At 43.4% G+C, this 576,716-nt stretch overlaps 10 protein-coding genes, 2 long non-coding RNA genes and 1 pseudogene across 22 annotated transcripts; 5 read left to right on the forward strand and 8 right to left on the reverse strand.

Annotated features, from left to right (window-relative positions):
* Positions 1-21,485: 21,485 nt before the first annotated feature.
* LOC107544528 (solute carrier family 23 member 1-like) lies at positions 21,486-47,797 on the forward strand. Of its 2 annotated transcripts, none has more exons than XM_087821382.1 (12): positions 21,486-21,588; positions 24,866-25,012; positions 27,582-27,739; positions 35,246-35,405; positions 40,693-40,874; positions 41,742-41,859; positions 42,860-43,016; positions 44,012-44,265; positions 45,009-45,173; positions 45,573-45,681; positions 45,958-46,053; positions 47,541-47,797. In XM_087821382.1, the coding sequence occupies exons 1-12, from the start codon at positions 21,547-21,549 to the stop codon at positions 47,795-47,797; spliced, it is 1,845 nt and encodes a 614-aa protein (XP_087677508.1). In that variant the 5' UTR covers positions 21,486-21,546. The 2 variants fall into 2 exon arrangements, with proteins under 2 accessions (XP_087677508.1, XP_016077920.2); XM_016222434.2 differs by having other exon boundaries at positions 24,869-25,012.
* An 857-nt stretch (positions 47,798-48,654) lies between these two features.
* STRA8 (stimulated by retinoic acid 8) lies at positions 48,655-60,759 on the reverse strand. 3 transcript variants are annotated; one of them, XM_087821384.1, is made up of 9 exons: positions 60,568-60,759; positions 59,272-59,347; positions 58,609-58,693; positions 57,093-57,320; positions 56,004-56,289; positions 53,606-53,679; positions 51,669-51,780; positions 49,300-49,309; positions 48,655-48,824 (listed from the first exon to the last, which is right to left on the reverse strand). In XM_087821384.1, the coding sequence occupies exons 1-9, from the start codon at positions 60,757-60,759 to the stop codon at positions 48,757-48,759; spliced, it is 1,131 nt and encodes a 376-aa protein (XP_087677510.1). In that variant the 3' UTR covers positions 48,655-48,756. The 3 variants fall into 3 exon arrangements, with proteins under 3 accessions (XP_087677510.1, XP_087677509.1, XP_016077823.2); XM_087821383.1 differs by lacking the exon at positions 49,300-49,309 and having other exon boundaries at positions 48,655-48,831; XM_016222337.2 differs by lacking the exons at positions 49,300-49,309; positions 57,093-57,320 and having other exon boundaries at positions 48,655-48,831; positions 56,004-56,355.
* Positions 60,760-70,632: 9,873 nt separating this feature from the next.
* On the forward strand, positions 70,633-96,073 carry WDR91 (WD repeat domain 91). The gene is made up of 15 exons (XM_087821005.1): positions 70,633-70,755; positions 72,025-72,204; positions 72,780-72,987; positions 74,586-74,668; positions 75,663-75,793; positions 76,789-76,954; positions 84,720-84,875; positions 85,918-86,117; positions 87,006-87,156; positions 88,489-88,583; positions 88,701-88,869; positions 90,976-91,084; positions 91,832-91,944; positions 93,135-93,332; positions 95,536-96,073. The coding sequence occupies exons 1-15, from the start codon at positions 70,633-70,635 to the stop codon at positions 95,698-95,700; spliced, it is 2,247 nt and encodes a 748-aa protein (XP_087677131.1). The 3' UTR covers positions 95,701-96,073.
* Positions 96,074-100,024: 3,951 nt separating this feature from the next.
* Positions 100,025-118,905, forward strand: CYREN (cell cycle regulator of NHEJ). 2 transcript variants are annotated; one of them, XM_087821006.1, is made up of 5 exons: positions 100,025-100,176; positions 101,407-101,652; positions 102,602-102,677; positions 103,858-104,087; positions 118,803-118,905. In XM_087821006.1, the coding sequence occupies exons 2-5, from the start codon at positions 101,519-101,521 to the stop codon at positions 118,888-118,890; spliced, it is 528 nt and encodes a 175-aa protein (XP_087677132.1). In that variant the 5' UTR covers positions 100,025-100,176; positions 101,407-101,518; the 3' UTR covers positions 118,891-118,905. The 2 variants fall into 2 exon arrangements, with proteins under 2 accessions (XP_087677132.1, XP_087677133.1); XM_087821007.1 differs by lacking the exon at positions 118,803-118,905 and having other exon boundaries at positions 100,028-100,176; positions 103,858-104,343.
* Positions 105,418-106,102, reverse strand: TMEM140 (transmembrane protein 140). Its single transcript, XM_016222117.2, has one exon. It carries the CDS (start codon positions 106,100-106,102, stop codon positions 105,545-105,547), a length of 558 nt encoding a protein of 185 aa, XP_016077603.1. The 3' UTR covers positions 105,418-105,544.
* A 10,218-nt stretch (positions 118,906-129,123) lies between the features above and the next one.
* AGBL3 (AGBL carboxypeptidase 3) lies at positions 129,124-186,922 on the reverse strand. Its single transcript, XM_087821326.1, is given in 17 exon segments — positions 129,124-130,584; positions 134,208-134,439; positions 137,523-137,819; positions 147,976-148,047; positions 148,437-148,494; positions 150,656-150,742; positions 158,032-158,095; positions 158,820-158,926; positions 159,142-159,242; positions 160,239-160,365; positions 161,773-161,935; positions 164,939-165,718; positions 167,594-167,732; positions 170,822-170,929; positions 181,230-181,415; positions 183,834-183,888; positions 185,092-186,922. Coding segments are annotated over 17 exon segments (3,066 nt in total). The 5' UTR covers positions 185,155-186,922; the 3' UTR covers positions 129,124-130,157.
* A 428-nt stretch (positions 186,923-187,350) lies between these two features.
* On the forward strand, positions 187,351-202,962 carry LOC148092188 (uncharacterized). Its single transcript, XR_015715168.1, has 3 exons — positions 187,351-187,680; positions 198,635-198,709; positions 202,572-202,962. It is a non-coding gene; the product is annotated as an uncharacterized LOC148092188 (long non-coding RNA).
* CALD1 (caldesmon 1) lies at positions 193,436-386,343 on the reverse strand. 7 transcript variants are annotated; one of them, XM_087821009.1, is made up of 15 exons: positions 385,834-386,343; positions 315,343-315,436; positions 294,360-294,471; positions 226,856-227,002; positions 222,484-223,489; positions 221,163-221,240; positions 216,035-216,180; positions 211,988-212,246; positions 208,499-208,639; positions 205,353-205,396; positions 205,171-205,249; positions 203,209-203,346; positions 202,689-202,784; positions 196,936-197,016; positions 193,436-195,769 (listed from the first exon to the last, which is right to left on the reverse strand). In XM_087821009.1, the coding sequence occupies exons 3-15, from the start codon at positions 294,428-294,430 to the stop codon at positions 195,764-195,766; spliced, it is 2,292 nt and encodes a 763-aa protein (XP_087677135.1). In that variant the 5' UTR covers positions 294,431-294,471; positions 315,343-315,436; positions 385,834-386,343; the 3' UTR covers positions 193,436-195,763. The 7 variants fall into 7 exon arrangements, with proteins under 7 accessions (XP_087677135.1, XP_016077663.2, XP_016077647.2 ...); XM_016222177.2 differs by lacking the exon at positions 221,163-221,240 and having other exon boundaries at positions 223,093-223,489; positions 315,367-315,436; XM_016222161.2 differs by lacking the exon at positions 221,163-221,240 and having other exon boundaries at positions 223,093-223,489; positions 385,834-386,340.
* On the reverse strand, positions 251,983-253,403 carry LOC107544393 (small ribosomal subunit protein eS1 pseudogene; annotated as a pseudogene).
* Positions 314,098-323,745, forward strand: LOC148092189 (uncharacterized). Its single transcript, XM_087821327.1, has 5 exons — positions 314,098-314,148; positions 314,908-314,959; positions 321,784-321,929; positions 322,273-322,456; positions 322,577-323,745. Exons 1-5 carry the CDS (start codon positions 314,098-314,100, stop codon positions 323,743-323,745), a joined length of 1,602 nt encoding a protein of 533 aa, XP_087677453.1.
* A 96,240-nt stretch (positions 386,344-482,583) lies between the features above and the next one.
* On the reverse strand, positions 482,584-506,126 carry BPGM (bisphosphoglycerate mutase). Its single transcript, XM_016222213.2, has 3 exons — positions 506,032-506,126; positions 496,293-496,954; positions 482,584-483,527 (listed from the first exon to the last, which is right to left on the reverse strand). Exons 2-3 carry the CDS (start codon positions 496,891-496,893, stop codon positions 483,349-483,351), a joined length of 780 nt encoding a protein of 259 aa, XP_016077699.1. The 5' UTR covers positions 496,894-496,954; positions 506,032-506,126; the 3' UTR covers positions 482,584-483,348.
* Positions 506,127-506,149: 23 nt separating this feature from the next.
* LOC148092190 (uncharacterized) lies at positions 506,150-507,401 on the reverse strand. Its single transcript, XR_015715169.1, has 3 exons — positions 507,216-507,401; positions 506,473-506,609; positions 506,150-506,171 (listed from the first exon to the last, which is right to left on the reverse strand). It is a non-coding gene; the product is annotated as an uncharacterized LOC148092190 (long non-coding RNA).
* Positions 507,402-549,112: 41,711 nt separating this feature from the next.
* Positions 549,113-560,573, reverse strand: LOC107544458 (aldo-keto reductase family 1 member B15). Its single transcript, XM_087821386.1, has 11 exons — positions 560,508-560,573; positions 560,297-560,306; positions 558,227-558,384; positions 557,043-557,168; positions 555,953-556,051; positions 552,545-552,667; positions 552,177-552,283; positions 551,710-551,791; positions 551,082-551,165; positions 550,325-550,407; positions 549,113-549,155 (listed from the first exon to the last, which is right to left on the reverse strand). Exons 1-11 carry the CDS (start codon positions 560,571-560,573, stop codon positions 549,113-549,115), a joined length of 981 nt encoding a protein of 326 aa, XP_087677512.1.
* Between the last annotated feature and the right edge of the window lie 16,143 nt (positions 560,574-576,716).

Here is a 576,716-nt window from a genome sequence, read left to right on the forward strand (position 1 = left end):
AAGCTAACGGCATAGTTTGTCGGGTCATAGGCAGAGGGAGCTCTTGGTCTTGGCCCATGAGCGCTGGTTGACGTGTATATTTCTGGATTTGGATGGCACCTGCCCATATGTTTACCTTGAAGTGGTATCTCTCTTTTTAACATTCTACCCCCCCTTGTTATTTAGTGATTTGAGAGAGAGAGAAACACCTATTTGTTGTTCCACTTATTCATGCATCATTGGTTGCTTCTTGTATGTGCCCTGGCTGGGGATCAAACCCGCACCCTTGGCGTGTTGTGACGACGCTCTAAACAACTGAGCTGCCCAGCCAGGGCTTAACAGCCTCTTTTCCAATGAATCTCTTTTGATTTACAATCAGTAGTTGGTTTTCCAAAGGCTCATCATTGCATTGGTTAAAATTTTAGTCTGGATATTAAAGGCAAGTTTTACTTTTATTGCAATTTGGTGGGAGGGCTGTTGGTCATTTTCTAGGCTACATGGCATTAGAACTATTCTAGAAATTGCAGAGAATGAAAAACAGTCCATCCTTAACTGTATGTGAATTGTGCTTTGTGAATTAGGTAATAAATGTCGACAGTGTATTTCCACAAGGTTGATACGATGATAGCCAGTGTAGAGCTGGATGCGCTTAGTTCTGTCTAACACAGTTTGCCTGGACTTGAAGACGTGGCATACACTCCACATTATTTCGGTTTTCTATCAAATTCTTTACCAGTGTGATTTGGTTGAAGGTCCTTGTTATATTTAAGGTATGTAAACTTTTAAAAGTCGGCCAGCTTATACACCTTAAACATAATCATGAGACATACCCTTTGTCAGATGTAGCTATTTGTGCCCACGTGGTCTATCCAAGCGAAAGATGATTGAGGTCATTAGCATGAACTCTCTTAAAAAGCCAAGTTCTTACGTTGTCACAAAAATCAGCATCCTTGGTGCTTATTTACCCAGTGTTGATTTAGTCCAGACATAACTTTCGGACACTCAGGCAGTTTCCTACCAGGGAGACCTGCCTTTGAAAATACATTTCTAAAATTTTTCCTGAACAAACTGATTTAAAGAAATGAGTATATGGCTAAAAAAAAAAAAAAATCCCTTTAAAGGGTAAAATCATTATTTCCACTAGAACCCAAATACTTTGGGAAAGAGCATAAACATTGGCCCAAATGTTCAGGGAGCATCTGATAAGAATTGGCCATTCTGAAGACTGAATTCTGCATTTGATTAATTTCTGAGGGAAACTGAGTGTGTGTGTGTCACTGCACCTCCTTCCACAGTTGAAGGAAGTAGGTGTATAAGGACCAGTAGAAATTAATAGGCCAAATAGAATTTTTTGTGTGTGGGCTGGATGATTCGAAAACTCTAAGGCTCATAAATAATTGAATTAAGAGCATTTAAAGAGAAATAAATGATCTGTCGGTTTCTTATTTTCAGCTTTAGTATTTGTGAAACTAAAGAAATGTTTATAAACGGCCTGATATATTACATACAGTCCAGGAGACTTCCTTTTTAATGTTTGATTGTTGTTTCCGTAGCATGAATTCCTTGGCTTTTATCAGTCTCCATAATATGCAAAAGTAGACAAACAGGCCCAGAGAAGTTAGGTTTTTGTCCTGGGTCACAGATTTTACACCGCCCTCAACTACATGGGTCAGTGACTTTGGTCACACTCCCTCTCTGCTTCAGAGCCCCACGTGCTTTGTCAGCTCCCTTGTTTATATTTATAAAATGACTACGATGAGGGTGCTGCTATCTCCTCCCCCCTGGTGTCAGCTAAGTGGTGGAAGAAAGGATATGAAGAGATACATATTGATCACAGGTCACAGAGTGAGTCCAAGGATGGCTGGGCAAGAGGATCCTTCAGGACTTCTCGACTGTTTTGTGCTTATACTGAGTTTTGTTTGCATTGCATCAGACACCGAGTCAGCCAGTATCTCTGGATTTTGCACAGCTCAGAGAGAAAGACAAGGTAATTGCCTTCAGATATTTAAGGACAGTAATGTAGGAGAGGAAACAGGATGAAGGATGCAACTGGTACTAAGATGTGAAAGAGGTTGGGGTTTAATCTAGTCTCCCATTTTGCAAACACCTACGTAGGGCTGGGCATTGTGGCAGATGATCCCTGCTCTCAGACTCTGAGAAAGTTTCGATAGCTGACTCCAAAGCAAGACAATGTGAGGGTCAGGAACACAAAATATCAAAGTAGTGGAAGCTTTGGATGAGCTGAGACTTGGGTTGGGGACAACCCGAGCAAAGCAGGACTTGGTTGGCGCTTGCACAGAGCCTGGTTAGGAACCGCACCTCGGTGTGGAAGGAACACGGGGCCTGTGTGGTTGGCTTGTGACAAAGAAGGCCTGCGGGTGGACTGGGCACTGCTTCAGCTGGACATGAGCCACTGGCCATTGGTAAGCAGGGAGGAGACGTGACAGAGTTGTGCTGTATGAACAAACAGCCCTAGGCAGAAACAGCCCTGGGCGGTGAGGGTGGCAGTGACCCTGGGGGGAGTTCTTTGGGTTAATGAAAGAACCCGGGGATCTAAGGTCTGACCTCAGAAGGGCCATCAGTGACCCCCTAAAATTGTCTGTAAAATAGCTTATGCGCATATATGTTTTATCAGAACATAAATAATGTCTGTGATATAATAAAAGTGTAGCTACTGAACTGGAGAACTAGTCCAGGTGAAGATTATTGGCTGATAAGAGGACTGAGAAAGAGGAAGGGGAAGAAATTTGAGAGAGATCTGAGAGTCTTGATTTTTTGCAAGTTATCAGGTATGGTTAAAGGTTAAGGAAACAAGTTCAGAGCTTTCTCAGGGTTTTCCTAGGTCCCCCACTAGACTGGACGCTCTCTGGGAGCAGGGAACACGCCTGCCTATTAGCTGGTGTGCTCCCAGCACTTAGCAAAGGGCCTGGCACGTAGGAGCCTCTCAGTACTGAACCTGAATGGGAATGAAATATATGCTATGTGGTTTGAGCCAGGTAGCTGGAATAAATAATTGTGTGGTGCTTCAGAGAGATGTGGGCTCATGCAAAGGACCTGGTTTGAAAGGAAGGTGATTCTTATTTTCGGATTTGTTGAGTTTTAGGTTTCAGCAGATCATCCAGGTGGTGGTATCTGGGAAATAGTTGGACATTTGGGTGTGGAACTTAGGAGAAAGGCCGGAGGTAGAAATAAAGTTTTGGAGTCATCTTTATAAGGCGCAGAGGTGAGATGGAAACCTTGGGAAACATAGAGATGAGTGTCTGAAATGAAGGAGAACTGAATGTTATGGCGTAGGACCATTTCTGGGCAAGAATTATTCAAGGTGGTATTCGGTGTTAGTCAGGGTTTCATCGGGAAACATGGGGTTTTACAGCCACTGGAAGGCTGGGAGAGGCAAGGCCAGGCATCTGGAAGACAAGCTAGCTTGTCTGTTGACAATTCATCATGAGCCCCACTCCCTGCTCCCCTCTCCTCTGCATCACAGTGCTCAGATTCCTTCCAGGGATCCCAGGTTTGATCCCGCTGCTAAGAGGCATGTGGGTGAAATATGAAAGCTGAGCAAGAGGCCGTGGCAGCTCTGGGCAGGTGGCTGCTCCCAGAGTTCTCCGAATCACCAGGCTGGTGCTGCAGGCAGCTGTGAACAAGAAAGCCAAATGCACTGGAATCAAGAGCATATGTGGAGGTTTAGGAGGTTTTCCCCTCTCAGATAGGAGCAAATGAAAGAGGGTTTTGAGGCGAAGACCAGAAATGTTAAGGGAACCCATAAGCTCAGTATACGGAGGAGCCAGAGAGAGAATCACAGTCTGGAGCTTGAGAACATAAAAGCTGTCGCCAGCACTTTGGGGAATGGAGCAGGATGGTAGAGGGATGGATAGATGGAGAGGTGAAAGGAGCAGGAAGGAAGTAGCAGGGGCCTGGTGGAGGTCAGCAGGTATCTGAAATGGGCCCGATCAGAATAATGCGACATTGCCCAGAAATGCTCATCAGTCTTAGAGCAAAAGAAAGGAAGAGAGATGGGGCTGACCTGGAGCTTTTCTAGACCTGGCAGGAAATCCTGGGCTGGAGGCTTTGGATGGGGCAAGGTATCAGATGGCTCACCTTGAGGTTTGGGCCCACAGGAGGCCAACAGTAGGGGGCGCTCTTAAACCGTGCGTCCGTCTCCTGGGAAAGGTCTTGGTGCCCATGAACTTGTGCACACGAACTACACAGCCTGTTGCCAGGGACAGAGCCATTCAGAGGAATGCCACGCCAGCTAAGCAGTTGGACCCCTCAATGATCCCTGAAGTTTCTTCCAAAAGTCAAGATTTTATGGTTATTTTGGGATTACTGCAGTTGTCAGTAGCTAGAAACGTTATGTATACAATTTAACAGAATATACAAAGAATTCTTTTATAAAATTCACAATAGCTAAATCCTATATATTGATTTTTCTCCCAGGGATATGTGTATATTCTTGTTAATATTATCCACATGATTGTTTTTTGTGTGTTTTTTTGTCGTTTTGGTTTTTGTGGGGGTTTTTTTTACCCTAAACAGTATTGAGTAAAGAGGTAGTAGGCTGTGATTAGCTTTAGGGATACAGTTGGGGATAAAACAGACATGGCTCCTTCCCTAGCCTCATTTTGAGGTATGAGATGACCATCAAGTAGTGAATATACAGTCACATCAGGAAAGCCGAAGGACGTGTGTATAACCTTGGGATAAGGAACGCATTTGTTAGCACAACACAAAATACAAGACCCAGGAGGAAAAATCCTGATCGAGGTACTAAACCTAAATTTAAGACTTTTATAAAACAAAACCCCACGGACAAAATTAGATCACCACAGACTGGGAGAAAATACTTGCAACCTAGGTGTTAATAACCTTAAATAACCCCAAGCTTCGCAGGCTCTCGCTGGGAGGCCCCCGACAGGCACCGGAGAAGTGTCCTGCCCACTCAGGGGCCCTGGGAAGACGGCGGCTGTACCACGGTTGGCCTCGGTCGCCTCATCTCCACATCAGGATCCTCCAACTCACGTGGCGTGAGGCTCCAGTGAAACATTATAAGTGCGAGTGCTCTGAAAACTAAAGCACGGTGCAAACGAGAGAATGATTGCGTAATAATTTGCTGCAAAATAGTTTCTCCTCCCAAAATACTGCTGCTGAGCTTTAGGCTGGTGGCTGGGGCTGCAGGAAGAAGCTTTGGGCCACATGGGTTTTCAGGGTCAAAGAGCCCTTAGGCGGCCCCACAGGCCACCTTGCCCTCTGGACGTCACTCCTCCTGGGAGTGGCATCCACAGGTTCCCTTCAGGAAGACCTTCAGTTCAAGCGGCTTCCAGGTTTGAATCTGCCACCAACCCTCCTGGGGGAAGGCCGTGCTTTGGGTTTCACTGCCTCGGGCTATCAAGATGACATCTTTGAGTAATTACTCGTGTTATATTTGACACTTAAAATTGCTGCTGATCATAACCAGATGCTGGGATAACAGCTTTTCATTTGGGAGATGTCCTACACGGTTTGCGGCAGAGCATCTAAAGTATGTTTTGGAATCCTGTATGTAGGAAGCCTTGCAGGGAACACCTGATGTGTCTTTCTAGGTCCGAGAAGGCTGAATGTTAACCCTTGCAGGTAGATGCATATTTTATCTATTCCTTGAACGTGCATTTATTGGGTACCCACCGGCCAGAATGCCAAGAATGAAAAGATGAGCTCCTGACCACCTAGGAAACCACAGGCTCACAGGGGAGGCTGACGCCAATACAGGGGCGGGCAAAAGTAGTCAGTTCATAGAGAAACAAAGGAGAATAGCAGTTACCAGGGATGGGGCAGGGTGGGGAGGGCAGAACTCGGAGCTTCTGTTCAATGGGTACAGGTTTCCATTTGGGGCGATAGGAATGGTCCAGAGATGGAGACAGCACAACAGCGTGAATGCTCTGAGTGCCACTGAATTGTACACTCAAAAAGAGAGAATATGGTAAATGTGATGTATATATTTTACCACAATAATAATTTAAAAAACTATTACAGTCATCCTGCTAAGAAAGTGTGCATGAGTCTGAACTGAAATGAGAATTAAGAGACAAATAGCAATTAACTCCCCCCTCCTGCCAAGAAGAGTAATTTACATTTAAGAGACGTTTCTGAGAGATGATGGCAGGAATTATGTCTGAATGAACAGCTCCAGGGAAGGGGACAGAGATGACGGAGGTCTTTGATTTGGATGACTGTGTACGTGTTGGTTCAGGAGGAAGAGAGCGATGGGTCTGATTTTGTGGGATCTAATCTACGGTGAAAAAATACACACGCACAAAACCGAAAGCCACTAGAGCTCAGGAAAGAGGGCAGAGGTAGAGATGACCATTTAGAAGCCATCAGCATGTAGTATGGGGCTGAGTCGTTCTGGGGGAGTGGGGTGGAGGGGAGAGCCCAGGCCTGCCCTCCGCTGTGTTTGAGCACAGGCCCCAGGGAGTGAGAGGAATCTAAATGCAAGCCAGTGGCTGCCAGGTGCGTGAGTAGGTGCACCATCAGGGCAGGGTGGCTTGATTTGTAACTTTTCAATAAGCAGACACATGGGTGCAGGCCTCTGCTGGCACTTGTGCCCTGGACCCTGCAAATAGGGTGGGTGGTTCTCAGGGCCCCACTGTCCCCAGTTGCTCTTCAATGGCAGGCAGCCTGTCTTCTTTCTAAAGATGTATAGGGAGAGAGTCATCTAACTCCTCATTAGCCCTTGCTGTGAACCCCGCTTTCTCGTGACATTCCCTTCCTGGGTTCATGTCCCTTAAGAAACAGGATGAGCTAGGAGGTCACGTGTGCTTGGTGACCGTGTGAGCCGTGGCCTTGAGGTTCCTGAAGCAGCAGCTGTCAGCTCTCAGGTCCTTCCATGGCCCTTCCATCCAGCTTGTCTTCCCTGCCACCCTCGGATGTCAGTACCATGGACAGAACTCGAAGCCGGGTCCTGGGCAGACGGGTCTGTTCGGGATTCTCAGGGGAAGCAGAGGGTGGGCCGCGGCTGCCTGGAGGGAGAAGAGACCTGGTGTAATGTCTCCACTGGGTGTCACTATCACACAAGGCTCCGCAGGCTGCAAGGTGCTCGAGCAAAGGAGGCCCCTCCTTCTCCCCCTCCCCCAGCCGGGGAACAAGGAAGGAGCTAACCTGGGTCAGTCGCGGGAACGGGGGCTGGGAGCCCAAGCGTGGGCATTAGTCTCCCTGTGCTCCTTACCACGCAGCGACCTTGCTCGGCCTGAGTGGTGAGATCGGGTGGCGGGAAGCTCCCTGATGGGACTCCCTGCTTGCAGCCGTTTCCTGCAGCCAGGCCTCCCCCAGCTCCCCACCCTCTGCAAATTCTGAGCTGGGAGGTGGGCAGGAGCTCCTCGGAGGAGTGCCAGGGGCTCGGTTCTCTGCCTCCCCTGGGCCCATCCGCCCACAGGGCTGGTACGTGCTCAGCCTGCCCAACCTTCCGGGCTCTCAGCCTCACAGGCCCCGGGCTACTTACACAGAATGGTTCCTTGGCTCCCTCTCCACAAGGAAGCTCACAGTGGAAAAGGCGGAGGCGCCAGGATGGTGGCACTGCTGATGGGGGAGGCCTGCACCGCTCGTGGGAGCTGCTCTCAGAGGACTCAGGGCTTTCTGGGACCCAGACTACATGAGAAAGCCCAGGAGCAACCCCCTCCCCCCCAGTGGCTTCCTTGCATTGAGGGGGCTCACACTGTGGACTCCAGACCGCAGTGCTGACCCCAGGGACAGTTTAGTGCTGTCCATGAGCTGAGATCTCACTCAGCACCAAGCACAGCCCCGGAGCCCAGAGAGGGGCCTGAGGTGGTCTTGATGTTGCAGGAGCTGGGAGGGCAGGGGAGTGGCCTAGGCACTGGGTTCTTTACAGTGGCTCAGAGGGGCCGCGGGAGTAAGACAGCGAATGCCAAAAAGAGCAACCCTCCAGGACCGCAGGAAACGTGCTTCTGGGCAGAAAGCCCCAGAAGGGATCAATTCTATTCCAGACCACCCCCAGTGGTAATGAGTCCTTCTGGGCAGACCCCACCATCCCCAAGCTGGAAGACAGATCTGTTTCGTCTTCCACTGGCCAGGCCTGAGTCTCGGGAGGCAAGTCCCCTGTGTCTATGCCAGGAAATAATTATGGAAGAAAACGTGTCACCAAGTGTAATATCAACAAAAGTGCCACCCACTGGGACGGTGGCCTGGTTTCACCCACAGGACCATCCTTTGAATGGCAATGTGAGCTGCTTCGGTTCAGGCTTTCACCCTCCCGGAGATGTCAGCACCCCCCCCTCCCCGCCCCCACTGCTCCTTCCAGCCTGCCTCCTTCACAAAGCCCTCTCTGGCTGCCCGGGATCCAGCATAAATGCGACCCTCCCCACAGGACATTCTTCTCTGTCCCTTCCAAAAATCATTTTTGTCAGATGTGGGTCGTCTTATTTATTCTCTAATGAGCTAAGTGCCCGATCTGGGTTCCCAGGGTGGTCGTTGGTCTGGGAACCTGTTTTAAGCTAATTATCCGAGGCTTCGTGACATGAGTGTCAGGATAGTCGTCTTTTAATGCTCCACTGCATTGAAACAGCTGACTTTGGTTCAGGAGGTGATGGGATCAGGACTTCACGGGGCAGGGATGCCTTGTGGACGGTGGAGGCCACTTCTGAGACGGGAGGGAAGCAGAGACCTGAGCTGCAGCTCAATCCGGAGGCTCTTGCTGCAGAGGATTGTCCTGGCTGGGTCCTGGCTTTGTCCCATGCCTCTGCTTGTGACTCGGTCATTGTATGCCAGGACAGTTACTGCCAATTCCCAAGGCTTCTGTGCCCCCATGTCCACGTGCAGAGTGTGTGATCTGAGCCTGAGATTGGACATGACTGCCCCAAACACCCACAGCTGAGCCTATTATTATGATGCTTTTTCATTTCTATCTGTCCTTGGATTCCTAAACACTCTACCACTTCAAGTTCATCATTCTCCCCCACCCCACTCTCCAAACACACTCCCTCAGCACCCACCAAAGAGCCTCTGGTCAATGAGGGTGTCCTGGCCGGTGTGGTCACTTTACTGGACGGTCTTTGAAGAAGTGTGTTGACCTGGTGGCCCGGGGCTCTCAGACCCCATCCTAGGAGTTCTGAGCCCACTGCAAACATTCTTTAGCGTGTTGGACCAGTTGAGAGGAAGTTGCTCAGAAAACTCTCATTCACACCCCCTGCAGCAACTGGGGAGGCTTTGTGATGTCTCCGGGCCACCAGACGCAGGGCAGATAGAGGGCCAGACCCTGGCACTTTCATGACCCTGGGAAACAAAACCAAAATCAAAGCCCAAATAAGAAAGTACCGGGCATAGGGTGTGTGCACTGGTGCTGGTGTGTGCAAGGTTCCTGCAAAGAAACTTCTGCCAGATGCTCAGCTGACTGGACCTCTGAGGTGGGTGTGGGAAGGTTCTGGGCGCCTCGCTGCTCAGTTGCCCGGCGCTGAGCTTCTCCCTCCCTCTGCGCCCTCTCCCTTTCATGGGTTCAGAGCAGTCATGTCCAATCTCAGGCTCAGCTGTGATCCCTTGACATCTTCCTCGCCACACACCCCGGACTAAGCCTGACTGTGCTGCTGCTGCCTTATGTTAGCAGCTGTATCCCCCCCCGTCCTGTAGAGAATTCAGTAAGGACTGGCCTTTGCGACTGTCTAGTTGGATCCAGAGACTCAAAGCCAAGTGACCGAGAAGCAGGTGACTCAAGCCAAAGGGACCCTCCTAAGCGGAGCTCAGCTACCGCATCCGCTTTCCTGGGAGAGCCTCTGGCGGCCTCTCTCCCCCCTGTCTCAGCTCCCGTGGGGGTTGGTTTGCTCTGCCGAGCTGCCAAGCCTGCTTGGAAAGAATGACAAGGAGAAGTTTTATTTAACACTCTCATTTTGCTCTCTCAGAAGCCTTCCTGTGCCCCTTCCCGTGGACCCTTTTTATGGAAGCAGGGGGGCTACTGAGGTGGTTACGAAGGCGGTGGTGGCAAAGGTGGGACGCTGGGTGGCTGCTCTGGGGAGCAATGTGCTCATGAGAGACTCAAAACCTCTCCACCTAGCATTGTAGCAACTACAGTGTCTTGTTTTCTGTATCTTTTTTTCATTTCCTCTATTTTTGTTATCTTTATTTCAATTACAGTTTATTTTTATTTGTATTTATTTATTTATTTTACTTTTTAAATTTATCTTTATTGTTGAGAGTATTACAGGCATACCATTTTCCCCGCAACTGACCCCCTCCACTTCGCTCCCACCCCCTCCCCAGGCCTTCACCCCGTTATTGACTGTGTCCATGGGTTATGCATATATGCATATAACTTCTTTGGTTAATCTCTTCCCACCCTCCACCCCCCTTCCCTCTTAAATATGATCGTCTGTTACATGTGTCAGTGTCTCTGGATCTATTCAGTTCATCAGATTCTTTTGTTCATTAGCTTCTTCTTAAAGAAGACTCTTCAACTTTTCCTGTAGTGCTGGTCTGGTGGTGATGAACTCCTTTAGCTTTTTCTTATCTGTGAAGCTCTTTATCTGACCTTCAGTTCTAAATGATAGCTTTGCTGGGTAGAACAATCTTGGTTGTAGTTCCGTTTTTCATCACTTTGAATATTTCTTGCCACTCCCTTCTGGCCTGCAAGGTTTCTGTTGAGAAATCAGCTGACAGTCGTATGGGGGCTCCCTTGTAGGTAACAAACTGCTTTTCTCTTGCTGCTTTTAAGGTTCTCTCTCTGTTTTAACCTTTGGCATTTTAATGATGATGTCTCTTGCTGTGGGCCTCTTTGGGTTCCTCTTGTTTGGGACCCTCTGTGCTTCCTGGACTTGAAAGTCGATTTCTTTCCCCAGGTAGGGGAAGTTTTCTGTAATTATTTTTTCAAATAGGTTTTCAATTCCTTGATCTCTTTCTCCCCCTTCTGGCACCCCAATAATATGAATGTTGGGCCTCTTGAAGTTGTCCCAGAGGCTCCTTATACTATCTTCATATTTCTGGATTCTTTTTTCTTTTTGCTCTTCTGGTTGGGTGTTTTTTGTTTCCTCATGTTCCAAATTGCTGATTTGATTCTCAGCATCCTCTACTCTACTGTTGATTCCCTGTAAATTATTCTTCATTTCAGTTCCTGTAGCCTTCATTTCAAATTGGTACTTTATTATGTTATTGATTTTCTCAGTTATTTCCCTAACCATTTGCTTAAACATCCTTATAACCAAAATTCTGAACTCTCTGTTAGCTTGCTTGGATCTATTTCATTTAGTTCCTCTTCTAGAGATTTCTTCTGTTCTTTCCTTTGTGACATGCTTCTTTGCCTCCACATTTTGGCTGCTTCCAGGTGTTTGTTTCTATGTATTAGGTAGAGCTGCTATGTCTCCTGGAATTGGTAGAGTGGCTTTGTGTAGTAGGTGTCCTGTAGGGTCCAGTGGCTCAGCCTCCCCAGTCACCTGAGCTGGGCCTTCTAGGTGCTCCCCTGTGTGGGCTGTGTGCACTGTCCTGTTGTAGTTGAGCCTTGGTTGCTGTTGGCGTCCCTGGAAGGAACTGACCCCCAGGCCAATCGGCTGTGAGGACCAGCTGCAACTACAGCCAGAGAGCTGCTGTGCTGGAGACACCCCTATGGAGCAGGATTTACTTCAGTGGGGCTTTGGTGTTCACCAAGTGCTCCCCTTGAGTGTGTCACTCGTGGATGTGGCAGGGTTGTAATCCAGTGTGGTCGAGTCTGACCACCAGGTGCACTGTCTCTGGGGCCTCCCGGGAGGTGCAAAGTCAGCCTGTGCCAGTGCCTTGCCCAGGGCCACCCAGCATGAGCTACACAGCAAACCGTAGTTGGCTGCTCCTTGTGCTGGGCTTGGAGGTGCCCAGGAGAGGCCCAGCTATGAGCCAGTGCAGCTGCCGCTAGTGCCAGGCCTGGGGCCGCTTATCAAGCCGTATGGGGCAGCTGCGGCTTGTTTGAGAGATTTTAGGAAAGTCCTAAGCATGAGGCTTGAGAGGCCACTTGCACAGAAAAGCCCCTGGAAATGGCCCAGATGAGCTGCAGGTGGGGGGGCAGGGCCTCCGGGAATCAAGGGGCGGGGCCAACGGTGCCAGTCAGGTGCTGGCGATTCGAACATGGCGCCTGCCTGCCGGCTGTGCGGGGCGGACTCGCCACAGGAGCCATGGCCTCCGCCAGCCCTTCTGCCCGGGAGGAAGCCACCCCCCACCTCTCGCCCCGACTTCAGGCAGGTTAGTTCCCCCCGAGTGTCCCGGGTCCTTTCCGGCTGCTCCTGGCGCTGGGCTCAGAGGGAGCGTCCGGGTGAGTCCGCGCCGGGCCCTTTAGAGGAGCTGCTGGGGCTCCCGCAGCCTCCGCGACCCTCAGGGACAGTCCCCGCTGGTTTCACAGCCCGAAGCTGTGGGGATTTCTCTTCCCAGCCCTGGAGCCCTGGGCTGGGGGCCTGCTGTGGGCTGGGACCCCTCCCTCCTCCGGGAAACTCCCACCGCCGAGATTCCCTCCCGGGTTTCAACCTCGGCACCGGGTGTGGGCCGGGGGCCGCGTCTCTGCGATTCAGCCCCGATCCGCCCCGTCTCCGCCCCTCCTACCGTCTGGGTGCTTCCTCAGCTCCCTGGCTGTGGGGCTTCTGTTCAGCCAGATCTCAGGAGGCTCTGAGCGATGGTGGTTCTGTATTTTAGTTGTAATTTTGATGCGGTTGCGGGAGGCGGCGGGTGCAGCTGTTACCTACTCCGCCATCTTGTTTCTCTAGCTCAATTAGTTTATATTCAATGTTATTTTGTTCTAGTTTCACATGTACAGCATAGTGGGCGGACGATCATATACTCGACACGGTGTTCCCCTGACACCTCCAGCACCCAACTGGCACCATCAGTAGGCGCGTGGATGAAAAGCTGTGGTGCATACGTTGTAGGTGGCACCAGGTGTTAGACCAGCAGGGTCAGGCGGGACCTGGGTTCAGCAACCTCGGTGCTTGAGTCCCGGCTAGGAGAGAATTCAGAGCCAAGACTCAAACTGTAAGAAAACATTTATTTGGAAAATCACAGAGGTAGCAGAAGTAATTCCTAGAAGAAATGGGCTTAGGAAACAAGGTACAGAGGTAAAGGAAGGGCCCTTGGAGCTTGGGAGTGAGGAAGGTAAAGGTGAAGCGCCTGGGGGAAGGGGCAGGGGGAAGGGAAAGCCAAGAATGCTCCCAGGGGGGAGAGAGCACCGGGTCCTCCTTCCTAAGGGTTTTGAGGATGGAGACTTTAGGGGAGGTCCCAGGGGAAGATCTCAATAGAACATTCAGCAGCTTTCCACGTGTGTCCTTTCAGGGTTGTGGTCTCCATTGATTGAGTGGTTGGCACAAGGGCACGGGGTCATTTTCTAATGCAGCCAGTCCTGAGGTCAGCCAGGGGGTCACTGGTCTGGTTTTGCTGCTCTTCTGGGCCTGGAGCTGAAATACAAATGAGGCCTAGATGTTATCTCTAGAGAGGAAAGGTCAGGAGACCAAACAGCATGACCTTTGAAATGCTAGGGGGGGCAATCCTAAAATTGTCCTTTGCTAGGCACCTGGGGATTTCTACCCTGGTGACCTTCCATACCTAGCCCATCATCCTTGCCCTGCTCATGTCTAACTGCCTACCACACATATATACAACGAATATTACTCCACCATGAAAAAGAATGAAATCTTAACCATTTGCAACAGCATGGATGGACCTGGGAGGTATTATACTAAGTGAAATAAGTCAGACAGAGAAAGGCAAATACCACATGATTTTACTCATGTGTGGAATTTAAAGAACAAAATAAATGGACAAACAACAGAAACAGACTCATAGATACAGAGAACAGACTGATGGTTGCCAGAGGGGAGGGGGACTGGGTGGAAAAGGTGGAGGGATTGAGTCGTACAGATTGGTAGTTATTTTCTGTATTCTTGATGCTCTGGCATTTGGGGCTCCCTAACCAGGGAAAGACAGGCGGCAAAGGACTCCCCTGTGTGTGTGGCTTTCATATGCAAACCAACCAATCCACAGCCCTACTCTCAACCACCTTCTTAATCTGGCCAAGCCACTAACCCCTTGCCCTAATCATCCCAGGGCCAGATGGCAGACAAACAAGGACAGCCCTTATGGCCCAGAGCCCAGAATTATTCAACCAGCCAACTCTAGACCTGTTCAGCTATACCTTACCCCATTCATTCCTCCCTGCAAAAATCACAATGAAAACTCGGTCCAGATTTTCCCCTCACTCCTTACTCCTGGCTAGCCCTGGTGCTTCCTTGTGTGGCCCTGCATGTCCTGCTCTGCCTCCTCCTGGAAACTGTCACAAAGTATCTTTTTTTATTATTTCAAATGAACATTTATTGATCCCAGATTAAATGGAACACAGTTAAGAAATGTGCCTCATCCCTCTGTGGACAATTGTCTCCACTGTGTTTATCCTCAGCTGGGTACATCCTGTGGCTCACTCATCTTTTACAGTTATTCAGACTCCTATAAAGGAACAGCAGGCTCATGCAGAAGCTTGGAATCTTCTTAGAAAGTTGTGGTTAGTAGGGCAATGATCACAGCCAATGGAGAATCGGCTTCATTTTATTTAATGTTATTATTATTTTTAATCCTCACTTGAGGATATTTTTTTTCCATTGCTTTTTAGAGAGAGTGGAAGGGAGAGAGAGGTGAGAAACATTGAAACATCGATGTGAGAGAGACACACCCATTGGTTGCCTCCTGCATGAGCCCCGACCAGGGTAGGGAACGAGCCTACAACCGAGGTACATGCCCTTGACCCTTAAGTCTGCAGGCCAACTCTGTAACCACTGAGCGAAACAGGCTAAGCCATGCTTCATTTTAAGCAAGTATTGAGATAAACTTGTCGCTTTTGTGGAGGTGCTTGGCTCGTCTGGTGCTCTAGTTACAGGGTCTTCCAAATAATCACCACTGACACTTGCTGTGGCCTCCTCAGTGGCTTCTTCCACAAAGCTGGGGGTGTTTGATTCCATATCAGTTGACAGTTTCAAAGGCTGTGTATCTCAAATAAATGCCAGTGGTCAACTCCATACCGCCAGTGAAGTCTAGGTCAGTGGTTCACTCTGAGTCAGTGGTTGGCTACAGCTCAGCCTGGAATATGTGTCATTGAAAATATCTGTGTCTGAGTCAACACTGATGTCTGGGAGTAATGAGGGGAAAGTCCCGGCCAGGCGGAACAGGCTGGAGAGGAGGAGGGCCTTCCTGGTCGAGGTGCGGGTGGGGAGCAGGAGAGCTCAGGAGGCTGGAGAAGGGGAGGAGGCAAGTGGCAGGTCCTCAGTGTGCTCAACTATCTTTTCAATGGCCGTCATCTGATCTGTCGGCCTCACCATACCCGAATGAAAGCAAAATCCCGGGTACATTTTAAAACCAGCATGGAGGCCAAAGACCTCCTTTCTAAGGGACTGGTTGTGTCACCCTCTGAAATGGAGATGACATGTCTAAAGTTTTAGAGAAAAGCCAGCACTGTACCTCCCCCTGCGGCGATGACAGCAGTGTCCCCTGCCTCGGGGGTCTGCCCAGCCAGTGATTGTCAGTCCTGGGCTCCAGCAGAGGAAATTGGAACCTGGCCCTTGTTTTCAGACATCTGTTTTATAGCCAGAATCGTGGACAGTGGAAGGTGGGTTTTGAAGTCCACCTCTTTCTGGATAAAGACCTGGCCCAAGAGTTCAGAGTCACAAGTTTATAACTGAGACGTGCTGAATAAACCTGCATAATCTGATTAAATCCAACTGCTATCCCTGGAATGCCTCCTGAGTGTGCCAGACACAGTGATGGGGAGTGGTGAGCACAGCAGCTCAGAGGAGCCAATGATGAAGGTCATTGTAGGCCTTGCTAAGGACTGGTTGTACTGTCTCCTCAGGCCACACGCGAGTCAGACAAATTTTAAAAAGGGGGAATGATGTGACAAGATTTATGTTTTAAGAGTTTATCCAGCCGTGGCCAGTGTGGCTCAGTGATTGGAGCATCAGCCTGGGCACTAAAGGGTCATGGGTTCAGTACCTGGTCAAGGGCACGTACCTAGGTTGCATCAGTATGTTTCTCTCTCTCTCTCTCTTCCTCCCTCTCTTCCACTCTCTAAAAAAACAAAAAATCATTGAAAAAAATATCCTCAGGTGAGGGTATTTCAAAAAGAATTTCAATGCAAAAGAGACCTGTGTATTATAAAGTCTATAAGGAGATTTCATTGTATTGAGAACTGAAAAATTTACAATTATGAAATAAATGTTTTTTTAAAAAAGAGTTTATCCAGACTGCTGTGCATAAATTCATAAGGAAGTTGATGGAGAATTGAAAACAGAGCAAAGCAGGTGGCTTGGATGGTGGATACACTTGCCACCATGAGAGAGAATTGGACACACGTGGGATGTACTTTGTAGGTGACGCTGGCAGAACTCAGGACGAACTGCATGTGGTGGACCAGGCTCTGTCTTGGGGGTTCGGGGGATGTTGGTGTCATCCACTGGAATGAGGAGTGTGGACCAAGCAGGTGCCCTTCTTCTCTGGACATTAATTTCTTCTATAGTTCCTTCCAGCTCTCAAAATCTAGAATTCAACTTCCCAGGAAGAACATTTCTCTGCACGAAGGTGGAGGCAGGGAAGGAGGAAGGGATGTTTACATGAATGGGCCCTGAAGTTAGCCATGAACATCTCGCCAGGCTGGCATTCAGCGCAGGACTGGGGACACGTGGGCCATGGGCAGAGCTGGGCAGCAACCACCCATGAAGGCCACCTGTGTGCTCCTCGGGAGAAGCACCTTCAATGTGTCGCCAAAAGCATTTAGGTGAAACTCCCATTGAGAGGAACTGAACAAAGGGAAGGCCAGAGGCCAAACCACAATTCTCTTCTTATAAAGCCAATCACAAGGGAATTCCACACATACCAGATTTCTCAATCCGTTTGGGCTATTAAATTAAAAATACCACAGACTGGGTAGCTTGAACAACAAACGCTTATTTCTCTCAGTTCTGGAGGCTGAGAAATCCAAGATCAAGGCCCTGGTAGATGCAGTGTCTGGTGAGGACCTGCTTCCTGGGTCATAGATGGCCATCTTCTAGCCCAGTCCTCACCTAGCAGAGGGGTGAGGGGGCTCTCCGGGGTCTATTTGATAAGGGCATTAATTCATTCATGAGGGCTCCACTCTTATTACTTCCAAAGGCCCCGCCTCCAAATACCATCACATTGGGCTTTAGGATTTGCCATCTGAATTTTGGGGGGACACAAACATTCCGTCTGTAGCACAGACCTTAGAAGGCCTCTGGCCCTGGGCTCCCACACCTCTCAGCTGATTCACAAAGAGGAGCCAGTGCCCACACTGGGGTGGGACAGGCAGGAGCCAGGAGGGGCCAGCCTGCTGAAGCGCCACCCTCCACTCAATCCTCAGTGACCAGGCACGGACAGCCAGCTTGCTCGCTCTAAGGAAGAGCCAGGGTCAGGGAGACACCAAGCTGGCTGCAGGACCTGCTCCTGCTGGGAAGGGGCAGCTGTGAAATTATGGCAACCTGTTTTCCGTGGTTAAAATCTGCCTGAGTGTATCAGAGAAGTGGGTTTCAGCCCTAGTCTCCATATGCTGGTTCCAGATCTTGGTTCCACACTCCTCCGCAGCCCTCTGGTCACTTTTATCCCATCCAGGTGTCTAGCCCTGGATCCTGGGACCCCACCTGCATCTTCTTCCTTGGTCCGGGCTTGCCCAACAGAAGGACTTGGACACGGAGACACAGAGACAAGCTGAAGGGTTAGCAGAAGCAGTAAATTACACAAGAGAAGAGAAACGAGATGATCAGTGGCGAGTTGCCTGTCATTCCCGCTACGTGGAGTCATGCCGGCACACCCTGAGAGGGAACCCAGACAAAAGCTTGTACTACCCTGAGCTCTGGAGCAGAAAAGCAAAGACTGGTGGCAACTAAAGAAGAGAAAATTGGGTTAAAAAAAAAGACTTAGTTATACTTTATTTATTTAAAATCCTACCTATATTGTGCAGTGAAAAATGAAAAATGATATGCTGAAGACTTTTTAAGTTGAGTGTTGTTTTTTTAAACGTGAGTTTTTAGACTGGCGTTCAAGAACAGGAGTCAGCAAACTTTTTCTCCAAAGGGCCAGGTAATAAATTATTTTAGGCTTTGTGATCCTGTCACAGCTTCTCAACTGTGTGACACAAAAAGCAGCTCTGGAGATCATGTGGACGAGTGCTCGGGGATATGTTCTCGTAAAACTCTATTCGCACAAACTGGCAGTGGGCCAGACTGGGCCTGTGAGCTGGCCAACCTTTGTTTTATAACTGAAATTCAATTAAGCATGAGTATGGGGATTATTTAGACCGTGAAGTCATAAATCAAGAGCCACAATCCACTTGAGGCAGTTTTCCCAAGCTGCACATATCAAAATTGGCAGTAAATAATTATGCAAATTCAAACCTACAATCCTACTACAACTCCAGTTTCTGGTGAAATAGGTCAGGGCTCAACAAAGATGTAGAAAACCTCGCCCTCTGTGGCTACGGTTGGTTTCCTGGACCAACAGATCATGAATATATGAAATCAGGTATTCATTTGAGTGAAGCCTCTTAGAGACAAGTGGCTTTTAAATCGATCCCCTGGGCCTCTCTTAGATTGTTTTTGCCACATTTTAGACAAATATAATTCTGTCGTGGAAAATATGTTGAGATTGTTAGCATTAGACTTGATGTTTAAGTTATTTTTAATGCTCTTGGAATTTAACAATCATTGTTAGTATAGGGTAAAAAATTAGCAAATATTATGTCAAGTCATTCTAGAAAAAGAGCCAGTCTGGGACTGGAGATAAAAGTGTAAGCTTGTGGATTGGTATTTTGGTTGCAAATGATAGAAAACCCAAATCAAATCAGATCCTAGCAGGGGTCTCATTGCATCTCGTGGCTCTACGGGGCTCCATACCCATCACTAACCCAAGGCCATGGGTAGGGGGTTGCAGTGCTCCAACTGTGCCCACACCCCATGCAGGGCAGCCACAGGACAGAGTAAATGCCACCTGGAGCACATGCCTGGTTGCTGTGGATCAGGATGGCTTTCAAGAAGAAAACAAGAGAAGGCTGAATGGATTCTGAAAGGCAAAACCAAGAGCAGCGCCTACAGTTCAGCTGGACCTTCTCTTGAGAAACGGTTGGCCTCGTTCACACTTGTCAGGTGTGATTTGCCCCATGGCTCTCTCTTGGCATGTTCCCTCCCGTGACAGCCATCTACCAATTTATCTGACCTCAGTGCTGAAGGTCCAGGTCAAGCCTTTCTGCTTAGCCCACTTCATGCGCAAAGATGGTACATCCAGTGGGCCATCGGCCGTTGAGAGACCCGGTTGCCTTTCTCTCAGAGCACCTGGGGTCCAAGCAGCTGCCTCAAGTTTGGGATTAGGAGCTTTCTGAGAAAGTGTAATGGAAGAGTTTTCACTCCCTCGTGTGTCTGAGGAAAGATCATGGGTTCCCAGGGAGACCTCATATTCTTAGACAAAGTCCTCTCGGTGCTTGAGCTAATTGCTACAACTAGATTTCCTTAACTTGAAACACAGGTTCATAAACAGTCGCCTGTGAGTGTGTCAGGTGTGTGCTGCGGGCCCCAGGCTGGTGTGTGCATGGGGTGGCAGGATGGTTCCAGCTGGGGAGGGGGGCCGAGGCCACCCGCTGGGCAGCTGAGGCTGTGAGAGAGCTGTGGGTACCACAGCGGCTTTCGGGTGAGAGATGGTGGCGAAGCTGGGCCAGGCCAATGGGTGGAGGGACCAAAGTCTGCAGCGGTGACTTCTGAGGGGTGGAAGGCTTGGCTTTTCAAGTGAGCAGCTGAGGGAGGTGGGGACGGGGTGGACAGTGGCAGTGGCCACAAGCCAAAGGGTGAGGGCAGAAAGGATTTGTACAAAGAGCCACCTGAGACAGTGTGTCAGGCCCTGAAGAGAGGATTCGAGGTGCAGCGAGGGCAGAGTCTTCGAGAAGTCCCCTACTTCTTTGTCAACCCAACGTTGACAGGGAGGAGAGACGTCCAGCGTGAACCCAACTCTTCCCAGGCCTGCAGGTCTGTGAGGGTGGGGCTGTGGGGGGAAAAGAGGGTGGCTCCCGCTCCCACCCACCCCAGCCAGCCGTCCTGTGGTGACAGGGCTTGGGCCACTCCTGCTCTGTCCTCACCTCGTAACTTGTCCAGCTCAGGGAACAAACTGCACGTTCCCCCTGCAGTGTTTGGGGGAACCCAGCAGACGCAGGAGGCCATGTCCTCCTGGGGCTATCTCACCTTCACTGGGGTGAACCTGGGGCCCCTGGGCGCCACTTGTGCAGGGTCGCTGTTCGTTCAGGGACAGCGTGAGGGAGGCCCCTCCGCGGCCACGCTCGCTGGCCGTCCCCCAGGAGCCCCATGCTGCCCGTCAGCAGAAGCCCCACGCGGCCTGCAGGACTCCGTTGGGCCTGGCTTGACCCCTGCGGGCTGCGGAACCAGTCTGGCTGGACTTGCACTTCAGCTCCTGCGTTTGCTATAACCTTGGGCAAATCGCTTAACCCTCAGCCCCCAAATTTCTCAATCTGTAAAATAAGGATGTGAATGCTACTTTGTCGCAAACATTAAATACGATCACATAAAAAAGGTGGAGCCCAGTGCACATGGTTAAGTGTTCCCTTGAAGGTCAGCTACTTAGTGACCTTCGGTCTTCTGACCTTTGCCTTTCGGTCACAGTCCAAATCAGGCCTATCTCCTCCCCTGTGACACATCTCATCTTAATGTTTTTCAGGGCTTGCTCTTGGACCAGCTCCCACTGACATCTATGTGTGTCCTGCCATGTGTTTCCAGAATCTTGAGGCTCAGCGGCACCCATTCCGGAACATTCCACCATCAAGAGTAACAGAAACTTGGCTTGCTTTGAATTTCATGGAGTGGGATTTATCAAGAGCTTGTTAACAAGAGCCTTTCAGGTGACACCTTTCCTGGATTTCTCTTCCTAGAAGGTGGGTTATTAGACATTTCTGGGTGTTACAGAGACAATCACCCAGGGGCTAAATGCATTTTTCTCTCAGGCTCTCACTTGAGCCTTTGCCGCACCCATGAGCTTTGGCTGCTGCTCCCAGGTCAACAGTAATCCTATTTTCCTCATAAATTACCTCATTAAGGCAGCTCAGGGGCCAGGCCCATAGGGTGGTTTTGGCAAAGCTTTCAATCCGGCTCATCCAGTCCTCGGGAATCAGCTTTAGACAACTGCAAAGTCTCTAGCTTCAGCCCAGAGCCTCACCCTCACCCCCCTCACCTCCTGTCCCCTGGTGGAACCTGGCTTCCGCCACACCCCAAGACCATGTTTCCTTGTGCCATGGGGGATCATTAACTTCTTTGCAATGGCTCGAACTTGTCACATTATTAAATATTTGCTGCAACAGAATGCACCTTGGTCCCCTGCAGTGACCAGAGAGGAAGCCGACTGGGTGGGTGGGGGGGTCCATTGTCCAATAGCAGGCGGGGCTTGAAGGCCCCACCCTCCCCAGAGCCAGCCAGGATCCTTGACTTTCTCTTTTCCTTATTATTTCAGAGGCATCAAGAAGTTAATCTTTCTCCACTAGAGAAACTTCTTTTTTTTTTATCCTGAGAGGACGCCCAAAGGAGAAGACTCGGATTTGCCATGAGCTCTGCCGTCGCGGGCCCTGAGCATCCTGACCCCTTGGTGAGTTCTGGAAAGAGAGGGAGGGGTAAGACGTGAGTGGGCAGCTCGGAAGGAAGAAGCCTGGAGGGGGCCTGGCACGGAGCCCTAGTGCCCGATTCGTCATTAGTGCTAAGGACAATGGCTTATGACCTAAAGATCTGAGATTTTTACACGAGGCTGCCCCCTGTGCTCAGACCTCACCATCACCAGGGGTGAAGAGTCCTCCCTGAAGGGCTGACCCCTGTGAATGAATCACAAAGGCAGGAGGGAGAGGAGAAATTCTCTGCTTTGCCTTTACCTTTACTTGGCCTGTCTTCTCACAGGTCAGGCTCTGCTGAACCTAAATGTTTGTTTTCCAGGTTTCTCGGGGTGACGGTTCCTTTTATCAGTAGCCCTTTCTGAAGCAAGGTGAAAGGAAAGAGAGAGGGGAGCCGATACTTACTGAGCAACCCAAATGCCCCAGGCACCTTATGTACTTTATTTCCTTCCTTCGAAGCCCACAGAGCAGGCTCTCCTGTTACCATTTTACAGATGGGGAACCTGAGGCCCAGAGAAGTAAAGCCAGGGTAACCCAGCTGGGGGCCTCTCTAGCTAGTCCTTAAGGCCTGGCCCTACCACCTCTCCAACCTATTTTGGCCACCTGTAAAGACCAGGGGGAACTGAGAGTCTTGCCACCCCCACCACAGGCAGGAAGAGCCCCTCTCTCCACACCAGGCCCGGGCTGCAGCCCCAATGAGGCCCAGCCAAGGTGTGTGTGGGACAGGTGCCAAGGTGTGAGCCTGGGCTGAGCTCTCAGAGCTGTCCCCTGGGGTCAGTCTGCCAGAGCCTGCTCACTGCTGGTCAACCTTTAGTATAGGGGCCCTGGTCCCCTCTTCTGGAAAATCATGGGGGGCACCTGAGAGAACTCTCCTCTCTTTTCCTCAGGATAATCTCTGCCACTACTTCATGGAAGCCAAAAAAACAAAACCAAAACCAAAACAAATCTTGGGAATTAAGTCGAAGACTCCCTTTTCTGAGGGCTGTGATGTTTCCTACATTTGGGGCTTACCTGAGGCCAGTTGGCAAGCGGAAGGGCCTGGGCACGTATCCATCTCCTTTCAGTGGTCTGTTTTCTCTTCATTTTCAGCACCCGGATGAAAGAAGTCACTGTTCTGGGAGGCTTTTGGTTTTCACGTTGCTTTACTAGAAACTTCTAGGGATATAAACATGGGTAAGATAGCTTCCCAACCCTGAAAGCTTATGGCCTTGCCAGGGGAAAGCGGGCTACACAGAATATTTCTAATATAAGGGAGAAAGTGATTAATTACATAACAAGGAGAGAAAATGTGCACGGAGTGTGAGGCAGGAAACTCATACAGGGGCCGGGCATCGTGAGAGGTGATGGGTAGGAGACACTGAGCCCTCGGGTGCAGGGGCACAAGTGGGGAGCACAGGGTGAGCAAAGGCACTGAGGCAGGATACTGGAGGCCACATGGAGAGGCCTGGCCAATCTCATTGGCTAGAGCCAGGTGACCGGGAATGTTAGGAAATGAACCTAGAGGGTGAAGAGTGGGATGGAAGGTTGTGTGTGCTGATGGAGTACTTCAGAGAGAAAGGGGTCCATCTGCCCCCCAGGTCACCCCCTTCCCTCTGCTGCTGTCCCTGTACCAGTCTCCTCCTGCTGTGCTTGTCTGCTCCAGGAAGCTGGAGGGCTGTCCCTGTATGCACAAGGGACAAACCTGCAGGCCACGGCCCTTGATGTCAAAAGAGGAGGGTGCCATTCTCCCATTTGCAATGGCACCTTCGACAAGCCTCACTGAGCCTCAGTCTCCTCCTCTGTAAATCAGGGGTGGGTGATAAGGTGATGGTGAGAATCAAATGAGAGGATGCACTGGAAGTTCTTTGTAAACTGTAAAGCACCACAGAATGGCAAGGCTCACCAGAATGCTTCTTTTGGTGAAATTACAGCCCAACTCAGTTCCAAACCAGAAGAGGTGTGGCCCCTTGTCTCATACCAATGCTCACCAGCAGGGGGTGCTTCATTAAGAATTCGCTCTTCCTCGGAAAAGGGGCTCCGGAGCTTTCTCCTGGGGCTGTGTGAGTCACAGGCACAGCCTTCTCCCTGCAGGGGGCTCTCCAGGGATAAAGGTGCTCCCTATATTGGGATAGACTCTCACATGGGGCATCTTCCACCTCCATCTGAGAAGCCCTGCTCTCAAATGTCTCTGGGATGTCACTTGTTTCTGTGTAGGTCTTTAGTGTGCTAAGGAGCCCTCTCTGACACACAGGAACCTTCAGACATGCTATGTGTCTGCCTTCGTTGTTGTTTGTTTGCCCCATCTCTTTGCATACGCGATGTGAGGTAGTTTACAACAACAGTCATCTTTTGATCAGGCTCTGTGCTTTCCGGTCATGGCTGACAGGCTTCAGAGAGTCACACACTCTTGAAGAACCAGCCGTTCTCAAGGACAATATATTTTTCCCCCAGCTCCATGTTCCAAAATTTTTTCTTATTTGGAAACTTTTGCAAGGTCAGTTCCCCAGACGTTGTTTTAACGCAGATGAGGAAGTGGTTTCCATAACCCTCAGATGGTCCAAGTTGATATCGAGGCTGCATATTCAGAGGTCATCATGCTGAGAACAGCCTTTGAGTCATTGGCTGTTAATAGGAAAAAAGACAGGAAGGTCCCAAACCAACAGTTCCCCACATGTTTCCTTCTCCATTACCATCTTGAGAATCCCCAGAGGTCCTGGGAGAGGGTGTGAGGTGAGCTCGCTGGTGGACACACATGGCTATACCCACTGCAGCCCTGTGAGCTCATTCACAGGCACCCACGGGAGGCCACAGGCACACTCAGTGCATTCTAGGAACTCACAGCCCAGCAGAAGAGAGCGATGAGGAAACCATTCATTATAATGAACATGCTGTGATGAGGGCTTTGACAGATGTCCACACAGGGCCTGGGGGCAGCTACACCATTCTGGGGCCAGCATCCGTTTTCCTGACTGGCTGGGAGGAGAGCCTGCCCATTTTCTGACCTTAGAGTTGACCCCCATCCCCTCCTGCACAAAGCTGCTTCTCTGCCAGGGCTTTGGCATGGCATCCACTCCTCTTGCATGGCCCCAGGCTTCACATGGAGGTCCTGCTGCAGAGACATAATACAGAAAACCATTGGTCTTTTGAGTTCGCACCTAGAAATCCCAAGCTGGCCAACAGCTACCCCTGTCTCATTGCCTTTTGCCTCTGGAAGGCCATCCATCTGTACGGTTGAAACCAGGATTCCTCTTGAAATGAGATGTGTCGTTCTCTTGTTCCGAGCAGAGAGGAGATGGTGTGCTCACCTTCCACGATGATGGCCGAGGCAGGAAGAAGGCTGGCCACCCCGGGAGTCCCAGCAGCAGCCCTCTGGCCTATCACATCCTGGACATTCCACCATGGTATCTCTGCATCATCATGGGGGTCCAGGTAATGTCACCCAGCAAGCACTGGGTTCAAAGAGCATCTGCCTCAAAAGCCTCATCAATACACACCCAGGACAAATTAGTCAAGACCCACACTTCAGTTGTGCATATTCTTGTCTTCCATATAGTTGACTTCCAGGGGAACTCAAGGCTTCTTTGGTCTCTCTCCAGGAATTTGGGGTTGGAGGAAGGAACTAGGGAGGATTCTCTCTCATGTTGGGCTGATAGGTTACACTAAAGACATCGACTGGGACATTGTTTTTTTTTGTAAACATACTGATTTTAATTTATTTGATTGGCAACAACTAAAAAGTTTGATAACCAATGCCTGGGAAATTTTGGGAAACAGGCACTTGCAAACACTTTTGTTTGAATGTTATTTGGTACAACCTTTCTAGATGACAATTTGGTGATTTCTATCAACATGTAATACACATTTACCCTTTAACCCAGTCCCCGCTGCTTAAGAATTTCTCTGAGGTTATGCTGATTAGACTTGTTGAGATAAGTACAGAGATGTTCCTATAGCATTATTGATAATAATAGTAAAATCAAAATCACACAACAAACACATAAACAAAACTCTAGGGAACCTGTTAAATAATTTGTGACACAACCTAGCAAGTGATGTTTTCATGCAGCTGATAAAAAGAGAAATATATATGTACCTTGAAGTTAGAAAATGTTCTCCAAGATACATTAAGTGGAAAAAGCAAAGTAAATAACAGTTTATGTGTGATTTTTTTGTGTTAAAAACAAACAACAAGAGGATGGTAGAAATAAGTGTATGTAGTAATTTTGTATGTTTTGAAGGATTCACAAGAAACTAATAAACGTATTTAACCTTGGTAAGAGGAACTAGGGAAAGGAGGGTAGCTTTCAACTTTCACTTCTTATTTTGTAACTTTTTATAGCATGGATTTTCTAATCTCATAGATACGTTTCTTTTAATTTTACAAACTTCTCCATGTGGAATATTGGGGATGGGATACACATTTTTGTTTGCTTCTTTGTGCTTTTCTATGAAATAAGAAGAGCAAATGTTATACCTTTTTAAAAATATTATGAGCCGATAAAATGGTTAATTTAAATATTTTATCATGAAAGGATGTTGAATTTTGTAAAATGCTTTTACTGCATCTATTGAGATGGTCATATGATTTTTAGCCTTTATTTTATTAATGTAGTATATCATATGTATTGATTTGTATATGTTGAACCATTCTTGCATCCCAGGGATAAAGTCCACTTGGTCATGATGTAGGATCCTTTTAATGTACTGTTCAATTCCATTTGCTAGTATTTTGTTGAGAATTTTTACGTGTATATTCATCAAGGATGTTGGCCTATGGTTTTCTTTTCTTGTAGTGTCTTTATCTGGCTTTGCTATTAGATTATATGTGGGCCTCATAAAATAAGTTTGGGATTGTTCCCCCTTCTTCAATTTTTTGGAAGAGTTTGAGAAGATTTGGTGTTAATTTTTCTTTCAATGTTTGGTAGAATTCACCAGTGAAACCATCTGGCCCTGAGCTTTTATTGGTCGGAAGGTTTTTCTATATATATAAATTTATCTTTATTGTTGGAAGTATTACATATGTCCCCTTTTTTCCCCATTGACCCCTTCTACCCCACACCCACCCCTCACCCTGGGCCTTTACTACACTATTGTCTGTGTCCATGGGTTATGCATATATGCATATAAATTCTTTGGTTAATCTCTCCCCACCTATGCCCTGTTGGAAGGTTTCTGATTACTGATTCAAACTTCTCACTTGTTAGTGGTCTGTTCAGTTTCTCTGTTTCTTCATGACTGAGTCTTGGTAATTTGTATGTTTCTAGGAATTTATCTGATTTGTGTCTTACAGTACTTTGTGTCTGTTGTATCCATTGTAATGGCTCCTCTTTTGTTTCTTGATTTTATTTCTTTGTGTGGTTTTTTTTTTTTCTTAGTCTAGCTAAGGGTTTGTCTGTCCTTTTAAAAAATATAGCTCTTAGTTTCACTAATCTTTTCTATTGCTCTTCTGATCTCTTTAATCTAGTTTGCTCCAATTTTTGTTATTTCCTTCCTCTGCTAACTTTGGGCTTAGTTTGTTCTTTTTCTAGTTCCTTTGAGGTATGATCTCGATTTTCTTAAATTTGCTATGGCTGTTGTGTGACTCCATATATGATCTCTTCTGGAGAGTGTGTTCAGGTCTTCCTGGTCTGCGGTCTTGCCCTTACCTTGTGCCTTGTTTTAATAATGAGCCTCTCACCATGTTCTCATCTTAAAGCCCCCTCCTTGGTCCCTCTTATGACCTCCTCTGCTGTGCTCCTGCCTTAGTTTCTTACCCAGGGTATCAGTTTCTCACACTAGGGCTCTGCCTTCAACTCTAGAGCCTCTGGCTAGTTTCCTGCTTCTTGCTGCCAGGCCTTCTTAGTTCCCACTGCTTGCCCAGATCTCTGCCTGTCCCTCATGGCCAGGCTCCTCTGAGACCAGAGGTGGAGCTCTTGCCTCTGGCCTAGAAGTGATACTGAAGGTGGAGCGGGCATCCTTAGCATGCAGTGCCCATCTACTCTCTCTGCTCCACCCACAGCACTTCCTCACGGCCCTGGGGGGACTCGTGGCAGTGCCGCTCATCCTGGCCAAGGACCTGTGTCTGCAGCACGACCCCCTCACCCAGAGCTACCTCATCAGCACCATGTTCTTCGTCTCTGGCATCTGCACTCTCCTGCAAGTGTTTCTTGGAGTCAGGTAGGTACAACTTCTCCCCATGGATTCTGACTTTTACCTGCCAGGGTGTCAGCAAGTGTGGATTGTAGCCGGAAAGGTGGTTAGGAAGCTGGTGGAGGATGATAGAGGGAGCACAGGGCTGGAATTTAGAATTCTCTGACTCCTTAAAGTGCTACTTTGGATTCTGACAGCAAGGGAGGAAGGCAGCCCCCAGCCTGTGGCATTCTTCCCTCTCTTCCCACCTTGAGCTTTGCTCTGGATCACAAATGGTCTTGCATGTGTGAGTGCGGACACCCCAACCTGCACATCTAAGTTCCATCCACACACCCCTGCCCCCCACAACCCAGATGCCCCAAACAGCTACCTGTTGGCCACACTTCAGACCTAGAGGGTGGGCACCTGTGTTGTGCTCTGTGTGCTTCAGGACAGTCCTGGGAAAGAGGCCCAAGCAGGATCTGGAAGAGACTCAGGGCCATTTGGGCAGAGAATTCTTGGGACTCAAAGAGGAGGAGCCTGTAGATTGAGGTGAGCATACCCCCTTGGCCCTGCAGATACCTCCCCAGAGGACCCAGAGCAGGGCCCTCTGGAGCATCCGGCTAGGTGCAGGGGGCTCCCCTTGCCTAGCCTGAGGCCAGGGCTGTCTTTCTGTCCCCCCTGCCAGGGCCTGTTCTCACAGACAGGCTTCCTGCTCTTACCCCCTAAACAAGCAAGTACTGCTCTGGAGGCCTCACATTGTAAAATTCCAAGGAAGAGCTGCTCTGACTGGCACATCTTAAGCCATATGCCCAGTCCTGGACCTACCAGAGCGACACATATGGCCACTCCCATTCAGGAAGTTTTCCTGATAAAGCAGGGAAGACGAAGTATTTTCCTAGTAAATACTATAGATATTCGCTGAACCAGGTCTGTGGTCTGGCACCTGTCTGATAAGGCAAATGATGACATGCCACCAGCTCCCTTACAGTGACATTGAGATGATCCATTGGTGTAGCGACTGTAATTCCTTTTTCTACCATCTTCCCGGGAAGTGCCTCCCTGTGGGTGCCGGGCCTTTCCTAGTCAGACCTGGTGGCCGTGTCCGTCTTGCTTAGCATTGATATAGCATCTAGTCCACTGTGCCTGCACCTCAATGAGAACCACACCTTCTCTGGCAATTTTGCCCATCTGATGGTTGACAAATTTTCCACAGATTTGCTTCTGGCTTCGCACGTTTCAAGCCATTTCGCATCCCCCAATCACATGTGCCAGGTGCCAGGTGCTGTAGGACACCTTTAGGTGTCATGCAAGCTCCGGTCCTGCACCTTCATGTCACTACCCACGGCCGGCTGGCACCCTGGCTACACCAAGATACCGAGTTTAGTGGTCTCAAACCACAGGAGTATGCCCCACTACATTCAAAATACATTTATCCTGACTCAGCTTCCCCTTAGCCAGATCCTAAAAGTGCTCATGGCCTTCCAGGTGCCACCCGATGCGAGGTGTAGAGTTAGGGAGGTAGGGAGGTGGCGGCGGAAAGAGACAGAAGTGGTAGCCAGTTTGGCTGAAACCTTTTACTTTTGCTAATTTTGCAAAGATATATATAGCTAGTGAATGCATTGGACCCTCTTTGGACTTCAGAAGGAGCCGTCCATGCAAGCGAGGGGCCCTTCGCTATAAGCCTGCTTTTGGCCTGGTCTGTGCCGGGCCTGCGCTCAGCCCTGGTTCTGCTCAGAAAAATGGGAAAATCTCTACAGTGTGCTTCTGCCTGGCCTGTCTTAAGAGAAAATGACTTGGTGAGAAAAGTTAATATCCATTTATTCGTTATCAGTGATCTGGATCAAGCTATGCCGGTGTAGACTGACCTGACCGAGGTTGGCCGGTTGTTTCCAGGAGAGGCTGACTGTGCTGTTTTCAGTCTGTGGTTGGGAGCCTGTGGGAGCAGAGGGCCGACTGTGTGCATTGACCTACACCATTTATATAGGGCACCTGAGCACCCACAGATATTGGTATCTGCAGGGGTCCTGGAACCAGTCCTCCATGGATACTTGAGGAACAACGGGTGTAGTTACATTTTGGGGGAGTCAAAAGTTATATGTGGATTTTCAACTCCTGGGGGTCAGCACCCTTAACCGTCACATTGTTCAAGGGTCAACTGTACTTCACTAGTGGACAAATGCACTTTGTTCATCTTTTTACTGAGCCCTCTACCCCAAGGTGAGGTCCTGCTAAATGGTGGGACAGCCCACCACACACTTTCTCTGTAGGTAACCACCCAGCTTAACTCTGAGGAGGCAGAGGCGCCAGACCCCTCTTTGGGACATTCCAACCCTGCCTCCCTCCTCTTACGTGACTGGCTGCCAGGCCACTCCTCCACCCCAAAAGCCACCGCTGTACCTGCTCCAGCCAGAGCTCCACTGGCGCACCTGGTGACTTGGCTGTCGACAAGGCCAGAGCGAGGTGGCTGCAGAGCCCTGACGGTGGGCAGGGGCCAAGGACAGTGGCAGAGCGAAGGGAGGGCAGGGCTGGCGCTGGGAAAGCTGTCTGCAGGCAGGCACAGGACAGCCGGATGCCTGCTCTACCCCTGAGGTATGCCCAGGAAAATGGAAAGGGAGCCCCGTCACCTGAAGCCAATCCAGAGAAGGAAGTAACCGGGTAAAAATCCTGAATCATTCCAGAGATGGCGTTAAGGCCCAGAATTACATAGAGTCAATATTTGATTTCTTCCAGTTTTTCCCTTTCAAACTTAATGTCTTGTTTTGAAATGAATGGCGATGTGTGCGCCCTTACCTGAGTTTCAGTAGTGAGCCCCTAAGTGAGGAAGGACGTGGGGGGATGCAGCCAAGGTCCTAGCTCGTCCCCGGAGGCAGCCGTGCACGCTGCCGAGGATGACAGCTGCCGGCCCGCACCGGGCCCTGCGCTCGTTAGCTCCTATATCGAGGGCAGCACTGAGTACTGTCATTCCCCTTTTTAAAAAAAAAATAAAATCTTTATTGATTTCAGAGAGAGGAAGGGAGAGGGAGAGAGAGAGAGAAACATCAGTGATGAGAGAGTCACTGATCGGCTGCCTCCTGCACGCCTCCTGCTGGGGACCGAGCCCGCAACCCCGGCATGTGTCCTGACCGGGAATCGAACCGCGATCTCCTGGATCCTAAGTTGATGCTCAACCTCTGAGCCACACCAGTCGGGCTGTCATTCCCTTTGGATTATTCCGTGTGGTTCTAATCACTAAGACCTTCTGATATCTTACCGTGACATCAGCAGTATCTAGAAAAGCACATTATTAAATACTGGTTAGCCCCTAGCCAGCAATCAGAATCTACTTGGCCTTTGATTCGTAAGCTGTCCGTTAGCTTTGCAATCTACGGTGTCTTAGGCACAAACTCATTAGCGGAACCAAACTCAAGTTTATCTCCAACTCCTCATCTTAATTTAATGACATTTGTTTCCTAATTTTATTTCCCTCTTTGCACATTTAATTAGGGTGTAAGTTGTTTGAACCCCTAACTCCTAGCCAGTTGGTATTTCTCACAGCATTAACCAGTAATTATCTAGGTGGAGGGTACAGGGGATAAATGGTGATGGACAGAGACTTGACTTGGGGTGGTGAACACACACTACAATATACAAATTATGTATTATAGAATTGTACGCCGAAAACCTGTATAACCTTGGTAAGCAGTGTCACCACCACCCCCCCAATAAATTCAATAAAAATAAGTAAATAAATAACAGATGCCATCGTGAGGGCCTTTTAAACTGTTATTTGGCATTTATCCCCTGCACCCTCCACCGCCTCCCCTCACCCCATTCCCCCAGGCAATATAATATCTGTTACTTAGAGGAAACATTTTTTAAAATGTCCTAGATGTGCCCTGCCTTCTCGGGAAGTGCCCACACATTTCCAAGGGGATAAGAGTGGAAATCACTGCTATTTACTGAGCTCTGCTCCGCTCTGGACATTGGGCTAAGCATTTAATCTTCATAGCTACTGTTGGGGGAGATTACTCTTATCTTTATTTTATCAAAGAGGACGCTGAGGTTTGCCGAAGCTGGGCAACAGGCCTAGGTCACGCAGCTGATAAGACCAGCCTGCAGCCTTGGGCCCAGCGTCCCTGTCTGTAAAATGACAAGGCCAGGCAGGGTGCGTCCCAAGGGGCTCTTCCAGCTCTGAGATGCTGCGTGGTTAACGCATCGGCCCACAGTGTGCAAGAGGGACGTTAAGGGGGAAGGCGCACGTGGAACAGTAGTGAATCATACTCACGGGCCAATTTCAGAAGCAGGGGTTGCCGTCAGGGTAGCAAATGAAATTAATTACGAAATTTTAAGGGTCGCCATAGGAGGTAAGAAATACCTAGAACAGTGGCAACCCGGTAATGGTACTGAGTGTACATATCCCACACGGACCAGGGAAGGGCGTGAAAGGAAAACTAGCAGAGCCCTGGCCGGGTGGCTCCGCTGGTTGAGCGCCATCCTGTGCACCGGGGGTGGTACCCGGTCAGGGAGCGACCTTGGGTTGCGGATTCGATCCCCCATCGGGGTGCATGCAGGAGGCAACTAGTAGGTGTTTCTCTCTCACATCACTGTTTCTCTTTCTCCCCCACTCCCCCTTCCTCTCTCTCTCGAATAAATGAAAAAACATATCCTCAGGTGAGGATTTAAAAACAGAAGAAAAGCTAGCAGAATGCAAGAAATGTATGTAGCCCTATCTATCTATCTATCTATCTATCTATCTATCTATCTATCTATCTATCTATCTACCTACCTACCTACCTACCTACCTACCTATCATCTATCTATCTTCTATCTGTCTATCTATCTATTATCTATCTATCTATCTATCTATCTATCTATCTATCTATCTATCTATCTATCTATCTATCTATCTATCTTCTATCATCTATCTATCTATCTATCTATCTATCATCTATCTATCTTCTATCTATCTATCTATCATCTATCTCTATCTATCTATCTATCTATCTATCTATCTATCTATCTATCTATCTATCATCTATCATCTATCTATCATCTATCAATCTATCTTCTATCTATCATCTATCTATCTTCTATCTATCTATCATCTATCTATCTATCTATCATCTATCTATCTATCTATCTATCATCTATCTATCAATCATCTATCTATCAATCATCTATCTATCTATCTATCTATCTATCTATCTATCTATCTATCATCTATCTATCTATCATCTATCTATCTATCATCTATCATCTATCTGTCATCGGGTTCTGACAGGAAGTGATGAGAAAGAAGCGGGAATGCCTAACAAAAGGGTGGAGGTGGGGAGGAAAGGATGGCAGGTAGAATTGGAAGGTCTGAGTTTACAATAACAAAGGACCTTATTGATATGTTGTGTGAACCTAAAGGTAGGACATGACAATACACTGAAACAAATGAGTGGGAAAATTTCATCTTCAACATAAAAGGTGTTTAGCAATTACACAAAGGCAGAAAGGCCATTAATCGCATTATTCTAAATCCACGAAATCATCTTAAAAGACTAGAACATAAACAGAATTAGAAAAGTGCTCAACTCCTTGAAAATTTTGAAATACTACCTAAAATAATGTCTGAATTGGGGACAAATTTCTTCACACGATAACAGAAAACATGTTTTGAAAATGAAAAGAAACCTCACAATCACAGGAATTGTTATATCCTGACAGTGTCCAAATTCTATATGGTGAGCAGTGGACAGTTTATAGAGAAGCAAAAACAGGCGTAAAATCCCACGAATGAGTCCACAGATTTCATGGCTTAATGAAATGCAAATTAACATTTATTAGAATTTCATTACAAGCCCATGAAACTTAAAAAAAAAAAAACCCTTAAAATGATAAAACCCAAGGTTGGCGGGTCCTCTGTGGGACCAGGCTCAGCACTGGGAGGGGGGAAGTGAAAAATGCCACGGAACCCAGGAATGAGAAACGGCCAGGCGGAGGCGCCGGATGCCCTGCGGTGTTTGTAAGCGGCGTGTGAGGCGTTCCCAGCCCCCCCAGAGGAAGGCCCTGTCCCTGGTTAGCTTGTCAGTACCAGGGCTCACGGGGAAAGGGGTCACTGGAATATAACTGGGAGTGTAGCCCCACTCACCGCGGTGTCCCCAATACCATGGCACCTAATGCCCGCCGCCTCGCAGGCCCTCAGTAAGTATTTCTCGGATGAATGAAATGTGCCTCTGAAATTGCAGCGGGAAACTAAAACACAAGCGCTGCTGTTATGTCCTCTTCGGTTAAACCCACATGCAGAGATTTGTTTGTTTGAGAAGCTCAGAAAGGATTTGGCAGTGACATGAGTACCGCATGTTTCCCTGTCCCGTCAAATGCTTGGATTCATAGCTGGCATATTAAAAAGCTATTCACGCATACCCCGACCACCACCCGCAGGTGCCTGCCTGTGTGCAACGTACCCCGCTCTCCTCTGGAGCCCTGTGGGTCTAGGTTTGTGAATCCAGATCAGTCGTCCCCAGCCCTGGCGGCACGTTGGGACCACCCGGAGCTTATGCATTCCCCCCCGGGCGCACCCCTAGACAACACGCCACCTCGTCTGAACCAGGCATCGCTGATGCTAACGCTCAGCCAGGCCGCTTAGACGGCGAGACCCTTTCACAGACTTCACATTTTCACTTCATAAAATGTGTCCAGTCATATTCCAGAAGGATTCTTTGCGATGTGTTCATGAAATCCTGAGTTCCAGCCTTGTTGAGAAAGCACATCTGAGCAGGTGGTGCCACAGTGCCAGATGCAATCAAATACTTGGGCTCCTGTTCCACTCCGCACCCCCAAATTCAGCTGTCCAGGGTGGGCAGACTGGGTTCGCCTTGATAGCCTGTGACCTTCTAGTGAGAGAGCATTGTTGGAGGTGGACTTACCAGGCTGTGTGCACCTCGAAGGGAAGACAAGTCGAGGGGTGCTGCTAGAAGTTCTCTCAGAAGCCAGAGTGGCACGCCCACCAGGAGGGAGAGGGGTCTGGGTGGGGGGCACGCCCTGATTATTCACCTCAAACCCGTTCTATCCATGTGATAAAAAGGAGCCTGAAGGTAGAGGTGTGGGATCAAGGTTCGTTTTTGAAGACTCAGGGGAATCTGGGAACCCAGATTTTAGGCTGTGCATCTCTTGTTGGTGGGAGAACGTCACTGTGTGAGCTGTGCTTTGGTCCTGGGGTCTGGGGAAGATCCGCTGGAACAGGGGTGGGCAATGGCACCCACTTAAGCGTGTTTGCTGAGCACTGTGCTGTCTCCAAATTATTTCCCAGAGCCTGACTCTCTGCTCCTGGGCTTGCATCTCCGAGATGGGGGTTAGGTCTGCTTGTCTCTCCCCTCCCCACCTCTCCTACTTGTCCAGTGTTTGGCAGGGTTCGTGGGTCTGAGTGGAGGCTTGGCAGGAGCCCCCTGTATACTGAGAACAGCAGGTGTCATGTGTTGCCTCTAAACGTAGCTAGGACTTGGGATTAAAAGACCCCTAGTTGGAGGCAGTGACAGACCAGTGCTAAAGAATTGTGTGGGTAACTGCATTCTTCCCCTCCTCCAGGCTACCCATTCTCCAGGGAGGGACGTTTAGTTTTCTGGCACCCTCCCTGGCCATGCTCTCCCTTCCCGCCTGGAAGTGTCCCGAGTGGACACTCAATGCCAGCCAGGTGAACACCAGCTCCCCTGAATTCACCGAGGAGTGGCAGAAGAGGATCCGAGAGGTAATGGGACACGAGGGTGGGGTGGGCGGGTTGGTGTGTGGAGTGGAGGGGTCCTCAGTGGGAGCTCCTGTGTTGGTTCATATGTTCAATTCACCACGAGGCAAGATCCTGGGCATCAAGATCCTGCTGTAGATAAGACAGACAAGGGCCTAAAGTCCTCGTGTGTGAATGCGCAGGACAGGGTGGGAGGGGGAGACAAAAATAATTCTACAAAGTCCATAAAAGAGGGGAATTCCAGGGAGTTATAAGTGCAGTGGAGAAAAGCAAGCATGGTGATGAACGAGAGAAAGATTCGGGCTGTCAGGGTGGGAAAGATGAAGACGGGAATCAGGTTGACTTGGAAACGCTCACGTATCTCAAGCAGCAAGAGCACAAGCATTTTCCACGCCAGTCCCGGGAGGCAGAGAGCGCAGAGGGTAGTGCTCTAGTTTTATATTAAGTCCTCAAATGTCATTGTTGAGGCCAAGCGTTGTGCTAAGTGCTAGGACTGCAAAGAGGAGAGAGACGCATCACAGTGGTGATGACGATGGTGATGACGATGGTGATGATGATGGTGATGATAGTGGTGATGATAGTGGTGATGATAGTAGAAGATCATAGTTACTAAGCACTTAGAGTTTTCCAGACATTCTGCTATAAGTTTTTCACGGATGCACAAGCTCCATATTGACTGCGTCCATAGTAGGCTCAGATTAAGGGGAAAACCAACGTGCAGGACCAGGTCCGGCTCAGTACCCTTCTGCTGGTGGGTATTGTCTGCTCAGCCTGCCCACTTTGGACAGTAGTGCCCATGTGCTTCTCTGCTGTGAAACCTGGCCCTTGCTTAATTCAGTTGTATCATCGGGGAAAGGAACTGGTGGCTTTAAGGAAGCTCTGAAGTTTCCCAGACGCATAACCAACAGTGCCCGGTACCAACTGAACAAAGAGGGAAGTTTTCAAACATTAAGCCTGGCCGGGGCTTCTGCAGTCTTTACTTATGAATCGGGAGCGGTTCTCTCTCTCCATCAGTCCCAGGGAAAAAACAGAAGTTTGATCAGGTATCGAGAGCAACCAAGCTGAATTCCCTTTAAGAGTTTGGTAAATTAAAATGCGAAAGCTCCTGTCTAACATTCAGTGACACCGTGAGCCTTGTGAGAAGCTGGAAGACAACCTCACTCGCGCGCAAGAACATGGAACTCGGCCTGACAGTTTCTTGGATACAATTCCTCTGAAAACTTTTCCGTACGGATTAAATTCTAAAACTAGCCAGGTGATTAGGAGAAGAGGGTTATCTCGCCGGCGGACTTGTCTGCTGTTTCCTCCTTGCTGTGAGATGAATGGCATGACACAGCAGAGGCCAAGGGGTGTACAATCAGTTCTCAAGGTAGTAAGTCGAAAAGGTCAGGGCTCCCGCAGCCTGGCAGCAGCTCTGCAAAGGCCCTGTGGTCACGGCTGAGATAGCAAAGCCCAGCAGAGGCGAAAGCCGGGAGCGCCAAGAGGCCGGCCTTGGCAGCTTCCTACGATGTGTCCCCTCGAGCACAGTAAAACTTGTCCAAGGCCCCAGTGACTGGGACAGTAGGACCGCAGCTGGGACGTGGTCCATCGTGGAAAAAGGATTCAAATATGCAGCTGGCGGGGGCAGAACACTGACAACCCTCTCACCCGTCCAGTGGAGAGACGTGGCCTTGGGACCAGGGTGGCGGCTAGGGGACAGGTGACTGCCGTATTCCACACCGTCCCAGTGCAGGTTGGGCCCAGCGAAATGCCGAGATTTGAGCAGGTCCGACCGCTGGGGTTCAGAGGAAGAGAGCTCGGCCTCCAGATGTTCGCTGCCTTGCTCCCCTCCACCGCCGACACCCCTGGCCCCCAGGGAGCACCGTGCCTGGAAGGACACGGTGGCTCGGTCTGGGCTGTAACTTGTGAATTTCAGCCAGAACCTTCTGCTGTTCTTCCCTTTGAAAACCAGCTTTTCGCACGTGCCTGCGCCGATCACTGGGATGCGACGAGCTTCAACCGTCTCACCAAGTCCCTGTGCTTGCCTCTTATCTCAGGGTGGACCTGGGGTTCATGGGCCTTTTAATCTTTAAAGAACAGTTCCAAGTCCTTCCAGACCAAGATCTTCCTAAGATTTGCACTTGCCAGGCTGGCAGGCCCTGGGTTTTTACCCGGTTCCTTGGCCAATCTCGGAACGGCCTGTGTTGCGTTACCTTTTCCAAATCAAGATGTTCTTCGGTGAAGCCTAGTGTTACTATCTCATCAAGGGAATGAAGCACAGGACACAGGAGGGGTGTGAGGCTCCTGATTGTTTTTGTTGTTGTTTGTTTTTGCTGTTCCCAGGGACCCTATACTTGGCTTTGGTTAATGCGAATTTTCCTCCCCCTGCTCTGCTAGATGCCAAGGGCAGGATTGCCCTTTTCATTCAGAGCTACTGAGGCCAAGAATTCCTTTTGCAAAAACCTCTTGCCTCCCTATTATCCAAGAAGAAAGCTCTGGCAAATTAGTCTCTTCTCCTTCCTCATCACGTCCGCTGCTCAGATCCTTCCTGTGTTCTAATGAGGTGTCTGCCTCCATCTCGGCAGCACAAACCTTTGCCACACTCAGAGGCAGGTACCTTGTGTCTTGAGGACACTGGGCAAGAGTTAGGGGAAATAATTCCCTGGGGCTTGAACAGTATTAGTAGCGAGAGAAGATGTTTAGGGATATGGGTCATGCTGTCCCCGCACTGAGCACGGGATCCCAAGTGACAGAGACGCCCATATTTTCTTGAATACGTTTACTGTTTATTTTTGTGTTTGTGACACAAGCAGGAGTCAGCAAACTATGGCTCTTGTGCCGGATCCAGCCTGTGGTCTGGTTTTTGTTTTTTATCTGACTGCCCACAAACTAAGAATGGTTTTCACATTTTAAAAGGTTGTTTAAAAAAAGAACAGGTTTCCCTGGCCAGTGTGGCTCAATTGGTTGAGAGGCATCCCATGCACCGAGGGGTTGCCGGTTTGATTCCCAATCAGGGTGAGTGGGGAAGGCAACCGATCAATGTTTCTCTCTCTCTCTCTCTCTCAAATCAATAAAAAACATCCTCTGGTGAGGATTTAAAAAAAAAAAAGTAATAGAAATCGCATATGACCCACAAAACCTGAAGCATCGACTATCCTGCCTTTTACAGAAAAAGTTTGCCAATCCCTGCTCTAAAACACAGGGCCCGGGGTAGGGCTTCCTCTGGCCCAGTACTAAGACCAGACTCTAATTTCCCCCACATCGCCTCCTATGTGCAACACAACTAGCCCAAACCCAGAGTCCTATCTTTGGTGCTTTAGCTCCATCTGCTGGTCCAATGTCTTTCATCAGTGCTGTAAACCAGAGAATGTTCTTACACGTTTCAACCTCATTTTACTAATTGATTGATTGAATTTACTCGCTGAGCCAGCCTATTGGAATTTAACGTAGCTTCTCCGTGTTTCACTGAGTTACATTTGTCCACACACAACTCGTACCTTGAAACTGCTGGTGGCCAGCAGGTCACCTGCACGGCACAATACCAGCCACCAATAAAAGTGACGCAAATAGAGGACCAATAGGAATGTCATTACTTACTGGGATATGAGAAGTAACGGAGAGGTGAAACTGAACAGCGGGTCTATTTTTAAGGAAATGGCGGTAAGAGAAAAAGTAGAAAACTGTGGGAAGAGATGACAAGTTCAGTTTTTAAAATCAGAGCCATTTTATCTTCACTTTCCCGGGGCCTGGTAGTTTCTATTTATATACTTATGCTGCTAAGTGAAAACGAGTGACAGCAATGACAGGTGGGACAAGTTAGGAGCCTTGTGTTATGATGAAGCACTCACGCTACCCGTGAAGTGCTATAATGTTATTTGAACCTGAACTTGGATTCGCTGTAAACGTATATTGCACATTCTAGGGCAACCACTAAAAAAAAAAAAAGTTTAAAAAGAAGAGAAATTGCTAAGATAGGAGATAAAATGGAATCACATAAAATGTTCAGTTAAAAGCACAAAAGGCAGGAAAAGAGTGGAAGACGAAATAGAAACAAAGAACAAAGGCAACAATTAGGAAACAGTAATGAGGATGGCAGGCATTAACTCAACCACGTCGATGACCGCTTTGAACGTCAATGCTGGAAATGTACCAATGAAAAGACAGAGATTGTGCCCTGGCTGGTGTGCTCAGTGGTCAGAGCGTCAGCCTGCACACCCAAGGGTGGAGTGTTCGATTCCCAGTCAAGGGCACATACCTGGGTGGCAGGCTCATTCCTGGCCCTGGTTGGGGTATTTGGGGTGCGATGTGTTTCTCCCACATCGTTGCTTCTCTCTCTCTTTCTCTCTCACTCAATGCAAAAAATATCCTCAGGAGAGAATTAACAACAGCAACAAAAAAGAGATTGTCCAAGTGGATCAAAAAACAAGACCCAACTCTATGCTGTCTATAAAAAACCCACTTTAACTCTAAAGACACATAGAGACTAAATGTAAACGGGTGGAGAAAGATACACCGTGCTCACACTAATGAAAAGAAAGCCAGAGTCACTAGATTACTTGCAGAAAGAGCCTGCTTAAAGCAAGGAAAGTTATCAGGGGTAAAATAGGACGTAGAACACCCAGACTAGTCCATTGAAAAAGGAGCAATGAAGGGAACCTAATCAGTCCAATGGACCAGCGGTTGACAAACTACAGGGCACCAGCCAAATCTGGCTTGTTGCCTGTTTTTTTGTATCGCTCACAAGCTAAAAATGGCTTAATAATTTAAGAGACTGGAAAAAAAATGAAGAATGCTATTTCATGACATGTCCAAGTTATGTGAAATTCAGACTTCAGAGCCTGTGAGTGAGGTTTTACTGGAACACAGCTGGGCTCGTTCGTTCGCACGCTGCCTGGAAGAGTTTCGACAGAGCACATGCGGCCTGCAAAGACGAAAATCTTCGCTATCTGGTCCTTTATGGGAGAAAGTTGCCAAGTCCTGCAATAAAAAAATAGGAAATCAGAAAAAAATAAAGCCAAAAAGATGTTTGGCACCTTACTGAGTGATGTTAGCACTGAGTTATCATCATCATCACTGTGATCAATGAACACTTGTGAGGGCTACTTCCCGAGAGGGTTCATATTAAGTGAAAATGTCCAACAGTTAGTCGAGAACTAGAGAGAGGAGTGAGACCAGAGTTCTCCCTCCCTTGGTTCCTTTGGGGGTCCAGCTTTGCCCCTGCCCTGCCTCTGAAGGTAGCACCCAGGGGTGACTAGATTTAGAGGTGGCCTGGCCTGGGCAGAGCTTCGAGATGCCTGACCTGCCCTGTTTTCAGTTGCAGGGCGTCATCATGGTCGCCTCCTGTTTCCAGATGCTCGTGGGCTTCTCGGGACTCATAGGCTACCTCATGCGCTTCATTGGCCCCTTGACCATTGCTCCGACCATCTCCCTGGTGGCCCTGCCTCTCTTCGATTCTGCGGGCAATGACGCTGGGGTCCACTGGGGGATCTCTGCCATGTAAGTCCTCTCCGGGGAGGGAGAGCCACCTGGGTTCCCTTTGGTGGAAGATCACCCAGTAAGAATACTAAGAGTCCTGGATATTGCCCGACTCTCTGGTTTACAAATACTTTCAAGAACATTATGATGCCTTGAAAAGCAGTGAAATCGCTACTTGTAATTTATTATTGCTGCTATGAATTGTGTCACCAGTCCACGCAGACGATGGGGTAACCACAGGCAGTGCAGAAGAGTCCTTAGCGGAGGGCTCACGGTAAGTGGATTCGATTAGTCCCCAGACTACAGGTTTTCATTGAGCAAATGCTTGTAGACCTCTGGCACCTGGGAAGGGTACAAAGACATGGCCTCATATCGCAGTGTCGGAGAGAGAGGACTGTGACACCGGGAGATAGGGATGAGAGTTAGAATGTCGTGCACGTTCAGGGGAGGGGTGGTGATAGCCAGATGGGGGCATCGGGAAGGCTTCCTGGGGAAAAAAGGCCTCTAGCATTTATACAGAGCTTTGAAGCGACTTGAGGATGACACTGGGCATTATCTTTCACTCTGCTCATTGTGGTCTGACCACAAAGACCTACAGAATAACTTGGGAGAGAAGATGATCTCAGACCCTGGCCTCACTGGCTCCAACCGCTGGATCTGTTCAGCTGCCACCCTCAAGGGATGCTAGTGCCCCCCCACACACACACTGTTCCTCTTCAGCCACCAGCAGCTTCTGAAGGGGAACCTCAGGACGCCGTCTGCACCACAGAGCAGGGCTAGATGGGACCCTCCTGGGGTGGCCGCTGCCCCCGTGGTGGCTCAGCACCCTGGACGCTCGCTCAGGACGGCCCGGCTTGCCAGGATGGGTGTGGCATGTTTCTGTTTCAGGACCATCTTTCTCATCGTGCTGTTTTCTCAATACCTGAAAAACATCGCAGTGCCTGTGCCCATTTACGGACGAAAGAAGTGTCACACCTCTGAGTTCTACCTGTTTCAGGTCTTCCCCGTAAGAAGCGCTCCCTCCCCTCTGCCATTCTTAGTTCACTCACCTCGAGAGTGAGGGGCAGCGTCTTGCACTCCCGGATGGCCCCCAAATCGAAGGCTCCCCCGTCTGCAGTGGCCTCCCCTCCGTGACCTTCCTTGACTCACCTGTGGTCTGTGGGAACACTCCCTGGCCGTTGGGGCAATGCCACCCCAGGTCTTCCTTCAGTGCTTCTCTCCCAGGAGCAGAGACTCCTGCCCAAGGTCGCTGCTCTGGGCCCCAGCGTGGGACAGCCTTCTCATTTTCCCGGGCCATCCTCGTAGCGAGACACTGGGGAGACAGCCAGGCTCACGGCTGATCATGTAGAACTAAGGGCCAAGATTCTCAGCTCAGGTTCTTTCTCAGTGGCTCATGGGTAATTCAGGTGCCCCGTGATGACGGTGGTCCCTCCCTTTTCAGAGCCTTCTCTGCTGAATGTGTAGCTGCCGGACACACGTTTTCAGGGCTACTTGCCTGTGAGCTCCATTTCCCACTGTAGGAAGATACTTCCATATAATGATCTCATTATCTTCAGCACCACGTGGGCCAGGGCTCTGAACTTCAGTGGCCATGCGAATTACTTGGCAACATGGCCAAAAATACAGTTTTCTGGGGTTCAGCCACCAGAGATGAAAAATCAAATATCTGAGGACCCAGCTGTAAGAACTCCTGCTTCAGGCTCTACAGAGCAGTGACTGTGATTCCATTGCACAGATGAGGAAACTGAGGCTGAGAATTTGACCCAAGACCATGCGACCGGCAAACAGTAGAAAGGGAGACAGACTGTGTAATAAGTGCCCATTCTACTAGACAGCCTGCCTCTATTTGACACAAGGACTCCCCATCATTTAAATTCTATGTTCCTTTAATGTGCTAATTACCTACAACACACCAGATTCCTGTTGTCCCTGGAAGGGCCCCTCTGGGAGGGGTTGGCCCTGGTGGGCAGGGCAGGCCCAGTGCTGAAGGGTGGCTTCCCCTGCAGGTGCTGCTGGCCCTCTGCATCTCATGGTTGCTGTGCTTCGTGCTCACAGAGACCGACACGCTCCCCTCGGCCCCCACAGCCTATGGGTACCTAGCCCGCACTGACACCAAAGGGAAAGTCCTGAGCCAGGCCCCTTGGTTTCGCTTCCCTTACCCAGGTAATGAGAAGATGGGGACCATTCTGGCCTGGGACACGTTTCCCAGGACTGCCCGTGGGGCCCAGGGCACGGGATTCAGAGTTGAATACGGCTGGAGGAAGGCTTTCCTCCATCTGACAATGAGGGACAGGCACCATATCCGACCCCTAAGAGAAGGAGACCCCTGGGTTGTCCTAAGAATCCCATGGGGACAGAGAATGGTACCCCTTCCTATGGCAAGAATGTCCGGGCACTGGGTATCACCAGGGTAAGGCTGCTGATGGTCGCTCCTGGGGGCAGGTGGGTACCTAAATCTGTCACTCAATATTAGTCTCCTATTTCTTCTGTGACAAATTAACACAAATTTAATGGATTCAAACAACTCATATTTTACTGCTAGACAAGAGGCTCCCACTCTCAGACGAACCTCTGAGCTGGCCTACATCTCTCATCCCCCCTCCTTGTTGCCCAGAGCCCGTGAACCTGGGAGTGGGGAGAGGGCAGAGAGGTCCCCACCTCCTAGCCAGGCCTTTGGGTCTCCTCCTGGATTCGGTAAATCCCACACAAGGGAGGCCCGGGACTGAATGAGAACATTTCTGAGGAGACAAGTTCAAGGCCATCCCTTAGGCCACTTCTGGTGTCCTTTCCCCTCAATTCTTGGCTCAGGGTGTATAAATAACCAGGTTCCAGGGAGGGCTGCCCTGACCTGCGGACTGTGGAGCTGGGGTCTCCCTGAGTAAGAGTCTCATCTTCCAAAGGCTTCCAGGCCTTTCTGGAAGACACTCTGTTGCTGGCCCTTTTTGTGCACAGTGACCTCAAGGTCAGGACATCTGACCCACCGCAAGGGAGGAATAGTAGGGCAGGAGTCTGAGCCAAAGTTTCTGGACAGTTGTGGGGTTGAAGGCATGCTGCCTGGTCTCTAAAGCTTTCCAGAGACTCCTCTGGCAAAGACATTATTTGGGGTTCAGCAGCCTGTTATCTTCTGGATTAATATTCCTTCTGCATTGCATTTTCAGGACAGTGGGGCTTCCCCACCATCAGCCTGGCTGGGGTCTTTGGGATCATCGCCGGGGTGATCTCCTCAATGGTGGAATCAGTAGGCGATTATTATGCCTGTGCCCGGCTGGTGGGGGCCCCACCCCCTCCGAAGCATGCCATCAACCGTGGCATTGGCATTGAGGGCCTTGGCTGTCTGCTGGCAGGTGCCTGGGGGACAGGGAATGGCACCACCTCCTACAGCGAGAATGTTGGGGCACTGGGTATCACCAAGGTAAGCCTGCTGATGGTGGCTCCTGGGGGCAGGTGGGGTACCTAAATCTGCCACTGAATGTATTAGTCACCTATTTCTGCTGTAACAAATGAGCACAAACTTAGTGACTTCAAACAACCCAAATTTATTATTTTACCGATCTGGAGGTCAGAAGTCTGATATGGGTCTCATGGGGCTGAATAAAGGTATTGGCAGGGCTGTATTCCTTTCTGGAGGCTCCAGAGGAGAGTCCATTTCCTTGCCTTTTCCATCATCTGGAGGCCACTCAATTCCTTGGCTATGGTTCCCATCCTTCTTTGTCCAAGCCAGCAATGTCCCATTTCTCCGCCTCTCTCCCATAGTCACATATCCTCCAAGCACAGCCAGGAAAGGTCCTCTGCTTATAAGGATTCATGTAATTAGATCAGGCCTACCTGGATAACTTAGGAGACTCTTCAGTCTCAAAACCCTCAACTTCATCACATCTGGAAAGTTCCTTTTGCCATGCAAGGTAACATTTTCGCAGGTTTGGGGATTAGGACATGACATCTTCAAGGGGCTATCATTTCGCTTACCGTACTTGCCCTTCTTGGTTCTGGCCATTCCACAGGCAGAAAGTCTATCCTGGCAATCGTAGAAGTCACGTGGAAGCAGAGGGGGGTCACTTTGGGGTTAGGCGGGGCTGCTTCTGTGAGTCCTCCTGAGTGTTGTTTGAGGTGCCCTGGCTGGCTGAGCTCTTCGTTTCGATCCCCCGAATGCCTCAGGTGGGGAGCAGGATTGTGATTGTCACGGCAGGCTTTGTGCTGCTCCTGATGGGCATATTTGGGAAGATCGGGGCTGCGTTTGCCACCATCCCAACCCCCGTGATCGGAGGCATGTTCCTTGTGATGTTCGGGGTCATCACTGCCGTGGGGATCTCCAGTCTGCAGGTGAGCCAGGTGCCCTTGGGAAAGCAGCAGCATTTCATGTCTTGGGAGGAGCCCATGGGGTTTGAGATGAATGGAACAGGGCTGGGGAAGGGGAGGAGAAGGGATCCTTGGTCCCAGGAACCACATTGGGCCCCCAGTGGAAGAAAGAAATAGCTAGAAGCACCCAAAACCAGAAATTGTAGCAGTTTGAATTGGATTATCTAAACCACTCAGTTCACAAGGTCAAGTAGGAATCGGGGCCGGCTTGTCTGCTGAGGATGCGTTGCTCTGAGTTTAGCTTCCTCCCAAACCCCTGGCGGTGGTGGGAGGGGGGGGGGCATTTGGAGGGATGTTAGATGGGTGTGCAGCAAAGGTGCTGATGTCTCTGGGCTGCTGGGGGGGGGGGGCTCTCTCCCACAGTACGTGGACATGAACTCGTCCAGGAACCTCTTTGTCTTTGGCTTCTCCATCTACTGTGGGCTCGCCATTCCCAACTGGGTGAACAAGAACCCCGGGAGGCTCCAGACAGGTGATTCTGCATCCTCTGGACCATGACCACTCCAGGGACAGAGCCAGTGGGGCCCCTGATCCCTGGGAATTCCTTGTTAGTTTAAAAAAAAAAAATTTGATTGATTTTGAGAGAGAGAGAGAGATTTATTGTTCCATGTATTTATGCATTCATTGGTTGATTCTTCTATGTGCCCTGGCCAGGGATCGAACCCACAACCTTGGCATATTAGGATGATGCTCTAACCAACTGAGCTACCTGGCCAGGGCTTCCTTGTCACTTTTATCTCCATTCTAGGGATTCTGCAACTGGACCAGGTCATCCAGGTGCTGCTGACCACAGGCATGTTTGTCGGTGGATTTTTGGGCTTTCTACTGGATAACACCATCCCAGGTAGGGCTCACCTTCACTCTGTAAGCTGGCAGTTTTGGTAGACGGTCAGCATGTGGACCACTCACCTTGTTTCTCCAGCACTGATTGCCAGGGCAGGCTGGCCACAGTCTGCCTGGGCCTTGGGTCTGGGTGGGGCGTATGGGTCTATATTAGCTTTCTAGGGCTGTCATCACAAAATACCACAGTCTGGGGGCTTAAACAACTAAAATGTATTTTCTCACAGCCTGGAGTCCAGAAATCCGAGATCAAGGTGTTGGCAGGGTTGGTTTCTCCTGGGGCCTCTCTCCTAGGCTTGCAGACAGCTGCCTTCTGGCTGTGTCCTCACTTGCCCTTTCCTCTGTGGGTGTGCATCCCAGGTGTCTCTCTATGTGTCCTAGTCTCCTCTTCTTATAAAGACACCTGTCATATTAGATTAGGGCCCACCCTAAAGCCATCCTCTTTAATTTAGTCATCTCCTTAAAGCTCCTATCTCCAAATACAGTCACATCACAAGGTACAGGGATAAGAGCTTCAACATACGGCTTTTTGGGGGGCAGAATTCAGCCCATAACAGAGCCTTAGGTGAAAAATATACCATAAGCAAAAAGAAAAAGACACAGCCCCGGCTCTCTTAGAGGCTGAAGTCTAGTTGGTGAGGGAGAGAATACAGGTATTCATTCATTCATTCATTCATTCATTCATTCATTCACTCAATTTTCAATTAAAAACTCCTTGAGCACTTGTGTTCCAGGTGCTATGTACAGGCATACCCTGTTTTATTGCCATTCACTTTACTGTGCTTCACAGATACTGTGTGTTTTTAAGAAACTCCGCCAGCACAAAGATTACGACTCACTTTATTACGATACTCGCCTTGTTCCGGTCGTCTGGAACTGAGTGCGCAGTGTCTTTGAGGGAGGCCTGTACTGAAAATACAAAGAGCAGAAAGACATGCCCCCTGCCTTCCAGGAACCCCCAGGCTAATGAGGGAGAGAGTCGAGAAAGCAGAGCATTGCAATACAGGGTAATAAGTGCATTGATGAGCAAATGGAGCCTCTGGGGGCTGAGGGTGTGGAAGGTGGAGAACACAGAGCTGCCATCCCGGATGGCTTTCCACGCTCCCTTCTTGACCCTCCCGCAGCCTCTTACAAGGACCTCTGCGCTAGCACCTGCTTTGGGTATTTTCCACATTTGTTTTCCCCTCCAAGTGTAAAATGTGTCTGCATTCCAGAGACGTTAACATGCGGAAAGGCCGGCCCCTAACGAAAGGGTGGTGGTTCATAAAGGGTCTTACCCCAGAGCTCTGCACAGTGTCAGCCCCACAGGGGGAGCTCAGGGATTGCCTGAGGATCTGGGCTGAGCCGAGTGATTCCTGAGATGGGCTTGGCAGCTCTGTTTGCAGGTAGGAGCCCTCATGAGTGCCCGCAGGGGGATCCAGAAGCTCCCTCCAGCACTCCTTCGTCCACTCTATCTGGGCCCAGGCTTGACTGCTCACTGTCTCCTCTCAGGAAGTCTGGAGGAGAGAGGCCTCCTGGCATGGAATGAAATCCAGGAGTCAGAGGAGACTTCGAAGGTCTTGGAGATCTACGGCCTCCCCTGTGGGATTGGCACTAAGTTCTGCACTTCCTCCGGCTTCCAGTCCCTCCCCTTCTGGCCCAGACCAGAACGTGGTGGGAAAGGGGAGGTAGGAGTGAGCCAGCTCACACTCTGCTCCCAGGATTCCTCAGGAGGGCACCTGAAGGGTGCCACAGAGACCAGGATGTGAGGCCATCTCTTCAGATGCACGTCCCCAAGTCCTCTCCACCACCACCACAACCCAGAATGTGCTGATCTCCCCATGCAGGCATGGGTGGGGACCACACCCTCCTGAGCACCTCCTGTGTCCCATACACTGTGGCAGCCAAATGCGCATTAGGTGAAGACCATGACAAGCATGCTTAGTCACTTAGTCATTGAAGCCTGGCCTCAAGCTGCATCCTTCCATGGGGCTCCAACCCTCCTGTCTCTAGTGTAGACCAGCGTAGCCTGATGTCCCCACAGAAACTCCCTCAGTCCACATGTTCTTAGCAGTATGTTGATGCCTTGGGAGGAAGAGGCCTGGGCTGGGGCAGGGGACAGATGGGGCTGCTGGTTGAAAGAAAAAGTCTCTTCCCAAAGAAGCAAGTGGCCCTGCTGGCCCCTCCAGGCCCTTCCCCTCCATTCAAGGGTCTTTATTAATAGAAGAAGCAGGCGTAGTTCATTTCTAAGCCAATGTCTTGTGGCACGTGGTTGGGGTCAGCACTGTTCCTGGGCTCCCAGAGCATGCAGGATGAGTGGGTGGTCTCCAGAACTCTCCAGAACCCACCAGAACAACAGCCTGAACCCAGAGTGCACTGGAAGTACCTGGTATCTTGGCACCTGCAGAGACAGGTCCTGCCTGACCTTTTCTTAGAAGGCCTATGGGCTGAGCCTCAGCTGCAACCGGTACATCCCACCCCCAAAGAGGAGCACACGGGGAGCAGGTGCGTGCCCTGCAGGCCAGCCCCTTATCCCAAACAACCCTGAAAGACCAACACGGAGCCATGCTGCTCTTAATAATTTATAATAATCAGAAACTAAAACCATCAAAATGCTTCTGGGACAGTCCATCCAAAATATCCCAGAAGGCTGAGGCACGTGCAGCCTTCGCTGCCGGCATTCAAACTTGGAAACTGTTTCATTGCCTCCCCTCCCAGCCCTTCTGCATTACAAATCTTCATCGTCAAAGGTCTCCATGCACTGCAACATCATCATCTCATCGTCCATGGGGAGGTCTGCTTCCTGCAACACACGTGGAAGAGAATTGATATTTATTTAAGGATTCCTGGCCCGGGCAGATGGGGAGACCGCACCAGCTCAGGCGTGCCCCACTCCCTCAGTCTCTAGCCCACATCTTTTCGGCTGCATCTTCACCTCCAGCTTGTGGCCAGAGAGTAAGGACAGTTGGGGGGAACGGTCCATTTCCATTTAGCTCTATGGTCGCCAAAAAGGCCCTTCCTGGATACCTCAGAACTGACTTCTTTCCTATCCTGGGGATTTCCAGGATCCCAGAAGAGAGACAGGGTAAGTCTTAAAGCTTTATTCAAATGTCTGTCAATAGAGGACAGTGAATTACACCGTGAAACATCTACCAATGGAACACCAGGCAGCTGTTTCAGAAAAAGGAATGCAATCAGTCTCTACTAATTAAAAAGGGCAAGATATGCCCTGGCTGGTGTGGCTCAGATGGCTGGGTGTTGTCCCATGTACCAGAAGGTTGCTGGTTTGATGCCCAGTCAGGACACATGCTTGGGTTGCGGGCTCGATCCCCGGTGGGGGTAGTGTAGGAGGCAGCTGATCAATGTTTGATGTTCCACTTTCACATCGATGTTTCTCTTTCTCCCTCTCCCTTCCTCCCTCTCTAAAAAATCAATAAACATGTTTTTTTTAAAAGCACCAGATACAAAGCAATGTGCACAGTAGACTACCATTTGTGTTTGAAAGAATTCATAAATATTGGATGGCTGTTCAAGAAACTGGGGATGGTAGTTGCCTTTGGGGGAAAGAATGGGTGGTAACCAAGGGGTGCTAGTAGGAAAGAGACTGTTTTCTTTGTATATCTTTTGGTAACTTCAATTTTGAACATGGGTTAGCTATTAAGAGATCATTTTTTTCAAGAAGCAGCACTATGTTAGTTTAGCAAGGGTTTCTCATTCCCTTTATGATGACCCCAGCCAACCTCTCTGAGTCCCCATTGCTTCTCCCCCTAAAAGTATGTTTAGGGGCTTTTGCACTTCCTGTCTTTCCCCAGCCCAGCAGGAAATGACCCCTGAAGTTTGTTAGTCCTGCTGGTTTGGGGATGATCCCCTTGGGCCTTGAGAAGCATTCCAGTCAACCATTTCATGAATGTGGGACCTGGTCCCAAGGGTGACAGATTGGGGAATAAGTCTGCAGATGAAGTCTTTCCAGCTCTGGAGACTGTGCTCTACTGATGTGGGGAGGCGTACGGGGAGCCTGCGTATCCGAGGGGGATCTGGTGGTGAAAGGATGATCACCCGGGGCCCCTTGTTTGGGGTGAAGACAACTGTAAAGGTTGAGGAAGGAGGGAGTCAGAATGTAGGGGGCTCCAGGAGGCCAAGCATCCTGGAGGAATCACACACTCAAGTCTGTCACACAAAGTGCTTGAATAGTGTTAAAATGTTCTAGTTCCTTAAGTCCCTGAAAATGGAGTCTGAGGCATGTTAAGCTGCAGATTTGCAAAAGCAACAGGCTGTGAAGAGTGACTGCAGGAATTGGGGTGCTGCAGTGTGTTGAACAGTGTCCCCCCAATTCATGTCCACCTGGAACCTTATTTGGAAATAGGGTCTTTGCAGATATAATTAGTTAAAGATCTTGAGACGAACTCATCCTGGATTTGGGGTGGCCCTCAATCCAAATGACACGTTCTTATAAGAAGATGAGAGGGATAGAGAGACACAGAAGACAGCCTTGTGAAGACAGGGGCTGCAACTTAAGTGATGAGCTGCCAGCCAAGAAGTGCTGAGGGCTGCGGGGCCACCAGAAGCTAGGAAAAGGCAAGACAGGCTCTTCCCTACAGCTTCCAGAGACAGCACGGCCTGCCACCACCTTCATTTGGCCTTCTCGCCTCCAGAACTACGAGCGAGTTGTACACCATTAAGTTAGTGCTAATTTGTTACAGCCAATTAAGGGTCATTCGGTCACCTCCACAAAGCTGACGGGGAGATGGATGGGGAGAGAATGGAATTTCCCTCTTTACACCAGCAGCTATGAAAGCCCCAGGCCTCCTGCACCAGAACCTCTGGGACAACTTGTTTAAAATACAGATCCCTGTGGACCCGTATCTTGAAACACTGAGTGAGAATCTTGGGGCACCAGGAACCTGCATTTCTAAGAAGCTCTCAAGGTGATTCAAGTTCGTCCTCTGCTTTCTGTGGATACTCCAACCTCTGCTTGTTTTTTCCTTTCTGCCCTGTGTGCAGAAAGGAAGCAGGGAAAGCAAAGATTGTCCCATTACTGGGTCCCCATGAATACTCAGGAAGAAAGGGCCAGGGTTTTGCTTAGCCTATTGGAAGCTGTCCTGATTATTTTTAGATGAACATTCTCATTACTACCGCTTACCTTTTAAAATAAACAATTGTATTCTTGCCAAACTAGTAGAGAAAAGCTATGGTTATGAAGTTTCGAAATGTACCTCCTAACCAAGACCTTTGCTACTTATGTCATCATAAGCTGCACAGCCTCCCAAAGCTGACAGTAAATATTACCCCAGGGTCTCAGGAGATGGGGGAACAGCTCAGCCTCTTGGCAAGGTGTGAAGGGGTCACAGGATATTTCGGGATGCCTGTGAAGAGCCGGGCCCTGGGCCCTAGTCGCTACTTCAAGGTCTGCCCTGAGAGCATCCCTCTCTCTTCCCCAAGCTTCCCCAAATGTCTCCCATGCCACAGACTACATTAGACTGAAGTTGAGCATCCATGGAGCAGGCCAGAGAAAATGAAAGAATGTCCCCACCAGTGGCCTTGTGGTGTGATCCGGGTGAGGTCCAGCTAGGGTTCCCCTCAAGGGCCCTTTCTGGACCCTGAGCAGGGAGTACAGAGGTCTCACACTGTGCTCAGTCCTACCTGTTTCACCTGAGTGTTAACACAGCAAAGGCCTTTAAAGAAGTCAACGATCTGCGTATAGAGCTGAAACTTCTCTTCTGGGTTCTCGGGGTTGCAGCTGGCAAACATGGAACTGACGACAGAGAGGAAGAGAAATGGCAAAGGTTTAGAATTCTGCTCTTTGACCTCTGCTTGTACCCCCTAAAAAACTTGGATTATGGCTCGAACCAAGCACTTTTAAACACCCGCTGAATCCTCGGAGAGCCAGGAGCCCTTCTTGGAAAGTTAGTGTTGCCTCAGCTCCATGTCACGTCTGAAACCCACTGGGAAAGTGAGACGAAAGGGGCACTGGCTCCTGTGTCCTAATTTAGTGCCCTGAGCTATGGCCTCTGGAACAGGGCGGTCAGATGTCCTCTGTCCCTGACAGTCAACCTCACAGTGATGCCCTGTGGCTCTGGTCCACCAGTGGGCACACCTCATACTTGAGTTCAGTCTCTTCAGACGCCTCCACCCAGTAGGCTCACAGGGGACATGAATGCAGAGAAAAGACCTCTGTTTTGCAGACTCCTTTCCCACTGCCTTCCTGGGAAGACAACAACCAGGGACCACAGAGCAAAGAAGCCCAGGACAGCTGGCATTTTGACCTCAAAACATCCCCCAGCAGGCCCCGCCTTTTCTAGGGAATGTAGAAAAAAGATTTTTTTAACAGGTTGTTTTTTTGTTCCACCAGCAGGGTAAGAAATTACAAATATTGCTGCCAAGTACACTTCATACTTCGGTAACTTCTTGGCAAAGTCGTCTTCACAGCCTGAGCCCAGCTCAGAATTCGGAATGTCTACCTGCTGCCAGTTCCAGCCAAGTTCAAGTCCACACAGGGCCGAGAAGAGCTGGAGTCGTCCCATAAAAACCACGCTGGGCAGGTTTTGGACAGGGCTGTCTAGGCCAGGGTGGAGCAGGTGAGGGGAAGGACAAGTTCTGATTTGTGGCTGAGTTACCAGGGACAGCGGTTGTATGGCCTCAGGGGGGAATGGAGATATGCATTGGAATCACGAGGACATGAATGTCACCCTTACTCCCAAGGCAGAAAAATTAAATGTTCAGGTGTCTTTTAGACACGACACAGCACAGGTGTCTGAAAGGCCTGCACCTCAGGCTATAAAACCACAGCTTTTCAAAGTAGCAAAGGAATTTCAGTCCTACACTAGCTCTCTCTGAAAAAAGGCCCCGATGGATCAGGCTTAGTCAAGCTGCTGTTTGTTTTCAAATCTCCCCAGATCCATGGGGTCAGCGGTCCCACCCTCCCCTCCTCTCATATCCACTGACACCAAGTGACAAGCAGCTTCCCCCTTGTACAGCTCAGAGAGTCTCCTAAGCTCTGAGTACGGGCCTGTTTCCATGTTGGCCCAGGCTCTCCATACCCCAGACTCCCTGCCCACCTCCCAGACCAGACCGATTGCTATAACCTGCCCAAAGCCACCTCACCCCACCCTAGGAAAACAGTGCAACGTGAACAGCCTGGAGTTGATAACCTGTTGTGTCTCAACCCTGGGCCAGGATAGAAGAATGTTCTGCTTGGAAGAACCCCAGACAATACCATCCCCAGGGCAATGGCACAATCCTAGGACCAGCCACTTTGAGTCACAGGTAAAAGTGGGTCTCCAAGAATTTCCACTGAATTATGCACCTCTCTGAGGGGCTGCAGGGGAGAGGCTCCTAAATATCCCAGCACGGGTACACATACACACACATGTACACACGTACACACATATGCATGAACCCACACATGCATGTACACACGTGTGCACATGCATACATGCACGCTCACATGTGCGTGCATGTATATACACATCTACACCTACACATGTGCGTGTACACATATGCACACACATGTACATGCACACATGTACACACACCTACACCTACACACACACACACAGCATCTCACACCCCGTCCTCACCTGGGGCTGGATATACTTGGAGCCTCACTTTTGTCCAGGAAACATGCCACATCGAAGGCATCTTCAAAAAGGAGCTGAAAGAAAGCACAGAGCTTTGTGTGTCAGACATAACTGCAGTTTGCCTTTTGCCCTGGGCCGTGGTGAGAGATGAGCAGGAAGGCTGTCTCTCTTTACCCCTCACCCCTGAGGGGCGGGCTTGTTAAAGCTGGGACCAATCCCAAGGTCTCTGCTTGGTGACCTCCCCAGGGGGTGAATATTAAGCTCTTGCCTGCCCAGAACCAACTGCCAACCCCAGGGGGAAGTGCTGGGGACTGTGGTTTCCTCTTTCTAAAGAAGACAGAGCTTAGGAGTGAGATGCAACAGCCAGAGCTGAGCCTCAGTTTGTCTGAAGAAGGGCCCCTCTACCCCTCCCCAGGTGGAGAGCCTGTTTGAGCCCAGGGTTGACAGTCAGTCAGTTTCATGCCAGGGCAGCTGAACATAGAGGTCAAGGGGGCTCTGGAGTTAGGCTGCAGGAGAACCTATCCCAGCCCTGCCACTCAGTCAGCTGTGTGACCTTGGACAAGTGACTTAATCTCTCAAGTCCTCCTCTATAAATGGGAATCACAACAGTGCCTACTCATAGGATTGTTGCAAGGATTAAATAAGATGAGGTGTGTGAGGCACCAGCACATAATAATGGCTGAAACACGTGAGCTGTTATTGAATATTATCTGCTTTATAAAAGAAATACTTGTTTATCATGGAAACTTTGGAAAATAGAAACAGATAGAAAAAATAAAAATCACTGAGAATCCCCCCTGGAGAGGTCCATTGTTGACATACTAATTGATTTCCCTCCATCCTTTCCCTGGGTGTATTACATCACATATCCCGTTTTGGCATCATGCTATTTAGACAGTTTTTGGTCCTGCTTTGCCTTAATTTGCTGAAGAATATTAAATATTCCACAGGGACCTGATATACACATAAGATGGCCAGATTTAGCAAAGAATATACGGGATGCTTCGTTAAATCTGAAGTTTAGATGAACTATTGCATGGAACCTTCCCACATTAAAAGTTTCACTGGCTGGCTGTGTTTTATCGGCACTGCTCACACAGGCAGCTCCCAGGACAGAAGGCTAAGTTCTCTGGCTCTGAACTGTGTCTGTCCTTCCTGTTCCCTGACAATGTGCTTCCCTTGAACTTGAACCCCTTGGGACTCTGGCCATGTGGATGGCCCCCTCCTGGTTTTCTAGACATTTTCTGGTGTCCTTTTTTTAAATGTCCCTTTGGTCATCCCAAACAGGATCTGGAAAGGGGCCACCAAGCTCCAGTGTCCATCAGCCTAGAAGCCCATGGTCTGGGTGTTCCTCCCCCAGAGGCCTGGGGTAAGAACACCTAAATTCCTGCCCTCCACCAATCTGCCCACTGAAGTTGCAGGCCACACACTGTCCTCACCAGGCAAACCCCTCACAAGCCAGTGTGGGAGGGGCACAGCCAGGCTCCACGGCCCTTTGAGTACAGGGCCTAGCCCTGAACACAAATGTTCCACAGCAGAACCTCTCAAGATGGACCAGAAGCTACAGAGGTTTCATTGCCACTAATTTAGAAGCCACAGTAACTGTGGTTCTGTCCCTACCTTGGACATAACTTCTCTTTGTCCTGCTCACCTTGTCACCCAGCCCTGAGTTGGGCAAAGCCAACTTCACTCAGTAGCAGCAATGCTCTTTGGGGTAGGAACTGACGTCCTCTCAAGGACTGGGCCTGACTGGTCCAAATGTAGTCCTATCTTGATTATGCAGGTCATTGGCCCAGTGATCTGCCAATCTAGCCAAGTCTTACCAATGAGAGAGGAGGAGAGGTTTGGTGGGAATTTCTGGAAAAGTTCTTCCTTGATCCTTGAGAAAGAGCCACAGGACATCTTTCTCTCTTTAATTTTCTATAGAGGCGGAGGCGTGACAGCTCGACTGCTACCAGCTGCCACCCACAGTCCCATGGGTCAGGGAAAGTGAGGACAGAAAAGGTGAGAAACCAGCCTTAGATGAAGCAGAGCAGAGAAGAGAAGAACATCGCTGAGACACCAACCAGACCCTTCCCTGCCTTGGAACCTCTCCGGGTGTGAGTAGTCCACTCCTGCAGGGTTTAATGAGCCAGTAACTTGCAGATAAAAGAATCCCAGCTGATGCAACCTTCTAAGGCTTCTCCTCTATAATCCCCATGGAAAGGCCAGGAAACTACCCGGAGAATTAGAAATGCTGTTCTGTGGTTGTGGAGATGATGTCAGGAAAATCAGAAACTGACCACGTGCGCCAGAATCCAAACAGCACCTCACAGTTGCTAAGTGACCCCGAGCAGATCCCTGGCATCTCCCTGCCTAGGGTGACACCCCTCTACCCCACCCCACAGGGGTCGCTCACCTCCTCCGGGGGGGTGGACTCAAGCGAGAAGCTGGCCCCTTGGCTGTCGACTCCACTGTCCTTCATGCTGTCCTCGACACAGGCTGGCTGCTGGGTGGCCCCCTCGAGGCCCGAGAGGCCGCTGTGCTTCTGCGCCAAGGCCTGCAGGAGACTGGCCTTCTCCTCGGAGAGGGTCTGCCACAGGTGGGAGATGGCCGCGGAGACGACGGGGAGCGTCGCCTCCTGTGAGGAGACAATCTTGTTCCTGGTCAGAAGGTCCATTGTCTGCTTGTAGAAGTTGAGGTATCTGGAACAGAAAACAACACCATCTGGCAGACCTGACGCTCGAGACCAAGGGCCCTGTCCCGGCCGTCTCCTCGGGATTCAGTGTGTGGTCGCCTCTCTGTGCTGTACCAGGGGCTTAGCATTACGAGTCCCTGCATGCCCCTGACCCTTGGAGAGCAGAAGCCATCTCAGGGGCCATGAATGCCAGGTTTCTGCTTCAGGGCCCTTCCTCATGTCCTCCCGGTGCCCCCCGGGAAGGAAGATGAGAGGCGGAGGCTGGCTCAGCTCTCACCCCACAGGAAAACCGCTTAAAATTTAGAGCCCATGGATGTGCAGATGTGATGTGACACCCGCTTTAATTTGAGGCCTGAGAGTCAGGCTCAGTGGGGGACTGAGCCTCCATCTATTGAGCCAATGTCCCAGAAGCCAACGTGGCTGCCAAGGGTCTCAGTCCATGGAGGGCAACGAGTGGCAGCGGGAGGCTGAGCCAGCCATTCTCATCGTTCTGACTATCATGCTGCCCAAAACAGATGTTGTGGGTTGTGTGTGGGGGGGGGCCGCCTTTAGCCCTTATAATCCCCATCGACACCCCCCCAAAGGCAGCCCAAATAAACACCCAGTTTACGTAAGTGTGTATGCGCTATGCAACTGCAGCTTCACAACCAGTCCTTGAGCTTTTCTGCCAGGCCCATCCCCAGGCCCTACCGAGACTCGGGGTCCCACCTGAGGGTGTGGGCCCCCCCCCCGCGCCCCAGCTGGAGCCTCTGTGCTCTGCCCCCCTGGAGCTCCGGCCGGCGTGGAGCGGCCTCTCTCGGCTGTTCACACCGTTCAAATTCCATGAGGTCGGGTGACAGAGTGTCCAGGGACTGCAGGAGCTCCGAGGCCTCCCCCTCCTCCTCCTCCTCCTCCTCCTCCTCCTCCTCCTCCTCTTCTTCCTGATCTTCCTCTTCTTCCTCTTCCTCCTCTTCCTCCTCCTCGCCTTCCTCCTCAGCATCCTTCTCGAAGGGGCACGAGCTGGCAGAGTCTTTTGGGTGAACCTCATTTGGGAACCAGCTGCGGAGAAAACAGAAGCAAGAGAACCACAGACTCATTCCACCGTGGACACGGGCACCGAAACTCCTGACACAATCTTAGCGGGTTATATATATATTTTTATATATGTGTATGTGTGATATATTATAACACACATATATGTCCGTGTGCGTGTTACTATATCGTGCCCAAGCGGGCTTCATCCTATGAATGCAAGACAGCTGTTTCAAACATGGAAAATCCATCAGTGTAATTCACTGCAGCGACAGGCTAAAAATCTTACTGATGTTTGATTTTTAAATATTATGACTTTTATGCTCTCGATAGATGCAGAAAAAGCGCTTGGCAAAATTCAACATCCATTCGTGATTGAAACTCTCAGCAGCCCGGCCAGGCGTGGCTCAGCGGTTGAGCGTCATCGACCTAGGATCCTGGAGATCAGGGGTTTGATTCCCGGTCAGGGCATATGCCCGGGGTGCGGGCTCAATCCCCAGTCGGGGGCGTGCAGGAGGCGGCTGATCAATCACTCGCTCATCATTGATGTTTCTATCTCTCTCTCTGCCCCTCTCCTTTCCTCTCTCTGAAATCAATAAAGATATATTAAAAACAAAAAAAAACTTTCAGCAAACTAGGAATAGAAGGGAATTTTGTCAACTCGAAAGGCCGTCTACCGAAAAGCTATGGCTAACATCATACTTAAAGGTAAAAGACTGTTTCATCCATAATATCAAGGACGAGACGAGAATATTTACTCTTATCACTGCTACTCAAAATCACACTGGAAATTCTAGCCAGACTAGGAAGGGGGAAAAAAGAAATAAACGGTATACACATTAAAAAGAGAGAAGTGAAACTGTCTTTAGTTGCAGACAGTGATCGTATACGTAGAAGACCCCAAAGAACCTACCAACACGAGACCATGATTAAGGGTGTTTAGCAAGGTTACAGAATACAAGGCTGGTAAACACAAATCAATAGTTTCTATATACTAGCTATGAGCAATTGGGAATTGAAATTTTAAAAAGTACTACTTATAATAGCACCCAAAAACATGAAGTACTTAGGTGTAAACCAAAATTTTAAGCTATAAAATAAAAAATGAGTCAGTTGGACTTCATCAAAGTTCTGCTCTTCAAAAGACATGCTTAAAAGAATGGAGCAGGCCAGCTGACCCTCCTGGAGCAGGGCCCTGCCTCTCTTCTTCTCAGGTGTCCTCCTCCTGAGCTGTAAGCGTCTCCACGAGATTTGCAGGGGAGCCGAACAATAAGACACCAGCAGGTCCCAGGTCCCCCGGTGCTGTGGGTCTTACCTGTGGTTTCTGCAGAACATGCTGGCGTAGTTTTCCTTCACCTCCTCTAAGCTGTTTGCATTTCCATCTTCCAGTTTGAAGGATTCTGTTGGGGAGTTGAAGGCAAGGGTCACAAAAGGGAAAGTCTGGCCTTTGTCGAGTCTGTCCTGTCTTTCTGGTCCAGGGGGAGCATGAGCCCACCCAGGGTTCAGTGTTAGGGAGTCAAGAGCCTAGTTGCACCCCTCCTTCCAGATGTGAGGGGGAAGGGCTTCTTGGAAGCCCTTCTCACTTAACACATCCAAAGTATCCCTTTCAGAGTTCAGCTTCCACCAGCTCATTAAACTCACGTTCCCAGCAGCCATCTCCCCCAAACCAAGTGCCGAGGAAGGGAGCCAGGTTGTGACAAACACTGGCCCATGTCTTCTCCAGCCTCTCAAGACGACATCAAGTACCTTCAGCAGCATCCAGTAGGATCTCATCATGCTTGCACAGGCCGATGACCTCTGAGGTCAGGCTGTGAATCTCATCTTGCCCCTGGCCCAAAGCACAGTGCCTGGCACACGGCAGCCACTCGGTAAATATTCGCTCACTTCTCTTAACCCAATGTCTCTATTTTCAATAGAAAAACCAATCAGCCTTCCTTTCCCTGGGAGGGTGGTGGCGGTGGCAGGTAGGACCCATTACCTTTCACCTTCAGCAGGTTATCCAAGATTTGTTCCTGTTCCTGAATGTGACTCTTCGCCCTGTTCAAAACCTGCCACTGAGGACAGAGACAGACAATGCTGAGAGGCCGGCCTCCCACTGCACAGACTGGTTTTGTGGACACAGGAGCACCTTCCTGGATCTGAGGTGATGCCCCCTCACATGCAAGGTTTCAGTCCTTCATGTTGTCAATAAAAAGGGTGGGAAGTTTGTTCTGATGCAGAGAAGGCATGAAGTTTAATTTGTATTCTGGGAATGGTTCTCACCGAAATACCAAAGTATTTGGAAACAATTAAGCTGCATTCAGCAAACTACTAGGACTGCAAAAAAGGCAAAGGACAATGTACATTACTTAAAGGTGGAATAAATGGTGACTTACAGGCCGTCTGAATGAATATCAGCCTCAGGCTTGCACAAGGCTCCCAACTAACTTCTTCTGCTCACTTGCCACAATGTACAACTGGCTGGTTAATATTAAATATGCTATCCTAACAATATTTTAATTAACTAAATGCATACACCCCAGTTGATCTAAATACGTAAGTGCTCTGTCACCTTGAACTCTGAATTTCATGTTCTGCAAGACTAGAATCCCAAGCATTCCTCCCCTCCCCTCCCCTCCCCTCCCCTCCCCTCCCCTCCCCTCCCCTCCCCTCCCCTCCCCTCCCCTCCCCTCCCCTCCCCTCCCCTCCCCTCCCCTCCCCTCCCCTCCCCTCCCCTCCCTCCCTTCCTCCCTGTAATATTACTAAAGTAAAAATGATAACTGCAAGATTATTAAAAAACAAGAACTGCTAAATACTGCTTATTATACTAACCACTGATACCTCTCTGGAGTGACATTCATTCATCAGGCATATATGTCTAAGGGGACACAGCTCTGTGCTGGGCCTGGGGACGCAGGGCATGTAAGAAAGCCCCTGCTTTCAGGGTGCTGACATTCTAACAAGGAACACAAGCATGGAAACAACTACTTGTAGCACAAACTAGAATTCAGTAAGTTCTAAAAAAGGGGGTAGAAGCAAAGGGCTGTGGAGCCTCACAAGAAGAGGAACTGATTCCACCTGCAGGAACTGAGAGGCCTCTTGGAGGAGGGCATGGACCGCATGGAGCACATGGAGCCAGCAGCAGACATAACACAGCTGATCCCTGACCCACCCAGGCAGGCCGCAGCCCTCAGAGGTAGGAATGGGGGTAGTGGCATCTCCAGGCCAGTCTCCACCTCACTCCGCAGTCCCTCCACGGGTAGAACTTTTCCTCCCCACACTCAGGTCCTCATACCTTTGAGGCTGTGAAATCAGACTGCTGGTAAACGACTTTCCTGAGGTTACTGAAGAGTTTCGTCAGGGTGGCTCGGTGGCGGGCCTGGGACAGGCGTCTGCGGGCTACCCGGGGCGCGAGCTCCTGTACCTGCTCCAGGGGCCGGGGCATCGCTCTGCCACCGGGGTTGCTGCCTTCTCCAGAGGTCGCCATTAAAAGCTACAATGTAATATTATGCTTTTGGGGGCCCTAGATAATAAAGATACAATATTAAAGAAAAAGGAAGGCAGATTGAAACAGGAAGAAAGTAAAGGATCCCAAACCAGTGAATAGAATCAGTAATAGTACGTAATAAACAGCAATTGACATAAAATTTGTTAAGTTTAGCTCCTAAAAACACAAGCCCGCTCATATTCGACTTACAGGTGAAGGGCACTGCTGCTTTATACCTGGAAGTTTCCAGAACATTGCAGTTTTAATAAGAGACAGGGACCAGGGTCTCTTACCTGAGGCATGGACCCCTCCCCATCAGGTGCTCACCCCACCACTGCTCTGCCAGCTCTTTGAACACAGAGGCCATGTCTTCATCACCCCTGGGCTTCAGCAGGTGCTCAGTGCTGGGGTTTAGTGTGAACTAGAATGGGAGGTCTTCACTGGGCCCATTCTCCCCTGAGCTCAGTCCTGCTGCACAGGGACAATGCACGACCTCGGCCAGTTTTGATGTATGTCAGTCACTTGGGGAGACTGTTGAAAATATACATGCCCAAGCCCTGCCACGAAAACACTGGATCTGAAGCTACTGGGGTAGGCCCAGGCATCTGGTGGGCAACATGCCCCCCAGGTCATTTGGAGACTTTCATGGTTGAGCGTCCACGTGGGTGGCAACACCTCTCCCAAAGGACCACAGCTGGCAGCAGCTGGGAACAGAATCTCTTCTGTATAGGGAATATTGGGGAAGGATTTGGAAGAAGCTTTGCCACTAAGTTCCAGGAGGGAAATCGGCCAGAGGTTGGGAACCCAATCATGCAGCGTGGGACTTGAAAACACCTTTTAGGCCAGAAGGCAAATCTCCCACCAACAATGTGGTACTTTCCATCGGTTTGCTTCCCATGAACCATGGCAGGAAGATGGCAAGTGGGCCACTGTAGTTGCCTCCACCAATCCCTGTAAAGTCCTGTAACATTTATTACCAGGAGTCACACCATCAGCATAGCAAGGATCTGCAGAAGCCCATCTGGCCAGAGGCTGGGTTATACTGGAGGCCACACCTTTATAGTCTCCAATGTCCAGATGCCAGCAAGTCTTTCATAGGAAGCAAAGTGAAACAGTGGAGGTTTTGAACTGCTTAGGGCAAAATGAGAACCTTCTCAACCTAAGGACATAGCTTCTCTTTAGTTATTTAAATTTAAGAAAAATGGATGTGCCTGGACACCAGGGAATTTAAGTCAATGAATGGAGGTAAAAATACCAGGGCCCTCCCAGGATCTCAAATTCTCTAAGTCTAGAAATTCTATTATCAAAGGCCGTTGGGCTGTGGAACTTCTGGAACTCCCCCACTGCCAATGCTGATAATTTGGGTTTCCTCCCAGGCTTCTACCCAAAGACTCTCCTGAAATATCCAGATGGCTGTGTGGTCAGTTTCAGTCACGGGACAAGGGTGCAGCCCTCTGCCTCTCCCATAGGGGGCAGACGGCCCCGTTAGTTGCTACCCCTGGAGGCAGCTAGGGGGGAAGGTGGCGCTAGAGCATCCTGCCCAGCAACTGGGAGCTGTGACCTCTACCTCACCCCGCCTGCCCCGGTCTGGAGCGGGGAGATGCCGACGTGGGGGGTGGGGCGCACCACATGCAAGATGCGAGAAGATCCTTCCGCTCTGCTTTAAGCTGAAAATCAAGACAAGGAGGTGCTGAGCGTGACTGGACCTTGCGCAATTTTAAATACCCTGCTCCTAAATGCTGCCTCTTGCTCTCCGTTAGGAAGGATTTGCTATGAATTCCTCCAGGAACATTCTTTTCAAGATATCTTTATTGATAAAGATAACTGTGGGCCTGACCAGAGCTTAAGTTGAGATTTTTTAGACAGAGCTTTTTGTTGCAGGAATACAGTTGGATCTGTCCCTTCAGTGCCTGTGATATGTGTGAAGGGATGGATTTCCCAGGACAAGTGCCACAGAAGTCAGTCTAGAAGGGGGAGGGGAGGGCAGGGCCCACTTCTGCCTTATTAAAAGGCTGGCTCTTTTGCTAGGACTGGGGGAACTAACTCTAAAAATGAAATCAAGACGTCATCTTTTACTTAAAAACAGGAGAAAATACAAACAAACCATTTCCCACAAAAGTACTATACAGATGCAAAGCGTGTTAAGGACACTGCTCCCAGCAGTATAAGGAATTAGAGCAGTTAGAGATTATAGTCTGAGACTCCATCCCCAGGGCCTGGAAATCTGCACTGTAATAGCACTGAAAACTCAGAATCTCCCTTTCCCCCTTCCTCTCACTACCAACAGAAGAAACATCTGCTTTCAAGCCCACCAACCTCTATTCTGTGGCTCACTGCCTTTCCTTCCACCTAGGATGCCCCCACTCCAGTTTCTACCTATCTCAAGTCAACTTGCCCTTCAATTCCTAGTTGAAGTCCCAATTCCTCCGAGAAGTTTCCCAGCCCCAGTCCACACTGGTTTCTAACTTGATCTTGTTTTGCCAACAAATCAGTAAGGTGCTTGGTCAGGATCCATCTATCCAGCACATAAGGTGTCCCTCCCAGGGTGAGCATATATGATTAATGCCAACACTCCCTAGCCCAGATGTTTCTCCCACACTAAAACCACAACGAGTTCTGTTGCCTGGACAGCTAAGACCACATCTCCCAGCCTGGGGATGAGCAGAGGTGCTGGGTTTAAAGAGCTACAAGAAACCGAAGATCAAGAGAAAACCTTGGGGGACAGGGAATAACAGTTCCACCCTCACCCCAAAGACCTCTCTGGATCCTAAGCATTTATAGTCTCATGAAAAGTCTTTTTGAAATGATGCTGGCCACTTGCCACATAAGAGGGGTAGGGAGGGATTAGACAGGGACAAGAACCTGCATATCCTATTCTGACTCAAAAAACCAAGCAGGCTTGGGCATCTAAAAGGCGTGAGAATCAAGGGAACTCAGTACAGATGTAGTAAATACCTACTACATACCATATTTTTATTACTTTTCATCAGTTAACCAAAGCATACTTTCTTTACCAAATACTTTTCCTATTAAAACACCACTTAGTACCCGCTTAGAGCTTTTTTTTTTTTTAACTCTCTAGACAAAATTTTAAAAAACATATAAGGTTCAGAGAAATTTTTAAGCATTCGAGTGCGATCCATTCAAACCCTAGGCACACCTCTCAGATCATGTAAAAACATAAAAAAATCCAGTCATTCTCAAAAATATGTATAGGTCGTCACAATGGCATATACGAACGTTTCTATTCAAGTCTGGCCCCAGACCTAAATTTCACCTATTTAGGTAGGTGCACCGACTTGACTCAATTCGCGTGGAAACAAGCACACAAAAGGCAAAGTGCACCTTTCTGGAGGTAAGCGGGTATGATGACCTCAGCGTTTTGCCAATACTCACACTCAGAGGGATGGGCACCCGTGCACACGACGTCCCCACTCCCTGGACATGCAGGAGGCTGTGTGACGCCCTGAAAGCAGTGACAGCGATTGCAGTGACCACGGGCCTTGCGCCAGCCAGAGCGGGAACCACGGCTTCTGCCGAGACTAAAAAGCAGACCTAGCACCTCGGCCCTGGGCACTGGCCAATCACAGCGTGTCCCCGGCACCCACAGCCAATGGGGATGCGCTGTGGCGGGCCAATGAGAGTGGGGGCAGTGAAAGAAACAATGTAACTTGGGGTCCGCAGGGCGCAAGAAGGTGAGGTGAGAGGAGCAGCCCTGGGCTGACCTTCTAACCTTGCCAGGTGGTAGATCCTTTTAAAGCGATGGCCGAACGGGACAGGGAGGAGATACCTGTGCCACCCCAGGGTCTCCACATGGCCTGTATGTGCGTGCAGAGAACTGAATGGATGTCCCCAACTGGTTCCACTCACCTGCCATTGAGCCCGGTTTCAGCATCCCTCAAACGGGGCTATGCCACTACCTTGCAGGGTTATCCTGAGGCTTAGGGAAGACACCTTAAATTAAAGGGTCCAGGGCACAGGCTTGGTCTCAGGGGAAAAGATGAAAACGTGGATGTCATGGAAGCTGAAAGGCGCATAAAAGCAGGGACAGGGGAATGCTGTTTTAAATATGGGAAGAAGAAAAGAGAATGGAGAGTAAGGGGTTGCAGGGAAGAGACCTTTAAAAGCTCCTGTCATCCTTTGGCACAGTAGGAAGCAGGTATTCTTCCAGTTTAGGAAAAAAATTCATTTTCCCCCCACTATAGAAAATACTCTTGTGTGTAGGTGTCTTTAGCTTGAAGCCCTGCACCCCTAAATATGTCATGATGGTTACTATATCACTACATTGGTTTTACACTAGGAGCAGCAGTCAGGCCAGGTGCCCCCTCGATGCTCTCTGACCTGGGCCAAACTACTACTCCCCAGGGCAGTGGTTAAGTAGAGGTCACATGGTCTAGCCCAAGCAGCATGCGCTTGGGGGTGCATGCATTTGGATTCCAATCCGGGGTCCACCTCATGCCTTTGAGGACCATAAATGAGCCCAACCTACAGCATGCAGATAGGGTACCTGGCATGTGGGCAGCACTCCTGACATTCAACTTCAGATTTTGGTGGAACATTCGATTTGGTAGCACATGTATTAAGAACCTGTCACATGGGCCCGGCTGGGCGTGGCTCAGCGGTTGAGCATCGACCTAGGATCCAGGCGATTGGGGTTCGATTCCCAGTCAGGGCACATGCCCGGGTTGCAGGCTCGATCCCCAGTAGGGGACGTGCAGGAGGCAGCCGATCAATGACTCTCTCATCATTGATGTTTCTATCTCTCTCCCTCTCCTTTCCTCTCTCTGAAATCAATAAAGATATATTTAAAGAAGAAAAAAGAAAAAAAGAACCTGTCACATGGAAAGCATGCAGTGAGAGTCAGTTCTCTTCTTTTCAAGGTAAATATAAAATGATTTCACTCCAAAATTCTGCCTAGGTCAAGGCCCTGTCCATTCTGGCTCTCAGGCAGCCTTTGACCCAGGATCTCTGAGGACCCCTGAGGAACTGTTCTTTCCCCTCTCCCCACTCCCTGGTTTCTCTTGCCTGGCCCTGCTCCTCACCTCCCACCATCAGTCCCATCACAGCATTGCTGGGACCCCATGGGAACAGGGGGTGGGGAGGACTCTGGGCAGCTCTGTCTTGGAGAGCCTTACCTTTGCACTGAGAGAACACACAAGTTCAGACACAGACCTGCCCAGCCTTTCCTCTAGTTACCCTCACCCCACCTCTCAACCACCACCACCATATAGAGCAGATCTGCACCCAGAAGAAATGCAGCCTTGGGATGGGATGTTACTAAGAGGCTTCCTTACATAAAGCAGCCTGATTTCTTTATTGAAAATGCAGATTTTTTTTGTCTACTTCAGTCAACCTTCCCCACAACTCCCAGGCAGAAGGCTCTGCTCATGAACTTCTGGTGACCCTGAGACCTCCAGATGACCTCTCACCAGCTTTGGATACAATCAAGTTCTCCCTGGCAACATCCACACACTTACCATCACTTTCTGACCCTGACTTCTCCCTCTCATTAGCATAGATCCTGCCTTAATACCCCCTCATAAGAACATAGATCCTGAGCTGCAATAACCCCCTCAAAGTAACATAGATCCTACTCTGAAATACCACCTTACAGTAACAAAGGTCCTACTCTGAAATACCCCCTCACAGTAACATAGATCTTACTCTGAAATACCCCCTCACAGTAACAAAGGCCTACTCTGAAATACCCCCTCACAATAACATAGATATTACTGTGAAATACGCCCCCCCACAGTAACATAGGTCCTACTCTGAAATACCCCCTCACACCCCACAGTAACATGACCATGGGGCTGGCAAGTTCAGTTCTTGTAAATGAAATTATATGTCAACTTCTTGATTAATTTTCTTTATAAAATTTATTTTAATTTCTCAATTAATACACATGCCCATTGTAAAAATGAAAACATTTTGATCCCACCCTGGTCTTTTCACCTTTATATAATTAACGTGTTATTAGTTTGCTATGAATACTTCCAGATCCTTTGCTAAACATTTACATTCCTACAAGTATTTTCCCTTGGAATATATAGTTTTATTTAGTTTTTTTTTTTTTTTTGGAGGAAAGAAATTTACATGAGTATCACTCTGCAAATTGCTGCTTTCACTCAATAGTATGAGTTGGAGATGCATTTTATTTGTACATAGCGATCTACCTCATTTGTTTCCACCGTTGCACAATATTCCCTGTATTAGGCAACTATAAGGGAATAGTGCATTCATTTGAAAGTGAAGAAACCTTTTGCAAGGTGTATTAGTCAGGGTTCTCCAGAGTATCAGGGTGGAGAGAGAGAGAGAGAAAGAGAAGGTAGGCCAGCTATTGCAGAAGGTGGAAGCAGGATTGCACAGAGCAAGGAGTTGTATTTTAGGAAGTTTGCCAACAGAAGTAGGATTCCCCTGTGCTGCCCTCCACTTGATGCTTGTGAAGGCAATATTACTTATTAACCTAGGAGACTTCAACTGTCCCAGAAGTGAAAGTGAATGATTTTATAGACTCATAAGCCAATGGATTCCTACTGTTGGAGTCTAATTCCATTCTTGGTGGTTTTCTGCCCTGTGCAAGTGGGGACTCTGCTGACTCTAACCTGAACTACTCTTCAAGGGATATGGTCGCAGTGGTCTGAGAGAAGGTGGTTCACTTTCAGGCTTTGGGACCCATGATCTCTAAACAGACTGACCAAGGTTCCCAGCATGTGGTTTGTGGACTGTAAGAGCTGAAGGGACCTCAGGTTTCCTCTGATCCAAGGCCTGTACCTTGCAGGTGAGGAAGCTGGGAGCCAGAAAAATGATGTAACTTGATAACAAGAGTTCAGGTGTGAGGTCCTGTATTTTGTTTCCAAAACTGAGTTGTATAATCTCAGGATTGGGAATTCCTAATTTGGCAGTAGTCTTTATTTAAAAGTTTTGGGGTTAGCTGATAAAATCTTTGCGTGAGTTGGCACTCAGATATCATTGTTATGACAAATGAACATGCTATGTTTAAAGATATTCATTATATTTATAAAATAAAATGAGTATGTGTTTATAGTACAAAATTTGAAAAATATTAAAAAGTATAAAGACAAAGTCAGAAGTCACCCATAAAAGCCAACACAACTACCTAAAGGCAATGATTGCAAATATTTTGTGTGTATGTTTATATCAAAAATATTATATAAAGCAATTTTATTGCATCTACAGTTCTGTATCACACTTCTTAAAATTAAACTTTTTATTTTGAGATAATTGTAGATTCACATGCAGTTGTAAGAAATAATACAAAGAGATCCCATGCACATTTTACCAAGTTTTCCCCAATGGTAACATCTTGCAAAAGGATAGTACAATATCACAATCAAGATACTGACATTTATAATCCACCGATATTTAAGTTTCCCTGTTTTAATTGTACACGCTTGTGTGTGTGTTTAGTTCTCTACAATTTTATCACATGTTGTAGGCTCCCCTATCCCACCACAGTCAAGGTGCCGAACAGTTCTATTACCACAAGGACCCCTCATTTTGCCCTTTATAATCACACCCCCTTCCTCTCTTATGCCCCCACCTATCCTTGCCCCCCGGAAACCACTAATCTGGTCTCCATTTTATAGAAATTTTGTCTTTTCAAAATGTTATATAAATGGAATCATACCTTTTGGTATGCAATCTTTGGGATTGACTTTTTTTCAGTCAGCATGATTTCCTTGAGATTTATGTGTATGTTTCACTAATTAATTTCTCTTTATTGCTGGATAATACTTCATGATGTGGATGGCCCACAGTTTGTATGGCCAGAGGAAGTGAGCATTTAGGATGAGCATGCTCTGGGTCACAGTATTGTCTTTTGGCCCCGTTTATCTCAGTTTCTACCAAAATGACTTGAAGGACATTTGAGTGTTTTCCAGTTTTTGACTATTAGGAATTAAGCTGCTTTGAACATTTGTGTACAACTTTTTATGTGAAGATAAGATTTCATTTCGCGCCGGACTGGACGTGGCTCAGAGGTTGAGCATTGACCTAAGATCCAGGTGATCGGGTTCGATTCCCAGTCAGGGCACATGCCCAGGTTGCGGGCTACAGGCAATCAATGACTCTCATCATTGATGTTTCTATATCTCTTTCTCCATCTCCTTTCCTGTCTCTGAAATCAATAAAGATATATTTAAAAAAAAAAAAAGATTTCATTTCTCTGGGATAAATGCCCAAGAGTACAATTACTGAGTCATATAGTAATCACGTTTAATTGATAAGAAACGGAATTTTTTTTTTTTCTGGAGTATCAATCTTACATTTTTAACACACAGTGTGACTATTTGTCTAAGTAATTAAATAGTCTTTGAAAAAAACATGATTTTTAAACCACTGCATAATATTGCACGGGATGGATGTAGCATAATTTAGTCCAGCTTTTCTCTAATGTTGAATATTTTGGTTGTTTAGGATTTCTTTTTCCTTGTAGACACTTTAGGTGCCCTGAGGGAAATCTAATTCACAACATTCCTGTAGGGGAGGTTTTGGTGGTTGCTACTTGTTGGGTTCTCCCAAGTTGACTTTTGATGATCTGAGATTCCAGTCAAAGTAGAATTGGGTTTGGTGCTTCCAGTTGTCAAAGGTGGCTCTTCTTTCCTGCCCTGGGGGACAAGGGAGGTTGTCTGGGGGTTATTTAAGTCAGTGGAGAAAAGTAAAGCAGGCAGAGAGGGTGGACCAAGTCTCTACCTTGTCTTGCTTGGGCTTGCTGGGTGTCACCTTTCGGGGTTTCTCTAATGCAGATCAGCACCCCTTTGGACCTAAATTTCCATATAGTTGGATGGAAGGGTCTGGGCAGAGCAGCAGCAATGATCCTGAGTTGTGCTTTGACAAATACAGAAAGCTGTACCGTTGGAGGGAAGGGGAAGGGAACAAACATTGAGCTGAACTGATGCTAAGCGTTCAGGTCACTGTGCTAAGCGTTTTACATTATCTTGTTAAATTTTCATTACCACTGGGCATGGCAGACACTTCTTTTGTAGCTGTCCCTGTTTTATTATAGACGAGAAAAGTAAGGCTCAAAGATATTGGCTCTTTCCCTGGTTACAAACATATACACTTGGTAAAAATTTCAAACAAACAAAAGAGAGGAAGTGAAAGTCTCACCTCGCAGAGAAAAACAACAACTATAAGCGGTTAGTGTATAGTCTTTCTTAATTTAAAAAATGTACACACAAACACATACACACCCCTGCTTATTGTTATTTTGTTTTACAAGAAACTGGGTAAAACAAAATAATATATATATACCGTCTTGACATTTGCCTATTTTTTCTCCTAACGGCGTATCTTGGTTAGCTTGCCTTGTGCCTGATTAGTCTTATCAATGAAAGCAAGGCTCTGGGGGCAGCTAGAACTCTAATGACACGCTCGGTCGTGTGACCTCACACAAGTCACTTCAGCTCTCGGGGCTCCAGGTTCCCCCGTTTGCAAAGTGGGGTGGGGCTCAGAGGATCGGCGAGGTACCGCCCGCGAGCAGGGCGCCTCAGGCCCCCGCCCACCTCGTGACCACCTGGGATGTTCCCTGAGGCCCGGCCCTGCTGGCCTCGGACGGCGGCCGCCGGGTCAATGACCCAGAGGACGGAGCCGCTGCCCGCGCTGCGGGAAACTCCCCGGAGCGTCCCCTCTTCCAGTCGCTCCTCTGGGAGGGCGGTGATGCCCCGCCCACCTGGGCGGGGCCAGGGGCGGGGCCAGGGGCGGGGCTTCAGGCGGGCGTTGCGCAGTGCGTGAGGTTGGTAGGCTGTCCACGGCGCGCCGGGCGCCCGCGCCTGGCCCCGCCCCCGTGCGGCCGAGGCCCCGCCCCCTCGCCCCTAGCGCGCCCCGACCCCTCACGGCGCTCGCGCAGCGATGGCGGAAGCCGTGGAGCGCACGGACGAGCTGGTCCGCGAGTACCTGCTCTTCCGCGGTTTCACGTACACACTGCGGCAGCTGGAAGCCGAGATCAAGGCGGACAAGGAGAAGGGGTTCCGGGTGAGAGGCCGGCGGGCGCGGCGCGGGCGGAGGCGGCCCTGAGGGAGCCTGGAGCGCGCTCTTCCCCGGCGCTGCCCGCTGAGGCGGGAGCGGCGCTGTCACCGCGCTGTGGGGGGAGGGGGGACCTTCCACTTGAGCATCAGGCCCTCGCCTGACCGAGGAGGAACTGAGGCCCCGAGGGGGGACTCGACTTGCCTGAAGTTGCCCAGCGAGTCGGGAGCATCGCCGAGGCTGGAGCCCAGGCGCCCCGACTCCGGGTCAGGGCTCCGCCCTCCGCGGCAGCCTTGCCGCAGGTGCTGGCCACTCGTTGGCGGGGATGGCGACGAGGCTTTCGGAGCGAAGGCTGGGCGGGTGGTTGAATTTGGACAACACAGATACTCCCTATTGGCTTCCGATGGCGTTGGGAGCAGCGGGCTCTGCTGCCCAGAATGTTAGCTGGGTTCAAGGGTCTGCGGTGTTTGTTGAAAATGGCCCTGTCGGTGACTCGCTGGCGATTTTGCTTCGGCAGCTGAGGAAGACCTCATTGCACGTTTTAATACATTCTATTTCCCCTGCTAGGACATGGTTTTCCGTTGAGAAGCTCTTGGGATGTATGCGTGTCTGTTTGCTGGCTTCCCTTAATGTTGACAGGTGAATGGAGACAGGCTGCGAGCTAGCGGCAGGGGTGCTGGAGGGGAGCTAGGAGACCTGGGGTCTTGTCTTGCCAAGGTTCGTGGCCAAAGCAGAGCGTTTGAGCTCTCCGGGCCTCAGTGTTCTGATCTGTAAAATGGGGGTGTTGGATTGGTACTTGTAGCCGTAAACCTTTTCCAGATTGTGTCCCGTGGTGTGATTGCTCCTCACAAGGAGGTGACCTCTTTGGCTGACACGCTGAGCGGCTGCAAGAGCCTTGGGCGCTTGGATGACTTGAAGGAGTCAGTCAGCCCACGCCCCTCACCTCGAGCCTTGAAATCCCGGAATGGCGGAGCTGGGAGGAGGACCGTGGAGATTGTCCCACTTTCTCTTTTCCAACATCGGACCCAGTATCTCCTGCTTCCTGAGCCAGTGTTTGTAATACCTGCAATTTTCACACTTGCTGGAGGGTCAAACCATATAGCTGATATCGGAAAATAACTTAAGAGCTATTACGTTGCTATGTTTGTAGGGTTCTCTAGATCTCCAATTTAAATTTTTATTTAACATCCGGAAGCCGCAGCAAGAGGGAAAAGCAGTGTAAACTCTGTGGAGTGAGGGGGGAGTTCCCTTCTGTCCTTCAACGCCTTCTCTCACCAGGTGGACAAGATTGTGGATCAGCTGCAGCAGTTAATGCAGGTGTACGACCTGGCCGCCCTGCGGGATTATTGGAGCTACCTGGAGCGTCGACTCTTCAGCCGCTTGGAGGATATATATAGACCCACCATCAACAAGCTGAAAACCAGCCTGTTCCGCTTTTATCTCGTGTACACGATTCAGGTGCTTGTTGGTTCAGGGATTCCTTGGTGCAAAGAGTTATTTGATCCAGAGATAGATTTTCTTTTCATCTCTCGGGAGGACTCTGTGTTACTCTGGGAAAGGGTGAAATAGTCACAGTGCAAGTTATTTTTGACTGTTTTCTCAATATTTTCCCCCCCTTCTCATCTGTAGATCATCTGACTTGTCTTCCTCATTCCTGTCTCTCCACTTGTTTTAAGCATGTAAGCCTGGCTGGTGTTTTAAAGAATATAAGTAGCTGGGTTAAAGTTTGTGTAATAGAGATTATAGCTGACCTGGGGGAATAGTTAGTTAGATTATTTGAAAATCAACTAGGAATTAATTTTTAGGATGGCATTTATCATCATGTCTTCAGTTTAAACCAGATTCTTTGAAATTACAGGGAACTTGAGAAAAGAGTGATGATTTTTCTTTATTTTATGGAGTTTGTACATCATGTTTGGCCACTTACCTAGCAGGCTGATATCCTAAGGCTCTCTGTTGTGCAGTGATGAAGAATCTTACCTGTGGACCTCGGTCTCTTCCCTCTCCTTGTAACTTCCTCTGTGTCTTGGCAGACAAACAGAAATGACAAGGCTCAGGAGTTCTTTGCAAAGCAGGCCACGGAGCTCCAGAACCAGGCCGAGTGGAAGGATTGGTTTGTCCTGCCCTTCCTGCCATCTCCAGACACCAACCCCACCTTTGCTACCTACTTTTCTCGACAGTGGGCTGACACCTTCATTGTGTCCCTGCACAATTTCCTGAGTGTCCTGTTTCAGTGCATGCATATCCTTTTAGCTGCCTGGGCCTAGCCTGATGCACCCAGACAATGTGATCAGTGGCTGCTGCTCCTGATGCAATCATTTCTTATACAGAATGCCCAAGGATCATTGTCGTGTGTCACATGACACAAGGGGAGCTGGACAGATTGTGGTTATTTTTGTCAGTAGGCCAGGGAATCATAAGTCTTGGTGTCTGACTCTCTGCTGCTGAAGTAATGGCAGACATGTGTGGGTGGGTGGAGGATTAGCAGCAGTGAGGGGCTAGTGCTAAGCTCTGAGAGGAGCCCTCAAATAGGGCTGAGGGCCTCTCTCAGCAGATACCGGGGTTGGTAGGCAGCTGCTGCTTAGTGAAACCAGCCATCCTCCAGAGCATGATCTCTGTGCCCCCCCAGGATATCACTTGCCTTTGTTGGGATTAGGTAGCAGGTGAGAACACTTCTTGGGCTGAAACTTCCTCCCTATCATAGGTCGCTTTCTCTGACAGTGACCTCAGTGTTCCTCAACTTGCCAGAAAACAGAGTAGCTTTAAGAATATATGTGTGATTATTTGAGAAAGAGAGAATGTAAATAATTTACTGCCTACCATATTTACCATTTTGTCAGGAAATGCCTTTGATCCCAAGGCCTGGGACCATTATCCATTGCTTATGCTCTTTAGGTGGAGATTCTAGGGGAGGGGAAGACCCTGGTTTGAATGGGGCTGCCTGCTGAGTCACTGATAAATGGGGCATTGTGGAGGCCCACCCACAGCAGCCATCTTGGTCTCTGGGAGGATTATCTGCTGGTAGAGGTAGGAAGGGTGCCCTTTCCTTTTGTGTTGTGGCTGCTGTGAATTCTGCTCTTTCCAGTTTTGCCTTTCTTCTGGCCCTGCTGTGGCTCTTCATCCTGAGGGCTTTCAAGTCAAGTGAAACCCTCAGAGAGGCCCAGGACAACCAGGTGGGCCCTCTAGGGGAAATTGAAAATGTCACTTCAGGCCTTTTCAGTGCAAGACAGTGCCCATTCTAGCCACCATTCACTTCCTCAGTACTGCTTTGTACACCTCCTGACTGAAGCTATTTGAGGTGGTTGGGAAAGACTGACACCCCAACCTACACTATGGACGTTCATGTGGTGGCGTGTGGCTGTATAAACTGCAGAAAGCTTTCTCCTCAGTCTGAACCTTTGCAGGGAGAGGTTCAATCTGGGCAGGGGAAAGCCTAGTAAGCTGATCCTTCTGCCCAGCTGGTGCAGCAGCTGGCAGCGTGCCTGCAGAGCCAGTGGCCACTGGGCTCGCTCTTAGGTGAAGGTTACTGAAGCTTAGACTGGCTGTGAAGCCCACTGGATATGGCTCTTGATTGTTGGCATTGGGAGAGAACTCTCAGGTTTGGATTTATGTCCTCTCTGTGGGCTGGCCAACAGATTGTCATGTGTCTGTAAGTCTGAACAAAGTTAGACCAGGCCTGGCCTCAAGGGAGAAACTACTTCATAGAGCTGAGAAGAGCCCATAGCACTGAGTCTGCCCCTTCCCCATGTCTCATGTTCAAGGGTGATCCTGCTGTGTCAGGAGTTTGGGAAGGTCTCTTAATCGTTTCCCAGACAAGCTTATTCTTTAACTTTGTGCACCAGTTCCCGTGATCCTGAACTTTGATGCGGAGTGCCAGAAGACCAACCAGGTTCAAGAAGAAAATGAAGTTCTGCGTCAGAAGGTTGGTTCTGAGCACACTTGCTTCTTGGGAAGTACTTCTGCTTTTTGTGTTTGAAATTAGGTAGAGGCAGTGGAGGGCTGGTCAAGTATAGGAAAGCACTGATCTCAGATGAAAGTGAGTCACCAGAAAAATCAGTGTTGGAGACTTGGGGGCGGTAACAGTCTCTGAAAACCAGAGACGAGGCTCATATTTTAGTCATGTGTTTAGTGTGAACAATGTAGTAACAGTAGTGAACTTCTGAGAGGGAAAAGGCTATATATGCTTTCATGCCACCTGGCAACTGACCTGTTTCTATATGTCTCTTTCATATTCTCAGTCCTTTTCCACATACATCCACATCTGTGTTGTTTATAACCCAGGTATAATTTAATTGTTCTCAGCTCTATGTTTCTTTAGTTTGGTCAAACGATAGGATCTAGGGACCCACATTTGCCTTCACATTTTGCCCGAGGAGCATTTATCTGTCCTTGAAATTAAGATCTCTTCAGAAAAAGGAAGATTTTCAGAACAAGGAAGATTATAAACTGTTTAGGTTTTGGGGTTTAAGATTCTTAGGTTTTGGGTGTGTGTGTATAATTTTCTTCAGGCAAATGGCCAAAAATGTTGAACCTCATTTAAAAAAACTTTTCCATGAGAGTTCCAAAGTCTGATTTTGTAGATTCCCAAGAGCGAAGCAGAATTGGGTGGAGCTGTTTTTCTCAGTGAATTCAGGAGGAAGCAAGTCAGATGATAAAAGGGAAGCGAGTCAAATGATAAAAAGGGAAAAAAAGGTGGATTTTGTATATCTAACGGTTTTAGTTTCTCACCTCAGTGTAGTCAAGTAACAGCTGCACTTGCCTATTTTTCCCAATCTACAGTGAGCAGAATGGGATGGGTACCCTGAGACCGAGGGCCAGTGGCCTTTTGAGCCAGTGAGGTTGGGTGTTGGATGTGATGCTGCTGATGTTCCCCAGTGGGGTGATGTCATTGATTAACTCGGTCCATCTCTGTGTAGCTTTTCGCATTGCAAGCTGAAATCCACCGACTAAAGAAAGAAGAGCAACAGCCAGAAGAGGAAGAGACCTTGGTCCAACACAAGTTGCCTCCTTACGTCTCCAACATGGACCGCCTGGGGGACTCGGAACTGTGAGTGAAGCCCCCTCCTCCCCTCTTTCCCCTGTGCTGTTACCTAAGGAGCACCTTGCTGCGGCCTAGCCCCATTGCTCCTGGAGATGCAGAATTGCCCAAGAGCCTCCTGCACTCACTGTCAGTGCTTCCTAGCTTTCTGAGTAAGCTCCCCTGGCCTTTGAGGTCCTCTGAGCCACCCCAGTTCTTCCAGGGCCTGCACATCCAGGTGTGTACAGCCTGGATAAATAAATACAACCGGTGTCCTAAAACCTTGGAAAGTTTCTGTGCATTGGAAGCAGTACCTCATAGTTGAAAAGACTGGCAACCACAGGCTGGATGCATTCTGCAGTAGAAGCATGCTCCTGTGTGAGGGTTTGAAGAGGTAGGCAGACGGAGGGAGAGGTATTTGAGCCACATTAAAAAAACAACCAGCTAAACAGAAGACCCAGTTGATAATAATAACAGTAGTAGCAGTTGAAGAGATGTAGGCACAGTGAGTGAGTGAGAGAGTGGTGAGTCAGGATGCAAACTCAGACAGATTCCAAACCTACACTTGGCCAAGTGTTACACCGGGTGAAATTGCTCTAGGTTCTGAGATAGCGCCATCTGATGGAGAGAAAATGCAAGCCAAGAAATATAACTTAAAAATTCTAGTAGCTATGTTAAAAAAAAAAAAAAAGTAAAAGGAAACAGGTGAAGTTAATTTTAATGATATATTTTATTTAGCCCAGTGTATCCCGATTATCATTTCAAACGTGTAAAGAGTATAAACAGAGTAACTGACTTTACCAGGGCCCTCAAAGGAGAGCCATAGACTTCACATTGTGCCAGACAGGCTGCCGCTCTCTTTGGTATAAGCAGTAGTACTGAGGATGATGCCACCTTAAAGCCTAGGCATGTGAACCGGGCTAAGGCACTGCCCACTGGCGCTGTCTGGAGCCACGCAGTCTGTGCTACGTGTTCTCCCAGGTCCTCTCCAGCCCTGTGACCTTGTGTTGTATGTGCCTGTCCAGAGCCATGGTGTGCAGCCAGAGGAACACTTCCCTCTCCCAGTCTCCTCGTGTGGGCTTCCTGTCCTCGCTGCTGCCTCAGAGTAAGAAGAGCCCCTCAAGGTTGTCACCTGCCCAGGGCCCGCCTCAGGCTCAGAGCTCGGCCAAGAAGGAGTCCATCAGCAGTCAGGTAAGCACAAGTCCTGCTTTTCTAACTCTTGCCAAAAAGACTTGTCTATCTTCCCCTTAGGACTGATTTCTTGGGTGTGCCGGCGAGATCTGAAATTCCCTTTCTTCCTCTTTCCCTGCCTTTCCCCTCATAGACCAGTGACAGCCCTGCTGGATGAGAATAGAGATAAGAGTATAGTGGAGGAACCGAGGGAGTAGGAGGAAAATCCACTCAATGCACTCTCTGCCCACCCCCATCGTTCCCTCCAGCTGGAATTGTACTTGTAGGCATAATGAGACAGGAGGCAGATGTCTGCATGCTGACCAAAGGTAGTGCCAGATCTCACACCCAGTTCTAACTCACAGGGACTTCTCTCTTCCCACAGCATGCTGCCACTCTGACCACTGCCTGAGCTCCTATGCCAGCTCTCAAAAGCCCCTAACACTTGACACTCAGCAGGTGAAGGGGTGGGTGGCAGAGAGGAAGTATGCTTTGAAGGATCTGTTCCCTTTTCTCAGAGATTTCCTCTACGCTCAGGAGGGCTTATCACTGTGATTTGGTGACTCAAGCTTCTGGGATTTTGAATTTTGGGTGATATAAAGTAGTGTATAGATAAAGAATATATTAGAGTTACTTCTGAATCAGTGGAATTTCTTTTACAAATTTGGATTTACTGATTCTCCAAAGGATTTTCACATTTGTAGAAGCTTGCAGAATTTCTTTTATGCTAGTGTATGTCCCAAACAGCTGAGGGTCCCATGGAGTAGTTTTCCTCGCACAGATGGTCAGAAGTCATTGCTTTCAGAAATGCCTGCTAGAGTGAAAGTTTAACAGACTCAGTGTTATGCTTTATTGCTTGGGTAGGGACCCTTTCTCTCTTACTATACTTGTATTAGCGACAGGTAAAGTGAGCCGTCGTTGTCCTGCCAGCCTGGGCTTGACAACAGTTGCAGGTGACACAGCAGTATGGGGCTGCTCATTGCATCCAGGAGGCAGGGATCTTCCCTAGGCTGCCACTGGGGTGTGGGAACTTTTAGCACAGCACTTGGGTTTAGCATTGTTGAAGTGCAGCTGCCGAGCAGGACACTGGATAAGAGCAGGGGCTTCGGAGTCAGACAGGTGCGCTTTCAGCTCCAGCTCCTGGTTTATCATCCTTGCTCAGATTGCTTAAACTCACCCAGTCTGCTTGGGAGTGATGATAATAGTATTAATTCTCTGGTGGGGGAGATTAATTGAGCTGACCTAAGGGGCCTTGGTATATATAGTACCAGGCAGGTTGTAAGGAATCAATACATTTTAGTAGTAGTTATATCTGTGAAGGTAACTGGCCTGCATGGGTTCCCAAGTTGTTCTGAGACCTAAAGTACCAGCAGTGCACAACCACTGTAACCTTAGCATCCATGGGTTAAACATCAGTCACAGTTACTCCTATGACTATTTTTCTGAAATTCAAATGAATTAGAATTCAAGTTCTGTGGAATGTGTCCGAGTAAGGTTTACTGTTTGCTTTGCAGATCTCTTCATTGTGCAATATTTTATAAGAGTAATAGATGACATAGGGAGTGTTAGGTCCCTGGGAATGTGCATGAAATTATGCAATTCGGTGGTATTGAAAAAATGAAAGAGAACAGACAGTTTCTTTGGGATGAAGCCTGTGGCCTTGCTCTTTATGTATTCAGGAACTAAGTGTCATATGGTAAGGCTGAAATACGATGGGGAATTTTTTGTACAGTTTACGTTCAAGAGATGAGGGTAAGAATGTGTAGTTTGTAGCAAACATTCCTTATCTTGCCTCTAATATATATTCCAAGAAAGCTCGGTTTACCTCGTGGTACATCAGGGCAAAGGTAGCCCTTTTTCCATTTCCTGAATGGAGATTACAGATGTCTACATCTGAAAAACCCAGTGGTTGGGACACTTATTTTTTATTGATTTATTAATTAGATTCAGCATTGATGTTTCAGTTCTAAAAATAACTAGTAGATTTGAGGTTCAAGATAATAAAAGACTTTTAAAGTCAAAGGAAGTTCAAAGGTCATCTGGCCCACCCTCCTATTGAGTAGCGGGGCACATTCTCTGATACATTCCCTCCTGTGATGAGGAGCTCATGGCTTGTCAACATGGGAAATGTTTGCCCATTATAAAGCTGTTTACTAACTCCCTATAATTTATACTTACTGGTCTTAGCCTTGCTTTGTGGAGCTACACAGACTAAGGCTTCTCTTAGGACAACCCTTCCTATCTTTTCTATGCTAAGCACTCTGTTCATTCCTCCATCCCTCTTCCTGCAACTGTTTATATATGTGGCTTGATTTCTAGACCCCCTCACCATGCTGGTCCCCCTCTTCTGGAAGGGACATTCTAATTTTTTAATTCCTCTCTTACAATTGATAGCCAAATTTGAGTGTATAATTTGAGATGCTCTCTTACCAATATCAAATACAGTTGTATGATCAATTCCTTTGATTTTAATGATACATTTCTTTTTAACTCAGTAGAAAATGACATTGTCTTATTTGCTTTTTTTTTTAAAGATTTTAAAAAATTTTATTTTAGAGAAGAAGGGAGAGGGAAAGAGAAAGAAACATTGATCGGCTGCCTCCTACGTGCCCCGGTACCTGGGATGGAGCCCGAAACACAGGCATATGCCCGGACCGGGAATTGAACTAGCAATTTTTCTGTGAATGGGATGAAACCCAACCAGTTGAGCCACACTGGCTAGGGTGACATTGGTTTTTTTAAAGCCACATTGCTTTGTTAGCACATGTTAAGCCAATAGTCTTTTTCTCACCATTAGCATTGCCAGAACTACCTCTTTCTTTTTTAGTAGTGACCAATAGGCAAATAAAAAACCATGTGCTGTGTTATTAAATTAACAACACATAAAATGATTAGGCTTTCCTATTTTAAATATTTGTATATATCAGTATACATTTCTGTCACATCAGCATTTTGCCCACTTGTAACTGATTGATTGCTCTAACTGTTGTCATTATTACTGAAATGTTTATAGCATTGTAGATGGCAAAATAGATGGTGATACACTCTCAGTGTTCTCAGTCTGAATCTGGAGGCAAAATTTAAACTACAAATGGAAGTAGCTGTAAAACCGTGGTTCCCATGGGATCTCTAGGACAGCAGCAGCCTCAGAGGGCACCTCAGCAGCCTGCTCACCTGCCTGCAGGTTTACTCCCTCCTCCCTCTAGCCCTAATTCCACTCCTTCCACACCCACTCAGTAAGCTGTGGGACTGCAAGTGGGAATTACCTATTATAGAGATAACCTCTAATTGGCTATCCTGTAAAGAAAACAAAGCATCCACAAACTTTGGTATTCTCTAATTACCTCGTAGCTACTGAGACCTCAGTGGTGAGTACAGGTGCCCTGGGGGCTGTTTCCCTGGAGCTTCGCAGAATGGGGAAAAGGGAGCCTTCTTGCTCATCCTTTGTTCTGTAATTTCTTTGTGTCAAGGGCCTGTCCTCTGGGTGGCTTTATTTTGCTTCAGGGGAGATCCAATTACTGGAACTTGTTCCCTGCCCCATTTGGTTAACTGCCTGGCAAGCTCTTTTTGGGCCACTGAAAATTAATTTATAGCCTGAGTGAGAAGCAAAGAGGCCAAATGATAAACATCAGTTAAACATATCTCTCCTGAACTGTGGGAGACAGGTAGATTAGGATGGAATATGACTGAATATAATTTGGGCCATTGCAATGTTATATGAATTCAGTAGTTAATATTTTTATGAAGTTTGCTCTTAAAATAAAACTTTGAATTACTGCTTATTTCACAGTGAACGTCTATTTAAGTTATATGCATTTGTAACTAGACACACGTTTACCTTAAACTACTTATTAAGGTGTTTTTATGAGCAACTGCAATTCATTAGCTTTTAGTACATTTTTCGTTGTTGTTTGCCTCGTTTAGTAAATAACTTAGGTACAGTTTAAGGAAAAGGTCTCTTTTAAGCAGGATGTAATAGCTCACACTTATGTCCACTGCTCTCTTTGTGTAACAGCCCTGTCATTATAAAGGCAGTTCTTAATATATTGTAGTGCCTTTTGTTAATGCCTGTTTGAATTTTCATTTGGGAACACTATCCAGCCCTGAGCCTGATGATATTCTGCACAACTTCCTTGCCATCTTGACTTGTGAGGGAAGCTCTGCCTTGCACTTCTGTCCATGCTGGGGAAGTGTTAAAAGTGGTTTTTGTGTCAACTAGAGGAATTTGAAGCCCACCCTAAGCCTCCCTATTCCATCTGCGTGGGCCAACTGAATTGAGCACTCTTAACACCAAGCACTGAAAAAGGAAAAGACTCCATTTATCAGGTGTAGTGGGTAAATAAGGAGAGAAAATAGAGTCTATCTCCCCTCTGTAGCCTTCCCCATCTCTGGTTCCAAGGGAGGATCCCCCTCTGGTCTGTGTACTTCCCTGAGCATGGATGCAATTTTATACGAGCTCTTCCCTTTTATTCTCAAATATCCAGTTTAAAGATCTCTTGGTTGGGCTGATAAATCTGTCAAATCTGTAGGTTCCAGGCTTTTTGAGACTTCCTCACTTTCCAGGATCCCACTATTTTAGAAAACGTGTCAACCCAGGACACTGATCTTCCTTCTACTCAGCACTGTTTACATAGCTGGATTCCCATGGCCACCTTTGAATTCAGAAAACATGGCCTCTACTGCCAGTTCTTTTGTCTCTTCTATCAAAATGTTAGGCTTTTGGAGACATGTTTTGGAATTCATTTCTAATTTTATTTATTTGAAGCCTCTTTTTTTTTTCCTTGGTAAGTCTAGCTAAAGGTTTGTCTATTTTGTTCATCTTTTCCAAAAAAACAAAAACAGAAAACCGCAGCTCTTAGTTTCATTGATTCTTGCTATTGCCTTTTAAGTCTCTATTTTATTTATTTCCTCTCTTATTTTCATTATTTACTTCCTTTAATTAACTTTGAGATTTATTTGTTCTTTTTCTAGTTCCTTGAGGTGTAAAGTGTTTATTTGAGCTCTTTTTTCTTAATCTAGGTGCTTATTGCTATGAACTTCCCTCTTAGAACTACTTTTGCTGCATCCCGTGAGTTTTGGTGTGTTGTCTTTTCATTTTCATTTGTCTCAAGATTTTTTTAATTTCTCTTCTGATTTGTTCTTTGACCCATTGGCTGTTCAGTAGCATGTTATTTAATTTCCACATATTTGTGAATTTTTTAGGTTTCTTGTAATTGATTTCTAGTTTCACACCATTGTGATCCTTGATGTGATTTCAGTCTTCTTAAATGTATTAAGACTTGTTTTGTGGCCTAACATATGACCTCTCCTGGAGAATGCGCCATGTGTATTTGAGAAGAATGTGTATTCTGCTGCATTTGGATAGAATGTTCTATAAATATTGTTAAGTCCTTCTGGTCTAACGTGTAGTTTAAACCCAATGTTTCCTTATTGCTTTTCTATCTGGATCATCTATCCATTGTTGAAAGTGGGCTATTGAAGTTCCCTACTCTTATTGTATCGCTGCCTGTTTCTCTTATATCCATTAATATTTGCTTTATATAGAGATGCTTTGATGTTGAGTGTGTATATATTTACAATTGTTATATCTTCTTGATGAATTCACCCCCCTTTATCATTACGTAATGACTTCCTTTGTCTCTTACTACAGCCATTGGCTTAAAGTCTATTTTGCCTGATATAGGTGTAGCTACCCCTGTGGAATTCTTCAGTCTGAGCAATTTGCCTTCTGGATCAATAGGTATGGGAAGAAATCAATGGAGGGTTGGCACTCTTGGATCACATTCCAGGTAGTGAGCACACCTACCTGGGGACCATGTGAGGGCCACCATGGTTACCTCAGGACCTCCCTGTTATCACTTGTCTTGATTGCCTTTACTTCTGGGAAGGTAAGAGAAGTCTTCCACTTTCTGAAACTGTGGAATTTGTCCAGTGTTCCATGGACCGTGAGATATTTCTCAGCAATGGCCAGAACACTGAGAGAGGGAGGGGCCTTATCTTGGGTGTTATTTAGCTTCAGGATTATGACATTTCTTATCTTTTTTATTCAGTGTCACTTTCTTCCACATGTTCCCCTCATGGTATTGCTTCCTTCGGGTTTCTCAGAGTATGGAGGTGCTGTCAGATCTGGGTATGAATTTCAGCTCTTTCCAGTTGTACCTGTGTAGAGCAAGTAACTTAACCTCTCTAAGCTTCAGCTCCTCATGTTAAAATAATGTCCTCATCCGTTAAGGGAATGTTTGTAAAGCCTTGCATATGGTAAACCGTCAGTGAATAATATATACTGGGGCTATTATTGTTATTGTTGTTGGTTTTCTTCTTAGATTACTTCTTTTATCTTGACTAAGAACCTTCTTCTCCCCAAATAAGCCAGAATTCTGAGAATCAAGTACTTTGTCTAGAAGAAACACCTGTTACAAGTGTCAGTAGATAACACTGGAGGTTGCTGCAGTCAGAAAAACAAAACTAACAAATACCCTGCAGGTCAGCCACAGTTAGGCTCAGTCCTTTAAAATTTTCTTTCTTATCTCTTCATGTGGCTCCAGGGTCCCAAGGAATCTGTTAATCATCATAAGTTGTTTTAACATAAGAAATAGTAAGTAGCAGAACTGGAGGGGACAGTAGACTTTGGGGGAGTCTCTCCTCTTGACTTAGGTCTTGTGTATAAATGGCTTGCGAGGAGGTTGGTCTCCAATCTGAATGGCTGTTTGCATCCATATCTGTGTAAAAGGCGGGGGCCTATCTTGACCATCACAATTTGTGGGAACAAGGTTGGAAAGAGATCCTGGCCAGATAACCTGCAAAGGAGACGGTGAGGTGGCAGCTCTTTTTTAAAAAGGCTCTTGATTAAGAACCTTCTCTCCATGGGAGTGGAGTGGGGATTATTGAATTTATCTGCTCTAACCTTCGTTGACTATCACTCACGGAGCCAGAAGAGGCCAGTTTCTTTCCTGTGCATTTCATCTTGTTCAAAAGTCCTTGAGTTTCTAATAGTTCCTATTAAGAGTTTCTGGTTACCTAGTAATAATTTCCAAATACCTGAATATTTGTTAACATTAACTGGCTTAGTCATACACTTGACCCAAAAGGGTACTGTGTTCCTTTTTCCTTCTGGAGAGGTGATTGTGTACTGCATAATTTTTTTTTTTTTTAAATATATCTTTTATTGATTTCAGAGAGAGGAAGGGAGAGGGAGAGAGATGAAACATCAATGATGAGAGAGTCGTCATAGATTGACTGCCTCCTACACAACCCCCACTGGGGATCGAGCCCGCAACCCAGGCATGTGCCCTGACTGGGAATCAACCATGATCTCCTGGATCCTAAGTTGATGCTCAACTGCTGAGCCATGGCCGGGCTGCATAATTTTTTTTTTTAATATTGCCCAAACATATTATTGCTTGTAAATGCTCCTGAGGTTTGATCTGCAGTAATCTCCTTCCTCTTAACTAAAGTTAATTCTGATTTGATCAAGGAGATGTCTGGAGACCTGCCTCCAGGTGATAGAGATTAGGCAGGCTGAGGAGCGCTGGTGAGGTACCCTCCCATGATGGGAGTAGAGAACGGAAAGGAGAAAGTCCAGATTGCCTATGTTTTACTCTTGGCTTTGCCCATCAGTGAGAGGAACATTTTAACTACCTGCTCAGCATGTCCAGGGAGGAACCCTACCCAGGAGCTGTTGGGTAGAGAAGCCACTTCCTGGCTTCTGCTCTCCTCCTGGCCCAGGTGTCATGGCGTGGGCACAGACAGGAAGAGACTTTTCAGAGCCTGGTGTCTCGTCCTCCAGACTGCTAAGGCAAAGGACCCAGCATGCGGACCCAAGGACGGGAAGAGCCTCTTCAGCGGGCTGGCCACTGGGGAGTCCAGCTGGTCACAGCACCGTCAGCGGCGCCTGCAGGATCACGGCAAGGAAAGGAAGGAGCTTTTGTCTCTGACTTTGCAGGTATGGCGTGTCCTCAGCATTGCATGAATGCCCACAGGAGGGCTGTGGGAAGTGGTGGGGTGGTGCAGGGCCAACTCTTACCTCCTTTGATTTCTGCTGTTGTGTAGAGTGTGCTCTTGCTGAACTGGGCTTAATTGCTTGCACTTGGTTGTTTTGTTCATAGATGGCCTGAATCTTTAGTGGTCCCTCTTTTCTGATGAAGCATTTTTCTAAATAGGGGCCATAAAATGCCAATTGAAAACATTCCCACAAGATAACTTCTGTGATTAAATTGCCTTGGGACCCCTTGCTTACCGCATTTTCCCCTTAGGTTAATTATACATATTAATATGAGCATGTCACGGGCTCAGATTTGGCAGGACAGAAGCCAGTCTCTTTGTTTAACCCAGAATCCCCCAGACTTGCTTGATCTCAGGATCCTTTTCCCCTGCGCCCCCAGAGGCCTATCTGCTGGAGTTGCTCTCTGAGTGCACGTGCCCACATTGTTATTCTACCACCCAGGCCCTTGCCACACTGAGCTCTGGGGCTCCCCTCACTGCTGAATGTGGGTCAGGGTCTGCTCTTCCTGCAGCATAAGCTGCCTCCACTTTTTTCAAACACTCTGGATTGAAGCCCAAGGGATATGCTGCTTGAGTCTCTTTCCTGTCACCTGGTTGACCATTTATTTCCTAATTGGAGCTACTTGCCTGTTTTAAAGGCATCAGAGTACTGGTCTGTCAAGGTGGAGTGTGTCCTGAGTCCTGTCAGCTATGACAGGGAGGGCATTCCTTCGGCCGTCTACTCCTTCAGCAGGGCCCATGAGAGCAAGGTCTCTAGGAAGATGGCAGGAGAGCAGGCACCTGTCTTTCCTGGGCAAGCTGGGCCCAGCTCTTGCAGTTTAGAGCTCGCTCTTCTAGACCTCCCCCCCCCCCCCCCGACCACTGAGAGCCTCCCACAGCATGCTGCAGCCTGGCATCAGATGTCCTGCAGTGTGTCCCCGGATGTGGTGAGTGGCTGGGCCCAGCACAGGCCTGTCACAGCTGACTTATCCCCACTTTGCTAGGCACAGTGTACAGAGAAGAAGCCTGAAGCTTGTGGCCCAGAGCCAGAGCCCTGCCCAGAGCCCCACACAGAGGTGCTGGATACGGTGACGCGCGCTTCCTCAGCTGGCTCTGAGGGCGGAGGGGCCCGCCCGGAGCAGCCATTCATTGTGCTGGGGCAGGAGGAGTACGGGGAGCACCACTCCTCCATCATGCACTGCAGGTGGGTTCAGGTGGCAGCAGGGCCCGGCCAAGGGAAGTGCTGACCCGGTGGGCTGGGCTCCCCGGAAGCTGTGTGTGTGAGGGTGTGGCTGACAGATGTGGAAAGTGGGTGGTTCCTGAAGGACCATGGTCACCCTCAAAGAGTCAGAAGAGGGCTGGGCAGCTGCCTTGTGGGTGTGGGGCATTCTGCTCAGAGCTGCTATAGGCACATCAGCCTCTCTGTCCTTTCTAATTATGGGACTCTGAGTTTTAGGAACAGTTAGTTGCCTTTTATTAAAATTCCCTAAAGCTTACTCAATTTTAATTTGCTTTTCGTTGGTAATATTAAATAAATACAGGGTAGGGCAAAAGTAGATTTATAGTTGTGAGTTCATGAAACACAGTTTATTCTCTAGTTATTTATTAGTTATTGTACTATTTTCCATACGAACAACTGTAAACCTACTATTGCCTCACCCTGTATTACCATTTACAAGTTTTTATTTGCACATGGTAAGAACATGACCTTCCATGAAGAAACCCTCACAGACGTAACGTTCAGAGGGTAGATGAGTCCCTTGCTTTGACAACCTAATGGCCCAGGAGCCGAGTGCAGGAGGCTGTCAATCTCAAGATGCCGAGTGCCCGACGTCGGGGCCCCATGCATCCTGCCCACTCTTCTATGCCCAGTATTTACACCAGAGCTCAGCACATAATAGGTGCTTCCTAAGTAGTTCTTGGACAAATGAATGAATAAATATTTCTACAAATAGTCCACTCATCATTGTAGTGTATGCATTTCAGGATTTATTTTTTAAAGCAGTCAGGAAGTCAGAAAAGCAATCATCTAATTAGCTGAAGAGGATGACGGGCCATGACAAGGATGGTAACAGCTTCCCTTTTGTCTTAGAGTGGATTGCTCGGGGAGGAGGGTTGCCAGCTTAGACGTAGACGGGGTCATCAAAGTGTGGTCCTTCAACCCCATCATGCAGACCAAAGCGTCCTCCATTTCCAAGTCGCCACTGCTGTCTTTAGAGTGGGCCACCAAGCGGGACCGGCTGGTGAGTGAAATGCCTCATGCTTGCTCTGCAGTCTGTGAATTCCCCAGGGCATCCACCAGAGGTCAGGCACCACAGGCTGAGTCAGGGCAGACTCCTCCCTCTCGTTGGGAATTCAGGGACCACACATCCAGGACTGTCCCTGCAGGCTCTTGTTTGGGGGTGGCAAGGAGGTGACTGGATTAACAAGAATTGAAATGAGACTGCAATGTGATCAGGAGAACCCCCTCCAATCAGGTGGCGCAGGGTGCCTTCCTATCTGTGGTCTGGCTTGCTGCTGCTGCGGTCTAGGGCTAGACTGGCTTACTTCCTGTTCTTCCCCATCAGTCCTGTCATCCGTCCACATCCTAACAACCCACCGGGAACATTCTCAGCTGCTCCCTCCTGCTTCCAAGACCCCTCCCTGTGTCAGGCCCAAAGGAAGCAGCTGAAGCTCGTGGGGGATGGTGCACTATTTGGCGGTTCCCACGGTCTGATCGCCTCCAGGAATAGTAGTGTTCTTTTTCCTTCTGGACCTTCATGTTTGAGATAGACTTTGTAGTTAAGGAGGTAAAGTTGATTTGTAGTTTTTTCTTTTATTCCATTTTGAGGGGATCATAGCAGGCAACCCAAGGGGCAGACCTCATTTTTTAAAAATAATTTTGACAACTTGCAGGCATTATGGTTATGGTACGAGGGTCTTGTGGTATACCCAATGTTAGTTTGCCAAGTGAATGATAAGGTCATAATATAGGTAGTATTCCTGGGGGTACCCTCAGACCTGCTTCTGGTGCTTTCTTCTGGTGGTATTCATTATCTTTGAAGCTTTTCACCAAATAAATCACAAGTTCCTGAAGGCAAGGATAGCTGCTTCTATTTATTCTGGGGCCCTTTACAGGCTCAGAGCCAGAGCTGTCCCGAGACACGTAAAGGGGGCCCAGGCCCCATGACCAGCTGGGGGCAGCACGCGAGGTGGTGGTGGGTAGATCAGAAGGGAGAAGGAAGGAACGGCTGAAACAGCTGGGATTTAAAATGGAAAGAGAGAGAAAGAACAGAGGGTCTCATTGAATCAGCCAGAACCTTTCCAGGTATATCTGGGGTGGGTACCTTTCTGCCATCCACAGATTCCTTTTGTGGTTTTACTTCTGTTCGAGGTCAGCTCTGATGTCTTTATTTAATTTTTGAATGAGGTTCATTTTAGCCAGATATCACTTAAACTACCTGGATAAGTGGAGGGGGCCCCACCGCTTCAGTCTGACCAGACCTCACAGGAGAGGGCCTGGCCCCCACAGTGGTCCTCCCTGACTGGCCTGACCTCATGCTGTTCTTCACACCCCCCTCCTCTTTTCATTCCAGCTCTTGCTGGGCAGTGGTGTGGGAACAGTGCGCCTTTATGATACAGAAGCCAAGAAGAATCTCGGTGAAATCAACATCAACGATGACATGCCCAGGTCAGTTGGAGGCCACTCCCCTCACTGCTCTACAGGCCAGTCCCTTGCTGAGCTTTTGCCCCATTTCATCCTTCCTCTGTGGGTATGAGTGCTGACCCCGCCTCACATGTGTTGCAGAATCCTGTCTCTCGCCTGCAGCCCCAATGGGGCCTCTTTCGTCTGTTCGGCTGCAGCTCCGAATCTCACTTCCCAGGTGGACTTCTCGGCACTGGACATCGGCAGGAAGGGCACTAACCAGGTTCCCGGCAAGCTGCTGCTGTGGGACACGAAAACCATGAAGCAGCAGGTGCGGGCTGCCCCCTGGGTCCTCTGGGGCTGGTCAAACTCCAGGAGGGCACAGAGCATCTCCTCACTTCTGAGTTTCTCCCTCTCTTTGCTTTGGTCTCCTCAAACTTCGATTTGTGAGGAAACATCAAAGTTTGAGTACTGAAAGGAGTAATACTCCAGTGGGGTAGATTGCCAGCAGCTAAAGGCATTCAGAATTGTGCCACAGTTTAGAAGTCACACAGTCTCCTACAGGGCCCTTGTGGCTGATTTTAAATATGTTTTATATTTAAAGACTTTATTTTTGAGCAGTTTTAGGTTCATGGCAAAATCAAGAGGAAGGCACAGAGATTTCCCATAGTATCTATCCCCTGCCCTTCACTGTCTGCATCCATACCACAGTGGAGCATTTATTACAGTTGATGCGCCTACATTGACACGTCATCACTCAAAGTCCACAGTTCACTTTAGGGTTTGGTGTTAGTCAGCTACATTCTGTGGGTTTGGACATATATGTAATGACATGCATCCACCGTCATTTGGGATCTTTTCACTGCCCTAAAAATCCTCTGTTCCATCTCCTCATCCCCTCCCCACAACATGGCCTGGCAACTGAGGATCTTTATACTGTCTTCATAATTTTGGTTTTATCGGAATATCATATACTTGAGATCATATAGTCTTTTCAGATTGGTTTCTTTTATTATGTGTTCAAGCGGTTTGTGTTTTAGGAGACAACTGGTGTCTCCTTCTGACTCCCTGTTAACTTAGAATTGCATAAAAATTACAGCAGCAGCTAGAAATAGTGAGGACACATGCATATTCTTAAGAAGTGACAGCCACGTGAAAGCTGATGATTCCACGAGGAGTCAGGAACTGAGGACCTGTTCCCACCAAGAACAGTAAGAGATGCACGCAGCTATGACTGTAAGCCCTAGAGAGAGTAAGTGGTGTTTAAACTCGCCTGTTTAAAGGGCAACGATGTTTCTTATTAAAATTAGTTTTGGTGCTCAAAAGGGGTGTAGCCTTTTAACTGAACAGTTTCCAAATCTTTAAACTGTGGTGGTACACAGGGGCTCACCTCATGGCTTTTCCTCTCATTACACCACACGCCTATGAGTTCAGTGTTCTTCTGTATGTATGCAGTATTGGACACCGGCCGGGTCCCTGCCTCTCAGGTGGGCTGTGTTCCAGGTGTTCAGTTTGTGTCTCACTGCAGCTGCCTGTGAAATGGCACACATTCCTACTTGGAGGTCTCACAGGTGTCTCAAGCATGTCAGGCCACCCATGAATTCTTGACCACCACGCCCTGCCCTGTCTTTTCCTCCTGGTTTTCCTCATCTAGGCAAATGCGTCTCATTTAGAAACGGGACGCCTTTCTGGGCCCATGAGCAAACACTGCAGTGCCACCTCCAAAATGTGTTTCCAGACTGACCACTTGTCTGCGTTTCCAGGGACATACCTGAGACCCGCTCTCTAGCTCCCCTCAGCTGGACAGCTGTAGGACCTCTCTTGCTGTGACGCCCACCTGCCCGTCCTTCCCACCACTGCCCGGGATAGGCAGACACTGTAGCATGTGCTTCCTGCTCCTCCAGGTGTCCCATCCACAGCCCCTCAGGGCCCTGCATGCTCTGCCCTTCCCCACCGCTTCAGCCCCCTGGTGCTTCCTGCCTTCATCCTGCAGTGCAGGCCCTTCCTGCATGTGGCCTCTTCTCTAGGAGCTTCTTACCCCCCTCTGTCTGCAAGCCTCTGTCCTCCAGCATCTCTTAGCTGCTTTCCCTTGTACAGCCCAGTTTAATCAGGTCTTCCTCAACCTTGTCATTCTCTAAGGCACTCACTATGATTTGTAATTTCATGTTTACTTGTTATGTTAAAATTTTAAATACTGAATACATACAAGAGAATACTGAACTCATAGGTGTGGTGTAACGAGAGGAAAAGCCATGAGGTGAGCCCCTGTGTACCACCACAGTTTAAAGATGGAACTATACCGGTACTTTCTATGTTCTGTGTTCCTCTCCCTTATCTTGGTCTCCTGCCCTTTTTCAGACAGAGCTTGTCTTGAATTTTGGTTTATTATTCTCTTACATTTTAAAATTTAGTTTTGTTTTGTTTGTTTGTTTTCCAGCTTCAGTTCTCCCTGGATCCGGGGCCCATTGCTATCAACTGCACAGCCTTCAATCACAATGGGAACCTGCTGGTCACAGGGGCGGCCGATGGCGTCATCCGGCTGTTTGGTAAACAAGCATACTCATGGCAGCCCTGGGCCCTCCTTAAATGTCCCAGGGAAGGGAGTTGGATTTTTGCCAGCTGGACTAGAAGGAAAACCCCAATTCATGATGTTCATAATAGAACTTACCTTTGGTCAGAATCTGCTGTGGTCTCAGGAGGGAGAGGTAGAGCTTAGCAGCCCTTCAGTCTTGGGCTGTTCCATCTGAGTCCTCATTGCCTGAGACTCAAGAGGGCACATGAGAGTAATGCTGTCCTGTCCTCTCGGTGCGGCTAGTTCACTGTCCCTGTAAAGTGTTAGAACAGTGTGCGTCAGAACCATCCGGCATGCTGTTTAAAGATCTCCATGCCAGCATGTCCCAGGAGGTTCGGAGTCAGAGGGCCTGGCATGGGATGAGGGTCTGTGTCTTCAGCAGATCCCTAGTGGGAAGTTACAGAGGCCTCCAGGAAGGACTTGTGTGTCCTCCTAGACTTACACATGAGCTCAGGCTCCACCGAGGGATTCCTGAACCTCACTCCAGCCCCAGTGGAAGAAGCTTCTAAGATAGGTTAAATAGGAGAGTAGATACAGCGGAGAATTAGCAAACTGAAGCACCCAGTGACCCTTCTTCGGCAGGGCTCAGCTCTGTGAGGCCCTCTGCCTCCAGAACAGCTCCCACTCACTGGGCAGAAGGTGGGAGGTGCCTCCTGCCATGGGCGATGCCTCCCTGGGGCCCCAGCAGGAATCTTAGCACCGTCTCCTCTTGGTGCCTCAGATATGCAGCAGCACGAGTGCGCCATGAGTTGGAAGGCCCACTGCGGGGAGGTCTGCTCCGTGGAGTTCAGCTATGATGAGAATGCCGTGTACAGCATTGGCGAGGACGGGAAGGTAGGTGGGCGCAGGCCTTAGGTCAGGGGCTTCCCTAGCCTGGTTTAGGCACCTGAGAGTCTAGAGAACACTGGAATGGCATGATGGGCTGGGTTTAAGTTCTCACCATACCTTTTACTAGCTCTGTGACCATGGCCTCTCCCTGTGTCTGTTTTGTTATCTGTAGAATAGACATAGTAGTAATCAATTCCACAGGATCTTTGTGAGGGTTAAATGAGTTCAGTGGGATCTGCCATTTTAATGAAAGGGGAGGACCCACATCCTTTCTCCTGGCTGTAGAGAGTGACTCATCCCACTGGGCATGGAGCAGTGGGGTCTGGATTTGGGGCTGGGATATGCCCCAATGAGCTTGATCACTGGGTGGCCACAGCATGGATGTGTAGAGTTTACCTGCGGTCTGGGGACAGCTTCCCAGAGGCAGTGTGTGTAGGACTGAGCAGAGTCAAGTAATGTGAAAAGGAAGGCAGGAAAAAAGTAAAAACAAGTGCCCCTTGTGGATTCTTTCTGGAAAGATGTCAGGGTCCTTGGAAAGGGAGCTGGGAGTGGGGTAAAAAGAGGCGGGAGAAAGACATGCTTTTCATGTGCCCTCCTGTACCTTTTGGAATTTATCCTGTTGGCCTGTTTTATCCATTTGAAAATAGTAATTGCAAAATGAAATCTTCACTTGGAAACTATGGGAAGGGGACTTTTAAATTAAAGCCAGACTTCCTGTTTATTTGGGCAGGATTCTCAAGAGGTGGTCACATGCAGTAGCCCGCCCCTGGGGTAGGCTAAAGAGTTATACACCAGAGTACATAGCACTCAGTTGATAGCTGCATTGCTGCGTTCAGTTCATTGCATTGCTGAGATACTGGAAGTGCGTTTGGAATTTGTCCTCTCTACTCTGGGAATTCCTAAATCAGAGAAATCTAGTTGGGTTCTAATCCTAACAACAACAGTCACATGGAGCACTCCTCCTGGGATCAGGCCAAAGAGAAAGTCCCGACTTTCATGTGAGGTTACTGACCCTTTTTCTAGAATTTCTTTCTTGAAAAGTGCTTAAATTGTGTTGGGAAGAGATGGAACTGAAGGGTCATCCCACTGCCTCTCCTGGTGGCCTGTGGGCCCATGGCCTCTGCTCTGGGGCTGTCCCCATTCCTCTCAGGCCGATCTTCTGCTGAGAGTACTCTGGCTGTGCTTTGTGGTTGCAGTTCATCCAGTGGAACATCCACAAGAGTGGCCTGAAGGTGTCCGAGTTCGGACTCCCCGCGGACGCCACGGGTCCCTTTGTGCTGTCCGGTTACAGTGGCTACAAGCAGGTTCAAGTTCCCCGGGGCCGGCTCTTCGCTTTTGACTCTGAGGGAAATTACATGCTGACATGTTCTGCCACCGGGGGCGTCATCTACAAGGTACCTGGGGGTGTTGGGGTGAGTAGGGAGCTTCCTCCCCAGAGGAAGGGCTGAGCAGGGGCCCTTGTCCCTACTCCTGCCCCACGTGGCCATGGAGAAGCCTTTGACCCAGGATAGACAGTGCCCACAGCCCCCTTGCTGCCGGGCCGAGTCTCAGCTCAGGGAGAGCCGAGCGTGGGCATTGGCGTTGGGGCAGTGACACGCCATCGCCCTCTGCTAGTTCATTCACTGCCCTTCAGTGAGACTCTGCTCCTTTTCTGTCTCCCTTTTCTATAAAAATACCTATTTTAGAAAACAGTAAGAAATGGGCAGAAGGGTTGGGAAGCATGTTGGTTTGGAGGAACACGCCCCAAAAAGGTAAGTGCTTACGTGGTCCATTTTAGTTACTCTAACCTGGAACAGATTTATTATCGTATCCGTGGGTCAGGGGCATTGGGACCCATGGCTGAGACAGATCTGGGGTGGGATTTTTCAGTCCATGATGTAAGTTGTCCCTTTGTTTTGTCCCTCATTATGTTTGTTTTAATTCTCATGTCAGAGCTTCTCTGGTTCCTGTAGCTTTTTTGTATAATTGTATGAAATTATAAATGTCTTCTATTTTACCAGTGTTATCAAATAGTCAGGTGAGGATTTGTGTTGTAGCCTAAGCGCGTATTTCTGGTACCAGGTGAATTCGGTCCGTAGCCTCAGTGTTAACTCTGCCTGATGGTGGTGCATACTCTGTAGGAATGAAGAGTCACAAGGGGAATGTTCTCTGCTCCAGGGCTGTCCGTGCTCCCACGGCCATGGCTCACCGTGGCAGACAGCTCACCGTGGATAGCAGCGGTGTGGGGCCGTTGGCCGAGGCCTGTCCTGCACACAGGACACACAGAAGAGTCTCTCTCTGCTCCCCTCCCACTCCCATTAGAAAGACACAGGAGCACCAGGGGTGGGGCAGCAGTGTTAGGGTTCAGAGCAGGGAAGCTGGGTCCTCAGGGAAGACCCCTAGTGGGGTGGTCTGTGGATTTGAGGCCTGTGGAGGAGGAGTTGGGAGGATCGGGAGGAAGGCAGGCCTTGGTGAGGGAAAGGGGACTGCAAAGGTGAGTAAGGAGCCTTCTAGACTGTTGACCCGAAACAGCTTGGAACACAGTCTAGGTTCACTTTCAGTGAGGCTCCTCTTTTCCAGATTATGATGCTTTGGGTGGCTTTTACCCTCTTTAGCTCCATAATGTTTTGTAATTGCTACTGGGAAATACTGTAAAGCTTTCTGTTTACAAGCCTAACTTTATTATTTAAAAATTGAGTTTCAGGTAGGCCATCCTCTGCTCTGTGATTTATGTGTTGTATATATGCTGTGTGCCTGTGTATGTATTTTATTTTTAATCATGCAGCCTTTGTCATTTGTCCTGATCAGTTTATGTGACTTGCAGACAGATTTGCTCTATAACCAATTAATGGGTTAAAAGATTTTCCTCTGTATAATTTTTAAAATGCCAGTAATGGGTTCTAATTACTTAAGGAATATAATGAATTTCAGATCCCATTTTTACAATCTGTAAGCAGTATATGATTTTTAAAGATGTTTTCTCTATGAAGGTCATATACTTCTTGCTCATGGGAGACATCTGTGTTTGCATCAGTCATCATTCAGTCTGGTCCTGGTTTCCCTTTCCTTACTACCTTCTGACTTCTCACACCTGCCTGCATCCTGGCTGGTGCTGTGGGACAGAAGAGAGCCATGCTTGCATTGATCGAGGGCCTGCTGGTGCCAGCTGGTTCTGGGTGCTGCAGGCTGGCCACACTATAGGAGTTGGCTAAGATCTGCCCTCGCAGCTGCGATCCCTAGGGGGAGCAGACCTAGAACAAAGAAGTGGATACATGATAAAATGCACAGGAGCTGGGATGATGCTGGAAGAGAGCAGCTGGGGTGGCATAGAGGTCACTGGCCCACAGCAAGTTAAAGGTGGCAGGGAAAATTCTGTCTTAAGAGCATATCAGGGACTGGTTTTCCACTTAAGATGGAGGAGCAACTGTAGTCAGGACAATGAAGGTATTTCCTGGTCCAAGAAATTAAATAGGCTTTCTGGACAGGTGGGCATGTGTGCCTGGCACATCCTCACCTTGGGGTGGCAGCCCCCAGGCTTGAGGTGGTTTAGTGGATAACATGGATGTATTTGTGAACAGTGCCCGCTCACACCACCTCCTCTCTCCTGTCCTCTTACAGCTGGGCAGGGATGAGAAGGTTCTGGAAAGCTGCTTGAGCCTGGGTGGCCACCGAGCCCCTGTGGTCACTGTGGACTGGAGCACTGCGATGGACTGCGGGACCTGCCTCACTGCCTCCATGGATGGCAAAATCAAGCTGACCACCCTCCTGGCCCATAAAGTCTGATGGGACCTGCCCCAAAGTACTTCCACAGAAGCAGTGTTATCCCAGGGGGTGGGGAGAGATGAGACAGGAAGACCGGATGCTCCACTTCCGGCTCCCTGCCAGGGCAGGGGGCTTCAGGGAAAGGCTGTTGGGGGGCCCGGGAAATGTCCAGCCGTGGTGACTGGAACAGGAGCCACATGGAGTAGTGGTGCATGTGCCCAGAGCCCAGCATGCGGGGCTGTGCCCGAGCACACTCCAGACAGCGGGAGGAAAGCTCAGGAAGCAGGAGAAGCATTGTGATGGCTGCTCTGTTTGCCCAGGAGAGATTGACAGTATTTTGTATATATTTGCTTACTTTTCTTCTGTTTTTTAAAAAAGAATGCTCTCGTGGTTACCTGGAGTCTCTTCCTAGAATGTGTGTGCAGTGGGCTCTCTCCCTTCGCCCTGTGACCCCCGACGGTCAGCTGTGAGCCCAGGACCCCCACCCCAGCTCTTCCCTCACCGGCTGTGGGGCTGAGCCATATGGGATGTTTGCTCGTTGCTGCTTTGCTGTAGGAAGATGTCCTCTCTCCCGTTCCACTGGCTAACTAAGGTTTGTGCTGCCCCTATTTCTTTGGGCCAAAGTCAAGGAGGCCATAGCATTCCTCTCTTCCCTGAGAGTTGTAGCTTCTGTAAAGAAGCTTCTCTGGACAAGGGCAGGGTCTGAGGCTTCTGCTCCTGGCTGCCCCTCCCCCTGGTGCCTGTGGTTTCCCAGTACCTCTGTCCTTGGTCCTCTCAGTCAACTTCACATCCTGAGGTTGAATTGAGCCGGCAGCTAGTGCCATGTGCTGGTGAGTAGGGGGATGATTGGATTAAGTAGGCCAAGTTCATCCCCAGCGTCCACAGCCCTGCCTGTGGCCTGCCTTTTGCTCCCCGGCTGGAGTGGGACCTTGAAGAATCAGATGCTCTCACAGGGTGCGCAAGAACAAGAGAGCGGCTCTCCTTCTTCCACTTCCTTTTCTGTTTGAGAGAGGGAGGCAGAGTCAGCTGATAAGCCTCGTGCTGGGATTTCAGGCCTGTGCCTCAGGCTCCAGCACTTGACTTGTTGCCACGCTGCTAGGAATGGTCATTGTTGCCTCTTTGGGCACCGGCCCAGTCATGGGGTGCTGGTCTGGAGTGGGAGTACTCCTAGTACCTGCTTTTAGAAAATCATGAATAAATTGGTACGAAAGCTTTGGCTCCATTCTGCTAGGAGTTTGGGGGAAAGTAGGGAGGTATGTATGTGGCTCAATTATGAGAAAACACCAGAGACTTGGTAATAAGTACTTACACATTTTTACCGATTTCTTCCCTGGTAATCCTCCCTTCAGATGAAAAGAGCCAAGACTTTTCCATTTACCATGTTTCCCACCTCCTGCATTGAAACAGCAGCCTTATCTCCCCGCCCTCGTGATTCTGCAAGTCATTTAAAAAGGGTTCACGTGTTTCACTTGATTCCAGGATTCGCTGTGGAGCTGCTCCCTGCTGAGTCCCCATTCTCCCTCTCAACACGGTCTCCGCAGCTTGCTGCAACATCCGTGAGGAGCGTGGAGAAACAAAGGACACTTAGGCTGCCTCTTCTCGCATTTCCTTTCTGCTCTGGGCAGGACACCCACCTCCCTCTTGCTTTGAGCTTGGCCCCTGGCTGGATGCGATGGAGGCCCCACCAGGAGGGATGGTGGGAGGAGAGCTCCATAACACTGCCTAAAACCACAAAACCAAACCACAGCGTTGCTCGTTGCTCGACAGCAAAACCTGACCTTTTGAAATGAGTAAATACAGTATTATGTGCTGTGGGCAACCCTGCCCCCTCTGGCCTGTTTCTCCCCAACTTTCACTCCATCTGAGTGCTTGTTAGCCTGAGTGCCCTCATCCTCGTGGTCCTCCCTGTCCCATCCACTCCCCACAGGATGAGCTCATAGCCTCTAATAAAGCATGTCAGAGCTTAGACTTACCTCCCCTTCACAATACCTGCTCAGCGTCTACCCAAGACCCCAGCAAGGCTCTTCCATTGTCTTGGGCAAAGGCAGGTAGAAGAGACCATCAAGCTAGTCCAGCCTCAGGTGCCCGAGTCTGGCTCTGGCGAGAGCCTAGTGGTGCATTTCCCTTGCTGCCCTGGGACCTGTCTGGAGTTGACTCCAAATCCCATGGCTCAGGTGTCTCCCTGCCTGGGCTTCTCACCTTTCAAACAGTTTTTTGTGCAGACACACAGGTTTCCTCCTCAGACCTCATTTTCAGCTGACTGTGGGGAGGGGTTAGTCAAGGAGACAAATATGGAAGGAGTGGTTCTACTGACTGCAAAACAAGACAAGGCATCACCTCCACCAATTAGAATTGGGGTTGTCCTGGTTCACCACTTGTGAGAGCAGAAGATCCGAGAGGTCAGTGGCTCTAGCCCCTTCGTGGAAACAGGAAAGCAGTCCTTGCCTGTGTAGGTTGCTCTCCAGAGGCTGGAGGCAGAGCTTGGGTTTAAACCAATGCTTAGCAGGTTGCTCTTGTGACTTGATCTCCTTAAGCCTTGATTGATTTAAACTTTCCCAGGATTGAAATGAATATTCAGGCAGAGGGGAGAGTGCTTTGGAGAAACCAAAAGCACCACACAGGTGGAGGGGAGAGCTGGCTCCAAGCTCCCCTATCGTGAATCTCTAGTATACGAGAGTATTATTCTAATATTAGCTGATTTGCTGTAAATCACGTTTCAAAAGGCTGTCTTGGTAATTTTGCATTTGGGGGGCAGGCTGTCAGTTGATCATCCTTTGGCCCCAAAATACAGTTGGAGAAGGTTCACCTGTGACTGCCTGTGCTTGCGTTTTCAGTCTACCACCTGGGGGTTTCTTTGCCGGCCTCTTTTAGGCTGCTTTAAGCTGTGCGTGTGATTTTAATTAAAGGTAGATGCTAACTCCACGTGCAGTGTGCGCTGCTCAGCATTAGGCTGAAAGTAAACCAGCGAGGACACGTGGGCAGCTTTGTGGCGCCGCCCTGTCTGCGGAGTGAACACCTTGACCGCCAATTTGAATAGGAAATATTAGTAATACCTTCTTTATTTTAAGATAACGTAAACAGTGGCTTTCATTTCTCTTCCTGCACTCTAGGGACTTACCTTATGCCCCTCCCTCCCCCTAATTTCTGATTCAGGGGGCTTGGGAGTCCACAGTTTAACAAAGACCAATCAGCAAAACTCAAATGGAACCACATTTGGGGACCATTAAAAACATACTCTGTTAAATAAAAACTTTTCATAACACTTGTTAAGGAACCATAAGGCAGACTGTATTCAAGGGGGGCTACTACAGTGGGATTTTGTAGTGGGGGAGAGATTGGGCTCAACTCCTAATACAGCAGAGAAAACGGAATTTATAGCCAAGGAGCATATTGGGGCGGGGGAGGGGGGTCAATGGATGAAAAATGACTAAGAGGAGGTAAGGGGGGATTCTGGCTAAACTGACCTATCAGGAATCTTGCCCACAGCAACCTGGGTGATCAGACATCACCTGACGGTCGCGTAGTGGAGGATGAGGACCCCGTCAGATTCTAGGGTGACCAAGTACCGAGGGTGGACTGGCTAAACCAGCTTAGAATTCTTGCTAAAACTGGACAATGTGGAGATGAACACTAGGGTCACACGAGGATATAGCCCAGTTTCCCCTCCCAGCCAGTGGAAAGGTGTGGGCCTGGCCAGTGGCCGCGAGGAGCAGCGCAGCCCCAAGTGCTTCCCATGCACTTGACGGCTAACAAGCCTCACCAGGCTTGGTCCTCGGTCTGCACGCGGGCCTTTCCCAGCGCAATGCCCTCCCTCCCCGCCTCTGCTAGGTGCCCTCCCTCCCCGCCTCTGCTAGGTGCCGCCCCCCGCCCCCCCCCCCCCCCCGTAGGTGAGCCCCTAGCCCGCCCTGCCCGGTGCGGAAACTCCTGAGCAGCCGCCGCCTTCCCCGGAGGTAAGGAGTCAGAGCTGTGTCTCCCCTCTGTTCTCCCGCGTGGTCTTTTTCGGACCAGCAAAGAACAGCGCGGCGCTCCCAGGGTGGGAGCCTGCAGTGCAAACCCGGACGCCCAGGAGTCAGGGCGAGAGGAGTTGAGAGGAGCCTGGCTTCAGTTTGGGCGAAGAGGGACTGTCAGGACCCAGGACAGCGGGATCGACTTCACGCCGGGGGTGCGGGCATCCCGAGCGGCCTGCAGGGGGCGCGCCCGGGCCTCCGCTGGAGGCGGAAGCGCGGAGACAGGAAGTGCGGAGACCGGAAGCGCGGAGGCGCGCGGAAGCCGGGGGCGGGCGGCTGTGCGCGCGGGGCTGGGAGCCGGGGGCCGGGGGCCGGGGGCCGGGGGCCCTGGGGTCTGGGCGGACCGACTGGCCGCACAGTCGCCCCGAATCCGCTTGCTGAGCTCGCCCCGGAAGCCAAGAAGGGGACGCGAGCCCGGGAGGCCGGACCCCCGCGCTGGAGCCGCGCGCCGTCCGGGTTCGGGGCGGTTCCGGTCGCCAGCGAGGCCCAGGTGATTTCCCCGCGTCTCCGGGCCCTGAGCCCTGCGGGTTGGCGCTGGGCGGGTCGCGGGCGGGCGGGCAGGGTCGCTGGAGCGGGGCGGGCAGGGCGTGGGGGCGCGGAGCGCGGGGCGTGCTCGCGGGCTGCCGGGATTTGCCCAGCGCGGCCTCCGCGCTGCCCGCCGGGATTGGAGTCCACCCGGCTTGGCTGTGGCCCCGCTGGAGTTTCCGACTCTCCGTGGCTTGTGGAAGTTCCCCGCCTGTACGGCGGGCTTAGTAAGATCGGCCTCGGGGTCAAACCAACGCCCACGGCACCGCGGCCCGGGTGGGCCCTGCGCTCCGCCCTGCGCGCCGGTGACTTTGATCCCCGCCTGGGTTTTGAACTAAGTGAGTCCGCGGCGAAGGGCTGCGCCCTGTGGGACAGGCCGGGGGATGCCCGGCTGGGTTTTGTTCTTGGACACAGGCATCGCAGGTGGCCCGTGAACTGCCCCCAGGCGGAGCCCGGAGCCGCTCGCCGCGCTGGCTGTCAGGGAAGGTGGCGACCTGCGCCCCGGGGTCGCAGGGTGGGACTCGGGAGGGCTCGAGCGGGGGCAGGGGCGGAGGGGCCGGGTTGGAGGAGAGCCCGGGAGCCCTTCTGGATTCCGCTTCGGGAGGCCAGGCGCGGTGTCCCCGGTCCTACTGCTGGTTAAAAAATGACCGCCCAGAAGAATCTTTGGATTAAGGGGGGGGGTGTTGGCCGGTGAAACCTTATGTGAATCAGGTGTCCTTAGGGTTTCTTGTAAGCACACCGAGGTAAAGGGGATGAGTAGCCTGGGGAGAGAGCACTGGGAGATTTTAGGGGTAGGGTAGACAGTGCGCCCTGGGCACAGTGAGCATCTGGGGTGGTGAGAAGGGGGGGCCTTTTTTCTTCCTTTCTCCTGGGAGGGTGTGCAGCCCTTTTCCGTGTTCCGTAGCTCAGTGCAGAGGCTACCAGAGGCATTTCTGTTGGACCAGCCTGCCTGTGGCCCGGAGGGGAGGGGGGCGGCTGCAGGTCAGAGGGCTGCTTCTCCCAGAGACCTTCAGCCTGCCCAGTGCCACACCTCCCTGGCCACCCTGGGAATGGCCCGTCTGTGCCCCTTGGCCCTGCTCACCAACCGGGTCCCCTGTGACCTGCCCCAGGCTAATGACTGGCAGTACTCTAGCTTGTTAGAATCCACTGGGCTTCGTTCTTCTGTGTAGGCATTAAAGCGTGACTCCCATTCCAGGACAAACGGACCTACAATTCCTGGTGTGGTGAGAAAGTGCGATTCGCTGTCCTGAATTTGAAAAGCAAGGCAGTAAGCGTGGGCCCTGACTCTCTTCACCGGCGACAGAAAGATGGAAGGCTTAAATTCTGCGGATAGAAAGAGGGTCCTTCCCACCTGGATGACAGCCCAGGTGCCTGAGAAGAGAGTGGTGCCAGTGAAGACCCCAAAGAGCGGAATGGCAGCGGGGCCGGCGGCTGCAGCAAGGTGGGACAGCTTCGGGCCCCGGTCCTCCTGGGGAATCAGGAGGAGGGGAGGCACTTGGGGGCATCACAGTTGCTGGCGCTGGGTCCTCCAGTGTTGGTAGAATCGGTGAGGTGGGCGGTCATTACAGTCCATGTCTTTTCAGCTCTTTTGAGGTACACAGGCTACATGCAAGAGGCTGAGTGACCTGTATCCATAGACAGACGCCCCTGCCTCTTGGTGAATCTCCACTGTCAGGCCCCCCAACTCCCAGATAGTGGCTCCCCTTCTCGGAGTTGCACACATCAGCCAAGCTGTCAAGCACCACTTGTCTAAAATGCCCCTCTCTTCATTTGCAACAATTATGACCCTCAGGTGGGCAGGATGAGTGGACCAGGTCGTCCAGTCTTCCTTTGGGCAGATCTCCTGGGACAGAGGGAGCAGCAAGCCACTGGGCTGGCATGAAATCAGGGCTGTAGGGTGGGCTAGTTGAATGACGGCAACTGGGGGGTCTTCAGGCTGCCAGGAAGGGGATGTCCCTGAACTCTGATGGGGTACCAGGTGCTCACTGCTACCCCTCTGGCTCTTCCTTTCCTAAGGTTTCTTGCCTGACCAGCCTCCCTCTGATGGTCACAGCCCTTCCACGCCGTGTTCATGAATTCAGCTCGGTGTCAGGCAGGTCTCGGCCTGGTGGTCCATTTGTCCTGCTCACATCTAGTGTGTATATGTCAGTTTGGTTCTCAGGAGTGGCCATCAGGTCCTATTTCTAGATCCCTAGGGTAGCTGGCAGAGGTGGGAAGCCCCCACTATTGCCTCCATGACCCCCCTCTGCCAGTCACTGTTCCCAAGAATGAGGAAGTCTGCTGCTCTCATCCCGGGGGGAAGGTTCAGGGGTGCAGCTCTTGCTCTCCTTCCTCCTCGTGAGACTGGAGAGCCACCTGTCCCCATCTGCAGGGTTGTGCCTTTCTTGCAGACTGCCCGCAGTGAAGACCGTGTACTGCATGAATGAAGCCGAACTCGTCGATGTTGCCCTGGGGGTCCTGATTGAGGTAAAGTCAGCCATGTCTGTTCCTACTCTGACCTCAAACTCTTTATGGGCTGAAGCTAGACTCGGCCCTTGGTTAATGTCAGTAGAACAGACGCCCTCTCAATCCATGTCTATCACCTGCCCCTTGTCTCAGGAATCTCTCAGGTCACACCCCCCTTGGCCTCCCTGCCCTGGGAGCTGTGCACCAACCAAGCATTTTGGTCTGGATATCTGGGGAGGGTTGTGTGAGTGAGGGCAGCCCTCTGTGTGGGGTGACACTGCTGGGGTGGATGCAGAGGGGACAGGAAGTCTTTAACTGTGAGTGTTCTCTGAAGGGTCTCAGTCAGGTGAGATGACTTCTGGCCTCTGCACTTCTTAGCAGAGCAGTGCTGAGGCCTCCTGGCTTCCTGAAGCAAATAATAATTATATCACCTTAGAGGTGATATAATTGACCAGGTGTTTTTTTTTAAGTTGTTCCCTGAGGATATTTTTTTCCATTGCTTTTCAGAGAGAGTAGAGGGGGAGGGGGGGGAGAGAGAGAAACGTAGATATGAGAAAGACATCGATTGGTTGTCTCCCCACATACCCTGACCGGAGCCGGGGATTGAGCCTGCAGCCGAGGTACATGCCCTTGGCTGGAATCGAGCCCTGGACCCTTCGGTCCGTAGCCCGACGCTCTAACCACTGAGCCAAACTGGCTAGGGCAACCAGGTATTTTTATATATCATTACCTCATTTGAGCCTTGCAATAACCTGGTGATAGTTATTTCAGATACTGTTATTCCCATTTTCCAGATGAAGACATTGAGGCGCAGGGACTTTCCCTTAATCGCATAGCCCGTAAGGGACAGAGCATAGGCCTGCACTCGGGGGTTTTATATCCTGTGCTTCTTCCATTGTCACCCTGTGTTCCTAAACATGTGTTTTTCTATGTATTTCTTTTTCTCTTGTACTCAGATATTCCTCAGACCCCTGCCCCCTTCTCTCCCAGTGGGTCTTGGTTTCTTCCAGAGCTGTGGGGAGGTGGTGGGTAGGACAGCAGTGGGGTGAAGGAGCTGGAGAGGCCATTGACTTGGGACCAGTGCCCGACCTAGTCACACGCTGGCTTCGCAGTTGCCTCTGGGCATGGTCTCCACACCTGATGGGCAAACCACGTTAGGAAAATAAATGACCTGTTTTGTCTGCTGTTTCTCCCACTTCAGTGCCCCAAACAGGAAAAGGACTTGGAGCAGACACCCCTGGCAGGCGCTGATAAGGAAGAGCTGTCCCCAGCCTGCTCCAACTGGGAGTGGCCGAGTTCTCCTGAGAGAAGTGAGGATGCCAGTGGGGAAGGGTCCCCCCCCGCAGGCCTCGGGCCTCCTCCAGGGACTGCAGGCTCGGACTGTGCCAGCAGCAGGAGCCCCGAGGAAGACAAGGGTGCAGATGCGTTCAGGTATGTCAGAGAGATTTTCTTCAGCTGAGGGACAGCTTCCCAGGACATTCCCAGAGCAGCTAAGGAAGCGGGCCTTGGCTCTCGGCCAGGGGCCGCTCTCAGCTCGACGCCCTTCCACCTGGAGCAGCAGCCCAGGAAGTGGGGATCAGAATGAGCTGCCATTAGACTTCCTCCCTGCACTGTGTCTGCCCCCAGCTCAGAGGTCTGCAGCCGCCCTGTCTTTGTGTTGTTACCAGGCTCCAGGGAACATGACTCCTTGGTGCCAGTAAGTCTGACCAGCAGGGCCTCAACTTAATACTTTTCAAACAGAAAGAGCATGGCTGCTAAATACACTGGAATTGTCCAGTTCGGGCAGTTACCCTCTCTGCCCGAGGAGGAAGCCTAACAAAGGGCGTTTCCTGCACAAGGCAGCCAGTCAACCCCTGAGCCTCCCTCATCGGCCCTGCAGACACATTCTGCCCAGTGCTCTGCTCTGTCTAGGAGTTTGGGGCTCCCGGGGTGCCTTTGGTACAAGCTGCCTACCCATCAGACAGGCCTCCCCCAAGCTTCCTCCTGTCTACTTCGCGGCCTTGGCCCGTGACCACTCTTCAAGTGAGAGGACAGGACCCCAAGGTGGATGCTAAGAACGAGGTCACAAGCAGAGTCCATATTGCCTCTGTATTCATTGTGGCCTTGGATACGCATAGAATGTGACAACCATTTGCTGTACAGGTTTTCCAGTTTACAGGTGCTGAAAAATACATAAAATTCCCCATGCCCAAGTTGCACTTGTATCCTTCCTAGGTCTAGTTTGAGCAGTGAAGGGATGCGGCGTTTGTGGAACCATTCAGGCCTGTTCACCTTCCTCCCTGCCCAGGGCGCGTTCTGCTCCCAACCTCCCAGGCCCCACGTTAGGCGTCAGGTGCCAGCTCACACCCCTGCGCCGACTGGCTCCAGGTCCAGCCACCTTACTCAGCTGCCTTCAGTGACTCCCTCTGAGATCGCTCCTGCGCCTTGGGGAGTGGTGTCATGGGGAAGGCAGGAAGGAGGGGAGAGCTTGCTAGTCAGGGCCCTAGACACACCCGGGTGCTGTTTCCCCATTTGTCACCATGAACCTTCCCTGGGTCTCAGTTTGCCTTTGGCTGATCATCCTGGAAATTGCCCTGTGACAGGAACCCTTCTGTCTCCACCATCCTTCGAAGTAAGAATGGCTTGCTCAGATCAGTTAATTTAAGTGGGAATTCTCATGACAATGAGCTATGTGGTGTTAGTCTCAAAGGATAGACAGGCCAACACCAGGAAGCCACAGGTGCCGCGGCCTCCTTGACACCGGGTGTCCCCTCGGGTGCCGTCTGCTAGCGCTTGAGGTCAGCATTAGCTGTGAAACGGTGGCTAAGGAAACACCAACCCGTGACTCCTCCGGTACCGCCTCAGCTTTGTTCAGGCTGAGCCCTGGCAGTCGTGAGCCTCGGTCGGGACTAGCAGCTCTCAGGCTGGCGCTTGCGCTCTTCTGCCCTCTGAGGAAACACAGCGGTGGCTATGAGCAAGAGGATTAGCAAGGCCTGGGCAGCACCCAGAGCCAGAAACCCGGGCCCCAGCAGAGAGAGCGTGATCCACTTCCAGGTGTAGCTGAGGAACAGGCCCAGGCCGCCGGCCAGCAGCATAGACGCGGCCGCCAGGAAGCTCACCGCCAGGTGCCACTCTCCCTCGCTGCTGTTGCAGTGGGCCAGGAGGAGCGGTAGGGGGACAAAGACGGTGAGGACCAGGGCGCCGTACACACACAACCTGGCCAGGGCCAGGCCGAGCCGAGGCAGCCCCAGGGCCTCCAGCTCAGGGAACTGGTGGCACTGCAGGGAGCCAGCGCTCTCATTCCACAGGCAGAAGTTGTAGAAGCCGATTCTCAGGTTAGGCACGTCCACGAGGTTGCCGGCCTTCCAGAGGAGAGCGTAGAACAGCAGGGACATGGCCACAGCCACGAGGAGCATGATTCCGAGGAACAGCAGCTGCTTGCCCCACCTTGGCCTGGGGAGGGTCATCTCTCACTCGGCGGCGCTGCCCTTCTGGGGACCTGAGGGAAGTCATACCAGTGAGTGTCCAGCTCTCCCTGTCAGTTTCTTCACAAGCTCATGCTGTCCCTTCTGGAATTGCATACAAACCTGTGGCAAACTCCCATGCTCTCCCACTCCCCGCCCCAAAGGAATCTGGGTAACCTATTGCCAGGCCCCAGGCCCCAGCCGTCTCTGGCTGAGTTCAGGACGGGCTCTCCCAGGCAGCTCTGAGTGCCTCCAACATGCAGCTTACACACCACGTGCCACTGGAGACATCTATGAGGGGTTTCTCAGATCTTATTGAGGGCGGGCTTGCCCAGGGTAAGGGACAAGGTTGTTACTGGGGTCCTGAAGGAAGAGGCAGATGCTGAGGGCCCTGGGAACCCATGAGACCACCTGGGAACTGTAAAGATCACCATCGCTCAGCCACAAGTCAGTCAAACCAGAACTGGGGTTGGGGTTGGGGCTGGGTGCTGGGGTGTTCTAGCAGCTCGTTCTAAGGTGAGCAGGGTTGAGGACCACTGCTAGGCTGCCAGAGTTTACCTGCCTCTGGGAACCCATTACTGGGCTGAGATGCTGCCTCGTGATGAAATCACATCATTACTTTCAAAACGACTATAGTATTTTCCCCCCCCGACAAGTTATATATGTTGATTATTAAAAAATCTTGAAAAATATTTTTTATAAGAAAAAAATATATAAAAACCACCTTTTCCCCACTATGTACATAGAACCACTGTTAATACCTCAGCATGAATATTGGTATATTTTCAAATATTCATGCCATGAAACATAATGGTTTTCTCACTGAATATTGTGAACATTTTTTCAAAGCTGTTAAATATTCTTCAAAACATGGTCAATGGTTGCGTAGTAGTTCATGTCAGAGATTTACCCAGTACACTCTCATTGGACAAATGGTTCCCAGTTTTCACCACTGTAATTGATAGTCGGAAAGTGCTATGTCCCAGTGCAATTACCTGGCCAAAGGGAGAGACACTTTAGTGATTTATTGCATAGTGCCAAATTTATCTACAGAAAATTTGCTAATTGTAGTATACAGTATACACCTTCCTCACTATTTTTGAAAAATCTTTTCACTACATTAAAAAAAAAACACATTTTTAGCCCAGCCGGCCGTGGCTCAGCGGTTGAGCATCGACCTAGGATCCAGGCGATCGGGGTTTGATTCCCTGTATGCCCGGGCTGTGGGCTCGATCAATGACTCTTATCATTGATGTTTCTATCTCTCTCTCCCTCTCTTTTCTTCTGAAATCGATATATTTAAAAATAAAAATAAAACTTTTATTGACTTTTAGAGAGGAAGGGAGGGGGAGAGAGAAACATTGATTGGCTGCCTCCTGCATGCCCCCCACCAGGGATTGAGGCCACGAACCAGGCATGTGCTCTGACCAGAAATTAAACTGGCAGCCCCTCGGTGCATGGGGTGATGCAAAACCAACTGAGCCACACCACCCAGGGGTCTTTTCACTACACTTTTAATCAGAAGGACTTCTCCCAATTGATATCTAAAACTATAGTCTACACACTATATAAATTTTCCAACATGAAACAAAATAATCCCTTACACCCTGAAGTGCCTAGGAAGCCAGATGGGACATGTACTAGGGCCAGAATGCAGAGGGGTGTCTTGTCAGTCCCCCCGCCAGGAGTGCCAGGTGGCATCCAGAAGTGCAATGAGCAGTGGCCAGTGGTGGCCCTGGGGAAAGGCCCGGAGACACAGCCCTGGAGGTCAACTTCTGAAGGGAGCCCTTAGGAGGAATGCTCCCTCCTCTTTCCTAGAGTGGATTGGAGGGTCCCTCTGACCACCCCTGACACCTGTTCTGCAAGGACCAAAAGGGACCAAATGGGAAAAAAACGGCAGGATGTGGGACAGTCCCTACCAGCTGCTATAATAGAACGCCATCGACTGGGCGGCTTATAAAGAACAGAAATTCATTCCTCACAGTTCTGAAGGCTGATGTCCGAGATTAAGGTGCCAGCAGATTCCGTGTCTGGTGTGGCTCTGTCTGGTTCACAGGTCATATTCTCGTGGTGTTCTCACAAGTGGGAGGGGAAGCCCTTGTTATAGAGCACAGTCCCATTCCTGAGGGCTCCACCCTCATGACCTAATCATCTTCCAAAGGCCCCACCTCCTAGCATCACACTGGGAAGAGGGAGGGGCAGGGGAGGAGAGGGAGGGGCCGGAGGGACAGGGACTCTTGGTAGAGACCTAGGGTTGTTGCCTGGGGATGAGGCAGATGCCTGTTAGGATATAACCGTAAAACGATGTGCACAGTGAAGGCATCTGCCCCTGGCATCTCCCTGGGGAGCTCGGCGGTGCAACTCTGAAATGGAGAGGGAGGGGCCAGCTGAGCGGAGCCCTGGGAGCTGCCCCTGGAACCACTTATCTTGGGACGCCTGAATTAGTGAAAACCCAAGAGGCTCAAGGCCCCATTTGAAGGTGGTGGGGAGATTCCTGGAGCTATGACACTCGCTACAGAGAGACTGATCAGGAATGAAAATGGTGTCTCTAGTCCATACTTGCTTAGACTGGTCGAATGAGAAGTTTTAACCAGTTTGGGCCCAGTAGGGGAGAAGTTCCCAACAGGGGCATATTTTGCACATTTAACAAATGCTTGTATAAGCCTCTCTCTGCATTTTTAGTGGAGTTAGCTATTTCAGGGTGGAGAATGGATTTCTAGGGCTGGAACCCAACTTACATCGCTGTGCTGAAGGAAATAAGGTTTGACTTTCCCCCTAGTCCAGAAACCAACAGTTTGGTAGCTGCATTTGTATAAATGCTCCTTCTTGTTTCTCCTATATCGAGCCAGCGACATTTGGGTTCAAAAAAATCAGTTAAAACTTTTTGACTTGCCCGGCGTGGCCCAGCGGTTGAACGTTGACCTGGGATTCAGGCGATCGTGGTTCGATTCCCGGTCAGGGCACACGCCAGGGTTGCGGGCTCCATCCCCAGACAGGGGCGTGCAGGAGGCAGCCGATCAATGACTTTCATCATCGATGTTTCTCTCTCTCTCTCTCCCTCTCCCTTCTCTCCGAAATCAATAAAGATATATTAAAAAACAAAACTTTTTGTCTTGAAAATGGCTCCATGGGAAGAGAATGACGCCTCCTCGGATATTGCATCAGCCACCTTCCACCGCGCGTCCTGCAGGCCTTTGTTTTACACTTCCTGTTTTTCTCTTAGCTGGCCTTTTGGAGGTTTCTAATAAAGGGTAACAACATAGCCCGGCGGCCGCGGCTCACCGGTTGAACATTGACCTGGGATCCAGGAGAATGCAGTTTGATTCCAGGTCAGGGCACATGCCCGGGCTGTGGGGTGATCCCCAGTAGGGGGCGTGCAGGAGGCAGCTGATCAATGACTCATCATTGATGTTTCTCTTTCTCCCTCTCCCTTCCTCTTTGAAATCATTAAAAAAAAAAAAAAAAGTGTAACAACATAGAAGTGGAGCTAAGAAGCCCCTGATCAGGCATGTGGAGAAGGTGATAGAGCCTCTGGTTTCCTTTAGTCTTTCCTCACCTCTCTGTGCATGAAAAGAGCTGAGTCCCAGCCCCCATGCCTGGTGCCAGGGGCTCTCCACCATCTGGTGTGACGTAGAACTTGAACTTGGAATTCTCTAGTGATGCCCTGCTCTCTTTGGCCTTCCACCCTTCCCTTTCTTGGACCACGTCAGCCCACTGATTTAGCTGAAAGCTAGAATGTATGCTGTGATCTCTATCATGCCTTGCTTTTCATTATCTCCCCAGAATGGCGCCTGATACACAGTAGGAACTCAAATTTTTTTTTAAAGGAGAGTGTTTACTTTTTTTTCTTTTTTTAACATATCTTTATTGATTTCAGAGAGAGGAAGGGAGAGGGAGCGATAGAAACATCAATGATGAGTCATTGATGGGCCGCCTCCTGCACACCCCCGACTGGGGATCGGGTGGCAACCTGGCCGTGCGCCCTGACCGGGAACTGAATTTTGGATCCTAGGCTGATGCTCCATGGCTAGGCTACGCTGGCCAAGTCCTAAAGGATATTTTGAATGACTTTTTTTTTTTAATCCTCACACTAGGATATTTTTTCCGTTCCTTTTCAGAGAGAGTGGAAGGGGGGAAGAGAAGAGCGATTGAGAGAGAGAGAATGGCATCGATGCGAGAGAGACACATCGATTGGTTGCCTCCAGCACAAGCGCCCTGCTGGGCGGGGGACTGAGCAGGCAACCCAGGTACGGCTGGCCTCGAGCAGAATCGAACCCGAGACCCTTCAGTCTGCAGGCTGATACTCGAACCACTGAGCCAAACCGGCTAGGGCCTATGTGTTATGTTTTATAACATTACTTTGGAACATTAATGTTATGGTGAATATGCTTGTGAGTCAGTTTATCCTTTGTGAAGGGAATAGGGGCTGTGCAATGAACCTGACAAGCTGGGGGGGGGGGCAGGGCAGCCTGACAAACTCAGTGACCCAAAGTAACCACACAGGGTGGCCTGATCGTAAATTCCTAACGCAGCAGGTAGAGCCGGCAGTCACGTCCCAGGCCTACGGCTTCCTCAGCGAGAGGTCCACCTTACCTTACGCGAACTCTCTGCACTGCTCTTACGCATCTAGGATGAGGTATCTTTGAGGTGTCAGAGTAATTTTCTTTTCCGGACCCCTCGAAAGCACAGCCGCTCACACCAGAGCACAAGACCACGGAGCCCTCGTTGTTACCGCGTTTCCCGCATACCACCTCCATGTGCTGCCATGGTCATTAGCTGTCCTGACCCACCGATGGGGAAGAGGTGTGTGCTCCCCCACGTTGCCTTTTCTGCCACCCCAGAGGTCTCCCTGCTTTGCTTCCTCCCGCCTCCTTAAGCTACCACCGGTGGATTTCACGTATCTTCCCGCCTCCTCTCCTTTGACCGTAATGTATAAAAGCAGCTGCAGAGCTGCCATTCCCCGGAGCATTTGAGATCCCGCTTTCTGGCATAAGCCGTCACTGCGGCTCAAAGAAACTCCTAAAAATTCCCTACAAATTCGAACGCTTCTTACACTGACGCCCTCCACCAGCGGTCTGAGCGAGCGCCGGTCCCATCCCAGGCTCCCCAGCGTCGGATACTCTCCAGTCCTTTGATCACGGCCAATGACACGTCACGGTCACCATTTCTCTTTAATGAGTCAAGCTCCACATTTTCCAAGTGGTTATTGGCTCCCTGTGGTTTTTCTCTTGGGATGTACTCAGTTCCTTCGTGTGTGTTTTTTCTTGTCATTTCGAGTTTTGGTTTTTGTTTTCTGGGTCCGTACGAGCCCCTTTAGAAATGAAGGCGGTCAGCCTCTTCCGTCATCCCTGTCATAATAAAGCACAGCCCTTCTGCTGCACCAGGGCCCCTGGGCCAAATTTAGACTCCAAACCAGTGTGTTCAGGCTTGACCACGGTCACTTGGGAGCCCCCGTTCCGGAGGCAGAAGGAAAAGATTCTCGGGCTCCTCATTTGAGGTCGTTTTTGTTGTTGTTTTAGTTGAAGCATCTCTAAAATTTTCACGCTGATGGGACAGTAACTGAGAGACACACAATCACATCCTGTATTAAGTTTTGGTCCTGCCACCTTCACGTGAAAGCAGCGACGTGCCCAGGAGGCTGAGGGAGGATTGCAATCCTGGCCGACTGGCACTGGGAAATCCCTCTGCCGCCCGGCCTGCGGCTGCCCAGGCCCCGGGTGCGGACACCGGCGGGCGGAGCATCTGCTTGCGGGCCGGCGGCTCTGCGCGGGACCTGCCTGCACAGGGGCGCTCGGGGAGGGCGGAGAGGGAGCGGGAGGCCCTGTCTCGCTGGTCGCACTTGCCGGTGTACTTGAGATGCCGACGTGCCACTTGCTCTCCGAGTCGCAGACTCAAAATGAACTTTACAAAGTGCCCACCGTGTCTGTGCCTTTTCGAAGGGGAGGGTTTCCAGCGCCAGTGTCCGTCTCCCAGGCGCACCTGTGCCTTTTTCCTTATATGCTAGTTACTGCATAACTCGAATCAAGCATCCATCGCGCACTTTTATCACTTCTGATTCGCCACTGCTCTAAGGCTTTGCACATTCCATTTTCATCCTGTCCCAGCATCTGAGATCCCCACAAAACTCCCTTTGCCTCTGTTTTGTCTTATACAACAGCACCCACCACCCCCAAAACAAAAAACCACCTTCCGTTTTTTTTCCAGTTCATTCTTCCTGCCTGCGTGGCTGATGATACTCAGTAACTGGACTTTAACAGAGTTTGGTTTATTTAGTCTCCCGGTGTTCAGCTGGCTCCCCGGCTGCAGGTCTTGGCGGCCGGGGCGGCCTCACAGAGCGGTGCCTGCACAGCTTCCGCCTGTGCCCCGCCGGTGCCGGTCTGAGCTCAGCGAAGGCCCACGGTGTGCCCAGCAGAAAGGAACGCGCGTGCCCGCAGAGGACGTCCCCTCCAGTTGGCGTTCCCTCTCCAGGGGTGGGGACTGGACTCTGGAACATCTGAATTCCTCCACCCGGAGGAATTTATATGCTCTGGATCTCTTGGAGCTCTTGTCACCTCTTGGAGCTCTTGGGCTCTTCTGGCTTTCCCCTCACCCCCCCCCACAGCCTCTGTTACAACGGCTTCTTCTGAATTTTCCAAAAACTTTGGGCAAGCTTGGGGTTTCGTGCTTGCCATTCCTTCTGCCTGGAATGCTCTTCCATTAAGTAAATATTCCCCTCCCTCACCTCCCTTGGGTCTCTGCCCAAAGTTCCCTTGGGTCTCTGCCCAAAGGTCCCTTTCTCCATCAGGCCATCCTGGTTGGCATTTTAAAACTGTAACAGCCCCTCTGCAGCCCCTGGCACTCCCCATGCCCCTTTTCTGCTCTTCATAGCATTTCCACCATCTAACGTTCTAAATCTTTTATTTATTGGCTTCCCCACCCCCAGTAGAATGGAAACTCCATGAGGATAAGGATTTTTGTCTGTTATTCGCTTTTATATATCTATGGCTGGCTATCGATCGATCTATTATCTATCATCTGTCAAAAATCTGTCTCTTACTGCTATATCCCCAACTCCCAGGACTACCTGGCACATAGTAGGCACTCAATAAATACCTATTGAATGACATGTCAATGACTGAATGAACGTCAGCAGTGGCACACAGAGCTTCTCTTAAACTTCTCTCTCTGTGATTATTTTTACCTACTTCTCTGTCACAGTTCTCCTACTTCTGGTCTTTCTTAATTTTTTTATTCTATCCATTTTCTAAATAAAAGTTTCCCACAAGGTTCTCCTCTCTTCCTTGGGTATGTCACCTAACACTACAGCTTCAAGAGCTGAACACTTTGAGGCCCCTTGAGAGGAAGGACGTGAGATGGGACGGCTAAGGTCAAGGACAGCAGCTCCCCCTGACCTGCCGCCTCCCGGAACAATCCCTACTGTGGCCTTGAGGGCTGCCTGCTAGAATTGGGATGTTTCATTTTTTGCTGTCAGATGTTAGACGTTTTGCAAATATCGCAGAACAGAAGACTAAATAGAGAAAATAGGTAGGTTACTGGGCTGTTACCAGTTACAAGTTCATCTCCTGGCCTTTCTTTTCCTCAATGATTTAAGAAAGCGGTACGGGCCCTGGCCGGGGGGCGCAGTTGGTTGGAGTGTCCCCCTGTACGTCAAAAGGTTGCGGGTTTGATTCCTGGTCAGGGCACATACCTAGGTTGTGGGTTTGATCTCCAGTCGGGGTGTGCATGGGAGGCAACCGGTCAGTGTTTCTCTCTCCCTCTCCCTCTCTCCCTTCCTCTCTTCAAGAATTCTCTTTGACCAGTAGAAGGGGCTTAAGAAGAAATCTAATTTAATCGAGGTCTTACAAATAAAAACAGTCCTCAAAATGTCTTGAGCATTTACTCTATGCCAGGCCCAGTGCTAAGCTCTTAGGGGGTCTTGCCTTAGTAAGTTCTCTCAACAACCCTATGGGAGCAGATTTACTATTATCTCCATTTTCCAGAGGGGAAAACTGAGGCTGAGTGAGGATCCGTTCACACAGCCGGTGGATGGAGAAGTGTGTCAGGCAGGATGGGCATGACCACGGGAGAACCCGCCTCTATCTGAGCACACGCCTGCTGAGGTCCGGCGGGCGTTCCTGCCACGGCCGTCAGTGTGGAGTAAGGGCTCTGGGCATAGCCTCTGAAGCCGTGTGTCCTGGGTTCAAATCCCAGCTGTACCCTTTACTAGCTCTGGGACCCTAGTTAACATCCCTGTGTCTAGTGTTCTCATATTAAATTAAATTATAATAAAATTAATAAAATTATTGTAAAATTTATAATAATAAAATTTATAATAATAAAATTTATTTTGTACATGTTCTAGAAATTTAATAAGGTAATTTAAGTACAGCACGGGGAACATTCCCTAGCAAGCGCTACTTAATTATCACGGAGAGAAAAGTGAAGGTCAGAGAAGTGAAGCCCAGGGTCGCACAGCCTGTCAGTGGTGAAATTCCCAGGGAGGAAGCCGGCGCTGGACCCAAAGCGGAGGAGGGACCCGAAGTCCCGGCAGCTGAGCTCACCGAGGCTCGGCGACGAGGACCCTGGGATGCAGCTGTCACATGGGGGTGTGGCGGTTAAGGGCATGGACCCGAGGGCCAGACCACCTGGGCTCCCATTGCTGCGCCACGTAACCTTGGGCACGTCCCTTAGCACCTGTTCCCACAGTCTCTCTCAGTGCTGTTGTGAGACGCAAACGGGTCCATTTTACCCACAGACTGGTGCCCACGGCTGCTCTGACGATGCCGATGAAGCCGCGATTCAGGGAGAGGAAAGGGAACTGAGGAAGGAGTGAGGTGGAGGGTTGGGGGTGTAACGGAGCCGAGAGAGAAGCGAAGCCCAGGGAGAAAACGTTAGCGGAATAAAGCCAGGAAGCCCTGGCCGGTGTGGCTCAGTGGGTTGTCTGGTTCCTGATCAGGGCACCAAAGAAAAGACTAAAGCCGGGGGCAGGGAAGCTGACAGCAGGGAGAGCCAGGCTGACGCCCCACTGGCCGAGGCGGCGCCCGCCTGACCCCAGCCTCTCCGGCTGCACACTCAGGAGCAGCGTGTTCATGGTCTGGGTGCGGCGCCAGCAGGAATAAAAGGGGAAGGGGAAAGAAACACGAGCCTGGGCTCCCTCTGCTTCAAAACGGGGCCACAGCAGGTTCCCGAAGGTGCTCAGGGGGCAGCAGCCTGGGCTTCCCAGCGTGCTCTGGGGCGGCCGGGCCTGCGGCCGGCTCTGTAGGAAATGCTGCGACGTTTGACCCACTTCATTCTCCCGGGTAAAAAGAAAAGCAGCTTTATCAGCAGATATATGACATCAAGCGACGGCGACATCCAGCGAGCCCGAAGCATGGGTCCCACCACCTCCCCATAGGACAGGCTACTGAGACGGGCTGTTTCAAAGGCCCCATTAATATTAACTTCTGTTTGGTCACCTGCTTTGTTACTCATTAGCTCTTTGCTAGAGATGACCCAGCTAGGAACAAAGGCCAAGAAAAGGAAATTTAGAGGAAGAAAAAAATCCTGAAAACGTGAGAAAACGCCTGTACCTTGGAAGCCATCCTCATTTGCTTTGATCGGTGGGACTCTATAGTCAAGTTTACGGGAGGCTGAGATTCACGGACTCAGAGCAGAGGAGAAGACGGACAGGACCAGAAGCTAGGGACCCCGGCTGTGAACCCGGTCCCGGCCCAGCCCGCTCGTGTGCATCCTCCTGGTCTCCCTTCTGCTGACCGTCCACGATTGGACACACTGTGGATGATTCCCTGAGTCACAGGCCAGGGAATCAGTAACGCCCAATGTGAGCCAGGCACCTGCCTTCATTGGGCTTGTGCTCTAGTTTGTAGGACAAACACCAAACACACGTTTTTTAAAAAAAGATAATTATAACTTTTGAAAAACTTAGGGAGGGAAATAAACAAACAGGGTGAAGCGGAGGAGAGACGCTGGCAGGAGGAAGTGGTGAGTCTAGATTAGGGGATCAGGGGTTTGAGGCCTGAGGGGTGTGAAAGGTCATTCCTGGGTCAGGTCAAGAGAAGCGCCTTCTGGGAGGAGGTGCAATGGTTATAAACATGCCGTTGGGAGAGGAACAGACTGGAGCCCGGTGACTAAGAAGAGGGGATGAGATGAAACTGGACAGGCGAGTGGGGCCCAGATCCCCAAGGGCTTGGTAGGCCAAGGTGAGAGGCTTGGATTGTGCCCTTCTAACTAAGGGCCATGCTGCCCACTAGCCCTGCTGTAAGGGCCAAGGCCCGTTCATGCACTTTGTACCTAACAGTCCTAGGATTATAGCGACCAAGGCAAAGAATAATAGACAGTCACTAAGACCTCGACCTTAAGTTTTGCAGAACATATTTTGAGAGTTGGCTGGAAGGGAGGCTAAGTTTTACATGAACTTCACCTCTATCCCCACACAAGATGGTTCTTACAAGAGCTTCTAATATATGTGAAATGGCTCCTAAACAATTGCAACATAACTCAGAGAGCAAATCACAGACAGATCCAGTAGCAGATGCTAAGGGGCCTCCCCCTCCATCCCTCACGCCAGCCTTGAGGACCCTCAGACAGCGACTTTTCCCTGGTCACCCCTGGGCTGGTTCACTGTGGCTCTACTTCCCAGTGGGCAGGGTGCCCGAGGAGGGGCAGGGACGGCCGCTCCTTCTTGTTCTCTGCTGGGCCAGGACGTCCCGGTTAGTATCCCACCTCCCTACTGCTGCCTAGTGGACAAAAGGTATCTGGGATCTGGGGGTCACCTCCCAAAGTCTACTGAGGTCTAGGTTTGGGCCAATAAAGTTAATTCATCTATCAGGACCCACAAAATGGAAGGTCCCCCCTCATCCAGTGGCCTGGCCCTGCCACAAATCTAAATCTAGGTCAGCCTACACTGATGCAAGACACCTGTCGTGGAAACCTAACACGCACCAGTCATAGCCCTCCAACTCAGCTTCAGCTCAAATACCTGACCCCAGAAAATAGGTCCCCTGGCTTTGAAAGGAAATCCCCCCACCTCCCAGGCAATCCTGCCCCATTTCCCTGAAGCCTCCTTCTAAACTCCATAAAACTCCCTCTTGCCCAACATCCCTCCGGGAGAGACTCCACCGCTTGTGAGGCGCTGCGCTCCCCCAGTTCCTGGCTTGTGTCCCCTTGACTAAAGGAGGGAGTGAACTGGTTACTAAACTGCTTTAGTTTTATCATTTGACAGCGCTGAGGAGGCCGAGGCTGTTGAGCCAGGGGGACAGGCCGAGGAAAATCTCAATTGCTAATGAGAACATACTATCTGTGGATTTGAAGACTAAGCTGCTAAATATATTTGTTATATTTATTAATCCATTTTCAGATGTATAACTTGGAGGCCTATGGTGGGCTAGAGTCACAGAAGTAATTGAAGTCTCTGGCCCCCAGGTAGATTTTTAGAAATAACTGGAGGGGAAACTGGGCCAAATAAAACAGAAGGGCAGGGGACCTGGATGGACAGGGCGGGAGAGTGGACTGTCTCTGAAAAGCCGTACACATGAAGTTCATACACGATAGAAATGGCGTTATAATTTAGTAGACAAATGGTTGTGTGTTTTTTATTACTGCGGGAGCAATTAGTTAATTGAAAACAAAACCATTTTAGGTCCTCCTCTTACTCACACCACGTACCAAAATTAATTGCACATAGATCCAGTAGTAAAATATAGTGAACAGACCAAAAAAATCTAGAAACAGGTAAATATTTGATTTATGAGCGAGAAATAACACTCTGAGCTTAAAAGCAAACTGAAACCGCAAGGACAAATTGTACAGATTTAACTACTTAAAATGTACATTTCGACACAACAAACAACATAAATGAAAAGTTCATGAGCATGAACACTATCTGCAACAAACACGAAATGATTAGTATACCTAATATATAAAATGTTCTTGCAAACATAAAAAAAGTAGACAAGGAATATGAAGAAATATTTTACAAAAGAAGGAATGCAAAATAGTAGTTAGCTGTAAAAAACTGTCTTTCCTTCTCTGTCTTCTCCACCAAATGTGTGCGCGTTTCCCTCCACCAGGCAGTTCTCTGGGTGTCCCACAATTTAACTTAATTCTGACCCCATCTACTTGGAGACAGCATCAGATCCCACAAAGTTAAGGGCTCAGTTCCAAAAGGAGCACCCTCACTTCAGATACTAATCTCAAGCCTAGATGATCACCTGCGCTTCTGACTGACCGGCTATAATTGGGATGTTCCCATGACCCCATCCTTGGGTTTGATGAATTTGCTGAGTGGCTCACAGGAAAAAAACCACAAAAAACCCCACCAGATTACTTATTAGATTCTGGTTTATTATAAAAGATTATACAGCCCAGGGCCAGCAACGGAAAAGCTGCCTAGGGCAAGGTGTGGGGGGAGAGGGGAATGGAGGTAACATGCCACCCTCCCAGCACCTCCAGGCTTCACCAACCCAGAAGCTCTTGAACCCTGTGCTTCAGGGAGTTTTATGAAGGCTTCGCTCCACAGGCAGGATTAGATCAGATCATTGGACATTGGCGACTGACTCAATCTCCAGCCACTCTCACCTCCCTGGAGGTTAGGAGTGGGGCTGAAAGCTCCAGCCCTCTAATCATGTGCTTGTTTCCCCCTGGCCACCTTAGGGGCTTTCCAGAAGTTTCCTCATTAACGTAAAGTGGTTTAAAAGGGCTTGCTAACGGATAAATTGTCACTTAGGAAATCCCAAGATTTCAGGAGCTCTGAGCCAGAAATGGGAACAAAGAACAAACATGTATTTACCAGGAATCACTATCACAGTATCTAACACAAAAAGTCTACACCTTCAGTAACGCAATCAAAGACACGCCGAGGAAAACCACCTATGAGCTTCATCAGAACAGCAGATAAAAACACTGGGTCCCAAGAGCGCAGTAAGACTGACTCACTCATACAATGACGGTTTAAAATTCTTATAAACCTCCTGGGAGTAGTCTGGCAATACGCATGAAAAATCCTAAAAATAGTCACATCTTTTGGCCAAGTAATTCCACGTACAAGTCCATCCTAAACGGCAATCAGAAATGCAATCCGTAATTCCTGTACAGGAATGTCCGTCACAGTATTACTTTGACAAAGAATGGAAAGCAACGTGAATGCCAGCATCAGAATTAAAGGAAGACTTATTGAGATGATGAAACTCTATGCAACTGTTAGAAAAACCAGGTCTAAAGCCACACTGTATCGTATGACAAGAGGGACACTCAGGAAACGGTCTACAACATTAATGTTAGCCGTGGTAGCTCTGGGAGTGGCATTATGGGCAACCGTCTCCTCTTTTTGCATTAAAGATATTTCCAGAATTATGTGTTAGAGTTATGAAAAAGTGAAGTGATCAAACCAACATAAGCCACCTTGGTAATGAGGTCAGGGAGTAAGCTGGGAAGAACGATGGGACGGGACTCCTACGTGCAAAGTGCGAGGAGAGCATCACTCGAAGTGACCCTGACACCCGGGACTTCGGGAGGGCTGGGATACAGGGAGAAAATACTCAAAAGGGTACCTAGTTGCCATGAGGGAAGGAAAGAAGGGGTCACATATATGCATGCATTTTTCTTCCTTTCTTAAAGAATCCTTTGGCCTTACAGGAGAAGAAACATAATGCAAGTTATTAAGGAAACAGCCCGTGTTAAAAAAAAAACAACCCAAAACCTTTGAAGGTGTGCACTAACGTCTAAAATCCCACCATGAATTTCCATCAAGGTGTGAGAAGCAATGGCCTCTAGTCACACAGGCACTGAAAAACCCCCTAGTCCCTATGCCAGTCTATCGAGTCAAGAGCCAGGTCTTTCTGACAACCTGTGTATTTTTAGAATGTGCCTTGGAGGAGCAGTTTGGGGCTGCAAGTCCGAGGTCTGCCTTTGTCTGCCTACCTCTGATGAACAGGCCACCTCACCAGCCGCGGGCGTTTGTGCAGACTTGGCGCAAGCCCCCGCTGCCCGCGGCTGTCCCTGTGTTTCTACCCAGTGGTGCCGGTGTTACCCCTCACACTTTGGAGGCCAGAGGGACACAGGTGATGCTGAAAGGAGGAAAGGAGAGCAGAGAGCACAGGGTAGATCATTCATGGGGGCAGAAGGTCACAGACACTAATTTTCCCATGCCCACTGCTGGAAGGCGAAAGGTCTCGGGAGAAAACAAACTCATCTAAGGACGAGTGGCAGGCGTCTGGGCAAATGGCAGTGCAGGGAGGGTTGGCACTCACCAAAAGAAGATGCAGGACCCACACAAACACTCCTAAAACCGGCCGGCCGGGAGCTCAGGTTCAGCTGATTGATGTTTCCTGCTGACTTGCGAGAATGTCAGGCTCCCGCAGCTGGACGTGGTGAGGGGAGTGGCAGACCCGTGACCTGCTTGCATCTGCAGTGGTTAACTGAGTAAACAGCTCTCTGAACTTCAGTCCACTTAGCTGTCACTGTCTGCAGATTTTACTTTCATTTCTAACTGGTAAGTGGCACGTGACTTCTCAGAAAGGTTTAAAAACAATGCTGTCGTGCTTTCTACCCAAACTGGACCCGACCAGGTACACGCCTTGATTATATCACGCAACAATTCCAGGAAAAAACTGGATGAGACACTCAAACCTCCAGGTGACTTAAACTCCAGCATAAACACAAACAGGAATCATATTTAGAAGGGACCTTCAAGGTCATCTGGTCTGAGCTCTGGACCTAGGTCACACCCGCTGGGCACCAGTTACGCCATCGGGTCCCCTACTTTTCAGAAATCAGGTTGGTAGAATGACCTGGGTTCTCTGGACACAAGCATTCTCACGGGGCTGTTGAGGTCCCTGCTGGAGCAGCTGGATTACCTTTCAAAGAGCAGAACGAGGCTTTTTTTATTTTTGAAATCATGGGGACTCCTAGCCAGAGTTTAAATGTTGTTTACTTTGCTCACATGACCATTTGGAAATTCCAAGCTGGGTTAAACTTGGTTATTACCTAGTAATATTGCTGAATCCTTTGGGGTTTCTCTTCCCCTTTCCCCAAACGAGTTCTTTGATCTGCTACATTCCCCCCTCCCCGTTGCAGTTCTTTTAAACGCAAACCCTAGAAAGAGGTGATGTGATCTAAAAGAAAGCAAGGACAGAGGCCTCGGCATCAGGGGGCTCCGCAAGGGATTAATTAGCAAATTATTTTAACCTCTCTGAGCATCAGTTTCTCATCTGTAAAATGAAAGCAAAACCTTTCACAGCTGTTGTGGAAATGCTCAGGGCAGTACTGGGCACATAGTAATGATAACTGTTCTTATTAAAAGCAAATCTTCTAAATATCTGGTTTAGCCTTCCTAATAGTGTCTTCAAGGCAGAGACGAAATTAACATTTTGGTACTAATATAAACGAGTTACTCTGCAAACAGAACCCTGGTGAGTGTAGGGGTGCAATATAGAAGCGATAGGAATATATATATTTAAAATTATTCAAAGTTATAATGTGTATTTGTTTTTAAAGAGTCAAATATTTTTCAGAGTTTATTATGAGAAACAGCCATCCCACACCCAGCCTTTCGTCTTTTCCAGAAGCAAGTACTTTCACCTGTTTTAACTCATTCTTTAGGTATTTACCTGAATTCTCTAAATAACATGCTTATATCGGTACTTGATCTTCCTGTTTCAGATATAATCTGCTCTCAACGACAGCAGATGGAGATTGAGTTTTCTTTCCCCGACTTCACATTCCATGAGGCAAGTCCTACTTCCTTCCTCCTTCCAAACTGGTTAGAGTTTTGTGTAAATCAATCCTCGTCGTCTACAATATTGTACTACGTAAATACCATATACAGTAGCTGAGCATGTAAAAAATTGTGAGTTCTTTTTTCCCTCCTGCGTAACTTCCTGTGTGCCTTGGAGATAACTGCCTTAATTTTTTGTTTGGTTTTCAATGTACTTAACACTCATCTAACCCTCAAATCTTCATCAAATCTTTTTTTGAGAAATTTGTATGTATAGTTTGTGATCTCCTCCTGAGAAAGGCTGCCCCGGTGCCTCCCAACCTGCTCCAGTCTGGGCTGGGGGCCTGCCCCGGTGCCTCCCAACCTGCTCCAGTCTGGGCTGGGGGCCTGGTCGCCTGACATTCAGCGTCGCCCTGGAATCTCACTTCACCACCACAGTCCTGGGACTCCCTTTGCTTCCATCCTATGTTGGATCTATTTCCAGCGCCAAAGGCTTTTCTGACTTATTTTTTTCCCCTATCTCTAAACGTAACTTCGCAAAATTAGACAGAGTATAGAATTTTAGGTTAAAAATAATTCGCCTTTATAATTTTGAAAGCCTGTTCCGTTTCATCTAGCTTTCATGTTATTGGTGAGAAGTTTAAAACCATTTTGCTTTCTAGCTTCCAAAACAGTCTCCTCTCTTATTTTCATTCTTGAAGCTTTGTCTTAAAAAAATGATTGTTATTTCAGTGGATTTTTGAGAAGGAGCAAAATTAAGTGTGTGTCCAGTTTGCCATTTTTAACCAGAAATTAAAAAAAAAAAAAAAAAAATTTAAACCCTAGGTGGGCTATTTGTGTCTCTTTGATTCCCTCCGGCAACACAGCTGGACTCTGGTTAAGCAGGTTGCTCTAATCAACCTATTAGCCTCTTGGTTTTTTACCGACAAAATCCCCATTGCTTTTGACAGCACCCTTCCTCTCTTCCTGGGACAAATGCTTGAGCCGCTGCTGTGCGGCTGGGGGTGGAGAAAGTGACCGTTTCTCCTGGAGAGGCACTTCTGCTTTCTGAGCTTGGGGCTGAGTGGGGCCCTAGCCTCTGGCCTCTGCAGCTTGCCTCTCCCTGCGTGGAGCCTCCGCCCGGGACGAGCTCGAGCGGACACCCGGGCTCTAGCTCTCTTGGCCTGATGTTCTGGTTGGGTGGGGGGAGGGAGGCCCTGACTTCTTGGCTGTGCTTGCCGGGAACACAGCCTCTGCCACACAGGCAGGGACCTTAGAAACGCAGCGGCCGGTCCCTCCCGGGAGGTCCCACAGCCTCCCGAAGGAAAGGGAAGGGAAGGAGCTCTTGGCCACATGCCACAGACTCTCACTGCTCTTACGGAGAGTGAATGTTGCTTCATATGTCCTCAGGACAACGTCCAGAGGCCTTTCTCCCCCCCCCCCTCCCCTCCCCCCCTCCTTTCCTTTCCTTCCATTTATTATTTATTTTTACCAGCTCTGGTATTCTCACTGGGCAGCAGTGGACATGTGCCTCAGGCTGCCTTCCTGGAGCTGGATCTCTGTCCATTTATTGTTTTTCACAGGGGAAAGTTTCAACTGCATAACGCCATGAACAAATCAAAAACGACGGAGAACAAGATGGCGGTGCAGGGAGCAGCTCTCCAGGCCGCCTCCGCAGCCACATCAGAACCACAACTAAAACACAGAACCATCGCTCAGAGCCTCCCGAGATCGGGCTGCACAGAAGCCCCCCAGCCAGGGCGCTGGGGAAGCACCGAGACCGGGAGGAAGGGCGGAGACGCGGGCGGGTGGGGCTGGATCCGGGAGACAGGGCCGCGGGCCCACACCCGGTGCCGGGGGTTAAACCCGGGAGGGGATCTCAGCGGTGGGGGTTTCCTGGAGGAGGGAGGGGTCCCAGCCCCACAGCAGGCCCCCAGCGGGGCTGTCCCTGGGGGTCGCGGAGACTGCGGGAGCCCCAGCAGCTCCTCTAAAGGGCCCCGCACGGACTCACCCGGACGCTCCCTCTGAGCCCAGCGCCGGGAGCAGCTGGAAAGGACTCGGGACACTCGGGGAGGAACTAACCTGCCTGGAATCGGGGCGAGAGGCAGAGGGCGGCTTCCTCCCGGGCAGAAGGGCTGGCGGAGGCCGTGGCTCCTTTATCGAGTCCTCACCGCACACAGCTAGCGGGGAGGCAGGCACCGTGTTTAAATCGCCAGTGACTCACACCGTTGGCCCCGCCCCATGATTCCCGGAGGCCCCTCCCCACCTGCAGCTCATCCGGGCCATTTCCAGGGGCTTTTCTGTGCAAGTGGCCTCTCAGGCCTCATGCTTAGGACTTTCCTAAAATCTCTCAAACGAGCAGCAGCTGCCCCATACGGCTTGATAAGCGGCCCCAGGCCTGGCACTAGCGGCAGCTGCATTGGCTCATAGCATGGCCTCTCCTGGGCACCTCCAAGCCCAGCACAAGCAGCAGCCAACTACGGTTTGCTGTGTAGCTCATGCTGGGTGGCCCTGGGCAAGGCACTGGCACAGGCTGACTGTGCACCTCCAGGGAGGCCCCAGAGACAGTGCACCTGGTGGTCAGGCTCGACCACGCTGGATTACAACCCTTCCACATTCATGAGTGACACACTCAAGGGGCGCACTTGGTGAACACCAAAGCCCCACTGAAGTAAATCCTGCTCCATAGGGGTGTCTCCAGCACAGCAGCTCTCTGGCTGTAGTTGCAGCTGGTCCTCACAGCCGATTGGCCTGGGGGTCAGTTCCTTCCAGGGACGCCAACAGCAACCAAGGCTCAACTACAACAGGACAGTGCACACAGCCCACACAGGGGAGCACCTGGAAGGCCCAGCTCAGGTGACTGGGGAGGCTGAACCACTGCACCCTACAGGACACCTACTACACAAAGCCACTCCACAAATTCCAGGAGACATAGCAGCTCTACCTACTACATAGAAACAAACACCTGGAAGCAGCCAAAATGTAGAGGCAAAGAAACATGTCACAAAGGAAAGAACAGAAGAAATCTCTAGAAGAGAAACTAAGTGAAATAGATCCAAGCAAGCTAACAGATACAGAGTTTAGAATTTTGTTTATAATGATGCTCAATCATATTATTAAGAGTATTATGAAAACAACTGAGACCATCAATGACCTAATAAAATACCTATCAGAAATGAAGGCTACACGAACTGAAATGAAGAATAATTTACAGGGAATCAACAGTAGAGTAGAGGACACTGAGGATCAAATCAGCAATTTTGAACATGAAGAAACAAAAAACACCCAACCAGAAGAGCAAAAAGAAAAAAGAATCCAGAAATATGAAGATAGTATAAGGAGCCTCTGGGACAACTTTAAGAAGCCCAACATTCATATTATTGGGGTGCCAGAAGGGGGAAAAAGAGACCAAGAAATTGAAAACCTATTTGAAAAAATAATTACAGAAAACTTCCCCTACCTGGGGAAAGAAATAGACTTTCAAGTCCAGGAAGCTCAGAGGGTCCCAAACAAGAGGAACCCAAAGAGGCCCACAGGGAGACACATCATAATTAAAATGCCAAAGGTTAAAGACACAGAGAGAATCTTAAAAGCAGCAAGAGAAAAGCAGTTAGTTACCTACAAGGGAGCTCCCATACGACTGTCAGCTGATTTCTCAATAGAAACCTTGCAGGCCAGAAGGGAGTGGCAAGGAATATTCATAGTGATAAAAAACATGGAACTACAACCAAGATTGCTCTACCCAGCAAAGCTATCATTTAGAACTGAAGGTCAGATAACAGAGCTTCACTGATAAGAAAAAGCTAAAGGAGTTCATCACCACCAGACCAGCACTACAGGAAAAGTTGAAGGGTCTTCTTTAAGAAGAAGCTAATGAACAAAAGAATCTGGCGAACTAAATAGATCCAGAGACGTTGACGCAGGCAACAGACAATCATATTTCAGAGGAAAGAGGGAAGGGGGGTGGAAGGTGGGGAGAGATTAACCAAAGAAGTTATATGCATATATGCATAACCCATGGACACAGGTAATAACAGGGTGAAGGCCTGGGGAGGGGGTGGGAGTGAGGTGGAGGGGGTCAATTGGGGGGGAAAAATGGGACACCTGTAATACTCTTAACAATAAAGATAAAGAAAAAACAAATAAAATGACAAACTTCAGAAAATTACAAAGTAAGAAACAAATGGTTATAAATTTCAAGTCCCTTATATTAATCTATGAATTTCAGACTTAACTGATAAAAATACTAATAGGTTCAATCAGGGATGTCTTTGTTGTTGTTTTGGTGTGTTTTGTTTTCTTAAAACCAATAAAATTTTATGGAAGTAAGTATTAAGCTACTCTTACAGATTTCTAATAATAGATATATTGAAATAGTCTTTTTTTGGTTTCAGATATCTCCACGTGGTTGTGTAAAATGTCAATGGTAGTTTCAAATAATAGTAAAAACACAATACTTACATCATCTAATTCTAGGATGCCCGATGAAATGGAAATAATGTATCACGATTAGATGAAAACCATCTATATTTAAAAACACTCTTAGAAATTAAAATGCTATCAAACATCTACAAGAGTAAACAAAGAATACAATTAAGTAGCAGCAGTTAAACTAAATAGAGGAAAAAATAAAGAAGAAACAGATGTCGTGCAGGGGGTGTGGATATTCAGGGCTGGCTGCTTTGGAATCTGAATTGAATCTGCAGGTGGCCTCAGGACGAAACTCTCCTCCTTCGGAAGGGGAGGTAGCCATCCTCTGTCTGCTCTTCTCTAGAGGGCAGGGAAATAGCGCCTGCAGCGGGGCTTTGGTCGGAGATTTTAGGGTTCCCTTCGTTACTTACAGCCCGCTTCATTCATGTGTGTTACTTTTCAGCCACCTGGTCCTTCAGTCCCCACACTCTTTCTGTGCCCCATCTTCTTGGAAAAGCAGCTTTGGGCTTTCCTGTAGATGACTGTTTTCATCCAAACCGTCCCTTATTTCCCTCTAAAGTTGTTCTTTTTTTTCCTGAGATGCCTTTGGCATTAGTCAGTTGGGATTGGGAGGAAATGATCCACCTTTGACTGATGTCTGTCCTTGACGATGAGCCATTACGCCTTCATGACAGGTGACCTTAGGGTGTCCTAGGCTGTGTAAACTTGTTAATCTTTCACCAACATAATAATATTCCTCAACCTGGGCATTCCTCCTTAAAAATATGTTGGCTTCAAAAACAAAAAAGATCATAGCAGCACAGGAGGGAAACCCAAAGGGCCCGTCTCCAGTGGTCAGCTAGTATCAGAGAGCACCGCTTGGGGACAAGCGGGACAGATATCTTTGTGGCAGTCAAAGGCCTTCCACCGCTTCAAGGGCACTGAAACTTGGCTGCTGGCCTTTAGCGCCTGGCGACCGCTGCAGCCGGCTTGGAACCCTGTGGACTGCTGTGCTTCTAGAACAAACAAGTGCCCGGCAACCAGGCCAGCTCAGCAGTGGGCAAGGCAAGTGAGCCAGGCAGGATAAAACGGTCCACTCTGCTGTTCACTGCTTGCACACTTAGAAAGTGCAATGGGGGTAACGTAACAGGCTGACTGAAGACAGCGGAGACTAGCCCACGAGCTCTGGCTACTCCAGGCCCTACCTGCTACTACACAAAGCTGGAGACTTACAGCAGCTTCGTGCTATAACCCACTCCCTGCACATGAGGCCATCAGGGTGAGTCAGGCTGCGGTGGACTCACCTGCTCACATTCCGGGGTGAGGTGGGTCTTCTGAAGTTTCCTTCCGGAGCACTGAAATCTGACCCTGCTCACAAAGGTTACAGGGAGGCCCCTTCCCTGTAGGCTCTACTGAGCCTGTGTTTGGTCAGTGCAGACGTGCTGAGTCAGAGATATGAGGGCCTCACTGATCGGGATTTCAATGATAAGAGCTCAGGAGACATCCAGAGGAACTGTCGATGTCTTAACATTTCGTGTATTTTCAGTGGATATGAAATTTCGTCAAGTGCTTTTTCTGCATCTAGTGATGTGATATTTTTCTTCCTTTATCAGTTGTGATGGATTGACATTTCAATATTGAACCAGCCTTGCATACCTGGAGTAAAGCCTACTTGACACATTGTATAACTCTTTTTACACATTATTGGATCCTATTTTCTAATACTTTGTTGAGAATTTTTGCATCTATGTTCATGAGATATTAGTCTGCAATATTCCTGTTTTTGTAACAATATATTTGTCTGGTTTTAGTATTAAGGCAATAATGGTCTCAGAACATATGTTAGGAAGTATTCCCTCTGCTCCTATCTTCTGGAAGAGATTGTAGAGAGTTGGTATAAATTTAATTTTTGGTAGAATTCATCAGTGAACCCACCTGGGCCTGGTGATCTCTCTTTTGGCAAGATATTACTGATTCAAATTTTTAAATTCAGATTGTCTACTTCTTCTTGCATGGATTTTGGCAGATTTTGTCTTTCAAGGAATTGGTCCCTCTCATCTAGGTTTGTGGGCCAAGAGCTATTCATAATATTCCCTTATCCTTTTAATGTCTGTGGGATCAGTACTGGTGGCCCCTCTTTCATTTCTGATATTAGTCCTTTGTCTTTTTTTCTTAACATTGGTAGAATATAAATTTTATTGACAATGGAATATTCACCATTAAACAATGAGCTATCAAGCCATAAAAAAAAAAAAAGGATAGAATTTACATGCATATTACTAAGTGAGAGCCACCAATCTGAAAAGGCTACACACTAATATGATTCTAACTGTATGGTATTCTGAAAAAGGCAAAACTGTGGAGACAGTAAAAAGATCGGTGGCTGCGCAGGGTTAGAAGGCAGAGCATACAGAATTTTTAGGGCAGTGAAACTACTTTGTATGATACTATAATAATGGATATATTCCATCATACATTTGTCCAAACCCATAGAATGTACACCACCAAGAGTAAACCCTAATGTAAATATGAACTTTAGATAATATCAATTTAGGCTCATCAGTTGTAACAAATGTATCATCCTGGTGGGCTACGGTGATAATGGGGAGGCTATGGATGTGTGGGGGCCAGGGAGTACAGTATATGGAAAATCTCTACCTCCTGCTCCATATTTCTATGACCCTAAAACATCTCTAAAAACTTCTCTTTGGACCATCTTTGGCTACTGAAAATGTTGAGTAGACTATGCAACCTCAGTCTTTCTAGGTCCTCTTGCTACCATGACCTAATCAGGCTTGTGGCCTAAGCACTGCTCCTGCATGATCCTCACTCCTAGCCTCGTCCTGTAACATACGCCATTGCTGACCTGCGGTTCCAGGCTGGGTTAACACTCTTCTCGTTTACCCCCTCCATCCTGCCTAATTTGCTTGACACACCTGTTCCCTTGTGGTGTCCTTCAGGAATCTCGCCAGTGCTCACTGTTGCATGAATGACAAACTGTGAGGCCCTCTACTTGCTTCCACGCAGATAAATGGCTGGAGCTATACATTCATCAGCTCTAAGGGAAACTGCACATCTCATCTTTTACATTGCTGCTAAATTTTGAGAAGTAAAACCACGATTTGAACCATAGTCTATGCATTCCAGTGTCTTTTTGTGCCATGCTTTTGCTCAAATCTTAGCACTTTACTATGCATGATTTTATTCTGTAATTATTTTTGTCACGTCTGTCTTATATGTACAATTATACAGTAATCTTCTAGTGGGGAGAAATGTCTTTTAAAAAAAATCACCAGTGGTTTCTAGAACACTATAGATATAACAGAAATCCAGGAAATGTTTGTTGACTAATTCATTCAAGTGCCTAGTCGGGACATTAAAGTCAGTGAGAGTACAGGTCATTCCTTCCTGAGCTCTTAGGGGTGTTTTTTGGTGTTGCATCAATAAATCATTTTGGAAGAAGTCAAAAGTTTAGAGATTCCCCCCCCCATCTTGATAAAAATGAAATATAAGTACCTAAGAAAATTTTAAATCTGCTAGCTTTTCTCCAGATTTTTTTGTTTGTTAATCCTTTCCCAAGGATAATTTTTTCATTGATTTTTAGAGAGAGAGAGAGACAGATGTAAGAGAGACATATGGATTGGTTGCATCCCGCATGCGGCCCAACTGGGGTTAGGGGTCTAACCTGCAACCCAGGTACGTGCCCTTTACTGGGAATCGAACCTGCGACCCTTCAGTGCATGGGCCAACACAAACCACTGCACCACACTGGCCAGGGCTCCAGATTTCTTTTTATATGTCTGAAAGATGTTCCCACTAAAGAAGATGGGATACCTAGGATTGGTAGTGTAGTATATGCATATGCATGTGTAGGGAGAGGAACAGTGACAGAGGGGTGGGGAGGGCTTTTCTCTCTCCTTTTTAATAGGTGAGCATGTCATCTTTCATCCACAGTTTTCAGAGCAGCAAAGAGCTAGATTATTTCTGCCTCTGGAACTGCAAATGGAAGGCGGGTGGTCCATCATTCTAATTTCGTTGCTCATCCTCATTTTGAGTCAGATGGGGGAGGGCTGTCTGCACGGAGCTCTGCTGGTTGGATTCCTCAGCTTGAAGACTCTTGCCTTTGATAATATTTGCATCCTTCGCAAAACTTGAGGAAGCAACTTCCCATTCGCTGCTGACAGGTTTCATGTCTTTAGTCTTCATGGCTTTGATTTGAGAGCGTGTTTTCCTTTTCTTGTGCCCTTTGAGAGGTGACAGGCTTTCACATGACCTCTGGGACACAGACTGGAGCAATTCTGGAGAGCTTGACATAAGGTGCCTTTGGCTTATAAAAGGGAGATGTCTGGGTGGTGCCCAAGATGCACTGTATCTCTTTATGTTTATATAAGTAGCTGGGTTTAGTCTAGAAAAGAAAGAAAATGCGTGAGTTTTTGCCCAGCATGTTCCCTAGGTATTTGTAATAGGGTAAGTCTATTTTTCTTCCCTCAAGACTTTTACCACTGCATCTCTGGTCATGATTTTTCAGCATTACTCCAATTCTGCATTCTACATGCCTAGAGGCTATGTTTATTTGGATACCTGCCCTGACCCCAGGCTTCCTGATATAATGGTCACTCTGGGCCTCAGCTCCTTGCTTATACATCTAGTGAAAGGAAATTCTCTCTAAGTTTTCACAAATCTGTTTATTCTATTAGAATGAACTCAGTGTACACACTATAAGTTTTTCCTATGGTCAGTAAAAAGATCACTGTAAGTCCAAGAAAGGGAAGTTTTCCTCAAGAGAGAGGGTTTGGTAAATTACAAGTTGCAGCCGCTTAAAGTCCCTCAGTCTCCTTTAGAATTCCATTTTTTACCACAAACTTTCAACTATATTTTTAATTAAAACTTTAATTTTGAGAAGCACAATAATATAACCAGGATATTGCCATTGGTATCATCAAGGTACAGAACAGTTTCCTCATGTTTACCTTTTATAGACATAACTGCTTTCCTCCCTGCCCAGCCCCTCCTTCACTCCTGGCAATCATTAACCTGTTGTCTGAATTCCATAATTTTATCACCTCAAAGAATGTTATATAAGCACAATCCTAAGTGTGTAACCTCTGGGGCCGGCTTTTTTCACCCAGCACAGCCCTCTGCAGATTGACTCAGGTTGTTCTGTGTCTGAGCCGAGCCCAGGGCCTGGATGTACTACAGTGTTAATCATTCCTCTACTGAAGGACATGTGGATTGTTCCCATTTTGAGGCTATTCCAAGGAAAACTGCTATAAACATTGGTGTACAGGCTTTTGTGTGAACGTGTTTTCATTTCTCTGGGATTAATGTGCAGGAGAGCAATTTCTGGGTTCTATGGCAGTTAGAGTTATATGGGTGGTTTTTAAAGAAACCATCAAACTGTTCCCCAGAGTGACCGCACATTGACATTCCCAGCAGCAACGTGGGAGTGCTGCAGTTTCTCCGCACCCTCGGCACATCCCGTGTTATCACTGTTTTTGTTTTGGCCATTCTGATAGTGTGTAGCTATCTCATTGTGGTTTTAATTTGCATTTCCCTAATGGCTCATGATGTGGAACATCTTTTTGCGTGGTTGTGTGACCTCTGTATGTTCTGTTTGGTGTAATGGGTCCATATGTTTTGCTCATTTTCTGAATGAAGTATTTGTTTTCTTACTGTTACATTTTGAAACTTCTTTAATCTAGATACTAGTCTCTTATTTATATGGTTTGCAAATATTTCCTATTTTATAGTTGTCTTTTTACCCTCTTAACTGGATCTTTTGAAGGGCAAACACAGTTATTTTGATGAAGTCTAACGTATCCATTTTTCTTTATGGATTATGCTTTTGGTGTAAAGTATAACTTTTTGCCCAACTCTTATGAAGAGTTTCTATTTTTTTTTTAACCCTCACGCGAGGATATTTTTTCCATTGCTTTTCAGAGAGAGTGGGAGGGAGAGAGAGAGAGAAACATCGATGTGAGAGACACACATCGATTGGTTGCCTCCTGCTCACATCCTGACACGGGTCAGGGATAGAGCCTGCAACTGAGGTCCGTGCCGTTGGCCGGAGTCAAACCCGGGACCCTTCCGTCCGAGGGCCGACGCTCTAACCACTGAGCAAAACCAGCCAAGGCAAGAGTTCCTATTTTTTCCTAAAAGTTTTATAGGTTTATGCTGTATAGTTATGTCCATGATCCATTTTAAATTATCATTATTTTTTTTGTATAAGAAACGAGTTTAGGTTAAGTTTCATATTTTTGGCCTATGGATGTCTAATTGTTCCAACAGCATTGGTTGAAAATTCTCTCTCTCCTTCATTGAATTGCTTTTGCATTGTTGTCAAAATTGGTCAAGCATATCTGTATGGGTCTATTTCTGGGCTCTCTATTTGGTTCTATTAATATATATGTTTATTCCTCTAATACTACACTCTCTTATTACAGTAACTATATAAAAGGTGTTGAAATCAGATAGACTGTTTTTTTCTACTTTATTCTTTTTCAAAATTGTTTCTTTTTTTTCTTTGGTTCTTATAAACCATGCTGAAATGAACATCACTACAGAAATCTTTTAGCCCTTACCTAGCTTTACCCCCCTTAGGATCAATTTCTAAAGGTTTAATTTCTTATAAAAATGAATGTAGATATTAAGGATTTTTCATTTGTACTGTTGGGTTGTCTTCCAGAAACTCCCTAAGTTTACATTCCAACAATTAGTGAATGAATTCTTCCACTGAGAGGCAAAAATGAGTAGCATTTCATTATTGTTTTAATTTGCCCTCTTGGGATTTAAGTGAGATTGAACATTTTAAAATGTTCATTGGCCATGTTTTTTTTTTTCTTCCTTTGTGAATTTCTGGTTCATCGCCTTTGCTCATTTTCCTATTGAAATATTCATAATTTTGTCATTGATTTGTAGGCTATTTTTGAGTATTAAGTATATGAGTCCTCTGTCTTTCATTTTTATTATAAAGAGAAATTTTGAAGTGTAGTGACGAAAGACTTTGGAGTGAGAATGCGGTTGAATCCAATTCTGCTACCTACTGACTATGTGACCTTGGACAAATTACTTAACCTCTTTGTATCTCAGTCTCCTTATGTGTAGGATGTAAAATGTGTGTGTGTGCACATGTAAACATGGACCCATGTCTAGCACATAGAAAGCAGTTTTTTTGGTTTTGTTAATTCTCATCAGAGGATATTTTTTCCATTGATTTTTAGAGAGAGTGGAAGGGAGGGAGGGGAGAGAGAGAGAAACATTGATGTGAGAGGCACATATCAAGTGGTTGCCTCCTGCTTTCATTCGGACCAGGGCTGGGGATTGAACCTGCAACCCAGGTATGTGCCCTTGACTGAGAATCTGTGCATGGGCTGATGCCCTAACCACTAAGCCACACTGGCCAGGGCACAGAAAGTAGTTTTTGAAAATTTGCTGAAAATATAAGTATATTTATTATTTTCAGCTTATCATTTTTATTTTATTTATATAGGTTTCCTTTTTGCCTTAGTTTTGGTTTTATTTTTTTTTATCTTTAATAAAAAGAAATCCAGTCTCATCCTTCCTGTTTTTCTCTGAGTATCAAAAGCTGAAGTAACTCAGGTTAATTATTTCTAATTCTGGTTGCCCCCTAAGCTTATAAAGTTTAAACACACCTGAGAAATCTCAAGTCAGACTATGGCCATACTTTATGTATACCTGATTCACAGATCCAAATTAATGAGCGGTTTCATGCACATAAACAATATCATGAGGCCAGACAACTTACTCTTGCACAAGCCAAGGCTTTCTTATGGCTTTCGGCCTTTGTCCCTGCGTGCAATGCAGTGTATGCACCATTTTAATTAATTAATTAATTTACTTATTTATCTATTTTTATTAAGAATTTTTAATGTTGACATAATTGCAAGTATCCCCCTCTCTGCCGCCCTTTGCCCACCTGTGATTCTTAGGATAATGAATTAATTAGCTGTGCTTCCTTAAAAAAGAATGTAGTGAATAGTTAAGGATGACAAAATTGTATTGACTTACTGCTGCTGGATTTGGAAGTCGGTTCTTGGATTGAACATCTGTTTTATCTGAGTGGTTTGCATATTTTTAGTGCTATCCATGATAGGAATCAAATACTGCAGTATCTCTTCAGTCTGAGCTATTCTTTTATCCCTGTAGATTCTTTTTTCATCATCTGTCCAATTTACACCAGTCTTCTTGCTTTGGAAAGATGTAGATTGTTTCATTTTGCTTTTTAGGTTGTTACGCAGATCTGGGGGGCGACCACAAAAATATGTTTAGATATGGAGACTGAAATGATTCAACAAGTACTTATTGAGCCTTATGTGCTAAGAATTCTATCTAAAAATTCTTACCCACCTGAAGCTTATTCTTTAAGTATAGGGGCAGAAAAGCAGCAAATGAACACGTAAAATATATAGTATGTTAGATAATGATGATGTTTATGGGGCAGCATACAGCTGGGCAAGGAAACAAGGGATTCTTGGGGAAAGGTTGATTTCTGTTTTTAAAAAGGGGTTTGGAGCCCGGCTGGGCGTGGCTCAGCAGTTAAGCGTCGACCTAGGATCCAGGCGATCGGGGTTCGATTCCCGGTCAGGGCACATGCCCGAGTTGCGGGCTGCAGCCAATCAATGACTCTCTCATCATTGATGTTTTTATCTCTCTCTCCCCTTCCTTTCCTCTCTCTGAAATCAATAAAGATATATTAAAAAAATAAAAATAAAAAGGGGTTTGGAGAAGGCCTCCCTGTGACGCCGTGTTATGGGAGCCAGGGAGAGAGTCAGGCAGCTTTCACGGGAAAGAACATTCTCGGCAAGGGGAACAGTAAGTGCAAAGGCACTGAGCTAGGAGCATGGTAGTGTGTTCAAGATGGCACAGCACAAGGGGAAAGAGGTGAGAGCTCAGAGAGGTCTACGGGGGCTCAGTTTACATAGGGCCACAGAGGCTACTGTAAGGACTTCGATTTTTACTGAGTATGAAATGGGGAGTAACTGCAAGGCTTTGAGCAGAGGAGGGTCACATCATAGATTTGTTTCGACAGGATCATGCTGTTGCTGAGGTAAGAACAGATTAAACAGGGTCAAGGTTGGACAAGCAGGAAGGTTACTGAAATAGTAACATTATCTCTTGGAAGGTTAGTGCAATAATCCAGGAGAGAGGATGACAGCTTGGCCCAGGGTGATGGCCATGGCCAGAAGGGTGAGAAGTGTGCGTGTGGGATCCTAGATATATTTTGGGGTTTTCTGATGAATTAGCTGTGGGTGAGAGAAGAAGACTCAGTGGTGGCTCCAAAGCTTTTGATCTGACAAAAGAATGGAGATATGAGGAAAACTGTGGGACGTGCACGTTAGAAACCCCATTTGTTAGATGATATGAAGGGAATTATTACTTATTTTGTTAATTGTTATAATAAAAGTATAACATTTTTTAAAAGTATTTATCAAACTGCTCTAAAAATAGTCTGTTTAAAAAGTACTTCCTCTACTCCACACCCATTAAGGTGGCAACTATCCAAAAACCCAGAACAGATTCAGCAATGGCAAAGACGCGGATAAAATTAGAACCTTGTGAACTGTTGGTGGGAGTGGAAAATGGTACATCCGCTGTGGACAATACTAGCATGGTGGGGCTGCAAAAATTAAAATAGAGCTACCTTATGGTCCAGCAATTCCACTTCTGGGTAAATGACCCTCATATTGGAAGCAGAGTCTCAAAAAGTTTTTGTTCATAGCAGCATTACTCACAACAGCCAAAAGGTGGAAGCAACTCAAGTGCCCACTGACGAATGAATGGATAAAAAATGTGGTACACATATAATGGAATATCTATTCAGCCCTAAAACACGAAGGAAACTGACACCTGCAACTGAACCTTGAGGACATTAAGCTAGTAACCAAAAGACAAAGACTGTTCTCATCTTCCAAGTACTGATGCCATTAGTATGAGCTCCCTAGAGTAGTCAAGTCATGGGGAAAAGTAGGGTAGCTGCCGGGGCCCAGGGGAGGGAGGGATGTGAGATGCTGTCTAATGGGTATGGAGTTTCAGTTTTGAAAGATGAAAAGACTTCCGGAGATTGTGTGCACAAGAAAGTGAATGTATGTAACACTGCTGGACTTTATACTTAAAAATAGTTAAGATGGTGCATTGTAACACAATTAAAAATTCAATATATAGAAAGGAGAGGGGGAAACAAGAACCCAGAGTGGAGCATGAAGGAAGACTAGTCAACATTTTAAAGGATATGGCAGCAGTATTTACAATTATAATGCCTAAACTGTCATGTAGACAGCATAAGAAAAGTAGAATATGCTTAGAATAAAAGAAATACATTAGAATTTGAAAAAATTATTTAGAGATATATAATTGAACTATTTATGGGCAAAAAGATATGATTTGCTGGATTTGCTTTAAATACTTTAGCAAAAAAAAGTGGTGGGACTATAGATGAAACAAGACTAGCGAGATGTTGATAATTATTAATGGTGGATGATGGACACCTGTGGGTTCATTACTCTAGGCTCTCTACTTTTATGTTTGAAATTTCTACAATAAAACTTTTTTAGAAAAGGAATTAGCCTTTACTAAAAAGAAAGGAAGCGAGTGCCTTAAGCACTCATTGCATTAGCTGGCCTTGAAAGATAATGAACGAGGGAACATATGACACAGCGTCCAGCAATGCCTGCAACGGAAATGAAGTCAACAAACATTCACTGAATGCTTATCATGTGTCTGGCATTATACTTGGTTTATTAAACAGGCATGAAAACTATAGTCCTTGTCATTAATATGCTAACAGGACTAGAGAGAGAAAAGTAAAGCATCAATCAGAGTATATATTTCTACAGAGATAAGGCAGGGAACTTAATACAGAATTGCAGAAGTGGGACTTCAACTACTACTTGGGGATGGGTAAGGAAAGCTTCCTAATTCCCAGATCTGTCTTGATGAATAAGAACGCATCATGTAAGTTACTTTTCTGTGTCTGGCTTCTTTTACTTGGCACAGTGATTCTCAGTTATCCATGCTGTGTCAGCAGCTCACTGCTTCTTCATTCTGTGGTACTGAGAGGCATCAATAACAGAGATATTGGTGCTGAACTAAGGAAACTGAAGCAGTAATAAAAAAAACAGCCACAAGGAGATACTGGGAATTAGTGAATTAAATATTTTTTTTTCAAGGCAAGCATTTTTCAGCGTTGGGAATAAAATGGCTATTAATTATCCCTGTTTACAAAAGCAGTTCCTCCAAATCCTGATTCCATAGGATTTATTAATGACGATACAGTGAAAGCCACATTTGCATTTATTAAAATCTGAAAAATAAAAATAAAAAAACCTTCTGTTGGTATCCTTTTCTTCTCAGTCCAACTGGGAGCTTGTTTGCTCAGGGCACACTTCAAGGGCGTCACTTTGAAGCAGTCTCCATACAAATCAGGGCTCTTGGGCTGAATTCTTTCCTGGATTGGTCTCTTACCGGTTTCTAAAAAATGTCTTTGTTGGTCTTCGCTAAGCCTCTCAGTCATACTTTGGGAGCTGAAAGATATTGGGCACTCTATCAACAGTGAACCATCTATCAAGAGCACTGTCATACCATCGTGTACTTGTAGGTTACAACTGCAGCACGCAAAGGATCCTTAGAGATGTTACCCTCCTGGGGCTCCCACCAGCCCTGCGACACAGGAGGACGGCCAATGCTACCTTCCGTCTTACGTCAGAGGGGATGTGAGAGGATGCCAGGGAATTCGGGAGACTAAGCTACTTGCTTTCAAGATCGAACAGCTAATACGAGGGAGGGGCAGGTCTAGGATTCACATCTAATTTCAGTACTTTTTCTATCACTCTCTCTTATCTTGATATATCATTTGATTTCTTTCCTTAGATATGATAATATATTTTTAAAATTTAAGTCTTAGTTTAAATCAATCAATTCTAGATCCAAGTACAGGTATGCCCAAGATGGTTTCTTACTTTATTTTTTAAGTTTTGGGGGCTCCTGGCTACATATTTCAACAGAAGCCATTTTTATTGAACAGAAACCAAGTTCTGTTAGACACTGTCAGTCTGTTCTCAAATACTTACCTGCTCCACAGTTCCGATGGTTGTCCAGATTATGCCTAAGAAGGGAAACTTGCCAAGGGAGCTAGTGGTATCAGATTACTGGTTTAGACACAACTACAAAGTTTATTTCTGTTACCCCTGACTTCTCTTTCTAGTATTCCTTTTTCAGTTTTTAGGTAGTAGTATCAGCCCTACGTGACCAGTGCTCCAACTGCTAGTACGGACAGTAAAACATTTGATGGTCGTTCATTCTAAAGTGCTAAGTAATTATCTTATGACAGACCTATTTCTTTTTAAAAAGAGAAACTCAGATAATGCAAGGACAAAATGCATAGAAATAAATGCCTGTAGATTTTAAGGCATTTATTGGCGATAGTTTGGGGATATTAAAATCTTAGAACTCTTCAAAACACATTACATGGGCACTCATATATATAAAACTGACCTAGTCACAGATACTAGACAGAATATAAGGAGATATCAGATTAGCAATTGTTATCAAAGTGTGACTTTTACCTGTTTTTTAAATTCAAAATCAAAATCTTATAAAACAGAGAAAAAGGAGTCAGGTAGTAGTTCTCCTACCGCAAGTATCTTTTTAGAAGCCAGGAAGGGACTGGTCTAGGCATTTTCACTAAAAAAAAAAATATACCATAAAATTTCTGAACTTAGATTTTTAAGATTAACAAAACTTAAATGTTTTACTTTCTTGACAATTATCTCATATATTTAATGGCTAACTTAATTGAGCTTACCTTCAATTAATCTGTCATTGTCTCATTCAGACATATGAAATATGTTAGTGCATATTCCACTTGGAAGCCTTTTAATTAAAGTGTTTCAACAGAATAGCAAACAGTAGAAATGCCTATCTAATGACTGTCAAAAATTGAGAACTGATTCTATGTATGTTAGGATCTATGAAGGACATCTACATGCATAATAGGGTGACTAACTTTTTATTTTTTTTAAATTTATTGTTGAAAGTATTACAGATGTCCCCTTTTCCCCCCCATTGATCCCCCCTGCACCCGCCTGCTCCCCCCACCCCCCAGGCATTCACCACAATATTGTCTGTGTCCATGGATTATGCATATATGCATATAAGTTATTAGGTTAATCTCTCCCCTTACCCTCCCCCATACCGCCGACTTCCCTCTGAGATTTGTCAGTCTGATCCATGCTTCTATGTCTCCGGATCTATTTTGTCCATCATAGTCTACATATGAGTGAGACCATGTGATACTTATCTTTCTCTGCCTGGCTTATTTCACTTAGCATAATACTCTCCAGTTCCATCCATACTATCCCAAAGAGTACGAGATTCTTCCTCTTTACAGCCACATAGTATTCCATGGTGTAAATGTCCCACAGCTTTTTTATCCACTCATCTGCTGATGGGCACTTGGGCTGTTTCCAGATCTTAGCTATTGTAAATTGCACTGCTGTGAACATAGGGGGGCATAAGTTCTGATTGGTGTTTCGGGTTCCTTAGGATCTATTCCTAGAAGTGGGATCACTGGGTCAAATGGCAGGTCAATTTTTAATCTTTTGAGAAAACTCCATACTGTTTTCCATAGTGGCTGCACAAGTCTGCATTCCCACCAGCAGTGTACCAGGGTTCCCTTTCTCCACACCCTCGCTAGCAGGTGTCATTTGTTGATTTGTTGATGGAGCCATTCTGAAAACAGGTGTAAGGTGATACCTCATTGTGGTTTTAATTTGCATCTCTGATGATTAGCGACATTGAGCATTTTTTCGTGTCTCTCGGCCATCTGTATGTCCTCTTTGGACAAGTGTCTATTTAGGTCCTTTGCTCATTTTTTAATTGGATTGTCTGTCTTCCTTTTGTTAAGTTGTATGAGTTCCTTATATAGTTTGGATATTAACCCTTTATCAGATGTGTCACTGGCAAATATGTTCTCCCATACAGTGGGCTCCCTTTTCATTCTGTTGGTTTCCTTTGCTGTGCAGAGGCTTTTTATTTTGATGTAGTGCCATTTGTTAATTTTCTCCTTTGTTTCTGTTGTCCTAGATGTATCGGATCGGCAAACATATTACTACGAGAGATGTCTGAGATTTTGCTGCCTACATTTTCTTCTAGGACTTTTATGGTTTCAAGTCCTACATTTAAGTCTTTTATCCATTGAGTTTATTTTTGTGTATGGTGTAAGTTGGTGGTCTAGTTTCATTTTTTGAATGTACCTGTTCAATTTTCACAACACCATTTATTGAAGAGACTGTCTTTACTCCATTGTAAATTCTTGCGTCCTTTGTCAAATACAAATTGAATGTAATGGGTTCACTGTTCTGCTCCACTGATCTATATGTCTGTTCTTGTGTCAGTACCAGGCTGTTTTAATTACAGTGGCTTTGTAGTATAACTTGTTATTTGGTATTGTGATGCCTCCAGCTTTCTTTTTTCTCAAGATTGCCATGGCTATTCAGGGTCTTTTTTGGTTTCATATAAATTTTTGAAGTGTTTGTTTTAGATCTGTGAAATATGCTGCTGGTATTTTAATAGGGATTGCACTGAATTTATAGATTGCTTTGGGTAGTATGGTCATTTTAATGATGTTAATTCTTCCAATCCATGAACAAGGTATATACTTCTACTTGATTATATCTACCTCTATCTCTTTTTGCAACATCCTGTAGTTTTCTGAGTATAGGTCTTTTATCTCTTTCATTAAGTTTATTCCTAAGTATCTTAATTTTTTGTTGCAGTGGTAAATGGGATTGTTCTTTTAGTTTCTCTGTGAGTTCATTATTGGTGTAAAAAACGGCATCGATATCTAGGTGTTAATTTTGTATCTTGCTACCTTGCTGAATTCATTTATTAAATCTAGTAGTTTTTTTGGTGTAGTCTTTAGGACTTTCTATGTAACAAAATCATGTCATCTGCAAATAATGAGTTTTACTTCCACCTTTCCAATTTGGATGCATTTCATGTTTTCTTCTTGTCTGACCAGTGTGGCAAGGACTTCTAGTACTATGTTGAATAAGAGTGGTGAAAGTGGACACCCTTGTCTTGTTCCTGTTCTTAGGGGAAATGCTTTTAGTTTTTGCCCATTGAGTATGATGTTGGCTGTAGGTTTGTCATACATGGCCTTTATTATGTTGAAGTATGATCTTTCTATTCCCACTTTGCTGAGGGTTTTTATCAAAAATGAGTGTTGGATTTTGTCATGCCTTTTCTGCATCTATTGATATGATCAGGTGAGTTTTGTCTTTCATTTTGTTTATGTGATGTATCACATTTATTGATTTGTGAATATTGTACCAGCCTTGCATCCCTGAATAAGTCCCACTTGGTCATGATGTATGATCTTTTTAATATATTGCTGGATCTGATTTGCTAATATTTTGTCGAGGATTTTAGCATTTATGTTCATCAGGGATACTGGCCTGTAATTTTCTTTGTAGTGTCTTTATCTGGTTTTGGAATTAGGCTAATGCTGGCCTCGTAAAAAGAGCTTGGAAGTGTTCCTTCCTCTTGGATTTTTTGGAATAGTTTGAGGAGGATAAGTGTTAGTTCTTTGAACGTTAGGTAAAACTCTCCTGTGAAGCTGTCGGGACCAGGGCTTTTGTGTGCTGGGAGTTTTTTGATTACAGCTTCAACTGCATCAGCAGTTATAGGCCTATTCAGGTTTTCGGACTCTTCCTGATTGAGTTTTGGAAGGTTGTATTTTTCTAGGAATTTGTCCATTTCGTCTTGTTGGCGTATAGTTGTTCATAGTATTTTCTTACAATCCTTTGTATTTCTATTTGGTCAGTTGTTACTTTACCTCTTTTGTTTCTGATTTTGTTTATTTGGGTTCTTACTCTTTGTTTCTTGATGAGTCTGGCTAAAGGTTCATCAATCTTGTTTATCTTTTCAAAGAACCAGCTCTTGGTTTCATTGATCTTTTGTATTGTTTTTTTAGTCCCTATGTCATTTATTTCTGCTGTGATCTTTATTATTTCCTTTCTTTTACTTACTCTGAGCTTTTCTTGTTCTCTTTCTAAATCTTTAAGTGGTAGGGTTAGATAGCTTATTAGAAGTTTTTTGTTTTTTGAGGTCAGCCTGTAGTGCTATGAACTTCCCTCTCAGGACTGCTTTCATTGTGTCCCATAGATTTGGGGTTGTTGTGTGTTCATTTTTGTTTCCAGGAAGTTTATGATTTCTTCCTTGATCTCTTTGATACCCATTCACTGTTTAATAACATGCTACTTAGCTTCCATGTGTTTGAATGTTTTTGTTTTATTATAGTTGATTTCTAATTTCATGCCATTATGATCTGAGAAGATGCTTGATATGATTTCAAGCTTCTTGAACTTGTAGAGACTTGCTTTATGTCCTAACATGTGGTCTATGTTTGAGAATGTCCCATGTGCACTTGAGAAGAATGTCTATTCTGCAGCTTTGGGGTGGAATGTTCTGTAAATGTTAATTAAATCCATCTGATCTAGTGTGTCACTTAGGGTCACTGTTTCCTTGTTGATTTTTTGTCTAGAAGACTTATCCAGTGAAGTCAGTGGGGTGATAAAGTCCCCTGCTATGACTATTGCTGTCGATCTCTCCCTTAAATTCCTCCTTGTTTTTTTTATACATTTAGGTGCTTCTATATTGGGTACATATATATGTTTGTCCGGGTTATATCCTCTTGTTGGATCAATCCCTTTAGGATTATGTAGTGACATTTATTGTCCCTTATGGTCTTCATTTTGAAGTCTATTTTGTCAGATATGAGTATTGCTACCCCAGCGTTTTTTTAATTTCCAACTGCATGGGAAACTTTTTTCTATTCCTTCACTCTCATCCTGTGTGTCTCTTTTGTTCTGAGGTGGGTCTCTTGTAGACAGCATATATTTGGGTCATGTTTTCTCATCCATTCAGCTACCCTATATCTTTTGATTGGAGCATTTAATTTGTTTACATTTAAGGTTATTATTGATAGGTACTTATCTATTGCCATTTTAATTCTTTATGCCTTTGTGTCTCTATTTCTACTTCTTATGACAGTATAGTCCCTTTAATATTTCTTGCAATGCTGGTTTGGTGGTGATAAACTCCTTTAGCCTTTTTTTGTCTGGGAAGCTCTTTATTTTACCACCTATTTTTAATGATAGCCTTGCTGGATGTAGTCTTGGTTTCAGATCTTTCCTGTTCATTACCTTGAATACTTCATGCCATTTCCTTCTGGCCTGTAGAGTTTCTGATGAGATATCAGTTGACAGCCTTATGGGAGCTCCTTTGTAGGTAACAGATTGCTTTTCTCTAGCTTCCTTTAAGATTTTCTTTGTCTTGAATTTTTGGCATTTTAATTATGTTTCTGGGCATGGGCCTCTTTGGGTTCTTCTTGCTTGGGACTCTCTGTGCCTCCTGAACTTGTGTGACTTTTTCCTTCACCAGGTTAGGGAAGTTTTTTGCCATTCTTTTTTCTTTTTTTTTAAAATCTATTGATTTCAGAGAGAAGAAGGGAGAGGGGAGAGTCAGAAACATCAATGATGAGAGAGTCATCACTGATAGACTGCCTCCTGCAGGCCCCCCACTGGTGATCGAGCCCGTAACCCGGGCATGCGCTCTGACCAGGAATGGAACCGCAATCTCCTGGATCTTAGGTCGATGCTCAACTGCTGAGCCATGCCCACCCGGGCTCTGTCATTATTTTTTCAAACAGATTCTCTATCCATTCCTTATTATCTTCCCCTTTTGGCACTCCTATGATGCAAATATTATGTTTCATGTTGTCCCACAGCTCCCTTAAACTGCCCTCTTGTTTTTGCATCTGATTTTTTTCTACCGTCTCTCATTCAGTGATCCGATCCTCAGCTTTCTCTAATCTGCTATTTATTCCTTCCAATGTATTCTTTATGCTATGTTATTCTTAATTTCCTTCATAGTTTCCCTATCTTTTCTCATCATTCTTAAAATCAGTATTCTGAACTCTGTATCTGATAGACTGCTTATCTCCAGTTCATTTAGCTCTTCTGGAAAATTCTCTTGTTCTTTCATTTGGGGCTTTTTGGCTCCCCATTTTGGCTGCCTATTTAGGTTTGCTTCTGTGTATCAGGTAGATCTGCTAGGACTCTCAGTCTTTTTGGAGAGTCTCTGATGCAGGCCAATGTCAGACACTGTTTGTGATTGGCCCTGAGTACCCTGTTTGAAGCTTTCTGCTTTTCACCTCTGCTGTGGCTGGGTATATTTGGAAGGACCAAGATGCACCCCAATGTCTGCTTTTCCAAAGCCCAGGTCCAGAAGCAGATCAGGCAAAGACTAAAAGCACCCAGAGGTCCACCTCTGCCTGCAGGCAGATTAATCTGAGTCTCTTAATGAGCCTCAGGCTGTAGGCCACCTAAATTCCACAGCTTGGAGGTGAAAGGTTTTCCAACAGGGTGGGGCAATTGCTTCCCTCCCCCAGGCAAAAGCTGCCTGGCTGGCAAAGGTCAGCTTGAGAAAGATGTCCTCTTCTCAAGGGAATGACTTAGCACAGGAATCCAGATGGCTGCCGTCTGAGCTCTATCTCCTCACACAAGCCCGGAATCTCCTCACAGCACTCCAAGCCACTCTACCCTCCTTCTGCTGGAGACCAAGGTGAGTGGCTGCACACAAAACTTTGTGCGTTGGCCCTTTAAGAGGGTGCCTGCATTTCTAGCCTTCTCTCCCTGGCAGACGAAAACCCTGCTGCTTTTCACAGGCAGATGTTATGTGGGCACCTTTCTCAGTTCTGGTGCTCTGGGCTGGGGAGCCCAGCTTGGGGTTTAGGCCCAGAGTTCTCAGTGGGACCCCCCACAGCTGAGATATCCCTCCAGAAACTCAGCTGCTGCCTTTGGGAGCCCAGCCAGTCCTCTTGCGCCTCCACACTCTCTACCAGTCTCTATGTGGTCTCCACTTTAGGCCCTGGGTTATGAGGGTGCTCTCCAGCTCATCTTCAGTTGATTATTCAGGATGGTTTTTCTATATTTTAGTTGTAATTCAAGTTTGGTCCTGAGAGAGTGCCAGTGTAGCTTCCATTCAATCTGCCGCCATCTTAGAATCTCTCAGATCTTAAATTGTTTGTCTTTTCTATCAAATGTTTTCTTCTGACTAGAATAAATATTGGTAAGAGATGACCAAAGTCAATAGGCTCTGGATGAGTTATGTCTAGTCCCAGGCACACTGCATGTCAAATAAGAATTTGCATGTAAGATCACAAAATCACCCACAACAATCTTTTAAGAATTCAAGGAAGTGATTCTCCTCTCCCTGCTAAATGCCTAACTTGTCAGTTAAGACTTATCAGAATTTAAGGATCAATTCCTTCAAGAAAACATTCCCCGAGATTTCAAGGCTGGATCAGGTCCCCCTCTGAGCACTAGAGCAATCTGTGCATATCATTATCACTCATTCTATCTCACTTTTACTGTAATTAAACTTTGATACCTACTCCTTAAATGAGCAGCTAATCTGGTTGAAGAGAGGGCAAGGTATGGTTCAGGCAGAGGAGACAGCATGAGTAAAGGCAATGAGGTGAGAAGACTCACATATTTGGAGGCTACAGGAAGATCATCTTTGCTCAAGTGTTGAGTAAAAGGCAGAAAATCACAAGAGATAAAAGAGGTAGTCAGGGCCCGTTCATTGGACATCAGGTACCTCATGTTAGAAAACTTGGTTTCTATGCTGCAGCCAATGGTAATCGAAAATTTTTGTTTTGTTTAAATAACAGATCTTTATGGAAAGAAAATTTGTGTAAGGAAGCTATTCAGGATGAATATGGGTTGGATGGGCTGGGTTCCACCAACTCTCACTGTAACTCCCAAAGTGGTGAGTTGCAAAGTGTGGTATGCAGATCCCTCACCAACCCCAGAATTATCTGAGGTTGACGACAAAGACCAACTCCAAATCAGAAGCTGATGTTTTCATAAGTTCCTCAGGTAACTGTGGTGTACATTAAAAGTTTAAAACTGAACAGTCTATAAGACAACTGGCCCATAATCTTCAAACATGCCAGTGCTGTGAATAACAAAGGTTGAGCAGCTGGTCCAAATTAAGAGAGAATAAAGGGCCTTGGCCAGTTTGGCTCAGTGGTTAGAGTGACTGCCCTCAGATTGAAGGGTCTTGGGTTCAATTTTCGGTCAAGGGCATGTATATCGGTTGCAGGCTTGATCCCTGGCCCTGGTTGGGCTCATGTGGGAGGCAACCAATCAATGTGTCTCTCTCACATTGATGTTTCTCTCTCTCTCTCTCCCTTCCACTCTCTGAAAATGGAAAAAATATCCTCGGGTGAGGATTAAAAAAAAAAAAAAAAAGATAAAAGAGTTCATGAACAGCTGAATCGAAGACGACTTAATTTAGCAGGAATAAATTTAAGAACCAGTACTTTGAACCAAAATACCAAACCAAAATTGAAGAAGTATAGGCTGGAGGAGACATAAGTTAGCTGCCACACTGTGAAAATAATACTTTATAGGTGTGAGTATATGTTAATCCAGTATGTTGATATTCAAAGAAAAGATGTAATCTTAGACAGCATCAAAGGAAATCTTGGATCTAGAAAGAAGCAAATGAGAATGATGATTTATTCTACAGGCTTGGGGAAAAGTAGGCTTATGAGAAAGTTGTTCATATGGAAAATAATACAACAATAGATAATGATACAAGAATGAACTGTTTTGCATACTCACAACTGTAAACCTACTTCTGTCCCACCCTGTATACTCATTAGATGACATCTGCAATACTGTGTTCAGCTTCATTTAAGCTTGAATAGTGATAGAAAAGAACAAAATAAGATGGTAGAGGAACCTGAATCATGCTGAATTATGGATGGTTGGAAAAAAGTAAAGGGAAAGTTTCAGGGAAATAAATAATAGCTTTTAAAAAACACTTATGATAATGTGGAAGAGGCATTACATTTATTCTCATTATTTCAGGAACGAGGGAATATGAGTCAGTCAGAAATGTTTACCTTTAAGGTTCTTTTACTCAAGGTTCTGTATTATTAACGAGGTGGATGAAATTCACAGGGACACACGTTTTTAACTGAACATGAAAAGAACGGTTTTTCAATGCTATAGCTCTCTAGCAATGGGATGATGAACTGTGTTATAATTTCGTAAACGACCTGTCACCAGATATCAAAGGCTGGATGAGTATCAAAGGCTGGATCCTGTAATTAGTAGGAGGTATGACTAGAGTCTCTCAAGGTTTCTTTCTGCTCTAAGAGTCAGTGATATGGGAATGAAAGAATTACACAGTCAGATGAATTATTTTATTTTTTTTGACTGGGTAAGATTACAAGAAAGCAAAATGAAATATAATGAATATCTACTGGCTTCCTCTATATATTTCTAGAGCTATAAAGAAAAGTAGCCTGGCTGGCACAGCTCAGTGGTTGAGCATCGACCTAGGATCCAGGAGATTGCAGTTCGATTCCCGGTCAGGGCACATGCTGGGTTGTGGGCTTGATCCCCTGCAGGGGGCGTGCAGGAGGCAGGCAATCCATGACTCCCTTATCATTGATGTTTTTATCTTTCTCTCTCCCTGTCCCTTCCTCTCTCTGAAATCAATAAAGACATACTTAAAAAAAAAAAAGTAAAAATTTGAGATTCAAAATTTCTGGGAAGGTAAATTTTTCCTTGTCTATCCAATATGAAGATATTCTTCCAGTTTCTTGTAAATAGATCTTTATCGAACACAAAGTATTAAATAGCTCACATACAAATGGTAGGTGACCACTCATTACTCTCTATATTCCCATTTTACTCACTCATACCTTGATTAGGAAACTGTCTTCTGAAATATTCAAATATACGATTATTTGATACACTTGGCCTTGTATCTAGAAAAGATGGTAAAAGATGATTAGAAGCATGAAAACAATTCATTGACTTTTACGTTTCATATTTTTATCTTTTTCCACATAAAAATGCTAGCAGATAATATATCAACAGTTTAGTTCAATTAAATTAATACAGTTATCAAATCTTATGATTTTTTGTTGCATTTTCGCTATTTATAGCAAAACTCTAAAAAATGTTCATACCCTTTGAGTCAGCAATTCCTTTCTAAGAATCTATTACAAATAAATAATTGAGAATATACACAAACAGGAATTTATAAGGTCTTAGTATCTCTAAACACCAAGCACAGTGGGAATCTCAAAGTTGTGGCACAAAAACAGTGTTTGTTGAATGAATTGTTTATGAGAGGGTAGAAGTAAAACATTACCTTTCACATCAGAACTTGATTCTTTGTGTCTCTGCACCAAATGTCCCTTATCACAAACCTAATGGAAACACAGAAGGAAAACAATACTATGTTATAAATGAAAATGAGGTATATTTCCTATATGATCTACGGAAGAGTTGTTTTCAACATTTCTCATTTTATCCTTGTAGGTTTAGAATGGATAAAATAATCTCTTAAACTGGAACTTCCTAATACCTTTTCCAACATTACTTTTCTCCTAGAACAATGAGAAGAAAATATTGATATTATATTTTGGCATTAAAGGGAGTATAAAAAATGTTCACTGCATATAGAACTTATTTATGATGAGAGACAAAAAATGTAGTTTATAATCTCACCTCCTGAAATGAAAAGAGTAAAGATATAGGAAGATAAGTGTGCAATCGGTGAAAATATATAAAATTGTATAAAAATGTATAAGCAATTACAAAACAATGCTTATATAAAAAGGTAAAAAATATTTTTTTGTAGCTTGCAAACGAGCTCAGTAAAGAAGAACATACATGACATTGCTTTCTATGTTGAAAGGAGTTGCCAATATGACCCGTGGTTGTGTTTTCCCTGATTGCGTGTGCTTGATTTTAGTCTTTAGCCCAACCTCATAGCAGCCAGTGTATAATTAATTCACTGTTTAAATTCCCCCATAATCTTCTTTTTTTTTGGTGTGATAAAATATACCAAACAAAATTTACCATCTTAACCATTTATAAAAATGTTTTTATTGATTTTTTTAGAGAGGAAGAGAGAAGTAGAGAGAGAGAAACATGGATGTGAGAGAAACATCAATCAGCTGCCTCCTGAATGTCCCCTACTGGGGATCGAGCCCACAACCCTGGCATGTGCACTGACTGGGAATCGAATCAGAGACCCTTTGGTGCACAGGACTATGCTCAGCCAACTGAACCACACTGGTCAAGACCCCATCTTAACCATTTTTAAGTGCACAGTTCAATGTTCTTAAGCACATTTACACTGCTGTGCAACCATCACCACCGTCCATCTCCAAAGCTCGCTCATCTGCCAAACTAAAGTCTGTCCTCCTTCAATACTAACTCCCCAGTCCTCCCCCTTAATCTTTTTTTTTTTTTTTTTTAATCCTTACTGAGGATATTTTTTTCCATTGCTTTTCAGAGACAGTGGAAGGGAGGGAGAGAGAAAAACATTGATGTGAGAGCAACACATCGACTGGTTGCCTCCTGCACATGCACTGACCGAGGCCAGGGATTGAGCCTGCAGCCGAGGTACATGCCCTTGACTAGAATTGAACCCAAGACCCTTCAGTCCATAGGCCAATGCTCTAACCACCAAACCAGCCAGGGCAGTCCTCCCTTAATCTTGACCAAAAGGTTCAACTTTTTCATTGATAAGTAGCTGAATCCATTAGAAAGAATATTCTTTTTGTGTGTGTGTTCTTACAATTACAATTTCTTGTAATTACAAGAAAATTACAAGAGTACTGTATATATTCAAACAACAGGGGTGTAAGCAGTGAAAAATCAAAGTGTTCCTATACCCTAGAGATGTCCAGTGGTAACTCTGGTGTGTAGTCTTCCAGTCATGGAAAAGTCTAAAAACTATAAAAGTATAAAATTTTTCAGAGCTGCGAATAAAGATGATCTCATCATTGTAACTGAAAAGTACAGCAAAACTCAGGGGAAGCACCCAGAGAACTGGAACATGACACATTCTTTAGCTTTCACTTCCTTCCTCTCAGGATCGATGACTGCCTTCCTGCCTTTTGATTTCTTTATGGAGAAAGTCTTTGAACCTCATTGTTTAAATGTTTTTTGTTGTTCTTTTAAAAATAATTTTCACCCACTTCTGCTAGTGAATGGGTCTGCAGAGCTCCCACTCTGTCATGTGGAAGCTAATCTCCCAGTACCATCTAGTCTATACCTTTGTATTCCCATTTAATTTCTCTTAGCTTTATTTCTAGATATCAATGCATCTTTGCAAGATGCCTCAAATGCTTTTCTGAGTAAGGTGAGTGTAAGTGAAATTTAAATATCGCTCCTTAATAAGACTCTCCTCTTATCTGTCAAGGTTCTTTAGTGCTTTTATAAACAGTAAATAAGATGAGCAACATTTTAATCATGAACTCTTTCTGAGGAAAAAATTAGGGTAGAGGAAATAACCCCCATTCCCTTGCAATCATTTTTTCAGAAGCTGCTAACAACCAGATCTATGAATTAACTTACCCCTTGCTCTTCTCTGGCATTTTGATGGCTGGCTAGGGCAGAATTTCTTTCCTTTTTTGTTTTCAGATGTTTTTTCTTGCTTTTTATCTACATAAAAGAATCATATTTAAAATCAACATTTAATCAAAGACAGTATATATGCAGACATAAAATATCTTGAGATTTTCACTTGTAAGAAGATGAAGTAGTGTTCCTATTCCTCCCTCTAAGTACAACTAAAAACACTGGGTATTATAACAAAATGAATATAAGAGGCTCTAAAAGGTGAAAACAGAAGGCAAACTGGTGAGGGATCTGAGGAGCAAAGGAGAAACATGACCTTGAGTAGATTCCTTGTGTGTGTGTGTGTTTGCCTCATATACCCAGACTTAGAACTGGAGGAGCCAGCCACCCAGAAATGCCAATGAGTTAAGAAATAATGGCTGAAAACGTCCCAATTTAATGAAAGACATGAATGTAAACATCCAGGAGACTTAGTGAACTCTAAGTAAGATGAAATAAAAAAACCCATACCAACTCCATAATAATTTTAGGATTATCTGTGTAAGTTCTGAGAAGAACGTCATTGGTATTTTATAATATGGATCACATTGAATCTGTAGATTAGTTTGGGTAATATGGTCATTTTAATGATTTTAATCAGACAGACAAAGACAAATATGATAAGGTTTAACTTATATGTGGGATCTAAAAAAAACCAAAACAAATGAACAAACAAAATAACAAAAACAGATTCACAGAAACAGATCAAACTGATGACTGCTAGAGGGGCGGGCATTGGAGGGACAGGTGAAAGGTGAAGGGGAATATAGTCAATAATACTGTGATGGGTTTACACGGTGACACTGTAAGGTACAGAAACGTCAAATCACTATGCTGTACTCCTGAAACTAATATAATATTTTATATCAACTATACTTAAAATAAAAAACATATTTGCAATAAAAAATCCACACCAAGACAAAGATACTTTATAATCAAACTTTCAAGGTCAAAGATAAAAAGAGAATCTTGAAAGCAGCAAGAGGGAAGTAAATTATTACATGAGAGGGACCCTCAATAAGATCATTAGCAGATTTCTCATCAGAAACTGTGGAGGCCAGAAGACAGTGTGCCAATATATTCACAGTGCTTAATAAAGAAAAAATCCTGGCAGAGTGAAAAAATTAGGGAGAAATGAAGACATTCCCAGATACACAAAAGCTGAGGGTGTTCGTGACCACTAGATCAGCCTTGCAAGGAATGCTCAAGGGACTTCTGTAAGGTGAAATGAAAGGACACTAGACAATGTACCACAGTAGAAAGTTCTTTTTTTCCTTTTTGTAATATATCTTCATTGATTTCAGAGAGAGAAAGAGAGAGGGAGAGGGAGAGAGAGATAGAAACATCAGTGATGAAAGAGAGTCATTGATCAGCTGCCTCCTGCACGCCCCCGACTGGAGGTCAAGCCCGCACCCCAGGCATGTGCCCTGACTGGGAATCAAACCGCAATCTCCTGGATCCTAGGTCGATGCTCAACCGCTGGGCCGCACCCGGCCGGGCAAGAGTTCATTTCTTTAATAGGACCTTTTCTGCTTTCTTTCCTTTTGATTCAAACTGGCGCCACCCAGCACCATGACTCACCTGCCCCCTCCTCCCTTGCACGTCCACTCCCTTAGTCATTAAGCCCTGAGGACAATGAGGTTCTGGCAGCATCAAATAAGCTAAGAGCAAGGCCTTGGGTCTGCTGACCCCAAAGACAGAGTTTTGGTCAAACTGGAGATAACATCTAGGCCACAGCTGAGTTTTAGCTCCTGGTCAATAAAATGGGCAAAGCCAAACAAAGCGACGCCATGCCTGAGAACAGGACCAGATGCACTGATCAAGTACCCCCTCCCCTATCGCTGACCAATCAGTAGAGACCGTGACCCTGACCACCACCCTAATTCCCTTAATCACCATGATTAATGATTTTCCCCTATATAATCCACCCCTTGGAAGCCATCAGGGAGCCAGGCTTGAGCATTAGCTCACCTGTCTCCCGGTGTGGGCTGCTTCCTGAAATGAACCCTTACTTTCTTTGCTGCAAACTCATGTTTGTGTCCTATTGGGCTTTGCAGGGAAATGGACCTCTTTAGTCCAGTGACAACAGTAACTTGAAGGCGTGGGGAGAAATAATGATCTCAATACAGGTAAATACATGGGCAGTTATAAAAGCTAGTATTATTACAACAATGGTTTCAAACTGCACCTTTTGTTTTCTACATGATGAGTGACTAACATTTAAAGAAAACCCTACTATTATTAGTGTAAAAGCTAGTACTACCATAACTTTGGTTTGTAAGTCCAAATCTTGTTTTCTACGTAATTTAAGAGACTAATACATTTAAAGAAAGTATTAGTGTATATTTTGGGGCACACAATGTATAAAGATGTACTTTTTTGACATCAACATTGAAAGGGGACTGCAGCTGAATAGGAGCAGAGTTTTGTATGTTATGGAAGGTAAACTGGAATAAGTTAAACTTAGCATATTATAACTTTAAGATGTTAAATGTAATCCCCACAGGGACCACAAAGAAAATACCTATCGAATAGACAAAATAGGAAATAAGAAAGGAATTTAAACATTTCACTACAGAAAAATCAACTGAACACATATGAAGACAGTAATGTAGGATATGAGTGACAAAAATACTGTAAGACACATAGGAAACAAACAGCAGAGTGAGAGAAGTTAGTCCCTTTGTATCAGTAATTATTTTCACTGTAAATGCATTAAACTTTCCAGTCAAAAGAAAGATCTTGGCAGAATAAAAACACATGATCCAACTATATGCTGTCTATAACAGACTCAAAAGATCCAAAAAGTGAAACGATGGAAAAGATATTTCATTCAAATAGTAACCAAAAGAGAGCAGGGATGGCTAAACCAGTATCAGACAAAATGGACTTTGAATTAAAAAATGTTGTAAGAGACAAAGAAGGATATTATATATTAATAAAAGATTCAATACAATAAGATACAGTAATTATAAACATTTACATATCTAATGACAGACCACTAAATATATGAAGCAAAATGGACAGAATTGAAGAAAGAAATAGATGCTAGTTCTACAATCACGGTTGGAGATCTCTATACCCCACTCACGATGATGGACAGAACAGACAGAAGATATGAAAGGAAACAAGAGGACTTAACGCAGTAACATATGAATAATACAGAACTTGATACCTAGAAGTATGATGCTGTCCTAACAAAAACCTAAACTATGTGACAACCATTGGCTTTGTGACTGGCTAACAACAGATGGCATTGAAACTGTTATAGGAAGTTAGAAAAATAGTGACACAGTTATGCAGAGGTGATACATTTAGTAAAACTGTCTCCTGTGACAGTGTGAAAGACAGAAAATGTACCTAGCAGACCTGTGTCACTGGACACAGAGATTTTGAGGCAGAATGTTTATAGAGTATGAGTGGGTTGTTGCTGGCTTCATTTAGATAAGTTGCTACAAGAAAGAAATCCGCTCAAAAATACATGGACAAGAGAACTGAATTGAGAGGGAAAACAAGGAGGCCCAATTTTAGAATTTGAAGGCTGGCTTTAACATAGCCTTAAGGCAAAGGTCTAATCAAAGTTGTGGCTTTTACATTTGTGGTAAACAATCGCCTCTAATGATCCCCATCTCCTAGCATTCATGCCCTTCTATAACCCTCTTTCTGGGAGGGTGGGCTCAATCTAGTGATTCGCTTCTAATGAGTGGACTATGGCAAAAGTGATGGGATTCAGCTTCTGAGGTTAGGCTGCAATAAGACCAGCTTCTATCTTATGTGCTCTCTCTTACTCTCTTGCATGCTCACTCTGATGGAAGCCAGGTAGGTGTTGTGAGCCATCTATAGAGAAGCCCACGTGGCAAAGAACCTCTGAGGGAGCCTTTCAACCAACAGCCAGCAAGGAACTGAGGCCCTCAGCCCAACAGTCTGTGGGGAACTGAATCTTGTCAACAACCATGTGAGAGACCTTGAAAATGGATCCTTCCTCAGTCAAGCCTTCATGTGAGACCACAGCCTGACCAACACCTTCACTGCAGCCTTTTGAGAGACCTCAGAAACACCCAGCTAAGCCACTCCTGGATTTCTGACCTACATGTGTGTGTGATAATAAATGTTGCTTGTTTTAAGTGCTAATGTTTGGGGTAGTTTTTTACTCAGCAATAGAACACCAATGCAAGATCTATCTAAGTCCTTTTGGCTGCTATAATAAAATACCACAGACTGGGTGACTAATAAATAAGAGGAATTTATTTCTCATAGTTCTGGAGGCTAGAAGGTTGAGACTGGAATGCCAGTATGGTCAGGTGAGAGCTCTCTTTTAGGTTGCAGCATACTTCTTGTTACATCCTCAAGAAGGGGCTAGGGAACTCTCTGGGGCCTGTTTTATAAGCACTATTCCCATTTGTGAGAGCTCTCCCTTTAGGACCTAATCACCTCCCAAAGGCCCCCACCTTCTAGTACCATAATACTGGGCATTATAATTTCAACATATGAATTTGGGGGAGACAGAAACATTGAGACCATAGCATTTGCCCCCCGCCCCCAAATTCATGTCCTTCTTACATGCAAAATACATTCATTTCATCTCAACAACCCCAAAAGTCTCAACTCATGCCAGCATCAACTTTAAAGTCCAAAGTCTCATCTCAGTATCATCTAAATCTGATATGGCTGAGACTCAAAGTATCGTTCATTCTGAGGTAAAGTTCCTCTCCAGCTGTGAACCTATGAAACCAAACAAGGTATGTGCTTCCAAAATACAGTTGTGGAACAGGCACAGGACAGACATTCCCATCTCGAAAGGAAGAAACAGGAAAGAAAGATGAAGTGACAGGTCCCAAGCAAGCTGAAACCTAGCAAGGCGAAATTCAGAGAGATCTCAAGGCTCAAGAATACTCTCTGGTTTCATGTTCTGGCTTCTGGACCCACTGGGGTGGCAACATCATTCCTACAGCTTGGCAGGGTGCTGCCCTGCCTGTTCTCTGTTGGGGCCCTGCCCACACCATCGCTCATGGCTCCAGGAGCCTTACCTCCATGGCTTCTGTAGGAGGCCGTCTGCCTATTAAAACCTAGGGGGTAGTGGGCCTGATAATCTCTTTGTTACCTTCGGGCCTTTTTTTTTTTTTTTTTTTTAAATCTTGTTATGAAGAACAGAGCACATTCACCCAAAATAGCTCTATGATATCCTACTGTAAAGTTCAAGGAGTCTGGCAGCCTTCCTTCATTCTTCCTGTCTCTATCCCCTTCAGTTCAAACTGGCAATTTTCCTGCTGGGTGGCTGGTTCTGTGGTTCACGCCCACACTAATCTCCTTATAAAGTGGTTGGTCCTCACACCCTACTGTTCTCTTCTGAACACCCTTTCTTTCTTTCTTTCTTTCTTTCTTTCTTTCTTTCTTTCTTTCTTTCTTTCTTTCTTTCTTTCTTTCTTTCTTTCTTTCTTTCTTTCTTTTTTCTTTCTCTCTCTCTCTCCTTCCTTCCTTCCTTCCTTCCTTCCTTCCTTCCTTCCTTCCTTCCTTCCTTTCTTCTTTCTTTTTCTTTCTTTCTCTCTCTCCCCCTCTCTCTCTCTCTCTCTCTCCTTTCCCTCCCTCCCTCCCTCCCACCCTCCCTCCCTCCCTCCCTCCCTCCCTCCCTCCCTCCCTCCCTTTCTAATATGGATGGGCTGAGAATTTTCTAAATCTTTATATTCTGGTTCCTTTTTGCTTAACAATTCCTTCTTCAATTCTTTTATTTCTTCTTGCATTTCTTTTCTTTTTTTTTTTTTTAGAGAGAGAGAGAGAAAGAGAGAAACATTGATGTGAGAGAAAAACATCGATTGGTTGCCTCCCGTATGCACCCCAACCGGGGATCAAATCTGCAACTTAGGTATATGCCCTGACTGGGAATTGAACCCATAATCTTCTGGTGCACAGGATGATGCTCCAACAAACTGAGCCACCCAGCCAGGGCTCTCTTCCTGCATTTTATTATAAGCAGTCAGGAGGAACGATGCCTCTCCTCCAACACTTTGCTTAGAAATCTCTTCAGCTAAATATCCAATTTTATTACAAGATCTACTTTCCACAAAACACTAGAACACAAATATAGTTCAGTCAAGTGCTCTGCCAGCTGAGAGCAAGGACTGCACGTTCTCCACTGTCCAATAACACGGTCCTCATTTCTGCCCGAGACCCCATCAGAACCACCCTTAACAATCACATTTCCACCAACATTCCCCACGTGATCCTGTATGTATTCTCTACAGCTGTCCTCTTTTCTTTCTGAACTCTCACCAGAATTGTCTTTAAAATCCCTTCATGGCAATATCAGCATTTTCTAATATCCACTTCGGAACTCTTCTGGCCTCTACCCATCACCCAGTTCCAAAGCCACTTCCACATTTTTGGCATCTGTTGCAGCAGCATCCCACTCTCAGTTCCAAGAGAGTGTCTTAGTCACTCTTAGTCACCTCCTAATAGCATTACACCAGGGTTAGGGTTTCAACATTTGGATCTGGTAGGAGGCACACACGTTCAGTATGTAATACCACCTAAAGTCCCTGTTCCTGCCCCAGCTGCTCTAATCTCCTCCATAAGCACTTATCATCTCACATGTCATATATTTTACTTACTTTTGTTTTTTATTTTATTTTTTTTTAATCCTCACCTGAGGATATTTTTTTCCATTGCTTTTCAGAGAGAGGAGGAGGGAGGGAGGGCGGGAGAGAAGAGGGGAGGGGGAGAGAGAGAGAGAGAGAGAAATATCAATGTGAGAGAGACACATCAATTGGTTGCCTTCCACACTCGCCCTGATCCCGGGGATCGAGCCTGCAACCGAGGTACGTGCCCTTGGCTGAAATCGAACCGGGACCCTTCAGTCCGCAGACAATGCTCTAACCATTGAACAAAACCAGCTAGGGCAATATATTTTTTATATCTACCAACTAGAATATATGCTATGAAAGGGAAGGATTTTTGTCTTATTTTGTTCACTGCTCTATCCCTAGAGCACATAACTGGAGTCAATATACATTTGTTAAAGAAGTGAATAAATGAATACTGGACTGGCAGACAGGTGATGTATGTTATGCTACCAACTCCCATTAACAAGTGGTGTGGCTTTTGAGAAATAATTTAATCTCTCTGGGTATTAACTGTTTTCATCTGTAATGGAAGAGTGCTAAGAGACCATAAGGTCAGATAATTCTATGATTTAAAGACATGGTACATAATCTGAAAATTACAATTATTGCTATACAATAATTATACAACTGTAAACTTTTTTTTGCCTGATTGTTAGTCAAATAAGAAGAGCATCTATTTAGCGCATCCATACCACAGGCAGACATTTTCAATCATACCTGAGAAGTTAACTTGACAAGATAAGTCTGAGAGTCTGATTCTGAACTGTCAGAGCCTCGGCTACTGCAGAAAATAAAAAATATATTATTTTAGTTTACAGAATGTTTTGGTGTCACTTTAAAATTTCAACTGTTACTTTTGCTTTATTAACTTGCTGGAATGGTAGAAATAGTTCTAATAATGAGAAGAATGTTTACAAATGTGGTGTAGATGTTTGGTAGTTCTGGGCATCTTAGGGTATTTGAAGAAAAATGACTGAAAGTGATTGGAACAGAACAAATATAAACAAATCCATGAGTTCAAAATGATACTCTCCACCTGCAAACAAACTTATTAGTCACCCCTGGAGGTTACAGGGGCACTAACTCAAAGTTTATTAATAAAAGGGAGGAATCAGATATTTATTCTGATAGACCTATACTAAAATTAGTACCTTTTTTCTTCCAACAACATTTCCCCTAGCACTGAAGTTTGCACTTATTATACTAACATAAGAGCATTTATGTGGTATCTTTCTAAATGTATCAGTTCTGTGGGTAATGACAGCAATGAAAACAATTTGAGTATGTCTTTCAATATAGTGCATAGTAGGTGCTCAGTTAATGCTACTTGACTAAATGAATAAAGTGTTGATGAGGCCTGGCCAAAGTAATGTGCATGGGAAAAAATTTTCCTCCACCTATAGTCAGGATTTTCAGTTGAGACTGGCAATTACATCCTAGAAATATTATAAAGAACACAGTAAAATAGCACACCAAATGACATTCCTTCCACCATCTTGACTTACCTAGACTCCAATGTAACTTCTTTCATAGAAGTATCTGAATCATCAAGGACTTTTTCCAAGTTTATATGTTTTTGCATTTCTTCTAATTCTTTTAGGCACTGATAATACTAGGGGGAAATAATAAATGAGTTAATTATAAAGTAACTTTATTTCCTAATTAAACTAATTGAATATTTATAGACACCTGGAACAAAAGCTACTGGGACATCAACTACCAAAAACCCTGAAGAGTCAGTATATTAAAAGGAATAAATTGCCGTAGGCCCATAGGCAGGTTATGTTATCTGGTAGACTGGAGTGTTACCAAATGGACTTTGCTTACCTTAGTTCGGTCTGGATCACAATAGTCCAAGAGAGAATCACAAAAATGATATCCCATCGACTCCAAGTCTTTTGTGTTGAAATGAGTGCCTCGTTTATTACCTAAAACATCAATAAGTTAATCTACCCTTGAGGATGACTTATTTTTTAACTTAGCAGGTAGGCCTACATTGTAAAACAGAGTATAAACAAAACATCTGATATGATTTTATATCCTGTCCTTTGGATTTTCTTTTCTGGGGCAGGTCATTTAACAGCTTAATTCTTTCCCCCATTCCCCTCTGCCACTTGGACCAAAGGTGACTTAACAGAGATCAGTCTATGTTGTAAGACAGAAGAAAATTCAGTAAGAAAGTTACAGAATACTTGGTTACCAGTTATAAACACCTTAACAATCACTTAAAATCACTTAAAGAAAAATTTGGGTAATGATTTTAATGTTTTCATCATCATTAATAATAATATACTAGTTTCAAGGTGCTTCAAAAACTAGCCAGAAATTGCATGTGGAGTTGTCCAGCTTTCCTTTGAGTTGATACATTTTCTAACAATGTGACAATTATCTTAATATGTAGTATTCTAAGGATATGCTAGATGTGACTAAGATTTCTTAAATGGAACTACAGAACACTTATTTTTAGTTCAAGGAACCAAGTGCTTCCATTAAAATATAAATTGACCAAAAAACAACAACAAAAAACCAGTCTATTTGCCTTACAAATAGTAAATCCATTAAAGACATTTCCATTCTGATATTTTAAGTATGAGCATTGATTTTCTTGAAATCATTAGTCAACTGTAGGAACCCCTTCTACGAAAACCATACACCAAGCAATTAAGAATTAATTCATGAAACCACCAATTAGGTATTCCATCTACATGCTAAAACTTCCAGTTCTTAACAAAGGGAAATGATGAGAGAGATACATATAGTAGGAGTTTGTTTTCTCATCCTATTAATAGAATTAATTAGGTATCCGTAGGTATCTAAGTGAGAAGAAAGTGCTCACTATTAAACTATCTATGCTATTAATCTTACATTAAGAATGTCTCTGGTTTAAAGCTCTGAGAGCCATGAATGAGAACATTTGGTCTTACCCAGAGTAGATCCACAAAAAGTGGCCTCCATGGTAAAGCTGTTCCTGATTCCCATTTTCCACATTACCACCCTTCCCGTTCCTTCTTTGCTCTTCTGAACGTTAAACTTGCAAGCTGAGAATGAAAACTGGAAAGAAGCAAATGAACGAGACCCATTGTTTTTGTAACAACAATGTCTGTCTTAGGAAGTAGGGTTGAAAATGAAAAAGTAGTTGTGCAAAAGCAGTAATTCTCTCTAAAACATCAGGAGCTGCTTTTATTTCCTAACCAATGGAAAGAACTCATTTTAAGAATGACATATTTACATTTCTGAAAACTACAGATTTAAATTCTAGCAACGAATTTTACTTTTTATCTATACATAACATATACATTCAAACCCAGTTAAATAATTCTTAATACTGTTGGGATAAGATCTTAAATGTCAAAAAAGTTATAGAAGGGGCTTAAACATGTTTAGGAATGAAGAGTAGCGTTACAGATTTTCAGAATAGAATAAAGATGCTTTATCTTCATATGAAAGATCATTTGAAAGCTGCCGGAAAAATTGTTATACACCATATCTACAAAGTTTTTGTCATTTTATTTTAAAATTAACATATAATAAATTTGACTTTTTGTTGTTCCATTCTATAAATTTTAACACATGTAAATTTGTGTAACCAGTACCATAATCAGGATAGAGAACAATTCAATCACTTCTAAAAACTCCTTTATGCTATGTCTTTGCAGTAACAAATATTTCATTGATTTTTGATCTACGGTAAATGGTATTGTTTTTAATTTTAGTTTCCAATTGTTCATTGTAAATACATATAAATTAAATTGGTTTTTGTGGGTTGACCTTGTTTCCTATGACATTGCTAAACTCACTTATTATTTCTAGGAGTTTTTTGTGGATCGCTTTGGATTTTCTATGAAGACAGTCATGTCATCTTTATTACTTCTTCCTTTCCAATCTGTATACTGTGTATTTCTTTTTCTTGCCTTACTGCACTTGTTAGAACCTCCAGGAAAAGGCTGACCTGAAGGCATAAGAGTGGATATCCCTGCCTTGTTCTTGACCTTTGGAGGAAAATGATCAGTGTTTTTTTTGTTGTTAAGTATGGTGACAGGACAACAGGCATTTTCTTCTTCACATTTCAGATTACTGGCCACTAAACATTCTACAGTTGCTTTCTTATGGTCAATTGTAAAACCAGGCAAAATAATAAAAAATCAGTTTACTGAATAAGATTATCCATTCTGCTGTATCATGTGGGCAACGCTTAGTAAAGGAAAAGTTAAAATCTTAAAAAGTGCTTACTTTGCCCGGCCAGGGTGGCTCAACGGTTGAGCATTGATCTAGGATCCAGGAGATCGTGGTTTGATTCAGGGCACATGCCAGGGTTGCGGGCTCATCCCCAGTAGGGGGCGTGCAGGAAGCAGCTGATCAATAACTACTCTCTCATTACTGATGTTTCTCTCTCTCTCTTTCCCTCTCCCTTCCTCTCTCTGAAATCAACAAATTTATATTAAAAAAAAAAGTGCTTACTTTATCTGGACAATTTTTGCTCATCATAAGTGGGAAGATTCGTTGCTGTAAGTATAATGCTTTACACTTATCACTCCCGCCACAGCCATACATGAAGATGTTCTCCTTCCTGCTATGGCCATGAAGGTCACAATATAAAATGACCTCTCGCTTTTCCATCAATCTACCAAGAAGCAAAAAAGTAAGTTACTAAATGTTACCTCTGCATTTTTCTTTTATGGGTGTAGCTATGGATTTACAAGTCTAATATCCAAATAAATAGAATTTCTTACATGCTAGCTTTCAATTTCTCTTATCTATACTGTGTATTATCAATACACAAATTTTAAAGTGTCTGCAATAATTTCCTATTAACCGTATATAAAATACAAATGCCTTCCCTAAAGGACAAATTTATCTTATTCCCAACACTTTCTCCAACAGAATCTGGTTTATTCTTCTGGCTTTTTGCTGTGCACAGAAACCAGTTCACCCCCACCCCTCTCCATTGGCTCTCACATAGGTCCTTCTGACCGCAGTACCTTCTTGCCTCATCTTTGTGAGTGCAAATGCTACCTCTCATCCATCAAGACTGGCCTCACGTCTCATCTCCTCTCTAACCAGTCAAGCCCACACACCTTTTGAACTCCTGTAGCATTTAATGTTGGTACCATTTACTTGGCACTTGCGAGGGAAAGTTTTCATATTCTTGACATCTAATCTTGTAAAGGACAGGGAATGCTTCAAGTCACCTGGAACAGTGCTACGCACACAAATGCCCAAAGTATTTGTTAACAGTTGAGGGCCTTAGCACTTGGGGTTGAAGCCAATGAATATTTTAATCCTTGATTAATGTAGTGGGTAAATATCATTCTGAGAAAAATGGTCCCAAAGTTAGAATTGACATTTTTTTCAGGTAAATTTATAATAATTTAAGGAAATTATCATATATTCTTAAGAGCATAATCCTTAGCTTATATAATTTAGGCATTCAATAAATATTAAAGTAATAAAAAATAAGCCTCCTCAAACAGATTGAAGATGGCTTTAAAAAGGTAAAATAGTGGTAGTGTTAAGGTGGTAGAATTATGGGCATTTTTGCCTTTTTTTTCATATTTCTAAACTTTATATAACATTATATTACTTAAATAATCAAAATTTCATCTATTATTTGTTGTATCTGGAAGGATAAATACCAAAATGTTAGCAATAGTTTTTATAGTAATATAAAAAGTAGTTCCCCCCTTATCTGCAGGGGATATATTCCAAGACCTCAGTGGATGCCTGAAACCTCGGATAGTACCAAACCCTATATGTACTACATTTTTTCCTATACATACATCACTTCATGGCTTCTCTGTGGCATATCTGAATTTCCAGCATCACTACTCTTGTGCTTTGTGGCCGTTATTAAGTAAAATAAGGGTGACTTGAATACATGCTCTGGGTACCACAAAAGTCAATGTGATAATGAGATGGCTACTAAGTGATTGGAGGGAAACATATACAACTTGGATACGCTGGACAAAGGGTTAATTCACGTCCCAGGTGGTACAAGGCGAGATTTCATCATGCTACTCAGAAGGCATGCAATTTAAAACTTATGAATTGTTTATTTCTGGAATTTTTCCACTTAATACTTTCAGACTGCAGCTGACTCTATGGGAAACAAACTGGAAAGTGAAACTGCGGATGGTGGGCTACAGTACTTTTACAACAAAAATATTAAAACCTAAAATCATAGCTTCTATTAGAAACTACAGTCCTTTAAACTACAGTGAAACTTCATACTGTAATCTGTTATATGAATTTATTGCCCTTTTCTCATGTGGCGCCCAAATAAATACTAATTGATAACAGATCGACATAAAGTCACTGAATGACATTTCAGGTTTTTAGAAAACGAACTAGATTATAAAACAAGGATATCATTAGCTCCTTAAATATGAAATATGCTGTATATTTTTAATTCAACATTTCCCCAATTTTAATGGTCTTTTGGTTTCTTGTGAGTCAAAAGAAACCTCTACTTCTAAGTAATTAATCCCCAAAGAGATATTATTACTTCTGAAGTAAAACAGGATCTTAGGGTCTCTCATCTTATATTAATTTAAGTCACTTTAGAAACAGCTTGGCTAGTTTTGTTACTCACAGGTAAGATATTAAAATCTACTCTAGTTCTCATATTTTTTTGAACAACTTTTTTTCTTTTTTATATTTGAGGAAGCACTGAATACATCTGAAGCTTGCAATGTTCCAGATTTTATTCTGGGAACTTGAGTGACAATAATCTCATTTAATCCTCTCAGCTCGGAGGTAAGTAGTATTATTCACATTTTATAGCTGATAAAACTGAGGTTTAGATTTTTTTTTTTAATATATCTTTATTGATTTCAGAGAGAGGAAGGGAGAGGGAGAGAGAGAGAGAAACATCAATGATGAGAGAGTCATTGATCGGCTGCAGCCCGCAACACGGGCATGTGCCCTGACCGGGAATCGAACCCTGATTGCCTGGATCCTAGGTCGACGCTCAACCGCTGAGCCATGCCTGGCGGGGCTAGATTTGTTTTTAACTTGCTCAAGGTCACACAGCAAATGATACATTGAGGATTCCAATCTACTATGTTTAACTCCAGCTCCACACACTTAATCTAGTCATTCAACAAAAATTTTAAATATTATGTGCATTTTACAATTCTTTGGAAAGTTAAAGCTGTTCAATTTTTTTTCTAGGGGCAAATAAGACTGTTATTCATGAAAGTTTTAAATAACTATGTAACCTGTTAATCAAAAGACTAACCATAGAGCAATGTATGATCAACACAGTGTTAGAAGGCTCTATAAGATGTAATTAATTTTCACACATCAGGGATGCAAGGATCCCAAGGTGAACATCAGTGCCACCATTAGCTTTAGCAAGAAATCAAATTTGGGATATGCAAACTATTAGTTTCGCAAAGCCATTAAAATGTTCTGGAGTCTATATCATTACTTAACGAGAGGCTAGTGAATCCAGGGGCATAATGCCAGAAAGGTACAGAAGCAGAGTTAGGAAGAATGGGGGGAAATTAAGTAGCTATAGTTGAACTAGCTAAGGAAATCAAGAGTACCATGAGTGGGCTGCTGCACCCAGTCCTTCCTATGAAGTTTACTAAGGAAGCAGAGAGGTAATTTGAGGCTTACTTACCTATGGATCATGTTCCGGGTGTACCAAACAGAAGGGAATGACTCCTTCAGCAGGGAGGTATAGTTACGGTTTAAATCCTGGCCAGCTAACGAGCAGCGGTAATTTCCTACAATCACACCATCTGGGTTCAGCATGGGCACCACCTTGAAGATGAAAGTGTCCCGAAGCAACTGCGCGTCGCGCGAGTCCCCTAAAATAAAATCCAGGAAGCCTTTCATGATCCAGGAGCTGTTGGTCTCTCCTGGGTGCACCCTCGCAGTCAGAATCACCGCCTTTCGTTTCTGCGCATCAGCGTTCTTCAAGGGGGTTGTGATCGTCAAAATGTAAACCATGTTCCTAGCGATCGTGTGGCACAAGACGCGTATTTTACAGAACTTGGACCGGACGGGGTCGTTATTGATGCTAGAGAGGTATTCTTGCAGGTTGGTGTAAGTGTACGGGTAGCAGTGAGCAAAGTAGCAGGTGTCCTTGCTGTGCGGAAACTGAAATGTCCATGTGAGGGAGAAGTAATGACGCCCGTCGTGCCCAGGGTTGTTCCTGTAATACTTGATGTGGTCTCCTATTCTCTGCCAGCCAATATCGCGGGTCCTGGCCTCTTTTTCAGAATAAAACAGCGGGCGCATACCCCGGTTGTACAGACTAGCAGGCTTGGTGAAATTGGTAATGGTGAATCTGTAGACGATTCCTGCTTGGGTATTAGTGACTTGGAAATAGTACCACTGGGTGTGTTTATTTGTGAAGAGGTCAGGCCGCACTGTCAACTGGTATTCGTACTCTGCCCTGGGGAAAACCACATAAAAAGGTAAAAATGACATTCAGTTTTAAATGAGGATGATTATTTTTACCTACTCACAGAAAGCTTTGGGGGTGGGGGGTGAGAGGGCAATGTTAATTTAGACAGCATCCCAAATAGCAAGTAATTGCAAAAGATGAAAGTTTTGAAACTCTTTCATTAGGTGTGAAACTGCTTCCACGCTTTATTCTAGAGCATTTTTTTTACTATTCCAGAAAGCACCTAAAAAAATGGGATTTGATAAAGATTATATTTTCACTCCAATTATGTTTTCTATAAAAGAAATGATTAAAGAGTTCTTAAAACTGAATTAAAGTCCAATGCTTCTCTTTATACTTCAGATATATTTCTGTTTTCTACTAGATTCTAATTCTAGGGATCTAAAATAGCTATCACTGAGAACACTGAAAACATATATAAATTAATACAACCACACAGTTACAAAATTTTAAACTCTTTGAGGACTGTATTTGGTCACTATTTGTATGTTCCATATTTAGTCACTGAGAATACTTATATAAAGGCAAAAATAATTTTACTCTGTGTTACTTATAATACATACATATATCAAACTTACCTGGTTAGTTGTGACTTTTTTCTTTACCAAGTAGCTTGATAATCCTCAGCACCTTGCACTTAGTGTGCCTGTGTGTGTGTGGAGTTATAAACAGTGACCTAGGAATAGGCGGAATGAATGCTGCAAAACCTTGATAGCTATTGAATCTAGGTGATGGGTATATGGTAGTTAATGTAGAACTTCATTATCCTCTGTACTTCAGTACATATTTAAACATTTTCATAATAGAATTTTTTTAAAAGAATGTCCTTGGAAAGCATGCATTTTCCTAAGCATATTTTATGGAACACTCATACCAAGAACTATTCTATTAAAAAGTTTGAGCCCTGGCCAGTGTGGCTCAGTTGGTTGAGCATCATTCACTCACCAAAAGGTTGTCCGTTTGATTTCTTTTTTTTAAAAGAAATTTTAAATTTCAGACAGAGGAAAGGAGAGGGAGAGAGAGATAGAAACATTAATAATGAGAGAGTCATTGATCGGCTGTCTCCTGCACGCCCCCGACTGGGGATCGAGCCCACAACCGGGGCATGTGCCCTGACCAGGAATCGAACTGATTGCCTGGATCCTAGGTCAACACTCAACCGCTGAGCCACACCCAGCCAGGCTGTCCGTTTGATTTCCGGTCAGTGCACATGCCCAGGTTGCAGGCTAGATCCCCAGTAGGGGTCGTGCAGAAGGCAGTTGATTGATGTTTCTCTTTCACATCAATGTTTCCCTCTTTCCTCTCCCTTTCCCTCTCTCTAAAATCAATTAAAAAACCCACATATTTAAAAAATTACATGCCTGGCCAAGCATGGCTCAGTGGTTGAGCATCAGCCTAGGATCCAGGAGATCGTGGTTCAATTCCTGGTCAGGGTACATGCCCGGGTTGCGGGCTCGATCCACAATTACTCTCTCATCACTTATGTTCCTCTCTCTCTCTTTCTCTCCTACTCCCTTCCTCTCTCTGAAATCAATAAAGACATATTTAAAAATAAATAAATAATAAATAAATAAACAAACATATTTTAAAAAGTTTGAGAAGCAGTGTGTATATGTGTGTGAGACAATTCATACTGGCACACTGAAAATGGGAAGTACAGAAACCTACTTACTTCAATTCACAGTTTTCAAAATTAGTCGACCCTTTCATACCCACCCCCAGGATAACTTCTAATTAGCATCTATACTTCAAGGAATTCCAGTTCAGTGATGGATACTAAACTTTTAATGTACCAAATGCAGAAAGTAACAAATAGCTGATGGTCTAGCTCCTCAAATGAACATAAACATAATTAAAACCTACACTTTGACTACCTTCTGTAGATTACCACTCTCAAACCTTGCTTCAAACATCAAAGTGTTGTCACGATTATCCACAGGCTGCTTCAGGGGTGTTCGGTTGCCCCCAACTCGGGAATACACAAAACAGGGCTCTTTGTAAGCTGATGAGAGAAACAGGCCATAAAGATATTAAGCCATGTCTAAAGTATAGGCGATTCTTCACAGAGTTTGGAGCTATAATGCAAGTATAAGTGAAGGGTCACTAAGAATTGTAATTTGTAAAGTAATTTGATACTAATATACAGATGTTGAAGTAAGAAAATCTAAGAGTATTTTAGATGAGAAAAGCAATGCCTAAAATAATTCATATATTACTCACATTAAGAATACTCATTCTGCTTCTGGTTATTATGAAATAATTGATTCTGAACTTGACCTTTCACTGTAAATGACTATAAAACTGGACAGAAAGTACGAGCTAACTTTTTTTCATATATTTGGACAACACATAGACCAGAACTATATCGGATTCTTGAAAAAATATAAATACATGAAGTAAGCCTGTGTTTAACCCTGGCTTTCTTCCAGTAAGTACTTTCTGACTATATCATAGCAAGGTGGAACTTAAGAATAGTGTAACAGTCTTGCTGGGCTGAGGAGGCAAGATTGTTGCTTGGGGCTGCTGAAATTTGTGATGCAGGGCACCAGAGAGAAGAAAGCTACATAGAGGGAAGGCCTCAACAGTTTACATGGTCCCCAGTCCTTTGCGGAGGGCTTGGCTGTATAAGCACAGGATAAGACTAATCAAGGTAGGAAAGAGTGCTATTGGGAGGATGAGATGATAGAGGACATACAATTCTAGAATATACTGAAATTTCAACATATCCAGAGTGGAAAGATTTCACTAAGCACCTAAGATATTTCTTTGTGACTCCAGAAAGGCTGCACATTAGGCATAAGAACCACATCTAAGAGTAAAGGCCATGACCTAGTATTAAGGACAAAATGAAAATAAATCTGCCCTAAAAAAATAAAATAAAACCAGCCTGAAAGAAGCAAAATTACCTACCAGCAATTTAGCTGCCTACCAGAACAAAACTCAACATAAGTTTTTATGATAACATAATACAGAATCCTACAACATATCTTTCACAATGTCCTGCATATGGTAAAAAATTTATGAAGCATGCAGGGAAGCAGGAAAATTTCATCCATTATGAAACACACACACATACACACTCAACAAACCCCAACATAACTCAGATGGGATTTGCAAAGGACTTTGAATATATGTTAAAAGACTTAAAGGAAAAGATACAGATAATGAATAAACAGATTAATCTCAAAAAAGAAATGGAAACTATAAAAAAGAACCAAATGGAAATTCTAGAAATAAAAAGTGCAATAACTGAAATTAATGATTTACTGGATGGGCTTAAAAGATACTGAAGATTGAAGAAGACCGTGAACTCAAAAACTCAAGGACAGAGGACAAAAAATTAACAAAGGTCCAGGGACACGTGGGACATAGCTAGAAACCCAACACATATGCAATTGGCATTCTAAAGGACAGAAGAGAAAGAAGAATATAGAAAAATATGTGAAAAAAAAAATGGCTGAAATTTTTTCAAATTGGGGGGGAGCACTCTATTAACCTATGGATCCAGTAAGATCAGCAAACTCCAAGTAGAGTAAAAATAAAGAAAACAAAATCTAGGCAGAGCATGGATTTGTGGAAAACAGCCAGAGAATAAGACACATCATATATAGGGAACAATGATATAAATTATGGCTGACTTTATATTAAAGACAACAAATGTCTTAAGACATTGGAACAAAGCTTTAAAGAAATAAATCTTTGAAAGAAAAATTATCAACCAGAATTCTATATAGCCAGTTGTTTGGGGACTTCCCTCTCCTACAACAACAGGACTAAAAACTAGCTGTCAGTTTACCCTTCAGGCTGAGGAAACATAATGGTTCTGCTCTGTTGATAGTCTTATGTTGCTTCGCCATCCCTTGTTAACTACCTTAACTCCGTCCATCCTTTTATAAGTTATACTTTCACTGAACTTAAAAAAATTATTGCAAGTATGCCAGCCAATTCCTAACAAGACCCTGACTGACTCATCTCAACTATTTCAATTTTTTATCACATCTCATTTAAGTTACGTGTGGAAGTTCTACAACTAGCCATGCAAATATTTGAAAAGTTAGCCATAAAAATATTTGAAATCCAGAAAAATCAGAGGTGCTTCTCTCACTCCAGTTGTTTTAAAAAAATGTGAGTATATGATTTCTAGAATTGCTTACTGTATAGGAAACAATCGCTGGGAATTTATCTGTTTTGCTAGCCTTTAAATAAAATATGTATGTTCCCTGGAAGGTTATCTTTAACATATACTTTGAGATATAGAATCTGATGGTGAAATTGTACAGGAGCCCCATACTTCCTTATGTTGGTTCATCGGGAATAGTGCAGTTTAGGCTATAGGCTGAGATGTCTGTTTTATTATTAGTATACTCTATCATAAAGCAGGTATGAGATTTTGAATTACTACAGCTCTCAAAGTACAAATATTGAACTTGAGTGTTAAGAACACTCTTCTAAGATATAGTCTTAAATGTTATTTGCAATGCAGGGTGTAGCGCAGTTTAGGGTATAGGCTGAGATATCTGTTTTATTATTAGTATACTCTATCATAAAGCAGGTATGAGATTTTGCATTACTACAGCTCTCAAAGTACAAATATTGATCTTGAGTGTTAAGAACACTCTTCTAAGATATAGTCTTAAATGTTATTTGCAATGCAGGGTGTTTTCCTCTTCTAAAGATAGAAATCCCAAGGACTGCATCAAAATGGCATGAAATTAAAACAAAACAAAACAACCATCTGAAAGACTGTATGAATACGACCTGTGGATAGAGAAGAAAAAATAGCTGCAGAACTCTCCACTGGATTTACTTTTGAAAACTGATGTGAAGCATAATTCCTTCTAAATATAACTCCATTCTAATGGCCAATATGATGTTTTATTTTAAAGTAACCTTGCATAAATTGAAGTATACCTTCAAGAACATAATTAGCACTAAATCAACATTGGGACCAATATGTAACCAAACATTTTTATGCAGACAGGGACTTCCTGGTAATCTGCAATTTCCACTATAAACAGTAAAACAAATATAAGAGATTAGCCCAGGTACCAAATTACATTTTTATAGCAACATGTTTCATTATGTACCCACCATCTTCAGCTAGATAAACCACTGCATCTTCCTGGGAGTTTGGATAAACGGGCTCTATCTCTAGGCCTGTTGGGATGTACACTGGCTCAGAATAAGAAGGAATAGAATCTATTTAAAAAAACAAAAACAAAGAGACAGAAAACATTACTTGAATGTGACAAAAATAAACAGGAAAATTTTATCATACATTTTCAAGTTGTTTAGCTATACCAGCTTTCCTTTTCTTTACTATTTTCAGGACCAAGTTTCTTAAAAGTTGTCTGAGACATGCTCAAATGCACCATCTATTTTTGACAGTGACCTATTTGATTGGAAACAGTGACTTCAAGCCCAACTACCCTACTTGTTCCCACTTTTTAGTGGAATGAGAATTTGGTGATGACTCCTTATCCTACTTCTCCTTGATTATTGGCTTATGTGTGTGAGACTATGCTTGGCTCTGGTAATAAATATATTCTCATAGAGGGAGTCAGCCTCCATGATCCCAAATACAGTCATCGAAACAGTAAGAAGAAAATTATTTGGTGATAATAAACAAGTATTACTGGTCAAACATTTTGAGGATTATGTACACACCTGCTTTAGCAACATAAGTTAACATAATTAATATCTGACATAATTATCTGACATAATTAATAGGTGTCAAGTCTAGCTACAGAGAAAGCATAGATTAAAATATTGATGCCAATGTGCATCATTGTACATTGTCGGGTGACTGAGTAAGACACAACCAAATAAACTGATAATAAACAATAAATTATAACTAAAACCAGATCCTCTTATTAGTTGAAAACCTTAATCGACTCAAACCAAAATTAATCATGAACTGATAACATAGCATAGTTTCTGAAAATTTGGGAAATTTCAGCTATTTGCCTTTGTGTATGTTTATCATCAAAAGATGCATGACGGCCAGACATCCCAGTTAAAGAAACAGACTTCATTAATCTGTCTATGTTCTTCTTTCATTATTTAATAATGAGTAGTCCTTCTAATAAGAAATGTGAAACTCTGACATTAGACCTGGAGAAAGAATATGTACAATGGGGTCAAGGTTTCAGCTTATCAAAGTACTCTTATGGTAACTCTATGTTTAACTTTCTCAAGAAGTGCCAAACTTTTCCAAAGAGGCTGCATGATTTTATATTCCACCATCAGAGGAAGATTCTGATTTCTCTATATTCTCATCAACACTTGCTATCTGATTTTGATTGCAGTCATCAGAGTGGGTGTTGTTGTTACTAATTTGCATTCCCCTGATAACTAAACACGCTGAATATCTTTTCATCTGTTTATTGGCCATGTTTATCTTCTTTGGAGAAATGTCCATTCAGATCATTTGCACTTTTTAAGTTATTTCTCTTTTTTAGTATGAGTTGTAGAAGTTATATATATTCTAGGTATATACCCTTTTTATTGTGAGTTGTAAGAGTTCTATATAAGTCCTTCGTCAGATAGTTTGTGAATATTTTCTCCCATTCTGTGGGTGGTATTTTCGCTTTCTTGATAGTTTTATTTGAAGCACAAGTTTTTGATGAAATCCAATTGACCCATCTTTGTTGTTGTTGTTGCCTGTGCTTTTGGTGTTATAGCTAAGAACCCATTGTCAAATTCACGGTCATTAAGATTTACTTCTATGTTTTCTTCCAAGAGCTTGACCCATTAGGTTTTGACCCATTTTTAGTTAATTTTTTATATGATGTGTTATTTATCCAGTTTTCCCACCACCATTTGTTGAAAAGCCTATTCTTTCCTTGTTGAATAGACTCGCCACCCTTGCTGAATATCAGTTGACCACAAACATATGGTTTATTTCTGGACTTTTAGCTTCATTGACCTATATTCCTATTTTCATGATAGTACAATGCTGTCTTGGTTAGTGTTACAGTTTGTAGCTTTGAAACTGGGAATAGTGAGTCTCAAATTGTTCTTTTTCAAGATTTTTTCTTTTTTTGCTATTCTAAATTCCTTGTTTCCATATGAATTTTAGGATCAGTTTGTTACTTTCTACAAAGCAGGCAGTTAGTATTCTGATGGAGACTGTATTGAGTTGGTAGATTAATTTGGGGAGGACTGCCATCATAACAATCATAAATTTTCTGATCCATGAACATGGGTGTCTTTTCATTTATTTAGATTTTTAAAATTTTCTTTCAATAATGTTTTATAATTTTCAGAGCATAAGTTTTATACTGTTCTTAAATTCAGTCCTATAATATTCTTTTGATGTTATTGTAAATGAAATTGCTTCTTTAAGTTCATTTTAGTATTTTTCATTGTAAGTGTATAGTAATATAATTGATTTAACACCTTGCCAAACTCATTTACTAGTTCTAGTAATTGTTTTTTAGTGGGTTGCATAGAGTTTTCTATATACAAGACTATGTCATTGGTGAACAGAAATAGTTTCACTTCTTCCTCTCTAACCTGGATGTTTTTATTTCTTTTTCTTGCTTAATCACTGTGACTAGAAGCTCCATTACCATGTTGTATAGAAGAGGCAAGAAGATATCCTTGTCTTGTTTTTGATCTTAAGGGAAAAGCATCCATTCTTTCACCATTAAGTATAATATTAGCTGTGAGATTTCATAGATGCTCTTTATCTTATGGAGGATTTTCCATTCTATTTTTTTTTACATGAAAGGGTGTTGAATTTTATATATATTTTTATTGTTTGATTGTAAAGATAGAAAATGTCCAGAACAGGCAAATCCACAGAGACAGGAAGCAGATTAGTAATTTTACTGTGGGAGGAGAGAATGAAGAATGAGTAATAGGTACAGGGTCTTTTGGCAGGGACACAAAAATGTTCTGGATTTAGACAGAGGTGATAGTTACACAACAACAAAAAAGTACTAAATGCTGAATTGTTCACTTTAAAATGGTTAATTTTATGCAATGTAAATTTTACCTCAATTAAAAAAAAGTTGTGAGCAGCTAATCGAACAATAACTTTCTTGAGAACCACATCACACCTAAAATTATAAGACAACTTCTGAAAAAACTTTATAAACAGTAAAATGCTCTATAAATGTCAGCCACATGTATGTCAACTGCGACATGTCACGAATAACACGTATGCCACTATGGCACGTCACTTATGACATGCATGTTACTATTGACACTTGTCACTTATGATACATATATCAATTCCGAAATGTATGTTGATTATGAAACATGTCAGTTTCACCACACATGTTCATTGTAACAAAATGTCAATTCTGACACACATGCCGAAACTGACGTCAATTTTGATCTGCCATATTGATGACTTTCACATGCACATCGATTCTGACATGTGTGCCAATTCTGACACATGTTGATTTAGACATGTTCACTGACACGTGTTCATTCTGACACACGTTGAAACCAACACACACCAATTCTGAAACACATCAGTCGTGACATGTGTCCATTCAGAAACATGTCAATCTTGACATATATGTTGATTCTGACATGCATGTCAACTCTGATTTGACACATTTATTCTGCCACATGTTGGCATGTTCCAATTTTGGCACATATAGATTCTGACATGCATGTTGATTCTGACCCATACTGACTGATACACATGTCGCTTTGACACATACATAGATTCTGACACATATTTCAATTGTTGGATGTATGTCAATGTGACAATCCAGCTTAGCTGGTAGATGTCCATGATCTCTTAGCTGCAGCAGTTTCCAGAAGTTAGCAGTGTTCTGGCCATTAATTTCATATGGGTGGCTCATCAAACCAAGAGAGTAGGGGTCCTGTCACATCAGCACTGGGTCAATATATGGTTAGCATATCTTTGGTCTTAGGATTGAGAATATTGTTTTCTTTAGTAATTAAAGACCAAGGCCAGATCATTCAGGTTCCAGAAATTATGAAAGTGTCAAGGTCAGTGGTTCTCAGCAGGGTAATTTTGCCTCTGAGGGAGGGTTGTTGGATTTTAAATGCTTTTTCTGTAGCTATTGAGAAGATATATACTTTTTGGGTTTTATTCTAAGAATATGCTGTAATACATTAGTTGATTTCATTATATCAATTACATTACTTGATTTTTGAATGCTAAATTAACTTTGAATTTCTGGATAAATTCTATGGGGTCATGATGTATAATTATTTTTATGTGTTGTTGGATTCAGTTTACTAGTATTTTGTTGAGAAAATTTGCATCTACATTCATAATAGGTATTGGTCTGTAGGTTTTTTGTGTCTTGTTCTGGCTTTGTACACAGGGTTATACTGGTCTCCTAAAGTTTTCTCTCCTCTTCCATTTTTTTGGAAGAGTTTGTGAAGAATTGGTAGGAACTTTTTGGTAGACCATTCCAAACATTAAGTGTTTGGTAGAATTCAGCAATGAAGCTGTCTGAGCTTGGGCTTTTCTTTGTGGGTAGTTTTTCTATTACTAATTCAATCTCTCTACTTATTATATATCTATTTATGTTTTCTATTTCCTCTTGAGTCAGTTTCAGCAGTCTTATCTTTCCAAGCTTTTGTCCATTACATCTAAGTTATCTAACTCATTGACATCCCTTATTAGTTTATATCTGGTTCTCATTTAATTTAATAATTACATTCTCTTAGATTTATGGCACAGGCTTCTCAGGACAATTACATACATCCTTAAATTTTAGAATATTCAAGCCTTTAAAAGTGTTCTCAATCATGGTGATTTTTGTTCAGCATTTGAGTTATCTGCCATAAAGCTTTATATACTTCTCCTTAACAAGGGCATACAAAACGTAGGTATTCCTCCAAAAAGCTTCACAGCACATCGAAAAGTGCAGTAGTGCTAAGGAGCCACATAATTTTGTCTTAAGTGGTAGATATCAAAGATGACTATTTGCTATAAGGCAGAATAGGTGACTTTGGTAAGTAATTGCCAGGATGAGCCATTTCCATATGCAGCATCAAGTACTAGTTCAAGTTAGTTCACTGTTACATGAACAAAGGAATGTATAGCAGGAGGGCCTGCAAAATTGCAGTTGTTGAATACACTGCTAGTTGCCCTCCCAATATCCATTCAGACTTTCTTCTTGTTTGTTTTTATGACCAAAAACCTGTACCAGGGCAGCATGAGCTCCACTAAAAACCTCAATTTTCCAGGCTTCCCTGTGGCTAGGAGTAGCCACATAATATAAAGCTGACCAAGATGTAAAAAAGACTACTGGTGAAATTTTTGGGAAAGCTGTTTTTCTCATAAAAAGGGACAGAATCAGCTGGCATGTACGCCTCACCCTTTTTCTCCCTCTTAAGATCTTTTATAACGCAAAAGTTTTTAATTTTGATGAAGTCCAACTTATTGATTTTAAAATTTTATTAATTATGCTTTTGGTGTCAGTCCTAAGAACTTGTTTAGCTTTAGATTGCGAAGATTTTCTCCTATTTTAAAGTTTTATATTTTATGCTTTACATTTAAGTCTGAACCCAGTTTGAATTAATTTTTCTTATAAGCACTAGACTTAGATTGAAGTTCATTTTTTTGACCTATGGATGTCTAACAGTTGATAAAAATGCCAACTTTCCTCCACTGAATTGTTTCTGCACTTTGTAAAAAATCAGTTGGGCATATTTGTGTGGTTCTATTTCTGGGTTCTCTTGTTCCACTGATCTATGTATATCCCTCCACTAATAGGACAGGGCCTTGACTACTGTAACTATATAAAAGGTTTCGAAAGCACACAGGCTGATTTCTTCCTCCCATCTTGTGCTTCTTTTCAAAATTGTTTTAGCTATTCTCAGTTCCTTCACTTTTCCATATAAATTTTAGAACAATTGCCCAGATCGTTGTGGCCAGGTTTTGGGTTCAATCCCCGGTTGGGATATGTATGGGAGGCAGCCAACCAGTGTTTTTCTCTCACATAGATGTTTCTCTTTCCCTTCCTCTCTCTCTAAAATCAATCAGAACATTAAAAAAATATTTTAGAACAATCTTGTGTATGTCTACAAAAAAATCTTGATAGAAATTGCCTGGAACCTATCCATTTGGGAAGAACTGACACCTTTACTAGACTGAGTTTTCCAATCCATTTCTTGATCTATTTAGATATTTGTTGATTTCTTTCATTAGCATTAAATAGTATTAAGCATACAAGTATTATTTAAAAATTTTAAAAGATTGTAATGGTATTGTAGTAGGGGTTTAGACTACACAGATGTATGCATTTGCTAAAATACATTGAGTGATACACTTAGACTCACACATTTCACTGAATGTAAAATTTACCTCAAAAATAAAAAGAATAATACACCAAGATTAAACTCTAGCTAATAATATGCATGCTAAAATGTTTAGACTTTAAATGTAAGGTTGTCTGCAACTTACTGTGAAATAAATAAAAATTAAGATGGTTTGACGGATAGAGAGACGGATGGATAGCTGGGTACATATGTGATCAAGAAATATGGCAAATAATAAGAACTTAGCTGGTGAGTTGTGGGTGTTCCTGTACAAAACTTTCACCGTCTCTCTATTTAAAAATCGTCATAATACTGGGAAACAAGAAGTTAAGTACAGAATGAGGTTAAATTTAAAAAACCCTAAGTGAATCAGATATACAAAAAACCCATATATTAATGAACAAGAAAACAGCACATCAGAACTACTATATTCAAACATTGACTCTTTGGAAAAACTAACAAGACAAATCCCACTGACATAATCAGGGAATAAGAAAATAAGAATGTACAAATATGTAACATAAAATATGACAACAGAGGGGAAAAGAATCCCATATAGTCAAAGGAAATTATAATAATTACAAGAGAACACTTTGACTAAATTTATGTAAATGAATGAAAAGTTCTGCATAAAAGCATTATTTTTCTAGGAAAATACAAATAATCAGAACTGTCTCTGGAATAGGAAGAAAATCTAAACAGAACTAACAAAGAAGAGAGAGAAGTTTTACAATAAAAATATGCTCTTTATATCTAAAGCAATAACAAATATGTTCAGACTGTTTTAGGTGAATTCTATCAAACTTTAAAAAAACAGTTAATTACAATATTATTCAAACTGTTTTAGAACATAAGGAAGAATTTTGAATACATTTATACTAAAACCTAAAAAAGCACAAAAGCTAGAAAATTACAAATTATATTACTTACGAATATTAAAACAAAAATCCTGTATAAAATATTAGCAAATGGACTTAAGCAACACACAAAATATACACAATGACTAACTAAAGTTCATTCCAATAATATATAGCTGGTTCAGTCCTGGTCAGGGGGCTCAGTTGGTTGGAGTATTGTCCCATGCACCAAAAGGTTGCAGGTTTGAGCCCAGGTCAGGACCCATAGGGGAAGCAGCTGAGCCATGTTTCTTTCTCACATTGATGTTTCTCTCCCCCCCCCTGCACTTCCTCTCTCTCTAAAATCAATAATATATCCTCAGGTGAGGATTTATATATATATATGACTCAATATAAAAAATCTATTACTATAATTCACCAAAGTAATACATCAAATGAGAACCTTATCATACTTTTTCTCTATAAATGCTAAAAGGCATTTAATAAAACTTAGTAATTATTTCTGGTAATGTTTCTGAATAATAAAGAATAAACGGATACTTCCTTAATAAAATCAAAAGCAAATTTATTTCAAACCATAAGCCAATATTTTGCTTAGCGAGAAAACACTAAAAGCATCCCCATTAAAATAGGGAACAAGATGAATATAAAACTATTAAATATTTTTTAAAAGTACCAGTCAATGGATTCAGTCAAGAAAAAGTAGCATCAGCTATATAAAAACTGGAAATAAGGAGATTTAATTATATCACTACTAGATGATACAATTGTATAAAACACATATATACAATAACTTAAAAACCAGATATAGGAAGTGGGTGGTTCCAAAATTAATACACACACACAACAAAAAACTTAGCTTTCCTCTACAAAACAAGTTAGAAAATATGCAATAAAGATTCTATTTAAAATAGCAACAAAATAAAATACCTAACAATAAGACTTAAAAAAATGCAGAAAAAAATTTAAAACTATACTAAGGAAGATAAAGAAGAACTAGAATGAATAGTGAGACATACCTTGTTCTTTGCTAGGAAGATGCACTACTGTAAAGATGTCTCTCTTGCTTAATCTATAAATGTAATGTGATCACAGTAAGTTACCAGTATTAATTTTGGGACAACTAGGAAAGCTTATTTTAAATTCCATACAGAAATACGCACAATAAGGCAAAATAAGCAATACAGTAAGGTAAAAAATAATAAGCCAAGAAACTAGAAAACTTTTTAAAAGAGAAAAGGAATGATGAGGAACTAAGTTTCCCGCATAACAAAGCTTATAGTTATAAAACTATAGCATTAAAGGCTTTTGAACCAGCATAGGAAAATACAGGTTAGTGGAATAAAATATAATTCAAAATTAGACATCAGAATTTAGTATATAATAATTATGGCATATCCAATTAATCAGCAGACAAAACATTATTTAGTAATTTGTTGGAACACCTGACTTGACAGTTAACATAACTGGGTTGGGAGCTCACTTCTTGCAGCGAAATGGGTTCCTGATGGGAAAAAATTTTAATTACAAAAAATACAACTTGAAATGTGCTAAGAGAAACTTGGGAATTTCAAAACCCAGAAGCTATAGAAAAAATGAAAAAGTGATTAAGTAAAAATTAAAATTTTCTACATGAGAAAGATAAAAGGCAAATGACAAACTGAGAAAAAAATTATGCAACATACATGACATATTAAGCCAATCTCATGAATATACAGAGAGCACTTACAGATCAGGAAGAAAACGAGTTCAACCAACAACAAAATGGTAAATAATTTTATCTGACTTCAGAGTTTACATAAAAAGTCAATAAATATACCTGTTGGCCATCTGTGTCTTTTTTGGGAAGATATCTATTCAGGTCCTTAGCCCATTTTTTAATCTGGTTATTTGTGTGCTACCGAGTTGTAGAAATTCCTTATATATTTTAGAGGTTAACTCCTTATCAGAAATATAGTTTGCAGATATTTTGCCTGTTCCAAAGGTTGCCTTTTCACTGTATTATTTCCTTTGCTGTGCAGAAGCTTTTTGTTGCCCCCCTTGTTTATTTTTGTTTTTGTTCTGTGCTTTTGCTATCATATCCATGATATCATTGCCAGGAACAATGTCATGAAGTTTTTCCCTAATGTTTTCTTGTAGGAGTTTTACAGTTTCAGGTCTATGCTTAAGTCCTTAATACATTTTGAGTTGATTTTTTTTGTACAGTGTAAGACAAGGGTACAATTTCATTCTTTTACATGTGGATATTAAATTTTCTCAACAGTTGTTTAAGAGGCTACCTTTTCCCCGTTGTGTATTCTTAGCACTGTTGTCAAAGATCAGTTGAACATATATAGTGGATTTATTTCTGGGCTCTCTATTCTGTTGATTGGCCTGTATGTCTGTCTTTATGCCAGTACCATACTGTTTTGACTACTATAGTTGTGTAATATATTTTGAAATCAGAAAGTGTGATGCCTCCAGCTTTGCTCTTCTTTCTCAAGACAGTTTTGGCTATTTGTAGCCTTTTGTTGTTCCATGTGAATTTTATAGTTGTTTTTCTACTTCTGTAAAAAATGCCATTGAGATTTTCATGAGGATTGCACTGTCAACATCACTGATCTTCAGGGAAATGTAAATCAACATCACAGTGAGATATCATCTCACATCTGTTAGGATGGCTATTTAAAAACAAGAACAACAACAACAAAAGAAATGTGCTGGCAAGGATGTGAACACATTGGAATTGAATTGAAATGTAAGTATAAATGCACAACAGTTTTTGAAGACTTCACATAAAAAAAAAGAATGTAAAATATTTTGGATATATTTGGGTTAAATTAAAAATATTTTTGAATCAATTTCACTTTTTTTTTAACCTTTTAAAATGTGGCTACTAGAAAATTTTAAATTATATATACAGGGTGGGCAAAAGTAGGTTTACAGTTGTGAGTATGCAAAACACAGTTTATTTTTCATTTTTAACTTTTAAATATATCTTTGATTTCAGAGAAGGGAGAGGCAGAGCGAGAGAGAGAGAAATATCAGTGATGAGTCATCATTAATTGGCTGCCTCCTGCATGCCCCCGACTGGGGATTAAGCCTGCAACCCAGGCGTGTGCCCTGACTGGGAATTGAACCATGATCTCCTAGATTCTAGGTCTATGCTCAACCACTGAGCCACATCTGGTCGGGTCAGAGTTTATTCTTGTATTATGATTTATTAATTATCATATAACTTTCCATATGAACAACTGTAAGCCTCCTTTTGCCTACTCCCATATGACACATTATTTCTGCTGGAATGATTGTTCTAACACCAGGAGTCTTCTCATTAAAATCAAGGTTGGCAAAGGAAGTTTACTAATGCGTTTGAATCCCCAAAACTGCTAAGAACATACCAATATGCTGGACTTTTTCATCAACGACCTCACAGTGGTAAGGCCACCGTGTTGCGCTCAGGGGACCAGAAGAAGACACACCATATAAATCTCGTGGTTCACGAAGACGTGGCACCCATCTCCCTAGCTGATATTCCAATAGTATCTGTGTAGTCCGGGGAAAAAATGGGTCGCCAATAGAGTCAGCTGGAAAAAGATTCAAACACAATCATAAGCGTTAAGAAGCAAAACTCCAATTCCTATAATTTTAAAAATTGGTTTTAGAGAGAAAGGGAGGGAGGGACGAAGGGAGTGGGGGGCAGAGGGAGGGAAGAGAGAGAGAAAGAGAGAGGAAACATCAATCTGTATTGATTTGCTGTTCCACTTATGCATTCACTGGTTGATTCTTATATGTGCCCTGACTGGGTCTTGAACCCACTACCTTGGCGTATCAGGATGATGCTCTAATCAACTGAGCTACCTGGCTAGGGCAAACTCCTATATATATTTTTTATATATTCCTTTTTTCCCCTCTAACACCATTAATTTGTGAATATCTATAGATACAATTATAAATGTTTTATAATTTATGGCATTTAAAAAATAAAGGTATTAATGAAATTTTGTAAAAATTGATCTTCATGACAGCTAAAAAACAGTTGTTAATATCAAATACTATTAATTTATGCTAAATTGTCACTGCTACTTCAAGAACATTTTGGATTTTGATATGGATTGTATGTTTTCTTGCAGCTTTCTAGCAAACTGTTTACTGCTGTCTTCTTAAAGTTAATCACACTGAAGCAACTATTTGTCTAATAGGTTAAATACACCCACTGACCATATCTCCTCACCACCTACCAGAACTATATTCTCAAAGGTTGTCAGTGAACTCTCAATCACAACATCTCAGTTCTCATTTTACGGCTACTGAGTGTCACAACCCCAGGAACATAATTCACATGGAATACAATGGGGTTGTCCCAAGTAGGAGATCTTTCTCTGTTTCAATGGGATAACTGGGGCATCAACTTGATGTTGATAATCACCCTTCCTTAAGATCATTTCCCTTGTCTTTTATGATGCCACACTTCCCTGTTTTCTCTCTACCTTTCACATACTTGGTTTCATTTGTCTCAGTGACTTGTCTTGCTCTTTCACCTCTGAAATGTGGCTTTTAACCTAGATTTAGTTCTGGGTTATTTTTGTATAAAAGCAGATATAGCCATTGGACTAGGAACCAGACAAACTGAGTTCTATTCTACCACTTTGTTTCTACACGATTTTGGTTGGCCAATGCAGACTCTTTGAACATAAATCTTACTACTTGTAGATAAGAAATATTACCCTCCACTGCTACTTCTCAAGACTGTTATATAGATGCATTTATTCAACAGATGGTTATTAAGTATCTAGTATTCCATTACGTGAATAGACCACACTTTGTCTAATTTACAGTATGACTAGAAAATGGCATGCAACTATTTATTAATTAGGAAATAAAATTAGATCCATACCTCATACTATTTGTAAGTGTAAATTATAGAGAAATTAAATATAAAAATTCAAACAAATACAAAAAAGTATTTAAAGAAAACTCTGATAATCATATTGATGATCTTGGAGTAGGGGCCTTTGTAGCCTACACAGATATAAAAATAAAGAGCCACAAATGGATAATGATAAACAACATCAAAATAATTCCAATGAAAGCAATGTAAACAAAGTTAAAGGATCACTGTGAAAGCACAATTCATAACTCAAGGGAATGTAAATAGACAAGCACATGAAACAATTCTCAATTTCTTTAGCCATCAAGGAAATGTTGGTTAAAACAGGGAATTACTTCTTTTTTTTGCAACAGACTGATAAAACTTTAAAAAGAAAAAAAAAGGGTGGCAGGAAGTCCACAAAATAGTCCTACAAATTTTCTATGACTATGGGTATAGATATATGTACAAATGCAAAGAAAAAATTCTAGAAGGAATGACGCCAAACTGAGAATAGTGGTTACCTCAAAAGAGATTTGTTTTAGGATGGTGGTGAAAAAGACAAAATAATAAAAAAATAAATAAAAGTCTTATCTTCAATTTCAAAATATCTGTGGCAGATATGTGAATATTTGGAAGAAATATTTTACAGTGCATTTGAAAGCACAACTCTGAATGTATAAATTAAACACACACACACAAGTATGCATCAAGATGCCCACATGCACACGTAAATTTGTGAATGAATAACTTAAAGGAAACTCTTTATACAGGCATGTAAATAAAGATGCAGTTCCAAAACCTTGTGTCTATTATAACTCCAGTCATACTGTAAATGCAACTAAAGGGTTGGTTATTTAAAGAAATGTCAAGGTAAATTCGTTTATAAAGTATTCACCATTTTCATTTAGTTTCACTGAAATCAGGTTTACCTAAAACAAACCTTAAACACTTTAACTCCAAAATATTCTTATAAAAGTGAATAAATACAAATCTCTCTCCTTATCCAATAACAGAATAATAATTCCCTATGTTATTCAATCTGACTTTTTTCTAGTTTCCTCATCTTGTTATTTTTCATCCAACTCAAGGTTGTATCATAAAGAGGAGGGAGAATATACGGATTAACTCAAACCTGTTAAAAGTGCACACTGCTGGAGATCTTCAAATTTCATGAAGGTGTCCTCATCCTAAAACAAGAGAGTTTAAAAATATTTCTCTTATAAAAACTAAAAGTTTCCAAATCTAGATTTTTTTGTTTGTTACTCCTCACCTGAGGATATTTTTGCCACTGATTTTAGAGAGCGTGGAAGGGAGGGGGGAGGGAGGCAGGGAGAGAAGGAGAGGGGGAGAGAGAGAGGGAGACAGACAGACAGACAGACAGAGAAACATTGATGTGAGACACAAGGATTGGCTGCCTCCTGAACCCACCCTGACTGGGGCAGGGATTGAATTTGCAGCCCAGGTACATGCCTTCCACTGGGAATCGAACCCAAAGAAATTTTTTACATCTAGTTTGTACTCAGAATTGAGTACATGTGTTTAATCTTTAATGAAAAAAATTAAAGGATTATTATGGGCTCCTGATCTCAAAGCACACAACACTTCAAATATCCTGAATCCTTAACATTTTCATCTTTCATTCCTCTTCTTCCACAGGGTAAGGTCATATTAACAAAAGTAGGGAAGAAATAAAGTTTAAAGATTCTTGGTAAACGTAGCAAAACAATTTAAATTAAGGAAAATTAACAAATAAACAGAAAAGAAAAAGAAACACAGAAAGCGACAGACTTAAAGAGTTATACACATCATTTTGGGGAGTTTATTTTGGGACCTTAACTTACATACATGATAATTTATACTTTATTAAAATGTGAAGAAAAGATTTTACAAATATTAGTAGAAACAAAATATTTTTAAATATTTTAATTTTGTTTCCCCCCCTTTTTCTTCCTCTATGTCCTTTCCTTTGTTATATCAGAGCCATACTAAACCTACTATGGAGCTACATAGTAGCTTTAAAATATAGGAGGTTCCAATATATGATACATATGATGATGAATGCAGTAGAATCAGTACATATAAGGAAGTGGACAGAAGTTATAAAAACCCCTAATAATGATTTAATACACACATCTTAATAAAACTCAGAAGAATCTTACCCAATTTTTTTCACAGAAAAACATCACCAATATAGGTTCTCTTCCTAGATGGGGCATACTGCACACAGTAATATCTTGGCTTTCAATCAAATTATTTCCCAACTTCAATGACAGTGATTTAAACATCCAATTGATTCTTACATTCAATTGATTTTATAATACTTTTACTGGGAATCTATATAAAACAAGTTTTATCTCAAATTAAATAAGATAAAGTTGAGGAAAACATACTGATTCATCTTCGTCACTGACTGTTCTGTCTGAATAGTCTTCCTCTTCTGAATCCTCTGACATCTCTTTAGTATTTGGCTGGAAATTTATTTAGTAGGCAGGCTGTAAAACAATTTCTAGGGAATTTATTGACAGTTTTTAAATTGCAAGTGTTTACTACATTAAATGAGTACCCCAAATATATTCAATTGTATTTAATTAAGTGACAACAGGCTTCTTTTAAAAACTAAGTTATTAAGACACAGCTAAATAAACTTCAATTTCAAAGATTTGAAGAAATTTTTCATTTCTCTGAGAAAGAGACCAAATCACAATAAAAGACAAATCAAGTAAATAATTTACATAAAAAAGAATTTATAGGGTACAGTCAAATCATTTACACCCTATATTCACAATTAAATACCAGAGAGCAATAGCAAGTTCAGAATAACCCTGAGGCATTAAAAAGATCATGAGTCAAAGAAAAATGACAGTTACTTATTCAGGCAGTGAAATGCAGCAACAGAGAAAATTTATTTTCTGCGTAATTTTCAATTAACCAACCGTTCAAATGCCTACAACAGCCTTTTTCTCTTTATACCTTGGTTACTATTCTGTAGATATTGTCTCTGTTCTAATATTCAATTATATTTGTCTTACTGAAATCTCAACAGCTACCAGAAGGTTGTATTGGCGATGATCATTCCCTGCTATGCAAGTACCCTCTCAAGTGTTCATCACTAAGACAATGAAATAACAGAAATTCCTTGTCAAGATTCTATTATTATTATTATTATTATTATTATTGAGAACAAAGGAATTTACCAATTTCCAGACTATCTGTTTAAGCTCTTCTCTACAAAAAGCGTGTTCTGGAACAAGACTACATAGAAGAAAAGTCCACGCTCCACAGCACATCACTGCAAATGCCACAGAGAAGTCTGTCTTATCAGGGCCTTCGGTGCTAAGAGACTGCAGTTGCGGCCTGGGGATCACCACAATTCCAAATCTGGGAAACTGGACTGGCACAGACCCGCTTCTGTTTCCTTCCCCGAGCAAACGAGGCCCAGCCATGTGACAGCACAAGGGTCTCACCGCCTGGGTGGTCCTGAGCAAACGCCATCCCTGCTCAGTGTTAAAAGGCAGGCACAGCATTTGCACACCCAGCTCTAACCTGATGAGCCTGACTGGAACCCAGCCAGACACACTGACCCACTTGCAAAGAAGAAATCAGCATGCAGCCCCGCTGGGGGTGGCTCAGCGGTTGAGCGTGGACCTAGGATCCCGGGGATTGGGGTTCGATTCCCGGTCAGGGCACATGCCGGGGTTGCAGGCTGTAGCCAATCAATGACTAATCATTGATGTTTCTATCTCTCCATCTCCTTTCCTCTCTCTGAAATCAGTAAAGATATATTTAAAAAAAAAAAATGAACATGTAATTAACCAAATAATGTATAGAAACAATGGCTAAACCTCCCTTCAGGGAAGACAGAGCTTCAGGTGTGAATTCCCTTTAGTGGCTCCTAAATTAAACTAGCGACCACGACGTCTTTTTCTTGCACAGGACAGCCCGCGCCGCCAAGCCCTCGAGCCAGGGCAACACCAAGCGCGCTGACCTGCTGCGGAGTAAAACCCGAGCCGGGGAGAGCCACGCGCTGTGACTAACGGGCACCCCACGGGTGCATCTTCCACGGCTGCGGCGGCAGAGGCAGAAGCAGGCGCCCCACGCCGCGTGTGCGGGCACGCACGATGGCCCCCCAGGTGGCAAGGTCATGAAGCCGCAACCCGGGTGGTCAGAGCGTGCCTCCCACGCCACGCCTGGACCCGCAGTGCGGGCAGGAGGAGCGCATCGGCCCGGGCGGGTGTGTCCGCGCGCGCTCGTTTCCCTCAGGCGGCGCCCCGCCCGTGAGCTCCTTTCCCTCAGAACCGCGCGCTTCACCGGCCCGCGTCGGCCCGCCCGCGGCAGCTCCTTCCCGCCGCGAGTCCGGTGGCCCAGCCAGTTGGCCCAACATAATGACGGTCCAGTTCCGCCGGCCCCAGCCACGTCCTTCCCCGGGAGGCGAGGCAGCTCGTTACCCGGGCAACGGGCCCACCCTCGCGAGACTTAGGACAGCCCTCGGGAATCACCTAGACGACGGAGCGCGATGGGAACGAGCCTTCGCGGGATTTGGGCCAGAGGAACGGCCCCCGGAAGATGGCGGGAACCGGGGGCGGGGCGGCGGGGGGCCGGGAGCGCGGGCGCCGGGGGACAGTAGGGCTCAGGGTGGGGTGGGGCGGGGCTTTTAGATGAGGGGGAGGGGGGACCGAGACTTGTTCCGAGGCTCTGCGCGACCCCGGAGGGTGCTGGGCAAGACTGGCGCTTTGCTGATTTTATTTGCTGGCGCTTTGCGGCCTCGCCGCCTGGTGAAGGGCGTGGCCGGGGCCGGCGGAACTGGACCGTCATTATGTCGGGCTGGTCCCGGCCCTCGAGGGACGACCGGCCCGGCCACAGGACTCGGGGCGGGAAGGAGGTGGCGTTCTGCACAGTTGTGTGAGGAGCGATCTTTATTCGATTTGCAAGTGATAAATGTATCCTGAAATACTTGCTGGAGGAGTCCTAGATGGAGGAGGGTGAGCTCTCGCGGTTCTTACCGGCTCAGATCCTTGAAATATAATAATGGTTAGGTAACCTCCTGAACGCGGGACCCGGCGCGGGGCCCTGCTGCAGCCACTGCCCGCGTGTCGCCTCATCTAATTTAAATATCGTCTTCCCGTCACAGGCTGGGACATCAGTGCTTTACGTCCCGTCTTGGTTGTCTCCCGACCTTTAGCTCTGGTGGATAATTGAATATATTCGGAACCGTTTTCAAAGTAGTATATAGCTGGAAAAAGAAAGGCTTCGGATGTTTGGTTCCCACCTGGGCCATCTTATGTGATGGGATTTGTAATATTGCAGAACGGAGATAATGAATTATATAGCAAGCTTGAAAGTGGAATAAAGGGCAGAGCGCTTTGGCTTAAGTATGGACCTGGGTCCATAGCTTTAGATTCGGTAAGTTTCTGAAAAATAAGTTTTTTTTTTTTTGAGGTCAGCAGTTGAGGAGTTTGGACCGTCCAGAAAAAGAAATAGAGCCTACATCAGATAAAGCTCTCCTGAAAAATAGTTACCCTTTATGATTGTACGTTGTTTAAGGCCATACATGTGTTAGTAAAAGCGACACGCACAGAGTATTTTTATACATGGAATCTGTTTTTCTGTTGGATGTTAGAGTCGTGGTTATGAGCCATAGGATGTCAGATGCACAAGATGAAGCTCCAAGAAATGAACTAAGCAGGTTACACAAGAAATGAATCGCTGAGCTGGGACTTAAGTCTCACGATTTTTAGTCCAAATATTTACATGATCATATTTCAAGAAATCCTATAGAGAAAAAATATTTTAGTGCATAAAAAATACTTAGGAATTTAAAAAACTTTGAAAAGTCATAATTCTTTCATTAGTTCAACAAATACTAATTGAATGCCTACTACTTGTCAGGGACTGTTCCCGGCGTGAGGCGATTGCATGAGGTTATATACTCTTGGGAGAAGACAACAAACCAATTGAAAAGAAACACACCCAGGTGGGAATGGCTATGGAGAAAAATAAGGGAAAACTAGAGCATAGGGAGTGGGCTGAGTGGGGAGGGGGCCTTGGTGTAGGGAGAGTTCTTTTGATGGGCTGTGGAGGGAAGCTTCTCTGACCAGGAGGCACCTGAGCAGAGGCCTGAAGCGAGTAAAGGGATGAGCCATGTGGATATGGAGGGGCAGACCTAGCCAGGCAGGGGAGGCAGCAAATACAAAGGCTCCAAGAGAAGACCAGTGTTATGAATTATACCAGGCAGCACTGTTCAGCCAAAGCTCGGCTGAAGTCAGTATCATTTTAAGGAAGGAGATTGCATTAGGACTTTTTTCTTCCCCCAATATATTAAACGTGGCTTTCTTAAGCACCTGTTTCTTTTTTAACTCCTTTAAAAAATTTTACTCTCCTATTACAGATAGTAGTATGTAATAAAGATGAAATTCTTTGCCTTTAGGTTAAAGTGGAGGTGAGGCCTGGAGTAAACTTCTACCAAGGACTTTCTGTCAGTCTGAATTTTTGTTCCCCTTCCCTATGATCTTATCAGAGAAGGTTACTGGACAGACTCCTTACACGGCCAGCTTCTACCTTTGGGGAGGCAGCTTTACCTCGACAGCAACTTTTCCTCTAAGTTTTAGTGAATTTATCTACTCCAACCCTGTGGTATAAAAGAAATATAATGAAAGTAGAGTAAGAAAGGAGGAAAAGAAAAACCAGAACTCCAAAGACACAATTATTAGTGTGGGAATCAGGAGGAAAGTTCACTTTGGCAACATAGCCAAATGTAAGTTGTGTTAGGACTATCATTTTGTGTAAGGATATCATTTTGAATTTTTTGAACAGAGACTTAGAATATGAAGTGACTAGGACAGAGTTATTTATGACATCACAGAAGTTAGTGATTATGTGGCTATAGAGATCTTGTCCCAGTTTGGCTGAGGAAGCCACACTAGGTCCTGGGAGCCCTGGGGTTGTCCATCTAGTATCCATCTTGGCACCTTTCTCAGACTATCTGGTTCTAGGATTCCCCAGTATGAGGCCAAACCTCTCAAAATGTTTCAGGCTCAAATCGTGAAATCTGTCCGAGCCTGTCAACTAACCAAGACTCAGCTCAAGGGCCATCCCCACAGTGAAGTCTTTCCTAATTCCCCTGTCATTGGTAGAATTAGTTTGTAGAATATGCCTAAACTTGGGGACCATCGGGAAACATCTTTCTCCTAAACACTTGGAAATGAGGAAGTAACAATGCCCACTGCCTGCTCTACAAAAAAATGGATAGGATAAACCACCTGAAAAGGGAAAGAATAGGGTCAGTGTGAAGTCTCATGACAAAAAACATGAAGTGGTCTCTGCCGTACTCCAATAACTGCCCCTGAACTGCAGTGGTGAAGTCCCCTTTCCACAGAGGCCATGTTGGCCAGATTCCATACCTTTTCAGCCACTTTCAGCTACTAAAACAGTTTCATTTCCATACTTAAGATTTCAGTTGGGATTTGGTATTAAGTACATATTTATTAAGTTTATCTTTATTGTTGAAAATATTACAGATGTCCGTCCCCTTTTTGATCCCCTCCACCCCACATCCACCCCACCCCCAGGCCTTTCCCAGATCAATGTCTGTGTCCAGGGATTATGCTTATAAACATATAAGTTCTTTGATTAATCTCTCCCCACCCACTCCTCCACCCCCACCCCCACCTTCCCTCTGAGATTCCAAGCCTCCAGAGCTGGGGACAGATCTAGGTTGGGTGAAAAGAAGGAGGGGCATTGAATTGACTTTGAAAATGGAGGTGGCTTGGGAAGTGGGAGGGAACTGGAGTTTTGCTCCCTCCTGTTTTGTAGGAACTCGCTCTTCGTTGTCTTAGGATGGGCAGGGACTGGGGAGGAAAAGGGCAACTCTCCCCTTAACTGGGCGGAGTTGGAATCTACAATGCTGGTTTCAAGGGCTGCTCTTGTGTCTGTGGGCCTCATAGGAGAGTGTTGGCTCCAACCTGCCCCCTAACAAGGGGTTCTCCTCTAGGCACATTCCTACACAATAGCAATCTCGGGGAGATTGTGGGGACTGGAGGTTAGGAGTGTGGGTTTAGGAGCCAATTGCCTGGGGTCAAATATTCTGCCACTTAGTTTTAGAATCTTGAGCAACCTTTTTAACTTCTCTGTGCTCCCACTTACTTCATATTGCCTGTGACTTGGTAAGGGCCCGTTTATTGTTAGCTGTCATTACCATTTGACTAGCTGACCTCCAGCTGGTCACAGTGACACCATATCCCTCTGATACTTGGTGATCCATCTACTTACCTTGCTGTGGTGATCCCGGCATGACTATAGTGTCACCACTGACTGAGGTTGAAAATTAGCTAAGGAACTAATCTTGTGTTCTGTATGATTGTAGCTCTTTTGCATATTTTTTTATATTAGTAGCTTCAGTAAGAGATTATTGAATGAAGGCTTTTGTTTTTTCCCCAACTAGGTAGAAATGATCAGTTGGGACTTCTAAAACCCATTTTAATTAATATTATTTGGGGCGGAAATATTTCAAGATAACAAAAGCTGACATCACTCAAAGCATGCCTTGGCAAAACTCTATTAAATCTGTATTAAAGAGGCCAACATTCCTTGTGGAGCTGAGATGCAGGGCTGAGATGATACAAGAATTATAAATCTGGGAATAAAAGTCATAAAGCAATCTCTCGGATATCTAAGAATGCTACAGAAACTGACAGCAGTACATGGAGCAGCTTATAATTTGGGTTGCTCAGGAAATCATTATCACTAACCAAGCACCACTCTTTGTAGCGCACTGGGTACACCTCTGAGGGGATTAAAGATTATAAGGCTTTTTCTTTCTCCCGTCACCCCAGGCTGATGTATTCTCTCTTTCCTCTAAACACTGAATTATGTATTATGTAATTTTTTGACAATTATGTACTAACCTTGTGATATTTTCTCTCTTAAATTCTTGAATCGTTACACAATATTTTGTGACTTTTTATGTCTCTTCTTTGTAATTTACCTCCCCACTAGAGTAATGGAACTGCTTCCCAGAGTGAAGGCAGGCAGCAATCTTTATGAAGACCAGATTCATTCAAGCTCATTCTTCCATTCAGGAAGCAGCTCTTTGAAAATCCATAATCTGAAAGTAGTTTAACAAACCCTCATCCTTGACAGTTGAAGATTCTTTTGTCCTCTAGCCCCATTGGGTTGCCAAAAGTCTAGCCCAGCCTCTCGGCTGCCACTTGTAGAACAGCATATGCTTGGAAGCAGAAGAAATCCCGCACAGAGGCAAGAGAGAGAAAGCAACAGGTGGCACATAACTACGATGCTGTTTACATGCAAAAGTATCAGTAATCACATTAAATATAAAAGGAATAAATACTCCAGTTAAAACTCAAAGATGACCAGACTGGATTAAAACACAAACTCAAACCATATGTTTTTAAAGACATGCATCTGAAACTAAAGGGTATACATTGGTTGAAGGTAAAGGGGTGGAAAAAGAAAGCCCCAAAGAAAGCCACTATAGCAATATTAAGAACAGAAAAAGTAAAACTTAAGGCAAAAATCTTTGCTATACATAGATTCATTTCATAACGGTAAAATATTTAATTCACTAGGAATATATAATGATTCTAGATTTGTATATGCACCTAAAACATGACCTTAAAACATGAAAAACAAAATTAACAAAATTATTAGGAGAAATGGGTAAATCCATAATTGTAGTGGGAGATTTTTACATTTTTTTCTCAGGAATAGAACAAAGGAGTGAAAAAAAATCAGTAAGGCTATAGACTGGACAACACGAGTAATCATCATGACACAAAACACAGCATTCAAATTAAGACCTTATTAGGTCATCTTACTTTTGTGGAAGAACACATATTTAGGATCATGAGATTTTTTTCTTATTTATTCTTCCACTTGGAGAGCACATGCAAGCAAGGATAGGACAAAGCCTTCAGTACACATGTTTCTACATCACACAAGTGACTATAATATACTGTACCCTGCATATGCAAATTGTAAATTTTCATCCATCCCTAGTCCTGTCATCTTGGGATTAGTACTATTCTTTTCATTGCTTAATTTTGTGAATTAACTTTGACGACAATGATCCTATTGTCTAAACTTACTGCCATTGCCCTTCTTGTTAGGGTATAGAAGTAAAAAGTGCTAAATATTTTTTAAGTTACAATAGCTTAGTTAATTCTGCCAATCTGATGGGCAGGATTTAGGGACTGCTCAGGAGCTCTGGACTCACCATTTAAAACCTTTATGAGAAGAACCTCAGATTTCAGATCAAGTAGTGCTCCATAAAGATGCAAAATTACTATAAAGAAACACCTTTGGATTTAAATGTAATTGCCACTGGCTGGCCAATAGTAAATATTCTGCAAACAAAGGGTATATTTAATGGGTATTTCTGCTATAAAAGAAACTACCTTTGGGAAAACAGTACTTCCATCTTAGGACCAAGTAGGGTGGTGTGTGACTGGGATTGAAAGGGAAGATGGAGGAACATTTGATAATTTTTTTGAAGAAGAATTTCAAAAATCTCTTTTTCCAACCTTTTCCATACATGTTTGGTCAGTTGTTAGAAAATTGCCTGTAATAAGAAGTTTTTACAAAATACAAAATAGCTTTTCTTCTTTAAAGAGTGAAACAGACTCAATCTGAAATATACATTTTGCTATGCTGTCATCTTTATTACAACAAATATAACTCTCATAACCAATATAGTACATAAAAATAAGCGAGGCAATGACGTTTGGAGGAATTCCATTTATTGTGGATGCATTTTCACAATATATATTTATTGCAGCAATCAATTATCAGTGAAAAACATCAAGTGTTTATAAAATTTTTAGGAATGGCAGATTCACAGAACATGCTAGTCACCTTGCAGTTTTACCTCTTAAAGATAAGAAAGAGAATTGTAATTAAACAAGTAAACATGGGATTTATTTTTTCAAAAGATTAAATCCAAACTGAACAAAATTCTACCCTAAAACTTATTCCATCCAAATATTGGAATAAAAGTCAGGATCGATATATTCTCTTCTCAACTTTAGACTTTCTAGAAAAAATATATATAATAGCGATCAGGAGAAGCTCTTGTTCAAAAGTACAACAAAGCAATGTTACATCGCCATGGGCCTTAATTCAGACTTCGATCCATTTCACTCCAGTGATGGGAGTCAATGCTAAATCAGGCACTACATGTGGATTCTAGTTTATCTTATCATAGACTCATATCTACTCTGTCATGGGTGGATGACTTGTGCAATCTTGGTGGCTTTCCTTCCTTTGGCCCAGGTGTGCTAAAAGCTAGAGAATTCAACTACTCTTTACTGATTTTTGAGGAAAATAGACTTTGCGAGGCAGTGGTCACTGCTCATACCAGCCCTGCCCTGGCTAACTCTTCCAGGGAAATACTGTAGATTAGAAAATAGTCATTTGGGAGGCTCCCTCATTGTGGTAGGAACTGAGACTAGGGCACTTCTGGTTAAGTCAAATGAGGTATAAGTTTATAGAACTACCCTACCTGTCTCTATGCTAGAACATATTGCCAAGACATGAGTACTCCTTTATCATTTACTGTGAATACTAGATGAGCCCTCATAAGCTAAACTAAGATCTGATGTCTGGATTGCGTGTCTGAAAAAGATGAGTTGATAAAGACTCTTGGGCAAAATGGTAAAACTAGTAAAAATTACACATATTTTTTGAAAGTTCAACACATTATCAACTTACGACAAATACCAATGACTAATAATAGAAGTAGAAACACTTAATTTAAAAAAAAAGGTTCAGTATAATGAAAATGGAAGGACTGTCATGACTCTTAAATATTGGACTTTGTTTACTTTTCTTCTCTGCTTCCAAACATTAGCCAAGCTAGTCTTTTATACCCATACATGGAATTTCAGTCTGTATAATCTTGTCACTAAAATGCCGGTCTTTAAATTTCAGACAAGGAAGAGACCTGAGATATTATCTAGGCCAACCTATGGTGAACTTGATTGTTAACAGAATAAAGTTCTCAGCAAGCTCTGAGTTTGACTCAGATGGTAAATTTAGTAAAATTCACAATGGACTTCAAGATTGCTTTTAATTATAAGCTAAATACTATGTTTTATAGAAAATGTCAATTCATTTTGACATTTCTAATCTCTCTTTTTTCTTACAGGTTATCTATTGGGCATTGAAAACATATTGATACCTATTCTGCCATGTCTCTGTTGGCAAATATGAATATTAATATAATATTGTGATTTTTAATTTTTGAAAAGCTGTGATAATGGCTAGTTACAAGGACATACTGCTAAATATAATAGTCTAGCACATAAAAAAGCTTTCTACCATTAGTGTGTTTGTATACGTGTATGCACATACATACATGATCAGGTCATCTAACGTGGTTTACTATTACTACCAAAGAAATCCACAAAGCAACCAACCTAAAGATATCAGTACCACTGTCTTCTAACACCATCATCCAATTTAGATACTCATCAGCATGAAAAAAGTAATACCTTAACCGTACATTTTTTAAAAAAAGACAATCATTATTGCAGTATTTCAAATCTGAAATGGGTTACTTTGAGCAAGTGTTGCAATTGCCTACTAAGATAATTTCTTCCATGCTTTATTCTAAAGTGCAGAAACAACACGACTTCTGTATTTAAAACAACAAAAAACACCAAGCCCCACTATGGTTTGTTTTTCTGGATACCGCACACATTCCTCAGGCAATTTTCACCTTGAACCTCTTTCCACTTGACTTCTGATGTGGCTGGGATCCCTGTTCAGGGTTGTGATGATCAGTAGAAAAGTCTCTATTTCACAGCATGGGTTTCTTTAGAAACAGGCTCCTGTGCAAAGGCAGTACTTTTACCATGAACTTCTCTAGACTGTGATTATTAAATATAGTGATAATATACATGGGCCTACTGGGATAATGAAAAATGAAACAAAAGGAAATTAACCCAATTTAGTAAATCAACATAAATATAAAACAGAGCACATTAGCCCTCTTCAACTGGGCAGGTCCAGCATCTTGAGTGGCTACTCTGGCTTCTTTCTTGAACTGTCTCAAACCTGCTAAGAGAAGAGAGCTTTAAATCGGCAGGTCACAGTGGATCAGCCAGGTGTTTGTGTCAGAAGAAAAAAAGAATTATAATACGACAGGAATAAATATTTATGAAAGGGCGGATTACTGTTGGCATTCTACTCAAATATGCTCCTTTTAGTCTTTCTTCTGTTGTTTTTTCACTTTTTTCCTCCCTCCCTCCCTCCTTCTCTTCCTTCCTTCCTCCTCTCCCTCTTTCCCTCTGTCCCTCCTTCCTTCCTTTCTTCCTCTTTTTAAAAAATTTATCTTTATTGTTGAAAGTGTTACAGATGTCCCCCCTTTTGCCCCCCACAGACTTCCTACACCTGCTCCTGCCCCCTCCCCAGGCCTATTGTCTGTGTCCATGGGTTATGCATATATGCATATAAATTCTTTGGTCGACCCATATGCAGACTGTTCTAATCTTACTTATTGTTGGTCTCTGACTTCTCTCCAGTTTAAGGAAAAGGCTGGGTTATTACTGGAAATGGGGAAGGGCTACAATTAAGAGTTGAATTAACTCCTTGTACAAGAATGGGTCCTATTTTTAGTCTGAGAATCATTTAGATGTTGTCCAGAGCACCCTTTGTAAAGAATGAACATACCCTATGAGCAGAAAACCCCCCAACAAAAGACAAATCCAAGCACTCTTAGCCATTAGTTTTTATAGGATAGTGAGTTTTGTCTAACTTCTGAATATTATTTTAACTTTTTGCCTCAGCAACTTTGAGTCCTTGGCTGCTGGCAACATAATCTTTTAGGATGGTTCCAGAAAGCAGCTTTGGAACCACTCAGGGAATGGACATCTTCCCCTAGGTGATTTTCAGATGGCTGTGGCTCCAAGCCTTGTGAGAAAATGTAGACCATGGTTGTAAGGCCGCCTGTTGCCAACACTCCCACCACTCTGGTGTCCCTAGAATGCCTTACTAGGAACTATTCTGCGGGTCGGGACTATTTATTTTGTGTGGCTGACGAACCTGCATGCTGAGGGCTCTGTGAACCCTGCATTCCACTGTACTAACCACAGGTCTTCAGAAATGGATGGCTACCTGGGCAAAGCTGTGAGTCAGTGAGGTTTCTCATCTGACCTAGGACATCATACTGCAGGGTGCAGCAGGGAAAAACCTCTGAAATTCAAGCTCTTCCAGTAGATTACCTTAGTGGGGGATGTGACCTTGTCCACGGATTGCTTTTCCCAGAGGTTCCGCTTGCCAGAGACGTCCCCTGGCCTCAAATCCTAATGAAGAGAAAGCCGAAAAAATTAATTAGTGGCCATTTAAATTTTCTCGTCAGGTCTAAATATATCATCACATCTGTTTGTTTGTTTGAATCAATTTCTTGTTAATACACTTTATCCCAGTGATCAGAAATGATGGCATCGCCCTGGCCAGTGTGGTGCAGTTGGTTGGGGCATAGTCCTGTGCACCGAAAGGTTGCTAGTTCGATTCCCGGTCAGGGCACGTGCCCAGGTTGCGGGTTTGATTCCCAATTGATGTTTCTCTCTCATTATTCCTCTCTCCACCCCCCTCTCTAAAAAAATCAATAAAAATATTTTAAAATGTTTAAAAAGACAAAAAAAAAAGAAATGATGCATTGGCAGGATCATTAGACATTGTTCTCATGTAGACCTTGACCTGCGGTATAATATGAGAACAGGCTGGTCCTACCCAGCATTTAGGTCCTGTTCCTCACCAAGGACCTACTGCTTACTGGCAGTGAAACTGGACTACAAGCATATTTAAAAGAACGTCACCTATTTTTAACTTCCTATGCTCTTAGAAGTGAATACAGCATAGGTTGGTTTTGAATACAGTTGGCCTTTGAACAACATAGGGGTTGGGGCGCTGACCCCTTTCCCCCAAACCCCTGTGCAGTAGAGAGTCTGCGTCAAACTTCTGACTCCCCCCAAACTGAACTACTGATAGCCTACTGTTGACTGGAAGCCTTGCCGATAACATAAACAGTAGATGAACACATATTTAGTGTGTTATATGTATCATACACTGTATTCTTACAATAAAGTAAGCTAGAGGAAAGTAAACATGATTAAGAAAATCATAAGCAATGCCCTGGCCAGTGTGGCTCAGTTGGCTGGGCATCGTCCTGTGTACGGAAAGGCTGGTCAGGGCACATGACTGGATTGTGGGCTCAATCGCTGGTAGGGGGCATGCAGGAGACAGCCGATCAATGTCTCTCTCTCTCGCTCTCTCTAAAAATCAATAAGATCTTAAAAAAAAAATCATAAGGAAAACAAAATACACTGGCAGTATTTATTGAAAAATATCTGCATATAAGTGGACCTGCGCAGTTCAAACAGTGTTGTTCAAAGGTCACCTGCAATTCCTGTGGGGCTGGACATGCATTTCAGCCCTTCCGGTTAACTTTCGGTGCCCCTACGACTCTAGTGTGTTCCAGCCTGACTTCCAACTGCCAACACTGTGTTTCTCTGCCTGAGGACTTTCTCTGGCTACAGATGCCCACTTTGCCCTCCGTGCCCCCCCAGGCAGGCCAGAAGTTCAGAGTTACACCCCCAAGAGCAGTCCTCATCTGCTCACCCATGAGATTTGGGGCGAGGACCTGTCTCAGGCTCGCTCACGCCTCAGGGAGGATGACTCTAAAGCAGGTGTTTTATGGTGACTTCCACGGTTTCCCCAGTGGGATTAAGTTTTAATAGCCCATGTGGTGACCTGCTTAATAATATTCATAACATTCCTGATTGGCTGCCTTCTTTACCTCCCAAGTAAACTGCTTATGCTAGAATCACTATGTTAAGGTCTGCTTCTGGATAGTCCAAACTAGGACACTTTTTCTAATGGCACTGTCCTTAGTCTAAAATCATTCTGTGTCTCCTGCAGAGCAAGAGGATAATTCAGAAGTGTATGGGTAGAACCAAGCCCCACCAAAGTAAATATGGACCACAAACTGTACCGGTAAGAGAAACTGACACTTAGTGACATATGTGAGAACATGTGGAAATCTTGGGAAGAAAACAGTTTATATAGCTTTGATTCTTTACTTGCTACCTCGTAATTAATTTGGTTTGGACCACGATCCACATTTCTGTTTCCATTTACTTTCCTTCCAGCATGTGCTTATATTAGTACTTGGCAAAAGGTAGTTTGTAGAAAATAAATGTGTTTTAACTGAAATAGTAATGTTTATTTTGGCACATCTTTTTCTCATTAGGAAGGCAAAGCTAACAGCAATTGCATTTACCCATGGACACCAGTCTAAATGGACATTATTTTGACAGAGTATGGTAATCTCAACACTGAAAATGCACTGGTTAGTTAAGTGGTACCATGTGAAGCATTTCAGATTTTTTAAATTTTATTTCAGATGCGCCTTAATCTTACTGGGTTCCACTGTGGCATGAATTCCTGATATTCTATTAGAGAGCTACACCTATTTAACTTGGAACCAGTAAGCAACAAATCAGATTGTTTTTGAAGGATTCCACTACGTTTGCCAGTGTAGGGAGAAGCTGCCAAATTGTCTGGAAGACTGTTTTAAAATTTTGGAAACTATAATTAGGCACATGCTGATGGAAGCTCTGGAAAGTGGCAATTATTACTTTATTTATTTGATTCATAGAAGACAAATATTTTTCTTTCCCATGAATGTTCTACAGAAGAAAATGGACTGTAGTTCCTTAAAATCCTACCTATGAATCTTTTGAGATCACTTAAAGAGTTTAGAGTCTATTTTAAGAAGATATTAACATCCAGTTGGTAAGTTGGCATTTTAAATCAAAGGGGAAATATAAATGCAATTACCTGGCCAGACTACATTTTACACAAACACCCACTCCAGAAGCAGAGGGAGAAATGAAGGCAGGAGAAGCAGGTTTCCAATCAACCAGAGATCAAAGAATGAAGAAGAGAATTCAGCTGAGAAAGACGTGGTTGAGTTTTTTTTTTTAAACAAAAAGAAAGACAAATTAGCATTTTAATTCAGCTACATATAACGTAGTTTAGACACAAAGAACAGACAAACCAGCTAAAACAGGCATACTCAGAATTGAATTCCAGCCACAACGTTACACCGAAATCCCATAAATTCTACCCACAAAAATAGCAATAGGTGTCCCAGTAAGGGATCAGATGTAGATCAGTGTTTACTTTTAAGTGAGTCAGTTTTCAGGGGCCCCCAAATAATATTGATTCGACAAACTATTTTGAGCACTTTTACTTCCTAGCATGTTTGGAAATTATTATACAACTTGGTAAATTTGTATTTTAGAACTAAAATACAGTGAATTTTAGAACTAAACAGTGTATTTTAGAACTAAAATACAGTGAATTTTAGAACTAAACACTAATCCCAAAGGAATCATTAATCTCCTTCCTATTAGAGGTTTCACTGGGTGAGGAATATTTTGGTGAAAGAATTTCCCTCTGATTTTTTCTTCATGGCCACGTGCCACGTATCTGCAAACACAAATCCAGGCTTTCCTCTCTACCCGTATACATCAAGGAATATAATCAAGGGACAGAGAAAAAAATCACCTTGGGTCGAAAATCAGAAGGCACCTTTGGGGCCTACTATTTGGGCTCAGGGTCGGCATGACCAGAGTCCCACAGGTGTCAAACTGCCATGAAGGGCCAGGATGGAGACACAAAGGCCTGAAGAGGCCTATTGTAAAAAAATACGGGAAAGAGGGAATCAACAAATTAAAGGAGTACATGCCTCCACACCTCAAAAGTGTGTTCGAATTATAATTTTTAAAAGGAAAATAAAACACAATCGTGTGGGCCGAACTACATAGATCCTAGCTGCAGGCCACCAGTGTGAGAGCCCTGACAAGACCTGGGCAAGGTCCTCGGTTGACCTGTCTTTCTAAGCTGCCATCCTGGACTTAACCTTTTGCCTGCCAAGTTGTATGCATCTGCAGGACCCTTGCAGCCCGTTCTGCAGCTCAGAAATTTCATCTTTTTTCTGTTGGAGCCACAGTATCTGTGAGTTACCCTCCTGCTTTCCTGGGCCCCAGGTCAGGTCCTTTCCCGAAGAGATTGCCATGTTGCTCTTCACACCTTGACAAGAGCTGGCTCTATCACCCCGGAACTGGGCACAAAACTTAAAGTTGCTCATTAAGTATACTTAACACTGGCTTTTCATTTACAAATACTTATTGCTTTCTTGCAACCTGGCTTTCATTCAGGAAGTCACCCTAGTCTGCAAAGTCCAATGGGTCATGGGAAAAGAGATCACCACAACCTGACATTCTTCTAGCAAATTACTCACTAACTAGTAGGTAAAGCAGGCAATGGTTTTGCAATTTCCCTGTAATACCTTCGTGTCCTGCTGTTTTTAGGAGGCTATCAGTTACCCCAGAGAATGGGGCTTTTTGCAGAAACCTTGACATAGTTATACCTATTCTAATAACTGAACTGAATTTTTTTTTTAACCCTTCCATGAAGAAGATATAGACGACAATAGGCTTGGTAAAATCTGGTACAGAAATGAAATCGGTCACAAATATAGTAAACGTGAAAAAGTGATGTTTCCTAGCAATGTGGCAAATTCGGCAAAGAGGAAAACACGCCTTCCTCTCTTCTCTTTGCTATTTTGGGAGTTCTTCAGTGGCGCTGTGAACTTCCAGAACTTGAGTGACCTGTGCCTGGGAGGGCAGAAGTTCCTCAGGTTTCATTCAGTTTTCAAAAGGTTCTATAATTCCAAAAGGTTAATAATCACTGGTCTGGAGCGACAAAATTTGCATAAATTGCCACTGAAAAATAACTTCTACGTGTCACTTTGGGTGTCAGGGAAACTCGAGGCATTAAAGAGCACATACCTTGTGGGTATGATCCCTCGCCTGGACTGCCTCTTTTTATAGCCCCCTTTCCTGGATCTACTGGCAGAGGGGTATAAGATTTTTTTCAATATATGAAGACTTTCTGATTGTAAATTGGGCTTACATTCGTTTTATGCCTCACGAGAGCCCTTATGCAAAAAATCCTGCCTGAATATTCATTAGGTAGCTATAAGGAGTTGAACCCAAGAAGGGTAAAAAATATTTCCATTTTTTTTTCTTCTTAAATTGGAAAAGTGGTAAACTTTAGTGACTTTAGAGATTAAATATGGAGTCAGTGGACACAATGACATGCTCAGTGGCACAGAGGTCTAGGATTTGAAAGGCTGTTCTTCTACCTCTGGGATGGATTAATAGTTATGACAGTTGAGTCCTTTGGGCACAGAGAAAGCTCACTATTATACAGTAGGGAGCTTTATTAATAAGGTTTTTTATTCTAGTGATAAATGCATGGTGATTATCATATACATTCAAGGCAAAGGTTAAAAGAATATTTTGATAGTAAGAAAGCCACACTTAATAAATAAGAAAAGTTTTGATTTCCAAAAATACAATTTATAACCAGTTTTTATAGTTTCCGGTTTTACTGTGTGTTTTTTTGAATGGCTTTCCTTTGGAGGTGTTGACCAAAAAAATTATGGCCATTATTTCAACAACTACCTAAAAACGGGATTTTTGTGTTAAGTTACAGAAATTAGGCAAATTAGAAACTATGGGTTCAAAACAGCCAACATGCACTTTCCTTGGGGAATAAGTTGAGGGGCGCTCTTGACAGAGGAGTGGCCAAGATAATTTCACATTTTTCACTTTCCAATTCCCAGCTGTAATTTCCAGCCCAGGAGCTACACACACAGACCAGGTAAGAGTGAACATCTGAGCGGCCTCAGCACTCTGGTTAACTACCACCCTCTGGGCAATTATGGTGCAGCTGCTTGGGACTGTTCTGTCCAAATCTGAGCCCCTCCTTGTTGGTCACTCAGCAGGGACAGCAAAGAACAGGAGCACTGTCTTTCCCCGGCACACAGACCAACAGCCCGTTTTCTCCTGCTGCTGGAAGCTGAGATCAAAGAAATTCAGAAAAACCCGAAGCTACTTACAGAAGGTTTGGGAGCAGGTGACCGGTTTCCATCTGGGGTTTTGGTTAGCCACTCATTGATGCGGCTGGAAACCCCCACCTTCAAGCCAGCAGTTTCCTGCAAGAAGTCAAGCATCCAGTAGTAAAGAAAGAAACAAACTTTACCTGGACAGAAATCTCCAAAGCAACCTCCAAACACTATTACATGTTATTTCCCATAACCATCCCATAACGCCAATTAATGATTGAGCCTTCTGATTCATATTTTGAGTAAAATAAACTTGATATTTAAAGAATGTTACTGGTTGGCTTGCCCCTGCCCCTCACCCCACCCCAAACCCAAGGTTGATGATTAATTTTCGGGAACTCTCTTTAGAGGACTGTGGCTAGAGCGCGGTACACAGTCTACGGTCTCTGACCTGCTTTTGCAGTTGTTGCAAAAGGAAGTAAGAAATGAGCTAGTGTGGTTACTAAAAATAGGGGGAAAAAACAGGAAAAAAACCCCACCCTCCCAAAGGAAAAGACAGCAGCCCCACGCTCACCTTGTTTGGTGTGCCCGATGCGCTGGGGGATGAAAACACATTCCCCTTCTCCCACATGCTCTTGATATTGCGAACGCCTTCGGCAGGAACAGGGAGGTCCGAGGCTGCTGGCTTTGCAGGTTTTGCAGTTTTTGTTCCCTGAAGTGTGTGAATTATCTTTAGGATAGGTGCCAGGTTTGTTCTTGTGAAACACTGTCCTCCTGGACAGTATCACTGTGTAAATGCCTTCCCCCCAAATGAGTCATAATTTCCGTTCTAAAACCGCACTCTTATGACATATATACCAAAAAATAAACCTTAAGATCTAGATGAGTGGGTCTTTCAAAAATGCAATATGCTTTTTATTGGGATGCCATTTATCATTAAAGTGATATTCTATCCCATTTCTTCAACAGATACCTAAGTGCCTACTGTGTGCAGGGCACTGTCCAGGCTCTGGAGATACAGTGGTAATCAAAACAAGATAGTCTGCTCTGTAAGTTGCAGTGGGCTTACATTTTAATAGGACAGGAAGGTAGTAACTGATTACACAAGTATTTATTTCACGTTGTGATGTCTTACGAAAGGTAAATGTAGTGTTATAAAACATGCCAAGGGAACACAAAATAGGGGAATAATACTCAATTTAGGGGAGCAAAGAAGGCTATTCTGAGGAAGCGATATTTAAACCCAGATTGACGGAAGACTTGGAAGTGGGTAGGTGAAAACACCATCCCATGCAGAGGGAATAGCATAGGCAAAGGACCAGAGGCAGGGACGTGCTAAAGGACTGAACAAGTAAGGGAGCACTACATGGAGAATATACTGGAAGGAGGAAAGAATGGATGTAAGGAAGCAAAGTGGCATTTGAGACACTTTCCGGCAGGAGTGATGGGCATGCCCAGAATCATGCCATTTCCCGCCTGTCCTGCTTAGTGGCCTGTGGCATGTGGTCAAGGTGGTCGGCCACGGTGAGTGGCACCATCACTGGACTATGTAAAGGGTGCAGCCACAGTCTTGGCTTCATGAGCCCTATGAGAGCTACAATTAATTTAACCACAGAAAATAACTCTGTAATTTGTCTTATATTTTAGGGGACATTTAATCTTGTGATCACCTCTTGAATGTTAGGACTTGGTTTTCGTTTCATAAATCATTCAGATCTCTTTCTTATTCCCTCTTATCACTTATTTGACTGTGAATTATTTTACACTTATCTCCACTCTGCAGTACAAAGGAGAGGAGAAATTCAAATCAAACCGATCCAATTATTTCACAGCAGGTATTCTGATAGAAGACAGCTAAAATCATTGACTAAAGTCTACACAAAGAAGAAAGGACCAGGATAACATCTGGATCAACAGCACCTTACCTTCTTAGTGCTTTGGTACCTGGAAGTACACATTATTTCTAAATGTGTACTTTTCCTTGGCCAATTGGTAGGAAAAAGGTTGGAATAGACAGAAACATAAAACTATGGTCCTTCAACTATAAAATTGCTGATTTGAAATTCATGGTGGTTAAACTCTAGCTGGCAATCATCTTTATATTAACTTACACTACTATGTTTTTAATTTAATAAGAAAAGTTTTTATAGACAAAAGAAGATTAACCAAGGTTATACTGGACCTGTTTAAATTACACATGGGAACACATTTTATAAGGAAGTAATATTAGAAGATATATTTACTAACATATAAACAATATAGTTAAATATCAATAAACCCATTTGTTAAAATAACAATACCTCCATTAAAGAACACTCAGGCTGAAAGTAGGAAATAATTTATTTAAATCCCTTCTATAATTTACCTTTATTACTGTTCTTCTCTATAACTGGTTCAAAGTATAATAAAGAAACATTATTAATGTCCTAACATGAGTGTGATTATTAGACTTGCTAATTGTCCCAAGTGTTTCTACGATCATTTATATAATCAGAGCTGATTTCTGTGTCACCACAGCCCTGAGGACATCTCTCACCTCAATGGCACTGGTGTACTGCTCCAGCCTGCTGTCAATCTTGGAGACAACCGCCGCTTGATGAGTTGACTTGACACCACTGTTAAGCAAATAAACACACACACAGATAGAAGAATGAGAGAAAAATCTTCCCACACATATCACGGCTGAGGATTCTCAAGTGAACAATCAGCCATATTTACCTTTTCTGCACAGACTTATTCAAAAATTCTGCTCGCTCTTCTATCTAGGAATTAAAAACACACACCACAGTTACTATTTTCATCTCATAAACAGTGCTGCTCACCCCATACAACTATCCTCCCTGAACCTGGTGAAGAAAAGCACCAGAGTGTGAAAGCGTATTAGGGCGCTGTGCGTAGCAGCTCTGCTAGAGAGAAAATACGAGGTTTTGATAATGGGAGTCGAGAGATGAAGGTAAGGTTGGCAGAGGAAAGAGAAAGTGTGCAGAGAAATACAAAGTCCTGGAGGCAAATTAAAGGCTACACAGAAATGGAATGAAAATGCCTTTGAAATAATTTAGATCAATGGCAAAATAATAACATTTCAAGACCATACCAATAATCTTTTTTTTTTTTTTTTTGCCTCCTGGCATACTTTAAAAAATTTTCTACTGATTTCTTTATTGAGATATAATTGACATAGAACATTATATTAGTTTCAGGTGTACAACAGAATGATTCAATATCTGAAATATTGTAAAATGACCACCACAATGAGTCTAGTTAATATCCATCACCTGGCAAAATTTTTTCTTTTTAGTGATGAGAACTTCTAAGATCTACTCTCTTAGCAACAGTTTTTGTCAAAAACACATGGGGTTACCCTTTAGGACATGTTTGTATGAATACAGATGTTCCATGCTCTTTGATTAAGAAAAATTCCCCCCCAATGTTTTGACTATATATTTGGTATGCAAGAGGGGCAATTAAGAAAGATAACCAGGAACTATGAACTATTCACTCGGGGATTAGCCTGGTTTCCTAATTTGGTAACTGTCAAGCCTATTGCTGAACTTAACTTGTTCTGAAAGTAGAAGATGGGGTGGGGGCGGAGTGAGACTGGGGCACAGCTCGGCAGTGATGGCTGAGGCCTCCCACACAGCCCCTACCAGCCCAAGTGGGACATAAGAAGATAAGCCCAGAGAAACTGCGATGGATATACACTAAATGGGCAATTCATTAGTCTTCAATAAATTCATTTTATTTTTAAAGCCAGGAACTTCTTTTTGTTAAAACTGAAGCTACTAAGTCAAATATTATATTTTACTGAAACTGCATCACTCAAATCCAGATGTCCTATATAAGTCAGCAAATATTTGTTGATTCCTTATGATACTCAACTCCAGGCTGGAAATAGTCTCTGCCAGGCATCGCCTGTCAGTATTAGCAAACGGTAAAACCCTTTTTTGCATGTAACTGAATGTGCAGAGCACAGGTGCTGAAAGGGTCCATTTTCTGCCCTTTCAGGGCAGCCAAGGAATCTCCTAGGCTATAGTTACCGTAGGCTGGTGTGGGTGAGTGTCCCCTACAGTCTTCTGAGGTGTTAGTGGGCTGACCTGGGACTCGTGGACTATTAATAAATACCCTTAAGCTTTTTGGAAAACATGCTTCACTCCTAATGCCAGTTGAATAATATTTTTGTGGATGTTAGTGGGGGGTACTTCATCTTTTCCAGTGATTTCTCACAAAGATAAAAGCAAAGTCATTAAAAATAAAACCTTATGTGATAAAGTGCTCTAGGTGTCCCTGAGATTATGGGATGTAAAGGATCTTAAATCTTAGTTTTCTGATTTTGACATAAACTTAGAAGTGCATTTCTGGAGAAAAAGTTCCCAACTGAATAAGATGAAATACACTGAAACCACACAATGCACTGGAACTTTTAATATTATCCGTCCGTCTGTCCGTCCATCCATCCATCCATCCATCCATCCATCCATCCATCCATCCATCCATCCACCCACCCACCCACCCATCCATCTATCCATCCTACTGTTAATCTTGTCAGCCTATTAGCCAACCAACCAACTAATAAATTATGTTGAGTACCTACTATATAAAGTTGAACACCCGATGATGTATTAGATTATTTATGGAGAACACATTTTAGCAGGGGAGCCTAGTAGAACATAGACATAAAATATTTAAAGTTCAATGGCTGGTGCCATATTAAAGATAAGACAATGCTGTGGCTATGGGGAGAAGTGACTACCTGGGGGAGGCAGAGAAGGTCTGTCAGATGTCTTGATACCTGAGCTGAGATTTCAACTATAAGTAGTTTTTTTGAGACATATCAGAGCTATGACAGGACCCAGAAGATCATCAAGAGTAAGTGAAGTTATTTAGGGATAAAACATACTGATTTTCATGCAAAACAGGTAATAACTGTAAAATGTAACTGGTTTTGGCCACTTTAGTGTGCCACATGATAAGGCCTCACACACCTTGAGAGATACACACACACACACACACATTGACCTGCTGGAGCCTGGCTGTGATTCTGTACTGGCTCTGCCCATTGTCAATGCTTCATAGCCTAGCCAGATGGAAAATGAAGGTGAAATAAAAGTGTCAAAAGTTCCTATCTCTGAGGAGTCATTCATTCAGATACCCATTCGACAAATACTTATCGAGCATATTAACTGTGCCAGGAGCTCAATACACGTTAACCCTCATGAGCAAAAATATATGTGAAGATAATGGCAGACTGAACATAGATAATAGTTCTTGAGCCTGTGCTCTTTCCCCATGTCAACCGTTCCGTCATTCCCCTAAGTCAGTTTTTCCCGCTCGCTCTCGTCTGTCAGTGTTTCTGTCTGATGTCGATTAGGACGATGCTCCAAGAAGGCAGCAGTAGGACCAAGCTCATCCTGGCGAAGGGCCCTTCCAAGTCGCATTTCATCTCCTCCCCTCTAACAGCCTTAAGATTTGAACAGTACCATTTCCAGCTGCCCTGCTTTTAACAATGACAAAGAAAAAACGATCGGCTAGCGTGAAAAGCAGCAGAACCTTTATAACGCATCTGCCCGCTTTATAAATGTTTCCCTTTTCAATTGCTCAAGCAGTGAGGCAGCTGGAGATCCCGGGTCAGCGAGATCCCAAGATAATCGCTGTCTGTCTTTTCGATGTGCACCAGGCATCTAATGCACGACAGATGTGAATTTCCCACTTTATTTCTCTCCTTTGCATAAGCTGAAAACAAAGAAGGAGCAAAAGATAAATGAAGCAAAGGAGTTGAATAATCAACAGCTAAATAAAGGCTACACTCAAGTTTCTAAGATATTATAGTAGAGGTATTAGAGGAAGAGTTTCTGGGGGAAAAATACCTTGAGAGATGAACCTTTAGGAGTGAAACACTTGAAAGGCTTCTTGTCATCAGCTAAGCCGTCTTCTGGCATCTTCTGCCGTTTCTCAGCAGCTTCTGCCCTTCGCCTTTCAATCTCTTCCTTTAGTCTCCTCTTCTCTTCCTTAAGACAGAAAGCAAATGACAAGGACATCAAGGCCCGGGGAATGGCTGCTGCAGGGGAGAGAGCACAAGTCCCAGAGGACAACGACCCAGGCTCTAGAGTGGAGGCTCCTGAGTCCTCAAGCAGGGCCGCCAGGGATTAAGCTTGAGCTCCTGAGTCCAGTCGCCTGATTCACACCCTGGTACTGCTACTTCCCAACTGTGTGACCTTGACCATGTTGCTTATCTGCTCTGTGCCTCAGTCTCTTCATCTGTAAAATGGGGTTAATACAGAGCCCACTGAGTAGGGCTTTAATTAGGACTAAATGGAAAAGCCCATGTAAAATGCTTCGACTAGTGCTCACTATGATGATATCACCATTTTCATTACCCTGTTGCATCATTTAACACTGACCTACTTCCGAATATGCGAAGTCAGTATAAATATCTCTTCTCCCTAGTTCCTAGAAGAGTTGTGAAGACAAATGAGATAACTAATGAGCAAAGTTACGCAAATCTATGGTACTATATATGCCAAATTGTACAAGAGATGATTTTATGGTTGCCCCCACCTCAATGGAGTAGACTATTTTAGATGGTCTGACAAACCTGAAATGAGGTTGATATTGCACCACAGTGGTGAAATCACAGATATTCACAACCTGTCTCATTAAGCCCTCGGTGCCTTCATTCCTGGCCTAAAGTACTCTCCCCTGCTCCTCTCTCAGGCAAAAACTACAGAGGTCTGATTAAGCTGCACATCCTCTGTGAATGATTTTGAGAGATTTATGGTGTCATTTGTAATTTTCAAATTGTGAGATCTTTATTACTGGATGCTCTCAAGCAGAGAATTTGTATCTGTCTGTCTGAGGACATTGCAGAAGGATCCTGTGTGTTATAGACTAAATGTGTGAGTCTCCCCAAAAGTCATGTTGAAATCCTAACCCTCTGTGGGATGTTATTAACAGGTGATTAGATCATGAGGGCGGAGCCCTCATGAGTGAGATTAGTGCCTTAAAAAAGGACTCCAGAGAGCTCCCTTGCTCCTTCCACCATGTAAGGATACAGGGAGAAAATGTGCATCTATGAACCAGAAAGCGTCCCCCTCACCAGACACAGAATCTGCAGACCTTGTTCTTGGACTTCTCAGCCTCCAGAACTGTGAGAAATAATTTCTGTTGCTTTTAAGCCATCCAGTCCACGTCATTGGTAGGAGGTTAGATCAAATAATCTCCAATTCAATCCCATTCTAAGAATTCATCCTGCCTTCATTGGTACTCTCCTCCTCTAAATAATAATAGCAGTGATAATAGTGATTATAACTACCACCTCCTGAGCGCCTATTATATACCAGGCTGTGTGAATACAATGATCTATTTAATCATCACAACAATCCTGAATGTAGATGTTTCACAGGTAAGGAAAAGAAGTCTCAGATAGTCCAGTAACTTTCCCAAGGTCCCAGCTTGCAAGTGGCTGTTAGGATACAAGCCCAGGTGTGTTTGGTTCTAAAGCTCTTTTATCCTGATTACTTTACAACCAGAGATCATTGGCTCAGTGACAGCTGGACTTGGAAGAGATTTTTGGAATCATTTATCCAAACTTTCAACACAGTTTAGGGAATGTTTATGTAAGATCCAAGTCAGAAAGTCATCTGAAGTCTTTTTGCATCTTCTGAATAATGGGAGATCACCGTTTCTTAAGTTAGTGGGCAGAGCTCCAAGCTGAGTTAGAGAAGCTAGGTCCCAATACTGATTCTACCACTTATTAGTCAAGTAACTTCACATGAGTCACTCAAACTGTTACCATGGAAATTAGCTAATTATTAATATTAATAATAAGAAAGGAGCAAAGGGAAGGCCAGGCATTATAAGCATGGTCATCTGGGCAGCTTCATCAGGAAGCTGCAACTTCATGCTCCACAGGGAACCACCAGTCCAGTCCTTGCAAATCACTGGGGGAAGGGACCAGACAAAGGGGAAGACGGATGCACGCACAGTAAAGTCGGGGTGATGTAGGGAAAGTGCTTGCTTATCAGTCTAACCTGGAAACAAAGATAATTGGCTAGAGGGCTGGAGCCACTGCAAGCGTGGGGGAGATTTTAGAAGGTTAAAACCCTGAGACAAAGGAATTCTCTCTCTCTTGTACCCCTTGTTTCGCTCCTGCTTCTTTGCACTCGCCCATGTTCCCTCCATGTGGCCCTAGACGCTGCGTGGCCCTAGAAGCCACATGGCCCACAGCCATGCGGATCCCACATGCAATGAACTGCAGCTGGGGACGCAAGTTAAGCTAGCTTGATGCTGGACTGGACTGTGCAAATATGGGGTGAAAACTCTGGACACTGGCTTTAATCCTAGCTCTGCTGAAGACAAAATGGGACTTTTTCCTCGGCGGGATGGAGGGAGATGGGACCTTGGCAACTCAGGGGTTTAATTCCACAGAAATAAAACTTTCCATGATACCTTATCCTCCCATGGGGGGCCTCCAGAAATTGTTATTCCAGCAGCACCCCAAGAAGCTCACTTCCACTGGCAACCGGTGGGGACACAGAGAGCACCCCACCGATAACAAAACTACCGGATTCCCATTTATTTGTCCACAAAATGAGAATAATAATAATGTAACCTCAGGATGAAAGAAAAGACCACACCTTGGTAAAGGTAGCAATACAAGTTGTAGGTGGCTAAGCACTTTTTCAGTTTTCCAAATTAGCCTTTTGGTAGCTTTATTTGTTGTTTTTAGCACTGCCTTAAAACACAGAATGAATTCATCTGCTCATGATTACTGGGTTCCTGCTACACGCCTGGCGCTGTTTGTGCCCTGGGTATACAGTAATGAACAAAGCAGAGACTGTCCCCTGACTGTGAAAAATCTAGACTCTTCCACTAAAAAAAAAACTCAACACGTATTTTTAAAAAAATCTTCTTCTCTATAAAAACTCTGCAAATATCAAAAAAACAACCATCGGCTGACTCTTGGCTCTTGTCGCTAGTCGGCAGCCTTCTGACCCATCTGCTCTCTGCTGCTCCTCACTGAGGGGCAGGGTAGGGTAAGGGACTGAGACAAGGGGGCCTTGGGAAAATTATCAAACCCACCAAGCAACCCTCTCCACGCCCGAGTCTCCTCATCTGTGAAATGGGGATAAGAGCACCTGTTCTTAGGAGAGTTGGATAAATTCAGATGAATAAAGGTTTTGGAGCCATGCTTAGCACACAGTAAGTTTATTATCCTTAAAAAGCATTTGCAAGAGTCTGTGCTCAAGAGAGTAGCAGCATTTCAGCCGGGGGAGCAGTGATGCCCGGGCCTGGGGCGCCCCCAGCGACGCGTGCTCAGGGGCTGGGGCGCGTTGGGGTGCCCGCGCCCCGCTTACCTCCTCTCGGGCTTTCCGCTCGGCTTCCTCCTGTTTCCGCCTCTGCTCTTCCTCCTCCAGGACCTTCCTTCGCTCCTCCCTCTTCTTCTTCAGCTCCTCCAGCTCCAGGGCCGCCTCCTGCTGCTTCTGCCGGAGCTTCTCGAACTCCTCGCTCTCGGTTTCCCCGCGCCGGCGGCGCAGCTCCTCCAGGCGCCTGCCCGCCTCCACTTGGGGCGCCCCTTCTGCCTCCTTGGCCTCCAGGGCCCTCCCTCCAGGCCGGCTGGTGGGGGAGGGATGCAAGACAGTTGGATGCCCGGCGGCCTTGCAGCCCCCCCTGGACGGAGGGGAGGTGGGTCTGCAGGCCTGCGTCCCACGCAGAAGTTGGGGCCCACCTGGAATCTCCAGGCCTGACCCCGAGTCCCTGCGCTGCCACTGACCCTGGGTGTCCCTAGCTCTACAGTGGGGCAAACAGACCCTGTCGCTGAGACTGCAAAATGGTGCAACCACTACGAAAAACAGTAGGGAGCTTCTTAAAAAAAAATGTGAAAACAGAACTACCTATGATCCAGCCATCCCACTTGTGGGCTTTTATCTGAAGAAAAGGAAAACACCGGCTCCAGAGCCTATCCGCACCCTCCTGCTCGCCGCAGCATTATTTACAGCAGCTGAGATTTGTAGAGAACCTAAGTGTTCACTGGCGGATGCATGGCTAAAGAAAGTGTGGTACATATTTACAGTGGAATATTATTTAGCCATGAAAAAGAAATCTGACTTAAATACTAATTAGCCAGCCGTGAGGGCACAGATCTGGACGCAGGCAGCCCACATCCAACACTTTTGTCTAAGCAACAGGTGAATTGCCACTGTCTGGCGCCATCGGTTCCACGTGGAGAATGGCACAGGGTTTCTCGCTATGGCACAAGGGGAATACTAAAACAAAAGTGATTCCAGATGACACACTCGGCAATATTGATCTGATGTGCACATCTCATGCTTTTAAAACACTGTGGTAGCTCTGAATATACCGCGTCCTTTAGGACAATGGTTTTCAAACTGCAGGTCAGAAGATCAATTCAGTGGACTGTAATTAGCGTTTATAAAATGAACTAGGAATCATCAGAGTGTCCTGCACAGAGCGAGGGGAATGACCATTTCTAACTAACTGACATGTTGGTGTCAGTTATGGATGTAGATGCCACTGGGTCATGATGTAAAATTTATTTCTTACTAAGAGCTGAGGTTAAAAAATTTAAAACTCTGGTTCTAGGTGCTTGATGGTGAAAGATGAGCTCTTTTATTTTGAACTCAATCAAAGTTAGACGGTCCCTTAAAACTTCATGTCGCTCTTATAGGTTTATAGGTTTATAGAATTGTGACTTCAGAGAGGAAATCTGCTCTCTCAGTTAATTTAAGGTCTTTCCATCTTCAGAGGCCTTTGCTCTCCCTGTGTTCATGATGTTAGTGTTCAGTTGGACGGGCAAAACACGGCTTGTAGAAACTTCTCTAGATTCCACTAGATGTCGCTCAGTCTTCATTTTGGACACTCAAACTGCCCCCATTAGGGACTGGTTAAATAAATCTTGATACTTCCATCCAGTGGAACACTCTAATATCATTCACTGTAGACTTATATTCATTGGTATAGGAGGCTAGCTAAGACACATTGCTATGCACCATGCAAAAATCAATTTAAAATGTAGATTTAGAATTCTATTCATACATATACCTGCTGTATGTATATATGGGTGTCTATTTTGAATGTATATACATAGAAAATATCTGCAAAAAATGTTATTAGTGTTATCTTTGGGTGGTGGGTACCTATTTTTGTACTTCTATTTTCTGAATGTTTTATAAAGAGTACAGTTTTTTCTATAGTCAGAAAAAACTTTAATTCTCACATAAAAAAATAAACAGAAAGCAAAACAAATCCTTGTTTTGTACTTTCTATAAAACCCTCGGTATAATCGATCTCTATAAACTTGCTTCTTGAACTGAGATTTTTATGTCATCCTTAGAGAAAACAGTTGATCTAGTTATAAGAGAACTGAAACATCAAAGGGGACAGTAACTGAATCAAACACAAGGGGTGATGCTCAAACAGGAACAAGAGTTTTGTCCAAATCACCTCTGCTCAGATGCGCTGGCATGCCCTCAGTATTAGGGTGCCACAAATAATAGGAAAATTTCTTCTAGAAGTCTCTCTCTTCGATCCTTGGTTTCTTTGGGTGTCAAGTCAAGATGAACATCAGAACTTTAACCATTCAGAACACAGCTTGTTTTCAGTTAGGTTAGTAGACACCATGCTAATCTAAACAGAGGCTCTTCCTCCCCAGCTCTTCACTTTATGGAGCAAAACCAGGCATCTCTGCTTCTGTCACCATGGACTTCTATCAAAACTAAAACTAACATGTGTTAGCAGCTAAAGAAAAACTTGATGTTCCTGTCATTTTTGTCTGCCCAAAGATGGAAAAATTAAAAAATCCACATTTAAGGGTTCTCAGGCTTAACCTGTTGGCATCCCTGCTGAATTTTCTCTTGGAATTAGCCAACCTCTGGGTTTCCACACAATGGATGTGTTAATTATTAATTTGAGCTTTGGCTGAAACTAGTTGGCAAGTTTGCTAATTGTTAACCAAATTTTCTACTGACGGATTTTTTAAAAAGCATTATTCCTCTTAACAACAAAAAAATGTATTCATACCCACAAAACTTCTTTTAAACTCTCAAACAACAAAACACTAATACTGTTAGGCAATATTCATTGACCGCTTCTCATGAACTCCATGCTGTTCTAGGGCTTTAAAATATTAACCTACTGACACTTCAGCAAGCTCTGGGCTCGGCTTACCTGCCAGAATCAACTTGATTTCTAGATTTCCTATGACTTCCTGATACGCTCTTAGTTTTTCACATCTACTTTCTTGCCAATTTAGGCTTTCTATTGGATAAATGTGACTGGATTTCTGCTCAAAGTTTTGTATTGGAAAATTGCTTGGGGGCAATTATGTTGACCCATTTTAGCCTCTTAGAGGAGCTGGAAACATCCATCCCCACCCAGTAGCTTTGCTCGCTTCTGTGTGTTACAAAGGTTTTGTTGTGAGGACCCTGTCTGACTTCTGCACAATACCTGCTCAGGATCTACAGGCAAGGCTGCATGGAATTCCACATTATAGGGATCCAGGCTCTTCCACAACATCTGGCACAGCAGCCAGTAACATGACAGAGGCTGAAATTTGGCACAGCGGTTGGCGGGGGTGTAGGAGTAGGAACGGGGCCCAGAGAATCATGTAGCCTGGTGTCCATGGCAGGCACCTGCAACTTGACTCCCACAAAATGTGGTGGGGAGCTCTAAGTGTTCAATGTATCTAGAAGTGAGAATTTACCAGCATATACTTGTCTCTCTGCCCTAAAATCAATTGTCCAAATTTGCAACATAATGGGGTGAGGAGGGGAAGCTGAAGCTATGCAAGAGGGTTTTCAAAGGGTATTAAATGGAGTATTAGTTGGATGACTTCTTCCTCCCTGAGAGATTTGCAATACAAATTAACACCAAGTGCTTTCAAAGTCCTTTGGCAAAGAGATTCGGCTAACTTAGTTTAACCTAATGCTTTCCAAATATTAGGCCACAGAATAATCCTAGTTTTAGGCAGTATTTATCTACAACCTCTAGAGAATACAATCTTGAGAATGGTACCGCGAGGGTCTCTTATGAAAGTTGCCTGGACCATACAGAGAAGGAATCAGTGATATCAGTAATAATGTTTTCTAATAAACTGATCTTACGTGAGCATATTAGGTCAGGGACAAGAACTCGTATTTTCAAGCATAATCTACGTTGCTAAAGTATGGGAAATGCAGATTAAACTTTGCCTGAGTAAAGACGGCTGGTCTTCTGTTAGTGATTGATAGCCTGACCTGCTGACTGCGCATCTCTGAGACAATGGCCAGTGACCTCACAACTAAAGCATGTTGCCTGTTCAGCACTTTTCTGTCTAGAGGCACAGGGTAGGGAGACTGATTTTTTTCCACATGTGAACACAGTCACTGTTAGTCACTACGTCTTACCTGAAAGAATTCTCGGTGTGCTTAAGTTTGTGGGTCATGAATTCTCCATTCTGCGACTTCACTTCTGTAAATCCCTTCTTTCCATCCAAGAAGCTCTTCACTTCTTCTCTGGGCTCTTTGTCTTTTTTAATCTTCTCATCTTTGAACTAACCAACAGTACACATCAGGAGGAAACATAACAATAAAAATCATATTAGGTTTTGGTTGGTATCACCAAATGAGACCCCCAATTGTTAGGAAGCCAGAAACCTCAGAAGTAAAATAAATCACTGTAGAACCATGTGGTAGAAATGGGGTCAGAGGAAATTCTTAGAGCATGAGCTCTGGCTCCCCAGCCTCTGAGCAAAGACCCTGACCACAATTTTAGGAAGTCAAGATTATTCCTGATTTCACTGGGGATTTTATTTTTGAAAGCATTGGAGGTGTTACCATTGGAAATTATTACGCCCTTGGAACTGCACATGAGTGGCTGTTTGCAGTTCCCAGTGGGAAGAGAGATTATGAGGGGGGCCTTGACGGGAAAATGCTCAGGTTGCTTGGACAGGTTTCTTCTTGGATGAAGGACACGAATGTGTTGAGGAGGAAAGAAGAGGAAACCTACCGGATTAGCCAGATCTGCCAAGCCAACTTTAGATGATGTCAGAGGAGGATCCTAGTATTCTAATCAAATAAGTAACCAGGGTCTCCAGGACAGAAGAAATAATAACCCTACCTTCAGGGGGATGACTCACAGGTCTGTGGGACCATGTTTGTAATCATCTAAGTCACTAAGTTAGAACAGAAGGGGAAAACCCCCAGGGTTTACCTTGACTTTCGGTGCAGGTAATAATTTAGTCTCCAAAAGTGGTTTTGTGACTCTTGTGGGTGATAGAAGAAGGTCGTACACTAAGAACAGGTATTAGGCATAAGTTCCTCATGGTAAATAAGAGATTATTTCAAGGTAGACTGAATTTATGTAGCTTTTTTGGGGGTAAAGGAGTATAAATTATTTTACCTATATCATCTCATCCATTCTTAAAAGATGAGTGTAAAAACAGGGGAGGTTCATTATTGCTCTTTTCAAGACCGAGAAAGCACTAATGTTCTAAAGAAACCTACAGAGCAAGGGTGGGACATAAGAACTTAGGACGTTAGGTCCTGTCCAGATGGCCTGCCTTCCAGTCCCTGATCACTCACCTCTTTCCAGCTATTCTTCAGATACCCTCTGAATATTTACTATTCAAATGCATGTTTTGCTAAGCAGAGTACATTTTTTTGCCCTTTACTGATGAGCCTTCAATAGTCCTTTCCCTGATTGCCTACTTTGGTTATTATTTTATTAAATTACTACAGATGGACTGTATTGAAGTAATTTAATGGGCAACAGGCATGTTGCCCTAATTAGTTAAAACTTTAATCTTTCTCCAAGGGGTATACACCTGGCATATGATATCCCTCAGACATGCTGAAGAAGCGAGCTGTTGTCTTGCTGTTCTCTTAGAGCTTTGTCTGGAGTCAGGAAACTTGAATTTTGGTTTCAGTGCTGTTGACAAAGTAGCCGTGTGACTTTGATGAAGTCACCTGACTTCTCTGGGATGTTGGTTCTATTTGCATAAAAAGAGGTGGTTAGGCTAGATGATCCCTTTCTAATCCTTCATCCTTTCATTTCCCTCTTGTCCTCTGATTTGTCATGAGGGGCTACAGAGAAGGAAACTCCTGGCTTGTCCTACAACTTGGCTGTGGCTCTTTGGTGGCTGTCCTTGCCCAATCATAAATCAGTATTCATGGGGCACGCAGGGCCAGGCAGGGTTTCTTCTTGTCTTGCCTATCATTATTGGATAGAGCCCCAGAAACCATGGACCGGATTATATATCTTGGTTAAGAAGTATCTGGGGATACAGATTTGGGGGTGAGGGGGTCCCATTTCAGAAAACCCATGAAACAAATTCTGAGTCAAATCGCATGATTTGTGGAATAGTAGCAAAGATGAAATACCCTTTAACTAATTTCTCCTATTTTGGAGTCAGAGATATTTCCATTCTCCCCAAATGCAATATTTGATTTACTGACCAAAAGTGTATGTAATATAGATTTGTAAAACAATACATGTTTCCTTCAAGCTCTGCCTTTATTGGCAAAGGCTACGGTGGATGTTATACTTATATTCTCTTTGGAAGACTTCCTTAGGGAAAATTCCCAGTGAAAGCATGATAATTTGAATTTGCAAATTATTTTATCTTTTTGGGAAATAAAGTAATTCCACAAGGCCTTTACATTTTATTTTAAGGAGCACAGTGGACTGGATTCCGTAGCAGATTTAATACAAGCTCATGGGAGTCTAAGTCACTTGGGAAAAGCATTAGATCTTCTAGGTCAGAATGTTACCATAAAGGAAATCTGTGCTGATGGATTAATGGGTAGCCAAGTATCCTGAAAAGCTAATGTGCTTCTTGGACAGATAACATTAGCATATGAAAGGCCTGCCAAATGCGATCATTTTGTTAAAACTGGATATTTGGGATATCCAATGGGAAAACACATGGGCGTGCATGGGGTGGGGATTCCGGCGACATGACCTTGTGCCAGAGAGACATTCAAAAGGTCACGGCATAAAGGACTGTGATGCCAGTCTTTGTAATTATTGCTTTGCAATCTTTGAGTCCAGAATAGTGACAAGGGCTGATGCAAGTTAACCTTTTTTTCCAGAGTAGGTTTAATGTACTTTTGTTAGACTCAGAAGCCTCAGCTACTTCTTTGGGTCCAATATATATCACATGAATGTCCCTGCTACTGAAAGTTTGGTCTCCACGGACAACACAGGCCTCACCAGAAAGCTCAGACTCCACCCCAGAGCCGCTGAGTCAGTCAGGTTTTGCGTTTCCTGAGATGCCCTGTGACTCGCATGCACACCAGCATTGGGGAGACTTGGACTAGATGCTTGAATGTCAGTTTCAACCCTCTATGAACAACTCCCCTGGAAGCTGCTTTTCTGTTAGAGGTGGGAGAGGGGCGTGGGGGAGACTTTTAGGCTAAAGAACTAAAAGGAGACATTTTATGGTTGGAGAGGAGAAATAAAAAGCTACAGTAAGTTTCAAGGTTGGTGATCATCTGCGATCCGTTGTCACAACAAATGAAACGTTTCCTACATTAAAAAGAAAAAGAGTTCAACCGCAGTGGGAGAAAGAAGGTGTTTTGTAAGGTATTGGAGCTACTCCTGGAAATGTTTTCTCTACGAAGGCGTTCGTGATGTTTGTGTTTACTTGTGGTTGACTGGTCTCACATTGCTCCTTGAAAGAAAAGGAGTTTTTAATATTTTTAACAAAAAGGAAATTAAAAAAAAAGAAGGGCTAAGTCATGTAAAATATGATTTAAAGTGGTCTACGTAAAGCAGCCACACAGCTAGCTGGAGAGGGGAAACCTGGTCATTCAGCTAGCAATTTATGTGCCCAATGTTAAAACAGGAATGGCAGATTTTTATTTTTTTTTTAAGCCTGTGCAGAGGAGCTAATCTGGCCTCGAATAAAAAAAGAGTCCAAAGTTTTGGGACACTGGAATGTGCTGCAGGGCAAAGTGGGAGAGAGGAGGCTCTGAAGTCACTCTACCAGGGCCATCGAGTGGGGGCCTTATCTGGAAAGAGGCAGAGGGAGGACTTGGGTGGCTGCCACGAGCTCTTTCCAGCTCTGGACACAGCGCATAGACGCAGAATGCTCTGGTCACTGGAAACCAATCACATCTCAGTGACGTGAGTTAAATTTGAAGTACAGGATCCAAACAGTGCTTTTTCAGCGCCCCCTCCCCAACATAAATGGGATCACTAAGCTGAGATTTCACGCCCTCTTCTCTCTGTAAAGAATTCACCACGAAACGCTAGCTCTAGAGACGAACCCACGTGGGATGTTTCTGCTTGAGTTTAGTTCCGAGGTAACTTTCATTTTTTTGTCCCTGAGCTTGTGTTCTTCTGCTACAAAGTGAGAACAGTGTTTTCCCACACGTTCAACCATTTCCTTAGCTGCCTCACTTGGGCCAGATCCGCTTGTCCAGTTATTAGCATGTAAGCTTTCTCCTGCCTCTAAGTGGGCAGAGTTCACAATTTTCACCCCCAAACCACCACGAGTTCCATTAGAAACACGAAGGGACATACATCTTAAACAAAATAAACATAACAGGAACTAGGGCTTTTCACTTTTTAGGTGAATCTTATTTAAAAAGCTTAAGAAAATAACCCTTATTTAATCTGGTTATCTACTTTCTAATTTTGGATTTTTTTTCTGTTTCTGTTTTCTGTTTCTACCTACAACGGGTAGAGCAATGCAGCAAGACCCCATCTGAGTTGGTGCGCAATAAATGCACATCCGTCCACGGGCAAAGTAATTCAACCCTTTCATTTTTCATAGTTTCATTTTACCATGTTCACGTACTTTGAACTGATTAGGCACCGTCACATTTTTTTGGATTACTTGGAGCTAACACAAGCACAGTGGTTACAACAGAGTCAGGCTTTCTGACTGGCATTTCAGGGTCATCAGTTCCAGACATTGTCTCTGCAGCGGCCTCTGGACCACCTATCGGTTACTTACCTACCGTCAAACACCCTGGCACCAGCGCCTGTGTGTGCCTCAGAAATGCAATGCAGAACACTTCGCCAAAGTGTTTTTTGAAAAACCAAATCTCATCCGTTCATCAAATTTTCTACTGAGATGTGGGGGGGCGTTTTTCCTTTGAGAAGTTAAATCATTAAACGAAGCCAGTTGGAAATAATTTCACGATGGAAATGAAAGTAGGATAGCTCAAGGAAAAAAAACTAGCACTTAGCAGAACAGGGAAGCGGGGAAGACTGATCACAGGAGTGTTTTTCAAGCTTTGACTGTGACCTACAGTAAGACAGACAATTTAGGTCCCAATGCAGCACTTACTGCCTACAGTGCCCTCTGACATTTTCTATTCTAATTCATTTTTAAAAATGCCGATGGACACATTTAACTACCTTTGAGATGCTCTATGTTGATTCTGCCGTTCGATAAGTCATGAGTCATGGCTTGAAAAACATTCGAGGTCATCATTTTGAGATGGTCAGGCCTGAAATGCCATGGAGCGCTCTGCTCTTTCTGCTGCTTTAGGATTAACTGGGTTGCTTCCCAGTGATATTTACCTCTTCTCTTTTGAAGGCAGGCTTGTCTTCTTGGGACTTTTCTCTTTTAAGTTGCACTGTAGCCCCCTTCTCTTCTCCCTTTTCATTGTCAAGAATGGTGAGGTCACTCATTTAAAAGAAGCCCCTTCTAGCTGACTGGAGTGAGAAGGTGCTCAGGTCACTCGGCATGTGGCTCAGGCCGCCTTTTCTCTTGCCGTGTCAGTGCTCACATTTCCCCCTGTGCCAGTGGTTGTACACAGCAGCCTGGGGCATTTGCTTCCCACCCCCAGTGTTTTTCCCATGTGCCTGCCCTTGTGCTCGTTGATATCTAGCGGGGATGTGGTGCTCCTCGGACGTGTTTACAAATCTCGTGTGTGGTTTGGTGCGTTTTGTTCCTGATCCTCTCAATTGTAGCTGTGTTCATGAGCCCCTTGTAACAAGCAGGGGTGCAAAGACAACTTCAGGCAATGCACACTTAGTGACAGAGAGCTCTTTCTGGAAGGTGGAGCATGCAAGCAGGTAGTGGTTAAGCACAGCGCTTTAATGTAGCCTTGCAGACAGAAAAACAATCTTTTGTAGCCCACACTCCTCTCCTCAATTTCCACCCTTCCTCAGGTTATGTCAATTTATGTGTATCATTCAGATGGTAAAAGCAACAAAATGTGTGCTTTTAATGACCAGTCAGTTATAAACTGATGCCACCCGGATAACCGGCTTTCTGCAAGTTTACATTAAGCTCAGGTCTACATGATGCCAATCATGGTTTTGACATTTTTTTTTTAATAAAAGGTCCAAACTGGCTTCTTTCTCTCCTTTATTACCAGTTTATTTTGAGGGTTTTATATTTGCCTTCTTAAGATGCTATTTCTGACCATGATTCTTTTTTGTCAGTTTCCCACCCCAACATTTATAATTTTTTATTAAATGCCAAACCCATGAGTAAGGTGAGGAGTTAAGATGCTCTTGCCTCATGTAGACCTATGGAGAGAGGTAAAGGTGCGCAAAGGAATGAGTTTAGATGCAGGTGCAGAATCACAAGTCAGCACAGCACCACCACAGTCACCATCTTCGGGTTCATTCATTTTTCTGGTGCTCATAACAAGCAAGCCCAGAGCAATACATTTCTCTCTGGTTGTCTCAGTAAATTTGGTTGATGGACTATTTCTCCATCAATCGATTGCTTCATGCTTGCCGATTGCTATGGCCTAAAAAAACACGAACGGCTTGCCAAATGACCAAGCATGTGGGCTACAGGAATGCGGCCTCGGCCCCAAATTTGATGTGCATTACATTTCTCACAAGTCGCAGGCATCACACACGTGGCGCAAAATGTTTACTGTACCTGTTTCCTTTGGACAGCTGCCTGCTGATTATCTTCATGTCCTTTCCTTTCATTGACCCACTTCCCTTCTGTCTTCTCCTCTGTCTTTTCCCCTTTGGCCTTTTGCTCTTGCCCTTCCCGGCTTTCCTCTTCTAGCTGCTTTCTTCGGGTTTGCTCTTCTGTCTTAGCTTTCATTTCCTCCGTTGCCTTTGCCCTCTGCCTCTCCTCTGCTGCTCTGCGCTCTTCCTCCATAACCCTTTCCCTCTCCTCCGCCTCCCTCCTTTCCCTCTCCTCCGCCTCCCTCCTTTCTCTCTCCTCCACCTCCCTCCTTTCTCTCTCCTGTGCGGCTGCTTTTCTTTCGGCCTCAAGCCTTGCCTCCTCCTCAGCTACCTTTAGGTCTTGCTCAGCGTTAACCCTGTCCCTTTCTTCTGCTTCCAACCTGACGCTCTCTGCCTGGGCCCCTTCCCTCTCTCCCTCCTCCACCTTCTCATCACGGGTCATCTCATCGGAACCTCGCTCCCTCTCCGCCTCTCTTTCAGGCTCCTCGGCACCCATCTGCCCATTTTTCAAAGACGTCCCCAGGGTTTCTTCTTGAGTTTCGGCTGTGCTCTCTTCTCCCATCGCCTCTACCTGATTTTCCTTGACGCTCCCTCGCTTTGGCTTCTCTGCTTCGTCTTTTTCTCGGGCCTCTTCATTTCTGTCTTCGGCATCCCTCCGGGCGTTCTTCTGGCAGGCCTTGGGCACCGTTTCAGTCTCCTCCATCGCGTATCTTTCCTGGCGACGTTCGAGCTTTTCCTCCTTCTCGGTGTTTTCGTTTTCTGCTGTGTCGTTCCCCATTCTCCCGCTGGGCAGCGACACGCCGGCATCTGTCACTGTGGGGTCCAGCTCCTTCTGCCGCTCCAGGGCTTCCTGAAGGCGCTTTTGGCGTCTCTCCTCCCGCCGAGCCAGGCGCTCCAGGAGCGCGGCCTCTTCATCGCCCTCCACCTGAGTGTTCATGGTGGTGGCCTTGCCCTCCTCGTCGGGCACACTGCACATCAGAAACAACAACACCAGAGACAGCGCACTGCTGGTTATTCAGTCAGCTGGATCCCCCGACCCCACTGGCACTGCAACAGAGGCTGGCAATACCATGCCCATGCCACATACACCCCCCTCCGCTGACAGCGTGTGCAAGGCTGTGCCCTTGGTCTCTCTCTGGCACCTGAAGTCTACTCTACATGCCAGAACTGCTTTGAATATTAACACCCCCCCCCGCCCCCCGGGAGCAGCCCTCAAACAAAAATTGATGAGCGCTGGTGTGTAAATACCTCCTCTCCCCGCACCTCTTGAGTGGAATAACTCTGAGGTGCCTGTGCCACCCTGGATCTTAGAGTTTTCCAGGGAGTTAAGCTCCAGATCCCCACAGTGGTCACTTGCTTGGTGATGAAACCTTGACTTGGTTGCCTTCCCTTCCCTGTCTCTCTTCTCCACACAACTACCGGTGTTTTCTGGGATCATTTTACAAATAAACGACTTGTGGTGAAATCTTTGTTTTAGGAACTGCATCTTGGGGACCTCAAACTAAGACCAGGACTAAACTGAAACAATAAGTGAATTCCTCTAGTATCATACAGTATTTTCACATGTCACCAAGTCATCTAGAATTCTTGAGCTGGATTTGTGGAACACAAAGTACTTTGAGAGGAAGGGAGTGTATATTATAGAAATGCTATACTCACACTGATGACCCCCACTGTCTGCCGCATTCATACTCTTCTTCCACAGTAACAGGAAGTAACTGTCAGTCAATGATTTTATTTTCTACCTTCTCCTCTTACTTGCACCTAGTAGAGCCATGTGACCAATAATTTCCAATTGAATGTGAGCAGAAGTGATGTATCCAGACCAAGACAATTAAGAAGCAAAGGTGCCTTCTCCACCCTCTCTATCTCTGTCTGCTGACGAGATCAGAGGACTCTAAAGCCCCAGGAATTTAGATAGAGTCACAAGAGGAAAGAAAGTAGGTGACAAGTTCTACCTACCGGTCAGAAGTAACCACACTAGACTGGTATGTATTATTGAATTAAACTACTAAAATTTGGGGGCTTATTGTTTTAGCAGCTGACATTACCCTAACTAGTATATATACCACCTACACTCTTTAAGATTTCCATGAATAAAGGGTCTCTTGCCCTTCTTTCTGCAGTAGACAGAGAACAGTTAAATTTAATGTTTATCTAAAAATCAAACTGTACCATGTCCATCACCTCACTCACTACTGCAGGATGCTGGACACTGCCTGAGCCAGGGGTGTTGGTCTCTGCTGGCAGGAAGCAGCCAGTCATGTGATACCAGGAACTGTGGCCAGAATTGGAAGAATATGTCTTGCAATGTTTAGAAACTCCATCAAATTTCAGACCGAACTTGGCTCCTTTGAAGTTCAAGTTCACTTAATTTTGGAAAAACACATTTCACATTTAACAACAAGAAATGGCAGAGTAAAGGCTAGATTTTAGACTTTCTTGGCCTTAGCTGTTGCCACAGGACACTGTCTCCATGAATTAGACATATAAGGATTAAATTTTCCCCCAAATACGGATAGTTTAGAATTTAAGGGAAAAAGTCTATATACATAGGCATTTGGATCAACTGAATTAAAGTAAGCTTTAAAAGGTACCCCAAATTCCAAAGTGCTAGCCAGATGAATGTACTCTTGAGTTAAGAATACAACAGAATCTACCGAACCTTTCTTTGCCTGTTTATAAATCATGACAGCGATCATCAGTAGTTAAGTACCAGTTAGGGTTGTTTATATTTTAGAGGTAAATCACATGTTCTCAGCTCTTAATATGCTTTACTGGAACAAAAGAAGTATTTTGCATTCAATCAACAGCATGAAAAAACTGTTATTAATAAAATGTAAAAAAAGAAGAGAAACTCAAGTAGAAGCAAGATTTTGAAAAGAAAGACAAACTACAGACCATGAGTAAGTTTTTTAGCCATTGTTGATCCTTCGCTCATAATCTAGATTCTGGCAAGGCCTCAAATTGCTGTTTTTAAGCTCTTTGCCCCTTCCACCCTCAGCTCGAAAGTAGGAAAGGCAGTGAATGACTATGCAGCCCTGCTCGGTAAGACTCTGATGCCACCCTTCTAATAAGTTACAATTAGGTGCTTGCTGTGTGTAAGGTGCTGTGCATTTTATTATTTCATTTAAATTCAACAATGTTCCTAAGAGAAAGGTAGAATGTTCATTTCTATTTAACTGAAGAAATACAGTTGGTGAAAGGCAAGTTCAGATTCAAAGCTGAGTAGTGAACCCCAGAGAAAATACCTACAACCCCTTTGCTATATAATGAGGAGCTGCTGACCAAGAGGCATGGTCTCTATTTCTCCACCTAAGCAGTAAGTTTCCTTATTGAATTCATCCTGCCTGCCAACATTTTCAAGACTGCCTTCAGAACCGTTCTGTGTACCCACTCAAATTTGGTTCAAAGAGGCCAGAACTCTTTTGGTTCAGAATTTTCTAGCTAGATTGAGTTAAAGAAAGTATCAACAGTGCCCTCCCAACACACACAAAATAAAACAAACTAAAACCAAAACCGCATACAAGATCTTATATGGTGGTTTCATTATATTTAATCAGCCCATAGTTATACATTAATATGAACTTTTTCGTCCAAATATCCCCATCTTTTCTATACCTTGGGGGCATATAAATGACCTACACTAACCATTAGCATAATGGACTGTGTCACCTTGTATGTGTGACCTTGTATGTGTGAACCTGTAAAAGCCCTTTTTGAAGAAATTGAATCTCTTAAGTGCTCTCAACTTTCCTCATTTCTACCAGGGCATGTATAGGAAAAACGTGTTTGAATAACTACATTAAATTAAACAGGATTCTGCGCCTTGCTGAATATTGCAGTGATCACAGGATATTCAGGCTGTATATCAGGAAAAATAAGACATTTGCAATTCATGACTCCTTTTAAAATTGAAGTATTATTTGCTACTGGTAGGCACAGAGGACTATTAAATTAATAAATCTTTAGTTCAAAACAGAGATCAACAGCCTAAAGAATGAATGTAAACAGTTCCCCTTATTTAAAGCTATAACCTACCATATTGAGTAAATACAAATTACTAGATTATAAAATAAAATAAAATAATCCAATTGGGGTACTTTGGGGGGTGAGGTGGGGGGAGAGAAAGGAGCAGTGGTGTCCTAATGTCGACATCAGTTTGACTCTTCAATGTGATTAGTTGCCTAAACTGGCCATGAAATAATTAGACAAATTAGATAGACTGGAAGCAGTTGAGTTGGGCCGAGAGGGGAATGCTTTGCCCAACACACTCCATTCATCAGACAGCCTAAGAAGCAACTGAGGAATTCTCCATCCCGAAGGGGACGCACCTGTTCTGGGCGTGAGCCTCCACCTGGTCGGTCCCCTGCCCCAGGGCCTCTTCCTCCTGCTTCTGCCGCAGCCTCTCCTGCCGGGCTCGCCGGCGCCGCTCCCTTGCGGCCTCTTCCTCATCGTCGTCGTTCCTCTGGTAGGCGATCCTGCAACGTCACAAAGCCACCTCTGAGCGCGCCCGCTGCCAGCCACCTCCACCGGACTCTTGGTAGGATCGGCCCCGAGTCGTGAGCCATGGAGTTTTAAAAGGATGGCTGTGGCCTGGCCGGTGTGGCTCAGAGGTTGAACATGGGCCAGGAGATCGGGGTTTGAGTCCCAATCAGGGCACGTGCCCAGGTTGCAGGTTTGATCCCCAGTCGGGGCCGTGCAGGAGGCAGCCGATCAATGACCTCTCATCATTGATGTTTCTCTCTCTCTCTCCCTTCCTCTCTCTAAAATCAATAGACATAGTTTAAAAAAATAAATAAAGTAGAAGGATGGTGCCGTTCCTTAAGTTTAGAGACCCAATCTCTATTTTCAAACTTTTACGTATCTGAAAAGCACTAGTCCTATATCTATAGGAGATAATTTGCAATGATCAAATAAACAGCTTAAATTTAAAAACCCACACAAACGATTGTGTTAGCACCTTTAGATTTCTTTATTAAGCAGATGACTAGCATGTAAGATTTAGAAGCAGAAATCCAAAGCACTGAACTAAAAAAGAGTCAAAACACTTATTAAAAAGATTCAGCATGCTACACTCATTATTTATGTAGATAGTCATAGGGTCAGAAAAGAATCAGTTTAAGTTCCCAAACCAGGACTTGGGCATTAAAAAGCCCAAATCGAGAGCAGGATATCTACCTCTGCTTGGATTTTATTTCTTCCTTTTAGTTCCTTTTCACAGGAGGGAGGTGATAACTGATAGGAGGCTTCAAAGTCAGTGCAGCTCCTTCTAAGGGTCCTCTTTTGTTCTAAAATGTGCTTTAGTGGCCCACACATGCCGGGCACATCGTGGTAGCCCACACGTGTATATTTAGGTAGAAACTTAAGGGCTAGGGCAGCTGGAAGAGGCACCAAGGGCTTCACTTACATGTGTCTTATTTTGCTTTCATAGTTTCAGCGGAAGCAAATGCCTAATTAGGGAAATTATACAATCAATATCACCGTGTTAGATATGTTCCCCAGTAAAGAACCGGAGCTCAAGAGGACATGGCCTGCGTGGTTAACTGGGATACCTTTTGTTGTTGTTAATCCACACCCGAGGATATTTTTCCCATTGATTTTTAGAAAGAATGGAAGAGAAGGAGAGAGAGAGGGAGAGAGGGACATCGATGTGAGAGGGACACATTGACTGGTTGCCTCCCGAACTTGCCCCGACCGGGGCCGGGGATAGAACCTGCCACCGGAATGGTGTGCAGGCCGATGCCCTAACCCTTCAGCCACACTGACTGACCAGGGCAATTTGGATACTTTTGAAGGAGTAATGTGTATGGAGATACACAGTTCCAAGAAGACATGGGTGTGCTGGCCTAGGGACAAGCTGACCTGGTGGGTCCACAGGTTGGGATGGAGCTGCCCTGTGCAGCAGGCTGCTTTTTACGTTAGGGAGTTAAAGTGATTTTATTACAATATTACTTACATATCTACAAATAGATACCCAGATATGCAAAAGTTTCATGCTTATAATTCTTATATAACAACAAAGCTAAAAGAATTTGCAAATGAAAGATAATGAAAATATAAATTGTAGGTGTGCAGAACCATACAATTCATACCAACAGTATGAACCTAATGACTGAGAGTGGTGGTGGCATGTACAAGCCAGGCATGTTTAGGCATAGGCCTGGCGCTATCTTTTGACTTCAACGATACAAACACTATGATTTTTTTTAACCTAGGTTGCTTATAAACAATGAAATGAACAATCTCTAAGGTTGGTTGATCTGTTCTATACACGTTAGAAAAATCTGACTTCATATTCACTAAAATCTGCTAGCCTGCAATACTAGAATTCCAATATAAATAACATGTCACTGATTAGATTATTTCCACAAATGTGGCAAGAAGGGCAGTGTGATGTAGTTGAAAGATGTCTAGGTTAGTATTCAGAAAACCTGGTTTCTAGACCTGACCTCTTACTAGCTGGCAGCCTTTGATTAACCTGAGTTAAGTTTCCTTGTCTGTAAGTGTGTGAGAGTCAAATGAAATCACGGATGTTATGGTAAGGCATCTACAGCATAGTGTTTTATTGCTCTCAGCAAAGTGCAGTCAAGGAGCTGCTTTATGAGGAAAGATGAGTTCAATTTCAGACTCGTTGAACTTGAGGGGACAGCATGACATGATTCGAATGTTCCCTTCTAATTCAATCACATTGTAGTTTGCAGTCAGAAGAGCTTCCCAGTGGTTTGGCTTCAATCTTCAGATTCTTGGCCTAACATTCCTTTGGCTTATTTCTCAGTAGACAGCTTTAACCACAGCAGGGTCCTTAATGACTGCTTCCCAAGCTAATCAAACACAAAGTCTTAATATGTTCTTCTACATCTCTGGATCAGCCACAAGGTCTTGGCTATTACTGGGGCCTTCCTTTTCCAAGACAAGCAAGACCCATAAAAGCTCCATATGGGACATCCTATGCTACACACATAACTATACCCCCTTCCTGAATGGAATTTCATTTTTAGCCCTTAATTTCTCACTATGCCTGAACAATTTGAGATGTTGCTGTCTTCCTCCCACCTACCAATGTGCTTTGCGGCTGGATGTTGTTGGCTTTCAGCTCTGACACAAACTTGATTTGCCACTGAGACCAAGTCATACTTGACCTTTCTTCATCTTAGATTTCTCACTGGAGGAGTGGCCCGAACAGCCAGAAAACCCCCACTCTCCTCTAACTCTTCTCACTTGGGAGAGCTTAAAGTTTATAGTCAATCACTCTCCATCGGTAGTCCCTTGCCTGGGATACAAAATTAGCAGGACTAGATTTTTAAGGGTCTTTTATTACTACTAATGAATACTCATATTAAGATTATTTTCAAAAATCAAAAACAAAAAAGAGCCCAAATGACTTCATGGTATTTTGAATCATAACCTGCCCTGTTGCTGGCTCAATAACACATCAGTTGACCTTGTAAGTGAAGTTGTGTCCATGCCAAATGGCTTGATATGTGTGGAAATTCTGCAAAGGTGAGACTTCCTACATTAGTCCTCAGCATGAAAGCCAGGTAGCTTTCTGCTTTAAGGTCTTTCCCACAGCAAGCTGCCTTTCAAATAACTATCACGGGTTTACACTTTTTCTTTCAAAATTAAAAAAATGTAATTGTTCATTTTTTTTATGATTCTAAAAGTAACACACACTTATTTTCTTAAACCAGACAATACAAAATGTATAAAAGACAAAGGAAAAATTGGCTCCCTAATGATACCACTCAGATATAAAGATGATTAGTATTTCATGCATCCTACCAGACATTTCCCCATGTATCACAGATGTTTTATTTTTAACAAAGTGGGATTATGTTTTATATATATATATATATATATATATATATATATATATATATATATATATATAATCTTATAAACAGTTTTTTAAAAATTTACCTTATTTATGACTATTTTTCTAACCTATTAGTAAAATATAAATTTCATGGCAACACGGTATTTTAAGAATAGATGTACACAGTAATTGTATGGATGTACTATAACCTATTTAACCCATTTTCTACTGATGGACAGTTAAGATTTTTCCAAATTTATGTTCTTATAAACAATGCTGCAAAGGACATCATTATAGTGATACTTTTGCCACTCGTTCAATTACTTACCTAGGAAAAATTCTCAGAAGTTAGAATTTCTGAGTTGAAAAGTGTGCTCACTGGAAAGGCTTTTGATACAGGTGGACTTCAGAAAGGTACGCAAACCAGCCATGTATGTGACTGCTAATTTCACCATAAGCAGAATTTATGTAAAAAGATGGACGAGTGCATAGCACCCTTAATACCTCCAAATGCCAGCACAACACCCTCTGCTTTATGCTCCACTTAGAGACAAAACGTTAACATTTCTAACTTCCCACACACCAGATGAAGACGTATTTGAAAGGCTGCTGACTAGTAAAAATCATACCTAACCACCCACTGGATTGTAATAAAAGCATAACAATCCATTCGTTCCTTCTGAGAAACTCCAGCAGACGCGCATTAGCCAGTCTACTGGTGCTCTCCACTACGAAGACAGCCCATGTTCCCAGATGATTCAGAGCAGTGTGGGACCCCAACGTCCTCTGAGTCATCTGGGAAAGATTAGACCATGTTTATTAGCGTTTTAGTCGCATGCATTTTATTAAAAAGAACCACAGGTAACCCCAAATGATACGTAAAGTACCTCTCTATTTAAAAAAACCAGTTCTGTTGACCAGAATCCACGATGCCCCACCCATGCTGGGTGTGAGCAGGGTCAGTACGGAGTATTACGCTCTGTTTTTGGTAGCTGCCTTGGCTTATCCTTTGGCGTGAACACTTGGAGAAGGGTGTGATGGGCCTTACTGCACGGGCCAGTGCTTCATCTTACAGACCATTGCACTTAAACATATTTGCTCTCAATGCAGAGCAAAGGGGCCCATCAAATATTTGGGGAAAGAACGAGAAATGGGGTGTGTGTGTGTAGGGGGGGGGAGTGTGTGAATAAGTGTTAAACAACCTCAAAAGTCCATAATAATGACATGATGTTATTTGACTGTGGCAGTGGTATGAACAAAGTAGAGAGAACTGGCTTTTCTTCCATCCCCGGGCCCACCACTGGAAGGCCCTGGTGTTACATTATAAGAAAAAACAGACCTGCACGAAGGGAAAACTCTTGGAATGCTGTGGCTTTTGCACCAGAGGCGTGGAAGTCTCTGCCACGAGGGTGCGACAGCCTCAGTCTAGTCAAGTAACAGGATAAGCATGTTACATGCTGTGCCTTTTACACAGAAAGTTCAAATACGTAAAAGTGCTGCAGATGCGGCAAGTGAGGGCCTCACTGAGGGTCGGCGGCGGTGTCTGGAGGGGCCAGGAGCTAAATGTCTACTAGGCGAGAGAAGGGTGACAGAAGCTCCCACAGTTAGGACATAGCCTTGTGTCCCCCTAGCTCCGTCTCCACCATCACAGATTCCTTAAGACTTGTGCAACACGGGCAACGTTTCCTCTGCAATAAAGGTGGTTTGCTTTTGTTTCTACCCCACGGTCCCCAGGGTTTGAAGAGTGCTGCCCTTATTTCCTTTCATTTTTGTCTTCTTTCCACTTCGTTATTTTCTGATTTGAGGCGATAGTACACGGCCCTTGAACTTCTCAAGTAAAAATGCTGCCAATAGTATTTTATGAACAAAACAAGATCTCTTGTCAGGAAACCACGTTTAAAAATAGAAAAAAAAAATAGAGTAAGAAAAAATAAAGCTATTTTTATGAGGGGGGCTGATTTTCTTACATGTTTAAGAGCATTAAAGACCCAGAGAGAATGGAAAAAAAAAAAAGGTCAAGTCTATACTGAGTACAAATTTACTTATTTTATGTTGATAATCACAGTATTACTCTCAGTAGTTAATTGAATCACCAAATAGTTGATCAAGTTTGAATCTGCAATCTTGCTGTTCTATTTTTAACAAACATAGTATATTTGACATAATTGTTTTACAATTTTTAAAAATTTAATAACATGCTTGATGACTTTTCAAAATCAATTGACCAAGACATCACTTCTTTCTGTCACCTTCTGTATAGGATCCCGCAGTCAATGTTGCCATTCTCCTATTGACAGGCATTTGGGTTTTTCCCAACTTCTCTCTACCGTATACAGCGCTGTAATGCCTTCTTGGGCACACACGTGTTTCTCTAGGGTAGATATTGAGAAGGGAACAGTATATGCTCATTTAAAGGTAAAAGATCCTGTCAGAATGTCCATCATAGTGGTTGTTTCAAGTTACACTCTATGCCCTATGACTTCAAATAACCAAGTTGATCAATGTATAGTGATACACAGTCATCTGCTAATAGACAGAACCAGAGAAAAAAATTAATCTTCTATATCTTGTATAGCAGTGGATGCTAACGTTTTAAGGATGAGCATCCTTTTAAAATATCAAGAAAAAAAAAGATATCATGGCAATTCCTCATGCTTTGTTATTTATTAATAAAATGTCTTATAAAGTGCCTGTAACTTCAATAATGCATAAAAAGGAATCTGTATCCTGTAAACCACTGCATTTATATTGAGACATTTGAAGACCAGTCTTTCATACCTGAAATGGTTGTTTACCAGACTACAGAAAATACTCGGTGTGGATATGAATTTGGGAGTCTCTTCCAACAACTTCACCACTAGAGACCCACTGGTGTGCAGAAAGGTTTCCAGAGCCACTGAGCAGACTTTGAACTGCTGCCGTCAAACGCTTTTGTGTCCTTTGGCATTCCCCATGTTTGGTAAGCTCACACACATGTACAGATGCACATGCAGACTCACAGGTTAAGTGAGGAAAACCTCGGAAAAAATAAAGGCTCAGTCCCTAAAATGAGGCCAATTTATGAGACTTAACGAGGTCCCATCCGGATCAAAGTTTCCACGCCTCTTTGTTTTCTTTAATTGTTTCTGCCACATTCCCAGATTTTAAAAAGAGAATGTCGCACCTAAGAATCCAACATTAAATAGTTAGCTGCAGCCTAAGATCAGCTCTCAGCTCTCTGCCTCCTCCCACTGTACCTCCCCTTTCATGGAAGGAGTCATTAGAGAGAAGGTGGCATTTGTGGAAGGAGCGACCATAGGTCGTAAGTGAGCCACTAAAACTCCAGACATGATGCTGTGCCAGCTTTCTGCAGCTGTGCACGCCCCATGCAGGCCAGACCCAGGAGGAAGAAGGCCCGGGGTTCACAGACACTCAGAACAACTTCTTAATCAATCACTTCTCTTTTATTCCCAATGTCATCATCTAAACCTGGGTCTTAACATGGGCTCCAACGTTAAGAGTTAACACCTCACGTGGGCTGAAATTGTGCTCATCAACTGTTAGGAGGCAGAATGACTCATATACTTTCTTTTCACTTACCAACCCCTCAGCAATGCTCTTTCGTAATATGAAATGCAAGCAGATTCTCCAAACATATCCAGTCAGTTCTGAGAACTGCTCACATGCTCTCAGGAAAATCCCAGGCCATGCTGTGATCAGGAGGGAAAACCGTGAGCTACTGAAGTGAGTCATATTTGCCCCACAGATTTACTGTATGTTTGAGAGTTAAAAGAGGTTTATAGAAACATTCAAGGTTCTTAAATATGATTTTGTTTATATGTGGTGTCTGCAAAATGTTGTGGTTTCATTTAATGCACATAAGGACCAATTCTGAATGTTTTCCCCTTGGATTCCTTAAAAGAGAGGCATTAAAAATTATAATGGAGAAAATAAATCCAGAAAATAAAAATATTTCTCAGGTCAGAATTTGTTTAGAAATAGATTAGTGGCCAATCATCAATTGGTCTGTAATGAATATAAAATAGAATGAAAGAAAGCCCCTTTGATTATATATATATATATATATATATATATATATATATTTAATTGGGGAAGGAAGGTCAAAATATGCTGAATTTCATTGTAGGATTCATTGCTGTATCAGTGGTGTGCCTTTTACCTGGCATGCAAGGGGATACATTACTCTGAAGAAATTTACCTAGGAAGAGATGTAGGCCTCACTTCATCTATTTCCCCCTTTTCCCCCCTCTACCTCCCCTCCCCACAAACACATCTGAGAATGACTACGTTGCAAAGCAACCATAAATTTTGGTTCTCAATAGTAAGAGATGGTGTGCTTGCACATGTTGTCACCACAAGTTACCACCAGCAGCCTACCATATGCTTTATTCAGCGGTGTCATCCCATAATCACATGAGTTTCTATAACCACAGACCATGGTGGGGAAACATGTGCTGCAGAGCAGAGCAGAAAGAAACATCAGACAGTAGAAGAAAAAAGCCTCTTCACCTCGCCTCTGCACACCATCGAAGGAGGCTTGTTCTTAGGGTCGTTATGGCTGCAACGTCCCCTCAGATAGATCAGGCCTGATTGATTGTGCAAGGTGAGGAGAGACCTGGGAGCTCTGGGAGTTCTGATTCTCACTCAAGGTCGTGTGGCTAATGAAGTTTTGTTTATTGGAACCCAGTTCCCAGAAGGGTCTTGCTCTAGGGCAGGCTGAGCCCTCAACTTAGTGCCTCACTTCTGAATCAATGCAGGTATCCACAGGGAACTTTTAAAAGGTGAGTTCTAATTGTTTGGGGTCAATATTTTAAATTAAAAAGATGTTTAGCATGAAAATATTGTACCTATAAATGAATGTATAGTACACAAGCATTTCAAAGAATAATGAAGCCAACCCCCGCGCACCAACTACCCCCCTTAGACAGAGTCAGCACCTTGGAGAGTCTCAGGTGCCCCTTTCCATCTCATCCCTATTTCTTTAAAGTGCCTCTAAATAACCCCAAGCCCGGAGTTGGGGGTATTTTAATTATTTTTTTGGTTTTTCTTTGTAGTTGTACCCCCAAGGTATGCATCCCTAAATGATTCAATTTTTAGATTTGCCTTCTTAGAACTTTACATAACCACACCGTACGTATTATGTTTCTGAGACTCCCCAGGTTTATGTGAATAGCTGTAGTTTATAACGATAGATGAGGCACAGGGTTTCCAAGCATTTCTTGTTTTCTTTGAAAGTAATTCTCTAGTCTCATTTTAATTTTTAATTGAGTTTATTGGGGCGACATTGGTTAATAAAATTATATAGGTTTCAGGTGTACACTTCTATAACACATCATCTGTATATTGTACTGTGTGTCCACCCCCTCAAGTCGGGTCTCCTTCCGTCTCCATTTACCCTCCCCGTGCCCTCCTCTACCTCTCACATTTCTTGAGATTATAGTTTGGATAAGAGAAACGTCTAACTTTTTATTCCACTGGTCCCATTTTCTTTTTAAAAGCCTATAGATAGTTTGTGATAGCCAGTAGAAATGAAATGAATAGAATTTAGATTTACTTTCTCATGGAATTGCTATATTTCTCCCAATTCTTTTTAGAAAATACCAACACATCTGTTAGGCCTATGAAATACAGATTTTGGAGGGACAATTCCATGACAGTTTCCTGAGATAAACTAGAATCTATTTGTCACTAACAGGGTCAGGTTTGTGTCACTCCCGCTACTCCACCCTATTGAAGCAATGAGTGGGGCCAGATACAAAGAGTCACCTTTTAATTTATAACTGTTTAGAAAGGGGATGTATGGAAAGAGAAAGTTGGTGGTGGAGAAGATATATTTTGCCTTCCACTTGGTTATTCACATTAAGCTTTGGTTAAAACGAATGAAAAGAAGAGAAATGTGTAAGTGGCCAGTAAGATAATGAAAATATCAAACTTCCTTCTCTTTCAACCCTTATTTTAGATTCAACTGGTAAAAAATGTGGCCAGCAGAGAGAAACTCAATTACTAGCTGAGTTTTCATAAACATTACCTTTTCTTCCTCTCCAACCTAGGATATTTTTTTTTGTCTAATAAGAATCTTAAGTAGATATTATCATCAATAAACTTAGACTTTTTAAAATGCTGTGAATCGAAAGTAAAATCTGAATTGGGGCCATTTTCCAACTGTTGTCTCTATTAATCTTGCTTTAATGCATGTTGTACATGTGGACAATAAAGCTTTGGCTTTTTAAAAAGTAAAACATGATAAAATAATTCAGACCCAGGTGCCAATGGCTTGGCAACACTGTATTTGCCATCCCCCCCTTTCTCTTTCTCTCTTGCATATAGGTCTGGACCTGGATATACAACCAGCTTAGCAACTGTCCCAGAGTGGGGTGCAGGGAAACCCCCACATTCCCAGTGGCCCATTTAGATGCAACTGCCTCTGACCACAGATACATAAACAAGCAGATTCTTTTCATAGTCCAAGACAGCCTCCTAGAAGCAGACATTTCCACCTCTCTCTTCCAATGTAAAAACATGAATGCACTTCAGATGAGCCTTATACTTAGTGTGATCTAGAAACGCAAGTGTTATCCCCCCAGTTTGAAATATTTGTGCGATGCAGTACAAAGGTCCATAGTTTCACGTGGTGGAGCTTCAAATTATGGGACTGCTATCTCATTGGTGAACGCTCAGCAAGAGAAAGTGATTGGAAAAATGAAAACAAGATGTCCTTAAGTGGAGATTACGAACCTGTGACTAATTAAAGGGACCCTGTGCAGGGAGAGCGGTGCTGCAGACAAGCCGATGGAAATGCACACGGCATGTGGAGACGCTAACTAAAGTCGCATGTCCCATGTCAGCCGAGAGGATCCTCCGCCTCTGTAGACAAGCAGTGCTTAATGCAAGGAAATTTATGTGTAATGGATTTTCATAACAGGCCTTTTATGATCCTTCCCTCCCCCAAAAGTGCCCTCTGGAGCTTTCCTGCTTCCACTCTCGTTTTTCTTAATTGGAAAAAGATTTACTATTCATTTCCTCTTTCCCAATACTCTCGCTTGGCTCCATTTCTTTCTATTCGGGTGGCATAGCCTCCCAGCTTTCCCCCTTTTTTGCCTTTTTTCTATTTTATTTTATTTTATTTTATTTTATTTTATTTTATTTTATTATTTTATTTTATTTTCTATTCTATTCTATTCTATTCTATTCTATTCTATTCTATTCTATTCTATTCTATTCTATTCTATTCTATTCTATTCTATTCTATTCTATTCTATTCTATTCTATTCTATTCTTTACAGCTCCATGGGTCAAATCTAGCAGCCTGATTTTTTAAGTTTATTTTTTTATTGTTGACAGTATTACAGATGTCCCCTATTTCCCCCCACTTCCCCCCCTCCACCCAGCCCCCACCTCACCCCAGGCCTCCTTAGAAACAGAAAGCTCAAATACATTGATAGGATGACACTGGGGTTTTGCTTCTAGCACCTCCGGTAAAAGAAGTGACTGTCATTCTGACAAGAAAGCACCTTTTGGGGTGATCACTGCCTCTCCACTTGAGAGGTATTGCGCAAAACTTACCTAACCCCCAGCTGGCCCCTGCTCCCCTGCATGTGCTGGCACCGCAGAGTTTTGTTTACAAGCGGTAGCAAACAGAAAGACAAACCTTGAGTGGAGACAGGAAATGAAACTCAAAGGGCCAAATCCTGGCTGTTTGGCTCTTTGGAAACAACATGTATTCTTGCAGGGGCCTAGGAGCCAACCACTGCTGATGGGTGCAGCCTCCCTACCGTTGGGAAGGGAATTCGAGGAGTCTGCTCTGCTCTTGGCGGCTCCCCTTCCTAAGTCAAAGGAAACCTTACCTACGACCGGGCTGCCCCATGTGAGGGGGAAAAGCAGACACCCACTGATGGTGATCCGGTAAAAAGCCAGCCTGACCAAACCACCAAATACAAGCCTTCCACGCTTAAGATTCCCTTAGAGTTCATAGAAGGCCCCCATAAAAATGGGAATGTTAGCAGATAGAGTAATATGAAATAGCTGAGCACTTACTGTTAGACAGACATGAGCAGAGCAAGGACGATGGGCCAGGTACAGAAACCCAGGTACAGAAACTCACAAGGGCAGAAAGCCCCAGATGCCTAGCAAAGGGCAAAACTGGGAAAAAGAACCTTGTCCCCAGGGTAACCTATCCTTCCCCAGCATATCGCTGGTTGTGTGGTTTAGACTCCCTGAGAGTTCCTCCCTAAAGATAACATCCAGGCCTCAGTTGTATTTCTGCTCCAGGCCAGCAAAGCAGCAAAACCAGACAAGCGGGACTGTGGCTGCCTCAGGACCGGCTACACTGACTAATGACCTCCTGTCCTGGCACCGACCAATCAGTGGAGACCATGACCCTGAAAGAGCACTCGTGGAAACTGATGAATATTCTATTGAGACACTCCTGAGACCCCCCCCTAAGATTCCCACCTGCAAGAGATAAATTAGCTCAGGACAAAGGACCCAGTGCATGCTCTCCCCAAGGGGAGCACACCAGCACCATCTCCATCCCCCTTCTTCCATCTAAGGGGCCCCATAAAACCTGCAACCAGGGCTGCAATGGGCAGTGGCAGCTTGTCCTGGGGTTACCCCCGAACCTGTCTCCAAGGTCTCCCTTTCTTCTCTGACTTCCCAGTGAGCCAAAGCAGCCCAGCCAGGCTCTCCAGTCCTCTTCTATGCACCTTCCTTGTTTCACTGTACTAAGTATAGTTTTCCTGCCGTCATGGACCCAGCACCCTTCGGCTCAGTGCTGTGTAAGCCCTTCCCTTTGGATATGCCCCAACCCCCATCCCCTTTTAATGAAATTTAACCTGCCTGGGCACCACCGACCTTAACCTTTCACTTACATTTGTGTGTGCTAATTGAATTAGAATCATCAACAGCTTAAGAATCAGACAGCCAGGGCTCTGAGAGAGACATTCTTGGACAGCACTTAACTGCCTGAGGGTACCTGTCTATACCTGCAGATTTCTATCCCAGCGTTAGATTATTAACCAACAGGCTTATGACGTCTTCTGACTAGGCATCAGTGCAATCACTAGTTCCTTAACGTTGTTACCTAGTACAGGAGGCACTGTGTCACTAGGGGAGATAACCTACTTTATTCTAAAAATGTATTATCTTCTCATTGCAAATGACAAAGTTGCAGCACTGGGATTCACTTAAGTCTTCTAATCTTGTGTACTTTCCTCTGCCCAACCAAACCACCAATCCATGTGGAACCTAGTCTTTCAAAGGAAGACAGTTAAATTCAGGTGGGACATCAGAGCGGTGAGCTCTGGGCAGCAAGGGGGCTCAGGAGGGGATGCGGTTCTGAGGATGTGGTGGTGGGCGATGCAGGTGGAGTCTAACTTGTGACAGTGGGGTGCTGGTGGGTAATGCCACTCCAACGTGCAAACTGACACCCAGGTCGCCGGAATTAGCACATCCATTCAACAGCCATTTATTGAGCATGTACTCTATTCAAGCCACTGAAGGTAAAGACCAAGATGAATTAATTTGCATATATGCACAACCCAAGGACACGGACAATGGTGGGGAGAGGAACTGGGGAGGGGGATGGGACGGGGTGGAACGGGTCATTGGGGAGAAAAAGGGACATCTGTAATATTTTAAACAAAAATAAAATTAAAACATTAAAAAAATAAAATAAAATATATACTAAAAAATAAATAAAGCTTATGATTGTTAAAAGAAAGAAAGAAAGAAAGAAAGAAAGAAAGAAAGAAAGAAAGAAAGAAAGAAAGAAATTCAAATTAGTCTGTGTCAACTGACAAAGGATTCCCCCCCCCGTCAAAATTATCACTGTGGAAAATCATGGAAAACCATAATAAAATTGATTTTAATTATTGAATAATAATAAAAAAAAGATGAATTAGACTCCTGGAAGGCATTTAGGTTCTGGTAGGGAAGTGAAGGCATGTGGTAAGTACTACAGGAGACTTAATGATAAAAAGATTTATGTTGAGAGGTGGAAGAAGGCAATTTCAGCTAAGGGATCAGAGGAGGCTTCATGGAGAAAGTGGTATTTGAGCTGGATCTTTGAGGACTGGGGACTGGGGGACGGGAGAGGACTTTTCCACACACAGAGAGCTCAAATAGCAAGGCTGCGGAGTCAGGAAACATGGACATGGAAAAGCAAACAGCTCAGTCTGGCCAGGGCGTGGGGTGCATTGAAGGGCATTAGTAAAGCTCCAGTTGTGCTTGGCACATACACACGGCAGCTTCTAAGAGATGGAAGAGTAAACCAAGCGTTTGACACAGCTGGAGAGGCTCCTTCCATGGCCGTGGCCCTAAGGAAGAACGCAGGGAGGAATTTCTAGTTTCAGTCCCCACTCCAGGTGTTTCATTTCACTCTGCAGCTTTCCCCATGAAATGAAGGGCCAGCTACTCAATATCAAGGGCTCCATAAATCCCAGCTGCAAGAGGAGACTCCAGCTCAGCAAATCCTACCATCGCTTAGAACAGAAGCACAGTAGAGGATCCTTCAAGAGCATCAAGCTACGACTTCCCATTTTTCAGAATGGCATGTGCATACTTAGAATTAAATCAGATGTTCACATTCTGCCTGTAAACCAGATCCCAGGTGAAACCTGCCACTGTGGTAGTATTCGAACTATAGAATAATCCAGCTAGAAGGAATTTAGGGGGTTATTTTCAATCCAATGTCCTCATGTCATTCATGGCAACCTGGGGCCTAAGAGGTGAAGTCACTCACATGGCCAGAACAAGACCCAGGCCTTTAGTTCCCGTACCTGTTTGCTTTCTAAACTATGACACTGTGAGCCTTCTTCGGGTGTTCTGTAGATTAACAAAGAGCTTCAGTCATCTAAGCCAGGGATCTGGCTTAAGGGCCAAACCCAGCCCACATCCTGTTTTTGTAAATAAACTTTTGTTGGGACACAGCCATGCCCAGATTATCTACGGCTGCTTCCACACTCCAACGCCAGATTCCAGGAATTATGACAGCAGGTGTATTTCCCACAAATTTGAAAATATATACTATCCAGCCCTTTGCAAAACATGTTTGCTGGTCTCTGACCTAAGCCAATGGTCTCAACATTTTATACTACTATCAGTTAAAAAAATTAAACATACTCTTCCCTCCTCTCCATTTTTACCCGGACTGATCTGTACCCACGAGGCCAGCTCAAATGCTACACTACTGTGTGATGTCCTACCAGATATAATGAAGGTGAACTGGAAGGAGCTCTTTCCTTGTGTGGAGTCTTTGCTGTCGTTCCAGATATTTGCCATATATTGCCTTAATATTGTTATTCGTGCGTCATCTTGTCTCCCATATTATGTCATGTTTGTTGAAAGCAAGATGCTTTCTACATTTTTTAGCTCTCCTTACCCACGTGCCTTGCATAAATTAGGTACTTAATATGTATTTTTAGACAGTGGGCAATGGCAATTAGGGAGACTAATGAACAATGATGGAGGCTAATTCCGTTCCTTGAATATAAGGTGAACTGCCTAAGTTCATATGGATTTATCTGAATCAGACACGGAAAGGACAAATCGACCAACACAAAGCCATTTAAAAGTTTTAGCATCAACAGGACAACAGTGCTTTCCAAACGGACAGATCAACGAAATGTGACCCGGTTTTGTGACTAGGGAAAGGCCAACAATTCTATACTGGGCTTACTCGGAAAATGATGTTTAAAGTTATTAGAGCTTTATTAGTGGGGACGGACACACACATACACACACACACATATTCAGAAGCTTTGTGGGTTGTCAAGAAGGCAGATACTCCATCCTGGCTTGTGCATATGGACCAGAAAAGCCCAGCTCTGCCCAATGCCATGTCGCATGGGCCACTTGGCTTGCTCTCTGATCATGAGTTCTGGAAGCTGAAGTCTGAGCACTCACCAAGGGAAGAAATGATCTCTCAGGTTTCAACTTCAATAGTATGAAGCGATGGAAAAGAGCCGTATTAAACCAACCTAAGAGTGACAGTGGCAGCTTCAAGGCTATGCTTGGAGACAGAAGAGTATTAGCAAAAAATGTAGGAGGCAGATCCCCAGCACTTCACGTTTCTCCCACTTTTTCCTGCCAGAAGTTGAAAGCAACTCCTAGTCAAAGCCTTTTTGCCTGTGTCTGAGTGCTTGGAGAACTGTACTCACTGGTCCAAAATGCACTTATTGTAAATGTTGTTCTCATTCTTACGCTACTTTCTCTGTAGATGGCATTATGTTGCAACTACATATAGAAAGTCTCTTTGGGTTCAGAGCTGGAAAATGTATATTTTCTTTATTAAAAAGAACCAAATGGTTATAGACAAGAAACATATCTGACTTTTGAAATTAGTCAGTAAGCAGGGGTAAAGTCAGACTGAGTCAAGTGGCGTTTTCCAGTATGATTGTGGACTCTCACCTGCGTCAGAGCTTGTATGTGAGTGTGCACACGTGTACACTTGCGGTCCTCCTGTCTCTGCTACTGTCACGTGATTGGCCTTGGCTTGGCCCACGAACAGAGTGGAAGTTAAATATTTTCCTGTTACTCTGGTACATACATGTCTTTTCCCCCCATATCTTCTAGCATCACATTCCCTTGTAAATTTCTTATATCCTTTTATATTCTTTCCCTTCTAACTATCAAGTCTAGCATCGGTTGAAGCCTTTTGCAATGACCTTGGAAAGCAAAAATAATCAGAACAGGTAGATAAACTAAGCAATTTGACTTAGCCAGTCTTTTAGAAATATTTCCATGTGCTCTAGTCAAAACGTATTCTGTAATACATTGGATAAATTAAGAGAGCCAAAAAGAGCTAATTCTATTGCATCATAGGCTATCTTATCACTTTTATATTTAATTTCAGAGTTAGGCTTACAAATTAGTTTAATTTACTTTGTAGCTATCAGTGTTTCTCGGGATGAACAACCACTTGTTCAGTTGATCAAAATACCCCAAGAATAGTTCCATTTGGTTATTAAATGGCTCAGAACACCATACTGACTATTTTTGATGCAGACATTAGTATCCATAACCCCCAAATGACATTGTACTATGGGTTGTGCTCTCTAGGACTATGCTTTGACAGGACGTGTCCAGTGGCCTTTTACAGACCCCATCTCATTTGCCCCCATGGGGGGCTTTGACATTGATGACCACACTGTATTTTTTGAAATTCTTGGCCTACCACTTGCTTTGTAGTTTCTTTTGTGTCTTCTCTCTCAGCTCTATTTTTTTACAACTCAACATACTCCCTCTGGGTAATCCCATCTATGCTTATAACCAGTTAGTCAGTTTCAAGGTGATGATTTTCTAATTTCTATTCCTGGCTCAGGCTGCTCTCCTGAATTTCTAAATGACTTTTCTTTCTAGGTAATGAAATTTCCAGTGAGGAAGTTGAGAGTAATAGCTTATTCTCGACATCTAATTAGTCCATGATTTGCAAAATTCAAAAATTCTCCCTGTTCTGGTACTGCACTCTCAGATCCATTTATTTTTGAGGATGGATGGTTAAAAAAATTTTTTTTAATTCCTCAGTCAAGACAGCGGAATAGCCCAGCTGGCGTGGCACAGTGGTTGAGCATCGACCTATGATCCAGGAGATTGAGGTTCAATTCCCGGACAGGGCACATGCCCAGATTGCAGGCTTGATCCCCAGCAGGGGGCACGCAGGAGGCAGCCAGTCAATGACTCTCTCATCATTGATGTTTCTATCTCTCTCTCCCTCTCCCTTCCTCTCTCTGAAATCAATAAAAATATATTAAAAAAAAAAAAGATGGAGGAATAGGAGAATGCTGCACTCACTTCCTCCCATGACCACAAGAAAATTATAACTAAATTATAGAACAATCAACCTGAATAATCATCTGATGACCAACTGAACAGAAGTCCTATAACTAAGGATATAAGGAAGAAATCACGTTGAGACACAAAACAGGCTGGCCCTATACCCACATGTGATGATTGAGAGTCTTAGGGGATATCTCAGCTGCAGAGGTTCCCCTTGAAGAAAGAGGGGTCTCTGCTTCATGCTGGGCTCCCCAGAATGGAACACCAGTGCTGGGAAGAGGAGCCCACATAACATCTGTCTGTGAAAATCAGCAGGGATTTTGTCCATCTGGGTGAGACAAAAGATTGCTGGAAACACAGGCATCCTCTTAAAGCAGCGATTTTCAACATTTTTCATCTAATGGCACACATAAGCTAATTACTCAAATTCTGCTGCACACCAAAAAACGTTCTATATTTTTTGCCGACCTGACAAACAATAGGTATAATTTTGATTCATTGACACTGGACAGCTATTATTGTGTTGCCTGTTGTCACTTTTTTATTTGACAGTCTAAGGGAAAAGAGGTCAGTGCCCCAGACTAAATAGGTATTGCATGTTTAAAAAATTCTTGCGGCACACTGGTTGAAAATTGCTGTCTTAAAGAGTCAGCACACAAACTCTGGCTCACAGGCACTGACCTTGGGTTCTGGCAAAGGGACAGAGGCTCAAGGGGCACCAGAGACATACAGGAAGAAACTGAGTTGTGTGGCTCAGAGATGAGAATTGGAGTGATGGCAGCCATTGTCCTCATGTTGAGCTTTTCTCCTGTGCTGCCCATGGATGCTATACTTCTAGTGTTGAGCCCTCCCTCCACACAGCAAATCTCAATCTGCTCTAGCCTGGGAAACTCCATTAACTGATAACTACCTGAGAATCTGCCCTACCAAACTCAAACATGGCCCCAGACTCCTTCAGCAGCAGCCAGCCTGGGCCTGCACTGCAGTCTTTCTTAAAAAACTCTTGAATTCTGTCAAGCTCAGGGGGTGACAGAGACATACAGGGAGAAACTGAGTTGTGTGGCTTCAGGGCAAGGGTTGGAGGGACACCCTCTCTTGCCCCTATGTTGAACCCTCCCCTCACATGGCCATGTTGAAATCTGCATTAGGCTGGTGAACTCCACTAGCTCCACCTGATCATTCCCTGAGATCTTTCCAACCACAAAAGTCTGTAGGCCCCAGGCAGATGGCAGCTGGCCTCAGTATACTCTGACGCCTGTTGAGTGGCCTCTGCCCACACTGGCACCAAATCTGAATCTGAATTAACCTGGTGAACATTACTCGTCCCACCCCAGTGACTACCCAAGACCTTGCCTCACCCAGCTCATGCACCATCTGAGGCTTTTGAGTAGCTGAGCCTTTCAGGCAGCTGGCAGGGGTTGGCAGGTCTTGTGGTGCCTTGATCCTTTTGCTGACCTACCCCAAGCCCATAATGTAAGCAACCAGCCTTGGTTCACAGCATAGCCTTTCCCACATGCATCCAGGTCTTGCACAGGCAGCTACCAACAGCAGATCACTTTGTAGCTCCAAACAGGTAGCCATGGGCTGGTCACAGGCAGTGTCTGACACTGACCTGCAGGGGAGTCCCTCTCAAGAGGCCAATATACCCACTGGCAAGCTTCAGACCACAGCAGCGTACCACCCATTAGTTCCATAGTGACACTCCCAAAGGGAGGTTTTAGCAGACACCAGTACCTAATGGGACAAATTCCACTGCATGGGGTCAGGCCCCACACAGCAGCTCGTATGTTGTAGTTGTGGCTAATCCTCACAGCCAGCCAGCCTGAGGGTCAATCATATCCACTGATGTACCAACAGCAATCAAGGTTCAACTACAACAGGAAAGCGCACACAACTCACACAAGAGACACCTCTGAAGCACCCAACTAAGGTGATCAGGGATACTGTGCCACTGGGCCCACAGGACACCTGTCATACTGCCAAGACTGGGAGATGTAGAAGATCTGCGTCTAGTTCGTTTCTAATATATAGAAACAGACACAGAGAAGCAACCAAAATGAAGAAACAAAGAAACATGTCCCAAATGAAAATACAGAAGAAATTTCCAGAAAATAAACGAAATGAAATAGAAGCAAGAAATCTACTAGAAACTCAGTTAGAACCACAGGTGATAAGGATGCTCTAGGAACTCTAGGGGAAAAATAGAAGAACTCACTGAGAACTTCAACAAAGAGATAGTAAGCATAAAAAAGGGCATATAAACCATAAAAAAGAACCAGTCAGAAATGAAGAATACAATAACAAAATGAAGAATACACTAGAAGAAATCAACAGCAGATTAGATGAAGCAGAGGACTGAAACAGCAATTTGGAAGACAAGGTAGCAGAAAACGCCCAATCAGAACAGCAAAAAGAAAAAATAATTTGAAAAAAGAGGATAGTTTACGGGACGTCTGGGACAACATCAAGCATAACAACATTCACATCATAAGAAGGAAGAAGACAGAAAGCAAGGGATTGAGAACCTATTTGAAGAAATAATGACTGAAAACTTTCCTAACCTGGTGAAGGAGAAAGACATACACATCCAGGTATCACAGTCCCAAACAAGATGAACACAAAGTAGCCCATACCAAAACAAATCATAATTAAAACGGCAAAGTCAAAGGACAAAGAGAGAATCTGAAAAGCAGCAAGAGAAAAACAGTTAGTTACCTACAAGGGCGCTCCCATAAGACTGTCAGCTAATTTTTAAACAGATACATGTCAGGGCACAGGGAGTGGAACAAAATATTCAAAATGACAAAGAGCAAGGACCTACATCCAAGATTACTCTCCCCAGCAATGCTATCATTTAGAATCAAAGGACAGATAAAGAGCTTCCCATACAAGAAAAATATAAAGAATTTCATCACTACCAAACCAGTACTGCAAGAAATGTTAAAGAGTCTTCTTTAAGAAGAAAACCAAAAAAGATTTAACGACAATTACTTTAAATGCAAAGGATTAAATGCTCCAATCAAAAGACATAGGGTAACTAAATGGATAAGAAAACAGACCCACACCCTGGCTTGTTTGGCTTAGTTGTATGGAGTATTGTCCCATGGATTGGAGAAGGGTAATGGGTTTGATTCCCGGTCAGGGTACATACCCAGGTTGCCGGTTCGCTTTCCAGGCGGGGCACTTAAGGAGGCATCCGATTGATGTTTCTGTCTCACATTGATGTCTCTCTCTCCCTCTCCCTTCCTCTCTCTAAAAAATTCAATGAAATAAAAAGAAGAGCCATATATATCTTGTCTATAAGAAACCTACTTCACATTAAAAGACACACAGACTGAAAGTAAACAAATGGAAAAGGATATTTCATACAAATGGAAACGGAAAACAAGCTGGGGTAGGAATACTGATATCAAACAAAATAGCCTTTAAAACGAAGATTATAATAAGAGACAAAGAAGGAACAGTATATAATAATAAAGGGATCAATCCAACAAGATGATATAATCCTTGTAAACATTTATGAACACAACATAGAAGCACCTAAATACACAAAGTAAATATTGATGTACCTAAAGGGAGAGATCAGAGAACGACAGCAATACAGTCACAGTAGGGGACCTTAACACCCTACTCACTTCACTGGATAGGTCTTCCAGACAAACAATCAACAAGGAAACAGTGACTCTAAATGACCGCACTAGATCAGATGGATTTAATTGACATTTACAGAATATTCCACCCTGAAGCTGCAGAATATACATTCTTCTCAAGTGCATATGGGACATTCTCATAGATAGACCACATGTTAGGACACAAAACAAGTCTCTACAAGTTCAAGAAAATTGAAATCATATCAAGCATTTCAGATCACAATGGCATGAAATTAGAAATCAACTACATTAAAAACACTCAAAAACTTTCAAACACATGGAGGTTCACATAATCTCACTCATATGTAGAATCTAATGAACAAAATAAACTGATGAACAAAATAGAGCCAGAGACATAGAAGCATGGAACAGACTGAGGGATCTCAGAGGGAAAGCAGGGGTTGGGGAGTGGGTGGGGTGAGATTAATCAAAGAACTTATATGCTTATAGCATAACCCATGGACACAGACAATAGTGTGGAGAAGACCTGAGGGGGGGGGGGGCGGGGGCGGGGGGGATCAAGGGGGAAAAACACACACATATGAAATACTTTCCACAATAAAAATAAATTAAAAAAAAAAGAATTAGGCTACACACACACACACACACACACACACACACACACAAAAGAAGTACTAATTGGTAGTTACAAAATAGTCACGGGAATGTCGAGTACAGCATGAGGAATATAGTAAAATAATACTATAATAACTATGTATGGTGCCAGTTGGGTACTAGAATTATCCGGGGGACCACTTTGTAAATTATATAATTGTCTAACCACTATGCTGTACACCTGAAACTAATATAAAATAATATTGAATGTTAACTGTAACTGAAAAATAAAATTAAAAATAAAAGAAAGAACAGCACAAAGTAAACCAGCTGGCCGCAGACACAGCCAACTCTGAGATGACCTGCAAAAGTTTTACCTGTAGAACAAAGACTGATTAAGAAGACTAATGTAACCGAGACAACCCATCAATTAATAACTTCTCCCAGGTAATAAGGTTTCTTTATTGTTCTACACACATTCTAGACAAAGGAGAACACACAAAGTGAGAATTTGTTACTATGCCTTTCCCATAGCATGGCTGTCCTGCTGTGATTCTCGTGACCAGCACTGGTTAGCTACTGTACAGTAAAACACACCCATACTGAAGCCTGGGATGCCACCAAGGCATCCTTAAAGGAATACCTTCTAAGAACATCCCAACTCCCTTCACCCCATTTCTGTGTTCATCAAAGATTTATGATAATTTTTAACTTGGTCTTTTTCTTTGACTGTACCTGTCTCCTCCCCCTCAACTCTCTCAAAAGGAAGGGCCCTATATAAATGATGAAGATGTAATTTTGCCAGTTATATTTACTGTTAATAAATTAGCATTCTAGTTTCAAAAAATTTCTTAGTCATATCATCCTATCCTTGTGACAGATAGCAATTTCAAATTTTAGGATGTAAACTTGGCTTAATATTAAAAGAAAAGCCAAAGTATTGGGGGGAACACTTTGTAAAGTATATGATTGTCTAACCACTACACTGTATACCTGAAACCAATACAAAAGAATACTGAAAGTAACCTGTAATTAAAATATTAAAAAATAAAAGAAAAGCCAAATAAAGAAGCATTTATTAACTAAAGTAAATAATGAGGGATGAATAATTTGCATAAACAGAGAAAATATTAAAAATATATCTTCATTATTTATGATTTTGAAATGGATACACTACTGTTCAATTAGTTGGCTGAGACTGTCACCCTTTATATGCATGGGAAATAAAGTTTAAATAATACCCATGTGTCTAGAAGTTGCTTTTGGTTGAAAGCACAATTCTCTACTGTTAGGCTTATAACAACTGAACTAAACCTACGAAACTGAGAGGAAACCTGTCTAACTCGTTTCATATATATATAGTCTGTTCTTTAAAGATTTCAAAACGTCAGAAAGAAAAGGAGCCTGGCCCTGCCATCTGGAAGCTGCAGGATATAATAGAAGATGCATTTAGAACAGCAGTTCTCAACCTTGGCTGCACATTAGAATCACCTGGGGGAGCTTTTAAAAACCCCTCTGCCCAGGCTGTGTCCCAGACCAATTAAATCAGACCCGCTGGGGATATGATCCAGGCGTGAAGGCTCCCTACGTGATTCCAGTCTGCAGCCAGGATGAGAAACACTGATTCATAATGAGCGAACAGTCCCAGCCAGAGGCAGTTATGCCCAAGGCACTGAAGAGTCATTCAGAACATAGAGTGCAGAGACGAGTCATGGGCAAGTATTTAGAAATCGGAGTGAAATAGAGGAAGCCATTCAACCTTATGATCCTAACTGCCAGGCTCTTTGTGCTTCTTTTATTTTTTGTAACTGGGGTATATCAATATCTACCAGCAGAAAGTAGCTGTTACTTAACATTGTTGTGCAGATAAAACTTGTAAACTTATTAAACGTTGCTTGAACACACTGTGGTAGATCCCTTGTTCTCACCATGGTCAGATTTGACCGAGCCTGACACCACCTTCGCCTGTTGGCGGCAGCCCGTTGGAACGGCAGGCCTGGTGCCTGGGATTTAACCTATAACCTCAACCCCCTTTTGTGATGAAACAGCATATAACCCCCAGTTCCTATCTTTTCCCCATCATGGATGATCTGTGTCAGGATATTATTCTCAAAGCTCAGCTAAGGATCCGTGAGAAAACAACTGTTAGAATCTGTTTCATGGAATATGAACTGCAAAAAGAGAAAAAAACGAGGTCGGGAGCCAGCCAAACCAACAAGGTACCTGCCAAACCACACCTTATCCCCCTCAATCAGCAAAAATATCATCCGCCGCCTGGCTCCTCTTGCCTCACCAATAGGAGCTCATTCATTCCCTTATTAGGACACTGGCAGTGGCCAGAGAGCCTGCTTGTGTCTGAGGCCCAGGAGTGGCTTCCACAGCATGTGCAGCTCGTCAGAAACGAGAAGAGGGTAACAGCCACCGAGGGAGGAGACTGGAAAAATTAAATCCTCGCTGCATGGAGGACAATCCATCTTGGTAGGCCGCAATTATGGTTTTGGAGTAAAAAAAATTTTTTTGAAGGCCAAACCAAAAAAAACCCACCCAGTCCTAATTTTTTTAAAATGCATTTTTTGGAGGGGTGTTTTTGCCTTAGAAATGCAGTCAAGGAATTTCAAGTTGAATGTTTCTGGGGAGTTGAATCCATAGCCTTGAAGAAGAGCTGGGCTTGGGTGGACTCTCCCCCACACACCGGAACCTAGAGGTGTCATTTGCTTTTTTTTTAAACCTGTAACAAAATAAGAGCCCTGTCCCCCTTTTGTACTTCTGCTTCTCATCTGTCTAAGGGGTCTACTCTCCATGCTCTGACCCTCATCCTAGCTTACCACCTCTTTCTTTTCTCATAAGATAGCACCATTCACACCAGGCTTTCTCTATGATATCGGAGTAGCTTCCAAATCAAAATGAGAATTCTCCCTGTTATGATCTGTGTCAGCAGGGCTGTCCTGTTAATCCCATCCTGTTTAGTGGCTAAGCTGTTTTCAGAGCCAACTCATGAACTCACATCCATTCAAGCAATAACAGATAACAATTCTAACTTTCTAGAATTTACAAAACACTTCCATCATGGGCATGCTCTAATTTGATTGCTAGGAATACAGTGAGATAGACACTATTATCAGTCCTACTTCACAGCTGAAGAAGTAGGCTCAGTGGAGCTGGGTGATTTGCAGCCAGGACATCAATAGAATTTGGAGCTTTTCTGACCGGTGCTCTTGCCCATCTCAAGGATGTCATAAAATGTGGTTCAGCTCAGACAAGGAGCTCTGAAACTACCAGAGAGAATTTAAGTCTTCAAGTTCCCCAGGCTCCTCCAAATGAAGGCTGTTTGGTTCCCTGGGAGACTGTGGGAGGCCCCAGAACTCAAGTCACTCCTCTGGGGTTCGGTTGCTGCTAACAACTAACTCTAACTCCTTGTTCAAGTTGTAGGTAACTTTTCAAAAGCTAAAAAGTCAAACACAACAGCCACTATTTAAAAATAAACAATAACACTGGTGATTAAAAATAATAATAAAAGGGGAATGTACCAGACCAGCCAACCTTGACTTTGAATGAGTGAAGCAAACAAACAAGTTGTTTAAAACGACAAGGATGCTTATTTAATGGCCATAACTCCCATTTGAGCAGTACTTCTTAGGTGCCAGGCGACAGGCAGAACACATCTCATCTAATCCTTACAGTAGCATTGAATAGACATGGTTCTTCTTTTCTCCTCCCCACAAATAGGATTTTTTAATTTGTCACCATTTAAAGTCTGAATTTTAAACAGATTCTTGGGCTGGGGCTCATTTCCATCAGCCCATTCAACTTTAGCACCTGTCTCACCCCCAGGAGCTTTCCCAGAACTGCTGCCTTCACCATGAGTTTCCCCAGTTCAAGCCTGGGCTTCTTCAGCATTTTGACTTTCTAACAAAGACATCACAGGGTGGATAAATAGAACGGCAAGCCTTTTCCATGTCTTTCCCAATGCTATCTAGAATCAATTTATTAATCACTTCTTTCCAGTCTTCTGTCTGCACCTCTCGGGTCATGATTTCCTTCACTCTCTTCCGGATTTGGTGAACCTGTTGATGCTGAGCGTAAGAGGTCATCTGAATCTGATGGTTGTGTTTTTTAGTAAACCAACATAGAACGGACGAAGCACATAACCATGGGTGGTCTTGCCATTAACATGAGCTTCAATCATGGTCTGCCATTTTTGACCATAGAACGCATTTTGTCTTCACGGGGAAGAATCATGCCATGGAAGTGACTCAGGCAGTTTTTTTGCCCTGAATATCCGCAGTGCTTAGCTTGAATTTTCTAAATGCAACCTCATCCTTCTGCAGATCAGCTAGGCTCACTTCAAAAACATGACCCTTGAGATGCGATTTTTGGTTCCTTAAATTCACGTGACTAGTGTTTTTCCAATAGTTCTTCTGTAGAACATAGCTGGTCCTTTCACATCATACCAGTATTTCTTAGAAAATGGATCAACCACTTTCTTCCTGCCTCCCTTTTTAGACATGATTATTCTTATTTTTAGTCTGGATGAGCAAACCCGGCACAAATCACTTGACCAGGATTACATACCTAGGACTTTAGCTACCACGTGGCTGACCCCAAAGTCTAGGCTGTTTGTAGCGCTACAACATAGCATATCTATTTCTTCCCATGTCTCATGTCTTTGACTTTGACAGAAGTCAAAAGTTAAGATATGCAGAAGTTCAAAATTATTCAAAGAGTTTATTTTCTTTTAATTGACATAAAGTCATGTGACATTATTCACAAGAAATGAGAGGAGTTGCTGGTTCTGTGGAAGTCCGGCTCTCCCACGGGGGAAGAAGTACACTCATTGCCTCTTCGTAGGGCCCGTAAAGCAGTATTTAGTCCCCTGCCTGGTTATTTAAGGTAATGAGTCACGAAAGTTCAAAGACCCTCTCCAGACCCTCCTCTCACCCTCCTTAGCCCTGTGCTGCCAGGAGGGGAAGCTTGCTCATCAAGCAGGATCTGATGTCATATTATAATTGCTGCCAGATTCTCCCACTCAGAGACCAGAGGTGAGAGCCGTGAAAGCACAGGGAGGGAGTAACATCCGTTAAGTGTTAAGCTGGAGGGAGTGAGGGAGCTACCAGAAGCCAGCCTGGAGCAGGCCTGGAGCCAGGAGCCAGTCAACACACACACCCAGGCAGGGAGGAGGGGGGGCCAGTCAGTCAACCTCCCCGGCCTCACTTCCCTCATCTGTAGAATGGATGTGGTGGTACTTGTAGTGTTGTTGAAGGGTGGAGTGAACTAATATTTGCAAAGCACTTAGAACACTGTTCGGCACATAGTAAGTACGACATGAGTATTAACCGTTTTTATTATTATCATTATCTTTATGATCTCCCTCCTCTCCCTCCTCCTCATCACATGGCAAATACTTCCAAGGCATGCTGCTCTTTCCAAAGGTGAAGGCAAGAATTGGGCACTACAGGTTTTTCTGCCTCAAGGATCTTAAATTCCTTTTCATTGAAAATATTAACGCCAGAGAAGCCTGAGAAATGCAGAATAAATGTAGAAAAATTCTTATCTTTCGTTGGTGTGCCCTTATTTTTCTCTCTGCTTTGTTGATGACTTTTTCTAGGTCTTTCTTTTTTGGGGAATAGTTAGGGATGGGGGGAGTTGCAGCCAAAAAGTCCCAGAATTGCAATGCTGTTTATCTCTCATTGTCTCTGTCTCTCTCTTACTCCATATCACCTCTCATTAAAATGTAGATGGAAATTTATCATCAGACAGCCTATCTTCCCATGCTGGGAAATGCACGTGTCCTGGTGGAAGAGGACTGTCCCCTTTCCTGTCCTTCGTTGGGGCTGGCTTAACACCCAGACTTAGTGGAGAATTGGTGGGTCAGAGCTCTACGCATGGAGTTGGTCTGACTCTCACTGGCGCGGCCGTAGACAGGCCTCCCCACTGTCCCAAGCTCTTTCAGCCGGCGGGCATTCTGATTGCACTAGAAAATTATTCCACTTACTGCTTATGAATTAAACCACGAAATGTGATGTTAAAGCGCTTGAAATCTTTCGGTACTCATTGTGGGTTGAATTGGACCCTCTAAAAATGATATGCTGACAACCTCACTCCAGGGACCTCAGAATGCGATCTTATTTGGAAATAAGGCCTTTCTAGAGGTAACCAAGTTATGATGAGGTCATTAGGGGAGGCCCTCTTCCGATATGACTGGTGTCCTTATAGGAAGGGGGAAATTTGGGCACAGAAAGAGACATACGTGGAGGGGAGACTACGGGAAGAGACAGGAAAACACGGCAGGCGGAGGGTTGGAGTGACGAGTCTGCAGGCAGGACCGCTGCAGACGGCCAGCAAGCCACCAGAAGCCAGGAGAGGGCCATGGACAGCCTTCGGGAAGAAACAACCCTGCCTGTTATTGTCAGATACCCGGGAGGTACGTAGGACTTTGTTACCGCTGCCCTCCGAGACTAACACAGTGGTCAATTTAAGGATCGAATGGTTCTACATCATGAATACAATATTTTCCGACAACCTCTAGCACCTTCCACTGCCTATTTAGGTGAGAGGTTCATGACACTGAACCAGCAGCCTGTGTGATTTATGACGATACCTTCTGTTGTAACACGTACATTAATTCTCTCCTACGCTCTGCTTTCACCTTCGCCGTGCTCCTTTGCTTCTTTGGCATCTGGGGATCTTGGCTGGAGATTTACCCGAAGCTCCGAGGTGGGCTCATAAAACTCCACCCTTCTCAGGCTCCCAGGGGCAGCGGTGACAGAGCCTCCATTCTCTAGGTAGAAGGAATGTCCCGCAGATCGCCCTCCCAGCCCGTAAATCTTTGGGAGAGACAGACGCGTACTGCTTCCCTAGGTCAAATTCAATGTTTAAGTGACATCAGAAATTTTAAAATGTATATAGGGGAGGGAGAGCAAGTGGAAGACAAATCTTCCCCATGATACTACCTCCTAGAGCTGGGGCGGTTCAGTCTATGAGTTCGAGGCTGTTTCCCTGGGGATGAGTAGAGATTGTACATACCTCCTGGGTGTCCTCTGCTCTGTGAGGTTAAAAGAATAGTCCCTGCCTGTGCCTGAGTCTAAGGAGCTTTTGTGACTAAGACGTGCTCACTATTTACCTAACTCATATCAGAATAACATTTCACGTTAGGCCTCCCCAGGATGCATAAGGCTTGCCCAGCATGTGGAGACCTCGGGAAACTAAAATGTAGAGGTGAGGGCCAGGTATGTTGCATTGAATTCTGTGGAGTCTCTGTGCTCATATTGTGGGTTGAATTGTGCCCTCTCCAAAAATATGTTGAGGTCGTAACCTCTAGTACCTCAGGATGTGACCTATTTGGAAATAAGATCTTTACAGATGTAACCAAGTTAAGATGAGGTCGTTAGGGTGGAGCCTAGTCCAATATGACTAGTGTCCTTATACAAGGGGAAGATTTGGACACAGAGACAGACACACGGAGGGAAGATGATATGAAGAGAAGTAGGGAGACAGTCGTGTGAAGTACTGGAAGTATTGGAGTGACACTGCCACAAACCAAGGGACATCTAGGACTGCCAGGATCTGGAAGAGGCAAGGAAGGATGCTCTCCTTGCAGGACCCAGAGGGAGCATGGCCCTGTTGACACCCTGACTTCAGACTTGTAGCATCTAGAATTGTGAGACATAAGTTTCTGTTGTTCTAAGTCCCCCAGTTTGCGGTAGTTTGTTAGAGCAGCCCTAGGAAATTAATAGACTCTCCGCAGTCCTTCATGCTTTTGTGATTACCAGAAAGCTACCTGGGATTCACCCCCCAGGCCCGCAGTTCACGCCAGTAATTACCATAGTTAATCACCATCTCCCCAACATTACCATAGTTAATCACCATCTCCCCGACACCCCTTTGAGCACTTACTAAGTGCCAGGCACTGTGCTATAACCACTTTACATACGTTTTCCTCTTTTTGCAGATAAATAAACTAACAAACCCAGTGAAAGTCAGTAATTTGCTCAAGGGCAAACGTTAATCAGATGAGGTGACTAGAATCTGAATCCAAGTTTATCTGGAGTTTGAGATCAGTATCCTGAATTTACACTCTACTCACCAGTCAAGATTGATTAAAGATCGGTGGCATCCAAATCTCTGGCAAACAAACCCTTACTTCTTTCTTACTACACCCTCCTTCACAATGTATCTGGTTTAGGCCAACTACAAAAAGTACTAATTCTGTATTTTGCCCCAAAAGTCCATTTTTTTTCAAGTTTCATTCAACTTCAGAGTTAGCTGCACGGGCTATCCTTTCTAAGCAGTAAGTAAATGGAACAACTGAAAATCTGAGAAGAGCTCCTCTGATTTTTCTAAAGTGGATGGATGTTTCAATGGATACGTGTCAATCACAAACTGAATTTAGCCACCTTTTGCCCAGCATCAGTCGCTTTGTCAGCGTAAGGCAGGAAGCCTTGTCTCTTCTGGGGTCCTTAGGAAGGGGACTGAAGAAGGAAGGAAAAGGTAGAAAATGTGACACTGATTTAACATCCACCGTGGTTTACACGTGTTCGCCCAGCTCGTTCCTTCAGTGTTCACTAAACCTGCAAGACAGGTACTATTACTTGTTTCTTCCAGATAAGGAAACTTAGGCAGAGAAATTAAATGGCCTGCTCAAGGCTACACATTTGTTCATGAGGGGTGTCTAAATGCAGGTGCTGGAGTCAGGGTATCTGGAGCTGGTTTCTCACCTGCCAGGAATGTGCTCGCTTTGTGCTCTGAAAGGTGGGTCTGGCCAATAGAAGGAGTATTGAGACCCCCTTTCCAACCAGCAGGCTACTTCGCTCCAGAAAGGCTACTGCAAGACTGAGAGACGGCAGAGGTGAGCGCTGGGTTCCTCTTTAAAGCCCTTGCTTCTGCTCCAAAGGGTCAGTGTACCTACCCCCCACCTCAATTACTGACTCATGTTGCATGAGCACAGTCTTTTTCAGTTAAGTTCTTAGGCATATCATAACTACTTATTAAATAGTTGTGGAAATTATCTACACAAAAGCTACAAATGTCATGAAATAGCATTAAAGCTAGGTTTTAAAAACTACTTGAATTTTACTCTTTTTATGTATTTTCCTCTGGAAACTATGCAGGGTAGTTATGAGCTGTGGCCTTTGGTGGGGTATTGATGACCTGCGTAAAGAATGTTTTCACTCTTTAAAGAGCGAAAGTGGCAAATTTATTTCCTTCTCTTTGGGGTTAATATAGTCTCTATTTTACTGTATTATTACCTTATATTACCTGTTACCTACAAAGGGAGTGATCTGGAGAATCACATTCTAGAAAAGGTGAGTGTAGACATTCCTTGTAAGGATCAGAAAATCATGGAAAGGTAAAGAAAAGACACGGAGAGCTAATGTAGCAGGTAGAGCTAGCCTCAGAGATAAATGTCTAGTGTGGGTTAGGCCCTAAGTAGGAGAGAAAATATCAGACAAAAATACCAAGCCCAACCTGGCTGGTATGACTCAGCTGATTGAGTGTTGTTCTGTGCACCAAAAGGTCGTCAGTTCAATTCCTGGTCAGGGCACATGCCAAGGTTGCGGGCACGATCCCAGGTTGGGGTGCATGCCGGAGGCAGCCAATTGATGTTTCTCTCTCACATTGATGTCTCTCTCTCTCTCTCTCTCTCTCCATCTCCCTTCCTCTCTCTCTTAAAAAACAACAACAAAAATACCAGGCCCTATGTAGGAAGTTTAGGACTTGAAGGAAATATTCTAATCAATGTTTGTGTGACATGAGGTTTACAATACAGTTATAAAGAAAAGTAAAAGATCAATGAGAAAAGTGGCATATTTTCTCTAGAAGTTTATGCATCTTAATAAAAGTATCTCCTTTACTGGTTACTTTTGCTTAATGTCAGTTGTTTTTAATAAAAAGTAGTCTTCAAAACAGTGGGAATTAGTGTTTATAAATCCAGTGAGCGAGAGCAGATACTATCAGGCAAAGCATACTCCTTCCAAATGGGCTCATGAGTGAAAACTCACTGACCACCTACTTGCTTCCCTGGTTTTATAACCAGAAAAAGTATTTAAGGGCAGAAGAGTGAGGATGGCCTGGCTGAGCTTCTTAAACACAAACCTAGTTACGACATCACAAACAAATGCCACTCTGAGATTTTTATTTACGAAGCTACATAATATTATAGCCCATGCAAGATCTTTTCCCAACTCAGCAAAAACTAATGTTCTAAGTTGTTCCTCTGATATTACATTTTAATTATAAAAATAAGGCTCTTTAATAACGATGTGCATTTGTCTTGCACTTAACATTTTCCCATATACTTGGATGCATGTCATTTTAGTGGATGGCCTTGCCACACTGCAAGTGACACCAAACAGGCATGAGCCTCTCTGGTTTACAGCTGTGCTGCAGGAAGATGAATGGTTTCCTGGAGATCCCGGTGCTGATTAATAAAGGAACCAGGCCAGAATCCAGACCCCCTGATTTCTACAAGAAAGGCTTGAACCTCAGGGCTGACCCCTGAGCAAGCAGCCAGGGTGCCCACCAGCCAGTGGAGCTTCCTAAGCTGCTCTGAAGGCAGGGCCAGGGCACCTAGATTACGCAGTATGCTCAGTGGTTTTCAGGCTTCAGTTCGCAGCTCCTGGAATCTCTTCAGTAGGTTATGACCACCATTTTTTAACGAAATAAAGAAAATACAGATATCAGAGGGCAGGAAACGAAATCAAAAAGATATCTATACTCCCACATTATTGTAGCATAGTTCACAATAGCCAAGGTATGGAAGCAAACTACAAGTCCGTCAACAGATGAATTTTAAAAAATGTATATATACGCATATACATACATAATATATACATATACAAATATATACATACTTTAATATATATGATGGAATATTATTCAACCTTATGAAAGAATGAAATCCTGCCATTTGCAACATGGGTGAATCTAGAGGGCATTATGCTACATGAAAAAAGCCAGATAGAGAAAAACAGATACTGTATGGTACCACTTATATGTAGAATTAAAAATAAAAATGTCAGACTAGAATGGTGTTTGCCAGGGGTTGGGGTTTGGGGGAAATAGGGAGAGGCTGGTAAAACGGTACAAACTTTCAGTTATAAGTCTGAGGATCTGATGTACAGCATGGTGGCTATAGCTGATAACACTTTATTATATCACTGGGATGTGCTGAGAGCCTAGAAGTTAAGTGTTCTCACCAAAAGAGAAAGAAAGGTAGAAAGAAAGGAAGAAAGAAAGAAAGAAAGAAAGAAAGAAAGAAAGAAAGAAAGAAAGAAAGAAAGAAAGAAAGAAAGAGAAAGAAAGATGTAAATATGGGAGGTGACGGATGTGTTAGTTAACTCGATGGTGGGAATCCTTTCACAGGGTCTAGATATATCAAACCATCACATTGTACACTTTAATGATAAAGCTAAAACAGAATATGTAGTACAACATAAAAAATATCAGGGGGCATTGTACGTAGCAAGAGTGAGCACCGTTTTGTGAAATACTTGTTTCAAATACATATGTATATGTGTATATATATATGATACTGAGTCACTAAACAAATTTGAGTTTATTAAATTTAAGGTTATTTTAACTTAAGTATAAGTTCAAAGAAACTTGCATCTCTTTCAGGGGATCAGAGGAAAAAAGAAAACAGGACAAGACTGAAGCAGCTAATGCTTGATCAGGTGGCTGTACCGGGTCTGAGAGCAGCCACAGCCCTAAGTGGAGGGAGGGACACTGGGTGGTGGGTGTTGGTGGGGGGAGGGCGGAAGAAAGATGCCTGCAATGGGTGAGAGGTTAAAAGACTAGAGAATCTTAAAGCTGGAGCCTGTGTTTTATCTTTTTTATGTTCTTAGTGCCTAGTCCAGCAGCACTAGCTGGCACAGGAGAAGCCTTCATGAATATTTGTTGAATGGATGCATAGAAATGAGTGAGGTTTACAGCATTTTTTTAAGGCTCCTCTTAAAAAATTCAGTTAGGCTTGGAAACGATACCAAGCAGTCCTGCATTTATGAAAAGTTTGTTTCCAAAACCTTAATTTGCAAATTAGTTTTTGGAACTTCAAACATCATTACATATGGCAGTTGGGATCTCGGGCCAGCCCACAAGCACCTTTTTAGACCCAAGATACATCTGAAGCTAGTACTGAGAACTGAAGCTGTACTGTTTATGGGAAAAACACATCCTCAGTGGTCCAGTGAAGAAGGCCAGGAGTAAATTAGCCTCCAGATGGCAGAGGAGCACCTCTCCATCCCCCACTCCTCTTGCTGTGGTTAGACCTGCAGCTGCAAAGCCATCCTTGACGGGCTGGGAGAGATGTGAGAATGGCATAAAGTCACGGCTCATTTCAAGGATAGGCATCGGTCAAAGGTAAGGAGAGGGAGAGAGAAACGAGCAACTCGCATAGCATCAATAAGGAGGGAAGGGCCTGGGGCCACCAACTACCTAGCCAGTGTGATTGTGGCCGGGTGGCCAGGAAGACACACGTAGAAAGTCGAGACCATTAACATAAGGATTTGGTGTCGCCACTGCAGGAGCAATTCAACAATATTATTTATAGAGTGCCCAATGTATGCAAAGCACAATGACCTATTTCTCTGCCACTCTTTCTTATTTTTCATCCATAAATAGCAAGTAGTAATTTCATCCTTCACCAGATAAGAGACCCAAAAAAGTCAATCCTTTAAAACCAATCTTTGAACCTCAAAGTGAGCAAAAATGGTCAGTTTGGTATGTAAACCAAGAGTCCCCAAATGCACTTGCCCTTTACTTTGTAGGAGAGAAGGCCCCTCACTGCCCCTCTACCTGGACTTTTACTTTGAACACAATTCTAATGAATGGGGTTTATTGATATCCTTGGCTACAGCAGAACAGAGAGTGGTGCTGGAGGCAGGTACTTTAATAGGAATTAGAAGAGATAAGAGACATAAATAAGAAGAGGGAGGACATCCCTTAATAATTGCACCCGCTTTTCGATGGGAGTCTTATCCACGGAGGTATCACTGTTTCATAGCATGATTTAAAAAGCATATTCATATTGACAATCCTCACCAATTGGAAAGTATTTCAAATGTGTTGTAATATCTTTTTTAAAGAAGGGAGAGAGTTTTTATTAAATTTGGTTTCTTTCTTTTTTTTTTTTTTGTCTCTGGGTCTATTTTGTTCATCAGTTTATTTTGTTCACTATATTCCACCTATGAGTGAGATCATGTGATACTTGTCTTTCTCTGACTGGCTTATTTCGCTTAGCATAATACTCTCCAGTTCCAGCCATGCTGTCCCAATAAATTTTGCTTTCTTGTTACAAAATTTAGCATGCTGGAAAACTGCCATGCTACATTCCTCAATAAGATTGGATAATCCAGGTATTCCTATACTTTTTACAAATCCGAACATTTTTATGTACATTTCTTTTGTCATTTCTGCTGAATCTTATATAATTGTGCCAATCATTTATTTCCCTGCCACGTTTTTCTCTTCGTTTCCTCAGAAAACAGTTGGATAAACTAAATTATTTTCTATGTTTCTTTCATTCCATGGTTTTAAAATTTACATACCCTTCCACATTTGTTTCAAAATGTGACACAAAAACAAAATGTTTTCATTCTCAGGATACATCAGAGCATACTTGTTTATGAGAAGTTTAACTGTTAGTACACTAAAGCATGAATATTTACAAGAAACCCAAAATCTTTACTCAAGAAGGCTTACTAGGGCTTTGGGGAAATGAGAAAAGTAGTGGTGAAAATATTAGACTACAAGTGACTGTAGTCTAATCTTATTAGGAACAAATTAAGCAGCTTCTTAAATTCTAAAGAACTGGAGAGCCATTCACACCTGCCTCTGAAGATAAGATGGCTCTGTGTAGGTCTTGATATTCAGGAGTTTTAATGTGCCTCGTTAAAAAAAAACCCAAAACACTGCCAATCTTGCTCTGTAGGGGATGACATTGACAATTATCTGATGGAAATGCAAAGGAATTTAGAATTCATTTTGGGGGCACCTATTTTGGCACTTAACTTACTACTTCTTCCAAAGCAAAAGGTGTAGAGGCTTTGTGTGTTCAAATGACTCAAATGAAAAGTGTGAACTTAGATGAGCTGCTTGGTTTGTCTAGTAACAAGAAACTTAAAGAAGATATTTTGAGCATCAGCACCATGCTGAAATGGAAGGTTCAAAGATTCAGAATGGTTCCTGCTTGCAAATGAACTACCATCTATTAGGGGGGAAGAAGGCATGCTGGCCACTAACTTTAGTACAAGGCTAATAGGGGAATGGACAAGGGTTATTAGCACAGAGAGAAAAGAGAAACTGAGGAAGGTAGCATTTGATCAGGGCCTTGAAGGACAGGAAGGAAGTCAGAACAGTTGAGGTAGAGCTTCTCATCCCTCCCACACTCCCCAGTCACTCCCCATTGCTCACCCCTGCCTCACTCCCCATTCCTTCTCTCCCACAGACCCTACCCACTCTACCCAAACCTCCTTGGAATCCAAGTTCTCCACTGAACAGTTCAGAAACCTAACTTGTTGAATGCCTCCATTTCCCATGAGGAAACTGAGGCACATGGGGTGTTCCCCATGTAGGAAATCGAGGGAGCCAAGGAATGGAGTTGGCTTGTACTTGATGAGTTTGGGGAACAATGAGTGGTCTGATGTGGCCAGAGGTCGGGGAGGTCAGAATGGGAAGAAACATTAAAGGCAGATTGTTGAGAACAGTGGGGGAAGGAAGGGCAGCAGGGACAGGATCTGAAAGAGGAGAGAGACTGAGGCTGGGACCAGATGACAGGCAACTGCAGTTGTCCAGGTGGGAGGCAATAACTGCTGAAATTCAGGAAATGACAGAGTGAGCGCAGAAGAGTAAGACAGACATGGAGAAAGTAAATTGCTAGAACCATGGAAATGCAGGCATGATGGAGTGGAAAAAATCAGAATGAGGAAGAGAGAGAGAAAGAGAGAGAGAGAGAGAGCACTCCTTTTCTAGCATTTCAGGCTCTGTTTTTGACCAGCGGTGTAGCACTGGGCAAGCCTTTCACCCGCCATGTGCCTCAGTTTTCTCATGGGAAATGGAGGCATTAAACGAGATCAGTGGCTTCTGAACTGTTCCATGGAGACCTAGGATTCCAAGGAAGTTTTGGTGGAGTGGGTAGGGTGCTTGGGGAGAGAAGGGATCCCCGGGGAGTGGGGTGGGGGTGAGCAACAGGGAGTGACTGGGGAGTGTAGTGGAGACAAGGAGCTCTAGATCCAAAACCACCTATTTAACAGAACATCTCTTTTATGGAACAGAATTCCTTGTAACGTTAAATTTCTAAAAGAAACCCCAAAACAAACAAAAATCCCCAACTAGTTTGATAATCATTGAATGACATAGATAACCTCTCAGATCCCTTTGTGGTCACAGATAACCTCTCAAATCCCTTTGAGCTGACCTCACTTACAGAAACTGGTTATCCAAGAGATCTGCTAATATAGTAGACTGGTGGGGCTAGTTTTCAGGACCTTGTTGTGTTCCTCTGTTTATTTGATTAACTGTTGCACAAATGCTGGAGCAACTGGAACAATAATTGTCAGGCAGAATCAGTGCCAAAACTCTGAGAAACGGGAAAGATTTACTGAAAGGCCACTTGGTGTTCTTACTCTCGCGCGGCACCTTTTCCAAGACTCAGTACCTTTTTCGAACCTCATAAGCGCCAGTGTGAGGAGGTGCCTGGCCTGTGAGTACAGAAATGGGGCTTCACCACTGACTGCTGTCAGGCTTTGGGTAAGTTGAGTTACTGCTCTGGGTTCCCTTTCCTTGTCTACAGAATGAGAGCATTGCAGCAAACAAGCCTGGAGGCCCCTTCCAGCTTCAACATTCCAGGGTTTCATGATCCTAAACCTTGGAGCCTGTTATCTCAGCAATTCCCAGATCAATAGCATGTGCTCTCAATCTCCCTCTGTCACAGTCAGATGGTCAGTATATTAAGGGCTTTGGGCTGTTGACTTTAAGGATTGGGCAATGTGTGCTTTAGCCAAGAGCTGAGTCCTGCAAATGGATCATTCTGAGCAGAGGGCTCAGGTCTAAATTAACAGCAGATCTTTAGACACACAATGCTTTGTGGGTCGGTATTTGGAGTAGAGAAACCCTGTGCCTAGCATAAACCCCTGCAAGGTCTACAAAACCCCATAAAAATGGAAAGGAGGAAAACCAATCAGGACAGCGGAGAAGTTTAGACCAGAAAGTCTCAGGTCTCACACTTACATACTCGCCGCCTCCCTTTGCCTGCTGATTTCTCCTCTCTCCTCCCACTCCCACAATTAAACACAATTTTTTCCTTTACAATAACAATTCCTTTGTAAAAAAAAAAAATCGGTGAGGGGGAGGGGGAGGAATTAAGCCAGAGAGGCAAAGTGAACACTCACTGGGAGAGGACGGCCAGGCTGCGTCTTCCTTGCGAACCGGATCCCCTGAGCATGTCTGCAGCTGGAAGGGGCGGAGGTGCTGGAGGTGCTGAGACCCTCTGGGGTGGTCAGGGTGGGGGCCGGGCCCCCTGAGGTGCCATGTTATCTGTGGCTGAAGTGCCCAGTGCAGGATGCTCCTGTGGTTTCCCTTTGTGTTAACACTTTTTGGTCTGTCCCTGTGACGAAAGTCTGGGCTTGTCCTCTGCCAAATCTACTCCTCCCCACCCTTTCCCTCAGCATAGGATCATCAGAGAGCTGATTGTTATTTTTTACTGTAATGTCTCTAATAGAGGCCCATCATGTTTAGATGGTAAAGGGCATCGACTGCTTGGAGATTTCCAGAATGTTATTACTGCGTAGTAGGGGCCAGGATCCCCAGTAGCTTTCATGATGAAGGCTTTATATGATTAATTACAAATAATTATCCCAAGGTAAGAGAACTGGTCAAGGGAAAAAACACGGATCTGTGTGGAAAATAGTTGATCATGGTGTCACTTGCATACACAATCCAATTCTGAAGAGATCAACGGAAGTCAGCCCACCGAAAAGTTCACTGGGTGCAGTTCTCAGGCCCTCCTCTGAGCTCTGTTCTCAATTAGCATTGGTGTAGGTGGCTTCCAAAGCAAACAGTTACCACTGAGAAGTCAAATCTGAGAAACTCCTCTTATCCCCTTTTCCAGGGAAAGATGCATGATATAAAAATGCAAAGCAAAGGCAAAGGGAAGAAGAGAGACTGCCCAGTTGGTGATAATTATACGGAATGTTTGGTGTTCATGCCCCTCAGTGAAATGAGAGCGGCAGCCTGCCTAGCATATGTTGCAACAGTGGCCCGGACGGTACCCATGGCACTCTGCTGGTGATCTCATTAGCCAAGCTGGACAAGGGAGCCTGGTCAGCAACAGCTTGGAAAGCAACCAAATTTTAGCCCCTGAGGATGGCGTGGTGTTGACTCTCTATCTGGAGATGACACTCATCTCGGTCTGAGTTATGAGTGCATTTCTTTATCTCTAACAAGCAATGAATGGATTGGTGCTGGGGCACTGAGCTACTTATGGGCTGGCTTTCTGTCAAATGAGAACAACTCAGATCTTCACAATGGAAGGTTAAGATGGTTTTTTGGTGAACAGGAGAAGCAATCAACTTCACACATCGAGGACCCCTTCATAGAATGAAAAGCATCTTTGAGAGCTACAGCTTCGTGTCACAAACAAGGGCACAGAGGCACAGAGCATTTAAACAATTTCCTTCATGTGATGGAGCAGAACTTCAGCAGCTGCTCTTGTGCTCGACTTAAAGACGTTTAATTTAATTAGGTTAATGCTCTCTGCACTTCAACTAATGAGAAAATTTTGGTTGTTTTCCTATTTAAATACTGTGCTGTCATCACAGTCATAATTTATAAAGTAAATATAGTTTAATGAACTTCAAAGTTAACTATTTCCATATATCATGATGCACATACCCATTTACATATCTTTTTGATTATGTATACAGTGTACTGTCATTCAACATATTGGACTAAGTAAAGTACCAGGGACACACTCACACTCACACTCACTCTCACTGACTTGGCCTGAGTTTATTGCTACAGAGCTGAGATAGAAACATGGATCTGGGCATTTGCTACTCTCTTTTCTACCAAATTTTGCCCATTTAATTTTTTTTCCCTTCAAAAAATTCAGGGCCTTGCTCTGGCAGGCAGAATAATGCTCCTCCCAAAGACATTCGTCCTAACCCCCTGAGTTTGTGAATGTGGTACCTTACAGGGCCAAAGGGACTTTAGATGTGGTAAGTCAAAGCCCTTGAGGTGGAGAGATTGTCCTGAATTATCCAGATGGGCTCAATCTAATCACACAGGCCTTCAAAGTCAGAGAACCCTCTCCGGCTGTGGTCCGAGGGAGACAGGACTATAAGAGAATGGACAGAGAGATACAACCGTTGCTGGCGCTGAAGATGGAGGGAGGCGGCCAAGAGAGCCCAGGAGTGTGGCAGAATCTAGAAGCTCGAAAGGCAAGGAAATGGCTTCTCCCCCAGAGCCTCCGGAAAGGAATGCAGCCCTGCCCACACCTTCATTATAGCCCAGGGAGACCTGCGCTGGACTTCCAACCTTTACAAGAGTAGATAACAATTTGTGCTGTTTTAAGTCACCAAGGTTGTGGTTACCTATTCCATCGGCTTATGGGACTCTCTTGAGCTTGGGAATACACTTCACTTCCTGATTTCCCTCTCCCTCCACCCCCAGTCCAATTCTGGGGTGGCTAATGTAGCTTGGGCATATTCAGAATAAGCTCATAAGATCCTGTAGTTCTTTCAGGACAGCCTCTCTCACTCTCCCCCCACCCCCGCCCCGCCACAGGAACGTCTGCTACTATGCTGGCATTTAGTACGCTAATGGCCAGCTGTATAAAGCTCTCCACCAAAGCTTTTTTCCTAGTTGTAAGGATGGAAGAGGGAAGTCACACACACCCTAGTTGGCCCCTTGTCATTGATGGAGTGAATGCATCTGGGAAGTAGCTGTCTGTCTTTTAGTTTGAGATGGTAAAACTCAAGGGTGTCAAAACTCATGCTACCGGGCAGGGTACTGACATGACAAGAGTGAAGAGAGAAGTGAGTCTCGGACCTGGTCAGACACCAGTGGGGAACAGAGAGAGCACAAGGCCAGTGAAGGGGGACTGGATGCATTAGAGAGGCAGGAAGAGAAGTGTCACGAGATAGAGCGAGGGCCGGAGTGGGTGCAGCTTCCAGGGGGCCCCCTGAGGTCCGGCCGGCTGGGGCTGGAGAGGCAAGGCGAGGGAGATTAGGAGGAACATACCACAAGGGGATTTGCGAACAGTGTTCGGTTCCTGCAGAGACCGGCAGGCATCTGTGTTTCTATTGTGTAGCACCAATGGGTGCTCAGAGTCTGCTTCCAGAACTATCTCTGAGAACTGAATTAATGATCATCTTTTGGCACCATGAACAACTGGGCCCGTCATCCTGAAGCAAGATAGTAGGTGTCACACATATGACATTTCAGGACTCTGACTAAAGGGGAAACGGGAGTCTGGGCCACTCTCCAATTACTCATAGCACCCTTCCTTCATGTCTGGAGTTTTCGTCTAACTTTTCACCAAAGAGATTGTGAACTAGGAAGGTTTGAGGGAGGTCATTGAAATAGAAAGAAATAGCTCCCACCATGGGGTGGTCCTTCATTAATAAAATATGATTAAAAAATAACTACTTCATGGAGGTAGGAGACCGGGCCACATGATCTGTTCCAGACTTTACCATCTGCAGCGGTTAAGAGCAGCTTCTACCTTGGAGCAGTTCCCTGGGGAAAAAAGAGGTATGTGGGAAGTGCCCTCATGCACTTAACACACACACACACACACACACACACACACACACACACACACACAGAGCTGCTTCCCTCCTACAGAAACTCAACTTAAACCCCCAAAAACCTACTCAACAGTTCAAGGAATTTAAAGGGAAGTTTTTTTTTAAAGGCTTTTAAAGAAAAATTTTCTTATAAAGAAATCCATAGATGCTCTGCTCTTAGGATGAGGGAAAAGATCTTGCCTAGACAGCTGCTCAGAGATGGAGGTGAAGGGGTTAACTACATAGGCAGGCAGAAGGCAGAACCTTTCTTCCTTTCCCTGGCCCCTTAATAGTCTTCCTCCCACAGCTGAAGACTTCTCCCTCCCTCCCCACTCCCTTCCCTGCATCCTGGCACTGGGCAGATTCATTTCAATTATAATGCTTCATAGCGTCCTATGATATTGCTTTCCTAATGGATCCTCCTAAGAAGTCTTGTCATGAAATACTCCTCCTATCATCCATCTCCTTTTGCAGAAGAGGGCAGACTCCTCTCTTTCGTCTTTCCTTCCTGTCCTTCCCCATCTTCTTGGCTAACGTCTTTGTGGTTCCCACTGTGTGTTCCTTTAGGAATATGTGGTGGGCTGGGTGGGGGTGGAGGAATGAATGGATGGACTCCTATGGAAAAAATCATCATTTACACCTCACCTTAATCTTCCCGGGCAACCCCTGCCCTTCCCTAGGGTCCCTAAGGCGTCTGCTGACAAACTCTCTGAACCAGTCTTTGCCTGGTCTTCCTCTAGGCCTGTAACATGTCTTGGGTTGCTACACTCTCCTATCTGCCCTACGATGGTGTCCATACCGCTTTGTCCCAGCATGTTCCCCCAGCAAGTCACCCAGTTAAGTGCTGCAGAAGATCCAAAGATAAGGTCAGACCTAAAGGAAGATATGCATCCAAAAAAATTTCACTCAAGCTAGAGAGCCAACCGTACCCTGAAAGCAGCAGAGCTAAAGTACTACGCCTCAAGATGACACCCTCTGATCAAGGTGACAGTGTTTAGTCACTTTTATGCTTGATTTATTCTGCTACAGAACCAGACTTCCCACCGTGGAACTAGAATCCATGTATCTCTACGAGGACCGCAGGTATGAAGTAATCCTTTAGTCTCATCTTTTCTAGGCTAGATGCCAATGCCGATTTTCCATTCTTTTACTCTCACCCGAAATATAACAACTCTTCAAATGAGAAACCAAAACTGGACATAATAAAGGCTTGACCAAGGTTGCATGTGCCTTCATGAAGTCCCGGTGCCGCCTGCCACGTTCCTGTTAACACATCCTAATATCCAACAGCGTCTCTGACAGAGATCATTCATTCATTTCTGTGCTAATTCGGTTTTCCCCCTTCTTTTCCAAATTTGTTGCTTAATTAGTCAATTTCTAGCATTTATCTGTAAAGCTATTTTTGTTGTTATTTGCCTTTAGTATGGAGAACATCGTACTGTTTAGAGGCCCATTTTTCCACTCTTCCAGGATACCCTGTGTTGCATTTGTCTTGTCTAACTAAGCTCTTGGTTACATAAATAGAAAACAGGAACATAAAAGCTGATTTCAAAAGGGAGAAAAAAACCTTCCAAAGAGCCCCTCCCTGAATTTCAATACCTGGGAAATCTAATTATCTATTTGAGGCGACATAGATTTCAAGATACTAGATTACACCAATACTGTGTTTATATATTTTTGTCTCCCCTTACTAGGCTCTGAGCCCCTTGAGGAGGGGTCATGTCTCACTCATCGCTGTGATCCTCTCTCACCCCTGTGAGCACAGTACCTGGTGCTGTAGGCCTTCCATTAATACGTGCTGCATAAACGAATGAATGCCCATGGCTTCATGCAAATAATGGCCTCAACCAAGTTAATTGTTTTTTCTGTGATGGAGTTGAAATGGGAGGTTAAGTGATGTGAATGGTGGCCTGGTCTCAAGTTTAGTTGTGCCCACCGTTAGAATTGAGGTCTATCTGGGCATGGGTGTCTGAGTGGTGGGTGGGCCTAGGGAGATGACTTGCAGGGGGGCTTGGGGAGTTGTTTGCCTTGGCATTGGTCCCTCAGCCCAGCCCCATTACTGCATGTCTGTGACTTGAGGAAACGTGGGCTGCAGAGAAGCTGAGGCTGTTTTCACAAGGGTTTTTCTGAGCCTAGGCCAAGCCTTGATGCCCAGGTGACCAAGAGAAACAGAGCAGGGGAGAGGGTCACTACTCCTACTTCTATACAGAGCAGAGCATGGTTTCAGGATTCTGGAGGCCTGAAAGGAATGCATGGCTGCTTTGGAATCTCAACAGGTTGTATCACAAGGGCATGAGACAGTGTCTCTGACTCAGAGGCCCAGGGTCAGGTGCGCCCCTCGGCAGTTTCAGTGACACTGGAAGGTCCCATGCACATGACTTCATGACAGAGAGGGGCCAGGGCCTCACTGCCGCAGGGGCCCAGCAGTAGGAAGCCGTGGAGACTGCACATGGTGTGGAGTGTGCCATTCGTGAGCTGGTGTGAGACAGACTCCCAGAGGCAACCAGAGGGGGCTTTTTCAAAAACATTTTTCACTGGGAATGGGGTGGTAGTCCTGCAGGAGCAGGCAGCACTAAGAATTGTATTATTTGTGTGAATTATATGTGATTCTGTTGATAGCCATGGGCAGATTCTAATTGAAGATAAATGGGTGACAGCTATATGATTTCTGTACCTTTTAAAAATGACATTTTACTTCGAAATCTTTTAAACTAACTAAAAGGAATCAGGAAACTATAACAAATGTCTGGGTGTTCACCATGCAGCTGAAGAAAAAAACTTTGCAAGTCACAGTGTCCTGTGTGCTCTTCTAGGCCAGCATTTTCCTCCTGCCCACCTGGACAGGGCTGTTCTGAACCTGCTCCCGTCCAACCCCCTTCCCTATCTGCTCTCACTCCAGTGGGGTCACCACCAATGCCACCACAGTGTGTATTTGGTTCTAGGAAGAAACAGGATGGGGGTGTGGGAGTGAGACGTCCTTTCACCCTGTCCTGATGCTTCAGTATTTTTCAAGGTGAAATGCAGGTTTACCTGATCCTGATACTGCCATTCAGTTAAAAAGAGGGCATTTTTTCCTTCCCTGGGCCAAACCGTGAGTCCCAGCATTCCTTTGCTAATTCTTCCCCTTGACCATATCCCGACCTCTAGTTCTGTCCCCACTGGCAATGGAACACAGACCTTCAATCAATGCAATACACCCCAACATTTACCCAAACGGAATGTTCCGTGTTAAGTTTATTGGCATCTGCCCCCAGTTGCCTGATACTTCCTGAAGCTTTCTGCCCTTACACAACAAAGCTATTCCTTCTCCTTTTGCCAAGATCTTTTGTTCCTTTGAATTACAGTAATTCTGTAAGAACCAGTGTCTGGCCCCACCTTTAGAAAGTCTTCCTAGGTTTGATGGTATTTCTTTGTAACTTATCATCTTAGGAGACCAGATAAGAAGGTTTGAGCCCCCTCTCGTTTGCATACGATTGATCAATAGTTGTGTTGTCAGGTATGAATCAGCCCCTCCAACTAACTTGTGGTGAGGCTCCCCATTTCTGCTTAAACTCCTTTACAACAATTATTTAGGTCTACTGTCTAAGTTCATTTTTTTTTTTCTAAAAAAGATATTTTTAGAGAGAGAGAAAGGGAGAGGGAAATGGGGAGAGAGGGAGAAACATCAATGTGAGAGTGAAACCCCTACTGGGGATCCAGCCCACAACCAGGCATGTGCCCTGGCCAGGAATCCAACAGGCAACCTTTCAGTGCACAGGATGACACCCAACCAACTGAGCCACACTGGCCAGGACTAACCTCTATTGAAAATCTGGGGCTTTTAACCAGCTGGACTATTTTCTCTTTCTGGAGAGAAAAGTTTCTATCTTACAAGGATCATGTCTCCAACTCCCCTCTGCCCTCCAGCTTGAAACACATCTTTAATACAATGAAACAGAAGTGAACTTTGAGATGCGGTCACGGTGGCGGAGTAGGTGGGTACTCCATTCACTTCCTCCCATGACAAATTGAAAATGACAACTAAGTTATAGAAAAATCAACCTGGATAACTGTCAGAAGACTAGCTGAACAGAAGACCTATAACTAAAGATATAAAGAAAAAGTCACGTTGAGACTGGTAGGAGGGGTGAAAATGGGAAACTGGCTTGCCTCGAACCCACTTGTGGCTGTTGAGAATCCCAAGGAATATCTCAGCTGTAGAGATGCCCCTTAAAGTACAAGGGGTAACAGCCCCCGCCAGATGCCCCAGCTTGGAACATGAGTGTCGAGAAGAGGAGCCTACATAACATCTGGCCATAAAAATCAGCAGGAATTCTGTCCATCTGGGTGAGACAGAAGGCTGCTGGAACTCCAGGCATCTTCCTAAAACACCAGCACACAAACTGTCTATCGCAGGCACTCACCTTAAGCTCCTGTGGAGGCGGAGGGACAGTGGCTCGAGGGGCTCCAGAGACACACGGGGAGAAATGGAGTTGTGGGACTTCGGGGCAAGGGCTGGAGGGATGGCCGCCATTGTCTCTGTGTTGAGCCTTCTTCCTGAACACCCAAATCTGATTCTGCATTAGCTTTGTGAGCTCCACTAGCTCCACCCTGAGGACTACCCAGCCCTACCCAACTTGTACATGGCCCGAGGTTCTTTCAGCAACAACAAGCCTGGGCCTGCATTACAGTCTTTCTTAAAAAACACTCTAAGAATTCCACCAAGCTCAGGGGGTGTCAGACAGGTACAGGGAAAAACTGAGTTGTGTGGCTTCAGGGTGAGGGCTGGAGGGACAGTTGCCATTGTCGCTACATTGAGCTCTTCACCCACACAACCAAATCTGAATTTGTGTTAGCCTAGTGAACTCCACTAGCTCCACCCTGATAACTCCTTGAGACACCACCCCACTACAAAGAGTCAATGTACCCTGAGACTTTTGGTGAGTGGCCTCAGGCCCATAACTGGTGCCAAATCTGAATCTGTATTAATCTGGTGAACTCCACTTGTCCTGCCCTGGTGACTTCCTGAGACCCTGCCTCACTCAACTCACATTCTGCCTGAGGCTCTTTCAGCAGCTGAGCCTTATGAGGACTGGCAGGCAGTGTCAGGTATCAAGGTGCCTTCAGCTTTTGCTGACCTACCCCAGGTGTAGTACTGTGGCAGCTGGCCTCAGTTCACATCGTGGCCTTTCCAATATGCATCCAGGCCCAGCAAAGTGAGCTACCAACTGTAAATTGCTTTGTAGCTTCTAACAGGTAGTGCCAAGCCAGCCACAGGAAGAATCTGGCATTACCTACACTGGAGTCCCTCCCAAGAGGCCCAAGAATCAATACACTCGGCTTCCGAACCTAACAGAGCACCACCCAATTGGCTCCATGAGTGGCATACCCAAAAGGAGGTTCTGGCAGGCACCAGACCCCATTGGGGTGAATCATACCTCACACAACAGCTCCTATGCTATGTTTGTGGCCAATCCTCAAGTCAGCCAGCTTGAGTGTCAATCCCACCCACTAACATGCCAACAGCAATCAATGTTCATCTACAACAGGAAGGCACACACAAAGGGCATTCTTTAACTAGATTTATTAAAAAAAAAAAAAAAAAAGCGAGAGACAGAGAGAGAGAGAGAGGACCAAAATAAATAAAATCAGACATGAAAAAGATTAACAACTGATACCACAGAAATATGAAAAAATTATAAGAAAATACTACCGACAAGTATATACCAATAAATTGGACAATTTAGAAGAAATGAATAAATTCCTTTTTAAAGTTTATCTTTATTGTTGAAAGTATTGCAGGTGTAGCCTTTTCCCTCAGTGACCCCCATTCCTAAATTCCTAGAAACATACAATCTTCTAGGATTGAATCAGAAAGAAACAGAAAATCTGAACAGATTGGTTACTGCCAACAAAATCTGATGAATAATCAAAGCTGTCAACAAACAAAAGTTCTGGACTGGGACGGCTTCACAGGTGAATTTTACCAAACATTCAAAGGATTAATCCCTATCCTTCTCAAACTATTCCAAAAAATTCAAGAGAAGGAAATGATCCCAAGCTTATTTTATGAGGCCACTATTATCCTGATTCCAAAAACATATTACAAAAAGCGAAAGTTACAGGCCAATATCTCTGATGAACATGTTGCAAAAATCCTTAACAAAACATTAGCAAACCAAATACAGAAATACATTACAAAGATCATGCACCATGATCAAGTGGGTTTTGTTCCTGGGATGCAAAGTTGGTTCCATATCAGCAATCAATTAACATGATACACCAAAAAAACAAAATGAAGGATAAAAATCATATGGTCATCAAGAGATGCAGAAAAAGCACTTGACAAAATCCAGTACCAATTAATGATAAAAATTCTCAACAAAGTGGAAATAGAGCAAACATACCCCAACATAATAAAGGCCATATATGACAAATCCACAGTTAACATCACACTCAATGGGGAGAAGCTAAAAGTGTTTTCCTTAAGATCAGGGGCAAGGGTTGCCCACTTGCACCACTTTTATTCAACATACTGTTGGAAGTTCTAGCCACAGCAATCAGACAAGAAAAAGAAATAAAAGGCATCCAAATAAGAAAGGAAGTGAAACTCATTATTTGCAGAGGGCACAATACTATATAGAGAGGACCCTAAAGATTCATCTAAAAAACTTATTAAACTGATAAATAAATTTGGTAAAGTAGCAGGGTACAAATTTAATATTCAGAGACTGGTTGCATTTTTATACACTAATAATTAAGTATCAGGAAGAGAAATTTAAAAACAATCCCATTTATAATTGCATCAAAGAATACCTAGGAATAAATTTAACCAAGGCAGTAAAAGACCTGTACTCAGAAAATTATAAGACATTGAAGAAAGAAACTGAAGAAGATACAAATAAATGTAAGCACATACCATGCTCATGGATAGGAAGAAATAGCACTGTTAGAATGTCTATACTATCCAAAGAAATCTTTAGATCCAATGCAAAATACCAATGGCACTTTTCACAGAACTAGAACAAACAATCCTAAAATTTATATGGAACCACAAAAGATCCCAAATGGCCACAGCAATCTTGAGAAGGAGAACAAAGTTGGAAGTATCATGCTATCTGATATTTAACTATACTACAAGGCTATAGTAATCAAAACAGCATCATATTGGCATAAAAACAGATTCATAGATCAATGGAACAGAACAGAGAGCCCAGGAATAAACCTACACCAATATGGTCAATTAATCTATGACAAAGGATTCAAGAACATACAATGAGGTAAAGATAGTCTAGTCCATACGAAAATTGGACAGATACATGTAAAGAAATGAAACTAGACCACCTTCTTACACCATATACAAGAATAAACTCAAAACAAGTTAAAGACTTAAATATATGACCGAGAACCATAAAACTCCTAGAAGAAAACATAGGCAGTAAACTCTCAGACATGTCTCTTAGTAATATGTTTTCTGCTATATCTTCTTGGGTAAGGGAAACAAAAGAAACAAAAGAAAAAATAAACATGATACTACATCAAACTAAAAAGTATTTTGCACAGCAAAGGAAACCATCAACAAAACAAAATGACAACCTACTGAAGATATTCTTCAATGGTGCATCTGATAAGGAGTTAATATCCAAAATTTAGAAAGAACTCATACAACTCAACACCCAAAAAAAAATCTAATTAAAAAATGAGCAGAGAACCTGAACAGACACTTCTTTAAGCAGGACATGCAGATGGCCAACAGACATAAAAAGAGCCTGACTGGCACTAATTATCAGAGAAATGTAAATCAAATCCACAATGAGATATCACCTTATACTTGTCAAAATGGCTATCATCAATAAATCAACAAACAAGTGTTGGTGAGGATGTGGAGAAAAGGGAACCCTGTGTACTCTCGGTGGGATTGTAAATTGGTGGAGCCACTATGGAAAATGGTGTGGAAGTTCCTCAAAAAATCAAAAAGAGAACTATCTTATGACTTAGCAAATCCACTTCTAGGTATATATCCAAAGAAATCCAAAACACTAATTTGAAAAGATATATGCTCTTCTGTGTTTATTGCAGTGTTATTTACAACAGCCAAGATATGGAAGCAACCCAAGTGCCCATCAATAAATGAGTGGATAGGGAAGCTGTGGTACATGTATATAACGGAATATTACTCAGCCATAAAAAAGAATGTAATGTTACCATTTGTAACAACATGGATGGACCTAGAGGATATTATACTAAGTGAAATAAGTCAGACAGAGAAAGACAAATACCATACGATTTCTCTTATATGGGGAAGCTAAAGAACAAAATAAGTGAACAAACATAACAGAAATAGCCTCATAGGTACAGAGAACAAGCTGAGGGTTACCAGATAGGGCTGAGTCAAAAAAGTGAAGGGATTAAAAACTTCAAATTGGTAGTTACAAAACAGTCATGGGGATGTAAAGCACAGCATAGGGAATATAGTCAATAATATTGTAATAACTAAGTATAGTGTCAGGTGGGTACTAGAATTATCAGGGGGATTACTTTATAAATTTTATAATTGTTTAACCACTAGGTTGTACACCTGAAACTAATATAAAATAATATTGGATGTCAACTGTATTTGAAAAAACAATTTTTTAAAGAGTGAATTCCCCCCCTTCTCCTCAAAAATAAAACCATAAAACAATGCTTCAAAACTGATGTACTACTCTGATGTCAGTTTCTTGAATGAATGGTTGCTGGTGTATGTCTGTATAACCCTGGATCTGCCTCAGTGAAAATAATAATTCTAGGAAAGGTGTATGTATATGAAGGATATAATTTCTATCCATAGGAAACTGAATCTAGGCCTTTGTGATATACCTTAGAATACAGATTTTTTTGTTTATAGATACAATTAAGCTGAGTAAGAAACTATCATGGGGACTCTAAGAATATATATATTTAAAAAATATATCTTTATTGATTTCAGAGAGAGAGGAAAGGAGAGGGAGAGAGAGATAGAAACATCAATGATGAGAGTCATTGATCAAGCCCGCAACCCGGGCATGTGCCCTGACCAGGAATTGAACCCCAATCTCCTGGATCCTAGGTCGATGCTCAACCACTGAGCCATGCCCGGTCGGGCTAAGAATATATTTTTAGTGCAGGGTAAAAGGTCAGATCTTCAAAGGAAGTGTGTTAGTTCAGAAGCCATAGAATCCTCAATGCGAATCAACCTTATTCAAAGTATCCAAATATTTCCACAATCATAAATTTATTTTCTGTTTTTCACTTTATGTATGTGGATATTAAATTTACACATGGCTTTTGTATCTGGAATCAAATCTGCATTTTTCTCCTGTTATACCATATAATGTCTAAATAAATATTGATTTCTTTTTTGGAGAAGTCAGACCTAGATAAAAGCATATATTTATTCTTATTGCTGGAGGGATAATCCATTACATGTTTTGGATACTTTGGGTGTAGTGTTTTTTATTCATATAATATAAATGACCCTTTGTTAGGTACTGTTCTATTTTGTAATTAACAGATCACACAAATCAGAACATGATAATAACATCTATCTGTAGGTACAAAGAGATAAATGGATTCACAGAGTCTTATTTATTCATTGCTCATGTGTACATACCTTTACTCACTAAAGTAAATTATGACACTTTGCTGGCAGGGATATTTTCTAACACCTCTTTTGCACCTGATACATCTTAGAATAGTGTTTGGCATGTAGCAGATGCTCAATGAGTACTTGTCATCTGTTGTCTAGGTTGAAAAGGAACAACAATGGGTAGAGATGCCCAAGAAGGCCAGTTGGTGTTCCCAGAGGCTCCCAGGGAGTGGCCTTATTTGGAGTATTTATCATGGTACAGGATCTAGAAGGTCTGCTGAACCAGCAACTGGATCTTGGGAGTTCTTAAAGGTGACAGGTCTTGGGGAGACTGATTGGCTCACAAACTCACAAGAGACTGATGGATACATCAGAATGCCAATTAATACCAATAAATGCCAATTAATTAAGATAGATCCCTCTTCAGTGCCTGGAGAGCTCTCATTTCCCAACCAGGGCGCCACTATTCCCCAAGGCAGAATGTCAGGAAGACTCAGTCACTAGAGACTGCAGCATGAGTGTGGAGTCAGAGCAAAGGGAGGTGAATATCTCACCTACGCTAAGGGGGTGAGGAAACACCTCCCTCAGTGGAGAGCACACTTATCATGTCACAGCACTGAGCAAACCCTGAGGTGCAAGGTCTATCTAATCTGGATACTCCTGGATGCTCAGTGCCAACCCTGGTCTTAGACTTGGCATTCATGTAGACCTCTTCTACTGGCCTAGCCTTTCTTCAGACTTATTAATGACATAGATGATTTGGACTGAATGTTTGAGTCTACCCCAAATTCACAGGTTGAAATCCTAACCCCCAACCTGTTAATAATAGGAGGTGGAGCTTTTGGGACAAAATTAGGTCATGAGGGTGGAATCCTCAAGAATGGGATTAGTGTCCTTCTAACAAGGACACTAATTTTTCTCCCTCCGCCATGTGAAGGTACAAGAAGACAGCCAACTGCAAACGAGGAAGTGAGCCCTCACCAGACACTGGATCTGCCAAGACCTCAATTTCCCAGCCTCCAGAACTACAAGAAATGAATGTTTCTTAAGCCACCCTGTCTGAGCTATTTTGTTTAGCAGCCCAAACTGAGTAAGACAATGGATTGCAGCTAAACTCCACTTGCTTAGATCTGGGAGACCTACTGCGATAGGACACTTACGTGTTGAATTTATCAGAGATGTTTTTAGGTAGAATTCTTGGGTGCTTATGGTGGCAGCTTAAGAAGAGATTAGAAACAGGCTAGGGGGAAGCCTTTCAGCTTTAGGATGCTGCTTTACTTTGAAGTTACTGTGCAATGGAATCAAGCTATTATTAGGATCAAGGAAGGGAAAACAAATGGAGCTCTTCGCTCATTAATTTATAGAATAGAACCAGGCAGGTTTTCTAGTGAAAACATTTAATTAAAAAAAAAAAATCAGTTTCGTTTTTCTTACTGAAAAGCCAAAAGCCATCTGGAAAGCTTTTTAATTTTAAGACCTCATGAAGACAGCAAAGAAAGTAAAATAGATGATACTTATACAAAAAGTAGCAGACAGTCACTTCTAATTTGAAAGCCAGTGATCTGAAATATGCACTCAGCTTTCTAAAACATGTTGCAGAGAGAGCTGATGTAACCCGAGATTCTCCTAGGTATTTTAGAATTCCGAGTCTTCCTAGGATAACTTCAAATTATCTTTCCTTCTGACTCTTTCCCAGTGGATCTAAGAATTAAAAATTAAAAGATTGAATTCTGAAGCTATTTTATACTGTTTCTAGGTCTATGTGTTTTGGGGGTTCCAGTTCACTAAATTTATTTTAATTACCAACTTTATGGTAACAAATTAGCCAAAGGGTATACTTGTATGTATAATTAAGAAACTCAGTGCATAGTGTAGAATATATATATCATACATAGTTAATGTTAACTGAATTAATCTGCATTTTAACTTAGAGATTGACTAATAGTTACATAGAAATACTCCTCCTTTTTCTTCTAAACAGTACTTTTTGAGGTATATAAACTCTTTATAAAAACGAAAAATGTTCCGCTTCATGAAAAAGAAGTCAAACCCCCATATCTTGGTTAAAAGGTCTTGGGTTCTGCCCTGGCCAGGTGGCTCAGCTGGTTGGAGCATCATCTCATGCACCAAAAGTTGCGGGTTCAATTCCTGGTCAGGGCACATATCTAGGTTGCAGTTTCGATCCCCAGTTAGGGCACAAATGGGAGGCAACTGGTTGATGTTTCTCTCTCACATCAGTGCTTTTCTCTCTCTCCCTGCCTCTCTCTCTCAAATTAATAATAAAAACGTATCTTTGGGTGAGTATTAAAAAAACTTGGGTCCTAATGCTTTTCTTTATTCCTTCCCCCCCCCTTGGTTCATTATTACATCCTAATACTAGGAAACAATCCACTATTTAAAGTTTAAACTTGAGACCCAACTCGTATATGAAACACTCTCTGTTTCAGGAAAAAAAAAAAAAAAAGGACGATGGTCTGAGGTCAGCCATCCTCCTGGGATTAACTGAAGAAGTTTCCTCCTCCAGACCACAAGCTTGGTCTATCATTAGAGAAATTTTCAATTGTACAGTTTCTTCACGGTTGGACTTCTGAGAGTTTGGCATAAACCCTGTAATTTGGTGATTATCTGGTCTTATAATGCAGATGTTAATTGCAAATAACACTGGGGACTTGAGTATCGGAGCAAATAGGCCAACTAAAGGGAACTGACTCACCATATGAACATCATTTGCCTTCATGATGCAACTAAATAAGCATCATAGCCAAAAATACATGATGTAGAAGCCCAATTACCCTTAATAATCAGAGAAATGCATGAGATGAGTTTCCTCGTATCTCTAGGGAAAAAGATATGAAGCCAAAATTCCAGTGGCTCAGCAGGGGTAGGATGGAATCCCAAGGAAGGTATGGATCGTGTTAGTACATGGGAGATCCCCCAAAGGTCACCACCATGTCTGCCTCCCCATAGAGAGCTTAGAGAATACAGCAAAGTTCTACCTTGGTACACAGACAGGATCTGAAGTGTCTATTCATTCATTCATTCAACACTGCATACTGCTCTTTGGGGAGATAAAAGTAAGTAAGATGTAGCTTTTGATCTAGACTTGCTTTCAAGTCATTGGGAAAAACAGACATGTGAACAAATAAATATATAAAATATGTGATAATAATTAACATAGATAGAAAGTGTTGTGGGAAATCCAAGGTGAGAAATCAGTCGCTTTGACTGGGAAGATATTCTCCACAGGATGACTGCTGAGCTGGGCCTTCAAGGTGAGTAAAAAAGCCATCATTTAAAATCTTTTTAATTCTCTCTTTAATTTATTGCTATAGGGAAATAAAAGGGAAAAATGGCCTTGCTTCTACTAATCTGCATTTGACATCCAAAGTCCTCTCTAGGGGTGATGGGCTCTAGGAGAGTGACAGGTAACATTTTATAGCATTTTTTTCTGTGTCTCATATTTAAAAGTCTAGAATGCCTGAGGGCCAGTCCCATAGCATAATATAGAGTGAAAGGTGTGACAATTCCTTTGAAACACAGTATATGACCAGAATGAAACTTCCAGTTCCATATAGAGTTAAATAGAAGTGAAGCTGATTTAAATGAATGATCTCTACTTGGTAAGCATGTCATGTACACCACTCTTTACCCTTCTGATGTCATTTGTCTATATCTCATTTAATTTTCTTGGCCACCCTGAGACGTGTTAGTTCTATTTTACAGATGGGGAAGCCCAGATCTGCTAAACCTTTATCCAAAGTTAAAGTAAGTGACAAGGTTTCCAGATTTAACCCTGCCACCAACTGTGCACTCATGGTTGTGTTACTTTGCATGTCTGGGTCCAGGGATTTGAATTTCCAAGCCCTTTTCAGAAAAGTGGGAAAGAGAGCCTTAATTTCTGACCACATAACCCAACAGGATACCAGAATTTGTCTCCTAGCAGTAATTCTGCAATTCAGGCAGAGTTCTCACGGCAAACTAACTCCTTCCTGAAAGATATGCTCCCCAGTTGAGCTCTACCATGGCTCTGACGAATGCTTTAATGAGATAAAATTTGTGTTCATGTGCCTATGGTGGGAGGAACTTATACGTAAAAGGATTAGGAATTTCCATCCTGCCTCAGTCTCAACTTTTACAAAAACTTCATCCTGTTCAGGTTATAAACCACGGAGCTTCTGTGTTAATCATGCTCCCTGGGTAGCCAGGATAAACTCTGAAGATGCTGGCTCAGAAGACATACATTTGGAATGTTTTGCTTTCATGGTTACCCAGGAAGAATTAAAGGCTCTTAAAAGGCAAGCAGCAGGAAGGAAGAACATCAGATAGCAACACTTTCTAGATCACATTTTTTGTCCAAGGCCCCTTCATGGCAGTTTCTCATCTTCATAAAGTAAAGAGAAATGGTGAGGGAGTATTAGATCTTCCCCAGTGGGTCCCACTAAAAAAAAACACAAAAAATCAAGAATTGCACAACAGTACTGATTAGAGAAACAGAAGGGCCGCTCAAGGAAGGAGTGGGCAGAGGTCTACATGTACTGCAGCTGCAAAACCAGTGCCTTGGGAAGGCTGCAGGGTAATTATCCCTGCTGGGGTTGCTTGTCCGCGAACCAGCACGATAACCCATCCGCTCGTCTGTTTGTTCACTTTCTGTTTAGTTATTTCCCATATTAGTCTCTTGAGTTGCCCAGAAAAACCTGCCAACAGTGCAAGGTTTTCCGTGGGAATCAAAAATGGGTCGGCTGCTGTTACTCTGAGTAAGCACAGGAGAGCCACCAGCCCCAGAAATAAAGGACTCTTTCATGACCTGGTCGCTGGTGCCGCTCTGGGAGTCATCGAGCTTTCATTTGGGGAGCCCTGAAATACGCAAAATTCCCACTGGCCAGCAAGCCCCAGGAGGGCCTGAGGAAAGGCAAAAGCACATATTGGGCCATCTTCTGGAATCTGTCAGTTGGATTCTGAAATGGTCCAGGAAGATGGAAGCCAGGGAAGATGTGACACGGGATAGTGCATGTCACCCACAGTGGAAAATCTGAACATCGAAAGAATTTCCTATTCTAAACAATGCACAGTTTAAAATACACTCTCTGGAGGCTCGCCTGAATGTACAGGCTGATGGCTGCTATTTATAGTGGCTGATGTGTACTTTACCAAGATTTTTATTCCAACAAAGGAACTGTATGTGGTGCAGGGAGTTATTAAAATGGAAAATAAACCCTCACATTTTAACTCAGTCAATTGGTACTAATCTCAAATACAGCGTCAGTGGTCACTCATCTAGACTAGCTGGAGGGAAGGCCAGTACTGATTATGAAATGTTTAAAAAGAAATTCAGTTTTGAAAATATGTTCAGTCTACCGGTGACTTCCGCCAGGCTAGCAAAACCTTAAAAACTTGTTTAAAAATTGCACAAATAAAAATGATTTATAACGAGGGAATTAGGCATTTAAAAGTGAATGTTTCCAAAGTTTTTTTTAAAAAAAGCTGTACTCTCAAAGTGTTTCAAAACTAAGCCACGGAATGTAGCTCACATAGTTAGCATGTTAACCAAATAGTGCAAGGTTATGTTTTTCTATGATCCCAGAATAACTGATAAAAATTCAAAAATGGAGGAATCTGAATTACTGAAGACTTACGATAGACTGGAAACTGGTTTTCCAACTGCTGATGAATGTTGCCATCAGCCAGCAAACTAGCGAAGAGAACTGATTTTATTCAGAGTATGCACTTATTGCTCTTTAACCTCACTAACAGATGAAGGAGAACCTATTCACACAGCCACTGAATCATTCCAGGAGGCTCGTGCTTGATGTCCAGGGGTCCTTTCTCGTAACCCTGCTAAGGAAGATCAAGAACTTCCCCAGAAGACTTTGAGGCAATTGAGATAGATTGCCCTTGCCTAAGGATCTGGAATGGTCTGTAGTCGCTCCTGCCTGCCATTCCCACCGGGCCGAAGGATGGCCACAAATGCAGACCTCTTATACCCGGCTGGTCAGTGAGAAGCTCAGCGGGCAGGACGGATACAGTCAACACACGTATTAGATCGCCTTCGTTTCATTTTTATTTGATTTTGATGAGAATTCCTTGCTTGTAGAGACTTCTCTGTAATACTTCTCCAAGTTTCCCAGCTGTGGGCAGCAGAAGGACCCGTGTGGTCCTGCGTGTTTAGAAAAGCAAGCTTCTTGCCCTCTCTAAAGCAGTAACCAAAGCCTCTCAACAATATATATGAATACTCTACTAATAATATGGAGAGAGCTGTGTGCCTAGTTCCTTCCCACCGCAGGGAGTTTCACTGGGGTTGGAAATGTTCTAGTTCTTAAGCTAAGTGGTAAGTTTACAGTCTATGCATTATAATGATTTATAGCTTCTGTATACATTACATATTATTTTATATGTATCAGCTTTTCTTTTCATTATTAGAATGAATAGAATCACTAATTTAGACTAAAATGACTAAATATCATTTTGTAAAAACTAGGCATATCTTTATGCTATTAGTAAAGTACTTAAATATATATATGTATACACACACACATATATATTGTTGAGAGGCTTTTGATTACTGCTTTAGTGGTACTAAAACCATAATTATGTTATATTAAAAAATATATTCTAATCCCACAAGCCAAATAAACTATTTGAAATTATGATTGAGTATTAGACATATAAATTTTGAGAGAACAAACTTGATATGTTAGATACCAAACTATCCTGTATTTTTATCTTGATTTCAAATCAGTAGGGGAAATGAAGAAAGAGTCTTAAAAGCAAGGAGGTAGATTTCCTTTTCAATATAGAGACTTCATATCCATAATTCTCCCATCACTTTCAAGGTGGCTGCTTAAACAGGTTTGAAACAAAGTAGAGATCAGACACCACACTATCTGGAGATATGGGGACTGGGCACTTGTTCAGTGATTCAGAAACCCCAGAAGGTAGTTGCTGAGAAACTAATTTTTTTGGGAGATGGTACCAGAGGGAGCTTTCCTGATAGTGCCTTCCTTGCCATGTCCTCTAGCCAGCCAAAAAACAGCAACAACAGGCAATATTGACTGAGCACTAATCATATATTCACATATATATGATTGATATATATACATGTGTCATATATACATATATGTCATATATTATCTAATTGTCCATCCGTCCATCCATCCATCCATCCATCCATCCATCCATCCATCCATCCATCCATCCATCATCTATCTATCTCGTGCTTTATAATCTATATGAAATCGTATGAGGAAAAACTGTTATAATGGCCATTTTCCTGATGAGGAAATGGGTTCAGAGAGGCCAAGTAGAGTTGTCCTTGTTAAACCCAGCTGGGATTCAACCCACGTCTACGTGATCCTGCTGTCCAGACGGCGTCGTGTCTGTGCCCCCTTCCCATCTGCCCCATCCTCCCAAAAGGCAGTAGCAATAAAGGTAAAACACGAAACCCTCTTTAAGGATTTCAAATCAGTTCTTATTTCTTTCATACCTATAGAGAAATACCCTTTGAATTGCTAAAATGAAACTACCTGGTAAGGATGGAGGAATCCCACATAATAACTTAGTATCATAATTAAGCTTTGTTTAAAGAAATCTTGCCAAGACCACATAGAGCAAATGAAAGACTTCCAAGATTGATGGCAAATAGCTTTTCCCCCTTCTTGACTCAGATGACGAACTCTAGTTCCCAGTTCCTGACGATGAACTGTTTTCCTTCGCCCTGTCCACTTAACCTTTCTTTTCATTTTATTCAGTGAAGTAATCTGAATGAACCTCCTTTTATTTAGAGATATCATCCATAAAATTTTTAAATTAAAAAAACACATTCTACATGCAATACACTGTAGTATGCACTGTTTCCCTAAGGGCATGCTCTATTTTCCTAATCAACGGTCATGGCATTTTTGTAAAGACAGCTCCATTCTTTCAGGGGCCTGCTCTGTGCAGGCAGGCAGGCTCTGTCTCAGCTTACTGGGTGATCTTGAACAGGTCACCATCCCTAGACTTAGGTTTCTTCGTACATAAAATGACACTTTTAAGATTCATTAGATCAGGGATTCTTGGCCCTCATGGGCCCCCAGGAGGTCTGTGGATGGAGGTCCATGACGCCACTGAAAATAAGCGCCAGGTTTTGGGGGTGTACGTGTGCCTTTTTCTTGGAGGAGAGAGAGTCTATGGCTTTCATCAGAGACTCAAAGTACTGTGTGGTCCAAAAATGAAAAAGTAGCATTCCACTGCAGGAGATTATCTATAAGGTCATTGACTGCCTTAAGCTTTTAGGAGTGATGATGTGACTAAGTCCCTGTCCTAACGGTAAATACAGTCCTATTGAGAAAAATCCAGAGGAAAGCCAAGAACAGTTATGCCAACAGCCTTCTTCGGCTTGAGGGGCGGGGGGGAGTCAATCTTTTCTCTTTCTGTTCTTCTGTGAAATGGGAATAACATGGGAGATTTTGGGGGGGCAAACAAAACAATGTCGGTGTCTACACGTGTAAGCAATTTACCTGATGGGCATAAAGAACAGTTCAATTAGTCCCAATAGCTTCATTTAGTCTGTGGCCACAAAATTGCTTTAAGTGATTTTTTTCCCATCTTAGAGAGTTACCTTGGACCTTTACCCAAGACAACCAATGAAAAATTTTGTTGATCAATTTATTATAGCGGAAAGGTTTTGAGATTTGGGATAGCAAACCAGATTGCACTCCCTAGAGATACAAAGTTGGATATGTTACTTAACTTTTCAGACTTGCAGATTCCTCAGCTGTAAAGTAGGGGTAATAATATCCCTGTGGACTGAATGTTTGTGTGCTACCCCCCCCCCCCCAGTTCATATGTTAAAACCTGACCCCCAATGTGACGGTATTAGGAGGTGGGGCCTTTGGGAAGTGGTTAGGTCATGAGGGTGAAACCCTCAGGAATGAGATAAGTACATTTATAAAAGAGACTGCAGAGAGCTCCCTTGTCTCTCTGCCATGTGAGGACACAGGGAAAAGCCAGCTGTCTATGAACCAGTAAGTGGACCCTCACACCAAATCTGTCAGCACCTTGGACTTGGACTTGAACTTCCCAGCCTCCAGAACTGTGAGGAATAAATGCCTGTTGTTTATAAGCCACTCAGTCTGTGGTATTCTGTTAGAGCAGCCTGAGTAGACTAAGCGAAGGTCATAGGGTTGTCTGGACAATTAAATGATATAAGGTATATATTGTGCATCACCTCGCCTGGCACTTGGTCGATGCTAAACAAATGATGGTTCCTTTTCCTTTCTAGCACCAGATGAAAAGTCTGTCTGATACTTTTTTCCACTTAAGAACTATTTTTGCTGAACTGTACTCATCAAGTGAAATTCTGAGTTATGTTTATATACTATTTTTAAAATAAAAGGCCTATTGTTGATGAATTAGAAATTAATCACATGGTTATATGTGATTTTAAGATCCTCATATACCAATTATATTTGTGTGGTCCACTTAGATGCGACCAAAAGATTTAACACGTTCCCAACCTCAATAGAAACATCTCAGCATGTATGGAGATTGGTATAGGAAAGAAGCTTTGTAGTAAAGATGCAACAAATTATAATGACTGAACTGACAGATGAGTAAAAATTCAAAATCTGTAAAATATCATTTTGTACCAAAAATGTTATATGATTTTAATAATAACATCAAACATTTGTTGAGTATATACTATGTGCCAGCCATTGGGTTAATTTCTCTATATGGGTTAACAATCTTAATCTTTACAATGACTTTGTGACACAGAATAATTACTTCCATTGTTATACATAGAAAAGTAGAAGCAAGAGATATTTAAGTAATTTGACACAAGGTCACCCACTTAGTAGGTTGCCAAAGTCAGGACTTGAACACAGGTCTGTCAGACTTTGTCATCCACACACAACGCATTGTCCTGCTTTTCTTTAGGTGACTGAAGATTGATAATTATAAGTGTCACATATACAGACTGTAAAGAAAAATTCACTGCTATCTAAAACTGAGTGTTAATTCATATATATGCCACATTTTTTCCCAACTAGGAATGAAATTATGGGCCAACCTGTCAGGTCCTTAATCTAGATTTTTAATTTTTATTAAACAAAAAATTAGATCCTGGACTCTTCATGCTCTACTGATCATCATAAAATGGGGTACTTTTAGAACCAGAGGAATTACTAGATTAGTGAAAATTGGCCTAAAGGGAAGTTTTGAGCCAATTTGGTGGCTCTAATAATTTAGACAGTTTCAAAGAAATATTTTATTTAACTTCCTAATGGAAAATATTTTGTTATTACAAAATAACAAAAATTGCATTGGGAAATATTTTGATTTAAAGTTTCAAGGTCACAATGCATTGTGAATAAAATGTTTGCTGTGTGTGTGCATGTTGTATATCATTGATTGGCCACACTATTAAATCAAGTAAAAAAGTTTCAGTGATAGTGTTCTGGGAGGGGGCAACTTAGACCCAATGGACTTTTTAAAAATTGTTTTCTTTTGTCCCAGTGTAGTAAAAATATTTACTTTTGAATGCCTAATCATTAGTATTTCAGAGGCCCATAAAAATGTATGAACGATGACAACAGCAAGAGTGTTTTCATTCCCTTGATTCACGTCTGTGAGCCTCTGAATCTGATAACACAACTCTACAATAGGGGCTTTTCTTCTGATCGGGAAGAGAAACTCACACTGGGTGTGGAAAGCAAGAGCTGGGAATGTAATGAGTTCACGTCTTGAAAAGCGAGAGAGCTGCTTGTTGTGAAAGCAAACCCAACTCTGGGAAAAGGCCTATGTGTGGCTCAAGATCTCTTCAAGGATAAAACATCACTGCAGATGCACCGAAGCTCAAAAATCTCTTTGGCCAAATGTAAAAAAAGGCTCAGCTTGAAAGGGTGTCAACTCTTCCAGCTGAGACAATGCCATCCTTCCTCCAACTTGTTACCAATCACACCCACTCAACACTTCACTCAATAAAGCAAAGTCCAGCTCATCTTCCCGAGCTCTTGTGTCTTCTGGGAAGTGCAGAAAGAAAACCTCCATGTTTTCATTTGGTTTTGTTTTATGGTAAACAGAAAAATATGTCTTTAATTCTTTGTGTGTTGTAGAGAATCAAAACAGATAATGGTAATAATTAATAGTGATGTTTACTGAATAAATAAATAATAAATAACAGGAAGAATTCAATATAAGAACCTTCTCATAAAGGCTAGATGATTCGTAGTGTTAGTTCTTTCATGTATTATCTCTTTATTTCCCACCCAACTTCTAGGAGATGGGTACTGTTATTTTTACAGATGAGGAAGCTGAAGGTTAGAAAGACTGATTAACTTGTAAGGTCATGTAGTAGTAAGTGGCAGACCCGGGATTTGATAGCACAGCTGCCTAATGCAACGGCCCATGCTCTTAACTGGTGAGTTTTACTTCCTCCCATTATACTGCCTAGTGTTCCTTCAGTTATATAGGACATATATGTTCTATTCAGACACCTATGTTGGTGCTGTGATCAGTTCATCTTTGCAGATACACATAAAAGGCCGAGTATTGTTCTGCACCTGTTGGCTAAGAAGGCAAGTCAATGTGACCAATTTGAAAACGTTCCCCCTTCTCCTACCAGAAGGATGTTATTCCCCAAAGACACAGAAGCACGCGCGTGCATAATCCGGAGGAGACGGATTAGGTGTGTGCATGGGAGGGGATCTGAAAACAAGTCAACCAATGTTGATGAAGATGCACATGGACCGGGGCACAACACGTTAAGATGCTCTGAGAAATACAGATACAAAGGCCAAGAGGGATTTAGACAAAGCACAGAGATAGAAAGGGAAGCAGAATACACCTATTATTTTTCCTTCCCATGAGAGAGGTGAAAAATAAACAGCAAAGCTAATGACTTCTTTGTTTCTTCAAATAGGTCATTGATTCAAAAATACAATTTAATTTGAGGTGTGTACAAATAGTGTCCTTTGCACAGAAACAATGCATTTGAATTTCCACTGATTACAATGCATTCTGTCTACTGAAACATTTTTCTACCTATTTTGGTAAAGACTGTTCTAAAGAAGTGATTTTCAACCAGTGTGTCACAAGAATTTTTAAAACATGCAACACCTGACCTCTTTTTCCTTAGACTGTCAAATAAAATAATAACAACAGCCAACACAGCAATAGCTGTCTGATGTGAGTGAACCAAAATCATACCTTTTTTTCGGTCAGATTGGCAAAAAATAGAATAATTTTTTGGTGTGCTGCAGAATTTTAGTAATTAGTTAATGTGTTCCATGAGATGAAAGAGGTTGAAAATCGTTGCTCTAAGGTTTCTAATCCACCTAGGATATGAGCTTGGTGACTATTGGGACGTTGCCTGGACTGGTGACCACTCATCCCTATGGTTCAATATAGTGTCTTGTACTCTGTAGATACTCAATACATGTTTTGATGACTGAGTGAAGTACCTCCTGCCAATCTAAAGACCTCATCTGAAGAACTCAGTGGGAAAGGCAAAGGAAGGGCAAGGACAAGATGGGTAGCAAAAAGAGGCACAGTCTGGGGGGCAGGAAAAAGAGGGGGGACTTTTTGATGAACTAGGTTCACAGTGTAGGTTGTGGGAGGCTGAATGATTTGAAATGGACTGGGCTGCGACCCTCAGAATGAGGTGCGTGTGCACCAGTCTCAGGGCAGCCGTGATGCGGTGAGTAAATGCCAAGCACATGGCAGCCAGCATGGCACAAAGATCTATTTTGGAGGAGTAAGATGTATGAGAGTCTGGCTTATTTTAATTTGTGGTTATAACATCTGGTGGGAGTGCAAGCTTTAAATTATTTATCATTGCAAAGTAGAACTGCACCTGCTAGTCAAACTCAATAACAACTAATTAAAATAGCAGGGCATTTTTATTTGGAAAGCCTTTGTGGGTAACAGATGGAAAATCATAGCCTCTCTTCCTCTACACAGTCTACAGGGGTACAGCATACAAAGGATGTGAGCCACCTTTGATAAATATCAATGAATATCAGGGTACATACTGTATTTGAAGATATAAAAATGTAGTTTCTTGATCATAACTTGGTTTTATACAGGTTGAAAAGCATTAAGCACACTCTTCCTAATTCTGTCATTCTGTTGCTCTGTCCTCAGTACTCAAAATAGAGCTTGGAGCAGAGTAGATGCCCAATAAAATTTTGTTGAATGAGTGAGTGAATAAATGTCCCTGCAGCTCTGGGCCTTGGGGCCACTCTGGTTTTTGCTAATTTATGCCACCGCCACTCCAGATCGGGGTTGAGTTCTTTCTTTATTTGCTCAAATCCAAAGGAAAGTTAAGTCTCCTCAAGCATAATATGTAAGACAGAGGAATCACATTTTCCAAAACAAAAAATTGCCTTATTGTTTTATGTGTTTTTAACTTAAGTAATATATGATCACTGTAAAAGAAACTTAGATAATACCAAAAGGAAAAGGAAAGTATAAATGACCACCAATCCCCCAAAGAAAACACCAACTCCTGCTGCCAATGAGAAAGCCAAAGTCTAAAGCTGAAGGAAAAGGGACTTGCCCAAGGTCTTATATGCCCTTTATCTTCAGATCAAAACCACTACTTTAGGCAGCCCTTGACTTCTGGTTCTGGCCATCTGTTTCCTGTACACGCCCTGAGCTTTCCCCTAGAAGTTGGCTGGACCACAAAGCCTGACCTTCACTATTCCCATAAATGATCAGATTTTACCAAATCCAAAAAGGCAAACACGGGCTTACATACCAGAGCCCAGAATAACAGATAGAGAAGGTTCCCCTTGAAACACCAAAGAGTGAATTTAGTACCAATGTAAGAAAGTACTTAAGTACTTCTCCCAAAAAGGAAGGAAAGTAAAGCAATCAGATGAAATATAATACCCCAAAAGAATTAATACAGACAGGAATGTAAGTTAAAGAAGGTTAGGATAAACTGGTGTAAATTTATTTCAGGTTATTAAGGGTACCGACCTGACTAAGCTTCAATGAGTACGTTCCTTTGAAGATTGACATTAAAGGAAGGCAAGAAGACATATCCTTCCACACAAAACAAAACATAAAAAGACTGGAAGGAACGAACTATGCAGCTGTGTGGAAAATTCTTGGGCAAAATCCTGGTTCTAAAGAGGCCTGGTCTATTCACTCTAATTACAGTATGGCTCTAACCACAGAAAGTTCGTTCCAGCACTCCTCTCACATTGATTCCCTGTCTCCTTACTCACACAGAAAGCTAAGGCGCCGATGACACTGATCTAGCCTGATGCCCAGTTCCCTGCCCTCATCCCTGAGTCCCTCTAGCCCCCATTCTGGTAGGCCTGCCCCCCACTCTGGCCTGATTTCTGACCCTGTTGTACTTCGGTTTCCTAGCTTAGCAGGAGGGACATAAAGGCAGAGCCCATGTCTATTTCTATCTCACCATTATTTTCTTTGTCCCTAACACATGCTCTGAAACTTGGTCGGTGCTTAATAAATATTTGCTGGGTAAAGATATTTTGTGGACTTTCAGGAGAACTGGAGGCCAAATAACACATCGTTGGAGAGACTAAGAGGTATGTTCCCCTGGGCCTGGGCACTGCCCACATGGCTTCAATGTCCAGTCAACACTGGGCGCCCATACTCTCCCTTGTTCTCCCTACTTCCTTGATTTTTGGGGTCTTCTTTGATGGTTTCCATATGTCGCTATGGCCTCTTGCTCTCTCTACCACCCACCTTCAGCGTTTGTACTCCTACTGCCACACTGAGTGTGCCCAAACTTACTACTCTAATAGTAATTTCTCTCCCTTTCTGAACAAACATTGAAATCTTCTATCTCCAAATGCCTGGAGGAACTCTCCATTTGGGTATGGCTTCTAGCTTAAATTAAACACCACCCCCATGCCTGCCCAAGAATGGAACCCATCCCAGTTTCCCCATTGGGGCAATGCAGAGACCTTCCTTCCAGTTCCTCAAGATTTATACTCCTTGGAACTGTCTTGAATCTCTCCCTCTCCTGAAAGAGTAGGTATTTCTCCCACTATAAAGACACTTATATTTGACCTTTGTTTTCATACTTGCTGCCCTGATTCAGGACCTCATTACTGTGTGTTCAATACTAACTCTTCCAGTGCAGGTATCCCCACCCCCTAGTTCACTGTCGATGACTTTTTCTAACATATTTCATCACACACAGCTCCCCTGTTAAGTCTCTGTCCATTGCCCTTTATGTGAAATGGAAACATCCAAGAGGTACAAGTCCAACTTACTCTTCCCCAAGCACTCAGGATTTAGTTCCACCTCTGGGTTTTTGCTGGTATGATTCCCTCACCTACGTGGCTCCCTTTCCACCCTTTGTCACCATGATGACGTCCTCCATAGCTTACCACTTCCAAGGAGCTTTTCCTGGCTAGTTTCATCACAGGATGATGATTGCCTTTCCTTCTCTTGGAGTTCATGTTTAGTTCTGGCTATATTGATACTTTGTTTCTTACTTATTTAGCTAATGCTAACGATTAAAACTAAAATTAAAAAAATAATAACTGCCATTTATGGAAGCCTACTATGTGCCAGGTACTGAGCTAGGTCATTCATGAAGTTCAATAATCTTCACAACAACCACACAAACTATGTAGATATTATGCCTATTTTACAAATAAGTCAACGGTGACCCAGAAAGAAGTCACTTGCCCATTGATGCCCACACAGTTCAGAAGTGGCAGAGCTGGGATTCGAACCCACAGAGCCCAGGTTCATGGTGCATACATGTGTGTGCATAGACATTTCATGAATGGCAGCCTACGCTGACCAAGTTCATCAAAGGAAGTAATTTTACCTTCTTCTTTTGCATTGTCCATACAAATCAGTAGAGCCTACGGACCCCAATACGTTTTGTTATAGGTGCAAGTTCCAGTTTTCTACTGCAGAATCGCTAAGGGATCACCTTACCACCACCTTTTCATTTGTGCACTGGAATCACTGTGAGGCAACATTGATTTGATTTTAAGATCATTGTTTTAACATTTTTCTTCCTGTGAATGCTGACTCTGCTTTCTCAAAAGATCATCTGATTTAAGCCACATTAAATGCCACTTTCCTTTGCTCTGAAGTCAAAAAAATTAAAATATGCATGTGCTTCACATGTCATTGTTTTATTCCCCCAACCTGCCCTGGAAGTCACCAGACAGAGGCCTCACACAATGTAACAGCTTCAACTAGACTCAGAATCTGCACAGTGACATACCCACTGGCTATCAACCCATAACACTGGGATTACTGCATTTGCGTGCCTTTCTAATGAAGAGTAAAAATATGCCACAAGACGCATCTGAGACTTGCTGCCTTTACTTTTTTAGACCAACTCCCATTTCCTAAATGGCTTCAATATTCAATGTTTGCCATTTTCATGTCATTTTAATATTATAACTGCTTCAGAAACTTTTATCCACACATTGCCTTTGTCATTTAAAAATTCCACTGTGAAAGGCACTAAATAAATGCAACTTTCTGCTGCTTCTCGAATCTCTCTTTTTCTGTGTTTGTTTGTTTTTCAAGGCAGAATGTGGAGCACTAACAGGAAAATTTTCCATAACTACCGTCGCACAGTTTAGTGTGCAATGCACTCGGCGCTTCAGAGTGATGATCTCTGAGACCTGAGGCCAACATTGTTGATAACACAATACAGAAATATTTTTCAAGCTAGATCCTTACCTTTCTGCTTCCAGGCGCATCTCTTCCCGCTTTTGCCTCCTGAGTTCTCTGCGACGTTCAAAGTCATCCATGGCGTGGTTTCGGGCTTAGGGAGACCAGGTGATGTCTGGATCTACAGGCAAGGAGGCAGAATCAATATCATCGATGAGTCGGAGCTGTTATCTCCCACCCCCACCACGTTTTCATTCCCTCATTTTTTTCTTTCTTCTTAAGAAAAACACCTTAGAAGATTGGCGAAGAGCCAGTGATCAATGTCTGACTCCTGAGCCGAGTCCTTTAGGTGCTAAATTCAGTCTCATTCGGGAAACTATTAGAGAAAAATAAGTAAGATTCCAGGATTCCGGTTAAAAAAAATAAATAAATCAAGACCTCAGGAGACAGAGAGGTTCTGAAGACTTGAAATACTGATGGGCTCCCTTAGGAGCTCCTGAAAGATTTTGTTCTTTGTAACTCGCTGAGCCACACAGACAGAGGTTATGAAAAAGCGAACAAAGAAAGAGGAAAACGGGAGTGAAGAAAAGAAAAGTGGCCAGAAAGGGACTGTGTAGGAACCAAGAGGGAAAAAAGTAAAAGGGAACTAAAATAATACTAGCACCCGGGCAGAGCTTGCATATGCTAAGAGAAGCTCAGCTCCGAGTGATAATAAAGGGGTGTCAGGAGCGCGGCCGGGAGCTGGGCGCAGCAGCATTTTTCCAGCCCTGGCGTTAGGATCAGGCTGTTTCCGGAGCCCCCGAGCCCGGCTCACGGGGAGCCCCGGCTTTACCTCTCCTGCCTCCTCCGTGATGGTTTAATCCCGGGAAGATCCTGCCTTTCCAGCTCTTCAGCTGAGGAGCCCGCTTGCCCTTCGTGTCTGGGCCATGGAGCCAAGTGTTCCAGAATTCCCCTGCAGCCCCCGAACCCGAAATGACTACCAGAAAAGGGGAAGCGGGCGCTTTTTGTCCTTGCTTTGTTTACAGAGCTGTCAGTGGTTAGTTAAACTCGGCCTGGAATCTGGCATTTAAGGGCTGGTTGAAGATTGTTTCCTGTGTGAGCGGGAGGCCTCCACTTCCTCTGGTGCTCTCTGCTGCACTCAGATCACAAAAAATCTTTTCCAGCCCTTTCTGTGCACATGAGACGAGCCATTTGCTCTGCGGAAGAAAACAAGGAGCCGTGCAGAACCTAAAAGCCATCCCATCCCCTACTGCATCTTGGTTGGAGAGGGCAAACAGCAACGCTGAGGTTTTGAAGCCAAGGTCGGAGCCCTTCTTAAATAGTCAGATTCTTTTTTATTTTCAAGCGTATGCCCCCTTCACAAACCCACACAAACAAAAATAAAACCTCAGCCAACAGAAACAAAACTATCCAATGTTTGAATTTTCCCCCTTTCTTCTCCCCCAGGGTACTATTTATACTTCTTATAAATTATTTAGAAATTCAGATTCTGGTGCTTATTTCGGGTTTTTAAATTGGGAGGTGTTTTTCTATCTTACTCCTACCAAGTGTACTTTCTAAGACGTTGCTAGTTATGAAGGAAAGAATCAATTTTCCTTTTTTTTTTTTTTTTTTTTTAAAAAGAAAAAAATCATTTCATCAATCATGAAGAAATTTCTGTACCTTTTCCAGCCTGGTCTCATCATAGTAATCAGAATGCAAAAAAGAAAAAAGTGAATTGAGGGTCCCAGGGAAGGGCTCCTGTTCTGGGCAGGGGGTAGAGAGTAAACTCTGTTCTTTCCTTTTTTCAATAAAGTCTTTTGTTGCATATAAGCCACTTCTCCATAACTATAGCAACAGCAAACAGGAATGGGAGAAAGAGGTCTGCCTGGAGGCAAACAATTTAACTTTCCTTAATTTATCCAAGTAGCTTGAAGAGCATCCTGAGCCTCAGCTCCTCCCTCATCCAGGCTAAGCAGTCAGGCGGGCTCCCTGTGAGCCTCGGGGATTCCAGGGGGTGCCAGTGTCTCAGCCGACACCTCTGGGGAGGCGCTAACAAGCAGCCAGAGAGCTGTTCCCAGGTGGGGAAGATGCACATGTTGGGGTGTCTCCAAACTGACCACCCTCAGGCGGTCACCTCGGCTGGCCAGCTCCCTGGCTCTCTACCCACACGAATGCCTTTCCTCCCACCCGCCCTCTCCTCCCACTCCTCGCCTTTTATTACTTAAGCATTTCTTCCTTTGCCGACCCTAGACAAAGTCTATGTCTGCCTAGGGACTTACTCATTTGGGTGCTGCTGATCTGATCCTATGTGGGGCCCGCCGGGAGGCCCTTGGAAAGAGACTGCATCGACATAGGCAGGTGCCTTCTGCCTTCTGCCTTGCGGACATGCACTGGGTATAGCCGAGAGAGGACAAGGGACATCTGTACCGTGTGCTGTGACTCTCGGTTGTCGTGTGTGTGCGTGTTGTGTGGCAGAGAAGGCGTGTGTGCTTGTGGAAATGGCTCTTGGTTGGTATCACCGCCATGGAGTGAAGATCTTTCTAGTCTTCACATGGCCTTCCCATCACAGAGCCTCTCTGAACTTCTCCGGCCCTGTTCTCATGCAAGGGGACCCAAGTCCGGGTAGAGTTGTAAGTGGTTCCCCCCCTTTTGAGAGCAGTAGCTTCCTGGTCCCCAGCTAGTCATGTCTCATTTCCTCCCCTAGCCCCAGTCATTGTTGAATTCCTTCCAGCAACATGGGTTAGGAAACACACTCTCAACCCATGCAGCGAAGTGTCAGGGCAGAGAGACTCTGTAAACTGCGGAGCTCCTGAGTGTCGCCATCGGACGGGGCGGCCTGAGAGAGGAATGCCGGCTGAAGGACACATATGTCAATGGGTGTCACAGGTGGGCTCCTGAGAAGCTTTATGAAAAGCTGAAGTTTTGTGTTGGGGGTGGTCGTAGTCATGCTATTGAAAGAACTCGGATGTGACTCCTTTTGTAAAGGGGGAAAACTCTTTACAAAGGCAAGTGAACCATTACCTACTGGTGGATCTGCCTTTTCAACGTGGCTTCTCAAATACCAGATTCTCCTAAAACGGGGCACACCTGTGCTGCCCTAAGTAAGCGGTAAGTCAGTGTGGCCGATTTCAAATCATTAACACGGTGCCTTTCCTTTGGGGAATGACCCTGCAAGCACTCGGTTACTAGGCGCAGAAGCCATGTGGTGAAAGCTAAGTCCTGTCTACCCTCAAATGATCATAAACTGAATGGTGATGGGTGGGGAAAGGTCTTTGGGATTTGGGGGCAGTACCAATACTGGTCTTGAAATACATCAAGAATAAAACCTGTTGTGTCAGGGATTTTGAATAAGTTAACTCAGCTTCCAAAATAACTAACCTTTATTGAACATGTACTATGTGCTAGGACTTTTAAAAATCTTTTTTAAATCAATAAAATTTATTTCTTAGAGTAGTTTTAAGTTTAAAAAAAAGAACAGAAACTAGAGTTCCCATATATATGCTTTCCTTCACCTCTGCCCCCAATTTATTCTGTATTTGCACTGAATTGCGTACTCCCAGTTAGGCTGAAGCCCTAACTCCCAGGACCTCCGTATGTGACCCTCTTTGGAAATAGGTTCTTTGCACATGGAGTCAAGCTAAGATGAGGTTACTAGGATGGGTTGTAATCCCATATGACCGGTGTTTTTATGAAACACCCAGAGGGGAGGTGATGTGAAGACACAGGGAGAGTGCACGGGAGGATGGCGTGTAAGGACACCTGAGGTTACCAGACGGTGGGACAGAGGCACAGAGGAAATGCTTCCCTAGTCCTCAGAGGGAGCGTGTCTCCGCTGGCACACTCACTTCAGGCTGCTGGCTTCCAGGCTGTGAGACAGTAAGTTTCTCTTGTTTTAGGTCTTGGCAGCCCCCAAGATCTACAGCCTCTTATTAACGTCTCGCAGTAGTGTGGTACATCTGTTGCTACTGATGAGCCAATATTGGTATTATTATTAACTAAGGCCCATAGGTTACATTAGGTTTCACATTTTGTATTGTACAGTTCTATAGGTCTTGCCAAATGCATGGTATTGTGTGTCCACCACTGCAGGGTCAGAACAGTTTCACTGCTAAACAGCCCTCCATTTACTCACCCTTCCCTGCCTGCCCCCCTCAACCCTTGGCAACCATTGGTCTCGTCACACAGCGTATGTGGCCTTTTCAGACTGGTTTCTTTCACTTAGCAATATGCATTTAAGTTTCCTCCATGTCTTTTTAAAAATATACATATATTTTATTGATTTTTTTTTTTTGAGAGAGAGAGAGGAAGAGAGAAGAGAGAGAGAGAAACATCAGTGTCAGTGTGAAACATCAATAGGCTGCCTCCTGCAGACCCCTAATGGGGATGGAGCCCACAACCCAGGCATGTGCCCTGACCGGGAATCTAACCGGCAACCTCTCGGTGCATGGGAGGGTGCCCAACTAACTGAGCCACACCGGCCAGGGCTCCTCCATATCTTTTTGTGGCTTGATAGCTTGTTGAGCCATTTAAAAATATGTAACTTTATTATTATTATCTTTTAACACTCACCAAGGATATTTTTTCCATTGCTTTTCAGAGAGAGCGGAAGGGTGAGACAGAGAAGGGGAGGGAGAGTGAGAGAAACATCGATGTGAGAGAGACATATCGGTTGGTTACCTCCCGCATGCACCCTGACTGAGGCCCAGGATCAGCCTGCAACAGAGGTACAAGCCCTTGGCCGGAATCGAACCTGGGACCCTTCAGTCCACGGGCCAATGCTCTAAGTACTGAGCCAAACCAGCCAGGGCTATAATCTTATTTTATCTACATAATAAACCTATGAGGTAGCTATTGTAATCCCTGTTTTATAGAATTCAACGTATGTGCTCTTACCTACAACAATATTCTTGGACTAAGCCACTACTTCCTTTTAGGAATTGTTCTTCCTTTCAGGGGATAAGTAAGAGTGCCCCAGGGCAGTTCTGAGAAAACTTTTGTCAGTGATCTCTGCTTGGTTTAATTCATTGGGTCATATAAACTCAGGTATGAAGTGATCTTTAAAATTACCCAGGCCTCTTCCATTTCAAAAGTTTTTGGAAATCATAAAATTATAATGTCTCAGAGGTATTAATTAAATTAAACCTTCCAAATATTTATTAAGCTCTTATAATTTTACTGTTACTTCTTTGTAAGATTCGTAAATTAGGATGGCCATACCCTGGAGAGCATCATTGCATACTTTTCTTTGAGATGTCAGAATTTTTTCTCTTGCATTGCACCTTCCTCAATACATATCTTCCCCCTCTAGTCTTTCAACACTCACGACCATTATTCGTCAGATCCTTTCTGGCCAGTCATCATTATGTATTCACTGTAAATTGCATGGTCCAACTACTTCAATGATGCCTCCCCAAAACATTTATACCATCAATATTCAATGAATATTTACTATGTACCCAGCTCTGTTCTAGACACTGGGGATTCAACAGTGAACAAGGCTGGAGAGGTTCCTGCCTTTCTGGAACTTAATTTTCAGATTTCTTTGCTTCTTTAAGCTTCTACCAGGCCTATCATACTTCCACCTGGGGTCACACTCACCATCTGCTTTTTGTGTTTTGTTCATGAGATTCAGGGCTTGGAAAAGAAATTCAGGGACCATGATTTCTCCTAAGGGTTTGTGTTAGTTTTAGCTGGGTCATCACTGCAACTCGGCAATGCTTCTCTTCACACAACACATAGTGATTTCTGGGTGTAACATACGCCATCAGATTTCCCACCCTGCTCTTCAAATCATCTTCACTCACCCCAATCCTTCAATTACCCTCCTCTACAGATCCTTGGCAATGGCCTGGACTCAGAGTAAGGGGACCTACTGACCCTCTTTAAGCTTTTCTTCTCTGTAAAATGATATGGTTTGACCAGATGATGCCCAAGGTTTCATCCTACCCCATGTAATATTATGGGTCTACACCTACTCTCTAATCCAGCAAAGACGGCTGCCTCAAACATGGCAAGTCCATGTTTCCTCCTTTCCGGGTCTAAATACTTTGATGTCTAAGTGCATTCTTTTCTAATTTGCTGATTTAGAAAGCATTAACCTTCTTTCAAGCAGATCATTCTGTGGTATCCTAGGTAAAAATATTTTATTGCCTCTCAAATGCGTCATACAATTTTTCACCTCTGCACTTTTGTTATTAATACCATTCCATCCATGGGAACGGGCTCCCTGTTCTCTTCACTGTCCATATTCTGCTCAGCCATGAATTTCTGGCTCAAATTTTATTTCATGATGCCTTTCCTGAGGACTCTAGCTCGGAAGTGATAGCTCCCTCCTTAAACATCTGTCATTCATTTTGGTAATTAATAATATACTGCCTTGCCACAGCTCCTCAATTGTTCCAGCTAGCATTTAAATATTTTATTGACATTTTACTCTCTACATGCTTTGTTCCTAAGGCCATTTATGAAAAGATACAGTCTTTTAAAAAATATTTTCACTATTGAAACATGATAGGCACTCAGGAATTATAGCTAATTTGAACCATTAGACTTTTATTCTAGATTTTATCATTCTGAGTTTAAAAAATGTAACTCAAGCTGATTCATCTCTCTATTTTATTGACTGATCGGTGTTTACAAAAAGAATTAAAGACCTTGGTAATAGATTATATGTGAATCTCAAAAGTTGAATAAACCCACATTTGCAGTAGTTACACAGTAAATCTGGCAGGGTTTTCTTTCTGACTGTAGAAAATGAACTTTTGTCCTTTTTGGAAAAAAATTCAATTTATCAACCTGCTTTGCTTTTTTCTGAACCGAATGGTTCATTTGGGACTCAAAAACCAAATAAACACATGGATTGTAACATACAGTTTGGACTTAACTTGAGCTCGACCTTCACTATCTTGCTCCAAAAATCTGTGCTACTTAAAAATAAAATCCATGAAATCATCAGGGCACATCTGTGAAGACCAGCAATATAGAAATAAGAGCAAATGAGATCAACCTGAGGAACTCTGCCTTCTCCAGTGGTTTTCTCTCTCTAATTAATGGAATCTAGAACAGAAAGCCCTACTAAAAGCTAAAAGGTGATGTCCTGCTTCTCGGCTTTCCTTCCCTGCTCAGCCTTTTGTCATTACTTTTTCTCTATTTGTATTTTTCCATTTGCAAAACGGGAGAACGGACAGACTTACTGTTACTCAAACCAATGTCTCTGTGCCTTCTTTGCCCTATTTAGTGGACACTTGGGCATTTTAGATTTGTGAAATGATGATGTTTATACATACTGACTTCAACACTTGGGAAGACAACACATTTAGAAATTGTAGTTGCATCTTAAAATGTTATTACAAATACTACCATCTTATTGGGAGCATTTTACATTGTTCAAGACTCTATGGCTATCGTTGCTTGAGCCTCCCAGGTAAGAAAAGTAGATTTATCCCCATTCAAAGAAAGACGACTAAGACATACAGAACTTTGGCATCAGCTCCTTAACCACAGCCCATCGGTGGAAAACAGGGGTTGCAATTTAGATGCATCTCTAGACCAACCTGACCCATTTTCCTAGAAGAGGAAAGAGAAGGGACAATTTGGAACACAATTCCTCCTGCGCCCTTTTCAAGAGTTAAAAATACTTTTCCTTGACAAACTCGAGGAGAATTAGAGTGAAAGACACAGGTTCATACCAAATCAGAACAGGCAAGTGGCCACTGCTGCTCTCTTGGCTCCTAGAGAAAACTAAAGGGCATAGATGTGAACCTTAAGGCAAAAATGGAGATTTTCCACCAACCAATGTCTGTGTGAGAAAAAGAAATGCATACCATTGCTTAAAAAAAAAAAAAAAAGTATAACTGTGCTTTCTAAATGTATGCCTGATAACAGGCTAGTTCTGATGTGGTGAGGTTAAGGTCCTGGCCCCAACAGAATTAATCTGATGACGGGTAGGTCTGCTGAGAAAGTGTGACCCCTACTACTGGGAGCAGGCAGGGAGAGGTGAAATGGCCATCTGTTTAGAACTGTAGGGAAAGATATTTTTAAGATGCTATGGATGTGCTATCCAATCAGTAGCCACTAGTCACATGAGGCAATTAAAATTAATTAAAATAAAATAAAATTAGAAATTCAGATTCTCAGCTTCCTTAGCCATTACAAGTGGCTTCCGTTTAAGACAGTACAGTGAACATTTATGTCATCACAGAGAGTTCTGTTGGAAGGCTTTCCAACTTCTAACACAAAATGATTGTACTGTGTGAGGTAATGTTACGTAGTTCAGAGACATGAAGCTGTGTAAGACATGGAGCCTGTTTTCAAAGACCTTATAGTCTCCTAGAAAAGACGGAATAAAACGTGTGGTGCAGGTCAGCATCTCAAAGCATGGAAGCGTTCATCCATTCCCCTCATTAGTAACCTATCTCTTCTCCTGGTGAGGGTCTTTCAGATCGGGCAATCTTGTGACTGGGCACTGGCTACTAAGACAGTGAAATGCTTGGCAAATACGAAAGAAGCTGAGGCACTGTCTGAAGGGAGATCTCACTTCAAATTGCATAACAAGGCCTAAGAGTAGTTTATTTGGAACCAAAGATCAAAGGTCATAGGTCTATCAATTATAAACATGGTACAGAGATTGTCATATTTTACATAATAGTAAAGTATTTTACTTGTGCATGACCCTCTAGCCTTTCTGGCTACTTGGCTATAAAAATATCAGCAGCTCATGAGTCTGTTCTTTGTGATTGGTTTTTCAACTAAGGCTTCCAATTTAGCGATAAAAAATGAGACCCAGAGCCTTAGCCGGCAATCTTGTTAATACAAGATTATAGCAAGGTGAGGAGTTTAGATGGCTGAATGCAAATCCATTTACATTGTTGGAAACAATTCAAAGGTATGTCCTAGAGGTACTTTGTCAAAGGCAACATTTTTGTACACAAAGGACATGTTATTATTGACCAGGGATTAATTACTCCCTAGTGAATTATTTTTAATGTCTATTCATCATGATCATCAGATGCGTTTATTGTGTTCTGGAATTATGAAGCAATTTAAGAGATGATCTTCTATGAGTTTATAAGATGAAAAGCTTTGAAACCTAACCAAGGGACATTATCCATTATGTCCCTTGGACATAATAGATACATAATTTAAAGATATAAATCTACACAGCAGTTAAATAATAAATTGAGAAGCACCTAGACTGTTTCTTCACACAAATCATTTAGGTGGTAGCTCAATAGTTTGCTAGTTTGGGGATTTCTGGCCTTTTCTTCATGTAAGGAATGGCTCACAGTATAGGCTTAAGACCAGCACAAGACTATCTGACATGGGTTTGTCCTGATACCCACATTTTATTTCTATTGCAGTACTTAGTCTATCACTTGTTTTAAATTACTAAGGACATAGCTGTCTTTCCTAGAAGATTGTAATCCCTCAAAGATCCAGCTGTTACATCTTATAGTCAGCTTTAGGTTCACATTTGTTGAATTAAAATGGGTTCCAGGGCCTTCCTTATTCAACCGACTTAATTGGTAAACAGACAAACTCGGCTAGCACATTACCAAAATGCCACATCTCCATTCGAGTTTTTAGTGACCTTGGGGATGGTGGTGGTTTGCGATGGAACTCCATTTTATTTTTATTTATTTTTTTATCTTCACTCGAGGATATTTTTTCCATTGCTTTGCAGAGAGAGTATAAGGGAGAGAGAGAAACACCGATGTGAGAGAAATACAATGACTGGTTGCCTCCCGCACGCCCCCTGACCAGGGCCAGGGGTTGAGCCTGCAACTGAGGTACGGGCCCTTGACCAGAATCGAACCCGGGACCCTTCAGTCCACAGGCCGACGCTCTAACCACTGAGCCAAACCAGCCAGGGCTGGAGCTCCATTTTGTACAGTGATTTGCAGTTGTTTCCCTCTGGCGGGAAAGAACCTTGCCTTAGAACAACAGTCTGGTTTCAGGAAGGGGGGTGTTAGGTGTTACTGGCTAGGGGGATGTGTGTGCTCTGGGACGTTCAAAGACAAAGAAGGCCAAAGCAGACATATGACGAATAAGAAACGAAGAGAATCAGGGCTGACCTGAAACACTCCAAATTTCCAAGGCCTTTGGAGATTCCGTGCCACTCCTCCATCATCATTAGAAAATACTGACATTCAGAGCTGATTTAAATGCTTCCATCAGTCTAAAAAGAAGTGGTGCCTGATTTTGCTCTCTAACCATGCTCAGTAATTAGAAACATAAGGCCCTGTTCTGGATGTTTGCTTGGGAACCTACCCTTCCCAGGCCTGGTGTCACTACCCATTGGCTGTAGGACTTTTATCTTTTCTCACCATCTCTCTTAGGAGCCCCAGCCCAGGTCACAGGAAGAGTGTGAGGTTGCCATGAGCATTCCTGGAAAAATTGGAGACCCTCGGCGCCACTTCAGACTCGAGAATACAAGAAAGGAACTCATTTTGCCTGCCCACTTCTTGCCGAAGCTCTATAAATCTGCATCACATTTGGAAGGCAGATAGTTCAAGTATGCTAAGATGTATATATTCAAATCAATGAGACAAAACGGGATCTTTGTGACAAGCAGCTGGAAATAGCATCCTTGTTTGCCTCTGAGAAAGAGAAAGCTGTTCTGACGGCTGATGCTAGAGGTCCTCACACTTGCTGGAAAGCCATGACCTTAAACATCTAGGATTAGAATACAATCTAAGAGGCAGAAGCAGCAGCTTTTTACTTCTGACAAAACCCACAGAGAAAACAGAAAAATACTTGTAATCAAGGACTTCAACTCAGCAGTCACCTAGCCTGTCAAATTAAAACATGTGGCAGCCACCTGCTAAGCATCTTGAGAAAAATGTCACCTTCTTGTTTTGCTACCTGACCTAAAATCTCTTTGGAGTATATTTGCATTTCCCAATTTTTCACACTTAAACAATGCTGTCCACACTATGTATAAAGATGACTAAGCAATTTTGTATTAAGTAACCAGAGTGAGTCCTGCCAATTTTAGAATAATTAAGTTTCTGCAGTCTAATATAAACAGTTCCAAGAACTAAATGTGGCCTACCAAAAGTATATATTACAAGTAGTCAACACTGTGGCCAGCTGGCAGACAGATCAACCTATTAAAGTAGAATTCAGAGTATTATTTTCCTTTTCTCTCATTATTTTTTCTGCGTCCAACTTTGTTTCTTTGGGAATGTTTTCAAGTATACAAAGCAAGGAACTATTGTGGAACAGCACCTCTTGTAAACGAATGAGCATTTCTCTAGAGATCCTTTGGAACACACAAATCATTCCCTTTTCAGCCCTGTCTACACAGGCAGCCAGAGCAAAATGGAGCAAGTGAATCCAGTTTGTTCCCACTCAAGTTGAAATGTTTGTATTTTGTGTGACCTCCAAAAAGGTCTATAGGGGCCACTAGACAAATTAATGTGCATATTAAGCCGTATGCCCACTGCGGGTCCAAAACATCTTTCTGACCAGAGATTCTTGTATCGCCTTTACCATGTAGTTTGGTGGGACAAAATTTAGCTAATAAGGCTAAAGTGAAAGATTTAATTCCACTGGGAACCAGTTAACTATCTGAGCGAAAATAAATCCTAAAGTATTGCCATGTGCTATGACATTAATCTTGGCCAGCTATAATGGCAGATGTGGCCTGACAACTTTGAGAACATAGAGATGGTTGGCCTGACCCATCCCACCATGACCTTCAGCAGAGTGCAGGTCACATGAACGTGTCATCACCACAAGGCCCCTGTATATGCAACTGCCTTATTGTTTTCTTCACTGTGTTTAGATTTCTATATAGTTAAGAGTCTTAAGACTCAACAACCATTAACACTTCATTGTTTTCACAATTAAAACCTCAACAAAAACATTCAACAAGCCCTGGCTGGTGTGGCTCAGTTGGTTGGGCATTGTCCCGTGCACCGAAAGGTGGCCTGTTTGATCCTGGTCAGGGCACATGCCCAGGTTCCAGGCTCGATCTCTGGTAGGAGGTGTGCAGGAGGCAGCGATGGACATTAGGCTCTCACATCTGTTTTTCTCTCTCTCTCCCTTTTTCTTTCTCTAAAAGCAAATAAAACTATTCTAAAAAACAACAATAACGAAAAAAACATTCAACAAGTATTTCGAAGTACCATTCATGTGCCAGCCGCGTTGTTTAGTGGGGCACATTAGTCGTCAACAAGACTACCCTGCCCTCATCAAACCGATAGTCTGATGGTGGAGGCAGGCAATAAACTCCATACAAATCGGGATAAAGGAAGGAAAAATCAGGCTGCTCTGAGAGGGAGTGACAGGAATGGCCTAATGGTTTCTGCAGGGCTCAAATTAGAAATAGGCAGTAATAGCTTTTTCAAACAGGAATGATATTAACACACATACAGATGTGCATCCATAAAGGGAACGTGAAGACCAGAGTTTGTACTCATTAAGCAAATATATGTCGACATCTATTATGTGCCGGACGCTCACTCTTCTAGGTGCTGATAAATCCAGCTCTTCTCTCCTGAAGAAGTAGGTGAGGACTGAAGTAGCTAGTCAAGTTCATGGGATGGCAAGTGATTCTCGCCCCTTCTTTCCTACCTCAGATCCCGTGTGAGTAATACAGAAATAATGACTGATCGGATGCTGCCTGCCGGAATTTATACTGACGCAGCGAATCCACGTTGGGCATGACCTTCACGTAGCTAAAGTAGGAGGCATGAGTGAGGGCATTTTTCTAGACACCATCCAGCCCAGGGACCTTCTGACAGTACAAGCATGTTTCTTACCCACCATCAAACAGAAATTTGCTGATTTAGACGAAGCTGGTCCGCTTGTTTTCTCAAACTTTGGTTCACGATTCCCAGAAACGAACAGTCCACAGTAAATCTCCCCTGTGGCAGGACGTCTCACAATCAGCTCTTCCACTTTGAATATCACAAACAGACCTTTTATTTGTTGACACACAGCCTCTGGACATTCATGAAAACAAGATGTTCCCTTGCTGCTTTTTAAGTTAAACAGATTTAAGTCAGGGTCTCAGCTGAATTTCAAAAACAGATGTTACACAGCAGAAGGGCTGAACTGACCCCAGCAATGAGAGGCTATTTCACTTGAACTTGAATCTTCTTTCTTAGCAGGAGGAGCGATCAAAGAAGCTTTAAACTGGAGTCAGGAGCAACCCAGGGTTTACTACTGTCTCCATTCGGTGATGCTCTGTGGGTGTGGGAAGCTGTTGGGCATCTGGGACTCTTGGTCTGGCTGCAGAGGGGCTCAGTGAAGAAAGATGGTCTTCCTCCCACATGCCACTGTGCTGTTTCTCTGTAGGCCTCAGAGGTCCTCCATGGGCCGGATCCCCTGTACCCATCCCCTGGTTCCTCTCCCAACCCCACCCTCACATGCAGACGCAAGCCAGGCCAACTCCTGAGTCCAGCAATAATCCAGCCCCTGTTTCTACCTCTGGGCCTTTATCCCACTTCCTCTCTCTTGTAACCCGAAATGCCCTCCACTCCTTCTGCAAATCCCATCTATTTTTCTAGAGTCGAACGCAGTCCTACATTTACTCCAGAACCACCCTCTCTTTCAACTTCTGTAACATTGTTGTCACTGTCCTTTCTGGTGCTCAATACCATGTGGCTTTGCTATTCAAATGTTCAGGACGTCTCCTTCTCCTGTCAGGGCCTAGATCTCCTTTGCTGCCCCTTCACAGTGTTGGGTGTTGGCTGCGCCTTTATAGACGCATGGGGATGTTTGCTGAGTTGAACTTAATGAAAAGCTTCTGGCCTGAGAGTCCAAGTTCCAAATAATGCCACAGCTATGACCACCAGTGCTGGCTGGCCTATGTTCCTGTTTTGTTCTGGGCACATTATCGAAATGTACTTGCTGGCTTCCTTGCGGTCAGCTGGGGCCAACCGACTAGTCCTGGCCAATGAGTTGTGAACAGAAGTGTCATGTCACTTCTGGGGCAGACCATTCAATTGTTGATGTGAGACCCTCCAGAGATTTCTTTTCTCTCTACCATGGTAACCAGCAATATCTCCAGCTAGCAGCTGTTAGCTGAGGTCCCCAAGTAAGGATGACAATAATATGGACTAGAGACCCTTGCCTATCCAGGGTTAGAGAGAAAGCATGAGTGACAAACCTTTTTTTTTTTTTTTTTAAGTCACTGAGCCTTTGAGTTGCCCTTCACCCCAGCATGACCTAGTTTGTCCACTTGGTCCATAATGAAAATGACCTTTCCACTTTAGGTAGTGCACGTTTCTGTTTCAAGCAGGTATGTACTCAGCTTTCCTATTTTCATTTCACTTCTGTGACTTTTAGTATACACACAAGGATGGGTAAGTTAACTGGAATACTGCAGGCAGGGCTTTAGGGAGTGAGAGTGGCTCACATGGCACTTTCTCCTTGGCCCTATCTCCCTACTCCCGATATAGGAGCCATAACTGTAGGTATCTTCACATATGTGTTCACTCCTTTATACCAGGAATGACAAACTCAAATGCTTTTAAGGACCAAAGCAGTCAATATTTGGGGAATGGTGGCCTATGGGGAAATGGAGAATGCATGGATCCCTAAGAGCATTCAAATACAAATTTGAAAAAAATCCATGCCGGGCAAAGGAAGCACATTTGCAGGTCAATGTGGGCCTCGGGTTGCAGGTTTGTGACCCCTAATCTATGGAGTCCTTCATTAATGGCTGATCACCGGCCAGGCTAGGCACTGTGCAAAGCTGCAAGGGCGAACCCACAAGTGAACACATATCAGGTTACAGTCCGGAGGGAGAAGTTTACTTATTTAGCCAATGGTAATGTAGCACTTACTATTTACCAAACCCAGTTCTAACAACTTTATGAATATCATTTTAAATCTTTACAACAATCCTTATTGTTTCATTTTACAGATAAAAGGACTGAGGCCCAGAGAAGGTGAGTCATTTACTTTAGGTCACAGATCTAGTAAATGGTAGAGCTGGTATTTTCATCCAGGCAGCTGGCCCTAGAGTCTGTGCTTTTTTTTTTTTTTAAAAATATGTCTCTATTGATTTCAGAGGGAGGAAGGGAGTGAGAGATAGAAACATTAATGATGAGACAGTCATCAACTGATTGGCTGCCTCCTGCACACCCCCTACTGGGGATCGAGTCCCCCACCTGGGCATGTGCCCTGACCAGGAATCAAACCTCGATCGCCTAGATCATAGATTGATGCTCAACCGCTGAGCCACGCCGGCCAGGCAAGTCTGTGCTTTTAATCCCAGTACTGTGCTCCATCTTACAAGACCAGCAAATGCATTTGTAATACAAGGTAGATTGTGGCAAGAGCCTCAATGATGAAATGATCATGTGATTGCCTGGAAGGATCCATGCTCCTCTATAATTGCCCCTTCTTATGAGCCATTTCCTGTCCAGAAAATTTAGCTTGCTCCATGTTAGGGGAAGTTCATATTTGATGTTTATAAGTGAAGTAAAAATGATCTGTTTATATCCACTTGTGCTTTGGCAAACTGATTTATTATTTCATTTAAGTGGTATTTGCTTTCGAAAATAAGCTGAATTCATCCTAAAGCCTTAAAAAAAAAAAAAAAAAATCAATGTACAACACTTCACAGTTTTGACCATTTCTTTGTTTATTTATTTAATTACCTATAGACATTACGTCGAATCATCTAAGTTTATTTGTTTGTTCCAGTCTCAAGGCAGATCCAGGGTTTGTGGGACCTGATTATTATTTGGGAGGCCTTCTTTAAGAAAGAGAACACAGTCTAGCTGGTATGGCTCAGTGATAGAGCATTGACCTATGAACCAGGAGGTCATGGTTCGATTCCCAGTCAGGGCACACGCCAGGTTGCAGGCTCGATCCCCAGAAGGGGGCTGATTGATGATTCTCATCATTGGTGTTTCTATCTCTCTCTCCCTCTCCCTTCCTCTCTCTAAAATCAATAAAAACATAAAAAATAAAAATAAAAATAAAGAAAGAAAAAGAACACAATGAGAAATGTAAAAAGTTAGACAGCAAGGCTGTAGCAGGGACCTGTCCAAGGGAAATTTCCTACAGCTCAAGCTCCATTGGTTCCGTGGCAAATCCACTTAGGGTCTCTCATCTTTGATTCTTATGAGCATTCCATAAAACTATCACAGCACCCTTACTTTTTACTTCAAAACTACAGCTATATCCCCCCTTTAAAAAATGTTTCATGAAAACCAGAATTTAGGAAACTTAACATCGGGGGCAATTATGCATCCTACTTCAAAGTGATTTTCAGAAAAGTAGAATTACAGATATAGCCACTGCAGTGCAGTGTTTTGCCTACAAACCACATAATTAAGTATGATAGGTGGGTGAGGGGGCAGAGAAATTTAAAATATTATGACTCTTTGCCAAGACGAAGCCAATGAAAAACAAATAAAAGTATCAGAAATCACATTTTACGTCAATGAACACATTATTGGATTCACCAAATTTTCCATTGCATTGAATGAAACAAGAGCCCATTTTATAGGAGAGGGTGGAGGAACATTAGAATCGCGGAGGCAGCCCAGGCCTAATGTAGCACCTGGGGTGGAGAGAGTCCAATTCAATATACAGCTGTAGGATGAATAAATTAGTGAGTGACTGAATATATATGTTGGAAGAACAAAAAGAAAGACAGATGGTGCTAATAGTGGCTGCAAGCCCAACAACCCCAACTTACAATTGTATCTTTTATTTCTAAACCATTAGCAAGCAGTCTGGGGGAGGCAGTTAGATATGTCCCCCGGGTCTCTCATTGTAACAAATGTCTTGATGTTTATAAAGTTTGGAAGCCTGGGATGGGATCCGATTCACAATCACGGGCATAGTATGCTTATGGGTGGGATTCTTTGAAGAACTTGGAGAAAACGCTTTTAGAAACACTCATTCCTTCTGGTCCCCTGTATATTTGTACTCACTCCCCCTCTGCATCTCTGGATATGATCAACACGCTTTTTCCCAAACTCAGGATGCTCCATTCCACGGTATATCATTTTGGGTCATTAACTAACAGGACTCAATATTAATGTTGGCCTTTTCCATGCCTCTTGAACAAAGTGTTTTCAGCCAAAAATATTAAACTAGTCAACCGCTCTTTTCCCCTGTCAGAGAAACAGCCAGCATCCTGAAATCACAGCTCATTTGTACCGCATGGGCGTGAATATTCAGACTCCATTTGTCTCCAGCTCTTAAAGGCTAGTGTTAGAGTGAATGATAGACATTTTGTTTTGAATTAGCAAAAAAGAGGAGAGAAAAAAAGTCTAAGTAATAAGTTTGGCCTAAAATATCTATTTCGGGGAATGCAGCTCTTCCATCTCCTCTAGTAAAAGTCAATTAAAAAAATCGAGATTTAATTTGACATTAAGTTGGACCTGGAAAACAGAGACTGGTGGGAAGGAAAATGTCTCAGATTTTTCCCCTCCTTGGATTCGGTGCTTGTTCTGCTGAATCCCATTGGAGGCTCGTTGCATGGAACAGGGCAAGATGTTCACACTTTGTTTTGTTGAATGTATCAAAGCAGAGTTTGGAAGCGGTTGAGTCTGTGTCCTTGGGCTGTACAAATTCTATCACAGTTGGAACCTCAGATAAGACTTTTGATAGTTTTGGTCAAAAGCTATATAGCACCATCATTCTGTTTCTCTTTACTGCATACTCGCTCATGCTTATTGGAACTAAAGGCTGGAAAGTTCTAGACAAGGACTTCTGGCGCCACTGTCTGCTTTTCTCCCTGCCATCTGTGCCCCCTATCTCAGAGTGTCCACCTTGGCACAAACTCTTTCCATCAATAGCCATGCTAGGCAGGGATGTGTGATTTCACAGAGGTGCCTCTCAAGGCCAGGTGTGATCACCTGGCCAGGAAAATGCCATCATTTGGCCAAAGTTTAAAAATCTGTCCATAGTGATGCTGGAATGTTCTCCTACCCTCTTTATTTGAAGGTTTCCAGAATGTCAGGAAGTCATGGGAATTCGTGTTCCTCATGTCCTCTCAATCCCTAACCAGGCTTGAGCTCATTGTATGTTTTCCCCCTTTTGCTCCATGACAAGGACCTGAAAGCAGTCTCCTTGGGGTAAGATGCTTAGGGAAGGAGTGGATTCAAGACTTTGTCACACGTGAACCTCGTTCTGCAACCACAACCAGAAATATACAGAAAAGACTCTTAGTGGAAGAAAGTCCCCTCTAGGTCGTGCTCCAACAAGCGTGGGCACATGAACTAAACAGAAGACCCAACACTTTGTCAAGGGTGTCCAGGGAGGCTTGTTCAGTAAAACTCAAGGAAAAAGGGAAGAAAAATCTTCTCTTTCCACTCCATCTGGAGCTTCAAGTGATTCCAAAAATATTGGCCCACAGTGGTTATAAAACCTCCCATTTATGCTGTTCTAAAACAAGGGCAAAGCCTGCACACAACGCAGAGCACTTGTTCCACATGTTCATAGGAAAATTATCGTTCTCTCCAAGTCCTTGAGCTGCCCGAAATTAATGAAACACAGTCGGGAGGCACCTAGGCTGGCCACTGCCACCATTCATCTGGAACATCCCACCTAGGCCACTCATAGGTTGCAGAACTGTTTTCTCTGGACTTTAAAATTTCTCTGTATACATAAATAATAATTTGCATAAAAATCACTGACTCATGTGTCACTGGCCCTTTGGGTAGCTATGAGAAAACTGGCATCTTTTTCCTGGCTCTGTGAAGAACACCAAGAGGAAAGTATGGAAGAAGGTACTTGAGGAAAGCTGGTATCTTGAAGTTCATGATTTTAAAAGATGGGTGGTGCTTTGCTGAGAAGGCGGAGGAAGCTTCTGGACCTCTGATAGCCTCTTTTGCTGATAGTCAGACAATGCAAAGAAAGATCAAGGGTTTCTGCTAAAGAAAGAGAGCTAAGGGAGAGATAAAAAGATAAAAAACAAGGAAGGAACTTAAAAGAAAAGAAAGAACCCTTTAGAAAATAAAAGAGAAACAAGTACCTTTTCCCCTTTTACTTGCATTACAGGAAGCGGGGAAAATTAGGGAAATTCAGTGCTGGGGTAAAGAAACATGGCCCCATTAGAAAAGACATTTGATGGTGGAGCCCGAAGCCAAGAAGCTTGTTATGGCTATAATGACCCATGGCCCATCTACACTCCACCAGCCCCTACTCTGGTCATGCTGTGAAGCCCTAAAATGTTTCCAAAGCTTCCTCTAAAGCATGGGTGGTGTGGGGGGATCAGCAGGGAACACTGGACTAAAAAGGGAGTTCAAGGAACAAAAGAGGCACATTTCCCCCAACTGGTCTCTTTACTGTCTAGACAAGACAATATTCCATGGCACCTGACCCTGAAAAGGTCCTGTCTTCTGTCTTTTTGGACATTAAAGGTCTAATCCTGGGCCTTTCCTGCTGTCCAGTCTGATCTGCCCTAATTGGCTGATGAAGGAAATGGTCCCAAAGGAAGGTATTGATGTGTGAGACCCCTGGGCAGGCAGCTAGGGAGTCAAACACATGTTCATGAGTGGAGTTAGCTAGAGGGGAGCAAAGTTGGGTAGGGCAAGCCCCCCAGGAATGGTTTGGGACATAGCCTACAAAAGACAGGAAAGCAGAAGGCATAAAAAAGGACCAAAGAAATAAAAGGAGAGAGAAATAAATAGACATACATTAGCTAATATACATGTCCTTACAAACCCTCATCAGAAGTATCATGGAGATTTCTTTCCCTTGAGAGGGTTCCTCTCCTGTTATTTATCAGGGAAACTTGCTGCATACAATTTTTGGTGGCATTTTTAAGTCACTGCTCCTCTCCCTCCACACAGTCTCTCTGGGTAGCCTCACCCACTGTCATGGTTTTAATTCCTACGTATAGGTTATGACGTATAGGAATTCGCACCTTAAAAAAATTCCCTACATTGGAATGCTGGTATAGATTATAGCATCCACCCCACAAGGTTTCCCATCCATAACCCTCACACTACAGTAAAGGCCACAGGTGATCAGAAAAAAAGCAAGGAATTAGTTGCCTGGATTGTAAAGGAACACTCCTCAATTTCAAAAATTATGAAATGCTATAAGGAAATGAGAGACATACATACAAAGGACTATAACAGACGGCTAAAGAGACAAGGGCTCTGAGAGTGACTCCGATGCTAAGGGCTTAGTTCAGAAGAGAAGAATCAGAGAGAGGTCCACGTGCAATAAGCTAAACATCAGCATATTAGAGAAAAAATGCTGATGGAGAATTATGGACTGAACTGTGTCCCCCCAGATCCACATGTTGAAGTCTCAATCCCCAAGGATCGAACCCACAACCTAGGTATGTGTCCTGGCTGGAAATCGAACCCACAACATTTTGGTGCACAGGACGATGCTCCGACCGACTGAGCCACCTGGCCAGGCTGCCCACATCTTGATCTTGGACTTCTAGCCTCCAGAACTCTGAGAAAATAAATCTTTGTTGTTTCAGCCACCCAGTCTGTGGTATTTTGTTATGGTAGCCATAGCAAACTAATACAGGGTGTAACTGATACAACCCTGAAACAATAATTGCTGAGAACCACGCTAAATTCCTTGAGAACTTTTCTTCCTGCTGATGCCAACTTCGGTAAAATTGTGAACAAGTGAAGTTTCCTTTAGTTTCTCCACCCCATACCTTTAAAAATCCCCTCTTTCTGCTCCCCAGGTAGACCTGCTGCTGCAGAAGGTCATCCCAAGCAGAAGAGAATTTGTCGAAAGTGAGGGGTACTTAACGCTCCTGACATCACCAGTGTTTGTGCAAAGGGAGGTATTCCCCTTGGAAGACTGACTCACTCCTCTTTTCTTCATTCCCTCAAGCTGTCAGCATTCTTTGCAGGAAGTGAGGACTTCGTTATTGAAAGGGGACTGTTTTGCTTAAGATATTATGTATGCAGGAAAAATAAAGCAAAAAATCATATTACAAAACAATTCCTTCCGAACTTGAGACATTGCCTGGTAAGTAAACAACAAGGGGCACGGCAGAAAGCTTAGCTTCTTACATGCATCTTTAGGTGCAAGAATTTAGAAAATCAGGCAGAGAAGCTATATAATTGCTAAGAGCAGAGTCCCTCCCCCCCCAAGTCACATGAACTCTACTCACAGATAAGCAATCAGATATCCACACCTGAGCCTTCTTGTTGATCACCAATCCCTGTGGAATTCGATTGGATGATCTTGGAATGTTTTAATGACACCTGATATAAAGGGAAAATGGAAACATAATTAAAGGGGATGAATTTTTGGTAATGTAGACTATACATTATAAAATATTATTTTTTCTTCACGTATTATTCTAGTTAGGACCTTAAAGGAGATATGAGACATTAGTATAAATATATATTGTGCATTTTAAAGAAAAGAAATACAATTATTACAGAACCAGTCCCTAAGTTATTCTAAATAATGGGGTAGAGAAGGTGGTATCGTTAATACCAAACAGAGAGCACTGCACATGCCAGTAGGCCAAGGTAAAGGCCTTAGAACAAAGTCAAGTACACTCCGTCTCTAAGCTCAACCCTTAAGCCTGCTAAGCTTCAGGCTCTCAAAGACCCTTTGCTTTGCCCAAGGTCTTCTGCTGTTGATGGTCAGGAACTTGACCAGTTGGTAGAAGAGGAGGTGCTGGAGGGTGACAAATAATTATAGAAATGTGCTAGAAGATAATCTAGAGTTAACTCTCTTGCATGTGAAACCCAGCAATAAATATTAAACATTAGACCAAAGAAATAATAACTGTGAGAATAAATCATCATCATATCCCTAAACCTGCCCAACATGATACAACGAGGGATGCTGATGAATATGAGTATGGGAACGGCAACTCTGGCCTTTTAATGCTTGCCTTTCATTCTGTAGAATAATATGGGTCTCAAGTGGACCTTAGGGACGAACTTGCTTTCTCCCACCCTGCCCTCTGTCATTTTTCACTGGAAGAAAATCAAACAAAGCTCACAGATGTCAACGGGACTGGCTTGAAATAGCACTGCTAGAAATCGGTCCTGGAGTCCTAGATTCTCATTTCAGGTTTCAAAGGTAAAAAACTAACCAAACAAACAAACCAAACTAACCCCAAAACCTGCCTAGTGCGTTACCTACGGTTTGTATGTATCTGAGGAAGGCTGGGTTGCAAACTAGGAATGCGGGCTCCTAGATTAGTCAGCAAAACCAGGCGCCGCCCACTTCCTTACTCTGAACAGGATCTTAGGCTGCCGTTAGCTCCCTTTCCTAAATAGCCACCATGTCTTACTACTCATCCCAAATGCATGCGCCAGTGACTGTATTGTCAATACATCTAAGGTACCTTGCTCAGCATACAGGGGACGTGGACTCTGCCTTACAGGAGCCAGAAATCTAGTTAGAGTGATAAAACATATAATTACACTTCTAGGTTACAAAGCTAGAAAGTGGTAAGAGCTCCAAATCCCATTTAAATTCCTTTTCTTCTACTGTGGGCCAAATTTTGGAGTACTTTTCTACAAATCTGAGAAGGGGACAAGAAGAGCTGTGAGCATCCCCTAGCTGGAAAGCTTGCCTAAGCCTGGTTCATAATCTGGTTCTCTCTAGCTCTGAGCGCCCTGCCAGTGCCCAACAGGATGTTACAAAATGAATAAAGTGAAGCCATGAACAAGTTTCAAAGACGACTGTGAATGCCCCAGAACTCTACAGTTCTCGAGTGTTTCAGCTTTCATTGGCTTTCTTTGATTTTCCAAAGCAGGCTCTGCTGCCTCCCTGCCCCTGCCCCCAGTTAAGAGCTACTTGCAGAGTTCCTAGCAGATGGGATTTAGATGAAGAAAAGTTACAAAGTGTGTCCCTATGCATAAGTTCACAAACAAATGTGCATCGAGTGCCCTCCCTGTGCCAGAAACAGGATGGACATACACCAAGGAGCAAATAGCCGTTGTACTTGGCCTCATGGCACTTACTGCGCGCTGTCACCCTAAAATGAGGATTCTCAGTCTGGTTGCATGTCAGAATCTTCTGGGATGTTTATTTAAAAACAAAACAAAATAGCTGGCATGGCTCAGTGGTTGAGTGTCTACCTATATGAATCAGGAGGTCAAGGTTCGATTCCCAGTCAGGGCACATGCCCTGGGCTACGGGCTTGATCCCCCGGAGGGGGCATGCAAGAAGCAGATCTCTCTCATCATTGATGTTTCTATCTCTCTCCCTCTTCCTTCCTCTCTCTGAAAGCAATAAAAATACATTTAAAAAAACCAAACAACCACGTATGGGATATACCTCAGAGGTACCCAGGAATTTGCACCTTAAAAAAATTCCCTACATTAGAATGCTGGTATAGATTATAGCATCCGCCCCACAAGGCTTCCCATCCATAACCCTCAGGCTGCAGTAAAGGCCATAGGTGATCAGAAGAAAGCAAGGAATTAGTTGCCTGGATTGTAAAGGAACATAATGAGAGACATCGAAATTTGTAAAGAAAAAAATTCACAGTATCTTTGACGGGAGCTCAAGGAGTTAAAATTTTTCATCTTTGGTTATCTAGTGAATAGGCTTGGTAATGAAAGCACTTAGAAAGCTACCGTTCCAGGAACCTTTGAGCCCCAGGATGACTGTAAGCGACCAAGATGGTATCTGAGCCACTGTGCTCCAGGGAGAGACTTCTGTCCACTGACCAGTCATCGGTCAGCAGATGAAGAGATGCTCGGAAAATCACAGGGCTGCAGCCTTTATCTGATTAACAATTTCCCCTGAATTCCAAACCCCTTACCTATGTTTCTCTTCTCCTTATAAGAAAGGTCTGCTTGAGATGAGATGTAAGACAGTCTTTAGGGTACATAACCTGCCGTCTTTTCAGATCACCGGCCATCTGAATAAAGTGCCCATAAAGATCCAATCCTTGTCTCTACTTTTGGGTTCTGGTAGCACGAAAGCTGACTTTTCCAGTTTCATATTCTGGCGACTGTGGTGGGATAGTTTCAGGACACTCCGGTAAGTCTGGGTATTTGGTGGGGAGTCCCTTTGGCTGCCTGGACTTGGGGGCCCTGGGTGTGGATTTGGAGACTCCCTAGTAGCTGCCAAGTAATTCCACTTGGAGAGTCTCCTCAGACTCTAGGCACTCCCCATTGCCTTCATTTTCATTGAATCACTGCGCTTTTTGGTGCAGAATTACAGCCCAGGGTTACAACTTAGATTGGTAGTCAGGAATTAAGATGCCTTCTGGTTCAGTTTGTGTGATATTTCAGAGCTCTGTCTGGTAGAATGGCAGAGAGGAGCCTCAGTTCTGGGAAACAGCCCTTTGGGGCGAGTTTTGGCTGATTGGTTGACCTATGCTTACAAACCTATGACTAAAAAGAGGGTGATTTTTTATTGTAACTCTGCTTGGCTTATGTATAATCCGGACTCAGGAGAGCGCTGGCCACCGAACGGGTCTTTAAATTACTATACTATACTCAATTAAAGTTGTTTTGTCAAAGACCAGGGAAATGCGACAAAATACCTTATGTACAAGCTTCTATAGCCTTACATAGTGATGGTGCAGGATTGAAAAGAAATGGATTAATGGTCCAGAGAAAAGGGAGTTTGCCTCTGGTTGATAGCAGAAGCTCAGAAAGGAGGAACCAGGAAGATCTGGAGGTTATGGCTACTGTGAGCATGGTCAGGGTTCCCACAGCCCCTCCGGCCCTGGGAGGTCTTCCTCCTTACTGGGCTGAGGGAGCAGGAGGAGGTGAGCCTGAACTGGTCTCTCCATCCAGAACCCTCCAGGGAACCAAATGCAGTGGAGGACAAGCCCCTACTGAGGCAGGGCCATACCCTTTGTGAAGACTTCCAGTGGGAGTAGGGCCAGAGGGCCAGCTCACTGGGTATTACTGGGCACATGCTCGATTTTTCACATCAGATGTGTTAAACCTGAAAAACTCTAGTCCTTCTTATAGGGATGATCCTTCTGAAATGACTTAGTTACTTCAATGTTTGCCACCCACCGTCCCAACTGGGCAGACATACAAGCCTTACTGAATATTTTGCTTACGGGGGATGAGCGGAGGTTGGTATTGGATAAGGCAAATGCAGAGGCTCGGAGACTGCACCAAGGAAATCCAGATGGGACTCCCAGCCCTACTAAGGCAATACCTTTAACCCAGCGCACCTGGGTCCCTAATGAGAATGGCCTTCCTCTCTTATAGCTTCATAAGAGCTGCATCCTTGAGGGACTGTAGAAAGGGGCCCCTAAGCAGAAGCCTCAGTGTGGTATAGACAGTCCAACCAAAGCCCACAGAGGGCCCCTCTGAGTTCCTTGAAAGAATCTGCCAGGCCTATAGAAAATATACTGATCTGGATCCACAAGCCCCTGAAAATATTAGAATGGTGCATATAACCTTTATCTCTCAAAGTGCACCTGATATCAGAAAGAAACTTCAGAAATTAGAGGGGGAATAGGCATGGATCCTTCCCAATTAGCAGACATTGCCTTCAAAGTTTATAACACAGAACAGAAAAGGGCCCACGCAGCCACCATTTTCTTGGACCAGGACTCAGGGCAATTCCATCAGGCAGGCAAGAGGTGCCCGACCCCTACTTGCCAGTGATCAATGCGTGTATTGCAAAGGAAAGGAGCACAGGAAAAATCAGTGCCCCAAGGGAGGGAAAAGGGTTTGAGTCTGAGAACTCAGAGTTATGCTGGGAAAAGGAAATAGCTCTGACGATGAGTGACAGGGCCCAGAGGTGCAATGATTACAACCTATTAGTCACCCCACAGAGGCAGGAACCTTCCACGATTTTGGGGGAGACCATGAGCCCTGGCTTAAAGGACCTAAAAGTAGAAGGAAGAATTCTGTTACTATATGTAGATGACCTCTAATTATTGGGACATCATTGCAGCAATGTCTAACCAATACTGTAGCCACCTTGCTTGAACCGTCTGGCATCTTGTAGCTATAAAGCATCTGCACAGAAGGCCCAGATTTGCCAATGAGCAGTATGGTTTCTTGGATTCTTGCTTGAACCTGGCAAAAGGAGTCTTATGAGGGACAGAAAAGAAACCATAATTCAAATGGAAGTTCTCAGTACCAGAAAACAGCTAAGAAGCTTCCTGGGAATGGCGGGCTACTGCCATATTTGGATTCCAAGGTTGGGCTCATTGCTAAACCATTGTAGGAAGCCCTGAGAGGACCAGAACATAGCCCTTTAGAATAGATAAAGGAGTACACTCAGGCTTGAGTTCCTGGAGGCGCACATGGCTTCTGCACAGTCCTGGGGCTTCCAAACCTACTAACGCCCTTTCAATTACATGTTCATGAAAGGCAGAGCATTGCCTTGGAGTCCTCCACCAAATGCTTAGTGACATTCTAAAACCCACCGCATACTTGTCAAAGAAACTGGATCACAACGGCCAGCCTGCTTGAGAGCTGTGGCATCACCTGAGAGCTTTTACAGGAAGCTGAAAAGGTTTCCTTGGGACAGTCTATTGCCATGTAGGCACCCCACCAAGTGTTGAGCCTGCAAAAGCTAAAATGAAATTTGTGGCTCACTACTGCCAGAAGAATGGGCAGGTACCAAGCAATTCTTCCTGAGAGCCCCAATGCCTCCCTCAAAACTGTAAGTCAGTTAAATCCTGCCTCCCTTCTCTTGGAGCTGACTCAGCCTTGCTAATGCATGACTGAGCTGAAATAACTGATGAGGTTTATTCTAGCAGAACTGATTGACAGGACCAACCTCTAGAAGAGGCAGACTGGACTGTATGCAGATGGGAGCAGTTATATGGACAAAGGGAGCAGAAAGGCTGGGTATGCAGTTGTGACTCTTGAAGGAACAGTAGAGATCAAGGCCCTACCCCCAAGAGCCTCTGTTCAGAAAGCTGGACTGATTTTATCAACGAAGGCATTAGAATTGTGGCAAGAAAGGAGAGTGAGTATGCATGTCGAGTTGAGGTACACTTTCCTAATTCTGTATGTACATGGTTCCATCTGGAAGGAAAGAGGGCTATTAACCTCCAAGAAGAAGGAAATTAAGCATGCAGCAGGAGTGTTAAAATTATTAGAAGCTGTCCAGGTACCTTTACAGGTGGCAGGCTTCAGAAAGAGGGCACTGAAGCCGGTAAAGGAAACAATCTGGCCCATCGAGCAGGGAAAGAGTTTGCTAAAAGAATGTTTATAATGCTTTTGGTACCTGTCCTAGACTTGTCACAGTTGGACCCTGAATATTGATGGTAGACTTAGAGAAAGCTAAGAGCTGGGGTTTGGTAAAGAAGATCCCAATAGTAGATGGGGAAAGGATAAGAAAGGAGTTACGCTGCTTCCCAGGCATTTAGTAGGGCCAGTCACGAAGCATTTGCATGAGGCCACTCGCTATGGGAGGGATTCATTAACCACCTATATTGAACCATGACTCACAGGTCCTGGAATTTCTCAAGCCATATGGAAAGTAATAGCTAGTTGCGTCGTGTGCCAGAAAAACAACCCTGAGACAGATCCCCATCAAAAGAAAGAAGGGAAATAATACCAAGGACAATGCCTGTTTGAGGACTTTACCCAGATGCCGAGGGTCTGAGGGTGGACATATTTGTTAGTCTTTGTTGATACCTGTTCAGGATGCGCAGAAGCCTATCCTGCTAGAACTGAGAAATCCTCGCAGGTAGCGAAAGCCTTACTGAAGGAAATGATTCCTTGCTTTGGCCTACCTGGCAGCATCCAGAGCAATAATGGATCTGCTTTCATTTCAGAAATTACACAGAAGGTTAGGGAATTTTTAGGAATCAAGTGGAGTCCACACAGCATGGGGACCTCAGGCTTCTGGGAAGGTAGAGAAGACGAGTTATACTTTGAAGAAAAATATTGCCAAACTGTGTCAAGAATCTCATCTCCATTGGGATCAAGTTTTACTTATTGCCCTGCTCAGGGCAAGGGTGGCTCCTCGAAGAGGGGGTTCAATTGAGCCCTTATGACATTGTGTATGGGTGACCATTCCAGGCTATGGTTGGAGTGGGAGATACGTCTATAGATCAGTAAGTGAAGGTAAAAAACTCTGTAGAGCATTTAAGTTGGACTTTAGCTGTAATTAATAACCTTGCTTGTATTAGAGACCTCTCCCCGACAGGTTCACCGCATTCTTTGAGCCTGGAGATAAGGTGCTTCTTGAGACTTGGGACACAGGATCCCCAGAGAGCCAACGAGAAGAAAGTGAACTGGGCCTTGGGACATACTCCTCAGCACTCAACCGCGGCGAGACGGGCAGGAATAGGAGCTCGGATTCATCACAGCAGAGTAAAGAAAGCCCTGGAAGCGCAATGGACCACCGAACCGCAAGAAGACCTGAAAGTCATCTTTCAAAAACAAAGACTTATATTCTTTTCATTACTTTTTGTTTAACCCCATGTTATGCAGAACTTATCCCTTTCAAACGAGATGAAAATATGTGGGTATATTTAGCAAAAAATGTTCTAAACATCCCCGACTTCTGTCTCTCGGGAGGAACCTATGTGGAACAAATTTTCACTTCGTGTCTTGTAGGTGTTTGTACTCCCCTGGAAAGCATTCGAAACTATTTCTTTTTTCAGCATATCAAAAAGACCATAACCTACTTCGATATTTATAACTGGGGACCTGCGGTAACTCTAAAGGACAGGGAAATGTTTTCCTTAAAAGTCACTAACGTAGCCCCATCTGGAGAGTGTGTAACTTTTGTCAACTGCATTAAAAACTGTTTTATGCTTTCATCGGACGTGGAGATGGGTTGCAACACCACCACTCCTGTATCTCATGCCTTTGGTCATGTCAAGTTGCCTGCGGGATGGTTCCTAATATGTGGAAGGACTGCTTATTCCTATGTGCCAGCAAACAGTGCCGGGGGCCCATGCTCTCTAGGAAGGCTGGCTTTGTTTATGCCTCAGAAGCCCCACTCCACCCAGGCTGGGCCCGAACTCTCCCTGCCGCCTGCTTGTAACAGCGATGAGCACCTTTTCAGCCCCGCTGAGTATAGATCCTTGACCACTTTTCTAATGCCAGCCATGGCAACCTCTTCGAACATAGAAGTGGGTCGGTTAGCCTGCGCTATGGTTAAGGCTCTGAATGCCACCTCTCTAGCCATCAGTGCCATCAGTCAAGAACTAGGGCAGGTTAGAGAAGCGGTGTTAGAAAACCACGCAGCTATCGACTACCTCCTGTTAAGACACAATCACGGATGCGAAGAATTCAAAGGGCTCTGTTGTTTCAACCTGACCGATAACCCGCAGCGCATAGAGAACAAAGTAAAGCAAGTAAGTGAAATAGTGTCCAAGATAAAACAGAGAGAGGGCTTCTTTGGCTTTGATTTGTCTGAACTAACCTGGCTGCCTAATATTACTGGTCTTCGAGAGGCATTTGCTGTTTTCATTCTTTTAATCTTTTTCGGCATCACGGCTTGCTGCTGCATACAATGTACCCGCTTATGTGGGCACGCGGTTAAATTTATTCCTAAGCCCCTTACAACCCTGACAAGGTTTTCTAACGCTAAGCTACTTGTTCCACAGCAAGATAATTACATGCACATGGAACCAATCTCAGAAATAAGTTAAAGACGAACAGTGGGGAATGACGGGGAGCTCAAGAAGCTGACATTTTTCATCTTTAGTTATCTAGTGAACAGGCTTGGTAATGAAAGCACTTAGAAAGCTACCGTTCCAGGAACCTTTGAGCCTCAGGATGACTGTAAGCGACCAAGATGGTATCTGAGCCACTGTGCTCCAGGGAGAGACTTCTGTCCACTGCCCAGTCATCGGTCAGCAGATGAAGAGATGCTCGGAAAATCACAGGGCTGCAGCCTTTATCTGATGAACCATTTCCCCTGAATTCCAAACCCCTTGCCTACTTTTCTTCTGGATTCCAAACCCTTTACCTACATTTCTCTTCTCCTTAGGAGAGAGGTCGGCTTGAGATGAGATGTAAGACAGTCTTTAGGGTACATAACCCTCCGTCTTCTCAGATCGCTGGCCATCTGAATAAAGTGCCCATAAAGATCCAACCCTTGTGTCTACTTATTGGTTCTGGTAGTGACAGGCAGCATGGACGCTGACTTTTCTGGTTTTATGTTCCCCAAACACTCTGACAGGTCAGTATTTATTTGCTTAATTTCCCTTCCTCTGCTCCCCATTTGCACAGTATTTTTATTTTAAAATTTGGGGATGAATACAGAAAAAATAAGAAAATGCTATTAGTGGAAAAAAAATTTTTGGGGGGGTCTTCCTGCAACAGTCTCCTTCCCAGCCAGCGGCAATTAGCCAGGCGCTGCTCACCACTCCTCTGACTGGACCAGCAGCATGTGGGCAGTTCGGGTCTGTGTGAAGCATTCACTTACTGCGGGAGATTGGAGGCGTAAGAAAGGAAAGGAGGGGTCCCCTCCCCGCCATTAGATTCCTAGTCCCCCAGGAGCCGTGATTTTCTCAAAACTCCCAGGATGCCTCTAGCCAAAGCCACTCAGTAGCCCAAGAAACAGAAAGTAGCGCCTTCCTTGGATGATACCAATGGAAAAACATTGCCAGTACATATTTGCAAGAAGTGTTTAAAATTCTGGTCACAAGTGCTCAGAGAAAGATATCATTTTCCAAATGGATATCAAGGGGCTGGATGAAGGAGAAGGTCTTAGGTGATAATTGATTATAACTGGGAGTTATCACAAAGATTGAATTAGGGAATCCTTTATAAAAGTGAGTAACTTGGTATAGTCAGCAAGAACCTGGTTTCAATTAATTTAAAATTTTACTACATGTGACTGAATTAGGACCCTTTGAGTTCAACTTTAATATTCATATAACCCCCATGACTCTCTTATAATAATATGCTCGACTTTAATTTTGGACATAGTAATAATCTCTGTGCATTAAGGGTTTTTAGTGCCAGGTCCTGTTCTAAGCACATTGCACACACATATCTCATTTGACCACTAGAAACAACCTAGTGGGATGTGCACTTTTGTCTTGGGATAAGCACTGAGAAGTTCACTGTATTTAAGTCATTTGCTTAATTCACCCAGCTAGTAAGTCGTAAGCCAGTGTTCAAATCCAGGGGCTGACCCAGCCTGACGGGTGTATTGGAAGGATACACACCCACATTCACTTATTCATTGAGTGAGTGCTCTAAGCCGGATTGGGACACACTGTGGTGAGCAGGGCTTACATTCTGGTGTGGCACAGACGACACACGTTTCCTATAGTGAGTAAATAAAATAGTGTGTTGAGACAGAGGGCCACTGAGGTTGGATGGTGAGGGATGATCTCTTGAAAGAGGAGAAATCGAGGCTGAAAATACACTTCTAGGAAGGAGTAGCCCATGGGAAGATCTAGGGAAAGAGTGTCCCATGAGGAGCCCTTGAGAATCCTGGTGTGAGGTAGAGGCTTTTATGAGATGACTGTGTGTGCTCTGTGATCATGAAACTCTTCCAAGTTACTGGGTCCATATGGGATTCAGGCTTATTTGTCCTTTAGTAGACTACACACAGCTAAAAGATGTGCTAAACAAAGGGGCTGACCAGAAAATGATCCTCAGAGTGCTGCTTTGCTGGAAAACATGAGGGCAGTAGTGTGCTGGTGGTCTGTCCCCACCCAGATGAGAGGCCAGGGATGCACGTGGCCACCTGTGCATCCAGTGCCCAGCACCATAGAGGTCCTGTGCCCCCTTTCACTTGGTAAACTGGAAGAGAGCTGCTTTCTGTGGGTTTATGTGAGCTCTTTTCTGCCTTATGCATTGGATAAGGCAGAATATTTCTTAATAATAGAGAGAAGAAAGAAAAGCTATAGGACATATCCTTGGAATGGGAAAGGAATGGTAAGTAGCTATTTCAGTCTTAGTTGGCAGGAAGTCACATAATTTGTGTGGATAGAAATTAAAATAAAATATTTAAAAATAGATCTATGGGTTCTAGAATGAGCCAGTAACAATAAAACATTAATAATTGTCTCTTGAGGATCGTCTCTGTTTTACATTTATAGTAGAATATGGGAGCAAGCAGTATTTTAGAAGGGAAGAAATATGTGATCTTAGGGAATTTGGGTCACTTAAATAAATACTAATGAGTGAACTGACCTTGACCAAGTCATTTAACCACTCTTGGCCCCTCAACTCTTTCATCTGTAACATGAGGCATTTGGAATAGATTTTTTAAGGTCGCTCCAACTCAGATGGTTTGTGTATAATTCTATGATCTTTTAAGGAAAAAAAGTATTGTGTATGTCTTGCTACAGTTGTGAATGATGCAAGTTCAATCAAGTTCACCCTTTTCAGCATCTAACAGGGTGCTCAGAGAAGGGTACTGCTTTTCAGCGCCCACCTACTCCCACCCCTTCTCCATCATTTCTAAAAGATGAGTCTATTTTATGGCCCCAAGAGAATGATAATGTATTACATAATAATATCTATAAGTTTTTGAATGCCTACGACGTGCAGGCTATTTGATCTGTTGTCTCATTTAATCGTCGAAAGAAAACTGTAAAACCAGTTGTTTTTATCATTCCCATTGGAAAGAAAGGAAACAGATTCAGAGTCATTGTCACATAATTAATAAGTAGCAGAGTTGGAACTGGAATCCAATTGTTGGACTCCAAAGCTCTTTCCATGCCTGAACACTCGGAGTAGTCATGACTACCAACAGTGGCATTCCTTTTAGCCTTTAAGATCTATACTGAAGAAAAAATGTTGGAAGAGGGTATTAATGAGTCTGTTTAACGACGATAGACTGACTTAGGTGTTTGCCCATAACGTAACAGCTTGCGGTAGCCCAATGCTCTCATTGAGAACAACTAGAAAATCTGGATAAAATTCTTCAAAAACAAACTCTGAAGGCATCAGAGAGCTGCTGTAGTCACCAGGCTTTAAGGGGCCGACATCTGGAGAGAAAAAAAAAAATGCCTGGAAAAGTGACCTCACATTCAATGATTTCTTCCTCAAGGCGTTTGCTGAGTCCTTAAGCTACAAAGGACAAGAGGATGTAAGAAAATAAGAAACCAAGCAGAAAGTTTGCAAAATGCATGGCAGAGCTTTCAACATCTCTTGCAGCTGAGTAGGGAAATCTTCAAGTTCACGAAGGAAGACCCATTGTGAAGTTGGTAGAGCTGTTTTATATCTACTTGTGGTGGTAGTTATACAACTGTTTGCGTTTGTCAAAACTTGCAGAAATGTACACTAAAAAGTATATCTTGCTCCATGTAAATTACACTTTGATTTTAAAAACTGGAAACAGGACAAAGAAAAAGAAGAATGTTTCTTGGGATTTAATCCCAGATAGGACCCTTGGAGAGTTCATCCTTGGAAAGGGAGGAAGCTAAAGGTTCATAGCTTCATACAAAAAAAAATAAAAAAATAAAAAATCAACGATTTGTAAAGCAATTTAGAAGTGCTTAGTAAAATTGAATATGTGTATTATAGTCTATAATGCAGTTCCATTTTTAGGAATACATTACAAAAATAACCCTGCAAAGGATACATAAAATGGCACATTCAAAGACTTGGGGCAAAGAATTGGGGGAAAACCTTATATGATAAATACATGGTGAAATGAACATACGATATATGTAGATAACACTGAACTAGTTCACCAAATACTGTGTTTTAAATTCAATCTCATATATTATAGCAGAAAAGAATCTTAAAACACAATGTTTAATAGGGAGAAAAAGGAAAAGAAACAGAAGAAAATGTACATTACAATATTGTCCTGAAATGTAAAACACACAAAATAATATAATGGACTGATCGTGGATATGTATGTGTGTAAATAAAGAAATTAAAGGGGAAGAACTGGCAGATGAGTTTCAAGTCATCTCAGCTTTAAGTTAACTTAAGTGAACTTACCCAACTCTCTTAATAAACTACCAGAAGACAGGGTAACCTTACTGGATGAAAGTAATATCATCAGCATGTCAATTGAATATCCATATGGAAAAAAAGAAAACCAAACCTTGACTTCTATTTAACACCATCCCCCTTTTACTCCCCACATTCCAACTTGATTGTAGATCTAAATGTGAAAACTCACACACTAGAAATTTTAGGATAAAGTAAAATATATCTCCATGATCTTGGGAAAGGCAAAGATTTTGTAAATAGGACATAAAAACCACTAACCATGAGGGAATAAAATTGATAAATTATAATGCATTAAAATTAAGCACAATAAAGTGAAAAGGCAAGCCACAGATTGAGAAAAAAATATTAGCAGTACATATATCTGACAAAGGACTTGTATACAGAATAGATAAAAAAATTTCTACAAATCAATGATGAAAAGATAGATGACCCAATAGGACAATGGGTAGACTTCAATAAGCAAGTCACAAATGAGGATATTAAAATGGCCCATAAGCATATGAAAAGTGCTCACTCTCATTAATCATTAGAAAAATTCACATTTAAACTACACACTACAAGAACAGCTAAAATTGAAAAGACTGACAGTTCAAAGTGTTGGCGAGTGACTGGAACTTGCACGTGTGGCTGTGAGAATGTAGATTGGTAGAATCACTTAGGAAATATGTTTGGCCGTATCTGCTAAAGCTGAATATTTATATACCCTATGCCCCAGAAATCTTACTCTCAGGTAAATACACGACAAAAATTCATGCATATATTTATCAAATAACATGAACTAGAATGCTCGTAGCCAGCACTATTCATAATAGCCACAAGCTGGAAACCACCTCAATATTTATCAATAGTAAAATGCATAAATTGTGCAGGCAAATGATGAAATACTATATAGTAACTAGAATGATCGAATTATTGCTCAGGCAGCAAATCTCAGAAACATAATGTTAAATAACAGAAGTCTCACACACACACTATAAGATTCCATTAGTGTGAAATTCAAAAACAAGACAAAACTAATATTTGGTCTTAGAAATCAGAATAATGGTTATCCTGGGGCAGTGGTGGGGAGGGAGGGGACCTGAATCCGAGAGGGGGCGGGGTTTCCAGGGTGCTAATAATGTTCTGTTACCAATCTGGGTGCTGACTACCCCACTGCATTCATTCTGGGAACACTCATCATGCTGTAGAATTATGATTTGTACACTTTTCTGTATGTTCTACATCAGTAAAAACATTGTTTTTATAACATGTGAAGAGAAAAAGATAAAGCCCCAGTTTGGAAAGGTGACAAGCAAAGGGAATTTATGAGCTCAAAATATATAAAATCATAAAAGTTCAATATCCCTGGTCATATATTATACCAGTAGAAAAATAAAATAATAAAAAAGAAAGACAAACAATGAGAGAAAATAAGGTAACACAAATCGATGTACTCGGCAGGGGAAAATTGTACTCGGGAAGGCTGGGATCAATTTGGCCAGTTATTTCTAGATTAAAAGTCAACACTGGATTATTTACCAATGACTTTGTGAACTTTCCATATATATTTTTTGGCTTACTATGTCTGAGAAGGGAAATATTGAATGTTTTTGCAAGTGGCCCATACTAAAGCAATTTAAATACAGGACTACTTAGCATCTGAAGATGCTGGGAAGCTTCACAGAGCATTCAGCCCCTTGCCTACTCACCGCTCTTTCTCCTCAGTTTCCACCACCCACCTTCCAAAATAATGTCTCCAGTGGCTCATATGGGCATCCAGCCCTTGTGCAGGTTTCCTCTCTACGTGTTTAAATTGTATATTTCCATTTAAGTCTTTGCCTGTGTACCCTGAGGAACATTTGTCCCCAGTCTGCTTATATTTTAGGGTACATTTTTATGCCTGTGGGAGGATCTCTTGATATTCATGGGATACACTTTTTATATTACTGTAGAATTATGCATATGGATATATATATGGATGAATAAATTGGAGAGATCTGCTTCACAGCATAACTTTAGGCTTATAAAATAAGTTTAATAATTGTTAGTTTAACTAAATTGAATTCCTTTAATTCCAGTATACTCTCAATTTATTGACAATCTCATCAATGAAGTTGAGACTCAGGAATTTTGCATGCTCACTAATTCAGTACTTTCTTGTTGAGACTACAGGTCATTAAAGCAATCGAATTATTATTTTTTTTCAATTCCGTCAACTCAGTGGAAAATTTAAGCCCACTTTATTGATTTAGTGAACTGATATTCTTGTTATACAATGTGTACTTGTTTGTTTAAAGTATTCTTAAAACTTTTTCTAGTGTTAGTTTTGACTACTGATTGAAGTTTAACTACCCAAGGACAGAGCTGTATATTACATTTCCTTATGGCCAGTTGCTTCAAATGAGCAAAAAAACACACCCCCCCCCCCCAAAAACAAAACAAAAACAAAGCAAAATAACACCCAAAGTGGAACGATCCTGTTCCTCTTCCACCTTCTAGCCAGCGAGGGCTGCCCACCTCCCCACCCCAGAGCTGTGAGCCAACACCTAATCCAGAGCCTCAAGCTTGGTCCCTGTGAAGCCCAAAACTCTGACATAGGGAATTTGGGCAGAGGTAGGGTTCAGGGCTCAGGGCTCAGGGCTCAGGTCAGAACCTAGGATCACCTTGCCCTGCCCATGCAACAAAAGGTAAAACCATCAGTGTGTGTAGCTCTGAAAAAATTCACTGGTTGATGCTGTTCCTCAGCGTTGAAAAGAAAGTCTGCCTCTGCCTTCTCTATTCACACATCCAGCGGGAGAGTAGCCAGTGAGGGCTGCAGTCCCAGGGATGATACAGAGGCCTCTGCTCTAGACGACTGGTAGATCATCACACTCACTCTGTTTATCGCCACCCGGTTATTGGTCTGTTATTGTCTTGGATACTGTGGACATCAGCAAACACAGCAGAATAACAATGCACAGGGGACCATTTTGTGCATGGGGCCCTGGGAAGGGCCACTGGAATTCCTCTGATGAGTCTCCTTTTGACTTTTTCCCATAGATGCTGGTCCCGCACTGAAATGTCTGGAATGCTTGGTAGGGACAAAGTGGGTTGGTCACAGGGCAATTATGCTTCTGTCGTCAATGAGATCAGCCATTTGCGGACTGATTTCCAAGTGACTCATGGTATCACGAATGGGTTAAGAATACAAACACAGCACTTTTTCAGGAAACAGAGCTTTCACATCCCTTTTCTCAAGTGATTTTCATGGCAACCCTGGAGGTCAGTAAGGCAAATATTTTTGGCAACATTTTACAAATGGGACCTAGAGAGGTTTAGAGGGGTTAAATGGTTTACCCAAGGCCTCTCAGCTAGTGGTGGGTAGATCTGGGTCCCCAAATCTATTCCCCTTGCAAAATACATTCGGTCTCTATTTGGTTACTTAACCAAGTTCATTTAGAAGGAGCTGGTCATTTTTATCTTAAGACAAATTAATCACTGCATTTGTTTTTGGAAATCAGATCAATCCACTGCTTGATCCCCAGCTGCTATCATGGGCTAAAATTTTTCAAAATAACAATCTTGAGATTTGATTCTTTGTGGCCCTTGAAATTTAGACTGTCTTGGCAGCAATCACAGAGGGGAGAGCCTAACAAGTAATAAGTCCTTCAAGCACTTGAACATCAAAATAGATCTTCCAAGGGGTGGTGGCCCACCACCGTGGCTTTCCATAGTGTCAACCACGGTGTTAGTACTAGCAATATGTGTCATCAGAAATTAGAGGTTCCACATGGCTTGTTTGTTTCTCAACATTAGGAAAGATTCAAGATCATTCCTGTAAACTGACTCTCACTCAACCATGAATATTTCTCGAGTGGCAGAAAAAGGCCTACAAGGCCTACCTACGCGTGTTCCCATGAGCGGACCTTTCCTATGAGGATCATTCCTCACATATGTCATGTGGAGAAGACTTTTGAGATTTGCTTTTCTACCATTCCTATCTCGTTAGACGAAATGTCAGGCCCAGTTTGGGATTCTGTTTCCAGCTATTGAATGGAAGTTGCCGAGGATACAGCAGAGACGAAGAGAGACAAGCTCTCTGCCCTCACACAGCTAACTCCCCAGCGGGGAGTAAATGTGAAACTATTTATGCCTTATTTACTCCTGTTTTTACTTGATTTTTTTTTATTGTGGTAAGAACACTTAACATGTGATGCATCCTCTCAACATTTTCCCTGGCGCCTCACACAGTTCTGAGCACATTCGTTTCTTGAGAAATATGTGCTAAGTGCATGAATAAATGAGGTCCCCAGGTGTTCGTACTTTTTTATTCCTAAATCTCGATTCATTGTCCAGTGTCTTTCTTTCCAGGGCCAAGCTGAAAGTGGACACAAGGTGGATGATCAGAATTTCACCAAAGCCTGCTACTGACATTTTAACTGGCAATTATATTGGGTGGCAGATGGCAATGCAGACAACACCTCATCTTAAATCTGTTGTAGCCACAAACATAAAACCAGGCTGCTACCTTTTAAAAAATTGAGTTTGTTATTAACCAAATGGAGGGTGGAGTGAAGATACATTCGGGCCGATGAAACTCATGTCCACATTGGTTTGATATTTCAAATTGAACACCCCCTGATAAATAAGGATAGCATTTTTTAAACATAGCAATGCCTCTATTCATATGCCAGCAAAAATATCAACAGAAGCCTCATCATGTCCAACAGTTATAGCTGAGTTGATTGAATTAAATGAAAAAGATAAATCAGTTTAATGAAACCTTTTGGCCAATTGTTCCCAAATAATCATTGGGCAGCTCTCTGTCTCTTTTTGAAATGACAACACTGGCATTCTGAAGGCACAGTTACAGGCGGGGCAGAGCTGATACACGTAACTGGAAAACATATCTTCATAAGTTCTAAAGTAAACTTTCCACAGATGACAACAATTTTGTACATTCGAAACATAAAAATGTGATTGTGACAAACTACTGTGAAAGAATGAAAAAACAAATGAGTGACTAACGTGAAGCATCTGAGCTTACGGACAAATGCCACCCGGAGCCTTGACTAGAACCACGGAGACGTTACAGGAAATACCCTGGGGGAGTGGCAGAGGAAAACGTTACCTTCAGCCAGGGTGAAATGGGATCGAGGCTGCATGGACACTTAGATTGTTTGAGGGGGTTCTCTCTCCCACCCCACACCCCTTTCTTTCAGTTTTTGATGTGGCTCAAAAGGAAAAACTCAGAGATGAAAATAAAAACTGTCCTCATTATGTTTTTAGGCTGTTTGAACCCAACAGAGGCCAATGCAGGAGTGCAGGCACTTGGCCCCGAGCTCCCTGAGTGAGCAGCCACACTTTCATAGTGCTTTATATCCCCAGAGCAGCTCACGGCGATCACTGATTGACTGAGGGAACCAGTGATGGTTTTCATGGTGACTTTTGTTTCTGTTTTACTCTATTGCAAAAGGTTCCAAATCACCAAATCTGTAAAGTCAAGTCTACCTCTGAATGCTATATAGATACACCTCTTATTATAAAGCATATAAAAGTATGCATTTCATTATAGAAAATACAGAAATATATGTAAAGACAATTTTTAGTCTCTTTTAATGCTCCTACCCTCAGATTACTTTAAAGTTTCAATATATTTCCTTCTAGTTTTATTTTTAGCAACATATGTGATTCTATTTTAAAAGCAAATTTAATATCTATTTGACTTTTTCACTGATACTTATTTTCCTACACCACCCTTTTAACATGATTAAAGTCATGATTTATAGAAGCATTCCTCTATTACTGGACATAGAGAGTATTTCCAGTTTGGGTTGTTATAGGTAATGCTGTGATGGGACTTCTTATATAGACAACTTTATCCTTCAATCTTGTTACTATGAATTCTTCTAAACAACCAACTGGAGAGGTTGGAACAGTAGTTGCAATGCCACCAAAATATTTGTGGTTGAGTCACAGAACAGCAAACAACAGTGAGCAAAATGGTAAAGATCTCTATTTCTATTATCACCTGTTTACTGCTAAGATTATAGAAGAACCCTCCAAAAGAGTTGTCTTTACAAAGCATATTTTTAAGCCTTGGCCAGCTGGCTCAGTTGGTTGGAGCATCATTCCTTACACCAAAAAGTTTATGGGTTTGATCCCCAGACAGGGCACATACCTGGGCTGCAGGTCTAATCCCTGGCCGGGCGAGTTCAGGAGGCCACTGATTGATATTTCTCTCTCACATCGATGCTTCTCTCTCTCTCCCTTCCTCTCTCTAAAGAAAATCAATAAACATATCCTCAGGTGAGGATTTAAAAAAAAAGTGTCAACAGTGAGTTGAAAGGTTAGAGTGTAAGCACTCTGAAGATGGGGACTATACTTTGTACTTTTGTTTCCTCTCTGCAACTCACAAAACAGTCAAGCACATTTTCTTTCAGAAAAAAGAATATAATTAAACATAGTCCACATTCCCTCAGTTTCTCCCTTCTTAGCAAACGGCACCAGTGTTCACCTGGACCTGGGGGTCACTCCAGAGACTTCTTCCTTCCCAACCATTCCTCACCACTCCCCATGCAATAAATTACTGAACCCAGTGATTCTCCCTTTTCATCATTGCTGCTCCCCCCAATTCAATCCACCCCATCTCATCTGGACCATTCCAGGAGCACCCTTACTGGTCTCTCTGTTTACACCTTATGGCCTTCTACAAGTAATCTTTTTTTTTTCTTTCCTCATTCAAGGATCTGTTTTATTGATTTGAGAGAGAGAGAGAGAAACATCAATGTGAGAAGCATTGATTGGTTGCCTCCCGAACCAGGAATCGAACCTGCAACCTTTTGGTGCCTGGAACAACACTCCAACCAACTGAGCCACCCAGCCAGGACACAAGTAACAATTTTTTAAAAAAAATATTACTCTGATCAAGTTGCTGCCCTGCTTAAAATACCTCAAAAGCTTTACAGTGCATTTAGAATATAAATTCAGTTCTTTACCATGACCCACAACTCTGTATGTGATCTGGCCCTGCCTACCTCTTCAGCTTCCTCTTTACCACCTTTTATGATCTGGCCACACTAGCTTTCTTTCCATTTCTTGCATAGATCCAAATCTTGCAGGCCACAGAGCCCTAGGACATGCTGTTCTCTAAGACTAAAATGACCTCCCGACCCCTACCTAGTAATACCAGCACATTCCTCACTCAGATGATTCTTAGCTTCCCCTAAACCCACAAAGTCAAAGTTGGAATGGTATTTGCACTGATTTCTGTGTTACAGCACAAGACACATGTTAAAGACTTCAAGCATCCTGTCCATTTATTGCCAAGGTATAGTAAATTAAAAATGGTTGTGTTAGATATACAGATTTTTAATATATTTACCTTCATGTGATTCTTTTTTATAGCTCTGTTATATTCACGTACCATTACAATTTTTAATGACATTTATGTTTGGGCCCCTATTTATTTAATGTGTGTATCTTTCCTACCAGATTGAAAGCTCCATAAGGGTATGTCTGCTTTTTGTTTGTTTTTACCACTGATTCCTTAGAGCTTTGCAGTTACCCAAAATAGAGTAGCCACTCCACAAAAATGTATGGAACAATTAAGTGGCCAACAAATGGCCAAAATATTTCAAAAATATCTACTGATAAGACAGCCAGGGAAGCTCTACAGGTTTGTCATCTGTCTGCAGAGAGGATACTTATTAAGAGTTTGGCATTTGCCGAGTGACCGACAAACTAAATAAATGAATGAGTATATGGATGTTTGTTTAGCTGTCAGGCAGAATATGGTAAGTTCTGAATGAAGGACAGGCAAGCATCCCAAAGCAACCAGTTCCTGAACCTAAACGTGATTTTCTCCGCTGCTACAACTTGTCTCCAAAAGCTGTGCTTGGAGAGAAAGTGCGGAAAGCACACAAATACGCTTTGCATGTAATAGTAGAATCGTGCATTATCTCATTTCATTCTCATCAGAGCCCTGTGCGGTAGATAGGACATCATCTCTGTTTGACAATGAAATCAACCTCAGTGCCTCCAGTTACCCGGAGTGCAGTGGACTCAGAACTCAAACGCTGGCCTCCTAACCCCGGAGACTAAGTAACAAGAACGAAAGTGGAAAAGCAGGGCTTTTGTTCTGATTTCCTCCCCTGCATCTGTGATAAAGATTTTAATAAATTGACACAGCCTTTCAATAAGAAACAAATACCCCAATCTTTCCAAGTCTTCCAGACTGAAAATCTGATTTTGGTCTCCACTGTGCTTCCTAATACTTTGGGGATCGGTGAGATTTTCTTTCTCCTTCCAGCCGCATTTCAAAATACCCTCAGAGCCACACTTGTCTCTGTTCCTTTTAACACGGTGAGAAAAGGCCCTCGAGAAAATCGCCTGGGTACAGACGGCCTACTCATCCGCCAGCCACGAGATCGGCTTATGTCCCTATAACCTAATACGGCTAAGAAAACGTTTGACTGGAACAGAGGAGGATTGCCAAACTTAACAACTTTTTAGTAAGAAAAGTGCCACAGAGTCCACTGTTTAGACATCACTGCAGTGCAGATACAGTGCTTATCTGTTCACATCAACGAAGCTGGAACCGCACTTCCGCACAGTAACGAAAACCAGACACCTGCCCCCGCTGCCCACTCACAGGCAAGAGGAATAAATAAGAGTTGCCCAAAAAAGCTTCTGGGGGTAGTCTACGGAACATGTTGCCCTTCTTGGGTTATAAAAGCTGAGTGACTGGGGATACCCAATTCAGATGCCAAGGGCCTCTGAGTTTGTGTAAAATTAAAGAGCTTTCAACAGAAGTAGGGCTGGTAGGAAATCACCGCCTCCCTCATCTCCGGTCTCAGGCCCATCAGGGACTGATCACCGTCTTCTTTGACTAGCACCTCTGACTGACATGCCTGTTCCTCTGACTCCCAGTACTCTCATGTATTTAAATTATCATGATTATCTTAAATGTCGCCCTTTCTCTCATCACAAATGCAATTACCAGTCATCAAATCTGAGGGTTCTACTTGGGCTGTTTCGGCCACGAGGGCTTTCTTGCTTCCATTCCCACTATTATTTCCTTCATTCATACACTTGTGCCCCGGCCATTACAATTGTCAGCTGGTAAGTGATGCTGCAATTTCTTTAGTTGTTCTGAGGCTTGGGCAAAGGTTTTAAAGTCAGACAGATCTGACTTTAATTCAGAGCTGCCACTTATTTACTGACTTCTGCAAATTGCTTACTTTCTCTGTTAAAGTAGAAACTGCCTACCTTGCACTGTTGCTGTGGAAACTGAATGAAGTAGCATGCAGTAGAATGGTGCCTGATAATGAAGATAATGCTCGGTTAACATCAGCAAACTCCACATTCTGCATAATGCTGCTCAATTCCCTTTTCCATCCATGTACGCAGAAATTGAAAGGGAAAAATATACCCATTGACTCCTGAGATGTGCCCTAGTCAGTGAGGAAGGCAGTACTGCCTAAGGATTCAATCTGGCCCAAGTTAAAAAAGAATTAATGTCAAAAATGTGTTGCTTCTTAGAGCTACCAAGGGCATAAGCTCAGGGTAGAGGACTATTTCGTTTAGTTAAACATCTCAACCTTCCTTTGTGGTTGTAAAAGGTGAATGATGCCCTCACCCCTAAAATGCTTGGGAGAAAATTAAGGCAAAGAGCTAAAAAGCTGCTTTTCCCCCCAGCCATACTAGTCTCTGGTAATTTCTCACTAGCCCGCTTCCTCCTCAGGCCCCACTGAACACCTTGCCTAATATTGAATTTTAGACTGTGATCCAGTCAAGCCATTCATCAAAGTCTTTTAAATACAGCAGCTTTATGGGAATCAGGGAAAAAGGAACTTTTCCATGCTCAGGATGAAACCTAGAGAGACTGGAAGAGATTGAAAACTGAGAGGTGATAGGAATTTGGAGCAGGATGTCACAAAAAAGCATGGGCTTTTTTCCTACCACTTTGTCTCTTTCTTGGGGTTTCCCAGAAATACTGAGATGGCGGCCCCAGTAATTTTCTTTGGATATAAAAGGAAACAGTAACCCAGGAGGAACTTGGTTATTTCCAGGGTACATACTTATGAACAATTATCCAACAATACAAAAATAATTTCACCAGTAAAATGCCTGTTGTCACGATTAGTTTAAACGACTCACACAACAGTTGTGTGCTGAAAAGTACCAGTTGGTGTTAAAAGACTTCGATTCTAAGTTCTGGTGACACTCCTAACTAGGTGTGTGACTTTGGGAAAGTCACAGACTCTGCAGGCCTCAGTCTCCTCAACTGAAAAAGATGAAGAATGGACTAGAAAAACCTGCTGTTTGTTGATTAGATGGGTTGGAGTACTTGAGAAAGTCTTCAAAGAGAAGATTGGCTCTTAGAGAAATGTTAGGGTTCAGATCATTAGAAAGGAAGAGTGACGCTATTTCATTCCTGCTCAGGAAAAGAGCAAAGCTGTATTAATTATATCCTCGGATGTCAATTTTGCACTTAATCTTCGGAATAGACAATAGGGACTAGGATTTTTGATATAAATGGTAGTCTGAGAAGATCCAAAATGTATAGAATGAGACGGAGTAAGAAGGGGCCTATACGAGAGCTATGTAAATAACTTTGGAGATTCTTGAAACCAGAATTAAGACAGTGACAATCAATCTTTGGAGGAAAACACAGTCAATAAAGAATCTAGATATGTGCATTTATTCTCCCCAACATATCCAGTCTCCTCTGATTAGTCTGTAGAGGGATCCCTTCCCCGATGCAGCACTGACCTCTGATCCTACGTCTAAGAATTGTGTTATTAATGATTAATAAATCACTTGGAAGATTAATCTACAGGAAGGACCAAGACCATTTATTATTATAACTATAGAATGATCTTGGGTTATTTTGTAATTAGAGGTCTTTACATTAATTGCATAATTGAAAATAATTTTGTAAATTGTACAAACAAACAACTTCAAATGACTTCACTAAAGCAGAAATTTTTACATTATTTTGAAAGAATATACATATTATAAGACTTCTACAAATCTCAAAGTTAGGCTATGAAATTATCCTTACATAGGGGAAAATACACTCATTTCTCTCTCTCTTTAATACTTAGATGTTTTAGAGCAATTTAAAGTCCTCAAACTACCCTACTTATTAAAATAAATACTTTGAAAGAGGAAATCCAAAATTAACTTTCTGGTAGCATAAAAATGTTAGCAAAGCAAAGTTGCTTCAACTGGGTATATAACATCCTCTTAACAACTTTAAGCACTAGATACAATGAGACAGCTGGAATCGAAGTCCAAGTCTTCCTGACTGTACCAGCCTGTTCATTTTCTATTAAACTTAGCTGTCAACTTACAGACGTCAATTTGTCCTTTCCCCATCCTGCATTTCCTGCTTTATCTAAATCTTAATGCTTTGAAATGATAGTTTCAGGTCAAATACTAGAAGAACCTCTTCACATTACGGTAGTAAACACCGGAATATATTAATTACTGGTTCCAGGCTAAAAATGCACAAAGGTTCAAGAGGAGTTTAGAGACATTATTGGATGCCAGATGTAAAAGGGCCTCTGAAGGAAAGAAAAAGACAATTGTAAGATAACATGAGTTCTAGAGGTTTTAAAAGTCTCAGGGAACAACACGAATTCCAACAATAGTCACTTCTTGCCATCAGCAGAGGCATCGGGCGCTAGAACTCAGATTTGACCAAGCAAGATACAGCTTACGTTATAATATTTATAACAGTCTAATGGATTAAGTGTCAAATAGTCTCTTCTTGTTGTTTTTGTCGTTGTTGTTTTCCACTATGTTCCCATCACAATGGAAAATGGAAAAGCAAAAGACTCCATGTGTGCAACTGAGAGAGAAATTTACATTTATTGTGTGCCAAGTGTTGATCAAATGCCACATTAGTTAATGTGCCATTCCAAAGGGAAACTGTCGAAAGAAAGAAGAAAGAAAAAGAAAGAAAGAAAGAAAGAAAGAAAGAAAGAAAGAAAGAAAGAAAGAAAGAAAGAAAGAAAGAAAGAATCCAGTTACCCAGTCATTTCATTCACTGTTGTTTGAACAGAAGCAATTGATGTCTTAAATCAATCTGATCAACTGAACAAAAACTGGTTGTTTTGATTTTTAAAAAAGATTTGATTGAAAACCAGTTGTTTCAGTGGCCATATGTAGACCTGGACTTAATAAATGGCCACCTTTGAGTCCCCCAGCTGGAAGAGTACAAAAGAACCCGGAGGCAAGTCAATGGCAAATTGCCACCCCAAACAGATTGCAGTATGTAAGCTCTGAAACTTGAATTACCATTCGAGGATTAAAGTTCAAGACTGAGAAAAATTAAAAATGCTGCCTAGCCTAGGAAATAGCATATGAATCAAAAATATCGTTACTAAGCTTAACTGCACCTCTCACCTTCCACTTTCATGACATCTACAGTTTGGTTGTTCTTAATGGCCCAAATCCCCTTCTGGTAAGGTTCTGGAAATTCTATTTTTGTGGTAATTTAAAAAATTATATGGCATGTTCTTTATGTTTGGTTTATGCGGGAGTTAAGACCACTTCAAACATGCTTTCTTTCTTAGTCTGATGGCTATTTGATATTGTGTCATTCACTGGTGGAAATAAACGGAGGTTATCTGCAAAAATACATGAACACCCAAAAAGGATTGAATTGTATCTTTGAGAAATGATATTTTTTTCAAAGTCAGACATCAAAGGCTGCAGATTGCAGAAAGTTTATTTTGAGAAGCTTCAGTCAAAACAGTTTGGAAACTATGACATGAGTCATTTTTTTCCTTAAAGAAATGTAACTTTGTCTATTTCCACTGCATTTTTGGTTTGGTAAGAGGCATCTTTATTCCACAGTATTTTAAAAGCGTGTTTAAGATGCCATAGGTTTAGTATTACATCACTCATGGTTTCTAATGAGATCCAGGCAACAGCAAGAAGCAGGGAAAGAGCAGCACAAGAGCTGAAGCCTACACCACCAAGTACCATGTAAACTGTGAAAAAGTCTCCATGCTTTATCTGTGGCCGAAGCCATCTGCATAAAAAGGGAAGAATTCACATTCTATCAACCAGGTGTGGATGACATGGTACCTAATGTTTGGCTATTTGGAATCAGTCATCTAAGAGGCTGAATTTTTAAATTTTCATCCAGATGTTTGCTACCCTGTGGTTATGGTCAAAAGGAATCGGTGAAACATGCAAATATCTAGATACTGGTTTCACTATATCGAGCGCTTAAGGCCTCAGCTACTTGTCTGATTATGTTCTCATAAACACTTTTTGGATAAGAATTACACAAATTTTACTTTTGAGATGATGTCTGTGTATCTATAGAAGGAGAAGCCTAAAAATAAATATTCCCCAAGCCTTCAGCAACTCTAGCATTTTAAGCAAGATAGAAGAGGGAGCAGCTGGGGTGGGCAGGATGATCCACCGAGGAGGCACTATTCCAGACGAGGACAGTTTATTTGGTGAATAATAATGAATAAATGGGATGAATGGAGACCTTCTAGAATTTTTTCTTTAAGGGCTCTGAAGTTAAACTTTCCAACCCAGGAATGGGTGTGATGATAACCACTAACACCAGTTTAGAACTTCACTGTATCAAAACTTCTTTCACCTTCATGATCACACTTGATCCTTACCAAAGGCTTATGATGTAGGTAAAGTTTTCTATAGACCTACCCATCGATTTCACCTCAAGTCAATTCAATGATTATTGACTTGAGTACAGACTTTCCACGTGTAAAGTACTATACTAGTCACAGTGCAGAGGCAGGGAAACAAAGGCAAATTAAGGCATGGTGTCAGCCTTCAAAGAATATACAATCTAGTCAAGGAGATAGACACAACTAACAAAATTGAAAGTTGGGTATTAAAAAGGCAATAAAATATACCTAATTCCCTTCAAATGAAGTAGAACAAGTTTTAGGACTTGGGGAGGAAGTTTGAAAAGGAGATGGTAAGAGGAGATATTTTAGAAATTTGAAATACTTTGGAAGTATCAATGTCAGAAATTATTTATAGTGTCAGCATTCATTCATACAACAATTATCAAATACCTACAACATCCAAGGAGTATGCCAGGCAAGTTAGTATCTTTCTTTAAAATATTTGTGACATTTGCCCGGTCGGGCATGGCTCAGAGGTTGAGCGTCGACCTAGGATCCAGGCGATCAGGGTTCGATTCCCAGTCAGGGCACATGCCTGGGTTGTGGGCTCGATCAATGACTCTCTCATCATTGATGTTTCTGTCTCTCTCTCTCCCTCTCCCTTCCTCTCTCTGAAATCAATAAAGTTATAAAAAAATTTAAAAAAAATTTGTGACATTAAATTTTGTCAACTTTCTTATGAATACCAGTATATTATGACAGAATAAAATTTTGGTCACTCTACTAAATGTCTTGTTTATACCCGGTTGGGCAGTAAGTTTGACAACTGAACTGATCAAATGAAAATCTTGTTCAGACACATAATTCTGGAAATTCTAAAAAGTCTCCCTTCATCCCATTTACCCATTGTCATTCACCAAATAAATTGTTAGTAGAAAGCAAGGTGATATAACATTTTCCCATATATCTGGCAAACCTTATTTTGGGCCCAGACATTGGCATAGTAAAAGATAGCTACTGGAACCTTACCAAACAGACAATTCTAAAAGTGAACATTTCTGATTGCCCTTCAACATTTAACTTCACTTAGCAAGCAGTGCTATGCCCAAAATAATATAGAGTTGCCCAAGGACTGGCACCACCTTGAGCCAGAATTTGGTGAAAAGCCACAAAGTTGTCAGTTGTTTCGTGAATTTAGTCTCAACAGTTTTATTAATAGCTTCAGACTTTCCCCTATAAGAGTCTGGCCAACAGAGAGTTCAGTGTGTCGCAGTTTACAGATTTTTATAAGAATTCATTGCTAAATCTTTGAAAGAAACAAGGATATGATACATAGATGGATAGATGATTCATAGATATATGGTCGATGATAAATAGGTGATAGATAGATGATAGATGATAGATATAGATAGATAGATAGATAGATAGATAGATAGATAGATAGATAGGTAGATAGATAGATGATAGATGATAGATAGCTAGCTAGCTAGCTAGCTAGATAGATGATAGGCTGGAATTATAATTGTTGTTGTTTGAACTACAGGTATCTTCTTTAGACATTGTTTGACTTTACTATAAAACATAAGGAAATTTATATACTTACAGTTTTTCTTACAGTCCCTCCCTTCCCTCTTTTGAAGTGATATTGTTTTTTACACTGTTAAAGTATATAATATTTACATTTTGTAATCATAACCTAGAATTGCTTAGCTTTAGTTTTATATTTAAACAGATTAAATAGAAGAATAATTGAAAACAATCGCATTCTAGTGACTAAGGGCCTCCCCTCCCTTTTCATGGCCATTGTGGTTTTATGTTACCATTTACAATTTCCTAAAGAATGAATCCCATTGTCTACATGTTACATTATTAGTTCTTTCTTTCTTCTTTCTTTCTTTCTTTCTTTCTTTCTTTCTTTCTTTCTTTCTTTCTTTCTTTCTTTCTTTCTTTCTTTCTTTCCTTCCTTCTTTTTTAAAAACCCTTTTAAAATAATAGAAATGCTAATATATATTTTAAAGTCAAAACTTCTACAGTTCCTCACCATCCCCTGCTTCTTCCCACCTCACCTCCCAAGAAAAAAATATATCGGACTAATATTGCAGAGTTGTTGTTTTTTTAAATTGGGAAGCTATGGACATCTAATGCTTACAGAGAATCTCATTTTAAATTATATTATTTACTAAGGTGCAAGGTAGATCTTCAGACCACCTTGCTAGTGGCTAATATGGTCAAAAAGCCATCTCCCAAGAGCAGCAAAGATGATTTTTCTCCTTGTACTATAACCTTTCTTCCAATATTTTGTATATCCCAAAGTAGTATCTGGATAAAGTTATAAATATGAGAGACATTGTCCCAGTCCTATTAAGTTTGCAGTCTAGTAGGGTTATAAATATTAAATATCATAATACAGTCTGATAACCTTGCTCTAGAGAAAGGATCAGGCATTGTCAGAGCACAAAGAAAGGGAATTAGCCAAACTAGAGTCTGTTAAGCTTTCCCAATCAAGTGATATCTGAGCTGAGATTTGAGGTAGCTGAGTGAGAGGGTGTGGAATGAAGTGGAGAATCTTCCTTAATTTCCCAGAGAGTATCATTCATGTCTCAAGTGCGTTCTCTACTCTAGGCCTTTGACTATTTTCTCCTGGGGCTCACTTGGGGTTGCTACTCAATCTGGTCAGATTCCTTGTCCTCTGTCATTCTTGCTTGGTGCAAAGCCAGAAGAGCTTGTGGAGGAGTCAGGAGGAGAAGACATTTGTCTGGATTTGGGAACTGGAGTTACTGTCTTTCCTTTCAAAGAAAAGACCTCCTTAAAGCGGCCAGTTCGGATTTTCCTCACTCACCAACACGACTGAAATCTCTACCACATACCCCTGGCACCCAGCCTCCTGTTTTTACCTCCTAACGTTTTCTATTACAAATAAACAAAAATGTTGGCATGTGGACTCCTGCCGCCAGTTGACTGCTTGCTTTCGATCTTGGAGTGCGTCATAAACACCAACTTCACATTGTGTCCAGCTGCCTCATGGAGCATGGCTGCCATTGGACCTGTTTCTGTGGTGACCCACAGAAGCTCTGGCACAGCAGTGGCTCACTGAGTTACATTTTCCAGAGTGGAGTGACAATTGCAAGATTTACTGAGCACAGAAATATGACCCATTAAATTCAGCCTAAAAATAATTTTTGCTCTGAAAAAAGAAAATCTAATTACCTTGCTCTCCACTATGAAAAATTGGGTTCATCTGGGGAAGGAGACATGGAACCTTCCTTTGAAGTAGGCCATGCATTCCAAAATATCTCCGGCAGGGTCTGGGGTCTGCTTCTGATTAGATAGTTGACATAAACCTCCCTCAAATAAACACCGAACCCTTCAAAAACAGAGAAGCACATGAATAAAATGCATCTATGTTTTAAGTAGAAGGCCCTCTGCAATAATTAGTTATCAGAAGACAATGTGATTTCCCTTTTATCAATCAGTATTAAGACCTAAGAAGCAAAAAGTATGTCGGATGAAATTCTAGTTGAAACTTCAAATCAGTCTTCAATCTGGTCTAGATGGTGTCAGGTTTACTAATGTTGACCTTAGGGAATCCTTCCGCATTTGTGTCCCATCCTTGCCCCGCAAAACTAAACCCATTGCCAATAAAATACGAGTCTTGAAAATTAAAATGTTGTGTTCCCCTCAGAACATTTTGCTGTTTGCAGTTAGAGTAGTGTAAGCATACTGCAAGAAAAAAAATAAGACAACTCAACTCTGAATGTGTGTGTGCGTGCATGTGTGTGTGTGTGTGTGTGTGTGCTGCCTCCTTCTGCAAGGAATGTGATCTTTGCATATACAACTCAAAAACAACCAAAGGAAAGGGGAAAAATGGGTAAACTCTTGTGGCTTCATTACAGATGAGATTATAGCTAAATGGTTGAAAGTCACTGTGAGGAACACTATTGTTTGAAATTTCCAATCTTGCTGCCACATACCTGTGACTTTTCACGCAAATCCTATATGGGGAAATAAAAAAAACACAGTATTTTCTATCTTTTTTCCATTTTTTAAAAATTGTATTTTATTTTTTCCATCACCATTTATCCCCTCTCTGCCCTCTTCCACCTCCATCCACCCCTTGCAATCACCATGCTGTGGTCCATGCCCATCAGTTCTCTCTCTCTCTCTCTCCTTTTTTTAGTATTTTCTATCTTGAAAGGCTCCTTAAATAGTGGACTGAGTAAAAGAATTCCTGCTTCACTTAGATTCCTAACTACTTAGTGTGAACTGATTTCTGCCTTCTCATGTGGTTTGACCATTTAGCTTTTGTATACTATGTGACATGGAACAATTACTGTGCTCTGTCCTTAGAAGGCTGGACTGTATGAAGACAATCTTTTAGGGGGAAAAAAGTAATTTTTAAAAAGAGCTCAGTTGAATGCAAGTCTGTCTCTTCAAAGTGTGGAAAATTGCTCAACAAACAAAACTCAGTTACTTCCCAACAAAAAGGACAGGTTCTAGAGGAAGACTGTGGTTGTTCTGAGCTATCTCTTGTTTGAAAAAGTCCTTCCTATCTGAAGGTCGGCAGGTTGTACCCATGTCGGTTTCTTGGGTTTTGATACTGGACTGCAGTTATGTAAGATGTTAGCACTGGGGAAAACTGGGTGAAGGGTTCTTGGGACTGCTCTGTACTATTTTTGTAACTTCCTGCTAGTCTGTAATTATTTCAAAATAGAAAGTTAAAAAATGAAAACTATTAAAATTAATGTCAGCGGTCAAAAAGAGCCAATAAGGAAGAAAGTCCTTTCCAGCCCGCTCGAGCAGGCACATGCCGATCTGTTGAGGCTGTAACTATTTGTTGTACGAACCTTCTGTAACATGGCCTTTCTGAAGTCCCCCAGCAAACTTGCCTACCTTTACTACTCCAAAGGCGTACTCTTGACAAGTTTGGCCCTACATAAAAATGCTGGAGATAAAAAAACAATAAAAGGAAAACAGAAGCGATCATGATTTCCTAGCAAATGAAAACAGCACTTCCTTGCCCTGGTGTTAACACTAACATTCTCTACAACAGGTAATCCAACTCCGTGAATCCTGTCTCTATTCCTTTTTTTTTTTTTTTAATATATCTTTATTGATTTCAGAGAGAGGAAAGGAGAGGGAGAGAGAGAGATAGAAACATCAATGATGAGAGTCATTGATCGGCTGCAGCCCGCAACCCGGGCATGTGCCCGGACCGGGAATCGAACCCTGATCTCCTGGATCCTAGGTTGATGCTCAACCGCTGAGCCACGCCCGGCCGGGCCTGTCTCTATTCCTATGACAGCCACTCTTCCAAACAAAAGGTAAGTGACTATTTATAAAGCCAGAAAGGAAACAGATTCCATCAGAGAAGTTCAAGGAAATTTAAGTTCATTGTTCTACCTTCTGACTCAGCCATGGAACTGTCGCTAAAATGTAACCAGCATTGGAACCACAGGAATTGTCTTCTCCAGTATTTGGCTGAAGAGATTGATCATACGACTGCATAGTTCACGTCAAAGTGTCCTTACTCTCTAAATATTACCCGTTCATTTGAAGACTCTACAAACCCTCCAAAATCCCTGCTCAGTCAAAGCAGCAACATAAACATAAATCTTCCAAACTAATTGCTGTTGTACACACAAAACAGTCAACTGCTAGCTTAAAGCAGCCGAACAGAAAGGCCCGTTCAGGAACGGTTTTGTTTCTGAAAATGTACACATGAGCTAAGAATGACATCATAAGCTCTTTCAAATATGTTGGAGTAGCTTTTCAATTACTAGCTAAATATAATTAGCCGAGTTCCTACTTTCGCCTGCATGTGAAAATTAATAAATGGAAAACAGCAGGAACTCCAGCAACTTCCTTCAATAAACGGTTGTTAATTGAGAAACTGTGAGAGTCTTGGGGTGAAGGCCATGACAAGGGTCCCTGTGCCCCTCAGCCTGATTTAGCACAGAGCTAGGAACACATCTGCTGATTTGAAATATCACACACACGACCAGATACTGAAATAAACTCTAATTGGATGTAAAATTTGGTTTTATTTTAAAACTCTATAGTTCATATTTGTGCACACAGCTCTTATATCTTTCCAGAAAAATACAATATTAGGGCTTAAGGATGACTGCCATTGGAAGGAAGTTATCTAATTAAACTAGAGTAGCAAACACTTAGCTACACTGAGAGAAAACAGAACAGCACCAGGCAAAACTAATATTCTAGATCTGATCAAGAGGACACTAGACAAATTCACAAATGAATGATCCTGGTTAACAAGATAGTAATTAAAGGGAAGATTCTTAAGGAATTGATAATTTTCAAAAGGAATATATATCCCAACTAGAGGGTATATTTAAAAAAATACTTTGTCTTCTTTGAGAATTAATTTTAAAAAATGTTTTATTTGATAAGTTCCTTTGAGAATATCCTATATTTGTAAATTATGGTATTCTATCTCTACTTTCATTTTTTTCTGTGCATTTGGTTCAAACACCAGATTTCTTAGTTCAATTACTTCACTAGATTTGCTCAGTCTAGTTAAAATCCTAGGATCTGCCAGCTTCTGGAAGCTAAAGTAAAACTCTGGACTGGGATCTCATAGGCCTAAACATTCCCTCAGCTGTAGAAACCATAAGAAATGGTGAGGGTCACCCTCTAAACCAATGATAAGATTATAATATTGATGCCTCAGCAGGGGCAGGTGAGGATATCACAGCAGCTCATTTGAGGAACACCGCTGGTGATCGTGACGACCCAGGAGAGACTGAGAGAGCCACCAGGTGGGATGCAGTCTGATCTTTGTGAAGGAGAGAAAGGAGGCAGGTGAGGTGGAATTGTTGGAGACTAGAGTCAGGCAAGGCCCAGGGGAGTCCTCAAAACAAAGCTGCCCCACCAGAGGAGTCCCACATCTCCCAGGAACAAGCCTGCCTTAATCTCCCTGCCGAGCTCCACTGGTGATGTGGCTTCAGCAAGAACATGGATTTTCAAGTGCAGCTGCAGAGGCGTAGGTCAGCTCCACTCCCGACAGTAGATCCAAGAGGCCATTGTCATAACTACTGCTGTTGACTCAACCTTACCTTTCATTACCCCTGTGTGTGCATTCACCTCCCACTATCATCAGGCCAGTAAATTCTCCGTGCAGTCTTACAATAATGTCTGTGTTGTTGTTTTTAATATAAATGCCTCCATTCGACATATTTTATTTTATTATTTTACTTTCTTAATCCTACTTAATCTTTAAGGCCCAGTTGAAACCCATCTCCTCCAAGAAGCCTTACTGGATCATAATGGTACTCATTTAACCTCCCATTTTCTGTCTAGGGCCTTAAGTCAACCTATCATTAATTACATACCATTTGACCCCACTGGCTATGGTTTTATGTGTGATCATTAGCTTTACCCACATTCTGACGATCTCAAAATCCCTGACTTTGGCCCTCTTTTTAATCTTCTCAGGGATCACCTCAGTGTGACAACAACTATGGTTAGTTGAAAATAAATATCACTCTTAGAAAGACAGATGATTTAAAATGTAGAATTTAAACCTTTTAAATAAATCTCAGTTAGTATAAGGCACATCAAATTCCCTAAACCTGAAACTATTCCCTCTTGAAGCTAATGAGAATTACTATTCCCTTACAAAACAGGATAGCATCACTGAACTAAGTGTCCTGAAGAACCAACGAGCCGTCATGGATAATGCTTGTTTTGGGTAGGAAGCAGGATGCTGCTTTTGTGGGCCACTGAAGTTAGCCCAGGTAGTTCACCAGGAGCTCTCCTAAATACACCAGTGAAGGGACAAATCTTGGACTCAGTCAAGGTGACCTCTCAGAGTTTGTTAAGCAGTAAGGTGAGCCAGACTCAGGGGAGTTGGGGCTTGGTCATTGGACTCAACTATTGGAGTTACACCCAGTCATGGATGGTAATAAAGTCCAGTCAGAAAGACAGAGGGCAAAGGGTTGGGCTGAGGCTGCAAGTGGGAGTCAAGAGTTTAGCGAGTACAAGATTCAGGAGGGAGAAGTCTGTTGAGGAGAGAGATCTAGGATGGGAGTAGAAGCTGCTTCTCACTTTGTCTGCTCCCCCCCCCGCCTCCAATGCTAAATCTTTAAAGATCTACCATTCATTCAGACCCTTGTTCATTCATTCACTCACTCACTCACTCACTCACTCACTCACTCACTCACTCACTCACTCACTCACTCATTAATGCATTCATTTATATTCCTGAGCTTATTACAGGAGAATGCTAGGACTAGGGACACAGACATGAGCAAGGTAAAGTTCAAGTTGTGGGGAAGACCATCAAGTACGCAGTCTTGACATGATGAGATAAATGCTGAAAAGAGGGAATGGTTATTATGCAGGAGCGAAGGTGGTTTCTACAGCCTTGTGTGCTCCCAGTAAAAAAACACTCCCCAAGCCCCACTGAGCTCATAGCAGGAGTCCAAAAAAAGCCCCAGAATTGTGCATGTTCCCAAAAGGAAACCCCTCCCTCCTCAGTAACAGTCCTGCTCTCATGATTACAATCTGCATATAAGACCAGCAGGACTGATTGTATCATCCCTACATCAGTAACAGTCCTGCTCTCATGATTACAATCTGCATATAAGACCAGCAGGACTGATTGTATCATCCCTACATTCTACAAGACTCCCAGGACTTCCAGATCCTCCTGCATCACCCATATTCCCGGGCCAACTGGCTCTGTACATTTCCTACACTGATCCCACGTCATACCCCTTCCTGACTTCTCCAGAGCTCAGGATCAGTCATCAGCCAAGGCCCTATATCTCAAACTCTTCTTTGAGTGTTTTCTCCAACTTCATGTTTCCTATATCCCCTTATAATTCACAGTCCTCTGACATCCATACCCTTGTATCAAGAGCCTGGAGGTGGAGGAGCTCTTCTCCTCACTCCTCTGCCATTTTCAACCCTTATTTTTTCCTACCCCTCCTTGTTGCAGTCATTTACTGATCCCTGCATTACTCCCCTTCATTTCTAGAAGATTTTAGCTCCTGGTTGTAACTCTTTTCAATACAATGTCTGCTATATTTCTCAGTAATTTCAGAGTTATGTATGTGATCCTTCTAATACCCTGGCTTCTTAGTTTCTTGAGCTCCTCTCCTGCAATGATCTTGTCCTTCAACATACCTCAGCTACCCACCCCCTTTCCCAGATAATTTCAGATGATTCACCACTCTAGACACTACTTGGTGTAGCAGGCAGGCAGCTGAACCCAGCTGGAGGAAAACTCACAGCTAATCTGACTGGTTTTACTTAAAATTCATTACCATTAATGTCAAATGGGTCCTTAGTGCTACCTAGCTATTCTATGTTTCCCAAGTTCAAAGATCCTTTCTTCGCCTAAAACCTCCCAAAACCTCTTAGAGGAGCAACTCGCTTCCCATTTCACTGAGAAAAAGGAAGTAATCAGCTGAAAACTTCGAAGGCTCCCACTGCCCTATTTTCCAATTGACCTAGAGCTGAATCCAGATAATCTGCCTTGATGCCTTCTGCAATGATGCCTTCTTTGTCCAAAAACCCCTTGAGCTCATGTTTGACTCCCTTCCCAGGGGTGTGCTGGTAAATGTGCAGCAGCGGGCTCTCAGCTCCGAAGGGTGGGTCATAGGGGAAGACCCAACTTCCTTGTGTAAATATTCCCACCATTATCCATCTCTAGCTACAAATGCCACATCACTGAACTGAGCTGGGAAGAGATGCACAGTGGCACCATACAGATACAAAGGATGTAAATAATTTCAAGGGCACAAATAACAATAGCAAAATAATTAGGAAGTGATAAATGTTTAGTATTTATCACCTTTTGTCTTAATATAATCATTTAATTAGAAGTTTCCATAATTTACTTTGTAATATGGCTTGTGTTTACAACTGGCTCACAAAATCCTAAAGATTTAACTATCAGTTCTCACGAGCCCTAACGAGCTGGCTCCAGAGCACCATGGCCTCTGGCTCTTTCACTACAATTTGTCAGCAAATCCTGATGACCCACGTTCAAAACACATATCTGCAATATGATTGCTTCTCACTGTTTCCACCAGTGCCACCCTGGTGTGAACCACCTTTATCCTTCAGGTGCATCAGCTCCCCCACCGTCCCCTCACCCCGCCGTTCTGTTCTTGACACAGGAGCCAGATGTGAACTCTAAGTTGCAATTTTCCAACTGCTCCCAGATTCATATAAAATAAAACCCAAAGTTCGACAAATGGCCTATGAGGTACTACCTGAAAGAATGAAAAAAAGGGGGGAGGGGAAGAAAAGAAGTGGAAGGAAAAAAGAAAGAAAAGGGCAAGAAATGATAGTGGCATGGACATGTGCTGCTGTGAGAATCTAAAGGCACAGAAGTCAGAGGGGCTGAGGGAGAGTTCACCGCAGGATGGGCCCTTAAGTGGCCCTTGGGAACAGCATATACACAATCAAATAAACCCCAACTTCGCATTCTGCTTATCCCGTCATTCTGTGTAGTTCAGCTTTGGGAGAAGTAGTTAAAAGAACTGGGGACTGCATTCTTTTTCTTTCTTTATAGAAAATAAAACAACGTTCCACCATACCAAGCTAGATTGCTAAAGAGATCATCAAAAGAAGCAGCAGAGCAGTGCTGGTGTGCTGTGTACCAGGAACACTGTCCTGTGACATTCCCAGTCCCAGTCTGGCCTCAGAAAAATGGCTAATGCAAATATTTGATAAGCGCTTAAAAGTTTTCCCCAAAGCGCCAAACCCTGGGGGAAGTTAGAGTGTTCCCAGGCCAGACTACAACCTTTTAACCTTAAGTCCCTTAAACATAAATACGTTGCCAAGATGCCGAGTGGATATTTAAATCATCCACTTCCTGTTTCAGTGCTATCTCTCTGTTCTGGAGAGGGACTGAAAATATTTCATTCCTTTTGGCACTGCTTTCTTCATTTAAAAAGAATTTATACTTCAGGGGTTTTGACTCCAAGAGGGAAAAAAAGCACATATTTTGGATGTCAGATTCTGAATGTTTTGACCCTTTCAAACAAAAACGCACTACTCTGTAGCCAGTGGGGTGAGAGAACCAGAGCCGGGAGAGAACATGTCCAAATGGGCTTCTAAAGTGACAAGAAAAGAGGGAAAATTGGCCCACTACAGGAACTTGTTTAGGAAACATTAAAAATAGCCCATCTAAGAAGCTGATTTTTGATAGGCCGTTCGTAAATGGTTTTGTTTAAATGTAATTTAAGATAATCTATCTAAGTATTCCCAATGTGTCTGAGCTATCAGTCAATTAAACTTCAAATGTGATGAAAATGCATCCATGGCTGGTTTGATGAGGTTTCATTAAAATGAACAGGAGCAAATAGAAGGTTCCTAACGATGTATCTTGGACAGAGAGGCTCCTTTGAAAGTTCTCAACCAGGATGAGGGTTGGTCAGGATTGAGCAGGGACAATTTCAGAGTGGCCGGAGCAGCTTTTATTGAACAGTCCACACTATCAGCCTGTGTAGTTTAAAAAACTCTCCAGTTGATTCTGATTGTACATGGCAACCCCTCTCCCCAGGTAAGATTCCCCAGGGAGGTAGGATAATATTTGAAATATTAATACAGTGTCAATGATCATTCTTGTCTAATTAATTGAATTCAGTTCAGCATCGCTGACCCTCTACCTTGTGCTGAGGTTGCGCTTGGCGGTGGAATCGAAGGCAGGATATACAGAGGTCAGTGAAGATTGTTCCAGCCTGATGGTGAAGTAGAGGGAGCAGTAGTAAATCCTGCTGGTCAGATGTACTACACAGACTTTGAAGCTGTGGGAACCCAGGACGAGAAGCATTAGTTCTGACTGGGGCAATGAGGAGGTGGTAGCATGTGAGTTGAACCTGGAATTATGGACTGACTTTCAGTCGGTAGAGAGTGAATGGAAAAGCACCCAAGACCAAAGAAACGGGCTTCTTAGCTGGCAGCTCGTGGTAAGTCATTCCTGCACGGACCAGGAGCTGCCAGGAAGCTCGCCCACAAAAACGCAGCTGCTGCATTGTCAGCTAAAAGAGAATGGGGGGGCATTCACAGACTGAGAATGCAAGGGCTGAGAACAGAAGGAAGGCCATAGCCAACTTCAGAGTTAAACTGTTGGTTTCATTGCCCTTACTGTTTTAATTGGCACATGCTTGGGCGCAGGAAATGAGACAGACTTTTTCCACCACAAGGGGGAGCACTCAGGAAGAAGTCAATGGTCTGATCCTCTCATTGGCCAGTTCAATGGCCACAGATTAGCTTCTCACCCCATAAAGCATTTTAGAGAGCACACTCTTGTCCTAGGGTGCTGGGCAAGAGTATATTAACTATTGGAAAAAACATGCATCAGTCCTGCTGAGAGTGAGTTCATAGCACAAATTCTTATAAATAAATCATGGTATAATTATAACCAACTGGAGAAAGAGAGAATAGATCCCTCACCAGGCATAATCTGGCAGTTCAAAGGTGTGTCAGAAATAGAATATTAGAAAACACCGATTAAGACAGCAGAGAGTAAGCCATTGGATGATTGGCCACCTACAACCATTTGATTTATTTCATATGGACAGGACTTAAGTCTATGTGCTGAAAATGCAGGATTAGGCCAATTGGGCTGATTAGACAGCAATTGACAACTAGTCATAATATGTTTACTTTTGGTAAGCATTTATGATTCTTAAGTTCATGCTACTTCTGAGAAGAATATTCATCAATTTAAATACTTTTATAAAGATTCAATATCTACCAAGCATTTGGGTGACCTTACTATATCTGTAAGCCATCCAAGATTCCTTTTAAAACTTTATAGTCTTTGGTTTTCTAAATATTGTCAAAAGATGGGGGGAAAGGCCTTAAACTCGAGGGTGTTCTTATGGAATTTGGCTCCCATGTCCCATTTCTGTCTGTGTAGCTTAATTTTTTTTTAGCAATGAAGATATGTTCTCATCACCTCTGCAATACAAAGCAAAATGTTGGCTCACGGCCCTTTGCGACTGTGACTAAGCTGTCAAGGCATTAATATTTGAGTGGCTCCAAAGCTGAGTTGAGGGAATTTTAATCTTATTTTCTTTGTTTTCCAATGTGACTACTTTAAACCTCTCTTTTCATGTTGGAAAATAAAAAGCGACAGACATGACTAAAACTGACAGTCAAAATAGAGACAACTCTACCCTGCTGAATGTACATTTTGTTCTGGATGAAGGTGTTTACCTGGAAAAGACATGAGCTAAAAGTAACATATCAGCTCAGGGGGAAAAATCACGGCTACAAGAAGAGGGAACTAACATTTATTGAACATCTACGGGCACTGTGCTAAGTTATTTATATTATTTCAGTTAGTTCTTACAACACCCACCCACCTTTTTACAGAGGAGGAAATGGAAGCTCAGAAGGGTTCAATATTTTACCTGGGCCTGACAGTCCAGACTCCATGCCTTCTGCCCTACCCCCAGCTCTCTCTTTTCTATCGACTCCAATCTACCAGCTTCAGATGCTTGGAATAGTGAGTTGAAAAGGATTCTGAAGCTAGAAGAAAGAATGCTATATTTAATTAGCAACATCAGTCAAAGGCCAGGAGCAGATTGGTAGCAGGTATATTATTTGTGTCCCCAATATTATACATGAGCTTTCATTGGTAATTTTAGCTTGAAAGTGGGAGACTGGGAGGAATATAAAATCCTCATGGATTCTAGCCTTCCTATTATTTCCTTAGTAAAAATATAGATTTTCTATGAGTTAGTCTTTCCCCTGGTTGTACTATTTTCTTCTTACATTTTATTTTCATCTAAAATCTTTAACTACTTTTTTTTATTCCTTGGGAATGAATCACTCATCACCTATATTCAAAGAGTTAGCTCAGTGTTATATCATTAGAAATTTGTTTTTAAGTGCTCCAGTGTGGATAGTGGATACATGTGTGTGTAAATTAACTCTAATCTGGATCCTAGAGACTGTTGATAGTTACTATGTGAAGGACTCTAGTCAGGGGTATGCACTCCAAAAAGCATAAGACTGGTGTTTTAAATATCACTACCTAACTTCATACCTGAAGGTCTGCAAAAGAGCGATAAAGGACATAGAAATAATTTTCCACTTGGCAAAAGGACAAGTGTTCAATATATGTGATTGGTTGGCTAGAAATGTTTGCACAGGCATCTCCATCCTTGTGTGTACAAGGATTAAGAATCTGGCAAGCCCTGATCTGGAAGAGTGCCATAAATCGTAGATTCTAGTCAGGCCTATGCCCGTTTTAATGAACTGCCTAGAAGGGAAGCTGATCCTGCTGCCATTAGAATATCGTAACATTTTCAGGGAGTGATCCTTTTGCATAAGGTGCTTGTCACAGTGATGAAAAGGACAGAGAGATGACTTTTCCAGGTGTACAGAACAAGTTTTATAATTGTTTTTGTGCCACTCACTGGCTAATAAATGTTTGCACATGTGCAGAGCTTAGTCTCTGAGACTTGTTTCCATTGTAGCTCACCATGCATGTAGCGCTGAGGCTATCTGGAAGGAAGTAAGGCCTACATCTAATAATTGGAAACTATCAGCATTCATCCTAAAGAGCCAAGCAATTAGCTTAGGTCATTTTACAACAACTAGTTACTGTGGGAAGTCCAGGAGAGACCTTTCTTCCTCTCCTTCCCCCTCCAGGGTGATTCACTGGAATGAAGAGGGGGAAGGTGGTCAAGGGCCACAGTCCTACAATTATAAGCCACTAAACTGTTCCTGGGGGCAGTGGGGTGGAGGTGGGAGAAGAGCTTTGAATCAGATATGAGATGAGATTGAAAATTTAAAATACAAATTTATCTTTTTTGGAGTTTAGGAGCTGGGCAGAGATATAATTAAGGGACTCCTGTACCTAGTGATAAAAGGAAGTTTGACATAGAATAGTTCCAGGTACTGATAGGGGGAAATATCGAATCATTTGTCTTTATACCCCCAATGAATTGAGACTTCTTAATAACCAGCCATGTTATCATAATAATAATTTTTTATGATTGGGCTAATACACTTATATATATACAATCTGAGGTCTCCAGACCTCATATTCCTCATAATCCCCAAGGAGTAAGATTTCCATTTCTCTTATTAGAAAAATCACTCCTACTTAAGAGATTGAGCATGGAAAAATACAAACAAGGGCCAGGGCTAGCTTTTCTTTTTTAAAATATGCTTTTTTAAATTAATATTTTTAGAGAGAGAGGAAGGGAGAGGGAGAGGGAGACAAACATCAATGAGAGAGAAACATTGATTGGCTATCTCCTGCACGCCCCCTACTGGGGATTGAGCCTGAAACTCAGGCATGTGCCCTGACCGGGAATCAGTGACCTCTCAGTGCATGGGATATTCCAAAGCATTCAGTTTTATCTATCAGATATACAGTTTGGGATCCAGCTTGTGATAAGAAAAATATTTCCCCTTTGGCTAAGATCCCCAATTTACCAGTTTATCGAATGATTTAAACTAATTGATATACAGTACATAGAAAAATAAATACTACAAAAATTCTAATAGGAAAGCCTTTTAATACATAAAATTTGATGGCAAAGAATCAATAACATACACAAACAACCTTAGGGATTATAATTTACTCAGTGCTCTAAGAGATCAGAATTTTGAATCAATTACTTAATCTGCCATGTTGAATTTTTGTTCAACACGGCGGACTAAGCAGATCCCAGGAGTGTTCCTACTCTGCTTCAAGCACATAAATCTTGCAGAAAAAGGTAAGAAAAACATGTAGAAACTGTTAAAAGTGATCTTGAAAGTAAGAGAAAAACAGCTTCAGGTTGCTGTATATAGAGGGAATTCAAAGACAAGAGAGGTTATAGCCTGAGTTACAGGTGTGGTAGCATTCACTGGTAACACGGCAGAAACCTGCAACTGGGCTCCTTCAGAAAGCCAAGAGCTAGGAAGGCTGTGTTCCTTCTGTGAACAGAAATAGGGATACTCTAACCACGGTAACCTACTAATGGGGAAGCAACCTATTATCGAGAGAGAACCTCTGGGCTGAGGAGGAGAAAGGCCCTTTCTGTGTGAGGGGATGAGATCCAAATCTGAACTACCTGCTTAGAAAGTCCAGCCAAGAAACTAACGTGAAGCATGGTCTGAAACCAGTGAAATCGGCAGGGACCAGTGAAGGCAAATAGGAAACTATCCCATGGGGATGCCTTCCCAATCTAGACAATGCCCTAAAACTTCTCAGAATGCTGGAACTTGGCTTACCACCACTAGGAAGAGATTGTGAAAGGCTTCTTTGGATAAACTTGTTCAAGGAAAATGATCTAGAGATACAGACATTTGGTGATTGTTCATTAAAAAAAAACAAACGGATCCATTTTCTACCAGTTAGCCCATGAGTGGCCCTGTGCCCAGAGCTTTTAATCAGTTTTTTATTGCCTTACTCCTATATATGGACAGCCAGCCAGGGATCACGAGGATTGTGAGGAAAGAATGAAACACAGAGACCAGCACAAACAACAGAAAATAGGAACACCAGAGAAAACACATGAGGCAGGAACAGAAAAGCACTTAAAAATATAAATGATATTTCCAAGGAGATAGGAGAACTATTGTATCTCAGGAAAAGTACATTATAAAAAGGAACATTCAAAACAATAGCAACAAAAGAACTATTGGAAACTAAAAATATTAGGGTTAGAAACAATGAGTATAAAGCCAAAATTAAGGGAACCTCCCAGATATTAACATAAGATACAGAAAAGTAAAAATAATTATTTAAGAAAATACAAAATCAAAAAATCAGTTTAGGAGACCCAGAAGAGAAAGGGGAAACATGAATTATAGTAGGAAGAAAATTATCACCAAAATGATACAAGATAATTTCCTATAACTAAAAGATGTAGCCCGGCCGGGAGTGGCTCAGTGGTTGAGTGTTGACCTAGGATCCAGGCGATCGGGGTTCGATTCCCAGTCAGGGCACACGCCTGATGTGTGGGCCCGATCAATGACTCTCTAATCATTGATGTTTCTCTCTCTCTCTCCCTCTCTCTCTCTTTCCTTTCCTCTCTCTGAAATCAATAAAGATATATTTTAAAAAACACACAAAAAAACCCTAAAAGATGTATTTTTCTAGATTGACCAGGCCCACTATGTTCAACAGAATGAGTAAAAATCTAAATGATACCAGGAAACACTGTTATAAAATTTCAGAATATTGAAGATAAATAGAAGATCCTATATACTTCCAGAGAGGAAAAAACTAAGCAACATACAAATATTCAGGAATCAGAATGGCATCAGACTTGTTAAGATCGACATAGGAATCTAAAAGATAATGCAGGCACATTTTGAGAAGTTTTAGGGAAAGTGATTTCCTGCCTAGAATTCTATGCCCAGCCAAATAATTAATCAAGTGTGAGCTAAGTAAAAAGCATTAAAAATTTTTGTCTCCTCTGCACACACAGGAAGTTCCTAAATAATCTTTTCCATCAAAATAGGGGTATAAAGAAAGAGGGAGAATGAGATCAAGGAAGCAAAGGGTTCAGATTTCAGCCCACATAAAAAAGAAATTCCTTTCAATCCTAGGAAGGAAATTCCTAAGATGACTGTAAAGTAATGATTTTGAACAGCTACCTGTGCAATAAACCTAGAAAATTCCAAGAAGTTTCCAGAAACAATATCTTTATTTAAAAAAAGACAATCACCTAATCTGTTTGACCATACTGAAAAGGGTTGATGTTCACATTAATGACAGAAAACTGTCATTAAAGGGAGGGAGGTAATAGTATAAACATAAAATGTAATCATAGTCTACAATGTAGTCCATTAGGAACAACATTTATAGAGTTATAATAATGTTGGAAAAATGAGGAAGATGGTGTGTATTTCTGCATTTTCTTTTCTCTCATAGATCTGTTCGTCTGTTCTTACACCAGTACCAAATGGTCTTGAGTATGTGGCTTTACTAATGTTAGACATTAACTTTCTACTATTGGAGATAAAAATTTAGCCCTGTTATGTTGTAGGTTGTATGTCAAATGATAGAAATCTCTCTTACTATATATAAAAAATTATCTACATGCTATTTATGAGAGGTCCACTTTGATTCACAGAAATATTGAAAAATAAAAGTTTTAAAGTTATGTAATAAGTAAATAACAATCGAAAGATGTTGTAGCAACATTACTAGCAGACAAAATAGAATATAAGGTGAATTAATGATAAAAGAAATTCCCCAACAGGCAGATTTAAAAATCATGAATGTAGCCCGGCCGGGCGTGGCTCAGCGGTTGAGCGTCAACCTAGGATCCAGGCGATCAGGGTTCGATTCCTGGTCAGGGCACATGCCCAGGTTGCGGGCTCAATCAATGACTCTCTCATCATTGATGTTTCTATTTCTCTCTCTCCCTCTCCTTTCCTCTCTCTAAAATCAATAAAGATATATTAAAAAAAAATCATGAATGTATATGTATCAAACAACATAGCCTTGAAATATATGACTAATTTTAACAACAATGATGGCTAATTTTGAAGGAGAAATGGACAGATGCACAATCTTTGTGGGGGATAATTGACATAGCTCTCTTGGAAATTAATAGATTGAGAAACTTTTAAAAATTAGTAAGACTATAAGAGATTTCAACAATAAAGTTAAAATAAATCAAAAAAGCTTAAAGCAAATAAGAAGTATAAAGTAGAAGTGTTCAAGCCAGGTTCCAATAAAAATGGCAGAGTAGGAGGACACGGTACTCACCTCTTCCCATTACCAAACCAAAATTACAATAAACTATAGAAAAATCAACCTGGATAACCATCTGAAGACTAGCTGAAAAGAAGTCCTATAATTAAGGATATAGAGAAAAAGCATGTCAAGACTGATAGGAGTGAAGATGTGAAATGGGCTGATCCCAAACCCATATGTGGTGGTTGAGAATCTGGAGGGATACCTCAGCTACAGAGGTCTCCTCTAAAAAGTGAGGTGTCTCAGCCCTACAACAGGCTAGCCTAGACACCAGTGTCAAGAAGTGGAGCCCACATAGCATCTGCCTGTGAAAATCAGTGGGGGTTCTCTCCATCCAGTGAGACAGAGGCTGCTGGAAACTCAGGAATCTGAGGGTCTGAATAAAAACTCACTTGCAGCCACTCACCTTGGGCTCCAGCGAAGAGACAGTAGCTCAAGGTGTGCCAGAGACATACAAGGAGAAACTGAGTTGTGTGGATTCAGGGTGAAGGCTAGAGGGATGGCTGATCTTGTCCCTGTGTTGAGCTCTCCCCACACATGACTAAATCTGAATCTGCATTAGCTGGTGAACACCACTAGCTCCACCCTGATGACTTCCTAAGACCCTGCCCCATCACAAAGTTTCACAGGCCCCAGGCAGGTGGCAGCTAGCCTCAGTATATTCTGAGATCTTTGCTGAGTAGCCTCAGGCCCAGCACTGGCACCAAATCTAAATCTGTATTAACCTGGTGAACACCACTTGCCCCACCCTGGTGACTCCCTGATACCCTTCCCCACCCAACTTGCATTCTGCCCAAGGCTCTTTCAGCAGCTGAGACTTATGGGCAGCCAGCTGGCAGTGGCAGGTCTCAGGGTGCCTTGGGCCTTTTGCTGATGTGCTTCAAGCCCAGTACTGGTGGCAGCAAGCCTTGGTTTGCAGTGCGGCTCTTCAACATGCATCCAGACCCAATACAAGCAGCTACAAGCCACAGATCACTTTGTTGCTCCTAACAGGTAGTCCTGGGCTAGTCAGAGGCAGTGACTGACATTGACCTGTACCAGAATCCCTCCAGAACCAACACACCTGATGGCCATTTTCAGACCACAACAGAGCACCATCCGATTAGCTCTAAAGGTGGCACCAGACCCTGCTGGGGCAAATCCTACTTTGTGGGGTTGGTCCCCACATAGCAGTTAGTAAGCTGTGGTTGTGGCCAATCCTCACAGCCAGTCATCCTGAGTGTCAGTTCCACCCACTGACCTGCAATCAAGGCTCAACTACAACAGGAGGGCACACGCAACACATATGAGAGACACTGCTGAACACTCCCAGCTCAGATGATTAGGAAAACTGAGTCAATGGGCCCCACAGGACTCCTAATATATAAGGACATCCTACCAAGACTTGGAATGTAGATCCATCTAATTCATAGAAACAAACACAGAGAGGCAACCAAAATGGGGAGACAAAGAAACAGGTCCCAAATGAAAGTTTAGGAGAAATCTCCAGAAAAAGAACTAAATGAAATGAGGACAAGCAATATACCAGATACAGAGTTCAAAACAATGGCTATAGCTGTGCTCAAGGAACTTAGGGGGGAAATAGATGATCTCAGTGAGAATTTCAACAAAGAGAAAATAAGTATAAAAAAGGACACAGAAACCATAAAAGAGAACCAGTCAGAAATGAAGAATACAACTGGAATGAAGAATACATTAGAAGGAATCAACAGCAGATTAGATGAAGTAGATGATCAAATCAGCAATTTGGAAGACAAGGTGGCAGAAAACACCCAATCACAACAGCCAAAAGAAAAAAAAATTTTAAATAATGAAGATTGTTTAAGGAACTTCTGGGAGAACATCAACCATAACAACATTTGCATCATAGGGGTGCCAGAAGGAGAAGAGAGAGAGGAAGGGATCTAGAACCTATTTGAAGGAATAATATGACTGAAAGCCTTCTTAATCTGGTAAAGGAAAAAGACATACAAGTCCAGATGCTTAGAGAGTCCTAAACAAAATGAACCTAAAGAGGCCCACACCAAGACACACCATAATTAAAATGTCAAAGATAAAGACAAAGAGAACATCTTAAAAGCAGCAAGACAGTTAGTTACCTACAAGGAAACTCCCATAAAACTGTCAGCTGAATTCTCAACACAAACTTTTCAGGCCAGAAAGGACTGGCATGAAATATTCAAAGTGATGAAAAGTAAGTACCTACAATCTAAACTACTCTATCCAGCAAGGCTATCAAATAAAATTGAAGGAGAGATTAAGAGTTTCCCAGACAAGAAAAGGCCAAAGGAGTTCATCACTCCCAAACCAGTATTGCAAGGAATGTTAAAGGGGCTTCTTTAAAAGAAGGTGGGGGAAAGGAATATAAATATGAATAATAAAATGGCAATAACTACAAACCTATCAACAATCAATTCAAATGTAAATGGATTAAATGCTCCAATCAAAACACATAGGATAGCTAAATAGATAAGAAAAGATGACCCATATATATGCTGTCTACAAGAGATCCACTTCAGATCAAAAGACACACAGACTTAAAGTGAAAGGGTGGAAAAAGATATTTTGTGCAAATAGAAATAAAAAAAGAAGCTAAAGCAGCAATACTTATATCAGACAAAACAGACTTTAAAATAAGAGATAAAGAAGCAAATTACATGACAAAAGGATCAATTCAACAAGAAGATATAACCCTTATAAACATTTATGCACCCAACTTAAGAACACCTAATATTTAAAGCAAATTTTGATGGACATAAAGGTAGAGATCAATAGTAATACAGTAATAGTAGAGGACCTTAACACCCCATTGACATCAATGGATGGATTTTCCAGGCAGAAAATCAACAAGAAACAGTAGCCTTAAATAGCGCATTAGACTAAATAAACTGAATTGATATTTTTAAAGCACTTCACCCCAAAAGAACAGAATATATATTCTTTTCAACTGCACATGGAACATTTCCCAAAATAGACTGCATGTTAGGCCACAAAACAAGTCTCAATATATTTAAAAGATTGATATCATATCAAGCATCTTCTCCAATGGTTTGAAACTAGAAATCAATTGCAAGAAATAAACTAAAAAACACACAAACACATGGAGGGTAAATAACATGTTACTAAACAATGAATTGGTTAACAATGAGATCAAGAAAAAAATCAAAGGATGCTTTGAGAGAAGTAAAAATGAAAACACAATAACCCAAAATCTGTAGGACCCAGCAAAGAGTCCTAAGAAGGAAATTCATAGCAATACAGGCCAACCTAAAGAAACAAGAAAAATCTCAAATAAACAACTTCACTGTACACGTAAAGGAACTAGAAAAAGAACAATAAAGCACAAAGTGAGTAGAAGAAAGAAATAATAAAGATCAGAGAAGAAATAAACAAAATGGAGTCTAATAAACAAAAGATCAATAAAGCCAATTGTTGGTTCTCTGAAAAGATAAACAAGATTGTTAAAACTCTATCCAGACTCATCAAGAAAAAAAGAGAGAGGATCAAAATAAATAAAATAAAAAATGAAAGAGGAGCCCGGCCAGCATGGCTCAGCGGTTGAGCATCAACCTAGGATCCAGGAGATAGCAGTTCAATTTCCGGTCAGGGCACATGCTCCAGTTGTGGACTCAATCCCCGGCAGGAAGCATGCAGGAGGTAGCTGATCAATGACTCTCTCTTATCATTGATGTTTCTATCTTTCTCTTCTCCCTTCCTCTCTGAAATCAATAAAAATATATATTTAAAAAAAAATGAAAGCAGAGAAGTGACAACTGACACCACAGAAATACACAAGATTATTTTTAAAAGTACTACCAACAATCTTACATGCCAACATAGTAGACAATCTGGAAGAAATTAATAAATTCCTAGAAATATACAATCTTCCAAGACCAAATCAAGAAAAAACAGAAAATCTGGACAAACCAATTACTGTCAACAAAATTGATTCAGTAATAAAAAAGCTTCCAACAAACAAGATTCCTGAACTAGATGGTTGCCCGTATGAATTTTACCAAACAGTCAGAGAAGAATTAACACTTATATTTCTCAAACTATTCCAAAAAATTCAAGAGGAGGGAAGGCCCCCAGCTCATTTTACAAGGCCACCATTATTCTGAGTCCAAATCCAGACAAAGACATTACAAAAAATAGAATGTTATAGGCCAATATAACTGATGAACACAGATGCAAAAATCCTCAACAAAATATTAGCAAGCTGAATTCAGCAATACATTAAAAAGATCATATACCACGATCAAGTGGGTTTTTGTTCCTGGGATGTAAGGTTGGTACAATACCCACAATCAATTAATGTGATACACCACATAAAAATTTTTAAAAATCATATGATCATATCAATAGATGTAGAAAAAGCATTTGACAAAATCCAGCATCCATTTATGATAAAAATTCTCAGAAAAATGGAAATAGAGGGAACATACCTCAACATAATAAAGGCCATTTATGACAATCCATAGCTAACATCATACTCAATGAGAAAAAGCTAAAAGCATTTGCCTTAAGATCAGGGACAAGACAGAGTTGTCCATTTTCACCACTTTTATTCAACATAGTACTGGAAATCCTATCACAGTGATCAGACAATAAAAATAAATAAAAGGCAAATTGGAAAATAAGAAGTAAAACTGTCATTATTTGCAGAGGGCATGATACTATTTAGAGAGAAACCTAGATTCCACCGAAAAGCATTTAGAACTGATAAATGAATTCAGGAAAGTAGCAGGATACAAAATTAACATTCAGAAATTAGTTGCATTTTTATACACCAATAATTAACTATCAGAAAGAAAAATTAAGAAAACAATCCTATTTATAATTGTACCAAAAAATATCTAGGAATGCATTTAACCAAGGAGGTAAAAGACTTGTATTTGAAAAATTATAAAACATTGAAGGAAGAAATTGAAGAAAATACAAATAAATGTGCTCATGGATCGGAATAATTAACATCATTAAAATGTCCATACTACCCAAAGCAATCTATAGATTCGCTGCAATCTCTATCAAAATACCAATGGCATTTTTCACAGATCTAGAACAAGTAATCCTAAAATTTATATGGAACCACAAAAGATCTCAAATAACCACAGCAATCTTAAGAAGAACAAAGTTGGAGGTATCATGCTACCTGATATCAAACCATACTACAAAAATATAGTAATCAAAACAGCATGATACTGGCATAAAAACAGACACATATATTCAAAGGACAGAATAGAGAGCCCATAAATAAACCCATGCATATGTGATCAATTAATCTATGACAAAGGAGGCAAGAATATACAATGGGGTATAAACAATCTATTCAATAAATGGTGCTGGGAAAATTGAACAGATAGATGCACAAAAATGAAACTAGACCACCTTCTTACACCATACACAAGAATAAATACAAAATGGATTAAAGATTTAAATGTAAGACCAAAACCATAAAACTCCTAGAAGAAAAGATAGGTAGTAAAACCTCTGATATTGCTTAGTAATATTTGCTCTGATATATTGCCTTGGCAAGGGAAACAAACAAAAAATAAACAAATAGAACTACATCAAACTAAAACATTTTTGCACAGCAAAGGAAACCATCAACAAAATGTAAAGACAACCCACTGAATAAGAGAAAATATTCTTCAGTGATGCACCCGATAAGGAGTTAATATCCAAAATTTATAAAGAACTCATACAACTCAACACCAAAAAACAAACCAATTTAAAAATGAGCAGAAGACATAAACAGACTCTTCTCCAAATAACACATACAGATGGCCAATAGAAATATGAAAATATGCTCAACATCAATAACCATCAGAAAAATGCAAATTAAAACATATCACCTCACACCTGTCAGAATGGCTAGCATTAATAAATGAATAAACAAGTGTTGGTAAGGATGTACACTGTTGGTAGGAGTGCAGACTGGTGCAGCCACTATGGAAAACAGTGTGGAGTTTCCTCAATAAATTAAAAACAGAACTACCTTATGACTCAGCAATTCCACTTCTGGGAATAGCCCCCCAAAATCCAAAAACACTAATTCGAAAAGAGCACCCCTATGTTCATCACAGCACTGTTTACAATAGCCATCATATGGAAACACCTCAAGTATCCATCATTAGATGACTGAATAAAGAAGTGGTACATACACACAATGGAATATTATTTGGCCATAAAAAAGAATGAAATCTTACCATTTGTGACAACATGGATGGACCTAGAGGGTATTTTGCTAAGTGAAATAAGTAAGACAAAGACAAATACCATATGGTTTCACTTAAATGTGGAATCTAAAGAACAAAATGAATGTACAAACAAAAGAGAAACAGACTCAGAGATACAGAGAACAAACTGAGGGTTGCCAATTGGGGGGCGGGGCAGCTGGTTGAAAAGGGATTAAGGAGCACAAATTGGTAATTACAAAATAGTTACAGGGATATAGAGTATAGCGTAGGGAATATAGTCAATAATATCATAATAACTATGTATGTTACCAGGTTGGTACTAGAACTATCAAGGGGATCAGTTCATAAATTATATAATTGCCTGATCACTATGCTGTTCACCTGAAACAAAAATATAATAACACTGAATGTCAACAGTACTTGAAAAATAAATAAATAAAACATGAAAAAAATTTTAAATAAGATGAAACCATTTGTGTTACTTATTGACACAAAGCTAATCAACATTTTTCCTCTTTTTGTATATAATTGTCAAAATGCTCTGCAATTGACCAAGTTAATCTTGTTTTAAAAAATTTATTGCTTTTTGAGAGAGAGGTAGGAAGAGAGAGAGAAGGAAACATCAATTTGTTGTTATTTATGCATCCATTGGTTGATTCTTGTATGTGTCCTGACCGGGGATTGAACCTGCAACGTTGGCGTATTGGGTCAATGCTCTAGGCAACTGAGCTACTTGGCCAAGGCCCAAGTTAATTTTTTTTTACAGCCCTGACTTTAGGCCTGGCTTTCTGTGCCATTTAAATGGGATATCTTCCTGTTTAGTTTAACCAATTCTACTCTTTTTCATCTTTTCTCTCGTGTTTTTTTCCACCAGCCTTCTAATCATTTTCATCCTCTTGGCCCTTTCCTATCTGATGCTGAGAGACTTTATAAATATTTATGAACTGTTCCTTGTCCTTCCTGATGAAGGAAAACACATAAACACCGTTTCCATCCATTCACCAGCTATTCCCTCTGCTCAAGAGCTGGAACTTTGCCTGATCACTCTGATGGTATTTGCTACCAAGTCCTTTATAAAAATACTAAATAGTGCATTTTTTCACGTTGTGGCCCAAGTGAAGCAAGTTTCCTTTATATACCAGAGGCCAATCCAAATGACACATGTTTGCTTTATCAACCTCTGTAAAAGTCTAGTGGTAATTTATATTGATTACATAATAAGAAACTCCATCCCTGGTACAACATGTTCTTTCAGCTGCAGACCCACACCTGTAGAAATGCTAACTCACATCTGGTTCCATAAATCTGTTCTTTCTGATCCTCCGGAGAGATACTTTTATGTAAACTATATAGCTACATGTGGAACGGGAAAGACCAAAGCAGATGGCTAACCCTAGTAACCATTTGTACTCCAAGTCTTGAGCTTTTTACTCTCTTCCTTGACTTTGATGTCTTCCTATTTGAGAGTCAATTCAATCATTCCTTTCAGGAAAGGTGTCTCTTACCAGCTTTGCATATACTTCGAGAACCAAGGCAAAGTGCTGATATTGTTGCTAATATTAGGAGTCAGAAGTATTGGTTTTGCTCATTGATAAGTAGGTTCCACCAATTAATTTTTTTGATATGAAGATACCAAGGAAGATAGCTACATTTTCTCATTTTTATATATTTTCATCTTTATTGATTCCATTGCATGTATTATATTATATCTCTACACAAAGTCAACTTTAAAAACAAACCAACTGTCCGGCCAGCGTGGGTCAGTGGTTGAGTGTCAACCTATGATCCAGGAGATTGCAGTTCAATTCCCCATCAGGGCACATGCCTGGGCTGTGAGCTCGATCCGCAGTAGGAAGCGGGCAGGAGGCAGCCGATCAATGACTCTCTCATCATTGATGTTTCTATCTCTCTCTCTCCCTCTCTCCCTTCCTCTTTGAAATCAATAAAGATACAAAAAACAAAACAAAACAAAAGAAACCCCAAGTGTTATAAATCAAAATAACTGTTTACTTTGCAGGCAACTCATTTGTAATTATTATTTAAACTAAAATTCGCTTTTTCTCCCCTTTAAAGTGATTTGTCAGTAAAAGCACAACAACATTGAGGAAGTAACCTTGATACAAAGGACAGTAATAAGCTGTATGAGGGAAAGTTATAAAGTCACAAATCAAAACCAGGTTAGGGCAAGGAGAGATCACATTTAGCCCAATCCCTTCATCAGAAGAATTGAGGCCCCAAAAGGTTGAGTCACCTGCCTGACATCATCAAGTTGCTCAAAAGCAGCAATTAAGTTAAACATATTTTTCTGCTCTCACCTGCTGCTAACTCATATTTCAAAGAACATTTGGAAGCTCCGTATTTGGGAGGCTTTTGTTGAGATGCTTTCTATAAAGTAAGCCCTCCATAATTTATATTTTAGTAATAGGCACTTTTCATTAATAGTGGTGTTTTTAAACTGGTCAAATCCTATAGATTTCAAGATCTGGGAAAACACGGATCAGGTCTTTTTCACCTTCATTAATGTCAAAGCTCTTACAAGTAACTGTGGTATGATGCAAGTTAGGACAGAGTTTCAGCAGTTCACCGGCCAGGTAAACACTTCTACTATGCATTTGCCTAAAACTGTGAAGGGGAGCGAGTGCAAGGAGCTGCTGGATCTTACCACCTGTTTGGGACGACCAGCCTCAGACAGCAAGGTAGGGTTCCAACATCTGGCATCGGGTGGCACAGGCTGAGGAATCTGCTAATGATCTCAAGGGAGACAAACCAGAGACCAGAGAAGGGCTAAGGTATTTCAACTGGAAAGGTCCAGCAAGCATACGTATGTTCAAGCAAAGAGTCTGCTCACGCAATTTTCTCTCACCTATTAGAGTTCCACTAACATCTCCATAAAACACATATTAAATTTTTTACCATATGAAACATGATGGTGTTTTAAGGGGCTTAAAAATAAAGGACATTAGGCAAAACCTAAGGCAGTCCAAATAAAGTAAGGAGTTTTATTAATAATAATGTATCAATATTGTTCCATCATTTGCCACAAATGTGCATAGTAATATTAACAATGAGGGAAATCAGGTGTGGGTATAGAGAACTCCGCAATATTCCCGCAACTCTTCTATAAATCTAAAAGCTATTCTAAAATAAAATTATTTTTTAAGTAATAAAAAATAAACAGTTTGACCCATCCATATGATTGCCTGGTCAAGTTTTTGCTCCAAGCACTCTTGCTAAGATCAAGCATGCTTGTCCTCTACTCTTTCTCTCAAGTTCCTAGAGCATTTTTGGACTTTAGTGTATTGGGCTACAAATATTAAAATCAATGACATCACAAAACACAGCACTGTCACCCATGTGATCTCAGGTATTAGAAATGTAAATGCCAATGGAAGACAAGTTGAGTGAGTCTGAGGGCAACTCGATGCTAAGATCTGCCATTGTTCACCGTGTGCTTTCGTTTTAGATAAAGCTTTAAAAGACTTTCCGGACTGCCTTACAGAGAAAGCTAACATTGGATGTTAATCTGACTTAAGCACCATTTTCAGCACCTTGGAGTTTCAGATTGTCTCCAGACAAGACGACTGTCAATACTGCTTTCAAAGGTGAGAATGGAAAGAACTATATTTGTACCAGAAGAAGAAACTAAAGAAAGAAAGCGGGGGAAGAAAGAAAAACAAAGGAGGAAGGAAGGAAGGAAGGAAGGAAGGAAGGAAGGAAGGAAGGAAGGAAGGAAGGAAGGAAGGAAGGAAGGAAGGAAGGAAGGAAGGAAGGAAGGAAGGAAGGAAGGGAAAGAAAGAAAGAAAGAAAGAAAGAAAGAAAGAAAGAAAGAAAGAAAGAAAGAAAGAAAGAAAGAAAGAAAGAAAGAAAGAAAGAAAGAAAGAAAGAGAGAGAGAGAGAGAGAGAAAGTCTGACGTGGTTGGGGCAGCCCCGTAAGGAGTCCACACTGCAGCTGTCATGTGTGGGGTGATTTTTGGAAACCTCATATTCTAAACTTTGCATCTCGGTTTCCTTTATGAACACATGATTTACCTGTTCCCCAAAAAACAACCAGCAAAAGTCTTCATATTTCAAAAGAAAAATAAAGGAAAAGCATGTCTTAAAGACACACCACCATCCAAAGTGCCTTTATGGTAAAGACCTCATCACCCTCTACCTGGGGTTCTATCAGCTGCGGACATGGGGGAGGAACTCGGGCACTTTTCTATTAGGCCACCTCCTGGAATCCGAGGCGCCCCCTAAGCAGAAGAGCCAAGAGATCAAAACCTGTAAACCTTATTGCAAACACTCTCAGGAAAAAGAGTTACCAAGCTAGAAACTATTCCCAATGGAAAGAGTAATTGTTTTATTTTCACAACATATCTAAGAGCAGAAATAGGGAAATGCGTGAAAGTTTTAAAAAAATTCTCCAACTCCTACACTCCCCATTTCCCTTTTACTCAAACGCAGGTGGGGCAGCAGTTCCCGGCTGGCTGACATAATCGCTGTGCCCAGTTTAGGGGCAAGAGAGAGTTCCCGGGCAGATATTTCCATTCCACAATTGCCGTAACTATATACCTACCCTGCAGAGTGTGGTTAAAGTATTTTAATTTTTCCTTTTGTTATCAGCAAGCTTTAAGCATATATATATACAATATATATGTATATATGTGTGTGTATGTGTCTGTGTGTATATATATATATGTCTGCTGTATATATATATATATATATACACACACACACACACACACACACACACACACACACACAAGAGAGACATAAAGCCATCGTGGCTAAAGCATAAAGCCCCACAGCAATAGAACATTCCCAAGTGTATAAATCTCAATGGAGAAGAAACCAAGGGAGGAGGAGGGACAGAAGGGGTAAAAGGAAGGGCGGGCGGGAGGGAAGGTTAACAGAGCCCCCTTTCCTTCCATAGAGTACCTTCTTTCACTGGGTTCCTCCCATTCATTAATTGCTAGGGTGCACGTAAAAGGGAGAGAAAGAAAAGTGTTAGGGCAAATAAACAACTGAATAAAAAAGATGAGCACAGCTTTTTCCAGCCGACACAGGGCGATCGGGCAAGTATTTCAGACATTAGGGATTGGTTTCCGAACTCGCAGGAGGAAACTGCTCTGCCTCGCTCCAGTTGCAGCCGAGGAGGAGCTGCAGCCTTCCTTGCGGGACCCTAACTGATCACTGAAGTGATTTTGCAGAATGAACCCTACATTGCAGAGGATTGAATCATAGAAACAACAACAACAAAAACTACATTTGAAAGGGACCTATGTCAACGTTTGTTCTGTCTTCTTAGCCTCGAAGTTTATTTCTGCTTGTGCTAACCCTATGGCAGCCGTTGCTAGGCCTTTGGTACATATCACTAAAATGGATGAAACGGCCGATTGCTGAAGTCACAACGGAGGTGACGCGCAGTAAGCTTTGGCTATCGTTTTCTTTTCCTATTTCAAGCATTGTGTTTTCAGCTCTAGGTGTCTGCGTGTACGCAGGCAGGTCAGAAACGTGGGCTGTAAGGCTCCACGCAGCGCCTGGCTGCACGGTATTTCTAGGCACTGCTGCGGACACGGTGCGGAGACTGTTCTAGCCTCTGGAAGAGGTACTGAAGGGGTGGATTGTCCAATAAGGGCTCATCTGAGACTGAAAGCAGCTCTTAACATTTTTAAATATATATATATCTTTATTGATTTCAGAGAGAGGAAGGGAGAGGGGGGGAGAGAGAGAGAGAGAAACATCAGTGATGAGAGAGTCATTGATCAGCTGCCTCCTACACACCCCGCACTGGGGATCGAACCCACAACCTGGGCATGTGCCCTGACTGGGAATCAAACAGCGATCTCCTGCATCCTAGGTTGATGCTCAACCGCTGAGCCACACCCGGCCAGGTGCTCTTAACATTTGATGGTGGTAGTGATTGTGTGTGTGTGTGTGTGTGTGTGTGTGTGTTCAGCTGTCTCAGAGGCACAGGGACTCTGTCCTGCCTGTGTGATGGCAACAAATGTGGCCTCCTTGAGATGCAGGCAAGACAGGACCCAGAAGGGAAGGGGAAGGGGAATTCAGGTGGTGGGGGAAGACCCAGAACAGAGCAGAAAAGAGAGCAGGGGTGAGGGGGAGATGAGGGAAAATAGAAACGCACGTTGACACAAGTATATAAAGGTTCTTGGGGTGCGGGTAAAGAAAAAATATCAGGACATAAAAACCTGTTGTTTTTGTTTGTTTGTGTGCTTTTCTGTGTTTTGGGGGTTGTTTTTTTTTGTTTGTTGTTGTTTTTAAGGGACAGAACCAGAGGGAGTAGTTGCTAGGTGAAGAGGGATGGATGGATGGAGGGCAGGAAACTGCACCGTGGCCAGGATAACCAGCCATCCCAGGTGGCTGGGGCCGGTCCCTGTTTAGAACTGTTATCTTAGGGAAATCCTTACTAGCTCCCCCTTTCCCTCTCACGAGTTCCCTGATTTGGAAAATAATGAGAGTCACCCTCTCTATAGACCACCTCCAGACTAGGACAGCAAGTAGCCATGAGCAGGACTAAGGCTGAGAGACAGGCACCAAGAAGAGCTTTCAGGAAAGGGGAAAGGGAAGCGGTGGCTAAAGAACAAAGGGGAGAGGTGACAAGGTATAAAGTGTGGGCTGTTGTAACCAACCATGCCAAACTCGGGTAAGGTTAGAAGGGCCATTGACAGGAAAAGTGTAGAAACATTAAGGATGGACAAGAGACAAATGACTCACAGCACAGATATGTGTAGGCTTCTAGTATTTCCCCCTGTATTTGGAGATTAGTGGTTATGATCAGCATGTATAAAAATGACTGGAAAAGGCCATCCTTGCCCTCCACCCTGCACAGGCGCTCGCAACATCTCATCTGCTGTTGCCTCCCCAGCCAGCTGCTCCAAAGCTGTTCCAAAGCTGCTCTGCCTCTGGCTGCCTGGGCCAAGCGCCCCCACTGAGCCCCCTCCCCCACCTCGGATGGCTGCATACCAGACTGTCTGCCCCCGTGGTTTCTCAGGCTTCCACAGATAGGCCACAGTATGTGAAACTGCACTTCAGTGCGTCATTTCAGGGACCTCCTTTGACTTTTTGCAGGATTAGAACTTTGTATTGCGAAAGGCAGAACGTAAATGTCAAGGGCAAGTTCAAAAGGCTAAGTGACTTTTAGCTAAGCATTCCCTAGACCTAGAGGTTAGATGGAAGACCACCAGCAGTAGAATCTTTGGTACTTAGGGATTCAGAAAATATGGCATATGGGTTTCCACTATCCTTTTGAATTCGGGCATCTTATGGAGTGAATGGTGTTTCCCTCAAAATTCTTATGTTGAAGTCCTAACCCCAGTACCTCAGTGTGGCCTTATTTTGTGTATTTCAAAATGTGACCATATTTGGAGATAGGGTCTCTACAGAGGTAAAATAAGATTATTAGGAACGACCCTAATTTAATATGACCAGTGTCTTTATAAGAGGAGGAAATTTGGATATAGACACACATAGGGAGAATGCTACGAGAACATGAAGACAGCCATCTACAAGCCAAGAAGAGAAGTCTGGGACAGCCTCCCTCTGAGCACTCGGAAGAAACCAACTCTGCTGACACCTTGATGGTGGATCTCTAGCTTCCCGAACTGTGATGCAAGTTTGCATTGTTAAGCCACCCAGTTTGTGGTCCTTTGTTCCAGCAGCCCCAGGAAACTAATACCCCAGATGCAGTTTGAGCTAAGATGGGAGTTAGGAAAAATGGACCAGCATTTTTATAGTTTTTTCATTTCCGAGAAGACTACGCTATTCTTCTTTGCATTGCCCCCCAAAAAGTAGGCACCCCCTATGGCAGGATTGTATCGGCTGATCCTGGGTAAATAATTTCAATGTCACAGGCCTCAGTTCCTTTCCCCTCCATGAAGTTGGGTGCCAGGCCATGTTCTGAAGTCCCCACTGTGCCTGATTATTGAGGCAAAGGTCAAACTTAAATAGGAACGAAGCCTTATTGATAAACACTATGTCTGAGAATGGCTGGCCAGGCGAGGGGGACCCTCTGCGCGGAGAGGGATAGCCCTCAACTTCCCACCAAAACCTCACAGAATCAGCTCTGACTTGGCCTTTTGCATATCTGAGTTTGACGTAATCAAACACTAAAACAGCTTAATGTATTTGGACAAAGAGTTTAATCCTTCAGTGCCTAATTCCAGAATATCTCTCTTTGAACCGGGGAGAAGTTGTGAAACCTGCTTGTTAAAGTATCTCTGCTACCAGGGAAAAACCCACAGAAGTCTTTCTGCAGCTTTCTCCCTCTTTTTAAAACGGCTATAGGCCTGGATTCCCATCCCGCCGAACTCGGCCTTGAGTAATCTCTGGAGTCAGTGGTGGAAGAAACGGTTTTAGCCGCTTCCTTATATGGCAGGGAATGACAGTGCGCTGGCCTATGTGAACTGCAGCGTGGCTCTCTGACAAATTATAATGATTGGTTATGGAAAGCTCCTGCTCTGGTTTCCATCGCGTTCCCGAGGAGAGACACAGAACAGACAGCTATAGGGAAATGGAAGGAGTTGAAGTCAGGGAGCCCTGCTGAATCCAGCTCTGCCATTGGCCAGTTGTGTGACTCTGGGCGAGTTATCTAATTTGCTTTACCGCCCTGAGCTCCTTATCTTTAACCAGAATGGTGCCTGTCAAAGAGAGGTATGCCCTCAGGCAGCTGAGTGAGCGAGCTAATCCTCTCCACCATCTCTAACCTACAAGGGTTTGGGATAACTTTCAATTCCTCCCAAGTTCAGTACTTTTCTCCAGATAAGTCGATCTTCTTTTCTCTCCCTCTCTCATTTCAGGTCTAAAACACTAAAAACCAACATCACAATCCAGCCTCGGGTAAAATGAAACCCTTCCGTCATACTAGATAAAGGTTATTTAGAATATTCAGGGCAGCACAGATCCGATGATAAGGGGAGGGGAGAAAACGCTAGGGATGATGGAGGTTGCCTGGTTCTGCAGAGCAGAGCTGTCCAAGCCCCAGAGACAGACAGATTTCGTTAGAAAATGCTTATGCTGACCAGAAACAGGGGTTCCTATAACTGGTATCTATTGTCCAAGTTGGCTCCTTGTATCCCATCTATGTTATGACCATGAAGGAGGCAACTTGGGAGTGTGGCTAAGGGCATAGGGACTAAAGGGAGCCTCGAGCCTACAGGGAGCCTCCATAGGAAGTCACGGAAGATGATAGCTACTCATGTGCAAAGCAGTTTAGTGATATTATTTCTAATCCTTATAACACCTATAAAAGCTTGGAGTAAATACCCTTTTCATAGGTGAAGAGACAGGCTAGAAAATAGTAAGTCTGAGATTCAAACTCCATCTTCCTGATTCTAAAGTCTGTTCTCAAATAGGTCACACCCCCAGAGCCACACAGAAAGCCAGAGTTTCCATCAATTGGAGTAATTAGCGATGGACAGCATAGCGTGGTGGTTGAGCACGTGGACTCTGGAGCCAGGTTATCTGGGTTTGAATCTCGCCTCTGCCACTTAGGAGCTGTGTGACCTTAGATGTGTTATTTAACCAAGTTGTAATTTAGTTTCTTCAACTGTAAATTTTGTTCTTATGAAGAATATCGATTTGATTTTTATCTAATAAATACATATATGCTAATTAGCATGAGCCAGGTACTGTTCTGTGCACTCAGTAATGATATAATTCGAGAGGAATTGATGAGCTTACACATGAATATTGGCTTCAGCTTTCTTATCAAGAAGAAATTATGAACATTGATTCCTTTACTCTTTTAACTCACATAATAAGCACTTACTATGTGTGAGGCAAGGCACTTTTTTAGGCTCAAGTCACAGCCCAGAGAAACCCTCACAAGGTCCCTGGTTTCATGGTGCTTATGTTCTAGGAGTTTAAGAAGTAATAGATGAGTAAACAAATAAATATGCAATCATAAGCATACATTATGAATGCAAATAAGCAACAGAAGTGTTCTGATTGGCTCTCCTATGGAGAGGCTAATTTTACCAACTTGAAACCTTCGGGTCAGTGGTGTGTCAGTGAATATTTGACAACAAGCCCTGAGGGATTTGGAGGGGAAGGGAGACTGATTTGTGACATTTGCAAATTTCCATGGTATAAATGGTTGATCTCAAGCTCCCAATGTAACATCAATGAACAAAGAATTGGGGAAAAATTTCATTTGCACAGCATTCTATAGTATTTCCATCAGAGACACAATAGACATGACTGGCCTTGAGAGCATAGATAATAGTAAAGCATAGTAAAATAATTAGGATGGGATGAGTTTTGAGGATTTATTACCTTGGTTTTCAATGTTTTATTTTATGGTAAGTTTATATAATTTAAGTTTTTTTAAAAAGTTTAACAACTGGCTCTCAAAAGCTTAAAAATGTACCCATTGGCTTTTGGTAGCAGGCGTGAGCTGGCTCCGCACGCCACTGTCTAGGGTGCGTGGCCGGGGGCCAGTGTCAGGGGGAAAGGTGACTGAGTCAGTGTGGTGTCATTATGCAGGCGCGGATCCTGATCTAATTCCTTTTTAGCTGCTCTCCTCCAGCAAGCCCCGCTTTCGTGTACACAGTGGAAGCAGGGCTTTGTAAACCAAATAGCATCGGTACAAATATAGTAACAATCTGACATTTTTATTGTACCAGGTCGCTCAGGCAGAGATGCCTGTAGCTCTACAATCCGAGTGAATAGAATTTATGTGCTTGGTGCTCCGAATATGGTAGATTCTCCTGCAAAACACAGAGGATGTAACTCCTGACCACTGGATAAAGGAAGGCCCTAGAGACGGACTTTCTGTCCTGCAAAGGAAAGCCCCTCCCCTTTCCACGCCTCCTGTCTCTTAGGGCTCAAGTGGAGAACAGAGAAAAAGAAATCCCCTGTTTTTTCCTGGTAAGTTAAGTTTCTCAAGTAACATTTTAAGGACAGAACTACTTAAAGAGAAAGCCTGTCCTCATTCACCCTTCCCCCGAAGCCTAAATTTCACTTAGTAATGGTGCCTGGAACAGGAAGTGGAAATACCATGAGAAATTTTACTCTTGCCACATTTCCAGTGCTTTACAAAAGCAAACACTGGAAATCTCATCAGAAAGCACGACCTGACAGGGTTGATAGCTTCGTGCCCAAACCAAAGGAGCCCGGGAAGCGGGGGGATTTTCAGATGAGTGTTCTAGCCCTTCTGGGGAGACTTCGGCAAAACTGAGAATTTGAAATACACAGCTGCAACTTTTAGAAAGGAATTATTCAAAACTAAACAAGTAGGCTTCTGCTAGGGTGTGGGGGTGTCTCAGGGATGTATGTTTTCATAAAGCCCCTACACTTGGTTCTGATTAAGACACTGATTAGCCCTGGCCGGTGTGGCTCAGTGGTTAGGGCGTCGGCCCACACACCGAGGGGTCAAGGGTTAGACTCCCAGTCAAGGGCATGTACCCCTCTCTCTCCCCCTCCCTCCCTCCCTTCCACTTTCTCTAAAAATCAATGGGAAAAAATATCCTTGAGTGAGCATTAACAAACAAAAGACACTGGTTAAAATCTACTGGATGATTGGGCAAATAGGCTGCATTGTATAATCCCAATCCATGAAGTATTAAAATGGGATGTTCTCTCTTGCTAGCAGGAGAAATAATCTGGTGAGCTGAAAAGGTTAACAGCCTGGGATTTAGGAGTCTTATGTTCTGGAGCGACCTTTCCCACAAAGTAACTGGGTGACCTTGGTCAAGTCACTTGCTTTGTTCTTTCATTTAATAGATATTTTTTGGGTTTCTGTGATGTGCCAGGCAGTGGGTGTATGTTAATGAAAAAGATAGATGTTTCCTGCCTTTATGAATCTTACTGACATTTTAATCAAAGAAGCCTATAAATACATGTATAATTTTACTTGCTGTGGCTAGAAAAATGAAAAACAAACCACTGGCTCATTTTTTAAAATGATTTCTTGTTAAGATCACAAATGTCTTGCCCAGCCTTCCCACACACAATATAATTATTTGTTTTAGGTCATTGAGAAAACACAATAGCAAAAGCTACTATGAACTCAATAACTATGTAAAATAAATGAACATTTTACCATCATAATGCATCTATATAATTAGAAAAATAGTAGTACAATATTATGTAAGATGTGTTACTTAGTTTGTCAAAAATACTTGCTGCATATGTATGGATTTGTTTACCTCTTGCAGTAACTTTGTGGTCTCTTAGGGATCCAAGGGGCAGAGGTCAGAAACCTATCTATGGACCACACCACTAATATAAAATACATGGCACTTGAGCAGCAATGGCCCTTTTCTTCCACAACAGATGCCACTATCAGTGACAGCATTTTCTACCTCCGGTAAGCTTAGACTCAGCCTCAGAATCCTTCTCAACACAGTGTTCCAGAGGGTCACTACTAATTGTCTGGAGGTGGCAAATAGATGAACAATTAATTGCACTCCTGGGCTAAATGACTCCTAAGGTTCTGTCCATCTTTTTTTTTTCTTTCTTTTTTTAAAATAAATAAACCTATGAATCTATGTGTATTCAGCCCTACTGCCTTGAAAAACACAAATATCTTCTCCCCTCTTTACACAAAAATTCTCTAAATATTTGAAGACATCCATGTGGCCCCTACATTTTCTTTCCTTTGGGATAAACAGCTCCAGATCCCTTATCTGTTCCTCATATTCTGTTTCCTGACCCCTCTGGCCTTTGACGCTCAGCTCTGGATTCACATTTGTCAGTGCACCTCTAAAGAATGAGCCCAGGACAGGGCACGTTCTCTTACTCACTCATCTTAGCAGACAAGAAGACAGGTGTTCAGTGAATGAAAGATTACACTGCGAACATTGCTGAGAACTGACATTTTCACTGATTAAGAGTACACTAGCTTAGACCTGGCCAGCGTGGCTCAGTGGTTGGAGCATCCGCCTGTGCACCAAAGGGTCTCTGGTTTGGTTCCTGGTCAAGGGCATGTACCCGGATTGCAGGTTTGATCCCTGGCCCCAGCTGAGGCATGTGTAGGAGGCAACCAATTGATGTGTCTCTCTTACATGGATGTTTTTCTCTCTCCCTTTCCTCCCTTCCACTATCTCTAAAAAAAACCCAAAAAACAAAAAAACAATGGGAAAATATCCTCGGGTAAGGATTAACAAAAATTAAATTAAGTTAAAAAAGAGTACATTAGCTTTGATGCAATAAGCTTATTAAATATTGTGATTTACATTGAGACGTAGTTTTTATTTATTTTCATTTTAAAAAATTTTTTATTTTTAATATATTTTTATTGATTTTAGAGAGAGGAAGGGAGAGGGAGACCAAGAGCTAGAAACATCAATGATGGGAGAGTTATTGATTGGCTGCCTCCTGCACGCCCCCGACTGGGGAATCGAGCCTGCAATCTGGGCATGTGCCCCAACCGGGAATCGAACCTTGATCTCTTGGATCCCAGGTTGACGCTAAACCTCGGAGCCATGCCTGCTGGGCAGTAGTTTTTATTTATTAAAATTATTAAATCATTATTTATTGAATCTTAAAGATTGCCTTAGTTTGAGGGGAGCCATATCACATCTTTGACTCAAATGAAACTGCTTGCCAACAAAAACACCCAAGTGTTTTTCTTTAAAATCTTTCTAAAATGGATAATTCTTATCTTTTCAATTATCAGTAGTGTAAGCTTCCAGGCTAACCTCCCTCAAGATTGGTTTATAGGGCCTTGCCAAAGTGGTCATTAAGTACTCTACTCTATGACCCTGACATTGGGTGCTTGCTTCTCTAGGAATTTAGCAACACAAAAATTCAAATGATATTCACTGACAGCTGTTGGACATTTTAGCTAATTTGCCTTCCATGCCTAACTTTCTCTTCTAACTAGAATTGCCCACTGGGCTTTTTTCCTCCCCAGGGGTGACTACTGCTGCCAGACCCACTGGTAATTCATCCACAGGCATGCCAGTAAACTCTGATGTCCCCTAAGAAATTTGCCAAAGACAATAGTTATTAGCTCAACCAATCAGATCTCTTCTTTCAGAATTTGACCAGGAAGCACAGAAGGAATTTTCCAGTCTCTAGATCAGCAGAAAGAAGCAGCCACATGTTCTACAGCTGAGATATATTAATGGGAGCCCATAGATGTCGGCTGAGATCCTTTGACCCACCTTGATTCCAACCCTGCTCTCTTTGGACCCCGCTCCTAGCTTGGCTTCTGTGCTTGGATTTCCTCATGATTCCATCCCTTTATTAGTTCACTGTATCTTGTAATCCTGTCCCTTTACTTGAGCTAATGCAGCTATTTAACATAAGGGTCTATGTGTTCAGAGTACTGTGCCAAGTAAGCTCACATATGTCACTGTACCTGTCGGTACACTGCCTTGCTAAGCAAACACTTGGTTTCTAAGCCTCTGCCTGACTTCCGATTTTTGCTGTTTCTCTTTCACTCACACATTAGCCCCTGGTTGTATTTTATATCCATCTGGCTTAGACCTTCCCGACTCCAATGGAACTAATGTCCTTAATGCTCCCGGCCCCTGGCCCCTGGCCCCTGGCCCCCTTGGGTGCTTGGCCCTAGGCCTGCCCATCTTTAGCACATAGGTGAAATTTGCTGAGTTCCCCAGCTTGGGAATGTTACATGTGGGTGTAAAAGGAACTAATTACATATTCCTACTTAATCTGTCTCTCTCCAAGTGAGATGATTTCCTTAAAGTCAAGTGCTTTCATCCGCATTTTCACAGAACAATGCCAAAAGCCTCAGGAAATGATTAAAAGGCAATTTATCTTCACGTTATCCATCACTGATGTACATATATATTTTAAAAGGAAAGTTGTGTACTAAAATGAGTACTTACTAAGAACACCCAATTCACTTAAAATGTTGAAAAAAAATTATTCTCCTTCGACTATCCCCTCGTGGCTGAGTAGCAACCCTCTTATTAAGCTCTTGGTGCTCTCTCAGCACCGCCTCCCAGCAGCCTTTGCTGACTTCTCCACCCCCTACAAGCTCCCCAGAAAACTGCTTCTTCAGAGATAATCTTTCCTTTGAGATAGAAGCCACTCGAGGTCAGCTCCTTCTATATATCTGTGTATTTACATCACCCTTTCTTCCTTCCAAAGAAGCAGGGAAACTAGAAAGAACACCTCTGCTCATGTTCTCATTCCTGCACCTTTGTCTCCAGTGGAAACAAAAGTGGTCTACCACTCCCACTCCAACCGCCCCCAGCTCAAGGGTTTCTCTCCCTGGTCAATCACAAAGAGTGGGTTCAGCCCTGGTCAATCACAAAGAGTGGGTTCAGACTGGTTGAGTGTCGTCCCATGCATAGAAAGGTCGCAGGTTCGATTCCTGGTCAGGGCGCATGCCCAGGTTGCTGCCTTGATCACCGGTTGTGGTGCATGTAGGAGGCAGCCGATCAATGTTTCTCTCTCCCTCTCTCCCTCTCCCTTTTTCTCTCTCTTAAAAAAAAAAAATCAATAAGAACATATTACAAAAAAAAAAAAAAAGAGTGGGTTCCTAAAGGACTATCAGGATTTAGAGTTGTTACAGACTCTCAAAGGTCTCCATAACAACAATAATAGAGACAAGAACAGCTGGCAGCGCCAGCCCCATCGCCTCTTGGCCGTGGGCACCCTTTCCGTTTCGCCTCCTCTCGCAGCACGCACCCTCCGCCAGCCAACTGTGAGTTTGGGGGTGAGCAGCAGAATGGCTCTTGAGCACAAAAATGGCTCTAACGTCGACTGCGGCTGCTCTAACTTTCTCCCTCTGCCTCGCACAGTGAAGAGGCTTTCCCCTATCTCGAACACATCCGGGCTTGACCCTTCTGCTGTTCTAGGGCCCCGTCCTAGAGCTGGGCCGTTGCAAGTTGTCAGTGTCGGCTCAGGAAAGTCCCACTTTGGCCTGCGGGTGGAGAAGCTAGGGAAGGCGGTAGAGGTAGAGGACCGGGGGTAGACAAGTTAAGGGTGCCGCCGGTAGTCAGTTACAGGAGAGCCAACTGGGGATACTAGAGGCTGAAGCAAACAGAGGTGAGAGGCCAGATCCATGGAGCAGTCTGGTCTCAATACCAACAGGAACCACCGCCAGGTGCTCCTGATTATCTCGCCCTCCCTGCAAGGCCCGGGCTTGACATGCCGGGATTAGTTCCATGCTTTTGGCTGGAGGCAGAGAAGCTGCCTCATTTACTAAGGCCTTTCTGTTGTCAGCACCTTGTCATCGGTCTTCTACTCAACTGAATCTTCAGATTTCCTGATTCCTGGGTATGGCCTTGCACCACTGGAGGCCCATCTTATTCTGTCCCCTGATACTTGTGTCTTTTTGTCTTTGATTATCAAAGCCAAAATTAAGACAACATTGGGGTGGACCTAAGTATCCCCTGGAGTCTGGGCTCAGAGTTCTAGTAAGAACTAGGATCCAGAAGGTACCATGCAAGTATCCTCAAATATGAGGAAGGAGCAGATAATGAGGGATGCTAGGTAAGAAGTGGGGGTGAGGCCAGCCAAGAGGACTCAAATTGCAAGATGGGGCCTCATCTCGTTGGGACATCTAAACTACTGTGGGAGGCAGAGGAAGCGTAAGAATGCCCATTCTACAGCTGAGGTAGAAGAGCGGATGGCTTCCTCCTCAAGGGTCTGGGCTATTTAAGTAGGGGAACCAGTATGGAGACTGAGCTCTCATGAGCAGTGTTCAAGAGTTAAGCCTGAACTACAAGTATCTCTTTAAATTACCCAACTTCTGAGAACCTATGGGCTTCTCTCCAATAACAAACTTGGATGAGCCTGACAGATGAGGGACTTTCAGTAAGGAGCTAATGGTTCTATTTTCAGGCTCCGAGAGAATTTACCCAGAAAACTCTGTTTGAAAGTCTAAAAATTCTTTGGCAGCATCCTTCTAACCTCCTCCTTAGTCCTACCATATTATTTGCATACCACTTTGTCAGCGTTTTCCCCTGTCCCCCCACCACGGCCTCACCCCACAGCATTTCTGAGACACGTGATAGATTGCAGGCAGATGGGGACCAAGCTAATCCCTTTTCATGCCCATCTATAAGTCACTTGTTTGTCTTGCTGAAAAATGACTAGTAAACATACTACCGTGAAAATGACAAGTAGAGACAACTACATGTGTTTTTAAGAAAAGGCCTACTGAGATGCCTTTTACTTATCAGAACAGAGGCTACCCAGGCTGGATTCTGGAACTTTACACGGTTGGACTAAGGACCAACCTATTGCCCCAGAGCAGAAGATTGCCAGGCCAGTCACAGGAGCCAGTTAGAATTATTAATAGCGTCACTGTCAGGGCATGCTTATATTATCTCATTTAAATCTTTGCATTTTAAGCCTGGTTCTCCTCTTTAATGAAAGAATTGTATCTGTTTAAAGCAAGCTTTTTATCTGAATTATTTAAGTTGCCCGTTTCTGTTGGCTTTGAACAATGGAAACAACCCACCACATTGCCTATGCCTTAATCCATTGTACATTCCTGGTGTGTGTGCCATTGTATTTCTCTTTATTAAATGATTTTAATAAAGTGAAAATTCTTGCACTGTGGTTCCACTGTGCTCTGTTTACCTCCCTGTTTGCGGAGATGAGTTCTAGCTAATATTCAACAGGAGGAAAGTGGCGCGAAGAGTTGCCTACAGTTCAACATAAAGTAAAATACCAAGTCCCTTTGCTCCATCACTAGATAGAGTAAAACACTTAAAGCATTATTTCAAAAAGTGTGTTTTTGTAGTTGCTGGGGCGTGGGGAGTGCATGAGGAGAGGAGAGAGTGGTGGTAGCAAAGTCTGAACTTTCAGGGATTTGGAGATGTTGGTCTCAAAATGGAATTTATCCTCGGATCCCAAGATTATAGATTTCCTTCCAAACTGCATTCCCTACATGGTTTAGAGAACAGTTGAAAAAGAAATTGCTCTCCATATTTTGATTGACATGAAAAACACTGTGGAAATAGTTTGGAACTTGATCTCTTCGAGGGAAGGACGGTAACCAAACTAGAGCTCTTGCCTGCAGCCTTTCTCTCACACTTACTCAGAACTGTTCCAGGAAAAGAAATTCACAGGGAATTCTGTTATCATATATCACTTCTGGAAGGAGAGAGAGGCATTCTCGAGAAAATTATCCCCTAACTTCTAAATACAAAGGGAAAAGATGATTTAATGAATCTCAACACAGAACCATCTCTCTCCGTAGGATAAAATCAAACTGGGCCAGTCGTTTGGAGCTGGAAATCTTGACTATCCAGATTGATTTTAAAAATTATCATATTTGCCCTCCTTGCCGCATGCCCCCTAGTCTTCACTTCAGTGCTAGTCCTGCCTGTCTGGTTTTGTCAAACACAGTAGAAAGACTGTACTATTTCAGCTTACAAGTCCATCTGCATAGCCTTGTTAACAGGAGGGATCTAAGGAGACCAAGTACTTCTTTTGACCATGTATTGCTGCAGCACTAAAGCCCCCCCACCCCTTACAATCAACTCTTTTTAAAAGGAATTCCAGGCTACTACCGACCAGCTGCCTTGTACTACTGTTGGAGATGCCCAAATATGTCTGACTGTCTTGAAATGAGACTGTGCCCTCCTTTTCTGGAACACACTTGTAACCTACAACTTTTCAAATAATTGAGTCACACTCGGGCACACTTTCAAACAGAAAATAAGATTTCTCAAGAAATAGTTTGGTGGGATGTTAAAAGTGATTTCTAAAAACACACCCACCACTACATGCATTCTCTCATTATTAGGTTTTATAGGAAACAGATCGTGGTAGGCATCTTCTGTCTTAGCAAATATCAGATTGGTTACATTAACCCAGCCAGTGCTCAACGCTAGTGCTCTTATACTTCTGACCGTCTTTCCTGGCAGCTCTAGAAGCCTAGTCTCCAATATGCGTAGCAGAAGTAAATGTAAATGCCTTTGGTTAAAAAGCATCACTTTTTGGCTTCTCATCAACCTAAAAAGTTGTCGTTAAAAGCAAAACCTCTTTAAATCCCTGGTAATAAAAGATGCAGGAGGGACGACGGTGTGGGCAGACTGGCACAGCAGGCTACTGACACCGGCGTATGGCCATCAGGTATAGCCCCCATCGCACTCCTCCTAAACAAAAGGCTACTCTCATCAAAGTGGCCGGGGGTCCCTGCACATACGCCTCCATCCGATCTCTCCCCTCGTCCCAGCTCAAAGAACAAAACTTGAAATCTCATCCTGTTTGTCTTCCGGGCACATCTGCAGGGCAGCGAGGCGCAGTCTGGCTCTGAGACTTTGCATGGCTTATTGGCTTTTACAGTCTTGCATCTCCGGCTACCTTGGCCAGGAATGTTGAGTGAAACCCGGAGGGAGAAAGTCCCCAGCCTCTCTGGAAGAGATTAAAAGAAAGTCGTCTGTGCCTTACCTCATAGGCTGCAACTTCTTCCCGGGGACTAGGTCGGAGAGGAAGGACCGATTTCTTTCAGCAGGAGCACAGCGAGAGGGCAGGCAGGCAGGCAGCGTAACACACACTGCTCTATTCAATAAAACTGCAGCCCGCCCTTCCTTGGCCCCTCCCAGAAGTCCGTGCTAAGTGAACACACATCCCCTGTGTTTACAGTCGGCAGTCAGTGGTATGCATTGTCCTGTAGGTTTTTCTAATAGGCAGCCAATGACGACACCTCGGCCGAGGTGGATGTAGCCTGCCCGTGGAGATGCCTGTCATTCCCTAGGCATGCTCAGGAAATCACTCATCAGAAAAACCAAGACCTAAAAAGCTCAGAAACTGCGTGCAGGCTGCCAAAACCAGCCTGCTCCATGCCCTTTTTTGGCTATCCTTAGCAGGGCCTCTGGAAGTGCATCCATTGTCAGGAACAATCATAAGAAATGTTAATCTTGGAGAGAGAGGCTGTCTTGTAGAACACAAATGGAACTTTAAAAAGAAAGCACAGTCGATGAAGCTAAAAGTTAACAGCCCCTAAGTTTATTGCGGGTGGAGGTGGGGGTGGGGGTGGGGGTGGGGAAGGCTTTTTAATTGAGGGAGCCTTAATAGTGTATTTCTTGTAAAAGCAGTTGTAAATACAAAATGAAATAAAAAATCGTTATGTAATTTTAAAGCCTGAAATGACTGGGACCCAGGTCTGGTGTACAGACTAAGTTCTAACCCCAAGAGAGGCACAGCCCCCTAAAATGCGTCTGCGCTTCTTATGAAAACAACTGACCAAAACAACCAGGGTCTTGTTTAGCAGGTAATGTTTGCCAGAATAAGTGTAGCACCAGAAACTGGACTAGGTAGGGTCGTATGGGCTTGGCTGTCCTCACTGGTTTTCCACATCACCTCCCTCTCCCCTCCCCCTTTGTTTCCTCAGATTTGTCAATGGGGAGATATTGCAAGAAAGTGTGCACAACAGAGAGGGCATGGAGACACCCAGCACTTAATTTGGAGATGCTGTAGATGAATGCATAAGCCCACAGAGATGACACTGACGTTCTAGTGACTTCTTGAAAGTACTCCAACCAACTCTGCACTGGTATGGTAGGGTGCATGCTGTAAGAGGGTCAGGATTAGGAGACACTGAATTACAATAAAGTTAACGGGCCCACGTGCATTCAGTCTGCGGTCTTGTACTATTAAAATACAGAATTCACTCCATTAGTACTTTATTCAACAACAACGAAAAATTATGAGCACTTACTATTTGTTGGGCCTGGGGCCAGGTGCTAGATTTATGCCTTATTATTGCTATGTGTTTGGAGACTATTTCATCACTGACAAAGAAGAGTTAAAATATTTTCCTTGGCCAATTACAAGTCCAGAAGCTTGGTCTTCAAAAACCTGAAGTTTTACTGTGTAAGCCCTTTCCCTATTTATGAAAACCCGACTTAGGAATGATCTCTACTTAGGAAAAAGTCTCTTGACCTTTGTGTCTCATTCAGAAGAATGAGAAGTGACTGGTCCAAATGGGTGATGTCCTTCAGCCCTCCAGCATGAATAAGTTACCCAGAGGCATCTGTGTCAATCTGAGACTCATCTTTCTCTTGGGAAGGCTACTCTGTCCCCTCTCCCTAGCTGCTACTGCAGTACAGCCTAAAAAAGCTACAGTGAAGGCTGCCAGGCAGAGGGAGAGGTGGGCTGCAGGCATCCCAAGTTAGAACTCAGAAGGCACTTTCCCAGAGAAACAAAATAAATAGTGGCTGGTGGGAATGGTACAGTCAATGCCACGTTTCGAGTACACTGTGGCTCAACCAGGCACTTGTGGAGCACCATCATTTATAACATCATTGCTATGGGAAAATGTCTTCTGATCCCAAATAAATGACTTGCAAAGAAACTTTGAGAACACAGCTTTACTGCTGGGGATGGCTTATACCTGGACAGGTTGTTAAAGTAGAATATATACTTCATAGTCTGGTAAACTGCTGAGCTTGAAGACACTGTAGGGCAGACATCAATGAGTTCCGAAAGCAACTCAGTCAGTGACGTCTGGGTGAAGATGAGACCTGTGTCCGCAGATGTTTGGGGCCCTGTGTCTCCAGGCAGTGTGGTCCATAGCTCAGCAAAGCCTGTTTTAACGTGCTGTGTTACACGGCCACTGCTGATTATATCCTAAGCAGCATTCTCCCTGCCTGTATGAGTAATGCCCTTCGGTTGTACAACATCAGGGCGTAATTTGCAATCTATGAATAAAATAAGTACCAGCTTCCCAGAGGAAAGAAAAGTTACGCTACAAATGGGGAAAATCTTATCAGCAGGAAACATGAAAAGGACATGCATTTTATATGGTTTTTAGAAGATAAATGGAGAAATATTTTTGGGTTTATGTTTTTAGAAAAGAGAAGTATGTTTCCCTAGATAAATTCTAAATACCTCATATGCAGGGTATAGTGGATGAGCAACCATTCAGCCTATTTTGTGTATTTGAAAATAGACTTATTGAGGAGGAATTATAGAGTTGGAAGAATAATTTAGCAAATTTTATGTAATATGCACCATAATATAGAAACATTATTTTTCATTGTCTGTTTTACATTTTTTAAAAATTAAACAAGAATTTAAAAAGAAAGGAAAGGGAATAAAGAGAAAGAAAAAGATCAATGTTGCCAATTTCTGCCATGGGAAATGACTCTCACAGTACTTACTTTTTCCAGAGGTCATGTATAAACAACACTAAAAATACCCAGGATTTATATAGGAAGTTTCTGTGGAATATGTTTCCCACTTGGATCATCCCAGATAAAGAACAGCTTGTCTGGCATAGGCTATCTCTACCTAATCAAGCATAACAAATCTAACGAGACATTTGGAAACATCTGGATGACTCATATTTTTTCTGTTCCAACTGACTATTTGTAATCATGTAGATCAGTAGTGAGCAATTATATTTTGCTTGTGTGTCAATCTGAGAAAAGTAAAGGCAGGCCATACTTTTTCATTCGAAATTGGAATCGCTTCATGTGGCTCCATGAAAAACATACATTCTTCTAGCTTAAAATATCTATTTTGTTGAACAGAACAGATACTTTGAACATTTTAAAAGGCAGCAGAACACTCCACGACCTGCCCCCCCACCTTCTTTTATTCAAATAAAGCATTTTCAGAAACTCAAATTTCTAAAACAATGAAATAAGACTAGTAGAATGTTGATACCAAAATTGGACAACAAAGACAGTACAGAAAGAGAGAGAGAGAGAATTAGAATAAGTGTATTTATGAACCTAGATGGAAAAATTAGCATATTGAATCCAACAGTGTAAAAAAAGTTAATGCAGAGATGGTAAAAATCTGGAAATCTATTGTTACATTATACAATATTAACAGTTTAAAAGTAAAGAACCCGGCTGGGCACAACTCAGCAGCTGAGCGTCAACCTAGGATCCAGGAGATTGCAGTTCAATTCCTGGTCAGGACACATGCCCAGGTTGCAGGCTCGATCCCCAGTTGGGGGCGTGCAGGAGGCAGCTGATCAATGACTCTCTCATCATTGATGTTTCTCTCTCTCTCTCTCCCTCCTCTCCCTTCCTCTCTCTGAAATCAATAAAGATATTTTTTTTTTTAAAAAGAGGAAAGAAATAGAAAAAAGAAAAGAGAAAGATAATCTTGATAGATAAAGAATAATACTTGGTAAAATTAATAATCACTTATAGAAAAAAGGAGCTCTGAAAAAACTAGCAACAGAACCTTTAAAAACATGAGAGACATTTACTAGAAACCTACAGCAAAAATCATGCTTAATGATGAAATGTTAAAAATGTTCTCATTATAATAATGAAAAGACAAGGATGACTGTCTCTTCTACAACTGAAAAAAGAGCTGGAGGTTCTAGCCAAGACAGAAAAAGAAAAAAGAAATAGAAGAGCTACTAGAATTGGAAAGAAAAACAAATGTCTTTGCTCTTGCTATGATGTGATTATGTGTGCAGAAAATTCAAGAGAATCAACAAATATGTCAGAACTAATAAAAGAGTTTATAGCAAGATTATTGGAATCAAGTTCAGATTGCAAAAATCCAGAGTTCCTGTAACCAGCCATCTCTAATTTTAAAATATAATGGAAAAAATATACTATTCATATTAATAACAAAAGTGTGTATTATCTAGGAATAAACATAACAAAATATGTGCAAGGAAATTACAAAACTGGATTTAAGGACATAAAAGGTGTGCATAAGTGGCAAAGTATATCACTTTTCTGAATGGCAAACCTCAAAATTATAAAGATGTAAATTCTCCTCAAATTGACCTATGCCTTTATTATTCCAACTAAAATCCTTAAATGATATATATTGTAGAACCTGATGAAATAATCTTAAAATTCATATGAAAAAATAAAGATCTAAAAATAGGCACTGAGCTCTTTATAGAGCAATTCTAATTAAGGTAAGTGTTACTGGCCCAGGAATAGACATATAGGTCAATAGAATAAAGTAGAGAGCCTCCAAACTGTCCCAAGCATATGTGGAAACTTCTAAAATAATAGCAAAGGCATCACAGATCAAGAAGGAAGGGTGGACTAGTCTATTAATGGTAAGGTCACAACTGATTGTGTAGAAACAATAAAATTAGCTTCTAAATTCCCATCCCACACTAAAAGAAACTAGGTTATGTGAAAAACAAAACTCGGAATGATTAGGAAAAATTGTAGGTGAGTATTTTTATTATGGCTATGATATGGAAGGATTCTTAAAATCATAAAAGACAGAACTTACAAATGAAGAGACTGAAAAATTTGAGGATATGGTTAAACTTGGCAGATATAATGCACAACACTCATTTATTTCTGCTGCTTGCCCAAACTTCACAAAAATGATAGTAAAGAAATAAAAATTCATAAATAAACCTCACAAGGCAAAGAGGGCTGGAAAGAAGTCAACGCGGAGTTCAGATGTCAGCCAATTTGGGGGCTATGGAAAATGGGCGGATGGCTGGTAATTGACTTAACAGAGCTGAGAAACTGAACCCTGGCCTGTGGGGTGCAAGGCCAGGCACAGGAAAGAAGCTGACCCAAGACTCAGAACCAGGAAAAACTCAGAATTTGGAAGCCCTGGGAACCCCTGAAGATGAGAGATGGGGCAGAACACAGGCTTGATTGAAAATATGAGTAAGGAACAGTGAAAAGCCCAGATATCGTTCCCACCCCCACACAAACAAACAAACAAACAAACAAACAAACAAAAACCTATACACACCCAACCAGGTGAATGCACCTCTTCCAGATGGAGTAGGCAGAAACTGGAGTATATTCTCTGAAGAGAAGTGCTGGCCTCAGATTATCAGGCAAAGCAGTGGACAGGTAGGCTGTGCACTGAAAATAAACTTTTAAATGAAAGTTAACACTAAAACACCCCCAGCCTCCTTACTCTGTGGGGCTCCCAGGACACTAACAGTCAGTTTTGTACTTCACAGAAAGGAAACAGTAAGATTTCACTCCAGGGAAACTGGCATGCCCATGGAAAAAAGATCTAAAGGCACGTTTGAGGGACCTCTGAAACATCTGGCCCACTGCCCAAGGCCCTTTCGTGAGCTCGTGCTCAGGACTTCCACTTGGCTGTTCAGCACCTCACTCTTAAATATGAACATCAAGTTAAGAAAAGGCTCTGAAAGAGTGATCAGGACGATGGAAAAAGGAAACTCAGAGGAAAGGGAGGCAAGGTGAGAAACAAAACACTTTAAGAAAACTATAATTACCATATAACTTCAAGAAAACTATAATTACTATTCTCAGAGAGATAGGAGAAGATATTGTAACCACCAAACAAGAGAAAGATGCTTTAAAAAGGCACTTTCAGAGAACAGGTAAGAACTCCTGTAAGTAAAAAATATTATGACAGATTTATAAAACTTCAATTCAAGAAATAGAAGATAAAGTTTAGAAAAAATTTTTGTCAAAAAGTAGAAGAAAAAGCCCTGGCCAGTGGCTCGGTTGGTTGGGTATCATCCCCACTCACCAAAAGGTTTCGGATTCGATCCTTGTTCTTCAGGGATCATACGGGAGGCAACCGATTGATGTTTTTCTCTCACATCAATGCCTCACTCTCTCCCTTTTCCTCTCTCTCTGAAAATCAATAAAAACATATCCTCAGGTGAAGATTAAAAGAAAAAAGTAAGAGAAAAAGACAAGATGAAAAAAGATTAAAGAAAAGATAAGAGTGTTAGAGAATCAATTAAAAATCCAATAGTTGAGTGTTCCAGAAGAAGAGGGCAGAAAATTGTGGGAAGGAAATTATCAAAGAAATAACATATTAGAATTTCCCCAAACTGAAGGACCCACTGGGCATCTAGTACAATGAATGAAAACATATTTCATTCTGCAGTTATCAAGTTCTTGAGGGTATATGCCCCATTCAAAGAAAAACAATAGTTGAGGTTGAAACTAGAAACCAGGAAGGAAGACAAGGATCAGAAAATATAGGATGGCCCTGCCGGGCATGGCTCAGTGGTTGAGTGTTGACCTAGGATCCAGGAGATCGTGGTTCGATTCCCGGTCAGGGCACATGCCCGGGTTTCGGGCTCCATCCCCAGTCAGGGGCGTGCAGGAGGCAGCCGATCAATGACTCTCTCATCATTGATGTTTCTCTCTCTCTCCCCCTCTCCCTTCCTCTCTCTGAAATCAATAAAGATATATTAAAAATATATATATATTTTTTATGTATTATATATATATTTGATATATATATTTGATATATATATATCATGCAAACTCCCAATAGAGGTGGTTTGATCACATAATGATGCTGGATGAAAATTCCATGACAATAGCTGGTCAAGAAAGCAACCATTAGAGACTAGAGTAGAGGACTTCAGGAAGAATGTTTTAAGGAAAAGTCAAGATAGATCACCTGGTGTGTTCTTAGGGGAAAGCATTTGTGATAGGTGCACAGAAAATCAGCAAATGTGAGATAGAGGTCATTATAATTTCAGGAAAAACAGAATATTTGCATGTGAAAGGAAAAGTGGTCATCACACACTCTCTAGGTGAACTATGAGAAAAATTTACACTCTCATAACAATGTAAATACTGCATATTGATTTCACTGAAACAAAGATGATATAATTAGATGCTAAGGGTAACAGGCAAGAACATGTTAGCAAGATGATGGTGGATAAAAGAGCTAAACATAGTTAATGTTTACTATTGAAATTTTAATAAATAGTAGAAGTAGCCTATTGGGTAGGAGTATGAAAACAAATGCCCCTTCCCCCAAATAATTCATTCATTCACTGAACAAATATTTATTGAGTGTCCACCACATGCCAGGGCCTATTCAAGGTGTTGTGAACAAAATATATTTTGATGGAGGGAGACAGATAAATGCATTAACTAATACATAAATATAAAATGTCAAGCAGTGAAAGTGCTTGCTATAATGAAAAGATAAGAAAGAGCAAAGGAATAGAGAAAATCAGGGAAGTCCTTGCTGAAGGTTTTCCATAGAGAGATGAATAAAGTGAAATAAGCAGGATATATGAAGGAAGGACATTCCCAACAGCAAGAATGCAAATGAGTATTAAAGGAATAACAAAGTCCAGAATAACTGGGGAGGGGTGATTGCTAATAGCAAGATCCGATCATCCAGAGCCTTATAGAGCTTTGTGTTTTGTTCTAAGTAAGGCAGAAAATCATTGGGAGATTTTGAGCAGAGAGAAAAAAATCACTCTGGCTGTCCTATCTAGACCAGGCAATGAGATTGCAAGTGTAGAAGCAGGAGGAAACCATTGCCTCCCCATAGGCAAGTGGTGCTCGCTTGGACTAGAGTAGCTGTGGTCAGGGAACTAAAGAAGGAGTGAATTATGGATACATTAAGACTCACTGATGTTTTGGGTGAGGGATGTGAGAAAAAGAGAGGAATCAAGGATGCCTCATTTTGTGGTCTGAATAACTGAGTGAATGGTAGTTTTTTTTAATGAAATGACCACTCAGGGAGATATAGATTTGCAGGGAGGGGTGGGAATCATATTAGACACACGTTAGGCATATTAAAGTGACTAAAGGCATCCAAGTAGATGGGTAGTGTGATATACAAATCTAGTGTTTAGTGGAGAGGATGATGCCTGAGATACACACTTGAGAGTCACCCAATTATAGTACAGTATTTTAAACCAGGAATAAGTTACCTGAGCAGGTGGAAACAGTGAAGAGAAGAGGTGTCAGAACTGACACCCCAAACTTTAGAGTCTGGAAAAGGAGACTGAGAAAAAATTGAGAGCCATTGCTTATGGGGAAGATCAATATAGAAATGGATGGAGTGGGTGATGACTATTCTTTATTAAAAGCTTTAATAATGTAGATTGTGATGAATTGGATTATTGTAGACAATGATTCACTTCCTCTTCTTTTAATTGAATTGAATACCCACATTCTTTGCCATGTGTCTTTGTTGTGCTCTCAGTAGCTGAACTTGACCTGTGATTTGCTTTGACCTATGAGATGTGGCCAGAAGTGATGGTATGGCTATGAGGAGTGGAGGCTTTAAGAGGCATCTCATGTTTTGCTTTCACCCTTGAGTGTCTTCCCTTTGCCATAATAATATCATGCCCCATGGAACAGGTTAAATGGTAGTCCCCCCAAAAGATTCATTCATACAGAGCTTGTAAATGTGACCTTATTTGGAAATGGGATCTTTGCAGATATGATTAAATTAAGGAGCTTGAGATCAAATTGAATTATCTAGGTGGGTCCTAAATCTAATGGCAAATGTTTGTATAAGAAAAAGGCAGAGGAGGGTTAAGATGGCAATGCAGGTAAATGTAGTACTCATATTCTCCCACAACCACATCAAAATTACAACTAAATTACAGAATAACCATAATTCATAACTGCCTAAAATCTAGCTGAACAAAAATCCTACAACTAAGGATATAAAGAAGAGCCACTGATAGGAGGGGCAGAGATGCAGAAGGGTTGGTCCCGTACCCACGTGTAGTGGTTAAAAATTGGGAGGGAAATCTCAACTATAGAGATTCCCCCTGAGGAACAAGGGGTCCCAGCCCCACATCAGAACCCTCAGCAGAGGGTTCCAGTGCTGGGAAGAGAAGTACCCATAACTTCTTGCTGTAAAAATCAATAAGGATTGTGGCTAAGTGAGACAGAGGGCTTCTAAAGTCCCAGGCATCCCTCTGACCACACACAGACTTACTCAGACTCACACACTCTGGGGCAGCAGCTTGACGGGCACCAGGGACACATGGGAAGGAACTGAATTGTCTGGCTTTAGGACAAAGACTGGAGGGGCAGCTTTCTCCCAGACAGAAGTGCTGGCGCAGGCCATTGTTCTTTTTCTGAGAAACCCTCCCACAGAGCTGGCAGGCAGGCACCATATCTGAGTCTCCATCAACCTGACTTACACTGTTCACCCTACCCTGGTGATTCCCTGAGACCCCACCCTACCCAACTTGCAGGCCCACCCAAGGCGTCTCCAGTGGCTTTACCATACAAATGGCCTCTCTTGCCTCATGCTTCCAACTTTACTAAAATCTCTAAAACAAACAGCATCTGGCCTCTACATACCCCATACTTCTTGCTAAGTGGCCCCAGGCCCAGCACTAGTGGCAGCAGGCCTTGGCTCACAGGTTGGCCTCTCCTAGGCACCTACAAGACCAGCACAAGTAGCACCAATCTGCAGATTGGTCTGTAGTTCCTACGGGGTGGTGCCAGGCAGGGCACAGGCAGTAGCTGACCTTGCATCTCCTGGGAGGCCCCAGAGCCAGTATGCTGGTGAACAGCTTAAGACCACACCAGCTTACAATCCTACCACCTCCATGAGTGACACACTCAAAGGGTGGACTCAGTGGGCACCAAAGCCCCACTGAAGCAAGGTGTGCTCCTCAGGGTCAGCCCCTGCACAGCAGCTCCTCTGCTATAGTCAGGGCCAGTCCTCACAGCTGATTGGCCTGGGGATCAATACCTCCCAGAGATGTGCAAACAACAATCACAGCTGAACTACAACAGGACAGTGCACACAGTCCACACAGGGAGTGCACCTGGAGCACCTAGCTTGAGTTACTGGGGAAGCTGTGCCACTGGGCCCTACAGGACACCTACTACATAAGGTCATTCTACCAAGTTGGGGAGACATAGCAGCTCTGCCTAATACATAGAAACAAGCACAAGGAAACAGCCAAAATGGGACAAAGAAACAGGTCCAAAACAAAATAACAGGACAAAATTCCAGAAAAAGAGCTAAATAAAATGAAGCAAGCAAACTATCAGATATAGAGTTCAAAACAATGGTTATAAGGATGCTCAAGGAATTTAGTGAGAACTTCAACAGCATAAAAAAGAACATGGAAACCATAAAAGAGAGCCAATCAGAAATGAAGGCTACACTAATAAAAATGAAGAATAAATTCAGGGAATCAACAGTAGAGTAGATGAAGCAGACAATTAAATCAGTAATTTGGAATATAAGGAAGCAGAAAACACCCAATCAGAAAAGAAAAAAGAATTAAAAAAAATAAGGATAGTTTAAGGAGCCTCTGGGACAATTTCAAGTGTACCAATATTTGCATCATGGGAATGCTGAAAAGAGAAGACAGAGAGTGAGAAATTGAAAATCTACTTGAAAAAATGATGACAGAAAACTTCCCTAACCTGGTGAAGGAGATAAAAATACAAGTCCAGGAAGCACAGAGAACCCCAAACAAAATGAACTGAAAAAGGCCCATACTAAGACACATCATAATTAAAATGCCAAAATTTAAAGACAAAGAGAGAATCTTAAAAGCAGCAAGAGAAAAGCAGTTAGTTACCTACAAGGCAGCTCCCATAAGACTGTCAGCTGATTTCTCAACAGAAACTTTGAAGGCCAGAAGGGATGGGCAAAAAATATTCAAAATGATGAAAAGCAAGGACCTACAACCAAGATTACTCTACCCAGCAATGCTATCATTTAGAATATAAGAACAGTTAAAGAGCTTCCCAGACAAGAAAAAACTAAAGGAGTTCATCACCACCAAACCTGTATTACAAGAAATGTTAAAGGATCTTCTTTAAAAAGAATAAAAAAGATAAAAATGTGAATAATAAAGGGCCATAAAAAAGAACAAAATCTTACCATTTGGGACAGCATGGATGGACCTAGAGCGTATTATGCTAAGTGAAATAAGTCAGTCAGAGAAAGACAAATAACATATGATTTCACTTATATGTGGAATCTAAAGAGCAATACAAATGAACAGACAGAAAGGAAACAAATTCATAGATACAGAGAACAGACTGAGGGCTGGCAGAGGGGAGAGGGGTTGAGGGAATAGGTAAAAAAAAAGTGAAGGAACTGAGAAATATAGATTGATAGTTACAAACTAGTCATGGGGATGTAAAGTACAGCATAGGGAAAATAGTCAATAATATTGTAATAGCTGTGTATGGTGCCAGGTGGGTACTTGAAATATCAGGGGGAATACTTTGTAAAGTATATGATTGTTTAACTACTATGCTGTAACTTAAAACTAATATAAAATAATATTCGATATAAACTGTAATTGAAAAAAATTTAAAAATAAAATAAAATGTAGATCTTTGGTTTAAAGAAAGACAGAAAAAGGCAGAGGGAGATTTGAGACACCTAAGACCCAGAGGAGAAAGGAATGTGATGATAGAGGCAGAGATTGGAGCGATACATCTACAACCAAGGAATGCTAAAAGTTGCCAGTGATCACTGGATGCTAGGAGAGAGGCATGGAATAGATTCTCCCTCAGAGCCTCCAGAAAAATCTAACAATTCCATCAAGACCTTGATTTTGGACTCTGGCTTCCAGAACTATGGGAGAATAAATGTCTGTTGTTTTAAGGCCCCCGGGCTGTGGTACTTTGTTACAGCAGCACAGAAAAGATCATGGCTGCTCTTGAGCTTGAATTCCAGAATGAGGAGACACAGGGAGCTGTGCGGGGTGAGTTCATGCAGGATGAGCAGAGTCTCTACTTTGACCCAGACCTCATATAAAAATTGTGAGGTAAATGTTTGTTGTAAGTCACTGACATTTTGGATCATTTTTCACCAAGAAAAAGCTAATATTTATATATAGTAAGTAAGAATCAAACTGAAGAAATTAAGTTAAACTAAAGACAATTTGGCTACTTTAAGATATAAAAACTTCTGTTCAACAAAAGCCACCATATACAAAGTGAAAAGACGAGCCAAGAGGAAATGTGTAATGTATAAAGCAAAGGATTAGAATCCAGGATGTAAAAAAATGCCTAAAATCAATTGGGGTGAGAGAGAGAGAGAGAAAGAGAGACCAATAAAAAAATAGGACTAGGTTATAACATTCCACAGAAGAGAAAAATACAAGGGCCCAAAACCTTGAAATAATGCTCAACCTCATTAGTAGTAACCAGAACAGTGCAAGTTAAATCACTGATACCGTTTCATGGACAACAAATTGGCAAAGAAAAAGACATTTAATCTTGCAAACTAAATGCTGTTGATAATGTGCAGAAAGAAATTCTTCTACATTTGGGATAAGAAAGTAAACTGGTACATTCACTTTCTGGAGTGATTTGGCAGAATCTTGGGGATGTTCAGCATCTGCATTCCTTATCCAGAAATCCCACTTTGGAGTATATCCTCTTGGAAAACTCTCACACCCTTTAGCGAGGAGACATATAAAAGGCAGCTCATTGGAGTGTTGTCTGTAATAAAAATATCATTGACAAAAATCCCGTTGGTGGCCAGGAGGGAAGAGGCTACATAAACTATGGTATAGAATAGAATATTACATCATAGCTAAAATGAATGAACAAGATGCACTTGGATCTCAAAAATACATTGTTGTATGAAAAAAACTCCACAAAAACAACAAGTTTCAGTGAGAATGATTCCATTCATATGAATTATTTATGGATCCATGTAATGGTAGACTAGAACTATACCAAATTCCATTTTGACGGGGCATAGAAGGAAGATAGTGATGCTGGTCTCTTAGGGCAGTGGGGGAAGAAGAAAGGCATTGGTTGTCTAGGAAAAGGGTGAGGATCTGATGGAAAGAAGGCGCGATCAGAGAAAATCCAGAAAGGATGAAGCAGCACCCGAGACAAATGCTACCTGTTCCCACGTCCAGTGCACAGGACTGGCCAACTCCCTGTCTCCCTGTAGGAAATCTCCGTCTCCTTACTTCTGGAGCTGTGGAGGATTACTGCATGTCCCTATGTTTCCACTGTTCTCCTATTCATTGCTATTGGATTTGTTCTACCCTCAGAAAAAGCAAAAAGGTTGCATCCATGAGAGATTCCTCTTGGATTCCAGTGAGTATCTGAGTCACTCAGAGTCTTAACTGAATTTTTCTTACAGTTTTGTTCATTCATTCATTCAACTAACCAACCAACCAACCAACCAACCAACCAACCAACCTCTAAGCATCTATTATCCGCAAGGCTTAGTATTAAGCTCTGTGCCTTTTATAGTCTTGTAAAAACACAGTGGCCACCTTTAAGGAACTGTCCTTCTAGTGGAGCAGCCCAGACACCTGCACAAGACGGACTCCCAGATGGCAGGTACTAAGAGAGACCCCCTGCTCTGCATGTGTTTACCCAGCTGTGTGCGTTTCCTCTTTCTGGCCCATGTTTAATGAAGGCAGTCTGAAATCCAACCAAGACCGTGAGGGGACACCAGGTGTCCCCTCCCAACCAGAAAACATATCCTCCACTCATTTCAGGAAAAAAAAAAATGCCAATCTCATAATTGGCTTTGCATTGCAGGCATACTTGTGAGGGGAGCAAATAAGAAAACATTTAAAATATTTGATCTATTTTGGGTGAGGTTCTGTAGCTTTGGCCTAAAAGAATGTCATCTGAGAGGCAGTGATTTCTCTTGAGGGACAGACTATTTTTAAGATTCGGAAAAAGAAAAAAGAAAATGTATTTGCAAAGAGATAGCTGAGCTTGGTAATATATGGGGAAAGATGGCTGTTGGGAATAAGCTAAGTCACTGTGTAAGAGACTCAGTCAACTGCCGATCAAGCTGCCCTGGAGGTTTGATCACAGAGAGCGAGTGACAGGGGCTGAGATAGCTTTGCAGCTCCTCTTTCTGAGGCTTCGCTTGGGCCCAGGGTCATCTCACCTCAAGCTCCCTCACGTCCTCTGCTTCCATTAGTCCCTGCCCTCTGTCTGTAATCATGTCCCAGGTCAGGGCAAATAGACCTTTGACAGACTCTTGCTCCTTTTAGCTTCACTCTTCTCTTTTCTTGTCCGATTTCTCCAGATGATTAGTTTATGCTGGGCTTTCCCTCCTTTTTCCAAGACCTCACTTCTTCTTGGACCCTGGACATTTTGACGTCAGCCCCCCTCCCTCTTCTGAATGGTTCTGTCTGAGATCCCCGGGCCACTGTCCTTGTGCAGTCCTCCCTGAGCTCCCTGCCTCTCTTTGTCTTGGCAGCTTCTGCCACCGGTGTCTGCCTGCTGTTTTACCTCTCCAGTCTCTTTGAGTTTTCAGCTTGGGTTTTGTTTTCTCTCAATGTGGACATCCCCCAGCACCCACATCTGGTCTCTCTCTTAAAGTATAATACTGACTTCTCAGGGTGGATGTAAGAATTGAATGAGATTACATATACATGAAGTTGCTTTGGAAATGAAATGCTTGCTTATTTATTCATGGGATGAGCATTGATGAAGTACCTTTCCCATACCCAAAGTTTTCTCAGTCTTGAGGATGCAGTGGCATTGTGTAAGATGTGGTAACTCCCTTTCAAATAAAATGGGCTTACCTTTTGCTGGCAGGCATATGTAATCACGTAAGTGCGGTCAAGTTGGGCAGGTGTTGCCATAAAAATTCTATGCAGTGAGGGTCACTCTGGGCAGCTGAGAAGGGAGAGGTCATTTTTATCTTAGTGGGGTTTATAAAGACATTTCATTCATTATCATGTTTTCAACAATTACCTCTTCTGATATGACAAATGAATATACATATTTAGCCCTGAACATTTGCTTTCATCTTGAATTCCCTTGCCTGGAAATCTTTACTATTATCTTTTTACCAATGGGATAAAGCCGATACTTGGCTTAGCCTTTTAAAGTGATCTACAGTCACCCCTCTTCTTGCCTCTAATGATTCCTGATACAAACTTGCTCCCCCTTCCTCTTTGATTACAGAACACACTTCCTGCCTCAGTGACTTCAGCCATGTGGCTTTTCCCATTTCACACTTACCTGAGGCCTTTCCAGTCAGCTCTAGCTCCAGATCCACCTGAAAACTGCCCCTTAAATCTCAGACCTCAGTCAATAATCCTTTTGGAACTATTTACAGAAACTGCTCAGACGTGCTCATTTTCTATTTATCAATTACTTACCTGAATTATTGGATTTGATTTAGATACATGCATCCTATTTCCCTAATTAATAACTAGTTAATTCATTAGACATTTAATTAAAAGTTAATGAGTTATAATTAACAAATATTTCTTGAGTGCCTACTAAGCATTGTCAGCTCTGTTAGGTCCTAGTGACATAGTGGTAAACAAGATAGAACTTTAAAAAATAGGGGCCATGCCCTGGCAGGTGTGGCTCAGTTGGTTGGAGTATTGTCCCATGCACCAAAATGTTGCCAGTTCAATTCCCAGTCAGGGCATATGGGGGCCTGCAGGAGGCAGCTGATCGATGTGCTCACACATCGATATTTTTCTCCCTTCCTCTCTCTCTAAAAATCAATAAACTAGTCTTTAAAAACAAAAAAATAGGGGCCATATCTTAAAATCACCAGCCATATATTATACACATTTCTCTCTCTCCCTTTTATCTTCTCTTTTGGGTCAGAATTAAAAGACACAGGCAATCTTAATATGTTAATATTCAAAATATTAAGATATTCTGATGAAAACTACTTCTGTTCAACTGTTTACAAATCTAGCACCAAAACGGAGAATTCAAGTCAGTGCTTGGGGAACGGTGAGTGTGGATTTGGGCCTAGGCCATGAACCCTGGAGTTTCCTTGTTGCTGCCCTAATTAAGAGGTGCAGGTGGCTGAGGGAGGGGAATCATGGACTACAGTCCTCCCAGGTGCTCATGAATACCAGGCATTCTTCAAACAGAACTATCCATGTATGGACTTTTGGGGACACTTGGTTCACATGATTCTTCTGGAAGGCAGGGAGGTAAAAGCTGTAATAAAAATAACAAACAAATGGGTATGGCCAGAGTTGATATAGAAACTAGAGTGCCAACTCACTAACTTAAAGAAAACTGAGGTAGCCATTTGAATCAACACTCCTGTCCATGGGCAGCCCCTCCGGGACACAGAAAGAAGGTGGTAGGCTTTTGACCCAAAGCCCAAGGGACTGGCCAGTGTGGAGGGATGGTGCCCACAATCTGTGGTGGCTGATAAATTGCTCCTCCTTAGGAACATTTCTGTCTAAAGAATTAGACCCCATTGCTGGGAGACCTTCTAAAAGAGCACTGAGGAAATACTGGTAAATTCTTCTTTCTGAAGCTCTAGAATACCAGGCTTCTCTTTGCCTATCACGCCATCTCTCTTGCCTTCTTTCAAGGTATAGATTTCAAGTTTATGTATTATTTTCAATTGAATATCTCCTGGTATTCTATATGAATCTATGTCCTTAGAAATTATCTCCTTCAACCATCTTTTAAATTGATTATACACAGTCCCCACCCCCATACCCATGTATATGTAATCAAGTAATCAAATCTGTATCCCAGTGCCGGGTATAATGCCTGACACAAAATGTTATGGAATGAATGAATAAATTTTAGAGAATCTTATGGTGGGAACTGTTAGCTAGGAAAGCTTTCAGCAACTATCCCAATACAGCATTCCTTCAAAACCCATGCTAGATAATTGGTCAAGTTCAAGGAAGATGGGTGACATCTTCTAAGGGCTAGGAGCTAAAGCCTTAGGGCAGATCTATTTGGGATCAGACGCTGTACTGTGACCAGGCTGGAGTATTAAGGAGAGCTGGGGTCAGACTCACTTAGGAGGGTGCCTGGCTGTTCCTCTCTTTTCCTCCCTTCGTCACATACTTCCTCTTCATCTTTCTGGCTGGTGGACTTTGGACTAGCCTTTCTCTCTCAGTGGAATGATAAGATGGAAGATTCATTTGTAGATTCAATTATAAGCCAGAAAGCTCACTTGGGGGATACCCTGGATTTGGGGCCAAGACTATACAGCTAATAGGTGAAATGACCTTTCATCCAACACTGGATTCTGTATTTCTCTTGGGAAAGTCATGGAGAAGGTGGGGATCCAGTTTGGAAGACCCCAGATGCCTGCTAAATACCACACCTTTAAGACAGTTTATAAGCTACAAAGACCTGGTTGCAAATATTTCAAAAATGATAATGGACAAAACATAAATAATGGTAAATATCTATCTATATACAGGGTGTCCCCCAAAATGTATACAGGCTTTGAATAATTATTAATTCCAGTGGGTTAAATTTGAAAAGAAAGAAACATCAATTGAGCTATCAGAAAAAAAAAAGTGTATACATTTTTTGGGATGCCCTGTACATACATACATTACGTATTAATTTATTTTCACAAAAAGTATGTATTAATTTATTTCATGCATAATTTATTTATTTATTTTATACAGTAATATATGACTCTATTTAATACATCTATTATGCATTAATATATTTAATGTTTTAATTATAATTAATTAAAGGCATAATTTAATGCATTAGATCATTAAGTTTTTAAATCAATAACTTTATTATTATGTATTAACTTATTTATTTAGCGCTTTTACCCCAAATAACCATGCCATCCCTATTATCACCACTTTCCCCTTACACATGCCCATAAAGTTAGTTGGTAAATGTTATAATGTTCACTGGTGGGAAGCAGGGGCAGTTTAAGAACCTTCTCTCAGAACACAGAAACAGCACATTTACACCTGGCCAGCATGGCTCAGTGGTTGTGCATTGACCTAGGATCCAGAAGATCTAGGTTCAACTCCCAGTCAGGGCACATGTCTGGCTTGCAGCCTTGATCCCTAGTCGGAGGGGTGCAGGAGGCAGCCGATCAATGACTCTCTCATCATTAATGCTTCTCTCTCTCTCTGTCCCTCTCCCTTCCTCTCTCTGAAATCAATAAAGACATTTTTTTTTTTTAAAGAGTACAGATTACAATTTAAGCAATCATAATGAATAATTCAATTTCTCTGAGTTTTACTTTGCTCATTTGTAAAATAGCTGCCTCGAAGAGTTGATACGAAGTTCAAATAGATTAATAAATGTAAACATGCTTTATAAACTGTTAAGAGGTACTTAGCTATGAGTGATTACCATTATCAACATAGAGCTGAGATAAAACCCAAGTAGCCTCCTGACTGCCTGTTTTATTTCTTTAACTTTAAATTAATCTACTGCAAATTTTCTGTCTATGAGGCCTCACATCTTCCTAGATTATGGAACAGTGGTTTTAGCAGCCACAGAACTTTTTCTGATATTTGTCATTCCAAAGAAATTGGTGAAATTCCACTGTGCACAGAAAGGAAAACACCAAAGTTTTTCTTAAATGTTGAAATAAGATATCTTTTGGAAAACTGGGTTGGGGCAGGGAGTAGGGGTGGGGAGAAGGAAAAGTAAAATTTGTTGATGCTGTCTTTATAACATTCTCTTATTTCATTTCTCTGCACGGCAGGCAACCATTCTGTTCTGTTTATGTTGCATATTTTGCGTTGCATGTCTTTCCCCAAGTTTATGAGTATTGTTTTGTGTGCATGCATTTTTAATTTAATGTAATTTTAATATAAATGATATTGTGTTATATATATCATGTTTCTTATTTTTCTCACTAAATGCTATGCTTTTAAGATAAAAAATAGCATTTACTTTAACAAGATTGTCCATTCTCTAAACTCTAAAGAGATACTGTAATTGGGAAAGCTTCAGACAGTGCGTAAGTTGTAAAAGTATTTTGGAGCCAAGGCAGAATGCCCCTTGACACCCTTCAATTTCCTCTCTCTTCTGCCTCTAGCCTGTAGCCTATCCCACTGCATTGCCTTGTTTAGGTCGTCATTATGGCTCGTCTGGTTTTCTGCCGTAAGCTGGTCTTCCTGCCTACTCCAGCTCCCCCTTCCAACCCTCATCCTCAATCCATTCTTCTGCACCTAGAGCTGTGCCTACAGGGTCATGCCACCATGCTGTTGAAAACTCTCCTTTGGTTCCCCATCACACTGAGAATAAAATCCGACAAGTTCCTCTGTGATCTTCCCGCTCCACCTCTCCTATTTCACTTCCTACCACTCCAGTCCTCGCTCCCCCTGCTCCAGCCAGAATGGCCTCTGGTCATTCCTGCGACACAGCAAGCACATGGCTGCTCCCTCCCCCCTGTAAATATTTGCACGAGTCCATGTTGTATTTTAGATCTCTGCTGAATGCCACTATAGCAAAGGGGCCTCACTGACTCTGCATGAGGTGAGAACCGTCCTGCAGACCTGCCTTTCCCCAATTCTGAGTTATTTTTCTCCTTGGCCTTTATCGCCACTGGTCATATTACACATCTGGCTTGGCTGCATGTTCACTGACTTCCACCCTTTGCTAGAACGGAATTCCATTGAGGACACGGGTTTTGTCTGTTTCATTTGTTGCTCTATCCCTAGCACTCTTTCTTGGTACATGGTAAATGCCCAACAAAATCTATGGAATGAATGAATGATTCATGGATAAAGGTTAGTCATCAAAAAAGGGCTAACAAGGCCGTCACTGAATAATCTATCTCGCATTCATCCTCCCGGGAGCATCCTGGTCATCTCCCCTCGCCCCTTCCCTCTACACTCCAGCCACACTGAGCTTTTCCCATTTCCTTCGATGTGCTTTGCTCCTTCTTGTCCTCAGGTGTTCACACAGACTCTTCTCTCTGCACTGAGCACTGTTCCCCCACATCTGCATCCAGCTAGCTCTCGGGCCTCCCTTCCTCCAGGAAGCCTTTCTGACTGTCCACGTCCAAGTTTTATATTCCTCTTAGTCCACAACACAGTGAACTTCCAATATAATTGGGCTTGTTCTACTGTATTGCAATTGCTTATCAGTACCCACTGTGTACTTGGAGCTTCTTGAAGACAGAGACATATCTATCTTTTTATCATTATCTCTATATTTCCAGTACAGTGCCTCAATAAATATTAATGGAATGATTGGTCTCTCACCGGGACATTTATAGGCTCTAAGTTGCTGGAGGGCATAGCCTATAGGTTTCATTGAATCTGAGTGGCTCTTGATCATGATAAGGGGGATGTACCTGGCTCTGAAGCATATGTGGGGGATCACAGTGCACTAGTTAGAAAGGGCTACAGAACCTTTGAGATATTTTGCATTCAGAAATAGCCATGTGGGGATGTGCCTAATCCAGGGTCCCATGGGGATTGATTTCGGGGATTTCCACGTGACATCAGTCTCATCTGTGTGAAAGGCCCTGGGGCTGGAAGAGAAGGGAATAGAAGAGGGTACTGAACTCGGTGCCAGATAGTTAACTGGATCTTGTGGGTTATTTTAAGTATGTATTTCCAGGAAGAGAATGTCAAGCTCTATGTGAACTCAGTTTTCTCAGACGACAACATGAGAACAGCAATAAAGGCAGTCTCCTTCCCAGCATCCCTTTGAAGAATAATAAATAAATGTGATAAGAAACTGTTTCACAAAATAAAACAAACTTTGAAGTAAAAAGCAGCCAGGATTCCACATGTAGCTGGAAATTGTTCCACATTTTAACCATTTCTCTCAGTCTAATAGGTGGTAGTCAGTACCCTCTCCACCCTCACATTCTTATAGTACACACACACACACACACACACACACACACACACACAATAGGTGGTATGAAAATTTTATAGAAAGGAGGAATAACTTCATGTGTTTATAAATATATTTGGACTCTTATCCCAAATGATCAGTTCATTTAAAGCTAAAAATATATATTAATATCCATTTATCCAAGCAACAGTGAGCATATACAAAAATGTCTAATTTTGCATGTAATCAAATAAATGCAAATTGAAATAATAATGAAGCATATCGTCACCATACTAATAATGAAAAAACATTTCATGCGAATAAAGAAATATCATTTCAGACTGACAAAATTTAAAATATTTTGACAATATTTAAAATATTGGCTAGGGTATGGTGAAGTGATATTCTCTCACATTGCTGGGTGAAACACAAATGTGACAATGACTGTATCTAAATTAAAAATGCACAGGAGGAGACAAGATGGCGGTGCAGGCAACCGCTGCACCCGCGGCCTCCCGCAACCACATCAAAATTACAACTAAAATACAGAACCACCATCGCTCAGAGCCTCCTGAAAGCTGGCTGAACAGAAGCCCCACAACCAGGGACCTGAAGAAGCAGAGACCGGTAGGAGGGGCGGAGATGCGGGCAGATCGGGGCTGAATTTCGGAGACGCGGCCGTGGGCCCAGACCCGGTGCCACGGGGTTAACCCGGGAGGGAATCTCCGCGGCGGGCGTTTCCCGGAGGAGGGAGGAGGGAGGGGTCCCAGCCCCACAGCAGGCCCCCAGCCCAGGGCTCCAGGGCCGGGAAGAGACGTCCCCACAACTTTGGGCTGTGAAACCAGCGGGGACTGTCCCTGAGGGTCGGGAGGCTGCAGGAGCCCCAGCAGCTCCTCTAAAGGGCCCGGCACGGACTCACTCGGACGCTCCCTCTGAGCCCAGCGCCGGGAGCAGCCGGAAAGGACCCGGGACACTCGGGGAGGAACTAACCTGCCTGAGATCCGGGCGAGAGGCGGAGGGCGGCTTCCTCCCGGGCAGAAGGGCTGGCGGAGGCCATGGCTCCTGTGGCGAGTCCTCCCCGCACGGCCGGTAGGCAGGCGCCATATTGGAATCGCCAGCACGTGACTCGAACCGTTGGCCCCGCCCCGTGATTCCCAGAGGCCCCGCCCCCCACCTGCAGGCTCATCCAGGCCATTTCCAGGGGCTTTTCTGTGCAAGTGGCCTCTTGAGCCATATGCTTAGGACTTTCCTAAAATCTCTCAAACAAGCAGCAGCGGGCCCCATAGGGCTTGATAAGTGGCCCCAGGCCTGGCACTAGCGGCAGCTGCATTGGCTCATCGCTTGGCCTCTCCTGGACACCTCCAAGCCCAGCACAAGGAGCAGCCAACTACGGTTTGCTGTGTAGCTCATGCTGGGTGGCCCTGGGCAAGGCACTGGCACAGGCTGACTTTGCACCTCCCAGGAGGCCCCAGAGACAGTGCACCTGGTGGTCAGACTCGACCACGCTGGATTACAACCCTACCACATCCACAAGTGACACACTCAAGGGGCGCACTTGGTGAACACCAAAGCCCCACTGAAGTAAATCCTGCTCCATAGGGGTGTCTCCAGCACAGCAGCTCTCTGGCTGTAGTTGCAGCTGGTCCTCACAGCTGATTGGCCTGGGGGTCAATTCCTCCCGGTGACACCAACTGCAACCAAGGCTCAACTACAACAGGACAGTGCACACAGCCCACACAGGGGAGCACCTGGAAGGCCTAGCTCAAGTGACTGGGGAGGTTGAGCCTACAGGACACCTACTACACAAAGCCACTCCACAAATTCCAGGAGACATAGCAGCTCTACCTAATACATAGAAACAAACACCTGGAAGCAGCCAAAATGTGGAGGCAAAGAAACATATCACAAAGGAAAGAGCAGAAGAAATCTCTAGAAGAGGAACTAAATGAAATAGATCCAAGCAAGCTAACAGATACAGAATTCAGAATTTTGTTTATAATGATGCTCAATCATATTAGTACGAGTATTATGAAAACAAGTGAGACCATCAATGACCTAATAAAATACCTATCAGAAATGAAGGCTGCATGAACTGAAATGAAGAATAATTTACAGGGAATCAACAGTAGAGTAGAGGATGCTGAGAATTAAATCAGCAATTTGGAACATGAGGAAACAAAAAACACCCAACCAGAAGAGCAAAAAGAAAAAAGAATCCAGAAATATGAAGATAGTATAAGGAGCCTCTGGGACAACTTCAAGAGGCCCAACATTCGTATTATTGGGGTGCCAGAGGGGAAGAAAGAGACCAAGAAATTGAAAACCTATTTGAAAAAAATAATTACAGAAAACTTCCCCTACATGGGGGAAAGAAATCGACTTACAAGTCCAGGAAGCACAGAGGGTCCCAAACAAGAGGAACCCAAAAAGGCCCACAGCAAGACACATCATAATTAAAATGCCAAAGGTTAAAGACACAGAGAGAATCTTAAAAGCAGCAAGAGAAAAGCAGTTAGTTACCTACAAGGGAGCACCCATATGACTGTCAGCTGATTTCTCAACAGAAACTTTGAAGGCCAGAAGGGAGTGGCAAAAAATATTCAGAGTGATGAAAAACATGGAACTACAACCAAGATTGCTCTACCCAGCAAAGCTATCATTTAGAATTGAAGGTCAGATAAAGAGCTTCACAGATAGGAAAAAGCTAAAGGAGTTCATCACCACCAGACCAGCACTACAAGAAATGTTGAAGGGTCTTCTTTAAGAAGAAGCTAATGAACAAAAGAATCTGACAAACTGAATAGATCCAGAGACATTGATGCAGGCAACAGACGATCATATTTCAGAGGAAAGAGGGAAGGGGGATGGAGGGTTGGGAGAGATTAACCAAAGAAGTTATATGCATATATGCCTAACCCATGGACACAGTAAATAACAGGGTGAAGGGCTGGGGATGGGGTGGGAGCGAGGTGGAGGGGGTCAATTGGGGGGAATAATGGGACGCCTGTAATAGTTTCAACAATAAAGATAAATTTAAAAAAAATGCATATACCCTATAACCTAACAGTTTTACTTCTAATCTATTCTAAATAAACCACACAAGCATGAAAGCTATTTATTACAAAATTGCTTTTAATCACATAAATTGGAAACAATTTAATTGTACCTAGAGGTTAGTAGTTGTGTAGAATAAGGTAGGTGTCTATGTTGTGAAATTAAGGATTTCCATTACATATTGTTGACTAAAAGAAGTAAGTTTCATGATGAAATGTATGGTATAAAAGATACATAAAACACACTCTGTGTAAACACATGAATCAATATCATATATGAGTATTTTTTTGGTATGTAAAAGGATTAGAACTTAAACTCTGTTAACAGATGCAACTCTGGAAGCCATTGGGATTAGGCATAGAGGTTAATAGTGCATGTTAGTGTACTTTCAATGTTTTAATCATTAAAAGTGAAAATACATGTATTATTTTATTAATATATATTTTTAATATGCACTTTCCTTCTGTGCCTGTACCTCGAGACAGGGTGCTATTAAAAAGTCACAAAGGAGATATGTTGCAGAATTTTTAAAAATGACAATAGCAGTTGTACAAGCTACAGTAACCAAGACTGACATTTTAGTACATACCTAAAGTTTGCCTAAAGAAGATTGCATTACTTGTCATTCATTTTTCCCCCCAACTGCCCCCCTTCCCTTTATGATGTTTCTCTTTTCTGCATGTCAGGCCCCTGCTTGGGAACTTAGCTCCTGGTCACCTCGGTTTCTTCTCTCTCCCTCTGTTATGACTTCCCTGCTCAGGATTCAAACCCAGAATTGCAGTGCTGATCTCTGAAAAAAAGAAGACTGGACAGGCTTGGACTTCATCCCATCGTACAGAAGTCACACGCTTAACAAATATACTCAGGGGCTATCTATGGAAAGATCGCCAGCCTTCTGCCCTGACTGAGGAAGCTGAGTCTGATACCTGCCTCAGTCAATGCAGAGGAGCTTGTAAAGGCAGCTGGGAAATCAGGAGGCCAGAGTTTGCAACAGAGTGGGCAAACACTCAGAAGGGAAATACCAACTTTGGGAGTCAGGACAAGCTGGAAAGGGACTGGCAGGTGCCTGGGAATCAGAAGTATGAAATTATAGGCAATAGACACAAGACAATCTATAGTCAAGGGCCAATGCTACAGGGTCAGAGGATAAAGGACACAGAGACAACAATGGGCAAGAGTCTACATTGTGGCCTTGGTCACATCCCTGCCAATGGACTTCGCCATAGTTCTCTTGAGACAGGAGCCACTCCCAGGGCGGTTGACCAAAGCCACTTCTTCTTACCTGATGTGCTAAAAATACTAGTGATGCCCAGGCTGCAGCACCATCCAATTAAACTAACATTTCTCGGGTAGAGCCAGACGTTAACTTAATAATGTTTTCTGGAAAATTATGATGCCGTCTCTCATTATTTTCTCATGTGAGAGCTCGGGCTCCAGGTTCATAAAGGCATCACAGTTTCTGGGTCCTTCCTTAGACTAAAAGTTCTGTTCAGAGCTGTCTTCTCCTGGCAGACTTCCCACCCTACCCTGACCTCCAACAGAGTTTGCAACGTAGACTCGACATAACATTCCACTGTTTATTTTCTCTCTGAACATAATATATTCAATATTGTAAGATGTATTTTTGATAATTGGTGCAAAGATCAGATTTATAGTTCTATCTGGCATAAATCAGCCTCAAAATTTATTGGCAGAAATGTAGGTTGCATAATTGCTCAGTAGTGGTTACGCATTCTTGACACATTTATCGTCTAGAGCCTGAACTCTTTTACGTGCATGGACACATGAAATTCCCCATCCTTGACACCTCTTCTCTGGCTCTTGGAGTAGATTTATGAAGGTTTTATTATACAACATATAGTTTTACTTTTATAATTTGAATGGTTTGGGGTAGCCAAGAGAAGAGGTTAAACCTTTACATGCTGAAATAATAATTTATTCCTTTGAGAGTATTGGGCCGGATGTGCAAACACAAACACAAAATGAAAAATAAATTAACTTGGAAATTATTTGACTGATTACTGTTGCTAAATAACAGATTTCTTTGGCGCTATGCAGATGGCTTCATTTTCTGACAGTATCAAGCTGCCCGACTTAACCTACATGAAATGAGTATTCTGTCCATGTCGCATACCCAGGATGGAGCACCAAGCTCTTGAAAGCTATTTCCTTAAGCTCTCAGGTCTGCTCTCCTGATTCCTCTGCCACTTGAAGATCCCTATTAACTTGCTCCTGCAAATCTCCTCCCAGCACATCTTAAGTCTAAAATGCTTCATGAATGACATTACCTGAAAAGAGACTGTGAGTCCTTGGGCAAGGAATCAAAGGACTCCATAGCATAGATGACGAACTTACAATTCTCTCTACCAACAGCAAAGGCTTTGGAAGAGAAAGAAAGATCTGGGAGTTGAATGTCCCAGTAAAGAGATGATACTGAGAAATGAGACTTAATAGACAAAACTATGGTTGCAGGTATTGGAATGAATGATGGATTCTTGGCCAGGGAAGGATATTGACTAGATGCCATGATTTAAAAACTTTAAATTAAATAAAGAAGGAGAGGGAGACAATCACCTTAAACCTAGGAAAGCGGTTCCTGTGGAGGACAAGAGAAAGGTGAGAATATAGTAAGAGTATGGGAGGTGCCTAGTGTTTTACACCCCAAAATATATTGGAGGAGAGATGGGAGATGGAAATGATACAGCCTCAAAATCTTTATACTGTGAATTGGTTATTTTAGCTGTCATTGATTATTTATTATGTGCGTACTGCTTTTAAACTTAAGGACAACCCTATAAAGTAGGTACTAGCATGTCCATTTTACAGATGGAGAAAATGAGGCATATAGAAACTAAGAAACTTGCACAAGGACATGCCCAGCTGGTAGTGGGAAAACAGGAATTTAGACATGAGCAACCCTGTCCAGAGCCCAAACTCCACCATACTGTCTCCCTAACCAGCCCAGTGTGTGTTGGAAGCAAAAGAACTTGAGATTATGCTATAATGTGGTTTTTGAAACACGGTGGGAAGGGACTTCAGGTTAAAATATAGTGGTGGAAGAGCATGTCCTGTTCTCAAACAACAGGCCTATAATAAAGGGAGATTGGATGCCCTGGCTGGTGTGGCTCAGTTGGTTGGAGTGTCGCTGGGTACATGAAGGGGTGGCAGGTTCCATTCCCAGTCAGGGCACATGCCCAGGTCTCAGGTTTGATCTCAGGTCGGGGTATGTGCGGGAGTCAACAGATCAATGTTTCTCACATCGACGTCTCTCTCTCTCTCTCTCAGATCAATTTTTTAAAAAAGGGAGACTGGATGGTACTACACGTCGAGAAGGTACTCACACGAATAACCTGCCAATGGAAACACTGCAGAGGATGGGTGAGTTAGAGAACACAGATGACTTGTTTTGGAACTTTACTATGGGCCACCTGGTCAGAAAAAGAAAACTAACTACATATTGCTGACAGATTAACCTAGTATAGGAGTAAGATCTAGAACTGACTGTTGACTATATATTATACAGCAGGCTGTTCTTGACTTGTCTTCACCTTAAAGAAATTGGAAGTAGATTTCCTTGTTTGAATAACTAGGAATGAAAGGACAAGCATAATCACACGAGTGCCTTAGATTTAGGGAGGCAGAATTTTTAAAAGCCTAGGGAAGAAAGGCAGGGTTCTCCTTTCAAGAGATAGTCCTAGAAAAGTCACAGATATGATTCTAGCTGTAATCAATAATACATGGTTGTAATAGAGAAGAACTCGGTGTCACCCCGAGGAACTATAAGGAGAATGTGTCAGTTATGAAGTTGTTACCTCTCAACTCCAGACCCCCCCCCCCCCTCTCTGTTTGGCTTTGTGATGCTGGGGCTGGGGCTCTGCAGCGCATTTCTGCTTCGATCTCAGGCTTGCTCTTTGGCTGAGCCAATAGGGGGCGCCAGAGGGAGACCACTGGCCTGAATGGAGGAAGGGAAGGGCCTTATTCTTGTATGCTAGCAGACCTTGAAGTCACCGGAGCAACAGCAGTTTCTTCATGAAGCAGCAGCTGAATCTAGTTTGCAGTTTTTACAACGCTTGCCACATCTGCCCTCCACCCAATCCCCAAAGACAGCTGATCCGTGCTCCCTCCTCAAAAATCTAGGTCTCCTGAGGTCACTCTTCCAAGCTCAGAGACACCAACACCAGCCAAGCAGCCTCTCCTCAGAAATCTGAATTTCAGCTCTGTGGGAGCCCTCCCTTCAGTCTCGAAATTTTAATAACCTCAACTCTTCCTTTTGTTCTTCCAATCCTAGGGGTGATGGCTGCTTCGGTTGTTGCTTTCTCCATGACATCTTAGAGCTCTCCTTTTACCCTTTTGCTGACCTTGTTCACAGTTTTATAATTTATGAACAGTTTTTTAATACATTAAATTCTCTCTGTTCAAATAATTAGTAGAGGTTTTTCTCCTGAATGGATCCTAATTGACAGAAAAAGCACTGGGAATAGTAAGCTCAGAATGAGTAAAAAATAGCAAAAAATAAAAATAAAAAAATTCCAAGGCCATCAGTGGGGTTTTAAAAAGGAATTTCCCGATTAAGCAGGAGACCGAGGAAAGGCCGGATATTTGGAGAGAGTGGTTAAGTGGTAAGTGCCATTTTATTGGAGGATTTGGAACCCAGGCTGGAACATCGATGGGCAGAAATATGGCAGAGGAAGTCGTAGACTGGAGGGGTGTTGGCTCAGATGACAGCTGGATTACAGATTCTGAGGGGCAGCACCCAGCCTGACCCCATAGCTCCCAGTGCTCTCATGAGATCAGAACACTTGCTTCAGGATTTCTGAAGGGTTCTTCCTCAGGCTTCTATATCTTCCTTATACTTTCTAGTTCCAGAGATGTATGTCTATTGGTTTTCTTCTACAGGGCTATTCTTTACCACAAACCACATTCCCTAAAGAGGCCTGAGAATCTGCTCTTTCTGTGAGATCAAGAACCTCTTTGTCTAACCCCTAGCTGGAGAAACCTATGTCTGTTCTCTAAATTAAATTACAGAAATGCAGTCCACCCTGGCGCCTTTGGCACCTCAGAAATCTGTGTATTGCCTTGGCACTGCTAAACCTTCCTGCTGTTTTGTGGAACTTTGAAAAGCCCCCTTCTAGGACTAGCTAAACGAAATTCCTTCAAAATGTTAGAATCACCAGCTGGGTCCCTGGCTGCAGGTGCATCCTGACCTTCTGCATCCAGAAAACTCTCCAAGGTTAGATCCATGCTAACACCTGCCCTTTATCTCACTCTTCTGGCCTTGTCCCTTAAAAGTCCTATTTCTTGCTCCGCTCCCTTGCCTCACCTCCATTGTCCATTCCCAGGGCTGACAAGTATTTCTTTGTATTTGTGGAGAAAAAGAAAATCTCTTTTCTGTTTTTATTTCTCTAGCTCCAATAGACTAATCACCAATTTTTTCAGCCATTCTTTCTCACCAGCTTCCTCTTTCCCAAAAGTCCAAATTGAGAGAATATCCAAATGACAGAATCTAAGCTCTGAGGCCTGAAGGCACCATCGCTGGAGATTCCAGCCCAGGGACTGCCCCTAGGTTTCCTCCAGTCCTCCTGAACTCATAGCAGTTGCATAATCCGACCCACACAACCACGACAGATAACACTATCCACCACAAACCGAGAAATAGATTCCACCGTCACCACAACACAAAAGTTTTCCAAAGTCTTCCAAAACTTTTGGACACTGAGCGAAAGGGACAGGCATTGAATTCATTCCTTTCCAACTTTCTTCTCCTTTCTTCTCATTCGTCGACCATTTGTCCTTCATCTCATCACTTAGACGTCCAGATCACATCACACCAGGTATTACACAGAACACTCGGGAGATGAAAGGCATAACATCCAGGACACTAGTAAAAGACAAAGTATATTTTAATTTGCCATTTCTAAGGGATGACAAAGCAACAAAAATCCCCTTTTTAAAAAATGTAACCGGGGAAAATTGATCAGAGAAGATAGGTCCAAGGAGTGAGAGCAGAGTGGCAATTGCCTCTTGGAATTTAGGTTAAATTCATTCATCTTGCATATGTTTTGATTTAAAATAGTTACCTTTTGTTCAGCTTAGCTCCCAGCTCCCTCATCTTTCCACTTTCAGTTCTTCAAGGAAGGCACCACGGAGTAGAGTGTGAGGGAGGCACTTTAACCAAGAGTTCTTGAAAACGGCTTGCTATTTTCAACTCAATCTGATAACTAGCGGACTGCAGGCTTCACTGGCCTCTCCCTATTTCTCCCACCCAGATATTCTTCCTTTTTGTCCAGCAAAATGTCATGTGTTCCTAAGAAAGAAAGAAAAAGAAAAATGTTTACTTAAACTATGACACTCTAAACTGCTCAGTCCATTCTGACCAAATTTAAGATGCTCGAGATTGAGTTGTGCTGGAGAAAAGAAGGGACGGATTTATCCGACTGACTTAGAGAGTGGAGTCGAAACATTTTTTTATCCCCACCTGTAGAACATGCAGGTTGCAGGCTACTGCTCTGCAGGAGATCCGGCTTTGGATGCATTCATTGTGTTAATAAACTCACGCTTACTGCACGCCTTTTAGCACAGTGCCTACAAGGTGCTGTGCTAAGTAATGCGAAGGTGCACAGTAAGAGATTTTGTCTTCCAGGACCTTACAAATCAGATGAGATGAGTACATGGGATAAGACGTGAACCCAAATTGCTCTGATATGTGGCACAATGAGATCAGAGCCATAAAGAAGTGCACATTCTATGAGAGTCCAGAGAAAATGTGTGTTTGGGGGGGGGAGGGGTGTCACTTTTTTCTCCAAGAAAGGCTTCCTGGACGAAGAGGCGTTTCAACTGCCCTCTAAAGAGCAAAGGGAGAAGGGCCTTCAGAAGCTTAGGAAGGGCAGGAGCAAAGGGTGGCTGAGTCAAGGGAAGGGAGAGACTCCTTTGAGGAAAGACTTGTAGATGGTTATAGTGACCAGGAAGACTCAGAGATAGCGTTTCCTGAAGAATCTTGTTCTAGTGAGCTTACTTGGATTAGTGCTTTGACTTTGCTTCGGAGCAATTCAGGTACTGTCTGCATAATAGGTGAACCTCCTGTGCTTTCAATGTGGCCAACATTTCTTACATAAAATTCTGTAATCAATCTCTCTTCTCTCTCTCTCTCTGTCTCTCTCTGTCTCACACACACACACACAGAAATTTTGTGACAGGAGAGAACAGAATAAACATTTAAAGCCAACTCTAAAGGGACAGAGCCTCTGATTTTCTGCATTAAATAACTGACCTAAACTCTGAGGTACACACTCACTCCCATCAGAAACATCTGGCCGTGGTCCCGGGTCTTGCTTCCTGGAAATGAGGTCAAAGACTTCAGGCCTGAGAGCCGGCTTGAATAATACTTCCTCAGCCACTTTCCTTTGCCTAGAAAGTGACAGCTTTGCATGACACCACCCACCGCCTGCTTTAATAAAGTATTTCTCATTACTGTGGAGTATGACAATAAACTGCTACTACAGAAAAAGTTTCCCGATGGCCAAGGGCTTAACCATGGGGCCTTATTCTTTCATCTCCCCTCCTTGACCTTCCCCTTGTTAAAAGGTAAACTGAGGCATATTAAATTTTTAGGAGTTGGGACAAAAATCAACTTGAATCAGGCAGCACCAAACAAACGGGAGGTAGTCAGGAGTGTTCCACCAGCAGGAGCTGGGGAAAGACTTTATAGACAAGATGTGGAAGCGAAACAAGGAAATGACCTGATGGGCTATAGCTTAAGTGGTCACTGTATCTGGGAAAGACTAGTTGGCTATCATTGGTTGTCCTTAGGTTTTTGTTTTGTTTTGTTTTTAAATATGTTTTTATTGATTTCAGGGAGAGGGAAGGAGAGAGAGAGAGAAACATCAACGATGAGTCATCATTGATCGGCTGCCTCCTGCACTCCCCCTACTGGGATCGAACCCCCAACCCTGGCATGTGCCCTGACCAGGAATCGAACCTGGATCTCCTGGTTCATAGGCCGATGCTCAACCACTGAGCTGTGCAGGCCGAACTGTCCTTAGGTTTTGATTTCTTAACCTTGAGGCATTTAGGTTTTGGGTTGCTCACATCTGCTGCTAAGGCTTTAAAGCCACCTCAGCCTAATGGCATCCTTGTTTAATTAATTTAACACCTTCAAACACGAGTGCTGCAGGAAAAGAGGGATTCGGTGTTTGCTCAACCTTCGCACATCCTGCCAATTTTATAAACAATAGCAAAAAAATGATCTGATTGGCCATTTTTTGTTGAATTTATTAGAGGACTGCAGTGAGGAAATTAACCAATTCCTTGAAAATCATATAAAATATTCAGTTTTATGGATGTTAATTCTTCTGCCCAAGGGAACGAATGATTTCTGTCATGCCATCACATAAATAAATTAGATTTGTGTCCTGTATTTGTGAGAAACTCTATGAATAAAATTATGCAACTCTCAAAATCTGTTTCAGAAGGTGAACAGAAATTAGATTATGGCACAGCCGCAGATTATGTTAGGATGCAGATATTTTAATAACCATTAGTGCTTTTTAGATCAGTTCCAAGCTAATGTTTTCCAGTACATGCTGCTCGTTGCTTGTTCATTAACAAAATGCTGACTTGAGTGATTGTGCAGAGAACGTCTCCATGTGGAAAGAGATGGCCAACAAAATAGCAAAAATCACTTTACCAGGCAGCAAAGGGGAGAAGGTAAGTATTTTCTGGGATCTCCGGGAGGGAAATGAACTCCAATCCCCACTCCCCTTAGATCTGCACAGGATTGTCAAGAGCTGAAAAACTTCAAAGTACAATAAAACTACAGTGCAATTTAAGAAATATGAAGCTTTTGGAGTAACTAATTTGGCCAAATGTTTATGTTTTGGTGCATAGTTGAACTGCTTATCAGACCTTCAGGAATTCTTTGTTTTTCATTTTTGTGCTTTTATTTCCTCTCTGATCTCCTCTCCCCTCCCTAGAATCAAAACACCCTCTGGCAATGAAAGTTAAAGATGCTTCTCCATAGAGGCAACAAGCCAGGGCCAAGGGGGCTGATCCCCAAGCCACTGCCAACCACACTCCAAGCAGTAATTTTCCTTCCCCCTTGCTCTCTTCTGGGAAGTCCTGGGAAATGTAGGAGTCTCTAACACCTCCCCTGGAGAGAAACAGAAATCTTTCCCCAGATAAGCATACCAAACCTCCTTGAAATATCTTTTATTGACACCACTTTCAAGGCTGCTGCATAGGGGCTGGCCTTTCTGTCCATGTAAACTAGGGCAGGAAGGTAGGCAGGAGAATTCCCAAGAACATCCAGGACTGGAGGACCAGATAATCTGCCTCTCTTTCCACTACCAACACTCCTTACCCTTCAGTGTCTGGGCCCCACAATGATCTTCAGTCTTAACCTTAAAGAAACGGAAGACTGATCAGGGAGAAGATGTCCATTTAAAAAAGAGAGAGAGAGAGAAAGAGAGGAGATGACATACTGTTTCCACCTCTCAGGGGGAAAAGGGGTGATGGAGGCATTTGGACGGCCTCTATTGGAAACGATGCTGACATCGTGGATCCTTAGAAGAAGAGACAGAGAAACTACTACGCTCTTTCAGCTCCAGGCTGACCTCTGCTCTGAGGGAGGCCTGCAGTGACAAGTTCTGCATTTCCTATTAATTTCTTCACCTCCTAGCTCTGGGGGCTGCTGAACCACAGCACTGGTCTAGACCAGTCCCTGCTAGCCAAGCCCCACTGCGCCCAGGCTCCACAGCCCACACTGATTCGAGCACATTCCAGGACATTCCACAGCTGGGAGGCTAGGAGCCTGGAATGTCTGGAACCCACAGAGGGAAGGTGTCCCAGCATGCTCCACCCACCCCCAACCACATTTTCCCAAAGATCTCAAAGCATTCTCCAAGGGTGATCTCATTTTCTAATAGGTGTTTATTTCTAGTCTCACCCCTACTGCTAGTAATGACTCTCTTTTGCACGAATGTCATTTCGATCTTTTTCACATAACATGTCTCATGGTAAGAACACCATATTGGGCACCAAGAGCTCAACTACTGGTTACTCAACTACTAATTAGATATCATGGAAACTCCTTTCTAGCACACAGGACTGTGAAAGTTGACAATGAGGCAGCAAGGAGATGACTGTTCTAATCCCAACCTTTGAAAGATACATAATGGAGGCCCAGACATATCTCATACATACATCATGTGTGTGCGTGTGCGTGTGAGACAGGGCTAGTGCTAATGCAGCCTTTGGGACTCCCATTTCCTTATCTGTGGAATAGAAATAACACCTGCTTTACAAGGCTCCTGTGAGTTTGCTGTAGTGCTTGGAACATAATAGGCACTTAATAAATGTTTGTTGAGTAAATACATAGAGGGACGAACAAATGTGACCTTTCTGGGCTTGTTTACTCATCTAAGCTGCTTGCCATGTTTAATTCACAAGACAATTCAGAGGATTAAAGGATGTCAAAGTTGTTTAAAAGGCTCTTGACACCTGAAACTAACATAATGTTACATGTCAATTATGCCTCAATAAAAAAAAAAAAATGTTTTTGAAAGCCAAAAACTAACTGTAAAATATAACATTATTATTCGTGTGACTTAGCACAGGTGCCCAGGTGTGTCAAAACCTCATGAGTGTATTTCTCTTCGCATGTGCAATGAGCCCTAGTCAAGTTCCCAGTTCTAGCCGGGAGGAGTGCTGCCCCTCCACGGTTCTCTCCATAACTTGGCTTCTATGTGTCGTTCTCTGCTCCCCAATTAAAGTTACTGAACATTAATTGAGTGCTTGAAGTAGGGGAGTTTCACAGCTTGATCAGACAGATAGCATGTGGATTAAGAGCACCAGACCCGGAGTCAAACTGCTTGAGTTTGTTCCATGATTACACCGTTTATTAAGGGACTTAACCCCACCATGCCTTAGTTCATCTGTAAAATGGGGACATTGGTAGAATCCATTTCAGAGGCCTGCCATGAGGTTTGAATAAGAAAATGTTGTAAAGAATTTAGAGAAGTGTCTGGCACATGGGAAGAGCTCAATCAATGTTGCCTCTAACTATTGTTGGTGTTATTATTATTATTATTATTATTATTGCTTTGTTAGTGGAGCTTGTAATCCAATAAAGGAGACAGACTATAGTACAAAGCTGGGAGAATGACACAACATTACAAAGGTCACTAGCAGTATGCTATGAGTGCAGAGACAGGGACATCTTGACTGACCATCGTCATCGCCTCCTCTGTGTAGTATCTAGTTTGTCGCTGTTCCAACATACACAGAATTTTAAAGTAATGCCCCGGATTTCATCTGACGAGCGCGGAGCTGATGTCTCCTGATGATCACACAATGCTTCCATTAATGCACTCAGGTTGTGCAGCCATATCACACTGCTGGCTCAAATTGAGCTTTTGCTCAAATCAGACCCCCAGGGCCTTTTTACATCAGCTCCTGCCAAGTTACATGTTCTCCATCTTCTATTCCTATAATTCATTTTTGAACCTAAAAACAAGACTCTGCATTTATCATCATTACATTTCATGTTGTTAGTTTTGGCCCAGCATTGCAGCATGTCAAAATAATTTTGAATCTTGATTCTGTCAGCTATCTTGTATCTTATTTCAATCCTTTCCAGGCCTGTGTCACTAGCACACTTGGTCAGTGTACCTATTATATCCTCATGCAGGACATTGATAAAAATATTGATCAAAACAAGACTAAGAGACTAGCCCAATATTTCAACTGCAGAACCCCCTGCAGACTTAAATGTGTCCATTAATCATGTGGGGAATGATTGTTTAAGCAGCTTTGAATGCATTGAGGGTTGTCCCTGTTTCACTATTTTCTTTTAAATGCCTTGTCAAATGCCTTGCTGATGTCAAGATATGTTGGGTCTATGGCATTGTTGAATATCATTTAAAATTTTAACTTTTCCTGGAGTTCTAGTATCTCCTTTAAATTTAATGAAAACATTGATGTCTATATCCAGGTTATCAACAAAGAACATAGGGGATATCATTTAATAGATTACTTAAGAATAAAGTTATGCCATTTGATTATCACTCTTGTAGTCCCATTTTAGGCTTTAATTTGAAGGGCACATGTGTTAGGGTATCTATCTGCTCTAAGACAAAGATAATAGAAGCTTATTTCTTACTCACATGAAGTCACACCAAGTATCCCTGATTGACAGGCTGCCTTCCATGTGTCACTCAGGAAATCTAGTTTCTTCCATCGTGTGGCTTTACCCTTGTGGCTTCGTCCTTAGATTTCTCTGCATTCAGTGGCTAAAGAAGAAAAAGGAGGAATTATTACACGCGGAGTGTTTCTGTGGTCGAGGCCCAGAAGTAGCACATATCATTGCTGCATATTTCACTGGCTAGAATTCCGCCACATGACTACCCCTATCTGTGCAGGAGGCTGGAAAATGCGGTCCAATTATGTGCCCAGCAAAAAGGGGAAATGAGTGTAATGAGCAGCAAGCTTGGCTCTAAAACAGACAGCAAACATAATTTAGGTAGGACCACATGTTATTTCAGGTCAAGTATGAGATTAAACCTATCAGTACGATGTTTGATGGATCAGGAATTATAAGAGCTGGGTTCTAATATCAAGTCCACCATTTCTTGGGTAGATAATAACCTTGAATAAGTCATGGAACTGTAAGATATCTAGGTCTATGTGACAACTGTCTTGGCCCATTTCATCCATTGCTAAATCCCCAGCCATAGCCCTGTGCCTGGGACAGAGCTGGTAGGATAAATATTTGTTCAATTGTTGAGTGAATAAATGAATAGCCTTTCTGGACTTGTGCTCTACCTACTTTATAGGTTGTTGTAAAGATCAAATGGACTGTGATTAGAAAAATGCTTTGAAAACTGAAAGTCACTGTAAAATATATAGAGTATAATTATAACTCATATTAAGACTAGATTTGTGCCCATTTGTGTCACATTTTATAGACTCACCTCCTTTGCATAGTTTTCTCTTAATTTACACAGTAGAAAGCAGACAAGCCCCCAAACCATTGAAGGGAAAGCTGTGCCCCACTTACATTTGTTTTATGACTTTAAGTCTAATCAGCAATGTCCCCTCCCTAGTTAAGTTTAAGAAGGAGGCATTGAAAATCTGTTGAGATTAGGATATATGCTGAGATTTGGGGTAACACAAGGACTAATACAACCCATATTAAAATAGATTTTAAAAACCACTGGTCCTATAGCTGAGGATCCATCTGACAGTTTTATAGAACTGAGAGTAGTTTCCTAATTTGTTAATAAAAATATTCAACAGAAAAAAATCAAAATCTTCACTCAAACCAATAGAAAAATATATTTAATGAGATACCAGATTATAGATAACCTTAAATGCAAGGACAAGAAATTTGACTTTATTCTACAGACAATTTGGGGGCCATTAATTGTTGTTAAGCCAGGAAACCAAATGGGCAAAGTGATATTTTAGAAAGAGGCATCTGGGAGATGATATCTTAGACAATTTGGAGGAAAATATGTTAGAGGGCTACTGCATCAGTCTTAGCAGAACGTGATGAGGTCTTGATCTAAGAGTATAGGAAAGAAAACATAAAGCATAGATAAGAGGACTTCTAATTCTGAGAATATGGCAGGCTAACATGACCTGAAAACTCTTGTTTCAGGTATGCCTCGGACTGCAGGATAAAAATATAAGAAAAAAAAAATTTTTTAAGCAAAATTAAGGTCACAGGAAAAAAGGGAAATCACGGGAGAAAGAATGAAGCAAAATAAGCGTGTAAACGGATGCTCTCCTGCCCTTAAAATTGGAGTCACAGATCTTCATAATTGTCAGAACTTGGGTTTTAATGACCACAGGGGATACTGCCTTGAGCCTGCACGAGATGGGGATGGGACTGAGACTCCCACATGAAGCTAAGACCCTTGCAGGCCTGAACCATCGAGGAGAATGTTGACCCAAAAAATAAAAATGAAGAGTTTAAAATTTCCCAACCACCTCAGCAAAACAACACGGAAACTCATTTGTCTCTCTTTGTGGAAAAAAGTCTTTCCTGCGAATTTAAAACCCTGCACCTGTTCTACACGTGAATTCAGTTTTTAAAATTACCTACTGGAATGGGCCAGATATTTCCAAGCCAAGAAATTAATGTAAAAACTAGTCCCTGGCGAGTCGTATTGTGGGAGTGCCTGGAAGAAGCAATTACAAAAACACGCCTGAGAGACATTTTACAATCCAGAATACAGGTAGTTTCGCAAAAATAAGCAAACCCCACACGAACTCAACTCACAATAAAAGAAATCACAAAACGCTGAGGGGACAAATCCATCATGAGCAAGAGTCCATAGAAATTACAGATAACGGAATGCACCACCGCCACCTCTCACCGACCAAGGAGCTGCGCTATTGGAACAGCCTGAAAGAGATTCCGAAAGTAACATGTTTATAGTGATCAAAGACATTGCAAAAGGAAAGAAATCCACCAGAAAAACAGGATGCTATAGGAAGGAAGGAAGGAAGGAAGGAAGGAAGGAAGGAAGGAAGGAAGGAAGGAAGGAAGGAAGGAGGGAGGGAGGGAGGGAGGGAGGGAGGGAGGGAGGGAGGGAGGGAGGGAGGGAGGGAGGGAGGGAGGGAGGGAGGGGGGAGGGAGGGGGGGAGGGAGGGGGGGAGAGAGGGAAGGAAGAAATAGGAGACAGAAAAAAAACACACACAACAGAAAACGCACATTTTAAAAAATCCAAATGGGAAGTCTAGAAATAAAATACATAGTTGGTGAAATTAAAAATTCAATGGACGGACTAAGCAGTAGATTAAACAGACATGAAGAAGGATTCATGAACAAGAAGACCGAGCTAAAGCAACAAACCAGAATGCAGCTCAGAGAAATAACGAGATGGAAGATTTGGAAGGGAAGTTACAATTTTAAAAAAAAGCAACGTGAGAAGGTTCAATTAAGGGAAAGTATTTCTAGAAACTAAGGAAAGAGAATGGAGCTGAGGCAACCTTGGAAAAGGTAACGGTAAGAATCTCCTGATTGAGTAAAAGACATGAATCTCCACAGCGGAGCAAAGCAGCGAGTCCAGAGCCGATCTAACAAGCGGGCTCCTCGGTGCCGAGCCCGATCCCCAGGCACCGCCAGGCCTAGCGCTCCGCGGGTTCAAGGCCATCTGGACACAGTGTGCATTAGCCCGATCGGATGCCACTGGGCGGGTGACACATCGTTTAACTTTGTTGTTTAAAGGACGGAGAGGGCGCTCATTTTATGTGTCTGTAGGGAAATGTGACTTCTCTTTGGAGGGACTGAGCAGCAAGGGGGAGGCAGGGGTCCTGCTGCTCAGACTCTGCATTTGCCAGGATCAGCCTGGGAGCGTGGAATGGGGGTGAGCGCGAGGGGGGAGGAGCTGGGGTGCGCTGATGGGTGTGCATGGATGAGCGTGCATTCTCCTGGAGCTCTACACCCTCACATACATGTGTAAATGCACAGAGTTTCAGATACGTCCGTGTGCTGTCCTCTTTGCTGGGTCATATCCTAAAGTGGGATTTGAGACTCTCTTAGAGGCGTTCGCTGCTCTTAGGCCTCCACTAAGAGAATTTTGGACCTCATCATATCTGCTCAGAAATCATTCACTTATTCTTTCCACTTAAAGGAGATGTTTGGTTTGGGTTTTAATTGTTTTAATTTTAATTTTTTAAAATATATCTTTATTGATTTCAGAGAGAGGAAGGGAGAGGGGGAGAGAGAGATAGAAACATCAATGATGAGAGAGTCACTGATCAGCTGCCTCCTGCACACCCCCCGCTGGGGATCGAGCCCGAAACCCCAGCTTGTACCCTGACCAGGAATCGAACCTCGATCTCCTGGATCCCAGGTTGACGCTCAACCGCTGAGCCACGGCCTGCTGGGCGGTGGTGATGGTTTTCAAAGCAGAAAGTGACCTCTGCCTTTACTCTTTTTATTCCAATAGGCACATAAAAGAGACAGACTTACATTCCCGTTTCCCGTGGAAGGCACCACATGCAGGAAGCATCAAGGGCCAAGCTCCCCGAAAATCATGTGCTACACAATACCTGCTCACTCCTCTCCACTCGGGGGTTTTGGTACCAGTAGCTCTTGTAGATGTTTGGTCAGGATCTTGGTGGATTTTTTTTCCTTTTAAGGAGTAATGTCATCAGTTTCCCAGAGGGTGCTCATCAGCGTCCCCAAGATATTTCTCCATAGGATACTGCGCAGAGACTCTATCACACCCCTCCTAACATGGGCCCCAGACGTGTGCTCAGGAGCCACAGGTGTCAATAGCTTTTTCAGGCACTGAACAGAGCAGGCTCGCAGGCGGCACTGCCCTGGCCTGAAGCTCGCGCTCCCCTAGGTACCCCACTGTCTGACAGGGAAGCAGCAAGGGGCCCAGGAACACGGTCTGGTCTCAGACGGTATTCCCTTAGTAGTCAGTGGTTTCCTCTGAGGGGCTTATTGTATATCTCTGTCTCCCAGCAGTGTTTAATCTTGGATAGCCATGAAATTTTACAAGAAGTTCCAAACTCAACTTGAAAGTCCCTTATGGTGGTAATAAGATGATGTTTAACTCGAGCCCCAGGAGCCATCCTAGGGAAAACGCAGCACTTGGAATAAGTATATCAATTTATTTTTGCTAAGGGCATCAAGTTCCATCTAGAGCTAGAGAGAGAGAGGGAGAGAGAGAGAGAAAGGAAGGAGGGGGAAAGGAGAGAAATACCATTCCTTTAGAGGTGTTTGACTCTTATCCAAATAAGTGTGCCGCATTGTACACACACACTCACCAGATTCCAGGCATATATCGTATGACCACCCAAGTTTCAGTTCCAAGGTTTACCTCAATTCTTCACCCATCTGAACGTAGTTATTCACATATACTGAATGCTGTTTGTTCACGTGCACTGGGTTTTTCCGTTAAGACCCCTCCAGATACACTAATGTGTCTAAATTTTGAATCATGTGCTATGACGAGGTGATGCATCAATATTCAGGCACTTCAAAGAGATACACTTGTGCTACATCTACTTGACACCACATATCTTAATAAAAATCAAAGACAGTGAATCTCAAACACTAATTTTCTGCGTATCCAGATGGTTGACATCATACAGGGTCTGGGTGAAGAAAATGAATAAGTTTCCTCATCGATTTTGGAAAGCAATCTGGCAGCTTCAATATGATTTTAGGAAATAACTCTTTACAGGAAGCTTTGTTTTATTGGTGATTACCTTTGGATGCCAAGAAGAACTAGAAGTGTGCCCACTTTCTCTATGAGCATTTCCTCACACTGTGCAGGTTCAAAAATAACTTGTTTTTTGGTGCAATAACCAATTTAGTCTCTGGTAATGTCACTGTTGCTTATCAGTAGCCTTTTAATATTTTTTACAAATATGTTTTTTATTGATTTCAGAGAGAGGAAGGAAGAGGGAGAAAGAGAGGTAGAAGCACCAGTGATGAGAGATCAGCTGCCTCCTGCACACCTCCTCCTGGGGATCAAACCCGAAACCCGGGCATGTGCCCTGACGGGGAATTGAACTGTGACCTCCTGGTTCATGGGTTGACGCTCAACCACTGAGCCATGCTGGCCAGGTGGTAGCCTTTTAAATTTAATATAACTTGTTAATATAAATAACTTTATATTATAAATAACTTTATTTATAATATAAATAACTTTATAAATATGTTTTATGTATGGTAGTTCATCATATTATAATACATCAAACTCAAAATATACACATTGAATAATATAAGCTATATGTCATGTAATTATTATATAATTTATATGTAATAATCATGATATTTAATTTACCGTAATTTAGCAGACATTTTTTATTATTGTTAGTCTCCACCTGAGGATATTTTTTCATTGATTTTTAGAAAGAGGGCGCAAGAGAGAGAAACATTGATATGAGAGAGACACATCAATTGATTGCCTCCTGAACGTACCCTGGCCCTGGTCGGGGATCGAACCTGCAACCCAGGTACATGCCCTTGACCAGGAATCGAATCCATGATCCTTCAGTGCGCCAGCCAACGCTCTGACCACTGAGCAACACAGGCCAGGGCAGCAGACATTATTAAGCACCCAATATGTGTATCACATTAAAAGACGTACAAAAGAGAAAAACATGTACAAAATGTAGTCTTTAACTTCATCAAGCCTACAATTTTATCAGAGAAGATTTTGTGTGCTTCTAAGGCTTCTAGGAGAGATTCCCCCCCCCCCCCAAACACCCTGGTGGAGAAGCGAGTCACCTGGTGTAACTTCCAGGCGCTGGCCTGGCGGGAAGCGCCACCTAGGCTCGCCCTCCCCCGGAGAGGTGTGTTGTCCAAGGCCGCCTGTGACTGCGGGGCGTCTGTCAGAGGCTGGGGCTTCGTGTGTCAGGAAGCCTATTGTTGCAGCACAACAGAGCACCTTTCTTCAGAACCAGTTTTGTCAATAATAAAATGTTGTTTTGATCTTATCTGCCACTCCTTCCTCTCCCTCCTTCGGCTCAGAACTCAGGTGGAGAGAAGGGTGTAATTTATGGGGGCCTCCTCCTATCCCAAAGGGATAAGATGGGTAACAGGTAATTATAATACAAAGCACGCTGTGATCCCTGCGGTGTGAGTTCCAAAGTGGAGATTATTAGCAAAGGAGAGCTCACTCTGTCAAGAGAATTATCAAGAAGCCCAATCAGAGGGAGAATATCCATGCCCGGGCCCATCCTGCTTCAGAACTTCTTGTTATAATTATACAGAGAGAGTCATAATCTATGTACAGCATATAATTTAATTGATAAGTTTAGTTATCAATAATGCTAAATAAATAGAGTTATTAATTGATTTCGAGTTAGAGTTTTTTGTTACTGGCTGTTGGATGTATGTGATTGTGTGTTCGTGGTCAAGGTAAAGAACTAATGGGGACCAAAAAAATGTCATGGGAAATAACATTTGAGAAGTAGTTTGGAGCCAGAGGTAGAGGGCGTGAGTGTGTTGTGTGAGTTTGGGTCTTTATGCTTTAGGCTTAGGATGGCCATTGAAAGTGTTTGAGCAGAGAAATAAACAGGCGTGTGCTTCAGGAAGATTAATATGGTAGCAGGTGTCAGGATACAAGGTGCTCCTCCGAGGGTAAGACTGGAAGCAGGGAGGCCTGTTAGGAGGTCACAGCGTTGGATAAGATTGTTCGGGATCTTGAGCGAGAGGGTATCAGTGGCAATGAAAACACAAGAACAAACACAAAAGATACATGTTTTCAACAAAATCGGCAGGACTTGAGCACTAAGCCGATGCGGGACCAGAAAGAAGGAAGAATGAAAGAGCCTGTGAATGACTGGAGCTGATGCCATGAGAAAGATCTTGACCAACAGAATTTGGGAGAAACGGGTGTTCAGGAGGGAAAAGGGTGAATGTGGGTTTGAACCTATTCAGATTAACACACTGGTAGGCCCTCGGGTGGAAACTTCCAGCAAGGAGGTGGTAAACCCAAACTGGAGCCAAAAGGGTTGTCAGGGGCAGAGCCGAGGCTGCAGGAATGAGTCACAAAGAAGGAAGAATGAAAGCCATGGGAATGAAGGGGTTTGCCCTCAGACACCCCGAAGAGAAGACGCAGGAAGGGGTCAGGGGCATGTCCGGAGGGGAGTCAGAGCCGGAAAGGAAGAAGACATGGAGGAGATGTAGGTCTGAAAAGTCAGGGATGCCCGAGGAGGTAGAGGATTTCTCTGGAGGGGGGGATGGCTGGGGTGGGAGGAGAGAGCCCATCCCATCGGGACTAAGCAAAAAGGGGCTGACGATCGACCTTTGAGCAATTTACGAGTGACAGATGTGAAGCCAGATTGCAAGGATTAAGAAGGGGGGGGGGGACACTCGCTTTCGGGGGGGTGGTTAGCAGGCTGGGGGGAATGGGTGCAGGGGTGTGTGTGTGGATTTGGGTTTTTGTGGCCTGCTGGCTGCTGGGAATGGGAGAGACTTGGGTGTGATTGCAGTCAGAGAGCAGGGCCCAGTGGGGAAGCTATAGAGAGAGTGTGAAACTCTCTCTACAGAGCAAGGCTTCCAGGCAAGTGGCGGGAGCAGGGTAGTGGTGGGGACGGTGGTCACAGGAGCCGGTAGGAGACTGGGAGGTAGAATCAGAGTCAGAGACGCCTGGGGTGGGCAGAGCAGAGGGGGGAAGACAAAGGGGGTCGCCCAGATGATGGAGCTGACTGTGGCTGAGCTATGCCGCGGGACTGGCGGGGTAAGGCAGGCCGCTGGGGGCTGGGTAAGAGCAGCTTTGCTTTGGGTCTCTGCAATCTAAATCTGCAAGTCTCTCCACTCCCCCCCCTCCTCCCTCCCCCCCCCACCCCTACACAAATGCCAGCCAGTCTGACATAAAAGCTTATGAATCATGAAAGCCAAGCCTATTTTAATCCTAAAATTACCTTCTATATTGCTATTTTGTAACTTGTGTTGTTCCTAATTATGGCATTAACCAATGTTTTAATTTTTTTTTCTTCATTCTAAAAGATGAATAAGTCTCCGAAATTATAGACTAATCCACACTGCTGGTTTCTGCGTTTCCTCCTAAGACAGGGTGCCAGGGAGAAGACATTTCTGAGACATAATCTGTTATCAGTCCAAGTGCCGTAAGTCTGGGTTTTTGAAAAAGCTTAAATCACAGCGCAGTGCTGGAGCGGCCGTTCGCGAAGCCTGTTTCTGCTGATAGTACCTGACTCTCTGGAGGGTGAAAGAATTGGGAAGTTGCAGTCCCCGCGTGATGGGTTTGGCAGATGCCTTCCTGTTTTCCTCCGCCGTCGCCTGGAGTGGGTGGGAAAACTGGAGGCTTGCTCGGTGCTGTTTAGTTTTTCTCTTTACTTATCTTCTCGTGTTTCTGGTTGCTTGATTTATATTTAGAGCCAGACACTATGGGTGCTGTGGGAAAGACAGAGGGAGGGAGGGAAGAAGGGACGGACAGAGAGAGAATCAGGCCGGAATTTGAATCCTGGTTTGGATGGTGGCCTTTTCTGTGAAAGGGGCAGTGCCCCAGAACTCAAATCTCGTAATTCACTTGAGGGCCAGCAAATTCCCCAGCAGCAGCAGCAACTCCATGGCTCCATGTCTGCGAGTATCTGTTTACTTCGTGCTTTGTGAATCCCTCTCTCCAGCGAAAAGACTCTGGGGCTCAGAGTGCACAGGGCCTGCCATCCATCCAGGGCCTAACTCCCTCTGTGGGGCTCCAGACATCTGTGTGTCTAGATTTAGCGATGGCACCCACAGTTGTCATTCTCTCCCATCGGGAGCTTGCCTCTCTGGTGTGGATGTTGCTGACTTTGTTCCCCAAACACAGCAAATAATCTTCTATAGCTCCTTAAGCATCCCTCACAGGCCCCCTTAATATCTCCCTCTCTTTCCCACCGTTGTTCTTGGACCGAAAGGAGGCAGACAGACGTGGTCAGTTTTATTAGGTGTGAAAGTAACTGAGGACTCCTTCAGAAGGCTGGTGGTCAATAGGTAACTAATAAATTAACTAACGTTAGTAAGGAAATCACCAAAACTAGGAAGTTAATAACACAGACTTAGATGATTTACTTCCTAATGATCATTCATGAATCTCCAATATATCTGACTAAAATGTATTCATCAGGAATAAAAACTAAAGGTGCCTTTGGCCAGTGTGGCTCAGTGGTTAGAGTGCTTCCCCCCCCCCCCCCCCCCCCCAGACTGAAGGGTCCTGGGTTGATTCCTGGTCAAGGGCACATACCTGGGTTGCAGGTTTGGTCCCTGGCCCCTCAGTCAGGGCACCTTCGGGAGGCAACCAATTGATGTGTCTCTCTCACATTGGTGTTTCTCTCTCTCTCTCTCTCTTTCCCACCTCCCTCCCTTCCACTCTCTCTAAAAATCAATGGGGGAGAAATAGCTTCAGGGGAGGGTTAACAACAACAAAAAATAAAGGCAGACTTAGATGAGTGACAACATTGGGGCCTAAAGATTAAGATGAGTTGCTGATGCTAAACTGTCCCTTTTGCCCTGCACTCCCTGCTCACTAACATCTGTAGAATCCGAACTCATGGAATGGACCTTTGTCAATCACACTATTATTATTTATTACTATTATTTGGCTGTTCAGGCTCTGTACCCTCTTCCAGTTTTATTGACTTTAGAGAGAGAGGAAGGGAGGGGGGGAGAGAGAGGGAGCGACACATTGATCGGCTGCCTTCTACACTCCCCCTTCTGGGGATGGAGCCCGAAACCCAGGCATGTGCCCTGATGGGGAACTGAACCTGAGGCCTTTCGGTGCACCGGACGATGCTCGACCAACTGAGCCACTCTGGTTGGGCGAAGATACCTTCTCTTGTACCCTTTGATTCAAGGCAAACTTGCTTCGCGTTGCACCTTGGGGCTCAGATGATGACCGAGGCTCTGTCAGCTGGATGCATCCATTGCAGGCTTTAGCTAGTGGTGCAAAGAAACAGAGCCGAGGTGGACCCTTTCTGGTGGCTGCCAGCAGCATGTCAACAATAGGGAGTTTCTAGTGGCAGCCGAGGCTGAGGAGCGTCAGCTGCACATGTGACTAGTGACCTCAGAGGGCGAGCCGTGGCGTCCGGCGTTATCCTCACTAGCTGGGCTCTGGAGCAAGATTTTGGCTGTGGTCCTGGCTGCTGCCAGGCCTCATTTGTTCCTGCTCAATTTCTAAGCCTGGTTCTGAAGTCTGTGAAATACACAATATCCTTTTATTAAATGCCTTTTTCTGCTTAAATCAACCACATCTGTTTCAGTTGTTTGCAACTATAAAACCCTGACTAATACAACTGGTGAGACAAGTTTTTTTTACTATCGTGGCTGAGGCTGCCAGCTGTCGGCCAGCGTTTTCCATTTTACCCTTTGGTGATAGAACTCCGGATTTCAGCTGTATCCATAGCAGCATCAGGTCCTGATCTTACAAAGAAAGCGTGTACGCTAACTCTATCCTCTGGGTCTTTTCCGAGGCAGTTGAACTGAGAGCTATTTTTCCTCATTATGTGTTGTACGTTCCAGCATTTTTGCACGCCCAGTAATTTTTGGTTGGATGTTAAACCCTGTGAATTGTCTCTTGTTAGGTGCCGAATAATTTTGTGTTCCTATAAACATTGTTGAGTTTTGTTATGGGATGCAGTTCAATTACTTGGTGTATTAGTTTCCCGAGGCTGCTGTAACAAATTATCTCAAACTTAGTGGCTTAAAACAATAGGAAACTTTTTTCTTTCATAATTCTGGGGCCAGAAGCCTGAACCAAGGTGTCAGCACGGTGTCTCCAGAGGCTGCAGGGGAGGATCCCTTTCTTGCCTCTTCCAGCTTCTGTGGGCCAGCATCCCTTGGCCACATCACCCTAATCTCTGCCTCGGTCTCCATATCACCCTCTCCTTTGTGTGTGTCTGATGTCCCTCTGCCTCCCTCTTATAAGGACTCTTGGGATGGCACTTAAGGGTCACCTGGGTAATGCAGGATCTTGTCTTCATTTCAAGATCCTGAACGTAATCCCGTCTGTAAAGATCCTGTTTCCAAATATGGTAACATTTATTGGTTCCAGAGATTCAGAATGGGTGTCTTTGGCCACCATTCGTCCCATCGCAGTTGGAAACAATCGGATCCTTTTAGGACTTGCTTTAAGCTTTGTTGGGAGGGACCACTGCTATCTCGGAGGCAAAACCCTCTGGGAATTCTCCCTGATGCTCATGAATTAGAGAGTTGTCTAGATTCTGCGTGAGCTTTAGAGAATTTCCCTTCTGCGACTCCCAGGTGGTTCTGCCCCAGGCCTTGGTGAGCTTCTTCACACACATGCAGTAAGCAGGGCTCCGTGAGACCTGGGGGTGGGGGGCCCTTCGTAGGTCTCTGGCATCTCGCCTCGCAGTATCTCTTCTGCCGTGCTCGGCCCTGGATCCCTTCCCAGGACTCCCAGCCCCCCTCCCTCTACATTTCCCATCCTGCCCCGTGCCTGGGACAATGGTCAGGCTCACCTCATTCGTTTCTTGTCTCTCATGGATCGCTGTCTTTTGTTGCCTGATGTCCAATATCTTGAAAACCTTTGTTTCATGTTGTGCCTTGTTGTTGTTGTTGTTGCTTGAAGTGAGAAGCTAAATCCAGTTCTAATTACTCCATCTTGGCTGGAAGGAGAGAGCAGTGTTTTTAAAAAAATAAATATTATGACCAACTTGCCCTCCCCTTCCCCTTGCTCCCCTCTTGCTGACTGGGATGTTGATGTGATGACAGGAGTTGAAGCAGCCATTAAGGACTCTGAGGTAAGAGCTGAGTGTTGAGACTGACAAAAGAATAAAACAGGAGGGATCTGGGTGCCAACCCTGCACTGCCGACCCAGACTCTAACATACAGAGAGACACATTGCTATCCCTTTCAAGTGATGGTGTTTATAGATCTCTTTGGTTCTATAGCTTAACTGGTACCCAATTAATACAACTATTATTTATAAAACATCATAGTGCCATCTATTTTTGCCCTTTCTTACAGAGTCACTTGAAAAATGATCTAATTTCTCATTGAATGGAAAGAATTTTTTTGACAAGTAAAAATTATACAAAATTCAAATTTTAGTGTCCAAATATAAAATTTTATTGGATCACAGTCATACTCGTTCATTTATGTGTTGTCTGTAGTGGCAGAGTTGAGCAACTATGACAGAGACCGTATGGCATGCAAATCCTAACATACGCCCTATCCAGCTCTTACAGAAAAAGTACGCCAACCCTATTTTAGTTCTAAGGACATTTTTTTAAATGATCCTTTTTTAGAGAGAGAGGAAGGAAGAGGGAGAGAGAGACAGAAACATTGATGTGAAAGCAATACATCTATCAGCTGCCTCCTGCATGCCCCCTACTGAGGATTGAACCCACAACCCAGGCATGTGCTCTGACCGGGACTCGAACTAGCAACCTTTTGGTGCAGGGATGATACCCAACCAACTGAGCCACACCAGCCAGGGCTCTAAGAACATTTTTTTTTTTAAGCTCTAGCTCCACCACTTAACAAGGGTTTGAATGACATAAAGAGGATCTTCACTTATAGCAACAGCAAATGATTAAAACAAAAAACACACACCCCAGGGCCATAGGCACCCCATCCACTCACAAAGTCTGGAACATGTAAACAAGAGTGTTCGCATGGCATAGCCCATAGCTCTGGGTCCGGCTAGTCCCCAGCTATTTGGACCACAGAGCACACAGCCTAAGCAAGGTTTTACACGCACTCAGTTTCATGAGACCTGCAATTAGACTGTTCCCGAGGTTTCCCCTCGCTCCACCTCCAGGAGAAAAGTGGGGGCAATTTGCATTTTTTAAAATTTTGTTTATAAATAATGTACTGGAATTTTTCAAATCCTCATAATTCAAACTGACTAAGAATGAAGCCAAACTATAATGAGAGCTGTGCCTCTCTCTTCCACACAGAGAGGTATGTTGCTTCTGTCTCACTCCACTGGCCATTCCACTGGCCAAACCTTTCAGAGAGCTCGACTAATGAGGGAGGGGATGCTCACTTACAATCTTACTGGGACCCTAAGTTGAAAACCCCCCAAAATTTTTTGCTCTCCCAGGCTCTGTCCATATTTCAGGGAGGGGTAACATTTGTCAAGCACCAACTGTTAGAAATGGGGGTCCCCCAGCTCAAGGGGCGGTGTTCATATCACACGTGGTCTGGAAACTGAGGAAGAGCCGAACCCTTCCCTAAATTGCCCACTTTTGAAAGCCTCCCTGAGAGAGAGAAGTGTACAAATTATGAAGCCAGACAAAGTAAGACTTTGTTCTCGGCAGGGTTTGGATTCCACATGCAATGCCGAATTTATGTAGGGAGCTAGCTGAGCCCAGGGAAGCCTCTTTTTGTTCCATGAAGAGAGGCCTCGGAGGTCTGTCTCTGTCAATTTTTGCACTGAGGTCCAAAAATACCGGATTAAGGAAAGACTCCTCCAGGGGGGTGGGGGGGACTGGCTTTGTGGCCTCAGAGGCTCTGGCCTGGGTGTCCCACACAGTCGGCCAGGCCAGGCCAGTGGCCCTGGAGAACAGCAGTGTCTGAGGAGCGAGAAGGAGATGGTGGGTCTTCCCAACTCCAAGGAGCAAGCCTTGGGCCACTTAATCGCATTGTCGTCAGAAGGGGAAGGGGAATGGTAGGCCACAGGGAGAGGGAGTCGATTTTCTAGTCTAAAGGGGTTGACTGCAGCTTTGCAGAGCGAGTGAGAGAGACAGGAGATGAAGCCAGCCCCCTGGAAGGGCGCAGGGCCTTTATCTCAGCACACAACTGTGCCCAGGGTGCAATGGCTGATAAATGCCCTTGGAGCAAACTAACCGAGGCAGAGGAGGGGAGGGAGGTAGACAGGAGGAGGCTGAGCTCCCCCTGGAGGCCAGGGCCCACTACAGGCCAGAGGTTGCTCCAAGTTTACCTTCCTAACACTCCTTTGAGGTGATCAGACGGCATCCATTCAACAAGCAAGGAAACTGAGGCTCAAAGAGGCTGAGGATTTGGGGAAACGGTGTGGTAGAGTAGAAAAATCTACTGGAGTCGAGCAAACCTCAGGTGACTTAGCCAGCTACTGACTGTATGGTTTAGCCAAGCCTCTTCAAAGCGTTATTGGAAAAGTAAAGTGAAATGTAACGCATATGCCAAACTAGCATTGAGCCTGGCAGACAGTGGGTGCGCAGTCATTTTAGTTATTTTCCTTTCTTTGTCCAGAATCACCGACGAACAGACAGCTGGAGAAGCCGGGGTCCAAACCTTTGTCCTCATGATGCAGAACCCCAGGCACCCTCCCCTCGCCATGGCTTCGCCTTCCTCTCGGCTTCCACTGAGAAAAAAAAACCCGGTTGGTTTTTCAAGGGCCTTTCCCAGTTAAGCTGTCTAATCTTTATATCTGAGAAACAAGGAGATGGTTCCCAAACAACCCCTTTTTAGGGCTAGAGTCCTGTCCCTTCCTTATAACCTCTTCACTGTCACTTCCAGGGAAACATAAACACTCTTTGGTGAGGGGCTGGAACCAGGGTGTTGGCCAACTTGCCATTTTCCAGTGATTTTTGGGCTCACAAGGGAAACCCTTGAAGGGAATCCCTCCGGGCAGCAAAGTCCATCCCTTTTATGGACAGATTCTCCTGCTGCCGAATATTAAGCCCTGAGCACATTTTTTTGGCATGCAAAAGGCCACAGGGCTTTTCGTCCAAGAGGCAAACATGTTTCTCTCAATTCATCACTGCAGCTCAGTTTAAAAAAGGTTTCAGTCCCTTTGAATGCCTTCTCTATGCAGACTTTTTTCGAGCTTAATAAATAGTGAGATACTAAAGCCAAAAAGGATCCCCTTTTACAAAATGATTTGTCTGACCGGCTACCTTTAAACCAAGGCCCCTCAACCTCAGCACTATTGAAACTGTGGAGAGTAGCACCACCCGATCCCACCCACCCCACCTCAAGTTATGACAATGAAAAAGGTCTCCAGAGCCCGAGCCAGTTGCTCAGTGGTTAGAGCGTCAGCCTGCAGACTGAAGGGTCCCAGGTTCGATTCCAGCCTCGGTTGCAGGCTCAATCCCTGGCCCCGGTTGGTGTGCAAGCAGGAGGCAACCAATCAATGTGTCTCTTTCACATTGATGTTTCTCTCTCAATGGAAAAAATATCCTCAGGTGATGGTAAAAAAAAAAAAAAAAAAAGGTCCCCAGACATTATCAAATGTCTCTTGGGAGACAAAATTGCCACCCACTGCTCTGAACAGACCTAGTATGAAAATAGAGTTTGAGCCTGCAGTTTTTAACTTTTTCTTCCATAATGGACAACTCAAGTCATTAGTGAGCCAAATGGGAATTTGGGGTGCCAAGTATGTGAGGATTTATGGGTGCTGAGAGCAGTGGTGTTTAGCACAATACTGAGAGGCTCACTATCTTATTTCTAATTCAATGTCAAGGCATCAGGACTAGGGTAGGGCACTGAGCCAAACAGACCCTAAAGTACCCTTAACATGAACAACACTTTCCTAAAATATTAAAATCTCAGGCCAAGAGGCAGAAACTCCCCAGAAACCTCAAGGTACCCCGAGTGCACTTCACATATGATCACATTTAATCTCTGTTACAATTAGAAAAGACATAGGTGTCGCCAATGGAATACCATGTGGCTGTAAAAAAGAAGGAACTCTTACCCTTTGCGCCAGCATGGATGGACCTGGAGATTATTACGCTTAGGGAAATAAGCCAGCAGAGAGAGAAAAATACCACATGTTCTCACTTATATGTGGGCTCTAATGAACAAAATAAACTGATGAACAAAAGGGAATCAGAGGCAGCAATACATGGAACAGACTGACAGAGGTCAGAGGGGAGGGGGTGGGGGGCACTGGATAAAAGAATTGTGATGAGATTAGCCAAAGAACAAATACAGCCCATGGACACAGACAATAGTGTGTGAAGGCCGGGGGGGGGGGGGGGGGGCAGCAGCTGGGTGGAGGTGAGTAAAGAGGGGGGAAATGGGGGACATCTGTAATAGTGTCAACAATTCAGAAATATTTTATACAAAAGATACAGGTGCCGCATCTTTTTACAGAGGGAACCAAAACTTGAAAAGGTTAAGTAACGTATCCCAGGTCAACAGCTGATAACTGGTAGAGATGGGCTTGGCACCCAGATCTGGATGGGGTGATAGTTAGTATTTGTCTTCTCAGTCAAACACAAGGCCTTACTCTTTTAACCACAGGCCCTCTGGTTCCCTCTTCCCTCGGCTCATTGGAATCTCGGTGCCACTGGAGTCCCTGTGGCCTTAGACGGTGGCTACTGCTCAGCCTGCTTTGTCTAAATCCTGAGTGGCTGGGTGCTCTGACATCAGCCAGCCTCTGCAAATCCAGCCCAGCAGTTGCTACAGGTCCGTTCCCTACATTCAAAGAGAAGCCCGCCCACCCCTCCGGTATTTGTCCTAAAGGAAAAGCGACCCCTCCCCACCTGGTCTGTGGATGAGTGGAAATAAAAGGAAATCAAATGAAACGTAAAGAAAGGCAGGGATGGAATGAGAAGTGGTAAGGAAAGCAAAATACCGCAGAGTACACAGGGCGGAGTTGGAGAGAAGAGAAAACTGCAATCAGGAGGCTAAGAGAAGGCAAACAGAAAGAAAGTGAGCAGTTAAAAGGTAAAGATAAGAGGGAAGCTTAGCTGCAAGAAAGGAACAATAAATAGCCATTTTTGCACCTATTGACCTCTGGTTCGCTTTTTTTTAATGTATGCATATTTTTTATTTATCTTTATTGTTGAAAGTATTACAGATGTCCCCCCTTTCCCCCCATTGACCCCCGACTTCTGGTTAGCTTTTAATTGGGACACTCGCTTGTGAATGAATGGCGAGATGTCTGTGCACAATTCACGTAGTAAAAACCTCCACTTATTAGAACCCAACTATTCTAGGCTATTAAAGTAGCCAGAGCCCAGCCGGGCGTGGCTCAGAGGTTGAGCGTCGACCTAGGATCCAAGCGATTGGGGTTTGATTCCTGGTCAGGGCACATGCCTGGGTTGTGGGCTCCATCAATGACTCTCTCATCATTGATGTTTCTATCTCTCTCTCCCTCTCCTTTCCTCTCTCTAAAATCAATGAAGATATATATATATTTTAAAAAGTAGCCAGAATGCTTTAGCTATGCTTCATTTTCAGGAGAAAGATGGAGACAGAGTAAAAAGCTGCTGTTAGAAATTTTAAAAAAACAACAAAAAACCAGCATGGTAGCTGTTCAGTACAGATCGCACGTGCTTAGTGCCGGACGCAATCACCGTCAGCAAGCACTGAGATTGCTTCCCCAAGTCACACTGGACAAGGGGCCACACGGGTAGAAATCTCCCCTACATGACCAAAGATATTCTTCAGGCAACTGACCCCAAACCTGTAAAAGTGTGATAGTTACCGTTTATTGAGCACTTACAATTACTCTACAGCAATGCTGGAAGGTGAGGACTGTTATCCCCATAGACAGGGATGGAGACACTATGGCCAAGGAAGATTGAGTGACTTCCCCAAGGTCACAGGGCTAGTCCCTGAGATTGGCTCTGGCGCCCTCAGTCTTTCCTCTAAGCCACACTTATCCTTCAGGGCATGTGTGCGTGCGCACACACACACACACGCATGCACACACACACGCATGCACGCACACACACACACACGCATGCACGCACACACACACTGCCATCTGGCTGTAGTAATGCACATTTCTTGCTACAGTAGTACCGTAAACCCAGGCTTTCTAAGTTTTTTATCCACAGTGGCTGAAACAGAATCATGCTTTGTGTTCAGTTCGCAGGACGGTAGAATTCCAGGGCTGGCGGGGACGCCGGGGTCATGAAGTCCCCTTCTCGTTTTTACAGATGACCTAACTGAGTCTCGGTGAATTGCAAAGTCGAAAGTCATAGTGTCAGCCACAACAGTTAACTAGAAAATGAATTCAAGTCAAAATCCCCATCCTTGAAAATAGCCTATCCCTGACGGTTTTCTTGTGCTCTCAAGGGCACATTCCTCTTTCCCAGAGGGCACTTTGCTACCCTCACCCCAAATGTGGGAGTCACGGAGTCTCCCAAATGCACCATCTCGCCTCCCTCCAGCAGTGGGTGGGGGCACAGGAGGAGCCCCCGGGGTTGTTGGGGAGCAGGTGGGGAGGAGACCCAGGAGGTCTATTTGGCAGACCACAGTTTTGCTAAGAAGCCGTGTGGCAGAAACTAAATCAGCAGTTCCCAACTCTTTGCTTGATACTATTACTTTTATAATCTATGGTTGCCTTTAAACCTAGTGTAACATAACAGGCTTATAATTCAAAACACATTTGTACAAATGTAAAATACATACTGTACAAGCCCACGGATATAAGAAGCAATGCTCGCTTCGGGCCTCCTATTGAAAGCAGACGACACTCCTTCGAACAACCTGACGGTTGGCGTCTGTCTGCTGCGTTCAGGCCCTGCCTTAGCTGCTCCGTGTCGCCCCGTCGATCAGTGCTTAGGTTCCAATGGGCCCTCTTGCTGGTATGTGAGGGCATGTGAAGCCCTTGTTTTCTTTCCGGACAGACATTCCCTGCTGGGCTTTTCCTGGATTTGAACTATTTTTATTATTTACTTTCTGTTGCCATGGGGATGGGAGATCACAGATGTTAAGAGTTGAATCTAGGGCCACAGGAGGCATTTATCACTGCGCTTGGTATGAAGTGGGCTCTTGTTCTCTGTGTCTGCAGAGCCTCGTGTATATTTTATAAAGGAGTCACTAATGAGGACTCGGGCCTCACAAATAACGTGGAGCTCCATGTCACCTCCACGGCACGTGTTTTCCACCGTGGCAAGTGACCTTATTGGAGAGCAAGGTGGGGCTCTTGGAAACGCAGAGATTAACAGCTGCCCGTCAGTGTTTCCCCTTGCAGGAAACAGAGCCGTGCATCGGAACCAGGGACCCATTCATCCGTCTCTCCCAGCCCCCGAAGAAGAGAAACCCCTCCGAACTGTTTCAGCCACGCTCTGCAGAGGGACAGGGCGCCCGGGGCTCGCCAGGACGCCACAGTCATCACCGGTGAATGCTTGCAGGGCATCGGTGAACGAGGCGTGGGCCTGCGCGAAATAAAATACGGCGGGCAGTGCTGGAGCTACAAATTAAAATCACACTGTTCAGTTATAACCCAGAGGAAAGGTTATATAAAAAAACTTTATCATTATTAAGGTTCTGTGCAGCTCAGGATACAACTGAATTGGAGCATAGATAAAAACAAGGCAGGAAAAACTCACTGCAGGTCTCTTTCGTGATTGATTCTGAACATTTTGGCTATTGAGCGGGTATCTTATAGGATTCCCTGCCTGAAGGGTCAGCCAAGGTCACTGGGGGTTGCTGTCACTTTATCCAAACCCGATCGAAGCCCTTAACAGTTCCCTTCTGCACGCTTGCAAGACCATTGATGCCCACGCAAAACAAAGCAGAGTAACACCCACTGATGACAAAGGACTGTCCCCATCACAGCCTTCCAGCGCTTGGAGAAGCCTCTTCTCCGATTTCTCCAAAAACTCCCAGTTGGTGGGTGGTAGCTGTGCTCTCCAGCTACCAAGCTCTGTTCCTTTCCCCCTTTTCTGTCTTTCTTTCTAGGAGACTCTGATCTTCCCCAAGTGGGGGGCTGGAGACAATGTGTTCAGTCTAGAACCTAAGGTTTCAGAATAAATCCCTCGCACTTACAACCCAATCTGCCCTCCCCCTTCGGTGCTCGGAAGCCCTGACCGGCTTTAGGGGGTTCTGTGGAAATAAGAGAACAAATCGGGGTCAAATAAAAGGTCCACGTTCTAGGAACGTCTGTACAGCTAATATCAGGGGTTTTTTCCATTCCCAGAAGAACGTTCTTCTATAAACTTCATTCGTTCATGTGCTGAAGGGAGATAAAGAGAATTGCATTTATGGATTCTTTTCTACAAATGACCTGGGTTATTACCTTTTTGTTTTGTTTTGTTTTAGCTATAACTCAACCATATTATTTACTGACTAAATTGGTAAAATCCGAAATAGAAATTTCTATATTTATGTTTTCTTAGTCTTTAAAAAAATTCTTGAATTCTCCAAAGGTAACCAGCGCAAGAAGTCCTGGGGCTCAAAGAGAACGCTTTTGCAATCATGGCTGCAAACCCCCTTGCTTTGGGGACTGGGACCTGAGCCAGCTGAGCCAAGAGAAGGCCACATGCAGTGAGTGGCAAAGCGGGGAGCTGGGCGCCAGTGCTGCTCGATGCTCTGTTCCACACCTTTCCTCCTGCCTCGTGGCTTTCTCTCTCCTTCCTGTTCCTTCATTCTCGGGGTCAAAGCAGGGCAATTCAGTTGGCATTGCATGAAATGTGTTGAACACAAATGTGCTGAATGGAAATGAGACGTGTGTCATCGTAGTCGCTGGTGCTTTATCTGCGGTTGTGGGCAAGGTGACAGTGTTATTTCCATTTCCCAAGTGGGCTCTTTCAGGTTATTAAAACTAGAGTGGTCCTAAGGGGTGGCACTATTCTGTATGACAGTGTAATGGCAAATACATGCCATTACACATTTGTCAAAACCCATAGAACTGTATACAGCACACAGAGTGAACCTTAATGTAAACTATGAACTTTAATTAATAATTATCAATATCGCTCCACCAGTTCTAAGAAGTGTATCACACTAATGCAACATGTTAAGACTAGGGGAAACTGTGTCTGTGCATGGAGGGGAAAGGTATGTGGGAAATCTATACTTTCGGCTGTTTTTTTCTGTAAAACTAAAAAGCTCTAAAAAATAAAATCTGTTGTATGTATTTTTAAAAACTGCAGTGGCTTAACCTTATTATATTTGAGAGAAAATGTGGTAGTGGGGTTTCTTTACTAACAACAATAACCACAAACACACACCCCCCCCCCCAGGGATTTCTTGTCTCATGTGGCATTGATATTTGGCATGAAGAGGTAAGTTTTAGAGATCATTATTCATATTGTTCATATCAGACATGAAAATTTACAATGCAGATACTGTTTCTTAATAAAACTGACCATTGGTATGTCACTATTCAGCGTAGCCCTGAGAGAAGCTGTCATCTTATCAGGAGCCGGTACACATCTACTCAGTGAACACTGAATTAACTTTGGTAATGGCTCTGAAATGGACTGTTCCTTCTGAGCGTTTCCCCTGCCATTGTTTTCTCACTGTCTGTTCAGCTAGTTTATATTTTTGCCAATTTATTTGATTAAAAACTAATCTGAACACCTAAAATTCTTTTTTTCTTTCTCCTATATTTTATACATGAACTTAGAAAGGCAAGCAAAGCTGAGACTCATCCATCAGATCTACGAAGATTTCACAAAATCTCAGCCTTTGAATGAATTCACCGAGCCTACTGGGTGACAATTCTTGCATTCTGCACTCTGCTCTTATCAGACAGTGGCAGTGGTTAATTTTTTATAGTAGCCAGTTGCACAGCCAGTAATAGAACATTTACCAGTTTTTTCCCTAAGGGAACATCCCATTCGCTCTCACAGGGTGCATCTACTTTGAATGATGCTGCATGTGAATTTTCATTGTCAGATTTTTAAAAAAATATATGTTTTTATTGATTTTAGAGAGGAAGGAGAGAGAGAGGGAGAGAAAGCGAAGGAAACGTCGATCGGTTGCCTCCTGCATGCCCCCTACTAAGGATTGAGCCTGCAACCCCCGCATGTTCCCTAACTGGGAATTGAACCAGCAACACATCCCATGGGACGACGCTCGACCACTGAGCAACACTGGCCAGGGCCATTGTCAGATTTAATTTTAATTCATTTTCAGTTTTCTAGGAACAGTAATCTCAAGACTGTAAGAGGTAAGCTGTCAATAGCCTTATTTTTATTCTCACTATATTCTGTTTCAAAAAAACCATCACAGCTTGGCAGGCATCATAGACAATTTTACAAATTTTTACTGCATGAAGTACATCCAGTAACTTTTAGCACCATAAAAGGTGAACCCTGATGACAAATAATTATCACCTCTCTTCTTGTTACTGCACGACTTTATGGTGAAGTGTTTCACATGTGGCCTGTGTTTTCCAGACAGGTGCTTCATTCTGGTCGGGCTTGTCATTATTTTGATATTTTTCTTGTTATAAACATAATTACTTCATCCCACTTGGGGGGGGGAGAGAAATATAAACATAAACTCTCACACACATATACATATATATGTGTAACCTTTATAAAGATGAAGCTCAGAGCACAGAAACTTAATTCATTAAAACTGCTATAATATGATACTATCATAATGCAATGCATTGCATATCCACTTGTAATTGTGCAATCGATTTCCACCCCATGAGGAGAGCACGTGTTGAGCATATGCACCCCAAACCTTGCCCAGCATTTAACGGAGCTCTGTTACTCTCACGTTGCTGAAGGGGACACACTTGGAATAACTCACCCTAGGGGACGTGCACAGGCCTGAGTTCAGGAACAGATGGGCGCAGAGCTACAAGCTCCTTTCAAAGACACATCTATAAGACATTTAAATACAGACACGGGGATGGCAAGAGAAATGCTGTTTCCAGGACTGAACTAAACCAACCTCACCGAGGAGCACAAGTCCCTGCAGGGGTGATCTTTAGTATGTTAAAACCTGCAGAGCAATTTAAAGGGCATGATCATTACAGTTTCTTTTTAAATAGTGAAGCATATACATATTTTCAAACGAAGCCAGGGTTCTGTGCTTGTGGGATCTTTGCAACAAGGCATAGCCTGGCTCCACTGATAACATATGACCACGCAGGAAGGGAACTGAGCCAAACAAGCTGGAAAATGAAGCCGCCTCCCCCACCAGGCAACCGTGAACCCGCACCTGGTACCAGCTCGCGCAGGTGCGGAGGGAAGAAATGGTCTGAGAGGTGGACTAGCATGAACAGAGCGAGATCTTCTCTCCAGAATCTTCTCTGAGCGAGAAGCAGAGGCTGTAAGAGCAGGGACCCCAAAGGACTGGAAAGATCCTGCCAGAGGGGGGGGCGAGTGGCCGGGATGCAGGGAGACCTTGAGCATCCATCCCCGTGGGCGCGGGTACCATGCAAATGGGTCAGAACTTCTTCCTCCCCTCCAACCATCCCTCCCCAGTTCTAGACATTTCTACTCTCTGCTGTTTGGAGGCATCTGAAATCCCTCCATGTCCACGTTTTTCCTTCACTTCATCAGCTTGGTTGTGTATTTTCCCAACTAATGTTCATTCCACAGGAAAACACTTTTTTCCACCTGGGATTCCTGTTAAGTTAAACCAAATTAAATGAGGGTTTTTTTTCTTACTGTAGGATATTAAGCCTTTCTTGAGAATTTCCAAGGGAGGCTATAATATGCTATGTTTCCCGTGTTTGTTCAATTAAAAAAAATTATTTATAGGGTACTTGTGAGTATCTCCCAAAACTCTTGTCTCAGAAAACAGGGTCTGAGACATACGGCATCTCCCAGAGGCCTCTGCTCTCAGTCACAAGCAACATCTTGTCATTCACAATTCTCTCCACAGATGGGGAGGGGGGATTGAATGTTGGGGAGCCAATCACATGGTCAACTAAACCCCTTGAAGGGACATTGTTTACTCTGGTTATTTTCCCAGGAGAGAGGAATAGGACCTATGTCAGATAAATCTGGATTGGAGTGGAAATTACCAATTTAGTGTAGGTTCTAGGCAGGCATTAAATTAAACTATCAAAGAAGTATTATCACACTGTTCCTAGGCAACATGGAATAAAAATGGGAGAGGGAAAATTAACACAAATGTCACTTACTGCCTCGTGCTGACTTGCTTGGAAGTCATATTGAAAACCTTCCAGAATTTCCTTTATCAATATAAAAGGTGGTTTCAAGGTGGCTTTCTCTCACATTTTTGTACCTTTACCGGGTACCCCGTCTTGGCCTATACCCGAGTGCCTTACACATAGAGACAGAGTCTCATTAAGCCTGGGATAAACTGCCAGATGAGCCTGTGAGTGATTGAGGATGGTCCTGGGACAAATTATAAAAAAATACACAGCTGTTATTTTCAGATATATCTTCTCCTCTCCCGGATTTCAGTGCCTTTCTTCTTTCTGCTATGAAAACTTCACACAAAAACATGTCTGATTGCACCTTAAGGAGCCCTCTTCTCAGGGGTGGGTAGTTACCTTAACTGCAGGGCTGACCCTCGGGCCTTCTGGTGGGAAGGTCTCTGAGCAGCAAAGCCGACCCAGGCTGCTGCAGTTTCACCGGGAAAGAGAAAACCCGGCCTCCAGTGGGCCCTGAGCATGTACAAAATGCTCACAAGAATCCACAGCCCAGGGCTCTTTGCTTCTACTCTCGTTCCAGGAGCCCCTCCAGGGATTGTCCCAGACGGGACATCGTCCTGGGGATGCAGCCGGGTGTCCTGGGCAGGAATGTGGCCCCTCCGTGGGTGACTCCGTCACATGCCAGGGACAGAAAGCAGCGCATGTATGCAGCTGAAGCCGCGGGGGGGATTCTGGTGGTCGGCGCAATGGCCCAGCCAGCCGGGCTTTCGTCCCCAGGCCCCGTCTCTCCGCCGGGCCCGGCCCGGCCTGTAAGCAGCACCACACCCGGGCTGTGCCAAGACCGCTCCAGGCCGAATGCGCTCATTGAAGAGGGAGACACTGGGGCCGGACCTCCAGTGACACAGCGAGCGAGGTGTCTGATGAAGCAAGAGGCTTGGGGCGAAATGGTAAGAGATTTGGGCTTGATGCTTGATTTTAAAGTAATGCAGAAAAAGACTCCTTCAGGCACTGTCTGAAGGATTAGAGATGGAAAGGGCCAAGTCATGCCCCCTCTCCCTGGGGCTTCCTTTCCCCTCCCTCCTCCCCTCCCTCCCTCCTCCCCACCTTCTCCCTCCCTCCCTCCCTCCTCCCCTCCCCCTCCCTCTCCCCTCCCCTCCCCCTCCCTCCCTGCCTCCCCTCCCCCTCCCTCCCTGCCTCCCCTCCCCCTCCCTGCCTCCCTGCCTCCCTGCCTCCCCTCCCCCCCCTCCCTGCCTCCCTGCCTCCTTCCCTCCCCCCCTCCCTGCCCCCCTCCCTCCCGCCCTCTGTCTTTCTCCCGTTTTGATTTGATACTTATACACCAGGAACTGTGTTAAGGCTACAAAGATAAATAGGACATGGTTCCTGCTCCGAATATTTCCAATAATCCCTTTCTCTTCCTCCTTCGCTGACTTTACCTGGACAGTCTCACCCACCCTACCCCTCCCACCTTTTCCTACGCTTTACACCACAACCGAATTTCTTAGAGTTCTCCAGAAAAACAGAACCAACAGGATATCTATCATCTATCTTTCTATCATCTATCTATCTATCTATCTATCTATCTATCTATCTATCTATCTATCTATATCATCTATCTCTATCTATCTATCATCTATCTATCTATCTATCTATCTATCTATCTATCATCTATCTATCTATCTATCTATCCATCTATCTATCTATCTATCTATCATCTATCTCTATCTATCTATCATCTATCTATCTATCTATCATCTATCATCTATCTATCTATCTATTATCTATCTATCTATCTATCTATCATCTATCTATCTATCTATCTATCTATCTATCTATCTATCTATCTATCATCTATCTCTATCTATCATCTATCTATCTATCTATCTATCTATCTATCTATCTATCTATCTATCTATCTATCATCTATCTCTATCTATCTATCATCTATCTATCTATCATCTATCTATCTATCTATCTATCTATCTATCATCTATCTCTATCTATCTATCATCTATCTATCTATCATCTATCTATCTATCTATCTATCTATCTATCTATCTATCTATCTATCTATCATCTATCATCTATCTCTATCTATCTATCTATCTATCTATCTATCTATCTATCTATCTATCTATCTATCTATCATCTATCTATCTATCTATCTATCTATCTATCATCTATCTATCTATCATCTATCTATCTATCTATCTATCTATCTATCTATCTATCTATCATCTATCTCTATCTATCTATCATCTATCTATATCTATCTATCTATCTATCTATCTATCTATCTATCTATCTATCTATCTATCTATCATCTATCTATCTATCTATCATCTACCTATATATCTATATATCTATCTAGTGAGAGAGATTTTTAGGAATTGGCTCACATGATTCTGGGAGCTGGTAAGTCCAAAATCTTCAGAGCAGGATGGCAAGCTGGAGACCCAGGGGACAGCTGATGTCGCAGTTCAAGTCCAGAGGCTGTCTGGGGCAGCTCTCCCTCCCCCGAGGAGGTCAGTCTCTTTTCTCCTAGGCCTTCCTTCAACCGATGCGACGGGGCTGACCTACATTATGGAGGATAACCTGCTTTATGCAAAGTCTTCCGATTTAAATGTTAATCACATCTAGAATAAATACCTTCACAGCGACATCTAGACTGTTTTTTGACCACGTATCTGGGTACCATGGCCTTACCTGGTTGACACATAAAATTAAGCATCACTCAGACCCTCTCACCACCACCACCAGGATCTTCCCTAGATTCTCATTGTGATTCATCTCTGTAGCTCATCAAAAAGAGAAGCTACTTTATCTTGTTCTCTCTTTAAACTTCCTACCTTCACAGGACACTGAGGCGACAGTGACAATGACTAATCTACTAAGCTCTTACTATTTGCTGGACCTTGTGCCAAGCTGTGCGTGAATTTCTTACTAGATTATCACAGCAGCTCTATGAATTCGGCACTATTATTATTAGCATCTTCTCTCACCCAGATTAGCTAAGCCCCTCACCGGAGGTCCTATAGCTGGTGCATAGTAGGGCAGGGATTTCAACCCAGTCTGCCTGACACCAGAGCCTCTGGTATTAAGTCCTGGCCAGGCTGTGCAGGATGGTTACAGCCAAAGGTATCCCACCCCCCTCCCACCTCCAAGGGCCAGCTCCAGATTGTCAAAGTCCTGGGGCATGAGAGGCCGGGGTGCCGGCTCTGTTGAGCCCCATGGGACAGCACAGGGAACACACAGTGGGCAAGCCAAGGTTGCCAGTGACCGCTCCATGGGACGCCGTCACCAGAACACCTGCTCCTCTGGAGCACAGGGGCCAGGGAAGTGCTGGCCCAGCCAGGCCCGGGCGAAGGGCTCGCTGAGCCCTGTGGCCAGACCAGCCAAGCCCACTGCGCGGAGCTATTCTGCAGCCGTTTGCGCTCAGTCAGTAGAAGAATGTTTAACGACGTGGGCAGATGTTCATGATACGCTAAATTGCAAAGCCAGTCCCTAGCAGTTTGTAAATGTGAGCTCGTTAAAAGTGCGTATTACATATTTACGCATATATAACATAAATACAAGGTGGGGCAAAGGAGGTTTACAGTCGTGAGTACTCAAAACAGGGTTTATTCTTGTATAGCTATTTATTAATTACTGTATTATTTTCCATATGAACAACTGTAAACCTCCTTTTACCCCACCCTGTATGTACATACATAGAAGAAAAAAACTTAAAAGATAAGCTCAGAAATAAAGTCTGATTATGGGTGATTTTTATTTAATTCTTTATGCTTTTCTGCAATTTCAAATTTTCCTATAAATAAACATATTTCATAGACATGTACAAAACATTGTACTTCTGTGATTTAAAAACAGGGCAGATATGAAGGCATTTAGATATTAACTCTTTCTGGGCAATTTGATTCTACACCAATCTATTTTAAAAATGAAACCCTACAAATACTGGGCTCAGACAGCTCCATATTGAGGTTATTGGTCACAGATGGGATGTCAGTCCCTAAAGAGATAAGGTGCCTGCCCAGGAGGGAGCTCCAGCTCTCCCAAGAGGAACCTAATCTAAGAAAGGTGTTTGGCCTAATGACAAGAATTTTTATTGCAAAAATAGTTTCCATTCTTTAATCAGAGCCTAATGCAGAGGAACTTCGGATGGCTGTCATGGTGCTTTCCACTTTAAACCCCACCCTCCCTCTCTTTTTAGTCTCCGTAGCATTTCTTCGCTTTGCACTCAGTAGAGAAAAAGCTGGGGATGGGAAAAGTCTTTGTCAAATTGTCACCGTTTTGCTAATCCCTCAGATTGTCATAGTGTGACTGAGTTTTTAACCAACATTCCGGGACTGATGAAACAAACGAGAGCTGTGTACTTGGTGAAGACAAAACCTTATTGCGATTAACTTTCACAAATCTGAACATTTTGGGAAATCTTCGCGTGAAATTATTTTTATAGGCTATTGAGAGACATAGAAGCATGGAAGAAGAGACTGAGGGATCTCAGAGGGAAGGGGGGTGGGGAGAGATTAATCAAAGAACTTAGATGCTTATATGCATAACCCAGGGACACAACAATAGTGTGGGGCAGGCCTGGGGCGGGGGGGGGGGGGGGGGGGGATGGGAGCAGGGTGGAGGGGACCAATGGGGAAAAAAGGGGACATTTGTAAGACTTTCAGCAATTAAGATAATATAAAATAAAAATAAAAACCTCACAAAAGTTGAAATTGTAATTATAAGAAAGAACATAGTGGATTAAAAATAGTGAAACTATTAAAAAAAGGAAATAATCATGCTACACATTGTACTATTTATGCCTGATGCCATTTATTCTCAAAACAGCCCCAGTACTTTATATTACTTCCATGGCATGAAAAAACCAAGGCCCTGAGCTGTAAAGTTACTTGCCAAGAACACATAGCTGGCAAATAAAAACGCAGAACTTCTGGCTCCGAGTAAAGGGTTCCTTCCATCTTTCAGCATCTACTTTATGCCTTTGAAAATGGCTTGAGTTTTTGAAAACAGTTATAAGTCCTTTAGACCAAAGTCTTGTGCCTTAAGAGGATCTTCAGTCAATGACTAATGAAGAAATGTTGAATGTGGCCTGTACGTAGAATGGTCCTTGTGCGTACGATTAGATTATCAGATGGGTAACTAGTGGTCCCTGCTGTCATCACATTGGATAATGCTAATCTTTGGTCAAAAACTGAGGGGTCACTTTAATGTAACGAGACTGATTCTGCATGTGTGTGTGTGTGAGTAACCTGCTCTGAAGGTCACCATTAATATTCATCTCCTTGAAGGTACCAGGGACTTTTTGGAGTTAGGCTACGTCTGATCCCACACAGACAAAAGACCGATTTCAGACCGATTTTACAAAGCACCTGTGCTCACGTTACTGAAAAGTAATCTGAAAACTAAAAACAATGCTACTGTGTGTTGAGTCATGGACCTGCTGGCCAGGACACACGGCTACCAAAACCTTCCCCTTGCCTTTCGCCAGTATCTTCAGGGTGAAACTGAGGGTTGATATTCAGACACCAAAAGGCCTCTATTCTGTTTGACCTTTATCTCATTTTAAAATATATTACCTTTGGCTTTCGTGGATTGGTTTTGCCACGCATATATATTGCTTAGGAACTGTTTAACCAAGCCCTGATATGTGCTGGGATTCCTTCCTGGGCACATCTTCACCATGATACATTCTGGCTTATAATCTCTTATATTTGCAGAGACTTCTCACAGGGCCACTTGGACGATTTTATTCTAAGTAATACGCCTGAGCCAGAAAATTCAGCAGATCTTGAATAGAACAGCAGGGTTCTCCCAGGCTGAGGAGTGTCAGATTAGATGGACCACTATAGACCAAGGAGACAGGATTCTTCTGCACCAATCCACATAGAGGACTCCTTACTATTTCCTAGGAATAAATTCAAGTTTAAAGTCACTAATAAACTTTATGCTAGAGTGCTTAAAAATCAAAAGGATAAACAAAAAGTGTCATGATTCTTAGTAGTATAATTCATTAACCTCTATTCTAGTAGCTTTCAAATTTCTAAATCCAGGCAGTATAGGAAAGGTTCCCAAACTAGTCCTGTGATAAAGTTTTCACTGGTTCATAGAACAGCGAGAAAAATTAATGCATACAATCTAATCATATTATAAATAAATGTACAGATATATTTACTTATGAATTTGTTTATTTTAGTTACGCTAAATAATACTGTGTCTCTAGCAAACAATCCCTAGTATTAGTAGCTTAATAAGATAGAGGTTTACTTCTCAGTCCTGTCATAGTCCACAAGGGTGGCAATTGTCCCATTAGTCATTCTGGGACTTGAGCTCCTTCCTTTCAGGGGCCCTGCCATCTTCTAGGGCCTGGGACAGAAGTGGGGAGAGGGCACACCTGCTCTTAGCCCCTGGCCCACAGGTGGCATGCATCCCTTGTGCACGTCCCTGGGTGAGAACGAGTCGCATTGTCCTGCCCTGTGTGTCGGTGCTGAAAATGCAGTCCTGGAGCCTGACTGGCGTGGCTCAGCAGTTGAGTGTTGACCCATGAGCCAAGGGGTTGCGGGTTCGATTCCTGGTCAGGGCACATGCCCTGGCTGCAGGCTCGATCCCCGGTAGGGGGTGTGCAGGAGGCAGCCGATCAATGTTTCTCTCTCATCCATGTTTCTATCTCTCTCTCCCTCTCCCTTCCTCTCTCTCTAAAATCAATAAAATCTTTTTTTTTTTTTTAAAAGAAAATACAGTCCTGCAGCCTATCGTGGAAGGAAAGAACAGAGATTGGCCAGAACTTTAGGCCACAAGGTTGAGGCTATCTATTAACCTTTTCTGGAAAGAAGTCTCTCTCATTCTTAGGTTATTTTCTTATTTTATTTTTAGACGTAGAAAGTCTTCTTTTGTGGTAAAATGATGATAATGGATGCTAGGCGAGGTTCAAGACATTGTCAATCTTTCATTGGCTCCACACCCCTTAATAGAAACAAAAAAATTATTCTGGCTCATGGATTCCTAAAGCTTTGAACCACTGGCTTGTAGAATCTTCAAACACTAAGAAGCTTTGCCTGGATCTAACGTCTCACTTCATAAAACTACTTCTGTCTTTGACTCACACAGCATTTGGCCGCAAGTACTTTCAGCTTTTGTTTTTCCCAATTCCTTTTATTGTTGTAAAGTACCAGGACATAAAATTTACCATCTTAACCACTTTTGAGTGTACACTTTAATAGTATTAAATATGTCCAGAATGTGGTGCTCCCATCACCACCATTCATCTCCAGAGCTCTCTTCATTTTGCAAAACTGAAACTTTACCCAGTAAACGTTTTCTCTTTCCCTCTTTCCCCCCAAGTCCCTGGCAACCACCGTGCTACTTTCTGTCTGATTTTGACCACTCGAAGTACCTCGTGCCTCATATAAGTAGAATCATGCTGTATTTATCTTTTGGTGACTAGCATATTTCTCTTAGAATAGTGTCTCCAGTTTCATCCAAGTTGTAGCAAATGTCAGAATGTCTTTCCTTTTCAAGGCTGAATACTACTCATCGTATGCACACACCGTTTCGCCTACCCATTCATCCATCAATCGACACTAGGGCTGCTTTCCGATTTTAGCTCTTAAGAGTAAGGCTGCTCTGAATGTGAGTATTCAAATACCTCTTCAAAACCTTGCTTTTGATGATTTTGGGGTGGAATTGCTGGATCAAATAGTAGTTCTATTTTTAATCTTTTTGAAAGCCACCATACTTTTTTCCATAGCTGCTATATACCATTTTACATTCCCACCAACGGTGCTTAAGAGTTTGGATTTCTCCACACCCTTGTCAACACTTGTCATTTTCTGTGTGTGTGTGTTTTAAATACCAGCAATAGCCGCACTAAAGAGTGTAAGGCAGTCTATATCATTGTAGTTTTGATTTGCATTTCCCTGACGATTAGTGATGTTGAGCATCTTTTCACGTGCTTGTGGGCCATTTGTGTATCTTCTTTGGAGAAATAACTACTCAAGTCTTTTGCCCATTTTTGAACTGAGTTGGTTTTTGTTGTTGTTGTTGAGTTTTAGGAGTTCTCTATAGATTCTGGATATTAATCCCTTATCAGATGTAAGACTTGCAAATATTTTTCCCATTCTGTGGGTCACTTTTTCACTCTGTTTTATAGGGCCTTTTGTGGTACAAATTTTAAAAATTTTCAGGCAGCCCAATCTGTATATTTTTTTATTTTCTTGCCTGTGCCTTTGGTGTCATATCCAAGAATTCACTGCCAAATCCAATGTCATGAAGTTTCTGCCCTATGTTTTCTTCTAAGAGTTTTATAATTTAGGTCTTACGTTTCGGTCTTTGGTCCATTTTGAGTGAATTTTTATATTTGGTATTTATGAGGGTACTTACCTAATACAGATACACTTTGAAATTGCAAAGCATTTTTCTGATATTCCTTCTACAGACTCCAACAGCTACATAAGTGCAGGAGAACCCCTCCCCCCACACACGCCACTCATTTGTTTTTCCATTTTTTTATTGGTAGGAATAAACGAGTCTTTCTAGCATTCTCCGTTCAAACCATCCAATGTCATGATTTCAATAACACTGTATTTGAAAAAAACTTTCCTAATAAATATCACCCTTCAGTAGAAGCAGCTGTCACTGATGGAAACTTTTAGTTATGTTACTGTCCTCTGCGAAACAGGTTCCTCTGGGATGGTCTTCGTCTGTCATTAAAGAAAGGTGCTGTGATCCGTCTGTGCCCAAGGAGTCTCAAATTTAGTCAGCACCAAAAATACCTTCCTGAGAGGGGCAAGGATCAGTGTTGCACAGTTCTCAGCACGTAGTAGGTGCTCATTACGTGTGGAAAGATTGATGGACATCTTTTCTTTGCGGCCTTGGCAGTTTGGCTATTATGTTTTGGTTTTCAACATCCCTTTACTATTTGTATATAAAACTCTGTAAATTGCATTGCTATACATTCCCATCCAATATCTTATACCTGACCCTAAAAATCGCTCTTTTCTTGGTCGGATGGTTTAAAGATATGTCAAGTCCAAATTGGATAAGATGACAATTAGTAACACTTCAGTTCCCAAAGATCATTGATTTGTCAATGTATTGGCTCATAGAAGACAATGTGCCCACTTCAACTAACCCATTCATTTCTTCCTACTCCCCAAATACAATAAAAATAATAGCTCTCAGGTTTTACGAGTCTCCTGTGTTCCAGAAAAAATGTTGGATGCTTGACACACATGTGTTATCTCACTCAATATTCACTGCAACTGCAAGTGGGGGTTATTAGCCCCATTTATAGATAAAGTATCTGAGGTTCAGCGAAGCACTCCTCAATAATTAAAAGCACGATCTTACTTTCATAATTACCTGAAAATGGCCTCATAGCGCTCATCATATCCTGCAGCATGGTTTGGGGATTGGGTGGATGTGAGTTGGAATCCTAGCCCTGCCACTCACTTTGGTGGGACTTGGGGCAAGTCTCTTATACTCTCCTAGGACTGGGTTACAGAATATGCCAGTGCGGGCCAAGCATTCTCATTGGTCGATATGGAGAGCATAAGGAAGGTGCTGTCATGGAGTGTGTGGTTCTGGGTCAGCCTGTCCCCTCTCTAGAGTAAGATCAAGTTTGCACACTCCCCAGGCTCACAACCCCCAAGAAGCCTCTCCCTGGGAGTTGGGGTTTGGTCATGACTTCCTATGAGTAACTGGATTTCTAAGAGGACGTGAACTTCTCAGGCTTCCTGAAATCCTTTCCAGAATGAATTTCTAGGGCCCAGCTCAAATGAGATGCATTGGCAAGAAGGCTTAATGAACCCTCGATGTTAAATTTCTGTGGGCTTAGCATCTCCACCTACTTATTAGCAAAGGGACCTCTTTACTAGCTAGTTACATCTGCATTGGGTGGATCTTAGGCCCTATGTATTTATATAGGTAACCCAGACAAATTTAGCCAATATTTAACCCCCCCCCCAAAAAAAGGTGTTGAATAGGTTCATAGGAAGATTTGGCAAAGGGCTCTAGGAAGTTTGCAATCCTCCATCAGAAAGGTTTCTGTAGAGACAATACTCCTGCAGGTTCTTGGTTGTAAATATTTAAAAGTTTAGCACACAGAGTGCCAATTTTGTCTGGTAGCTCTGCAAATAAAACTACCTATTGCTTTCCCATTTAGAACCACGCCATTTCCTAATTTATACATGCCCCTCATTGCACTGCTCCTGCCCTTTACTGAGAGGCTTGGCTGCTCCCGGGGTGACCCCGAGTGAGTCAGCTGCAAAAGAGACCGACGTTTTTATCTGCAGTTTGTTCCCAGTCTTTGATCTCAGAGAAGCCGCTTTGGGGAGAGGTTAGGCCTCTGCTAGAGGTGAGGGGGGAGGGGCAGCTGCTTCTGGAACAAGCTCCTCCAAGGCACCTCTGCCTTGCTCCGCGAGTTCTGTGAAGGGTAAGGCCTCCTTTCTCAGGAAGCTCTTCTCTTACCCTGATCACACCTGAGACCACGTGTACACCGGCATGAACACATTTATTTGGGGCGGAGGGGCGATAGGCAAAAGAAAATCGAATACACCTTTGCCTAAGGCCATGAGGATTTTTTTAGCTATTTCTCACCCAGGCCTTCATCGCTAGCTCCCTGAACACTGGTGGCTTAGAGGGAGCAACGCTGGCATCAAGCTCTCCTTCTCTATATCGAGCAGTCACTAGGAGGAAGCAGAGAAGAAAAAAAATAGCTGAGCCTCTTTTGTACGTGAGGGGATGGACCACACCGTGGGTGGTTGTAAAACTTAAGTCTAAAACTCATCAGAGGTGCCGGTGAAATTGCAGATTCCTGGGCCCTGTTCCCGGGCCTTCCCATTCATTAGTTCCAACTCCCCCGAGGACGGCATCCAGACTAGTTAGGGGGTGACCCTGGTGATCCCTTAGTGCACCCCAGCTGATACATCCCCAAGGGGCTGAACAGCCAGCCTTCATCGAACCCCTAGCCAGCCGCTTGCTGTTTGCGGTAACCTGGGCCCCCTGGTCCAATTCCTGACCGCCGCCTTCCTGGCAGCAGCTCCGAGCCCCTGTGCTGGCCTTGCTGTCGCCAGGAGCGTCCCCAAAGCAAGGTGAAGAGAAGAGCGGCTGGTTTCAGCTGAGGGGGAGGCGGTGGCCCCCTGCGTCCCATGGCTGCTTGCTCCCTGCTCCCCCTGCTCCTGAGCTGGCGCGTTTGCCATTTCTTACGCTCTTCAGTACAGAGAAGCACAATCACACCGGGCCAAGCAGAGCCCGTGAGAGGGTCTGCTCCAACCTCCTTACTCTCCAGGCAGAAAATTACGGGAGAAACTTGCCCTTTAAGGGCCTCGCTCGAGGTCACACACACCCAGCCGGCGATTTTTGCGCTTCTGCTTCTACCGGGCCCCAGGCCACTCGCGTTTCTATTGCCTGGCTCCCCCTAGAGTCGTCCATACCTCCCCTCTCATGCACGGGAGAGCCTCCACACCCTTGCCCCTGAGCCAAAGCCACGCGCTGCCTTGGCTATTGGGGAGCACTAATTGCATCAAAGGAGGGATTAAAACCCAGGTTGCTGGATGCTTTGGCTTCTATCACTTCAGTCTTCCCCATGACTCACAAGAGGAGACAGGCAGTTTGGGCAGGGCGGGGGCCCTGCACGGCTCCCCAGCCTGCGGTCCTGCTTCCACCTCGGCTTCCTCCTGCGCTGGGCCCAGAACTCCCCTTCTCTGGGCACCATGTCTTCGTCTGTAAATTGGGCAGAGGCTTGGTTGTTCAAGGTGGTTGCTGAGGCTGCTTCTAGTCCTGAGATTGGCTGTGGCCCCCACTGATGAGCTGGCAGGGGTATTTGTGTAGATCTCTGTGCGGCTGAGGTTGACCTAAGTTTCTTGGTCACTTGCATTTCTATTGACTGGTTTTGCATAGAGACATACCTCCCCTCTCCTGAATGGGGAGGACGGTGACAGCCCTCGAAACTCCCCTCAGCATCTAGGGCAGCATTTTGCTAATGAAAGGTATTAGTAAATATTGCAGTGTCCGTGCACAGGGCCAGAGCCATGGGGACCCCAGAGTCTTGATAAGGCTGCTCCTCTGTAGAGCTCCTCTCACTCTCCTCTTAGCCAACAAGACAAGAATCCAACAAACAGATCTGAGTGACCCTGTGACTGTGTCATCTCACGGTGACTAGACAAGAAGACAATTTATCTCCCGGACCCTGTGAGACTGCTCCTCCTGGCCTGTGCAGATACCTGGCGGCAGGAAAGTATTGGTCACCTTGCTTCTTGCTTGGGTCGTCTGGGGTGCCTCTGGGTTGCCTTGATAAAACAAAAAGCGTTCAATCTCTTTAAAATAGCTCTCTGCCCCTACCCTTGACAAAAAAATGACTTCATCACCAATAAGTCATCATATCAGCTCTTCTCCAATGTCCGTATCTCCCAACCTTCTGGGGTTCTATCCTGGATTCAGAAAGCTGCCCAAGGGTTTCCACATTGATGTTTGGTGATGACTATGTCACAGGAAATGAACAAAACCGCCACATAGGAGATATTTCTGGTCACACATTTCATCTTACCCAGTGGGTGGCTTAACAGTCGGGCTTGTGACAGCCACACACCCACCCCCCTGGCATGCTCTGGAGGCTGTGCCACCCAGAGGCTCAGGGTTCTTCTAAGCCAGTCTCAGAGCTTTGGACCTCCGGTGTCTAACTCAATGGTTAGAGACTGGGCTAAATGTTTTGATCCATGGATGGGCCAGTGAACTTGGCTCAATTCAGTGGCCCAAACCCCACCACTAACTCTAACTTGGTGAAGTTCGTGTAATGATTAAAAAGGAAAAAAAGAGAGGTTGAGCTTCAACTTTTTTCAGGCTATTGCACTACCCCAAGGCAATTTGAAATGCCAACATCGATCCTGTAATGAGATGTATGAAGGGGGAATTATGAAGATCAGTGTCAAAGGCTAAGACTTATATAAAACTCAATAAATCGTTTGTTCCAAAGGAAAGAACAGGTCCTACTTCATCTGTGCTGTCATGGAGATAATGTCCACGTAAAATTCTGCTTCAACAGACAGCACTGTAAATATGCAATTTTCCTGTTTATGTCTCAGGCGTAGCAGTTCTCCATTGACTTGTTAAGACATGCCTGCACAAAGAGTTGTCTTAGTCCATTCAGGCTGCTATATATATATTTAAAAAAATACCATAGACTGGGTGGCTTATAAGCACAGAAGTGTACTTCTTGCAGTACTTGAAAGTCCAAAATTAAGATGCCAGCAGAGCCCTTGCTGGTTTGGCTCAGTGGTTACAGCTTCAGCCTGTGGACTGAAGGGTCCCAGGTTCAATTCCAGCCAAGGGCACGTACTTCGGTTGCAGGGTCGGCCCCGGCGGTCCAGGTGCGAGCAGGAGGCAAGCAAGCGATGTCCCCCTCCCTCTCCCTCTGTCTCTCTCTCTCCCTCCCTCCCTCCCTTCCACTCTCTCGGTAAAGCAATGGAGAAAATATCCTCAGGTGAGGTTTAAACAATAATAATAATAATAAAGATGCCAGTAGATTCGGTGTCTGGTGAGAGTTCACTTTTTGGCTTATAGCTGGCTGTTGTTTTTCTGTGTTCTCATTTGGTGCACAATGTGACAAGCTCTTTGAGGTCTCTTATTTTTTTTATTTTTTCCATTTTATTTTTATTATTTTTTAAAATATATCTTTATTGTTGAAAGTATTACAGATATCCCCCTCCCTCCCCCCCCCCCATTGACCCCCTCCACCCTGCACCCAGGCCTTTTTTATAAGGGCACTAATCCAATTCAGGAGGGCTCCACTCTCAGGACCTAATCACTTCCCAAAGGCCCCACATCCAAACACCATCACATTGGGCAACAGAGTTTAACATATGAATTTATGGGTGCAGGCAAACGTTTATGGGTGTATAATAAGAGTCATTTATTTCAACAAACTAATTACGCCCCTCTTTTACATAGAATATTTTTCTTTCTCACAAAAGTAACCAGCATTTCTACCTGATAAGAAGAGAAGTGGTTCAGAGTTCAGTTTAGCTGTGTCTGACCTCAGGGTTCTCTCAGTCTCCAGAAAGCAGCAATTCTTTGTAATTTAATCTCTCTTCACAGCCCAAATCCCATAGCTTCCCTAACCTCTCAAACAATGCAACCACACTTTTGTGTCAGGGTATCTCAGTGCTCTCCTCTCCGGAGAGGTTGAGCACAAAATCTCTTTAATTCCTTGTTCCTTTCAGACCCTGCAATGAGGTCTGGTGGTGAATTGTTTATACATTCCACCAAAACAGCCAACAAAAAATTTAAATGAGGTTGGCTCATTTTTCGCTGTATCCCACCCCTGGCAGAAGAAGGGGTTCTGCCTTCAGACTCCCAGCTCTGGCCCTCGCTTGGTCTGTGAACGCTTTGTGCCTCAGTTTCCTCATTGGCAAGCTTACAACATCAGCCCTTGGAATCTCCAGCCTGCCAACCTGCCCTGCAAATTTTAGACTTACCTGCCCCCACAATCACGTAAGTTCCTTCGTTCGAGTAAAGCTCTCTGTGTCTGTCTGTGTGTCTATGCTATTGGGCCTGTTTCTCCGGAGACCCATGCCTGTTACGGTTTATGTTTGTTAAGACTTAGTTGTGCTACAGACTTAGGAACAAGAAAAGGAACATGACGAGCAGGCTAAAGGCCGGATAGGAACAGGAAAACGGCTGAAAATATGTGGTTGGTAGACAGAGATGGAACGGCTAGGAGAGCAACTACACGCCACTATTCCTAAAATAATGATTTCTACATTTATTATGCACCTGGGCACCATATGTGCGTAGAAATATTTTAATGTAATTGGATACCCTTAAATTTTAGAGATTCCCGTGTAAATATCAAACTTTAAAGTAGAATGGGATTAAGATATCGAAGAAAAACACTGAGGCCAACATAAAGCACATACAATAAAGTGTATTTATATTTTATAGGGGATTTTCTGGAATCTTTAGAATCTTATAGGACTGGATTAAGTCCCTGGGATTCCTAAACCCTTAGGAGTCCTCAAACTATTTTCAGTATTTTTTAAAATTGCATTCAAGTCCCACCCCTGCCTGCTAAGCCTGCATAGGCTCATTAAACTGTCAAATTTTGTTTGCTTTGGGCTAGAATTCTATTAACCCTGTGTGATGACATTGGTTATCCTTCGCTGCTCTGTGACTCTACTTGGTAATTGCTCATATCTTTGATTAAATTTTTAAAAATGGAAACATAGCTCAGTTAATTAACAAACATAAGATTTATTAGCAAAATCTTTTGAGACAAAAGGGGCCCAAGAAGTGGAGAAAAGGAGGGAGGTAATGAACCTCTGGAATCTCTGGTAATGAAAAAGTAGGGATCCTCGGACTGGACCATTGCCGAGTTCCTCCAAGGCCCAAGAGCTTGGTGAAATCAGCCCAGTAGTTCATTAACCAAGGGCTTGTTATGGTGGCCAAATGATAGGTGCCTTGGGATTGTTTCTTTGCCTGGGTTCAAGTTCACACACAGGTAGCCCTAGTGAGATGGCTCAGAGAAGCCACCTGCACAAACCAGAGAGTCCAGGTGGGAGGCAACGTGCTGGGACAGCAAGGACAGCCGCACTGCTCCTTACTCTTGGCTGTGGGAGGTTGGAAGCAACAACTCTCAGCCCTGACTGCCCAACTCTGAATCCCAGCCCTGTCCCTCCCTAGGTCTGTGAGCTCTTTGTGCCTCAGTTTCCCCATTTGTAAAATAATGATGATGATGCGTTCTAGAGTTGTTGTAAGGATCAAATAATTTCACATAGAACAGAGAACAGAGAAGCCTCCGGTGAAAGTATGTTCTTGTTATATGTCAGGCACTTTGTCGAGCATTTTCTGCAAACTTCCTCCCAGTCCCTAGAACAACCCCTCAAGGTAGGTACTATTATTATCTCCATTTTACAGATGAGAAAACAGATACTTAGACAGTTTAAGGAACTCATCCAAAATCACCAGCTCATCAGTGGCAGAAGCTGAGCTCAGACAAAGCTTTGATATTGCCAACTGCCCACTGCCTGCCCCAGTGGGGCAAAGGGTGTGCTTGTCGGGGGAGCCAAATTACCTCACTCACTGTGCTCCTTAGAGCAAGTCACCCAGCCTTCCCAAGCTTCCACTTTTTATACGTAAAACTAGAGCATTGTGTCCCAGTTTTGATAAAATATTATAGTTATACATGATGTTATCATTGGAAAGAGTAGGGTGAGGGGTACCCATCAACCCTCTGCACTAATTTTGCAACTCCTTTGAAATTGCTACAGTGATTTCAAAGTAGAAAGTTTAAGCACTACTGCAGAGATATGCTACTTGGCATTTCTTTGGGATGTCAGGCACTGTGTGTTTTGCACATAAGAGGTGTTCAATAAATGCTTCTTGATGTGATTTGTTTGATTTCTAGAAAGTAAAATGTGACCAGTACTGAACTTTAGTAAACTGGGAACAGATGAAAACTTTTTCAACTTGCTAAAGACTACAAAAATCCTAGAGCTAACATTATCCTTAATAGTGAGAAACTCAAAACATTCCCACTAAGGTCAGGTATAAAGTAGAAATGTGCCCTGTCACCACTCCTGTTTAAACATCCTAAATAAATGGAGAGATATCCCATGTTCATAGATAGAAAGACTCGATATTGTCAAGATGTTAGTTCTTCTGAACTTGATCTATAGATCCAATGCAGTCCCAATCAAAACCCCAGCAATTATTTTATGGCTATCAACAAACTGATTTAAAATTTATATGGAGAGGCAAACAAGCCAGAAGAGCCTACGATATCGAAGGGGAAGAATAAAGTTGGAGGGCTGATGCTACCTGACGTCAAGGAGTAACCTATAAAGCTATATACTTCAGACTGTTGTATCAGCAAAGGAATAGACAAATAGGTCTGTGGAATAGATCAGAAAGCCCAGAAATAGACCCCTATAAATATAGCCAACTGATTTCTGACAAAGGAGCCAAGTCAGTAAAACGGAGCACAGACAGTCTCTTCAACAAATGGTGCTGGAACAACTGGACATCTACACGTCAAAATATGAATCTATACACAGATCTTACAGTCTTCACAAAAATTAACTCGAAATGGATCGTAGGCCTAGATATAAAACATAAAACTAAAAAACTCCTACAAGGTAGGAGAACACCTAGATGACCTTGGGTATGCCTTTTCAGACACAACATCAAAGACACAATCCATGAAAGAGATCACTGATAAGCCACACTTCATTCAAATCTAAACCTTCTGCTCTGTGAAAGACAATGTCAAGAGAATTAGAAAACAAGCCACAGATTGGGAGAAAATACTCGTAAAAGACGCATCTGATAAACATCTGGTAACATCTTTGTTATCCAAAATATACAAAGAACCCTTAAAAATCAACAGTAAGGAAAAAAAACAACCTGATTTAAAAATGGGCCAAAGACCTTATCAGACACCTCACCAAAGAAGATATTACAGATGGCAAGAAATATGTGAAAATATGCTCCACACCACGTCCTCAGGGATGTGCAAATTAAAACAAGACACTACCAATTAGATTGGCCCAAATCCTGACCACTGATAATAGCAAATGCGGATGGGAGTGTGGAGTAACAAGAACTCTCATACATGGCTGGTGGGAAGGCCAAGTGGCAGAGCTACTTTGGAAGACAGTTTGGTGGTTTCTTACAAAACTAAACATACTCTTACCATACGATCCAGTGATTGTGCTCCTTGATATTGACCCCAAAGAGCTGAAGACTTATGTCCACACCAAAACCTGCACACAGATGTTTATAGCAGCTTTATTCATAATTGCCAAAACTTGGAAGCAACCGATATGTTCTTCAGTAGGCAAATAGATAAATAAACTATGGTCCATCCAGACAATGTAATATTATTCGGCACTGAAAAGAAATGAGCTATCAAGTCGTGAAACGACATGGAGGAAACTTACGTGAATATTACCAAGTGAAAGAAACCAATCTGAGAAGGCGACATACTGTATGGCTCCAACTTTATGACATTCTGAAGAAGGCAAAACTGTGGAGATTATAAAAAGATCAGTGGTTGCCAAGGGTTGGGGAGGGCCAGGAGAGATGAACAGGCAGGGCACAGGGAATTTTTAGAGCAATGAAAATGCTCCGCTTGACATTATACTGATGTATATATGTCATTAGAAATTTGTCCAGGTCCATAAAACGTGCACACCAAGAGTGAACCCTAAGTTAACTATGGACTTCGGGTGATTACGATGTGTCAGTGTAGGCTCATCCTTGGTAACAAATGTGCTGTTCTGCTGAGTGATGTTGATAATGGGGGAGGCCATGCATTGTTGGGGCAGGGGGTAGATGGAAAAACCTCTGTACATTCCTTTCAATTTTGTTGTGAACTTAATACTGCTCCAAAAAAATAAAGTATTTAAAAAAGATAAACAACCTAGAGGTCTGAATGCAGGGATGTGTAAGGGCCCTTCCCAGGGTGGGACACTGTCTGCAATGAAACAAGCCTCTCCCAGCAAAGGCGGAGAGGTTCAGTGCGCGCCCGGCCCCTGGCCTGGGCTGCCAGTCACGTCTCCTTGTCTCATCTCAGTTTAGAAACCGCCTCCCTGTTAAATGTCCACCCTTTCTGCGAGGTGTATTTTGTCTGATCACGCTTGGTCAACGTGAAGGTGAACAAAGAACTGAAAGGCTCTGTGTGTTTTGGGGAGCTGTGAAAATCTGGGGTGAGGCAGGTGGCCTCCAAGCAGCATTCCCAGAAATAGCAACAAAGGGATTCTTCTAAAAGCCTGTTGTTTCCCTTTCGATTTAACACTCTTAGCGACCGGGGCTTTTGTCCTGGACAGAGAGCTCTATGTATGTCCCTTTCTTTGTTACTCAACAATTAAACAGAGCCAGCATAGCCTTCAACCTCTCTCTGCCTCAATTTACCCATTTATTATAAACTCTACTTGCTGTTAGACAGTGGGGAGGAAGAGGGTGGGAGGGAAGTGGAATACAAACGAAGAGCTGCTTTTTCTTTATTTTAATCGACGGCAAGAATGTCAACAGCAGCCCGTTTCTAGAACTCAGCTGGCAGAGGAAAACCAGTGAGATGATGCCAGTGGGGCCCTGGACCAGGCTGAGCAGCGACAGTTGACACGGCTCCATCGTGGTCCCTTCACACACGGCATTCACCCGGGGCCGCTCCTCAAGGCCAGGCCTCCTGGGCTGACCTGCGCATCAGATGGAAATGATTTGGGCACATCCGGTGTGGCCTGAATTTGATCCTTTGGGTAAGATCTGAAAAAGGAAAGAAGGGGAAGAAAGAAGGCAAACCGACTCCCTTAAAAACTATGCATAAGGAAAGCTTGATATTTAACGCTCACCCCACAGAGCTGTGTTCCTAACTCCGGGTTTGTAAGACACAACATGTTTTTTCCCCCTAATCCTTTCCAAAAATGCATTCCATAAATTGTTAGCATCCCTGCCAATGGCCCCAGTAAACTCACATACCAGCTTTAAAGTCAACCCCCTTTAAACCAATGCATGAGTCCTTTGAGTTAAGGGGATATTATTTCCAGATTCCTATAGCTGCTAGCTTCTTTTGAGAGTTGCAAATGATCGCGTTTCTTTGTCGCTGTTAATTTTTAGAGAAAAATAGATACTGCGACAGCAGCTCATGTATACAGTAGCTGTGACATCCTCCAAGGCCCCTGAGCACACTCTGAGATACCCTGACACCTCCTTGTTGCATCGACTCCCTTCTATGAGCCCCAAACTCCCCTTGGTCCAAATGGCCAAGAGCTCCCCATACATGTTACTGTGCCATTGCTATTATTACTTGTTTCACGATAGAGAGGCAGTGAAATTTGGTGGTTTAGCACATGGGGTCCAGAACCAAACTGCCTAGGTTTGAAGCCCAGCTCTAGCTTGCTGCTGCATGACCTTGAGCCGCTTTACCACTCTGTGTCTCGGTTTCCTTACCTATAAAATGAGAATGACAATAGTGCCTACTCCATACACTAATGTATATAAAGCAGGTCGGCAGGGCTGGCACAGAAGTTCCACACACGTGCTAGTTACTCTCGCACAGTTTTCCTAGGCAGGGCTTTCAGCCATCGGGGCTGCTCTAATGACGTTCAACCATCCATATGGGAACTGTCTAGGAGGATCTGGGGACAAGTTAAAGAGCTTACAGGGAAACATGCCCAGGAGAGTCACAGAGCACCTGGATCAGGGAGGGCCACAGAGACGGTCAGGCCCCGCCTCTCATCTTGGAGCCTCTGGTTGACAAGTAGAGGGCACAGCCGGTGGCAGCCCCTAGGTTTCCTAGTCTTCCATCCCAGGACCAAGTCCTTCCCGTCGCTCGGTGCTGCTCTCACAGGGGAGAGGTGTCATTCCTGGCACAGGTCCTCACTGCACCCAGGGTCTGCCTTTTGTACACTCGGGTAGTTGATCTCCATGTTTCTTTTCCACGCTCCGATTCCCTTTACATCTCTTTGCCAGAACAGTTTTACTTCAATACAATTTTCTCCCACCCCACCTCCGTGTTTAAGGACCTGCAGGGCTCCTCTCCTAGAAGTGACGTGACCTTGGACATGCCTCTGATTTTCAGGGAGACTTAAAGAACCAGTTTCATTACTGCTCTTTTTTTATGCCACTACTTATTTATTCTCTCCAGTGCTTAATTGATAAGCAAAAGGTAAATGCTTATTGCCAGCAAATGGGACATTGAGACCCTGAAAAGTTTCCTGGATGTGTGTGTATTTATATGTATATCTATGCCCATGTCTCTGTCTATGTTTATGTCTACCTCTGTGTCTGTGTCTCTGTGTCTGTGTGTCTGTGTGTCTCTATGTTTATGTCTGTGCCTGTGTCTATATGTGAATCTATACCTATATCTGTCCAAGGGCTACATGGTAAGTTAGTAGCAGGTTCGGGACAAGAGCACAGATCTCCTGTCTGCTTTGTCTATATCTGATGGGAGTGGGGTGTAGATGAATAATACTTCCACTCAGGTGACACAGAAGGTGCGCTATTCCAACCATGTAAGTCACCTACGACATGTAGTAGAAACACCAAAGGCAAAATTTATTACCAAGAGCCAATGGGATGGCAGAGACAGAAAAAGACAAGACTAGCAAGAAGGGGCTGAATTGGAAGTCAGGAGATTGTGTGATTGCTAAGGGAAGACGTAACGAGCAGAAGGTGGTCTTAATAAAAGAATTATTAATAAAAGTTCCTAGAATCTCTGTATCTTCTGGAAGCCTGTGCAGCTAAGAGATGGGCCACCTTTGGGGGGAACCTGCAGGCCCACTAGCAGCATCCTCCTGTGGCTCCCACGCACAACCCCAGGCAGATGGAGGCTCATGAACTATGTGCGCCTTATTCTAACCCGGGGTGGCCAGATTCTTGGACCGCCTGCGATGCTCCTCCAGCAGAAGCTGCTTTCCTATGAGCTCCAGGAGCCTCGAGCCATCGCCTGAGCCAGCGCAGCTCAAACCACTCCAAGGTTCTGAGGAGCTGGGGAGGAAGCCGGAGCTGAAGGAAGGGCAGGGTTCTGGGACCCCTCCTCTGCTTCCCATAGGGCAACTCTGCTTTCAAAGAAAATGTTCCCATTTAGAAAGAAGAAACCAGGAGCTGTCGGAGGCAGTTAACTCTCAGAGATGAGGCAGCTGCCACGGGTCATTCCGCTAGTTGGTGGCAGAGGCCAAACTGGCCTCCCAGTGCCCACCATGCTGTGCTACCAACTGTCTCATATACATACATGTCTCAAATAATGATGCCACAGAATGCTCAGATAATGCTTTAATAAAGGAAAGAAAGAAAACACCCAAATCTCCATAACACGTAGACCAGATTATCTATCACCAACAGCCCAACGGGACGCAGGTATCTTCACACCCAGCTTGAAAGTGTCCTGTTATCTCTCCTCCAACCCTTAGTGCAGCCCATCACCCAGGCCATACCTTTGTTTCCTTTTTCAGCAGAAACCCCCCCTCTGCTCCAGCACCCCTTTCCTCTGTCAGAACAGGGGGGAATCTGCCACCAATTGTTTTATCTGTGGTTCAACGTACTGACCACTTTTTCACTGCCAATGAGCGTCTTCAGTATACTCTGTTCCTTAATGGAATTTGCTTTTAAAACTTTATCTCTAATGATTTCACAGAGATTTATACCCCTTATTAAAGGAATTCCAGGCATCTGTGATGGAAGGAGGGGAAGACACTTTTCCTTAGGCCCTGGGAAGATCTTGCGATCATCTTAGATACTGATGCAAGGTGTCCTGAAGGTGGCCAAAGAACAAATTCTGTTTTGATCTCTCAAAGGCAGAAATTCCCACCTAATAATCTGGATCTGTGAGTAGAGCTTGAAGCATCCCTGGTTGACTTTTCAACCGCACCCTCTCTCAAAAGCCCTGGCCTGCACTTGCCAGGATTCTGCCTGGGGAGAGATCCATAGGTAGCTGTGGGGCCCCCTTCTCCCACCCCCTCTCCTAGTCCACAGAAAATCCCAATTTTCCCCTCCCTCTGCCAACTCCCCTGTGGTCTCAAGTGTTCCAGGAAACGAGGAGTCATTCTTTATTTCTGACTTCATAAGGGGAGGGCACCATGTGACTCCCTGTGGAAGGGAGTAGTGGGGTGGGGAGCCTGCTGAGGTCCTGGCTCAGGACTCCGAGGGGAGGAGCCAGCCCTGTCCCTTGGTCGCCAGCCTGGAGACTGACTCAACTTGGCACAGCCCCAGGGCAGAGCACCCCCTTTCCCCTGTCCTCTCCACCCCACCCCCCTTCCCTGAGCTCTTCCCTCCCTCTACTCGGGGCTCCGACTTGTATTCCTTCTATCTTTGGGCATTTTTGTGTGTGTGTTGTTTTACTTTGTATTTAATAAGAGCTCCCCATTCTCTTTTTTGTCGGAAATCAAGAATCATGCCTGGATCATGTGTTCACTTTGGGAATAAAATTTATGGCAACGCTTGCCGTTGGATTAATTGCTTTTCATTAGCTTCAAGCTTCTTAATGATTACAAATTGTTTGCCTGGACGAGAAACAGCTCCGTCCTGTTCTCCCAATTTACTGGCCTTCGATTGCAACCAGAAACTGGAAGTCTTGGGTTGCTTTTTTTGCATCAGGGTCTGGCCATGCTGAGAGTGGGGGAGAGAGAGGGTGGGTAATTCTAGATCTTTAGGCTTCAAAGCCCAGATGATGGTCCACAGGCCAAATAAAAAGTGAACTGGACTTTTCTAAGCCATCGACTGCTCTGTATCTCAGTGCTCAAGTCTATTAAGTGGAGTGAGAAAGACAAGATATGTATATTTAATAACAAGTTTACTTTAAAATCGGTTTCGGAAAACCTATACTTCATGTAATGAGTGGGGTTTAGAAGCAAGCAAGCCAGAGCGTACCCACCAAAAGGGCGGGCAGAGTAAATCCCAATGGAAAATGTGCGCCTGTCTGTGGTTGGAGTCATTTGGTCAAGAAACGATGAAATTACAAATTTCTGAAAAGGGTGTGTGTTTTGGAGGTTCTGAGGCCCAGGTCTCAGCATGCTCTTGGGCAAGGCCAGCATCGAACTCCAGGGCAGAATGAGGAGGGGTCAGGACCAGGATGCTTTCCCACCGCACCAGCCCGGGCCTAGCACCACCTGCTCCTCTCTTCAGCTCCTGAAGTTGGAATCAGCCTGTGCAGCCATCGTTCCCTGTGAGACAGCTCGCCCTTTAACCCTAGAAGGGGAAGGTTGCAGAAAGTGAACAGCACTGCCCTGGCCACCCCCTTCCCCCAGCTGTTGACTTCAGTCCTTTCGGTAACCAGGGTCATCGCCTTGCACTATGTAGGAAGACAGGAAAGTAGGCCCAGAAGACCCGAGCGGTCCAGACCCATCTGCACGTTTGGCCCATAAACACACAATAGCTCGCCTATTTGGTAACGCAAGAGACAATCATCGAGCAACAACTGAATTAGGATGGGGGCTGAGCTGCTCTGACAAAAGGCATTCGCTGCACTGACACGGGCCTAAGGAAGTTCATTTCTCTCTTCCCTGTCACGTAAAATCATTTGGTGACCCAGATTCCTTCCCTATTGTGGATCCGTTTTCCCCTAGAGCAGTGCTATTCAAAGTGTGGCCCAGGGATGAGCAGCACCAGGGTCACCTGGGAGCTTGTTAGAAAGTTGAATTCTTAGGCCCCCGCTTCAGAGCTGTTGAACCAGTAACTCTGGTGGTGGCGCCCAAGAACCAGTGTTTTACTGAGCTCTTCAGGTGATTTTTTTTCTTCTTTCAGTTTTTCTTATTGTGGTAAAATACGCATAATATGAATTTACCATCTTAACTATTTTAAAGTATGAAGTTCAGTGGTATTCAAGACATTTATGATGTGCTGCCATCACTACCATCCATCTCCAGAACTCTGCGCCTTGCCTACCGGAACTCGGTACCCATTCAACATTAATTCCCACTCTGCTCTTCTCCTAGAAGAATCCTGGAAACCACCATTCTACTTTCTATGTTTTTGACTATTCTAAATATCTCGTACAGGTGGAATCACACAGTGTCTGTCTTTTGGTGACTGGCTTATTTCACTTAGCGTGCCTTCCAAGTTTATCCGTGCTGCACCGTAAGTCAGAATTTCCTGCCTTCTTCAGGCTGAATAATATTTCAGTGTATGTACACATCACATTTTGCTTCTCCACTCATCTGTCAGTGAACGCGTGGAGCGTTTCTATGTTTTAGCTGCTTTAAATAATGCTGCTACGAACATGGCTGTGCTGATATCTTTTCAAGACTCTGCTCTCAATTAGTGTAGTGTGCGAGAAGAAAGAAATGGGGTTAGCAAACTGTTTCTTCGAGGGACTGAATGGTAATTGAAATTTTGTTCTGTGGCCAAGCACTGTGCTAGGCATTTAAATATATTATCCTATTTAACTCTCTCAAGAATCCACAAGGTAGGAATCGTGAATTGGCTTTGCTCTGAACAAGACAGTTTGGTTGATGTGTACATTTTGATTAGAGGGTCAAGGTAACCTCCATTCTAGACCCAACTTTTTAATTTACTAGCAGTTTGACATCTGGCAATTTATGCTTCTGTGGGGCTCAGTTTCCTCCCTTTCGGAACATGGGAATAATATACCCGCTCCTCCCGTCTTACAGGGTTGTTGTGGGCAGAGTAAAGTGAGATGAGGTACGTGAAAGGATTCAGTCAGCTAGTATCAGGTAGCTGTTGCTGCTGATGCCCTAAAACATAGTGGCTTATAATAACAACCAATTATTCAGCTGATGGCTTTGTGTGTTGGCCAAGCTGTGTGGTCTGGGCTCGCTTAGCTGGTCATTGCTAGGTTCACTCATGTGTCCCTGGTGAACTGGCAAGCTGGCTAGTGGGTGGGTACCCAGGATGGCCTCGATCACCTGTCTGCAGGAGTGACTGGGTCATGTGTACCCCCTTCATCACCCAGGAGGCCAGCTTGGGCTTCTTCACGTGGCAGCCTCAGGGTCCTGGGAGAAGGCAGGCTGCCCTGCACACAGGCTTTGCAAGTGTCTGCTTGTGCCACAGTTCCTGACATGCCAACTGGCCGAGCCAGCATCAGGTAGGAGCACATGCAAAGCTTCAAGGCAACGAAGCACAGGAGGACAGATTTGGGGTACGTGAAAGGATTTGGGGTACTGTATGGCTATTTTTTTGCAATCTACCAGGCCATTGCCGACTGGGGTAGCAGCGGCAGGTGTCCTAGCACTCAGTGCCCAGTGTCATCGTGGGAGCTGCAGTGTCTGTGCCCAATGGCTGGGCACTAGAGTCCTTGCTGGAGCCATCCCACCCTCTGCTTTGGGTGCTGATCTCAGCCAAGTGGTCTTCCAAGCCTAACTGTCTGGCCTTCCCAAAGACTCGGTGAGGCACCCGATATCCTGTCCCAAATTCCCTTTTTGTTTAGACTAGCTAGAGTGGTTTCTACTCTCTCTACCTCAGAATCCTGACTCTGAGAGTTTCCTAAGGCTGGAGCTTTGTGGCTTTAAATACCCATGCTGAAGAAGGCATGATTTTTGTTTTGTTCTATTATTATTTTTTGCAAATAAATGTTTAGTTCATCTACTCCTATGTATGTGTTCATATAATCCAGTTAGGTCGTAATACACAAGCTCTGGATTCCCCAAATAGCAAATGGTTTGAGAAAAGAAGGAACGCAAACTCCATTTCTTTGCACTTAGAAAAACAAACACATTTTGTGTGAAAAAATCTAAGCTCTCTAGCTCCACTCAGTGTCCTGTTGAATCGATGTGGCACCATATTAGTTCGTAAGGGAATGAAAATGAAAGTTGCTCACTGTGGCTTCAGTGGACGGCCTTATTCTTTGGCCAATTTTAGATGGACACTTCAATTCAAAAAATATTTTCAGACTAGAAACAGTAGGGAGTAGTGGCCAAGAGCACGGGCTGTGGAGTTAGATAGGCCCGGACTTGACTCCTGCTGCAGTTGGATACTATCTACAGAGGCTGTTGCTCAGCTTTTCTGGGCCTTGAGGGTAATAAAAGAACTTTCTCATCTTGCAAAACCAAAACTCTAAACCCATTAAGTTCTAATCCCCTCTCCCCTCAGCTTTTGGCAACCATCTTCCTAATTCCTGCTTTTATGATTTTGACTAATTTAGATACTTCTTTTCATTGGAATCATACAATATTTGTCATTTCGTGACTGCTTATTTCACTTATCGAAATATCCCTGAGGTTAATCCATGTTGTAGTATGTGCCAGGATTTCCTCCTTTTTAAAGGCTGAGTAATATTCCATTGTATGTATATACCACATTTTCTCTCTCCATTCATCTGCCAATGAACTTACGGGTTGCTTCCATCTCTTGGCTATTGTGAGTAATGCTGAAATAGGTGGGTGTGTAATCATCTCTTCAAGACCCTGGTTTGAATTCTTTTGAATATACCTAGAAGTTGGATTGCTGGATCATACAGTAATTTGATTTTTAATTTTTTGAGGAACCTCTATACTGTTCACCATAATGGCTGCACCATTTTACATCCCCACCAATACTCACAAGGGTTTTCAACTTCTCTGCATCGTGTCAACACTTGTTATTTCACGTTCTTTTGATAGTGTCCATTTTAATGGGTGTCCAGTGATAATATATCTCACTGTACTTTTGACTATTTCTGTTATAATCAGTGATGTTGAGTATCTTTTTACATGCGTGTTGGGCATTTGTGTATCTTCTTTGGAGAACTGTCTATTCAAGACCTTTGCCTGTTTTTTAATTGGGTTGTTTTTTGTTGTTGTTGAGTTGTAGAAGTTCTTTATATATTTTGGACATAACCCCTTATCGAATATATTGTTTGCAAAGATTTTCTCCTGCTCCATAGGATGCCTTTTCACTTTGTTGTTTCCTAGAGAAGTTAAATTTGATATAGTTCCATTTGTCTATTTTTGCTTCTGTCACCTGCCTTCTGTGTCATATCCAAGAAATTATGGCCAAATCCAATGCTCTGAAGCTTTTCCCCTGTTTTCTTCTAGCAGTTTTATATACGTTTAGATCTTATTGTTAGGTTTCTAATCCACTTTGAGTTATTATACATGGTGTATGTGGATATCCACCTTTCCCAACACCATTTGTTGAAGAGACTGTCCTTTTGCCATTGACTTGGCACTCATCGAAAATCATTTGGCCATACATGCAAGGGTTTATTTCCGGGCTCTCTGTTCTGTTCCATGCACCTGTATATCTGTTTTTTCGCCAGTCACGCACTGTCATCATTACTGCTGCTCCGCAGCGTGTTTTGAAAGCAGGAAAAACAGGGCCCTCAACTTTACTACTCTTTTTCAAGGTCATTTTGGCTATTCAGGATCACTTGAGATTATTTTTAGGATTTTCCCCTCCCATTTCTGCAAAGAATGCAGTATTTTATTCTGTTTGATGTTATAGTAAATGAGATTTAAATTCCTTTCTCATTGTTATTGTCAGTGTGTTAATTTTGTATCCGGAAACTCTGTTGAAATCATGTCCTAATTTGAACTGTTTTTGTGGAATCTTGAGGGTTTTCTACATATAAGATCACGTAATCTATTGAACAAAGATACTTTTCCTTCTTCCTTCCTCATTTGGGTGACTTTTATTTCCTTTTTGGTATCGGAGTCATGCTGGCCTCGTAGAACAAGTGTGGAAGCATTCCCCCGTCTTTAATTCTTGGCAGAGCTGAAGAAGGGCTGGCATTCATTCTGCTTTAAGTGTTTGGTAGGATTCTCCTGTGAAGCCATCTGGTCCAATACTTTTCTTTTTTGGGAGGCTTTTGATTACCATGTCTTCTCCGTACTAGTTATAGGCCTGTTTGGATATGTTTATTTCTTATGACTCAGTGTGGGTAAGCTGTATGTTTTTAGGAATGTATCCATTCCTTCTGGGTTGTCCAAATTGTTGGCATATAATTGTTAACAGTAGTCTGTTGAACTCTTTTTATTTCTGTAACATCAGAGGTAATGCTCCCTCTTTCATTTCTAGATGAGTCTCATCTCTTTTCTTATTCTCAGTCCAGCTAAGGGATTGTCAATTTTGTTATCTTTTAAAAAGAAAACCAACTCTTGGTTTTGTTTTTGTCTATTTTCTGTCTCATTTAGCGCTACTCTCCTCTTTATCGTTTCCCTTTCTGCCAACCTTCCGGTGTAGTTTCTTTTCCTAGTTGCTTGAGATGTTAGGCTGATTTGAGATCTTTTTAATGTATTTACTACTATAAACTTTCTTCTTAGTACTGCCTTTGCTGTCTCCTATATGCTTTGGTGCACTGTGTTTTCATTTTACCTCCAAATATTTTCTAAATTCTATGATTTCTTCTTTGGATCACTGATTGTTTAAGAATGAACTATTTATTTCCACATTTTAGTGGATTTTCCTGTTTTCGGTTATTTCTAGTTTTATTCCATATGGTTGAAGAATATGTTTTATATGATTTTAAAACTTAAATTCGTTAAGACTTGGTTTGTAGCTTAACATGTGGTCTATCTCGGAAAATGACCCGCGTGCCCTTGAGAAGAATGTGTATTTGGCTCTTTGGGAGTGGAGTCTTCTGTATATTTCTGTTAGGTCCAGTTGGTCCAATTGTGTTCTTCAAGTCCTCTGTTTTCTTATTGATCTTCGGTGTGGTTGTTCTATGCATAATTGAAAGGGAGTTATTGGTCTCCTGTTCTTACTGTGTCCATGCCTCCCTTTAGTACTCTCAATAATTCATATATTTGGGAGCCTTAATCTCTCTTTAAATATGATAGGATTTGCAATTCTCATGGGGTTAAATTTCACACTAGTGGAATGTAAATGTTGCCCTGGGGAGATCCTATGCTCGAATGGCTGGAGATCTTCAGTGGAATGAGGGCTTGGGCCCTGGACCACGCCCTGCTGACAAGGCCTCCCATGTCTTCCACTCCTCTCACCATGGCCCAACCTGGCTTCAGTCCACTTCTCCAATCCCATTTCATGACACTTGGCTGCTCATCGCCGTGCTCAAGCTACCATGACTGTAGCTGTTATGTTTCCTAACCACCCTTCTCTGCCTCAGCACACACACATTCCTACATGCACACTGTATCACTCAAGGGTTAGTATATATGAAAACTTTTCAGAGAAGACTTCTATAACCATCCTGATATTTAGTGGCTTTTCATCATATAAAATGACTTTAGAGACTTTATTTTTTGTTTGGAAGATGTATTAGTCAATGTATATAAAACATTTTATATGTTTGTTAGCTTGACTGATATATTAAAATATTCAGACAAATAGTAGGTATATCTCCGCTGTGATCTTGTACTGGGGCTCACAGACATTCGAGATGGGCCTGGAGGGAAGTTATATGAACAGAATTGTTTACTAGAGTAAAACATTGAAAGCATCTATTTTTTCTCTTTGAAACATTTAAGTTTATCCAAATGATGGAACAAGATTTATCCACAGAGGAAGATTGTTTGAAGCCTATGGAACATGGGGAAATGCTTATGATGAAGAAAAGAATATAAAATGGAATGTACATTAAGAATAGATCTATGCACACAGAAATAAATAAAACCGTTCTCAGGGTGGTAGGAATACGGAATCTTCTCTACTTATTTTCAAATTTCAAAATACCTATCCTGCTACGCTTAATTCTGTGATTTGAATACAAAGTGAGAACACAACTCAGTAAGCAGCCTGCCCCACAGCATTATAGCCTCTGCTAATCCTGTCCCCCAGCGCAGGGCTCCCTTCATAGTCGGAAGACGGCCACAGAGCACGGCGCAGATTAAATCAAGTATCTGCTCGGCAGGGAATATTTTAAAGAACAAATCTGTAAAAGCGGACAGTCTAGCACTGAAGACGGGTAAATTTGTGAAATCCTGGAAGGTAACTTTGCACGCCACCACCAGATTCATGAAGCAGAGTTCTGAATTCATTCAATTCTCCTGCCACTGAAGAGGCGACAAGGGAACAAGGGAGGTCCAGCATCGCCAAGTCCCAGGGCTCCGGGGGCGCCCGAGAGTCCCAAGGGGCGAGCAGATATTAGGCAGGCAGCGGAAAGGGGGGAGGTGGGTGGGTGATGGAGGCGACAGGGCTGAGGCAGAGCCTCCAAAGAGCGCTGGTGTCTCTGGAATCTGCGTGAGGCTCTGTGGGGTCCCCCTGACAAATCTTGGAGAGTAAAAGCAGAGGCAGGAAGGCCGGCTGGAAGAATGATGACACCTTTAGAGGGAGAAGACGAGGCTGCGACCGAGGGCCTGAGTGGTGAAGACAAGGGGGAGGTGGATTTGAAAGGCTGAGGGGCGGAAATGAGCAGGACTCAGTGACGCAGCAGAAGCAAAGCCAGGCCCATAGCAGGAGGGTGGCTGGCGGCTGAGGGTGGAAGTAGGACCAGCACTGCCAGAGTCTCCAGAAGCCAACAGGGACTTGGAATTCGTTTATATTTTAGATTTAAAGCTGTCTGTCTCTTTCCCAGGTTACAATCCCATGGGGATCCATGATCATTTGTATTTACATTTTATGTTCACATAGGCTGAGCTCTGAAGTTATGTAATTAGAGGAAAAAAATCCCGCAGTCAATTCCAGGCTCTGTTAGGTATGACCTTTTGTAAATAGCCAGACCTGAGTTTGCAGTTAAATCCAGGGCATTTATGAATAAATACTGACCCCCAGTGTTTAGGCGCAGAAATAAAGATTATGAAATACCAAGGCTCCTGGGAGAGTACCTGGAATTCCAGATACAAATAACATCCCCTCCATTTCAATTCCGAACCCTGCGGTGCTCCAGCAATAAAAATACTGACAAGCTAACTGCAGGCTGGTGGCTGCCTGGACAACTTTAACGAATCTTCTACAGAACGAGTGTCAGAATGAATTAAGTGGCCTCACTCATGGGCACATAGCTACATGATGACCTTTGCCCCCTCTGCTCCAAGATCCAAGTTCGACTACTCCAAAGAAATGGAGTAAGGGTAGATTTATTGCAGTAAATTTGACTAATACAAACTCCAGCTCTGATTCCCACCTAAGTCAACATTCCATCAAATAAAATTCCCTTTCCAGTGGATTCCAGGCAGTGTGGTTGGCAGATATTCCTTTTTCAATAGCTGTGTGGCTAGTGCAAATTCATGAGAAATTCTTGAGTAAACTGTTGCAGCATAACTCCATCTGGAGCTGTTTCGTCGTGAGAAAGGAACCATCTCACATCTTGGCCAAAAGAGCTGCAGTTGTTGTCAGGTGGCATCTATTTTCTGCAAGTGGAAACTAAGCTCTGGCTCTTTGGAGACATGCTTCTGTCACATCCTGAGCTATGCTAAAGTTTTAAAAAACTTGGCTTTGCAGAAAAGTAAATGAACAGGGTGAGCAATGAGGCTGTCTTGGAAAGGTAGAGATTCCTTCAAAAAACAGCATCTTTTTCATGGACCTTGTTTTTAAAGTGAGAAGAGACTCAGTGGCCAAGCACAACATAAAAGGCAAATCTTTAGTGCCAACAGAATTCATTTGACTTGTTTTGGGGAATGAGAAGCTTTCCCTTCAGGCAATTAACCCACAGCATTCTTAGTAGAAGGATGATGGAGGAACAGTAGAAACCATGGATTCAAGCTGGGCTATGACACGGAGCAGAGTGACCTAAGGGATGCTTCCGAGGTAGTTCTTGCAGGGACCTGAAAGCCAAGGAAACAGAGGCCCAGAGATTAAGCAGAGTCTAGGAGCCAAGGGGTGGCATTAAGAAGGGATACCATCCTACAGCACTATTGGTTGAACTATAAGGCAGTGGTGATCACAATCCTGTTTTTGATTTGTTGTATCAGCAGACAAGCTAATTGTTCATCCAATGCATACCTGTAGCCCCAAACATAGTAGAAATAAAGTGAGTGTACAGCTTGTTTCTTGATTACACAGACTTAAAAGTTTTCCCTTACCTAACAAGGACTGAGATGCTGCCCAACCAGTGTGGCTCAGCGGTTGAGCATCAACCTATGATCCAGGGGATCGTGGTTCGATTCCCGGTCAGGGCACATGCCTGGGTTGGGGGTTCAATTCCCAGTCGGGGGCTTGCAGGAGGCAGCCGATCAATGACTCTCTCATTATTGATGTTTCTCTCTCTCCCTCTCCCTTCCTTTCTCTGAAATCAATAAAGATATATATTTTTTATGATATAAAATGGATTGTTTAAAAAAAAAGTCCAGAAACCAGTCACATTTATCCAGACACTGCAAACAAGACAAGCTTTAGTGACTGCACTTAATGCAAGTTTGTTTTTTCGTCAACTTTTTCTTCGTGTCATTATATTTCCTGATTTGATTTTGAAAAATTTCAAACCTACAGAAAAGCTGGAAAAACAGTACAATAATACATTATAAACTTTCAATTCATCAATTATAACATTTACTATATTTGCTATCTCTAAATATATAGGGACATTGTGTTGGCCAAACCATTTGAGTGTGAGTTGCAGAAATCATGATACCTTACCCTTAAATTCTTCAGCCCCCAAAATGTCCTTTGTAACTTTAAATTATTTATTCAAGGTGCAAATGTTAAAGCACTAATACTCAATGTGATGGCATTCGGAGGTGGGGTCTTTGTGAGGTAATCATGTTTAGAAGAGGTCAATGAGGGTGGATTCCCCATGATGAGATTAGTGCTCTTATGAGAGAGACCGGAGCCCCCCCTTTCTCCGCCATGTGAGGAGTAAGGCATCTGAAAACCAGGAAGAGGGTCCTCGTCAGGCACCGAGTCTGCCAGCACCTTGACCTTGAACTTGCCAGACTCCAGAACTGTGAGAAACGAATGTTGTTGAAGCCACCTAGTCTATGGTGTCTTGCTATAGCAGCCTGAGCAGAGTAAGACAAATGTTCTATAATCTAGTATCACCACTCTTCTCTTTAATCTCAAATTCTCCCAAATTTGACACCTGAAGCCAATTTTTGTGTCCCATCGGTCTCTGAGCACTCTCTTTTGTGGCTCAAGATGTTCCAGGCTCACCTTGTACTTTCTCTGCTTCAAACCTGAAATCAACCAGCATCTCTGGTTCTGCGGCACAGTGTCTAGAAAGCAAGAGCAAGGCAACTAGGTGTGCTCCTTATTACTAGGTTATTGCTTCTAGGACTTTCCAGAGGACAAAGCCAGATCTGAGTGGGGGTGGGAGGGGTGCTACTGGGAAAAGGAAAATACATACCCCCCCCCCCCACGCATTCACACAAATATCTCCAGCTCAAAACCAATACAACAGCCTTCTTTAACTTGTTCCAGTTTGAATCTCCCTTCTTCCACAGCGAGCAGCCTGATTTACAGCAACGTCAACAAATATGCTCATTTCTTAAATCTACGAAGCTGTTTCAGGATTACTTATTTAAAAGTCTCGTAAATACTTTCATCTTTAAATTTGAATTTAACATCAGTTACCAAATCATGCCACATAATTCTGCACAAGTTGCACGTAACAGACTAACCGCAACCAGATATAACAGACTATGCACAAGATACAAACGGAACAACTAAGCAAGGGCTGCCATTTGGCTGCTCTAGATACGAGAAAGGGCAAAGTTCAGAACAGACGACTGACGGCTTCTGTTCTCACTTACTGAAGGCTACGGAAGCCGTTTGCCTTTTCAAAATCTATCCTGTTTGATGTTTGGCATTTGTTTCAAAATAATCCAGTAGGGTGGGAGGAAGAGAGTGAGGAGACAGCTTACCTTTAAAATATTGTCAAAGAAACATTGTTTTTGGCAACTTAAGGTCACAGGGTCTTAAAGACTAAGCTGTAATAGCTAGATTTCCCTCCAATAAATAAAAAAATTTACCAATTGTGAAGTGGGAAAAGAGTGACTTTAATCCTGCCCATCATTTTGCCAAATAACTTTATCATTAGAGGAAGATTGGTTATAATATTCTTATACTTTGGATGTTTCCTATTTCTCCTGGGATCAGTGGTTTAAATTCCCCTCATAGTCCAACGTGAAAACCCTCAGACTACAACATAAGGTGGCATCTGCCACAGCTAGATCTGCTGCGTATCTGATTTACTACAACGAATGGTATTATAAAAGTGAGCCAAATACTTGCAAAACCCAATTGTGCAAAACACAAAAATAGGAAACATGATCAAGATCTGCAACAAGTTTGGTGTATATCTGTGGGAAAAACCTATGAAGGGCTTTCTGGGTAAGAGGGAAGTTGAACTTTGAAAAGACATTTATCACTTGTAAAAGCATAAGAATTAAAAATGGCCCTGGGGATAATAAACTTCTGTCTAGTTAAGCTGTTTCCCCTACCCCATTTTGTTAAAAAGAGTAAGGAGCTGGGAAAATAAAGAACTATATACACAATAGAAAGGGGAGGTGGTACTTGACCTCTGATTTCTCTCTTTCCTGGGGGTGACAATATGACCAGGAGGATTTCTGCTGTGGCCACCAAGTTGGCGAATTGTTACCCAATGGTGATTGCCTTTAACAGGCTCACACACTGACCAAAAAATAACATTTTACACCACCACCCCAAAGCTATAGAGTGTGGGGAAGCTTCCCAGGTTAGAAAACCACCATTGCCATTGATGTGCATGTGTAGCAACTGCATCTTCATAAACTGGCCATAATCCAAGGTGAGAAATAATCTGCACAAGAATCTGGTCGAGCTTGGCAATAGCCAGGTCACGTGAAGAATTCTCCTTTGCACATCTTATCACGGGAAAATACGTGACATAATGCATTCTAACCGAGGATGCTTTGCTAATTCAGTGCCCAAGTTAAATGATGCAAGAATCTCCAATTTCTGCAGCAGAACTTGTGTTCTTATAGAAAAAGTCTCCGTGTACTAGGGATACAGTCCTCAGCTGAGATATTTAAGAATTAAAACTCTAGGAGTAGCATCTGGCTGCTGCCCTCATTTTACCACTGGGACAATCATTTGGGCCTGGGCAAAGGAGACATGTATACCTGGTTCCAGGGCAAGCCCAGCCTGGCAACAGGATGGGCTTGCCCTCTCCAAGGACCAAATTTCTAGACAAGCTGTCTACCATGTATTTGGAATAAAATTTAAAAATCCCCCATGTTTTTGGTCCCAGCTTGACATAGCACAGAAGGATGCCAAATTAGGATGGTTAAGGCAGCCTTCAAGATTCTTTCATCAAAAACTATGAATACCCTGTAAGCCATGCAAAGAAAACAGGTTCGCTAGGTGACCCAAGGTTAAAGTGCTGAAGTATAATTTTATGTTTTCATGAATGTCTATTTCTTTCAGCCAAGATCTCAAAAACAATAAAACCAAATAGTATCAGAAAGCATCCAAAAATTATCCCTACCTGAGGAAGCCTGCAAGATTCCAAAGTGACTGGGTGTGAGTATAGCTCTGTGTGCAGAAGCATAACACGCTGCCGAGGGGCGCCTGGAAGTCGACGTCTAGATGCAGGACAAGGGGACATCCAACCCTAGGATCTTGAGCTGCATTAAGACATGGTCACCACTTGGGCTGGAAAATTCAGAGGCCAATTCCAGAGATGAAGCTGTTCAAGATGACCTGAGCTGCAGCCCAACGGTAGGTTTGGAATTGCAGAAATATCTGGTAGCTGGTGGTTGACTCTGATCTCTGAATTCTAAAGGGTGTCATTTGGTTAAGCAGCTAGACTGAAAAGGACTACAGCTGAGAAGCCAGAGTTGGTCAGAAACAAAGCATCCACATTCCACGTATGTGTCACAGATGTGGCCAGCTGTGAGCAAACCAGGTCCGTCTCTTTCAGCCACCTTCATCAGCCAATGCTCTATGAGTCTTGATTTAAGGATTAAATGGAGACCAAGCAGTGGCAAGGGTTTTAGAATTAGTTTTCTTCTAATGAGAGTTTACTATAACACGGGTATAAATAAGCTAATCCACCAATGGAAAGCCATAAAAAACTGGCAAATATCTGCAACAGCTATCACAGCTGCAAATTTTTCACTTTATCATTGAAATATGTTACTTGCTTTGAAAAACGCAATAGCTTAAAGAAATGACTTACATACCTATAGTATCTAAAAATATATGATGGAAAACAGTATCAAGTTGATAAGCAATCAATTCTATCCATGGCCTACCCTGGGCTACTCTTAGCCCTCAGGAGATGAACAAACGTATGTGAAAGCTCCAGCATATTTCCCCTGCTCACGTGAATAAATTACACCCATATGTTACCTTCTCCCTGACACCAAGCTTCAATTTACAGAGAATTAGGAGTGTCTATGTGTTAAAAGAAGGTGTCACTCTTTGAGTGTTATAGGAAGATATGAGCAGAAGACCAGTTCAGAGGCCTTTATCTAATATTTATGAATCATATAGAGATACTCGGGGTATCATTTTTGGTCACAGAACTTTATTTTTAAACCAATTTTAAGTACCCAAAGATTAAGGTTCAGAAAACAAAAACAAAACACAAGCGAACACAAACAGCTACAGTTGTCTATGTGCTGCTATTTCTAGTTGCCAAAGAGGAATTCCACCAAATGTCAAACAAAGGAGTCTCTGGACTAGAGACAGAGCGAAGGGCCTTGTATATGGCTGGCTATCTTGGGGGAACCCATCTGTGGCTTTCCCATTTAATGGGCCTCTCATCTTGCCTATGAAAACATCCCTTTTCCTAGAGGAAAAGGCTAGTAATAAATACTTAAGTATAGTGTGTGATCTAATACCCTTTCCTATCATCCCAGAAAGCCTTAGTAAATGTAAAAGTGAACTTCTTACTAGAGCAATTAGTACCTGTCAGTGGCGACTCAATGATGATTTGCTGAATGATGACCACCTTACACTCTACCTCCACTATCAGTCTCCCATCTCAGAAACTCGTGACACTAATAAACCCCCACTGGTGACTCGTTTAGTGGCTAACTCAAACAGGGCTGGCAGGAGGGCTAACCCACGAGGCTTATGACATAAGCACTCAGGCACCCCAATGTCTTTACCCAGGCCAACACAAGATACCTAGTTACTGGCACAAACTTTACCTCACGGCCTAGCCCTGGAAAAAATCAGGAAAAGAAAAAAAAGAGAGAGTCAGCACCATAACACACCACATGCCACTCCTTTCTGCAGCTATCCCTAGCCAGCACTTGGGAAAGACTTTATTTTTCAGCTTTTTTCACTTTCCCTTGGTCATCTACTTTCTTGATGGCTGCTTGGATAGCCTCTTGGTCGCCCAGGAACTGGTGAGGCCCAACAGCGTGCAGGTTTTCATCCAGTTCCAGGAGAATGGGGACGCCGGTAGGAAGGGTAATGTTGATGATGTCTTCGTCGGAGATGCCTGCGGATTGAGAGGAGGGAACAGGGCATTAAAGACGGCGCTGGGTTCTGTTCAGCTGCTTTAACTGCACCTGTACCTAGTCCCAGATTAACTGCCTGTACGGGAGCATGCCAGACACTGGGAGGGATTCTAGCTACAGTTCCTGGGAGCCAAGAACTTCCCAGAAGTTACAATATTAAAATAAAACCTAAGACAGAAATTAACATCACATCAAATCTTAGGATGGTAAATACCTTTGGGGACAACCTGATCCTGGATGTTTCCTATCTAAATCTTAAAAGAATGAAAATTAGCCCTGGCCAGTCTGGCTCAGTGGTTAGAGCATCAGCCCACTGACTGAAGGGTCCCGGGTTCCATTCCGGCCAAGGGCATGTACTTTGGTTGCAGGCTCCATCCCTGGCTCTGGCTGGGGCGCATGCAGGAGGCCACCAATCGATGTCTCTCTCACATCGATGTTTCTCTCTCTCCCTTCCACTCTCGCTGAAAAAGCAATGGAAAAAATATCCTCAGGTGAGAATTAAAAAAAAAAAAAAAAATGAAAATTATTCCCTTCATGCCCGCATTTGTGTTGCTGATTTTCCACATGAATCCATCTTGAAAAATCTGAAAGTGACCAAGGAGGGTTTTCTGAATCCCCCCCCTTTATATGTTGTCCCCAGGCTGGCTAAAATTAACCCCTACATCTATAGATTAGAATGTGGTTGGTTTTCCAACACTGAGTGAGCAAGGAATGCCCAGGGCTAGCTCCAGTCAGGAGGAACACTTTCCTAGCTACTTAGGAAGCCCAAAGAGGGGGAACCAGGAGAAAATCGTAGGTCATTTCCTGTCAACCTGTCTCATTCTCCTCCTGTCCCTTACCATCCCAACCGATACGAGAGGAAGGTATGTGTAACGGACAAATCGCCTTCAATTCTTTTTTAAATAAGCTTAATTACAGGTAGTTCAACTTTGACCAGAGGAGCTGGAGCTAGAGTAAGACTATAGTAGTTGCAGTGGTAGTTGTAATATTTTTATTATTATGACTACTTTTAACAATAAACAGCTAACATGTGCTGGGTACAGTCTACATGCCATGTACTCTTCTAAGCACTTTATATGTGTTAAATAACTCATTTAATCATTGCTGCAATCCTATGAGGTTATTTTAATATTGTTCCTTGCAACAAATTTTGGCACAGAGAGGTTAAGCAAACTAAGGATCACAGAGATAGTAAGTAGCAGAGCCTGATTCAAACCCAAGTGTCTGGAACTACTGTACAAAGTATTGCCTTCAAGTTCTTTTGAGTTCAAAATGGGCAAAGAGAAGGGAGGAGAAAAGGGACAGAGTTAAGCAAATTAAAAGGTAACTGAAACTATTCAAATTATCTATTTTAAAAACATACCTTCGTTACATAGACTTCTACATTTTAACCATATGCTGCTGTTTTTTATTAATAGAAAGGACCGAGGGGAAGCGAGTTCCAAGGAAGGGTTTGAGGGTTCATCTTTACTTGGGAGGTGACGAAGGCAGAAAAAGGTATCAGCAGTTAGTTCTCAGTGTACTTTGTCATTTTAAGTAACCAATGGGCATAACTATAGCACCAGCCAAAAGTCACAGAATCATAGCACTGGATCCCAACCACTGGGTAGTTCTTTATTAGAACTTCATTTCTAGGCCCAGAAGAGCTACCCTGGGACTCTAATGCACAAACTGTATGTGCTCAGACGGCTACGAAACAACGGAGAGTACACTGCCCATCGGCAGACTGACTCTAAAACTTCAGGCAAGTGACTTCTCTGGTCCTCCACTCCCTCGCTCAAACTGAAAAAGAAACACACACTCCTCTTTTACCATTACCAAGGGTGTAGGGTAGGAGACATGGATTTAGGAGAACATGAAAAAGTATAGCACAGTAAGTGCTTCTTCATCCCTCCTAGGAATTCTCTTCCACATAGAAGATTTAAAGGGTGGACTACGAAAACTATCCCCACACTGCAACCCTGCGCAAGATCATCGTCCCAAACTGAAGCTGCCAGAACAGGTCGGTTCAGACCAGCCAGCCAGCTGTTTAGCGGGAAGGATTCCAAGAGCCCTCTGGCTGTCAGCTGGACGCACCTCAGCTGCTACACGCATCCCCTGGAGGCGGCAGGGGCAGAATTCACCAGCATGTGGTTTGGAGCCAGGTGGCCATGGAGGCTTTAGAACCCAGTTCTCACCCCAAATCCAGGGGACGCTCTGAAGGTCCCATCACTGACCATTAGTTAACCTAGGACTTTATTTTAAAATGACTAAGCTCCCACTTTTATTCAACATTGTACTGGAGGTTCTAACCAGGGCAGCTAGGCAAGAAAAAGAAATAAAAGGCATCCAGATTGAAAAGAAAGAAGTAAACTATCTCTATTTTCAGATGACACAATCCCACTAAAAACTATGTGAACCAATAAATGAGTTCAGCCAGGTTGCAGGAGATAAGATTAATATATAAAAATTAATTGCATTTCTGTAGTAATAATGAGCAAATAAAAAATGAAATTAAGAATACAAGTCCGTTTATAATAGCAACAAAATGAACATACTTAGGAATAAATTTAACCAAAGAAGTACAAAACTTATACTCTGAACACTACAAAACACTATTTCCCCAATTAACATACAGATTAACACAATCCCTATCAAAATTTCAGCTGGCTTTTTTGTTGTTGCAGAAATTGACAAACTGATCTTAAAATCCATATGGAGATTCCAGGCACTCCGAATAACCCAAAAGATCTTGAAAAAAAGAACATATCTGTCAGCCATGACAGTTATGTCAAGTGCTATGTCAATACTGAGGTTATGGGGTACAAGGAGAATGCCCTTAGGAGGGGCCCAGAACGCCAAACCACAAGTCTGGACACTTGGATAAGGACTCCATCGGGACGCCAATATGAGTAGGACACCCACCCTTTGTGGGCTCTAAGAGCTCAGAGGTCCGACCACCCAACGCTCATGCCTGGCTGTACCGCAGGACACGCTTGGAGTCCTTCCACTCTATCAGACATGTGCCACCACCGCAGCCACCTGGCTTGAGACTGATGCTGGCCTCTCCACCTGTCGCCACCGCCAGTGACCAGGAACTTCACACTGGACGCTCGCTGTGCTCTCTCCTATCACTTAAGTTCCCCCTTGCTGTGTGAACCTGCGTGTGACTCTACTATCTTATTGGGGAGGTGTCTCCGAATAAACCTGGCATTGTGGAAAGACTCCTTTCGGGGATGCTCTCTTGCTCACGACACTGGAAGCCAGTACTCAGTGCTTTCATGTTTTCAAAACTAGTGAAGGATATGAACACATTTGTCAGATCCCCTCGAAACAGCAAACACACTGCACTAATGATGAGGTTTGGGGGTAGCAGTCTGTGACTCTATAAAAGAGTTCTTGTTTGATGGTGGCCTCAGATCTAACCAGATCTGCACTACTCTCACGGGCATGCCTATGGGTAACCTGTGTGGGATCAAATCAAAGAGCCAACTAAGCAAAGGATGCGAGAACTATAACTTTTCACCTACAAAGGAAGGAGGGCTCAACAAAAATAGTATTTCCAATAAAAAAAAGTTGACATTCCACTTTAATGACTACTCAAGCCATTCACAAAGCAGACTAATTACTTACAAATATTTTAAATGCTTAGACAGGTTAATAATCAGTCAATGAGACTTAAATTTTAAATAGCAAATTAGGAAAAACCACAGTGAAGCCATTACTCATTGCTCAATTTTGGCATAAGTCACATTCTTTGTCCTAAGAAAGTTAAGCAAGCAGAACTCCTAAGGCTAGAATGCATCTGCACTGGATTAAACCAAACTGATTCAGTGCTATATTATGCAATATCATGCTACAAACACATTAACTAGAACATCATATGAAAGTTAAAACTAGTGGCCGGAGATCCCATCTTCTGTCTGATAACTGCCACAGGTTTTTTCATACAGCATCCGAGAATGCTCTGGACATCACAGAGTTCTCACCCTGCACAACGCTTCTCCATCACCCTCTGCAGCCACCCCTGTCTGAGACCCCAACCACTGCCTTTAATTCTTGAATCTTTATGCAGCAGCTTCTAGGAGTTAATGGCAATCAATTTTAAATGACTGGGATATGTCAAGTAAGAAATGATAACAGTTTGGTGTTAAGTCAAATGACTCAAGGCAAACATGAGGATAAATTCAAACTTCATTTTCTGCCCAGAGGGCTGACTTCAGAAAGTTACGTCTGTACCTATAAGCCACCTCTCCCAAGTCACTGTAGCAGAAACAGGAACTACAGACTGTTATTAAGATCACTGTATATATACTACACCGCTCACACTGCCTTCTGTTGGAGGTGGCTGTGCAAGTGCTCGCTTCTCCCACCAGGATTATAAGCTCCCTGAACAGGAACCATGTTTTATCGATCCCTGTACCGCCCATGATCTTGGAATAGGGCCTCCTCACGCACTGCAAGAATTTAGTAAATGTTTGTTGAACTGTAAGGACCACTATTATGTGTTGGCTGCTAGGGTCCTGAAATTATTTAGCTCTATCATCCACTATTACAACTGTGTGTATTATATGTCTAGTTTTTACAATAAATAAAGGCTATAAGGACTAAGACATTAACTAAAAACTCAAATGCATAAAACCTATACATGAAAGCATTCTGAGGCCTTTCCATAGGTACAGTGTTGGCTGAGTTTTAGAAAGAGATGAAAATGGAGACATAGCTCCTCAAAAGTAAGGACTTTGTGTGTCCAATTCTAGATGCTGTACCCTCACCCTAGACCAGTGCCTGATCTAACAAGCCCTCAGCACGTGGCTGAAATGAATGAATCTGACCTCTCTGGGCTTTCAAATTAAGTCTGGTCTTTTACTGTTGAAGCCTTGATTAAAGATTGTGCTCCCTTCATTACTTTAGCAAGAAAAGAAGAAAACTGAAAGAGCTGAACAAAAGACTGTTTGCACTTAGTGTTAATAAAGTAAACAATTCACATTAAACTTGTCTTCTATGTATTATCTTTGGTTTTCTCCAAAGTATTTGCCTAAAATCTTTGAATATCAGGAAACAGGAGGAAAGATGTTGAGGGAGACAGATTTGTTGTAGGGCAAGAGGAAGCCCTACTTCGAACATGCACATTTTGGGGGACTAGAAAAAGAGGAAAACAGTTTTGACCAAGTCATTCAAGTATGAGGTCCCACCCATGCCTCACTTCCCTTTCCCAATCGAGTAAGTCACAATTCAAACCCCACTGATGGGTATGTGTGATAAGAGTTCTGTATTCTTCTATTGCCAAAGTAAAAGCTAACGCAAGAAATTCTGAATTTTATACATGACCTATCTATTTTTAATTACAATTCTTTAAGATCTGAATGCTATATATGTACAGCTTAAAGAACGACTGTGGAACAACTGCAAATGGGTTGTTTGAATATCGTAATATGATGATAGGATAACAGCCTCAATTTAGAATAAGGCAGAGAGAAGAATCCATTCTACATTTAATTTTATAGTTAAATAGCCTACAACTTTTAAAAATAAAGATTTCTATAAATCAATTATACTTATAAGAGAAAGTTTAACTATACCACTAGGCTACTATTTGTTTCATAGAAGACAGACCTGAATTTGCTGCTTCTGAAAATATCACACTAAAATGCCAAAGGTGACCGACTCGTCTGTCCCTGTCCCACAGCGAGTTCCAGCTGACCTTTCCTCCCTGATTCTCTAATTTCATCTGACCACTTCTGTGCCTTGTTATGTGTACAGCTGCACACAATTCTTCAGGGATCAAGTCTGTCTTTCATGAGCCTCTTGCACGCCACTCTAATTCCAAACTTGAAACTGCCTAGCCCTGTGCTTGAACCCAGACTAAACAATCCACTTCCGCTGGCTAGATGCAGACAGCATCCAATGTCTCGGTTCAGGACCTGGCCTTGCCTTCAATGTGGGCCAGCAGGAAACAAACAGGAAGTGACTATGCCAACCACAGAGAAAGAAACACACGCCTGTCTGGGACGCTACAGAACAGCATGCTTTTAGACACTAAGCCTGGGAGAGGAGTTTTCAGGGTGGAACTTTGTGCCAAGAGTGTCTGAACCAGTGAGAGGTGGGCCCTGCTTCAATCTGAACTTGTCAGTATAGCACAGGTAGTAACTGTGCTGCTAAAAATCAGTAAAGCAGTCCCCTAAAGTAGGAATTTCCTTACTATATAATATTTCATGGCTGTCTTAAGTTTTCTTTCTTCTAAAAGTATTAAGAACTACTAGCAAGTTAAAAGTAAAGAAATCCCAAAATTATATATAACTTAAGAGCAGAGATATTACATAAATAAGTAATTGCACAGGGTAGAGGCCATGATCAGGCGCAGGCACTGATACCTGGGCTCCTGTGTTTGCAGTTCTTCGAACAAGAGCATCGCCCAGCTCTCAGTCAGTAGCACCCACCTCTCACGGTGCTGGCATCCTGCTTTGACTCCAGGAGGCCCCTACTGACCCACTCCTGGACTAGCTGGTTGTGAAAAGGAAACAAGACAGACGGAAGGCCCAATTAAGAACCGAACTTAGAATTAGGTGGCAAATGAGAAGAAACAGTTTGGGGGCAGAAAAACCTTTACTAACGGAGCTCATAACCTCAAGCACAAAATTCCACGGTCCAGCAGCTTGTATAAAACTTCTTAGGAAGAATGAAGAAGGACTTTCAAAGGCAATTCCCTATACTGACCATGGTCTAGATGCTAAATAAAGTCAGCACCAATAGCTCCTCAAGTGTTCGTTGAGAAAGCATAATGATGCCCTCCAGGTTGGTTTTCAAAGGGCCAGGTAGATATACATAGAAACTTTCATTCAATTCTGCTAATTGACAAGCTAGTCTATTATTTTGTGAAACAAAAGGCAAGGTCCCAATTAGAGCAATGGTCATTTCACTAGATAAAGGCAGGTCTTTTAAAATTGAGGTATAATTTACATACAGAAAATTCACCCTTTTTGATGTCCAAAATAGTTCTATCATTCCCCCAAATTTCCTTGTGCCCCATTACAGCCTACCCTCCTCCACGGATCTGTTTTCTGACCAAATAGTCTTACCTTTTCCTGAATGGCATATAAATGGACTCAAACAATGCATAATGACTTTAAAAACAAAAATAAAAAAACCCAGAAAATTTCTCTAATTCTAGAGATATCAAGGAGTGTTTTTTCCTAAGGCCTCTCTCCTTGTAGATGGCTGTGGTCTCCTTGTGTCTTCACATGGTCTTCCCTGCATCTGTGTCTGTGTCCAAATTTCTTCTTCTTAAAAGGATACCAGTCATATTGGATTAGGACTACCCTAATGGCCTCATTTACCTTAACCACCTCTTTAAAGTCCCTATCTCCAGTCACATTCTGAGTTATTGGGGGTTAGGACTTCAACACATAAATGACTATACAGCTTTCTGAGCCTGGTTGCTTTCTCTTAGCATAATGCAGTTGAGATTCATCTATGATGTTAGGTATATCAGTGGTTTGCTTCTTCTATTAAAGAAGTTTCTTTCAGCAAAACAGCTTAGTGATCAATGACTGATCAAATGAAATAAAAAAATAGGACCTAGATACACTAAAGAGCAGGGAAAAAAACAGTATTGAACCACAGCTTTCCAGTGAGTTCAGAGCCTTGTGTTAGTTCCAACATTAAACAGGAAATGCACATATAATGCCTAGAACTGCATTTGGCACAAAGTATGCATTCAAAAAAGGGCCACCTTGTATAGCTGCATTAGGGAACGCCATGCACAGACTACAATGTGAAAGCCATGCACACACTATAATGTTAGGGTAACAGCAGTAATAATTTAAGACTCAATTACTTGCATCAAATTACCTTTTTATGGTTTACCTGCCAAAGATGCTCTTGACTTGGCTTCTTATAACACAGTAACTCCAAACAAAAATAAAACAAGGGAAGGGCTACTTTTCAAAAAAAAAAAAATTAAAACAAAAATGCCCAGCTGGTCATCGTGTGTAGACTCAGTGAACTGGGTTTGGGTGGAACTCATGACCCCATCTAATTATCGTGCTCATGGCCAAGTCATCTGAGGTCTGGATTTCATTTTCCTTCAACAGTACCTGTGTTTTTCCCCACAAATGGAAGAAGTGTCAGTCAGGATTTGACTGACTATAGAGTGATGTCATAACACCAAATCGCTGAGAAACAAAATAATGTCTTAAGAATCCACACTCCTCATTGTCCAGGTATATACAATTTAGAAAAGATAGTAACACTAGAATAGTCTTAGTAGTAGAGGCATTTTGAGATTTCAGGGTCAACCAATATTCTAGTTATTTGGGTCAACATTCTTCCTACCCCAAAGTTACAGTCTTTAAAAAATAAGAAAGTATTTTTATGACATGGCAACATTCTGGCATTGATTCTATCAGTTACTACACTCCTTCCCAGCAGAACGTAAAATGCTTTGTTTGTCAGGCAGTTTAAAGACAATATAGGGAAAAATTGCCCCAGTTCTTTGAAAGATCCTGTTTTATAGGGGTGAATTTTATAAAAACATATCTGAAAAGCATGACTAGGAATCAGATGAATCTACAACCACAAGCATTTTTACTTTTATAATCAATGCAAAAAAAAAAAAAAAAAAAAGCAACTTCTGTGTTTACAGGACATATGGAATCTGATCACGTTCATTTCAAGGGTACTTTCTTAATACTAGTGAAAGCTAACATTTTATAGTGGTAATGTGACCATATAACTTATCCAAGCTGGGGCACTTCTGAAAATGAAAGGAGATGTTATTAGTAACTGCTCTGGGATAAAAGATATTAACCAGAAAATGGGTTTTATGGTCATATAACTTTACAGTAAAAATAAATTGGCAATCAAGATGGTAAATTTTATGATATGTGTTTTTTAACACAAAACATACACACACAAATTGGCAAGTAGTTCTTATAAAACGAAAATCTGTATTTTCCCCCTAATAAGATATTCACTTAATTTTTTGTCTTGAAAGCTAGCATCCAAATTCAATGGAATATTTTTTTTAAGGCTGAAAATTTATCAAGTACCACATGAAGTCCTGTAACTTGAGCTCTTAAAAGTTACACATGGTGAGATAAGAGTTCAAATGTTGGCATTCCCATTCCAGGGAGCATATATATTTAGAATACATTTTAAAAGGGCTGAAATCTCACTAAATTAACAGAAATGGCATGGAAGAAATACACAGTTTCTTCTGATCTTGGGAAAGTCACTCATGCTTAATTATTACAGCTGTGACATACAATGCTTGGATATTTTTCCTTTTTTTAAATCCTCACCCAAGGATATACTTTTATTGATTTTTTAGAGAGAGGGAGAGAGAGAAACATCAATGTGAGAAAGAAACATCAACAGATGGCCTCCTATACCAGCCCAGACTGGGGATCAAACCTGCAACCTAGGCATGTGCCCTGATTGGGAATTGAACCTGCAACCTTTTGGTGTACGGGACGGGACAAAGTTCCAACTAACTGAGCCACTGAGCCAGGGTAGAGTGCTTGGGTCTTATACTTTGATGTACACTACGAGAGAAATTCTGTTAGTGGAAAGTGACATTTAGAGGACTCCCAAAATAAGGGATAATTTATGAGGTGATCCTGAAATATACTCCAGTCCTTTTCAAGCACAGGAAATAATTTCTTCCACGGTAGGCATGAGAGTAAATCACTGTAGGGAATCACAGCAACTTTTAAGAACTCCAAGAATCTTAACAACAGTACCACCAGGGGGCACTACAGGCCAAAAAGGAGCAAAGTTGTTCTACCCAGGATGGATGAGCCAACATTACAAACCATCCTTACATCTGTCTCCCTATGGACAAATCTCAGTCCTCACATACACTTCATTTGTTTCCCCAGCCATGGGCCTGTGCCTAATGGCATATTTCTGGCTTTTCTGAGAATTTTTTCTCCTGAATGTCTGCCATCCTCCCTGGCCACCAAGCCTGCCATTTCCATTCACGGTCTCCCTCATGCACACCTCCCTTCCTCCATGCAGACAGCTGCCGGCCCTGCTCCGTCTTCTACCGTCACATACTTCCTACCCAAGTCTCTCACAATTGACCTCTTCCAACACGATCACCAAGATTTTAAATCAATTATTCCCCAAATGAAACATTTATATAAAGCCTGTAAATAGTAATAGGGATAAGAATTATAATTTAAGTTTGCTTCAAATTAATTTATCTCTAAAATGTGATTTAGTCCCATACCTCCAACTTTAAAAAAAAAAAAAAAGACCGTCAAAAGAAAGGTTAAATGAAGTCTGAGGACTAAAGCCTAGTAATATTTCTCGGAGATTCCAGTAAATTCATTTCTGCCCCAGTGGTCAAAGCACCTTAGAAAATGACCTTATTTGGAAATTGGGTCTTTATAGAGGTAACCAAGTCACAATGAGGTCATTGGGGTAGGCACTAGCCCAATACTATTGATGTCCTTATAAAAAGAGGAAATTTGGACAAAAATGGAGATATAAACAGGGAGAATGCCAAGTGAAGAGAGGGTTGCAGTGATGGATCTACAAACCAAGGAACCAAAGATTTCTAGCAAACACCAGAAGCTACAAGAGGTAAGAAAAGACTCTCTCCTAAAGCCACTAGAGAGAGCATGACCCTGCCAACACCCTCATTTAGGACTTCTAGCCCACCAAACTGTGAGAAAATTACTATCTGTTGTTCTAAGTCACCCAGTTTTTGGTGCTTCATTACAGCAGCAGTAGGAAACTAATACAGGTATATACCTAGGAGTGGAACTGCTGGATCCAATGGTAACTATATTTAACCTGTTGAAGAACTGCCAGACTGTTTTCCAAAGCAACTATACCATTTGATTGTCTCTTAATAAATTAGTAATGGTTTCAAAACCTTTCTCAATATAGAAAGTAAAATTTTCTGTATGTAACCTTGCCTTCCGTAGGTAATTCTCCCTCCATCCCCACCGTGATGACAGTCTTCTTTGCCACCATTTGTTAAACCATTCTATTTCCTTCAAAAAAAGAACAGTAACAAATAGTTAAATCATCAAGGCAGTAACAGGAGGGGGCACTCGAATGAGCTATGGTTGGGTACAGGATAATCTTAAAGACATCTAAATCTGAAGATAGTACAGTAGATGGTACTGAACAGCAGGAGATTGTCTTCAAAGGGAGGATTTCCTAGCTAAGACAGGGAAGCAAAGAGAATCCTGAAGGAGATAACATTTTCTTTAGGAAAGGGTGTCTGGCCACAAAGAGAGCTAAGTTCCATCTCTGAAAAAAGAAACTGGCATTGTGAGAAAGAGTACATCTTCTAGAAGAAAATATGAAATTCTGAATTTCAGTCTGTTGCTGTCCTAAGAGGAGCCTCAGCTCTTCTTCAAACAATAAAGTACTCTAGTCCAATAATGATGAAGTTACATATCACTTAATCAAGCATTTGATTATTCTGAACCAGGAAGAATAGAACCCTTTATATAGTTGAGTAAATAAGATATATATACACACACATACAGATAGAGCGCCATGTCTAGCCAATAAAGTTTTTAATGGCCAATAAAGTCTGCAGATCTTAGATTTCTGCACAACTAATGGACGCAGGTATACGAGTAATGATCTGGCTGTTGGCCAGGTTATAAAAATTAGGGCTAAAAAACACATGCTAAAAAGTTTACAGTAAAATCTCATAAAGATCACTTTATTTTGTTACAAATAACCTATTTTCACTTACTTCACATACGAGGTTAACCCTTTCAATTTTCACAGCCCCATACAGAAAAGTAAAGCAGAATGGGAAAGGAATGTTCAAGAAACGCATTCTAATATCAGTAAACTAACTGCTGACAGTGACGACAGACAGGAAAACACCAGACAAAGCAGATCAGTCAAAAAGCACAGCCAGCTGGGATTATTTAGTGAAGGGAGAAAGGGGGATGAGAAATGCCCTGAAAATGTCACAGTGCAATCACTGATGCCCAAAACTGGTGAGCTTGCGCCTTCAAGAGAGTTCACTTAGTTCATGTTCCTTAAGAAACAGGTAACAATACAGTACATTTGACAATAGATTTAGAATACAACATTAAGCAGTACTGAGGGTACTGATTATCTCCAATCAGGCATTTTTATTCCTCCCCTTCCTCCAACTTTCTCCCAAAGACTAAGCCTGATCTGGAAAGAGAGTAGCAGAACAAAAGAACTGTTCAAGACACCTAGGTCTGAAAACACAGCAACGATTGTTCAAAGTTGGAAGAACGTGAGGAAAACTGAAGTCTAGATCATTTTACTTATCTTGAAAGACTCAGATAAGTTTACTTTGAGTAACATTTCTACAGAAATGTCTTCCCTCCCTAGTCTCCTTTTATCTTTCTACAACAAAGCTTTAGTTCCAGGTTCTCAAAATGGAGAACCCCAAGCAGCAGTATCAATAACATCACCTGAAATGCAAATTCTCAGGCTGGGGTCCCAGGCCTTCAGATTCAGAAACTCCGAGGGCAAGACCAGCAATCTGCGGTAGACCAAGCTCTCCCTCCAAGTGATTCTGTTGTTTGCTAAAGTTTGAGAGCCACTGCTCCAGGTAATATGAATGGAAAAGGCAGAGAATGTCTTACTTATAGAACTAAATGATTCTTAAAAGACGGAAGTGACAAAAGAGACTAGAGAAGGAAAGTCTCTTACATAAACTGTGCATTATTGGCTTAGAAACCATGTCCTTTCTATTTAAGCCCAACTATAACATTGGCAACCTCTAATAAGTAGTAGCATAAAGATGGTACCTTCCAGATGTTTCAGGAGTGCCCTACTGCTATTTCCATGAGCAGATATCAGAATGGTTTTGCCGCGTAACACTTCAGGCGCAATCCTTTCATTCCAAAAGGGAAGGAGTCTCTCCAGGACATCCTTTAAGCTTTCAGACCGTGGCAGTTGATCCACAGGTACATCGCACACTTTATACCTCCGGTCATTGTAGATTTCGTGGTAGTAAGGATGAGACTCCTCGATGGGTGGCGGGGTCACATTGTAGCTTCTTCTCCAGATCCTCACTTGCTCTTCGCCATGGTTCAAAGCCATCTTCTCCCTATTGAGACCTATCAAGGCTCCATAGTGGCGCTCATTCAGACGCCAGGAGCTTTCCACAGGAACCCACTCCTGGCCCAGCTCTTCCAGGATCAGCCAAGCTGTGTGGATGGACCGATTAAGGATGGAGGTAAACACAAGATCAAACTCAAAGTTCAGGGCTTTGAGTTGCTTCCCGCAGTTCCGCGCTTCCTCCAGGCCTTCACTGTTAAGCTTCTGATCCACCCAGCTACAAAAACGATTCTCTTTGTTCCAAGCACCCTCTCCATGTCTTAACATAACCAGTTTGTACTTGGACATACTGATGACTGAGCTTCCCTTGTGCCTTCCAACGGGCCAAAGCTCAATGACAGAAATACATCTAGAAAGAGAAGAAACAAAAAGCGTAAGGTACAGTCTTCATTCAGCTGACTACCTGGGAAAGGAAGCACAATGTCACAACAGCCCATTTCTAAAACAAACTGGGATAATTCCTTTGAACAGTTTTGATATCAGACATCCGGCAACTCGTATACTACGGCACATACAGGCATATTCTGCAGATCATTAATTACAGGGAACCTAGCTGGCTTAAATTTTCCGATGGCGAGATAGTATGTTAATTGCATGATGTGAAATAATGAGAGCACTTCATTCTAATGGCATGCTGCACCTCCGCCAGATCAAAGGCAGTTTATTTACAGAAGAGAGGATTCACCAGAATGATGTGTAGATGTCCACAAAGATGACGAGTAGCTGACTCTAGACTGACGGCATCCTTCTCACTTTGTTTTCCCTCTGGTGGAAAAAGAGTATTTACAGTCTCACCTTACTGAAGAAGTTAATAAACATGTTAATTCAATGAACCACCGCACTTATCTGGTATATAAATTACTGATTGGTGGCAACCAGCTCTTCAATGCCACAGGCTACACCACATACAAGAAAATCTAAGGTTCAACATTCAAACAACATTAAAAGTCATTTAAAGCGATGTTTACACCAAACATGGTATTCACCTAAATGATCTCTCACCTGCCTCAAAATAGAGCTTTTGCCAGTAATAAATCCGGATGCAAAACAAGCTATCACATGCAAGCAGATGAGAAATGCTGCCTGTAGGAATAGATTAATAGGAGCAGGTTTGTAGGAGTGAGAGGAAGCTCAGTGATAAGGAGGTCCCGTCTCCTCCTCCCAGCCCTTCAGCTATCCTCCCTGCACCGGCCACAGCTCAGCAGGAGAAGACTCTAGAGAAGTGGAACAGGCGACCAAAAGGTGTTCTATACTTGCTAAGTTAAGCTGCTGGCTCAGGGATCTGCTGGGCCCACTCAGTCGCCCAGAGAGTCTGCTGCCTGGCTGCATCCGCCTGCCTTCACGCACCTCGCAGTGGACTTATCTTCACTGACAGATGCTGTTTGGTTTACATGCCCAGCACTCTCCACCTCCACCCCAGCATTTTCCACACTGGGGAGCAAAGATTATATGAACATTGGGGCCTGGTCTTCTGCCATTCTTGGCAACCTCCATTAACTGGAGATTTTCTGTCCCATTTAAACTGTGATTCAGTCACAGTTATATAACCATCAGTGACAAAGTTAATTGGAATCTAGAGCTAGTTTCTTCCTTTCTTTGCTAATTCCTAGAGATCCTGAAGGTGGGAAAAGGGTTTAAAACAAGACTCGGTGGAAGGCGAACAGAGGACGTGAGGAAGGCAAGCAGATTGAGGTGATCTGCAAGTAGTGGAAAGGCTCCAGCAGCTGGGTTTATGATTTCCCTTTCTCGTCAAGCACCAGGTTTGAAGCTTTAGTGCATGTGGAGCAGGGAGAAAAGCATGAGGTCCCTGGAAGAGCCTGAGCTCAGGGCTCAGGTGGAAGGCCCTCACTGAGAATTCCCAGAGGGACAGCGATGCCTCCACCCTCAGCCCAGAGGGGCATCAGGGTGTCAGAAGAACAGAGAATGGGATACAGGCATCTGGGCAGTGTTTGGCTGGGCGACTACTGGCGCCCAGAGCAGAATAATCATGAAGCTAATGAAGTTCAGATGCCCTCACTGGAACAAACTCCCTCTAAAGCACTGGAATATCAAATTATGAGTTCACATTCGATGAGACAGATAGAGAGAAATCTACAAGATAAAGGTATTTTTGTATTGTTTCTTTAAAGAGCCCCAATCCACCAAGTAGTAGAAGCTTTAGGCCCATAAGAAACTGGATCCACCCCTCATAACATTCACTGTCTTGTTTTTTAGTGGTGGTGGAGGAGGGCCATGAAGAAGAGAAGCTATCAACTGTTCCTCTGCCTCAGCCCTTACTTTGTCTTGTTAAGCAAGAAGCCCCCTTACACAACGAGCTGTTTTCCCTTCAGATGAAGAGGGATATGATGCACAAACTCTGTAGGCAGAAGCACCTCTCCATCATTATTTGGTTATGAACTCTACCAAAGGAACAAAAGAATACAGCAATAACATCAGGAACACTCAGGTACCTACCACCAAGCTTTGCGGTATTTTAATCTGCTGCATTTTCTTACTTTGCTTACAGAATAAAACACTTTCTCTGCCCCCACCCTCCCCCAAATAATATACACCGGAACAGAGAAACAATACTACAGCCGCAAAGACTATCCATCACTCTGATGTGCAGGGAGTGAATATAGAGTAAGGTCCCAGGCTAGCGCATCTATCTCTGGTAAACAAAAAAATCACTTCCCTCTCTCCTCCTTGCTGTCAACAGGCTTTTCCCATTTAATTAACTGCTAAATATTTCAAAAGGCGCTGCGGATAACTATAGATGCTAGGGTGCCTCTTGACACATACCTAGGTACTTAGTCGGTGTGTCAACGGACTCAAAGTTAGACAAAAATGATTATATTGTGCTAATGAGGCTGAAGCTTGACAGTTTTAGTGGTAACTGCCAAAGTACAAACAGCCAGTTGGCAGCCCTGAGATGTTCTGAGATGTTAGAAAGCTTTAACTCAAGAATACCAGTGTATTTAACGGCAAAGCCAGAGCCAAGAATAACCATCCATTATATTTTGCAGCCTTTACAGTTTAGTATGTTCATGAATGGCCATAATCTCCACAGAGAAAGAAAGACGCTGATGAACTTGTTCAAAAACGTACAGCACTGCGTGGCAAACTGAGGTCTTCCCCCAATCCCTGAGCTTTCCCTACTTCATCATGGAAGACTTCAGAGTCTTGATTTGAGGACCTAGGCTCATTTGGCTTCATTTCACAGGAACACCTCCAGTCATGACTTGTCTTTCCAAACCCAGGCAGCATTTTATGAAATGAACACAAACTAAGTTACTAAAGGAGGGCTCTGCTTATGACTGTTCTTCTGAAAAACCTCAAGGCACAAAGTCAAGTTGGGCAACAGTCAACCCAACTTAGAGATATCATACTAAGAATATATACTCCCCACCCTCAAATAAAAAACTGTTCTTTTTCAAAATCAAGTTTTATTTTTCGTAAAGCTCACCACCTTGGAGCTGGTTCTTAGGGTTCCTCATTTATTCCTCAGCAAGGGCTGCCAACACTTGAATAAGCACTAATTTTTAGTTAATGATTTACTTTATACCAAAAAAGGGCCATACAGGTCAGTGAATTCATACCCCAGGCTTCCTTCCTTTTTAAAGTATGGTATGGCTAAAAAAAAAAAAAAATTTACTTTTACATGACTGTGCCTCATCTTCCCGCCCCTTCTTCTTGCTGTTTTTCCTTTCTTCTAGCCATTGTTTTTAGTCCCCTGACATCTAACTTGTGCTGTGCGCACTCTGCTGAAATGATCCCTCAAAAAATCGCAGATGAGTTATTTCTTACTAGGTGGAGACCATCTTCTCTAAGGACTCACACTCTGAAACTACTTCCATCAAGGAAAAAATTCTTTAGGACCTCAGTACTGTACTTCCCCAGCTCTTCTATTGTTATGTACTGGTCTTAGGTCTCTGTATTTTCCTACCCACCAATAATAGTAGTATGATGATGACATTGTATGATGTCATAGAAGCTAACATTCACGGAGTGCTCACTATGTGCTCCGAACTATCTGAATCCTCAGCCATTGTTCTATGGAGGAGATACTGTGATTAGTCCCATTTTACAGATGCAGAAACTTCGGAGGAGAGGTTAACTTGCTCAAGGTGACACAGGCTGTAATTGGCAGAGCTAGAGTTGTCATAGGCAGGAGGGACCCCAAAGCCTATACTTATGCCTTGGAACACTCTGCTATATTGTCACACTGGCACCCAAAGCTCTGTCCTCAGTCCTTGGGAACCCAACTTTCCTCACTACTTAATCACATTAAAATGGATGATTTATAAATTGACAGCCCCAAATACTCAGTCTCCCTAGTCTGGTTAATTAAGTCATTTTTCAAGCACGTGTTGCAAACCCCATTTGAGCATGGCATAATGCTAGAACTGTGAGCAATATAGAAACCAACACGGCTATGTCTTCAAGGGATTAGTGAGGGAAAGGTGACGTGTATGTGTATGTGTATGTGTGTGTGTGTGAGAGAGAGAGCGAATCACTAAAGCAGAAAGTAACCACATCATGAGAGAGCACTCCATTCATAAGGGAGGTAGAAAAAGAGATTATTTCTGAGTAAGGCTTCATGAACGTGGCACTATTTCAACTGAAGTGGGAGAGATGTTTAAGATTTAGATTTATAGAAAAAGGAAAAGGAATTCTAGCCTAAGGAACAGTGAGTAGAGGCAAGGGAACAGATGCATATGGAAAATGGCGACCCATTCAAACTGACTGGAGAATAGGTAGGGTGGCCATATGTCTGGTTTGCCTAGAGCAATCTTGCGTTAGGCCCGTTTCCCCGACCTAATTATTATAGGGCCCTTTCGCACTTGAATGTCCCATTTGGAAAATTATATTATGATCACCCTAACTATAGGGTATAACAAGGAAGTAGGAGGAGACTAGCCTAGAAAGATAAGGCTGAATAGTGGCTGAAGAAGGGCATTGTGCCAAAGAATGTAGGTTCTACAAATACTGGGACATCATTAAACATTTAATAATGTGTATTTTAGGGGAACTAGGCAGCATTTACAAATACAGTTGGAGATGGGAAAAACCAGGGATATGAATACTTGTGAGGATTTTGCAATAATTCTGGTAACATAATGAAAACCTGCAGCAAGATAATGGCTGTTGACACATGATGGAGATGAATATGAAAGACACTACAGCTTAACTCTTTCTGTAAAAGGGAAAATGGTCGTTTTTTAAGGCTTGTTGTGCTATATGGTACTACAGTCTGCCACTGTAGCTGAAAGCAGCCGTAGACAATTCATAGCTGAATAAATAAGGCTGTGTTCCAATAAAACTTTATGTATGAACACTGAAATTAGAATTTAACGTAATTTTCATGCACATGAAATGTTGTCCTTCTTTGATTTATTTCAACCGTTAAAAAATGTAAAAACCATTCATTGCTTGTGGGCTGTACAAAAGCAAGCAGTGGGCCAGAAGGCCTTAATTTGCGAATACCTGGTCTGGCAGGATACCATACTCTAACTTACAAATCACATCACTAGTTTGAAACTTTAAACATCCTGTCACAGAATAATCCCAACATCATTATATCACCTGGTGTTATTCTTGGCCAGAACATCAAGTACCTTGAGTAATGGTATCCCATTCATAATTGTATTTCTTCCCCACAAAATACAATACTGAGAACATTTAAATCAGTCTGAGTAGCTTGCTGTTGCTTAACTGAATTATTTAATAATGAGTTAAAGAAAACACTATAAGGAAAAATTATTCATCTTGTTAACCAACTTCTAAAAGATAATCCGTCATTTTGACATTCTTTACTTCTATTAGACATCTTCATAAATTGCCACGGTACCTTGCACTTCAAATGAATATTTGCTCAAGAATAGGTGCTATGCAATTGCCTTGGCAATAAAGAAACAAACAAGTGATGCAAAGAAACACACTTTGTATGTGACTTATATTTTCAAATACCCTTCACCATACACACACACACATATATATAATCTAAGTTGGCTATAGAGTAAAAACTATTTTTTCCATAGATGCCACCATAAAATTGAAGCTATGTTTCAAGATTAGCATCCTTTTGACAGGGTAGGGATGAAGAGGGTAGGTAGATAAGGGACTGATGCACACACAAGACATTGCATTTACTGAGTTACTTCTACAATATCTCCAAAATCTCTAGGTAGTTTCAACAAATGCAGCATAACCACCTTGCTGCTGCCTCCTACTCCTGCCCCTTATTAAACCAGATTAATTTCACATACCTCCCCTATCCCCCAACTGAGGCTTGTCCTGTCTTCCAAACTAATGCTCCTAGGACAGTACTTCCTCCCTTCCTCAGGTGTTCAAAAAGTAATAAAGTCTTAATACTCTAGTATGACAACTCATGAACAGGTGGGTAAAATTACAGGATAAAGACCAGCCCAAAAACTTAGTTTGCTTTCCGTTTTCTATTTCCAAAAACTAAGAGATGTGATCAATGATATAATGTTGAAGTAACACAAAATAAGAGATAGACGGCAAGAGTTGCTTTGATCCAAAGCTTACTCTAAAATACTAACCATTCAAATGCTACCGTAGACCACTCAGGTGTTTTCCCTGGTCCAAATCATCAATGAGTAACTCAACCCCCATTGCATTAGGAATCTAACTCTACTGAAGATAGGCTGGCTATATATTTGAAGATATAGAAAAAGAGAGGCTAACCATGTGTTTGATAAAGTAAAAGGGAACAGTTCTTAAGGGAAATGAAATCTGGAGCTCAGTTCCTTGGAGTCTTAACAAAATATGCCTTGCCCCAAATCAAGCTCAATATTAAAAGTTCAACGTGACTATACCTAAAAGCACCTAGTGTTCCACAATCTATTCTTTTTCCTAAAGCTTTATAGTAACTTCTCCGTTTGTGTTTGCATTATAAGAATACCTCTTTAGCAGGAGCAAATGCTATCACTTACAGGTATTTTCTAGGCACTATAATTACCCCGGCATTCTCCAACTTCACATCTACTAACAAACAGCTGTTATTGATGACTTGTTACAAGGGGAACAAACCATAGCAGGTAGACCTCTACTCACAGGGAAGAGACATACATATGTAATGAGATGTGTTGGCCTGGGTATGTTGCTTGTTCCAGCCTGCGTGGCATCACCGATGTGCACAGCACCCACTCACGACACCTCCTTCCTATCTCTGGTTGCTTATTTCCCCAGAGTAGTAGCTTTTGCCAACACAAATATTCCCACCAAATCCCAAAAGTTTAAGTGAAGAAACCTGGATACCAGTCCCGGCTTTGCTACTTACTGACAGTGTGACCTTGACAAGATATTTAAATTCCCTAGACTTTAGGTTATTTAGCCAAAAAGATGATAATGAAACTACTGTTCTCAAGGGGCTATTAGGAAGACTAAATGATATGATGGTGAAGCACTCTACCAAAAAGTGAGCGGTATTCTGGGTTGAATGAAGCAGGCTTTCCCTAACCATGAAGACTGGCACAGCCCTCAGGCCCCTGAAGGTGATCCTACCTTGCTGATGGCATGAACAGAAGCAAAAGCTGGAAATAAAATGAGGGTGGGTAGAGAGAGAAAGTTAAATTAGGTTGTAGAAGGGGGAGTAAAATCAAGTGGTGTCCACGTGTGTGTGTTGGTGGGGGACAGGGGGTGGTAAACTAGATGGTAAGATACAGTCCTAGAAGCATACCAATCCTACAGTCCAAATGCTTTAATGAGGCGGCTAACACTTAATTTACATTTTATAAAGTCTGTTTTTCCATATTTGTGGCCAAGTTTCAGTGAACGATTTTTGTTAAGTGATTCTTTTAGTCGTATTTCCCCATATAAACATTCGCTCCCACCAGATTTCATTCCGAGGACGTTCAAGAGACTTATCAGTTCAAACATTTGGGTGTCCTCTGTTCTCTGAGCACCAGACATACAAAGATGAAGGCATGGCTGACACATCTGTATCAGTCATTGCTTAAAATGAAAGCTGCCACTTAATTTCAACCAACTGTAGGAAGCAGAAGAGGAAGAGAGACCGAAAGATCGACCCAAACACTAACAGTGGTTGCCTCTGGGTGATGGAATAAAAAAAGACATTTTCTACTGTATTATACCTCTGTACAAGGGTCAATCTGTAAAACAATCAAATTTTCTCCCATGATCCATTTGGCTTAAATAGGGGAACTTTTATTTGCTAACAGATTGGTATGGAATTTACTGCAACGCAATTTTGTTTATGTGGCGGAAAATGTCTAATCACCTTCAATTTAAAACACACCTTTAACACAGGCACGGACCTCAGAAATAATCTAAGGCAGCATCTGCTTTTTAAAGATGCAAAAATTACAAGTCAGAGAGTTGATTTGTTTAAGATCACACAAATAGCAACGGCTTCAAGACGAAAACCCAGGTGTCTTGACCTGCAGCTCAGAGCTCCTTCCACCACACTTGTTTGAACTGATGCTTCTCTCAAGTCCACCACCATTTGAGGAGCACCTACCGCGTGTGGGGGTGCTAGGAGAAAACAGAGATGGATAAAACCTGATCCCTGGTCTCAGGTGAGTCAGTTTTAAAATAAAAGACATATTGACAGGTGTTCTGCTTTCACTGTGGAAAACCTTAGCAGCTAAGGTGAAAGGTAGTATTTGATTCCCGCCCCGCCCCCCCCCCGCCCCCCCCAAAGTCTGCATTCAGTCAGTTAACACTCTGGTACCATCCACAAGCCATAAATCCTCCATAATTTGGAAGAAAGGTGGTTGGGGAAGGGGAGTTATAAGTTAGCTAACAACCCATTCCCCTTCAGAACTTAACTGTGAACTTGACTTCCCTTCTGCACTCCTGTCGCCCTCCTCCAGCAATGCAGCCCCCGTCCCTCTGAAAGGAGGAAAGTGCACTTGCTTTTTTCTTAGCTTTAGTGGTTCTAAGAACCTGAGATTTGCCTCCAGATTTGGGCGCCCCATGAAACAACTGCAGGTTCACCTCCTTCTCCTCTCATGGCATTCAGGGTTTTTTTTCTGTTTACTTCGACTCGCAGGGCCAGGTCTGCCGTCGCCCTAAATATAGTGGCTGGCCCTGGAGACACCGAGCTCCCTTCCAGGAGCCCTCCCAGGGAAGGGGCTCTGCCAGGCGCCCAGGACAGGGGACCATCCCTCCCTTCGACTCCTGTTCATTCCTGCCCTCAGGACACCACGAGGAGGGCGAGCCCTCCGGCCGGCTGACAGGTCTGCGACTCCCAGACGGGCTCATTCCGAGAAAGGGACGCCTCGGAGGGACCGGGGGAGGCGTGCGGGTGGCGCTGCAGGGGCGCACCGGCGAGCGCCAGATTCAAAGGCTGAGCCGGGGGCGCACAGCAACCGGCCTCCCGCGCTCCAGAATAAAACGGCACCTCGTTTAAAAATGGAAACGTTCTCAACAGCACTGTCCCCAAACAAAACCACTCACCTGCCAAAAGGCCACCAGCAGCACCCGCTCCTCGGAGCCGCTGAGCAGGCAGCGCCACTTGGGACTCATCCCTGCGGCCGGCATCAAAGCTCTTTTCTAGCCCGGGCGCCAGATGGGGGGGGCAGGTCCTAGCGCTCTGCCTATTGGAGGATCGACATGTCACTCATTGATGGCCCCGCCTCCCTCCCAGGAACAGGTCGAGGTCTTTTCCGTTTCCCAAATCCCTGGGGTAGAAAGTGAGGCTCTGATTGGCTCGCTGCGGAGACGAGCGCAAATCCGGACCAGTAAAGAACTGGCTTCGACGCCGGTGGGCGGGCTTGGGTCTGGGGAAGTAGCAAAAGCAAGCCGGGAGCGCGGACCCCGCAGTGGAAAAACCTCAGGCGTGGGTAACGTGCAACCCGCGGAGGTGCTAGAGAGAGTTTCGCGTCACGAGGAAAGTACCTGCCAAAGTAGAGAAGTGTCGGCGGAAAGTTGGAAGGGATGAGGTGATGCCTTTTTTCACTCCTGGAGGTTCAACCCGGGAGGAAGGTGGGCAGTCCCCGCGGAGGAAAGCGCCGGCTTTCCTCGTGGTTTTCAGTCTGAAATCGTGATTAGAACAGAAAAGCCTTTAAAGTGCCGGATTTGTGGGCAGTAGCTCCTCCGCGCTTTCTTAGTGCTTTCATAGGGATTCCCCTGAGGCAGTTCCCTGACACTGTCTTGGTTGGGAGAGAAAAGTAGTAAGTGGGATGCATTAAAGCTTATACAGCAGAAAAGGGGGGAGGATGGAGTGGAATGAGGAGAATTATAAATTTGGAGGCCACAATTACCGAGCAAGAGAAACCTATAAAAATACCCGAAGCTTTTAAGCGGCTAGAACCAGCACGCCGGGGCTTTGAAGCACAAATGTCAGGACTTTTTCTTCTGGGTAGGTGAGAAAGATAAGGAATGGCACGTCTGCCTGACCGCACGGGAAAGTCCCCTTCTTGATGTCTGAAGCTGACCTGCCTCGTGTTTAGTGTCCTCTTGGGGAGGATTTCCTAATTCAGCCTCATAACAAGTCCCGTAGCTCTGTGCCTGCCACGCAGGTCCTCAGAATAATTACGCATAAATTCGAAAAGCTAACCTCCCCACGTTTGTAGCTCGGTGACAAGGTAAGTGTTGAATTCGTTGAGACCTGAGTGTAGTGAGTTCAGGGTCTCACTTACCCTTGTTGGAGCCTAACAGTTCCTCCTGGGATCTCGGAGATCAGAATTTAACTTGGAAGTGGAGGGAGGTGCCTCCCGGTCTTGGCTCCCAGGAAACAACTTCCAAATCCCATAGTCTTACCCACGTGCTCCTGGTTTTCTCCCTGGTGGATGGCAACCAAGTGAGGGGGAAGTTTTTCTGCTGCAGAGTTGGACACAGCTGCCCAGCTCACGCCCACCATCTATGCTCCAGCCCGGCCGCCAGAGGGGGCAGGTCCTAGCGCTCTGCCTATTGGAGGGTCGACCTGTCACTCATTTACGGCCCCGCCTTACGCCCAGCCATTCACAGGTGTCAAAGCATTTGACGTGTAGGGATGCTTCACTGTGCGCCTGCGGGCACCTGCCGATTGGCTTTAGATTTACTGTTGCTATGGGTACCCGTGGACTGCTAGCTTGTGACGTAGAACATTAACAATGTCAAACATCATCTGTGCCTTTTAGAATCTCATTGTACAGGTGAGGACTCTGAAGTTTAAGAGATTTGTTCAGAATTACTTAGCTGCTTGGGTGCAGAACTGGGACAAGGACCCAAGGTTGTTAATTCATAATTCTAGGAAAATGCTGCTGCTTCTGCTGCTGCCCCCCCCCACCTCCAAAGCAATACGTTTTTAAAAATCAAGATTACAAATTTTAAAATTAATTCAAATTAAAACCAATCGTGAGGAATTTGATTCTGCTTATAGCAAGAAGTATCGATACGATGAAAATAACTCAGTGTCTCAGGTCCCTATTTTACTTCTGACAGCTCTTGATGTAGTTCCACCTTCATCCAGATAAGAAATGAAAACGCAGTAATTTATTATAGCCATGCTGTCTTTTTTTCTTTCTATTATGTGTGTATATCGGAAAATCAATTCACATATTGTACATTAAGGATTAAGTAGCTGGTTGTCTTATCCAAGACCTGAATAAAATACTATTTTATGATAGCATACATACCTGGCCAAAATAATTTCACAGCTATTTACACAGAATCCCTTTGTACATAGGGTCTAGCTGGCTCACCAAGCATCAAAACATCATCTACTCGCCTAAGCTATTCTGCCTTTTTCTTCCCTGGCAGAGCCACTGGTTCCCTCCCTCTCCCCAGCAAACTCCAGAATTAGTTGGTCCTATATCCCATGTACAGGACTGGTTCCTTGTCTTAACAGTTTTCAAGCACTTCATGACCTGGTTGTCTGCTGCTAGTATGTAGTCTCCCACCCCACCCCACCTTCTTCAGGGTCAGATTAAAATCTGCCACTCATCATCTGGTGTAATAGGCCCATGTTTGGCTTCCATTGCCCTTCTAAGTACAGGGAACCAAAAACTGGTATCGCTCTAACGGATCAGCCACAGAGACCCACAGAAGGGGTTTGAAAGCCACCTGCCCTTTCATTTCCCATGTTCAAACAGAATCATCATCTCACAAGGTGGTGTGAAGAGTAATGGAAATAATTTTGCCATCTTTGAAGGTACATTGCTTGACCTCAGCCTGTGTCATTGTCTGTGAAATAGTGATAATACCTAAGTGGCCAGTGGAAAGTGAAATGAGAGAATGCAGTGTATACCAGACTGTTGGGAAGCATTCAGTAAATGGTACTGATTCTTAACAATTACAGTAATGATAAATGTAGAGTGTTTTAACTACTTACAAGTACCCTTATTTTAAGAACTCAAGAAACTCTGGGCCTGTGCTTTCCTCTCCTTTCCAGGATCACTGCAGAGGTTATAGGACAGGGATTTCCCCAGTTATCTTACTGCTACCCAGTGAGGAGACTGTCACGAAGTGAATGGGTAAGAGGGTACAGACCAGTGGCAGGTCCAGGAGCTTCTGGTATTGGGAAGTCTGAATTATGTGAAATTTCCCTACTCTAAATCTCAGCAGTGCGTGAGCATCCTGGAGCAGAAAAAGAGCCACACTGATTTTTTTCCCCCCCATTCTGAATTTTTTGGGGAAAATAAATAACTTTGGCGTGTGAGTGAAGGTTAAAAAAGGAGGAAACTTGCAGAAAATCAAGAGGCACTTTTCCCTTTTACAAATTCTGCTTAGGAAAAAAACACATTTCTTTAAATACTTGTCTTTCTGTGGTGGTAAACAAAGTAGTCACAATTTCTGCCCTGTGGAGTGTTTTCCAAATGGTTTATCATATTTACTTATTAGAGCATTTTATTAACAAATATTATAGTTACTGTATAAGGTTTAGAAAAGAATTTAAAACACCCATAGTCTTGCCATTCAAAATTAATTAACAATTTTTATTTTCTTCTACTTTGTCCCTGTAAATCAACTATTTTAAAAAGACTGGAATCCAGTGTGTGTGTGTGTGTGTGTGTGTGTGTGTGTGTGTGTGTGTGTATGCTGTTTTTGCAGCAATAGTTACTTAATTTATCATGAACATCTCCCCATGTCATTTAATATTCTTCAATATATAATTCCATCATGTGAGTGTGCCTTTGAGCATTGTATCTCACAGTTCAACCAATCTCCTACTCTTGGGCATTGAGTTTGTTTCATTTTCTTGAAAAGATTCAAACATTTAAATGGGTTGCTTGTTTCCCTAAATGACAGGGTGCTCTGGAAATGTGTGTTGAACCAAAGGCACTGCCTCTGGCAAGGAAGGGACAGGGGGGAAGGGTGCAGCTTTTCTTTGTTGAGGGTGATCAAGTAGCCAGGAATTCTATTCTCTGTGGCCTGGTATTGCAGAGCTAAGAAAGGTAAAGCCCATTAAAGCCTGAAAACACCTGAAGGATTGCCCTTTAACCCTTGCTTTTCTCATGGTTTCCTGTTCTTTAACCTGAAAAAAAGGTAGTTAGGTGAGAGGAAATTGGGGGAGGGGTTGGAAATCTGGGTTCCATTAGTAAAACCTCACAAAACTCATGGCTGGCATATGTATTTCCATTTTACAGATGAGGAGAGTAAGGCTCAGAGACAGAACTGGTCCAAGTCTGCACAGCTAGTTAGAATAGGACTCCTAGGCTTGGGTCTGAAATTTGAACTTTGTTCACCATGCTTCCCACTGCTCCTAAAAACTGATGGATATAACATCATTCTTTTTTTCCTGTGGGAAATTTGTTGTAAATCTTCTGAAAGATATTTGTTATCTGCTACCTAAAAAAAAAGAAAGAAAAAGAAAATCTTGACTATTCAAGTATTTCTTCTGCCTTGAGTCTCCTGAGGTAGCTTGCTCTTAGCTAAAAGAATATATCCTCATTTTTTGATGAAGAATCAGATATGACTTAGCTTTTCTCCCACATAGTAATTGCTTATTTTCTTACAGAAGTGACCTTACTGTATACATTGAAAGGTCACAGTCATAAAAGGAAGTTCTTACAAACCCTGCAGCACTTTAACAACACTACACATAGTTCCCTTAGCTTTGGGAATTTATGAAGTATGACCAAGTATATATACAGGGTGTCCCAAAAAATGTATACACACTTTAACAATTGATAGCTCTTACATTTTGAAAATGAAATGTATTTTAATAAACACTGCCTTTATAATTATTCAAAGTGTGTATATGTTTTTTGGGATGCCCTGTAAATATATAGCAATAAGCCTGTTTTTCTAGTTTGAATAATAAACTGGCTCTGAAGGAAATTCTAGGAGAGGCTTTCCAGAATTATTTAGAGCCATGAAGCATCTTGAAATGAGTGTGTACCTCCCAGTATGACACTTTGAAGGCAGTAACACTTTTTGGCAATGTAATTTTGGAATGATTTGTTAAAGTCTCTTTACATAATCTAATAAAAATCAGTTTCAGTCAATGGTACATGTTTTAAAATATGTTTTTCATCTCCCCTCTCCACTCCACCCCCTGCACACACACACACACACTGCCAACACCCTAGCCCAAGCTACCATCATCACCTCTTGCCTGGATTTCCTCAGTAGATTCCTAACAAATTTTCCTACATCCACTTTTGCTCTCTTTTAGGCTGCCAGGGTGATATTGGTAGAGTATCTTTGTGATCAGGTCACAGCTAACACCCCTCTTCCCCTACCTTAAAACTCTGCAGTTGTTTCTCATTGCTCCTAATGGCCTTCTTCCCCCTCCCTCTTGCCATTAGGCCTTTGTACATGCATTTTCCCTGCCTAGAATGCTGTTCCCTTCCAAGTTAAAACACAGAACAAGAATCCAGTTTTCCCAACTCTCAGGCTGAATCTCTAATGCAAGTGTACTACTGGGGACTAATAATTACCCAACGGGGAAATGTGATTCAGAAATTCAGAAGAAGTACAACAGTGGGCAAGAGTGTGGGCTTTGGAGCGTTCAAGCCTCAGTTCCAACTCTGGCTCTGTTCAGTATTGACCATGTGATCTTGGGCAGCTTGCTTAATATCCTTGCCTCATTTCTTCCGTTGACTTATGAGCATAGTGATACCTATCTTATAAAGTTACATTATTTAAATAAGTTGACACATAGAAAGAGCTCAATAAATTTTAACTTTAAAAATACAATTTTTTACGGTATGGAACAGAGTCAACCTTTTTGATCTTCTCTTGTTTTCTTCTGGAGAAAAGTAGATACAGCAAGTAACTGGGAGGCCCTACTAGGGCAGGGAAGGCTGGGCCTAGCAGATAAGGTTTCAGAGGCTGCACTATGTAGGGAAAGGCATGTGATCACTTAGCCAAAACAAGTGCCAGTCCACAGATGATAGTGCGTTGAGATAGCATGAAGCCTAGGGTGAAAAAAATACACAGAAAAAAATTAAAGAAATCTAAAATAAAATTTAAAAATCACATCAGCAGACAAAAGACAATCTATTTACAAATGAAACTTTCTTAAACTTCTAAACATCTTTTCCTTGTGTGATAAGCATTTTCCAGGCTGCCTGAGGTCCCAGAATTTGGCTTTGAGAGCTATCATTCCTATAGCTATTTGTATGTGCTGTGCTGTGACCAGAGAGAAGCTCCTTTACCTCTAGATCTGTGATTCCAACATGAGGGACACAAAGCTTTTTACGTTTCCCATTTGAATCCTCATAGAATCTTTACTAAGTAAATTAAGAAAATAGCTTGACTGGTCTCATTTATTAGTGAGTTTCCAAGTAAACTATGACAAAAACCATGTCATTACCAAAAACTGAATGTAGGCCTTTTTATGCCAGTTGAGGGGGGTTGAGATGGGATACTAACTAGTCTCTGACATCATTTCTGTGAGGTGTCAGGTAAGAGAAATGGGTAAATCACCTGTTGGCAACCACAGGCTATAAAAATTAGCAAGAAAGGTTGCTCCCATATGTGGTATTCTGTAGACTACTTGTGATTTATGAGGTGAGTAATGGCAAAGGCTCTGATGCTTGGTGATTCTTGGTGAGATGATTTGCTGAAACTCAGGTTGCTGTGATCCCTGATCACTCAATGACAGCTGAAGCACAAAACTGCAGTGCCAGATGACCTACATTTCTTCACCTTTGGAAAATAAGCAAGTATATAAAGGCCAGGCATCTATAGCTTGCCAAAACTCCCCTTCTGTTAGAAATTATTTTTAAGACCAATAGGAAGGAGCCTGTGTTCTCAGTTCCAAAACCAACTATATTAGGCAAAAATATTAAAAACAGACCAACTTTAACAAAATATTATGGAAAATGTTACATTTTTTAGCTTCCCAAAAGGGTAAATTTAGCAAATTTATTATATGTTATATAATATGTTATATATATTCCTTTTTGCCTAAACTCATATATTTCCATATGCTTTGTTGCATCGCTGCCTACTCTAAAAAAGGGGTGGGGAGAGAGGAGAGAAGAGCTAAAAGGAAAAGGGAAAATGAGAAAACAAGTAAAACCTTGAGAAATGCATAGGATCTGTTCTCAACCAGCAAATCAAACCAAAAAGTAACAGATTATTTATTGAATGTCTCCTGATGTTTAAGAACTTGTGTTAGGAATTTTGAATGAAGAGAATTAACAATATTTTTAGTGCCAACCGTGAACTGTGCCAGGAGCAAGAGATAAAGATAAATGAAACATTGTCCTTGTCCTCAAGAAGCATGGCCCAGTATCACCCTTGACCTCAAGGAGCATGGCCCAGTAGGAGAGAGACCAACTATGAACCATTAATTGCAGTCCAACAAATGTAAGTACATGTGCAATTATTTAAGACTCACAGGGTATTTTGTTGAGGGGGTGGGTGGAGGCAAGAAGAAGTTGGCAGAGATATGAGAAGTTTCGATACATAATGGAAGAGGTGAAGTCTGAGCAGTGGTAAAAATTGAGTAGAATTTCAGTCAGAATTCAAAATTGGATTGTGGTGATGGTTGCACAATTATATTAAACTCAGTAACACTCATTAAATTGTATGCTAAAAATGGGCAAGCTTATGGTATATAAATTATACCTAAAAAAAACAACCACCTAATTTTTAAAAAATAGAACGCTGGTTTTAGAAACAGATACATGTGGACAGATTTCTGGTTAATAGTAACATAATCTTAGTCAAGTTAGTGAAGCTTTCTGATCTTCAGGGTTCTCATGTAAAATAAGAATAATGATACCTAGCTTGGTGTTGTTGGGAAGATTAAGATTAAAGTACCTGGTACATTATCATGCTCAGCTTGTGATAGTTCCTTTTCTCTTCTCTGGGATGTTTAATGAGTGTTTAGTTGTTTCTGCTGTCCACCAGACACCTCTGTTGCTGTGTCTTCTGAACTTGACTGATTACTCTATCATTTCTCTTCTTATGTCCTTGCTATGCACCTTCATCAAGCATCTTACCTGTACTTCCAATGGTATTTCTCTGTGCCTTTGCACATGCTGTTATTTCCACCTGCATTGTGTTTCTGATCCTTCTTCACTTAACTAATCCTTAATCCTTTTTTCATTTATTTTATAGGATTTTAAAATTGTATAATATTTCATATGTACTCTGAAAAATCGAAAATGATATATAAACACTGTACATCCACCCCCAGCTTTATCACATCTTAACATTCTGCCATATTTACTTCAGAACTTTTCATGTAGACAAGCCTTTGGATTAGTTGACTTTTTCTCTTATTTTTTGAGACGAGTGTGGTGGAGTAAGGACTAGAATCAAAATATATTAATTTCTAGGATGGACTATATATTGGATTATATAAATCAGTTTTAAAAATCTAGCTTAACTTTGTTCAGCAAAACCTTCATTTTTGTTTAGCGTGATCGCCTATGTGTTTTTGTCACTTTTATTTATAGCACATTCAAGAAAGGAATGATAATTTTCCACAGTTCATTGGGGGAGGTAGAAGTAGGGACATATGTAGGACTAATAGCACAGTCCCATTGCATGAGATTTAAGTTTTTTATCTTACTTATACTTTCTCTATGTCACCTCCCCTTTCATTGGTGATTTCAATTTTGAAACAGTTATTTCAGCCCATCTAAAATTACCCAAGGACTAAATGCATCCAGCCCCAGTAGAGGGAACAACAAGCAAGCCCAGCAGAGGGAACCACAAGCCATGGGTTGTTGATAGCTCCAAATAGGTACTCAAGGTCAGTCACAAACAGCATCTGACATTGGCCTGCACTAGAGACCCTCCAAAAAGACCTAGAGTCCTAGCAGACCTACCTAATACATTAAAAAAAAAAACCCCAAATAGGCAGCCAAAATGGGGAGACAAAAAATGTCCCAAATGAAAGAACAAAATAAATCTCCAGAAGAACTAAATGAAATGGAGATAAGCAATCTATCAGATATGGAATTCAGAATACTGATTGTAAAGATGCTCAACAGCATGAGAAAAGAAATAGAAACTATGAAGGAAATTAAGAATGACATAGTAGAAATAAAGAATACATTGGAAGGAATGAACAGCAGATTAGAGGAAGCTGAGGACTGGATCAGTGAATTAGAAGACAGGGTAGGAAAAAAAAAATCAGAGATCCAAAAAGAAAAAAAAACAATTAAAAAATAGGAGGACAGCCCTGACCTGGAAGCGAACCAAGATCTCCTGGATCATAGGTCAATGCTCAACCTCTGAGCCACACCAGCTGAGTTCTGCTATTTCTTTTCAAATAGCTTTTGGTTTTTTAAGTGTAATAACCCCAATCACTCAGAATGGGAAAAGATTTAAGAAACAAGGGCACTGAGCAAAGGCTGCAGTTCTGACTCAGGACCCACTTTCGTACCATGGCAGCTCACAGTCTGGTTACCAAAGCAACTGCACAGGTAGGGGTGACAGCAAGGACTTTTGTCCAGGTTGCAAAGGTGATGGGGAGCCAGATGAACCGGAGTTTGCTGATAAATGTTTTCACATGGCCTGGTGCTTAGGGAGCTCCTGAAAGGGAAGTGGAGCCTTCTGGCCACCAGAAGCCAGTGGCTGGGGGCCCTTGGAGCTTCCTGTCTGCATTCCCCATGTCTTGATGAGTAACAGCTCCTCAAATGTGATTCTTAACATTTTGATGTTAATAAAACATGAGCACAAAAACAACAAAAAACACACAGGAGGACAGTTTAAGGGAGCTGTGGGACAACATGAAACAACAATATTTGCATCATAGGAGTACCAGAAGATGTAAAAAGCAAGCAAGGGTTAGAGAACCTGTTTGAAGAAATAATGACAAAACTTCCCTAACCTGGTGAAGGAAAAAGTCACACAAGTTCAGGAGGCACAGAGAGTCCCAAGCAAGAAGAACCCAAAGAGGCCCACCCCCAGACGCATCATAATTAAAATGCCAAAATGTCAAGACAGAGAATCTTAAAGTATGCTAGAGAAAAGCAATCTGTTATCTACAAAGGAGCTCCCATAAGACTGTCAGGTGATTTCTCATCAGAAACTCTACAGACCAGAAGGAAATGGCATCAAGAATTCAAGGTAATGAAAAGCAAGGATCTAAAACCAAGAATACCATCCAGCAAGGCTATCATTCAAAATAGTTGGTGAAATAAAGAGCTTCCCAGACAAAAAAATGCTAAAGGAGTTTATCACCACCAAACTAGCCTTGGAAGAAATGTTAAAGGGATTGCTGTAATTAGAAGTAGAAACAGAGAGAGAAACATAGGCATAAAGAATTAAAATGGCAATAGATAATTACCTATCAATAATACTCAAATATAAATGGACTAAATGCTAAAATAAAAACAGGGTGGCTGTGTGGATAAGTAAACATGACCCAAATATATACTGTCTACAAGAGACCCACCTCAGAACAAGACTCACACAGGATGAAAGTGAAGGGTTGGAAAAAAATTTTTCCATGCAAATGGAAGTGAAAAAAAAAAAAAAAGCTGGGGTAGAAATACTCATATCTGACAAAATAGACTTCAAAATGAAGAACATAACAAGAGACAAGAAAGGTCACTGCATAATACTGAAGGGATTGATTCAATAAGAGGCTGTAACCCTGATAAACATATATGCACCTAGTATAGGATCACCTAAATTCATTTAAAAAAACTTCTGGAGGGCTTTAAGGGAGAGATTGACAGCATACAGTCATCGTAGGGGACTTGAACACCCCACTGACTTCACTGGATAGGTCTTCCATACAAAAAAATCAACAAGGAAACAGTGACCCTTAATGACATACTAGGTCAGATGGATTTAATTGACATTTACAGAATATTCCACCCCAAAGCTGCAGAATATACATTCTCCTCAAATGCACATGGGACATTCTCAAAGATAGACCACATGTTAGGACACAAAACAAGTCTCCACAAGTTCAAGAAGATTGAAATCATATCAAGCATCTTCTCGAATCACAATGGCATGAAGTTAGAAATCAAAACAGTAGAAACAACTCAAAAACATTCAAACATGTGGATACTAAGTAGCATGCTATTAAACAATGAATGGGTTACCAATTAGATCAAGGAAGAAATCAAAAACTCCCTGGAAACATATGAAAATGAGCACACAACAAAAAATAAAAAATAATAATAAAATAAAATTAGCCAAGGAGCCTGGTTAAATCATGTCAATTAGTAACTTTCTGGAATGACTGACAAAATGAAATAAAATTCACCAAAGTACTGTAAGGCTTTTTCAGATTGTGTGTGTCCCATTTTGTTGTTGTTGTTAAAGTAAAATATCTACTGAACAATCAAAAAATTCTTGTCATACTTCTCTTTAGTCAGTATTTGTTCTTTCTCTTTAATCTATCTTCTTCTTTAAAGAATATAGGACTCCCTTTGCTTCAGCCCTGTGTATCTGGTTTGCTTTCCACAATTACGTGACCTCCCTTGAGCCGTAGAACCCATTACATAACCTGGCCATTTAAATGATGTATTTTCTTTATCTTTGTGAGATCCGTTTCCCAGTATTTGCATGTTTAGCCACAGCTGCAACTTGACCAGGTAACAACATGGCCATGGTTCTAAGGTAAACCTGAGGGGTTTTCAGGCTTTAACTGATCCAGAAATTCTCCAGAGGCTCCTATTGGAAATCTTTAGAGTTTGAGTCACTGTCCCCTTTCTGACTCAGACTTTCTTCCTTTTATTCCTTCAATCCACATGTCTTTTCCTTTTTCTTGGCTTTCCCTTTGCATGCCCATCACTAGCATTTATTTCAGAATGAAGAGTCATTGTCATTTGTGTTTTGTGTTAATTCTTTTTCTTGGACCTTTTTTTTGAACATTTAGACTGCTGCTGCTGTTGCATCTCCTCCTTACTCCTTTTTCTCTTCCTCTTATGAAGTAGAAGCCAATGGGGTGTTCTTCATTCTCTACCCATATATCTTCATCAGAATATCGCTCAGGAGTCTTTGAGAGGAGGCCCCAGATGTTGGGTGCTCACTTCTCCAATCTTCTCTCTCACTAGAGGCATTCTCCTTGTCTGTGAAGTTAAGCCACAGCTTGTCACCCATGTGGGAACTTGAATAGCCATTGTAGTATGTGGCAAGAGAGAAGAAGATGCCCCAGGGCCCAGAAGGCAACTCTTGCTTCCAGAGAGAGGACAGTAGAAGTTGTTTTTTATGACAGTATGTTTAAAAATATTGACGAAATGAAAAAGTTAATAAAAACTATATAACTTACTAAAATTGACTTAAGAAGAAATAGAAGATCTGGGTAGTCCTATAATTAATAAGCAAATGGAATCCATAGTATAAAATTTCCCCTTACCAAGCAAACAAAAAAACACTGGCCCAGAAAGTTTTATATGTGAGGAATTTGCAGGAATCGCTATACCTAGTGCTTGATGTTTCGTTGCACATGAAAGGAAATGTATTGGTGTAGTGCAACTGGCCTCTTTCTGGCCCTTTCACTTATCTCCAGAGGAATAGGAACAGTTTATCCAGTTAGTGAGTTAGGGAGAAAACTGAGTGTATAAGGTCTAGCCCCTATTTTGCAATGAGCAAGTGCATGAGTGATCTCAGCAGTAAAACCCCTACCTTTGTAGGTTAGACCTCAGGGTCAAGTACTGCCTGTCTGGGTGGGTAATCTTTCTGGGTATGGGACAGTTTTAAGCTTATTGTTGCCTCATACTTGAGCCCAATAATTCAACAACTTTAAAAGCAATAAAGCTGATATTCTGCTCTCTGCCTTCATGACACTTATCTGTTTCTTTCTAATCTTAGTTACAAATTTTGCAACTTTGGATTGGTGGAAAACTTTTCAAATTTTTGTGTAAAACTAAATTTAGACTTGACAGGTAGAAAACTTGCCAGAATATATCCTTCACTCAGCTTCTCGTAATGTTAACATCTTACATAACCACACCACAATAGCGAGAAACAGGGAATTACCATTGCTATAATACTGCTCGCAAAATGAAGACCTTATTCAAATTTGCCACTCATTTTCCACTAATATCCTTTTTCTGTTCTAGGATTTTATCCAGGATGTCACATTACATTTAGTTGTTAGTTGTCCTTAATCCCTTGCCATCTGGAATAGTTTCCAAGTCTTTCCTTGTCTTTCACAACCTTAATTATTTTTGAAGAGTATATTTTGTCAAATGTCTCTCAATTTGAGTTCTCCTGATGTTTTCTCATGGTTGAAGTGAGGTTATACATGTTAGGTCCATGAACTACTGTGTTCACACTGCATCGTATCACAGGGTTCATGACGTCAATATGTATTATTACTGGTGATGTTAACCTTTATCACTTGCTTAAGGTGGTTTCTGACATTTCTGTACTGTAAAATTAGTCTTTCTCTTTGTAATTAATAAATATCTTGGGAAGATATATTTTTTTATTGTAACATATACATAAAATTTATCATCTTAACTATTTTTAAGTGTACAGTCAGTGGTATTAAGTACATTCATGTTGTTGTGCAACATCACTATTATTCATCTCCAAAAGTTTTTTCATCTTGCAAAACTGGAACTTTATACTTATCAGACAAAAGCTCCCCCTTCTCCCTCAGAGGAGATATTTTTGAAACGGTGTAAACCTTATATCTCCTCAAACTTTCACCCCCTAATTTTATCATGTTTTGATGGAGCTTGTTTGCAACAGTTATTATTGTGGTATTTCATTGTGATTTTATATTTTTCTTTTTCCTTTTATATTTATTACTTCAAATCCTACCAAAGGAAAAACTGTCCCATCTCCCCCATTTATTTGATTACTTTTATTACTATGGACTCATGGATATTTCTTATATTTATGTATTATAATTTAATAGTCTAATTTTTTATTTTGCTGTTCAAATTGTTCCACGCACTTAGGATCTACTTTGGGTTGGGCCCTATGTTTTGTTTTGGTTTTGAAACATGATCTTACTTCCTGGCACCACAAGATGTTCCACACTCATCTTGTTTATTACCTGCCCTGGCCCTGGAATCAACTATTTCTCCAAGGAGTTCTAGTTCTTTTTATTAGAGAGTGGTGTTTAGAAACCAAGATCTGAGCACAAGGTTTGAAATTGGCTAAAATTTCTAACAATTTCAAGTTGATGAAAATATGGAATTCATAGTTCACGGGAATTGGTACACTCAGTTTGGAAAACAAATTGGCATTAGCTAGTAAAGTTGTAGGTAGGTACATTGTATGAACTGGTAATTTCACTGGAAAACCAAAATGCCCATTCGTAGGAGAACAGATGAATAAAGTGTGGTGTGTTCGTAAAATACAATACTCTAAAGCAGTGACAGTGAATTACAGCTACACTTTTCCTGTTGATGAGTGAATCTCAGACACATAATATTGAGAGAGAAAAAAAATACATAAGTATTACTCCATTTACAGAAAGTCCATCAACAAACAAAATAAAACACTAGATATTTGTAGGGATGCACAAGGGTAAGATGATGAAACTAGAACGGGAACAATACGAAATCCAGTATAGTGGTTACAGGTAGGGGGTGAAATGCAGTGGGCTTCAGAAGTATTGGTAATGTCATACTTCTTCGGTTGAATGGTGGGTTAATGAGCATTCATTTTATTTAGATCAGACATAAGTACGTACAAAATAGTGCATAATGAAGCAGGAGCGGGAGGGAAAAGGAGGAAGAGCTGGCAGAAGGGAAAGAGGAAAGGAAAGGAGAAAGGGAAGGACTGAGTGAGGGAAAGAAAAGCATTCCTCTGTGTGATGTCGTGGATCGGAGTGGCAGTTCGGGTTCTGACACCGAGTATCTGTTTGGCTTTGGGTGAGTCACTGACCTCTCAGCCTCAGTTTTCATACCAGTTGAACGGGGAAAATGCCCTCTGCCCTGAGTACAGTGCTATTATGAGGCTAAAATAAAAGACTTATACCTATTGAATAGTGCTTGAAAAAAGCAAGAAAGCATTCTAAAATATAAAGGACAGAGAGTTAATACTCAAGTTAGTTTATGTCCTAACGCCAGTGTTTATGTATAATTTCATATTTGATGACCATTTAATTCACATCCTGTGCATTCCTTGCTCAACTAACACATAAGGAGGAAAGCAGATGTTGTGCTTATGCCTTTCGAGAAGGTTGGTTTGCTCCTCTGCAAAATTCATAGAAGAGTGGCTTAACCCGAGCATTTCTGAGGCCCCAGGCTGCAGGACTAGGGGCCTTTCTCACTTGGGAAGGGCAGTGTTGATGTGCTCTCTGGTGGTCAGAGGAGAAAGCACAGGCGAAGGGCTTGGCAGTAGGGCCTCCATTTCAGCAAATACAGTACTAATATAAGATAAGGGCTACTATGCCTTAGGATGTGCCAGGCTCTGCGTTCACTTTTTTATTTTCACTGTCTCACTCAATCCCCATAACAATCCTGAGAGATACGGCATATATCCTCATTTTACAGGTGAGAATATTGGGGCCTCAGAGAGTTGAAGTGAAGGGAGGTAGAAAAATAGAATCCGAGTGCATTGAGTCTCTAACCCTTTAAGCCTGCCCCAAATCAGCTAAGCATGTCCATCTTTTAGAATTTCAGGTCCCAGCCTGACCCGCTTCACACATGTACAGCTCTCTCGTTCCCTCTTAACCTCTTTCATCACATATTTGCTATTTATACCTGCCTGACACACCTTGATTCTGATGCACAAGTCAGCTCTTTCCTGTCTTGCTTAATCCTGGGCAGCATCCATTCTTAACTCCTGAGACTAGGAGTTGAACTGTTACCAAAAAGAAAAATAATAAGATTTTGTTCTTAAAGTGTAAATTATTTTTAAAAAAATACACAGTAGAGGATTTATATTCGTCAAAAATATGTGCTTCTTTCAGCATGAAGTCATCAGTTCTGTAAAGGGGAATGAAGAAAAACAATTAGTTCACAGAGAGCATTTCCCCCCTTCTTTTTGGTATGCAATGCCACATGCTTGAACAGTTCACAACGACTCAATTCAATGGGATTGTGTGATGTAATATACAAGCATGACCTAGAGTCAGGAGATTTTGGTCTACTTCCATTATACTAACTGTGTGACCTCGGGATAAATTGCTTAAAACTATAATCCAAGGTATTTGTCTCTAAATTTAAAATGTTAAGCTACAGGACCTTTAAAGACCTTTTCAGCTCAGCAGTTTTAGAGACCAGGGAATACTTAAATGCTTATTATTCTATGTTGGGACCCTGAGCATATGGAAGAAATATAATCCTATTCTTAAGAAGCATATCATTTCATGAAACTATGACTTATTTTAAGTAGTTAATGTAACATTTTTCTTTTTCACTATTTAAGGTGAACTTGGTTCAAGACATTATAGCACAATTTATAACTAGCTTTTCTCCATCAATTCTGGTATCTCTCGAGCCCTCGGAAAAAGAAGCATGATATAATCATGGTCCAAGAAACCAAATCCTATTATTCAGCACATCTATGTGGCTTATTATTTACTTCTCACTTCCTCTTTTTTCTTCCAAAGTTACAACTGTCAACTGATATCAATTATGATGGACTAGATAGAATGACTATCCCACTATACTATGACTAACTAGAACCTGGATACATTTCAAATATAATTTTAATAAATTGCTGACATACAAAAAAATAAATGATATCCCCATATGCCAAAAATGGAAAAATGAAAACAGCTTAAACTGGAATGAAGAGTTTAAACAAATGTGAAGACTGGGATTGCCTTGGGGGGAAAATCTAATCCCAGCTACTGGGATTAGAAGATTAAGCTTTGGGTTTTCTGGGGAGTGAGACTCTTTCTTTAAGCCAGGGGCTTTGAAGGGAACTATAGGGATCTCAGATAAGTAGCCCCCCTGAATCCATTAAAAAACAAATACAATTCCCCAGTTGAGGCTTTCTTTTTTACAAAGATTAAATACAATCAAATACAGTAAGAAATTAACAAACATACCACAAGTGAAAGTCATGAGAAGACAATAACGTTTAAATTCTTGAGAATTTAGATAGCGAAATTATCGGATAGAGAATATAAAACAATTATGGTTCAACTGTTTTAAGAAATTAAAAATGGAATGAAAACTGAAAAAGGATCAAAATATAAACCTAATAAAAATGTCAAAAATATTTGGGGGAAAAAAAACAACTAGAACATCTATAAATAAAATATAATTGTTGAAATTAACTCAGTGGGTGAATTAAACAGCAGAATATATTCAGGTGAAAAGAGTATTAAATGTGAAGGAAATACTCAGACTACAATACATAGAACCAAGGTGATAAATGTGAAAGAGAGGTTAAGATACATGGGGGACTGTCCTGGCCTGTATGCTCAGTGGTTAGAGTGTCAGGACCTAAAGGTCCTGAGTTTGATTCCCAGTCAGGGACATGTATGGGTTGCAGGTTTGATCCCAGTCCCCAGTCAGGACACGTGCAGGAGGCAACCAATCAATGTGTCTCGTCAATGTTTCTCTCTCTCCCTTCCACTCCCTCTAAAACTCAATGGAAAAAATGTCCTCAGGTGAGGATTAACAACAACAAAAAGATACATGAAGGAAATAATAAGTAAGTATAACACATCTAATTTGGAATTCAAAATGGAGAAAATAGGGGAAAAGGCAATATTTGAAGACATAAAGGCTGAGAATTTCCCAAAACTGATGAAAAGACATGAACCCACAAATAGAGGAAACAAGAGTCCAAGATAGAAAAGATATAGATACATATATTTTAGTACAACCAAGGAATATCAAAGAAAAGAGAAGATCTTAAAAGCATGCAGAGAAAAAAGGTAGATAGTTTACAAAGGAGAGCAAATAGATATTAAGTTTCTCAATAGCAACAATGGAAGCCAGAACACAGTGGAATGACATTTTTAAAGTTCTGAAGAGAAAATAACTGTCAATCTAGATTTGTGGATTAGCATTTGTATTTTCATGAACAAGGGCAATAAAGACATTTTCAGACTAATATAGATTGAATTTACTACCAAGAAACCTTCCCTCAAGGAACTTTTTAAAGAATGTACTTCAGAAAGAAGAAGAAAAAAATCTAAAATCAAGTTCAGTATACCCACATGCAAAAGAATGAAGTTGGACCCTTACCTCACACCATATACAAAACTCAAAATGGACAAAGACCTAAACTTGAGAGCTTTAACCACAACACCCTTGGAAGAAAACATAGGAGTAAATCTTCATGATCTTGGATTTGCCAATGGTTTCTTCTGCTTGGCACCAAGAGCACAAGCAACAAAAGAAAAACATATATTGGACTTTATCAAAATTCAAAACTTTGTGCATGAAAGGTCATTATCAAGAAAGTGGAAAAACAACATACAGAATGGAAGATATTTGCAAATCATATTAATCAGATATCTAGTATCCAGAATTTTTATAATGAATTTATACAACTAGACAACAAACAAGACAAGTAACCCAATTAATAAGTGGGAAAAAGACTCGAATAGATATTTTTCCAAAGTAGATACACAAATGGCCAACAAGCACATGAAAAGATGTTCAACAGCATTGGTCACTAGAGAAATGCAAATCAAAACTGCAGTAAGATACCACTTCATGCCCAGTTGAATGGCTATAATTTTTTAATGGAAAATAAGTGTTGGACCAATGTGGAGAAATTAGAACATTTGTACATTGCTAATGGGAATTGTAAATGGCGTAGCTCCTGTGGAAAAAAGTTCAATGGCTCCTGCCCTGGCTAGATGGCTGAGTTGGTTGGAGCATCGTCCCATACCCCCAAAAGATTACAGGTTCAATTCCGGGTCAGAGCATATACTTAGATTGCAGATTTGATCCCTGGTCAGGGCACATACAGGAGGCAACCGATCCATGTTTCTCTTTCACAGATACGTTTCTCTCTCCCCCTTCCTCTCTCTCTAAAATCAATAAAAACATATACTTGAGTGAGGATGAAAAAAACTTTTAAAAATACAGTGGTGCCCCGGTTTTCTAATGTGATCCATTCCAAAAGACCGTTCGAGTTCTGAAACGTTCGAAAACTGAGGGATCCACAGCCGACAGCTGGGCCTCAGGATCTCACCCTCAGTGGAAGCCGTGGGGCATGTTCGACTTCCGAGGCGTGTTTGAAACCTGAAGCATTTACTCCCAGGTTTACGGCATTCGTAACCCGAAATGCTTGTCAACAGAGACGTTAAAAGACCGAGGTACCACTGTAAAAAATCTGATGGTTCCTCAAAGGGTTCAACATAGAATTACCATATGAACCAGCAATTCTACTCCTAGGTATATACTCCTCAAAAATGAAAACAGGTATTCAGTCAGATACTTGTACACAAATGTTCGTAGCAGCACTATTCACAACAGCCAGAAGGTAGAAACAGCCCAAATGTCTGCGAGTGGGTGAATGGGCAAATAGCTTTGGCACATTCGCACCATGAAATATTCAGCCACAAAAAAGAAATTAAGTACTGATACTTGCTATAATATGGATGAACCTCAAACACATTGTGCTAAGTGAAAGAAGCTAGACATAAAGATCACATATTGTATGATTCCACTTGAAGTATCCAGAACAGGAAAATCCATAGAGACAGCACATTATTGGTTACCAGAGACAGGAGGAGGAGGGGGGCGGGTAGGGGGTGGGAAGGAATGGGCAGTAATTGCTTAATTGGTATGAAATTTCTTTTTGGGATAATGAAATATTTTGGAAGCAGATAGTGGTGATGGTTGCACATCATAGTGAATGTAATATTAACGACTGAACTGCACACTTGAAAATGGCCAAAATTGTGAATTTTATTATATTTTACCACAGTGAAAAATGTTCACAGATGCAAACAAACTAGCAAACATGTAGGTAAATCCAGATGTCGTTTCTTATGATAAATGATCAGATTTCATTTGTGTGGTTTTTAAAATGATCATTAAAATAACACAAACTTGAGAAAGGAGTAATCAGAGCATTTTAATGTCGCTGGGACGCCCTATGAGAACCATTGGCTCTCAAGTGCTTTGGACTGTGATCCTCAATGAGAAATTGTTTATGTTGCCACCAGTTATACATTTATATGTATACGACTGAAACGAAAATCTCACAAAACAATCCTTGCCCTAGCTGTATGTGTTGTATATTTTCTAATCTAATTAATTTCATTTAAAAAGTGCTGATTGTGTGCTGCCCCAGCCCATGTGGCTCGGTGGGTAGAGTGTCGGCATGGGTACCCAAGATTCGTTCCCCGTCCCTGGGGGGGAAGGGGCACGTGTGGGAGGCAACCAATCGATGTTCTCTCTCTTTCTCCCTCCCTCTCTCCTTCCCTCCCTTGCTACTTTCTCTAAAAATCAATGGAAAAAAGTATTCTTGGGTGCGGATTAACAAAACAAAACTTCTGATTGTGTCCAATTGCATGGATTTCACAACCCACCAATGGGTTGTAGCCCACTGCTTGAAAATATTGGTGTAAAGAGCTGTGGTGGCACTCCGGTAAAGATGCGGGCGAGAGGTAGCAGGAGGGAAGGACCTTGAGCAGTTCAGGAGCTTCTCTGCTGGATGAGCAAGTGTAGACAGGTGGTGAGTCTGCAGTCTCTTCCACTCTTGAAGATGCCACCCTCTTCCAGTATTGTAACCTCCATATGGCAAGAGAATATTTCTACTAGTGCACCAGAAACCTTTTGAACAACTCTGTGTCTGTGTAGTGTTCTGTGCATCACCAAGATAAAGCTCCCTTGGATGCAGCTAATGGAAAGCATTTCACGGTTATGCACGTTACACAACAATCTGCTTCAGTTTGAAGAAATCAGGTGGCCTGAGTGGTGGTCTTATCCCTTGTTACCTTGGACAAGTGACTCTCTTGCTCTCGGTTTCAGTTCCCTCCTACGTAAAATTAGAAGGAACTTTAAATTTTTCCTAAAAAAGGAATCTGTAATTCACTCTGACGAGTCTACACAGACCCCAGTTTCACACAATACACATACACGTGCATTGCATTCAGATGCAGGAAATTTAATGGGGACTCTTATGAAACACCCACAGAATTGGCATTAATCTGTTTTAAAACAAAGTGATGAGGTGATGATTTATCGAGCACATTTCTTACATATTTTCAGACATGTAACTTTTAATTTATAGGGTTTTTTATAATTAGCTGTTGACTGAGTGCTGTGTAGTTTAATTACTACAACCTCAGGAGCTTTACCAAGCTGAGAATGGGGATTAGACCGGTCTGAGCCTGTACCAGTGAACGTTCCATGGGAGCTAAATGGCTCCTGCTTGACTCCTTGTCCCAGCTGCTGCAGGGTACCTCAGGGAGCACCATTTGGTGAGTTACATTTACACACAAAGTGTACACATCTGTTTTCCCACTACGATTATCCATTCATATGAGCTGGTCCTAGCAACCGTCCGTGCTCTGGAATGGGATGTGACTAAGCGAGTCAGTGTCTTCAGTCCACCACTGCCTGGGAAGATTCCTATGAGATGAAAGAGTGGAAAAGACATTCCACACTCCAGACATACTGAACTTTTTTTAGTTCCATGAAAGCCTTTTGATGATCTTTGTTTATTGCCTTTTTTTTTTTTTTTAACTTTTTTGTGTGTGGAAAATGTCAAACTTAGATAAACACAATAGTAAAATGAAACCCACTTTTTTACACGGCTTCCACTGTTAAATATCCTACCACTCTTGTTTCACCTATACCAACCACCCACTCCCAGCCCCTCTATTATTATTTTTACAGTTTTTAAGGTAAATTTTGCATACATTTAAATGCATGAGTGTTAATTGAATGATTTTGACAACAAAATACACCTGTGTACCTACACCCTCACCAGGTTTCCATTTCATGAGAAGGGGGGTCCTCCTCTCTTCCCAGGTGATCCCTCAGTGCCCCTCCCCCCAGAACAACCACTGAGTTTTTCCACCTCAGAATTAGTTTTGCCTATTCTAGAACTTCATATAAGTGGAAACATATCCTTCTTATATACCCTTTTGTGTCCACTTTTCTCAGCGGTACGTCTGTGAGATTCAGTCACGTTGTTGCATGCGTCAGTACACTAATTCACCCTTTTTATTGACAAGTAGTAATATACCAAAACGTGTTTACCCATCGTCTTGTTGATGGACATTTGAGGAGTTTTCAGTTTGGGGCTGTTGGGAATAAAGCTGCTATGCACATTCCTGTACAGACCTTTTGTGAACATATATTTTGCCTTACCTTGGATAATTACCTAGGACTGCATATTGCTGGATCATAAAGAAAGCGTATGGTAAACAGTAAGAAACTGCCACACTTTGCCAAAGTGATTCTATCATTTAACATTCCCACCAGCAATATATAAGAGTTTTAATTGTTCCACAACCTCATCAGTACTTGGTATTGTCAGTCTTAAATTTTAGCCATTCTAGTGGGTGTGAAGGACTCTCTCAATTTAGTATTAGTGTGCACTTCCCTAATGACTAGAAGTGTTACGCATATTTTCCTGAGTTATTACTTTGGCCTAACATGTTTCACGTGAGGTTCCCTAGTCCAGAACACTTACTACTCCCCCTGTCTAGTAAAGTGCATATTCCTTATCTTCTTCTCACTTTATTGAAAGGAATCCTTTATCCAGTAAAGTTGAAAGATAAGGAAATCAGCCAAAATCACACGAGAACCAGTTTTCTAGAAACATCGACCATTGCCTTTATGTAGTGCCCTGGAATCTTAGGGCAGGGAAACTCTCCTGTCCTGTACCCTCCTCTGTTTCCCAAATCAGGAAATACAAACCACCCAGGTCGTAGCTGCCCATTTGGTTTGATGTTAAGAGGTACAAGAAGCTTGTAAAGCTGGGACTTATGTGGAGACAGGGCCATACCAAAAAATACAAAGGGGAAGCACTGTGTGGAAGTTTTGTTGAAGAACAGTAAGCACCTCGGCTTCAGTATTTCTCTTTGGAGGGACAGTCCTGTGGCTTTCAGGCCTGTAGAGAAACGAAATGATTAAAATTTACAGCATGAAAAAGATTTCCTTGGCATGCAGACACTAAGTTCCCATTGATTAGAAAGGCACCACATTCTCTTGCGGGCTGTGCTTGGTAAAGCCCCTCCCCTGACCTGTCCCAATGTCTTCTGTGAAAATAAGAAATTTTTCTCAGTCCTCCCTTAGCCTGACCTTCAGTGACTGTCTAGGGGTTGAGGAGAAGCCTGCAAGGACCATGTGTGGGAAGAAATAGGACTGCTATCAGGATTACAGCTTTCCATATCTTGCCACCCTCGGTTGCTGGCCTTTTGGTTTCCTCCCACTAAGAGGAAGCTTTAATAGTGTGTTTATAATCAGTTATATGCCTGTATTTCTGGTTCATTATTCATATTCGCTTGGCACTCAGACTTCCTATACACGCTGGTAGTTTTCTATTGCCAATACCTGCATCCCTTAGCCTGAGAGCTTCTCTGGCTTCTCTGACCACAGGAGATGTTGGGTGCCAGGCAGGCTGGAAGTGCCAGGGAGGTAACATCCCTGGGAACAGCGTTCAAACTAATGACGGATGGGAGTTGGTGGCTAAATTCTCCATCTTTCTCATCCTTTGGGTGGGACAACTCTTCAGTATGCTCCACACCACCTCCCAGAGTTACTCAGTGGACATGAGCCCCTCTTTTCCACAACAGCAACATACCCATGGACGCATCCTCTCCTGGCTTCCTTCCCTTTCCTGGCAGTGCTTGCTGATATTACCTTCTAAATAAGCTCCTAGCCTCAATTTCAGTCTCAGGGTCTGCTCTGGAGAAACCCAATCTAGGCTAGCTTAACATCAAGCAAGCTCGCTAATAAAATATTAGGATGAACATATTGTTAATAAATCTGATATGCTAAATGCTGCACTCCACCTCCCGCATTCCTAAAGACATAGAATTCACTCCCTCTGAGTTTACCCAGTGTTATCGCTGAAAGGTTATTGATAGAGAATTCTTTTCAGGAAAAGATCTAGTTTGTTTGTTTGTTTTTAATCATCACCCGAGGATGTGTTTTCCATTGATTTCTAGAGAGAGAGGAAGGGAATGGGAGGGAGGGGGAGAGAGAGAGAAACATTGATGTGAGAGAGATACATTGATTGGTTGCCTCCCACACACATCCCTACTGGGGACAAGGGAACCTGCAACCAAGGGACAGTACATGCCTTTGACCGGAATCGAACTCAAGACCCTTCAGTCCACATCCGATGCTCTAACCACTGAGCCAAACTGGCCAAGGTGAAAAGATCTAGTTTAAGAATAATCCCCAAACCAAGGAAGTGGGGTGTCGCACATATTTGCGTTCTGATGGACAGTCAGCTGCTTGATTTCTCAAAGCAAATTGGTATAATGTGTATTGTTTCCCAGCATATTAAGATACTTCTGGGTATAATAAAAGATATCTTCAACATATCGGTGTTTGGTTTTACTCACTTACCTTGGCCTGTTTTGGAAAACAAAATTGGAAAGCAAGAGAAATTGTGCTGAAGAGAAGAGATAGCCGATGCTGGGGTGTATGGGTGTGTATGGATGTGTGGACCCAGGAGTCCTCAGCATTCTTTGCCCTTTGCAAAAACATTAGCACAACAACTAAAGTATTGTGACAAGTTTGGGTTTATGGATGTGTCATGGGTTGATGAGTTTGGTAAATGTCTCCATGTAAGCCTGGCCAATGTGGCTCAGCAGTTGAGCATCGACCTAGGACCCAGGAGATCACAGTTCAATTCCCGGTCAGGGCACATGCCCAGGGCTCAATTCCCAGTCAGGGAAAAGGAAGGGGCAGCTGATCAGTGACTCTCTCATCGTTGATGTTTCTATCTCTCTCTCTCCCTTCCTCTCTCTGAAATCAATAAATATATAAAACAAAAAAATAGCTCCACGTAATATTTTTATGGGTCAGGAATCAGAGAAATATTACAAAATTGAGACAATGTCCGGGTTCCGTGGCTCAAGATGGTAGAAATCTTCTGGCACCAGGATACCTTTCCCTTCCTTGTCCACTAGATTATTTCTTCTTCAATCCCAATTCCAAATCCAGAGATTCAGGCCTACTCCCACAGCCCTCTTCCAAACATTATTTTCCAGGTAGTTTAATGTTAATTCCATTGTTCTTTATTAAATTAAAAAAAAAAAAATGCAATTGCTACTTGATAAGGGCTGATCATTGTTCCAGTTTTATAATTAATCTGAATTAAATACATTATCTGGTTTATATGAATAAGCAAAACTTCTAGTGCCCTGGGTTTCTCTCGTGATGCTTTCAGAGACATCCTTGGGTCAACATTGTGCACCACACAGATACCACTGGTCCAAGTCACAGATTCTCAAATTCTCCGTCTTTTTGCTAATCAATTCAAAATGACAGACTCTGTACACTTTCTGTAGCCAATATCCTGGCAAACCGAACGCCTCTCTTGTTCTCCCCCATGTCTTGGTTCCCGAGGAAACGGGCAAGTGCTAATAAACACCTATTCTGGTTGCTCGTTGATAATCCTCAGGCCTATTGCCTCTACTCTTCCTCGTCTCAGGAGGCTGACCTGCATGGGCGATGTCCCCCTCTGGCCAGTGGGAGGTCCCTGCAGGAGATCAGGATGCAGGAGAGGGATCCAGGGTATTTATCCCTCCCCCTCACTGTCTGTTCACTCTGGTTCTATCAATGAATTACCACCAAAGCTACAGCTACCATTGGGCATCCCTCTTGTTTTGCTCTCAGCCAGGCTCTGGTCATAAGATTGTGATACCGGGACTGGATTTTAAGAATAAATTTGTTTGAATAGATGGTGAAGGGGGAGAATGCACTGGGAGACAAAGAGCGGAAGTAAAGTTTTGGAATTATGAATGAAAGCGAGCATATAGAGGGTAGTGAGAAGACCATCCTGTCCCAAATGGGGAAGTGGTCACAAATTCGGTGGGATGGGATCATTGTACCAGATGGTCTTAATGGGTGAAGGAATTTAGATGTCCCGTGGTGGATGTAAGATGCTGCTGGGATTTCTTGGCAGGGAGATCATTTAGTACAAAATCTTCAGTTGTCACAACAGGCTGGTTTTCGTTGTGACTCTTGGCCAGCTTTTGACTGGGAGATAATAAGGATCCTGGTGGTTGAAAGAGGCGATGATTCATGTGTATTTTGACTCCTTTATAAATTTAATTTTAGCCTGAATCATAGAAAGAGTCTGTAGCCTTTCCCATGGTTTTTGTTGGCAGCAGCCCTGTGCTCCCATGGGAACAGACATACATACCTACCCACACCGTCCTCTTATATTTGCGCTCAGCGTCTGTTCACTTGGATGATTTTCATCTTTTCTATGGAGCATATTCACACATAAGCTTAAAGCATAGTCTTTCTTCTACAGCTGAGGATTCATTCTGAATTGTTTTCAAACACATATAACTCTAGGTATAACTCCAAGCAAAACATGATGAAAGCAGGCACTTGGATAGACCATGGAATAATGATGTCACATTGAATGCCATCTGCTGTACAGCTCTGTGGGACCAGATGAAGGAAATATGGCTCCTTGTGCTTCTCCAGTGGTTAATTCTGGAAGGCCTTTTCTAAGCTCCAGTCTAAATAGGAAGAGCCCACGTCCCATGTGTTCAATACCTTTGCAGTCCTAGGGGTGACAGTGCCCTTTTCATCTTCAGGAAAGGAGTTCTCTGATCATAATTGCAGAGCAGCAAACACTTACCTCCATAATTCTGCACTGAACTCTTTGCTCACACAAAATACACTAATTTTTATGTTACTTTGCCAAATTTTAATGGCCTGAAATCCAAAATAGATGAAGTTAAACAATAGCAGTTGTGCGTTTTCAAGAAACTCTGGTTACTGAAGATAGTGCTTTCCTTAGTTTATATAAAAAACATTTACTGCCTTGGACGTTTTTGCTCAGTGGTTAGAGTGCCAGCCCGCAGACTGAAGGGTCCCAGGTTCGATTCCAGCCAAGGGCACATACCTCAGTTGCAGGCTTGACCCCTGGCCCCCGTCGGAGCACATGCAGGAGGCAACCAATTCATGTGTCTCTCTCACATCGATGTTTCTCTGTCTCTCCCTCTCCCTCTCCATCTCTCTCACTCTCTCCCCCTTCCACTGTCTGAAAAGCAATGGAAGCTGTAAAGAAGAAGGATCTCGTACCCTTTGGGATAGTATGGAGGGACCTGGAGAATATTATGCTGAGAGAAATAAGCCAGGCAGAGAAAGACAGACATCACATGATCTCACTCATATGTGCAATCTAAAGGACACAACAAACTGATGCACAAAATAGATTCAGTGACATGGAAGCATGGATCAGACTGACGAATGTCGGAGGGAAGGTGGGGGTGGGTGGGTGGGGAGAGATTAACCAAAGAATTTATATGCATATATGCACAACCCATGGACACAGACTTGAGTGTAGTGAAGGCCTGGGGAGGGGAGAGGGTGCGGGGTGGAAGGAGTCAATGGGGAAAAAGGGGGACATCTGTAATACTTTCAACAACAACAAAATTTAAAAAAAGAAAGAAAGAAAAGCAATGGAAAAAATATCCTCTGGTGAGGATTAAAAAATAATAATTAAAGAAAAGAATTTACTGATCTAGCTTCTAGATTATGTTCTGGTGGTTCAGGCATGAATAATACTTCTCTGGAGTGTTAAGACAGATACATTAAAAATAAGCTGTAATCAAATGTACTAAGTCCTTTAACAAAGGTGCACCAGCTCTCTGGGCACGTGGAAGAAAAAGCATCTTTGACTCTGTGGTTCCAGGGAGGCTCCCACAGGGCCAGAGACATTTGGACAAGTCTTGAAGAATAATCAAGGGCTCCCTAAGTGGAGGGAGAGCACCTAAGGCAGAACACAGAGTAAATAAAAGCACTGAAACGTCCAAGTGAAGTGCTGGCTGTTACTTCTTTCGTTCCAGACGACACAAGTCAGGAATCCAGGGAGAGACAGGTGTCTGGGAGGCCGCCCTCCTCCCTCCTCAAGTACACACTTCTCAGCTCAGAACAGCTGCAGGCAGAAATTTCAGGGCTGAAAAGTCCGGCGGCGAAATGATAAGGGTGGGACTTCCTGGAGAGCAAAATATTTTCAAACTCTTTCATAGAAATGGGACAATAGACTCAAAATAACTGCAGGTTTTCCAGACCATCAGGAAACACGATTTCAGGGGAGGAGACATATTCCCCTACAGGGAACTTAAGGGAAATGCCCTAGGTTTTAGGAACCACCAGCGATCTCAGCCTTCTTCCCAGTCCCAAGAATGTTTCATTGTTGTTTTCCAGCCATGTACTTCTCACTTTTCTAAAATAGGAGTTTGTTTACTCCCTGCATCAGTGTCCTAGGGCTGCCAGAACACTACAAGCTTGGTGGCTCAAAACAACAGAAATTTACTCTCTCACAGTTCTGGAGGCCAGAAGTCTGAAGTCAAGGTGTCAGCGGGATTGGTTCCTTCTGGAGACTCGGAGAGTCTGTCCCATGCCTCTCTCCCAGCTCTGGCAGTTGCCAGCAGGCCTGGGCTCCTGTAGGCCCAGCCCTCCAATATCTGCCCCATACTTGCATTGCTTTCTTCTCTGTGTCTCTGCGTGTCTCAAATCTCCCTCTCTCTCCCCTCTCTCATAAGGATACCAGTCACTAGATTTGGGACCCACACTAAGTCCAAAACGATCTCATCCCAAGATCATTAATTGCCTCTGCAAAGATCCTGTTTTCAAATAAAGTCATTCCCAGGTTCCAGGGGTTAGAATGCAAATATGTCGTTTTGGGAAACAGTATTCAACCCCCTTTTCATTGCCCTCTTCTGCTATGGATATCTTCTGAGCACTTGTAAATGGGCTGTTTGACCTTGTCCAGAAACCAGATATTGGGACAGAAAGACACAGTGTCTTAACTCCCATTGACCAGGAGTAAAATAAAGGGCCAAATTATCCAGCTTCAGGTCTCCAAGAGTTTTTTACTAGAATCTTTGAGAAGAGGCTCATCAAAGGATGTGAGCTCTACTTGCAACAGGTCTAGAGTGAAGACATTTTTACTAGAGAAAGGTGCGGCTACCTCGAACACAACTTTCTTGCCTTTTACAATCCCTGTGGTTGTAATAGACTCAGCCTCTTGCAAACTGGAACAGAGTGTTTACAATTCTAACAGCTGGGCTCTGATTCCTTAGCTAATCAGTGGCTGCAGGGTCCACCAGAGTCAAGAGGCTCGGAGAGCAAAGCCAGTTCACCACATTTATTGAGGGTTAACATCAATTTTTACAGAAGAGCACTTTCAAAACGGATTGAGTAAAGCAACTTCTGCTTTACTTTTATCTGTCTTTGCTTAGAACATATTCTCAAGACTCTTGGCATTCTTGATTTCCCCAAGAAATGTGTATTTCTTATCTAATTACTATATAATGTCTTCCTGAAACAAAACTACATGTTAGGGGTTGTAAATAAAACATACCCAAACTTAGTTAAAGCTAATCTCTCTTGTTCCAGGCCTGCACCCAAGTGGCTGAGCGTGGCTGGAGACTCAGCCATGCTGATGCTGTCACTTTAAATGAATGATCACTCAGCTCAGGTGGGCCTTTGGTGCTACTTGCCACCCTTCCCCACTTCACTTAGCTCCCTGTTCCTGATCCTGAATGACTGTTGCACACCTTCTCTCTCCTCAATCGTCCAACAGTGCCTCATCTCCAGTCCTCAAATATCAGCTGACTTCCTTGCTTCTGTGAAAAATTGTGCAATTCAGAAGAGCACTTCCAAAAGACTGGAATTCCTAGCAGATCTACCTAATACATAGAAAAAAATCCAAACAGGCAGCCAAAATAGGGAGACAAAAAGCAAGCCCCAAATGAAAGAAGAAAAGAATTCTCCAGAAGAAGAGCTAAATGAAATGGAGATAAGAAATCTATCAGATACAGAGTTCAGAATACTGATCATAAAGATGCTCAACAGCATGAAAAAAGATATAGAAACTATGAAGGAAATTAAGAGTGACATAATAGAAATTAAAAAAAAAAAACATTAGAAGGAATAAACTGCAGATTAGGAGAAACTGAGGATTGGGTCAGCGAATTAGAAGACAAGGTAGAAAAAAGTCAATCAGGGAACCAAATAAAAAAACAATTAAAAAACAGGAAGACAATCTACAGGAGTTGTGGGACAACATGAAACAACAATATTTGCATCGTAGGAGTGCCAAAAGAAGCCGAAAGTAAGCAAGGGTTAGAGAACCTGTTTGAAGAAATAATGGCAGAAAACTTCCCTAACCTGATCAAAGAAAAAAATCACACAAGTTTAGGAGACAGAGTGTTCCAAGCAAGAAGAATCCAAAGAGGCCCACACCCAGACACATCATAATTAAAATGCCCAAAATTCAATACAAAGAGAGAACCTTAAAGGCAGCAAGAGAAAAGCAATCTGTAACCTACAAAGGAGCCCCCATAAGGCTGTCAGCTGACTTCTCATCAGAAACTCTACAGGCCAGAAGGGAATGGCATGAAGTATTCAAGGTAATGCAAAACTAGGATCTGAAACCAAGAATACTCTATCCAGCACGGCTATCATTCAAAATAGATGATGAAATAAAGAGCTTTCTAGACAAAAAAGGCTAAAGGAGTTTATCACCACCAAACCAGCACTGCAGGAAATGTTAAAGGGACTGCTATAATAAGAAGTTGAAATAGAGAGAATGAGAAACATAGGCATAAAGAAATAAAATGGCAATAGATAAATACCTATCAATAATAACCTCAGATATAAATGGATTAAATATCCCAATCAAAAGACATAGGGTAGCTGAATGGATAAGAAAACATGACCCAAATATATGCTGTCTACAAGGGACCCACCTCAGGACAAAAGACTCACACAGGCAGGAAAAAAATTTAAAAAAACTTATGGAGGACTTTAAAAGAGAGAACAGCAGCAATATAGTCACAGCAGGGGACTTTATCACCCCACTGACTTCACTGGATAGGTCTTCCAGACAAAAAATCAACAAGGAAACAGTGACCCTAAATGACACACTAGATCAGATGGATTTAATTGACATTTATAGAACATTCCACTCCAAAGCTGCAGAATATGCATTCTTCTCAAGTGCACATGGGACATTCTCAAAGATAGACCACATATTAGGACACAAAACAAGTCTCTACAAATTCAAGAAGATTAAAATCATATCAAGTATCTCCAGCAGTTACACAATGGAATACTATGCAGCTGTAAAAACAAAGTATCCCTTACCCTTTGAGACGGCATGGTGGGACCTCGAGAGTATTATGCTAAGCGAAATAAGCCAGTCAGAGAAAGTTAAGTGTCACATGATCTTACATGTGGAATCTAATGACCAAAATAAACTGATGAACAAAATAGATCAAGGGACACAGAAGCATGGAACAGACTTACAAAATCTCGGAGGAAAGGTGGGGGTGGGTGGCTGGGTGGGGAAGAGTCACATAAGAATTTATATGCATATACAGTGGGACCTCGGTTTTCTAATGTAATCCGTTCCAGAAGACCGTTCAAGTTCTGAAGCGTTAGGAAACCGAGGGATCAACCGCTGACAGTTAGGCCTCAGAATCTTGCAGGAACTTAAGAGGTATACCAATTTTATATGGATTTTTTATGAAAAGAAAAGTAACAAAAAGTATTAAATTATGTCTTTAATTATCTAGTACTAATTAAAGTATTTAAAATTATTTGGAAGAGGAAAGCCTATATTCATTAATGTAAATATACATATATGTTACCCTAAGTTCTGGAGGTGCAGTATATTCTGAAAAAAAAATTGAGTCTAAATGTTGGGAAGTTAACAGCGACTCTACCTCTAGTCAGTTACATGGCTTGTGGATTATTTTTGTTAAAAAACAAACAAACAAACAAAAAACCTACAGCTTATATGTTTGCTACGATGTTTTGTGTTGCTATAGCCTGCTGCTGAGGGGTAGCCTAAATGCATATTTTGGGCAGTGGTCTGACACCTGTATACCAATGCACCAGATCTATTTTTTTTAACTTACTTATTTAACAAGACTTTTTATGTTGCTGACTAATGTGCCAGAAATGGTTCTAAATCCTTTATGAGTGTTAAATTATTCAATCCTCATACCAACCTTATGATGTAGGCTCTATTATAATCCCCATTCTATTGATGAAAAACCTGAGGCGTAGATTGGTGACACAAATGCCCCAAGTTCACACAGCCACTAATTGGGGAAGCCAGGATTCAAGCCCAGGGTTCAAACTCTCCATACTCTTAATCACAGTGCCTTACTGCCTCTATAGAAAAGTGGGTGCATTTTGAGAAACCATTTTTGTAGGGAAGGCAGATGGAGAGGGGAAATGCACCCCAGACAGTGATAAATACAGTGTTCACCAACAGCAAGCTATTCCACGGTAGTTATTTCTGGTTTTGATAGAGTTTCTGGACCAGAAGAAGAAGTGAATTCAGCATAAATTGTGCATGTGGACAGGGCATTTGGCAAGATCCCTTATGATTTGTTTTAGGAAATGTGTAATCATGGGAGCTGGTTTCTAGATCAATTAGGTGAATTCATGTGCAGTTGAATGGCCATACCCAAAGGGTGCTACCTACTGAATTTCCTTTCAACCTGTTAAGAAGCCTCTCGTGGCAGGTCACAGGGCTTTGTGCTTCCTCCTGTCCTAATTTAACTCCTTAGCAATGTTGTTAATAAGGTACATCATTAGAAAATCAATCCAATTTGAAAAAGATATGTAACTGGTTCTAATGGGGTGGGGTTGGGAGAGGATAGTTAATGTGCTAAAGGCTAGAATGGAGAAAATTAATCTAACAAGATGGAATTTAACAGCCATGAGAAGCCCTTTACTTAGATCCAGAAAAACAAACTGTTTAAGATCTGGGTGGGGAAGAGATGGCTTAACAACGTCACATGGAAAAAAAGCAATCAAGGGTTTCCGCTGGCTGGAAGCTAAATGTGAGTCAATGGCAAGTTGTGGCTACTCAACAAAGCAAAACAAAGCCCTAAAGAAATTTTAGCCTGGAAAAACAGAATTGTAGTGTCTAGGCCAAGGTGAAAGAACCCATCTGTTTCCCTAGTCAGCCCATATCTGGGGGACTGAGTACTATTCCAGGTACCTCATCATAGAGGGGCAGCATCCGACCATAGGGGTCCAGGAGAAAGGGGTGGAGAGGTGCGAGGCTGAAACCATGTGGTGAAGACTGTCTGCAGGAATGGGAAATATAATTAGTCAGGGATTTAATGTCTTCAATTATCTGGGCAGGCGTGGGCAGGAGGCGGTGTTCTAAGAAAGAGTTTGTAAGAGATAAACTACTTACTCTGTGCCACTCCCTTCTATAGAAAAACTCTATAAAGGGAGCTTAGCGTTGAGTGGTTACTCTGCCCACTTTATATGTGTCCTTACTTTATATGTGTCCCCACACCAACTCTCTGAGACTCTTATCAATGTGTTTCTGACACCTTAGCAGAACTCAAATAACACTTCCTTTTGAAGATCAAGCGCGGGGAAAACATATGCTTGTCAAGGTAAACACACTATTTGACACTGGATTCTAGTATTCAACTTGAAGGTTCATGATCAACTTCAGAAGGAAGGGCTCTCTGCCCCCAGGATCCAACACAGTGGTGGACCGTTTACTTTCTGTACTCAGACCAGAATCAGACTGGGGAGGGCAGTAGGTGGACTTCAAGGAGGCTGCCCCATCCAAGAGCAGTGCCTGAGTAACAGGCACCTGGCTCTGTTACCAAACTAAAGGGGTTCATTGGCCTGCACGCATCAGAGCCCAATCAGGCGCAAACAGGAGTTGGCAGCAAAGAAAGTGAAGGTTTGTTGAAGGAAATGGCACCAAACCCAGAGTCGCAGGTGAGCTGTTGCTCTAAGACATGGTTCCCTGGGAAGGGATTGTATAGGGGGCTAAGAGAGTTAGGGTGGTGGTCTCCACCGATTGGTTGGCACTACGGCAGGGAATAGTTGATCACTGCATCTGGTCCTGATGTCAGCCACGGGGTGGTTCTGTCTGGTTTCACAAGTACTTGGTCGGTGGGATGGTTTTGCTTTCTGGGCCTGGAGCTGAAACACAACTGAGGCCAAGATGTTATCTTTAGTTAGATCAGAACTCTGTCTCTGTGGTCAACAGACTCAAGGCTTTGTTCCTAAGAGTATCTGATGCTGACCGGAACCTCATTGTCCTGAGAGCTTAATGATTAAGGGAGTGGGACCTGCAAGGGAGAGGCAGGTGGGTGAGTCAGGGTGCTCCTAGGCTGGACAAGGCCAGTTGTGAATCAAAAGGAATGAAGGAGAAAAGCTCAGATGAAAGAAATGAAGTTTCTGCGCGGTTACACCTCCTTCCACCTCAGCTATTTCTGGCTGGTAGACAAAACAAGAATTTCAGGGCTGCCCATGTCGCCTTGCCAATGCCCATCCCAGGCTTAGGGTATAACCACTTCCAGTTGCCGCTCTGCTTCACCAAGTCCCTGCCCACCGGTTCTTCAGAGAAGACCTACTCCTGCTTACTCTATATTGAGATTTAGTTTATAAACAAGAACTTGAAGATCATATTCAAGAAATTATTTTTAAAATACTAAGGAAAGTATTTGAATTTCAGCCAATCACTCCTGTGCCTCCATAGGAAATATAAATCTTGCTCTCTGGTGTCCAGGGCTGTCCAGACATGGGTCAAATATATCTTTTAGACTTTGTTTTCCATTACATCCCTGCCTGGGTCCTTTGTTTCATCTAAACTGACTTTCTCATCCCTAGTATCATATGGCCCTGTCTTTTCCTATTGTTCCCTTTATTTGGAAAGACTTCTTTCACTATCTTTAAAAAAATATATTCACCTCAGCATTTCAAATTTCTTGAAGTATCGCCTCCTTCATAAAACCTTTTGACCAGCAACCCCCACCCCATGGATGAGATTTCTTCTTCGTTGAGCTCCACAGCACATGGCTAAGGCTTTCGTATGGCACTTCTGTTACTACTTAATCAGTCTCCAAGACCAGCTCACATATTGTGGTATACAGATTGAACATATTTTGTCCCCTAGGTTTATAAAAACAGAATGCCTAATGGTTTCATATTGCTTAATGACTCATTGGAACACGTTTTCTTAGTGGAAAAAACAATGCAAGGCAGCGGCACAGTTTTGCCCTGAGCATTTGTGCAGCTGGTAATTTGGGCCACCCATAATTGGTAGTAGTGTACAATGAGATAACAGCTCTAATTTTCATCTAGCCTTGCCTTCAGAAACACTGTTGGCTCTCTCTCCTGTCCCTTGGAGATGTCATGGCCAGATCCAATGACTCTCCCTTCACACTTGGGTCTAATTTTTCAGGTGTTAAAGGGTACATCTAGCTAAAAACTCCAAACTACCATCCATTTCAAAGCGTTACCCTCCCCTCAGCTCAGAACTGATGTCTGCTCTTTGCTTTCCCCTCCCGCAGCTTGTCCTGGCAAGGACACCTGGAGCCACTCCTAATAAAAGGCTGGAATATCTCCTTAAACTTTGGGGGGAAATGATGCCTACCATAAATGAAGGGGAGATGCTGGAAATTCCTTGGCACAGAGGAACAGGCCAAAGGCTCGGAAAGGTGGGCATGTTAGAACTGACTGATGGTGCAACACCAGAGAACCACTAGATGACTGCGTTTCTCAGGAGACAAAGAGGACACTGTCTTCCCTGAAGCACGAAGGAATGCTTTCTGGGTGAGACACCAGCTTCATGGGGGAGACACCAGTGTCTTGACAAACACAGTGTTGTCTGTCCACTGTAGGCCAAGGTTGACAGCTGGAAATACTTCTGGGAAACTGGGCTCCCTGGTGTCAATGGAAATTATAGGATTCTGGAATAGCAGAAGCAAGTGGACAGCATATAACTATCAGAGCAAAGGTAAGATTAGTGGAATTCATTGGCTACATTAATTGCCACAATAAGCCTCTAGGAAGACAGGTTGATACAATTATCTGAGTGACTAACAAGGCCAGAGTGACAACCAGGGGGCCTTGACCGTCAAGAATCTGCTGGCAAGGACTAATAAACCATGGTGTCCTAGGAGCAAGACATATGGGCAGGCAAATGAGGGTACTGATTGATTTATATACCCAAAAAAGATCTTGAGTGGATCAGCACCACAATGAAAAACAGTCGCTTCTATAGTTTCAAGAGTTGAGGTGGTTTTCAGGTTCAGAATCCATTGGTTGAATGACTGTGCCCTCTTGAGGAAGGTCCCTGAAACACCATAGAAAGCAGATGTAGTAGCTATTCTTCCTCAAAGGGACCTAACGGACATTTACCAGGTTAACTATACCCTGGGTGAAGTGAATACTTGAGTATTTGAGGGCTGGGGATAAGCTGACATGGATACCAAGTGACCCAAAATATCATCAGCCCCTTTATTAGAGTGGGGATGTTTAGAAACCACGGATAGATGGAGTCCTAGCCCAAGTCAGGGGGCTGGGGAATACTTAGAAACTGGAAGAACCCTCCCATCGGTTTTCCGTGGAGTGATTCTTTATAATTGGAAAGGCTAAGAGGAAACCCCCAAAAGTTCTCCCTAATCCACAACCCTGAGCAAAGATAGTAAATTGAAAAAATAGAACATCCTGCAGTGATTTTCATCACCCTCAACAACTTAAAGGAGGCAGGAGTGATGATCTCCATGTTAATCCATTCAACTGACCAGCTTGATCCTTGCTTAAATTAAATAGATCATGGATGATGACGATGGACCTTGATTATCTGGACATTCTGGTCACTGGTCCACTGTACTGATGACACCATGCCAGTTGGACCTGTTAGCAGACAGTGACTAGAGCTTTGAATGTTTAGGTAAGAGATGTATACCTTGGGTGATAGGAAATAAAACTACAAAGATTCAGGGAATGGACACATCTGTGCCATTTTTAGAGGTATAAGGGTTTAGACCAGGAGTTGGCAAACTATTGGCCCACTGCCTGTTTTGTTTTGTTTTGTTTTTTAAATGGTCCTAAAGCTAAGAATAGTTTTATATTTTGAAATAGCTTAAAAAAAAAACACCGAAAGAAGAAGAATGCCTTGTCACATGTGAAAATATTTGAAATTAAAGATTATATTTATCTACAAATGAAGTTTTATTGTAACAGCCACGCTCATTCATTCTTGTATTGTCTGTGGCTGTACTCGAGTTTTAATAGCGGAACTGAGAAGTTACAATGGAGCCCACCTGTGAACTCTCATCGCTTCCTACCGCCGCCCAGTGAGTCATGATGCCCTCAAAACAGCATTTCGCCACAATGAGGGGTCACCTCACACCTGTCGGAATGGCTCCATCCACAAAGCAACCAGTGACACCTGCTGGCGAGGGTGTGGAGAAAGGGCACCCAGCACCCTGCCGGTGGGAATGCAGACTGGGGCAGCCACCATGGAAAACAGCATGGAGGTTCCTCAAAAGATTAAAAATTGACCTGCCATTTGACCCAATGATTCCACTTCTAGGAATAGATCCTAAGGAACCCCAAACGCCAATTGCAAAGAACTTATGCACCCCTGTGTTCATAGCAGCGCAATTTACAATAGCTAGGATCTGGGAACAGCCCAGGTGCCCATCAGCAGATGAGTGGATAAAAAGCTGTGGGACATTCACACCATGGAATACTACGCAGCTGTAAAGAAGAAGGATCTCGTACCCTTTGGGACAGCATGAATGGACTTGGAGAATATTATGCTAAGTGAAATAAGCCAGGCAGAGAAAGACATACCACATGATCTCACTTGTAGGTGGACTATAATAAACAAAATAAACTGATGAATAAAATAGATTCAGAGACATGGAACAGACTGAGGGATCTGAGAAGGAAGGCAATGATTTCTGATTTATTTATTCAGTCATTCAGTTAATAAATACTGACTTGAGTCAAGACTCCTAACCACAACACATACTGCCAAATACAGATGTGATGATGGAATACCTTTGTGGCAGATAAAGAATACTGAAGAAGTTATGCAGACTTTGTCAGAACCTTTCTCCAGCGCCAGAAAGCATATGCCAGTGTGCTCGGCTGTGAGCTCCGTGAGGTGGTAAGTGCCTCACGCTTCACGTTATTATAATTACTCCCAATATTCAAGGAGTTTTCAGAGGCTTTGTATCTAATGAAAAGGTGATGTAAGACCAGCAGACACACATATGCTCCAGCCTGCTTGATGGGTACATCTCTCAGAACAGTGATGGAAATCAGAATTTACCACATTTATTAGTTTGTTATGAATGAGAGAATTATGGATCATTCCCCCCACCCCAGACCACTCCTGAGTGAATTAACAAAAATGGATTTTTAAATTTGCAACACTGTAGACTGGACCTTGTCCTCAGAATAACCTTACCTGTGTGCTGGGGGGCATCCTCTGAGTCCAGATTACACCTTCCTGTCTCTTATAGCGACCAATATAAACTTGAAGACACATCCATTTTAAATTGTATTAATTGAATTTAATTAACGACTCTAACGTTGATTTAATATTAATATTAATAGGATAATACATTAATTTACTAATAAATTTTTAAACATTAATTTAAACATTATTGCTTAATTGGCAATATTTACCCAAAATAATTGGGTATAAGATAGGAATACACAGCTATAACAAGTATATGGAGGGTTTTAACCAGGAAAATATTAAGACCTGTTCAGTGTTGCACAGCATATGGAATTGAGATTTACAGGTAGAATATATAGGAAGGCATATTTTAGCATAAGAAAGGCTGCTCTAAACACATGATTTTTCTAAATATCAGTGGGAGAGATGCATTCCAGGTCACTAGAATGGGTTGGGCCAGTCTGTGATGCTGAAGATCTACCTGGACTCCAGTGCCTTCAGACACCCCAACCTTGATAGCCTGTGGTTCTAGACTGGCTGGTAAAGGCCGAACCACTTAAGTGAGCCCTGGCATTTCTGCTGCAGCCAGAAGCACACCGTTGTTTGTTAGGCTGGGGCCACCTTGGCTGCTGGCCCGGGCTCGCCTCCTACATAGAAGCCGGGCACGGCCTCAGGGAGACAAACCTGCTTGTGGGTGCTCAGAGAACTTTCAGGCCTGAGTGTGCTGCTTTTCATCCGTTAGATCCCCAAAGGTGATGTTGCGAGGCTGACACCTATGATGAAACAACTGCTTAAACTCCTTCCTTGTCCGGGTACTTGGCTTCCAGTCTATGGAGCTGAATTCAGCTACAGAACATTAGAACACAGCACTTCCAGCGCGAGTTTCTGCTATAGAGTGTCACCTTTGTGTTTAGAAATAAATTGAGCAAAGTTGAAAGAAGCAGCACCCATAAAGTGCTGAAATCAGAGAAAAAAGGAGCCGAGAGATTTACTCTCCGGAGATCATTGTTTTCCTCTGAAAGCTTGGGCAGAAAGGAAGGAAATGGGCTCAGGAGTCCAGCGCCCTTAGGACCAGCTCCACATGGTGGCAGGAGGCGGGCAGTGCGGGGCCCAGTGCGGGGCTCAGGAGGAGGCTCTTCTGGATCTACAGGATCCGAGAGGCAGGGGAAAAGGGAACTGCTTTGGAGGATCTGGCAGTGCTAATACTTTAGGAAGAGTTGTGGTTTCCAGCGTCACTGATTTACTAGCCTACTTCTGTGTCTGGACTTTCAAGAAAATAACTTGGTGTTGGATTTATTTGGAAGAATATATGTGGGTGATGTGCGTGTTGCTTTGTTACAATAACTAAAACCAAGAAAAGAGGTTGTTAAGAGAAAGAGTGAGCTGGGGCTTGCGGATATTTTTGATTTCCAGAAGCCTGCCCCCTCTGAGACTCCACAGCCTTTGCCTTGGTGGGAAGTGACATAGTGTGTCTTGCTTGTGTTGACAGAAGCCAAAGCCCCAAATCCAGAGACAGGCTGAGAAAGACACATGTGAACTCATGGTGTGGCGGACTCGGCCAACAATGTCACAACTGTTAAGGTTGAATTTGGGTGTGGACATGCAATGTACAGAGAGCCAGCGTGCAGAAGGCAACAGGGCTGCCAAGAAGTGCAGCCTCACAACCTGCTCTTTCCAGCGATGTCCAGAGACTGACATGTGTAATGCTACCAAGATAATAAAGAGGAAAAGAAAAAAAGTATGGATAATTTTTAAATTTTTTTTTTACAGAAACCAAAATGTAGTCCCTATGTATTTACTGAGTGCTGATTTCTAAGAGAAATACATAAAAATCAGTAAATATTAGTTGCTTTTAAAATGTTTTTTAAAACTGTTCTAAACCTTGCTTTTTGCTATATAAAAGAAGGCCACTGCACCCTGGCTGGGTGGCTCAGTTGTTTGGAGTGTCCTCTGTACCCCAAAAAGTTTGCGGGTTCGATCCTGGATCAGGGCACGTGCGTGTGGCAACTAATCAGTTTCTCACATCGACGTGTCTCTCTTCCTCTCCTCCCCACCCCCTTCCTGGCTCTCTAAAAATCAATAAAAGCATATCCTCAAGTGAGGATTTAAAAAAAATAATTTATAATATAGAATGGCTCGAAACAACACCCATTTATGATCTCACAGTTCTGTGAGTCAGAAGTCCAGGTGGGTTCAACTGGGTCCTCGGTTCGGATCTCCCATGGCTGCAGTCAAGGTATCGGCCAGGCTGGACTCGAATCTGGAGGCTCTGGGGCCTTCTCATAAGGGCACTAACCTCACTCATGAGGGTTCCCCCCTCATGACCCAATTACTTCCCAAAGGTTCTACTTCTAATACCGTCACATTGGGTGTTAGGATTTCAACAGGTGAGTTTGAGGGGGGACACAAACACTCAGTCCATAACAGTAGCTAAGAAGCATTTTGTGAAGAGGTGCTTTGAGGTTAGGTAAATATCCTATACGTCATCAGATGTTTACCCACTCACCCATTTAAGTACCCATTGATGTTTTATATCTTTTCATTGTTGTAGGCTCTTACAGTGAGAAATCTGATTCTGTGGGTGGCTACATAATTTGCAGAACCCGGTGAAAAATGAAAATGCTGGGACCCTTGTCCCAAAAGCAGGATGGGGACAGGCTGAACTGGACTAAACTTTGCACAGAACTTTTGGACATTGACCTTTGTACTGGGCTTGATGAAGACAAAGTTGGACTTTTTCCACAGCGGGTAGTTGCTGAACCTGGACCAGCCCTTTGTGTTTACTTCAACTTTGATAAACCTTCCCACTCCTCCCATACATGTATCTCTTGGGATGTTACCTTGTGACTCAGTAAAAGGACCCCATTTCCACCGGCAACAATTACATAAAAGAACATTTTCTCACAGCATTTTAAAAGCACACAAAACAATCTCACAGATTTTTTTTTTCATGAATGTGTAAATAAATAGGAAAAATATTAAAAAGTGTATCAGTCAAGGTCCAGCCGGAGAACAGAAACCCTCTAATATTTGTGGACATTGGATATATAATTCAAAAACTTGGTTACACGAGTGGAAGAGCTGGAATACCAAACAGGAGAAGAGAAAGTGAGGCCACTCAGAGCAGGAAGAGACTACCAGTCCTAGGGAAGGAAGTGGTGTCTCCTGATCCCAGAAGCCGTGTCACCTGGTGGGAGACAGAATCGAGGACCAGGCTGCCTAGCAGGAGCTGGGACCAGAGAGGAAATGGACTTCTTTTGAAGATGCCACTCAAGGTAGAAAGAGAGAGAGAACACCTTGTTTCTCCCTTCCTCCTGCCCTCCAGTCATCACCTAACAGGGTCTCCCATTGACCATCTGCCTGGGAAGCCCGGGAAATATAGTCCGTAGACCTCCCCCATGTAGGACAGGGGAAGGCAAGGGCAGGAGGCAAGTAGGCAAGCGACCAGCAGAGGAAGGAATTGGGGCCTCACCAACTTAAGGACAGGCATTACCTCTGGGAAGGGAGTCAGTAGAATGGGGGTGGGGAGGGGTACAGAGCAGTCCTCAACTACATCAGTAACAATTTATTTCATTAATAATTTTTTTTAAATGTTTGAAGCCAATATGGCAAAATATAACCATTTGTTAAATTTGTAAGGTAGGCGGTCAGATGTTCATCATATTATTCTCTGTGCATTTCTATGTAGTTGGAATATTTCATAAGAAGAAATGATCATAGAAAAAATGTTTTGGATTAATGGCAATAGTAAGCATTTTCCTTGTTCAGACAAGCCACTTTTTCCCACCCCACCCCCAGGAATATGCCGCCCCCCTCCTTCAATGAAAGGTGGCGCTTTTGTAGATCTTACAGGCTCTGCCACCACTGGAGCTGACCTTGTCAACATGTCAAAGGCAAGGTGAGAAAGTGAGGAGGGGAAAGGCTAGAGAAGGGCAAGGAGGGGAGGTGGGGAAGACTTGGGAGGGACAAGTCACAGTGAGCTCTCCCGGAGCCCACCTGCCTCTAAAACTTGGTTCAGCCACTTACAACCTGGGTAGCCTTGAGCAAGTTCCTTGACTTCGCCATTCCTGCATTTTCTCTTCTGCAAGATGTGGATAAGAGTACCTACTTCCAAGAGGTGCTAGCAGGACAGACTGAGAAAGCACAAACAAAAAGTACCCTGAGTAGTGTTGGCGCGTAGTAAATTCTCATCACTTTCTTTTGAGAGTTTAATTTTAATTTTCCAGTTACAGTTTACTTCCAGTCTTATTTTGTATTAGTTTCAGGTATACAGCAGAGTGGTTAGACAATCACATACTTTACACAGTGCACCCCCCCCAATATTTCTAGTACCCACCTGGCACCAACCGTACACAGTTATCACAATATTATTGACTATATTCCTTATGCTGTGCTTTCCATCCCCATGACTCTTTGGTGACTACCACTTTGTACTTCTTAATCCCTTCACCTCTTTCTCCCAGTTCCCCAGGCCCCTCCTCACTGGCAACCACCAGTCTGCTCTCTGTCTATGTAAACTCTCAGTGCTTGTTGGTTATTATTAATATTCTTTATAATTTTAATCTTCATATCCTCAGTGTAAGCAGAGGTGCCCCAGGATCAGATCAAATAAGTGAAAAAAACGAACACCAAAGGGTCTCAGGTTAGATTCCCAAGCACAGTGAGTGTAATGTGCTTGTGTCTGGGTGATATCTCCTCGTGATAATCTGCTCCCGGTAGACTGTGTGTCTCTACACACAAGGCTGCCTAGATTCCAGCCTGCAGGAGGGCCAGGTTCAGTATGATTTCAGATAAGCTTGGCTAAAGTAGATAAAGTAAAGCGAAGAGAGAGGGTTTAGTAAAGTGAAGAGAGAGACTCTGCAGGGTCAGCTCATCAGGAGATTCAGCTTCAGTATTCTGCATGGAAGGGATAGTCCGCCAAGTGAGAGAAGCTGTGGTGACAACAACCATAAAGAAGACTGTTAATATTAAAGTCATTCAAAAGACATTCTCCTCTGGCCTGTCCTATGGCCTCTGTGCCCTCTCAGCCTCCACCCCTCCCCCAAGATTCTGTAAGAACCCAAGAGGAGGCCCCACCTTGGCCTTCCTCCAGACATCCACGTGGCTCACCCTCACTTCCTCCAGGTTTCTGTTCAGCTGGCACCTTATCAGCAAAGTGTCCCCTGACCCACCGTATTTAAAGTATCAACCCCACCGCCACTCACCACTTCCTATACCCTTTATCCTACTAAATTTTTCTATGTAGCATTTATTACTATCTAACAGAGATATTTTGAGTTTATTTCTGTATGCCCTCAATAGAAAATATAAAATTTAGAATAGAATAGAAAATTAGACAGTGCCTTCCTACAATTTGCTTTCTTTGTCAGTTGTAGGATCTATTCTTTTTTTTAATTGAATTTATTGAGATACAACTCAATCAAACATCCTCTGCACACTGCATCGTGCGCGCATCGCTCCAAGCAGTCTCTTTCAGTCTCTGTTTTCTCCGCCTTTGCTCACCTCCACCTATCCCCGCCCCCTTTCCTTCCAGGTATCATCACATTGTTGTCTGTGTTTCTGTGTTATGTGTGTGTGTGTTTGCTTAATTCCTTCACCTTCTCTCATGCAGTCCCCCATCTCCCCTCCCCTCTGACAGCTGTCAGCCTGTTCCACATATCCAGGCCTCTGTTTCCAGTTGTAGGATTCATTCTTAATCGACATGCTTATTTTGAGTTTACTTCTGAGCTTCCTTACTAGGATGTGAGCCTGTGAAGGCAGGAATTTTGGCCAGTGTGCTATCTCAAGCACCTAGAAAGTGCCTGGCACATAGTAGATGCTCAATAAATATTTCCTGAGTGAATAATAAACAAATGCTTCTGCCTTCTACCTGGTTACATGTCCCCTCTTAAAATTCTAGCTCTACATCCAGAAGTTCAGACAATAAGTATCTGCTAGGGATGTGTCCTTCCAGGTGCTCCAATTTTAATTTTCAAAACTACCAGAAAATAGTATGTGAAGATAAAAGTAGTCCCAGTTCCTTCCAATCCTTCCAGCAAACACTCTATCAGTTTAGAAAAACTCCTGATGATCCTCCTTAACTTAGCACAGTGCCACTTACTGGACCTCAGGGAAGACCCTCCAGTTTCTGTTTAAGCTGAGAATGGTCGCCATCTCCTCTTCACTCAATTTAAAGTCAAAGACCTGGAAAAGTGAGAATTCCAAATCATCAATGGCAAGCTAATTCCTGGTCTGATTTGAGGTCTCCAGCTATTGTCGCCAGGAGCAAACTCACATTCAAAGCACTAACTGGCCACAGCAGTTGCTCCCATTCTACCCACGGGATGTGAATTTGGCTCTGAATTAGATCCTATACAAAGACTGCAGCATTGGCAGGGTTTAGTGTTCCCCAGGGAGAGTGACTGTGCTTATCGGCACTAAACTGCAGGCATGCACCATGTCTGTGCTCCCTGGTGGACAAATGGGCTCTCCCAGGACAGCTCTTCAGGTATAGTCCACACCTGCCTGCTGCTGGGAGGCAGGGTGTTTAGGCCAGGACACTGCTCTTCTGCGTGGCCCAGAATCTAACTGCTTAGGGGCAGCCATGGGCCTTCTCAGTGGTGAGAGGCACTGACTGCTGTGCTCAGATCTCACAGGACCTTACTGCTACTCCCCACACCCCCTCCCAGCACATCCTTGGCCCACAGATCATTCTCTCAGTGCCACTGAGGAAAGCTCCTGGCCTGAGAGAGAACAGGGTGGTGGGAAGGGGGTGAGGCCCACAGGCGATCCAGGGATGGAATGAGAAACCCATGAGAGAATCTCTCCTCTCTCTTCCTCCCCTGAGAAAAACCAGGGCCACCCAGCCAGGATCCGACCTGAAAGTTCTGAATGATGTGTGCTGGTGTCATGGACTTGGGGATCACGACCACATCCCTCTGGACCTGGAACCGGATCAGCACCTGGGCAGAAAGGGACACCGTGTTTCCACTTATCCCCAAGGACCCCTCCTCTACTAAAATATCTGCCGCTCACTGTGCCTTCAGTTACAGCAGCTAATAGTGACCGAGCACTTAGTAACAATCAGACATTTACAGCCCTCTGCTCCATTATCTCCTGTAATCCGCACAACAACACTATGCTTCCCTTTCAAAAAATAAAAAGAAAAGAAAAGAAAGAATGGAGGAAGGAAGGAAGGGAGGGAGGGAGGGAGGGAGGAGCTTGGGACAGTGTTTGGGGTCATAAAGCTGCTGAGTGGTGGAACTGGGATCTGAGCCAGTTCTGAAAGCCCTGATCTCAGCGCTAAGCTCCAGGGCTTCACTGGAGCTGTTAGATGGATGCTGTCCTCATTTCATTGATGACCACAGTATTTCCTGGGGTTCAAAGACACTTCCAAGGAAAAGCCTTCATGGGCTTCCTCTCCTGTTTACTTCTTAAGGGAGTTAAATGAAGACAACATCAGGAATAAAACACAAGAATGGTTTCCTGGGCAAACACACACTGTACCTGGGCTGTGGTTTTTTTGTGCTTTGCGGCAATCTCCTTAATCTTGGGATCCTCCAGTGGGAAGGGGTCTTCTGGCTTAGCCCTAGAGGCAGAAGGCAGGCAGGCATGAGTAATCACCATTTTACCATACACAGATGAATATTACTCCAATGAGGGTCCCAACGCTGCTCATCAGTCTTCTCCATGTGGGAGACGAGGCAGGAGAACTTGAAAGCTTGGTGTCTTGCCCACAGGCTCTAGGGGCTCTGAACCTCAGCATTTTGCAAAGCCCAGTGCTAGTGGCTGAACAGGAGTATTCCCCGAGCGTCAGCATGCTGCTGTTCTTCAAAGTTCCCTTTTTCCCCCCACCAGGCACAGTGCCTTGGACACATTTTTCTTTCCTGTGGTTTATAGCCTTAGGCCAACATTAACCAATTATAAAATAATTATTGTAGGGTATCCAGAGGAAAATCTTTCAGACGCCTCACCAAAATCTACCCGGAGAGCCCAGAGGGCTGTATGCTGTGACAGTGATGCCCCTGGAGTGGCAATACTGGATCAATTTCTCCTGCGTGAGGTATGGGTGGCACTCAATCTGCAAAAGCAAACAATCCCGTCACTCAGAAAGCTGGCCTGCCCTTTAAGCTGTTCATAGGATGTTCTACACACACAAAGAACAAAGGCTAGACAAAGGCTATCACTGCCCACTGCTGGACTGGCTGACCCAGGCAGCAAGAGCTGTCTCGCACCTCCCCAAAGTGTCCTGATCACTGAGCCCTGAGATGAGACTCAATACATCACACTAAGGTTTAAGAAGTAACAGGGCAGGATCATTACCATTTACTAAGCAGCTTACCTGGTTAGTCACTGGTTTGTATGTCAGTCCAGGTTTGTTCAAGAGCCTTTCAATCTGGAAGTGGTTGAAGTTGGAGATCCCAATGGCTTTCACTAGCCCCTCATCCACCAGCTCTTCCATGGCCTGTCATAGAAAGGAAGAGCTCTGGGCAGTCCTAGAGGGACTCCAGGGACCTTATCTTGGCTTGGCTTAGTCCTCTCTGGGACAGGGGAAGCTGGTAAAATATCCACCATAGTAGGGTTAACGGAAGCATTAAAAGGAAATTTCTGCCGACTGGTGTGGCTCAGCGGTTGAGCATTGACCTATGAACCAGGAGATCACAGTTCGATTCCTGGTCAGGGCACATGCCCGGATTACGGGCTCGATTCCCAGTAGGGGGCTTGCAAGAGGCAGCCGATCAATGACACTCTCGTTATTGATGTTTCTAGCTCTCTCTCCCCCTCTCCCTTCCTCTCTCTGAAAACAACAAAAGAAAAAAGGAAAAGGAAATTTCAGTCCAGCCTGTGAGAGCACATCAAGGCTCGATTCCAGCCTTCCAGCCCTTCTTCACACCCGATGAAATCCTAGGAGTAAGGGATGAAGGTTTTATATGTTTGCCATCCTCCTGTCACCCACACCTGGTGGCCTGGGTTAGCCCTGGGAGAGGCTGTAGCACGTGGAGAAGCATCGCTCTCTGGGTTCTGGGTCAACCTCTTCCACACCAACCACGGTTTGGTCTTCCATATCGGGGCCACTGGGGAAGGCCATGCAGACTGTGCCCAGGCAAGAAGTTGAGTGGGGCCATAATCTGGCCACCATTCACTTATCAAGCCATGTCCCTGATGTAGAAATTACATGGACCCCCAAAGAAAGGTATCTTTTTTATACCATTTAACCCATAAGGGACACTTTTCTGAATTTGCCCAAAGATATGTATGTTTTACCAGCAACCCCAAATTCAACATGTATCTATTACTGATTTATTACAAGTCCAGATGCTGTCCAGGAGTTGTCAGGATTTAGAAATATGCAATGTGCTTCCTTCTTCCAAGAATCATACAGTCCAGTTAAAGGGCTAGGGTTCCCTCCTAGGGGGCAACGAGCCACAACACAGAGGCACAGCGCTGAGAATCGGGGGTCAGAGAAGGAAGGGCCACAGTGTCAGGGGAGACTTTATGGGTGGAGGCTAAACTGGGACTCAAAAAATAGCTTGGAGGAAAGAGTAAAAGAAGAGCAGTGGCGAGGAAAGCAGGAGCACCGGCTTCAAGGTGGGGACAAGCGTGAGGTGCTCGGGAGCACTTTGTCCTGTGTGCCTCAAACTCGGCTGTAATTCAGAATCGCCTGACAGCTTTCAAGTAGAGGGTGTCCAAAAAAATGTATGCACACCTTTTTCTGATAGCTCAATTGATGTTTCTTTCTATTCAGATTTAACCCATTGTAATTAATAGTTATTCAAAGCGTGTATACATTTTTTGGGGACACCCTATAAACTAATGCCCAGATTCCACCCCCAGGGTTTCTTACTGAATTGGATTGGAATACAGCTCAGGTATGGAGATTTTTAAAACTTTTTGTCACTAGCAAAGGGAAAGTAATATCTTTTCTTGGAGATTCAGGTTAATAAATTAATTTTCAGTAAATGTATCAAACAAGTAATTGGATAATGACTTGTGTGATCACTAAGGTAAAAAAGAATACGTGAATCGTTGAAAAAGCATTTTTCAGCTTGAACTTGAACCGCTTCTGGCACGCGGGCTCCACCAGCTCATGCCACGTCCAGCAGGGGTGTTGTGCCGCATACCCCTTGGGTTCATTCATTATATGATCAAGGTGGTGGAACGCACGAGTTGATGCCTTCAGAGGATTTGCCCAAAGGTATTTTGTTTACTTCTATGTATAGTCTCTGGTTCATGAGACGTGGTGTTACTTAGTGTGGATCTTGGTTACAGAAATCATGGCTGTTTTATTTTTGCTGATTTTGACTCGCAGAGCCTTGTTGCGAACGATATACCCTTGCCCGCGAAGTCCAATGGTAATACTGAAGCTCTTTAGCATGGCTGGTAGTTTTTCTGGCTGGGTTTTTGTTTTTTTGTTTACGTGCAACCCAGAGAGCTTCATGGCAGCCTTAAAAGCTCACCCACAGAAAACAGAGTTTCCTCCATACTTTGCTGTAATGACCTTTCTGGTGCTAGAAGGAAAATTTAATGATCTATTTGCCGAAGGTAATTCCCTTCAACTACATTTACAAATTGTTAACCTTGCCATTATTTGATGACTAGTTTTCTGCTTTTATTACCCTTTCCCAGTTATCAAATCAATTTTGCTTTCTACATTTTCTTACTGCTAGTTATTAAAGTTCAAAGCAGCAAGAGCACTTCGCTTACAGATAAATACTTTGCAACAAACAATCCACTGAAAAGCTCCACTTAATTTAATTATATCAAATTTAAGCTCTTCAGAAAGGTTAGGCTTAACACTTAATACACTTTTAAGCTGTAAAACACAATACAAACGTAGAGCTACATGTGCCCCCCACACCAAACGCTGACAAAATAACACAAGTAATTCTGGTGGCGTTTGTCACTATTGATTGGCAATTCATTCATTTGCATCGCTCTTTACCAGCATTTGCAGAAGGATATGATTATTTCAGAAAAAAAGATGATCAGAGAAAGACTTACGTTCTTTAATTCAATTTTGAATTCTAATTATTTGGGACAGGTCATTATGTTTGACCTGAGAAGTGGGGTACTCGTATCCCCCGATGTTCGAACATGTATAGTCACTATGTGCCAAGCTCCATGTTAAGGTCTTTGGTGGGTGAATATTTGGACCGATCGACCAGGGTCCAATCCCAGCTCTGCCACCCACTTGCTACAGGACTTGACAAAGTCACCAACCTCTCCAGGTCTCCAGTTTCCACATTTGCAAATGGGGATGATCGTAGTCCCTGCCTCGTAACCTCTGTGACTCAAGTTCCTGGTGCTCAATAGACTTTAGCTATTTTAATCTTTAAATTACCCCATCCTAAAAGATATATGTATTAGCATGTATTACAAAAGGTTTTTTTTAAGGGGGAGAAACTGAGGTTTAAAGGAGTTAAACAACTTATGCTAGGTTATTCAGCTGACACGTGCAAACCCAGGGCAAAACCTCTGCTCCAAACCCCTCCTCCTGGTTTGGGAGCATCATGTGTACCCTTCAAGTCGAGGTACATTATATTTCCAGTCTCCTTTGAGGACTCAGTCTTAGCCTTTGAAAATAGAAATGGGGTCATGTGGACCCAAAGCCAAAGGCAATTAGTAAGGAGTTCAAAGAATGGGGAAATGGCAATGATAAAAGTAAACAGCACCAAATCCATGTGCCCTTTCACACCAGGGCAGACAGGCCCTTGTGGATGACAGAAGGGAAGGGTCACTCCCAGCACACTGAGAAGAAGATGGAACCTATCTCCCAGGCATCCAAGAATGTAAATTTACTGGAGAGGATACCGCCTTTCTCAGCACTGAGGAGAGAGTCCTGCCCAGTCTGTAAATACAGAGCGAAGAGCTTAGTGCAATGTGCACCTGAGCACTTGGTTTGTTAAATGAGGTTTCAGGATCCTAACTCGAGCTAAACACTCACACCTCCACACTAGTTTTTCGAGCTCCAGAGTACACACTTCAAGAATGTGAGCTTGAATAAAATCTCTAAATACTGTAGCATAAATACCATATATAAATACTGTAGCATAAAATACAAATTCTTATATTTTAGAAGCTGCTGGAATGAGTTTTAAATCTATTTTGAGCACATTCCAAAAGCTGTTATTATCACCATGCGCATTAATTTCATATACCCAGACCTCATAGACACTTGGGCACACACTTCAATTTCAAAATCAACTGACAAGGATTAGCTCCCAAAGAAGTGGTGTCCTCAGGAAGATATTGGCCAGATTCTATCCTGCAGCCTTAAGAAGCCTGGAGCTAGGGATGGTGCACTATCGTCACCGTGGCTGGTCATGAGGTGAGAGAGCTGGGAATTCATGTCCCTCCTCTCTGTCAGGACCAGGCAGGCGCAGAGCCCCAGGCCATGAGGGCCATTTCTTCAGCGAGGACTGGCTACCTTCCAGGGTGACCATACCTGGGCTCTTCTCCAGGGTGGCACTCCCAGGGTGTGCTCTGGTTAACCAGAGGGTTGAGCCCTGAAATACCATCATGGAAGAGCTCCCTGGGAAGGGAACTGTTGGTGTGGATTCAGGGCTAAGGAGATGGAGCAGCTGCAGCTTGCCTGGGCTGCCAGAAAGCAGGACTCTCTCAGACTGAGATAATCCCTAGGCCCATGGTCGTCTCATCTGCCACATGTGGACACAGCCTTTCTTCCAAGCCGGTGTCTGTCTGTCCATCATTTCCTCCCAAAAACCTGCTGATCAAGTCATGAAGTGCAAGGCCTCTTGTTTCACCTGCCTGCCCCCGCCCCCCGCCCCCAACCCTGGCACCTGCTTGGGAACTGGAGATGGGAACGGAGTAGCTCAGACCTGTAATTCCTGTAACCCCTGTGGCCAGTGGATAAGGTAGAGGTCCAGGTAGTCCAGCTGCAGGTCCCTGAGGGTCTTCTGACAGGCTTTCTTCGCTAGGGTTCTCCCAAAGAAGGTGGACCACAGCTGCAGAGAGAGACAGTGAGAGGTCAGTACCGGGGAAAGAAAGGGCCATGTCGACCCGTCCCTGTTTTTGACATACACCCTGCTCTAACCAGGGTCTTTAGAGCAGAGCTGGTAAAGACACACACTCCAGGCTTGCAAGATCTCCAGGCTGCTCGGCAAGTCAATGACATTTCTTAAGCGTTGAGGACAAGTTATTTTTTTCAACTCTCCTGGCATCTATGGGTCTCTTCTATTGTCCAGCACTGATTTGGTATTTATTTACATGTGTTTTTCTCTTCCTCAGCTATAGGCTTTCTGAGGCAGAAATTGTGTCTAGCTTTTAAATTTCAAGCATTTTTAAGCCTTTGGGAGCACGTGGTCCTCTCTCTCTGCATTTCCATGTCTCTAGGCCCATGGGCCCCCAGTGTTGACCCTACAAGAAGTTTATCTAGACTCAACCACTGCATAGAGTGGGATCTATTTGTCCCACCAGATGCATGCACTTTCCAAGCACTTATAACTAGTGTTTTTCTTTAGCAAGTTGGATATAATACAGATCCAGTGATTCTCAACTTTCTCTCACCCAATACCCTGCCCTTTTTAAAAAATAACATTTTATAACTCACCTTTTACTATACTGAATGAAAATGAAATTTATATGTGACAATAATAAGCAATCTGACCATTTCCCAAAATACCTCCTGGCTGAGGTCCTCTGGGCCACAGCCATTGAGACCACAGTGCTTAAAGGCGAGGCTTCAGGATCAATCCCTTCACCTTTGACTATCACAGGGCAGATGGACCCCACTGATGCAGAACAGTCCGTGGCTCTGTGGAGCCCTCCCGCTACAGAAAATTGCCTCGAATGGGCAGGGCAGCCGCAGTATCGCCCACACCATCGCTGGCCTGTAGCGCAGATATGTGGCTATCCAGGGATGTCACAGAGGCAACGATGAAGGGGGGGGGGGGGGTGATGTTAGCACTCAAAGGCAGGGCTGGCAGAATCCTGGGTGCTGCCCAAATCCAAGGACTCACACCTGCCCTGGAGTGCAGTCCTCCCAGCCAGGGCCCTCGTGTACCTTGCTAACGATGAAGAGGTCCTCCCGCTTCACCACCTTCTCCTGGATCTTCTCCTGGACAGCTTCCCCGATCTCCTTCTCATTGCAGTAGCGAGGGGCACAGTCGATGTGACGATATCCTGCGCCGATGGCCACCTGCACAGCCTCTTTCACTTTGTCTGGGGGCACTGAAAGGGAAAGGAATGAATACCACAATATATTCTCAGCCCAGCCCCCCTCCAGTGGGCTCTCCTACACCGCCTGGCTTCTCCAAACCAAGGCTTCATGGGGCCCACCTTCTAGGGGACACCTGGGAAAAACAATACGCTTTGGAAAACTTCCCAGAGGGGAAGGAGGAAAAGTGAATCCACGTTATGATTATGGCCTCCTGGCCTAACCCAGCTAAAAGCCCGTTTCCCTCCGGTCCAGGTTAACCCTCCAGCCCTGAACTGTCTCCGGGTGTGAGGAGAGAGCTGGCTCCTACTGAAGTCCTTTCCAGTGACCAGGCTGGAAGCTGGACTCTGAAAGAACCCACAGGGATTTTCATATGGAAAAAATGGTCACTGAGCATAAATCCAGGCTCGTCGCATACTAGGTGTGTGAGCCGAGCAGATGACTAAATTTATCTAAACCTTGTCTGCAAAACAAGGGGAATAATACTAGTTCCCACCTCAGGGGGTCATTGAGTGAACTGCCACAAAGAATGTAAGGTTCTCAGTGCAACACCTGGCACCCGGGGGTGAGCACATCTGGAAGCAGTTACATGTCACATCTGCATCCAGGTCAAAGCTCTGATTGGAAGCAGAAGAGCCTCGTTCCAGCAAGAGAAGTTGGGACTGAGTTAAGCTGGAGCGGAACTGCTCGCTCAGATTGACCGAGACTGCTTCCTGGGAGGGCCCGGGCCCTGGGACTAAGCCAGGTCCTACCCTCTCACCCAGGAGAGGAGACGGGAAAGAGCGGTTGCAAAGAAGGGCAGGGCCAGAGGAGAGAGCCAGCAGAGGGGCGAGAGAGAAGGAATCCAAGGCCTGCCCCTGGAACTGGTTAGGGTGGTACTCTCAGTGCTGCCGGGACCCCGAGAAGAAAGATTCCTTTGATGTAAACCCTGAGAAGAAATTTATCTGCTGAGGTGGACTCCCCATGCTGAACTGAGGGCCCAGATCTTAGAAATAATAAGAGTCTGGGACCATTTGCTGACAGGGGATCCTCTATACTCTGTATGCAGGGAAGAACCTCAGACTGAATTCTTCTGAGATCTACCCAAGCAATCAGAACTGCACAATTTCTATACCTCATTCACACGAAATGGACCTAACTGGGAACCTTCGGGGAACTTTCCCTGTAAAAAGCGGCCTCCCCTTAGCCTCAGGAGAACACAGGTGAGGTTGTTTCCTGAATCTGTATCCCGGGCTACAGTTCCTTTTTGCTCAAATAAATGATTTTTATTCTTTATTTCAGCCTAAAATTAATTTTGCGTTACACTGGAAATGTGAAAGAAGGCCCATAGAAAGTGATAGGGAAACATTTCAAACTTATCCTAAGAGAGGTTCAGGAATCTGCCTTGCTGAAGTCTGTGTAGCGTCTTTCTGGGTTTTCCCAGCTCATGTTAACGCCTCAGTAACCAGCCTGCGCTGGGACCCTTCTCCCTGTGGTCACAGCTCCTCTCAGACTCTAAGGTGCTCTCCCTGTGGTCACAGCTCCTCTCAGACTCTAAGGTGCTCTCCCTGTGGTCACAGCTCCTCTCAGACTCTAAGGTGCTCTCCCTGTGGTCACAGCTCCTCTCAGACTCTAAGGTGCACCGCGATCACCTGGGGATCTTGCTGGGGTGCTGATTCCAGCTTAGGCCTGAGGTGAGGCCTGAGCTTCCTTCCACATCTCTAACAGCCCCCAGGCCACACTGAGGCGGCCATACACTAGGCAGCAAGGAGTTCCTGGGCCTCTGAGCCCTGGCACCCCCTCCCCTCAAACTCACGCCCCTTTCAGTGCCCTAGAGCCAGGGAGAGGCCAGAGGGAAAGGCTGCTAAGAGAGAAACTGCCCTGGAAAACAACTGTTGTTTTTGAAAGCCCAACAACTGCTTGAAACTTGGTACTTGCTAACGGAGCTCTCACTATTACCAGAAAAGGCCATGCTTGGAACTTTCCACCTCGAATCAGCCCCGAGAAAGGAAAGCAACCTCGGTCCTGGTGCAGGGCCCAACTCTCATCTCCCCACATCCCTGACTCTGGGCTTTCCCTACTCACAGGAGAAAATGCCCAGAGCCCCTCCAGGGAAGCATGCGTCCAAATATCTGCATATGTCATTTACCTGCCAGGTGCCCAGGCCCACAATGGGCATCTTGGCTTTGGTGCTGAGCCTCACGCAGGTGGCCATGGTGGGTGCCAAAATCGTTCTGAGCGTACAGATGGGTGGCGTGCCAGGTAAAGGCCTCGGCAGCGGAGGGAGGAGCCGGAGGCTGGTGGCCGGGACCCACTGCCTGCCTTGAACAAAAAGGACATCCAGCCCTTTGCAAGATTAAGCAATACTAATGAACTGGCAACACCACAAAGCGGTGCAAAGTTTTCCCAGTGACAAAGCATATACATTAGTTATGAGAGTGACACTTAAGGGGTTTTATCAATTTTTATTTTCTTTTGATAGTTTAATAAATGGAAAACAAAAAAGCATGTATTTTAACTTATTCTTATCTGATTGCTCTACAGTTACACATTTTTTCCCTCCAGAGCATAGAAATTACCCATTAACCATATGGACAAGATCTTTATATGCTAATATTCTTCATGTATTTACTTAGGACTTGGGGCTTTGAACAGCTGTGCTTATAATAAACTTTTAACATTTTTGTGAGTTCCTTAAAAAATAACCTTTGTGATAATAAAATGACACATATTCATTATAGAAAAATTAGAAAATGTGAACGATTATAACTAAAGAACTGAACTATAAATGACCTATATTCTCACCACTCCTGAGACTGTGGTCAGAGTTCTGTTTTCCTCTGCTGTTATTTCTGTGACTACATGTTTTTAACAGACCACACATACAGTTTTATACTTACTATCATGAAACCAAATTTTCCATACATTTAAAAATATTCTTGCCCGGCTGGGTGTGGCCCAGCGACTGAGCGTCCACCTAAGATCCAGGCGATCGGGGTTCGATTCCCGGTCAGGGCACATGCCCGGGTTGCGGACTCGATCCCCAGTCGGGGGCGTGCAGGAGGCAGCCGATCAATGACTCTCATCGTTGATGTTTCCCTCTCTCTCTCTTGTTCCTCTCCCTAAAATCAATAAAGATATATTTAACAAATAATAATAAAAATATTCTTCTTAAAATGGTTTTACATAATTTTTAGTGGTTATAAAAGATTCTGGCTTTTGGATACGACTTATTCCATCATTTCCCTTTTTCTTAGACATTTTGGGCCATTTCTAGTTTCTTTCTCTTATAAATAAATAATAGTTCAGGGAACGTCATTGTGAGAAAAACATTGAGTGCATTTCAATTCATTTTAAGCTGGTTCTCCAGATGTGGGATTATGTGGTCAAAGAAAATTTATTTTGGCTTATCATGTGAGATGTGGTTCAAAACTAAGTGTTTTCCCAATGGTATTTATAAACTAACATCTTCACCCCACTCTATGTGATGTTTCAGTAATCATCAATAAAGCATTCATACTTTTATTTTTTAATATTATAAAAGTCACATATATGTGCTCTGAAAAAATATCAGTAGAGAATATAGAAGATTATGCAAGAAAATTAAAACCATCCATACTCCCGCATTTAGAAACCATCCTCTACACTATACCCTTTTAAAAATTAAAACAGAACATGCTTTAAGTCCGTCATTGAGTTCCCACTGCCTTTCCAGTGAAGTACAGCCTTCTGGATCGAGCCTTCAAGGCCTCTGGATTCTCTCCCTTTACTACCTCTCCTACCTTGTCATGAGTCACTGGCCCTTGGCTCATAATGTGTTACACTTGCAGGCCTCCTTGCTGTTCCTCTAAGAGTCCAAGTTCTTTCTGCCCCAGGACATTTGCACTTGCTTTGTTTTGTGCCTGAAATCTTCTCGTGCTGGCTCTAAGCAGGGCTGGCTTCTCTCTTCTTGTCCTGGCTCGAGTGTCTCCTCTGAGCGGAGGCTGCCTTTCCTGACCTGCTCGTGTTAGAGTGGCAAGCCTATCCACTCCCCGACCTGTCTCACTATGCAGTTTATTTCCCAGGTCAGCTTGTTGCAATCCGAATTAATGCGTTTGTTTGTTGATTTCTTCTTCCCATCACAAGAATATAAACTCCATGAGGAAAATATATTGCCTGTCCTGTTCACCACAATCACTACACTGCCTGGGAGAGTACCCAGTGCATAGAAGATGTCCCACCCATCCTTCAGGAGCAAGTGAATGACTGCGGTTGGTGCAAGTCTCAGTCTTCAAGGGAGTAGGCCACACAGCCCATTATAACGCTCAAACATTTGAGCCAGTACGATTTTTAAAATATAGCCAACAGGTCTGTCTTCTTGTTGCTCATTCTATATCTACTATTCTTCATCTTACCCACAATCAAAGGAAATTCTATCTCCAGGAAGTAGCACTTTTATGTATTCCCTTTATGCAGCTGCTGCCACTCAGGGTGCCTGACAGTGGAAAGTTCCAGAGGAGCAATTTTGGCTAAAAGGTGAAGGAAGGAGTGTCTAAACAAAAGTCACATCTCACTCGACCTTATTATTTGGCAAACTTTCCATTCAAATAGGACTGTTCAGCCAAAGAACTATACAAACAAGCAGATCTCAGTTAAATTAAAAAAAAAAAAAGGCAGTGTGCTGTCTATATTCTGTTTTCTGAGTAAACATTAATTGAATGAGTGGATTATAGAACATCCAGACCAACAGGGAGATAAACCACCAGGATTAAAGGAAACTTTTTAATCTGGAAAAAGTCAGGGAGATATGACAAAAAGAAAGTAAGTTTCGATAACAGAAAATCTATTTTTACAATAAGTATGAATATGCTAAATTTACCTGCTAAAAGTCAAAGTAAATTGTCATCTTCATATTGGGCAAGGACACTGTCTTATTCACAACTAATTATTACATGAACTAACCCTTCTGAGAGCTTGCAGTTCTTCTAGAATTGTGCTAATTAATACTCGTGGAACAATTATTCTTTACGACAACCCTCCGGTGTTCCTTCAGGATTATTATGCTTCATAAAAAATTATTGAGTGAACATGGTTGTTTCAGTGCATTATCAAAGCCGATCACATTGGGTCAAAAAGCTAAATCTATGCGACATTTTTAAGAGACAAACAAGGATGAGTTACAATAACAAAAGAGCAATACCTTCTATCAAATTAAGTGTGTCTTCTTGTAAAAGGTTTTGACTACAGATTAGGCGTAAAACCGTGTTGTTAGGGTTAATTCCAGCAAGCCTGGAATTAGGCTCAACTGTCTTACTGAAACAAGAAATGTAATTCCGCAATGATTTGCCCTGGCATTGGTGAGGCCCCAGACGAGTCTGGCACTGGGGCTCCCTCCATACAGAAAGGTCTATGTGGGCGGCAGGGTATCACAGGCCCCAGCGCAGACTCCCTTTGGGGCTCCATGAGGATCCTGGAACAATTCCCTTAAACCAGTGATTTTCAACCGGTGTGCCGTGGCACCCTGGTGTGCTGCAAGAATTTTAAAAATGTGCAATACCTGACTAGTCAGGGGCACTGACCTCTTTTCCCTTAGATTATCAAATAAAATTTAAAAATTGACAGCAGCCAACACAACAATAGTTGTCTGGTGCGAAAGAATCTAAATCATACCTTTTGTTGTTGTTGTTAGGTCGGCAAAAAATATATTTTTGGGTGTGCTGCAGAATTTTAGTAATTCGTTTTTGAGCCGTGAGATGGAGAAGGTTAACAATCGCTGCCTTAAAGTGTTCTTGCTCCCTCCTCATTTTGAAGGGCCCACAGTCATGTCTCCTTTTGTACCAGGAGGGAAGCTTCCCGTGGGCAGAGGACAGCAGAGGACAGGAGGTGGTGGACTTGACAGCGGGAGGGCCAGGTGGGAAGTGTTGCCGATCTCGGGCGGAAAGCGAAGGCGTAAAATAGTTTCGAAAAAGGGTAGGCAGTGAAAGACAGAGCAGAACTGGCACCTTGGATTTCCCCCACCCATCGATTTTCTCTCCCTTCCCTTTGGCTGCTGGTAGCCACATGGGCTCTTGCTTTTGACGCTTTACCCTGCAGTCAGCCAGTATCCCCCCAAGTGGCCTGCTGGTGCATCTCTATTACCTGGGTGACACACACAAACCATAAGAGCACCGCTGAAGTCACCCTCCACGTTAAGATAGGAACTGGAAAAATATTGCTTTTATTATTTACTGGAGGGGGGGGGGGCGTCTGTATTACCTCTCGCATCCCTGTGTCCCATAGCAATCCTTGAATTCCCAGCTCTAGGGTTTCTCGGTGGCCACTACGAGCATTGTCCTTGACAAAGGAAACCTGGAAACAGCCACCATTGAGTTATTCCCAGAGTACTTGTATTAAAAATAATCAGTAGAGGCTTCTCTCTCTCCACTCCTTCTGACCCAAACGGCTTAGAATGCCTTTACAGCACACATAAGTCTTTCTTGTCTCCTGTGGGAAACAAAGCTCCAAAGTCCATCTGACACCCCCAGCACCCAATATTAAATGACATGAATGCCCCAAACAGTTTGGACACATGCTCCAAAGCACCAGCTGTGCAGTAACCTGGGTGCAAGCTCGGTAACGCGGACGTCTAAAGGTTTGTTACGGAATCAATCTACAGGTTGCAGAAATGAATCCATGTTTCCTGGCGGGGAGCTACCCCGGGCCTTTCAGGCCTGACTTCCAGCGCCAGTCCCCGGCAGGGTGCACTGTGCACTTCAGACTCCGACCAGCAGGGGGCAGCACACACCGGTGCGCATAGCTGTCCAGACAAATGTAGAGCATAACTGGCCTTGGGGAAGTGTTTCCCGGGGAAAGACACGAGCCCCGACAAAGTCCAGTCGGACGTATACAATTAAAAGCCATTAGAACATAATCTGGAACTCAGGCGCAGGTCCGGGGCTTGCCCAAGGCGATGTTCAGAAATGGGCAAGTTTGGTCTCCGAACCCTCCCCACCTCCTGGGGTTCTCAAAGCGCAGTTGGGAGACTGGAAACATCAGCCTGGACTAGAAGCATGTGAGAGATGCAGAATTTCAGGCCCCAGCTCAGATGCACTGAGTCAGAACCTGCATTTTCACCAGATTCCCAGGTGACTCGTCTTCACGGTGAAATCTGAAAAACCCTAAACTACCTCTTAACTCCATACACGAGCCGCCCAGAAACCTACCCTGTTTCCTGTGCACGACCTCTCTCCACACCCCCACCTGCACCCCCTCCAACACACCCAAGTTTCCTGCTGGTTTGGTGGCGGTGAGAGCGGGCGCCGTGGACACTGAATTATTGAGAGGACATCAGAGATGGTTGGTGACTCGACACTGCTATGCACTGCCAACCGCAGGGCAACTGGCATTGAATTTCTGAATCTATAAAACTTACCAGTGTGAGCCCCTTTCTTGTAAATAGGTTAAGCTTAATTTCCTAGAGAAAATTAGAGAACAGTTTAGAAAACAATCTTTAGCGTTTGTGACCTTTAGTATTTTATTCCAGAACATGAGGAAGGCCGCACACTGTGGGGAACCCATGTTCTTTGTTTTTGTGACTCAGAACCCAGAACTTTGTACTATTCCTGAATAAGCCCGAACAAGACTACAGGCTCTTCTTGTACAGCCAAAGTTACTTTGTTCCCTGGCCCCGGGCCTGGGACAGTGCCCTGCAAATAGTAGGTGCAGCCCTCTCACCATCCAGGTCTACACTCCATATCCCTCCCCTGTGAAGTGCCTCAATCCCTCCAGGCGTGATTTATTAGTAGTTTGCTCAGACCCGAGAGCAGGAACCAAGCACAGTTCCATTCTCCCGGCACAGTTCTGTCATAGTGAAGACAGTCAATATTGTTCTGTGAGTGAGTGAGTGAGTGAGTGAGTGAGTGAGTGAGTGAGTGAGTGAGAGTGAGTGAGTGAATCAGTGAATGAATGAATGAATACAGTTTCCACGGCGGGCACAGGTGGGAATGAGACCACAGACCCTTTTCCAGACAATGTTTACAGGCTGTAGAGAGGGAAACTGGGAAGAAGCTGGCAAGGCGTGCAATGGGTCATCTTTCAACAGCGGAAGTACTTGAGGTAGATATACTCTGTGCTTTTTGATAAAATCTGTGCTTTCTTATGGACACAGGCTGTGTCTGAATTTCAGTTCTGTATCTCCATGGCTCTGTCTTAATTCCTAACTTTTAGAGCATTCATTTTATGGGTTGGAACCAGAACACCCTGTTCAAAGTAATGTCCATGGACAAGCACAGCAAGCACACTGTGCGTAAGGACTGCTTCACTGTCCCTGCCAGTGCCTGCCTCTGAGTGGATGCACCCAGTGCAGTTATCAGCCCGGGGAAGAGCGTGACGGTGTGTGTGGTTAGGAGATGACTTAGACCCAGACCTCTCCTGGATGGCCCAAGACTTGCCGAAGTAATACCTCATTGCTGGGGTTGTGGGTGAAAGCAGGTCAGGCCTAAGGAAATGTGCAGAGCCTGGGCCTGAAGCTGGAGGACCCAGCAACAGTGAGAACACCAAGAAGCCTAGAGATGTTGGGAGACAATTCAAGTAGCTTGTCAAAGATGGTATCTGAATTTGAGAGCATGTTTACTTAATCTTAAAAGACAAGTTGTCCCCATTGAGCAGGTGGACTAGATGACATAGAAATAGTAGTCACTATTATTATTACAGGCACTACTGTGATTGCACAGCATAGCCCCTTCTGGATTTAAGGTGTATAGATTTAGGTGGTTACATCTCTCCAGGCCTCAGTTTGATCAACTATAGATCAGTGAGTCTGACTAGATTATATCTGTTTTATTCCAACTATAATGAGTTGTGATGCTTAGAATTTGGAAAGGAAGGGGGGAAAATTATGGAGAATCCAGTAAGATTGAGGCAGGATAGTAAGAAGCTAGGAAATCCCTGGGCAAGTGGAATGGAGAAACTGAGACAAGATAATTAAACACAGCAAACAATTTGAACAATTACAGCCAGCTAGGGAATCACAAGACCTTATCTTTCCTAACCGAGGACGTGTGAGAGCAAAGGGTGTACACCTCTCCTCCCCAACCAGAGGATACACAGCTTAAATCTCCCGGCCTGGGAAAATAGAGAGCAGAGACCCAATTAATTCCATTTGTGTCAGCTCAACCCAAGGACAGAGGAAGTCAGGGAAACAAATAACAGAAGCCCGATTAGAGCCAGACAGACCCAAGATAAAAGTAAAACAGTAAATCAGACCAAAGAATAATCCCAAACTCCCCTATATGCTCATTTTGATGCATCAGCATATTTAAAAATGCACCTGGAAAGCTGCTGAATATTCTACTGAAACCCTCCCCTAAGATTCTCTCCTGAAGAAAAGAGATAAAAACCCTCAAGACAAAGACTCAGTGTGGGCTCTCTGTAGAGCACACCCATGCCCCTTCTCGGGCATGAACTTTTTACTTCCTCCTAAACTCTAAGGGTCCCCATGAGACTTGCCACCAGGGGAGCAGCGGTCAGTGGCAGCTCATCCCAGGTTTACCCCCTGATTCTGCCTCCAAAGCCCCCTTTTTCTCTGACTCCCCAGTGAGCTAAAAGCAGCCTCACCTTGGGTCACGTCTTTCCTATAACGTTTCCAGGGGGACAAAGCAGAGCACTGCCTGGGCTGTCTACTATGTTTTCTCTCCCCTAAGCCTTTCCACTGTCCACAGCTTTAATAAACATCCTCTAAAATTCACCTGGACTTCTGTTGTGGGTTCGATTCCCAGTCAAGGGAATGTACGTGGGTGGCAGGTTCCATCCCCAGCTTTGGTTGGGGTGGATGCAGGAGGCAACCAATCAATGTGCTTCTCTCACATCAATGTTTCTCTCTCTCTCCTCTCTTCCCCTCCTTCCCTTCCACTCTCTCTAAAAATCAATGGAAAAAATATCCTTGGGTGAAAAATAACAACAACTATATATATATATATATATATATATATATATATATATATATATATATATATATATGGAGCTCTTAGGGTGATCTATTTCTTCTTAAATGCAATTTGAGAGTTTTATCTTTCAAGGAATTTATTTCATCTAGCTCATCATGTGTATTAACAGAATATTGTCCTTGGCACCCTTTCCTTATCTTTTAATGTCTCCAGAATGTACGCTAGTGTCGCAGCTCTCATTCCTGATATTGGGAATCTGGGTCCTTTCTCTTTTTCACCTGATCAGTCTGGCTGAGATTAATCAATTGTATTGATCTACTTAAAAATTATTTTGGATTCACTGATTTTCTCTATTGTTTTTCTGTTTTCTATTTCACTTATCTCTGCTCTGACCTTATTATTTCCTTTCTTCTCCTAACCTCAAGTTTCATGTTTTCTTTTTTTCTAGATTTTTATGGTGGAACTGAGCTTATTCGTTTGAGACTTTTATTCTTTTCAATACAGGTATTAGTGTTTTAAAATTTCCCCCCTAAGCACTGCTTTAACAGGATCCTACAATTTTTTTTTTAATCCTACCCTAGGATACTTCTTCCATTGCTTTTCGGAGAGAGTGGAAGGGATAGAGAGAGACATCGAAGTGAGAGAGACACATCCATTGGTTGCCTCCCACATGAGCCCCGACCCGGGCCAGGGATCAAGCCTGCAACCGAGGCACAAGCCCTTGGTCAGAATCGAACCCAAGAACCTTCAGTCCTCAGGCCAGTGCTCTCACCACTGAGCCAAACCAGTTAGGGGCAGGATCCTACAGATTTTCGTATGCTGTGTTTTCATTTTCATTCAACACAACTTTAAAAATAGGCTTAATGTTCATTCAAATTTACCAACATTATTTTTAATTTGAGATCATTCTTCAGAGCAATCTGTCCCAATATTAAGAGCATAGCACGCTAACTAGGCTTTTCTTTAAGCTGTATTGAATGTTCCTATATATTGATTCTGGGTTTTGTGTGTAAGAACCGAGTTGTTAAAATCACCCGAATGGGACAGACGTGGCTGTGCTCGCTCACCCGCCACTCGTGAGACTCTGAAGAGTTTGTACGCTGCCTGTGACAGGCGATTGTACCAAATAACCTTCATTAGCCCACAGCAAAGCCAATGAGACCCAAAGGTTAATTTAATAATTCCTGTGAGATAAATTCACCTGGGAGCCAAGATAAATATAACTACATGGTACATTCGGTGCTTAAAATTAGATCAGGCAAGGAAGGCGGAGTAAGGCAATTCATTTAGCATTTTCTTTGGAGATAAAAGCCAATAAGAAAAGAAAAAACAACAACAACACACACACAAAGAAAAGCCTATTAGAGACTTTTTCACAGCTGGGTCATTTGAGGCAATTTGTCTAAAAGATTACAAGATAACTTCAGGTCAACCCGAAAAGATGGGAGCCTGCTTCCCACTCCAGCTTCTACCCTTTGCACAAGCACTGGGTCAGCAGGTCAGTATATCATTATATTTAACCTTCCTATTTTTAATTGCTTTAAAATTTCATAATCCAATTCTTTATTCCAAGGATAGAAAAATAGACTAATGGAATAAAGTTTTGCCACTTCTGATTTGAGGGAAGATTAAGAATGTGATTGGCTAAAATTTTGGGGCCAAACCCAGCATGACGAGGTCTGAATGACGTTAGGGTTTAAAAAAATCTGTGGCATGAACAGAACAGGAGAGACATGATTCTAGGAGAAACTCATAATAAAAGGAAATAGGGGTTTGCTGCCCGCAATTCGGTAAGAGGCAATAGTTTGAAAAATAGAATGACAAACCAAGACAGCCAACAATCTCATTGCACTTGGCTCTGTAAGATCCTTTCCAGAAAAATCCATATTTTCTTGCTCTGTGTGCCAAGCCCATGAAAAACTGACGTGTGCTAATGAGATTAGAAATCGTGTCGGACAGAGGTACTCAACAGAGCTAGAAATGACATGCTTGCAGGATAAACTGGCCAAGCATGGCTGTCTTCAGAATTTGAAGGGCTGTCATATGAAACTTAACGGGAGCAGCCACCAAGGCCAAAAGGCGAATGGTTCCAATTCTATGGGGCACAAAATAAGGACCTTGTGGTAATTAAAATTGTCCAACAAATTGACGAGCCGCTTTGCAAATCTCTGGACTCATCAAGAATGGAATTATTTTTTTTCTGGGTTGAGCGGCCAACTATTAAAGGTGCCGTAAAGGATTCCTCATTGAATGGGGAATAGGAGTGGAGCTTTGTGGCAATGGTTCTCAGGCTTTTTGGTTTCAGGACCCCCTTTACTCTCTTAATTATTGAGGCCTGGCTGGTGTTGCTCAGTGGTTGAGCACTGACCCATGAACCAAGAGGTCACTGGTTGGATTCCCGGTCAGGGTACACGCCCGGGTTGCAGGCTGGATCCCCAGTAGGAGTCATGCAAGAGGCAGCTGATCAATGATGTTTCTCTCTTATCGATGTTTCTCTCTATCCCTCTCTCTCTAAAAAAATCAATAAAAAAAATTATTGCTCCTGGAGGGAGAGCACTGGGTCCTTGTCCTAAGGCTTTTAAGGGTGGGGATTTTAGGGGAGGTTCCAGGCGAAGATCTCACTATAATATTCAGCAGCTTTGCAGCTGGGTCCTTTCAGGCTGTGGTCCCCACTGACTGATTGGCAGGCACCAGGGCAGGGGGTCATTATCCAATGCAGCCGGTCCTGAGGTCAGCTGGGGCTGGTTTTGCTGCTTTTCTGGGCCTGGAGCTGAAACATGAAGCCTAGATGTTATCTCTAGAGAGGAAAGGTCAGGGGGTCCAAACCACATGACTCATGCTAGGGGAGGAACCTGGGGGCCAGGGCCCGTGGTGACCTTCTCGTGTACCTGGCCCACCATCCTTTCTCTGCTCATAGCTGTCTGACTGCCCACCACATCCCCCCCTCAAGGATCTTGGCTCTGGATTCCTTCAGAGAAAAGGTGTGCAGGGTCTCTTCTGTAGCTCCAAGCAGCCTATTCTGTCCCCCGGATTCCTTCTTCTTCTTTGAGATCTAATATTTAACGTCTTTGTCACCACCATGCCCAGATTGCCCTGAGTGTAGGTTAAAATTCCAGCCCAAGTTGGAACAAAAATATCCTTTCTTATAAATTCCTTTGGCATAGCTAAGTTAGGCAAGAATTTTGGAAATTATTGCTGGCTACTAAGAAAACATTGAGAAAAAAGAACAACGAAATAATCCCAGCATTTAAACAAAAGAAGGGCATCTACAATAGCCAATGATATGTCCACTCACACCGATCGGTGCTGAGTGAACAGCACCATCCATTTACAAAGGGCAACGTCCACGGTTGGTTCTTCAAGGCAGCATAGCTGATACAACTTGAATCACTGCTTAGCAGTGTGCACACCCTGTTTTTCTGAGATAATTCCCACAGTCGTTCACATTGATGAGGTGAGATTAAAGCTCCTTTGCTTGGCACTCAGGACTCAAGTTCCTTCTTGCATAAGATAAACAGAAAAAATGATGCCTGGGGTCCAGAATACTGAAGTGACTCACTCGTGTCATAAATGGGAACTGAAGCTGAGAGACTGCTGGCTCTGGAAACCTGGAGACCTGGTTAGAATCTCAGTTCAGTCACACAATAGCTTGGTGGCCTTGCTCCAGCTCTCTGACCCGTGTTTCTTCATTAGGAAACCACGGGTAATGAGAAACCTAGTCCACGACAGCTTTGTGAGGGCCGCGTGAGATAACGAACACGCCACACATGTACCCTGCCCTTCGTTACGTTAAACCACGTGAAACTGATAGTTCTGTATTTTAAAAAGCTGAATATTTATAAATTTATATGGTTCAGTCTTAGGTCAGCTAGTAAGATGCAAAGCTGAAATCCAGACTGAAGTTTCTGGGCCCCAGCCTCTTGCACGTCCATCCATACCCAGCTACCTTTTGTTTGCAGCGAAACTTATTTTTAGTTAGATTGGTGCCACCAACCGACGTATGAAGCAGCTTAAGAGAGGAGATGGGTAAAGAGAACAAATTGTGAGTTGGAGAGAGAAAGAAGTTACAGAGTTGGTGCAAACTTCTAGAATTTATAGAAGTTTTGGTTGTCCAGTTATTCTGCCTCTCATAAGGTCAATGAGGTATATGTGTGGGCCATCCTGGTCATCCTTCTTAAGGTCAGTGCCGTTGGTTAGGGGTGACATCGCGATGATTAATTTTACGTGTTGATTTGACTGGGCCATGGGGTGCCCAGACATTTACTCAAACATTACTTGGGGTATGTCTGGGAAGGTGTTCCTGGATGAGATTAACATTTGAATTGGTAGACTGAGTAAAGCAGGTTGCCCTCCCCAATGTGGGTGGGCCCCATCCAATCAGTTGAAGATGTGATAGAACAAAAAGGCAGGGTAAGAGGAATTTCACTTGATTGCTGTAGCTGAGACATCAGTCGTCTTCTGCCCCCTAACTGGAGCTTACACCACTGGCTCTCTTGGGTCTCCAGCTTGCTGACTGCAGATCTTGGAATTTCTATGAAGCCTCCATAACTCACATGAGCCAATTCCTTATAATAAATTCTCTCTCTCTCTCTCTCTCTCTATATATATATACATATACACATACATATATATATATACACACACATATATATATATGTGCGTGTGTGTGTGGATGTGTGTGTGTGTGTGGATGCATTTTATTGGTTCTGTATGACAAAGGTTATAGGTTTTTTTAAACAGTGCACTCTGGAGCTTCCATTCATAAGTTTATCTGAAAGTTTTCTAAGATGTTTGTAGGGTTAGATTTTCAAGGTCCGAGCATATGAACCCCCTGATCTATCATTAGCAGCCGGCTTTGTTCTGTCTGTGAAGACAGGACTCAAACAGAAAGGCCTCCTGTGGGTGGGAAAGAATGTGTCTCCAATTCAGAGGGGCAGTGTGTTGGACAGAACTTGAGAGAGGAGATCAGAAGAGCTGCATTTGAACCCCAGCTCTGCTCTTTGCTGGCCAGAAGAAGTAACTTCTTTGAGTTTCAGCTCTGTCATCTGCAAAGTGAGCATAATACGGACTAACTCATGGGTCCAGGAAAGATTTAAGAGACGATATATGTGAACCGTTTGTGGTAACTCAATAGTGTTTTGAGAGTATTAGTTGTTCGAATGTATTACTGTATGTTGAAAGAAGTATGACTTTCTTGAGCTGTTTATTTAGGTTAGTCTTTCTAAGGGTCTAAGGGTCTTCATGTGCTAAAGATAAAAAGACAGAAAGAGAGAGATTACAACTGACTTTGCAGGTTCCAGGGAGTATTAAAGAGCATAATATATGAAAAGGCTCTAGCAAAAATCCTCGCGATGCACGTGCATTGTATACTTACTGAAAATACAACATTTTATTAAATGAATAAGCCATTAGCCACTTTAATGTTATGTTCTGTATATCTTTTGAAATAAATAACAAAATCAAAGAACCTCTTGCACCCAAGTTGCATCAAATGACGTCCACATTCACCTTGCGCTGTTCGCCAGCGCTGTGGCGTCTTCCAGCTCACACGGCTTCTCCGGAATCCTTCTGGGCCCATCGAGCACCTGCAACTGTGAGCACACAAGACCCCTGAGCTTGTACCACAAAAATGGTTGAGATTTATGGCTGAAAGATATGTTTTCTCTTTGCTACCTGGTACTCAAGATTGTCACATAGTCATGAACTTTCTGAAGATTTCATGGGAAGGGGAGACAGATTTCTGCTCTGAACACTTAGATGAGCCCCCCCAAAGAAATTCTAAAGCCATCACATTTACACAACTCCCTCCCCATGGCCCGTCTCTATGCACAGATCTCATAATCCCCGCTGCTGAAGGTATAGAGTAGTTACTGTCCTCCTCAACCTGGTTCTGGCTTCTGGGAGATCATTTTCCCCTCAACAGTGAGATGAGGGGGAAGTGAAGGGGCTTTCTAAAGTCATCCAATCCTGGCCCCATCCTCTTTTCGGTTCTATATGGTCTTGGGCAAGTTCCTTAATCCCTCTGAACCCTAAAACCTCACCTGTAAAATGGCAGGTAGATTAATGGAATCTGGATGTAAATGGACTGCACAGAGGACCCCACACACTTCCCCCCTTCATTTTAGGACATCTTTGCCCAGATACCCGCTTTCAGGGTGGAGAGAATGGTGCCTACTTGTGACTGGACGTGACATATATGTGACACTGCTTTGATGGGCTCCCGATCCAAGCTGGTCCTTCTCCATGCACTGGACATGCCTGTGCAATGTGGGGGTTCTGCGTGGGGTCTCTGGAGTCACTACCTGTCACCTCACCATATAAAACACTTAGCATATTGCTTTTCCCACGAGTCATCTTAGTGGGGCCTCTTTGTTATATTTCTCTAGGTTCTACATTGTCGCCATAAAGTAGGACATTCTGTTCTCAGGAAACACTTTAGAGGATGACATTCATTCCCTTTCACCCACCCCCTCACACACTCCTTCCTAAGGGCGGCGGAGCAACCTACGTGATTTCAGGACTCTTCTGGAACCTGAGCTGTGCACAGTTGGCACACCTTCTCTGAATCTTCTCTCCCTCCGTGTCTCAGAGAAAGAATCCTGTCGTCAGGATTTCCCATTAGATAAACGACCAGCCTCTGAGAGGGAGACACAGTGGTCAAGGGTTGCATGGCGCTGCTGGGCACATTCAATCCTGGGGGGCATATTATGGTCTGCAAAGTTCCAACCATATTGCCCAATTCAGCCTTGTCGGAAACAAAGCTGATATATTGATCTCCATGTGCCTAGTTCCTGTGTCTATTGCTCAATATCTTCTCCACTTAGGAAAAGAAGAGCCGTCATCCTCAAACTCCAGTAGAACATGATTAATGCATATTGACTATTACTTTGACTTTTAGTTGCCTGGAGTGTTTTTTTAATCCCCATCTGAGGATATGTTTATTGATTTTAGAGAGAGGGAGGGGGGAGAGAAAGAGAGAGAGAAACATTGATGTGAGAGAGAAAGATCAATGGGCCTCCCCCTGTACACACCACGACTGGGGATCAAACCCACAACCTAGGTATGTGCCCTGACTGGGAACCAAACCTGCACTTTTTGCCTGGAGATTTTTATGGTAGGAAAACACACTATGATATTCTTCTGAACATCAGATAAGTGTTTGTTTGTCAAGAAAGCTCTGATAATCTTAAAATAGAAGCTTTGCTATGCGGGTAGCTCTCTTGAATATTTTTTATAATGGACAATGAAGACAGTTTTTGCAAATATTGTCTTTTGTTTTTGCCTCTTTAAGATCCGTGTCCATATACATAGTCTTGGCATTGGCCATGCTACAAGGGTGATGCCTCTTCAATGCCAGAATTAAATCAGGACCAACTGGACAGATGGCCCTGAATCAGATTTACGCAGATGATTGATATCTATTCATTGGGCAAGAGCTGCCCATAAACCTTTACCGGATAATGGCCCTTAAGGACACAGAATTCGTCTCTGTCTCTGAGAAAGGTCACATCACAGAGTACCTGACAGTGACCCATCTTACTTGCTGTGACCTGGGCCCTGATTTCTTTTTCTACAAACTGGAGAAATAATAGCAACTATCATCTAAGTTTTCTGTGGGGGTTGCTTAAATGAACGCTTGTGACGTGCTTGGAATAACGGCTGATAAAGGGTAAGGACACTGGCCCTGGAGCCAGACTCCCTAACTCAACCTGCCACCTACAACCTCCTTAGATCTCAATTTCCTCATCTGTAAAATTGGCATAAAGATAGGTACCTCTTTGGGTAATTATGACACACGAGTGAGATTATCTGTGCAGAGTTTGTGGGAAGCAGGAACATAAATAAGATGAAAGTTTATTTTGTTCCTTTCACACAAAAAAAGATGGGAGGAAGGCAGTCCAGGTCTGACACAGCAGCTGCGCTGTTTACAGAGTGCCGGCTCCCTCTACCCTATCGTTTTATCCATGCTGGCTCATGATTCCCACTAGCTGCCTGAGCGCCAGCCATTGTATCTGCATCCCTGGGAGTACACAAGACAAAGGGGCAACGAAGGGATGGTCCAAGCCTCATGGCCTGGGATTAGAGCTTTTCTCTATAATTTTACTTCCTATGAAACTTGCTGGGGATGTTTCTGCATCACTAATCAGAACTAATCATATAGTTTCAGAAAACACAGCATTGGCCATGCTACAAGGGCGAGGCCTCTCCCACCCACCCGCCCAAGCAATATTATAGAGTCACTGACAGACTTACTTATCCCGCTTGGAAGATTATCTAAGCATTTGCCACGTATCAGCATCGATGACAAGTTAGGAGAGTGCAGAGGCATCTTGCCACCTACGGTTTATAGCGTACATTTGTTATCATTGCATCTTATGGGGGTTTCTCTCTGAGACTCTTGAACTTTTGGGGTGCAGAAACCCAATTAAGGATCTGAAAGGAAGCTTTGAATGCCT

This window comes from Miniopterus natalensis, chromosome 10 (genome assembly GCF_054644295.1).
Source record: "Miniopterus natalensis isolate mMinNat1 chromosome 10, mMinNat1.hap1, whole genome shotgun sequence".
NCBI classification, from domain to species: Eukaryota; Metazoa; Chordata; class Mammalia; order Chiroptera; family Miniopteridae; genus Miniopterus; species Miniopterus natalensis.

Excerpts from the sequence above, each read along its gene's own strand:
- CYREN (XM_087821006.1), top strand. The coding sequence starts at position 101,519 with ATGGAAGGCTTAAATTCTGCGGATAGAAAGAGGGTCCTTCCCACCTGG. Across the intron at positions 101,653-102,601 it reads GGGCCGGCGGCTGCAGCAAG|ACTGCCCGCAGTGAAGACCG; the intron begins GTGGGACAGCTT and ends CCTTTCTTGCAG. Across the intron at positions 102,678-103,857 it reads CCCTGGGGGTCCTGATTGAG|TGCCCCAAACAGGAAAAGGA; the intron begins GTAAAGTCAGCC and ends CTCCCACTTCAG.
- TMEM140 (XM_016222117.2), bottom strand. The coding sequence starts at position 106,102 with ATGACCCTCCCCAGGCCAAGGTGGGGCAAGCAGCTGCTGTTCCTCGGA.
- WDR91 (XM_087821005.1), top strand. The coding sequence starts at position 70,633 with ATGGCGGAAGCCGTGGAGCGCACGGACGAGCTGGTCCGCGAGTACCTG. Across the intron at positions 74,669-75,662 it reads ATGAAGTTCTGCGTCAGAAG|CTTTTCGCATTGCAAGCTGA; the intron begins GTTGGTTCTGAG and ends ATCTCTGTGTAG. Across the intron at positions 84,876-85,917 it reads TTTTGTCTCTGACTTTGCAG|GCACAGTGTACAGAGAAGAA; the intron begins GTATGGCGTGTC and ends CCACTTTGCTAG.
- CALD1 (XM_087821009.1), bottom strand. The coding sequence starts at position 294,430 with ATGGATGACTTTGAACGTCGCAGAGAACTCAGGAGGCAAAAGCGGGAA. Across the intron at positions 223,490-226,855 it reads GAGGCTCACGCCCAGAACAG|TGTGCCCGACGAGGAGGGCA; the intron begins GTGCGTCCCCTT and ends TCTGATGTGCAG. Across the intron at positions 216,181-221,162 it reads CTGCCTTCAAAAGAGAAGAG|TTCAAAGATGAGAAGATTAA; the intron begins GTAAATATCACT and ends ACTGTTGGTTAG.
- LOC107544458 (XM_087821386.1), bottom strand. The coding sequence starts at position 560,573 with ATGGCCACCTGCGTGAGGCTCAGCACCAAAGCCAAGATGCCCATTGTG. Across the intron at positions 556,052-557,042 it reads AGGGGTTACAGGAATTACAG|ACTGGGCAGGACTCTCTCCT; the intron begins GTCTGAGCTACT and ends CTGTATTTACAG. Across the intron at positions 551,792-552,176 it reads GGCTCTCCGGGTAGATTTTG|GGCTAAGCCAGAAGACCCCT; the intron begins GTGAGGCGTCTG and ends TTCTGCCTCTAG.
- STRA8 (XM_087821384.1), bottom strand. The coding sequence starts at position 60,759 with ATGGCGACCTCTGGAGAAGGCAGCAACCCCGGTGGCAGAGCGATGCCC. Across the intron at positions 58,694-59,271 it reads TAACCTGCTGAAGGTGAAAG|AATCCTTCAAACTGGAAGAT; the intron begins GTAATGGGTCCT and ends ACTCCCCAACAG. Across the intron at positions 57,321-58,608 it reads ATGTTCTGCAGAAACCACAG|CTGGTTCCCAAATGAGGTTC; the intron begins GTAAGACCCACA and ends TTTTCTCCGCAG.
- LOC107544528 (XM_087821382.1), top strand. The coding sequence starts at position 21,547 with ATGAGCTCTGCCGTCGCGGGCCCTGAGCATCCTGACCCCTTG. Across the intron at positions 40,875-41,741 it reads CACTGGGGGATCTCTGCCAT|GACCATCTTTCTCATCGTGC; the intron begins GTAAGTCCTCTC and ends TTTCTGTTTCAG. Across the intron at positions 46,054-47,540 it reads ACTGGATAACACCATCCCAG|GAAGTCTGGAGGAGAGAGGC; the intron begins GTAGGGCTCACC and ends GTCTCCTCTCAG.
- LOC148092189 (XM_087821327.1), top strand. The coding sequence starts at position 314,098 with ATGACGTATAGGAATTCGCACCTTAAAAAAATTCCCTACATTGGAATG. Across the intron at positions 314,149-314,907 it reads TTCCCTACATTGGAATGCTG|GTAGACCTGCTGCTGCAGAA; the intron begins GTATAGATTATA and ends TCTGCTCCCCAG. Across the intron at positions 321,930-322,272 it reads TTTCAGAAATTACACAGAAG|AGACCTCTCCCCGACAGGTT; the intron begins GTTAGGGAATTT and ends TGCTTGTATTAG.
- BPGM (XM_016222213.2), bottom strand. The coding sequence starts at position 496,893 with ATGTCCAAGTACAAACTGGTTATGTTAAGACATGGAGAGGGTGCTTGG. Across the intron at positions 483,528-496,292 it reads ACTCCTGAAACATCTGGAAG|GCATCTCCGACGAAGACATC; the intron begins GTACCATCTTTA and ends CTCAATCCGCAG.